Source organism: Columba livia, chromosome 1, assembly GCF_036013475.1.
Source record: "Columba livia isolate bColLiv1 breed racing homer chromosome 1, bColLiv1.pat.W.v2, whole genome shotgun sequence".
NCBI lineage: Eukaryota > Metazoa > Chordata > Aves > Columbiformes > Columbidae > Columba > Columba livia.
In genome coordinates this window covers 130,190,227-130,766,942 of record NC_088602.1, presented here as the reverse complement: position 1 = coordinate 130,766,942, position 576,716 = coordinate 130,190,227, and the positions used below count along the sequence as shown (strand labels likewise).

The 576,716-nt window shown below is 40.5% G+C and overlaps 9 protein-coding genes and 1 long non-coding RNA gene across 91 annotated transcripts in view; 5 read left to right on the top strand and 5 right to left on the bottom strand.

Moving 5' to 3' along the window:
- RERG (RAS like estrogen regulated growth inhibitor) overlaps positions 1–85,944 on the top strand; it is a 134,677-nt gene extending 48,733 nt beyond the window's left edge. For 6 of the 10 annotated variants that reach the window (XM_021298744.2, XM_021298745.2, XM_065029993.1 and 3 more), the window contains 3 exons: positions 38,536–38,592; positions 52,763–52,836; positions 53,543–57,475. In XM_021298744.2, the coding sequence (XP_021154419.1) occupies positions 38,536–38,592; positions 52,763–52,836; positions 53,543–53,950 (539 nt within the window). In that variant the 3' untranslated portion in view covers positions 53,951–57,475. Of the gene's footprint in view, positions 1–3,990; positions 4,050–38,535; positions 38,593–52,762; positions 52,837–53,542; positions 57,476–60,657; positions 60,744–85,856 lie in introns of those variants that run through there. The other 4 variants (XM_021298747.2, XM_065030025.1, XM_065030011.1 and 1 more) reach the window with 3 other exon arrangements.
- On the bottom strand, positions 66,929–181,249 carry LOC135575420 (uncharacterized). 19 transcript variants are annotated; one of them, XR_010466188.1, is made up of 6 exons: positions 181,021–181,249; positions 178,591–178,689; positions 174,037–174,107; positions 119,951–120,022; positions 81,136–81,215; positions 66,929–73,544 (listed from the first exon to the last, which is right to left on the bottom strand). It is a non-coding gene; the product is annotated as an uncharacterized LOC135575420 (long non-coding RNA). The 19 variants fall into 19 exon arrangements; XR_010466168.1 differs by lacking the exon at positions 181,021–181,249 and adding an exon at positions 180,405–181,002; XR_010466191.1 differs by lacking the exon at positions 174,037–174,107 and having other exon boundaries at positions 119,951–120,025.
- Positions 181,250–186,997: 5,748 nt separating this feature from the next.
- On the top strand, positions 186,998–197,068 carry LOC102085112 (aldo-keto reductase family 1 member B7-like). The gene is made up of 9 exons (XM_021298718.2): positions 186,998–188,657; positions 189,445–189,612; positions 190,671–190,787; positions 191,486–191,563; positions 192,438–192,560; positions 194,242–194,348; positions 194,550–194,631; positions 195,674–195,757; positions 196,645–197,068. Exons 1-9 carry the CDS (start codon positions 188,343–188,345, stop codon positions 196,786–196,788), a joined length of 1,218 nt encoding a protein of 405 aa, XP_021154393.2. The 5' UTR covers positions 186,998–188,342; the 3' UTR covers positions 196,789–197,068.
- A 3,535-nt stretch (positions 197,069–200,603) lies between these two features.
- CALD1 (caldesmon 1) lies at positions 200,604–456,264 on the bottom strand. Of its 39 annotated transcripts, XM_065029577.1 has the most exons (18): positions 410,768–411,013; positions 402,239–402,334; positions 369,624–369,708; positions 332,776–332,869; positions 305,378–305,489; positions 233,533–233,676; positions 230,926–231,970; positions 230,192–230,275; positions 224,632–224,780; positions 220,411–220,594; positions 218,722–218,862; positions 208,714–208,757; positions 208,542–208,620; positions 207,070–207,207; positions 206,031–206,126; positions 203,770–203,850; positions 203,414–203,447; positions 200,604–202,291 (listed from the first exon to the last, which is right to left on the bottom strand). In XM_065029577.1, exons 5-18 carry the CDS (start codon positions 305,446–305,448, stop codon positions 202,260–202,262), a joined length of 2,322 nt encoding a protein of 773 aa, XP_064885649.1. In that variant the 5' UTR covers positions 305,449–305,489; positions 332,776–332,869; positions 369,624–369,708; positions 402,239–402,334; positions 410,768–411,013; the 3' UTR covers positions 200,604–202,259. The 39 variants fall into 39 exon arrangements, with proteins under 39 accessions (XP_064885649.1, XP_064885670.1, XP_064885661.1 ...); XM_065029598.1 differs by lacking the exons at positions 369,624–369,708; positions 402,239–402,334 and adding an exon at positions 409,176–409,424 and having other exon boundaries at positions 410,768–411,032; XM_065029589.1 differs by lacking the exon at positions 369,624–369,708.
- A 34,455-nt stretch (positions 456,265–490,719) lies between these two features.
- On the bottom strand, positions 490,720–531,289 carry BPGM (bisphosphoglycerate mutase). 7 transcript variants are annotated; one of them, XM_065029900.1, is made up of 6 exons: positions 531,139–531,289; positions 529,447–529,561; positions 527,180–527,242; positions 507,167–507,259; positions 504,263–504,918; positions 490,720–494,564 (listed from the first exon to the last, which is right to left on the bottom strand). In XM_065029900.1, the coding sequence occupies exons 5-6, from the start codon at positions 504,861–504,863 to the stop codon at positions 494,386–494,388; spliced, it is 780 nt and encodes a 259-aa protein (XP_064885972.1). In that variant the 5' UTR covers positions 504,864–504,918; positions 507,167–507,259; positions 527,180–527,242; positions 529,447–529,561; positions 531,139–531,289; the 3' UTR covers positions 490,720–494,385. The 7 variants fall into 7 exon arrangements, with proteins under 7 accessions (XP_064885972.1, XP_064885966.1, XP_064885999.1 ...); XM_065029894.1 differs by lacking the exon at positions 527,180–527,242; XM_065029927.1 differs by lacking the exon at positions 529,447–529,561 and having other exon boundaries at positions 531,139–531,240.
- On the top strand, positions 519,797–526,737 carry LOC102089266 (aldo-keto reductase family 1 member B7-like). Of its 7 annotated transcripts, none has more exons than XR_010466136.1 (6): positions 519,797–520,174; positions 520,266–520,433; positions 524,118–524,240; positions 524,975–525,126; positions 525,591–525,674; positions 526,327–526,737. XR_010466136.1 is itself a non-coding variant. In XM_065029937.1 (6 exons), exons 1-6 carry the CDS (start codon positions 520,139–520,141, stop codon positions 526,431–526,433), a joined length of 606 nt encoding a protein of 201 aa, XP_064886009.1. In that variant the 5' UTR covers positions 519,797–520,138; the 3' UTR covers positions 526,434–526,737. The 7 variants fall into 7 exon arrangements, 3 of the variants coding, with proteins under 3 accessions (XP_064886009.1, XP_064886019.1, XP_021153251.2); XR_010466139.1 differs by adding an exon at positions 523,346–523,476 and having other exon boundaries at positions 524,703–525,674; XM_065029937.1 differs by having other exon boundaries at positions 524,975–525,062.
- LOC102086315 (aldo-keto reductase family 1 member B1) lies at positions 531,257–539,600 on the top strand. 3 transcript variants are annotated; one of them, XM_005509783.3, is made up of 10 exons: positions 531,257–531,432; positions 531,969–532,136; positions 533,428–533,544; positions 534,831–534,908; positions 535,555–535,677; positions 536,165–536,265; positions 536,435–536,516; positions 537,029–537,112; positions 537,870–537,952; positions 538,686–539,600. In XM_005509783.3, exons 1-10 carry the CDS (start codon positions 531,367–531,369, stop codon positions 538,726–538,728), a joined length of 945 nt encoding a protein of 314 aa, XP_005509840.2. In that variant the 5' UTR covers positions 531,257–531,366; the 3' UTR covers positions 538,729–539,600. The 3 variants fall into 3 exon arrangements, with proteins under 3 accessions (XP_005509840.2, XP_064885913.1, XP_064885934.1); XM_065029841.1 differs by having other exon boundaries at positions 536,144–536,265; XM_065029862.1 differs by having other exon boundaries at positions 531,297–531,432; positions 533,368–533,544.
- Positions 539,601–542,632: 3,032 nt separating this feature from the next.
- Positions 542,633–549,980, top strand: LOC102089074 (C-type lectin domain family 2 member L). 3 transcript variants are annotated; one of them, XM_065029974.1, is made up of 5 exons: positions 542,633–543,162; positions 544,179–544,262; positions 545,001–545,125; positions 546,247–546,347; positions 547,921–549,980. In XM_065029974.1, exons 1-5 carry the CDS (start codon positions 543,132–543,134, stop codon positions 548,036–548,038), a joined length of 459 nt encoding a protein of 152 aa, XP_064886046.1. In that variant the 5' UTR covers positions 542,633–543,131; the 3' UTR covers positions 548,039–549,980. The 3 variants fall into 3 exon arrangements, with proteins under 3 accessions (XP_064886046.1, XP_064886051.1, XP_064886039.1); XM_065029979.1 differs by having other exon boundaries at positions 542,634–543,162; positions 544,941–545,125; positions 546,247–546,318; XM_065029967.1 differs by having other exon boundaries at positions 542,668–543,162; positions 544,941–545,125.
- Positions 549,981–552,265: 2,285 nt separating this feature from the next.
- LOC102088885 (killer cell lectin-like receptor subfamily F member 1) lies at positions 552,266–564,452 on the bottom strand. Its single transcript, XM_013369468.3, has 7 exons — positions 564,262–564,452; positions 558,251–558,328; positions 557,010–557,108; positions 556,050–556,190; positions 554,944–555,095; positions 554,139–554,251; positions 552,266–553,521 (listed from the first exon to the last, which is right to left on the bottom strand). Exons 1-7 carry the CDS (start codon positions 564,341–564,343, stop codon positions 553,389–553,391), a joined length of 798 nt encoding a protein of 265 aa, XP_013224922.2. The 5' UTR covers positions 564,344–564,452; the 3' UTR covers positions 552,266–553,388.
- An 11,739-nt stretch (positions 564,453–576,191) lies between these two features.
- The window catches only part of LOC106145872 (killer cell lectin-like receptor subfamily F member 1), a 3,674-nt gene continuing 3,149 nt past the window's right edge, over positions 576,192–576,716 (bottom strand). The window contains 1 exon segment of the mRNA XM_065029548.1: positions 576,192–576,336. Within this exon segment, the coding sequence (XP_064885620.1) occupies positions 576,207–576,336 (130 nt within the window). The 3' untranslated portion in view covers positions 576,192–576,206.

Sequence of the window (576,716 nt, the reverse complement as noted above, 5' to 3'; positions counted from 1 at the left end):
ACATCTAATTGTAACTGCATTTGAACTTTGCATGCTATTTGAGATTCAGGAGCGGGGAGGGGGGAAGGGGACAGGGGAAGGGGGCAGGAACAGGGGAAGGGAAGGGAAGGGAAGGGAAGGGAAGGGAAGGGAAGGGAAGGGAAGGGAAGGGAAGGGAAGGGAAGGGAAGGGAAGGGAAGGGAAGGGAAGGGAAGGGAAGGGAAGGGAAGGGAAGGGAAGGGAAGGGAAGGGAAGGGAAGGGAAGGGAAGGGAAGGGAAGGGAAGGGAAGGGAAGGGAAGAAGTTAACTTTTTTACACGTACCTCAGCACTTCTTGATGTCAACCAGAAACAGAGGCAGCAGAAAATTCCACAGGAGAGAATGCTCCCTTTGCAATTCAGAGCCCAGAGGAACCAAGGAGCATGTGAAATCTTGTGAGAAAGTCTGGTGCTTTCTATTTTCCAGTTTCAACAGTTTCCATGGAAATTGAATGCTAGGGAATGCACATGGAAATCTCAGCTGCAGCACAAACTTTAGAAATCTGGAATGGTGTGGGGCAACTTTGGGAATAGTTTGGTTTGAATTAGCATTGGGTTCCTCATGTGCCCTGGTTAAATATGTGACTGGGAGACCTTGAAAATGGACAACCATCCTGCAGCCCTTCTGCATATAATTTCGTTACTTTCACAGCATGGAGGCAGGCTTTTCATGCTACTGTGAAGTGGCAAATGATGAAGAGACAAAAAGAGGTGGTCTCTGACCAGATTCCCTACTCTGCCACAGTAGTTTTGTGTCACTGAGATTTTACTAGCTTATCTCACTGCAAATCTGAGGTAGTAGAGCAGATATTAGTTCTGAGTTGAGGAAAGCTGGGCAAGTTTGAAATTGAAGTATTGCAGTAGAGCTGTAGTTCATACTACTGTTAGAAATCCTCAGTGCTTAAATAAGTCGAAGACCATTTTTATACATATGAAGCTCCCACTGAACTCTGCAGGCATTGACAGGGCAATGACTAATTGCTCAAAATAAAATGATGGCCTGTTCTGAGTTCCTTTGTCTAAGAATCTAGATCCTTTTGATATACATAGGATTATTTAAATCCTCTTTTGAAAAATGAATGTAAGAGTGTGGGTCTAAGGATGACAAAGACCTTAGACTTCCACTTTTGAATTCGGGAAAACTTGTCATAACAGTCATTCGTCTGCTGGGAACGGTTTTGTTTACATTCTAGGCATTAATTGCACAATGTATTGCAGAACAAAACGGTACCTTTCCCTTGTCGTGGAATACTCCAACAGAAGGAAGTCAAGCTCAAAGTGGTTATACAACCTGAAGGAGGACAACTTCTTTTCAAAGGATAACACAAAAATACAAGTCTTCCTGTGTCAAGAGAAACAAACAAACAATAACAAAAAACCCCACTGAATCTATTCTGCTTTAATATTATCAATAATTTGCTATTTTTTTAGAGAGAGGCCATTTTAGTGTTTAGTTTATTAATATGTATTCTGCCCCTGCTACACAGATGTCAAAATTGAAACACACCACAGACCAACCCAAAGAAAATCATATGTTATCACCTCTTCACTTTTCCATGTGTTTAATGACAATAGACCAAATTCTGTTTGAGATAAGGTCAAAGGAATTTCAAATAAATCAATAAAATTAATCTGCAGTTACCTATGTAACTGAAAGCAGAATTTGATCCAATATGTGTTAAATGAGCACTCTTAAAATAGGAATGAACAGATTCTAGGCACATATATCATCAGTTCAAATTAGATTTTATCTTTTCAAGCATCCCAGCACAATGAAGAAACAGGTATGGAAAGGAATTGCTCAGTCAGTGAGGAGTACAGCATCTCTTCTACTGTTTATATTGTCTTTCCTATATGTTTTCTTTTGTTCATCAGTAATAAAATGTTTAGGTTTATAATGCAAGTTTCTTTTTCTGCTTGCTTCAGGCATTTTATGTGCCGTATTCTGTAAAATCTAAAAGAATTATTAAATCTCCCTTTTTAGTCATTGTGCATTGTTACCATAACTTTTTTATGTTTAGAAAAGACTCAGAACTGGTTCTTTGCTGAATAAAAATATAAAAGAAACAACAGTCTCATCCATAAAAAGTTTATGAAGAAAATACTAATATGTTGGGTTTCATCCTATTTCAGGAAACTAAATTTAGCCTTTAATATATTTTAAAGAGAAATCACAACTTTATAGGAAAAACAAGTACTTATTTGAGACAGCCCTCCCACCCCGTGCTCAACAGAATCGTATTTGGGTGCTCTATCTGACTTGGTAGAACTTCTGAAAATGTCTTCTTTTGCACTTTGAAGGGATTAAGCAAAAGACATTTTGCTATTCCAATAATGCTGGGAATTATAATTCTGTGCTCACAACCCTAAAAAAGCCCACAGAGTAAAGCATCTATTAGCGCAATTTAGTCAGTACAGCTTAAAAGCACAGATCACAATGTTAATCGGCTCAACAAAGCTGCTACATTATTAAGTCACCAAAGGCCTTTGTAATAAAAGTGATACTAAACAATGAAGATGCAAATAACAGGACACTTGGATGAGTTTTACAATTATACTCTCTTCTTGAGGGGTGTATTTTATTTTGTTTTTCTTGAAGAAATATGGGATCTGTATATTGAAGTGTTTCATTTGAAGGTCATTCGACTAAGAGGAATAGAGTCAAAATTAAAAAAAAACATGTGTTCATACTTGTTTATGTCCTAGTCTTGACTGCAGTGAGAGTTGGGAGCTAATTCTCTTAGATGAAACACAGCATGCTGAAAAACTGAAGTTTTACCATATAATTTTCTTTCATTATGTGAACTTGGTTATATAGAAAAATATTTCATAAAAATTATGGTTATACAAAAGTCCATTTCTAGGTGAAGAATGGTTTTGATGACAAATTTATGACCAGCTGTAGTCCATAACCATAAGTAATTCTTAGGTGGGAAGTAAAGACCTTCATTTTACTGAACATGTTTACTGCTGCAGCATCAAATATGTTAAGGCCATTTTTCTCAAGTGGATCCTTACACAATCAGGTCCAAAACTTAATTGCACAGAGTCCACCTCCGTTTAATGAAGCAGATCTCAAATATATTGAAACTAACTTCATGATCAAGGCTCTTCCTTTCCTCTCCACCCAGTACATCAAATGTACCAGAGTTATTGAAAAAATAATACATGATCACGTATCTAAAGGTTGTATAATAGACACAAAATGACTAAATTAAGATATTATGGACAACTTGAATGCTCAATACTTGAAGCGTGATTTTTTTTTTACAAACTTCGCAAGCATATTGATAATAAGAGCAACAACAAAAAAATCAGTTGTCCATGGCAGCTGGTGTTAAAAAAATTATGTCCCTTTAATTTTATGCGCATAACATACTTGAAAAAATTGACTATATTTCATGTAAATAAATGTCATACGTAAATGGTGGAGTGGAGATATAGTTACACAGAACTGGAAGAGAGCTTGGTTGAGTTTAATCCTCCATGTCATGAGACCCCTATCAGGTATTTGCTTTCTACATGAATAGTGTAGAAAGGTTGTTTCCTATTTTATAGATTCACTCATCAGTTGTTTCCTATTTTATAGATTAAGAAGTAAGTATGATATTTGAAATAGAAATTACATTGTAAGAATCAAAAGCATATTCTCTGATAGAGTGATGATAAAAGAGATTAGGAGTGTGAAAACCATCAGGAAGTGCCCAAGATGCTTCTTCACTCAAAGGTTGTTCCCTCGTTTAAGTTAAAAATGAAGAAAAAGATTGCCTCGGCTCTTCCTGTGTGTCTGTCATAGCACTTTTAAGGTTTAATAGTGTTAATTAAATCAAGCCTAAGATTTTTAGGAGTGTTGTCATACCTTGGATACCTGTGTGTTTTCTGATGAACACTGAATCAAACTTCCCTTGCAGATAATTATTCTCTCTTCGACTCATTTTTATTGAATACACAGTAATGTCCTTGTGGATTTTTAGGTGTGCTTTCATTGGAAAAGACCTGAGGAAAACATGTGAGGATATGGCCATCATGTCAGGTATTCACAAAATGAAGTTAACATAACACATTTATCTGAGTTTGACAAGTAGATCATCTAAATATGTTGTGACTTTCATCCATAACTGAATGACTAAAATGCCCACTCTAACCTTATTCTAATTGATTAGCTCTTCTATCTATAATTCAAGGAAAAAGCTCTGCTTTCAGAAATTATGGCTGAAAACCAGGAGAATGATGCTCATGTACCTGATTTTTAGATTGTCTAAGCTGCTCTTCTGATGACCTGTAAGGCAAAGTCATGAACCTGCTATTTCATGGTAGTACTGGATGATACGAACTGCAATTAATGCTGTCAGAGGAAGCAGACAGTTCTGCTCATAGACTGCCACTTAGTCATGTAGCTTTTGCAGCTGCACAGTAAAATGCTCTAAAGCACGCTTTTGGAGGTTAATTGTCCATCATGGCAATTATTCAGACATCACATTATGTACACAGCTCTTGATGCACCTAAATATCTGCTTCATGCATACTATCAGCTCTGCACATATTCACACACAGCACCTACGGCCCAGATTATAGCTGCAAAACACTCTCTGTCGAAAATGCATTAGTTTGGGGGAGATACGCAATTGTACCTTTTTTCCCCCTCGCGTAAAGTTGCCATCCTTGACTTCTTGATTCCAGTTCCCAGTTCAGTATACTAAATCCTAGTAGAAAGCATAGGTATAGGAAGTAAAGCATATGTAAAAATGAGATATTGCTGGCAGTTAATGACAAACTCCACTGAACCAAAGTGGTTTAGGTAATTTAATAACAATGTACCCATTTCTTTAGCAAGCTAATACTACATAATGGGCTATATCTGTTTCATTTTATGCAAGTAATGATATAAACATACATACGCAGTTCAGTAAGATAGTTATAAAAATGCACCACTTATCCCCACTGACTGCTATTGTCTGGTGCTCCAGTGCTGTGCACTTTGATTTGTAATGTAAACAGTTTGGTAGATGACCCTGTCAGCTTTGCAGAACTCTTCCGTTAGGAATGACAGGAGGGCATGCCCATGCAGTGGGAACTGGACATAGCAGGAAGAAAGTCTGAATTCCTTTAGAAGCTTGAGAGCTCAGACGTGGGTCAGAGTACCCTCCTGCCACCAGAAATGGAGGTTGGATAGCCACCTTAAAAGAAGGAGTGCAGCTGGGTGATTTTGTTCAAGTCAAAATGAAACACTGTATTTCTCTTCCTCAGGTTAGTAAAGCCTTATATTTACACCTTTTACAGAATGACAACAAATCAGGAATGAAAAAGCTGTTTCCAAAGCAAGATCAGTGTTCTTTTTTGGTTTTTGAGTTTGTTTGTTGTTGGGTTGTTGCTTGTTATTTTTTTGGGGGGGAGGAGCGGGTGGTGGTTTTTTTGTTTGGTTGGTTTTGTTTTTTTTTCTGAAACAATGTTTTGGATTAGACCCCTTGCTGACTTGAGAAATCGTTTCGGTCTCCCTGAAGCTTCATTTTTCTTTGATTATTACTTTGTTTACAAACCTCCTTCCTTTCCTACCTCCTCTCCTGTCCCTGGACTGATACCATAGCATGCAAATTCCATCCCCATCCAGCTGTGGGAGGCTGCTGAGCCTCAATTACTCCCCATATTCTACTGAAAACAAAACTATCTGTGTTGTTACCAGAGGTGAGAAGTGGCTTCCTATCCTTCCCCCCTGTAACCTGTACTCATGTAAATCTTAAGTAGGAATATTTGTTTCTCGTTTGATTAAGGGAGATTTTTTCAGTACCCACTGGTTTCCCAGGATGACAGGCAGTCAGAGAGCACAGTGATACAGGCTATGGGAACTGCTCTCCAACTAGAAGATGTTTCCCTTCAGTGGAGCTGCAAAAGGCTCAGTGCACAAAACTCCCAGTACATTGCAAACGTGGCTGACTTACAGCACCAAAAGCAGCAGATAAAACAGCTTGTCTTCACATTTGCAGTGGTCTGGAGACACAGGCACAGAAAAATAACACTAATGCAGTGGTTTTCAGCTGTATACCTGCACAGAGCAACATGCTGACCTCCATGTTCCTTTGAGCCTGGTAGTCAGGCAATTTGAGAGGAATGTTAGGGTAGATCTCCAGACATTTCTGGCTGTGCTGAGGGCACATCCATCATGGTCTGATCGTAGCTGCCTACCTCTTGGAAAGAGAAGAGCTGGGCAGAGGTGGGGATGGTGGAACTGTCCTGCCACTAAGGGCAGCAGCCATGACCCAGGACATTCCTCTCCCCAGGCCCCTCTGTAAGGAAAAACATGAGCACTGTGAAAGGATAATGCCAGGATCTCTGCATTTACTGTTTCATTGAACCTGTCTGAAGCCATTTGAAGGCACTCACTTGTGTAAGGAGCAGAGCTGGACAGCATCACCTGAATCCTGGTACTGTATCAGGGCTGACTGCATTGAGCAGCTATGGCTGTAGCACTGTGCCCACCCCAGCTTAGGTAGTGGACAGAGGGGAAGAGAGAAAAGAAAGAGTAGACAAGAATACCACACTGCACCTGGGGTGCCTGCTGCAGGATTCCCGCTGTGTTCCCAGGGTTCCTATTCAGAATCAAGTCCTCTGCAGCAAGCTTGTCGTCACTTAGTGTGAACAGAATTCGGATCAGAAATAAACTCAAAGAGAAGCTAAAGTATTAAAAGTGAAAATAGCCTTTTAAAATGAAATTACAATTAGTGGACTTACATTTCCTGCCCTTGCGATCTAAGTTTTTAGTCTGCTAAAGTTTGGGGTTTGAGGGTGGTGGTGGTGGTTTTGTTCAGGTGTTTCGTTTGTTTTGTTTTTTTTGTTCTGTTTTGAGGTTTTTTGTTTGTTTGTTTTGTGGGTTTTTGTTTGTTTGTTTGTTTGTTTTTAATTGTGATAAGTTTAGATATTTGCCAGCATGATTTTCTAAATAACTTTTTTAGCTTGATGGCAGAGGCTAACATTTTCAGCTTATAATAGCTGAAATGTTCCAGTACACTCAAGTAATTTAAATGCTTCAGGGATTGCCACTCTAATTTCTTGAGAGCAAAACTTTAAATGTCACTTATAACAGAAGAAATTACAGCAAGTATGCATATGAATAACATCACTTACAGTTAAAGAATAACTAAACATTGCTAGACATGGATATAAACCAGAAAAATTGGATCAAAACATAGCCAGCCTTTCAGACAGGCTGAGATCTGGTTACAATCTTTATAGCTGAAGCATCTCTCTAAATAGCCCTGAAAGGAATGTATAACAACTCACACTGTAACATCTGAGTCACCTTTTAGCCAAGGGGGTAGAAGTGGTGAAGACAGCACTGAAAAAAGATTGAATATTAGGGGTGCCTTAGGAACTGCAAAATAAATAGCCAGTGTTGGGATAAGTAAGAGAAAAAGCTAATAAAAAAAGATCTCTTAAATTTCGTGTGTTTGGTTCTGAAGCTACAAAGCTGTTGAATTGTGGACAACTAAAATGAAGGAAACTAAGCATCTACCTAATGTAAATAGAAAAGGAAAGGGAACCAGTCAGATGAGAATACACACTACCTTCTCATATTTGTATACATAAGGTCAGACTCAAGCTGCAAAGAAATCTGTTCAGAGTAATGTCCACACTGTCAAATAACTTTCCTGCATGCTTTGGTCCCAGATCTGGTCCTTTGGTCATCTGCACAGGATGGAGTAAAACAACTGTATTCCTTTGCTCCCCTCCAAGTGTGATTCTGGGAATAGTTTGCTCTCTGGACTGTTCCTATAGCAGTAGTAATAAAGAGCAAACAACTCCCCACCAGCCATGCACTCCCAAAGACCCCTAAATACTCTCCTGTTACTCTCCCATGGCATGCAGTAATTGCCTGTCCTCTTGGGCTACAGAAACACCACTCTTTCAAGCTGTTGTATAGCCTACATGAGATCTCAAGCACCTATAAATGATAAACTGCAAGAAATTAGAAGTCTCTCTTAGAGCTTCAAGCTCTATAGGGGATCAAGACAAAGTGCTGGGTGGTATGAAGGCAGCTGTGTGATTCTAAGTGGAGTTAGGCCTGAATGGTGGAAGTGTGACCCACTTAAAAATACTGGTCTGGGCAGATGTTGTTGGCAGAGTACACGGTACTCTTTCTCAGAGAGATGCTAACAAACTGGGACATGTAAAACTGTTAAAATATGCAGCTCTTTATACAGGACTAATTGATATCGTGGACTGAGAAGTCCAGAAATTATCAGTCTCAGAGTGCTCAAACAAGGAGGTTACAAAAGAATTTTATTGAATCAGTTATTTCTACTGATAAACTGAAAGAAGTATGTGCATTTAGTTTCTACATACTGAAAGGCTTGTTGAGGAGATTGGGAAAAGCTTATGATTACAGATACCAAAGGAAAAGTGACATGCTGCCTTTGGCCATGGAGAGTCAGACCTGTCTAGATTAGAGACTAGATAATTATGTTTAGATATTTTAATAAGCTATTTATCATCATGCATAAATGTATGCTGATCGGTAATTAAAACAGCTGTACTATGAATCTCTGCAGTTTTTCTATAAACAGGGTTAACTATATTTTGTTGCCCATTCATTTCACTCTCTTTTCACAACACTGTGCCCAATATAATAAAAAGAACTTTTTGGGAGACTAAGTGAGAATATATTCACATCCAGCAATAAACCATTGATTTGGTGGTTACAGCTCACTAGGTGTCATTTCAGAAGCCTTCTGTTTCCATCACTGGTACATACACTGGAGAGACAAGCTGCACCTTGTGGCTGTGCGCAGAATGAAGACCACACAGGGGTCTCAAAGATAAGACAATTTATCTGTCATGACAGTGTTTGTTAACAATAGTAAAATGTGCAATGTAAAATGTGCATTTTTATCCTAATCTGGTTGAGTGTAAGAGAATAAATCAATGGGATTTAAGAACAGGCTGATATGCTTTATGTGAGAACTAGTATGAAAAGAATTGAGGGTAACACTGCCAAAAGCAGTAGTTTATCCTGTTGAAATTAGGAAGATTCCAAGCCATCTTAGAGACTATTATTAATGGAGTGTGTCTAAGAGAATAATAATTGAGGCTTTGAGAAGTCTCAGAAATACATGACTGTTCATATTTTTAATTCTTTTGCTGGTTTGTTTTTATTTTATGGTGGTATTGGAAAAGGAAAATATTTTACTTCATAATGGAAAATTAATATGCTCCTATGAGGCAGAAATTTGGTCTATACTGCAAAGTAATTAAAATTGCCAGTGAAAGAAAAGCAACTGAAAACCAAGAGGCCTGCATTTTTCCTCTGTGCTGGTGCAGAAACAAAACAAAAATGTTCCTCAACATTTTGCAAATAAAACAAAAGAAGTCTGTGGAAAATGAATCTTTATTTTAAAAAACCTTATTTAACTGAAAAGTTATTCTAAAGATCATGCATAGTTGTATGGCATGTCTGATTTACAGCCCACATAAGACACCATAAGAAAGTAGGGCCAAACCCAGAGCAAGCATAAATCAATTTTTAGCCTAAGTAGAGTGCTGAACTAGCTGAGGAACTCATCCTTGTTTCACTATGTTGGTAGTAAAAACAGCACTTCTTATTTCTTTCTGAATTAGCTCTCACTCTTGTAAAGGTTCTACACAACTTCCAAGTCCATTATTATTCTTAGATGAAAGGCTTGTATTAATATATGACATTAAAAGATAGGGGAGAAACCGATTCTCTAGGTTGGAGTCTGTCATGGCTTAAAAAAAGCATGAATTCAATTTTCCCTTATTTTGGATGATTTTCTTTAGGAAATGAAGCCAGGGAAGATAGATGAGCCACTGGCTGAAAGGAAGAGTTATTATATAATAATAAATATTGTAGGAGACAGAAAATCACCTTTTCACTGAATATGATAGAAGTTTCAAGATATATCACCCCTGCCATGACATTTAGCTGGGGCAGAAGAACCCACTCCCACTCAGTTGTTTGGGAAACCTCATTAAGCCAAATTCTGCTCCTTGTCACATTTCCAGCAGCTCTTTAAGACCATATGGAGCCATGCATGCATCTCAGGCTGCCTAAAGTTTTTCTTTACCACTAAGTAATAAAGATGTTGCTACATCTTGCACTTTGCAAATGAGGAAATGGAGCCACAGACAAAGACGCTGTGATCTCCTCCCACATTGTGACAAAGTTAAAACATACTTTAGGTCAGAGGCCACTCTTCCCTCTTGAGACTGTGCTACTGACATTCATAAATGTTTATTCACTTCATATTCCAAATATGGGTGATAGTGAAGGCAGAAGTAACATTAATTTAAGTATGCTTTTCATTTGCATTTTACTACATACTAGTGATGGCAAAATAGGGAAACTAGGGAAATGCTCTGTCTTCAGTTTGATGGATGACCTCACCTATCTGATATGCAGTTCAAGCAAGTTAACAGAAAAATTTGGTACTGCACATACCTTTGTAGTGTGGAAGCATCTTCAAGAGTAATGATCACCCAAACACAGAGAAACCATGTAAGACCTGTGTATCACCATGAAGCAAAGAATGTTTTAACTTGTACATGCTGTTTGAGTGCTCCCTTCTACACTGGGATTAATCCCCTGTACAGAAAACATTCCTGAGCTACAAATGATATCATAATCTGACACAAAATAGAGTTGAAAAATGAATTTACTTGGCTGAAATGAATTAAATATTGTGATGGGTGTTTTCTAAACACTAGCGAACACTGTAGGCTAGATTCTGTCTTCATTCTGTATAATAAATGTTTGGTATTGGAGCAAAATAAAAGTGAAATGTATCTTCATATTTGCAGAATTATCAAAGTATGGATACACTATTGTAAAATTGGAGGAACCTAATGATAAAACAGCCCCATGAAACCTGAAAATACAGAAAATACTTTTTTGTAGAAATGCATCTCCACTGTATATTTCATTATGTCCTTGGGAGTTACTTACGTGTATTATCTGCACAGAACAGAGTAAAATTCATCTTTGGAGTATTCTGCTGCTAGCTGGGAAATCAACAAAATGTTCATAAAGAGGATCTACTAAATGCATTACTGATTCCCAGGGGGAAGCATTTCTAGTGGCAGCAGGCATGACTAGCTCCATTTTCTACATTGTCAGACTTCCAGCTAAAAGTGAACTGAAAAGTTTGTGCTAGGAGCTAACAACTGGTATGTGGGAAAGCAGTAACAAGATTATGCTCCTTTTCATCCTTGGTTCAGATGTGTTCCACGTGGCCATTGGTCAAAAGTCTTTTCACATCCAAATGCATCTGGAGATAAGCCAGGATACTGGAGATGCATTACGGCTTGTAGAGATGGGTTCCTGCCTACATCATATCCTAACTTGATCCAACTGGAATTTGCGCTGTTGATTTGAGCATTGAGAGCGATATGTCCTCTCCAGCTTGCTTGATGCAATCAGAATGTTTGAGCCCTCAAGTGAGAGCAGCTGTACAGTGCAAAGGGACTAGCAGTTAGACCATGCTGAGTAGAGCTGTCTCTGTGTCCCAGCTCCATCCCTAGGTCCATCATCTGCAGGATAAACCTTCACCCCAGCAGCAAGTAATTTCCTTCCAGCTTGAAGCCTCACTTGGGTTCTTGAAAAGTGTATATGGATGGTGATCAGGCCACCACTCCGGTTGTGCTTAAGCCTATTGTGGCTCCCACAGCATAAGAACAGCATACTACAAGTTGGGTTGTGTGTGGACTGCTCTCCCTGGCCTGCCTGCCTCTGGAAAAACAGATCTACCAGCACCTTCTAGCACAGAAAGGTCCCTTGCTGGTTTCTGAGAGTCGGACGGGAATTCAGTGCAGAGTGGTTTTAAACTGTTTATGTTCACTGCATTATAACAAACCCTGAGTCAATAATTACTTCCCTGAGGTAATATCAACTGCACTAACAGCATGAGAAATTTGATCTGCTCGTTTCCTGGTTTTGGCCACAGCTTGTGAAATCACAACTATCAAACGCAGAGTCTGCATGAAAGAGCCATTCTCTGCTGTCTACACAGCTATTTTTGTTTCTTCGTAGCTTATAAATTAAATAATCTTTGAGACTGGAATTGCTCGGGATGTTTTTTTCAACCAAATGGCAAGTGACTTTAGAGCACCTGGGGACATGGAAATCAAAATAATTTTTGAGGCACAATTGTGGGGTTTTTTAATGTTTAAAACTGAAAATTTGTTCCTAAAAAAAAAACAGATACACATATACTCCGAGTTTGATTGTCTCCCTGGAGAAGCATTCATAGCTTCAGTGATTTCCATGGAGTTATGTCAAATTACATGAGCTGGATATTTGCTCCAGGCCATTTTGCAATCCCAAACAGCAGCAACATGATAAAGATATTGACATGTTTCTGAAAGGAAAGCAAATGTGACTGATAGACTGGTTGCAAAAATGTCCTTCATTAATAAAAAGTCACAAGTGACTGAAAGGGATACTAATGACATATTTCACCTGTTTGGAGCTTCATTTTGCAGTCCCTTTAATGGTATTTATCAACCACATTTTCCTAATCTTTTCAAAAGTCTGTCTTCCTCTCAGAATTAAGGCTTATTTTTTGTGCGGTTTAAGATCCGCATTTGGGAACCTTGGGGAAAAAAGTCTTTCAGTCTCTAAGCCTGGGTACACCCTGGAAAGACAATCAGGCCAAAGGACTACAGCTGCAAGATAACAGGGAACCTAAGATATGAAATGAGGCTCAAACCAGAGACTATGTAAAATGCAGGTATAAGTAGAGGCAGCAGCACTGGTGTTGCATGAAGTAGCAAGCACTGTAACTACAGATGGTGTTCTGAGGCCACACATGCTTACTGTGTGAGCATGTAGAGACTAAAAGCATGAAGTGTGACCTAATCCAGAACACAGTAGCATCCTTGGAAAGAAGCTCCAAAGAAAATTAAGGCAAAAGAGATATAATCTCATAGCATCAAGCATGAAATGACTGAATACTTTGACTTCTTCAGTTACTCCTACCTTAGGCAATAAGACAAGCTTATACTCTAGGGGGAAAAGGAAAGTTTATGAGAATTATAGAAATTGATCACAGTGTTTTATTTGTCCATGGTGTGCAGGAATTTCTCAGAATCCAGAAAAGTCTTTTTTCCCCTTCCCCACCCACTCCCATCCACCCAAACATGAACAAGGAATATGCACTGAATTAGAGTTTGTGTCTGGTTTTCCAAGATAAAGAGCTGTAGCATAAGCAAGACCACAGTCCTGCTTAGGAGGCATAAAAACTGTCTAATCCCCTGATTTCTGCAGCAACAGAGGTGAAGAACTTGAATACTTGTACAACACATAATCCATAATGGAATTAAATTCTAAATCAATTACAAAATGTTGAAGCTTTTATACTATGTAGCTTTTTCCCATCTTCTTGAAACTGATGTTAGTGAATAAGTATGAATAGATAGCACTGGAATCGACTAACGGTAGGGATAACCTCAGAGTAGTTGTAGAGTTATTCCTGTTCACTATTTGACCTGCTCTGCTTTATGTCAGTGTCTACTTTAAGGAGTAGGAATTGTCTTTCTGTACTGTCGTTTATGTAGTGTCACAAATGTTGATATTGATCTCTTGCAGCAAAGCTATCTGTTTGATCTCACTAGTATAAGAGCATGTATGTTATTTTCATCACGGCCTTTCCAGTCACTTGATTCATTGGTTTTGCACAAAGCACAATTGTAACTGGGCAGTGAGGAGGTGGAAGTTGTATGTGCAGAATAAGACTTAGCAATTCCTATATTTCCTGTAAGACAGAGCCTGTTTTGTGGTTGGCTTGTTATGTTTGGTCTTCATTTAAAAAAAAAAAAAGTATCTCCCCAGCGCAGAGAGCAATGGCATCTAATTTTCCCATCCACTGTTTGTAAAATCTTTATTAAATAAACTTTTATTTTACCTTCTCCCTCTTAACTTCTCCACTAATTCTGTGACATGGTAGCCTTGTTCTGAGTATAAATGTCCTTCCTCTCCCAGTCAGAGATAATAAATGTCCTTGACAAAATAATACATCTTCATTTTCCACAACAGAGTTACCATCCTGCTGGTTGCTTAGAAAGCAAAATTATTTTTTTATCTGTGGGAGCAATTTAAGCTGAGATAAACTGTGGATATTAGCCTCTCAGAGATCATCCCAAGCTGACGTTATAACCTTGTTCAGTTGATACATCTGGTGGTATATGAGCTCTCCCATAGCTGTATCCGCATAAAAGGTTTGAGTTTGTATCATGCAATGGGATTATGATTCTGTAACACTACCGCTGTTGCAGGTGGGTATTCTCCTAAGTGAACTCTGACTCACTTGTCATTTGCATTCTTGTAAGGAGGAAAATCCTTAGAGATGTAAATCAAAGGTATTAGTAGGAAACAACTCACATTCATCTGCAGGAAGCAGGAAAAAAGTGAAAATCACCATGGTCTTGCATTGTATCGTCTCCCTCATAGGATCAGTTGAGCATTATTATTGGGTCACAGTTACTCCCAAGCTGTGCAATATTCTGTGGATGTGAATTTAGGTGTGAAGTCTCATAGAAAGTATACGGTGAAGAAGGTGTTGAGAGAGACTCAGGGTAGGGTTCGATTTCAGAAACGGAATCTCAACATACCTCTTTGTTCATATTTACTATTTACATGGGAATGAAGGGTCTACGCTCTTCATGTCCAGCCAGGACACTTGTTTTCTTGGCCCCTTTTTTGCTAACAGCTATTTCAAACCTAGCAGTTGCAGAGTACACACACACTAGTACAAGTCTCAGGATACATAGCACATTTCAAAATTTTAATCACAGTCACTGATCATTGTTCTCCATAACCTAATTTTGTTCTTCAAACAAGACAATTAAAATGCCAAGCTTCATCAGTTGCATTGATTTTCAGGAGCAGCCTCCCACTTGGCTACAGCCTTGATTGGAAATGTCTCCCTACAGGCTCTGCTCTTTCCTTGCCCTATTCAAATCCCAGGACAAATCTTGAGAAGTAGAAACTCAGACTGAAAGACTTTCTTAGTTGCATGTGATTCCTGATGATATCCAGAGGGTGCAATAGAAATATGAGTAACTTTCCAGCAAACCCTAAAGCATTGCTGCTCAACAAAATACAGTTGTCTACTGTAGGAGCTGCCAGTTCTCCAGTCCAACTAGCAGAAGCAAGGCAGCTCCTTCCCGTGATGAATTTCCTGCACCACAACAACTTTTCAAGCTTTAGTTTCTAACCAGAGTATATACTTTAAAAAGAGCTGAAGCCCGTAGCAGGAGAACAAACAACATGTCTTTAAAGACTGGCAGAGCGTTCATCTTCTTCAAACCTTCCTACATTTGAAGAGAAATAGCTACTTGTGACTTAGGAGAATCATAGAACTATTTTGGTTGGAAAAGTCCTTTAAGATCATTGAGTACAACTATTAACCTAACAGTGCCAAGTCCACCTCTAACATATGTCCCTAAGAACCTCATCTGCATGTCCAAGAGTATGCCTGCCCAAGCCGTGAGCTTCTCCAGGAGAATGCTGCGGGAAACAGTGTCAAAGGCTTTACCAAAGTCTAGGTACGCAAACATCCACAGCCTTTCCTTCATCCACTAAGTGGGCCACCTTGTCATAGAAGGAGGCAGGTTGGTCAAGCAGGACCTGCCTTTCATAAACCCATGCTGACTGGGCCTGATTGCTTGGTTGTCTTGTATGTGCCACATGATGTCACTCAGAATGATCTGCTCCATGACCTTCCCTGGCACTGAGGTCAGTCTGACAGGCCTGTAGTTCCCCAAATCCTCCTTCCAGCCCTTCTTGTAGATGAGCATCAGGTTTGCCAGCTTCCGGTCAACTGGGACCTCCCCAGTTAGCCAGGACTGCTGATAAACAATTGAAAGTGGCTTGGTGATCATCTCCACCAGCTCCCTCAGCACACTTGGGTGAAGCCCATAGATTTGTGAATGTCTCAGTGGTGTAGAAGGTTACTAACCATTTCCCTTTGGATTATTGGGGCTTCATTCTGCTCCCTGTCCCTGTCTTCCAGCTCAGAGGGCTGAATACCTGGAGCACAACTGGTGTTACTATTAAAGACTGAGGCAAAGAAGGCATTTAGTACCTCAGCCTTTTTCTCATCCTGTGTTACTGTGTTTCCCCTCACATCCAATAACTGATGGAGATTCTCCTTAGCCCTCCTTTTGTTACTTATGTATGTATAGGAACATTTATTGTTGCCTTTCACAGCGGTAGACCAGCTCAACTCTTGTTGGGCTTGAGCCCTGCTAATTTTCTCCCGGCATAACTTCACAGCATCCTCATAGTCCTCCTGAGTTGCCTGCTCCTTCTTTGTGGTAGTACTTTGGTTCCAGAGTAAATGTTGTCAAATTGGTACATTAGATCTAGAGTCCAACATAAAAACTACCATAATAAAATTATACTGCACAATAACTCATCGTCATAATCATTCCTGACTACTGAAGTCTAGACTGCTTCAACTGTACCTTAACGAAAAGTTGAGCTTTAAAAAATTCAGAGGAGGGCAGTACAGAATCTACACAATGTGGGATAAAAATTAAATATAGATGAGAAGTAAGAGAGAATACGTAATTATGAAGGGAAAGGCGAAATCTAGTCACTTCTTCCTGTTTCTCTAATGTTACAATGAGAGAACATCACTCTCTGGGAAGAATAATAGCTGCTAGATATAGCTTAGAACAAAATAAGAGGAAATAATACTCCAAACAGCAGCTGTTTAACTTGTGCATTGCACATTAAGAGAAGATCACCACATGATTTTCATTGTCAAAATGTTGAAACAGTTTGTGGTCTTCAATAAATACCTCTAATTGTAGGTGATAAGAGGACTTAATGAAAGAGTCATGATTTAGACCTTTAGAGGATCAGTGCCAGGCCCAAGGTGTGTTTTATTGTGGATATAAATGCTGGGCTCACACTACCAGGAATGTTTAATCCGTGACTAAACCAGAAGGATCTGAGTCCACAGCATAAAAAATAACCCTGAGGTCTACATTGTTGGGTAGTCAGGATTGTTAAGCCCTAGAAGGCAGTAATCAAACATGCCAGAATTTATAAGATCAAGTAATATTTACAAGATCAAGACAAGATTTACTCCTGTCCTGGCTCCTAAAAAAATTGGATAGTATATACATCCTAATCTGAAAAGGTCTTTTAACACACTACATCTAGAAATAAAACTGGGCATCTTATGGCAGCACACTTTTGTAGAATATTAGCTGTCTTTCACAGAGCTGAGATGACAGCCACCTTGAATCTCACAATGTTTTATACCTCACCCCCTTCACTTCTCCAGAGATTCCTGTTTAGTTAAAAAATGTTGACAGTAGGAGATCTTAATTTTTGGCAACAGTTTCCTTTTTTGCATTTAAGTCAAGCCAGTGCTACTGGACCAAATATTCAGCTGGTATAAATCAACATTAATCTGTTGCTTTCACTGAACCTCACATGAAGATCAGACTTGCCTCTTAGCTTCAGTCACACTGGTCTAATCTACACAGAGGGTTTGCCAAACTGCTCATTGTAGTTTGTGCAGTTTCACTGACCATATTCCTTTAAGCTAGAGCCAGTGAGACCTCTGACCTGATCTCCTTAGGGCTTTCACAACCCAGGAAGGAAGCAGACCAAATGGTCACTCCCTCCTTGTCACCACTTGGTAGACAACTGGAACATGGAGCAGTGCCCTCAAATTGTGTCACTGTGCTTCTGGGATTTATAGCTGAGAGAGATTTTGCAAAAAAAATTACTCCAGTTACCTTGGAATATCTGGTATGACTCCACATTTGAGATTTTTAGAGCCTGCACATTATTAAGATGCTCGTGAGTCTAGGATTGCCGACAATGAGGAATGAACCAGAGAACCCAGCTTCTCATTGTGGGAACCCTCTTGTTGCGTGAGGTCTTTCAGCTTTCCTGTGTAGTTCAGCCACCTGGAACACAGTCATATTAAATGCACATTTTCTCTGGCATCTTAGAGTAATTCAATGGCAAATTGAAGGAACATCTAATCTAATGAATGCCTGGTTTGAACTTCTGCAATGGTATGAAAACTTGTCAAATTACTGTGTTTACTCAGTGTGGTTGCTATTAATGAGGCGGCTGCACATTGTATGTTATTTAGTGCTGCATGTAGGTGCCCCCAGAGCTCAGGACTGTGGTCACATGTGCAGAAACATCTCGATGCTTTGTTGCAACCTATTCTGGTTGCCCAAGTACTATCAGAATCTTAAGAGAACTTCCTGTGAGGAAAATTCAGTGGCTTTTTCCAGGTTTCATTCAAAACCAACAAGAAAAGAAGCACATGAAAAAACAATGGAAAAAGTAAGTCAGCTGAACTATTTCCAACTTTGAAAGAAGTGCTGAGCAATTTCAGTTTAAAGGAAGCTTCAAGTAACAGAAACAAGTAAACAGATCAATTTGGATGAAACCAAGATTGTATTCAAAGTAAATGTGAGCGCTGTTTTTCCTCATAGAATTATACTTAGTGGATGTAATATACTTTATATTTTATGAAAAAATACAGGCAATAAAGTCTTAACTTTACAGAATGATTTCAGCTTACACAGATAAATGTCACACAGTAGCATTACCTGATGGAATCCAGAACTGGAGGGTAGCTCTCAGCAAGTTATGCTGTATCTGCGTACCTTGTGTTTATCATGAAGTGCCAAAATATGTTCTTCTAGTGAAGAAGTCATCTTGCAGAATTGTGAGTGAAAACAGAATTATTTAAGAGCTAGTACCAAATATTTGTATTAACTTGCTTATATAGCTGAAAACATTGCATGAATAGAAGCTACATGCAAGTGTGCAGTTGTTAAGCATTTAACTGGAAAGCAGGAAACATCAATTGCTTTTTAGTGGATAAATTGGCAGGACTGGCAAAATTGAAGGCTGTTAGATGTGCACACAGTAATTAGGGACCCAAAATTTAGCTCATGTAAAGTAATGAAAAGTCTAGAAGCACTAGGTGAGAAATCTGGAGAAGAGTAATGCCAAAATTGATCTGGAAGCTGCACTGAATTGCAAACAAATCAGAAGTTGTAACATTACATGATTGTAAGGAGCAGAAGCAGGTGCTTGGGTTTGGTGAAAGAAAGTTTGTATCAATGTAGGAAGTATGTAACAAAAAATCTTAAAAGCTGTTTTAGTATCTGAAACATAAATACAAGTATGTTTGCCTCTCGTTTATTAATTTTATGGCATACTTTAGGCAAAATAAATATAGTGGACGAAACAGGAGAATAATCAGCTAAAAATTGTCAGGGAGTGAGTGGGTGAATATATAGCAAAAAAAAAATAAAAGGACATGAATAATCTGGAAGGCAGCAATAATGTCAAAAACCTAAAGCTACTCCCTAAGCCTTATTCTTGCAAAAATGTATTTTTATAAAGGATTTTTAAAAATATTCTAAACACAATTATAGAACAAATACCCCACGTTGTTTGTGGAAACCAAGTAAAAGAATGTAAAGCAAATATGCAAGTAAACTAATAACTAGTGTTTATTCAATTACTGTTTTGTACAGACAAGCAGAGTGTTTTAATATCAGTTTGTAAACATCTCTCTTTACTCCAACTGTATGCTCAGTTGATCATTATTTACATGAAAGTCAGTTGAAAATAAGCACATGCAAAAAACAGACTAAAATTCAAAGGGAATTGCCCTTAAAAGCACAATAACAACAGGTGGAAAAGGATGAAGAAAACAAAGGAATATATAAAAGTAATTGTTCAAACTTTTTACTTGATAAACAATGACAGAAAACAGTCAACCAGAGAAAGACAGAAAAAATATCTGCTCATCTTGTATAAACTCAGTTGTGGATTGGCAAATGGAAGATTTTAAACAAGATTGTCTGCCAAGAAGAGAAGTGGAAGTCCCAGCTGTAATTAAATAGATTGATTCCTCTTCCTCTGGAAGCAGCAGAGCAAGAATTCCTCAGTGACATTTCTCAAAATGTCCCTCTTTCCGTGGCTATTGTGGTGAAGCCCACCTGTCTCAAGGCAGGCTGAATTAGAAACAGTGGAGGAACTGGAGATTTTTAGGACTTACAGCCTTTTCATTCAGTTGCTTACATGAGAAAGAAAAGGATCTGTTTAGAGAAAGAAGGAGTGCTCCAGCTGAGGACCTCTCTTCCTTCCTGCCAGGGGAGCTTCCAGTCTGCCAGGGAATTCAGGGAGGAGAAAAGGGCAGCGATTGCCCTCAGCTGCTTCCCCTCCTCTGCTGAGAGAGATGCTTGCAATGCAGATTGATGGGCTCTCTCCTATGAGGATGTTAAAACAGAAGGGAATTTGCTTTTCAAAGGTTATTAGCTTTGACAAATAAACCATAAAAACTATAGATCCTAGTTAGCTCTCCCCCTCAGTAGGTCCACTCCCTTCCTCACTGAGACAGTTAAATTATGCATGAAACTGAGGACACACATCCTTTATTGAAACATCTGAATCTTCTCAAGCCAGTTTTCAGGTTTCTGAGTTTTTCTACCCCAACTGATATTGGTTGAGCAACCATTCAGCTTTCCTATTGCAATGAGCCAAGGATGAAGAATTTCTAGTATATGATGTAGTCCCTTATGTGAGGGCAAATCAGCAGAGTAGTGACTTGTTCTTACAGCTTCCTTTCAAATACACTTTTCCTTCACTCTGTCCTCTTTCCTGAAGTGCACACCCCCAGAAGCTAGTGCAACCCTGCAGAATGCCAGCTGCTCAAAACCCAAGGGGAAGCTGCCCTTGACAGTGCCCTTTACTGCCTGGCTGTGGCCTTGCTGGTTGGGCAAGCCAGCTGCTCCACTGGAGGATGCTGCGGGGGTGGTTGTTTTGTCACACACCTCAATAGGCAGCATCTCATGGGAGGAACCCAGGCTCTTCTTTCCAAGCTACCTTGTTATGGAAATCTGAATGTTATTAGATTCTGCAAGACCTGACCTTTAAAAGTCAGGAGTGCAATTAACCAATCTGGCCAGCTCCACATCAACAGCTCACGATAGCCTGGGAGAGGAAGGAACCAGACAGTTCACTTCTGACTAATGTCATTACAGAGGAACAGGAGGTGCACTTAGACACTCTAATTAAACTGCAGCAGGTCTGCTCAGCAGGCTGTTATGATTGAGTGCAAACCAGAGCTACCATGCAAAGCATGCTTGAATGCCTGAGCTTCGTCTAATTACATGGCATATCCATTTTTGTGTTGATTTTCTGGCAGTAACCTGTCATGCAGCTGGTAAAAGAAAAGGAAGGTATCCAGAGAAATGGGGATCCTGCGCTGTCAATGCTCTGCTGCAGAGGCCTCTATGCTGACTTTATCAAAACTAGTACATAAAAGCAAGGCTAGAATGGAGGGAAAGGCGGTGTAGCCAGAAGATTGCCTTCATTATTTGTGTGGGTGACCCTCTGCTCTGCTGTCATTTTTATGTCAGAAACAGCCCTGCATGTAAGTGTGCCTCTGAAGATCAGAAGAATCATTTGCTCAAGTCTGACTGTGTTTCTTTGGTGTAGGTTGAAGATCCAGCCTCTAGAGCTTCTGGCCAGTGATAAATGGTCACTCCTCTCTCTTCGTGTCCATCTACTTTAGATATAGACTTCAATGCAAAATAGAAATTCTGCAGAAAGGTGAATCTTGCGGATCTGCTGGGCTCATTTTTGCTTTTTCTGGTATGTCAGTTGACTTGAATAGTGGACTGCATTTGGGTCAGTGTTTGCTGTGCTTTCCACTGGGGATCCACTGACATTTCTTGCTTCTTTCTCTCCATTCATCCTGCTCACAGTGAATTGCCTCTGATTCTGTGCAGTCCTTTTCTGTTAACACACAGAAAACCTCAGACTTAAAATAAAACTACCTTTTGCTTGGATTAAATGGGTCAAGTCTGAATTTGGCTTTCATTTAGGCTGGAAACATGCCCACTCTGCAGTACAAACATTAAGTCAAACCTGGTCAGTTGATGCTGATTGGTTTGGCCTCTTGTTTCGCTCATGTCTTACTCAGAGAAGCAGATGAGTTTTCTTAACAGTTCACTGTGAAGAACCACAGGCTCTGTTTAGTCACAGAGAGCCTTGGGCTGTCCCTAACCTTCCTACCATATGCCAAAATTATTCTGCATACTCAAGGAACCCAGATATTCTTAACATTATTGGCAGCTGTCTATGTCATGGGAGAAAACAGGAAGGATGTTCTTAAATGTGGCATTAGCTCCCTGCAACTCTTTGCCAAGGGACAGACATGGACTCCTCCAGGTTGTAATCCAATGCAGGAGCCTAATCTATCAATTAGAAAAACATCTTGGAGAAATTAGTCTTGTGAGGGTAAAGCCAGCTATTGAAACTAGCTCCCTGACACAGCTTAGATCTTAGCCTAAGCCTCTAAGTTTTCTTGCATTTAGTTGACTGGGCAAGTGAGCAAGTATACATTTCATGTCTATTAAGTAAACTGGGTGCGGGAGCTTGTGCACTGATTTGTTTAGGGTTAAGAACCTAACCCAAGATCATTTGAAGCCTTCTAATTATTTCTCAGCTAAGCCCCTGGATTCCCTCTCTTTCTTGCCTTTCTCTGTTTGAATACTGCTGGTAGAATTTGCAGCCAAAAAACATACTACTTTGACTTTCAGAAAAACATTGTTGGAACAAAACACTCTAACAACTTTGTATTTGCTCCTGATTTATGTTTGTGGTTTTTCACCTCTAGTTTGCTTTCCCATATACCAGAGTAATGTTAATCCAGTTCCATATTAATGCACAAAACTTCTGATTATTTTAAAATAGAAATTATAAGAATAATTAGCGATATTGCCAATATCACCTGTAACAGAAGTCTAAACTGGCATAGGGTGCATTAGTACTTGCAAAGTGAGCGGAGGTTGTACCTCTTTTTGGAAATAATGAAAATTACAGAATTTGCAAGTTATAAACATGGACTGAGGGCTGAAATTTTAAACATAAGTATGTCCCTAGAGCTGCAAATACATGCCAGGAAACTTGGTGCTTCTGGAAAATCTGATCAGGCCTCTATTTGCATCATAAGGACTTAAATATACTCATGCTTATGGTAAATTAGAACTTTCAACAGGGGCTGATGTTGGATCTGGGCCTTTGAAAAATATCTGTCCTCACTGATGTGATTGGGAAATCTTTCAAATGCCTTTTAAAGACTTCCAAATCTTTTAAGTTCAGGTCATCCAAAATTTTGACAACCATAGAACAAATGATATTATAGGAATTTGCTCAGATTGGGCTTTTGGAGACAAATATAGTTTATGATCTTATAGAGCAGTGGAAAAATCTTTTTGACAGGACTAGGTGGAAAAGACCCATGGGCCATCAGCTATGCAGCCATGCACCAAGTTTATGGCATGAGTAGTTACTCATTAACCCCCTTTCTTATGATACTTGTTACTGTTCAAAGGAAGAAAAAGCCTCATATTTATGGCAATTCAAGTCCTATTGGAGAGAAGCATAAGAAAGTTTATCTACTACATAATCTTTTCAAATTGAATTAAAGTTAATTTAATTTGGCTTAAATCATATACTTGTCTCCTCTGTGGATAGATCACAGGTTACTTGCCTATGTTTGAGAATCAAGATTTACACAGGTACCGAAATCTAAAGACTGGTGGGAAATGTGGCCGATGCTATTTGGATGAGCAAGAGGAAAGACAGGGTATGGGAATATCATTACTAAGAACTAGTTCAAACCGTAGTTAGCTGAAAAGTTACTACATTTTTTTTGTCTGAAGATCCTCTAGTGAAAAAAAAAAAAAAAAATAGATTCCTTCCTAAAAGGCCAGAAAAAGAAAGAGAGTGTGATCAAGCAGAAGGATGGGGAACCCACCATGAAATTTTACTGAAATTTGAAGTATTTCAGTTGTCCTTTCAGAAAATGGAAGATGGGGTTGGGGTTTAGAGTGGCAATAGCCTAAAATGGCAGCATTTTCGTCAAAAAAGTTCCAGTAAAATCTCTACCAGCTAGGGCAATGTGTGCTAGTCATAATGATACTGATTTTTCTTTGCATACTTCCTCTACTTCCCTTATATCGATTTAACTACTGTTTGACCCCTTAGGCCTCTGATTGTACTAAACCAGCATTTTTACCATGATCCCTTTGGCATACAGCTATGAGATAGCTCTTTGGATGCATTAGTCACCCATTGTGGTTTACAGCACATCCATCTGCCAATTGTTAGGTGCTCTAGTCACAGCTGGTGGGAAGCTAGTTCAGGTCTGGTGGAGCAAGACTGTGATGAAGCAGCATCTGAGGCTAAACCAGCTAGCAGTTACTGTCCATGTTTCATTACCTGTGTGTTTATAGAAGTTTGTGGGATGTTGTTTTCTTCCTGTATTAGGCTACATGGGTTTTTTTAGTAACTAGCATAGCTTGAAGAAAGATCCACTGGACTCAATAAATGAGGCCTTTGCTTCGTGCGAATGACAGGAACAGACAGGTTGGACTGATGCCTTCCACCCAAATTGGACACTTTTAAAGTACATGCTTCTAAGGCAATAACCCTGCCAACACACTTCACAGCAAGAGTGTAAACCCCCCCAGCAAGAGCTGGTGAGCAGCTGCAGTCCTCCCCCCAGCATCATCTAGACAGTTGTGGAAGGCCCAGGCAAGTGGGTAAGCAATTAAAGAATAAGGAGAAAAAGTAGCTAGCCAGTTGTTAAGTTCTCTGCCCAAAGAGTTAGAATTTGACCTAACAATCCTCTTCCCAATGATTTTTGAAATTGATTTAGTTTAACCAAGTTTTGTTAGAGAAGTTAGGAGTAAGCCTATCCACATGAGAGCTATTGAGAAATAGCAGTTGTACTTTAATTTACATGTGAGATGATTTTCCCAGCGCAGACAAGCTTTTCAGAGCCATGAATAGCAAAGCAAAGACTTAGGTCTTAAGATCAGTATCTAGTCAAATGCTTGCAAGAACCCTCACACAGCAGGCATTGGAGAGATGAGAAGCTCTTTCTTTAGGAGACTGCCCTCTGTTGCAGTAATTTAGTCTAAGCCTTCTTGTTTCCAGCTACTGCAGGCACAGTGATTTCAGTCTTAACTTCTATCTTGTAGAGGTGGGGCTACTGCTGGTATCAATTTGAGAATATTGCTTATCGCACCTAAACAACTACTAAACTACTCCCCAGGGGCCTGAGCTTCAACCTACAGAAAGAAAGGCAAAGATGTTGATGACTTCAGTGGGTTTTGCCTCAGGCTCCATTCAAGGAAGGAAGAATTCAGTACAAGAGTCATCCCAGAAATATATAGCTAGGTTGAGCAATGGCAGGCCACTTGCCAACCGTTGAACAATTTAACAGCCCAATCAAAAATAGCTTTCTGATACATATTCCTCTAAGAATAATTACAATGGCATGTGAGTTTTCTGTCCTTTCATTGTCAGCTTGATTTTCAGGAATGTTTTTCTCTTTTTTCAGCCAATGCCTTCTGTCACAGTGGCTTATCTGACAATAAATTGCAATGAGGCTGCTGCTTCTCTGCTTTCCCGAACACACAGTCCTGGCATTCTTATATCCTCTATTAATGAGTGTCATACCTTTAAATGTTGTACTTTATCTAATTAGAATTAGTATAATGCATGCTCCTTTTCTAACTGGACCATACTCATTCCTTTATAGTGAATAATTCATCTCTTCTTGTGCGCCTTTTTTTTTTTTTTAGGGGGTGGGGGCGGGGGGGTGAGGGGTGGGGAGTGGGGCTGGGGACAAAACCCTGAGGACTGGGAGGGAAGGGAATTCAGAGAATGGAGAGGAATAACAAAATTCCTCCTCCAGCTCTGACATTGGGAGGGGAGAGCAGGAATCACTGCCTTGACTGCTCATCCTCCAGGAAAGCAGGTCAAGTGCATAGAGAAGCTAAGCACGCCTGGTGCACAAGTGTGGTGGAGCAATGCTGCTGGGGCCAAGAGCAGGAGCACTGCAGCTTTTTTTGCCATCCTGAGGCTGCATGTCACTAGGGCTCTATCACATCTGCCCCAGGTGGATGGGCAGGAGGTGCTGAAGCCCTCTCAGGTGCTTTAGCATCTAATCAGCAAGGCCACAGACTCCTGTAAGTGGAGCTTAAAGACCATATCTTCTATTCTGTATGAATCCAAAACAATAGAGATGGGATCAGGCTACTTGAAAAATAACCCTTGCTCCTATAAGAACAGTGAGCAAATCTCTCAGCTTTGTCTTGAGCTCAGCTGGAGCTGAAGAGTTCATTCCACCCTGCACCAGAGTCATTTGTGAGACCACAAGACTCATCTTTGTCTCCTAGGGAGGCTATGTCAGGGTGCATCAAGAAAGAAAAATATCAGCTAAATTTGCATCCTCTTTTAAAACTATGTAAGGAATTGATGTTTATAGACTATCCTTGCTGTCTGTAAACAGCTCATTGAAAAGGCAGTTCCTAACAAACGAGAAAATAAAATGAATGCTTTCCTTAAAGGTATATCAGTGAGAGCATTGTTTCAGCATCCAAGCAAAAAGTACAATATGTATTTCCAAAACACTTCTGCTTTGTCAGCATCAGCTTGTCTACAGTGATAATCCATTTATCCTGGCAGCAATACCATTACACCTGGGTTTCACATGAAATTGAGGAATGTGCACAGAAACTAAAGACCAAATTTTTCAAAAGCTGGTGAGGGGCTGAAAGAGGAAGCTATGTTGTGAAAGAAATTTCTAAAAATGCCATAGTGTAAGTTAAATCACCAGGTGTAGGGTGTGTTTTCTCCAGCAGCAAAACCAATTCAAGCATTCCTGCCTTCTGCTTTCAGTTTGGCCACTTTGGCTTTTGGAGGCATTGTGACTTTTTTCAGGATCAGTGGAATGATCAGGGTTAAATAAATAAAAACCAAAACCAAAGCAGTCTTGGGGAAAGAACATCTTTTGAATCAGGATAATTTAATTAGTTCCATGTAGAACTCATCCCCACAAACACATGAATCAGCACGGCTGGGTGGTTGGACTTGGAGAGCTACAGACTCAGGAGTGACAACAAGAGACTTGGTGGGGGGAGATGGATGAGAGAACACTGGGAAAGGACATCCTTAGAGACCAACACCATTTAAATGCTATCGGGCATCATGCTGGCTACCTCTCTGCCCTGCTGGGCACACTAAGATTTGAAAATGTGATCACCCATTAGTCTGGCCAAAGCCAAACAAAAAGCATGGCAAAGCAGGAATGTAAACCACGTCTTGGATTGGCTCCCTAGCCACTGTATCAGCCTTCATTATGAGCAATTGGAGGTTTTCTTACTTGTCAAATTGCAGATTCCCATGGCTGTGTTTCCTCACAGCTCATATGATGTCATTGTGGATGGCTAAGCAAATGCAGATTGCTGCAGTCAGTATACAGCACTCTGCAGGGCAGTAACAGGAAAAATAAATGTATATTATTTTATCCAAGTGCTGGCAGAGAAAGTGGAATTGTTTATATTCTCTCTACTCACTCTAAAAAGACCACGGGGTGAAACTGAGGAAGTGTTCTTAAAAAAAAGCGTGGAAAATAAAACTCAGCAATGAGAGGTTTGTCATGCTGGTCTGAGAAAATAATAGAAGCTACTACCACCATAATTACAAACTTCCTTAGTCCTGAAGTATCTTTGAGCCCCTGACACTGTATCCACTGCAGCAGCATGTACCTACAGACCCTCAAGAAGGAGGAGAGGTTCCTATCAGGGGAAGATGACACAATGCACTTGCAAAACTGCTGTGGGATCTTTAACATCCCCGTGGAATAAACAGGAACTTGGTGTTTGCAGACTCATGTAAAAGGAATGAAGAAAATCCCATCAGTAAGGTCACTTTAAACTGGATAAACCACTGAATGAGGTAATCACTGGAAGATTCCTGAATCTATGACTTGTTATCCTTTCTATCTGTGTAATTTCTATGGACAAGAGGATCTCACACAGATAGCAACTCACATTTTTGGGGTATAACTTATTCAGCCTGAATAAATGTCACAGAGCTTCCTCTTAAAGCAGACCTTTAACTAAATATATATAGTTACATAGCTGAGACCAGGATAACACTCCCTGTAGCTATTGCACTCTGGGGAGGCAGGGCCAGGTTTCCTGGCAGCTGTGGTGAACATCGTAAACTATGTTATGTTAATCCTCCAAGCTTCAGACTTGAGATAAGTCAGAGGTTTTACAACATCCATTATCTACTACTGTGTCTTTTATTTTGTTTGGAGACATATGGTGTTTATTAGCTGAATGTCCTTAAACATTGAAAAGGAAAGCAGAAATTTACCATTTAAATTTAGATCATGCTTTACTTCTGCCACACACACACACATAATTTTAAAGTTTACTCTGAACAGTTCCCAGGATTGTGTGTCCAGATTCCAAGCAGAAGGCTAATAATAACCCCTACATTATTACAGGCACTAAATGAGTGCTTATAAAGTTGTAGTTGCAGCCAGACATAAGAGATGATAGTTGTTTATCAAAACAATGAATTAATTTAAGTTCATCTAATGGTGTTACTAGTACTGGGAACCAAGCACACCATGCTGTAGTATACTCGCTGGACCACTTAGCAGTGTTTATTTTTGCCCATTGTAACATGCCATAGCTCTGATAGGAAATCATTACTTCCAGGTTGTGGGATGAATTAATCTTCCTACTGACAGTGATTGTATGGGATGAGCAGTGATGTGAGATTAGGCAGATCATCAATTAGGCTTCAGATTTAAACAGGATTTGGTCACTAGTGATTTATGAAGAGCTGTTCTCCAAACACACCTGCTCTTCCAGCCTGCTCTACAAAAGAAAAGAACTGATGCTGTTACATCCCCTTAAGGTGGCTTACCAGTCTCATCTCCCTTAAGATCATTTTTGTTTGCCTCTAGAAATGAGCACCTCTACAGCCTGTTAGAAAACCTTTATTCAGACTGAGCTTTCTTCTTCAGCTAATCATTTCTCCACTTTGCAACATACTTCCTTGTACTGTGAGAAAGAAGCATGTGGTCCATAGCATTTAACTTATGTTTTACTTCAACTGTTGATCACAGCCTTTCTGTCATTTACTTTTCTTCTTGTTTAGTATCACAAACCCTACTGTGGAAATGATACCTTTGTCTCTTAAAGAGCTTCTCTGCTCCTACTGCTGTGTCTCTTAATTCTTCAAGTGTAATGACAAAATTGTTTGCCGTAAAAAAAAAAAAAAAGAAAGAAAAAAGATTGCTGGTACAAACAAAAGTTCAAAATTCCAGGTGGCAATCAAGTAACAGGAGCAGATGTCTTAACAACATAGAGAAACCGAGGGAGGGTGAAAAAAAGAAAAAGCATAGATAAAATATGAGAACAGCTGTCAGGACATTTGCTGCCACTTTCCATCAGATGCTAGAGGGAGTTGGAAGATTATACACTATGTTGCTACTAACTAGTCATACAAGCCTGAAAACCATTGTAGTTTATGTCACTGTCTGATGTATCTGTTCTTACATGCCTTTCTCCATTCGTTTTTCTGGGAACTTCTCCAGCTGTCTAGTTCAGGTACTTGGCAATGAGCCTGTCAGAAAGAAAACTTCCTTATCTTCTGCCTTCAAAATTCCAGGTAGCCAAGGAGCTGCAATGCAAAATCAACTAATAGCACAATTTGAAAAGAACGGGTTCCTATAAATATTGTATTGTGCAGTGTATTACAAAGATGCAACATTTATCAATGCTTAGGTCTTATAAGTAAGAGGATCATGAAAAATGCATGAGTCAGTTTTCAATGTGTTTTGTTGCCCTAATTCTTCATTTTCCTGTGACACAAGCACCTTACAGGCATGCCTCTATCGATTGATGAGCCACAAATCAGTCAATAATTATGCTGATACAAGCTCTTAGTGTTCACCTAAGCTCCTTTGTCAAAGAAATCTGGAAATTGCACAGGACATATGATCTTTCAAGATTTTACTGTATATCCTGCTCCAGCTGGATTGTAATTGCAATGTAAAGTTTTTCCAGGTTATCTGACATTTTCATGGAGCCAAACCCAGAAAGCCAGGGTGTGGATGTAAAAGAAATGAAGCATATTACAGAAAAACCCAGGGAACAGCTTGTTTTTCGTTTGATGTGAGCTCTAGTCTCATCTGATAAACTGCACACAGACTTAAATTAAGATGAGAAAATGGTTACAGTTTGGCTGAGAAGAGAGTGATAGTCTGTTCAGACTGACCACACAGAAACACCCAGTGCTGCCTACCAAAATGAAATGGAGACCTCTGCATCCCTTTACATCACTGGGTTTCTGAGATAAATGAGAGAAGGTAGACTTTCTGCCATTTCTAGTTACCATTTGTGCTCACATATACAGACTTGGTGAAACAGTAGCACAGCAAGGCACTTTCACAAAGGTACTTTTTACCATTGTGAAGGTTACAAATACAGGCAGTGATCCAGAATTAATGCCAGTGGCCTTGCTCACAGTATGCTAACTGCCCTCTCATTCAGACTGACTCACCAGGGCCTGATAAAACCCCATTTTTAAACATTTAGTGTTGCACTATGTCATCAGCCTAGTAGCAAAAGAGTATGTTTCATCTTTCCAAAATGTGTTTGTCAGATCAGGACATACCCCAGGAAACAAAATATCTTTAGCTCCTGGCACAAACAGCAGTCAGTGGGATGATGAAACACCAGCCAGCCCCCAAAACTATCAAGTGCTCATCCAGCTCATTGAGCTCCTTTGTAGTGGACTCCAGCTAAGCAGGGATAAGGGTTTACAGCCAGGTTGCTGCTGGCAGGCAGGATGCTCTTGCAGAACACCTGGGCCTTGTTGACCAGCCTCTGTGCTGACCAAAGATTCACACAGAGCTGGCTTTTCACTTTGTTGGCAAAATTTCTTCATCTCTTTTGGGCATTAGACCACGGTTCTTCCCCTACTCCCTGTGGAAGGGGTGCACAGCTCTCCCAGGACATGCAGACCTTCTCTAATAAGGCAACTTCACTTTTCTGCCCTTTCTTCCAGTTTCTCCTATTCATGTCTTGCCATCTGAGCAGGGGAAGGGATCAGAGCAAGAGTCATAGGAAGAGCTGAAGGACAGCCTTAAATAAAGCAAAACAACAACAAAAATTAAAAAAATAACAACAGCATAAAAAAACCCACAACAAAACCAAACAAAAAACAACAACTAAAAAAATAAAACAAAACTGAAACAAAACAAACAAAAAACCCACAACAAAACAAAAAACAGAACAGCAACAAAAATCCCTACTCTCCCGTACTGTCTGTGGCTTCCTTCTGTGCTCATGCATGTTCCTCCCTTTGCACTGTCAGGGAATGAGGTAGCAGCTCCACACTGTTCTAGGAGCAGCTCAAGACACCACCCAGATGGCCAGCCAGTCCTTTTCTTCAGGAATGCCACTCACGTAACTCACATTGTCTGCACCTGCTCATCACCAGCAGAGCAAAATCAACTTTGAGACCTTTTGGGACATACAGATAATCTGAAACTGAGTAGCTGGTGGATGCTACAGCCAAGAAAGCGCATCTTTGCCATCTCCCTGTAACAGCGGATCTGGTTAAAAAGCCCCACAATTTAGTCCCATGCATTTCTCCAGTACAATACAAAATAAGACTGCAGTGAATAAAAGAACAAAAGGTAGGCTAGTGAGGCTAGGTTTGTTTGTTTGATTTAAATCTACATTTCTTAAGCTACAGTTTCTTTAAGAACAAATGGTGAGGTGTTCAGGCATTTGCTTTGAAAGAGAAATCTAAAAAAACTAGCTCACTTCCAAAAAATGGCCTTTCTGTTCAAAGTGCATTTTCCAACAAAAATTCATTCATACAAAAATGCTTTCACAATAAACAGATCATCCTGCCATCTGTTATTTCCTTTCTTTCTTTTTCCTTTTAAAGATGACAAACTAATTTGACAAAAAGAAGAGAGTAGGATATTTTCTGAAGTCATCACTGGGAGAAATGCAAGGGTAAAAAAAAAAAAAAAGCTACGGCCCCCTGAAAATGTTGTCATCTTGCCAGTGTCCTAATGAAGGCCTGGAGGACTGGATTTTTAAAGAAAAAAAAAAATCTTTCCACCCCTTCTTTCCTTCTTTCTTCTGAAAATATTTTGTTTATTTTTTCAATTCTTTCTCAGATAAATCACTTTTTTTTTTTCACATTGAGATGGGAGGGTTTGGGCTTATGTCAAAGTTTTAGACTGAGAATCCTATTCTACTTTACTTTGCCCAGTGTCTTTCAAAACAGCATGTGTCAGTTTTCTAGAAAAGCAGCAGTTATTTGTGTGATTTCATCCATAAGACTTGCTCTACAGCCCAATCAGAAATATACTGTCTCAGACACAGACATCTGGAGGTGTTACCATTAACTATGTTTTGAAAAACCATATGTGTTAGTAATAGCACACCAGAAAGTTTAGGTTAACAAAGAGACGACATAACAACTTATACAGTGAAGTCAAGAGAGGAGAAATGGTAGAAGTATGGTTATTATACACTATGTTCTTAAAATGATCAAAAATATTAGACACATCAGTCTGATAATTTATCTTTTTTACGAGTGGTGCCCTGTAAAATAAACAATCTTGTATTACAACAGTATATTTCGGAACAGGATAATATAAATTAAACCTCCTCCTTGTATTCCAGCTGTTGTAAAAAAAAATGCCTCCAGCACTGAAAGCAATGGACAGAACATTACTACAAAAATCCTCCTGTTCAGTGGTCATGGGAGGAATGACTATCATAAAGGTGTATTTTGCAAAATTCATGGTTGATTATTCCAGATGAATATACAGAGAGATTCTTCTTCTCATGAAACTCCCACACCAGAAGCAAGACAAGAAACACATTCTGCTATTAACATTAGGATGTGGTTATAATCAAAAATTTTGATAAATGACTCCTGCATTTTCTTTATTCGTTACTGATTAAGGGAAGTGGCCTTCATTCCGCTAACATGCCTATGCCAAGATTGCTTTCTCCCCTATCTCTGAATAGTGGCAAATTTTGCCTCTAGCATGGGAAGCAAGACATCTCAGTAAAGGGACAAACCAACAATTCTGTAACATCTCACTCAATCAGTGCAAACGCTGCAAGCCTGTGAAAGCAGGATCTGGCATAGCTAGATATTGCAGAAGGGCTGGAGCTCCCACAAGACTCCATGCCAGTGCATACACAGGCAGGTAGCACCCCTAAGCCTGGGCATCCCACCTGTGTCTGGTGAGTGTCCTGGTTTCAGCTGAGGTAGAGTTCGTTTTCTTCCTAGTAGCTGGTAGAGTGGTGTGGTTTGGATTTAGTATGAGAATAATGTTGATAACACACTGGTTTAGTTGCTGCTAAGCAGTCAAGGACTTATCAGCTTCTCATAGAGGCCTGCCAAGGAGAACGTGGGTAGTGCACAAAAGGTTTGGAGGAGACACAGATGGGACAGCTGACTCAAACTGGCCAAAGGGGTATTCCATACCATGTGATGCCATGCTCAATATATAAAGGTAGGGGAAGAAAAGGAATCTGGGGCGGGGGGGTGAAGGAGATGTTCAGAGTTACAGTGTTTGCCTTCCCAAGTAACAGTTAGGTGTGATGGAGCTCTGCTGTCCTGGAGATGGCTGAACACCTGCCTGTCCTTGGAAAGTCGTGAATGAATTTCTTGTTTTGCTTTGCTTGTGTGTGCAGCTTTTGCTTTACTTTTTAAACTGCCTTTATCTTAACCCTTGAGTTTTCTCACTTTCACTCCTCTGATTCTCTCTGATATTTATGTATACATATTTTTTAAATTTATATCATCACTCAGCAGAGGACTTTACTGTGCTGTTACCAAACAAAATGTACAAGAATACACAGTGACTTCTCTAAACACTTCATTGCATGAGACAGCGATTAAAATATGTGTAAAATATGCAGTTTGAGACAGAAAGGTAGTGTAAAACAGACCATTTTTTTGGTATAATTCTTCCTTTGTTTTCCTCCCGCTGGTCTCATTTTGCTCCATTGAATTTATGTTAGGTCTTAACATCAGAAGTGACCATAGTGAATGAACCAAGAGAGGAGGGAAGGCAGAAAAATCCTCCTGTTGATGTCTCACTCACTGCTCATATCCCCACATCACTGAATTGCCAGAAATACTGTTAAAACTGGGTGAAACCCTGACCCACATATGCAGAGCCAGAAGTAATGACTGCATATTTACATCCATGACATACCAGGATCAGAAAATTACTCTGCATTACAAGTTTATACTTTCCCATGCACCCCTCCCCAAAAAACCTGCAGTTTCAGTAGTAAATTCAGTTGGTAGTGTTTTTAAAAGAAACCATTACTTCCCAAAGCTGGACACAGAGCTGTTTAAGAAGGCAGTGCGTCACCTGCCAGAATCCTGTGGCACCACCATCCTGCAGGCTGGAGCTCATCACGTATTCCAAGGGGACTGGAATTTCAATAAATGAGGGGCGTCCAAGAGGGTGAATGGCGATGAACTCTCTAACAAAAATATATGCTTAAAAAAAAATTAAATACTTGGTTTGTGAAAGTGCCTTTTGATCATTATAACCTCTGGTTTTAACCACTCTGGTGCCTCCTGCCAAATACGGTTTACTGATGACACATGATCATGGCACCAGGAATGGACTTGTTGATATGTTAAATAATGGGCCTAGTTTCAGGCCATTTTTATAGCTGAAAATTCTCATGGTGTAAAAGAGTCATCATACAGTTATTTCACTGCAGAGAACTGTTATTTTCTTAGAATAACTTTGAACTCTGTAGCTTTTGGGGAAGAGGGGTGTTTTTCAAATAAAACCCTTCTTCTATTCTGCCCCCAAAAGCTTAGCCTGTATTAGTTGGAACGATAACAAGTTCATGGAGATATGTATCCAGACAGATTGTAAATTTAGCCAGAGCATTTATATGTTACTAAATTCAAACAAAGACCTAAAGCGAGGCACAAAACACCACCAAAAAAAAAGTTCCAACAGATATGGCCTGAGACTTTTAAAGCTGATTAAGGGACTCAGCCACACAGGTTCCAAAGAAATTGATGAATTATGTGGTTGATAATGTCAGTTTATATGCCAAGTTAATTCCTGATATAACTTCTTTGTCTTCAATGGAGTTAGACTGCAAATATATTTGACATATAGTCATGTTTCTTCTCCAAGAAAAACTTCTAAAGCAGAGGGCTTAAACATGAGTGAATGAAAATCCTGGACCAAGTTCTACCCTAATTTAAACCCTGAACAAAACAGCTGACTTTGAATTGAGGGTGTAGGGAAAGGCAAAAAGAGACATGAGTCTGTTCTTCCGTTGCCGGGACATTACATCAATTCCCTTAGGTAACAGTCCTGTCTCCAAAAAACACAGTGGGAATCCAAATTGCAGTTTTTTGGAGAGTCTCTGCTTCTAAGCCTGCAAATTCTTGTATTTCACAAGCAGTAAGTGTTTGAGGAAAGGCCTGGACTAGTCTCAATGGAGGACAGTGAAATCCACTATCATGTGCTGCATCAATTCCAATCTTAACCCTCCTTCAAAATGCATTTCATTTTCTTTGAAAATGAGCACTGGAAATGGTCATTTTAATATGAACATTGGAATTAGTCACCTAATTTAATCAGAAAACAATGCATTTCAGACATTCTCAACCTCAATTTTATTTTGAATCAAAACCTGGCATTCATATTATTGGTTTTAGTATATTGGGTTATTTTTGGCTTATTATTAGTATTAGAGTTAAGCATAACTAAATTAAGGCTGCCAGGTCAAAGAGGGTGCATACATCTTTGCTAAATGAGAAGGAATTAATGCCCATCTCAGCTCTTTGTATGCAGCATTGCTAAGGACACATGGAAGTTTTACTGCTTTGCCCAAAGTGTCATTTATGACAGCAGCAGAAGTCTGAGTGCTACAGTTCTTCTGCTGGCAGAAGTTATTTTACTAAAAAGGGGTGTAATCTGGCAGTAAATGAGCTCACCGTAAACAAAAAGGCTCCACAGTAATACCCTTGCTCTAGAGGGATCACTACTAGGGCAGTTGGCACGAGCCAGCAAGCTGGTCTCCAGACTGACAGCCCAAGCGCTTGAATGCCCTTCCTACCTCTCTTCTCATTGCTATCTGATTTGACTGAAAACATTCAAAGTCAAATACATTGTTTTAGTACTCAACTAGATGTCAGGGGCTCATCGGCTAAGCACTCCTAATGAGGCAAAAGTGAAGACATTTTCCATCCCACATAGTTTGCAGTAGTTATAAACAGAACAGACAGTGGATCAAGAGTATTTTCCTTAGGAAATAATTTTTTTGTGTGAATATATATATATATATATGTATATTTATATATATATATATATTTTAGCCTATGCAGAAATGCTCTCCTTGGCTCTCAGAGTTAATGTGGCAATTCTTAGCCAAAGTAACTTCTGAAGTCATGGTCCTAATATGGATGTCATTATACTACAAGAAGATCTCTGTTGCTTATTTTCCATCCATGATGATGTCTTCAGCAGGACTTTTTACCTCACAGTTTACCTCAGCTGGAATAGTTTAAACATCTAATCTTCAGCCCTGCAAAGTAGTGTGGAAGTGAGAAGCTCCATAGGATGGGCTGTGACCATTGCCACGAAGGAGAGCAGGAGAGAATTGGCCAGGCCAGAAGTGGAGAGGCCGAGCAGAGCTAGCCCTGCAGGAAGAGCAGCTCTGCATGGCTCCCCATGTGCACGCCCCCAAAAATGGCACAGAGCACCTGGGTCTGAAGCTGACACTTCTTAGTCACCTAGAGTGCTGAAGTGACATTTTTTTCCCTTCACGAGACCCAAGCAAGTCTGACGCAAGAGCTGGCAGTGCCTGGCAAGCGACTCACTGGGCTTGCTGTGCTCCCCACTGAGACCTGCTAGCAAGGGAGACTAATTGCCATCTGGTCCTACATGCGGCAGCCACTTCCCACCCTTCCTTTCTTTTCTTCAGGTTTCTGCTTCATATGTGATTATTTGTTATTTCTGCATACAGGCCTCCCTAATGGAGATGAATACAACCTACTGTTTTTCTGCCTCACCAGAGCTCATATCTGTGATCTCTTTTTCTTCACCTCTCTAGCACTCAGAGCTGTACCATTTCATCCAGCACACAGAGGCATACCTCCTTTTTTCCAGGCTCATCTCAACAATTGTGATTTAGTTTAACCTTTCATTCTTATTGCTTGTTGTCCTCTCACCTCCTTCATTTATGCTGCCTCCAAAATCATAACACCAATATAAAAATGCTTCTTGTGTAGTGTTCTCATTTCCTCAGGCTCAGCTTGTTACCCCTTCAAGTGTGAGGCATAGTTAAATATTCCTGGAAACTAATGTTCTGATTGTAAACAGGTTCCAATTAAGCAAAGCTTAATTAATTTTATTTATTCTGCAGAGTGTTGCCTTGTCCTACTCTTGGGCACAGAAATCTGAGATATGGGGGATTCTGATGGTTTTAATTTTGAAAAGGATCAGAACTGGGTTTAGCTGTCACCTTTTACTTCCCGTCTGCAACTGAAAGAAAAACAGAACAATCTCATAGGATTGACAACAAGCAAAATTTTTCCTATAGCTGAAATCATTGCAGTCATAGCTACTGCACTGATACCTCTGTTTTGGAAATGCAAAAAGGGTTTTTCATAGTTGGCAGTGGTGAATGCTTTGTTTATACCACCACAAATTCAAGGTACTGCTTAATTTTAAATTAGAATATAATCAATATCCTGACAAAGACTTTAAAAGTTACTTTTTTTTTTAAAGGAAGTGGAGAGGTAGAAAAAATTAAATGTAAGAACAAAAGTAGCAAGATCTTAGCCCATAAACTGAAACAGAGAACTTGTTATCCAGTGCTCTAAAAATCTAAAGCTTTATTTCTATTTCTGCAAATTCATGAATAGCACTTGTTGACCATTGCTTTAAAATATTATAGCTGATTGCTTCAAGTGACAAGTAGGCAAAACATGGAAGTAAATTGTTGCAAGGAAGGCATGTCAAAACACAGAAGGAAGCTATTTAGCCAATTATGTTTACCTTACAAGGTTTAAAATCTGAAGGGAAAGTTTTCAAAAATTTAGTTATTTTCAATACCACTAGGTCAGATGCTTCAAAGCATCCTGAATAAAAAATTGCCAAGCTTTTTTCCACTCATTATGGGAAATCTCAAGGATCCAAAACAGTATTTTTTTTCAATGATCATCTGCTCATAGCACTGAAAATGGTTGGTTTTGCTTTTTAAAGACAGAAGCTATCGTGACCAAAACAAAAAAGTGGAAAAAAGTGAGCGACTACCATTGAAAACCTCCTGGTGTTCTTTGTCCTGCATTGTTACATGAATGAATGATTAATGATGTAACGTGTTTTGGGCTCTTTTTTCATCTTATTTCCCCCTTCCAAAAGTGTAAAGTGTTTCACAACAGTGAAAAGGTCTCAACTGCTGCAATGAGCAACCTTGGATTTCTGCTCACAGTTCAGGGGAACTGCAATATGCCCATTCACACAGAGAAGTTTGCTTGTAAAACCAGATGAGTTGATGACTTACACATCTCACCTGGAATCTTTTTGTTCCTCCAGCTCTTGTTGTACGCTTCTTGACCAAACGGTTCATCTGGGAGTATGACCCAACACTAGGTAGGTTGCACTTTATTCCGTACACATGGAACGCTGTATATAATAGCACGGTTGAAGTAATGGAAATTCATAGAGTTAAAATTCCAAGCCTCAGTCAACCTTTAAATTTGCTGTAAAAAATCTTCTCTATGGCCATTTAAAGCTGAAACAAATTATTACCTAAGATGGCAGAATAGAAAAACACTAACAAGGATGAAAGCAGAATTAATATATGAGGCACATTTCTGCCCACACAGAAGTCGTTGGGAATTTTGCCATTGAAAGCAATTACATTAGTATTTCACACTGAAAATTATTTAGTGTGAGATCAGTTTTCTGCTTTTGGGTAACCCAAACATCAGTTGCTAGAGAATAAGATGGCTGGGATACAGATCTCAAAAAATTCAAGGGGAAAAAAAAATTACGTACCTATTTTTTTTTCCCCTTGAATTTTTTGAGAAGCGGACACAGATCTGTCAGAAAGAGATGTCATACTGTTTCTCTGAATTAGAGGCCTTGCTTTAAAGTTTGGGCCAAGGTCCAATTTCTTAGTTTTTAGCATATATAAGTTAGCATATATAAGGCATTTCAAAAAGATGGACCCAATTTTAAAGCAGTATATTTCACAATGGCAGCATGTTACAATTGCACAAAAATTTACAAATGTTTTTTACTGAGTTATCAAGTTTTAGTAGCCTTTTTTTAAAAACAAACAAACAACTCTATGCCCTGACTTTTCAAGCTGTAAGAGTTTCACTCATGGACGTTTCATGGTTGCAGAGATACAGTGATTTCAAATTGGGTTCATCTTTTTGAAACACCCTATACTTGAATGCCCTGCACCAGAGAAAACTCATGCCAAGAAGTCTGAGATGAGTCACATTTTAGAAGGCACCTTCAATACCTCAGTGATTTGTGCATGAACTAAGGGGCCAGGAAATTTCCTTTTCTCTGGCAATCTGTTGCGATCTCATTCCTAACCTTTCTTTGGAGGCTCAAATACAGATCATACAGTTAAATACCTATTTCTTTCTTAAGGCTCTTTTTCTAAGAGGTCTCACTAAAGAAGCAGAAAACAAATCAAGCTTGCACAGCAGAAAAAAAAGATGAAGTTTAATACATTTATTGCAAAACCCAGGCAGCCCTTTCAACAAAGCAAAGTATCCACTATAGTACTAAGTATTTTCATCTGTTAAGATGAAGAAATGCCAGGTATCAGAAATCTCATCCTGGGAAAATAATTCTCAGATCAACCTGAACTCAAAAGCATTCTTCTATTGCCTTATATCAATATATTAATCAGTGAATTATGTGTCACCTGTCTTGTACTGCACAATGAAATATTCATTATAATGTCCTATTAGTATTATTAGTATCAGTTCTTTACATCTCTATCACTGTTACATCATTTTAAGAACCTGACAATAAAAGTATATAAAGTGTTTTGTATCAGTATAGTCCAAATTCATTAATTTCTTACAGGGACACTGCATATGCAAAATTATCCTTGTTGCCTTGTTTAAACACAAACTATATTAGCAGGCTGCAAGGTATTTTTTTGCACCCTTATGAAGGCCCCATGCACTTAAGGTGTGCAAGACTTCACGTTTGTTTCTGCTTTACAAATGAATACAACTGCAAATTAACCATGCCCCTCAAGAATCCAATAATCTTCTGTTTGCAACACAGAAAACTTTAATGCAGACAACAGTCCCATCTCAATACAACAAAAATTAAATCTCTTCTGACTTACTGAAATCTATGTTCTCATCTAGTTTAGAGGATAGCAGCCTAAATTATGTATTACAGTTATTGTGAAGCTAAATGGTTTAAGTTGCTCAGAGGAAAATGTTTGAGAAATTAAAAAACTAATAAACTCTTGGCAGTAAGTTATTTCTTAATCACAATAATCTCTGGTGGAAGCTGCCCATCAGAGATTGTTTTTTAAAGTATTCTATTTTCAAACTATGGATCACAATGGGATTCAAAGGAGGCTCTGAAGTTTGGAAAGAAAAATAAAAAAAGTCTCATGAAATTCTAACCACTATTCAGACCTTCAGAGATAAATCAGAAAGGGACCATAGCTTCAAAAGCTTTGAGAAACAGTGCTTGAAAGAAAGCATTTCTGTCTTTATCATGATCACGCAGCAGTGATTTAGTGTCCAGTTGCCTGTTAGCATCTCCAAGCTTAATTTACTGAAAAGTTTTAGTGGAATGCATGGGTTTTTTTTCTTAGCAGTCATGGACTGGCAGTTGGATGGAAAGAGGGATATCTACATATTCTACCAATATAAAAAGTTTGTATCAGTTAGACCCATTTTCCTTACAGGGAGAATAAGCAGTTTTGTCAAATAATTTTGAAAGGGCAGGGGTAAAACACGTGCAAACTATGTAGCTACTAAGCAACGGGAGGTTCTGGCAAAAATTACCGGGACTGTGACAAAAATGTCATATTTATGGTTTATTCCTTACGTCAAATTTTCAACCACCCATTAGCCTGCTGATGTAAGGAATCCTCAGGTAATTCCTATTTTTAGAAAAGCTGTCACCAAGCTGTACAAGGTCTGATGGAAATTCAACATTATCCTAAGCTAAGCATCAGGCTGTAAAACCTTGTCCTCTTTTAATTCAAGGGTAGCACATTTTCACTGGAAAAGAAAAAACACACCTTATAAATATTCTTTACTACTCTAACCTGCCAGAAGGAAATGAAGGACCATATTTTTAGCAGCATCTGGATATACCGCTCTGTCTTCAGGAGCCAAATTACAAACCACAAAATAACATTTTCTGGCGGGAAGACCATCACTGAATCCTGCAAGCTTTGGCACATGGGGCTGCTGCTGAAGTCAGGGCTTTGCAGTTCTGCCACTTTTGTGCATGATTTTGGGTCTGTGCAAGCATCAGTAGGACAGCTGCATCTTCGTAAAAGTACATAGCACTGTGCTTTTTGTTTTATTTTTCTAAGCCAAGGGGTAACAACTGCAGCAAAGGTCATTTTCTGAGGAATGTTAACCACCAGTCTTGACCTATCCATCATTTCTGCTTAACTGGCAAGTCAGTGTCAACAACTTGGTGTGTTTTTCTTTTTTTAAAAAATTTTTTTAAAGTGCCTAATCCCTTTGGCTAAGTGGTTACCTGGCATTATTGAGGTGAATCTCATGATTCAAGATGGTCTTCTGCCATCTATTCTAGATGAACCTGCTTTAGCAGGTGGGTTGGAATAGATGGTGTCTAGAGGTCTCTTCCAACCCCAGTCATTCGGTGACCATTCTGTGAATGAATTTCCACTTTCAGTCTTTATAGTAAATCACACACCTATATCATGCATGAAACAGAATTAGAATGTTCAATGAGAGAGCTCTATGTAGAAATGGGCTGGAAGTGCACATTTTAAATAAATATATATGCTTTTTTTTTCAAAATATTGAACATATTATTTTGGCATTAAACTTAGTCTTCTTTAGCTGTTAAATATGTACTGAGAAAGGGGATTGGGTTACCATATAAATTTCACCAAAATTCATTAATGTTTTCATTTTTTTTTAAATAGAACACAATTTGCAAATTAATAAGCAAATACAGTGCTGTGGTAGAAGGCCTAAAAATACCTGGCCTGGTTAGGGCACCATTTAAGCCACAGCCTAGAAGTGCTTCATGAAGATAAGCAACACATCTGTTGTAGATTGAATACACAACTGGAAATTCATGCTATATTTCTGTTGATAAACCTTTCTTTTGAGAGATTCATAGAAGCAGCAGGAAACCAGCATTCCTATGTACCGTTTCAGCAGCACTTGCCAGAACTGCGTGGCAGTAGGCTGACACTTTGCCTGCCACCAAGGTGGCTTGGCTCAGGGAGAGTTTGCAGCTGGCAGCCACTGGTCTCACAGCAGTGCCACTGCAAGTGGACCTCTCAGGGCTTCATCACCTTGGCGGCTGCTGCAACAATGGAAGTGTAAAAATTAACAACATCTGCCAGCCAGCATCATCTCAGGAATAGACATATTCTATGGGGATGACTTTCAAGGTGGAGGTGCAAAGACCTTTAGTGGGCCTGATTGTGGGACTCCCATGGACCTCAGTGACCGAGGGCTTCACACTGTGATTTTCAAGGCTGCTGGGAGTAGCTGCTCCTCTCAGTGCTAGTAAACAGGAATAACAGTCTGAATCTCAGCAATTTCACCTATGAGCAAGTAGCAGTGCCTGGAATTTAGGGTGTCTTCACCTGACCTCAAAGCTGGAGAGATACTGTGGCTTGCCATCAAACAAAAATAAAAGTTATATTTAATTGATTTTAAAATTGGAGGTGATGAATCAAAGTCATCAAGGGAACAGGTCAACTTATTTTTTTCCTGAGGGGGTGACAGGGGTGGGGAAAGGAGAATGAAGCCCAAAGAGCCATCACATCAGCAGACAGACAGCACTGATGGCCTGCAGAATAATACTTCATGGGCAACAGCAAATTACTTGCCTCCATAAGCTATGACAGGCAGGGAGAATGTCCTGGACCATGTGATGAAAGAAGAAAATTCATCTTAGCTATAGCTAAGTGAAAGCTTTTTAAAATAAATTTTACAGTATTTCACTGAGAATATATTCATTGTTCTACCATAATCAGGACAATTTGCCTAACAAGAAAGAGAGCCAGGATATTCAAGATTCATAAAAGAGGAGATTATGAACTGGGTTGTGTAATTAGTTATGAATTATCATTTTTATGTACAGTTGGGAGAATCAGGTGCTTTGAGGTGCAGGAACTTAAAATGCCCTTTTTTTGCTGTACAGGGAAGAAAAACAAACAAATAGAACCCCAAGGAAGTGCAGGAGACAGGTTCCTCAGATATTTTCTTGATTCTGTCACTGATTTGTTGCCTGCAATCTCTCTGCCTTTGCTTCAAACTTATAAAATCATTCATCTCTTAGAAGTGTTTTAAATCCTTTAAGTAACTGATACTTATGGAGTTAAAACACTCATACCAAAGGTGTACGGAAACACCAAGCCTTCCTTCAAAGACTGAATTTTAAACAAAAGTCTACTTATGCAAATAACGGTAGCCAAGGAGTTAACATTTTTGCTGACCTTTCTAAAAGTCAGTTGGCTTTCTCGCACTACTCCTAGATTTCTTTCTCTAGCTGTTCACGTATTTCATACAACTTTGCTAATCCTCTGAAAAGAAAACTGTCTCTGAGCAGATAACTGGCAGAACGGTGGATGACAGATTGGCCCATCTGTGAAGGCAAAGAGAGATAGAAAGGAGTTCATTTAATTTGAATGGGATAGATAAAAGACTATTCATTACTTTGAAGAAGCAGAGGTAACCATAAAGAAACATGAGTCTTAAGAAAAACTATAATTTTGCAAGGACCACTAGATTTAATAGTGACATTTTTAAAGAGTATTTAGTCCAACTATGTTACAATTTCTTTAAGTCACTCAGGTTTTTGTTCACTCTTTTTTAGCTGGGAGGGAAAAAAAAAAGTCGCTGTTTCCATAAACTGCTACCTAATTGAACATACATTCAGCCCATAAGACAGCATGAGTAAAATGTGTAGGTATTAGTAAAGCAGCAATGGTAGGAGATAAGGTGGTGTAAATTGCTGTCCTGTTAACTTATGAAAGACGCATGAAAGCCCTGTTCTTGTGCAACATGACATGAAACAGCCAAAGGACTGTGGAAAGCTACACCAGAGAGATCTGAGAGAGATACATCTGTTAGTGCCCTGAATTATCTGAGAGCAGAGAACTTTGTCTCCTTTAGACCAGTTTAAATTTCACTGCTGTGGCAAGAACAACATAAATCACTTTGTGAAGCTACTGTTTACATTGGCAAGAAGGCTTTTCCCGTTGGAAAGCTTGTTGCAAGGAAGATTATTTTTACGTTACAAGTGTAGTTTTGCCTGTGTAACCACATCTGTAGCTGGGGTTACTTTTAGCAAAGCAGTGTAATTAAAGGCTCACAAGGGAAGCTTGCAGGTAGCATACATCATGTAATTAACATTACAACCCTAGCGAATATTGCTAGCTGTAGTCTGTTTTCTGAACCTGGTGTATACAGATCGGTATAAACAACAGAGCAGAGTAGGAATATATCCAAACTAGCTTCTATCAAAACTGATGAGAACCAGAAGAAGCATAGATGTGCGAGACTTCACTAAAAATAATTTACTCCAGCAAGAAAAGATACAAGAACTATCTTTCTAGGCCAACTTTGTGCCAATGCAGCCATGAAAGAGAGCTCAGATCCTCAGAACCAAATACAAGGTTCTCAAGGACACTATTTTCTCTCTAGTTCACTCAGCTCTCCCCGGGTTTGCTTTTGCTGCTGAAGATCACAAGATGAAGAAACACATCTTTGTATATTGCAGATTTCGAATTTTCTTCACTTGTGCCTCACTCAGCAAGTTTGCCTTAGCACTCCTGAAGGTTTACTGCCTGCCTCTATTGTAAAAATACTAATTCTCGGCAGCACAGTTGAGAGAGAAGCTGCCCAGACAGCAAACAACTTTTAACAAATGGTCCCATACTAAAATAAGTGTTAATAAATCATTAACTGATGGTCCTTTCAGCCCTAGGGTGTCGAGGTTGGCAGACCAGCAGTCCCAGGAGGAGAAAAGCCTCCCCTTCTAGCCCTCTCTTCCTCCTGCTGCACAACAGGTCACTGCAGTCAGCATAGTGCTACAGACCAGATCATCCACATGCTCATTATTAGAAATAACCATTTTCCATAGCAAGAAAAAGAGGAGAGTTCTTCTATCATCTCCCACAACTTTGCTTTCTGTGTATTTCATCTGAACACCCATGTTGACAACTTCAGCTTATCCAAGCACAAGCTAGGAATAGCACATGTGGTCCAGCACGGGCTTTCAGCCAAAGTGAGATGTAACGGTAACCAACCATTTGGGGCTAGGAGGAATGGCTGCCAACCTGTTTTCAGGGAGTACTGTGACAAATGTGTAGACACTTAATAAATTGCTGGAAAACAGCCTTATTTTCAAGCCAGATTCTAGCTATTAACATCCTAAATTTTCATTAACAAAATTACTCATTCCTTCTGCCTCAGGGCAGATTCAGTCCTCAATAGCTGAGATTATGCCTCATTAAGTATCTTTCTGGGCTTTTATTTTTCCCCACTTCAAAACATTAGAAACCTTAACTTGATATACACTTAATATGCTATATCATTTTTACTATATTCCTCAGCAGTAGGATTTTACATGGAATGTATTATGGCAATAAGCTGTGAAAACATTCATAATTTTTCTGAGGTGTTTGTAAGGAAATGGACTGGTATGACCTAGAGCACCTTAATCCCCCAACACTGGCTTCTAACATGCTCAAAGTCTCGAAACGATGAAATTGTAATTGAGAGCAGCAGAAGAAGATTCTTAAAATAACATGGGATGCAGTTATCTGAAAATGTGGTTTGATTTCTTTCATACAAGTCTCAAGATAAAGATGTTCCTGATGCCAATAATGAAAATATTGCCTTTTTACAGTAGCTCAACAGACAACAAATACCAGGAATGGCACGGGCTGTTCTTGCTGTAGCTACAGCTGCAAAATATTTTGCCCCTGCTTTTCTTGCTCATCATATTCTGAAATGTTCTCTAGATGAGCAGAAGTTTCCAGTGTTTACTTTTGCACCTTCAGGAGAGCAGACTTTTGCTTTGCTTATTTTAGGTGTGAGAAAAGTCTCACTGGGTAGTTTTCATTTATATTGGCAGAAATAAGGTGAAACTCACAGCTTTGCTAAGAAAGACTTCTTGCCACAATCAAACAAAAAAACACAGTGCAAAATGATTTATTTAGAATTAAACTTGTCACAGGCATAATTCCCACCAGGAACTAATGCCTCTGCTCAGCATTGATGGGAAAGTTTAAATTAGAAAATTAAAAAACAGCAACAACCCCACACAGTTAAAGCCTTGAAGCTTTCCCCCTGCTAGTTACCACTGCTTCAGCTTAGTTGGTTTTGTTTTTATCAACTGTTTTAGCATGCCTTAACTCATTCAGTTCCCAGGTATCTGTGCACATTTTCTCTGCCTATCTCAGTACAAGCTTGATGAGGACAGAACTGATAAGAAAGGAAATACAGCACCACTCCCCTTCTCCTCAAAAAACAGCCAGTGTTCACAAGGAGCAGAAAAATCATATGCAGCAGAAGCCAACAAATAGACACACTTCCCATTATTTTTAGAGGTATCTTCAAGAGAACTGTATTCTTGGATTTCTGTTTGGAGATCAAAACGTTATTTATTGAAAACACCAACACATCAAGAAAAAAAAATGCTTTTCTCAAGACTAGATTTATATCTCCCATGCGTTCTACCTAAAAAGCAAATTTTGGAGATGCAACAGATCTTTCCATAGCAAGATGAGAAATTCATAGTCTAGTGGAGTTATGCATGCACTAGTCATCTGTTTTCCTTCCCACTTTATTAAGAATAGAAAAACGTGATAAAACACAAACTGCTCACTAAGAAGCAAACCTAATGAAGCCTCATTTCTTCTGAATTTGTTCTCCATATTTCATACTGCAGTTGCTGGGTTTTTTTTTTTCATTTGTCCCTGTGCTCCACAGAGTATCCTGTGGCCCCCATGAGTCCTCACAGCCCCTGGAGCTTAATCTAAGGTCACCTACTAATAGAATTTGCTTGTCTGGATGGACCAGGGACAGCCCTGCAGCTTGACTTGTGCAAAGGCACATGCCTGCAGACTACCTAGAGCATACACAGGCTCTTCTGCCTTGTGCCTGCTTAGCAGCATTAATAGGGTCTCTGCCCTCTGCCCAACCTGGATTTATAGAAGACAGAAATATTTGAGAACTTTGCATTGGCCTTTTCAGGCAACTAAAAGCAGCTCAGCAGGCTGAGACACACTCACTGCCTGCAGTGCCTCCCACATGACTTTTTAATGCTCAGCTTTAATCTGACTAGTTTGGGAATACCTGCTGTACTGCAATCACAACTCTGATTACAGCAAATATAGTCCTGTAGAAAGCAGCCAAAAGAGCCAAAAATGAAGTAAGAAAATAAACTCAATTGAACTTCACCATATCAATTTCAAAAGCAGCATTCACAACAGCAGACTGCATGTGAAGCAGGCTAGAGTCCCTAGAGTTCAATTAAATATCACTTCAAACAAATACCACCTTCTTTCATACACATTTTGGTTTAAATTTGTAGCTTGACAAGAATGTTCATGTAATACGGTAGTCATACATATAAAGCATGTCACAGGTACTGTACAACCTCCTGGAACTTTTCCTTCTGTATTTCCAGAGTCTTGGGGTTACTCACACAGAAACATGACACTGATGAGTCCAATTCCAATTATCAGAGGTGCCAGAGTCACAACAGTTTCTTTTCAGTAACTTTCTTTTGAATATTTTTTCTTCCTTTACGTGTGATAATAATGATTGCAATAACAATTCATGGCATATCATTTGATGGTATTACTGATAAATAACTGTGCTTATTTTGGGGTCTGTAATATCAGTTAATAGAGAGATGTGTGGGGATACGCTGCATCAGCATTCGAAATATGTTCTAAATACACAAGGACAGTACTGTGCTTACTGTAAAACCACAGATGGTTGCAGAATAAAAACCCTCTTGTGAGGTAAATAATTGATGGAGTAAGCAACAACCAGATGCAAGCAAGAAAAATACATTCAGTTGAGTTTTGAGAAGAGCTAGGGCAGGGGAAGGAAGAAGGCAGGGGAGACTTTCCAAGTCAGAAAGGTACATTCAACTTACAGCTTTCTAAAAGCTGAAATGTTCCTGAAGCAGCAAGGAAATGCAGAGACAGATTTCACAAAGGCAGGCTGAAGGAAGTCTCTGGAGAGCATATCAAACAGCGCCAGGGTTAGTAATGGACGTAAATTGTTTTACAAATAGGCTGTCAAAGTCACTGATCTCAAATGTGGTAGAGACAAGTGCCATCCTGATGGATGTCAAAGTTTACAGGAGTCTAAATGAGCAAGGCGTTTATTTAAGGAAAAAAAAAAAAAAACTTTTCTTATGTAATCAGAGATAATTATGGGAAATTTTAGTCTTTTAAAAATACTGCTGCATTGCCATAAAACATAGCTTAGAAGTTCATGCCTATTAGCTGTAGGTTTTTGGTCTGGAAACTCAGCTATAATTATTACACAAAAGCTTTTTTGTCTAGGTCTCTTTCAGTTCACAGATCCAACTGGCTGAAAGTCACCATGAGACCCAAGTTTCTTAGAGCATTTTTATAAGTTTGTTTTATTAACCTTTCTTGACAAAAATTAACTAAAATTCTGAGTTTGGGTCCCTCTGTACTTAAAAGCAAACAAGAGAGACCAATCTGTTACTTAAATTTACATGTTAAATGGTTTATGCCATTGCTCCATCTCAGCTGATTTACCTACAAGTGTTTTTCTAAAATCAATAAACCCTTACAATGCAAATATTTCTTTCCAGAGTTGTGACATAGCCCCCAAATTTATTGCCTGTTCAAAATAAACAAGTACTGAAAACAGTTTTTTACATCACTGCAAATATAAATCAAGATCTAGCAAGTACTTCTCAGAAAACAGTTTTTCTTTAGAAAATATAATATTTTGCAATAGATATATTCAATAGATCAGGACAGTCCTGGACAAATGGGTTTAATAAATGAGCAGCTAAGTCTTATAGGCCAAAACTCTATTAACTGTTACAATAAGCATAACACAAGGCTACGATGTGGTCAGGGTGTAACTGAACATCACATCCATGGTCAGTCTATGGATCATGGGGTTCAATGTTTTCTCTCGGTAAAATTTTAGTAGTTTTTTTCTTGCATTTTTAAAAAACATATTGTTTAGAAGAATAGGAAGATTGGTATTATAATATGCTTATCAACACATAGAGCCCCAGAGGAGCATTCCCCACCCCCACTTCAAAAAATAGATTATTATTATTTCCATAATTATTCAGCAGCTATGGTAATTTGAAATTTTTTTCCAGCTACTATTAACGAACTATTGTTACAATATATTGTAGACTTAAAACCAAACCAACTGTTACCACTTTCCAACATGTTTCTCACGCCTTTTGACAGCTCTAAAAGTTTCTGGAATAAATGTAAATTTTTGAAATGGTAGAACTGTGAGAACCGAGAGTGCTTTGCACAGCAAGGATGCTGGAGGATTGCAGCTTTATAACCAAGTGGGACCCTGAAATCTGACATCAGCTTTCAAAGCCACAATCATCAGCACCTTTAATCTGGTTATTGGGAATATAAACAGAAGCACAGCACACTCCCAAACCAACAAGAAAGGGTCAGATTTACTTATATTGAAGCAGAGCAAACCACCAAATATGACTATTTCCATGGCGCTAGCTGTGTCAGGCACACTACAACTAAGTCAACAGCAGCAGCTCCACAACTCTGTTTTGAGGTTAGCAGTTTTGACACTGAGTCTATGAAGAGCAAAACACAGCCCTGAGATTTCTTTTCCCTCCATGAGATAGTAGCCATATAGATATAAATATAATATACAGGTGCCACCTGGTGCAAACAACAATCTAAAATTCAGAAAATTGCCTCTAGTCATCTAGGTAGCCACTGGTACGGTGTTACGTTTTACTCTTTCTACTTGACTGTGATGATGCAGGCATAAGATATTTACAGCCTGGATTCATCTGACCAACATTAGACTTTAAAGTGCTTTTGGAGTGTGATTTATCCTAGGAGATCAGATGAGCTATATCCAGCACCTATTTTACTTCATCAGCTCCAATAGGAGTCAAGGTTGCTTAGCTGAGACACAGACACCTGTGTTGCTAATGATTTTATTTAGTGACCCAGCAGGTATCTCAAGTCAACTAATGTCTCTCTAGCTGCATGTCTCAAAAAAAAAAAAAAAAGTGCCACAGGAAAAATGACATTAATAAATCTCAAAGCAAGGCAATGTATTTGTGAAGTGGGATAGATGTGAACAAATTGGAAATCACAACTTCAGGGCTTATAGCAGTAAGATGACCAAATTCTTCAGATGCTTCTGTTCCTTTGAAGGAGAAGCCATGTCTGTAATGACACCAAAAACTGCTTTACATGTCCAGCTGTTTTATGAATATATGAAAATTCACCCAGATACCACACATTCCAAAGCACAGGAACAGACACACATTTACTAAGATACATTTACACTAATCTGACCCAAATCAGTGCTACTCTTCCAAGATAAAATTCCATCCTGACATGAGCAGCCAAAATGAGTTAAACTTGCAGCATAAAATGCCACCACAGTACTATTTTGAGAACTCAAGTATCATCTAAGAATCATGCTGCTTTTCTGCAACAAGCAGAAATCTCCTTGAGATTTATTCTCCCATTTCACAGGGAACAGCTGTATGGACTGCTGCACTCTGCCTTCTAAGAAGGACATTTAACAGATAAGCCGCAAATGCGGTAGGGTGAGCACTTTCTCAAGTTGTGTCAACCAGTTCTCAGCAGCTACTTGTCAAGCAGGGCCAAATGGTTAAGGGTATTTAAGCATTCCAATGCCTAAACAAGGAAGAACTAATATCACATTACTCACCTAGAGAGCCACCTCTTCTTCCCCAAAAGAAACAAAATCTAAGTTCTTAAATGACCTTGGACATCGAGTGTTGCACAGGGAGTCTCAGCCTAGCACTGAACATTTTAGCTGTTGAAATAACTGGTTGAAGAGTTATCACCACAGCTTCCACACCAAACTAGAGCTCCTGCCTTCTCTGCATTCTCCTGGGGAAACTGCTGCAGCTAGGAGGGTGAACCAAAGGGACAGATAAGACACATCACTGGAAGACTTAGATAAATCTTACTCATATGTATAGATATAACCTCAGGATTACAGAGATACAACTCCTTCATGAACCTTGCAATACTAAACAGAAGAGGTACTTACAGCCTTTAAAAAACCTAGTCTTCATTGCCTGAAACCCTACAGCAAGGTTACTTGCCATCTGCCTAATAAAGTTGACCATTTGTCCCTATTAGAGGCAGCCGGGCTGCTTAAAGCAATTAAGGTGTCACAGGAGGGAACTGATATTTTTGGTCTCGGAAAAGAGTGCTTACAGCACTGACAGCATTGAAACATTCATCACTATGAAGAGGTGACATTCTTAAGTATGTAACAAAAAATTGCATTCACTAAAGGAGTCCTTTCAGAAGTTCAAATTAAAAAAATGTGTTTTCTTAAATATATCCTTCATTCCTATTGAAGAGATTTGCACCAAATAAAAGAACTGTGTCTCTGACAATGCGGAGTATTCATAGTCACTGGCCACAGTTTTACAGCATACACATTTGCCTTTTGATATAGGACATCTGTGAGCTGGCAACAGTAATAAATCTGAGTGTTAGCACAGATAATTTTCCAAGTTTTAGGTCAAATGCTATCAAATTGAACTTATCAGCTCATTAAGATAAAATAAACCCTTTTGTCATTACTTCTCTTTTTAGTTGCTTGGTTCCAGAACCTAGGACACAGCAAATATGTTCTCTTTTTATCCTGTAGCATAGTGTGAATGCTTAATGCCCACTGTGGTTATCCTTATAAATCATACACATGGAAATCACTGCTTGAGCCCTTGTTAGAAGAGGGGAGTGTAATGATTTCAGCATGTTTCAAAGAGACATTCCTAAAACAGCTAACTGTGCTGTAATTTTATCATAGTATAAGGCCTCAGCTTAGTTGTTTGTTTCCTTGATTTGAAACCATACTGGTTTTAAACTTGTCAGACTTCAGCTTAAGCAGTGACAGACTTTTGAGCTGGATACTTTGAGAGTAGTGGTATTTGAGTTTCATAGGTGGCAGCCTTCCCTATGAGTAAATGTGGAAAATGGGCTGCAGCCTTGCAGAACTCTTTGCCACAGGAAGCTCTGTTCTTTTGTTGGGCAAAGAGTGCAGGATCCAAAGTCACAGCCTTTGCAGGTATAAGACATGGGAGAGAAAGAGTTGTGACATATGGGGAGAGGTAAAACAGTGACCATTGTAGAAAGGAGGACTTGAGTGTGCTCCAGAATGGCTGGAAGAGCTCCAAGAAATAAAATTTAGTGAAGCTGTATGTCACATGTCAGGTCTTGTGCAGGGATAGCTGTAAGGAAGATACAAAAAAACCCAACCAACCAACCAAAAACCCCTACACCTTCTTTTAATATATTTCACAAAATGTGTTCTTATTTTAGAGTCTACATATCGTCACCAAGCTACCATTGATGATGAAGTGGTTTCCATGGAGATACTAGATACAGCTGGTCAGGTGCGTGGGTACACATACTATTATCCCATATCTTGGCTCAGATAGTGTGGTGGTGGCAGCAATGTGGTGGGTGGCGGGTGTGCTCCACTTCCAGGGACAGAGATTTGCTTCTGAGCAGAGCTCCCCGTCCTCTACCACCATCAGCTTGCTGCTGGACCCAGCATGCTGGATCCAGACCCTTCTGCAAGGGACCCTACTTAGAGTTTTTGAATACTGGAAGAACAAACAAAGTCAGGGTTTATGCTGGGGTCAAAATGATTTTATTTTCATTCCATGATTCAAGGCCAACCCAGCAACACATTATTCCTATGCATGAAGTCATAGTCTATTTCTGCATTCAAGTGGTGAAGTTTGACAGCCTCAGTCAATGATTCTCACCAAAATAAAGAGCAGTTTTGCCATAGCCAGGTCTCCCTTCCTTTCAAAACATGGCGGATGCTCAGGCTGCACAGTACTGTGTGGTTCGTGTGCTGTGTATCATTGAGCAGACACCCTGTTCCAGTTGCCTGCTACCAGCTTGCCCACAGGCAGCCCAAGACACCTTGATAGAGTAGATCTCTTAGGCTGCATGATAAAAAGGGGGATGTGCGTGAAGTATCAAGTAAAGCAGATGTACATGGCTTTGGAGGACCAATGTCTATTTCGTGACCTGGTGTCTTCTTCATTAATCAAATTCCTGAGGCTAGTGTCTGTCTTTTCAAAACAGGAGGACGCTATTCAGAAAGAAGGACATGTGCGATGGGGTGAAGGCTTCGTGCTGGTTTATGACATCACAGACAGAGGCAGCTTTGAGGAAGTGCTGCCACTTAAGAACTTGCTGGATGAAGTTAAAAAACCCAAAAATGTCACCCTGATCCTGGTGGGGAACAAAGCAGACTTGGATCACTCCAGGCAGGTCAGCACAGAAGAAGGTGAAAAGCTGGCCACAGAACTAGCATGTGCTTTTTATGAGTGCTCTGCTTGCACAGGAGAGGGCAACATTATGGAGGCCTTCTATGAGCTCTGTCGTGAGGTACGGCGTCGAAAGATGGTCCAGGGCAAGACTCGGAGACGAAGCTCCACTACCCATGTCAAGCAGGCAATTAATAAGATGCTTACAAAGATCAGCAGCTAAGCCAGAGAAGCATTTTAGAGCATATTCACTTGGAGTAGTGACAAGGCAGGCAGAGCACATTTAATTAAAAATGATGAAAGCTTTACAATTAAAAAAATAGAAAAGGCAAACCACACCACTTTTTTGAGTAACATGGGGTCAGATTTTTTCCTGTTATGAAATGTATCTAGCCACACTGCTTCTGGCTAATGTGGGGGAAGGGGGTGCGGGAGGGTAGAAAAAAAAAAAAGAAGGCCAACTCCAAAGGACTAGATGATTGTGGGTATTGGCACTGACAGTGCGTTCTGCTTCTAAAAGGCTGGCTCCAATCCCCTGCAACTCACTAGTGCCTAAACATCATTTCCAGCCAGCCAGCTGCTCAATAGCTGTTGGAGGGTAAGATTCAGTCCTCAGTCCATCAACAGCCATGACAACTGGTGTTCTTAAGGACTGAATACACGTAGAGGCTGCTGTGTTTTACCAGAAAGTTCATTTGACATCTTTCACCAGATTGGCGCATTGTGTGCTTTTACTCCAAACTGTCCTTCCTTGTTGTTATTTTTGTCAAACCTACGAGTGCTTAGAGAAGTACGCACAAAATATAGGTCTTTTTATTGGAGTGTTTAGCCATCAAGACACAGATTTCAACAGAGCTGAAGTTCAGCTGCTTTTCCAGACCCTCTGAAACTGCAGAATTCATCAATAAATAATCATCTAATCCAGTGACATTTCGGCATTTCCCACTAAAAGTGCGGTACTGTACTTAGGGAAATGGGAGTTCTATGTGTTAGGAAATCAAACTAAAAAAATAACCATATTACTATTGATTTAGTTATGGGTAGTTTTTAGCTTTTGTTTACATTTTTGTTTTGGTCTTATTTAAATTCAAGTAGTCCCTCTTATTCTATTTTATACTAAAGAGGAACTGAATCCATGCAAAGGCAAGTATTTAGAGTCTAAGTCCAAATGTAAATCAGATGTGAATGGCCTCTACCATACCAAAAGGCCATAATTTCCAGCTGTTTAAACTTGCAGATGTTGCTTGAAGCACTCTGTGGTTTAAACCAGCACAGATTTTTTGTGACTCTGTCTGGCACATTCAATTGAAAGTACATTTTACCAGATTTTTGTGCCTACAATAAAAGGTGTCCATTTTTTTTCTCCTCTCGTCTGCACCCCTATGCATCTCATTTAAGCCAGCTATCAAATTTTGCCTTGTTATTTGGCTTATTAACTGTATGCTAACTATGTAACTGAGACTGAAAGACTTTCATTCAGATTGTGCTCATCTCCCACCAGTTGTGTTGCACCTCTTTGGGCTGTGAGGTATGCAGATCAGACTGGCATCATGTAGAACCACATCCAAAGGTTGGGATAATAAATGGGAATATTAACAGTATTCTTCTTTGAGGAACAGCCATCTTGTAGCAACTGCTTACAACTTTATTCTCCACTGCTTAGTACTTCATATGGTTATTTGCCTCTGTGAGGAAGTAACACCAAAAGGCTATCAAACACAAATTGCCACAGATGTAGGAGAGTAAGGATGTCTGGTTGGACAGCTTTTTATACAGTTATAGGTAGCCATAGAAGAGGTGGAACTGTCTAGAGAATCAAGCCTATATATCCCTGTGGAAAGACAGAAGTTGTAAGTCAAGACTTTTCAAAAGGGTTTGCATAAAGATACTTTACCAAAGTAATTTTTTTTAAAGTCTGTCATCTGTATATTTTACCCAACCAGCGTCAAAGAACACCATGTTCAGATGTATATTTTATTTGTACTGTTGTTTATTTTCTCTGTTTCTCCCATTCTAAAAAGGAAAAATTCATTCAATTCTTCTAGAATCAATATCTATATTTTTGTCCTCACATGCGGCTATGTTGCCATATACCAGCTACACACACCGCAATAGAAACTTCACCATGTGCTTCCAAGCAGGAGGTTCTTGCAAAAAGTGACATCACTGTCTCCATGACACACCTGTTCCCCAGCTATTGATCATATCTCTACCTTTTGCTAAAAACAAAAATAAGAGAAGTTTTGCCATTTTTAGTCCTATTAGTAATTCAGAATCAATACAAGTGTAAAAGAAAGAGCTAGTGCCTGTTCACACATCAGTACTTATAAGAGGAAGGTCTGAACTTGCAAACGTGTATGTTTGTATGTTAGAAGCCAGAGTGAGCATTTCACTAAGTCATTCAGTTATCTTACAAGTCAGTGCTATTGCATGAATCTGAAGTAAACAAAATTCTTACCTGCAATTCCATGGCGACAGAGCTGATGAGGTAAGTTGTTATGTCAGCGTTCTATTGGTTTATCCCTCTCTAAGACAATTTCAGCAGTTCTTTTCTCTGAAAACCTTTCTTGGGTTTCAGAGTAATGTTGTATTTAGAATACAGAAAGGTAATATATGATTTACAAGAGAAAATAAAATAACCATATTCATATTAGGAGAGTTGGAATTAAGGAGAGGCTAAGTTATGGCCCAAATACTTTCCAAAAGAATCTCAGCAAATTATATAATCTTTTCTAATGTCTGCATGGAGAAGTTATAAAATCCTGGTGAAAGAAAATGTTCCATTGTGTACAAATGACTTGTTATGTAAAGAACCTCTAAGAAAAATAGTAACATTCCTTTGCAAAGACTAAATTTGGAAGTTGTCGAACATGATAACCACTCAGTCCAAAAGGAAGATGCTATTTTGTGACCTTTCCTCCCACGCAAACAGAAATTTCTTTACTTAATTGCTTATTATTTTTTTCCTTGGTTTAATGGGCTGCTTGTCAAGCCATTTATAATATAGTATATTATAATCTGTTTATACATATTACATATTATTAAATGCAGTCTGATTTACTGTTGCTCACAATGTTGCAACATATTATTGGCTATGCTAGAAATGTGTCATATTTCTACAATGTACAAATTGAGCCAAAAAAGTGCCCAAGCATTGAGAAAGCCAAATGTATCATGAACCCACATATAGTAGCCTTTCTGCAGCAGACATCAACAGTTTAAATTCTGTTTCTACTGCTGCTATGTAAATGTACATAGATGATGCTAACATTAAATTCCTCTCCTCTGCCCGTTATCATTTTTGCAGAGAGAGGATGGAAAGGATGATAAACAAGAAGGGGGAGGACAGGTTAAATGGATACTTGTTACCTACAACAAGTTGATTGTCATTTATGAAGTTTTTAAATATTTATCTTCAATTGATGAAGAGTTAGTCATGCCCATGCTGCAAGACCTGGATCGGGAACCAAGACTTCCCTGCAAGTTTGAGAATCTTCATATCTGGGGGTTCAGTGCAACCACAGATGGAAGTGAAGATCAGCCACTGGGTTTGCACTTGGATCCAGACAAGTTGTCCCCAAACCTGGGGATAGTTGCATCTGGCAGTTTGCTACAAGGCTAGTTGATTTTTATATATATTATGATCTGTATGCATTTTTACATTAAAAATATGAAAGCTTGTGCTTGTAGATAATATATATATTAAAAAAATAATAAAAAAAATTGTGCTCTCTGTACTGAACTCTAATGCACTGATCTTCTATTAATTGTCTCTGAAGTGTTGTCTTTCAGCTTTTAAGGTGCCAATTCCAAAAGTCCTGATTCAGTTTTGATTTAGTCTTTACCTAAAGAAAACAAACAGTGAATTTTGCCTGAATTAGCAGTTCTGCATTTGGAACAGTTTATTTGAACTTACTTGGCTGTTAGGCCCAGAATCGAGAGGTCAGGCAGCATCTACTGTGAAGTACAGAACTGAATGTCCTTGCTAACTATTTCAAGGCTGATCAGAAAAGCTACAGTGTCAGGGTTATTTAAAAAAAAGTGACCTCAGTGACACCTTCCACCCAAACTCTGTCCTGCTACCTAAATAACAAGGATCTTGATCCCAAGCTTCTCAGGAAAAATCTTGGGCTAAAAGTTTCAGGAGATCTATTCAAGTTATTTTGACAACAGCACTTTTTCATGCTGACAGCCCTGCCCATTTTCTAAGGGTAAATACAATGCAGTGCTGTTCTGAAGGTACATTATATGTGCCTTATTTAAGGTACATTATGTCAGTGGTATTCAATCACATATAGTGTGGGTATTAAGCTGTACCAGAGGAAGCTCCATCGCAGAAATGGGGAACCAGCTGTAATCCACTCTCTTCTTTTCCTCCAAACATGGGCCAACTAAGTAACCCAAAGCATGAGCATAAGCAGCTGAATGGCAGCGGGGGTTAGGTTTAGGGATTAGGGCTAGGGTAAGGGTATAAGAATGCCACCTGTGCAGACCACCGCGTGAAGTCTGGATGCAGGGTCTGTGCTGTGAGGTGAAACCTTCCAAAACTAGGTAAGGCATCTTTCCAGTCGCTGCCTCTGTAGCATTGCAAAGGAGCCTTGAGTTATGTCAAGCTGCACTATAACTTGCTCCAGTCAAAACAATGTTTCCTACAAAATTACTAGCTGCAGTCATAAAGGCTGTGTATAAACAGTGTTTGAGTTTCCTTTTATCTTTCTCTTTAATGGCTCAATCCATTTGCATATCTTGAGAAGAAAAGAAAAAAGAGGCTTTAATTCAAAAAAGTTTCTTGGCATTTTGATGTATCTGCCTCTATGTTATTTGAGAAACTAAGCATATAATGAAAACAGTGCCATTTTGAAAATTCTGAAGTTATACACTTTATTTCCATTACAGGTGCCAAACACTTAATTACTGCAGGGTTGTGAAAACACACAGGAGCATCTTGTCATCCTGTGCTTTGCAAGGTTACTAGGAGGTGATAACAATGCATTTTGTGAGGCCAGTTCAGTCTGGTTTCAGTAAATGCAGTTCCACATGAGGAAAGTTATTACTGCAGCTCACAGCAGAAAGAGACAGGCTAAGTTCCCAGTGGGGTTATGCAGGGGATGGGTCAAAAGCCCCTGGTTCATAGCCTTGGTAGTTGACATGTGGAGAAAACACTCAAATAGCCAACCTCATTTGTCCACTTGAACTATCCTCCATTTTTGGTCAGAAGTAGACCAGTAGGAAACTGGAAGGTAAGTTTACACTACTGCCTGTCATCTAATAAATTGGATAATATGATGGGAGTTTGGTCTTCTACCTGTTTGTTTTGAACAAGTCTCTCTCACCTCTACTAATTTCCCCAAAGCAGCATTTTTCTTTTTGAACTGCTATTGTTTTAAAATAAGGTGGTGTGGGTTTTTGGTTGGTTTTGTTGTGGTGGTGGTTGTCTGTTTGTTCATTTGTTTTAAATGACAGATGTCAATATACTCTGATATCCAGGGATATTGTATTAGCAAATAGTCTGTTTTGCTTCTTGGAGGTCCCTCTCACAATAATGCAATATTTACAAATGCCTCTGGATGTAAATTCTTAAAACTGAGCATAGCTGCTCTGAAGGCTTGGGAATCCATTTCTGTTGATAAAGGATCACCTAGTAGTTAAAGTGTAGACCACTTTCTCAAGTAGCATGGTCCTAAGCCAGACTGAAACATTGTGTATCAGTAGGAACAGCTACATCCCACCATGAAATATTAACGTGCGTAATGATAATAATCCAAAAAATCAAAACCATCTGTAGGCAGACCTCAAATTATACCTCATAGACCAAACCTACACTTTTTTTTTTTTTCATTTTTCATTTTATTTATATAGTATCAGGAATATAGAGACCCTAATTTCAAAATCTTGGAAGCTCTAATTACTGAGGATATATGGGTAGAAATTGATGGTTTATTATCAAACTACTTTGTTAGTACACATTGTTTAACTCCATCCTGCTTCCTCTAGCCTAATCAAAATTGTCATTGCTACAAGGTATACCAAGGAGACAGAGAGAAGGAACTTTCAACAGGAAAAAAATCAAATAAAAGAAACAATAAATAACCCCAAAGGAACATAACCTAAATTAAAGGTGAAATTCACATTTTCCTGAAAAGCAATTGCAAGTTTTAGTACATTAACACTGGCACAGAAGTGATCTGACCAAAATAAGTAATTAGAAAAAGTTGAATATTTTGATTTTTAGAGTTGGGTTTGTTTATTTTTGCAAATCTAACTGAAAAAAAGCACTTTTTTTTTTTGTTTGTTTTCAATAAAGGAGGTGACTGAGCATAGAAAAGGTAAATCGGTTGTCTTAAGTTATCACAGTGGCTTGTGAACTGTCAGCAATAGAACACATCCTCTGAGTCACTGGTTTCAAAAAAATCCAGAAAATTCATGTGAAGCTTTCAGTTCTATTCAGTCTGTGCTCAAAAAAAAAAATTTCTTCTTCTTCATAGGATTTCTCTGTGCAGAGCATTCTGTAGTTCCATGCAAAAGCCCTTGCTAGAACACTGAACAGTGATGCTTGGTATCCAAAAATCTTGTCCCTCCTAAGGACAAATATAGTCTCAATCACATTCATGTAAAAGTTCAACTCGATTCAGTACAAATCTGGCATACAAGTTTATATCTACTCCAATCCAAATTATTTCTTTTTTGCATTCTCAAAGCAGAGCGTATTTCACCTCTGTAGAATAGAATTCAATGCCAAAGCGGTATTATCAACAATATTAAATACGCATAGTTTTATTATGCCAAATGTATTTAACAGAAATCCTTAAACAAAAAAAATTATATGCTTGTGTGAACTGAAAAGAACAAAGAATGTTGGATAAGTTGTATAAAAGCTCAATTTCTTTTAATAGATCCATGAGTCTCCTTTTCCTTTTTTGTGTTTTTCAGTATTTGAAATAGCCACAATAAATGCAAAAAGCCTGCAACTTTCTTCAGGGACTTTCTCTGAAGGACAGTATTTCCCTGATGTGGAGGTAAAACATTCAAAGTTTAAAACTCAATAGGAAACATCTAGTGAATGAAATCAGAAATGACAAAATGTTGTTTTAAAGATGAAGAAAGGTAGGGAAGAGAGAGATCCAGACTTGCTAGAAAAATAGCTAATTAAAACTCCCTGATGGACTGACATTTATACATAGTGATGAGCTGTTATCTGAGATTTAATCTTGGATTCTTTTGAAATAATTATTACTCCTGGGAAGAAAAAGGAGATGGATGAGATGGTATGTTTTGGCAGGAGGCCATAAGGTCTTCATTTCTGGGCTAGGTTTCTCATCATTCTGAAGGAAAGAGTTAGGTACCAGCCTGGTTTCAGATTATTTTCCCACTAAAACTACTGCCACTCCAATTTTTTGCAAGCATATGTCAGTAGAAAAAGGAGCTAGAGACTGAAGGATTACAGTGTTTAATTTACCTTAGTTGCCCTTAAGCATTTCTTGGGATTTGAGAGATGACTGCAGACAGAAATCCAGAAGGTACTGAACACATCTATAGCACAACAGGCAGGATGCTCTCTGCCATGATTCATCCGTCTGTTGGCCCAAAGTTTTCACCACCAAATTCTGGGCTGTTTTAATGTCTTTGTCCTCTTCAAGGAAAAACTTGAAAATTTTTGATGCAAAAAGATAGTGATTTGGGGGTGGATTTTTGAGTTTGTTTTGTTAGTGTGTTTTTGTGTGTGCATTGTTTTTTGTGGGGACTTGATTGGTTGGTTGGTTTTGGTTGGGGTTTATGTGTGTTCTTGTTTGTTTGTTTAATAATTATTAGTATACTGAAATGGCTCCTTTGAGGTAAAGAAAGCTGTGGAGATTTGTCGAATGAGATTTAGTTTTCCTTACAGGAAGGCTAAATGAGATACAAAGGTCAGAGCCAGTATAATGCACTGACACATTTCCAAAGCTGTCACTATATTTCAGATGGAAATGTGGCACGTGCTTTGTGTTCCATGAGTTATTCCTTCGGCCTGTTTAGTCCAGGTCTCAAGCCAGAAAATAATGTCTATGTTGTCCAGGGCTCATTTGCTTCCACTCACACATTTGAATGTCTGTTTGCCATTTAGATGGCACAGAGATATTTAAGGCTGTGTTCCACTCTGTGCTTACTTGGGGATCCAGAGGGGAAAGTTTGTTGCTGAACTCTCCATTACCCTCCTCAGATTACATGATGCCACCTTGTGTTACTATAGCTGAGGCTGGCCACCTCACATCACTAGTCACTGAGGAAGGGGTAGAACAGTCTCCTGAGGCTCTTTCAGCCTCCAGAAAGATATTTCAAAAAACTAGTTACTGTATCTCAAAGAAAAGCTTCTAATGCAAATGCTTTTTGAGAAGAAACATACCACCTCAGTGGGGTTTGCAAGCCTTGTATCTGCATCATCATGGATCTTTACTGTGGCTTGCCAAGACATGTTCTTGGCCACACCACTCAGCTGACCAACAACTCCAGCTGCAGATGATGTCTCTTAATCTATCATCTGCACTTGATTTACAGCCGCAGCATGCTTTTCAACTTCAATGCAGAAAGGCAATGGACTTTTCACACATGTTTCTTCATGGATTTGATCCAGAAAGGCAATGGACTTTTCACACATGTTTCTTCATGGATTTGATCCAGTTGCTTCCTTGACCCAGTCTGAACTTTAAACACAAAGAGCACAAAAAGCATGGTGTTTTCAACATGTAATTACTGTGGCTATGAAGTTCCAAGAAGGAAATAAGATGCTTCTAATTACTTGAAATGAACTTGTAGCAATGGAAGACTTTCATAGTAGTCAGGAAAAGTTTTTAGAACTACCAAAGACTGGTGAATGTATCAACAACACTGTTGAGACGCAATTTTCTGAATTATTTTTTTCTTTTCAAATACAAAGTTATACAGCAAGACATGTCTAGAATACATAGCAATTCACACCCTAAAGACATTCACTGAGACTAAGTTCAGTTTTCAGACTGCCTTACGACTTTGATGCTGAGCAAATAAATTAATGAAGACCTGTTTCATAGTTTACTGAACTAAACTGTTTTATTAATAAAAATCATTCCTAGTATGTTTTCAGTAAATTTTGGATCTCAATCTTTACTCTTATACTTCTCCTCCCTTTATCAGACGCAAGGAATACCAGTTTACTGACCCCCTAATCCCTTTTCATATTTCTATGGCATATCATGTTAAATATGTATACAACTCCTGGCATAATGGGTGCCTGAACTCCACATCTTGGAGACAGTAGGCATTAAAATGAGAAATGAAGATTTATAATCTCATCCAAAAGGCACAGTGAATCCATATCACACTAGTCATGACTGAGCCTATCTAACTGCCCAACTGCCTTAAAAGAATTGCTGACTTTATTCTACTAGTAGGTAGACAGTGCTTTGTAAAAGCTGTCACCACAGTTCTTATGAGACCAGCTTCCTATCATTCTCATGACACAGGGATTTTCTTGAGGTCCCGTGTCATGGATCAAAAACAATACTTGAAGATGGGTGAGTGTACTCTTCAGTGGATAAAAAACTGGCTGCATGGCTGGGCCTAAAGAGTTGTGATGAACGGAAAAAAATCCAGTTGGTGGCTGGTCACAGTGGGTTCCCCAGGGCTCAGTATTGGGGCCAGTTCTGTCTAATCTCTTTATCAATGATCTGGATGAGAGAATTGAATGCACCTTTAGTAAGTTTGCAGACAACACCAAATTGGGTGGAAGTGTTGATCTGCTTGAGCGTAGGAAGACCATACAGAGGGATCTGGACTGGCTGGATTGTTGGACTGAGGCCAATAGTATGAGGTTTAACAAAGCCAAGTGCCAGGTCCTGCACTTGGGACACAACAACCCCAGGCAGTGCTACAAGCTCGGGGAAGATTGGCTAGAAAGCTGCCTGGTAGAAAAGGACCTACGGGTGTTGATTAACAGCCAGCTGAATATGAGCCAGCAGTGTGCCCAGGTGGCCAAAAAGGCCAAAAGCATCCTGGCTTGTATCAGGAATAGTATGGCCAGCAAGACTGGAGAAGTGATTGTGCTGCTGTACTCGGTGCTGGTGAGGCCTGGTGAGGCCCCACCTTGAATAATGTGTTCAGTTTTGGGCCCCTCATCATAAAAAGGACATTGCAGTACTAGAGAGAGTGCAGAGGAGGGTGAGGAAGCTGGTGAGGGGTCTGGAGCACAAGTCTGATGAGGAACGATTGAGGGAGCTGGGGCTGTTTAGCCTGGAGAAAAGGAGGCTTGGGGGAGACCTTATTGCTGTCTACAACTACCTGAGAGGGGATTGTAGCACAGAGGCTGTCGGTCTCTTCTCCCAAGTAGCAAGTGATAGGACAAGAGGAAATGGCCTCAGTTTGTGTGAGGGGAGGTTTAGATTGGATATTATGAAAAAAATTTTCACAGAAAGGGTTGTCAGGCATTCGAACAGGCTGCCCAGGCAAGTGGTGGAGTCACCATCCCTGGAGGTGTTTAAAAGGTGTTTCGATGAGGTTCTTCGGGACGTGGTTTAGTGTTAGAATTAGGTTATGGTTGGATTTGATGATCCTGATGGTCTCTTCCAACTGAAATTATTCTATGATTCTATGAACCTTTCATTGTCACAGGTTTTAAGTCTTGTGACTACAGAGAGAGAGCAAAAAATGACCTAAATATTCGTGAGGCTGCAATAAAATTGCCAATTGAGACTATCTCAAGAATTCTTTTAAAGCTTATGTTAGACTACTGTGTGGATACGGCAATGACTAAGTCTTACAGGACACACTAAAATCTGGAGATTCAGTTCAGGAAGAACTGTCATATCTTGAAAATAAATCTTGACTCCTATATGTCATCACTCCTCACAAAGCGAAGTGATGGTATTGCATAATTTGAACATACAGACACACAAATACTAGCTGATAAAAGCATTTTTAACTGGTTTATTTTTTTCACATGGATAATGTATTCTTTAAAGAAAGCATTGCTTGTCATACAAAAGAGGAAAAGGAAAACCCTTTTCTGGAACATGATGTTAGCTTGCCCTCCTCTGAGTGGACAGTAGACTAGGTCCCTTCCAACCTAGTTTATCTTGCAATTCTATGAGAAATTTTAAATATTTGCCTCTACAGCATGCCTCACCCAGACATCCTGCCATGGAAAAGAGGTTGGTAACCATCTGAAGACCCTCTGATGCTAGGATTAAAAAAGAAAATAAAAATCAAGAAGCAGCTCCTCTCAAAAAACTGAGTTCCCCTTCCTCTGGACTAAATAAATTGAAAGAGGTGAGGGTCCTGTTCCTACCAGAATGATCAACCTACATCAAGATGCTTTTTTGAAAGCAACTATTTTTATCCAGTTTTGTGGATAAAAAAATTTCATGAACATTGACACTACAGTTAGATATTCGTGGGAGGGGTGGGGGGGCAGGGAGGCTCGTTATTAAAAGCTTTTTGTTACAAATTTTCTCCTACCTGTTCAAACATCTGAAGACAGGTCCACATCACCATAGTAATCTTCAGAACAATCATATACCTTTAAAAAAGTCATTAGGATAACAACAAAAGTCATTAGGATAAAAGTCATAGGGATAACAACAAAAATTGTCAGTACTGAGGCTTTGGCAACTCATGCTGAGCTGCTTTTCCCCAAAAGCTGCCGCCATCTTGTGTCTGTTAACCTGTCTTGCACTCTTCTAACTGAATTAATGACACCATTTAAGGCCTGTGTGTTTTCTTTCTCTACCCTTCTGTGTAGACAACTTCTCACTTTCAATTCAGTCAAAAAAATAATCTTCTTTCCAAGTCAAAACCCATTCTTTCCAAGACATTTAACAGAAGAGTTCAAAGTATGTTACTTAAATCAAGTTCCTTGGCACTGAGAGATTTGCTTTCTCTTCCATGTATTCCATCTAGTGTTGAGCAAATAGCTAGCACCAGACAGGATTAGGGCAGTAATACTTGGCACACCTCAAATTTTGGCCTCTTTGCAGAAAAATATTCTAAAATAAAATCTTCCTCTTGCTTGTTACTTCCCTTTTCTTCTGGTGAATTTTCCTGTGATGGCATCATGCACAAATTTTCATCATTGCATTATGGCAGTCTATTTCCTTATTCTCACTCACGATAATGAGAATTTATCTTAGGGCAACAGAAAAGCATAGCCTCATAATTAGCATCTTCTTAGCACTATATGTTGAAAGGAAAAGGATTGATTAGACAATGAAAGCAAATTATATTATTGCTTCTAATGTCAGCTGTTTCTGGTGAATAGGAAAGCTGAAAGTACACAAACTCTATTGTCTCCAGTCATTAGCTTTGCTTCTTCTCCACTGGCAATTGTTCCTTGTCCATAGGAAGTCAGCTAACCATCCTGAAAAGACCACCTTATATAATGCTTAACAAAATTTCATGTTCAAACAAAATTTCTTTGTATTTTGGAAACAAATAGTTAACTGGTGATGGGAGGGGGCAAGCCAAGTGAATTTTAAAATATAGCATGTTGAAACTAATCTTTGTGGCTTTCTCACTGAGATCACAGTTGTTCCACTGTTCTTTTCCTGTCCTCGGTGGATTTTTGCCCTAAGAAAAATTAGCCAGACACAACGCTGTGAATAGAGAACAGAAAATTCACCCAAGAGCTGCTTGTCATTTCACTGTCCTAGTTGGCAGTGCTGAAAGTCATACTGAATTGGATCCATGAGTTCATCAGTCTGTGAAATAATAGCAAGAATAGGGGTGGCTTCTCATCCTCTCTAATGAATGACTGATGTTTCCTTTTTTTCATTTTACATACCAAAATGATCTAGTACATGAATCATAGAATAGTTTGGGTTGGAAGGCATCTTTGAAGGTCCTCTAGTCCAACCACCTGACAATGAGCAGGGACATCTTCAACTAGACCAGGTTGCTCAGAGCCCCATCCAGTCTGGCCTTGAATGTTTCCAGGGATGGGGCATTTACCACTTCCCTGGGCATTTTGCTCCAGTGTTTCACAACCCTTATTGTAAAAAAATTCTTCCTGATGTCTGGGTGCGACCATCTAGCCAGTTCCTCATCCACCAAAATATCCATTCATCAAAACCATACCTCTCCAATGTAGAGAGAAGGACGTTATTGGGAGACTGTCAAAGGCTTCACAGAAGTCCAGATAGATTACATCTGTAGCCCTTCCTTTGTCCACTTGTTGGAGTGAATAAAGGACTCAGCATTCCGATTCAATGTGAATCACACAAAGCCATTTATTACAGAAACAAGCCTCCTTATATATGCAACTATTCTCGGATCACACGTCCATGCTCCAAGCATGCCTTCGCTAATTGGATATCATCTATGTTCATGAGCTGTCTATGTGCCGAAGTCTCACTGCTGATAGGTCCGTTGATTTACACCACATTCAGGCCTTGTTATTTCAGAGTTGCTTCTCTCCCATGGCAGGTCCTGTTCCCAGCCTTGAAATTCCTGGCTGGTTAGGTAACAAATCTCCATCTAACAGCAACCCCTCCACAATTCCCCCTTTTTCTTCTTGAACCAGCCAGGCCCCATTCACAGCATGCTGAATCATCTTTGAAATACACTACAATATACAGCACATGATTAACACAATAATTACAGTTAGATCTAATCCAATTAAGCCTTATTTAATAAGATCAAACAACTACCCACTTATTCCAAAACTTATAAGCTATATGTCAAACCTTAACTTTACTATGGCCATCTTATTAATGTATGGTTCTAGTTTGTCTAAAGCACTTATTAATAGATTTAGAATAATCAAACAAGTTAATACAGCACAACCATAATCCTAATGTTAAAAGTAGAACATTTATAACTGTGTGATTTTGTAGAGTAACATGCCTAATACCATCAACATCTATTATTAGTATTTCAAGAGTTAAATTAACCTATTTAAAAGAACAGTAGCTGAACTTTGATATGTCTCCTAAAGCTTTACCAGCTGCTAGATCAGTGAGAAGGAGTGCAGCAGGTACTATGGTAGGAATGTCTCATAATTTTACCTCATTTTTGCATTGACTATCTAAGTGTAATATCTCCCTTTTGGCTCTCCTGCTATTTGTTCAAATTGCCATTCTCCACAGAAGGTACACCACTTGCTTGCTAATAGGCTTCTAGATCACCAGGTCTGTGAGCATCTATAACGCTGAATTATGATTCATGGTTTACTTCTGAAACAGTCCTCACAACTTATCTCCCTCCTGTCCATCTGCATTCATTGAATCTTTGTTGTCTTTATTCAGCCATGGCTTGACCCATTTCGTGGGAATCCACTTCGATCCTTGGCTTGTAATGACACAAACATAACCTTTTCCCCAGGTTATCAATCAATGTGGCCTTTTCCCTTTACCATTAACTAGTGATTTGACCATAACTAATGTAGGTTCTTTCTGATTTAGCATGGTTTTGGGTCATACTTGCAAAGTGTTTCATCACATACAATGCTTTTGACAATTGGTTTTGTGGTGTTTCCTCTACTTCCCCCCCCTTTTTTTTTCTTTAAAAAAAAAAAAATGTTCGGAATCAGATACATGCGTTGGATATTGAGTACGTACTCAAAATCACAAATCAAATTTAGAGGTTCCTCCTTAAAAAGCTCTAAATACTGTAAAGCTGCACCAAGTTCTGCTAATTGGGTTGAACCTTCAATAATTTTTACAGAATGATGCCAATTGTTATCTTCACCCCAAACCACTTCAGCTTTATGAGACTTCCCAGAACCATCAACAAAAACTTTGCAAGTATGTAGGATCAGACCAGATACACGTATGGTCTGTGACCTGATGTTAAAGACTTGCAGGTTCTGCAGCAATTTACATTTATGCATGCCAAAAGCTGTGCTATTAAGAAAAAAAGCTAGTGCAATTTACAAGGACATAGATTACAAACAAAAAATCAAAATTAAATTTCACAAATGGTACATACATGACAAAAGGATCATGGCCTATTAAGACTTAAATTCATTCCCTGCGTTTTCTTTCAGAGTAACAATTGGTATATCAGTCTGTTAGCATTCTCATCATACTGTCCAACAATAGCCACAGGTTGTTTCATAGACAAATCTGCAAGTCCAATGGAATGCAGTTAGATTGTAAGGTTGTCAGAAATTTATTCATCAAAGTCTCTAATTCCATTTTGGTTGTCATATTTATTGGATATTGTATTCCTTACCGGATCGAAGTCCTGTTTCAGTTCTATCAGTGTAGTGTTTGCTTTATTGAAACATTGGCTGTTAATAGTAGTGGAAATACAGCATTTGAAATGTCCTTGGAGATTTCTCACTTGCAGCAAGCAGATCTGCACCATCCACACAGCTTCTTGTAGGACATGCAACTAAACAGAATTCTCAGAAAACGTTATTTGAGCTTACAATTTTCTTAACAAATCTTGACCCTAGAGAGGTACAGGACTTTCTGGCAAATACAAGAATTCGTATGGCAAAACTTTGTTCCAAATTTGGCAATGCATTGGTCTCAAAAAACAAAAACAGTCTTTCTTTCTTTCTTTCCCATGATCTCAAAAACTATCACAGTGAATTTACTAAGAAGTCTTTTACAACTAGTTACCACAGAATAAGTCTATTAACAAATTTTTGGTTTAATTTTTGAGTTTCATTAGAACTACGGATCTGCTAGGGATGCCTTTAAATTTCACCCTCAGACTGCTCCATTCAGTATTACAACATCGCTGCAGTGTGGGGGAGAGAAAACCCCCCTTTCACCACCTTGAAAGTGGGCAGCCAGGTTTTTCTATTATTTTTTTTCTTTACTCTTCTTGCTGCAGTTTAGATATAGCCAAGGCCACACAGCTGGTGTAATCGCTGGTACAAAGTAGGAGGCTCTGGCAAACTCCTCAGTTACAATGAGCTGAATTTATCTTGCAGCTTCACACAGGCCTGGGATATTTTGCTCTATTGTTTTCCCATTTCATTCCAACTATAAGACACTTTATCTGCAATTCCAAGTAGCTCAGCAATAGTTACATTCCTTAGCTCCATTTACCTTTCACAATTTACAGATGTCAAAAACCAGTATAATAAACATAAATCTATTATTCTGTTTTCCTAGATCCAAATCAGTAAATATTCTAGCAACTTTTAAATACAACCTCTTCCAAATTCACATCTATCATAGCATTTAGTTTTAGTTCCCATGTCTCCAACAAACACATACATTCAATGCTAATCAGAGTTTAACAACTTAAATTATTTTCTGGTCTCAACATTATTAGATAACAATATAAGCAATTACTCTAATTTGTAAGAATGCATCCTAATGGGAAGCAACGTGGTATTTTAGTAGTGGAACCGGTTCCCATTTTGTAATTATCTCCCCAAACAAAATTCTTTTGGTACCAAATATATATATATGCAAATTAAAATACTGAGCTCAGATATAAAAACCAAATACCAAGTTCAAATATGCAGATGGATCACAGTTACACTAATTTAAGACAATATCTCAATTTTTGCATTGCACCTTTGAACTGCTTACTACTCAGCCAGGTGGAGGTACCTCTGGGTCTCCCTGACAAAACAGGTCAGTGCGCGCTGGAGCCCCATTGGCACCTGCCCCCCCGCCGCTGCAGCAAGCTGGTCTGGGCAAGGATTTTTTTTTTTTTAGTGTCTAATCTGGTGCGCTATAATTGTTATCCCAAAACTAGGATTCTTTACATGGTGTGCATACAAAAGAGCCAAATCCAGCACATCGAGATGAGACACAGCCTATCACAGAGTTGTGCAAGTCTGGATACCGGAATAAAGCTAGCATGCTAGAAAGAAAAATAACAGCTACTACACACAAAAATTTTACCATCACATTCATGCAGTATAGAACTAAATTACTCGTGGTCTTCTGTATTATCACAAAACACACATTTTGAGTCAACAGATTCTCATGATTTAGCAGTCTGTGAACTTATTGTACCATATAACAAAGACCTAGCAAAATTGCAACATGCTTAAACAGATACCCACAAAGAAAACAGGTTAATAAGGAAAGCACCTTGCAGACTTCAGCAAGTTTTCTGACCTGTGTGTTATCAGTTAACTCTCTCAGCTTGTTGAAGTTCAAATTGTTCCACCTGCAAAACTGTCTGAAATGATTTAATGATCTCTTGTAGAGATTCATTTTTGTCCTGCTCTTCTCACCTTAAAAACAACATTAATTGCAACAAGGTGTTATACTTCAAGATTCTATTCTCCGGACACTTTTCCCAATCATTCAAACTTGTACAGCAGCCAACACTAATTTCAATATTTTCTCCTATTTCCAAGTGCTTTCCTATGTTCTAAAACACCTCCCAATACTGATTACTTAGGAACACAACTGAAAACAGTAATTTCTGACCCCATCTTGTATGTAAAAACCATGAGAAGAGGGAGAGAGGGGGGAAAGCACAGGGCTGCTTGCAGTGTGATTGGGAAAAATGGGGAGAAGGTTTCATGGCACACTTAAAAACAACTAGTAAAACAATTAACTCACATTCCTGACAAGCTGCTTGATTTTCAGAGAGGCAATACACAGGCGTACATAATATGTACTGTAAAACTCAGATAACATGTTGATAGCAAACATTAGCATTCTCTACTGAGAATTTCAACACCACTGCTTCCTTAACTTCTAAGTTTTCAACCTGCTTATTGATGGCCTCTTGAAGATGGTCAATAAATTGCATGTAATCTTCACTGGGACCCTGATAGTAGTTATAAAAGATTTGGCTGCTTTGTTGGTTTCAGGCACCTTTATCATAGCTTAATATGCAAGATCTGTTGACTGCCTCAGGATTTCAGAAACTAAATGGGCCTGTAATTGTGGTGTGTCAATTAGTGTCTGTTCCAAGGGTTGTGGGATACCTGCCCCTTTCAATGAGTCCCCATTGTTCTGTCCTAAATGATCAATAGCTGTTACGTTACATAGGCCTAATTTTGCTTGAGTCTTTCATAGTTTTTATCTGATCTCGGGGCAACATGTACACATACTCTTTTTCCTGTTAACTTTTCAAAAAAAAATGCTGCAGACCCTCATCTGAGTCATCAGATAACACGGACTTGAATGGTGCTGGAGAATCATTAGTAACAGGGGGGTTCGGAACAGTGTGCATTCTCGCCAATGTTTTCTAGCATCATAATTATTTGTATAACCTGAGTCCCCATGCGCATCCCCTTTCCCGTCACGATCATCATGACCGCATTGCCGACTGCTGGATTCACTCACTATTAGCTGATCTAATCCTTCACACAGTTCTTTTGCCCAGTTCTTATCCGGTGACTCCTTCTGCTCTCTTGTGGAAGTTGGAGGATTAAAAGGTGGTAAAGGCAGATACAAATTGGTAAAAGGACTGACAGTACACTTGTTTATGACTTTAACATTCTAGGCTTTCACAGGTTCCTTGGGCAAATTGTCTGACTCCAATTCTTTGGACTTGCTATTCTCAGCAGCGTTGGGTAATTGAGTAGGAGGCCACCCACTTGGCATTTTCCCCCGCGCCGTCCCAGACTGCTGAGCCAACTGGGGCACCGAAGGCACAACAGGGGATGGAGTAGGGAGGGTATCAAAGACACGAACCAGGTAAACTTCACAGCGACTTTCAGGTTTCTTATCAGGCTGCAAAGCTGCAAAAACTCCGTCAGAAGCAGACTGTTCAGCCTTAAGATCTTTTAAGGTGGTAATTGTAACCTTCCATGTAGTTGCTAATGATTTAGCTTCTTTATCTCCATTGCTGACCTTATCCCATAATTTCTGCCCTATATCATCCCAAAGTTCAAGTTTAAAAGCCTTCTTGGTTTCTGCCAGGTAGCCGTTAGTTCTACACCAAACCAACAGTCTACGTATGTTACTTTCTTAATATTTAAGTCCTCTCACAGAGAGAATATCAGGAGGAGCTTCACTCTTCCCTCCTCCTGCCCTAGCTGCTCACCTTTTCCGGTGATTTCTTTGACAAATTTATCTGTGGAACGTCCATATGCCTCCGCCTGGTTCTCAGTCCAGCTGATCCGCCTCTGGCTGGGCCACTCCAGGCTTTTCCCCGATCATAGTGATATGCCGTTCAGAGCATCACGTCAGTGTCACACCATTTGTTGGAGTGAATAAAGGACTCAGCATTCTGATTCAATGTGAATCACGCAAAGCCATTTATTACAGAAACAAGCCTCCTTATATATGCAACTATTATCTGATCACGCATCCACGCTCTAAGCATGCATTTGCTAATTGGATATCATCTATGTTCACAAGCTGTCCATGTGCCGAAGTCTCACTGCTGATAGGTTCATTGATTTACACCACGTTCGGGCCTTGTTATTTCGGAGTTGTTTCTCTCCCACGGCAGATCCTGTTCCCAGCCTTGAAATTCCTGGCTGGTTCAGTAACAAATCTCCATCTAACAGCAACCCCTCCACATCCGCTGGTGAAATTACTCCATTGTAGAAGGCCACTAGGTTGTTCAGGTAGGAATTGCCCTTGGTGAAGCCATGCTGGCAGTCTCAAATCAGAGGCACAGAGGTGGGGCTGACAGGTTAGTAGTTCCTGGGGTCCTCTTTTCTACCCTTTTTAAAAGTGGATGCAATGTTTCCCTTCTTCCAGTTGGCAGGGACTTCACCTGACGGCCATGACTTCTCAAATATCATGGAGACTGGCTGGGCAACTATATCAGCCAGTTCACTCAGGACTGTGGGATGCATCTCATCAGGTCTCATGGACTTATGTATGTTCAGGTTCCTTAAGTGGTCGAGTGATCACTCCAGTGATGGTTTACACAGACAGTTTGTCAGCAGAAGGGAATAGGTCTCTTCTTGAGTCCATCTAAACCCACTAAGAAATATTAAGAAATTATCTAGGAATGAAAGATCAGCAATCTACTTTGGATTCTGCTATAAAACTTACATCTACATTGGCCCTGAGTTCTGATTGTTCATTTGAAAAGACAGTAATGCTTATCAACCCCATCAAGATTCCTGAGCTGTAATTTATTAGTGGAGTTGCCTTGCTTGGTTCAAGTACACCTCAGTCACACCCTCTGACATTTTGTACTATTTATTGGAAATGTACTGTCTACATTGTGATAAAATCCAGGGAACTTCACCCTAGGAGGCTGAGACTGCATGGTCATAACACACTGGAAAGAAACTACTCATGTAGATCCAGATCATCAGGATGAGGAGACCATAACTGGAGACAGTATGGTCTGCTTCTGTGCTCTCAATCACAGAACTAGGTCACCAGAGTTGAAGGCAAATAGTAAACGTATCTGTGCTGTAGTTACCCTGGCAGCTTGTTTTGGTACACAAAGCCTTGAAAATTTTACTAGACAACAGAAGAAAGATTAATAGTCCCCTCTTGTTACTCTTCAAGGTCAACTAGCTTTCATAACCCCTTGAATCCCATGTTCCACAGACATTGATAGAAATTATTTCCACCATCTCCATGTATTCAGTCTAAATGTGAAGACATTATGAAAGGATTAGATTGCTAAGAAAGGGTAAGTAACCTTTGTGGGGAAGGAAAAAAAAAAAAAAGGACAAAACCCAATACATTGCATTATAAAGACTCCAGACACTCTGCAGGCAGCAGTCCTGGAGTCTTTTTCTTCTGAGTGACAGTGGTAAAATCAGTTCAGCTCTATGAAACTGGTCTTTATTTGTAAATGGGGCAAATGGCATATGCCTTTATTTGAGATTCATATATGAAATGTGTTAGATGACAGGTTTGAGGTATTGATCAGAGAAAATTAGCAAAGATAGGTCAAAGAGTAATGATGGATTATGTCTGAAAAAGTGACAAATATTTAGATTTTCAAACTTTGCTCTTATCTATGAGAAGTCTTGTTTGCCAGATATAGTTCCAGACAATTTTAATTTTATAATTTTATAATGCCATTAGAATCTTACATAAACACCTATTAATAAAATTATTTTTATGAACAGGTAAAGTTTTTCTCAGAACTTTTCTCATAGATAGTTTTGCTATGGTTGCATCTTTTAAAACAGTAGAATAGCATGGCCAACACTTTGATGTATAATGAAACAGAATTTACAAGAATTCTTGTCATCTTGAGTATTTACTAAAGGAAGCAGCAAGAAGAATTACAGATTGAAGAAGATGCTGACATAATCAACTTTCTCTCTTGGATTTCAAAACAACAATGAAAAGACTCTGTGCGTCCAGCATTCTCCTCAGTGTAACTCCAAGTGAGGCCCAGAGTGCTGAACAAGTGGGATTAAGTCAGAAACATATTATTGATCAGTGTATGCTTTGGAAGGTTGGTGCAAGTTTCTGGTTTCTACCAAGGCAAGCATTCTGTAGCAAGCATGCTCTTGTCTACCTGGTAGCCAGGTGGCTAAAGAAAAAGTTGGTGTTGTTTCTGTTCCAGTGTCCCTTAGCTGGAATTGTATTATTGTCAGAGAAGGATTCAAAACTGTGGAAAGAAATTGGAATATAAACAAAGTTTCAGATTTCACAGCTGGAACCTGTATCTTCCATGAGCAGATCAGAAACATTAGGTCTGAACACCCCTCAAATTTGGATCCTTTTCAGATTTAAATTATCTCGCAACATGCAGGTCGGGCGATACTGATACCTAGATTCATATGCCTGTAAACATGTAAACTAAGCAGAGTTTGAAATCCAGCTCAGAAAATTTCCATAGTCTTAACTAACCCTTTTCTCCACCAGCTGTTTGAGTAACATAGAAGATAATTTTACATCGCTGAAGTAGCACAAAATAGCAGAGAAATAAAATTATAATGATGGAGGGACTAAGGTCAACAGGTCAGTTCTTAATTTTGAGAAAAAGGTTTTAGAAGGAGAGGAGATAAGGCATGCCCTGAAGAAAATAATTAGTCAAGAGAAAGCATTTTTGCTGGATTGTGGGAACAACCTAAAATGTCGTTCCCTTTGGGACCTCAGTTGCAGGGGCACTGCTGGATGACCTAAAAGACTTCCTTACTGTCTTTGGGTCATGGAGCTGCCTTTGGGGAAACAATTGCTGGAACCAGAGGGGAGAATGAACCACAGGGAGGAAGAAGGTGGCTAAACAGCCTATTTGCAACCTTTGCAGAGGAAGGCAATGCAGTGGAGCTCAGGTGACCATATTTAATCAAATTTTGCTACCTTAGGAGAATAGGATATCAGAATAGATTAAGAAAACAGGTTTTGCTGTACATGTTATTAGTAAAAATAGGTGTGGAGCACTACATGCAGAGGGGATGGAGAAGGGAACAGTCAAGCATTATTGGCAGCAACTAGAAAGCAGAAAAGAAAACTGACACTGCTGATCAACAGTCTCAGGCCTGAAGATACCTTTGTTTTTTGCCAAAAAATGTTAAACAAAGTGAAGTGGTCTTTCCCCCCTGCAAGATTATTTTTTTAAAAATGCAGAAAAACCCATGCACATTCCCACATTCTCTTTTGCTGACTGCTTTCAGAGCTGGTTCTCAGCAAATAATACAATGCACCCAAATATGCAATATGGTATGCACCCAAATAAGTCAATAAAGCAACTCAAAATAATTTTTCCGTTTTATGTGAAATAGCCTGTTTGAAAAAATGGAAAGAGAGGAAAGATCACCCTTCACTTCAGACAATTAATTTAGATTCCCTGAATAAATATTTGAATACTTGCCAATGTAGTTCCTGGATATATTAATAACTTAGAACAAGTCATAAAACAAAATTAAAGGACACAATAATATTATGTATAATATGTTTCTATAATTACGTTACTTGAGAAAACAGCCTTCAAGATATATCCACCTGCATTTGACTAGTTATGTATTTCAAAGTTTCAGAGTGTGAGTTCTGAATTTCATCGGGTTTTCAAAATGTAAAGCAAAAAAATGTATCCACATCTTTCTGAGGCACAGTATGTGGCTTGTGTATTAAAAAAAAAAAAAAAAACCCACAAAAAAAACCCAAACAACACTAAGATTCAAAAAGGTATAAATAAGACGCAAAATTAAAATTGTTAGCAAAGTTGCAAAGTTTATGGACCCGCAAGCACACCCTGAAGTGATTTTTACATGGGCTCATTTCCACAGTTGAACAAACAAGAAGACAAGATTACAGCACTTGACTTTCTTAGATCAGTTTACAGCTGAAAAATGTTCATTAATTCATTAATTTAAAATTGCCACTTTTCTTTTGGGAATCCCCTGCCAATAGCAGTCCCCACCAGAGGGCAGGCCTCAGCAGCACTGCTACCTAGTGGCACGGTGTTCCTGATGGGGAGGTGGCCAGCCATCAAAACCCTACAGACCAAACACGCATCAATGTCATTGAACTCTGGGGTGCCCAGCAGATATTTCCCCCTGTTACAAACTGCTCCAAAGCCCAGGGACATCCATTTGTCAGTCTGTAGATGGACAAACCCCAGCGTGCTGCACATTACTGCAGTTTCACACATTGCCTACAAGGAATAAGGAAGGTGGTTATCTTCCAAGAAGGAAGTGAAAATGATATTTTTATTAGTATTCAAAATGGTAATATACAGCATTTATACAGCAGATGGTCCTGTAACAGTCTAGAAAACTTTTCAACATCTTATGTACAGAACCACAGGTCTCTACACTGAAAGCACTCAACACCAAAGAACATGGAATGTCTCAGAGTTAAGCAGGAGGGGAAATGGGATGAGGGAATCACATCCCAAAAGAAAAAAAAAATGCAAGTGAAATAATAATAAGTAAGGTCCTGCAAGCATGCATTAAACACCTAAATGCTACCATGTTAAAGATGGCGGATGTAAGCTTGACGGCAAAATCCAAACACCACAAGGGACTGTTGACAGTGCAACATCTTCCCCAACAGATGGAAAAGAAACTGGGTTAACTACTGCCAGGAGTACTTATACGTGGAGCAAATAAATGCTTAATATTTAACTCCATTTACCTTTTGTTGCCATTCATACTACCTTTCCTAAGATCCAACTTTATGACTTCAAACACTTTCCTCTGGATAGGTTTTCTTGTTTGTGACACAGCTGCCCACACAGCTGACAGGGTAGAATTTCTGCAAGCTAGAGGTCTTCAGTGAGATGACATATAGTTTGATTTTCATTCAGAGCATGGTAGCATGCCAGATTACTTGCTTTCAAAGACACTATAGACAAGTGCAACACAGTTATTTGGTTGGATTTAGTCAGCCCATAGAAGGTTGATAACCTGCATTATAATACATATTAATAATAAGAGCAAGGCACTCACTTTTCTAGGAATACAGCAAATGTCACAGAGCCTGTCACTGTATCATGAGACAGAGAATTACCCCATGCACATTTCAAAAAGCAATCGAGAATATGGGGGGTCACAAAGATAATTTGTTCCATAGCTGGGAATAAGAGCCAGTTATCTCAAGTTGCAACAACATGGTCAACCTATTCTGAACTCCACAGATCAGATTAAGTAAGGGCAGCAGAAAAAATGAGATAAGTCCAACTGGGCAGCAGGCCATAAACTAAGCTTGTCATGCCCTCTTTCTATTTAAAAGAAGAATATGCAGACAGAAGATAAAGCAAAACAAATCAAGGTACAAAATTATTACGGTTTAAAGCAAGGAGGCAATAAACTGTGTCAGATGCTCCCTGTTATCCCCTCATTTTCTGCCACCACTTCCTTTAGATCAGAAAGATGATTGGAAAGATAAGAGGAAAGGAAGAGAGACTTCAAGTTAGAGAGTTTTAAAAGGTTTTACTAATGCTACTAATAAATAGAGAATATATATAGAAAATATACAAAACCAATCTCAAGTGCTCGATGTGGAGTTGGCATCACTCCAGCAGTGGTGGAGCTGGGTGTGCGGAGCTGGCGGCTCCACCAGGTGCAGGTCTGGCCCCCGGAAGTCATGGGTGGGACTTCACAGCAAACCAGAACCTGGTTGCAGGGATGCAGGGCCTGACGCCTGTAGATCACAGGCAGACAGACAGGGTCCTCTCTAGATGCCGGCCATGGTCAAAGAGAGCGTGACCCTCGTGATCACCCTCTTATATAGGGGGTATGACTATTAGGGGATGGAATACTTCTGTTGGTCAGTTCTAGTCACCTGTTCCATTGACCCCTCCTCAAACACGCCCCTCTCACAACGGAATGTGGGAAAACTTATCAGTCTTTCTTGACTACCATAGTAATAAATCTAAACATGAGCTTCTCCAGCATTCCGTTGGCCTTCTTATCAGCACCGAGTACAGCATCCTAGGAAAAATAGGCAGGCTAAAACTCAGAAAAGTACAACCACCTAGAAGAACTTAGCTAAAAGAAAAAATCACTAAAAGACAACTGGTCTTGTTTTTAACAAAACCAGGACAAAAACACATCTCTGAACAACCGAACTAGTTTAACTCTGTTGAAAACTGTGGTGGAAGTTTTGTACTTAGAGGGCATCAGAAGAAGAAACCTTCGCTCCAGCCACAGAGGCAGAAGTAAAGAAATAAGAAAAGCATCCACATCATAATTACTTTGCATCAGATAGACTTTGTGAGAGGAATGGGAGGGATTTAATGACAGCAAAAGGCCACTCTGAGTTGTCATATCACCAGTTTCTAAATGGTGACTGAGGTCATGTCTCATCAATGAGTAAATAAGAAAAGCCAGAGAAGAAAATGGATGAAGCTTCTGTCACTGGTGCTTTGCTGCTTTAGGCAGCACTCACCATGTTTTTTGCTCTGATTCCAAAAGCAGAGGGTTAGTAATTGAGATGTGGGGTTTAGATGACTAGTCGAACTGCAGCCTGCCTTTTTCTCTTGACAGCCTCAAAAAGGGCAGCTGCCTTGACAGACTTTTCCTTTTCACATATAGAATTCATGCTGCACTTCTGCAATCAACTATATCTCACTCTTTCAACAGGCACATTTTACTCTGTGGTTTCTATGGTATGAAAAGCACAGAAAGTAGTTCTTCTGAGAAGAGAATCTAATGAGACAGTCAGAAAAGTTCTCTGGAGAAACAGTGACAAGCCCAATGAAATGATGGGTTTCCACACATCTGCAAAATAAGTCATCAGGCTCATCAATCTTTTGCTATCAAAACACTCTCATACATACAAATCTCTTCACTCGCTTTTGTAAAGCTGTTTCAGTGAAGCATCACAAATGCTAGAGAGGAGATGAGGACAACAGAAGGGACTGTGGTGAATTTAGATGGTTCAAAGCACATATATAATTCACAGACACCCAGTGGAAGTATCTGATCAGAGTTTGGGGGGAGTACATGCTGCAAATAGCTACCTTGAGAGATCAGTATTGTGGATGTAGCTAAATAAATGCTGAAGGTTTGTTTCTTTCCCATTCTGCCTCCTTATTATTAAGGAAGGACCTGAACACCTTACCATTTTAGAGGTAATTTGGATACAGCATCTTACCAAATATGTACTTCTATTTGTTTTGCTTCAGCTGTGGCTTGCCTTCAGCTAGCTAAAAACTGTTTCAGCTGGAAGCACATAGTCAGCTGTCAATGTCAGAGAAAACTCAGATTAACATTTATTAAGAAACAGCATCTCTAGCACATTGAGCTGCAGCAACCCTGAGCGTAGAAAGACATGTTAAACCATCAACACCACTTTCTTCAACACCTGTGTGTTCTTTAAGGGTGGATCAGACCAGCCTGCCTTTACCTTTTAAGCTTTGATGAATTTCCCTGAAATGCAGCCAGGTTTCTGGCCAGTAATGACCTGTGGTTTTGCAATTTAATTTCACTCCTCTGGTGTGTGGGGGCTATATTATAAATGTCTGAAGAGATAACTACAGATAAGTCAACTAAGTGGATGCCAATGCACTCCCATTCAGAAAGCAGACTGTGAGAATATAATGTTACATAACTGAAATGCAGAGAAATACAGAGAAACAAGAGAGCATTGCCAAGTAATAGTGACATTCAGGTGTTTTACATACATACAATTTTTATACTTTCATATATATGAATATATAAATTCTAACAATTTTGAACTTATACACGCAGACACACACACTTAAATGGTTTGAGAGAGAATATTGGGAAAATTTCTTGCTCCTCCTCAACAAAAGAAAGGCTAGTCTAATCCAAGCAGACTTTTCACACAGGTCATTTTCATGAAGATTAAAGTACCATTGTGTTTGCAGTATCTTTGAGTAGTTTTGGAAAAAAGAATTGCTGGAGGGTCTGATATGCTACAGCTTGAAAAGAGAAAAAAACCAACCAAACAACAACAAAAAAACCAACCCAACCAAACAAACAAAATCCAGCAGCATTTTACACAAGCTGTACAATGCTCTGTCTATAACTGTATCAAAGAAGAGTATCACAGCAGTTGAGGCCCTTTATTTATTTATATATGACTTGTGGCTGTTACAACAGGTGAAGGAATCATGCAGAGATAGAAGCCCACAATTACTACATGTAGCTATGCACATGCCAAACTTCGTTAATTCAGTACTAACCTTTCAGCTCAGAGGATAGAGAATAACTTCTGTCCCTCTGGGTCCTGACACTGGGTCATTCTCAAGTCGTTAAAGAAACACTATGAGGAAAACACAGAGCCAAATGTTCTCTAGCAATTCTCTCATGCCTCAACAGTTCAAGTCAAACCAAAGAAGGAAAATCTTCTATGGTTTTATGTGCATGTGGTAAGTACAACTCACACCATCCCCAGGGTGATGCTAAAGGATCCATCTGAGCAGGGGTGAAAGTGAACTAGTAGCCACTGTGCAAAAGGAAAAAGACTCTACACACAGGCAGCAGTCACCCCAGGAGAGAAAGAACAGAAAACTCCACTCCTCCCTTCAAATCTGTTCCACTGTCCATGTAAGCTGGGTTAACAGATCTGGGGGTGGAGAAATGGTCAAGTGCCCGATTAGACATCCTGCCTCTGGCACCATATGAATTCCATGACCTTCAGAACACCTATACAAATTTTAATGTGAAATAGACATTTAAAATAATCTTTATTCCCCATGCAACCTAGACTCTGGGCTTTTCTGAAATTACATCTTTAGGAGGAAGAGATAGATGTTATATAAACACTGCAATTATTTCTTTTTAAGCACACCCTAATGAAATGTTTTTGAGCAAATCAAGCATCCCTGACTCACCTCAATAGACAGACACCAATTTCCTGCCTCCACAAAACAGGCAGTAGCATGCTCTGTCATTAAATAACTCAAGCAAGAAGCATTTCCACAATTTTTGTTTGAAATCTGTTTCTTGACAGTCAACCTCAATTTTCCTTTCCCTCTACTTCATCCCATCATGTGAAGGCCCACCTTTCAAGCACCTCAGTCTCCTCTTCATTGTTGTTCTCAGATATTTTTGTCTTAGTCACCACTTCTGCCAGATGGTGGGAAAGAACAGCCCTGATCATAGAGAGCTTACACTCCCTTTCCCAACCACTGCAGAGAAGACAGACTTCCTTTTCTAACAAAAGTCCTCTATAATTTCAGCCTGAACATAAGCAGATTTACTTTTCTGCTCCTACAACTGAGAACTCGCTTGAAGGCGAAATGCAATATTTTCTTTCCAAGTCAGCGTGTAATTACATACAGTACAGACATGGTCTATAGCATTTTCACAGTTATTTTTGTCCCAGAAAAGGATTAGGCTGGGTGCAGCACTATACAATATGTTCTAACATAGAGTCAGAGCCAAAAAGCACTGAAATAGAAGCCTCTGACTACTCTCAGTGTAAATTCTAGCCTTGAGTCACTGGTGCTTTTGCATCTCCCATGCTTGAGCTACCTGGGTAACTGAAACTATTGTGCATTACTTCACTGCTTCGTTGTGAGAGAAGAACTACTAATATCCCTCTTTTGGAAATAAGCAACCAAGGCACAGAAAGAGCAAGATCTCTGCATGAAACTGAATGTTGATTTCTTTGCCCTTAATGAGTCAAAACTAAAGTCCAAGTGCTTCCTTCACTGCAGTGGAACCAGAGTCCTTAACAAGAGTTAAATCTTGTGTTTTAATGGGTACTGCATTCGTAAAAAATAAACAAACCAGCCACTCTGCTCTCTCCTCACACTGAAATGATTAACCAAAGAGAAGAACACTTGTGCACATGGCAAAGTACAAATTGTGCTCTTCTTTGATTTGAGTACAGACTTGAAACAGTTCAAACTGGGAATAGGGTCTCAAAAGAAAATCCAAATATTAAGTCTAAAACCATAACAAGATGTTGTTAAAAGTGAATTGATAAGTGAGGAAGAATACATATCAACTGGCTGAAGTACAGCAACTTCTATATTTCATAGAATCACAGAATGTTAGGGATTAGAAGGGACCTCAAAGGATTATCTAGTCCAATCCCTCCTCTGGAAGCAGAACACCTAGGTGAGGTTACAAAATAATGTGTCCACGCAGATTTTGAATGTCTCCAGAGAAGGAAACTCCACAACCCCCCTGGGCAGCCTGTTCCAGTGTTCTGTCACCCTCACTAAGAAGTTTCTTCTCATATTTAAGTGGAACCTCCTGTGTTCCAGTTTGTACCCATTGCCCCTTGTCCTACAATTGGTTGTCACTGAGAAGAGCCTGGCTCCATCCTCATGACATTCACCCTTTACATATTGATAAACATTAATGAGGTCACCCTTCAGTCTCCTCTTCTCCAAGCTCAAGAGCCCCAGCTCCCTCAGCCTTTCGTCATACGGAAGATGCTCCACTCCCTTAATCATCTTTGTTGCTCTGTGCTGGACTCTCTCCAGCAGTTTCCTGTCCTTCTTGAACTGAGGGGACCAGAACTGGACACAATATTCCAGGTGTGGTCTCACCAGGGCGGAGTAGAGGGGAAGTAGAACCTCTCTCGACCTACTAACCACCCCCCTTCTAATACACCCCAGGATGCCATTGGCCTTCTTGGCCACAGAGGCACAGTGCTGGCTCTTGGTCATTCTGCTGTCCACCAGGACCCCCAGGTCCCTTTCCCCTACTGCTCTCCTACAGGTCACTCCCCAACTTATATTGGAACCTGGGGTTGCTCCTGCCCAGATGCAATACTCTACACTTGCCCTTGTTATATTTCATTAAATTTTTCCCCATCCAACTCTCCAGCCTGTCCAGGTCTCACTGGTCACACAGCCTTTCCTATATTCTCTTTTGTTTAGAAACTTTCCCATCTCCAACCCCTTCAGCTTTTGCAGTATATTTTCAGTTTAATCAGTCCTGACATGTTACATCCTCCCATGTCTTCTAAAATATGTTTTCAGTTCTTAACCCTCAATTTCAAAAACTGGAGCTGAGCACTGGTACCAAGAATACTAAATCAACCCACTATCAGTCTGGTATTTACAGATGGCATGACTGGAAAATCAATTAGTGTGTTTTTAAGTCACATCCTCATTTAAAATGAGAGCACTAGAAGCTTAAATTAAACCACATTTCTTCTACAATATCACTGGGGATCTGAACAAAGTTAGTGGGGACATTCAGCTATTGGGAAGGTGTCTGCAGAACTGGCAGCAGGAACAAATAAGTCAGCTCTGGCAAAGACATTAAGACTAATAAGTGCATATTACCATTCACAATTCAGTGCTGTCTGGTCAAGTAGCAGTTCACTTCATTTAATTCAGAAATGACTATACACTACCTGGTTGTCAAGTACAGGTGGAGCAAGTGCTTCATATCTTATTAATGATACCAGGCTTTCATTGCTCAGAAACTGCAGGTGATGATACACAGAGCTCTCCATTCAGCAGGACATCCAACAGCACAAAAGATCCTTTCACAGAGCAACCAGTTTCAGCAAGATCATGCCTCAGCCTGCACTTCTTCAAGATGTTGCCTTCCCCTTTACATCCCTCACCTTCTGGCTCACTTCTCCCGCCCACACTCTTCCTGCCTCCTGTTCTCCCCACACCCTGCCCACCTCCTCTCAGGTATCAAAGATTCAAGACAGCAGCTTATTTTGCTGAGTAACTTACTTTCTCAGTTTATCACTTCCTCTGGAGCAGTAGCTCCAAGATTCTCTTTCTCCAGTGGACTGAAAGCCATCTCTTAGACCAAAGCTTGTTTTTGGGAAAATAGTATAATAGCATATGTTATAATAGTATAGTATAGTATAGTATAGTATAGTATAGTATAGTATAGTATAGTATAATAGTATATGATTATTTCACCAGGGGAAATGCCTTCAAAGTTTGATTTTCATAAAACTTTCAACAGGAATCCTGTGTTAGTCACCTCAGCTGAAGCATCCAAACAAAATTAAGTAGGAGCTGTTTGAGTATACTATTCCGTAGCATTCAGATGTATAGTCACAAGAAGCTAACAAACCTGTAAATTGACAAGCCTGATAGCATCAGAAAGAATAATCTATCTTTACTCCCGGTTGACAGTAGCCACACTTTCAGAAAAATATTTTGTGCATGAGTTTAGAATTTGTTTTCATATCAACTTCGATTTAAAACTCCAGATGCCAGTGTCCTTAGATGTTGTGTTCACTGCTTCTTGTTAGTAAGAGCGATGGAGCAAAAGGAGCATTCTCTCTAATCTGAATAGTTTTGCAAAAACCAAGGATGAGCTGTAAAGCCACGGTGAATTGTGGTGGTTAGTGGCTTCTGTCACTGTAGAATCAATAAATTATTTGAAAAGTTAAGACACTCTCAAGCTCTCTTTGCTTCTGCTTGTTGTCACTTAGCAGCAAGAGGTCTGAATTGAGAGTAAGAAATGTCCAGAGCAGCTTTTCAGCATTGTTGATGAAGCGCTAGTTCCCCCAAACAAGAAGCAACTAATCAGCCTAAGGCATGGGGGTTTGAATCCTATAGAGTTTCCTTCTGTCAAGAGATAACCAATGTAAACTGGACAAAAAGTAGGCTGCCATGTGCAGATCCTGTTCTTAATTTCAGCTATTCTTAATTTCATAAGCACCTACACAGCACATGTGTACAAAACACTTTAGAAATATGAACTCTCAAAACCACATTGCTGTTAATGATCAAACCATTGCTGTCACTCTGCATTAAAAATAGTGCATCCTGCATTTCTAAAGGGTGAGCCTGACTCTGATGGAACTGAGAAACTGTCCAAGATTGTTTTCTGTTCATGCTAGAACTACATTTTGAAGGTCAGTGGAATAGCTGTGGCTTCGTTTATACACTAATCACCATTTGTCATCTTAATTCTAAGAGCATCTTCAAGCAACATGCTACAATCTGCAATTCTAATTATTTAGCAGGCATGCTTTCTGAAGGGAGTTTATGAGGAGAAAAATGCAATTCAGAAAACAGCTTGGTGAAGAGAGAAACCCATTCCTTCCAATTACTTACAAGTAATTTTGGGTACATCAGGTGCTAATCAGGGACAGGAATTTGTTTTTCTTGTATATCCATATTATCTGGCTAGAGCACAGTGGAACATTTCCATTGATTTCCCTGTAAGATCTTTGCTACTAAATTGATACGGAAGTCACAGAAAGAATTTTTAATGCATTTAATGCAGAAGTGCTGGAAGTAAGGTATATATTTTCATAGCTTGTCTAACTGAAGCAATATAAAAGGTCAGAGGAAGCAGCCAAAGCAACAGGGTTGTGGATGGAGGAGAAAAAAAGCGGAGTTGTGTTAATAAGAGATGCAAAGATCATTGCCAGTCTTTGTAATACTGACCAATTACATAATCAGAGGTGGAAAAACTGCAAAATAGCCTTCTAGGCAAGATGAAGAATCTCTGGCCTTATGAATTTGTTTAACATTTAGAAAAAATATTGTTGCCAAGCCACCTCAGTAACATATAAATCAGCATCAGCTGTCCCCAGACTAATCCAAATGTGAAGCTGCATTTTACCACCTCACCATGTAAAAGCCTATCATTTGTCTGTAAGGTTCCATTATGGTTAAGGGATAATGGTGTACTTCTTCATTCTTCATGTGATATGCTGCTCACATTTCATCTCAGATTCAGCAATCAAGTGTGTCAGTGGCTTAGAACAGTAGTAATTAAGATTTTATATATGGTTCACTCTGTGGGTTTCTTCTTTTCCTTCAGAAGCAATGCTTCCTCCACTGCAGCTGCTACCAGGACCCAGACTAAGACTTGCAAACAACAATATCGCTTCTGGAACAAGGTCATTTTCCACCAATATAATATTAAAAAACAAATAAACAAAAAACAACAAACAACCACCACCTCACCAAGAATACAGAAGAAATAAATTAATTTGCCCAATTCAAATTCTGACTCATGCCACACATTTCTCCATAGCAGAAATAAAACACTGAGCAGTCTGACAATACATACTGCCAAACAGGCTGCAGCTGCCAGACCAAAGGGACAGAGGAAACCAGGTTTTGATGTTAGAAGCTTCTCTCATCAAGGAGACAACAGAAGAAATCCAAAAGGTGGGAAGTAAAAAAAGGAAATTGATTGTGGATAGTAGATACTAAATGACAAGTTATCGATTTGGATTCTTTGCCTTCACTGATGTCTCTCTAAAATGTACAGACGCTAGCTAGGACACATCAGTCATGACACAGAGGAAGGGCATGTCCCTGTGGTTCTTGCCTGGCATCGCATGGTTTGTTGCAGTGCACATGTGCCAAGTTGGATGACATTAATTAAGGCTCTGTGCTCTCTTCACCCTTCTCCCTGCTCACCTTCATTAACTTTTCACCTCCAATTACTGCAATTGCAAGGCAGTAGGGCTGTATACAAGACTATGTGAATAATTGTGACAGGTTATAAAAATAGCTTAAATTGTGAATGCTAACAAGTAGCAGAGAGTTGAGTTTGTGTTAGTAGGTAGGTGGGTGAATGTCCAAAACTGAACTTCTGAACTCTCCAACAGAAGCCTGATACTTGCTAGCTGCAACAAATGCAGTTTGTTGTAGATTTTGAAAATACCTGGACTAAACAAAAGTGGCACATCTCAAACCTTTCAATAAAGAAAAAGACATGAGACAAAAACACCAATTAGGGGGGTGACCATGCTCTGTACTTTTTCACACACACTATTTAGATTGGGACATTCAGGGAATTATAGTTTCAGAAAGGAGTCCAGAAAGGAAATTTCCCATAGAGAAACAGTGGTCTTTGAGAGAAGAGGACCTGGAAAGAGGAGGGTGAAGATCCCATCTAGAGAAAGATCCTAAAAGTAGTGGAAGATTCAGGATATCAATTAGCTATGTGGCTACAAATTCTGGGGGAGGCCCAGGGGAGTTGGCGAGTAACACCAAATACTGGCAATTCGAAGCAGCAGCACAACATGAAGTATCATGACTCTCTACCCAGCCTTCCCAGATCAACTGTGACTTCCCTGTGGGGAAGCTGAGATCTGGTGAATGTAACACTGATGGGGGGAACACATGAGTGAGAGGGAGAATCAGGGAGGGTAAAACTTGTTTAAAAGTTTGTAGGTTTTTATTGTTTGTTTGTTATGGTTTTTTGTTGTTGTTTGTTTGACAGTTCTTAAATAAATCATAGTAAAACTCCACTACAGGCTGCCATTAACTCTGTCATCGATGACTGTGATGTTCAATGTACATTCATGATAATGCAGAAGAGATTCACCCATTGCAATGGCTCATACTAGGCACACAGATCATAGCACAGGGCTGCTGGACATAACGTCATCAGCACCCACAACACTAGAGAGAGCTTAAACTAATTTTCCTTGCCCAAGGCTGCTCCACCCCTTTCCAGGAATCTCTGGTTTCCAAAAGCTTTCCTCTCATGTCAGCTGATCACGTGACATGCTACCAACTGAAGTGGCACTGACCAGAGGAAGGGGAAGGCAGGAACTGCAGCAAGGTAGGAGATGAGATTGATGCTCCTTCTCCTGGCACTAGAGATTACCAGGATTGAATATGAGCAGGGGGGAGGTACAGCTAGCTACAGGGGTAGTTTGCCAGTGGGATAAAAATCCAAAATCCTATGCATGACCCCATATTTTCTGGGGTGAGGAGCAGGAGAAAGCAGACGTCTAGCTGGAATGTGTGTATCACTAGCAGCATGGCAAAGGAATGTTAAACAGAAAATTTAACCCCTTTTTACCCTTCCCTTCCATTCTCAGTGTAATCATAAGAAAAGATGACATGAAAAGTGAGTATGCTACAGCTGCAAGGGAACACTAACAGAAACATGAACAGCTCTTGAGAGACAGGATGTCTGATCTTCTGTTCCAGTGCTAAGCCACATACTTGGGAGGAGTAGACATGAACCAAAATCTCTCAGATGTGAATAGTTCTCAGATGCCTACAATAAACCTTCCCTCTGCTCAGCTAGGAAAACAAAACAAAACAAAACAAAACAAGACAAAACCGACAAACACCAAAAATACCAACCCATTTGCAGTGAATCATCTGGTTACTACTCACTTTTGTATGATATAATTTGCATGGTATTCATAAACTGCATTTTGGTCACCAGTGTTACAGGCCAGCAAACTCACAACAAGAAAGGCCTTCTGACTTCCACAGAAACCCTGTAGGGAGAAGACTTGCAAGGCTGTGCTTTAGTTTACTGGTTAGGATGCACAAGCCAGGCTGCAGCTATGCATGCATGGAGGTTACTGGGGTGGAACATACCAACATCCAATGCACCAGCACAAGAAGCTTGTAGAATTGCCTATATCCCAAGGAAGGAGCTGCCAAAATCCATCACTCCATGAGGCAGTGAGTGAGAATATCCTGTGTACTGGATTTAAATATCACTGCCCACTTTCCCAGTCTCCTCCACATACAATATCCACCTACTGTAGGTTGGCCCTTGGCTATAGCTCGCAGTCCCCAGTTTGGCTAGCATCCACAATTTGGTTAGCACCTGCAATTTGGCTACACCTGGGCCTGCCTAAACTCACTTTGCAACCTGAAAAAAAAATTTATGCCAAAAATATGAGTATATTACATTGACTGACTTTCTAATGAAACTTAGCTGCTGCATTCATGCTAAATTCACTTTGCATAAGTTAACATGGTGGAAACAATAAAGTTGAGTAATAAGAAAGGATATACCTTGCTGGAAAGCAGATCAGTAAAAAACCCACTTCAAACCAAATTTATTTGTGACTGTCAGGTACTTACTTTCCTATAAACTTATTTAAAGAAAATAGCATTTGAATATCGAAAGATTATGGGCTAATGTGACCTTAGGATTATAGGCAACATACTAAGCACACAAAATACAAAGTTTTACATATTCATTTTAGTTCTTCACTGAAAAGCTATTTAACTATATACTCTGAAAAACAGGGTTAGATTTTAAATTATGCACATTTCTACAATTCTGGCCTCTTTAAAACTGAATTTGGGTATAATAACTGGTTATTTAAGTGCTTAGTCAAAAAGCAATTGGGTCAGGTGGGTTTCTTAATAATTCAGGACACATTTACAATATGGATGCTACACGATCAGTTCATTTACAGGAGGTGTCACCAACCAGCATGTTTATGGTCTTACTTCAGTGGAGACAGAAATGTCTTTTTATTGTTTTGTATGCTAGCTTCTTTACGGAAGTTGTAGCAATCAGCAGGGAACTTAACTCCATCTTAATACTTAGCTAGAGTCACTTTTGCATAACTCAGAGTCAATTCTTGGGACACTGGATATAAATAAACTGCTAAATAGAGCATGATCATGGAATGACCCAAGACAAAGAGGCACTGACTTCCACCCACCTTGTGCAGGATGAGCCCACCACATCACAGAGTTGTCTGCAGCAGAGCTAACTGGAACAGTCCAAAGCAGAGCCAGGAAGAGAGTGAGTAATCAAGGAGCACTGGGAACCAGAAGGCTTGGGCAAGAAATCTATCTTTTATTTAACAGTATACACATACCCACATCCTAGGAGTCTCATACTGATGCTTAGAGAGAGCTGAAAACAGGTTGCTTGCCTGTATTTCACTGACCATTCTTATGCTAAAAATAGCGTAAATAATGTAAATAAAAATTTGTTTCAATACATGCCCAGGTTGCACTATCAAAAGTTTCCAGAAGACAATAGCTGCTGCTCAACGGAATGATGAATCAATATATTAAACTGTCCAGGGCACACAGGCTGAGGATATGAAGAGAATAACCAATTTTGCAGAATGCCTTCAAGTGTCAAGCTGCAATTTAACCGTTGTGGCAAATGAGAGACTTGGTACTAGGACGTTAACCCCTTTGCCACATCAAGGAAGGGGACCATAGCTGCAGGAACCACCCCACAGGATTAAGAATCTTTCACACTAAGAGCTAAATGTTATGAAACAATATTTGAGTCATTTTATAAGAAAATCTTAAAACCTCTAACAGGACACTTAAAACCAAAACCCAGCAATGACAACAAAAAACAACACAACAGAAAAAGGCAAGTACTTCCAATTTTTCCTTTCTAACAACCAAACCATGACAAGCTACTAACTCTGTGCATAATTCCATTTTATGGTCCATGCACTTATGCATAGTCTTATATGAGACAAGGAAGAAAGAAAGGACTTCTGCAAAGCTGTGACTTCAGAACTGTTGGCTTTGCACTCTCAGGGTTATAATAGTATTGTTTGACAGATATGCAGATATGGGAGATGATTACCAATTCCTCTCACTATCAGCAGTGATTTCTTTAAGTAAGTAGCTGAAAACATTAGGGTTGACTTCAGCTTCAGAGATAGTCAATGGCAAGAATGTCAACTGACTCTGGGGAATGACTGAACCATTGAAAACATACATAGTACAGGTGACAGGTATTCTTGTTAAATGAAGTTCTTTGGTGGTCATATCAAATTAAAACACCGTTGGAAATGCAGAGCTGTTCAGCTGCAATCAACCTCAAATTCATTAAATGGCAAAGGGATTCACCTGCTGGAAAGGTATGGAAAACAGCTTCTGTGAGCTGTTTACAAGAAGAATCTCTGAACAAGGGATCAACAAATACGCTGATTTACCTAAACTGTGGCATTAATGTTCTTTTCTGTCTCTCTCCACTGAATACATGAAAGCTCTAATATTTTTCCAAAGGTGGAAACAGATGTTTTTGAGACAGCTAGGCACTAAATGCTTTCTTAATTTCTGTCCTAAACTGGACTGTTGCCAGCTCAAGCCAAGCATTATCTTGTTTTCCTTAAAGCTACAGGAGTTTAAGTTAGTAGAATCTCAGCTTTTAACTGTTCTTCATTTCTGAGTGAGTAATTCAGCATTTGTTATTCTAGAATGAAAAGGAAGATATGTCATCAAGTTCAAAAACTAGCTATAAAAATGTTTTCTTCTTCTAAATTAAAATAAAAGTATATCAGGAAATTTAACCTAGTTTCTGATGGTCACTGAATATTTGTGACTAATCCTACAAAGCCCATAGCATTTGTTATGGCACTAGTTACAATTTATCACACTGTGCGTGAAAGTGTAGAAGCAGTTACATGCAAATACTTATGCCTTTAGTCCTTCTTGCTCCCAAAGAGCTTGGGAAAGAGCCAGACAGGTAGGAGGTACATATCCTTCATATCTTCAAGTATTAATAGAAGATAGATAGATAGACAGACAGACAAGAAGCTGGGTAAAGGAGAAGCACTTCAGCTCTTCCTACTATCAGCAATACCATGTGTTCATTGCCCATCAGACATCAGAGTATCACATAGGCACACTCCCCCTGAAAGGTACCTCTTTAAAACAGAACTCCCAAGACCCATGGTTCTCAGAAAAATTGTTTGATTTATAATTGCAGAACTCAGCTTATTTATAAAACAATCACTTGCCTATCTATATCTAAATAAATTAAAAAGTTTGGAAGTTAAAAAAAGAAATAGTTTAATCTATTCTTTTAATCTATTACCCCCTAACATACACCATCTGTGCTGTCATCCCAACTTCCAGGTGGAAAACCATTTCCAAAAACACAGCATTCTTTCTGTGTGTCTTTCTAAAATATAACCCAAGCAGAAGCTATGAGTTTGATGCAGCTATTAGTGGCTGGATTCTTTGGCTTGCACTATCTATGCAGAAGATCTGACTGAGTTATTACAATGGACAGGTTTGGCTGTAAACTAAAACCAATACAAAACAATGCAACATAGAACATCTAATTCACCTTTTCCCCTTCCAAAACCACAAATAGCTGGGGACTAACTTCTTCAGAAAGAAAACTAACAGTATATGCTGTGGGTACACCAGCCCATGCCAGTGAAGTAATCTTATTAGTTTTATCCCCATAGTGATTGTGTAGTATTTCTGGGAAGTGGAGCTCTTGGCTTACAAATCAGGACTCTCAATTATTATTTTTACTGTTAGATGGAGCTCTGTGCAACACGTGGTGCTCAGTGCACAGGACTTGATGCTTGTGGACTGGTTTACCTGCTGCACCTGTGCTTTCCCTTCTAGGGAGGAGGTGAGTCATCTTGGGGCTGTCTTCGGGACTAACTTCAACACTGGGAGATGGCTTTTGGTTTCTAAATCTCCATGAAAAACTAGACTCTGGAAGGTACTAAGAACTTTTTCAGGATACTTTGCATCTCAGAAAAAAAGTGTCAGAAACTGGGTGCTTTCCAGATTTAAACTGCAAGAGCTAATATTAATCTCCACTATCAGTAGCTGCACCCCTTACAGGGCCTGTCAAGTGTGACACAGCTGGGTATCTTGGGAGTAGCCCAAGTATACTTAATCTAAAACTTTGGTAGGGGACACTTGTTGGGAGATGGGCACTTATTTTCTCTGACAACCCACCTGAGATGAAGTATAAAAGGCTGCCAGCTTTACCTGGTTTCCTCCACAGATTTTCTTGGCTGAGGTTGTATTAAGTCTATTCATAGATTCAAAAAGTTGGTCTGCCTGGCATTATTTAGCATCAACAGCATCATTCATGTGGCCGTTGTGTTACCTAGGGTTTAAAATACAATCTATTGCCTCAATGTACCCAATGTGTACAATGCATCCCAGAGAGGAGCATTTTGAGAAACTCTGAAGAGAGCACCAAATACTGTAAAAGGTTGTTAAAAGCAGCAAGCCAAGCTTTACAAAGCAAGTAAAAATTTATCCCTGGTGTGGTGCAACTATATTTCTTGATTCAAATTGCCAGATTTTGATTAGGCAGAAATCAATGAAACTCCATCTTCTGGCCCAAAGCTTCCAAAAGACAGAAATCTCATCAAGGCATTTGCCTCTTGGTAGGGCTGAAAAATGCATCCTAGCAATTGTAACACTGGGAGAATATCAAACAAACCTGCTGCTCTCTCTCCAAGGCCAGCTCCACACTTACTCCAGATGCTGCAGCTACCAGTCAATATCAGTTGGATTTCACACTAATATCCCAGTTAATCTTAATGATCTCAGTTGCTGCAGACTCCCATTACTAATCTCTAGGATTCATACAGTGGCTGCAGAGGTATAAGATTAATAAGAGTATAGGATAAAAACATAGGCAGACATTTATTATAATTTGTTTTGCTATGCATGTAATAAACCACAAAAGTAAATGCACATAGCAGTATGTTTTCTATATTTTGCATCTGATTTAGTTTTTGCTAAATATTACAATCAAAACCACTCTGCAAGAGCAGATTTTTTACTAAAATTTATACCACAGGGTGAATTTCATTCCTGAAACTGGGATGCTGACTGAAGGAAGTACAAGCCAAGGCTAGGAATGGAAATGTTACTTTTTGTAACACCTTTGGATCTAGCAAAATAATTTGACTAACAAACACAGACAATTTTTATGTCACTTTGGACCAACACTAGGAAAAAATAAGCTTTGCATAAGCTGTCAGGTTTATTTAGTCAGGAGAATAAATTTACCTTACAAATGTTTATGAAGGAAATACTTTTCTTGCCATTCTTTTCTCAGTTTTCTATGCCAGCCGTTTACTGTTAACTGGATTTCTCAAGTCAAACAACATTTATTAGAGACTGAAGAAGTATACATATGCCTTTTACATGCAAAGGTGCTGATGGACACTATGACTGATGAAACCAAAGAGGACCAAGCCATAACGTTGAGGAAGGGAATAAAGACTTTGTACTGTGAATCTTTATGAGGGACACCAGGGGTCCTTCTTTTCTCTCAGGGAAAAAGAAAGTATTGCCCAAGGAGAATATCCAGACAGACATGGAAATTGAGTGGACAGCAGATGAGCTTTGTTAAATGAGAAAATGGAATTAAAAAAAGATAATATTAACACCATTGATTGTATTAGCCATCAGGTGCAGAGAAAGGAGAAGTGATAACTTAGATATAATGTCATTAAGGGGGTCTACGTACTAGCTATAGTAGTTCAAGCTGACAACTTACATAAAGCAGAGCTGGTTTGCTCAGCTCTGACATATAGGATTAGCTGTATGTCAGACAATTAAATCTTCAAGCCCTCTTTTACCTGAAGTTTCCTAGCTAATTTTAAGTAAAGTATGTTTATTAGATTAAGTCTCGGCAAGCAGATCATCTTGTCAGTTACAGATCTCTTTGTTGGTTGAATGGCCTCTATGAAATATGTTGATAATTTGTTTACTTGGCCAGACCCCTTCCAAATAGAGCTAATACACTCAGATTATCCCAATCCCAAGTATCTACTCATAATCTGCATTATGTTTACTGATACAGTTGACAACATAGTAACTAGAAAGCAAACCCATCTGCTGCCAAAGAGAGTATGAAAAGTTTGACATTTAGCAAGGTCATTGCTGAGAAATGAGCACATCTCCCTGGCACTGAGCCTGTTGATGTTAGCAAAGTCCTAGGAATGGCTGAACCTCAGCAGATAAATTCAGGACTCATCAATCATTTTTCTCATTCTTCTCATAAAATCCAACATCAAATGTTTTTAAGGTTGGTAGGAAGGTGTTGTGGTTTAATCCAAGCTGGCAACTAAGTATCTTGCAGCCATTTGCCCACTCAGCCTCATTGGGATGGGGCAGAGAATCAGAAAAGTGAGAAAATGTGAGAGTTGAGATAAAGGCAGGTTAATAAATAAAGCAAAGCCACACATGCAAGCAAAGCAAAACCAGGAATTAATTCACTGCTTCCCATGGGCAGACAGGTGTTCAGCCATCTCCAGGAAAGCCGGGCTTCATCACATGTAACCGTTACTTGGGAAGACAAATGCCATGACTCTGAACATCCTCCCTCTTCCTTCTTCTTCCTCCAAAACATATACTGAGCATGACTTCATATGGCATGGAATATACCTTTAGCCAGTTTGGGTCAGCAGTCACGGTTGTGCCCCTCCCCCAGCTTCTTGTGCACCTGGCACAGTGTAAGAAGCTGAAAAGTCATTGACTACTTAGCAAGAACTAAAACATCAGTGTATTATCCACATTATTCTCATTCTAAATCCAAAATACAACAGTCTACCAGGTACCAGGAAAAAAATAATTCTATACCAGTGGAAACCAGGACAAAGAGAATTTGTTATTTTTCCACATACCCCTTTCATTTTCATGTGCTTCTCTTATTAGCAGGATGCTCTCATTTTCACAGTATAGCTAGAAAAGGGAAGAATTAGAAATTTAATGAAAAGTGTGTTCCCTGGAGATTTCCAGCCCAGTTTGCAGATGCAGCTGTAGTTCAGATAATCAACAAGACTACTTAGTGCTTACTTGAAAGGAATTATTTAGTTACTCTGCAACACTAATTAAAGCATACATGAGATAAGGTTGTTGGTATGGATTAATGGAATCTGTCGTTACTTACAATCTGTGTTTCAGCACAGTTTTATTAGGTGCTAGTACTGAACACACTAATGTCCTCAAGTCTCACCAGAATTACTCATTTCCTAAATGATCTAACTCCCAGAGAGCAGCACTCTAGTAAGTTTGTTTTGCTTAAATGGACCCACTATTGAGAGAACTTGCTCTTTCATTTGCAATCACAGAAAAGCTGTTCAGCAGTCATTTAGCTAGCCTATGTTATCCAGCTTGTGCCTTGCTTCAGCTTCCCCCTTTCCTGTCCCTTTTACTACTGCCAGCTTGAGTAGCTCGTTGCCTGACTACATTGTACAATATGAGCCAACATCCTGGTTGTCTTTGGGAGATCAGGCTCTTCTCCCTTTGCAGAAGTCTCCAGCTCAAGCAGCTCAATATCAGTTGCATGGTCTACAGCTGCATGGTACAGAAGGCTTCCACTGGTGCCATGACATGCACAAAACACAGAGCCAAATGGAGTGGAAAATTTTGCCCTTATTTAGTGAGAAAAGCTTGGACACATGTTGAACTGATGAGCTCAACTGGGTGCATAGCAAATACCGACAATCATTTGCCGAGCTTTATTTAACACTCTTAAATAGGTTTATTTTGTTAAAGCTGAGCCATTCTAAAGCTTTTTGACTTCAAATGCTGTGTGCAAATCAGCTTTAAGTAGAGGAATGTGTGAAGGGGAAATCCATACAAAGTATCTGTAAACAGATACTGGTAATTACAGTGTGATCCGTGATAATGTCAACAGATTTTTTTAACACATTCTTGCTGACATAATTAACTATACTTCTTATTCTGTTACACTACAGTAGCTAGCCATATGGTAGCTCAACCATATTTGGAGTGGTTTTTATATTATTTTTACTTTTTATATTTTTTAAAATCTAGTATGGCACATACGTTACATGGTGAATTACCATATATTACCTTAATAAACTGATATTTAGATCTAGCCCACTCATTAAATTTGCTAAATAAATGTCAATACATGCCCAAGAGTGCTGCTTTTCAACATTGTAAATGTCACAAATTAGTAAACAGGCAGAACCATTTACAACTATATTGCTCCAGATTACAAGCAAATTCTGCCATGCATCTCCTATGACACAATGGGATCCGCTAGCAGAGAAGCAGCAGCCAGGGGAGCCTGTTCCTGTAGCACTCCATGTGCACTCCTTTCTCCGTTGTTGTTCCCTGCCACTCATTTGTGTTGCCAGTTGTGACATACAGAGAGGAGAGCCATGAATTTGAACATGAGTAGCTGTTAAAGGATGTCACCTTCGAGCTCAGTGAAATAGGGTTCAGTACACTTGAACCCATCAAATATTCTTCAAGTAAAACCTGCTATTTCTGTTACATGCTTTGTTGCAGTAGTTCTACCTCCTTCATCTTCTGGAGATGATCTGGTCTCCGTTCCCTTAAGGCAATTACGGTACAACACTTTCTTCAACTTCTATTTGTACCTCCTGGTCTTAAGCTACCTGAATACACTGATGTTAAAACTCATCATTTTAACGTCAGTCCAGGATGCTGTATCAGCCTCATAGAAATGAATAAGTGAAGATGCATTCAGTTACCAGCTCCGATGAAGTAAGCTAATTATAGGGACCTATTTACCCACTCACTGGTGATATTGGTCAGATTTTCCACTGCTATTACTGATTCATTTTTACTGGTGTTTTGTTGTAGTAGTAGTAGTAGTAGTAGTTGTTTTTTGTTTGTTTTCTGTCTTCTGTCTTCAATATACCTATAAAATACTACCTACTGCAATTTTTAAAAACACACTTGCATAAAAAGTTTCAAGAGAAAGTAAATTCATGCTGTGACTGTAAACAGTTTTCAAGTTCTCCAGTTCTCAAGACTGATTCTAAGGAAAACCTAGCATCTGAGAAGTTAGCCAGAAATCACAAAGTTCTCTAGTGAAATTTTGCCCTTCAATCATTACCAAGGGCTCTATTTGCAAAACTACTCGGCACTGCCATCTTGTGACAGAAAGAAGGGCTCAGCGGGAGACTGATTTTGCGGGCTCAAACTCATCACGACAGTAATTGTAAAAAAATCCCAGAATGATTCACTGAAAAGACCCCGAATTAAACATTTGTTTCATATTTTTATGAGACGGGTCTCAAAGCACTCCAAGGAAAGGTTCCATTTGTCAGTGCACTATCATCTTTACAAGATGTCAGTAGTTACAGAAGGGCACTGTAGATTTACCCTGGTTCCTCTTTCTGGTGTCGTTACAAACCCAAGACACATCAGTATCTATCAAAACGGTTCTCTTCTACCCATATTCCTGCATCCATCCAAACTTTGAAGAGCTCACAAAACAGAGTGAGCTCTACTCCAGATAGTTGCAAGGAAGAGTGAAAAGTTAACATTGTCCTTCTTATCCCATGTACATAGGGAGAATTCGTTACTTTCTGTTTAAACTGTTCTGCTTAGAATTATTTATTTGTAATTTACTGACCTAAGGAAGAGAGTGAGCTTAACTTCTACGGAGTGGTTAGAGAACCTGCTTGGTACATAGGAGGGATGTGCTGTAGTTTCACTAAATAATTAACCCAAAATAATGACACCAGAAAACTAAGAGAACCACTCACATAAGGCAAGAGTTCAATGGTTTTACTCAGATCTAATGCCAAGATACAAAAGATAAATTCATTTATCTAACCCTTATGTAGAACCTTTATCTGTTCATTCTTTCAAAGAAAGCTATCAAATCCATCAGAGTACCCCAAAATAGTAAATAAAACTAAAACCTAAAATTTAAATGAAAAATAGTAGTAGTAATAATAATAATAATAATAATAATAATAATAATAATAATAATAAAAACCCCAACAAACAAAAAACCAAATCACAAGTGGAGAGGAAAGAAAAAAATAGGTCTGATGTGTTTGCCAACTCCCCCAGCTACATAAATGACCCAATAATATTCTCTAACCACATAAGTATATAATGAAACTCATAGAATAGTAGATTCATTTTGGTTGGAAGAGACCCTCAAGATCACTGAGTCCAACCACAACTTGACACTATCATTGCTGGATGTAGAACTCTGGCACTAAACCATGTCCCTAAGAACCTCATTTGTGTGTCTTTTAAACACCTTCAGGAAGGGTGATTCATCCACTTCCATGGGCAGCCTGTTCCAGTGCTTTACAACCCTTCCCGTGAAGAAATTTTTCCTAATATCCAATCTGAACATTCCCTGGTGCAACTTGAGGCAATTTTCTCTCATCCTATCACTTGCTTCTTGGGAAAAGAATGAAGGTTTTGGGGTGTGGCCTCAGCAGTGCAGAGTACAGTGGCATGATCACTTCCCTAGTCCTGCTGCCCACACTATTTTTGATGCACACCAGCATGCTGTTAGTTTTTTTGACTACCTGGGCACACTGCTGGCTCATATTCACCTGGCTGTCCACCAACACCCCCAGATACTTCTCCAACAGGCAGCTTTCCAGCCACTCTTCCCAAAACCTGTAGCGTTGCCTAGGGTTGTTGTGTCCCAAGTGCTGGACCAGCAACTTGACCTTGGGCCAAGTCCTTGGGGCCTGGCGGAGGGAGTGGGTTCAGTCGGAGGTGCACCCTCGCTCTCCTGGCTAGTATGATGGTGAAGGACAAAAGCTTCTCATGGCTTGTCCACAAGCAGAGGGGCTAAGTCATACTCCTGTCAAACCCGAGTACATGGCACTTCTGCTCAAGCAGGTAGAGTTCCTCAGACTTCTCTGGCTGGGCATATCCACAAGTATCTGCTAGAACTAGCATCTGAGTTTTAGCAAAGTCAAGTCATCGTATGGGAGACTGAAGGGGTATCTATGTGTGTGCGTATGGGTAGGGGAGAGACAAGTGGACAGCCCCTCTGAGCACGCTCGCTTTGGAAGGTATTTAAAAATGATGAACTGTGCACATTCCAACGTATTTGATCCTCCGTCATGCAGTGGTCGGAGTCTGAGGCTCGGTATTCATTTGGGTATTGACCAAAATGGTGTTTTAGAAAGTCATGACCAGTAGAGATGGCATCACAAACCACTCAAGCACTAGGAAAATGTAGATTTGGATTGCTATTTTTCAACTGGCCTCTATCCAGTCAGGCAGCAAAAAGCTTCATGAAGAAAGCCTGAGGTGCCAAAGAAACTTCCAGGATCGTGCCCTGGCATCCGTCAGGAACCAGAGAGCCCTGAAATTGCGTGGGAGTCCAGCACCCTGATAATGCGGGCATGATCACCTGTCTTAGCGACACGAGTACACCTCCCTGCAGAAGCAAGAGTGGGACCATCTCACTGCCTGGTTAGGTCTCCAGGGAACAGTGATAGCTACTGGCACTGAGATAAGATTGATAATTTGGAATCCAGAAATTCCTAGGGTCCAATGCTATTTCCAGCAGAATTTGACTCCCTTTAAAAAGCTGTTACCCAATTATTGATGATGCAGCCTTCAAAGGCCGCCCAGAATGTAAAGCAGCACCAGAGCAGGAAGGTGGGCATGGAAATGGAAAGTTTCCAAAAAGGGCCTCCTAGTCAAAGACAGGGACTGGGAGGTCTCACAGGAGTGCAGACACAGTCACCGAGGTGTCAAGTAAGCTTGGACAAAAACATTTTTATTCTTTTCTTGTCATTTATTGTCCGGTTATGAAGGTGTGGAGGATGGGAGTCAGAAGCTGACCGGGAGCTCCTGCAATGCTGTTTGCCGCCGTTTCACACATGGGAGCCTGGATGGCTGGGGAACTGCCAGATGACGCCTGTGACAGGTGGAGCCAGCGCCATGGATGATGGTTATTGAGGTGGATCCACCTCCATGGGCTCCTCCGTGTCTTGTGCTGGCTGAACAGCCAGCGGCCCCACACCATAGTCCGATGCATCCACCTCCATGGGCTCCTCGCTGTCCTTTGGTGGCTGAACAGCCAGTGGCCCCATGCCATAGTCTGGCGGATCCACCTCCATGGGCTCCATGTCGTCCTTTGCTGGGATGTCACACCGGGGCCTCAGCAGATGGACACGCCGCAGCCCCATGCTGTTCCCCTGCCTGCCCACAGCTGCTCGCTGCACGACGTCATTGACGTGAGCGTGGGCAATGGCTCTCATGGCACAAGGGGGAATGTTCCTCTTCCTCTTCTGTTCCTTTGCCTTCCTCAGGCTCACGGGAGGTCCCAGTCGCATGATCTGCCTGTCGGGTGTCCTCCGCCAGGGTGGGCAGCCATCCACCTTGCTGCTTGGGCTGCTGCCTGGCAGGCAGACATGCTTGGGCTCCACGCCGCCATTCACTGGCGGTCTCACAGCCATGTGCTGCATGCCGGAGATCAAAGACGTAATGTCCGTTGTGGTCATGGCATGAGGGTTGATGGTACTCTTCCTCCCCCTCCTCCTCCTCCGCTGCCTTGGCTTCCTCCTTCAGGGATGTGTCTTGCTCTTCCACGGTAGCGGGGAGCGGCTTTGTGGCTTCCCGCACCAAGCTGGGCAGCCACCCGCCTGGCTGCTCCCGCTGCTGCCCAGCAGGCAACCCCATCTGGGCTCCACACCGTTCTCTGGTGGGCCCACAGTCATGCGCCACATGCCATCGATCAGAGAAGCGAGATCGATGGCGCTTGTGGCACGAGGGCTGACATTGCTCTCAGTGGGAGGTGCCGTGCTCCCCTGTGGTGCTGGGAAGTGGCTCTGTGGCGTCCCACCCTGAGGTGGGCAGCCAGCTGCCTGGTTGCTCAGCGTCCTCTTCCTTCCAAGCATGCTTGGCGTCTGAGGGCCTCGCACTTTGAACCAACCTTTGATTTGGTTCTGTTCACCACAACTCTTTGGGCCTGGCCATCCAGCCAGTTCTTTATCCATTGCAGAGTACATCCACCATGAGGCCATGAGCTGCCAGCTTCTCCAGGAGAATGAAGTGGGATGTGGTGACAAAGGCTTTACTGAAGTCTGAGTACACAACATCCACAGACTTTCCCTTATCCACTAAGTTGATCACCTTGTCATAGAAGGAGATCAGGCTGGTCAAGTAAGGCCTGCATCTCATAAATCCATTTTGACTAGGCCTGATTGCTTGGTTGTCTTGTATGTGCTGCATGATGGCACTCAAGATGATCTTATCCATGACCCTCCCCAACACCGAGGTTAGATTGATAGTTTCTCAGATCCTCCTTCTGGCCCTTTTTGAAATAGGCATTACCTTTGACAACTTCCAGTCAACAGGGACCTTCCCAGTTAGCCAGGACTGCTTATAAATAATTACAAGTAGCTTGGTGGGCACCTCCACCAGCTCCCTCAGCACCGTTGGGTGGATCTCATCAGGCCCATAGACTTGTGTGAAATGTCTTTGCTCTTTCAGTAAACAGACTTTGAAGACTTCCATGAAAGATAATGTTTGAGTGAAAGTCACTCTGCAGTGTATGAAATAAATATTAGATTTTGTTAACAATTATCTTTGGGGGAAAAAAGTTTGAGAGAAATGTTATAGTGCTTGTCTAAAATAAAACAACAGCAAAATAATTAAGGTTTGGCCTTTGGAAGGCCTTCCTTGGTAGAATCAAACTACAACAATTAGATTTAATACTAAATACATTCTAGGATAAATATTCATTTCCTCATTATTATTTCTGTAGTTACAGGAAATAAAACTATTATTGATTAAACAGACTGAAATAGTTTAGTATCTTCTCTTCTCAGGGACAAAAAGTCGTCTAACTCTTCCTTTGTCATAATTCTTTGAATAAATGTTAGCCAGCTGTGCTCTGGAGAGAGAAAAAGAGATTAAAGTCTGTGATTAAAACACTCTAAAAATAAAGTAAAATTAGAACTGCAGGCCTTACACTATCATTGCTGGATGTGGAACAGTTCTACAGAAAATCTCACACCACATCAAGGCTGCTTACTGCAACTCATCAATACAAACTATTTCTGGTCCAACCTAACAAATGAGTAGCCAGGTACCTGTTCTCCCTCACAGACAGCCAGAAACTAAAAGTGTAGCCTTTCAAGACAAAACCCCCTAGATTTGAGGCATGTAAATCTCAAGGCACAGTGCTTAGTATTACTCAGCTCTACAAATATGTGTAACAGAGTTCACAATTCAAATGTGTTGCTCACACTGCTTTTTGGGCTACATCATCCATTATGTACAACTTACCCTTTAATGTCTGCAGCAGCTTCCCACAGAATTAAATTCCAACTAATTTTGGTACTATTGACAGAGAAAACAAAACCAAACCAGTAGACCATTCCTTCCTTAATGCCTACAAAATCTCAAGGGGAATCATGCCCCCCACACCACTGCCCCCCGCTCCCCCCCCCCCAAAAAAAAAAAAAAAAAAATCACAACAGTGTTCAGCACTTGATTTTTTGGATGCAAGAGAGAATACCACACAGCAATTCATATAAATATAACTATTTATCTTAGCAGAAGCATTTCTTCTTTAGCAGGTGAAAAAACAAAATTTGTGTCGCTTGCTCTGCCAGTTTTATATTTAGTTACCCTGAACATAAAACATTACTCAGTCCCTAGATTTATGTTCATCTATGAAGGCCCCGACATTTCTGGCATCTTAAGTTCAACTCATCATGCAAGTTTGATAGTATTAAGCAAGCAAAACCTCACATAACTGTGGAGTTGGATAAAGTAACTACAGTTTGTGGTGCTTCACTGTACTTATGTCAGAACGATTGAGGGTGGCCAAAACCAGCTTGCCGAGCAATAAAATGTAAATAACCTTTAAATTCTCTTTACTTGTAACAAGAGGACAAAGACAGAGCTATGCAAAATTTATTTGAATTCTTCCCATTTTATAACAAAAGAACACTCATCTCACAATCCAGGCAGCATTGATGATCTTAAAACTACATGTATAAACAAACGGAGCCATTAAGTAGCTTAAGTTCAATTCAAACAACCCAGCAGCAACACCATAAATGAAAAGAAACTGATTACAGTGTCTCACAGCCCTCCACGATAGTTTCAACTCATTTTGCAGCTCTATGGAATTTCTCTTCCCCTATGGACTTGGAAGAAGATACAGATTGCTACAGCTGGAGACTAAAGGGGACCATGCATCTACACAGGAGTATAAAGCTAGTCCATCTTCCATCTGAGCCCATGGAGGTTCATCTGAGACTCCCATCACAGAAAGATTATCTCTTAACAGATCTGTAAAGATCTCTGACAGCTGTTTCACCAGCTGCTATGACTAATTCCAAACAATTAGGATTGATTTTTTTTTTTTTAATGTGAATCTCAGATGTTCATGTTGGTTCCTAGCAAGTTTTCCAGCATTCCCTCCTGCTGTATAATACAAAATATTTAAATGAGAAAACTGCCACAGATATTTGGTATATTTTGCAAACAACTTTTGTCAGAGGTTTAAGAAGCTTCTACCTCCTGACAGTCTAAAGAAAACATGAGAAATCAGGGAAGTTTAAGCATAGTTCCAGTCTGCCAAAGGATTTTGCATGTCCTTGACATCCTTACTGTCTCGACTTGGTTTGAATGCATGGTTTTCATCACAGCAGGCCTACAAGTTTGGCATTTGCTCAGCTTCTCTCTTCCATATTAATTTTATGGTCAGATGTTTCCTTTTCCAACAGCCTATGTCGTATTTTCAACTCAGACTTATTTTCAGCACTTGATAATATGCCATCAGAAGCCTTAATTCATCCTTTCTTCCTGCTGGTGTTTGTCATCATCTTCAAAGCTTTAAAAATGCAAGTAAAGAAGCAAGTGTAGAGACAGGCCATCTCCTGGTGCCATCATCAAGAAAAATGTGTTCTCCAATGACACTGGATTTAAAGTAGAAATTCAAAGCAGGCCTTTCTATTTTTATATTTTCCTGAGGAATGATAAGTACCCCATGATGTAGGGTAAATCTAAGTCTGACTATTAACCAGATGATTTGCTATGCATATTTTTTTTAATGTAATACTGCTTTGACTTCTTTTAGGCCTTCAATCTATTGTTGAATTCTGTCTTAAAAAAAAAAACAAAACAAAACGCAACCATGCCATTCACTTTCGTGTGCCTTGGAGCAAATCCTGGTAGAGATGGGCTTGCGTCAAACATTAATCTCATGAGAATCTGGGACATGGAACTGACTTTTTGCAGCTAAGGCCCATTTTACAAACTCTGTAAAACCTTCAAAGCTTCCAAGCTGATGTGCATCATACTGACAGTAAGTTAAATGCTCTTCCAAAACTCTTAGGGGGAAAATACCCTTTTCATTTAAGAAAAAAATATTACAGTGTACAGTCTACTGCCATTTTCCTTTAAGGATGCTTTGGTTAACTAACCCTATCAGAAATAATTATTTCTTTCTATATTCCCTAATATTTTCATTTGAGAAATTTCCTATTATGTGCTTTTTTTTTTTTTTTTAAACTAATACGTAGCGTCAATAATTGTTCTCTTTACAGAAGCTCTTCTATTAAAAAAAAATGCTTGACCATGCTCTTTGGCTGGACTGTCTTGTAACATAGAGTGGCCCTCATTACATTGTGAAAGAGTCATGTGCTGTACTTGGGGCCTCAGGAAGTGCGATGAGGGTGTTGCATGAAGGGCAACATAAGACCCCTCCAGAAGAGTCCAGGGCATCCAATGGTGAAGGTCTAAGCCTTTAGAGGTAGAAGACAGCCCAAATCTCAGACCCTGCTTCCTTATGAGCAAAAGCAATACCACAGACAAATGATTTACAGGAGAGTGGGGGTCACAGACCATATGTCCCAGCTAGTAGTCATAGAGAGCACCTTTGCTCATGTAACAAATGCTGATTTTAGGATCCTGATTAGAGGCTTAGATCTTGATTTGGGGTATTCAGTTACAGAAAGTTATATCTTACCATTTGAGATCTGTATCAAAAAATTTCTGGCACCTTTTCCCTTCAGATAGAGCCAATTTTCTCTCCACCCACTTTCAAACTGAAACTAAAGTCCTCTCATTAGGTTAGGGGCAGCATGTGTTCAGGTTGCTGATCACACAGCTCCAGCCGTTGACACTTAATATGCAAAATAATTCTCACAGTAGCCACTCATGAAAAACTCTTTCTTGGCACAAAGATTCTTAGCAAAAGATTAGCACCACACTGACCTAAAGCTAGATGAGGGTGCTCAATAATAAAGTTAAATCGAATAACTGTCTCTCATGCACAGTAGCAAGAAGTTATAGATAGAATAACAAGCTTCACAAAATACGTGTTTGTAGGAAAGACTGAATTTAAATATTCCTGCACAAGGTTCCCCTTTAAAGCCAATGTGAATGGGATTAAGAGGCAAAAGGTAAAAGATACCATCTAGGCACTATGTAGCTCTCTCCTTTTAATAATTAGTTTTGGAAAAACTCAGTTATCGCTTTGACGTTACTGAAAATTTTAGAGTAAACCCATTGAAAACAAATAGCAGTTTACATGACTCCTACTAACATATGCGATTCAGTATATTTTAAAAAGGCTAATTCTGACAAGATTCCACTAGAAAATGAAAAACAATTGGGAAAAAAATAGGTTTGTTTATCCATACATACATCTTAGCTTTCTAGAAAAACATGTAAAACTGTAGAAAATTGACATCTTGTCATAATTTTAGCAAACAGAAAATACGTGAATCTTCTTTGCAGGCTTTTCTTGTCTTCATTTTTAAACAAAGAAATGGGAATTGCAAAAATGAGCAATGTTCTCACTGGATATCACCAAGTTTGCATTTGAATGCTTTTTTTTTTTTAACTGTTCCTAAAACCGGAGACTTAGAATTAGCAGTGTCTTATGGGAAAAACCCTTGAGATTTTCAACCCAAGATTAAAATAGGAAAAAATCAATAAAGATACTACCCATCAGAACACCATTATCCCTAAAAAAATTTACTGGGGAGCAATAGAAATACAGCATGGTATATTTATTAACATTTCCTAGGAGGCCCATTCTGCTAGATACCTTCAAGAAAAATTGCAAAGCTTTTCCCCACACTTTCCATCCCTGTTCCTCTATTTCACACTAGAAAGAGCCACAATTTTTCAAAATAATTTAGGATCTTATGTGTTGAGATTCCTTCCCATATTTCATTACCACACAATTAAAGAACAGGGAGATGGTCTTTCTGGTGTTAGCTTTCTGCCAAAATGCAGAGCAACTGCATTTGACAACAGATAAAATCACTATAAACATCCATCCTCATTCAATAAAAAGTTGAAGCATAAAGAGAACGTGGGATACAAACTAAGGTTATGCTGATGTAAGGCCCTGTAGTCTCTACCCTGGCACCCAAATGCTTGGCACTTCTTCCTCATACGTGCCCGAAGGGCTGCAATATTTGTTTCCTGGCATGTTTCATCCTATATGTAAGTGGACTGACTTAAAAGTAGGTCTTGGCTGTAACAGCTTATTTGAACTGAAATGCATTAGAAGGGACCTGTATGAGCCACTGGCAACAGGTGATGGGCAGCTGGGGTTGTGACTTCTTCCACCAGCACAAACAGACTTTGGTATAGGCTGTTTGTCCACAGCTGAAGCCCTGAGACAAATAAATGCTATGTTGGTCTGCAAAAAGCAGGTAGGGTCACAAAAGCCTTTGACTTTGTCCTATATTGTGCTCTCAGTGGGGCCCAACCATACACTGATGAACACCCCACAAAGCTGCATGATGCATGTGTTAAATAGCAGGATGGGGGAATTAGTGCTGTGTGCTCAGCATGAGGTTAAAAGGTTCTGGTAACTGTAAGCATGAAATTACATGGTGCAGCAGCAATTTGCCCCAGGTCTGTAACAAACCTCCCTATGCATGCCGGCAACTCACAGAAGTGTTGCATGAACACTAAATATGCAAGGGAACACAGAAGCATTCTTAGCTTTACCTATTAAGGGAGACAGCTCAGATTCAGAGAGTGCTCCAGGAAGGTCCCTACCTTCCCCTCCTCACCTTTGGGTTTTAGATGAGCCCAGCAGACAATGGAACGGTGTGTTGAGGCTGTGCCAGATGCCAGTGACACAGATCTGCCTGCAGAGATGCACTGGCTCTCAGCCCCAGAGGCACAACAGGTCTTCCAGCATACAAAAAGTCTACATTATGAAGACCACCCCAGGTTCTGCTATTTCCTCTGCATTCCTAGTTTTTGAAACAGGCAGTAGCAGGCATGATTTGGAGACTGACAGTGCTCTAAGCAAAGCAAAACAAGGATAGAAGAGACAGAGCAGGATAACAGCAGCAGACAAATGAACCAAGTGAACATGCCCCCCCTGCACTGCAGTCAAGGTAGGGAGGAGTCTGAAAGAGCAGATTCCAACATAAGTTTGTTCCAATTGCTTATTCTTCAAGTAGTTCTCTGAGCTTCAATGGATTTTGATGCTTCCTAGAAGGCAGTCCAATTCACTTTTTTTCTTTTTGGATTTGGACACTTAGACTTGAATATACATGAGGTGTGTTTTCAAAAGTCAAGATACATGAAGATACATATTTTTGGCCAAATCCCTAATCATCATTCATTCAGATGGCCTCATTTCATGGGAAATGAAATGAGTGGAGCAAGTGATGCTGGTTTTGAACATGTGTATATCTGGCATGACTTTTGCTCCTAGCACATGATAATAGCTTGTGGTTCCATTAAAGAGAAGACAGAGGACAATCATGCTATATTAGCATTTTATTACTTCAGAAGGTGCGAACCATACAGCATTTTAGAACCAGTTGCCTTGTTTTCCCATCTTCTGAAAAGCAGTAAGTTTTGTATCTCTGTAAGATGCAATCAATTAGAAAACTGTCCCCTGGAAGTTCATTAATTAAAGAGAACCAAGAGACAAGAAGTTCTCTCTAAGGATGTATGGGATTTAAAGTAGCATTATCTTCATTTGCAGATGAGACCTTTCAGATAAAAGAATTTATAGAAGCTGATGCTAGGTGATCAGAAGAATCACAAGTGGGTTAGAAACGTATTTTAAACAAAAGAGTGCTTGTGAATCCATTAGGGTACTGGCTACCTAAGACCAAATATGTATAATTGGTTTGCAATTTCTTGTGTACTTTTACTGCAAAAGCAATTCAAATACTGACATTTCATATAACCATCTGATATAAATGGTACATGACCCTGCCTAAGGTTATGGAATTCTGCTGTTCTAGCCCACTACTGAAAGCCTAGACCAGAGAGAAGCCCAAATTCTCAGCTTTCAGAATGATTTTTCTAAAAACATGTTCTGAATCTGTAGAATTTGGTTGTGGCTCATTACAAATGAGAAGCCAACTGAAGTTAGAAGGTCTGTTTAGAGGCCTTATTTCTGTAGGTTTTGCATTCTCAAATTCATGTAGACTTAACTTTGATACGTATTATTTTTAACTTTTAATAAATGTTAATCATTTGTACGTAAGGCTTTTAAATTTCATTTGAAATGTCATAAAGAACATCTGCACAAAGTATTTACCGATGCCATAGGAACTCTGAAAGTCACCAAGTATAAGAAGAAAGGCTACAGCTTTTTATGCATCAGGGAAGCCTAAACAACAGGAATAGGACCAAGCCTGTATTAGCTAAAGTCCTTTATTTGTATCTCAAAAAATTGATTGAAAATACAGAACAAGGATTCAGTGATAGTCAGATTCTGGTTGGTTGAATCACACCAGCCTCAAGAGAGGTATGACTTCTTTGTACAAAAGCTGTCATTAAGATGGATCTTGTATTTTCCTATCTCACACTCTTACAAATCTATTTTCTGTTCTTCAAAATAATGATGATGAAAACAAAAATCTTTCTAGGCTCAGCAACACACAGGGTCACATAATTCCCATCTAAAATAACACCAGCTGTGCAGTGAATCTGGAAGATACACCTCTGGTTGGGAAACTGTAGAGGTACTTGTTGTGCAATTACATCTATTTCCAGTCAAATTCTGTGGGACAGATTTGCAGCAGCACTCCTCTGATTGGGCTGTAAGAGATTAGCTTTCTCTGGAAGGAGATGCTTTTTTGTCAATGACCAGGACCACGATAACAGCACAGAGGAAACACATAACATTACCGGTGGCATGGCATTTTCTGCCTTCCTTGTTCACATGCATGTGAAAGCTTCATGTTAGCACAGCCTATCTGCTGGGCTCTGCCTTGAGCCCTGCCATGCTTGTGCTTGCTTGCACAGCCTTTGCTAATGTTTTGTTTCTATTCACTTTCCTCAAGGTGAGACCTTAAATATTTTCCCTGTTTATTTATGCTTCTGCCTATGCTAGAAACTTCTAGTACTCCACTTGCTTTCACCAGAGGAAATAGCCCTATAACAACAAATCACTATGGGTTTTCATTTTGAAAGCCATTCACTGAAGAACAGCCTTATTTTGCTTAAATGCCTTTTTAAAAGCTTTGCACATATAGAGAAGTTTCTGTCCATTTCATTTGTGAGGCTGTTTGAAACACAAAATCTTTCGAGTGTAGATCCTTACTCATATAAAGCAGAGTGAATATTAACACCAGTGGAGTGATACAGACAGATCTAAACTGGTTGGTGGTATTGAACACGAAGTAAGGAGGATATTTTAATCAGCCTGTCATCTCCAAGTCAAATTTGACATTTCAATTGTAGACATGACCCAGAAAACTCAGTGCTTTGTTATACAGCACTGGATGCTGGGTTCAGCACTCACTTGGGAAGCAAGAGAAGTGAAGCTGATGAGAGTGAAAGTAGGAGAAAATGCAGTTGTTTAGAGGTGGTTGCTGGTTTGGTTCACGGGCTTCAAGATAAGAAAGAATATTTATTGTTTTTTTGGGGTTTTTTTTTGGCTGTGCAAATCATCACTTAGAATACTACGTGAAATTCCCTACACAAAGACTATTTCTCCCTTCTAATTTTGGCCCAGACCCCTTGGTAGCATCTTGCTCAAGCACAGAAAGGGTTTTGTTTTGAGAGTTCAGAGCTCAGTGACATTTTTGAGGTCTATCTTCCTTCTCAAGTTATGCTCTAAAGAATGCCTATGTTTTGATGGCAAGATTATGAAGTTTGAAAATATCATCAATCAGCTGAGGAGAAAAATATAGAAAGGATTAGCTGTAGCAGTAACTCTACAAACTAAGACCCTACTGTAATCCAGCATCAGGTGAATGAAAATTAGAGTGGAAAAGAGAGCTATAGAAGAGCTAAATTACAACCTAGGCAAACATAAGGGATAAGAAGCAGAAACTCTTCTTCAGAGAAAGCAAAAATACACAAGCTTGCTCCAAGTCAGAAGTTAGTGAAATGCAGGAGCTGTAAATTCCAGAGAAAGTATATTTCTGTATTACTTTAACTACACAATTTATCTGTTTTTTTCAGGGCTCCAAAGTCTTTTCATTTTAAAGCCTCAATCCCCCTGCATCTCTGCTTTCAGGTGTTTTTCACTAGTGCCACATATCTTTGAATTAACCAGAAAAATCAAGGAGGGGAGAATGGCAAGAGTTTTGCAAAGTACCATAATTCTCTGATTCACTCCTTTAGAGCACTAAAATGCCATCACCACCCACTGAGGCATTTCAGGCCTAGTGTATCATGAGCCCATGTTGAGCTCTAATCAGAGACCCACTGAGAGAGGACTGAATGAGTCACCAGGTAGGGCACCATTTCTTCCTCACAGTGGAATAAGTTAGCAGTTACCCCAAGATAAAGGAGAATCAGGTCTCAGTTTTCTCTCCCTTTCCCCATCTATCAGATCCTGAAAGTCAGTATCATTTACCGCAATACGTATTTGGCAACAGAAAGGATAATTTTAGTAACCTCTCCTGACTTCTTGGTTCAGAAAGAGCATGGACTTTTTGCCCTGTTTCCCCACATCATGGCTTTAACAACTTTTAAGAAGGGATCTGAAAGCACACAATGCAACACATCTCCCATAAATGAAAAAAACTCAAAGCACTGAAGATAGCAACTCAAAAACAACAACAACAACAACAAAAGAAGAAAAAAAAAAAGAAAGAATAGCACAGCTGATTATGGTATTGTATATGACTTCAGAAAAACTGTACAAAATTCACACAGCTCTTTGATAGTGATGAGGCTTCAGAGGCACACAGCAGCCAAGCCTATAATGTGTTTTCTGTGAGAAAGAGGAACTTTCATATCTATTCCAAAACTCACTTCTCCAAATTACAGTAAACCCTGCCAAGCTTGGAATAATTTTGGCTCCAAGTGCTAAGTTTATTAACCGTGGTACTAAACAGCATACGAAATGTGTGCAATGAGATTTACCACACAACTCTTAAAATCTTCTCTGGAAAGAGAAAAACCCCTCTCTCAAAATTATTTCTTTTTGCAGTTCAGCTCAAAAAATCTAGCATTGTTCTCAATATTTGAATACCAACAAGCCAATACCAAAATATTTTCCAAATGCGAACATACACAATCTATGCTTGGATATAAAAATATATACTTTTTGTAAGGCTCTCCCAGAAAACAACCAAAGACAACCTTACTGAAATAAAGACAATAACAACAAGGCTGTCTAGACAAGATGCTATCTTTTCCCTCTATTGCAGACATCATTCTAAATGTAATCACTAGAGTTGTTTCCTGGCAAACAATCCTTCATAAATAATTATTACTGTAAGGAAAAAATGCCATCTTCTCTTTCTACATGAATTATAGGAGAAACAGAATACTAAAAAAAAGAAAGGGGAGTGTTGTAAATTTTATAGAATTTTAATTAAAGGGAAAATAAAGTATGAAATAAAATAAATTAATTTTCCTTAATTTAGATATTCTTCCAAGCCAAGGAAGAGGCTGTAACCCCTAACCCCAAAGTTAATCATGGTGGAACTTCAGTAACCTGGCATGTAGAAACTGTACTCAAAGATTGTGTGTGTTTCTTTTCAAAGAATAGTACAAGTCAACAGTGATAAAGAGACTTTTTGTTTTGCTTGTTTTGCTTACTTACCTTTTATTAGGGATGCTGAAGACTTGGTCTCCTAAGGTTTGGTTCCTATTTACTGTTGGAAATGAAATTTACTTTGACAGGAACAAGCCCTTCCTACCACATTGTGGCTTCAAAACAGCCACATTCACATAGAAAGATTAAAAGACAATCATTGTAATAAAACCAAACAAAACCAACAACAAAACAAACAAACAATCCCAACAACAACAAAACAATCACAACAACAAACCAACAAACCAGCAGCAAAAAACACCAAAATTCTTGGTTGCCCACAATCAAGAATACGTGTTTTGGGATGCACCATCACTAGAGTCTCCCACATGACCAGCATGAAAACCTGATCCATTCCAATGTCTTAGTAATGTGTAACCTTTCCCCAGAAGATGACTAGTAGAATTGCCTTAGTAGAATTGCACTACCCCTTACAGATCTGGCACAACTTACAGTCCTCAGCAGCAGCCTCTCCACAACCCTCCAGGTACTCTGGTGTTTTCCCTCTTTCTTTCCTATTTATTTTTTTTTTTCCCCAGCAGAAGTGTGTAAATATTCTACAGCTAGATTTCCTTCAGGCTTATGTTAGTGTCCCATCAGTACCAGGCATGAGAAAAGTCACCCCACACAGCTCTATTTGGCCTTTCAAATTAAAAGGAAGCAACACCCTTCCCCTTCTGCATCACCTGGGGCAAAGGCAAGGTTTCATCCCTTGATCTGCTTGCAACATGCCTTGATAACTGGAAAGAAAATAAAAGTGTCAGAAAGTTTTACAGGAGTTGGAAAATAGAAAGGAAAAGAAGTCACAGAAAACAGAGAGATAAACCAATGCACAGCCACAGTGTAACCAAAAAAAAAAGAAAAAAATCCAACTCACTGAACTGCTGCATCGTTTAAAAAAGGTAGTTTTTTCCAAGTACAGACAAACTGAAGTAAATCAAGTACAAAGGCTGTGATTTTGGATAAGAAGTTCACTTCAGCAGCTAGATCACTGAGCCAAAAAGCAGCATTGCCAGTAGCAGGATCTTTGGATAAAAAAAATTACAAAAATATTACTGGACAGCCAACAGAAACACTTGTCTGCTGTGCTAAATTTCATGGAATTAATTTTATTTTATTGCAATTGAAAAAAATTGAAGTTGGATATCTAGAGCTAGTCTTAAACAAACAAATAAACAAAACCCCCAAATCCCCACACCAGTGCATGGTTGATTTTTTTATTTGGAAGCACTCAAATGCATATGTGCACACTCAAGATTGCAGAGCTCTCATGGAGTTAAACATAGCAACGATACAAACAAGGCCTCTTTAGACTTACTACACGTTCCTCATTTTAGCACTGAAGAGCATTCCAGTTTGCAAACTATCAAATTATCATCAATCCACACTATCCTAAACTCCCCGTGTAACAAATAAACACTAGATAACCCACTTCAGTCAATGGAAATTAGTTTTCTAATTTTTCATACTTCATCTTATGGCTTTGACTTCAGTAGACAGCCCTTGTCCTTTATCTAAAAGAAAACTGGCTCTAGAGCACAGGCCTTTTAAGTGGAGTCTTTACATGTAATTATCAATTTGCAATTCTTATAATTTTTTTCTGTTGGAAATACATTTTCAGTAGTAAGTTGGAAAATGTGCTCTTTAAGAAGTTTGGTTATGGTCAGAAGAGTGACATTGTACAAATATCATCTTGACTCCATGTCTGGTTTGGGGGGAGCTTCAATTCTGAGTTGCACAGTGTGAAAAAAAAGCATTTAATTCAGTTTGCATTGCTGGGCCTTGGCTGGAAGAGAAGTAGCTAACACTAGGAATCATTATTAAGTCTGTTAGAAAAAGGCTAAATAATCCTTATTACATAGTAATAGAAGATGCAGAAGGAATACCTTTGGCATTTCAAACACTGGAATGAGATTTTAGGCTGCTAGATAATGTACTTTCTACATATCCCTTTTTGCAAGTTAAGAGACTGTTTCCTAGAAATAAGAGTGAAGGAGAACAAATAGAGCATCCCACTGTCATTTTCATGGAAAATTTTGGGGGGAAATTTTGATCCAGATGTAGATTTGAATCAGAGACTATAATTTGTCTTGAATTAGGATCTCAATGCATAAGCCACATTACTTTAAACTCTGTTCAAAGCCAACTGTGTTTCCAGAATAGATCTGAACTGGAGCATTAATCACCAGCCATGTCTAGAGTACAAATCAGCTTTATTAACATCATGCAAATAATATCACAACACCCAGGTACTTGGATACTTTGTGCCTGGAATTGCAGACAACCATGCATTCAATTTATATTTAAAGTTGGTGAATCCTTCTGTCATGAACTGAAAATGCTATAGCCTAGCTGTCACAGCTGCAGGCAGGCAGGGATACACTGCAGGTGGGCACCTTTGTTGGTGTCTGTGCTCCTTACCAGCTTCCAACACTGGTCACTGAAATACTTGACTACCTATATGTCCCAGTTACTTAATTGTATTACTCCCAGACTCTCATATGATTAAAATAATTGTATGGAATAATTTGAAAAAAAGCCCAGGAGATCTATAATTCAGACACTTTTCGGGGAGATGAAGACAAAGAAAGATCCACTTCAGGGTCTTTGGTTTAGCTTTATTTTTCCCCAGAAAGAAGAGGTAACTTATTTTGTGCTGCTTATTCCAGAGAAGAACTCCTTAACACTTGTTCACATATCCTCTTCCTCCTAAGGACTCCTACCATCACTCTACTCAGCTGGAACAGCTAGTCATTACCTAGCCCTAATTCACTAGAAATTGCAACACACTCAAGTTGTTTCAAAGGAGTGCTGAATGTACAATTAAATGACACTATTTACTCACATTTGGTGATGTTACCTAGATTAAGGGTTTTCAGAGGCTTGCTTCCCACTTACCTCAGCAAGTCTATCCATGTCTTACCATCTGTTAATCTTTGTAGTGAAAAATAGTGTGGAAGGAATTGATTTTTCCAGCTGATGACTAGATGGTAATTTGTCAAAACACCCACATTCTTGACAGGGGAGAAGATGAAAGGCAGAGAGATCCAGATAGAGCTTGCTTGGTAATAAAAATCTGGAAGATATTGGTTCTAGGGAATGGGGGAGAAAGAAATATTAAATGGCAAGAGGATGGGGACATCTTCGGTAATTCTATCTCCTTCGGAGATTATACAGAAAGTCTGAATGCCTCTCTCTTTCTAGCCAACAGCCTGAGCATTATACCATTGAGTGCACTTCGGTACCTCCCCTTCCAGATGCAGTCTTGGGAAGCTGCATCACTCAGGCTGATATTTGTATCACACAGTTCCCCAGATTTTTATCCCCATATTACTTACTTCACTGTCTTCCACTGCACCTTCAACACTCTCTTTCCCACTTGCCCCCATGCTGAAGTTCCTTTGCACAACCACAAACTTCAGCAGCCCCTTTTAATTGTTGTCTTGGGTGGCAAGACACTTCCTTACTTTTTTCCTCCTACCATAGCTGATGGATGGTTTGGACCCCTGCTGGGAGCTACCAGTGAGCCTGCTTCCTCAGCTGTTTCCTAACAGGGTGCTCCCAAGGGTGTGCAAGGGTGGACCAACCAAGCCAGCCACCCTCCTGGTGTACAGAGGCAGAAGCAAGGCCACCTCAGGCAACACTAGCCCCTGCTGCCCCACCAGCATCGTGCTCAGCTGAGATACCAGTGTGCATGTCATGCCAATGGGACACTCCGTAACACCCAGCAGTGCCATGGAGGTGGTAATTTGTCCCACACTTCTCCCTGCTCCACCACTCTGACCCACTGTCACTCTTTGTAGGTTTATTTCACCTACAAAAGTCATTGAGCTGCTGTATTTACATTCATTCTTTGCAAATCCCTCCTTGCTGAGGACGACCTGCCACCCACACCAGGGCTCAGCACTACTCGCTGTGGTACACGCTGGGAGGAGGCTTACGTGAAGCACAGACAGCAGAGTGGGCTGGGCTGGGGAGGCTGTCAGTGGAGAGAGACAGTTCCAACACTCTGCAAGTGCTGGTGAGGGCCAGACTGCCCTATAAACACAGAGCAGGGAACTCAGGATGAAGTACTGCTCCAAGGAATTCACTGAAGTTCAGACCCCTCAGAGGAAGTGAACTTGAGTACAGAAAACACAGATCTTAATAAACCCTAGCAATACATTTAAAGAGACTCAAGGAAATTTATAGACAATGTATAGCAACGAAACTTCTTTAACACTAAGACCACGGCTTAACATTCTTTCCTGGCATTTTGTTCTCTAGAGTGTAACAACGTATAAGCATAGAAACTGATGCAAGCTAATCTGAAGGAGTTTGAAAAAATAAATGAATAAATAAAAAGATAAGAGTAGTGTTTGTTGACTGCCTCCTTTTAAGATGTCTTTTGCAGATTTCTTTTGTCAGTGCTTATAAACTGTGTTACTGATGAAGAGGTTTTATATAGGAGAACTCACTTAAGTTCAGTAGGAGAGCATAAGAGAACACTGCACTGAGGAACTGGATATTACCAGATAGCTTTCAATAATACAGGTCATTGTTTCATAAAAGATATTCTTACCCTCAATATTGGGAATTTAAATCTACTTACTTTGATTATTGAAAATTGGCCTCTGATCAAATAATATTTGAAAGCAAGTTAGTTTCTCCCTTTTTTCTCTATAATAAGAAGCAAGACCTAGAGGTATATAACCAATGTCAGCTGCAGGCACAGACAAGGTAGGTAATGCAAAGGGCAGTAACCTGTTAGGAACAGCAAGATGGACGTGACTCTGGTGCCCATTTTGTCTCTTGCAGAAGGCAAACTTTCTCTGGCTGCTGCTCATTCAGAGGCCAGAGCAGGTAAGCTGCTGGCTGTTGCCAGAAGGAGTGGCTTTACTCAACAGCACCCACTGCCAGCACCATCCCTGTTCTGGCAAAAAGGGCAGCAAGATGGGAACAGCCACACTTTAAGCAGTGATATTTAGCACTGGGAAGAGGTGACTAGCAAAGATACCGTGTTACCTGATATCAAAGGAAAGGCAGCACACAAGAGCAAAGATAAAAGGAATATGAGACCTTGCCTCACATGGACAACCTCTCCTCGAGTCTTGCTTGTACTTCATCATAAGCAGTCATGCCTTTGGTGTTAAACCTCTCAGTCTTCATTAAAATTTATCATCTCCATGCCATCATCTGAAGACTTGATTCGTTGCTGGTGCTGGGGGTTCATCCCTTCTGACTAATAGCTCACCACAGTGACTATACACACACATCGGCAGAAGAACCTTCTGCTTTACTTTGTCCATAAGAATAAATATAGTCAATCATGGCCACATTTTGCCTGTCTTCGAGGTCCGTGAAATTCAGAAATTTGGGCATCCTGGCTTTGCATCTCACACTTACAAGAACTACCTGCAAAAACCACCTCCAAAGTCCAGGATGTCTTTCCGCTGGTGTGCAGTCAGGTACCCTTCCCTGTCTAGCCTCTCACTCACCCAGCACATTTCTCCTGGCTGGAACTTAAATAAGCCTATGTTATGTACTCATATTTTCCATGTGCAGCGATAAATTACTGCAGGTATCTCAGAGCACAAAACTCCAACAGAACAAGGAACAGGTGTGTTTCAAGGTCATGCTTTTAACTGCAGTAGAAAAAGAAATAAACAAACCAACCCATCAACAAAATGTAATACTGAATGTTGAGAAGACAGAGAATTGAAGAAAGGTATCACGTACTTATCTGCTTATCTGGTGAGAGGAGTAAAAAAACAAACAAAAAACCCAAAACCCCACAACAACAACAACAACCAACAAAAACAAAACAAAAACCCCACCTTTTTAAATATTTCCCCCCTCCTATCTCAATAGGAGCTGCTCACTGGCAATTCTGTGCTTGAAAAAAAATCTTTCATTCCAACTCCTCAGCTTACAGTCCAAGTCTAAATCAAGACCATGCAGGGATTTGAAGAAATCCAAATTATATCACTTTTTTTTTTTTTTGAAAGAATCAGAAATCCTAATTATTTTTCTATCACAGTGCAGATAAAACTGTTGGAGGAAGCAAGGGAGGTAATGAGGGAAGAGAAAGAGACAAAATGAACATAAGCGCAGTCCCAGTTGGAAAGCTGACTCTGCTCTTAGAAGTTAGGACACTACACATGAATGGCAGAAGATCATTTGGACTAGGCTTGACCACAAGGCTTCCAGAAACAGCCCTTCAACAAAGTGTCCACCTGTCCACAAACTGCAAAGCAGTGTTAGGTCAGGATGTGAAAGCAGATCATAGCATTCATCTGTGTTGAGGTGTTCAAGTGAGAAGACAAGCTAACTGCAGCCTCCAATTTCTCTGCTCCATGCTATTGAGACTTAACTCAATATTTTTGCTTAAATTTAACTCCCCATGTCATATTTTCTTAGTACTCAATCACTGCACTTCATTCAACAAGTATCTGCCTCTCAGCATTTGCTCTGTGTTTTGGTGACAAAGCATCATTTATTTTGAACAGTCTCTCAAAGCCAAGCATTTTATGGAGAAGTCTGCTTCTGCAAGTGTCCTGTGGAAGGCTTCCAAATTCAAAAGCTCTTGTGTCACACAACCATCACACAAGCTCCTCTGCTGAATATGTTTCAATGCAGTTCTGTTTTGTAAAACTACATCACAGGTCTGGTTTTAACACAAAATTAGTATGTTGAATCCATTCAAATTCCTGTAAAACATCCAGTCCCACAGTGATCAGTCCTGAGGCCACAACAGCACCCGTAAGCAGTGTATAATTAGTATAAATTCTGCTAAAGTGTTAATATAGAGTACAGCAACACCCTTGCTGGCTGACATCCGGAAGTTAAGATTGTTATCTCTCTTACCAAAACTTCTTTCTTCTGAAGAAACCTGCTTCAATTTTATTTTCTGCTGCAAAGATAGATTCTGGGCAGACACTGCTGGGGAAAAAAAAAATAATTAAGAAGCAGGAGGTCACATAGCATTATAAACTACGGCATCCTACACCCTACAAATAAACAGCAGTACAAGAATACCAAAGCAGCATCTTGTGCTTATTATCATAGCATCTGCAAAAAGCAAATCCCAGCCTTGTCTGAATCAGTCTGCCAGAGAAGCTCAACATGGGAGTCTAGCAGAACCAAAATACAAATGATTAAGGTGATGATTTGCATAAGACGAAGAACAAATAGTCATATTTATTCTGAATTTCTCTGTGAAACATGTGGTGCCTGATTTATTGTGAGCATAACAGAGCAAAGTAACCTAAGGAGTAGCTTGCCTAGAAGTGTAATTTTTTTCTCAAACTTGCCCCACCAGTCCCCAGAGCATAATAGCAACTTCTTTCTCTGTACATTTAGAGCTTTCTTTGCAGCTGCAGAGACAAGGCGGATAAATATTTCGCACCCTTTTTCAGAAGAGAACAATTTTCATTGTATTAAAAAAAAAAAAGACAAGCATCCCCCTGCACATTGTCAATTTCATGAGTACTAAATAAGTGGTTCTTGTTAAGAAAGCTAAATATAACAACCCCTTTAATTATAAAATTAAATGCTGAAAACCACTGTAGCTAGGTGAGCGAGTCTCTTTCTCTGGAGACATTCAAAACCCGCCTGGACATGTTCCTGTGTGACCTCACCTAGGCATTCCTGCTCCAGCAGGGGGATTGGACTAGATGATCTTTTGAGGTCCCTTCCAATCCCAAACATACTGTGATACTGTGATACTGTGATTTAAAAGTGCCATAAACCACTCAACAGAATCCACATCTCTAAAATTAAGTAGCATCATAAACTTTAGCTTTTAGGCTCTTTTTGGGGTATTTTTGTAGCAAGGGACCCACAAGTCCAACGACTAGGACCAGAGTGACTACTTTGTACAGAATATTTACTTATTGTCAATAGGGATTTTCTGCCCTTTACAAATTGCCAGTGAGAGTTCATTCTGGTGAGAACGGTTGCTTAGCTTCACACCTATTGCAAGAGCATTTTGGGTACATTCCTGGAAGGGAAGATGCAGAATCTAGGGATGCTGATAGTGTTTCTGTAGGGGGTATTTGCAGTTGTAGAATAGCAGACACAAACTGGTAATTTTGTTTGTTTGTTTGTTTTCTCCTCAGGCATAGTTTAGGTGTGTTATGAGGTAAAGGGAACTTTGTTTGTGCTTAGGTTAATGCAAAAGGAGATTTGCCAGAGCTAGACTTGACTGTCTGTGCAACTGCTTCAGCAGTCCTGTCTCTTTATTTTGTTTTAATGGCAATAGTGGAAATAAAAGACATAAGAGGTGAGTGAAAGAACCATCACTTGGAGGACAGTACTGCAGGCTAAACATTGTGATGGTGTTTTTTCTTCCTTAAAAACAACTTCTCTGAATGTGCACATGTTGAAAAGAGGTTGCCTGACTGGGTGGTCCCAGGCCCTTACAGGTAAGGCCACAGTGTGTAATCTCATATTTTCTTGCCCCTGTTTCATCTGTACTGTAAGATAAAGTATTTGGAAAAGAAATGCAACTAGCTTTGTCATAGACTGGTGGACAGATACATCAGGCAAGTGCTGTGTCTCTTGTACGTGTACAGACTGGCCAGTACTCATCTTATTGACTTTATGTCCTGCTTTACACAGGAAAGCACTGCTATCTTTAGCTTTTTCTAGGTAGTTAAATTAACATCTCAAACCCGTCTTACAATAATTCTGCAGGGAGCTGTTGAGTTTATAGACTCACCAGTCTTATAAGGTATGGAGTATGTAATGTATCCTAAGAAATAACTGTCTGTAGAAACAGTACTTTGCACACAAGTCTGCACTGTTAATTTGCTAGTTGTTGGCTGTTCTTTTTGTTGTTAGACTGATTAGAGTACAGAACATGTTATCTTTAGTAAACAAAGTTTATAATATGTCTGCTACTACCTACGCATCTCTGAAGAGTCTGTTTGTGAAGTCCTCCTGTGATGCAGTGGAGAAAGGATCTTCACTACCAGTTCCAAATATAATACATTTAATCTACAGGGTGAGTGTACTGGGCAGCGGCCTTCGAAAGGCACTTGCAGTTTCCATTTACCATCTTCAAAGCTTATTCTGGCACATTATTGCTCTTCAGAATGAGGAAATATTGATAAAAAATATTGCTACAGGTATCATTGCTTTGTCTATGGCTTTGTGGCCTGCTGTCAATGTCTTTGAGAGAACTGTTAAAGGATCTCCAAACTTTATGGGCAACTGACTTGCCCTAGCCAGCTGGTAGGACTTAAGATGCCACTTCTTTCAGATAAGAAGTAATACGATACAATATCCGTAGAAGCAGTTCAGGATGGCATTAGGAGTTGATCAGGTAGGAGTATATGTTCAGACATGGTGTCTGTCTGTTATCTGATGACAGAAGGCTTACCTGCTGCTAACACACAAAAAGAGTGTGCTAGTACTTATAGATAAGGTATTAAGATTTCTGGGCATCCATTCTGTACCACTTAGCAGGAGATCTGAGGGGAATTTCAGAATTGCAGAGTGTCAAAAGTAGGGTGGGAAGGCAGCAGCCCGTCTTGGGTAAGAAATCTGTTTTGATAGATATGGCTGAAACTTCACACTAAGCAGTGTAGCTGGAGGAGAAAGGCTAAGGTCTGATTATGGCTTAAATTAGGTTGTCCACTTGGACGCCAGGTGAAAATGTTCACCTGAGATACAGAGATATGTTCTGATGTTTTGATGAAGCTCTCCTGAACAGACATTAAACTCCAAGAAGAAAGATGGAAAGTCGAGAGAATCACAGTGTGCAATGCAAGGACATAAATTTATAGGTGCCAATGCCCAGCTGTGATTTGGTTGGCACAATTTAGATGTAAACTGAACCTGATTCTCATGTTAGTAGATTATCCATCCCTTTCTGAGCATATTTGGTTGCCATTGTTACTATGGAGATCAAGTACAGCTTAGCTTTCATTAAGCAAACAGGAGAACCTGATGGTTCTTCAGCAAATGTATGAGAATGTGTTTTCCTTCATGTCTTGTTGACAGCAATGATGCAAGTCAAATACTGTAAATGGAAAAGCTGTCAAACTGTGCTTTCTGGCAGTGACTATGATTCAGCCTGTATACTGACTGGCCTGGATCTTAGTGTTTGTGGTCTGATATCTAAGGACAGAGCTCCTGGGGGAGAAAAAACATTTCCTCTATGATGTGAGGTAAGATGCTATTTAAAATCTGTAGGCAAACTGCCAACAAAGCTCCTTCTTTGGAGAATGCAACTGGTGCTCAAAGTCACTGTTATGGAACCTCACTGCTGGTTGCCTTTCCTATGCCATAAAATGATAGATTTTGGGGAAGATTGTGTTAGATACAAGAGAAAAGGCTGGGCAGCTTAGTGTGTAGATCACCAAAGTGATCACTGACAGCATGAGTGTGATTGTTGAGTCAGGAACAGGATCAGTAGCCACAGGTAGAAAAGGGAGCAATGCTAGATAAATACAAAAAGCTGGTAGATTGCTAATTTCTAGAATCATAGAATCATCTCAGTTGGAAGAGACCCTCAGGATCACTGAGTCCAACCATTACCTAACTCTAGCACTAAACCATGTCCCTAAGAATCTCATTTAAATGCCTTTTAAATAACCAATATGCAATCTAAGCCTCCCCTGGTGCAACTTGAGGTCATTTCTTCTCATCCCTATCACTTGCTACTTGGGAGAAGAGACTAACACCCTCCATGCTACAACCTCCTTTCAGGAAGTTGTAGACAGCAATAAGGTCTCCCCTCAGCCTCCTTTTCTCTAGGCTAAATGGCCCCAGTTCCTTCAACTGCTCCTCATAATTCTTGTGCTCCAGGCCCCTCACCAGCTTTGTCACCCTCCTCTGCACTCTCTCTAGTACCTCAATGTCTTTCACATGATGAAGGGCCCAAAACTGAACACAATGTTCAAGGTGGGGCCTCACCAGTGCTGAGTACAGGGGCACAATCACTTCTCTAGTCCTGCTGACCTTTCTGATACAAGCCAGGATGCTGTTGGCCTTTTTTGTAGTTAAAAACGTTTAAGAGTATGTGGTCGTTTTTGGTTTATCTATCTGCCTGCCATTGTAGGTAATGTTGACACTCCTTAAAGTGGAATTCTTTGCTCCTTTTTCTTCCATCAACCTCTATGCATCCATAAGGTAGGTTGGTTCTGTAATATTTTCAGTTTGACACAGGGATGTCTTGATGGAGGGAAGTATAATATTGTAATCTCATTTGTTGCAGTAATGATAGGCAGAAGGGTAGTAAAGAGGGATGATTGTGTGTGGTTTCAAGTAGTCACACGAGTACAAATAAGTGTGTGAGAGGGAAACTGGCTTGACGATGAAAGGCAATTACTGTTGTAAGACTGAAGTGATCCTGGGTATATGTTATAAATCTTTCTTCAGTAAAACACTTGGATAATGACAGACAGATAATGCTGTGCAAATCACTTTTTCCTTTAGGTTTGACCTGCCTCTCTGAACTAAAAAATGACAACTTCTTTTTCTTTCTTTTTTTCTTTTTTTTTTTTTTTTCTCTTCCCTCGGCTGAGCTTCTGCAGTCTGAGATGAAGGATCTTATGCACAAGTACAAATGCAGAAGGGTAAGTTTGTGTACCTTCTTTCCTTTTCATTTGTCAGTGAGCTTATGAGTATTTTCACAAGTTCAGAAGTTCACAAGCATTTTTTCACAAGTTCAAGACAAGAAGCCAAGGCCATATACAGAAGATAACATATTTCAAAAAACATCTACACTCACCTAAAAGCCGAGCTCTTTCCTCAACAAAAAGGAAACAAATTCAGAAAAGACCAGCTTCCAAAGACTACCAAACATTGTCCTACCTGCAGCTTTTCAGCGTCACAACCACAACAATTACTCACATACTTAAATACTATACAAACTACTGAACCAAAAATTTATGAAAACATGACTTCAAAATACAAACTACTCCTACAGCTTAAGAAAAACTAACTCCAAACTCTCCATATATCAGTTCAATGTTTTTGTTTTGTTTCTAGACACTGGCTCAGAGTTTACATAGCTTTGCTGATGACTAACATTAGATTGAGTGTTCAGTGAAGCAATAAAAATAAGTCATCCCCCATTATAATAAATAGCAGAAAGTAATTGGGGTCTTTTTATAGACTTCATGGCTTAGCAATAAGCACTTCACTGAGCATGATTCTAGTTAATGCCTCTGATAAATTTATTAGCACCAGCATGTCATTCAGGTGACCTCACTTGAAAATCAACATTTTGGTAGTTAACACTTGTGTAAGAAAGGGTTCTAAATCCAAGTAGTTATTCTTGATCCTTCATTAAGACAGAAGGTGCTAGAGTTAAAAGAAGGGTGGGGAAGACAAACCCAAACCTCACAAAAACTCTGGACCAAATTTTGGGTCCAAGTTGAGTATTTTTCCAGGATAAAACAAGATAATCAGTGATAAGTCTGTCCCGTTTACTTCCAAATGGGCCATACCACAATTTTATGTACCCTGGAGAAATCCTGCTGTCTTATTTTTCTGTGCTACATTAGCAAGATTGCTATGATAGTACTGCTTTGACTTGCGAGCTTAAAGATAAATCTACTTCCAAATGTAGATAGGCTCTGAAGCCTTAGTAACAGACTTCAAGAAAAAATGCTAAAGCTTTTGTTTGGAGCCAAGAGAAGCAGAAGCAGAGTGGTAAAAAAACAAAAACAAAAATCAAACAAACAAACCTCGACACAACACAAAAACCCAGAACCAAACCAAACAAACAAACACATTCTTCTCCTCCTCCTTCCCCCCTCTCCCCCCCCCCCCCAAACAAACAAACAAAAACCAAAACAAAACCTCACAACACAAAACTTCAACTCTGGCAGCTGAAATAGCTAACAATTAGCCCTCTGTACAGCTGAGTGCACAGTCACCTTGGACTTAATTTCCCTCCCATAATGATGCAGAACCACCAGTATGCAGACCCACAATAAACATGTCTGCATTCCAGGCATGCCATGATGCCAACATTAGAGAGAATTTAAAAATAAATTTAGAAACAATTGTAAGTTGAAAAATCCCTGCACAGAGCTGCAACAGTCACATCTGCCTCTTTGTCCACAGCCTGCAGCAACACCTGGCAAGGCAGGCAACCCTTGGCAGAAGCAAGGTGTACTAGAGCCCCAGGACAGAACATTTCCAACCCACTCCCAGCTGTTTGTGGGCTGCTCATCCTACAAAGTGAGAGAAAACCCATGTTCCTTTCCACAAAGGCTAAAACAAACTCAGAAAGGCTTAAAGTATCCTGGCCACTTTAGATGAACAAACTGAAATACTGTGTTGGTGTGGGTTGCTCTATCATTCCAAGGTGATTTTTTTCAACCCATTTATTGCCTAGATTGCCCAGGTCTTGAGGCAATCAAATAATTTTCAGAGATGGAAATCTGTTATAAATTTTGCAGAAGTACCATGTCTTGAGTGCAAGCCCAGAACTTCATCAGAAGTTGTAGGGCAAATTTGCTTGCAATTTGAGTTGCACGACAGTTTCTCACAAATAGCAGCTTCTTTACCCCAGTTTTCTTGCATGTAAACTCATTTGCAGTCAGATCTGGCTAACCACCATTGACACATGTTTCAGTCATGACCTTTTCTCCTTTCTTTACCCAAACAAACATAAATTTGATGCCTGAGCACTTCTTTTTGCCGACAGAATATTTATAGGAAACCTAGTGACAGAGAGTTGATGGAGTGCAGACCATTCACTCCATACAAGACATCCAGGTAGGAAAGCAAAAGAAACTTGCATTAGACTGTTACACATAGGAAAACGAATGGGTGGTATGGTCAACGTAATCCTAGACCATTAGAAGATACCGTGGCATTTCCAGCACAATGGCCAAACACAATTATCCACTCATCCATCATGTGCTTGACAAGAGCCATAAAGAGGCCAGGAGGACCGAAAGGTATTCCTCCTGAAACTACAGGGATTGCATAGGGCTGGACAGGTAGTCATCAGGCCCTCACAGAGAAGTGAGCTAATTTACATTAGCTGATACTTGCCTCCCACTGAGTGGGACCCAAGTTAGTCATCTGTCTTCCACTCAGGACACATTTCAGAAGCAGCATCTCAAATCTTCTGCCTGTAACTTGCATTTAAGTTAGGATTTTCCAGTGCAAACCAAAGTGCTGGATCTGAGCTTTATTCCCTCCTGGATGGGCCCATTTGTTTCTCCTCTCCCCTCATACTCTGTGGAAGCCATACCTGAGTCTGTCTTCTTGGAAGACAGGGATCAGTCACTCTTAAATAAAAGTACGAAGGGAAATATAGAGCAAAGTTAGATTAGTCTTTTAATGAGGTTACATAAAAGAAAAAATGCACATATTACAGTGAGTTACAGCATAAAGTGACTCCTGTGGAGCCAGATCCTGATCTTACTTTCAACAACAAAAATAGAGTAACTAAACATCTGACAATCAGCTTGGCTGCCTCTGAAAGTGGGAGAATGTTGGGGTTTTTTTGTTTTGTTTTGCTTTAAATTTAGAAATGAAATAGAAAGGATGAGGGGGAGATGAACAGACAAGAGAGAGGCCCCACCTCTGACACTAAGACTGCCTTAGTATTCTTTATAAGAGACATTTTCACATCATCCCTATCAATTTAAATAATTATGCACAATGCACTGAAGAAAGTAGGCTTCAAGAAAGTACCAGCAGGTAGGTGTTTTTCTCAATTCACCAATCCAGGTAGCTGGAGAACAATTATGCATTAACCAGCCCAGTTAAATCTCCTGAAAAGCCTTTTGGCCCTCCACCCACTGCACACAAACACTTCCATGTGCATCTGGCTACCCAAGATTAAAGGACAAAACTAAATGAAGACAAAAGGGTCTCTGCCATTTCATAATCCAAAGCCTGCCATCCTGCAAAGGCATACTAGGAGCTGGATGCAGTCCAGTGAAGACAACGAGTACTGTGCATGCAAACCCAAGCTAAGGACCTTGGATACAGAAGGAATGCCAGAGAAGCTGAACTGCTGTAGTGTCACTGTTGCATGCCCAGACATTTACTCCCACAAAAATGGAGGCAAAAGGCCAAAGAGGGGAATATTAAAGTAAGAATCTGATTTGCATGCTGAATCTCACTTGTGTTCCTGGCCATTATTTTCCACATTTTCCCACATCTCTCTAATAAAAAAGACAACAGACCCACAAAAATTTTAATGTACACCTCTATCTGTCACCATTCTGATACTATTTCAACCAGAGCACGGAAACTTGCCTCTGTGAGGCCCAATGCTTAGCACTGCCAGCACACATATGCCCTTACTTATGAAAAGGACTATAACTTGTGGCAGCCTTCCTGCTTGGGTTGGGTCAGTGCCTGACTCACCCCAAGTACAAAAATCCTCCCCTCTCTGCTGATCCCCCAGCAGCCAGTGCTTGTGGTCAGCAGACGTTAATTCAGCAAGACATTAACACGAAATATATTACCCGTATCCTCATAGCCACCCAGCCCCTGGGCTGGGTTTTGGTGGCATCCCCTGTCCCCAGGATCTTTGTGCAGGGTGAGGTACCTGATCCAGGTCCCATTCCTGCAGCAGTTCCTGCCTCCCCTGTTCCCACTTTCAGAGGCTCCAAGGCTCCATCACCACCAGTGGGCATCGGCAGCAGGTGGAGGTCCTGTTGAGGGGACTCAGGGCAGGAGACTGACCCGCTGGTGCCCTTTGGACTCTGACATGGGCAGCACAAGCACTGCATCAGAAGCAAGGGCACTGTGCAAAAAGGGAGGCACAGAGAGGGAGGGGGGTCAAACATTCAGGGAAAAAGCTGAAAAATGAAACATAAAAGGATCGACTGACTTAACTAAAATCACACAGGGGACCTGCAACAGAACTGGAGGCAACACCTGAATCCCAAAGCCTTGCTGTAACACCCTGCCTCCTTCAGAGGAAGCAACCAACACCCACTCTGGCAGGCACAGGATGGTCACTTGATGGATAGCAATGACTTTCTGATCTTCAGGTCTTCAGCCTACTCTGCTGGTAATCACCTTAACCTGCAGAGCCACTGTGTGTTAATGATTAGTGTACTGTACAGAAAAATATCCTCAAAGCCACTTTGGCACAAACAGAGCACCTTTTACATGTCTCTTTCAAAACCCAACATCAAGCGTAACAAAAGAAAACATTATGTTGTTACATGGAAGCTTATGTGTATGTTCAAGAGGCATATAATGTTATATAGAGAGATTTTTGGGGGGTACTTTAAATGTTTCTCAAACATTTTTTTACTCTCAGTTTAGAAAATGTATAATTTACTTTCCAACATAAACATATGCTTCTGGTCCTTATTTCAATGTTGACTATATACCTTGGAATTCGAGTGGTTCTGGGCAAAGGAAACAACCAGCCTAAGTCTGAAGTCTTGTTTCCTATCTCGTGTCTGATTGACTAGCAAATTACTTTAGAGGACAGGAGCTTAACTTCTGTTCACATGAAGTCATAGCTATTCCTGAAGGAATGCCTTTATTCCTGTTGCCCATTTGAAAAGTCAGAATGTACTGCACTGCATAAAAATGATTTACAGTTGTAGCTTAAGGAAACAGTTTTTGAAGTAGATCTAAACTAGGTTTAAACATCCCTCACACATCCCAGCCTGAAGGAGCACCCTAGAAACAACCTTTAGCATTTTGGAAACATTTGCTACTAATTATGCATTCTTAGAACAATAACACACAGCTCCATGCTTTACAGAAGGAGGCCAAAAGCAGCCTCAAAAGTAAGCCTTAGACTTTAATTTAAACCAGTACCGTACAAAATCTCAAATATACATTGCAAAAACTTCCCAAAATGCTGGTCTGATTAATGGCTCTGAAAACTTGTAAAAGCTCAGCTGTCAAGCTTTAGAATGTAGGCTGGCAAAAAACTCATGTAGAGCAGCTAAAAAAAAACAACCCTTTGAAAAGCTTTTCCCTGTACCTTAAGCAGCAGCAGCACAACACAACAGCACAAAACAAAACTCCCAAGAGCCACAGGGCTCACTCTGTACAAGCTCAAGGGCTTCAATACCTGCTTCCAGCAAGTTACTCAGGCCCCATGACAGGCCACTCTGTCCCAGCAAGACTTCCCTCACCATCAGCCAGCCTTCCATAACTCAGCTGCTCACATTCCTGTACACATTCCTGTCTTCTCCAGCCAAATTATCCCCTATTACTGCTTGGGCTACTTTTAGCCTTCAAGTGCTCTTCTATTTTCCTTGATCCTAAGCAGGAGGCAAAAAAGAAGCACGCACAGAAGAAACACTGTCCTTTCCAGATTCCTCTTGTTTTTATTCTCAGATTCTTTTGCCTCAACAAGCAGCCAAGCTGTACCCCAGCTCGTCTGCTTGAGCGGAGAGATTGCATGAGTTGACATCCAGAGGTCCCTTTCAACCTCAGCCCTTCTGTGATTCACATTAGCTGTGCTTAAAATAGAAATTTATCATGGATATCCCTTTCCTGTGAAGCAGGGCTTGGTACCCTCAGCAGTAGCCCCAGTGAAGATGTATTGACCGGAACTCTTCTAGTAAAAGATTCTGGAAGACTGGACATCTATCCAACATGAACTTGCATCTTAAGGCAGAATATCACCTGACAGGGATGTCCCTAGCTGAGAAAATGAGAGGGTGGGGTATGGGGGTGGGTTTTTTTTTGTTTGGTTGGTGTTTTTTTTTCATTTTAAATTTAATTTCCTGCTCTTCTCATTCAACAGTATTTAACATTTCCTAGATAATTTTTAGTGATTCAAATATCTGTGGACACTACTTCCGTGACACCTTTTCAATTTTCTTCATGAAAGGAGAAGGAAGGTATTATTAAACTATTTTTGTCTTTAGCGCAAGAGTTGCATTGGCTTAGAAACTTCAAAAGTAATAGGAGAGCAGAATGACAGAAAAGAGAAAAGATACCAGCTTACTGGCATTGACTCTTAAATATTTCAATGACATAAATGATGGCAGAATTTATTTTACTCACAGAAAGTGACAATATGAGAAACATCAAGGAAGTCAAAAAGGCCTATTGTTTGCTGAGGCTTGAGTTTCCTCCCTTGGGCTTAACAGTGAATTTCAGCATCACAGGCTTTCTAGTTCTCTGTGCATTTAAAAGCAAAAAAGAAAAAGAAAATAGTGGGGTTTTTTTTAGCATGTAATGCACTGAGAAAAGAATGTTCTCTTTAGGGGATCAGCTACTATGTCCCCTGCCATGAGACTGAAGCCTGTTCATAGTACTGCAAAACTATTACTGTAATAGAAAAACTAGCCCTGTGTTCCCCTGGGTCTGATGGCTAGTTTACTGCTGAATATCCAGCATGTCTCATCTGATTTCCATTTGTCAATGCTGACCTGTCAAACCACAGTGCTTCTAATATCCTACGGAAAGGAGGGATTAAATCCTTTATCTCCCACACCAAAATACCACGTGGTGAATCACTGCCTCAGCTACTGTAAAAAGCTTACTGAAAACCCAATATCTGTGTGAAGGGCAGAAGGGCAGAGGAGAAGAAAGGAGGACCTAGAGGCCTCCTAGAGACCCAGATTTTGATACTCTTATAAAGAAAAGCTCAGAGTTTGGTTCAGTGTTTCAGCAAAACACTGAACCTGCAACTGCTTGATGATTGTAGTGCTATGTATCCTAATTTTACTTGGAGGATTCAGTTAGCTGTTGATGTGAAGAAAAAAAACCAACAAAACAAAACAAAAAAATGCTGTATCTGAGCTTCCCCTAGGGAAAAAAAAAAAAAAAAAAAAAAAAAATCTTTGATCTGAGTCTTCTGGCGCCTTGGGAAAATCTGAATTTCAAGTGCTACAGTTCTGGTCAGCCCCACCCTAAATCTAGCATTAAACTTGGATTCTCCGAGTTCTGTGTTATCTTGAGATCACATAGTTATTGAAAAAAAAAACTGATGGGCTTGAACAATTTTATAATTATGTCAAAATAAGGAATTTTTCCTTGTGCTTCAGGAAAAAAAAAATACATTCTGGAGAAACAAGGCTTCTACTCAAAGGCAGCTCAAGATTCCATCAAATTATGGGCTTTGTTTTATGAAACAAAAAGTGTGTTTTTAAATAGCAAATATTTTTGCTTCTGCAGTATATCACAAATCTGGCACGTATGTTATACAACTAGAGTTTCTTGCTGATGTGTTTGGAAATGATTGGGATATCTAACCATCTGAAAAATGATGCTAATAAACTTATTCAGACATGACCTTTATGACAGACAGAGAGCTGGCCTTTTCCACAGAAATGTTAATAATTGTCACCAACAAGTATACTGTGTACAATTATTATGCCATTAGATGAAGGCTGAGGTGACACAGCTGTTACAAGGTTGAACTATACAACTAGAAATACAAAAAGGGACAAAATTTGCCATCAGATCTGAAACTAATGATAATCAGATCATTTGCCACTGCATTATTTAAAACATACCTGATGGTGCTAATTCTCGGAGATACACTAGTAGTGCTTCTGAGTTTTGGCTTTTTTGGGCTAAACCAAAAACAGAGCTTCTGTTACCCAGTCCGTTCTATTGTTTATGCATACAGAAACTTCCAATTTACAAAGAACTCCTTCCTCCTCTGACATTGTTCAACCTCTGTGTTTAAGAAAATCATACTTGCAAACAGTCACAGTCAATATTCAAGCGGTGAGGCTTCCTGTTATTTATGGCTCTTCACAAGTCTCTTCAGTGTTTCCAGGGACTTTTCTTAATTAACCCCGTCCTGTGCCTCAATCAACAGTAAGCACCAGCCTGTGTTTTCTCAGTATGATTCATGTGCAATTGGTTTTACAGGTGACATTAAGACTGGAAATACAGACACCAATAAGGCTGACACAAACTGCAAAGCAGGCAAGTGCCATTAAAGTACTGTGAGCAAGAGTCAATAAAGGGGCATGCGATACTAATGGCCGCAACATACCCCTAGAAGCAAATAAAAATACACAGCTCACAATAGGTGGGAGATGAAACAAGCAAATGCACTAGATGATTTAAAGGAAATTTATTTCCCTTTCATCTCCTTCTTACTATCCCAAGTTTTGGAGTTGTCTGTTTTCTCCTAGAGGTAATCAAGTTCTGTTACTGTAATGCTAAAGGTAAACAGAGAGAGCAGAGGTTCTTCTGTTCCCAACAATTAATGACTCTTTTCTCTTGCAGCCAGCAAAACAGGGCTTAGGGTACAAATCAGGGCTCATATGTGTTTTCTGGGACAAGTACCAGTTTTAAGTCTCATTTGTGTTATAGAAAAGGTTACATTTCACCCCCTTGTACAAATGAAATGGTATTGTGTTACAGAGGTGTGGTGTTATAAGCATGCGAACAGCATGAAACAGCAGCATCTGCTACCTATTGTGGAGTTTAATTACAACCATTATCATGCTCTTTTTGTTTTCTCTTACAAAAAGTTTATACCTTAAGAAGGAGCATCAGGGTCAGCAGATGATTCATGTAAATGCCAAAATGCCAAAAGCTCTACTGTTTTATTTATAAAGGAGTTTTAATAAGTATTTTAGAAACCTGTGGAAGAACAGCCTGAAAGCAAGGCCATCTCTCCTAGTTTTGATATCCACACAGTAGACATGTTCCATAAGTTCCAAAGAATTAACTGTCCACCATGTCTGCATCAGTGTGATCCATCCAAGGCATCATAACTTTTTGTGGTTCGATCTGCATAGCTGGCTTTGTGAGTCATCTATGATGTATTTGGAAAAGGAAATAGGCTGAGGAAGTGGTGAAACAAAACATGATAATCCCACAAGTTGTCAATAACTAGGTAAGGAAGGAAAGCTAAGAAAACCATTCAGACCTATGTAAGAATGCACAGAGGAACACATTTTCTCCACTACCTTTATTCCGTTCATGCTATTCCATATTTTAGACTAGTTTTACATTACTGGTAATACCAACCTGATTTAACCAGTGGCCCAAACTGGCAGGTAGATGAAGATCCTAAGACAGTATAAGTTGAGCCTTCCAGTGAGTATGAGAATAAATACATGAAAGTTTATATATATGTATTTCTTTTTTTAACTGGGAAAAAGTTAGCTGTAAATAAACATATGTTGATCAGAAATTTCCCCTTGGGAACATATTTGTTCAGAGTGTCACATTGCACAAAAATGTATATCTACACTATTTTTTTCCACAGAGAGGGAAGAGGAATATTTTTTTCAGCATCCTTAAAAGGGAAGAAAATGATCTGGTTATGAAGTTTTCTGAAGCAAATGTTTTTGCCTTACTAGTTGAAGTATGATTTTTTAAAAAACTTTAAAATTTATTTTACACAAACGACATTGACAGAATGAACCCAAAATGATTCCATGATTCTATGATCTCAATATTATTAATTTACCTGAAGTTATTGTAGAATCTTGTCTCCTGAAGTATCTTAATGTTTTGGTTAAGTTTAAAATGAAAAAAAAAAAAAAAAGAAATTAAAAAAAAACCCAAAACAAAAACCCAAAAGACACCGTAATTTTTCTGCCTATTGGAAGATTTAAGTTATCAGAACTTTGGGTGGTTTATCACAAGTGATCTCACCAAGGTGTAGTGCTACATTCCAAGTTTATTATTCTGACTTTCAAGTGTCGTGACATATTTGACTTCTATGTTAATTAATTGATATGTTTAAATAAAAGAGGAGAAATACTGTACTTTGCAGAAATATGTTCTGTTTCAAAGCTAGCCTGAGTTTAACAGCAACAGGAGGAGGACTTTACTGTAATGAACATTTTGAAAAAAACAAAACCAAATAACAAAACAAACAACAACAACAAAACACTAGCACTGAAACAAAACAACAACAAACCCAAACAAACGGACAAACAAATGCAGTTGAAAGACGCATATAGCAAAGTATAGACATTCATTCTTTGAAGGCCTTCTGTAATAACATTACACAATTATCTGCACCAGTAGAGCAACGTGTATTCACAAGTTCAGTTATTACCTTAAATGTGATGAAGTCTTCATTTTTGGTAACTCAGAAGGCCACACAGTTAAGCTCTGTGTCTTCAGTTATTCCTGCACAGGCAATGCCCACAAGAGTCCATCACCTCCTTTGGCCCTCAGCATACCAGAAACCAACACAATGTCTCCGAAGCGGAGATGTCTCTCAGTGTGGGGTTTCCAGGTTCCAGAGGCTGCCAGAGACCTAGCAACCCAATGGCCAGTACAATTTTACAACTGCTTAGAGTTCTTAGTCAAAAGGCAGAGTAAACAAGGCTTATAAATCCTTATTTATACTCACGTTGATTTGGGGCTCCCTCACCTGCTTCCTTCTCTTTGTGATGGTATTTACTATATGTTTCCACCTATGGAATTCCTCAACTCATTTAAAATATGCTTTTCTTCATACATCACAAATATTTTTAAAAATTGCCATATCAGATTTCTTAATAAAGAAACTATCACCACTGCTTAGTGTCCCCTTGATAAGTGAATTTCAAAGAAAGGAAAACACAAAAACTTACAAGTAAAATTAATCTTCTGTAGTTTTCCCTTCGGTAGCAGCTGCAACTATAAAGCTGTGTTTGTTCTCCTGTGAGGTACTGCATTAAAACATAAATCTGCAATGATCCCAAGTAGATCACAAGGAAAGAGAAACAGTTTGTTGACATAAATAAGAAGCTTCTGTTAGCTTCACTCCCATGACTCAGGGGTGTCATCTTCAAGGAGATATCTCTGACAACTTTTTCTGAGCTGTAGCAAGACATAAGGGAAAGCTGAATATAGAAGCAAAAGGTTTCAGAATATAAGTGAGGTAAAAATGCTTGAGTACTTTTCCAAAACAGCGGGACAGGTGAACAGAAGAAAGAACCTTTTCAATGTGTCCCCTATGGATGTCAGATTTTTCTTCTCTGCATTTTCCTTGTACATTATAGTTAGGCTTCCAGAATGAGGCAAGACAGATTATATAAGATCTTTTTGGTGTTAAATCCTCATCTCTTTGTCTTAGCCTCTGCCACACAGGGCACTGGCTGAATCCATTGCAGCAGTGATCAGATACTGGTCACAACAAAAGAGTCACTAGACAGGAGGATCTGTTAAACAGCATGGTCTCTAATGAGTGGAAGGAGCGGTTAGTAGTGTTAAATAAAAAAATGGATCACTTTAATAGCCAAAGAGAAGTAAGCAAGTAAAATTTATATAAGATTAAACGCAAGGAATTGTGATCAACAGATTCCAGAAAAATAAAACTGATGCAATCATCCTTTGAAAACAAAGAAAAAAAAAAGTTTAATGGCTTTATAGACTTGAGCATAGTAGCAATGTGCTGATTTATGCTTCTCTTGCATCAGTACTTCCCCTCCCTTGCCCCTTGCACACCAGTGGCAAAATGTTTTAAACACTAGTAAAATGGGACACTTTTGAGCAGTGTTGTCATTCCCACAAAATGTAATAATAAATTTGCCTTATCTTTAAACAAGTCATAACAGAGCTACTAACACAGAGTACAAATCATAAAATGAGCAAAGATAAAAACATCTGCAAATGTCTTTCTGTGATACAATGCCTTTTCAAGAGTTGTCTAGGCTAGATTGAAGAGCAATGTGATAACATCTATTTAGAGACACGTCAAACTGCTCAGTCCATGTCCGAGCTTAAACTTGCCCAGAATCTGAGCAAAGGCAGTTATGAGGTTAGGTGCTGGCCCATCATTACATTTCATTGTGGCTCACATAAACATCAGACACTGAAGTAATTAAACATATATTTAATCCTCATGTAAAATAATGAAGATAACTGTCATAGCTAGAAAAAAATACTTTAAACAGCCACAGGCAGCTAAGAGCTTGAATTATGGGAAACATCCAACTGGAACTAGTTGATGCCAACAAAACTCTTTTCATTTGGAAAGGTCTCTGGCATAAATTTCAGGATTTCTGAAACAATGTACCTGAAAGCAATGTGATGGTGGGACCAGAATCTAATACAGTGCATTGAGGAAAAGAGATATAATGATATTTACATAACTAAAAGGTGCATATACAGAACAGCTTAGCTAAAAATCATGAAGACTCCTGAACACCAGATAAAGATATTTGTGGGAGTACCAAATGGAAATCTCATCTTGTTTGTCTACTGCTTTTTCGAAGGGGAAAAAAGAAAGAAAACTGTAACTACTCTGTTATTATTTTTCCTGCTTTAGTATGCATCATCATCACACACACACACGATTCTCCCCCTGCTTTTCCTCTGGGTCTTGAGTAAAGTATCTGAAATGCTTATATAAATCTGGCTCTAGTCAGCGATATTTGCTTGTGGGGCTCATTGTTTAGAAGTAAGATAACTGTCAAAATCCATTCAGAAATAAGCACCCTCCAAAACCTGTATGAGACTGAGTTTAAATTGTGCTAACTTCCTGGGACCTCTCCAGACATATCTGTTCTTATCTCCTTTCCTTGGAGTGACATTCACAGGAAACAAACTTTTTCAAAGTCTACAACAGTGTTCTCTCAGTACCATACTGCAGGTTTAGACTCTGATACTGCACTTTTCCTCATCTCACACAACCCACTGAGATCATGAGCAGCCACAAGACGTAATCAGGAAAGGACTCAGTCCTGGCATCAAGAATACCCACCAATTGGGACAAAAGAAGAGCTTTGCCATTGGATTAGCAAATAATCTTTGTGTGTGTGTGTGTGTCTGTCTGTCTGTCTGTCCATCTAATTAATCCCTTTGCTTAGAAGAGTCAAAAAAGTGCATACGTCTTTCCTGTGGTTATAAATACATTCCCCCAAATAAAATATATTCCAAAGCACCAAAGATGCTTACCTGTGATATAGGATGAGGAAAAGTGAAGATTCAGGATACTGGGCACTAGGCTGGAGATGAGAACTCCGAGACCTCCATGTTCTGTTAGATTGGCTACCTCGTTTCTATTTTCTTCTTCATTTTTCTCAGTTGTAAGATGGGAAACTGCAGTCCCAGTCTCGGGGTTGGTGTGAATAAGAATTTGAATAGGGTTCAGCTTAACTATAAAGAGAGAGCTTGACTTTGTATTTCATGCTGAGGATGCTCAGCATCAATTTTACATTCAGCAGAAACATACATACCTGAAACCAATAGGTCTGTCCTGAGACATCTGCCCATCCATCAGCAGGATAGGCTGCACACATTGACACTCCTCATACAGATTGCACATGTGAAATGTTTTGGTTTGGTTTGGTTTGTTCTGTTTTCAGATAATGATTACACTTCAGGAGTTTCTAATTATAAAAAACAAGCAGAATATAATCTGTCCATGCACTAGGCAGGTCTTACTAAGATTATTCTCCTTAAAAGGAAATGTTTGAAATTTGTCACGAAAATATGCATAGTACAAAGTAAATAATAAATTCCTGGACAGACAGAGGTATAGGAATATTTAATAGATTAATTTCATTACACAGCTAACATCTCATGCCTCCCAAGCAGAGGAGTAATCTGCAACTGGAAAAACATTGTGGGTTGGTGGTAGTGGTAGGGGTATGGAGGGGAAGTTGTTGGGCTCTTTTCAGAGGAGATACATTATCAAATTAGAATCCTTAGCAATACATGAGATGTATTTCAATACACAGGGTAGATTAATAAACCATTTGTCGAGGGTTTAGATTGCGGGGTGACAACAAAAACCCTGGCAGATGTATTGTTAACCTCCTCTCCCCTCTGCCACTTCCCCCTTTTTGCCCCTCCCTCTCCCCCCTTCCCACTAAGGACAGGCGATCAGGAGGAAAAGAAGGACAGAGAGAAGAGAGTTGGAAAAAAGTTAAAGATGTTTTACTAATGCTACTAATAAGAATAGAGAAAATAATACAAAATATACAAAAACAATCTTGAAAGTCTCAGCAACTGCAGAGCTGGCACCCAAAGTCCTGGATTGGACTCTGCAGCTGGATTCAGTCTCTCACTAGGCCTCAGTTCACAGGGACGACTAGCAAGATCCTCTTCTAATGTCAGCCATAAGCAGAAGGGAAAAGGGACGAGATCCTCGTTGTAACAAGTAGTTCCAAGAAATGTTTGTTCATTAAAGCTCCTGGAGATGTTTGTTTGAGGTCTGAGAAGTGTTTGTATGCTTACTTGCTTTGTCCTGCTTGATGTATTTACCTAACAAGGAGATGTTTGTTTGAGTTCTTACTTGCTTTGTTCTGCTTGATGTATTTACCTCATAAGTAACCAAAGTAAGGTGATCGAAACTGGCTACGCAGCAGTCAACCTCACATGATGCAAGGCACACCGTGAGAGCCTTCAGCATGAGTGAAAAGTTACACCCAGAAGCTGTGGACCAGAGATGGACTATAAGAAGCAGAGAACTGAATCAGCTGTGTGCGTGTGCCGCAAGGGAGACTGAGGTCTCTAGGCCGCAGCCAGCGCTGTCTTTGCTTATTGCTTGATTAAAAATAAAACTTTTGTTACTTACAAGACTAAGTCGAAATTTATTACACTCATGATCTCCCACTTTTTATATGAAGTATTCAAGTAAATGGAATGTTATACACAGTTGGTCAGTTTCTTGGTCACTTGTTTCTTTTTGCCCTTCTCACGAGATGTCCATCCATGCTTATCAATAACTTTGCATTCGATTGTCATGTTTACCAAAACGTGTATCTGGATCTCCAGGAAAATGCAGCTAATATGAAGGCTTTAGCTGACAGACAAAATTCACTAAAAGAGAAACTAGTTTTTTAACAAAACCAGGACACCATTTGAAACCTAATCTTCACATCTGCTTTGTTCTAAACTCTAGCTGTGAGATAAAGCACTGGAGTAGGGAATACAGAAAGTTTATATCAAAAGCAGGTTATACTGCTTGTAGGTATTATAAAACCACAAACCATGCCTGCTACTTTAACTCTGGTAAGCACATCTTGTGTTCAGTGATGCAGTTTCCAGACATCATGCCTGTCAGTTCATTTGTTATTCCCTCAGTTCCTCCACCCTGGTCCTGTCTGAATGGTTCTTTTTAACTTTGTCAGAGGATTTCTAGCACACCACATATGATCCCTGTACCTGCTGCTATATAAAACCAGTTTTTCCCAGAGATGTATAATAGCAGGAGATATGCAGGGACCTTCATTCTGCATGGCAGTGGGCTCTGTTAGCCTGACTAGCAAAACAAGCTAGATCATTTCACTCAGGAAAGTCAATTCAGCATAATTCACAACTGCTTTTCTTTTTAATGGTGGGCAGGATGGGGAGGCAAGCTGAGGCACTGCAACACAGAAGCCCACTGTGTTTCACTGAGGAAACAAGCAGCTTTTAGTCTTGCAAGGTGCTTGTGTGAACAATAGAAAATTTAAAACAAAATCCCATTTGGGAATGAGCATGCCACATTGAAAGCTCGATGAAAATGGTTTTGAGACAAATCTGGTGTGACTGCCCATAAGCAGGGTCAGCCACACAGAGCTACAGCAATCGGCACATTTATGTGCACCCCAGAACATGAAATGGTGGCATTTGATCTCTGATCACACTTCTTTTAGTTGGCTATGCCCACCATCAGAAGGGCACAGAACTGGGATATGCTCATAGTCACGAAGTTCCTTTGAGTCATAAGATTTCATTGAAAAGTTTCTAGTGCCTGTGTTTACCAGAATAACTTCCTAAACCTGGAGCATATCCAAACTGAAGAAGGCTGTTGCCTTGTTTATCTCACGATTGTGGAATTCTGAAGTCTACTGAGATTATTTATAGATGAATATTCTTTTTTTTATTACTCAGCATTTTTGCAATCCAAACCTTCTCTGGTAGTATCCCAACTTCCAAAATACTAAATGCCAAACTCACAACTACACTTCTCGACAAACACAGCCATGTAATTATGTGCTGGCAGTTATTCGAAAGTATTTTAAGTACCAGGAAATGTGGGAACAACATAAAATAAATAGCACAATATAAAAGAATAATACTGTGAATCACACAGTACATTTTTTATGTAAGTTATGTGAAAATGGTCCAGTTTTAAGTTTAGCTGAAGCTGTGGTAGTATCTTCATTTTAACTGGTCTGGAGTGCCATCAAGAACAATATGTCCAGTTAGAGACCATAAGTCAAGGTGAGACAAGTGATGTAAAGTCTTAGATGTTATTCCCATTTGCAGTTCTCCATTTCTGCTTTTCATCTCCTGCCCTTTTGGATACAAGGGATTTGTGGCCAAGGAGAGATTGTCTTTTCCCACAGCCTGCACTACTTTGGTGGAGACTACAGTGTCCTTGGCAAGTGGCCTGAACTCTAGGGATTTGCTCCAACTGCACCAAAGTTTTCCAAGAGGACATCACCTCAACATGGAGCTGCTTCCAGAGTCCTGTAGCAGCGTGAGATAACAAGGTCTCACACAACTGCTTCTTGAGTTTCTAAATGTGGTTTGAAACAAGCCAATTTTGTTCCAGAAGCCTAACTATCTGATTTTAAAATATTCTCAGTAATTATATTTTTAGTCACTTTTTTAAAACTTAAGCTTATCAGAAAACTGAACAACTTACAATATCAGTAACTATATTTGGAGTTGAGGGATGAACACATCCTTTAGGAAAACAGGAAACTGTCCTAACACTTGCTTAAAGAACCTTTGGTTTTGTACCATGTCTGGAAATATGACATAGAACTGTAATTGTAGTGATGGAGGAAGCTTAAAATCTTGTAAGACAGTTTTGTTAACATTATTGAAGTTCTTGGTCTCAATTACTATAAGGATTTGGCTTTCTTTCACTTAATTACTTGCAAGTAAACACTACAAGCTGAAGAAAAACACCAGATGCCAGAAGACTGAAGGAAAACTACAAGATTTTCCTATTTTATTCTCTCTTCCTTTGGATGCTGTGACAATGTTTTATTAGGAATATTTTACCAGTGGAGAATTTAAACTGAAGAGCTTGTGGCAGGGTCTCAGCTGTAGAAGAAAGGGAGAGTAATGTTAGCTGATGTAGATGCTGCTGAGACTCAGGAGGAGTGAAGGAGCTTCCTCTGATATAAAGATACATAATTCATACTGATGAAAGGAGGTGAAGCTCAGCAGTACCCAGAATTTATTTCCTAGCATCATGATATGTCAAAAGAAAACAACAGACAGGCTCTTGTGTATATTGTGTTGTCAAATGCTACAGACAGGGTAAGTAAACAAGAACAGGCTAGGGTTTTCTGGAGATAAAGACTACTCTCCCTCGACTTGTAGTGTGACACTAGAATTGATCTAGAGCTGCTCTGGCTGCCTTAGGACTGCAAGCCCTCCCATATCTACTATTCAGCCACTCTTAACATATCTAACAGGCTATTTAGCAAAATTACCATCACAAGAGGAACTATGATAAAAGGTAAAATCACACCTCTCAGTAAAACACAAACAAAATAACTCACCAAGTCATCACAGAAGTTGTGACATCTCTGCATCTTTCCTGCCTCTGGCATTAAGATGACTACCTATTTTCTCTATGCTCTTTACCTTTCCCTGACTGAAACAGAAAGACCCAGGCAAACACTAACTGTCCGTTGAATCTGGTGGGGGTGGGAGAGAGAGAGAAAAAAAAAAAAAAAAGTATTAAACAAAGGAACAAAGATACTTTATTTGCCCTTTGAGATTCTACAGGACATTTGTGCAACAAGCTAAGAAAAAAAAAAGCGAGCTAAATTTTCTTAGAAGTTTTTTCTAATTAATGAACATAGTGGGATAAATATTGAGTCACAGAAACGTCTGAAAATGTCTTGAAATGTAAATCTAAACTATACAGTAAAAACATCTCCTTCAACTGTTGACTTTTTAATTTTATCTGATTTGATAGGTCTATTTCCAACATGAACAGCTCTGAGTTATTTATTATACATTATTAAAGTATCACTTGTTATGTCAAACCTAAATCACGTTTCAGATGAGATCTGCATTTTTACTTTCCACAGCTGGGCATTGTCTCATTGGTACATATTTCTCCAGAACCAAAAGAAGAATCTAATAACACATGCAGCTCTGCAATGAGGATACACAATGCAGGTGGAAACACAGAAGATCAGAGGTGAAGGTGCTTCTCTGTGTATACATGGCACTAACCAAACTTGAACGTTAAGCAGGTTATTTAGTTTGCTCAGTGCCCTTGAAATAAAAAGCAGATCTAGGTTCAGATTTCAAGTTACAGGTAAGCATTCAAGGGTGCTTAGACTGTTGATTAATTATTTTACAGGGTAGGTAAGATGGGAAATAGAGTATCTCACAAGAAAGGAAATGGGAGCACATTCAATGCTGAATTAAAGATCTGAGTTGGAGAAAGCAAGAAAGCAATCTTAAACACTAGTGTCACAATAGAGTGCTAGTCTGAATTACATATGCCTACAGAGTACAGCGCCAGGGACATGGGGAAAGAAGTTTAGCAAATTGTGTGGACAGCCCCTGTTGCAATCTGAGCATGGAGGAACTGAAAAACAGACTCCCAAAAAGATGAGAAATCATTATGAACCAAACAAATAACAGAAATACTCTGAACTTATTACTGCAGATATCTTTCCGAAAAAAATGCAATATCCCACTACACTTTTTGAAGAATTTATCACTTTGCTAAATGAGATGCATGCAGATGCAGTAAGGGAATTAAGATCATGAAACTACAGCTGTGTAGACTTAGTTGACTACACCCCACTTGAAGACCAGAAATGAACCAGATTGCTCAGGGTTTTATTTGCAGGACAAAGCTCAGCCATTTACCCTAAGGTGAGATGGATCACTGTGAGGCAGTACTCATGGTTCCTTTGCCTGCTGGAGGAGTCTGTATGAGCAGGTGAGATGCCTGATATAGATGTCTCAAAGTGAGGAAGAGGAATTGCACCACTGTGTCCAATTAATTTGTGCAGAAATTGAGTGGCATCAGCAGTGTTAGAAGCCAGTGTAAGCCGGAACTTTTGTTTTCCTTTTCAGGGCCAGGAGCCAGCTCCCAACCCAGCCAGTAAGTGTAGCTGCCAGTTGCAGAAACCCAGAATTACAGCTGGCTTAAAATAACACCCCTCCTCTCAGGAGCTGGTGCAGCATCATTTCCCACTCAAAAGCTGTTTACTAGCTTTGGGAAAAGAGCAAAGACTATTTGTATGAACTTTCAGAATGCAGTTTAATTTATTTAATGCTCTGCCAGGCATTTTTGAGAGAAAGGGTAGCAGAGTTGTGGAAGTTCTTGAAGTGTTTTACAATATGTTTTAGGTTGGGTGCAAGCATAAGGACAAGCTCTTCTTTCAAGATGCCTCTCCTTCCTTTCTGCCATGATAACCATGTCGGCTGAAATCAAATTAGTAATGTGTGATATAGCTCCCACAGCTGGGGATATTCAGATCTGAGATGTTGATTGGCAGTTGCAGAGCTAACCAGGAACAAGGTTCATGCAGCAGCATCCATCACTTAGGGTTATTCTGACCCAGATGTCTGTCTGGGGATATCTTTAATCTATAATTCTCAAAGAAAAAAAGAAACAGAGACAAAGCAATCTTTCCCCAAATAAACATCTCAATCCATTGCTTCAACCTTTTCTTCACAACTTACTGCAAGTCTGAACTTCTTTTCGGGTAATTAAAAAAAAAAAAACCAAAAAACAAACTAAGATAAGAGAAAGAATCAATATGTTTCAATATATCTGCCTTTTCCTCCTGCCTACATTCTGTGCACCACTAAAAGGCATGGAAAATGTGCCAAAATAACACAAAATTCCTGTTTTTCCTCCCATGCTACCAGCAAGAAGGGAAATACCGTGAGCCCATGAGAATACTTAAAACAAAAGAAAACTGTGGCTGATCCTGCACTGAGCTCCATGGAAACATCAATGGAACTCGTTGCTGGACCACAGCCTAAAGCTGGAGTTTAGATTAGGTTTTTTTGAGTTTGTTCCCATTTTGTCCAAAACAGCCTACACATCTCTGATACAGCTCTGCTGGCCTGTCAGGAGATAAGCTGAATTCTCCAATTTCTTTTAAAACAAGATACCAAGCAGCCATGAAATGGCAATGACTTTCAGTATTTGACCCATCAACCTACAGGAGGAATGCAGGTAAAACTTTGTTGATTAACGCTGCATTGTGTAAAGCCAAGATCAGATAAGTGCTGGTATTTTTTCTATGCTTGCCATGATGAATAAAAGCACACAAAGCTTTATTTCATAATATAAATGAGGTTGGGCTGAACAATTCCTGTAGTTCTTTTAAAAATTACACAGTTGGAAAAGAATTGTCAATCAATTTTATAGTGAACAATGGATGCTAAACCTCATTCAAGACCATTTCTGTATTGGTCTTATTTTCTTAGCATACACTGCATTACTGTGATCCACATATCAGATGGTATCTGTATGCCTTGTTCTTGGAATAATTTGATTTGATTTGATTTGATTTGTGGCATAAAGCCACAAGAGAATCCTAAAAAAACTTTTCAATTTGTTGATCTGAAAGTGTTTGAAAACTGGAGAAGCCTACTTAGTTTATATCCTTGACTTCATTATTTTTACAAAGTACAGCTACATGTGTTCCATTTTAACCAATAAGTAGGCCCATGAAAAGTATAAATATGCCACTCAGTATGCAGGGGTTTTTTTCCCCTGTCTGCAACAAGATGTTCTGCCAACTAATTCACATTTGCATGACATTGTAATATTTCCATTAACATGGCTGATAAAAATTTTGAGATTCTGAACATGTTGGCAACCTTCAACATTTTTCAAAGAAAATTTTACTCTACCTCTTCTTGAGTAGAGAAAAAAGAAAACAACAAAAGAGTCAGACTGAAGGACTGAAGCAAATTATCATGACAAAAAATGTGAATTGTAGCTTAATTAGCTCTCTCTCTTTTTTTTTTTTTTTTAAGTAGGAGAGCAAATGCATTTTTAGTGTTCTGCTGTTTTAAATGTTTTGAGGAAACCATTATTGTGAGTGAAAGCAACATTCTGTAAAAGTTGGGCATAAAGCCAGAAGAATAGGTCGCACTCATAAGAGAATATAGTCCAGAACTCTGTTATCCACTAAGACAAGATAGGAGTCAAACACTGAAAGTAGATAATGGCCAGAAGGACTACATAAAGGATAACAAGGAGAGAAAACTGAGCAGTTCCTGCTTTATGAATAATAAGAGCAGCCAACACATTTTTTTCAGAGAAATCCTACCTTGGATGGGCAAACAGGGTCCACCAAAACAAACCTCCTCCTTTAAATGGCAAGAGCCGAAAGAGCTGGAAATCCATGTGATACAGAAGGCAAATGAGGAAAAAGATATCTCAGATTGAAAATAAGAGGTAATCAGGATGCTAAAGCCTCTGCTGCTCTGAGAAATAGGGATCAAAGAAATCACACAGACCCATAGATATCAAAAGGAGAATCCCATTTCTGCTTGTATTCTGAGAGATCCATGTGAAATTCAAGCCCCGCTCAGTTCACTTGAGATAGGGTCACAAATCCTGGAAAAGGGAATTTGCCTTTTTTTTTTTTTTCCTTCTTTACATTAAAAAGGCACACTAAAATTAAAAGTTTAAATGATAAGTATGGAGAAAATAACTAATTTATGTCAATAATACAGGACATGAAGCCAGAGAGAGAACACCAAAGCCCCCTTTCTCCTTGCTCACAGCTTCAGAGCCTGCTGCTGAGGGTGAGAGGAAAAGAATACACCTCCTAACCCTCCCATAGGTTTCCTGTTGTTGTTAGGCAACACTCCTACATACTTTAATGCACTGATTAAGGAACTCACTACTTAACGTTTAATTAGCTCATTGACATCTTGCAATCAGTAATGTGCAGCATACACAATTCTAATACTGGTCTACTCAAAGCTAACTTGATCCTGCAGAGTATTTTGTGCATCACTGTTTGTAAATGTGGGCTTTTTTCAAAACTGGTAATGTAAGTCTTGCTATGTGGAACAGCTAGAGGATAACACTGGAATCCCACCTGTGGCTTCTTGAAATGTTATACAGACAAGGAACTCAGCCTACCCTGTCTCATAACACTGTGATTTTAAAAAACATGATAAGGAACATACACTCATAGAGTCCTTTATTAAAAGCCCAAGTGCACAGTGCTGCAGGACAATCTTTACCTGTAAATTCTTCTGCCCCTGTACTGCTCCATGTAACAGAGCAGAATCTCATACAAGAACAACTGAACTTACTATGCAAGGCAATCTTTTTGAGCCTGAAGCCATGTTTTAACTTAAGAATTTTAGTGGTCTGCAAAGGTTCCCAGCCAGTGAAAGAAAGAAAGAAAGATTTATTAATTTCTTTTCTACTTGCTCTCCAGGGCAGACCTTGCACTCATTGTAGCTCTGCAGATGGCACTGGGATCATGCTAGGGATGAATCTGCTGCTACTGCATAGAATCCTTAAGGTGTAAGGATGTGTTGCCTTCACTTAGCTAAAAGCACCACTGGCAGAACAAGCAGGTTCCAGCTGATCTCTAATTTGTGGTCATACAAAAGTTCCAGTAGGAAGCAGTTCAGAGGGACACATTCTTCTCCTCACTGCAGGGCAGTACGATGCCCCTGCTAATTTAAGCCTCATTTGAACACCCTCTTTGAACACATTCTATTATTCTAATTTTTATTCTATGTCAGATTACCACTATGAAGGTCAGAAGAACCCTTTTTTTCTCAACTACATACATACAAAATGAAGAAAAAAAGCATCAGGTGTAGATCTACTGTATTCCACTGGTTTGTGTCCACAGAACCACTCCACTTGGTGTGATCCTTGCCTCCAGTGTTTGCTTTCTGTATGGGAATATAGCGGAAGACCTGGTGAGGAGATTAGTTCAATGTAAATATGCTCAAGTGACTTTCACCTGTCTGTAGAAAAAGCACATACATCACACTAATTGTTTTACTGACCTTGTGTGCTTGATGAGTAGAACCTCTGTGTTAGATAACATAGGCCTGTGAGAAGCTCTAGGCACCTTGTCACTATGTCTGACATTCCTGCTTTGTTGTGAGAAAGACTGGGAGGCTGCACCTGCCTGAAGCCTTGAAATACAGGTGAGCTCAGCAGGTCCAGTGATCTTCCAGCAGGGCTGAACTGCTGCAGCTCCTGCGTCCCCACCTGTGTCACCTCTGCATAGGAGCTTAGGTGCTACTTTGAAGATCCCTCAGTAGAGAGGTAACTAAAATAAAACTTGCTCTTTGCCATGCACTCGTGGTCTCTGGCTCTTCTTGTGACGTGCCTGTGTATGTGCACAGCACATACTTTCACAGTTAGTTATAAGCAAACTCCAAGCAGAGCTGGTTCAAATGAGAGTCAGAATGACCATTTAAACTTTTCAGAACAAAGGAAATAAACTCAGGACGTACCTCTCTACAAGATGACTACACTGGAGAACTAGACATTAAATGGCAAGTCGCATAGCAACATACTTAATATGATAGGTGGGAAACAGAATAGAGGTCAGCTGAGGGTTAAAAGCCATTGACATTGATTGTCACTAGAAGATCTGTTAAATATTATTAACTAAAATACTCTCACTCTCAGTCCAGCTCAGTGCCCAAACCAGGCACCATTCATCTAACTGAGTTTTAGTAGTGAATTTCCAGATATGAAACTGAGGTATCATAGAGTAGTTTTGGTTAGAAAGAACCGTCAAAGGTCACCTAAGCCAAGCCCTGTGCAATGAGTAGGGACATCTTCAACCAGATCAGGTTGCTCAGAGCCCCGTCCAGCCTGGCCTTGAATGTTTCCAGGGATGGGGCAACTCTCTGTGCAACCTGTTCCAGTGTTTTATTACCTTAACCTTTGGGTTTAGGGTTCCTCATGTTCTTGCCACTAATTTGTTCACACTGTTCTTATTAATTGAAAACAAGTCTTTGAGGAACCATTTCAAATGTCTTTACATTTCCATAATATTAACTCAGAGCAAGAATAGTTCCAATCTAAATAAGCACAGTTTGTAAAATCCACAACAGCAGCTGGTGAGAAAGAGCTATGCTTAACAAACCTCCGCCCACTAGAACGTATATTAATCAGTACCGCAGACCAAGGATTTATTATGTAAGTTATTGTACAACCATTTCTTGAGACTCTAACACTAATGCCTTGGTGTGAAAGCAGATCATATGTAGAAAAGAAAATCAAGAAAGAAACCACATTATTCATATCTGACTGTTTTTATTTCTGCCATCTACCATCTGTTTTCCAACATCAGCAGAATATTTCTTGAGAAAAATCTTTTAATCCCAGTAGCGACTGCCAATGAACCTCTGCTTTTGTGTCTGCAGAGGACTCTAATAATAGTAGAGACATTTTGGTGCACATTGAGAACCAGAAAGGGAAATAAAAGAAACTCTGAACCAGAAGATCATCTTCCTTTGCACCCTTTCCACAGAGGTGTAACACCTGATGGGCAAGCAAAAGCAGGCAACATGAACAACCATGGAAAGAACACCATATAGTGTCACAGCTCCTTGATGTGGAACCCATCCTTTCCAAAGCACCACAGTCATAATTCAGCATCAGTGACCACCTACAGCCAAACCCACCCTTTTTTATTGTTTTAGTTTTGTAGTGCAGAGCTGAGTATCTGCTACAAGAAGAGCTGCAGATGCCTTTTTCTTAGCGTTCTTCTGTCAGAATGAGACATTTTTCAAGTTAACAAGTTACCTTTCAGAAACATCTACTTTGCAGTCTTGAAAGTGATTGACAGACAGGTAGTCCCCAGCTCCCTTTTAACTGACTTTAGGCACTTAACTAGAGCAACCCTGAGTATCCTAGGAGATAACAAGGCACCTACTGACAGCAATTGAGATCTTCGTGGTACAAGCAGCTTATTTCTTTCTACTGCTACAGGGGAGACTTAGGACAATTATGTTCCTAACTGAAGTGCATCAATTATGTGCCTAAAGTTAGGCAAGATGAATGCAGACCTACAGAGCCTGACATCTACAGAGAATCAGTGCACCTAAGGTGCTTCTGTGGACAGCTCATTCTTTTAAAAGGCTTTTAAAACCCCATGTTATGTTTTTAGGTACCTAATTCCCACTAAATTCACTACAAGTCAGTGAATAACTACTTTAAAAAGACCTTTCCCCAAGCAACTTGGAAAATATTTCCTCTGTTTGTCACCTGTTTTGGGTGGCTGTGCACAGCAACAGGGCAACTCAATGCCTAAGGAGGACAGCTAACAAGTTACGGGAGGAGGTACAGTTAGGGAAGAGAGAAAATTGTGTTAACTTGTTCATATTTCCAGCACTTCAGAGGCCACTGGAGAATCCTCCTGGCTTTATGTGATTAACATAATTTATGGGGGTCAAGAAGCCATGAGCAGCAGCCCTAGGCAGATGCCGCAGCTGACAGCGTTCTTCTTCAGGGGGAACAGAGAAGGGCACGAGGCAGTGACAGCATGCATTCTATCTTCGTGATATGCATCACTTTAAACCTTTACAAAAACACATTTGGTAAGGGCTTGTGTATTTATTTGCAAGATAAAAAGATCCTTATTTTGGCAAAAAGAATCTGTTACAGTCCAAACAAAAGCTTTGTTAAATGTAAACAGAGGCCAAAAGGAGAAAAGGAGACATACACATGAAATTGGCTGGCTTTATTTAGCATGCAAAAAATCCAAAGAGAGCTGAGGAATTTACCAGACTAGATCTGAAATCTCCCATAAGTAATAAGAGAGAAGAAAACAAACACATCATAATGCATCTAGCAGATCTCCATTGCTACATTTCACAGGAAGAATTACAACTCTTTTCTCTTTCCTGAGATGAAGCATTTAAACCTGTGATATGTCAGTTGAGTTTTAATATATATTTTCACATTTATAAGAGACATAATATAAAAACCTGAGAAATACAGGCAGAAAAAATTAGTAAGGAACATCTAGCTTCCCACTGCTTCTGTCATGAAAAAAAAGAAAACATCTGCAGCACCAACCCCAGTTCCTTTCTAGTAATTGACTTGGAAAAAAATATTACCATATTGGTGTGAATTTCCAATACGTCTCTACATAATCTCCCCGTTAGCTCTAAAATACCCAGTTTCCAAATGTCAGACTCTTCACTTCCAGACACAGCTGACAGACTGGAAGGTTTTACATTAATACAGTCCTCTTGCACGTAATAATACCTGATGCAAAACACAGGCCTTCCCTGTGCCATTTACTGGATTTTTTTTTTGCAGCTAGTGACGTGGCAAAGTTCAAGCAGTTCCTCTTCCCAATAGAAAGACAATATTGTTTTGCTTAAAGAAGGGTCTTTCAGCCTCAAAGGAGGAGGTGAAAGAGTCAGCAACAATAGCAGCAATGGGGATGGACAACGTAGTACAAATATATTGAAGTCAACAGTTTCTTTCTCTGTCCACTAGTTGACCCATCTTAGTATCAGGGACAATTATCTTATCATTAGTACTTCTGTCATTGCCTCCTTTTGGTATTTCCTACCACGTCATGCCCTCTCTGAGTGCACAAGTACCTCCTAAAGCAATTCTTCGACATGGCTTTGTCATCTTAGTTGCAGGCCAGGGATTTGTACATTCAAAATGTCCCATCAGAAATGTCAAATATTATGAAGAATGCGAGGGAGTGAGAAAGAGAAAAATAAACAGTCCCTGGTACCGTCTAAAATACACATTACCAACTCAGATCAGCACTATTATTCACTTTTAAATAAAAATCTGGTGGCCACCTAATGAGATGTTGGTCTGTTGGTCATGTCTCAGCCAGATGTGTCTCCTGTATGTGGTACCAGTAGGAGACTCCACTGGTAATGTGTCCTAGGATACACTGCAAAGCAATATGCAAGATAACATGAAAGGTTGATTTGCCAGCCTCAGGTAGCTGCTGCCAATATTTATTGGTGAAAGTGATAAATACAGGCTTTCTATGGAGAAAAGCCAATTTTGTATTAAATAATTCATCACAAAGTGTAATATAATCTGTTTACACTTATCTAGGACACAGCAAAATATGTTGCATTGGGCAGACTCCTAAATGGAGTGAAAGTTAGAATGGGTACTCCTTCCAGCTTAGATTTTATGTAATTATGGTCTTTATTCTGACTGAGCCAAATTCCTGTATTCAGCCACGGAAAATGCTACAGTAGGCTTCCTGATTGTATAGCTGCGGTTTTACAGGTGAATTTGGTTTATAAGTTGTTCAGGGAATATTGAAAACCAATGTCTGTAGCCAGCTCTAGAAAAGACAGCATTTCAGTGCAAGGCTTTTCACGGTTTTAAACAAAGACTGAATTTTAAAAGAGTTGTGTTCCATTTTCTTCATTATAACATACGTGATATCTGAGCCTAGTGATAAAATTGCTATAAAGAATCTCTGACCCAGACCAGGTTATGCTTTTACAGGAAGAATTAATAACAATATCTATAACAATAACAATAACAATATCTATTAACATATGCAAGTCTCTTAACCTCTCTGGACCTAATATTTCCCCTCTGTGAAACAGAGATAAAGTGTATTACCCTCACAAAAAATCACTATAGTGATGAAAAATAGTTCTTACACGTAATTCCCCTTTCCAGGGAAAATTTCACTTTAGAAAATCTTAAAAGCCTGATGGATACCTGAGCTTGATGTAAGCTCAGCAACATGTTCTTTCAGCACAGAAGACATGAAACATATGTTAATGTGGGACACACATAATGTGGTTACAGCTCTGCTTCAGTTTTCTCTTTGTAAATTTCCACTATACTGGAAACTAGCGGCTTTTTTATTTTTTTGTTGAGGTTTGTGGTGCCCTCTAGTGGTGGCTGTGAATGGGACATTTCTCTCTTTCCCAGCTGTTGGGAACTATAATAGATGGCTATGAACAAAAAAAATTGTGTAATTGTATAATAGATGGCTATGAACAAAAAAATTGTGTAATGAGTTGTGACTCCCATTCTCTCACACAGAAAAGGTGGGAAATAGCTTACCAGAAAAACTCTTGTATAGCTGACACCTTGGGATGACAAAGATAGACTTTTAGAATGTGAAGAAATAACTTTGTTTGCCCTCCAGTTCTTTGCAATGAGCTAATCTAAGTCCTTACCTAATATTTCTTAATGTTTCAACCTGGTAACCAAAAATACCTCTTGTTTCCTAAAGTTTCTCTCAAAATCTTCAAGGTCTGTGGCTCTTAGGATGTGCCCAACCTCATTCTCCATCCAGTGGAAAAGAAATTTGAGAATTTTCTTTCCTAATAGAAAGACACATATTAAGTTTCAATGCTCTTGAACGCAGTCCGATCGTGCTGCAATAACAAGCAGCCATAAAGATGGTTTTAAGATCTGATTTTCTCACAGAATAAATGTTTTTGGACTTCATTCCTTAAGCTGTCTTCTAAATATTTCTCAGGTTCACTTCAAAAGAATGACACCATCCTTTGGTGAGGGAAGTATACACGCTTTTCATCATAAGTAAGGAAAAACTTTTGTATATACTGTCAAGCCTCAATGGCTTCTTTGCCAGATGACATTCACAATTTCTCTCTTTCTTACCTTGAAATCATTCTCATAAAAAGAGTTCATCATCCAGAACAGGAATCTCTTTGCTACACCACTGCAAAAATCTTTCAGTGGTTTTCCTCTTTCTTCCTCCTCCCTTCCTCCCCACTTAGGACACAAGGTCCAGGCCTCAGTACCGCGAGAGGCTCTAAAACCAGCAAAGCACTGACATGACTGTGCAGCAGTCGTGCCAGCACTCGCTTTAAACACTACATTGTCTGCGTTTAATGGATCAGAAAGGATCCACTCCCGGCACACTTGCTAGCAGAAAGCAAGCTTTACAGAGTGCTTGTCAGAGATGTTTGAACTAGACATGCTCAGGAAGGGCCCAATGAAAGGTGAATCTATTTAAAACACTAAGAGGTTTATTTTGGGTTTTTTGTTTGTTTTCTTCTAATTTCTTCAACGGCTTGTACAGGACTCTATTTAGCTTTTGGTTTCATCTGAAATACAAAACATTTAATAGCCAATTAAAATAATGACATCCTCTCATTCCTTTCAGCTGGGTTTCCAAAAGAGGCAGTAAACTTCAATGGAAGAGCCCACAGAACAGCTTTTAAGTGAGCGCTTACATGGGCTGGGAAACTGAGGCACAAATCACACAGATAGGACATGACAATATCAGAAATAAACCATGATTTTCCTAATTCCTAGGACCCCATCCTGATCCCTGAATACATTATTTTCCTTGCAAGGGGTATTTCAAAATGAATCATTAAATCCCACTACTGTTCTCAATTTTCTCTGGCCAGATGATATCACATGTTGCTTTCATTATTGGCTTGTGCTATCCTTTGGCTTTCTTGCTCCACTCCAGCTCTCTTGGCTTGGCCCACAATCTCTTCAAAAGCACAGTACAAGTATTATTTCTGTTTCATGCAAAGTTTACCTAAATTTGTGGCAGGGAAAAGGCTGCAGAAGAACTGTATCGTGTGACTCCCAAATGAAACCAGCTGCCTATTATTTCCACATCTGTAACTTCAGCTGTAAAGCTAATCTTTGGCCACCCTTTGACAAAGAGAGTTCTTTACAATTATTTTTATTTACATTTTATGCTATTGGCATAGAAATTTGAGCACAAATGTAACTTTGTTATTATCTCCTATTGCTTAGCCAATTTTGCTGCTATGTTAATTAGAATAGTGATATGGGATATTTGCCTTAAAGCATCTTTAAATCATAGATGCCAAGTCTACTAATAAGAGGCAAATGATCAGTGACATCAACATAGGTCATCAAGGTCCAGATGCTTGTGGCAATTGATGGCAATTGCAAACGTCTCCTGCAGTCTTTACCCTGCTTCCTTCCGGAGTGCAAACACATACCAAGCTCCATGCTACTATAGACTATCCACGTCTGGTAAACGTAATACCTAATATAGAGCTAATTTGGAAATACCTGTAAGGGCCAGTATAGGTATAACGTTAGACTAGAGAAGAATATTGGCATAATGGGCTTACCAAGAGTATCTGGGAGTTACTGATGTTACAAGCTTATCTGATATGAAGATTTCATGTTTTTCAAAAATCAGTTCTCTCACACAGTGAGCCAGTGCAGAAGCTGTCCCATGAAACACTATGGTCAGTAGTGTAAAGCAGGTGATCATAATTGTCCCTTTAGTTGTTAAAAAGTGTTTCTTTCTTGAGCCTATATGTTCATGGGTGCTCATCTTCCCTTGAATTATTTCACTCCAAATATTTCAGAAGTTAATTTCTTCCTCCATGTTTTTTAATTCTTGGCAGAGGGTGGGGGTGGTCAGATGAGACGGGGAGAAACTGGTATTTTTCTAATTTTTTTCATGCCTTAATTCCTACAATTTATTCTTGGTCATTCTGCCTGTTTGTGACTACACTTGCCAGTTAAGTGACACTGGTGTGTTTCCCAAAGTTGGACTCTAGTGAGTGTGGAGATGAGTGCATGAAAGTAGTCATAACATTGAAATAGCTAATGGCTTTAACTGAAATTAAAATTTCAGTTCATTAGGAGCTGCATAGTGCCTCTCCCTTCAGTACCAACTAAAACCAAGATACTATTAATATATTTTACCACCTTGTACTTCTAAGTGCGAATGTGTTGTGCTTGTGGCACATTAACATTATCTGATCTCCATGTAAATTGTTTTTTAAACTTTTTCTCCTCTCAACATTTCAAAAGCCAAAGTTCAAAGGCCCACGTAGTCAACCCTCAAAAATGTAAAATGGCTTATGCAACCTATTGAGAAATAGATAACTATTTCCATGAATAAAGCAGCAGATTTCATAGAGCTCTAGATAAAAGTAATATATGGCATGACATATCTTTTTCCTTTGGAGGAAATGATGATGATGCTTCATTGGAATATTGTGCAATAAAATATTTACCACTGATATTGTGGAAAATGCAAAGATCCAAAAATTGCAGGTAGCAGAAGCAAGATGTCTTGGTGCCAGGTCCAAATCATTATGGTCTATTCATAGCCAGCATCTTCAGGGTCAGAATAAACCCTGCAATATACTTTCTTCTAAAAAAGATTTATGATCAGGAAGAAAGCTGGATAGTGATACGAACTCATTGTAAAACAAAGACAGGCACAAATCTTGTGCTCTTTGAAGGGTAATAGATTCAAATCTACTTCCATTCAATTATTTTTTCATTTTTCAGGGGGCTCAGAGGAATGGAAGTGTTCAAGTTTTACCTTAACCCTGCCAGATCTGTGTAACAGAAACCAGCTTATAGCTTAAGGTAAAAACATACTTATTTCTAGAACCTTTGGCTTCCTGGCTGCACATCTCATGGTCTGTGAGCATCCCACATCCTTAGCATCCTGAGCATCCCTGCTTAACTCTCCATTTCAGCAGATCCTCAATGTAACACAGTCAAGGCAAAAAACTATTAGTTAACCAGCAAGCTGGGCATGCAACAAGTTCACTCTCTTTTGACAACCTGGAAGTGCAGAAGATCTCGTTGACTTTCATAAAAGAAGTTTTATTTTTTAATTTCCAGAAAGATGTTTTATTTCTGAATTTCATTTAAGTTCAGAACAACACCAACAAAACCCAGATTTTAGGTCCTCTGCAACACTAGACTCATCATGTCCACAGCTTGTCTAAAGAGGTTACTCAGAAGAAAGGTCCGAAATCCTCATGAGTCTACAGATTTCATTTTCTTGTCTAGTTCTACAGTAGCCAAGGTTTTAGAATTTTATTGTCAGCATGTGACTCTCTTGGCTATTCTACAGAATAAAAGTCCCACTTATAGTTCTAAATGAATACGTGTATATTTGTACATGTTTCTGTTTGTACATATACTTACCTAAGTGTCAACGTAAGCTGATAAATACATAAACAAATCCTAGAGAGTGTAAATTATAGCATGCATCTGGCAGAGTCAGTTGTAGTTGAGTCTGCCTACTGATTTTTATTTTAACTCCTTGCTCTTACATACTCATTACTTCTAAAATACTTGCTTTTATTATTATTGTTACTGAATGGTTTTATAGTAGCACTTACTGACTCAAGCCTTTTCTTTAAAATATTGTACGTAATAGACAGAAATATTCTGTGATTAGTTTTGAAGGTATCTATCTCTTAGCTTTTGACATGACCCACATGCTGAGCCACATGGGTTCAGCAAAACCCCAGAATAGTCTTCCTCCTGACTGTGCAGACCCTGCAAAGGACAGAAGCATGCTGAGGTGTTGGCAGGATTTTGGCAATTTATAGTACCTAGAATATACATGCTACTGCAGGGCTTGCAGATTATTTTTAAGGCAATTTCTCTAATGCCTCTACTCTGATTTCTTCCAAGTGTAACTTCTTCAGTCATTTAAACTTGCTTAGACCTTTTAAAATTAATTTACTTCCTACTTTTTCTTTAGTCTTGGAAAAAAAATCATACCACGGCCTTTAAACAAAATAACAGTAAAGTGACTGAAGCAGAAGTATTTTTCATGGAAAGTTTCCAATGATGAAACACCAATAACATAGGATTTGATTTACAAGGGTCTGTTGTTTTCAGAGTCACTAAGACATGGCTCAACATTTCTAATTTGGTTCTGTTGGTGTTGTAGCACCTCAAAGCTCTGCTTTTTCATCACTATCATCTGTAAAGGCATCTTATGCAAGTAGCCAGGAGCCCTTCAGCCAGACTTATAGCTGATATAACTCATCATACCACTGTCTCATCAGAGAGACTTTTCTTCAACATATTTGCAGACAAGGACCTTACAAGCAAAGTATAATATTAACTATTCTATGAGTTTCCAGTTTTCTCATAACAGAGAAATAACTTTTTCAGGCTACATTTTACAAGAGTACTGAAGCAAGCTGAAAATTTCCACCAGATACTAGCAGTGTTTTCAAAAGTTTTTGAGAGTGACATTTACACACTTGCATGGCCATTACTATTTAGACCGCCACACAGAGACTTCATTTAGGCTAAAGTTAAGCTAAACAGCAGTAATTTCTATTCCCTACTTTTGTGCACAACCTGAAAATGGGTTTGAATCATCAAGTTACTCTAAAGAGTTTAGAGATTCAAGATATTGAAAGAAACAGGGAACAAAACTCTCTCTGTAATTCCAGTGCTGTATGTATACCAAGGATATAATTTGTTGTCATCGCATGAAATTAATAAAGGTCATGAATCCTTGCTTCATTGTGATACTTTTGGTCTGTCAGGTTGTTTGAACTGATCCAGGTAATGTTTGCTCAGTTAATAGGCTTGATTTCTAAGCCTTAACTCATCTTTGACATGTAGCAGATTACATATTAGCAAGTGCCAACACATTCTGATGCCATGTTTTGCTGTTGCTCACAGCAGAGGCACTTACTTGAACTTTCACAGTAATCACAATTTGATGATTATGGGAGGAAGCTGCTTAGTATATGAATTACAGATTGATGATCCAGATTAACTTTCTCCACTGGCAATCAAGCCCTCTAACTTAACATGAAAACAAATCAAGTTCAACTTGTACTACACAGGGGAGACACAGTTCTCCTTTGGTCCTGCTGTATGACAGAGCTTCAGAGACCATATATGTCAAATTATATCATACATAGTTGGAAAGGATACAAGTACTGGGTCTGCCTGTTGCTAACTTGAAAATCTCATTGCAAGCAGCTAGAGGCAGCATTTGACCACAATATTACTTAACCTGAAATCTCTGGCCTTGCACTTAACACCCCAGGCACAATAATACTTTAGAAGAGACAAACTTTCAGTGTGCTGGCTTTGTCTAGTAGTGGGATGGAAGTAATTTGGCTCAAATAATTTATAATTCTTAAATTTCAGTGAGGCAAGAAGTATACAAAGTTTTAAACATATTAATATTATACTCCTGCATCACTCTGCATAGAAAGCTGAATACTTTAAGTTGCTAATTTTTAGAGGTTACTTCAGGAGAGAAGGAATCCACCTCATTTTCACACATGCTGTGACTTTCTTATATCTACTCCTCATCAAGTCCTCAGGCTTCTTGCCCTCATAGCAACACACCACTACATAGCACTGCTGTTCAGAGCATCTCAGGAGAACCACAGAGTAAGGCACTTTGATAAGAGCAGGTTACCTAACATGTTCTGTGGCTGCACTCATTTAATCCAGTTTTTGCAACCAGGTGCCTTGGGGTTGCTCACAGCAGAGGTGTTTTATTGGGTTTAGTTTCTTTTTCAAAGCTGAGTAACAATCAAACTTCAGTATAGAGAGAGCTTCCCATTATGTGACTTATAGTCTGCATTGGGTAATTATATGCGCTTGTGAGATCTTTTTTCCATCTGGAGAAAGACAAGTACCTCACTATTGTAGGTGAGAGATTAACTGATGACTATGGCTATACAGGAATCTTAACACCATTGCTGCATACAAAGGTGGTGTGGCAGTTTCTGGTAACTCTACTATCCAGGAGTGGGTATACGTGGAAGCAAGATGTGGAAAAAGCCCCTGGGACTGCCAGGACTTGAATTTGTTTTAGGGATTTGAATATGTTTTCAGTCTAGTATGACAAAATACCACAGCCGTCGCACAACTCAACATCAGCAAGATCTAGGATAGCCTGCACAGCAATACTTACTGTCTAGACAGCACAATATACAATCACAGCTTATAGTGTGGTTGACAGAAAGGGAGTCGGGGTATATTTCCTGAAGATTTGTAACTTAAGGAAACAGAGGAAAAAATCATTTAGTGAACTTAGCTTAAGGGTTTTCAGAGAGCAGGCAGTGTCTACTGTTTCTTGCTATGGCTACTACTAAAACAGCTTGGGACTCCATGTTGGTCATGACTGCAGAGACTCATTTACCATGAAAACTGAGATCTCTATGGATTATATAACACCTCTTTAAAATTATAAATAAGATGGACAAAGTAAGACCCTTTGGAACTATTACATCTCTTGTGGTATAACCTGAGCTAGCAATCAAAACCACAACAGATGCTCGCTCACTCCTCCACTGCCCCTGCCCCAAATGGGGGAAAGAATCAAAAGAGAAGGGAGAAACTTGTGGACTGAGATAAACCCACTTTAATTAAAACAAAACAAGACAAAACAAAACAAGACAAAACAAACCAAACCCCACAAACAACTGTGGAGGGGTTTTGATAGATAAAGATTTGTTGCTGAATTAGTCAGGCTCAAAGGAACCTCAAGGCCACTTTGAGAAGCTGAGAACAGAATCTGCTGTGAGAAAGAGGGGCGTTCCACAATCACTGGGGTCCTGGCGTGGCGTGAATCATCGGACGTATCATCAGTGAGACTCCAGTGCATGGACAGCCCATGATACTCATTTAGCGAATCCATGCTTGGAGCATGGACGCATGATTAGAATATAGTTGCGTATATAAGGAGACTTGTTTCTGTAATACATGGCTTTAGCGTGATTCACATTGAATCGACTCGTTTTGCTGAGTCCTTATTTCGCTCTAATAAACAACCAACAAACAAACCCCACAAAACTAATATACCAATATTACTACTACTAACATACAGAAAATGAAAAAAAAAAAAAAAAAAATATATATATATATATATATATATATTCAGTGCAGTTCCTCAGAATGCCCCCCTTCCCAGTTGCCTCACACATGCAGATAGAGAGCCCAGAAAGACCTTAGCTCCCAGACAACAGCTAAGATAACAGTAAAATCTTACATTCTCTTCATTCCTACTCAAAGACACTGGAAAGTTACTTGGAGAAAAACATTAATGGTGTTTCCTTCTCGTTCTCAAACTAAGTCAAAAAATTCCTGTACTACCTGTGATAAAGAGGCGTTTCTATGTGCATGAAAAAAATTAACTCTTTTTCAGTAAAACCAGCACAATGTCTCAGTTAAATAAACTGGAAAAAGGATGAAGTTTTGGGTGAAACTCCAAGCCATCTGTAGGCCTCCTCTGACTTAATAAGGCCAAGTATTTCTTCATTTCCAATTTTTTTTTTTTAATATTTTTTCTACTTCCATTTGAGCACACAAAACTAATAAATGTGTTCTTATCACAGTGAAACAAGGTAGCACTGCTGAAATCTGAAAGAACAAGTGGGCATGGAAATGCCTTTCTGATTTTTAATAAAAGTTTTAATAAAGATATATATAAAGCCTTCAGCTGTTCAATAAGAGCCTGAACCTGCATGTTGCTTATAGACTCAACTTCCCCTGAAGTCAGTCAACTGTTTTATAGGAAACAATCTTGTGCTGGCCCCTAGGCAGTGAACAATATTATCTAATATATCTTTTCCATCTTGAATCTCCACAATTAGGTTTTTAATTATATCAGTTGGAACGTACCGATGAACACAGGAGAGCACATACACAGATCCCAGGTATTTGCTATCCTGGTGCAAGAGGGAGAATGTGCTCCATTCCAGCAAGTTTTTATTTGTTGTGTATGTTTGTTTGTTTGTTTTTCCAATCAAAAATCACAGTCTACAGGAGGTGACAGTGTTTGACACCTTTACTTGCAGTAAGTAGTTAGGATGTTTTAAGAGGAACATCATTACAAGAATAATTTTGGAGCCAGTAATTCAAAATTTTTCAAAGTAAAGGATAAATAAAATATATTAATTCTGGTAGCAAGACTTTTCTGTATTAAAAGGGGAGATTTGATAAATTAAGAGTACCACTTAATAAAATGAACTAAGCTAGTCAACTAGACAGGGAAACCTGGGGATCTAAACACCTACTTGCAATTTCTGCAAGTTCATAAAAGCTGCATAAACTCATAAATTCACAGGAAGTTCATAAAAGGCTTTATAAAACGTGGTGTCTGCGAAAGCAAGAAAATGAACTTCTGTATGATCCTGGCAGACCTACCCTCCTCCCATTTCCCAAATCAGCCTTCATGATGTGGCGCCTTGAAGCACCTCCTTGGTGTCCTACCACCAGCCCAAGCAGCTGGGGCACAGGTATCTCCAGCACGAGGAGTAAATTTCTTCAAGACAGAGGAAATTTGGAATAAAATTCGGTGCCATTTATGCCTTCTACACACACTCTGTTCAAAAGGTAATAATAGAAGATTCAATTTACATTAGGGTTTGTTTTGAAGCATCTCGTTTCTGTTTGTACTCAAAAATGTGCTCAGAGTTGATTTAATAAAGCAATATCATTCCTTTGGCAAGCATTACAGCTACTTAGATATTGTGTTGCGTCAATGAAAACAACAACAGTAAGAAAAACAGATAAACAAACAATTTTCTCTGCCTGTTGAACTGTGACAACTGCTTTGTCTCCTATCTACCTCCATTAACAGTGGAAATACTTTTCCCCAACAAGTATTTGTAATAAAAGTTGGAGGCAGTTCCAAGTTTGTGGGGATTTGCACTATGAATTTAATTGCCTTTCAATAAAAAAAATGTATTTAAAAGTTGAGTGCTCTGGGATGCATCCAATTAAAGAATAGGCCAGACCAGTTATTTACCAGGAGAAGGACTGATTCTGTTGTAAGGCTAAGTCACAGATCTAAGAGGGCAGGGAGTAGGTATGAAACAGAAATAGCAACTGACAGGAGATAGAATGTAGATAGAATGGAGGTGGCAAACAATGATAGGACAAGGGGTAATGGGATCAAGCTGGAACACAAGAGGTTCCACTTAAATTTGAGAAAAAACAACTTCTCAGTGAGGGTGGCAGAGCACTGGAACAGGCTGCCCAGGGAGGTTGTGGAGTCTCCTTCGCTGGAGACATTCAAAACCCGCCTGGACATGTTCTTGTGCGACCTCACCTAGGCGTTCCTGCTCCAGCAGGGGGATTGGACTAGATGATCTTTTGAGGTCCCTTCCAATCCCAAACATACTGTGATACTGTGATACTGTGATAACATAAAAACCTGTAGCTAGATGGGAGCCAATGATGAGGTATCACTCTTAAAGCCTGATTAAGGCATTGGAAAAGTTAAGTTGACTTTGATTGCTGATACTCAGACACATAACATGTCACAACACATCTTCCCCACTTTCTCCCTTGGATCTCAGTCTTACCATTACTACCAGATAATCAAAATAGCAAAAAATGCATAGCAAGCACAGAACAGTTTTTATTAGGCTCTCCTTCTCCAACCTGACCTGTTTTCCAAACTCAGACTTAATCCTGTCTTTCGATACCTTGCATCATCCACCATGGAAACAGTGCAAGAGATGCTCTCTTCAGAATACTGGGTAACAGGATGGAAGACACAAAAACAAAAAGAGTCACTGGCTCCTTAGTGTCTACACTTTAAAAAACGACAGGTAAAATTACAGACAAGAAAATGAAAAGCATCAAAATACAAAAGCTATGGCCAGAAGATATCATTCAATCATTATATAAATGCAGTAATAAATAGCTTCATTAATTGTAGTCCATGAAAAGTACAGAAAAAAAAACTATTTACAGGTATGACAATATAACTTGCTTATATTTTTAAAACCCAGATATGATTCAAAGAAATCAGAGTATTACATTTGCTGCTGATAACTCTGCATGTTAATGTGAACTGTTCCCTTAATGTTAACCTACGTTTTCATAAGCTTATTGCAATGGATTGTACATAACAAAACTCAGATTAGATAGGGGCTTTAGCAACGTGGAAAAAAAACCCAGCCTTAACTAGAAAAATAGCTGCCTCTCTATTCTGTCTTCCCTGAGCTATGCACTAATTATAAGACTTATCTACTTTCTAATATAAGCTGAAATGTCTTGTCTAGTTTCTGATTCTGGTATTTCTGCAGCAACAGTTGCAAAAGCTCACCACCTAAGATGTTCACAATACCCAGTTCATGGATGGGAGAATGTTTGTTTTGTGTGGAGTTTTCTAAATGCAGGAAGTCAGTACACAGTGTAGGAGAGGTACAGATACTTTAGAAACTTTTATTGGAGAGAAAAATAATAAGAAAAAAAAAGGTACTCAAATGCATTGTCGGGATCCTGATGGTACTAGCAGACCTTGCTGTCCCTAACAAATCTCAGCCCCCAGAAGCCCTGTGCTTAAATTGGCAGGAGTTTAGGAAAGGCCCCAGGTGAGGTGAGTGGGAGCCATTGAGGCTTATGTGTGCCCACAGTGCCCTGACCAAAATATCTCAAATGACTAGTTCCTTTATCATTTGGCTTATTCTGACTGCAAAGGAACAAGTAGTGTTTCATGTTTCTGAAATACAAAATCCACTCTGTATTACAGCAGAGGAGTCCCTGAGTTCTCCTTATGTAGGATTTTACTTGAGTTTCACAGTTAGAAAAGAACACATTTTTACTCGTGCTGTGCAAAAAAACACCCATGATACACATTAAGTCGCTTTTTCAGCTCTGGTGACTCACAGCAACAGGGACTGAAAATGACGCATATGCTGAGCCGGTTTGAACCTTCAGAGCCACAGCAGCCAAACAAAATGAAAATTATACCCACCAGAGATGCAGACCAGTAACTAATCTTTAGAAAATATTTGGCATTTCAAGTAAATTTAATCTAGAAAGTGACTAACTTCTCAGGTGTTCGCAGAAGCACAGGGACAAAAGGAGAACAAGAATGTGCTAGAAGAGAGAAGTCACCAGCTGATTTAAGAAGAAAAACAAGACAGGGCTTGATCTCCCTATGACTTGAGTCCTCCAAGCATGATCCTACTCTGTCACAGCCAGGCTCATACCATGGGCACCTCCCTGCTGCTATTTTTCTTATTTATATGTCAGTGTACCTGTCCTTAAGAGCTTGTAAATGGAAAGGAGAAAACAATAGTAACAGGTGAAAGACAAAACCAAAATAAACAGAACTGGGGTATCCAGTTCTGGGACTGCTGCTTTTAATTAAACTAGTGGAAAAGCATATGAAACAGACAGATTTCCATTGTGGGTAGGAACAGAAGACTAACTCCATGATAAAAGCATCTTTTTCATGCCATGCAACATATACTTTCTTTTAACTGTGTTCCATCATAAAGCTAAAAGAAGCAGCGAGCAAGTCCGTGGCAGCAATGGTGAAAGAGCAAAGTGGATGGGACTGTAGAGGAGATGACTGTGACTAGCAGGAGAAGGAAAGTGCGAGGAAGTGGGCAGCAAGTGGTAGAGGATAGCAAAGGGCTGCCGTGTTGAGAAAGCGGTACAGATCATAGGAACAGCCTGCAAGTGCAGGCAAGAGAGTCTCATTCCAAGGTAAGTATGTAATCCAGCCAACTGAAAAGCTCTTTATGACTGGTTTGGATGCCCCCTTGTTAAATTCTCAACTTAGGAAGGTCCTTCAGCTGGAAGACCTTTTTCAGTTGTAGCTGCAGAAGCTTTCAAAAAGGCTTCTCCCATCATAGAAGCCATGTATCTCATGGAACACAAAACAGCAGAAAGAGCTACGCACAGCTGTGGGGCAGGCCATCACCTGCAGACAATACCCTACAGAAGGGTCTTCAGATTTTAGTCTGGTATTAATATGAAATGACGAAGACAACAAGACAGAGAAACACTGTATGCCTAGTCATTAGCAAACTAGACTAATACGTAATTCAGTGCTTGGTACAGTTCCCTCATAACAATTACAGACTCTAACTCCCACAGATTGCTGTTACTTAGTAAAAAGCTCAGGTATCTGTTAATTCCATGTTACTTTGTCGTGCAATCTTCACAACAGTCTGTAATTAAAAGAATTAATAAAAATAAAATTAAAAAAAAAAAATAGAATCAGCAGGAAAAAACAATGCTAATAAACAGGATGACAATAGCCTACTTTAAGTGGCAAGAAAAAGGCTTATATTCCTAGCAGAACATCAAGGTAGGACCCTAATGACAGAAATCATTTAGAATCAAGACTAGCCTGAAATGAATTTTGAGTAGGTTTGGGTGAGCCCTGCAGTGTAAAAGGGAAATGCTTTGAACAGAAGCTACAAGCTAAGCTCTAGTATCATGGATCTAGAGGTTAAGAAAGACTCTTACTGACTTCAGCTAGTTAAGAATCATTTTCACTCTCATCTTCCTTACCCATCTACCACACCAACAGTCGTGATCTCTGCAAATAGATGATAGCTGTGCTGGCTAGCAAAATGGAAGTTGCCATCATCAGAAATGAAAATGCACACGTTTTTCCTACTATGGGTCTGACTGCAGTCTGAAAAGATTTGGACCAGACTAAAAAAAAAAAAAAAGTAATAATCACATGCTGGTACATATTATGAGTTCTTACAGGAGTGCTGGAGAAACCTGGCATGATTTTCAAGGCAGAGATGTTAGCATTAGAGGAATCATTCTGAAGTTGAATATTGTAAGGCAGACTACATAAATATTACAGAGCTATACTTTATGCTATTGAATCAAAGAACACATAGATTAGCCAAGAGAGAAGATTTGCAATTTGTAGTGACATAGTAAGAATTCAAAAACAGTAAGTTCACCAGAACAATGGGAAAGAAACATAAAAAAGGCAATTCCAAAAATTTCCATAAAATAAAAATCAAAAATCTTCCTTTGTGTGTATTTTTTTCATGTGATTGTAAGTATGAATCAGCTAACTTGGCTATGAAAGTCAGTGAAATGGAAAATGTAATAATGTATACTATAGGAAAGTTACAGCAGCAGAATAACAAGCACCATTGTGATACTTCAGAATCATATTTAAAGGGGCTCCTTTTCAAAAATTACACACCAGTCTCTGATTAACATACCTTACTGTATGAATGTTTCATAGCATGTACAACAAAACACTTGGAAGCTGTCAAGTGTTATATGTCAGCTAAGTTTCCAGTTTTGTTGTACATGTCAAATTAGCAATCCATTTTGTTTGCAAATCAGCAGCATAGAAGAAATTAATCCCACACATAAACTCAACTAGTGTGAAATAAAAGAGACAGGATAACAAAGTTTTAATGAAACTGCATCCAGCATTTGTGGAAAATAATTATTTATGGAGAAGATAGACAAGCTTCTTCACAAGAATTAAGCAAAACAGCATTTGTAATGCTCTGCTGAAATGTGAAGAACAGAATAAGCTTCCTTCAGCTTGCTGGAGTGTAAACCAGCAACATTTTTAAAAGTCACTAGAATTCCAGCAGTTGATAGTAAGGAGGCTTGTAAAAGTTTGTGGTTTTTTTTAATTGGTAAAATGCATTAATAATAGTGCTGATGAAGTTAGCCTCCACTACCAAGGCAAGATCATGTAAGAAAAGCCATCACAGAGCTCTGTAGTGGTATCCTATGGAAGCAGCCCAGTAGAGACAAGTTCTTCTCAGCCCTGCCAGAACACGCAACTGAGATCTCCCATCCAGTTGAGTCTCCTGAGTGTCAGGGAGATCAGCAAGACACTGAGTATGTCTAAATATTCAGATCATGTGCAGTAGATGTACTCTGCTCATTCCTTATATTTTGGTGGAGTTTTGGTTGTTCGCTTTTTTATTTTTCATTTCCCTTAAGATGTACATGAAGTGATGAAGCAAATGGCTTATCTTTCATAAAAAGAAATTTCATTTGGAATTCCTAGAGTGCAAGGGAGAAATAACAGAAATCTATTTTTAAGATGTAGTGGATTCCTATACAATGTTCAAAACCTGACAGCCATGAACTTCTGTTATTCAGAGAGGACATAAAGTACCAGCACAAGTAATGGGAGTTTCCTTCAATAGCTAAAGTTTTCTCACCGTTTTTTCTAGAAAAAAATCTCAGTTCATATGGGTAATTACTTCTGCTGGGGAGAAAAAAAAAAGGTACTATATGTGATGGTTAGAAATACACACACCAAATCTCTTATCTTTAATTGAAGGCACTACAAAGAGTTTATCTTCACAGAGATACAATACTTTTCATCCTAGATAGATAATTCATTGTAAAAATTGAGTGAAAATTAAAACCTGTGTTGTTTTGAATTGAGATACTTAGCATAAAATCTATAAAGGACATGAGAGTTTATACTGAATCCTTCACTGAAATGAAAACTACCATCTGATCTGCATTAGGATTTTACCACCCAGTCATTCTGAAGTTATTTTTTTCATTAGCAAATCCACTGCCAAAGGGTTTGTCTCTCTCTCTGCTCTAATCCAGTTTACTTCTTCTCTGCCAAGTCTGTCAAGCAGCTAATGGCTGGTACATCTGAGTGTATGTTTTAGTGCAGCTGATCATTGCAACTGAACTGACATCTACTCGCTTTTGGGCTACTTCCCTTTTGAACTAGCTGTGGAAAGAAGACAAAAAATTACTTTGCTCAAAAGCTGTCCTTAACCCAACTTTCAATTAATAGCTCTTTCTCTCTCTCTGGCATATCACCCCATTTTATTTCTCTCTCTTTGCATTTTTTCAAAAAGACAGTCTCTTGGCATCTCTTCGAGTAATGCAAATGATGCCTACACATATCTACTCCCAATTGATTCCACTTGGACTCCACCCTTCAAAACACAGGTGACTAAACATGTACACATGTTTCAGATAAGGGCTTGCTGTGCTTTTTAATGGCATTAATACTCCCTCAAATTGTAATGAACATACATCACCCAATACACCACAACTTTTATTTAAAGCCAAAGTGTATCAGTGAACATAGACCACACAGCAGAAGGCCAGCGATGGGTCTCCAAATTAGCAGAGACTTGAGATAGTGAAAATTAAAATTCTTCTTTAAAGCACTTTTACATTTAGAGAAAAGGTAGAGAGCATAATTCAGTCTTCATTTTTGAGACCATTCTCTCCAAAGCAAAAGGTAAAATTGCACCCAGGGAGTTTGGCACATTATGGGCATCAGTACTGACACTGTGATGTAACTCACCAGTGCTGTGTTTTTGTGCATTAAGAAGTGCAGGTGGAGAAGCTTAAAAGACCTGATTACCACTAAACTGGGCTGGTTTGAGTCATCTTTGATGCTACAGTCAACAAGGAAGTGAAATTTCTGGGCCTGATCCAAAGCATACTCAATATAGTGGAAACATTTGCCCTGATTTTCATAGGGTTTCAATCAAGCCCACAGAGAACTATAATTCAACCTCAGATAAGCCTTGCAGCAAATGCAATACAGGTGTTTAGAAGCTATTGCATTTCAGCTTCTTCATACCTGTGAATGTTTTTCAATAAGTATTTTAGAGAACATCTGGATTCTAAAGTTAAACAAAAATGAAAGTTTTGAAAAATACTATTGTAGCTCTGATGAGAAACTCTGCTAAAGTCCTTTTTTTCATTTGGTGAAGATTTGTATAATGTGATATTGTTCAAATTCATAGGCTTGTTTTGTGTAAGAAACACCTTACAAGGATTTCAACTTCTCTTTATAAGGAGTTATTAGTTCACTTAAAAACACAGCCAGACAGGCATTTTGCATTTAAAGAAAAACTCTTCCTTTCTTTCTCTTCCTGTCTGTCTTTAAGGATAAATCAGGAGTTTGGTCCTTCTCTACACTCATTTTCTTTCTGCAGAAAGAAACAACATATTTTTATTTAAGATGATGCCTTCTTGAATGTGAATTTGACTAAAGCTCTCATCTGTATATGCAAAGAATTGCAAAAAGATAGCGACTGAATTATTATCACAAAAACAGCATAAAAACTTCCCCCCAAAATGCTCTATTTTTCTGCCATATGTTTTGAGTTCCTAAACAAAACCAGGCTGGGGAATGCATTTACCTCTGCTTAGTCATTGTAGGAATCTTATCCCAGAATGAACTGGAAGCTCACACTGCTGGTGACTTGGTGCATCTAACATGAAGTTGATGAAAGGATTTTAGGTTTCTAGAGCTTTCATCATATTTTTTTCCACAAATAATAACAGATATTTACTAAAAGAAATTATTATAAATAATATATAGCAGACTTCTGTTTTTTTTGTGTTAAAAGATAGTGAAACTAAAGGCTCCTAGAAACATGGTGACTAACAGTACCAGTTGAAAGAAGTTAATCATAGTGGCTACGTCAAAGAGAAGCAATCCTACTTTGAATTGAACTCCATCTCTAAAATACATTATCTGATCTCCTTTTCTTTTGTGAAACCATGAGGAGACAGCAGTGGCAAAATGAGACTGTTGAAGGAAGGAAGGAAGGAAGGAAGGAAGGAAGGAAGGAAGGAAGCTCCAGGTTCATAGTAGGAAACTGGAGATCCTGAAACACAACACTGTGCTCCCTATCACACTTGGCCTGTATCAGACCTCTGAGCTACAGATCAGGCGAAGATGACCTATCAGCTCTCCATAGACCTTTCTGCTTTGCAAGATGAAGATCACTCTGAGCACCTGCCCTCCAGAGTGTGTGGTCAGAACCTGGAAAGGAGGATCCCCTGTTCTGTTCTCTAATATTGAAATTGTAGATGCACCAAAAAAATCTTAAAAAGACATCACAACTTCTTTGATAAAAGGTTCAATCACTGATATTATGCCCCTTGCCCTAATAGGTAAGAAAATGTTACAGGAAAATAAAAGGTTGACAAAATTAATGGTCATATGGAAGACAGGTGCCTAGAAAGAAGAGGGGAGTATTTGGTTCTTGCTGTTTAAAACACTAACAGTGTCCATGTTCGCCAACAGAAATTGAGACTCTAATGACATTTAAAAATAGATATCTTCTCTCATTCTGACCATACATTGATTTTGCAGAATGCAGGGTCCTGTTTGGAATCTAGCCTGGTTTTTCCTAATTATAAAACATTAGAGCTTATTTCACTTCTAATTCAGAGAAACATAATTTAAAAATGCATTCTCTCAGTCATTTAATCCTTTCAGTTTATCCAGTAGTCATGCCATATTACATAGGCTCTTCTTGCTACAGAGAATCATAGAATCATAGAATGCTAGGGATTGGAAGGGACCTTGAAAGATCGTCTAGTCCAATCCCCCTACCAGAGCACGAATACCTAGATAAGGCTACACAGGAACATGTCCAGGAGGGTTTTGAATGTTTCCAGAGAAGGAGACTCCACAACCTCCCTGGGCAGCCTGTTCCAGTGCTCTGTTACCCTCACTGAGAAGAAGTTTCTTCTCAAGTTTAAGTGGAACCTCTTATGTTCCAGCTTAAACCCATTACCCCTTGTCCTACCATTGTTTGTCACCAAGAAGAGCCTGGCTCCATCCTCGTGACACTCAGCCTTTGTATATTTGTAAACATTAATAAGGTCACCCCTCAGTCTCCTCTTCTCCAAGCTAAAGAGACCCAGCTCCCTCAGCCTTTCCTCGTAAGGGAGGTTAATCATCCCACTCCCTTAATCATCTTAGTTGCCCTATGCTGGATTCTCTCCAGTAGTTAGTTCCCTGTCCTTCTTGAACTGAGGAGCCCAGAACTGGACACAATATTCCAGGTGTGGTCTCACCAGGGCAGAGTAGAGAGGAAGGAGAACCTCTCTCGACCTACTAATTACCCCCCTTCTAATAACACCCCAGGATGCCATTGGCCCTCTTGGCCACAAGGGCACAGTGCTGATTCATGGTCATCCTGCTGTCTACCAGGATCCCCAGGTCCCTCTCCCCTACACTGCTCCCTAATGGATCATTCCCCAACTTACACTGAAACCTGGGGTTGTTCCTACCCAGATGCAAGTCTCTACACTTGCCCTTGTTATATTTCATTAAATTTTTCCCGGCCCAGCTCTCTAGCCTGTCCAGGTCTCACTGGATGGCAGCACAGCCTTCTGGTGTGTCAGCCACTCCTCCCAGCTTGGTGTCACCAGCAAACTTGCTGATAGTACACTCTAGTCCCTCATCCAAGTCATTGATGAATATGTTGAACAGTACTGGCCCCAGCACCGACCCTTGAGGCACCCCACTAGATACAGGCCTCCAACCGGACTCTGCCCCATTGACCACAACTCTCTGGCTTCTTTTCTTCAGCCAGTTCGCAGTCCACCTCACTACCCGATCGTTCAGACCACACTTCCTCAGTTTAGCTATGAGAAAGCTGTGGGAGACTGTGTCAAATGCTTTACTGAAGTCAAGGTAGACCACATCCACCGCTCTGCCATCATCCATCCACCTTGTTACATTCTCATAAAAAGCTATGAGGTTGGTCAAGCATGACTTCCCCTTGGTGAAGCCATGTTGACTGCCCCTAATGACCCTCTTATCCTTGATATGCCTTGAGATGGCACCAAGGAGAAGTCGTTCCATCAGTTTCCGAGGGATGGAGGTGAGGCTGACTGGTCTATAATTACCCAGGTCTTCCTTCTTACCCCTTTTGAAGACTGGGGTGACATTAGCTTTCCTCCAGTCCTCAGGCACCTCTCCCATCTCCCAAGACTTGGCAAAGATGATGGAGAGTGGTCCAGCAATGATGTCAGCCAGCTCCCTCAGCACCTGCAGGTGCATCCCATCTGAGCCCATCGATTTGTGGATGTCCAGATTGCCTAATTGTTCCTTAACCCTGTCCTCATCAACCAAGGCAAAGTCTTGCACTGTCCTGACTTCCTCTGGGGCCTCAGGGGTATGGGGCTCTTCAGGACAGTCTCCGGCAGAGTAGACAGAAACAAAGAAGGCATTTAGTAACTCTGCCTTCTCTGTATCTTCTGTCACCAGGGCACCCACCCCATTCATCAGTGGGCCTACATTGCCTCTGGTGTTAGTTTTACCTGCCACGTATTTGAAAAAGCTCTTTCTGTTGTCCTTGACCCCTCTAAGGTTTAATTCTAAGGAGGCCTTAGCTTCCCTAGTTGCCTCCCTACATCCCCTGACAACAGCATTATGTTCTTCCCAAGTGGCCAGCCCCTCCTTCCATGATCTGTAAACTCTCCTCTTCCAAATGAGCTTACCCAGCAGTTCCCTGTTTAGCCACGCAGTCTCCTGGCTTCCTTCCTTGACTGGCTTTTTTTCTGAACCAGCTATTCCTGAGTGTGAAGTCAGTGTGAAACTACCTTCTCTTTATAGAGCCAGCAGCTTGCAGGCAGCAGCTACCTATGGGAAGGAAATTGCTTTTCACTGGATTTTACTGCCATGTAAGAAGCGTCATTACCTGCTTATACAAAACAGCACATATTCAGTGATGAGTAGATTGTAGAGAATAGAAAACACAAAGGCTGAAGTGTTCTTAGCAGTGCCAGTTACCAGAGAAACGCAGCATTTAAAAGCCTGTGCAGACCTTGTGCTTTAGCCCTACCAGAGTCCCTACCGCCCTCCATGTGTCCAAAAGAATTTGTGCAGGTCCAGTTCTGGACATGATGATGACAGCTTGGGGGCTTCTCTGCATCATTATAAACTATGCAGACAAGAAATCTTTTTAAAATCTTGTACCTAAGGAGCCCCACCCTAATCCTTTTTCAGTCAATAGGTTTTTATGGAATGAATTTAACAATCCACACTGCTGCACATCTGTGCTTAAAGCTGCCATTAATTAATAATACAGGGGCTCCAGTGGTAGCAGCATCTGTCTTACCCTAAGGTTCTCTTTGCAGGGCCCTTTCCCTTCTGTTCTCCTTCATAAACACAAGTAAATGTGAAACATTGGCTGTTTTTTCAAATGGTAAATTTATCACAGGAGCACCACTTGAAGTACTAGAAACCTTGCTGCTTTTATAAAGGTTTTTTTGTAATAAGAGCTTTGTTGCTCAGCTAATTAAGTCCCTTGGAGGCAGCATGCTTGGAATGGATTGTGAATTAAGACCTTTATTTACCTCCGCATTTCTTCAGCAATCCCTCATTTATCTGTTTTTATTTAAAAGTTCTTATTTATCCCTGTTACTAATTCCACATTTGATGGGTGTCGAGTTGCCAAATTCACATCAAACTCTATCAGTCTCTTTATTGAAATGATAAGTTTTAAATACAGAAATGTAAGAATCAAAGACATCAACAAAATGGATAAAAATGAACGTGTTGTGGTGGTTTTGCTTTTTTTTCTCCTGGCAAGGCTCTCCATCAATTCTCATGCCCTAGGATACATGGAAAATAAAACTAATGCTGCAGTCAGATTTTTTAAAATGTCCGCTGATAATAAAGGACAATATTATCATACTTGGAAATAATAAATTGCCCATGATACAGAAAAGAGTTTCCCAAGGGAGAAGGTAATCCTTATGGCTTCCTTCTTACCACTCTGAACCTAATGAAGTATTAGTTAATACACTGTTGAAATAATCACACATTAAATTTCTCCACTCAGGCCAGGCTGTCCTTAAAATCGTGTCCTGGAGCTGTACCCAGGTATCAGCATCCCATCACCCCCACGTGCCTCACCATCAATGTAAGCTGGTCCATGCCAGGCTCCAGCGCCGCACCAGTTCCTTTGGACCAGCCATTCCTGTCACCTGAATTAGGGGCACAAACCAAAAGAAACGCTTTGCTGCTCAGGGAGGTGATTCTCCTACAATTTCAGCCTAACACGTAAATAAATCTAAATACACTGTTTTGTTCACTATTTGCAGATTTGTTCTGGGCTGTACATAGGCTGTCTTATGTACTCACCTATATCTGTGATTGATGAACAAGGAATTCTGCAAAATAATTCCCTCATCCTAAAGACTCTCTTACCTAATGTGCCATGGATCCCAATGAGCTATGTTATTAGTGTTTCCCCTGTGACATTGCCTTGCATTGCCTGTCCCTTTGAGTAATTGCACATTATTACAACCCTCAGCTTTCTAATCCTAGGAGAGGCCATCATACTGCACTAAGGGTAGGCAGCTACTCATACATCTTTCTCTAAATTATTCAAATATAAATATCACTGGTTTATAAGAAAGCTGCAGGTGGGTAATTAATAGGCCCCAAGCCCTTAATCTGTCATTTGTGAAGAATAATATTCCTCTTCCCTACCACAATATTTCACTGAGTCTGTGCTCTTTCTAGCAGATTTAAATCTTGTCATTCTTGTATACAAAGAAAACAGCAATATTGTCATTATGACGTTGCACAGCTATCACGATGTTATCCTAAAAATATCTTTAAATCAAACACTTTATTTACGATTAATCATTTTAATCTTAGAAAACTCCATGTACGCACTTAGTCAAAGTCATTAAAAAATTTCAAATACAAAATACACTATGTTAAGAGACTCCTTTTGAAACTTCTGACTAAAATGTCTTACACTGGATAAGTATCAGCTGCAAGATAAAATTTTCCTTCTAGTTTGATACTTTCACACCAACTCATAGTTTTATAAGAAATAATTTTGTTAGATCTCAGACAGATAAATAATCCTTTGCACATAACAAACTCTTTCCCACTCCTTAAAGCAGGAGCTGACACACCTCCTCAAGTACATAACCACCCTTATTCAGTAAAGCTCTAAAATACTTTGACAGGGCACAAGCCAAACAGAGACATCAAACAACTGTTAACAGAATATATTGTATAAGTCACCAAAAAATCTATCAATTTCTCCCAACATTTTGCTATTAAAATCAGTTTGTACAGCTCCACCTCTTAAATGCAATAGCTCAGCTTCTCTTCTCCAGCAGGATCAGGACTAGCCTCAACGAGCTCTTTCTACTCTGCCTGGTATCATCATCATCCACAGCCATGCTGAACATCAGGAATTACACTGGGCCTTAGCAAAAGGATACCCATTTTGCCTCTTGCCATCCATGTTGATTTATTTTCATCAACCCAGAGACCACATATAAGCAGGTCATTGCAAAAGAAGTTTTTGTTACAGCCAGAAAACTAATGTGACTTGCTTAAAAACCTTCACAGTATTCTGCCCTTGACCAGACACAGAGAACCTAATTTAAATGCTGATTCATTCCTACACAAAGACTCATAACATATATCTTACCAATCTGTAAGGCTGCTGTATATCCAAACATATTGTAATACAACTCTTTCAAGGCTGGAATGGAGCCAAATATTAAGTAAAAACCCAAACCAAGCAAACAGCAAAAAAATAATTTATTATGAAAAGGGAAAGTTAGACATGAGATGAGTTTTACCACCACATTCTAAAAACTTTCCTGCATCTCCCTTGCCAGGTATTTTGATTCTTTTTTTTTCCTTAATAAACTGTTCTAATTGAATGATAGGTAAGCATGTGGTTTGGTTTGCAGAAGAGAATGGGTTTTTTTAAGCTTTATCCCAGAAATTTTTAATATTTTAAGTCTTTCCCCTAATCATTAGCTTCACACTTTCTGACATTGAATACCTCTACTAAATCTGTGAAAATTAACAATGTGAAATTGCAATAATGTCTCAGATATTGTATTCTGCTATTCTGTGTACTGTTGAGATCATGTGAAAATGAAATATGTTGCCAAAGCGATGTAGCTGGCCATTTACCTCCACTGTGTTCGTGATGTGAATCAAACAGCTTAGAGATGGAAGCAAGCATTCAAATAGAAGCAGACAGACAAAATATAGAGATTAAAATAAAAGGCTGGAGAGAAAAATGTAAAATAGAGATGATGCAGAGGAAATTATATTATTAAGGAAACAGGTAAGATTACAAGAGGCAGTATAGTTAGGCACTGCGCTAGAAAGAACAAGGTTTAGACATCAAAGTAGAAAACACTTCTGCAAATGAAATGGCAACAGCCCTGTTTGCAACAATAAATGCTTTTACCTCCACTTTTTCTACCATTAAATTTCTGGCAAGGATCTTGCTGCTGGTAAAGTGTTCCTACAAGTTATCAGAGAAACAAAACATTCATGGTAAATGCAGTACTAATTCAGCTTCTTCTAAGCCATCTTACATGGAGATTTTGCACCCTCTGCAGGTCCATGAAGATATAAAGAAACTACAAATATATCCATCCTGTAACAAAATACAGTAGCTATAGACATAATTTCCAGCTCCAGCAACAGCAGGTTTTGTGGGGTTTTTGAATGAAGTATTTATAGGAGCTCTATTTAGGGGGAAGTGGCTATTCGCCCCTTTTCAGAACTTCCTTAGTGCTTTCCCTCAAGCATCAAGCCATACATGAAATTTATTTCAAAAAAAGACTTTGAGCATCCCTTTATACTCTGCAATCAGAGAGTACAGAGCACTATCCTGCTAGCTGGGTTCAGGGCACTTGCCTTTCCTGAGAGATGTGGCAGAGACCACAATCCTTCTTTAGGCAAAGTTCTTATGTTCACTGCTTTGAAATATTAGAAGAAATGACCAAATCCTACAACATGCTTAGCCTCACCTAAATGTAATCAACTTGTATCTCTCTATACATTTAGACAGGCTGTCTTCTCAAGGTATTAGCTCATATTCTTTGTACTTGTCTGCATAACACATTTTTGACCACGCAAAGTAAGACTGAAAAAAACAGCAGCAATCATACAATTTCTTGAAGACATAAGATGACTTCAGGTAAAGCAAACCTTTTACCAGTGTCACTTTGGAAAGGATTTTAAGGTCAATACAAAAATACATTCTTATTCTAAAAAAAAGGGTCAAGATCGAAAGGTAACCATATACATCAATGCAACCATGCAATGAAAATTCACTGTGTAAAGATCATTCAACCTAATACACTAGCACAAAAATCAATATAAATAGATACAAGAAATTAAATCAGTGGGGTATGAACTTTATTTCCTCAAAAGAGTCATACTCTAAAATGTTAAAAGAGAAAAATCTTGACAGCAGCTGACAAAAGAGCAAAATAAATAATATTGTATTTAAGATGAAAGTAGGTTTGACGGATTTGGTAAAACCAGTTATATATTACAGTGCATCCTTATCTGATACATCTGTCCTACTACATGTTACATTACAGCAAATATAAACAAAGTCACTGACTGATGATAAAAAATTGTGATGAAAAGACATGTATATTGCAGTGAAAGACAGTATACCACTTCTCCTGATGACTTCAATATGTATTTAAAACAGACAGCTGCTTTCAATTGATTTTGAAACCCTCATTGACGTCAATAAGAAAACAATGTCAGCAAAAGATCTACGATAAAACATGATGAGCTTTAAGACCAGCTGCATGTTTGATTATTTATTTTTAAAGAACTGTGTTGCTTTCAACGGGACTCAGATGAAAAACATATTTACGAGTATGACCACCTTCTCTGCCTCTCTCCTTTCTCTCTGCATCTCTCATATTAAATGTCTAATCTCTTTGTTACGTCCTGCACCTCCTACACAGGACCTAGTCCTAAGTCTTCCCCTGGTTTCCCCAACAGTAACACTTTCACTTTCTTCCCAATTTAGTAAAGATCAGCAATAATTATGTTTTAACATTTTTATTAGGTTTTATAGATTATCAGGCTAAGGAAGAATTCATTATTTATGCATTTCAGCTACAGAAAACTTAGAAGATAATATGGACTATGTATACACATTTCAATTTAATTTTCCCAACCAAAAGACATAGAAGTATAATACTTTATTTTTAAAAGTTCACAGCTGACATCCAGATAATCCTAATATGCTATAGGGGCCACTAAATGCATTAAGAAACTTTGAATATATCCACAGCTGAAGAAATATCTTTAAGATCAATAACAAATTATGCCAAATTAAAGGAAGAAAGGTAGAATCTCCTGGCAACAACGTAAAGAAAGGTAGAGTCTGAGATATTCAATCCTTCATAACAACAGAGAGTTTTCGAGCTTTCTTATACTTCAAATGTGGAAAGGAAGCATAAAGCCACTCAAAGTGACCAAGTAAAATAATTTTCTTATTAAAAAAATCCAAATTTTTCTATCTTTACTTAAAACATGGTGAAGTTTTTTTTTCTTCCTATATCTATTTAAAAGGTGGATTGTAATTGGATCATTAGCACATTCCAGCTTTGTTAATAATTTGATTTCTTGAATAAAAGAAAATAAAATTGTCATAATACCTACCCTGACTTGACTCCAGCACACGGTTGTCTTCTCTTGCCAAATGAGGTGAAATTGCAGATGGAAGCTGATCTGCAGAGTCACAGGACCCTTCCTCTTTACCTGTAAACACCAATGATGTTTAAGACTTTAGAAAAGACTGATGTTAAAAAAATGTCTGTAGGTGAACAGGAAAACAAAAATTTAAATTAGGAGTGTAACACTGTAATAAAAGCAAACTACTCCCTTTACAAAAATGTGGGTAACTTGTAATTTCTAAGTATACCCCCTTCTTGACAATTCCTGCTATAAGTTATTAGGGTTTCTGCCCTTCTGTTTTAGAAGAAAGGCTGAGAGAATACAACAATTCAAAACCACACTGAAGACTGGTAATGTCAGAGTATAACATAAAAGGGCAATAATTTGACTTCACTGATTGCCACAGGCATCATACAGAAAGTCAACCTGAAAAACAGTCACCTCCAGCAAGCTCACTGACAGGCTTTGAACACCATTGCCATGTTTACTGCTGCAGTTTGGGGACTGGGTGGCTGGGTGCCCTGGGAGGGCTGCCAGGCTGCCCAGGGCGTGACAGGACTGTGACTCAGCTAAACCAGAGAGGCAGACATGCTCTCTCTTCACCTGTACTCAGCATTGCCAAAAACCCTGGAAGCGCTTTTAGATTCCCATAAAAACAGGTTTTATTAGAGTATTTACAACAAGATTTATCTTGTTCTACAGAGATAAGATAATTAGGAAGAACAGAAGCGTAAACGTTTTATAAACAAGTTTGTGTCACTCCTTGCCATCTCTGTATCTTTCTGAATTACATTAGACTTTGCACCTTCACCCCTAGGAAGCACTTTCCACCACCTCCAAGGCCTGTCCAGCTGTCGGCCAAACCCTGCTTCTCCCCAGAGATGTGTCTTACTGCAACATACCTAGCAATGGTGCCCAGCAGAACCCTGCAGCCCATTTAGTCTGCCCCAGCTGAGCAGCCACCAAACCACCATCAGAAAGAGACCAGTTCCACCTGCCTCTCCACAGCTCAGGCTCTTCTTAAAGCAATCCAACACATACCATAAACCACACAGAGAAATACATTGCCATGTCCACTACAGTCAAAGACAGACCTCCCCCAGGACTCTCTAAACAAACACCAGAAAGAGATGTATCTTACATGGCTAAAAGATAGAAAGAACTGCTCACTGGTTATTGCTTCCTAGATATCCTCCAGACACCTCAAAACACCCCACAGGTTGTATAACAAAGCTGCTCAAAGGAAGCCTCGAACAAGCACAGGGCTTAGCGCTGTTACAACACCTATGCATGCAGCATGACCAGACAAGAGCAGAAGAAAACACTCTTCCAAGACCCATGGCTGCTGTTCCGCACACTTGTTGCATTTAGTACCAATGAGGCCACTCTTGAGCAGGACACAACTAGTGCAAATGTTAAACAAGGAGGAGGAAGAGAGAGAGTTACTCTGTCTTGTAGCACCTGCATCTGTGGGCACAGCTTAATCTTAAGAAGAAAATGCACAAGCAAGTATGATGAAATGCATTAGTTAAGGAAAGAAGCAAATTTTGTCCTGCTGACTGTGGGTGTCCAATAGCATGAAAAGTTCATGGTCATGATGAGTTGATGGCAGTTTCACCCATTTAGCCCCTCTCAATGAACACAAGTTGTTGAAAGCACATCCACCTACTGGATCCTTTCTGTTTTGAAGACCTGGGAACTGGGTTGCTCCTAACGGTCACCTCTGTCTTGAGCAAACTCTCAGCTGCAGCCTGCACTATAAACAACATCCCAGAGAGACTGTCCTGTAGTTCATTTACCTTGTAGATCTGAAACCAACGGTTCAACCTCCTCTTCTCCCCAGGCTCCTTTGGAATATGCTTTTTGCAGGGCTCATCTATAGGGACCTCATGCAAGCATTGACTTTCAGATCAGGAAGGCACTTGTAAAGTGATTCAAGTGATTACCACCACTTCCACCACCTCACCTCCTGCTGCCATGGAGCTGCCCTGCCACGCATGAATTGGATCCCTTCAGCTGAAATGAAACCCAAAGCTAAATGCTGCAGACAGGCTCCTGTTACACAACAATGTTTCTTAGCATGGATTTAACCTGAGCCTCCATTAAATAGGCACCAACCAACACTTGAAAAATTGAACAGGAGAATGAAAGACACTTGAAAAATACCAACAGCCTTGACTACTTCTTCACACCTTCATCCTGATTGACACTTGGCCTTTCAAATGCTTGAAAAGACTTTGAGATCACGAAGGGTGAGGGGAAATATCAGCCCTGCCACCCATGAAGCAGATTTAGGAAAAAAGGTAAAATAGTTGCAAAAGAAGCATTATCCAAAAGCAAAACTGAGCATGAACTCAGAAGCTCCCAGCTCCACAGTGGCATGCAACATTTTTGCTATCTGATCTCCCGTCTCACCTGGAAACCTCAGCTGAGCGAAGAAACCTGCAGAGCCAGGGAGCCTGGCAACCCAAAGCACCTCAGCCCATGAGTCCAGGCAGTGGGCAAGTCTCTCAGAACCCACCAAACCGGCAGAAAAGGCATTTATCAAAATGTCTCCCCCTGATTCGTTACAAACCCAGGAACACTGGCAGATCTCCCAGTGACTGCTTCATTCTGAAAAACAGAGGTGTCCTGACATGTCTAATCAAACATTCCCAACCCGGAGAACAGCCTCAGGCAGAGGAGTGTTACTTGATATGTAGTGCCATGTCTACACCCACCCACAAAGGCCATGAGGAACTACTGATGAGACAGCTTTCTGCGTGCAACAGAGAAAGAGCTTTACTGCAGGAGAAATCATTTGCAAGCAGCTGCTTCTTGTCAGTTTAGCAAAACATACTCATTATTTCCAAATGAGCACAGAGTGCATGCCTGCTCAATTCACAACTGAAATGCCAGCCCTGAGAGACTATGGCAGCCATTCTGCAGGAGAACAAGCTCAAAAACAGTTAACGTTCTGTGAGGTAACAGCCATACTTTGAACACCAACATTATATTTGCAGGTCCTGCACCCACACACTGCAGCCTGTGAGTGAGCAGAGCCGGGTACCCTTGGAGGGCTGCTGGGCTGCCCATGGTGTGACAGGGCTGTGACTTAGCTAAAGCACAGACTGAGGGGAGAATTTAGGCACTCAAGCACTTCTCCTATTAGGAGAGGCTGAGAGAGCCAGGGCTGTTTATCCTGGAGAAGAGAAGGTTCATGGGACATCTTGTCATGGCTTTATATACTGTACCCCTGAGACCCCAGATGAAGCCAGGTCGATGGAGGAGTTTGCTTTAGTTGATGAGGACTGGGTTAGGGAGCAATTAAGTAGTCTGGACATCCATAAATCCATGGGTCCAGATGAGATGCACCCGCGGGTGCTGAGGGAGCTGGCTGAAGTCATTGCTAGACCACTCTCCATCATCTTTGCCAAGCCTTGGGAAATGGGAGAGGTGCCCGAGGACTGGAGGAAAGCAAATGTCACTCCAGTCTTCAAAAAGGGCAAGAAGGAGGACACGGGTAATTATAGACCGGTCAGCCTCACCTCCATCCCTGGGAAAGTAATGGAACAACTTCTCCTTGGTGCCATCTCAAGGCATATCAAGGATAAGAGGGTTATTAGGGGCAGTCAGCATGGCTTTACCAAGGGTAAATCATGCTTGACCAACCTCATAGCTTTTTATGAGAATGTAACAAGGTGGATGGATGATGGCAGAGCGGTGGATGTGGTCTACCTTGACTTCAGCAAAGTGTTTGACACAGTCTCCCATAGCATCCTAGTTGCTAAATTGAGGAGGTGTGATGTGGACAATAGAGTAGTGAGGTGGATTGCAAATTGGCTTAAGGAGAGAAGCTAGAGAGTGGTAGCCTATGGTGCAGAGTCTATCTAGTAGAGTGCCTCAGGGGTCAGTACTGGGGCCAATATTATTCGATATATTCATTAACTATTTAGACGAGGAAATAGAGTGTACTACCAGCAAGTTTGCTGATGACACTAAGCTGGGAGGAGTGGCTGACACGCCAGAAAGCTGTGCTGCCATCCAGCGGGACCTGGACAGGCTGGAGAGTTGGGTGGGGAATAACCTGATGAAATTTAACAAGGGAAAGTGTAGAGTCCTGCATATGGGCAGGAACAACCCCAGGTTCCAGTATAGGTTGGGAAATTACATATTAGAGAGCAGTGTAGAGGAAAGGGACCTGGGGGTCCTGGTGGACAACAGGATGACCATGAGCCAGCACTGTGCCCTTGTGGCCAGGAAGGCCAATGGCATCCTCGGGTGTATTAGAAGGGGGGTGGTTAGTAGATCGAGAGAGGTTCTCCTTCCTCTCTACTCCGCCCTGGTGAGACCCCATCTGGAGTATTGTGTCCAGTTCTGAGCCCCTCAATTCAAGAAGGACAGGGAACTGCTGGAGAGGGTCCAGCATAGGGCAACCAAGATGATTAAGGGAGTGGAGCATCTCCCTTATGAAGAAAGGCTGAGGGAGCTGGGTCTCTTTAGTTTGGAGAAGAGGAGACTAAGGGGGGACCTTATTAATGTCTATAAGTGTATAAAAGGTGAGTGCCGTGAGGATGGAGCCAGGCTTTTCTCGGTGGCAAACAGTGATAGGACAAGGGGTAATGGGATCAAGCTGGAACACAAGAGGTTCCACTTAAATTTGAGAAGAAACTTCTTCTCAGTGAGGGTGACAGAGCACTGGAACAGGCTGCCCAGGGAGGTTGTGGAGTCTCCTTCCCTGGAGACATTTAAAACCCACCTGGACATGTTCCTGTGTGACCTCCTCTAGGTGTTCCTGCTCTGGCAGGGGGATTGGACTAGATGATCGTCTGAGGTCCCTTCCAATCCCAAACATACTGTGGTACTGTGTGATACTGTGATACTTTAATGGAAGGTACGAAGAGGATGGAGGCAGGGTCTTTTCACTGGTGCCTAGTGAGAGAAGAAGAGGCAATGGGTACAAACTGAACTTCAGAAAACACTTTATTACTGTGAGAGTGACCAAGCACAGGCACAGGTTGTCCTAGGAGGTTGTGGAGTCTCTATCCTTGGAGATATTAAAAAGCTATCTGGATGTGGTACTGGACAACAAGCTCTAGGTGGCCCTGCTTAAGCAGGGATGTTGGACAAGATAGCCTCTAGAGGTCCCTTCCAACCTCAGCCTTTCTATGATTCTGTGGATATGGTTCAATGTTCATCTATATTGAATTCTGCAAAAATGCCCAGAAGGCTTTTAGACTCGCAGAAAAAAAAACACAAACAAAACAGCCAACTAACCAAACTCAGGTTTTACTAAAATATAAATGGCAACACTTACTTTCCTACTATTCATTATTTCAGATTTGTCATTTCATTATTGTTGCAATCAATATACCACAACGGAGAGTGTTGCAACACCTTTTAGATTTCTCTCTGATACAGCTGACTCTCCACAACTTTATTAAAAAAAAAAAATCACATCCTGAACACATTTCATATCCCCTTCCCTTATTGTATGTGTCTTCTCACTTGTCATCTCCACAGGAGGAAACACTTGTGATAAGCTCCTTAGTGTTAGCAAAATAATGTGCATTGCTTCCTCAAAAAACACTAACAGCTAGGCTGACCCATGTTGGGGTCTACTGACTAAGTACTTTCGTCTGAAAAAAAACATTCCTAACATCAGAGTAGCAACATAAGAGATTTGCTTTTTGCATTTCAGTATTTTAGCAAAGGCTGACCATGAAGGGCATGGAAGAGTCACACTAAAGGAAGGACAACTCAAAATCAGAAACTAGTAAACATCCAGTGATGTGACAGCAATGGCTTGAAAACTGTGGCCATACTTAACAAGGTTATGGAGAAGTCACCACCTGCATCTGCACACTTTGATTCATGAAATGGTGTGGCAAGGTGCTCCAGGGAGCAGCCAGGCTTTCCGGGGTGTAAAAACATCATGATGCAGCTTAAACATTGAGCCTTGGTCATCACCCATACTGCATCCAGAAAAAAAAAAAAAAAAAAAAAGGAAGAAAATGCATAAAGAGGTAAGATGAAATGCATTAATTAAGGAGAGAAGCAAACTGAACTTTGTCCCACTGACTGTGGGTGTCCAATGGGGTGAAAGATTCATGACCACAAGAAGGCAGTTTCACCCACATGGCACGTCTCAATGAACACAAGTTCGTTGCAAGCACATCCCCCTGCTGGATCCTTTCTGTTTTGAAGGCCTAGGATCCAGGATGATCTTAATTCCTTGTTTCTTCTCCTTTCTTTGGTTGTTTAATAGCTACATTATTCAGCAACTTTAAGTTCCTCCCCCCACTGTAAGGCGTCTTCGATGCTCTCAGGAATGTGATTCTTTGGCAAAGAGTGGGGATTTCTATGTCTGCCCTCTCCAGACCAGCTTTTCTGAGGAGAGCTGGTTATCATATAGCTAAAAACTTGATAAAAGAGAAAGCACAGTTTAGTATGAGAGATAAAACAAATTCAGACATCATCTGTTTAACCGGATCTAAAATGCCAGACTGGCTAAGTGCATATAGGCTTGGAGCACATTTGCACAGAGGGGGCTGTTTTGAATATAAAGTGAAGCATCCAAATTATAAATAATTTTTAATTGATCAAAACCAGGGATCACTTACCTTTTCCCACTAGTTACTGGTTTTACAGAAGTAATTTATTTTAAAAGTATAAATTTGGAAACCTCAGGTCTTAAAAGACAGATTTAGAGGGAAGAAAGGCATAAAATCATAGAATCATAGAACTGTTTTCATTGGAAAAAACATTTAAGATGATTAAGTTCAACTGTTAACCTAACACTGCCCGGTCTACCTCTAAACCATGTCCTTAAGAACCTTATCTATGTGTGGTGACTCCACCACTGCCCTGGGCAGCCTGTTGCAAGGCCTGACAACCCTTTCCATGAATAAATTTTTCCTAATATCCAATCTAAACCTCCCCCAGCACAATTTGAGGCTGTTTCCTTTTGTCCTGTCACTTGCTACTTGGGAGGAGAGACCAACACCCTCCATGCTACAACCTCCTTTCAGGGAGTTGTAGACAGCAATGAGGTCTCCCCTCAGCCTCCTTTTCTCCAGACTAAACAGCCCCAGTTCCCTCAGCCCCTCCTCATAATCCTTGTGCTCCAGGGCCCTCACCAGTTCCATTGTCCTCCTTTGAACTCCCTCCAGCACCTCCTATTGCTGTAGGACCCAAGTGTCTTTCATAATAAATTAAGCAATAGGTGTATAGCACACACTTAATGTAAAAGTTTGTCAATGTAATCAGAGGTCAGTGCAGAAGAATAATGTGGACCTTTCTGGCCTTAAAATCAATGTACCGTTATTGATTTTGTAAAATCTCTACAAACTGATTTCTGTCTTTTTTTCTGTAGATCTTGCTCTCTCTTTTCTGTCAAATTTGTCATATGTCTTGCAGTAGCTTTTTTTTTTTTCCTTGAGGGGTTTGATTTGTCTTTTCTTCATATTTGTTTTCAATAGAAGAAGAGCACTTCTCCCACTGCTTAATGTGAGCATGCTGGAGTTGTCATGTCAGTTTGAAATTTTTTTCCCTGCCTACATTTTACTTCTCTGTCCCTGCTTCATATCAATTGATATCCTTTTCATTCTGCAAAGTGTGATGACATCCGAAGTAGCAGAACAATGACAAAAAAACTTTGTTAAGCTAATGACTTGGAAAGCAGGCTGAGAAGAGCAGGAAGATATTTTGTTTAAATGTAAACCCAGAACATGAGTCTGCCAGTCAACTGAAAATACTGTCCTGTAAAAGCAGCTTGAATAGTGCAAGTGCACAGAAATTTTAACAAATCACATCAGACATTCTGGTTAGAATGCACTAGTTGCCTCTATGTTTTGATAGGCAAACTTTATCAGTCCAAGCATAAAATATTTGATTCTCCCTCATGCTGTACAACTCACAAGAAGACACCTGTGAAACTTGTACAACATGTAAACTGGTAGTTAGGCGCCAACAATGAACAAGAAGGAGTTTATAGCAATATAAACAAGAGAAACAAGAAAACTCAAGAAGCAGAGAATCCCTACTCTGATAAACACAAAGTTTAGGCTCTGTGAAGTGTGAGATGCCTAAGGTAGGGTGTTTAAATTACATTAACATTTTAGCACTTTCCATAGGGATCCATGTGTTTCCTGTACGAATAAAAAACCAATATTGTGAAAAAGCACAGTGTAGTAAGATCAGCTTTTTGAAACAGATAGATGGATAAAGCTGTCACTATCTAAAGAGACAGGCTCTAGGAAAGTTTAGGAAGGAATGGGGTTGGAGAGGAGAATGCCATGATTACCCAGCCTCTCCAGCAGCTCTGTGATGCTGGCTGGGGAGCAGATGCAGAGCACCATGGACACCCTCCTGGGGGATCACAGAGCAAGGCAGGAGCTGAGTGAGGGGCAGTGCCTGTGAATATACAGTCAGCATCATCCGTGCAAGTCTTGTGCTCCATGCTTGAGACCTGAGTTGCCTTTTTATTTGCTCCAGGAGACTTCCCTGAACATTTTTGCAGATAAAATGTTTGTCTGGTGTCTGCATCCATGTCTGTTTTTGGCCCTGTTTGAACGGAGATTAGTATAAAAAAAAAAAGAGTTGAAATAAATTGCGTTGATGACATTGATGAGACACTGGTCTCTATTATTGTGCCAACACATGCAGAACAGAAAACGTGAGAAAGTGGGAGGAGCTTAATATATAACATAGAATTATGGCTGGTAGTGTTTAGAAGCTACATCAAAAATGCATGCAGTTTCAAAGGTGATCAGAAAAACTGTTTTGAGAAAGAAGTTAAAGTTACAGTTAAAGTGGGCACTGACAGCCCTTACAGTGCAAAAGTTAAGGGACCTCTCTCACACACAGCGGGGCTAAAACACACTGCAAAATGGGACTACAGCTTTGATGCTTAACATCAGGTCTCTGAACCCATATTAACGAACATAAATAAATGACGTCACTCCTGGAAGAACTCAGCACTCATAGTGTCTGTTGAAAGGTGTTCAGACACCACAGTAACAAGCAGAGTACTGAAAAGCTGACTAGCTGGTGTCATAAAAGTGAGAGTCAAGGTGAACCCCTCCTGTTATTTACTCCTGTAGCAACTCTCTCATTGAGTTTGATTGCCTGGATTTCACCTCATCTTCCTAATGTGAAGCAACTTTTTCTTCCTCAAAACAGCTGTCATCTAAGTAGCCCTGCCTTCCCAGGTGCCTGCTCTAAATCTCTGAGGCACCCTGCTCACAGAAAGTTTCTTGCAGCCTTTAAATGTCAGTCCTCTGAATGCATTTTGACCCTATATAGAAACCAAAGAGTTCATTCAGACTCAAGCACTACTTGTAGACAAATTCCTTTTGAAGCCTCCAGCACACTACTGATGATGGCTGATGTTTTAACTAAACACAGGGAACCGATGCCTTCACACAGAGTGACGCAACGGTCCTGCAAGGAGGACAATGGGAGCCTACCCCTCTGCAAAGACAGAGACCACAGATTTTATGTAAAGGTAAGACCATGTTCACTTTTAGTGAATTCCTCTGTGAACAGAGGGTAAGCCTGATATTTTCCAGGATAAAAAACAGAAATTTTGGTCAATTTGTCACCATTTGTGAGTAACTGAGAAAGTCCTTCAGTGGCCTGGACACCCGTTGCCTCACACAGCAATTCTCCCGGCAGCCATCAGGCTCTCTCCACTGCAGAAAAACACGTGCAAAGTGCCAAGTTCACAACTCAGGCATTTGCTTTTAGTTTGTTCAATGCAAAAAAAAAAAAAAACCAAACAAACACACCACACACAACAAACAATCAAAGAAACACAATCCTCTTCATATCAGGCTTCTGGAGCCAACCAAAATCCCAAAATCATGAGCATCTTGTGCCTCCCAAATAACGAAACCCTGGTGGAGGTGAGGGGGCGGAACAGTGGGTGTGGGCCGAGGCGGGGTGGGCCTTCGCGCCTCGATGGGTACAGACAGACCAACGGATACTTGCCTGCAGACGCCATGGCGAGCCCCTGCGTGGAGTTGAGCAACAAGATGAAGATGCCTGTCCTGGGGCTTGGCACTTGGCAGGTACTGGAGCAGGCAGAAAAACGCTGTGAAGATCGAGAAAAAAAAAAATACAACAGCAAAAAACTGCGACAGAAAATGAGACTCTCACAGTGTGGCATGGGATGCCATGGAGGTCACATCCCTGTGTGGTGGGGATGGGGGGGTGGTCTTGCCACCTGCTCGCAGCGATTGCGGCCACTTGTGTCTGTAGGTGGGCTGCCAGGAGGAGGCACGAGAGCGTGGGGCAGGAGGCAGAAAGGACCTCAGGGAGCAAAAATGCAATTTAAAAATGGCAAAAACTTAAAGAGGGGGTGAAGAAGGTGGAGGGAGGCAAAATAAAGAGGAGGGGGGGAAAAAAAAAAAAAAAAAGAAAAAAAAGAAAAAGCAACAAGAAAGCCCTGAATGTGGATGGTGAAAGGCTGTTTGGCACAGTGCTTGAAGCTCGTGGTCCTGGGATAGGGTCACTGGCTGATGGGAGCCCTCATGCCGTGAAGCTGTTTTCATGAGGAAGGGTTTGGGGAAGGTAAAGTGGCAAAACTGTTCAGGCAACATTAGAGAGCAAATTAGGGGAAATGATGTTGGGCATTATGCTGCTGAAAATGGTAGAGTTAAAATGCCTTGCAGAAACTAATTCCTTTCTGCTCTCTTTTTTCCTCACAAAAATGCTGTTTGCCTGGAAAAGTTAAAACGCGGCTGACAAGGAAACACCACCAGCAGCTGGAAAGGGAGAGTTTGCAGAGCTATCAGTGCAGAGCTATCAGTGAGCACTGGGAGAGGGCCATGGAAAGCTCATGCTTTGGTTTTTCAGGCTCCTCCAGGAAAGGTGGAAGAGGTGGTGAAGTTTGCTATTGATGCAGGCTACCGCCTCTTTTACTGTGCCTTTGTCTACCAGAATGAAAATGAAATAGGGAATGCAGTCCAGCAGAAGATCAAGGAAGGGGCTGTGAAACGGGAAGACCTCTTCATTGTCACTGAGGTACAAGGATGCAGCGTTATTGAGCCATTTAGCTTTTCTCAAAGAGAAACCCTAGTTCCATCTGGAAAGTAACCTAAGTGATCCTACAGTATTCACTTCATGGTTGTCTTCTTGTGTTCTATGAATTTCTTCCTTTATTTGTAATGTGAACCTGGCTTGACCTAAGTAACCATTGGCAGCTTTGAAAAGATAGTGTCACTGTTGCTGATCTAATAATTTCCTTGCATCTATTAAGTCTTTTAATTATAATGAAGGTTCATTTGCATGCACTCTAGAAAGATCAGAAAAAAAAGATGAGACAGATTTCTGAATTCAGAGGTGCTGTGCTACTCACTGGTTTGCAAGACATTCAAAAATGGTGTCATGTACAAAACTTAAACCTGAAAGGGAACAGAAATTAAAGTATGGAACTTCAGTTTGAAGTATTTACTCTACTTCTTCGTCTCATCCACTTGTCTTGGGAATACTTTCTTTGCCAAAAAGTGAAAACACTTCAGCTGAGACAGTTATGACTTGGGGTTTTCAACAACAAAACCAGAAAACACTGAGCATAACTAAGCTTTTCTGCATAGTTTTTGTTTTTATCAAAGAATGTGTTTTAACTTGAGTAATACTTGCAGGTTCATCTATTTAAACAACTTGAATTTTCTTTTCAAAAATGAGGTAGAATTGACAACAGTTCTCAATCCCCAGTTAAAAGGGACAGATGGAGGGTAACTATGAGCCGCTCAAGACTCAAATTTGGGGCTGAAAAAAAATTCTAACAGTTTTACTGTGTCAGATACACTTGGCAGAGTGTTACATTCAATTCTGAGAATCTCTTTTTGTAAGTAGCAAGACTGATTATCTGCCTTCACTACCCACTCCCTTATTTGGGGTATGTTTGTCCCACCTTACTATGAAAATATTGACATCCACTGAATTTGCATCCATTCAGTGTGCACAGGGTAGGTGGGGAGGGAAGTTGTGCTCCTAGACCACCAAGGGAGAAGTTTCTGTCCCCTGGTTTGGACTGTGGAAGCTGCAGAGTCATGATTGCACCTGCTTTCTTTCCACAGTTGTGGAACACGTTTCATGAGAGGTCCCTGGTTAAGGTAGCATGCAAGAAGAGCCTCGCTGCACTGCAACTGGAGTACCTTGACCTCTACTTGATATACTTCCCCATGGGATTCAAGGTAATCGCACTCTGCACTCCTCCTTACATGGCTAGAAATATGGTGCATTCTCTCATCTGTGCTGTGACCACCTTCATTATGCAGCTGGAATATACTGTGGTTCATTTGACTCTTCCCTTGCCACCACCAGGTGTGTTGTATGGTGTGTTTTAGTGCCTGGGTCTGGCTTTTCGTGTTTGTTGGAGCAAGATAGCAATAGGTATGAGCACTGCTAATGACCCCCTGAGTCTTCAGGGAAACCGTAACGAACACATGATGCAGTTTGGGATTGTTGCCTTCTGCTTGACTGGAACAGTGTGAACATTTCAGATTTTGGAGATGTTGGCTTGATCTGGAGAAACCGAGAGTGAAAAACAAAACATAGCACAGAAAGAATGCTTCTTGTTGCCCCAGTCTACACCTGTACAAAACAAATCAAAACTGTAGAATAAAAGTAGGGTGTGTTTGTTCCCTTCTCTCTAGATCTGCCTAAATTACATAATTACTACTAATCCCCACACTTCGTATACAGGGATTGATTTATAGAAATATGGTCCTCGTCCAAAAGAGAATACCAATGAACATGTGTAATTTTATCTATGCAATATGTTTAAATAACCTGCTAACTTTCGGCCTGTAAATCCAGTCAGAAGTGCTAGTAAACAGTAGGAGATTAAACTCTTTTAAGAGTCTATGCATTATCTGCCTTGAAATAACAGGCTGGTGAAGAACTGCAGCCTGTGGATGAGAAGGGAAGGATTATCCCCAGTGACACTAACTTTCTGGACACATGGGAGGTAAGTTGATGTTTGCCTTTTTGAGCAGGTGTCAGCACTGAAGATGAAGCAGAGATTTATGTGCACAATGAAACTGAGGGGTAGGTTTGGGTACAGAGGATAGTCACACAAAACTGTATTTCATGACCAGAATGAGCAGAGCTGCTTCTACCTCTTGTTTTGAGGAGCAAGAGAAGGCTGTCTTTATGAAGACTAAAAAGGAGGAACCTATCAGTACTGTAAGTGCTGTCACTAAAATAATATTTGAATGTGCACAATGGCAGAATGGAAGCATAGATTAATCCAGGTGTGGCTGTTGATTTACTGGGTGTTTCATCCAGGTAGGGTATTCTCACACTTTGACGTTGAGTGTCAGCACCTGAGGCTGTCCTTCGATCCTCATTTCTTCACAGACTGAGAGGATTCAGGGTCTGCTCCTGCTACCTGCACCTCTGTGATCCTGCAGCTCTGGCAGTTAATAGTTTCTCCACAATAGCAGACTACAGTTGCAAGAAAATATTTTGAGGCAACTGAGTGTGAGCTAACATCCTCCTTGCTGTATTCTGCCAACACAGAGGTAGTGTGCTGGCATGGGAGGAGGTGGAGGGGTCTCTCTTGCATTTTTAGTTCTGCCAAAATGACTTCCACAGCACCCAAAGCAAAATAACTTAATTTCCCATTACAAAAAGGTTGGCCAAGCTTATATTTCCCATCTGCAATGGGATGTAAAGCATGCAAATAATATCAGTTGCAAATATTTTTAATTATTTGAGATACTGTTACTTAAACAAGTCTGGGTTGTTTATTGTTTTGTCACTATCTTTAGGGAAATAAAATAATGCAGTTGACAGTAATACCACCTCATAAGTGTATTTTGGTTGTACTTACTCATTAGGCCAGGGAAGAGCTAGTGGACTGTGGTCTGGTAAAAGCCATTGGTATCTCCAACTTTAACCATGAGCAGATTGAAAGAATCTTGAACAAGCCAGGACTAAAACACAAGCCAGTAAATAACCAGGTAAGATTTTTATTTCCATTGATGGCAACTAACCTCAGAATATTCCTAAATATTTTCATGTTACACTTCAGCTTGAAAACTCACTTCTGCCATGACCTTTAAATAGTTTTGCTGGAATGGAAAGATCTTTCAGACAACCAGCAGTACCTAGCACTTTGCAAGTCCCTTCAAGTCACTACCGCCTGCAATATACAATGCCTTGGTATGGTGTCAGTGTTGATGATTTTTAATTGACAGGGATCTCAACAGAAAATTTTTGTAGGTTTGAAAGTGGTACCATACAAAAAGCATGGATTATTCATATCACAGTAATATGAAACAGGTGAGAATATTTCATGTTCAGACATTAGAAAACAGTGAAAATACCCATTACCTTGTATGGGACCTTGTGACTTTGTGCTACACGTCCTCTTTCACACTCCCAGTGTCACAGTCCAAGTTGCCACAGGCCCATTTCTGCCAGCCCTGGGATAACCAGTACAATCCCCACTGCGCACTACTGCACACGCAGGGGAATGTACAGGACTGCTCTAATTCATTTGCTGGACTTAAATATTTTTCAACATAAACCATTTCACTGAACTTCATTATAAAAAGGAGGCTTGAAGTATACAATTATGTAAAAAATTCTCACCACGCACCTTGTGAATGAAACCACAGGATGGCAGTGGCGCCAGGACCTTCTGACTTTCTTCCAGAAGAGACCTCTTTCACTTGGCTGAGATTGCTGAATGTCCATGTCTGGTGGCTTGAGAGTATCCAGGGAAAACCCCGCTCTGGGTCCTGTAATGGTACTGTCTGTGCTATGGTGCCAGGTTTGGGGCTAGTGTGTGCACCAGTCAGGCTTAGCACAAGTGAGACATAGGACTTGGAAGGTCTTCCTGAGGCTTATAAAGTTTTGGTGGGGATGGACCCAGCTACCCCATGTTAAAAGCTGCACCAACTTCAACAGTTTCAAGAACTTCAGGCTTTGACTTCAGTTTGCTTTGTTGTGGGTGCACCTGTGCCACACACTGTTGTTATAGTAGTTGCCTGATCTAGCTCAGGTGTAAACTACTGTACATGGATTTCTTGTCACCATGCCTGGCAGCAAAGCATTTAGAAATGGCTGGGTACGTGCATGGTGCCACGTTATGCAGCGTAGACATAGCCCTGTCTTCATACTATGTCTTGTGGAAAGCTGAGCAGCAGCCCCACGTAAGCTTCTGTTGTTGTCCAGTTGAAGGATATCTTGCCCCAGCGGCTGGTTGCAACATGATCTGAGCTAACCTAGGGAAGCCCATCTCCCCAGGCTTCTTCGGGAGTTGGGGAGACTCCTTGAGGCAAATCAGTTGGGCAACTCAGAGCAGAAACTAAACTTCAGGTACTCTGAGCTGCCCCTCTGAAGATGTAATCCTACTCCCTAGTAATCCAGAGAGACTGATTTCCCCGATTCCTGACACAGAAGTCAGTTTCAACCTTCTTGTCAATTTCTCACTTTGTCTAATATGTAGTATGAGGAAGCCCTATTCTCTGTGCTAGGCCTCTAGATATTGCTGTGACATGAATAAGTTTTTGATAAGATTTTAATCATGACATTGGGAGTCTTCACATTTTCTGTAACACGAGAGGAATTAAAATGTTATGCTCTGGAACTGAGTGGTCTGCCTGTCTGTCAGCCACTGTGTTTCTGTGCTTGCAGATCAAATGTCACCCATACCTAACCCAGGAGAAGCTGATCAAGTACTGTCAATCCAAAGGGATTGCTGTAACTGCATACAGCCCCCTTGCCTCTCCTAATCATCCATGGTAAGAAAGCCCTGCAGCCTTTCCGTACATAAATCACTGATTTTTCAACCTGATTCTTTGAGGCAAATGGTGTAATTAATGTGAGTATAATGAGAAAACTGCTGTAGTTTTGTTGCAGCTTACTTCACTCAAACTGTCAGGCTTCCTGCAGGGAAGCTAATACATTTTTACTATCAATATCCTGGCTTTTGTTTTTAATAGGGCCAAGCCAGGGGAACCTACATTGCTGGACAATCCCAAGATTAAAGAGATTGCGATTAGGCACCATAAGACCCCTGCTCAGGTAAATGGAGTTGTCAGGGCAAACTATTCCTCCTCTTCAGACAATTGTACAATCTCATGGCCACACTCAGCAGATACTGCCTTCTCCAGAAGTACAGTATATTGAGGCTGAACTATACTTGACTCTTCATACTGCCCCAGTTCTTACCAGCATTCATATGAATGATTAGGTATTTTATAAGAGGTCTTGAGTGCCGAGTTTGTAGAGGCTGATCAGCAGTGATATGTGGCTACCTCAGGTATCCCTCTTCCTAGGGAGATTTCTTCTGGTCATAGAGAGGTGCTTGACCCTTGAGAACCTCTTTCCTCTGAGGTTTATTTAGAAATTGTCAAGCCAACTTGTTATTCCTTTCTCCAGCTAAATTATTCTTCAGAGAAGCCCTGTAATTTGCAGAATTATTTGAGTGCTCTGTTTGCTTGTGTTTACAAAGAATCATTGAAAACTGCTTGATTATTCAATATGAAATTTTTTTCTTTTAGTTGCTAGTCACACAAATGAGTTCCTGCCCAGAGTGTGCAGGAATTGTACTTCAAAAAAGATTCCACATGTTCACATGCAATCAACCATAGTCATATTTTAAGACAGGCAGAGCAGGACAAAAAAATGTATGCAACAGTCCTCTTTTGAGCGGGGAAATCTTTCAACAGCTATAAAAATTACTTTTAAGGACTTCAAAAAGCTTAACCCAGATGAGGTACTTACCTGTGAGCTCTAAATAATCTGTGGTATCTTTATGCTTATTTGGTCAGTGCACCCATGTAACATAAGCCAAAGAATCATCATTTTCCTCTCTCCCTCCAGTCTAAATGAAAACAAAACAAATACTGGAGAGGCTGCAGTGTAAAAACAACATGGGTCAGAAACATTGGTAGTTTGTCAGTACACTGCAAGAAAATGCTGACACATCAAACTCCTGTGTGCCAACTGCTTGAGTCTTACAAAGAGTGAACATGGTTGTACAAAGATAAAGAGAGATCACAAAATACATTTGAACAGATTTCTTGGTACCCCTGTGTTCATGTTCCTCCCTGCTCTTTCCTAGATTCTGATCCGTTTTCTTATCCAAAGAGATGTGATTGTCATTCCCAAGTCTGACAAACCACAGCGTGTTGAGGAAAACATCAAGGTGAAGTCTATGTTGAGACTGCTGTCACCTCCTTACACAAGATAGGCACACACACCCGTATCTCCGTGTTTCCAAGCAGTACCCAAGGCATTGGAAGGGGAGCACAGATGTAAAGCCTGGGGCTCAGCACTACCTAACCATGTGCATGTTTTCCTCTGGTGAAAAGCATTTTGTTCCTGCCAGGAGAAAAATGGTTAACACCATTGTGATCTGAGCTCTGCTGCCCTGGAAAGGGAATCCCAGTTTTGTGCTTGCCCTCTGAGACGTGCTTAGTGAACTCTTTTCAGGGTGTGAAGGAACAAACTGTGAACACCAGACCCTTTATGGTTTATGTCTCACTTTGAGGCTGTAGTTCCCCTTGGCAGGGAGATTCAGCTGGATGTTTGCTCATGAGGCCTGGCATCTTAGATGATATTTCCATGTTACCTTCAATTCATCCTGCTACATTTTGCACTTATTTCTCCTGTAACCACCAGCAAGAATTGTTAGATAATAGTAGTCCTCTATTGCAGCAGCAATATTTATTGCTAGTTCCAATCGCAAATGTGATACATTGAATAATACATCCTTAGCACCTTGAGTTTTCTGCCTGTTCATTACAACACAAACTGTAGTGGTGTTTGGCTTCAACCACCCAGAACTACAAGACATTGGTATGAACAACATCTTGGAGTGAAAATGATTATTTTGATTACTTCAAGGGTAAATTAGGATTTGGCTGAGAAATAAGAGGATTGCTTGACTACGCTTGATGTGAATGTAGTCTGTTCCTACCTCAAGTTATAAATGCATGAAGCACACTTAATAGCTAACCACTCATGAAGCTAAGTAAGCAGGGTTTGGGCTTTTTGTTTTATTTTGTTTTTTCCTCCTTACGTCCCTGCTAGTTATTTGACTTCGAACTGTCTAAAAAGGAGATGGATGTGATCCTCAGCTTCAACAGGAACTGGAGGGCCATTCCAGTGCTTGAGTATGTTCTGTATTATCTGTTAGTTCAATTTCTATCCATATTTTCATCCTCCATATCTTGAAAACATACATGACCAAAACTAGGGAGAGCTCATATCCTAAACCCTTAACCCCAGGTAATGAGACATGTTCTGGAACTGATGTCAAGAGGCAGATTCATTCAGGGAATTCTCTTCAGTGCTTTGATGTTGCATGTGCTTGTTCACAAGCCTGTGCTCAAGTTTTGCTGCTTTCATTAGTTTAGATGCCTTGGCAGTGGCGGAGAGAGAATGTATTAGGGACATGCTGCTGAAGATACATTCTACAATACTTAAATAACCATTTTATTCTCTTCTCGGTGCTGTCAATCATAAGGACTACCCATTCAAAGCAGAATATTAATGCCAGTTGTTTGTGTGAGACCTCCACATAACTCCTTCCAGATGGGATGTACTGTGTCACTCCAGTCTTCAAAAATGGCAAGAGGGAGGACCCGGGTAATTATAGACCGGTCAGCCTCACCTCCGTCCCTGGGAAAGTAATGGAACAGCTTATCCTTGGTGCCATCTCAAGGCATATCAAGGATAAGAGGGTTATTAGGGGCAGTCAGCATGGCTTTACCAAGGGTAAGTCATGCTTGACCAACCTCATAGCCTTTTATGAGAATGTAACAAGGTGGATGGATGATGGCAGAGCGGTGGATGTGGTCTGCCTTGACTTCAGTAAAGCCTTTGACACAGTCTCCCACAGCATCCTCACAGCTAAGTTGAGGAGGTGTGGTCTAGACAATAGAGTAGTGAGGTGGGTTGCAAACTGGCTTAAGGAGAGAAGCCAGAGAGTGGTAGTCAATGGTGCGGAGTCTAGTTGGAGGCCAGTATCTAGTGGAGTGCCTCAGGGGTCAGTACTGGGGCCAATATTATTCGATACATTCATTAACGATTTAGACGAGGAAATAGAGTGTACTATCAGCAAGTTTGCTGATGACACTAAGCTGGGAGGAGCGGCTGACACGCCAGAAGGCTGTGCTGCCATCCAGCGGGACCTGGACAGGCTGGAGAGTTGGGCGGGGAATAACCTAATGAAATTTAACAAGGGAAAGTGTAGAGTCCTGCATCTGGGCAGGAACAACCCCAGGTTCCAGTATAGGTTGGGAAATTACATATTAGAGAGCAGTGTAGGGGAAAGGGACCTGGGGGTCCTGGTGGACAACAGGATGACCATGAGCCAGCACTGTGCCCTTGTGGCCAGGAAGGCCAATGGCATCCTGGGCTGTATTAGAAGGGGGGTGGCTAGTAGATCGAGAGAGGTCCTCCTTACCCTCTACTCTGCCCTGGTGAGACCACATCTGGAATATTGTGTCCAGTTCTGGGCCCCTCAGTTCAAGAAGGACAGGGAACTGCTGGAGAGGGTCCAGCGTAGGGCAACGAAGACGATTAAGGTAGCGGAGCACCTCCCTTATGAAGAAAGGCTGAGGGAGCTGGGTCTCTTTAGTTTGGAGAAGAGGAGACTAAGGGGGGACCTCATTAATGTTTATAAATATATAAAGGGTGAGTGCCATGAGGATGGAGCCAGGCTATTCTCGGTGGCAAACAATGATAGGAGAAGGGGTAATGGGATCAAGCTGGAACACAAGAGGTTCCGCTTAAATTTGAGAAGAAACTTCTTCTCAGTGAGGGTGACAGAGCACTGGAACAGGCTGCCCAGGGAGGTTGTGGAGTCTCCCTCTCTGGAGACATTCAAAACCCGCCTGGACACGTTCCTGTGCGACCTCACCTACGCATTCCTGCTCCAGCAGGGGGATTGGACTAGATGATCTTTTGAGGTCCCTTCCAATCCCAAACATACTGTGATACTGTGATACTGTGATACTGTGTAGCTTGGTCTTGAATTCACTTCTGTGTTTGACAATCATTATGAGTAGTTATTTGTCCTTTTTTAGGAGACCAGCACTAGCTGGTATAAGAATGCATCAATAGGGATGTGTCTTTTGTAAAGATGGTTAGCAGAAATCTGTTTTTGATTAATAGTAAGAAGACAGTATTTCTTAATTTCCTTTTTTTTCCTTGTCTTCCATAATTGAAGACATATTTGACAAAAAACTCAAGTTATTTACACAACATTTTGTATGTTATTTCCAGTGAGGTCTGTCATACTGGATCATGAGTTGCTGTCAAGCAATGCTTTTTTAAATTACTTTGGTTTTTATGTACTTGTGATTTTTTTAATAGTATGAATTCCTAACATTTTAAAATTTTATATTAATAAAGTTTGAATAACAACAGAACTTAATTAGTGGAATGCTTAAGTTGTTCCATACAATTAATTATAAAAATGTGCCTGAAGTCTGTTTCTTTTTTATTTTTTTAATTATTAATACAGATAGAAATAAGCTTCTGTGCTTCCTGTACAAAGACAATAGACAGAGACTGCTTAGTGGCCTACACATTAAACAGAATTATGTCCTAGCTAGAATGTAAAGAACAAACTTGTTTCTATTACTCCACATAGCTCTCCCCCTCTAGACAAATTGAAATCAAATTCTTATGTGGTCAGAGGTGAAAAGAGGAAGACAGCATCATATGCAGTGACAATACACATCAAAATCTGCCCAGTTAAACATAAGGGCTGCCTACAAAATCAGAGCAACTTGCTCTGGAAGTCTCAAACAGAAAATTAGATCTTTGCAACTCTGCTGGTAACTTTCCGAACAAAATATATCCAGACAAGGATTGGCTTCATCTAAGGAAAACCTAGAAAAATTTTGATTTAAAAACACCAAAGAAAAACCTGAGATAGGGTCACAATCAATTTAAAGTATTTTCAAATGGGTAATGCTAGGCCAAAGCAAAGGCAGGCTTGAAAAAGGCTGTTTCCTGGCAGTCTGCACACTGACAAGAGAAGGTCTGGCTAGAATGCCGAGTGAGATGCAGGAAAGCATGATAAGAAACTAAGGTGGCAATCTGGTATCATCTGAAAAATCATCACCTCATAATGGTATCAAAAGGCAAAAAAACTTTCAGCGCTTTCGAATTAGCCACTGGGATTTGCCATTGGTGAATTCTGCCAGGAGGTGGTGCCAGCTGGTGGGAACAAACCATGACTGCACCGAATTACGCTGTTTCCTAGAAGTAAACACAATTGTGGCCAGCATGCTTCTGCACTCTCAGAAAAGGCACTTAACCAGGAACAAAAGATACTTATCCACATAATAAGGAAAACTGTCGCTTCAGTGAAGCTTGCAGAGAAATGGAGCAACGCAGTCGGTCAGTGTGAGGCAGAACAGGCACACTTTTAATTATACAAGCTCTTTTCAGGTTAAATTAAGCATAATGCAATTATTAATATTTCTTCCCTTGTAGTTCAGAAAGTTGTGCCTGCTGCAACCTTCCCATTGCTTTCCATGGAGCTGGCAGCAGCCTGGGGCGGGGGGGGATGGCCTCTTTTGGATGGCCACGACCTGTTTAGAGTAGGGTGTTACGTGCTGTGCTGCTGTTGCAGCAAAAATGAAGAGGCTAGGAGGACAACGGGAAAGCAAGCAGCTCCCCAGGCTTGGTCCCTGTGATCACCCAAGCCTGGGAGGACATCCCACTGAGACAGACAGAAAAAACATGATGGCTGTCACACAGAAAACCTTTTATCAATGAAGGGAAGCAGATGGCTGTACTGCTAAGTCAGAACCTACTTTGTTTAGCATACCGACTTTTGGATGATGCACAAGTCCTCTTTTGTTGTGATAGGCATGACAATTAAGATTTCCACCCCCACCCCCTGGATAGCACAGCGGGAGAAACATCCTTGGAGCTTCTTTGCAATGACGATACCTTATTTTACGCAGCCCTAGCACGATTCACATCCCAGTTACAACTGACTTATTCCTACTCATTAACAAACAGAGGGCTGCTGATGGAAATATTCCATTTATTGTGGATGCAGTTTCAGAATACATTGTTTGAACAAATTTTTATTGCAGCTATCAAATGTATTTGAAAGACTCAAAGGAGTGTTTACAAAACCCCCAAACAAAACATGACAACTCACAGACAACGACAGGCATAGTTTCACCCCCTACAGATAACTATGTGCATGTGTGTAAGCAAGATGCTTCAGCCAAGCAGGGGAGCTCATCTTTGGGTTGAAATATAACATTAGTTTTCTTCAGGAAGAAGCAGGATGCTGTAAGAGATGGAAGTGGTGAAAATGGAGATCCTGGTAGTTCTGATGCACAACCAAACCATTAACTCCATACTCTGGGGTGACTTCAGTTGCTCAGTTTATGCCACCCATACACTGTAAGATGTAAATGTGAAACTGTATGTCATGAAATTCCAACCAAGCTGACGTCTTATAGCCACGTGTTTACTATATACAAATAAAAACATTTGTAAATAGGATATTCAGGAGAGAGTTAAAAGAAACACTATAAAGATAGAGGTTTACTTCATTTTAGGTGAACTTAGTGTACGGCACTGATGGATGGCAAGATTTAGTGTACAGTCATTTGAAACGAGCTCCAACTGTGATGGGTTTTGGTTTGTTGGTTGGCTTTGGGTTTTTTTGTTTGCTTGTTTGAATTATGATAGTTTTATATAAATTAAACTGCAATGTTTTATACAAGTGACCTATTTTTGACCCTCTGTAGCCTTATGTTTTCCTCTTTAAAAACTATAACTTTCTTTTTAATTACCCATTACTGGGCAACTGACATTTAAAATTTTAATAGTTATCTCACCATACCTCTAATGGCAATTATGAAATCTTACTATAGAAAAGTGTGTGATTTTGTTTTTATTTTTTTAAGCTGTGATATTGGCTAATTATGTATGTTTATGACTAAATATAATACTCTAGCACGTATTAAAGCATTCTACCATTAGTAGTGCCTTTAGGCTAAACTTTGTAAAGCTATGTGTGTAAATATTCTAAATTGCATTCAATTACTAGTTACTAACAACAACAAAAAATATCAGTACCGCTGTCAGTTAACATAATCATCCAAATATAGGTATTAACTTAAACTAGAATGGAAAAGTTGATACTTAAAAAAAAGTATAAAATAAAAAAAAATTAAAACACATTATTGATGCAGTATTTCTCATCACTTGGGCAACTTACAGAAAATATTACATTGTCAACTAAAGATATTTCTTCCATGCCTTAGTCTAAAGTGCAGAAAGAAAGACTTCTGTATTCCAAAAGTAACTGTTGTTTTTATAGGTTTACTGCACACCTTTCCTAAACAACTTCGCTCTACATGCATTTTGGGTTGACTTCTTAGGCCAGTTGAAATCACTGTTTGGATACATAGATAGGATTATCAGTAGGAGAGTCTATATATTTCACAGCATGGGTTTCTTGTGCAAAGGCAGTACTATTATGATGAATGTCTAGACTGATTATTAAATACAGTGCTAATATACATGGTTTTAACTGGGATAATGCAAAAAAAAAAAAAAAGACATTTTGGTAAATAAACATAAATATAAAAAGAACAATTTAGCACTTTTTCCTTTTTTTTTTTCCCCCAACTGATTGGTCCAGCGCCTTTAGTGGCCTTCTATGGTTCTTTCTCAAATTGTCTCAAACCTGCTGAGAGAGGTAAAGATTAAAGATGGCTTGAAATAACCTGAATGCATTTCTAAAATAGAGAATTCATGTCTCTAGATTTACACACAGCATGTAAGAAGGTAGGACACAAGCTGGATTCTGTTGTGCTGGCATACTGGGATCACTCAGAGGTGGTCTCCAAGAGGACAGGCAGGATTTCACCTCTCTCACTGCTGACAGCCCTGGGAAGCAGCTCAGGCAGAGCTCTTTAAAGCTATTAAACTGGTCAGTGAATTTCCACCCTTCCCCACTGGTCCTTAGGCATATAATTCCTTTAATTGGTTTTATCTGGAGTGTTTTATATTAAAATAAAAAAAAAATTAAAGGCTGTCAGGGTAATTTTCCTGATTTCTTTCTGTACAACTTGGTTTTGTTTCCCGAACTATTAGTTTCAAAATGACAGTAGTAAGGTTCTTTTTGCCTTGAGAAGACACTAATGCACAGCTCCAACAAAAGCTGTGCTGCTGCTGAATGCATTTGAATTCCAGCCCACTCTGGGAATGCAGGAGCACAAGAGACTTGCAACCAGAGGAATTAATTTTAAAAATCCACACTGATGAATTTTCATCAGGCTTAACCATTACCCAGTGGCAGAGTTTAAAATCAGATGCAGGGCTCGTTCTCTGTAGTACTGAAATCTTCCACTTCTGCTCAAATAATGCTGCTGCAACAGTCTCACTTTTCGGGTTACCCCCCTTCACTCATAGAAAGCTGTATTCATTCCTGCTGCAGCCTTTAAAAGAGCTTTTCCCAGATGCCTTGCATTTGCTGTAATTAGTTAAATGACCATCCCATTCCTCAGACCTCCTACAGTCAAATGACATTCTCCAGCTATATCAAGCATGCTATGCGTATCACTCCAACAAGACTTTGCAAATCTGTCTGGGGAACTGCTAGTCCCCAGTCCTCCTAGAAAGATGATTTGAGCTTATTTCTTAAACATTCCTGTTTTGATGATATTACAGTGAAGCTTTTGAAAGGCAAAAAGGGGTTATTTTTTGTATCAACATTAATAGCTCTGGAATTTTAAAACTCAGTTGTTCTTAAAGGAAAATGTGGCAAAGTTTCTATTTAATACGCAGGTGTATTATTAGAATTACTTACCATTAGTCTCTGATTTTTTCCCCATAGCTGATACCTGTTTGAAAAAGTAATAACCCACTGTTAAAGTTGAATATGGGAAAATATAGCTATTTCTAACAGGAAAAAAAGTCAACTCCATGCAAAAGACATATTTCTACTCATGGCAGAGCTCTGACAAATAGCAGTATAAAAGTTACATGCTGCCCATGGCTTTTTGTGCCTCATTGTCCTTTCTTTTATAGATAAATAGGCAAGTTAGTAACAAGAGGAACGTAGAGGCCTAATTCCAACTGACTGACTGTATAAAGGCAAATGTCACATCCCCCTAGAAAGCCTCCCAGAGATATTAACCTTTTAACAATGCTCTGAAGTGTTACCTTAGAAGAAGCAGCTGGCTTGTCAACTGACTGCTTCTCCCAGAGATTACGTTTGCTGGATACATCTCCTGGTTTTAAATCCTGTATTTTTAGAATAATGTCAGAGAACAGAAACCAACATTAGTTCAGGTTTATTTTGATTTGGTAGACAAAATGCTTGAATGTGACTTCCTCATAAGAAAAGTTGAGGAGCATACACCAGTGGTAAATATTACATTGTCTCTCAATTATAAAGCTATTCAGAATGACACTTCACATAATCACTCCACACAAATACATCATTTACAACAAAATCCAACTCTGTTGCAGGTATGTAGTATTTCAGAGACTGGCCATAACTTATTGTGGTCATCCTACGGAGTACAGTGAAAAGTTACTGCACCATTGGGTTTTAAGTAAGACAAATCAATTTTGAGGAAAAAAAAAATCAATAATAGTATTTCCATTAGGGAAGAATTCAAAAGTAACTTGTCTCGGGTATTTTAGATCAGAATCAAAATATTTCACTAAAAAACTGTAAAAAAAAATAGGACTTCTAACACAACAGAAGAGCACATCCTCCTCTGCATTAAATATGGGTTTCAGGATTTAACACTGTTGTCTTTCATATCCATTGCATCTTTCATTTAAAACCTGACACAAAAATCAGGTAAGGTAAAGTAATTTTAAAAAAGTGTACATGGAGACTTTACACAAAACTCCATACAAATTTCAAGTCTCTCTTTGGGAAAAAACAGGGCTACAAATCAAGAAGACATACTCTAGGCTAGTAGCAATGTACCTGTTTAAGGACAGACAGATTAGTGTCTGCCTCTGTGGGTGGCAAATGAGAGACTCTTGAAACAATTTAGGACATAAGCACTCTCCTTTTCAGAAAGTGTTCAATTCCTGAAGAGCTTCCAGAGCCTTGCTCTTGCTATCCATAACCTGGAATAACTTGGGATCTGTGTTTTACGTTCACCGTAAAACTAATTGAGAACTTTGATCTCTCTGCTTCCAATCGTTCCAAAACCACACAGGAATCTTGATGGTCAAAGGTTTGAATAATTATTTATTTTTGTGGAATGTGATGAGGATAGGAAGTTATTTGCTAACTAAGAAATTCTAGGTTTCCCTTTGATTTATCCTGGTAAGGAAAGAAAAAAAAAAAAAGTCACACAATACAGATGTGTATCATTCTTCATAGTCAATTATAAATAGGTTTACCTGACCAACTTAGCAAACAGACCCCCAAAGAAGAAGAATAGGAGGGCAGGTGTCTTCAAGCAGAGATATTGTAAGAAGAAAGAACAATCTATTGAGAAAGAGGGAAATGAAGACATAGATAGAAACAGTTGTCTCAGGGGAAAACATGAGTTTAGTTTTACATTATCTGAAAGATAATGGGGAGAAAATCTGGAAGCAAATTCTGTGCTGGTTTTCAGTGATTGTGATTAGAGTTTCTATATTCATTGCCATTAAGACACAACCTCCATGCAGCTACCAGTAAATATTGACATTATAGAATGACAGAAGCATTTCAGTTGGAAGAGACCCTCAGAATCATTGAGTTCAACCATAACCTAACTTAACTCTAGCATTAAACCATGTCCCTAAGACCTCGTCTAAATGCCTTTTAAACACCTCCAGGGATGGTGACTCCACCACTTCCCTGGGCAACCTGTTCCAATGCCTGACAACCCTTTCTGTGAAGAATTTTTTCCTAATATCCAAGCTAAACCTCTCCTGGCACAATTTGAGGCTGTTTCCTCTTGTCCTATCACTTGCTACTTGGGAGAAGAGACTAACACCCTTCATGTTGCAACCTCCTTTCAGGGAGCTGTAGACAGCAATGAGGTCTCCCCTCAGCCTCCTTTTCTCCAGGCTAAACAGCTCCAGTTCCCTCAGCTGCTCCTCATCAGACTTGTGCTCCAGTCCCCTCACCAGCTTCGTTGCCCTCCTCTGTACTCTCTCTAGTGTTTAGTATATGTCCCTCATATTAGGGACAACATTTCAAATTCCCAGCTCTTCTTTGGAACGAACAGGAGTGTGAATTGAGAAAGCCTACGTCAGACTGCACCTTTTGTAAAGGGCAAGTGAACTGGCAGAAAAATACTACATAAGTATATAGGAAGTTCTTTAATAAAGTCCCAACAGGGCCTCTGTGAGAGTGTAAGAGAGGACAAGCAGCAACCACCAGCTGGTTGAGGAAGCACCAGCACCACTTCTGCCCCAGGCGAGAATGTAGCTACTGAAGAGATGGCTGTTGCAGGTTTACTTACAGAAGGTTTTGGAGCAGGTGATTTGTTGCTTTCTGGGGTCTTGGTTAACCACTCATTGATACGACTGGAGACACCAACCTTCAGTCCAGCAGTTTCCTAAAAAATAATAAAACCTAATCAGAAGACTTTCAGAATAGCTTTTGCCTTGGTTTAATATAGAGGCCCTCACTGGCTACGACTGCCTAAGTTATCCTGTGTGCTCTGATGATATTGTCCCTATGAACTACACAGCACTACTACCCTCTAGTTTTCAATAATGATAAATGTGGGCTAACAATCATTTCCACTTTAGTGCTAACCCAAGAATAAATGTTAGACATAAAACTGCTGTTCTGTCATAGCCCTGAAGCCAAGGAGAATAAATCTTTAGCCTAAAGAAGACACCAGTCTTAGTCTAGATTTTTGTTTTGTTTTGTTTTGGTTGTTTTTGTTTTTTTCTAAAAAAGAACATAATAGAGGAGCTAAGTGGCCTGAAATTTAGATCATTAAAATAAGCCTTAAAAAATTAGAACATATCACTGAAATTTTATGGTTATCTGTAACAAGCTCCTTCAATCTATGGCTCAGTTTTTCAACTGTGATGAATGCTCATCTACTCACATCAATTTATAAAAAGGAAATGTTGCCTTAAGGATTTATGTAGAAAAGATATAAGTCTCACAAATGCTTCCATGCATGATCTATAAAATATTATCATTATCTTGCTTATTTAATCCTCCTCTGCCTCTCAAAAGAATTTTTCCCAACACAAAGAATTTCTTTGTACTCTGCTTGATCTACACAGATATATTTGTCTAAGATATCTGATGTACTTCTGGAATGTCTCATAACTTAGCTCAGTATGTCACTAAATTCTTCTGTTATACTCAATATTGCAGCCACATAATTTTGTGGGTTTCTGAGGACTGCAGTATCCTTTGGGATATTCTTCACCAGTGATGTCAAGAGGAGCAGTCAGGCTTACTCATAGCAACATGAATAGCAAGGTCAGGTCCATAACATAATTCTTTATAATCACTATGTAAAATTAAACACATACCTTATTGGGTGTTCCTGTCCCAGAGGGTGATGAAAAAACATTCCCCTTCTCCCACATACTCTTGATATTACGGACACCCTCAGCTGGAAGAGGAAGGTCTGAGGCTGCTGGCTTAGCTGGTCTTGCAGCCTTTGTGCCCTGCAGAAGAATTGTGGCCAGTTGGTATTTGGCATAAAGAGCTGGAGTTGCAGGGTGGTTTGACCCTGGGGCAGCACTGGGGAGTGTGGGAAGTTGTAAGTGGTTCTGGTGATGATCGCGTAAAGGCAGAGAGGAGTACCCAGCTCAAGAGATGACATTGAGACTTGCCCCCCTTTGATCTGGAGTTGTAGCCTTGACACAACAGGCTATGAAAACTGCAGCCACTTAGATTTTGGTATTTGTTACATTTCTAAACTCTCCAGCACTGAAAGGCTTCTTAGCAAAAAGGTTAGACAGACAGTAATCACAGGAAAAAAAAAAAAAAAATTAAAAAACCATCTTTGTCAATAGTTCTTTAATTACTAAAGTTTCCTTTAAGTTAAAAGGATAACAAATCTTAACCAATTAGTAGCTTAATTGGGTACCATGCTTAGACTCTTTATGTGGACAGGAGGAGGAAAAAAATCCAACAGAGAATCAAGACATGCTAGAGCTTAATCACAGCTATCAATATAATATCCATTTTTATGTTATTCTATTCCCATGACACCTACCAACCCAGTCCACTTGGCCTGCTGTATTAACCAGTAACTTTCACATTACCTGTACTCACTGATTTTTAATACAGAACAAGAAAAAAAAAAAAGTCAAAGAAAAACAAAGCCAAAACAAAAACACACCCCCCCCCCCAAAATAAGAGAAGCCATCCCAGCTCCCCCCTAAAAAAAAAAGCAAAACATCAAACACCTATTTTTCTTGGGCTATGAAAAGTAAAACTTCTGGCTTCAAGGCACATGATTAGCTACTGCTTGTCAAAATCACCTGGGGTCAAGTTCTTCATTTTGTTTTGATTCTGTTTTTCCTTTCTCACTACTTAACTCCCTAGTTCACTAATGTGTCTTTGCCAAGGAATTTCACTCTGAAGTGTCAGCCAGCAACACAGGCCCAGTTCATTGCTCTCCTAAATAAGCTGCAAAGTCAGCTTTGCTCAGGGTGACTTATCAGCTCCCTGCTACTAGTAGCCTCGTCAGCCAAGAAGAGGATGTGACTGTCACTCAAGAGGTGTTGACTGAGTCCTTCAAGAGCTACTCCAAGCTTACAAAGCAGACAGGGTAAATTGTAGCATGAAAGGGAAGACACAAATCTGAGGTTTTGTTTAGATATATATCTAGATGTTGGTAATAGGTGTTCCTCAAGCATTTTATTGTTGAAGCCCCAATAAAAAAGAGTTTGTGAACAACAACCCCTGCAATTCTTGATCAATAAAACATAGGCTGGTTAAAATCATAAAAACTATTAGTAACTACAGCCATCATGACCTGGAATTAACTTACCACAACTGCACTAGTGTATTGCTCAAGTCTACTGTCAATCTTTGAGACAGCTCCTGTTGTGTGGGTGGGTTTCATACCACTGTAGGAAGTAGGAAAAAAGAGAGAAATAAATTAGTATTCCCTTCAATTAAACACTGCTGTTCTGACTGAGAGCACCGTTTTATTGCTTTACCTCTTCTGAGCGGATTTGTTCAAAAATTCTGCTCGCTCCTCTATCTAGAAAAGAGAAAAACAAGAGCTATAAGTTTAACAATTAATGAAGATGCAGCCTGTAAAAGGCCAGGCTAAAATGTCATTTTAAATGTCAAAAGGTCAATCTGAAAGATACGCATTCCAACAGAAATCACCACAGACACACACAGAAGTTTTACAGTTATTAGGAGCTTATTATGCTGCAGTCATAAGGGTGGATATATTTTCTGCATTAATGTTTGCATCCAGCATATTTCTCATTTGTAAAAAGAGAGTAAACCACCGATACAGAAAAGAGAAAAGGGAAGAAGATTATTTTTGAAAGGTGTTGATATTCACAAAATCAATGTCAAATTTCCTCATATCTCCCACATAAGAGCAAGCATGTATCTCTTGAGACAGACAGCAAATTTAATAAAGTTTTTTCTGAGTTGAGACATCAGACTAGACCAGGTTTGGAGCTCAGCCACGTACCATATCTCATGCATGTTTTTGCAGGACACTAGCAATTTAATTTGAGTTCCAAAAAGCCAGTCTGCTTATGTTCAGCAGGGTTGTTGCTGAATCAATATCTATCAACTATACAAATTGGTATCTTACATTTCATCATTATTTTCTACTCTGTATGTAGGAAAATACTGTAAAGTTTCCAGGAAAAAAGAATCATGAAGGTTTCATAAGATTTATGCCAAATCTCTCAGTAATTTGAAAACAAAAATACTCTCTCCCCGAATAAAGTTTTAAAACATTTTATGACGGGTAGGTGAATAAATACTTCAATCAACTTCTTCATGTCTCTTATACATTGCATTGTTCCTCTGCTTGTCCCAGACTTTACAGTTTCAGTTAAGAGTAAAATATACACAAGCAGGTCCAGGGGACAGAAATTACTATTAAAATTACTATTAATCAGCCTGGCTGGATTCCTGGGGATTCCCTGGTCTCAGTACAGGTTGTCCACTTTCAAGTTACTTTAACAGCAAGTGCTGTGGTATTCATGTCTTCAAAACAGGCGATGACAGCCATTCCTTTAAATGGTTCTCCTCTGTGCCCTTGGCATCCAGGCTGTACCAGAATACGAAATCCCACAGCAATCCCATCAAAGGGCATGCATGTTTTATTTCTCAAGCCCATACAAGTGAAAACTTAGGCACTTGACTTTGAGGCATAATTTGACAAACGGGCTCACTGGAGGAACTCCAGCTAGCATCAGTCTAGCTCAAGGGCACTTCTAAAGCTCTAAATTTATATATATATATACAATTTACAGAGTAATTTACATTAAAAGTTTTAGTTGCTAGTATGTGATCTAAATATAGTCCAGAGTGGAAAGATTGGGCGTTGCCCGGGTATGTACCGACTGTTTCAAGGCATTGTTGTCAGAAGGTGGCAGCAACACACCGGGCAAGAGCCGAAGGGTCGCGCACAGGCTCCCGGGTCCAGAGCCACCGCTTCTGCCTCTATTGGACCCAACAACTTCGAAACTTGGCTTCACCCAGAGGAAGCACAGTCGGCATCGCGAAAAAAAATGAGCAAGTAAATTGTTTGGTTAAAAGCGACTAAACAGATCTACAATGGTGACTTAAAACACATCATGTCTCCTCAGTTGTGGTACGTTAGGAAAAGTTTCTCGCAACACTGATTTCTGAGTGATAACCAGCAATGCACCAAGAGGATGAGTTATACTAACAAGAGATGCTGGTCTCTCCCATGCTCTGCACAAACAGATAATTTCCTGACTGCAAGCAGGGAACCCTGGCTGGCAGCAAGGATGAATGATGTGAACTATCTGAAAGAACCAGGACTCAAGGTAAATATCTAATAGCGCATTTACAGCACCTTCTAGTTCAGATGAACTGAGCTTCCACTTAAAATCTTACAAAAGGGTCAGATCTTAAAAGATACTAACAGTAGACTATGTATAGTCTGGAACAGGCTGCCCAGGGAGGTCGTGGAGTCTCCTCTGGAGACATTCAAAACCTGCCTGGACGCTTTCCTGTGTAACCTCATCTAGGTGTTCCTGCTCCAGCAGGGGGGATTGGACTAGATGATCTTTTGAGGTCCCTTCCAGTCCCTAACATTCTGTGATTCTGTGATTCCTGCATTCAAAAAGGAGAGATGTTTCTGCACAGCAGGAAAACCTCATTCAGGAGGCACTGGTGTAAGAGGGGGATAGGTTGGAGGGAAAAGGAACACGTGTGTATTCCTGGGGTTGTAGTAAAAAGACGTGGGATGGTTTGTTACCTGCTCGAAACAGCGTTTCTCAGAACACCTGCTGTGGTATCAGGAATAAGTCAGGCATTGTTCAGAGCAGAAGGGTGAGGAAACAAACCAGAAAATAAGGTAAACAGGAAAGCTGAGTTAGGAAGCAACCCTCAGAGCTGAACATTGTCCTCTTCCCAAAGAAGCAGATGCCTTATGTAGATGGCTAACACATTTTCTGCACATTTATATGAGAATTTGTTCTAGAGCATCTTCCTCAAAACACGGTATGTATGGAACAGAAGCCTACATTAAATGCACTTAGGCAAACACACCTGTATACACACATGTATTCAACATATACATTTCCACTGCACAGCAACATCTAAAGGTCATTTATTCACTGCACACTACATAAACACCATGCAAATAATTTAAAATATTTGGCACATACAGTAAACAGTATTACAAAATAGATCTGTAAGAGAAATAAACAAAGCAAGGTGGTTAGCACAAAATGCAACACACATCCTCAGTTTGAGACCAGGAAACAAGAATAATCTTTTTGCTGCATTCATTTTAACAGGATCTTGTTAAATAGCTTGGACTACGTTTTGTCACCGTAGAACACTCGTCAAGCCCTCTGACATAGAACATACACATACTCCGAAAATTCAGCCAGCTGTCCTCTAATTAAATTATGACCAGAGTGAACAAACAAGTGATCTCAGCCTGCATCTCTGCCACCTAACCTCAGATGCTTAAAAGTTAAGCATTTAGTCAAAATTACTCATTTTTATTCTTTCTATAATCAGTGAAGAGGCAGAAGAGCTCACCTCACCCTAGGAAAGGTGGGATTTCTTGTCTACTGAGGGTGGCTCTTATTCTCCCTATTAACTACCAAAGAAGCTTACATTAGACAACAAAATGCTTGGATGGATACCTACATTTTTGCTGGTAAAGTCAGGTGAAATGAAACAAATGGACATAAATTGAAGCCATGCAGAGTCTCACACCTGACCAGGGCCTTATTCAAAAGGGTCAGAACATACAAGTGTCAAGGCATAATCCAAGCAAAATGTTATCTAGAGATATATGTATGCATTTTTTCATATTCAATATTACATAGACATGTTTTGTTTGCTGATTGTGCAATAAATGTCTTGCCTATTAAAAATGTAGTTAAAAAATGCAGTACACAGTCTTCCGTCTGCACGTTCTCCGAGAACAGAAACAGAATGCAAGAGAAATCAGCTAACACACTATTTGAGCCAATGACTTGGGAGACAAAAAACATTAGATATTCCCAGTAAAACTTTTTTCATACAATATTGAGTGATTCTTAGGAATTTTAAACTGTGTATTAGATATTATGCAACAGAAAGTGTTGCAAACTGATACATAGAAAAATTCTTCTCCAAAAATGGGTCAAGGCAGAAGGGAAATAAGTAATGCATGCAGAAAATAGACATCCCTGTATAGTAATTTTGCCTCATGTCCAACAAGTGGAAGGACGTAGTGGAAATTCATGTTGAGTGCTAGTCCCTGGGAGTAAAGTGGTTTCTCCTTTTCGTTCCTGAGAATCTCCCCTGCTTTTTTGCTTCATTAAACACAGTTAGATTTTTTTTCCTGCTGTCATCAGGATCTGTACAGAGTGCCCCAAGTTATCCCAGTTTACCTGCCAGACTAAAATGCTGCCAACAGCATCAAAGATAGTGGAAAAACAAGCATCACAATTCCTGTTTTTTACCACTCTATCTTTCCTCTGCTACTAGAGTTGTTCATCTAGGAAGAACTGATTGTGTGGAGTTTAATTCTTTCCGGTCACTGCTCCAGCTGTCACATATTGAGAGCAATAATGAGACAGGATGTCATGTGGCAGGAAAAGAATACCAAGCAGAATCGCAGTCCTGAACTTCAGTAGGGCCAACTTTGGCCTTTTCAAGAAATTGCTAGGGGAAATCCTGTGGGAAAGAGCACTTGAATGTAAAGAGGCCTGAGATAGTTGGTTAGCATTCAGGGACTGCTTCTTCCAAGCTCAAGATCAGAGCATCCCGACATGTAGGAAGTCAAGGAAGGGAGCCAGGAGACCTGCGTGATTAAACAGGGAACTGCTGGGCAAGCTCAAGTGGAAGAGGACAGTTTACATATCATGGAAGAAGGGGCTGGCCACTTGGGAAGAATATAAGGCTGTTGTCAGAGGATGTAGGGAGGCAACTAGGAAAGCTAAGGCCTCCTTAGAGTTAAACCTTGCGAGAGGGGTCAAGGACAACAGAAAGAGCTTCTTCAAATACATTGCAGATAAAACTAACACTAGAGGCAATGCAGGTCCACTGATGAATGAGGTGGGTTCCCTGGTGACAGAAGATGCAGAGAAGGCAAAGTTCCTAGATGTCTTCTTTGTCTCTGTCTGTGCTGTCAGAAGCTGTCCTGAGGAGCCCCATACTCCTGAGAACCCAGAGGAAGTCAGGACAATGGAGGAGTTTGCCTCAGTTGACGAGAACTGGGTTAGGGAGCAATTAGGCAATCTGGACATCCCTAAATCCATGGGAGCAGATGGGATGCACTCACGGGTGCTGAGGGAGCTGACTGAGGTTATTGCTAGACCACTCTCCATCATCTTTGCTAAGTCGTGGGTAATGGGAGATGTGCCTGAGGACTGGAGGAAAGGAAATGTCACTCCAGTCTTCAAAAAGGGCAAGAAGGAGGACCCGGGTAACTACAGACCAATCAGCCTCACCTCTATCGCTGGAAAGGTGATGGAACATCTTATCCTTGGTGGCATCTCAAGGCATATCAAGGATAAGATGGTCATTAGAGGCAGTCAGCATGGCCTCACCAAGAGGAAGTCATGCTTGACCAACCCCATAGGCTTTTATGAGGACATAACCAGGTGGATAGATGATGGTAAAGCAGTGGATGTGGTCTATCTTGATTTTAGTATAGCAATTGACACAGTCTCCCAGAGCATCCTTGCTGCTGAACTGAGGAAGCGTGGACTGGATGTTCAGGTAGTGAGGTGGACTGTGAACTGTCTGAAGGAAAGAAGCCAGAGAGTTGTGGTCAATGGGACACAGTCTAGTTGGAGGCCTGTAACTAGTGGAGTCCCTCAAGGGTCTGTACTGGGACCAGTATTATTCAATATATTCATCAATTACTTGGATGAGGGAATAGAGTGACTGTCAGCAAGTTTGCTGATGACACCAAACTGGGAAGAGTGGCTGACACACCAGAAGGCTGTGCTGCCATCCAGCGAGACCTGGATTGGCTGGAGAGTTGGGTGGGGAAAAAATTGATGAAATATAACAAGGGCAAGCATAGAGACTTGCATCGGGGTTGGAACAACTCCAGGTTCCAGTGTAAGTTGGGGAATGATCCATTAGAGAGCAGTGTAGGGGAAAGGGACTTGGGGGTCCTGGTGGAGAGCAGGATGACCATGAACCAGCACTGTGTCCTTGTGGCCAAGAAGGCCAATGGCATTCTGGGGTATATTAGAAGGAGGGTGGTTAATAGGTTGAGAGAGGTTCTCTTTACCCTCTACTCTGCCCTGGTGAGACCACACCTGGAATATTGTGTCCAGTTCTGGGCCCCTCAGTTCAAGGAGAGGGAACTGCTGGAGAGAGTCCAGCACAGAGCCACAAAGATGATTAAGGGAGTGGAGCATCTCCCGTATGAGGAAAGGCTGAGGGAGCTGGGTCTCTTTAGCTTGGAGAAGAGGAGACTGAGGGGTGACCTCATTACTGTTTATAAATATGTAAAGGGTGAGTGTCACAAGGATGAAGCCAGGCTCTTCTCGATGACAACCAATGATTGGACAAGGGGCAGTGGGTATGAACTGGAACTCAGGAGGTTCCATTTATATATGAGAAGAAACTTCTTCACAGTGAGGGTGGCAGAACACTGGAATAGGCTACCAAGGGAGGTTGTGGAATCTCCTTCTCTGGAGACATTCAAAACCCGCCTGGCCACATTCCTGGGTAGCCTTATCTAGGTGTTCCTGCTTTGGCGGGGGGATTGGACTAGATGATCTTTCAAGGTCCCTTTCGATCCCTAACATTCTGTGATTCTGTGACAAGTCTTTAAGGAAAGAAAAAAAATATCAGGCCCTGAGAAGTCCTAGCTTTTGGCTTACCTGTCAACATTGCCTTGCAGAGAGTGCTGGTTGCCACATCAGTCTGTGTTTCCCTAGAAACATTTTCTGCAAAGACAGGAGGAATCCCAGGCTCCCAGTCTCCTGCCATTGCTTCTCCCCCTCACTGTTTAACAACTTTTGCATTTCTGTAGTGGTGGAGCTCACCCCCAAGAGGAGTCTTAGTATTGAATTATCCTGTTCTCTCCTGATTAACCTAGAGATGAGTTATACAAGAAATCAATAATAGTCATTCCCAAAGAAAACATGAGGAATGAACTTGTCTAGAAAGGAAAATGAATAAAGATTGCTCAGGAAATCTCATTCTTCTACTTCAGTGGCATTTGTGTGCACTAAACTAGGGAAACTGTGAGACAGAGTGGGATGGGAGAGCAGCAGAGCTTGTTCCAGTCTTTGTCCTTATAAAAAACAACAAAAACCCCAAACAAAACCAAAACAATCAAACAAACAAAAGCTAAAACAAACAAACAAACAAACAAACAAACAAACAAAGAGAGGGCCGAGGCTGAACAAAGGTTTGACACTGCTGCAAATACCCACAGGAACTCCACCAGCTCTGAATAATCCAAGCTGCTTCTGCCCCTGAGCTACTGGTAGACTTGGCCTATATTTACTTTGCATGCTTCCATTTCACTGTCCCCTCAGAAAGCACCAACCCTGGTGCTGTCACTGTGAGGACTCCATGCTGAAGTAGTATATCTGCTTAAGCAGTGTTTCAGGTTTTAGGGAAATACTGCATTTAACAGTTAAAACAACAAGAGTTGTCAACAATTTGTAGTCTGTGGTATATTAGAGGCAACACCAGATAATCACAGTAGTTCTTTCTACATGTAAACATGTATGTATATTATGTCCATATTTGTATACATACATTTATATATGTGTATCCCTGAGCCACGTAATACATGGAGATGAGTTGCACATCTTGTTCTCTCAATTCTGAATCTGCATGTCATGCTAGTCCATGTCCTGCCTAATGGATAAATGCATTGCCCATAAGATGTTAATATACCACAGTCCTTTTTAGTACATCTCCCTTCTTTCCTTTGTTCTTGTAGTTCACTTGGTAAACAGCATGCCATACTTTCCTTCTCTAAGTCACTCACAGGAACTTCTTTTTCTTCACCTAAACTTCTCACATCAGAAAGGACAAGGAAGGAGAAAAAGATGCTTTACCAGATTGTGATCTAGAAATCAGGATGTGCACATGCATCATTCAGTGTTATAATTCTGTGTCGCAGTTGAGACGGACAAACGACATGGACCAAGTTCCTTCAAGATTGAAGTAATAGGGTAATAGGTGCCATTTATTGCTACAAGTGCATTTTTATACAATTCTACCAGTTCATGTGTCTTTTCACTATTGGTTACAAGTTACAGCACTAACACCTCATTGGTTAATTTTGCTATCATCCATGTTATTCTTCTATCCCCTTCTCTCTCACGGGTACATCTCTCCTCCTTCACGGGTACAACTCCATACCTCCGGATACTCCTTTACTCCCATCCTTCTCAAGGGTAAATCTTAATATCTTCAAGGCTGATCTCTACTCCCATATTTTCTGTCAAGGTTTCCACAGACCCGCTGCAGTTTCCCACAATTCTGAGCCTCCCCTTTTTCACTATAAATTCCAACCTGCCCACCCACAATTGTGCACTTAGGGTTCTCACTCATGACACACCTAACCAGATGACTCATTAATCAAGGAAGAAAATATGTGACAGATTATTTACAAGTCAAAAGATAACTTGGGCAGCACATAGCAGGCAATGGGAGAGCTGTGTACCAACTACGTTAGACCAGTCTAAGAAGTCTGTCCAAATGAAAGGTAACAAAATATATTGTCTTCTAGAAACGGGAGTTGGACATTAGGTTTTAAAATGAGATTATTCTCTCCTTTACTATTGACTGCAGAAGGTCAAGCAACAGTTTAGGGTGTGAAGGTCAATAGCATTACATATCTACTCTGGCCACTTGCAGACACCAGAGTGGAATATGTACAGTACCATCAATTTCTCAGAGAGATAAAGAGAAAAAATGTGCACAGATTTGTATATATCAGTTTTTGTAACCAACAACTTCTGCCTAACAAGACATAAAAACCAGCAGCAATTATCACCATAAAAAACTTGAACCTTGGATACTTAACGACACTTGAAAAATTCCAGCTTTCCTCTAAAAATACAACACAGTAGAATAGCATAGCATCAGTCCAAAAGTTCTCTGAAAGCTACTAGCCTTGTGTCAAATCCAGTGTTTTTTCCACTCTCCCCAAAATTATTACCTATAACTTTGTATGATGTTTTTTCAAGTATAATTTCCTCTCTTCTGAGTCATCTGTGAACTAAAGCTCCAAATGTATGTCATAAAAGGCATCTCAATAAATAGAAAGTAGGAAAAGAAGCTCTCCCAGGAGGGCTGAGAAGAAGCTGTACATTTACAATGTCTGTTATTGACATGGTCTTTTGCAACTGAAATTGGCAAGACCAGGTTTATCTAACATGAGCAAGTCATGAAGCTTGGCAATCTTTGTTTACAGCCTTGTATTTCAGGTTCAGATGTGTCTGAGAAGTCAAAGGCATGTCCAGTCAAAAGCATTTGGACACTGTATTTGCAAGAGCTGGGCCCAAAACAATATATAGGGCTGAAGCTCCAGATCAGTTCGAAATGTAGCTTTCTCTGAGCAGAAAAGTAATTTTGACCAAATGCAGTTTGTCACTCAACGAATACAGTTTTTAATCTCATGGAGAACCACTTTGTGGTCCAATGAGCTCTCACCTGATAACCTCCTGCTTGGTTCTTTTTCTTAGTACCCACTAAGGGGCTTTTTTTGACAAAGATTTTAGATTCTTAAATGACTAATGACACAATATGAGAAAAGGAAGAGATAGTTGAAAACAATTAATAGAGGTGTTATTTGAGCTTCAGCTGAGAAAGCAATAGGATTGAATACCAAAACAAAGTTCCTAATAATTTCAGTGTGGCCAGGATACCTTTTCCATGCTGAAAGGCCATTTAATTGATTTATCTGGCTTCCAATATAATACAGTCCACAGAACACAACTTAGAAATTCCTGCAGCAATGGATTTTTTTTTCCTGTTATATAAGAAAAAGAAATCCAGTCCAGAACTTTTCAGGGAGATTATACATAAGATAAAACTCCTATAAGGGGCAGTTTCAATTAATGATGATCAGCCTGAATATGCTTAAAGACAAAGTAATCTGGCAAGGCAGAAAGTAATTGTGAATGTGGAAGGAGAGAAAGAACATTTGGTGATCTTGATCTACTCCAGTTCACAAAGCACTCCTATAGTAAATTAACACTGAAAATCAACACAGTAATACAGCTCTAAGTTTCAAAAATAATTTTTCTCTTTAAGGTGAAGATCCTTTTTAGACATTTTTCACCAAAAAGAACAGGTAACTCCCAGCCTAGACTCTATTTTTAGAAAGGATCTCTATTTTTCAATCAACCCAATGAACAAAGTCTTTCAGCTAAAGGCTTCAGACTAAGGTCTATTTCAGAACATTGTCCCAGGTCAGATTTCAAGTATTTCTGCACTACTTTGTTGTTTGGCTGTTGGTTTGGACTGCAACTTTTTAGGTATTATGTAGTTGTTGTTGGAGAGCTTACCTTCAGAGATGAACCTTTAGGACTGAAACATTTAAATGGCTTCTTGTCTTCAGATACACCATCTTCTGGCACTTTTTGACGTTTCTCAGCAGCTTCAGCCCTTCTCCTTTCAATTTCTTCCTTCATCCTCTTCTTTTCCTCCTTAAAAAATATGAAAGGTGACTTATTCTTTCAGAAGGTATCACCATTACAGGGCTTTGCAGTCCTGCAAACATTTACCAGATTTTCTAAGTAAATATTTTTATGCCAGTCAAAACAGTTCAGTGAGCTATCTGAAATCTAACAACATATTGCTGTTAATCCATCACAGTGTTGAGGAATCAGGGAAGAGAGCTAGTCTGTGCTGCTTTAGTGTCTTCTCGCAGTGAGGTCACCAGATGTATTGCCAGATTTACTGTCACTTAAAGTGAGAAAAAAGGACATTTCTAGAAATACTCCAATTCAGTTTACCTGTGTCTTCATGTGTCATCTTCATACTGTTCTTGTGTCCATCTAATCTGGCACTTGTGCCAAGGTTAATACTTCACAAGGAAAAATCGATAGGCACCAAAAAGTGAAGTTTTCCCTTCAAAGATATGAGTTTTTACTTCATAAGCTACAAGTCAAACCAGAAAACTTTGAAATACAACCATTGTAAGCATGGGTCAGCAAGGTCTGACCAGCAAGGTCTCGGCATCTACTGAGTTCTACTGTAAAGAGCTTAGTATATTAAAGCAATTAGCATGCAGCTGCCGAACATTCTAATTATTCATCTACCATTTGCTTTCCAAACAACAAAGATTCCAAACAACAAACAACAGAGATTTGGAAATCCTATTTATAGTGTTCCTCGGCACAGGGAGTACAAACAAACAGATGTGCTTGGGTACTCAATACTGAAATAGACAATAATATCTTCCTAATGAGATCTACCCCATCATAACTATATATAGCATTAGCATTCCAGCTCATCTGCAGCAGACAAATTTTGACATGCACTTTACAATTCAACTTGTGTAATGTCAAAAGGACACCTTGAATAAATTAAGAACTTTGTGGCTATAACACTGCCCCCAACGTTTTGCATCCCTGACTCATGAAGGCTCGTTTATTAGAGTCCTGTCTTTCCTGAGGCTAGAACTGTAATGCTTCTTTCTACTCTGGACAACAGCATGTTTTACCTTGGGTCAACCCTTAGAGCATCCGTGTGATGTGGTTACTTGATATGAAATATGGTACGCTTGCAGTTAAATCTGAAGGTTGGAAAATGGGGTGATTTTAATGCTGGGTAGGATATTTGAAATCAAGTTCTGTTGCAGCAGACAATCTCCTGAGAGATGCTAAGAAACAGAAATGCCCGGAAAAGCACAAAACCCAAAAGGCCCAGATGAGTCGTGTGATTTCAAGCAAAGTCACTGCAGCAGTTCCCCAGACAGCATTATCAGATCCAAGGAGAAGCACACTGGCCTGCATACTTGGGTTTAGTCTTGCCTTCCTTGTTGCATGCTCCTTCCTCACTTATAAGCCAGTCTCCCATGGCCTCAATTTACCCTTTTACCCATCAACCTCCAGCCACACTAACTTCTTTGCTGAAAGTGTCTGTGCAGACACTGCTGTAAAGAGTTATCAGCTAATGCAAGGCCACTGGAAGTAAAGTAGTAGCAACAAAATAATAAAGCTTGAGTCCAATACTTCATATTTCACACTTACCTCCTCTCTAGCTTTTCTCTCAGCCTCCTCCTGCTTCTTCTTCTGCTCCTCTTCTTCCATGATTTTCCGTCGCTCTTCCCGCCTTTTCTTCAGTTCATCCAGCTCTGCTGCTGCCTCCTGCTGCTTCTCCTTGGACCCCAGCTTTGCTTCTTCAACATTTGCAGTCCCTTTCAAATTGGAGCGGCTGGGAAAGAAATGCAAAGGAAGGTGATACACTACGGGATTTCACTTCCTGGCCAGAACTGCCCACTGCCATGCGCTCACCATCAACATGAGAGCCTGGCACTCAGAGATACTGCCTTATAAGACCTCATCAGGATACCAAAAGGAGCACCTTTCCCATTTGCTGACAGTAAGGAAGGAGTCTCTCATGTGCTTGTGTGCCCAGGAGCTGCACCACCCTGCCTGAGAACTCAGGCCAGCTCCAGTTTTAAGAGACTTCAGTAATAAGCTTGAAATATTTAACATCTCATGTAACTTCAGGGAAAGGTATCACATACCATCACCATGTCTGTGGTATACAGTAAACTGTTACACTTTTACAACCCTGCTTTGCAGTTTGTGTACAGACGAAACACTTCCAAAAGCATACTACAGTTCATACAGAAAACAAAGCAATAGAAAGCCATAACTCTCTGTTGATTTTAAATGAGATAAATTTACATATTAAAAGCTTATAGAAAAAATATTATGCTTTGTTCTGTGTAATAAATGATGCACTAATTCCTTGCTTTCAAAGGCAAGTATTTTTCATAAACCTTTCAGAAAAAGACAAGAATCTCTGGGGACAGAACAAATTACTTGACTTGGGGAAAACAGAAGGACACAAGAGCAGAGAGAAGGGAGAGAATCTTACAGCTTCAATGGTGCTTTAAAAACCTAAAAGGTTCATATCTCATCTATAACACCTATCACTTGAAGTCTCCCAACCTGTATGTTCATCAGATCTTTTACTGAATTTTACAGGGAAGGTATGGGTTTTTATTAAGGAAATGGAAATTATTTCTCCACAGGAGAAAAACAGAAGTTTTCCTACCAATTGTAACACATGAGGCAGAAAGAAAGAATATGAAAAAAAAAAAAAAGCACTCAGAAGAATTTGCAATTTGCATAGGTGAAGTGCACATTTTCAGCACTCAGATAGCATCACCTAGTTAAACAATTACCACTCCAGTATTTAGACAAACGTCTGCTCCCTGAGTCCATTTAATATTCCTGCTGGCAAGGAGATAGGTACCTAAGAGTTATCAGTGTGCTACACACAAGAGACAGAAAAGGAATGTACTTATGGATTTTTTTAAGAAAACTTTCTGCTCTGTTTTCTTGGCATTTAAAAAAGCTGGATGTTAATGACTTCATTAATGCAGAGTGGAATCACGTAAACCATGAAAGTAGAACCACAAGACCACCCTTCACCACAAGTGTCAAGTTAATGTTAGTGGTCATGAATAAGAACTTGCGTCAGGTAGTGATATCTAGTTAAAGATAGGAACTCATGCTTTATTACTGAAAAATACTTAAACAATTAATAAAACCATTGGGGGAAAACACTGGAAACTTTATTTGAAATTTAATTTAGCCTATTCAAAAACAAAGTGAGGACCAATACCTGAGGTGTGAGGTATGGTTTTGGGTGTCCAGCCTGAAATACCTATGATACAGTTTGCAGAGCTACTGAGAACACAAAATATTCCACAAGCTTCTATTAAGACACTAAGTATTTCTAAGGATCCAGTGCACCTATCCTGCACAGGCCATGAGAAATCCCTGGCTATTTTAAGGCTTTCTTGCTTCATTGCAAGATTATAGCCTCTATAGCAAACATCCCAGGACTCTCACTAATATTTTTTTTTTTTTTTGCCTATCAGTCTCTGAAGTCTGTGTTGCCAGCCCACTCAGACGTGAAAGCTTCAGGGTCAAGGAAGATACAAGGGGTCACTTCTGTTGGACATAATGATATCCCTGGCAAGGGCAAATACTTATCCCTCAGAATTAAGAGAACTAAGAACACAACATTTTCCAAGATTCTTTTAAAACATAGACACTCTGTTTTACATCTGCACAGAAGAAAGGTTAGTCCTCAGTGCCTTCAGTGCAGATAGCTCCAACAAAAATAACAGTTACTCTCGGCTTTCAACTGAAAAAGCCAAGGGTAGAATCTAGTCTTAACGTTTTTGTTCGGAGACCTCAGGTGACTGTTTTATCCTCCTTACAAAGAAGAACATTTAAAGTTTCTAGCTTATTTTATTCTCATGCAGTTTACAGGACTTCCCCTTCTGGCTCTGCATAATCCAAAATAGCAAAATATAAACCAGCAGTAATTGTTCTTATTTTCCTCCACCTCCCAAACTCCTCTGTTTTCAATAGATTCTGGGAATCTTTGTTGCCTACTGTTGGCATCTGGAAATTAGTATTGAGATGCTGGGTGGAGGAAGAGTTTCGTAAGCACCACTTTAGTGTTAAGAAATAAAGTTCATTGCCAGCTTTCAGACAAGGTTGAAAAGAAAAGAAGTAGTTTGTGGAAGCCAAAAATGTCAGAACAATGTGAAACAACATGTTACATCATATTTAGGACTTCTGCAGTTCTGTATGAGAACATGGAGGAAGACAGGTGGGAGGGGAGATGGGAAGGGGAAGCAATAAAATGGGGTTTTATCCTGTATTTCTCTTATTGACTGATGTAGAAAAACAAGACACAGATAAGATTTTTTCTCTAGCCTCCACTACCCTATTTTATTCTCAGTCCTCACCACTGAGAGTGACATACCTCCTAACCAATATCTGATATGTTCATATAAAAACAAGAAGAAAGATAGTTCCAAACAAAGCTCAATAATGTGCAGGTAGCTTGTTAGAAAATAGGCCAAGAGCCTTAATTCATTCCTAACAACCCAATGAAGATTAGAGCCTTTGCTGATGTTGCCAACCCAAGTCTCCTACTCAGCTGATAAAAGGCTATTCAACAGGCTTCTTCCCATATTTGGGAAATAGTAGAAGAAAAACACAAACACACACACACACACACACACAAAAAAAAGAGTGGAAACTCAAATCTACATGTTGCTACTAAGGCCTGTCTCCCACAGGAAGTAAATCAAATGAAAATACAAGAAAAATATTTTTAGAAAACCATTCTCATGTTATTGATGATGTGACCCAAGCCATGAAGCAGGACAGTTCTGGCAAGGCTGGTTTCCTGCTATTCCATCTCCCTCTCTGTCTGTCTTTTGGCCTTAGGTCAGGGTGTCTCCAGGGACTTTTGAACTACATTTTATTTTGAGAAAGTTTGTTTTTCCCGGAAGAATCACAAGGGGAATGCTGAGATACAATAGCAAATACCAACTGCCATGCACAGATTTCTTAAAGTGCCTGAAGAGCTTAACCTTTTCTTTGCCTGGGTCAATGTAACAGAGGAAGAAGGGTGCATGAAGAAAAAAATTTAGATTTCTAACCTATCCATTCCTTCCAGAACCTTGGCTCTGCTTCATGTATCCCCTCCTATTTACACTCAGAATCCTTTATTAATGAACTTTTCACAATAAATTTGTCACCACTGAATTTCCCAATATAGCCATTATGACAATATTTCCTTCAAACAAACAAACAAACAAACTGTGATATAGCTTATCAAAAGACAAAAAAAAAACCCACCACATTTTATCTAACAGAAGTTTTCACCTAACTGAAATATCACTTTTGTAGATAAGCCATAAGTTTGTCTTGAAATCAAGAGAGAAGCCCTTTTAAGAGTTATCAACTGGATTGTGCTCCATACCAATATGCAGAGTCTGATTAAAAGTAGGTACATAACTGGAAATAGGTTACTTCAGCTATGGTTGAGATCTGACTTAAAAAATAAGAAAACGCAAAATCTGGGCTGTTGTCATTATTGGCCTTTGTGCAGATATTAGAAATAAATGTCCTTCAAGGAAGGAAAGCCTCAATAGAGTAAAAATAAGCCACTTATCTCTACTGAGGCAGCAAGGCTATTTACATTTGCTTTATGTACTTTATTTTGTTACTGCAACATGGGTGGTAGTTTGTTAGAAAATAAGCCAAGAACCTTAATTCATACCTACAACCAATGAATGCCAGAATCTCTCCTGACATGGCCAACCCAAGTCTTTTACTCATCTGCTACAAGGCTATTAAGCGGATACCCAGAGATGGCCCCCTGTTCTGCTATAACACAAATAAGTGCGATGCTCACTTGGATCTTACCCAAAAGCATTCTCAGTAGATTTAAGTTTTGGGGCAGCAAGTTCACGTTCTCCGTTCTGTGCCTTTTGTTCAGGAATTCCCTTCTTACGATCCCAGATACTTTTCATTTCATCTTTGGGTGCTTTTCCTTTATCCTTGTCATCTTTTACCTGCTCAGGAGACACCATAAATTGTAGAAGAAAAAGAAGAAACAAATAAACAGAAAAAAAAAAAAAGAAGTTACAATAAGGCATTCTAAATAACAGCTAAGGAACACAGAATCCTTCGTAATAATGATTAACTAAACAACTCTCTTCAAAATGTTTATGTGCTTTATGACAGAAGTACTCTGAAAATCTCTAAACTGCAACTGATCACCACTATGCTGTCCTAATCTGAATTCAGGATGAAAACATCTAAGTAGAATTATCCGTCTTCTGTGAAAGTTTATTGTGGCCATGGGGCTGTGCTACCACATTGCTTCATTCTGCAACTGCACCCCACTGAGGCACCCAACCTTCTTCCCTCCTGCTGCAATATCACTTGCTTCTTGCCTATTAAGATTATCTGTTGCAAAATGTTTGGGACTAGGCTAGTTAATACATTCTTGGTAGAAGGTTTAGGACATTGGAGCAGTAAAAATAACACATAACCTTCACCAATTGTCAAATTTGCTCAACAGAGTTCATGCTCGTTCCAGTGTCATAGCAGATGAATACTTCAGTATTGCAAGAATAATAGCCAAAACACAAAGCTATCTTTATGTCAGAGTAAAACTTACTTTGATAAAAAGCACAATTCTTTCACAGTCTAGTCATGGGCAGTGTTATCAGACATGAGCATTTAATCCTCTGAAGAAACAAACGTTCTCTCAAGAAACACTAGAGCAAAAATTCCCTTCATCCTTACAAAGCTTTGTCCTATATTTCTTAATAGTAATCGAGTATATTTAGTGCATGTATTTCATTCTCCAGTATTCCCTCAGAGTTATGAGCTTGAAGAACTCATCAGAACTGCGGATGACCTAATCTCAGTATGCTGAGTCATGGCTAGATGCTGATAAGAGGAGGGGGATATGGTCTGATTTAAGTTCTTTATCCTTAGGTAGAATTATTCCTACTCAGATAGTTAGACTACGATCTTAAATAAACTTTCAACAGCAGGAGAAGAAACATTTCCCTCCAAAGTTTTGGGGTTTTGTATTTTTTTTTCTGGCACTACCATGTTGGAGGACGGTTCTAGCTGGCAAGCAAGAAATGCCTTCAGTGAAAAATTCATATGAAGAAAAAAAATACTTTTGTCCCTTGGAAGTCTGTGGCCATTCCATTTGCTAACTAGAAAGATAAAGATCTTCCATAACAGTCCTGTTTGCAACATGACTGCTTTTATGGCGTTCCAAGATGCACCTTGAAATGAACTTATAAACACACCTACTTCTGAATCAAATCAAATTTCTATCCTTCCTCATCAAAGAAGAACTTCTGGAGATGTATTATCTTTACCAATAAGGGACAAATTCAGAGTCTTCAAAGTCAAGATCCTCCCTAAGGTTTTGTTTGAAGCTTCTGAGTGAAGTCCCAAAGTTAGTCTCTGACATCCACCTGAGGCCAGTTTGCTTGTCCACAGAAACTGATAGGAGGGGCAATGCCAAGGTGGCACACACTACAAATTAGTATTAAGTGGTTAATCTACTCTAGCAAATTTGCCACTGTCAAGAGATGTTGAACACAACCCAAAACTCTGTCCTGAGAGCAGGTGGTAGCACCACCTTCTGCTGCCAATGGGCTTTAGCCACAACCTGGCAGAAGTGCCCTGGTGGACAAGAGGGGAGTTCAGTTTCCATGACCATGCATTCTTTGGCCATTATGCTGTGACTGCCAGCAAACAAAACCATTATTGCTAGCAGCCTCAAGGAATGCTTTTCTGTTTTTGAGGAGCTGGGCTGAGACAAACAGGGATATTCATTGAGCTTAATGAATGCTATCAGACAGGAACTTCTTTTAGGTGCTCCCAAATCTGAGCAAGATTGTAACTAGTGATCATGTTCACAGCAAAAATCTCATCTGCCTATTAGCAATCTCCTGATCCTTCAGTCACAGTCAGGGTGATACTGAAACCAGTGATGCTGACTGCTGGAAGATTTCACAGGACAGGATGTCTGTGTTGGGATTTTGAGAGCATAGGATTTCTGTTGCTAAGATTTTCATCAAGACTTTTAAAAGTGTCATTAAAAAGCCAATACTTCCAGCTGCCTGATGTACTGAACTCCACTGGGGGGGGGCATGTCTCATGTATCTTAGTTGAATTTGCTGAAAAACTAATATTAAAATAATATAGTTTAAAAATAAATAGGTTAGAAAATAGCATTTCAGAAGCCAGTAGGATTTCTGGTAACATGTCTGCATTTGAGAAACGCATTAATACAGCTTGGCATCTTTATTTAAAAGGATAATAAAACAAGATATTACAGAAACATTTCACAGCTTTTGGGCCCAATCCTTCTCTTACTAGTTTTAATGTCAAAAGAGAGATTGATTAACACAGAAGCAGAAACTATTATCTCCCATTCCAAAGGCAGGGAATGGAAAAAGTATTTTCTGTTGTCTCAGTCTTTCCTGAAATTACAGGCTAATTCAGCCCCTGCTAAATTCAGTAAAAAGGCCTACACTGACTCCAGTTGGAGTAGACAGGTAGTATTACCTGAACTGAAAACAGTTCACATGCTCTCAGAAATCTTGACCATCAAGTGAAGAAAGAACACAACCAAAAATGTGTAGCTATTGTCTGGTTTTATTTATATTTTGATCCTTCTCTAGACTGCTTCTTTTTCCTTTCCTTTCCTTTCCTTTCCTTTCCTTTCCTTTCCTTTCCTTTCCTTTCCTTTCCTTTCCTTTCCTTTCCTTTCCTTTCCTTTCCTTTCCTTTCCTTTCCTTTCCTTTCCTTTCCTTTCCTTTCCTTTCCTTTCCTTTCCTTCCCCCTTTCCTTCCCCCTTTCCTTCCCCCTTTCCTTCCCCCTTTCCTTCCCCCTTTCCTTCCCCCTTTCCTTCCCCCTTTCCTTCCCCCTTTCCTTCCCCCTTTCCTTCCCCCTTTCCTTCCCCCTTTCCTTCCCCCTTTCCTTCCCCCTTTCCTTCCCCCTTTCCTTCCCCCTTTCCTTCCCCCTTTCCTTCCCCCTTTCCTTCCCCCTTTCCTTCCCCCTTTCCTTCCCCCTTTCCTTCCCCCTTTCCTTCCCCCTTTCCTTCCCCCTTTCCTTCCCCCTTTCCTTTTCTTTCATATATTTTTTTTCTTTTTCTTCTTTTCTAAATCTAGAGTTTGAACACATTCAGACCAAAGTGATTCAGTTACTGAGATCTGGGCCATTTGGCAAATTTAATTCCTTATTTGGGCTCAATTACTTTGTGACTTAAAAGCTGTGTACATCTGGATCTAGGGCTTCCATAGAGAGCCAACTACCATACCCAAATACCATGAGAAAAGCAACTGTTTCAGCATGTCTAGCCAAACTGGAAGCAGGAAATACCAAGAGTCTCACATCATGAGAAAGTTTCTTCTTGTGAACTTTTCAGGCCACTTTTGAGAACCAAAAATTGTGGGGCCGTTCAGAAAAGGAGACAGATTTTCTTGATGATTTGATCAAAACCTGAACTTAGTAGGTCAGATTTTGGTCACATGAAGAAAGGACATGGGCTTGTGTTGCACAACTGGAAAAGCAAAATCTGATTATGTAAGATCCACCATATTCCTTCAGGATCTTTTTAATTATATGCTCCCATCCTCTTAACTGCATATATGGTTCAGAAACAGGCCTTTTAAAATTTGTATGGGGCAGGGGAGGAGTAGAGATGGGAGACTCATGTTGACTTGTCTGAAGTCTGAGATTATAAATTTTTCTTCAGAAACCAAGAAGCAACAATTTTCAAAACTGAGCATTTTTTATGTTCAGCTTAATACACTTGCAAAAGATTTACCTTTTGGTGGATGAGTACACAGCATTGCACTAAAAGTGGAACTGTCTTAAATTGTCTCACCTTGAGCATCCAAACTGGAAGTACTAAAATCACAAGGCATTTTTAAACGTCTTACCAATACCTGGAATAATTTAGCCATGCGGCTACCGTTCAAAAGCATAATGAAACCTCCAGTGAGACTTGACTGAGCTCCATATAAACACAAGCAGGATGATTGTGTCTCAGGTTCCCCACAAAATCCATATTTGTGTACAGTTACAGCCTTCTTTTTACATTTATTTGTAATATTCAAAGATTGTGTGCAACAGTGAGTATTACAAGCTGATTCTGTCTTATGAAGAACATAATCCATCCCTTATTTTTGTACGGCAATTGGTTAAATTTATAGTAGTTGTTTAGTTTTTCTAACACACTATTCCGAAGCACCTCCATTAATTCTCCTTTAATACTTCCCCTTTCTAGAGTAAATTATTCTAGTATTGCTGCTCTCTCTCCCTGTTCATTAGGAACCTTTCTTCTAACCATCTTAATCACTTCATTTGCCTTTTCAATCCTACATGTCTCAGATGATCAAGCCAGGCAAATGGACATAAAACCTTGTGACGTGATTTGCCTTCATCACTCTCTGACGGTAAGCTAAGCATCTACAGCATATTCTGAATTAATCCAACAACTCAGATTCCTGGACCAGATGCCTCTGCAACCCTTGATGCTCCCAAGGAGCTGGACAGGCAGCAAGCTGCACGTCACTGTTAATAGATCTCTGTGCTGTGGCTCCCTTAAGCTACACAGACTTGGCTGAACCCAAATGGGTCCAAAATTCCAATGCCTGGACCAGTCTTCATGTCTGATTAGAAGCAGGGGGTATTTTGACACCTGTTGCATTGAACCAAAACCACAGTTGCTACACAACATTGAATGTGGCTCCCTGTGTCCAGCTGTAACATGAAAATTAAATGGTCCCCAAGTCTTATTTACTTACCATACAGTAAAACACCATGGCACCAGTTCCTGTGTTTACAGTGGAAATGCAATGCAGTAAATTTTGTAGATTTTCTCTTTAAAACAAAAGAAGAATCTTGGGTATGCATGGTTTATATCACGGGGCATTGCAGCTTGTGGGAAATCATTAGTTAAGGCAGTCAGGTGGCCAAAGGGCTTAGATGATGATGATGATGATTATTATTATTATTATTATTATTATTATTATTATTATTATTATTTTAAGAGAAGGTCTCATTCATAGGGGAAAAGTTCACAGTAGAGTGGGAGGAAACCAGGGAAGGATGATTAGTAGATACAGTCCTGAAAAATTCATCCCTAGGGTGCAAACCACCCTTGCCTTATTGACCAAAGTGAGTTTCCTGAAGTATTTGTACTAAGACAAACAGGATTTGGTTCTAAAGCCCCCCAAAAACAAAATACTTAATCATTTACTTCATTTTAAGCACATAAGTAGCTTCATCACTATTTATTTCAGCAGGATTACCCATGTTCTTGAAATGAAGCACACACTTAAGTACTTTGCTGAACAAGCAACTTTCAGTTATGGAACCCTTATTTATTTTCTCATCTCGAGTTTCCCTACAACATCTAAATCAATGGTTTAAAAGTTACCTGATCTTTTTTGGAAGTAGGTCGGAGCTTCTCATCTGGTAACTTTTCCTTATTAGCTTCCACTTTAACCTCTTTTTCTTCCCCCTTTGTTTTTGGGTTTTTAAGATTTTTTTTTAATCGTAAAATATCACATCTGTTTGCACTTTTTTTCTCCACACTGTGTTGATGTACCAATCCTGTGTGCAGCCACATCTCCACCATATGCTTCTGTGTCCACATCTGTGTGTGCAGTTGTGCTCCCTCCACCCTCTCCAAATGTTCCCATTCCCCCATGTGGGCCTTCCTCTCTTGCGTGGCATCATGCTCCCATGTCCCAGCAGAGAACCCTCTCTTGTGATTGCATTTAGCACACACATTCTTCATACAGTTTACCAAGTGCTCATGACATTTTGTGCCAAGATGGGCCTGCCTCCACCTCATGTGTTACTGCTTGAGGCCAGTTTATAGCAGGTGAGAAAAAAAGGCAGCAAAAAATCATGCAGAGGTCTGAACATGCAAGGTTTTCTTGGAATGCTGGAGTGAGGTCAGGTATGTTGTGCACTGCATTATTGGTAAGAAGAATTAAGGAGCCATATTTTCAAAAAGAGAGAGCAAGAAAGCAAGCATTAGTATTAGTCATTTCAATGCAGGAACAGATCTGTGAGGAAATTCCAATTCAAACTTTTTTTTTTTCCTAGCATTACATTTCTCACAAACCACAGGTGTCTTATTCTGGTGCAAAATGTTTACTGTACCTGTTTTCTTAGGAAAGCTGGTTGAGATTTCTCCTCTTGTACTTTCTTCTCTTTTACCTGTTTATCTTCTGTTTTCTTTTCTTCCATCTTTTGTTTTTCCTTTAATTTCTCTGCTTCTAGCTTAGCCTTTTCCTCAGCTGCCCTTTTTTCCTCTTCTGCCTTAGCCCTCGCTCTTTCCTCAGCTGCCCTCTTCTCCTCTTCTGCCTTAGCCCTCTCTCTTTCCTCAGCTGCCCTCTTCTCCTCTTCTGCCTTAGCCCTCTCTCTTTCCTCAGCTGCCCTCTTCTCCTCTTCTGCCTTAGCCCTCTCTCTTTCCTCAGCTGCCCTCTTCTCCTCTTCTGCCTTAGCCCTCTCTCTTTCCTCAGCTGCCCTCTTCTCCTCCTCTGCTTTCTGTTTTTCTTCAGCTGCCCTCTTTTCTTCCTCTGCTTTTAACCTCTCCCTTTCTTCTGCCTCAATTTTCTCCCTTTCTTCTGCTTTCTTCCTTTCTTCCTCAGCCTTTGCCTCCTCATCATCAGTTACACTCTTCTCCCCTTCTGGCACAGCATTTACATCATTCTCTGCTTTGTGTTCCTCTGCGTTTTCAGCTAATTCTTTTGTTTCTACTACCTCTTCTTTATCTATGGATTTTTCTGCTGTCATATCTACCTGATTTTCCTCTATGGGGACCTCCTTTGGTTTCTCCTCCTGTACCTCTTCCTTGTCTTTTCCTTCTTTTTTTTCCTCTTCTTCCCCATCTTGCCTCCAGTTGTTCCTTTGGTATGATTTGGTAACTGTTTCTGTTTCCTCAATCTCATAGCATCCTCGGCGTGTTTCAGCTTTTTCCTCTTTCCCTGTGGTCTCATTTTCTTCCACATTGTTTACTTCTCTCCTGCTGGGCAGTGACAAGCTCCCATCTGTGATCGTGGGGTCAAATTCCTTTTGACGTTCCAGGGCTTCCTGTAGACGTTTTTGGCGTCTCTCCTCCCGTCTTGCCAGTCTCTCCAACAATGCAGCTTCATCATCTGTTCCTGCTGTAGTTGTTGTACGCTTGGTTTCCTCTTCTGCCACACTACATAAAAGTGACAATTCTGCATTAAAAAAATAATTTTTCTGACAACATATGTCCTTAGCTGTTTCTAGAAAAACAAAAGCTTACTGTAACATCATTCTATGGTTTGAAAACACAAAAGTTGCATACTTCAAAATTTAGCAAAATGGTTCCAAGGATTAATTTTGGCATTTCTACATGTATGGGAATGTGGTGTTTCACAATGTGAGACCCTGGCAAGATTCCCTTCCAGGCAAGCTCCAACAGCCCCTAAAGTCCCTGGGAGTCTTATTGGCTTCAGTAAGCACTGGGTCCCTGAAGGCTGGAGTAGCAGAAAAATGAATGGCCCTGAAAAATTCATCCCCCCTTCTGCACCCAGCAGCAGAATACTTGGAAAACCTTAGCCTGCTTTAAAGCCTCTGAAGATTGGCCTGAGGTATACATGTCTTGTGTACAGCCTTCCAACCAGGCAAATTTTTGAAGATGCTACACTGACTTCAGTGAAGTTCTCTAACAACAGAAGGTACTCCTGTTCAGCAACAACATCCACAGGTACAGTCCCCAATGGGACAGCATAGCAATTAAGGGTGCAATGAGGTTGTGATTGTCTACACAGGAACAATAGTCTGTTAGAAGATGGAGTGAGCAGAGCACATAATTTAAGACATACTATTCAACACTTGTAGGTATCAGGACTGAATCTCTCAGCTCCTGGAGGTTTTTTGACTCCTTCAATATTCATCTGTTTAATTCTCCTGTGTGCAGGTTTCTTCCCTCTTTCTGGCTTTTTTCTTTCTCTGGTGTGGGAAAAGATTATAATCTACAATGCGAAATGCTGCTGTTTTCCTGTCTATATCCATTCTCCTTGTCTTTAACAGAATGCTACTTGTGCTCAGTATCTATTAGCCTGACACCACACTAATTTCTGGTCTCTCATTTCAAATGTGTTATGGCTACTGAAATCTGGATACAATATTTGTGACTATGTGAAACTGAATAAATGATAGAGAGACTGGAAGACCAGCTCTCCTCATCCAGCTTGTGACAAGTGGCACCTCATTCCATAAGCTTTTCTGCTGTTTATAGCTACATGACTCTGAAAATTCTAGATAACAGCTGAGGTCTAGCACTCATATCCAGTGCTTTTCAGGCGTGTTTCAGCTGCAACTGGGTGCCCACCAATCTCATGTGTCTTGGTTCCATGACACCATAGCCCCTATAAGCAGGACAAAAGATGTGGAGCTTTGTGAGGCCAGAGCCAGTCATGTCTGAGGGAATCTGACAGTAGGATGCATCAGAGTTATTCTCCTCGATGAGCCTCAGCTGAGTTACCACATAGACAGCCCTGTGGACACCCTGGCAATAGGTCATGAACCTCATGAGCTTCAAGCCCAGGTTCAGTGATGCTCCTACCCCAATATGTAGGAACAGACAGCAGTGCTCCTCACAGTGTTAGATTCTCTTCAGAGCAAAGATAGCCAAACCTGGGACTTCTGGCTAGCAAAACAGACCTCTTCAGGATACTTCTCTACCCTGAACAAAAATTACTGTTGACTTGTTGGTAAACAACATCAGATGTTTACCTGTTTTGGGCATTTTCTGATTTCTCTGTTACTTCTCCTGATAGATCCCCTTCTTCTTTTTGCCGCAGCCTCTCCTGTCGAGCCCGTCGGCGACGTTCTCTGGCAGCTTCTTCCTCATCGTCATCGTTCCTCTGGTAAGACAGCCTGCAACAGGGAATTAGGGATAGGGAAAAAAAGAGGTTATAGCATGATATAGGACACTGTGACTAAAAAATTACATAAAGAAGTTGATCAAAGCAGAGTAAGCATTGATGCAGGTGCTGCTCCATATGCTGTTTAGAAAATAAGCTGTTGAGATGCATAATTTCAAATCTTCTTTTTGGTTTTCTTTTTTTTTTTTTTCAGAAGTGAACTTGACGAAATAGTCATAGAAAAACCAGCAGCAGCACCATGCTGTCAGTTTGCTCTTAGAAAATACCAAGACCATAAAAGCCCAGCTCTGTAGCTGAGCAGACATCCTATTCGACTACACTATGGTCCTGCCAGAATGCACACAACAGTGTTAGAGCAGACTGTTGCTCAGGGCCATGTAACTGAAGCTGGACTTAGCCAAGCAGCTTTTCATTAGCCTCCTTTAAATATAACATGCTTAAAATGCAACAGTATTCTAAAAGTGAAAGACTACAAAGAAGGGAAACACAAGTATGACAACAGCTCTCAGCTCTTGGTTCTGAGTGAGAAACATCTGACACCTACAAAATTTTTTGTGAGGCCGGAGCCCTGACAGGCCAAATCATCACCACTGTGATGAAATCCTACAGCTGAGAACCCATTGTGTTCATCTAACTCAACAGATCATTACATTTAGCTTCATCCTACTTGAAAAGGAAAGCAAGACATTACAATCCTAATAATCCTGCAACCCATTCAAGTATTTGCTGGGGTGTATTATTACTGCATGAAATAAAGGGAAAGACCTCAAATAGGAAGCTAATACGTGCCAGAACCAGTCAGGACATTCATTTACTTTGCTTCCAGCAATGGCCTGATACGTGATAGTTAAGAAGTCAGCATTCCTTATGTAGTCACCCATTTAAGTTAGCTGTACAGCAATGCACATAGAAGGAAAATCAAAACAAAACAAAACAAAACAAAACAAACAAACAAACTGCAACAACAAAAAAACCTCTGCACAGCGTAAAAATGAGCACAGTTAAAGCTTATGTTTCAAGGAATATTTTAACATTAAAAGCGACTAAAGCATTTTGATTTAGTCATGAATTAGACTCTCTGGGTCTCAGCCTCTCCCACCACCTTGTTCTTCAAGAAGGATGAAAGAAGACATTCACCAGACATAGAATCATTGCAATTTTCCTTTAAAAATTCAAAATGGAAGCTAAAAGCTCAACACAGCTGAGTCACTTGCCAGACCTGCAACAGCATTTTCATCCCTTGCAACTTCTCTTGGCCTCAGTACATGGGGGATTTGATTTGCTACTTTCATGCTCCACTTCAAGAACTTGCAATGTTTTCGTTGTAGAAACAGCTCCCCTCAAAGAGGGTGAAAACCATTAGCAGAATAGCCATGAAGGATTACGATAGAGGGAAGCGGAAGAAAGGAAGAAGATGAATTAAAAGCACTAGAGGTGATTTAGGGAAGGCAAGGAAAAACACTTCCTGTCATTAGTAAGAAATTTAAAAGGGGATCAACATTTAATTTAGGTCTAGAATAGAAGGCATATGAATACAATAATAAAGCAATAGAGTCTTTAATCTGCAAATGAGAGAGACTCTCTCTGGAATAAAACTGCATTAGCTAACTGACCACAGAAAGCCCACTTGTTAGTAAGATGTTCTGGTTGCAAGGAGCCTATGATCTTTTTAGCTCTGAACTCCAAATGTATGGGCACAGGAGACAGCATGCTGCTCTTAGCCTGTGGCAACTGGATAATGGCCATGACTGCGCTGATTCCCAGTGCCTATGGTTCAGGATTTGTCTTAGCAGTGAGACCACAGGAGGATGAAGTAGTTTATTACACTTTCTGTACCCACACAGAACACTCCTACACAGCGAAGAGAACAACCACTTTTGAAAGCCTCTTTAAAATATCTTTTTTTAAAAAAAAAACATCAGTTTCTTAAAAAAATAAAAAAGGGAAGAAAAAAATACCTTAAGCACAAAACTCCCAGCAAATGGTATGCATTAAATAAGTCAAATTAAAACAGATATGTATTTCCTGTCCTTGGACACTTATAACATAGATCATCTGTTAAGAAAGGTGACAATCTCTCTCAATATCCTTTTAGGTATATCCACTGCCTCACTGCATATCACAGAGGTTTCCCACATGGAACAAGTACACCAGACAAGGGTTCCACCTTTAAAAATTCAATTCAATTCAATTCAATTCAATTCAATTCAATTCAATTCAATTCAATTCAATTCAATTCAATTCAATTCAATTCAATTCAATTCAATTCAATCAACAACATGGATACATGAAACAACCCCACTAATCTGGAAACAGTCATATCAAGAATTAACAGCAGTATTTTATAGATCTGTATTGTATTTTCTTTACAACTACTTTAACGCTACTTCCCAGATTGTACTTCTACAGGCTGTTTTGCTTGCCTTGGAAACACAGGCTTTGCTGGAGTGGATCTGAGTAGCCACCACAGACTCACAGTAGAGTAGGCTGAAAATGCAGGTTCAGGTTGGCTATGTTAATTAATGGGCTAATGCTCATGCTGTGACCAAGCTGACAGCAGGATCGTTTCTGAAATGATTCAACACAGTCACCCTAACTGTCATTGACTTTTCATGAGAAGTCCTGTCATAGGAAAGATGGTGTAAGTTAGATCAATGCCATTTCTGCCCATAAAAATATGCTTTTCTGACCACTAACATCTTACCATTAACTCGGGCTGTTCAGCCCAGAGAAAAGGAGGTTGAGGGGAGACCTTCTTGCTGTCTACAACTACCTGAAAGGAGGTTGTAGCATGGCAGGTGTTGGTCTCTTCACCCAAGTAGCAAGTGACAGGACAAGAGGAAATTGCCTCAAGTCGCAACAAGGAAGGTTAAGATTGGATATTAGGAAAAAATTCTTCACACAAAGGGTTGTCAGATGTTGGAACAGGCTGCCCAGGAAAGTGGTGGACTCATAATCTGTGGAAGTGTTTAGACAAGGTTCTTAGGAACATGGTTTAGTGCTACAGTTAGGTTATGGTTGGACTCAATGATCTTGAGGGTCTTGTGGCTGACGTGGCGTGGCCCTGGATCTTGAAGAAGAGATAGGTGAGGATGTGGTGCAAGGCCCGCCTACAAGGTCACATAGAAAGAGGTGGTTGACTCCACACCTCAAGACTGCCTTCAATAAGAAATAAAGAAGGGTAATTGTAGCAGACAATTTGCTTCTGAGAGGGACAGAGGGCCCAACATACAGAGTTGACCCTCATCATAGGGAAGCATATAGTCTACCTGGAGCACGGATCAGGGTCATCACCAGGGTACTCCCCAACCTGGTGCACTCGACCAACTACTACCCACTACTGATCTTCCAGACAGGTGGGGAGGAAGCTGCATCCTGTAGTCTGAGGGGAATGAAGATTTCAAGGCCTTGTGATGGTTGGTGGAAGAGTCTGGGGTGCAAGTTATTTTCACTTCCCTCTTTCCAATGTGGGATGGAATAGAAGAATTCAGTCCATAAATGATTGGCTACAAGACTGGTGCTACGGGCAGGGCTTTGGATTCTTTGATAATGACTGGTTTTATAAGACTCCAGTCCGGACAGTGTTACGCAGGAAAGGTTTATCTCGCAGAGGCAAAAGGATGCTGGGGCAGGAATTAGCTGGGCTCATTTGGAGAGCTCCAAACTAGATTTGAAGGAGGATGGGGTTGTAGTTGGGCTTGCACCAGTGGGGTAGAGCACTCTAGAACTGATGAAGACTGGGAGGCCTCCTATCCCCCTAGGGTGTAATTAGAGTGCTCAGCTCGCTCCCTGAAATACCTATACACCAATGCGTGCAGCACGAGGAATGAGCAGCAGGAGTCAAAAAGCAGTGTACAGTCAGGAGATTATGATCTGGTGGCAACTGCAGAGACATGGTGAGACAGCTCACATGACTGGAATGTGGTCATGGATCGCTATGTCCTTCTCAGGAAAGACAGGCCAGCCAGGGGTGGTGGTGGAGTTGTTCTTTGTGTGAGAGAGCAACTACAATGTATTGAGTACTGTCCAGGGGCAGATGAGGAGCAAGTTGAGAGTCTGTGGGGGAGAATTAAGGAGCAGACTGGCAGGGGTGATACTGTTGTGGGTGCCTATTACAGGCCACTAGATCAGGGTGAGGAAGTTGATGAGGCCTTCAAGAGACAGCTGAGAGCAGCCTCACAGTTACAGACCCTGGATGTCATGGCAGATTTTAACTACCGGGATGTTTGCTGGAAGGACTACTCAGCCAGCCATCCACAGTCCAGGAGGTTCCTCCAGTGAATTGATGATGATAAATTCTTCATGCAAATGGTGGATGAGCCAACTAGAAGAGGGACACTGCTAGATCTCATTCTCACAAACAAGGAGGGTCTGGTTGAAGTGGTAAAGGTTGAGGGGTGCCTTGGCTACAGCAACCACGAGATGGTGGAGTTTAGTATCTCATGTGGCAGGAACAAAATACCAAGCAGAACTGAAACCCTGGACTTCAGTATCACCAACTTTGGCCTTTTCAAGAAATTGCTAGAGGAAATCCCGTGGGCAATGGTACTTGAAGCTACGGGGCCCAAGATAGTTGGTTAGCATTCAGGGACTGCTTCTTCCAAGCTCAAGATCAGAGCATCCCGACACATAGTAAATCAAGGAAGGGAGCCAGGAGACCTGCGTGGTTAAACAGGGAACTGCTGGGCAAGCTCAAGTGGAAGAGGACAGTTTACATATCATGGAAGAAGGGGCTGGCCACTTGGGAAGAATATAAGGCTGTTGTCAGAGGATGTAGGGAGGCAACTAGGAAAGCTAAGGCCTCCTTAGAATTAAACCTTGCGAGAGGGGTCAAGGACAACAGAAAGAGCTTCTTCAAATACATTGCAGATAAAACTAACACTAGAGGCAATGTAAGCCCACTGATGAATGAGGTGGGTTCCCTGGTGACAGAAGATGCAGAGAAGGCAGAGTTCCTAGACGTCTTCTTTGTCTCTGTCTGTGCTGTCAGAAGCTGTCCTGAGGAGCCCCATACTCCTGAGAACCCAGAGGAAGTCAGGACAATGGAGGAGTTTGCCTCAGTTGATGAGAACTGGGTTAGGGAGCAATTAGGCAATCTGGACATCCCTAAATCCATGGGTGCAGATGGGATGCACTCACGGGTACTGAAGGAGCTGGCTGAAGTCATTGCTAGACCACTCTCCATCATCTTTGCTAAGTCGTGGGTAATGGGAGATGTGCCTGAGGACTGGAGGAAAGGAAATGTCACTCCAGTCTTCAAAAAGAGCAAGAAGGAGGACCCGGGTAACTACAGACCAATCAGCCTCACCTCTATCGCTGGAAAGGTGATGGAACATCTTATCCTTGGTTGTATCTCAAGGCATATCAAGGATAAGATGGTCATTAGAGGCAGTCAGCATGGCCTCACCAAGAGGAAGTCATGCTTGACCAACCCCATAGGCTTTTATGAGGACATAACCAGGTGGATAGATGATGGTAAAGCAGTGGATGTGGTCTATCTTGATTTTAGTAAAGCAATTGACACAGTCTCCCAGAGCATCCTCACAGCTAAACTGAGGAAGTGTGGTCTGGACAATTGGGTAGTAAGGTGGACTGTGAACTGTCTGAAGGAAAGAAGCCAGAGAATTGTGGTCAATGGGACACAGTCTAGTTGGAGGCCTGTATCTAGTGGAGTCCCTCAAGGGTCAGTACTGGGACCAGTATTATTCAATATATTCATCAATTACTTGGATGAGGGAATAGAGTGACTGTCAGCAAGTTTGCTGATGACACCAAACTGGGAAGAGTGGCTGACACACCAGAAGGCTGTGCTGCCATCCAGCGAGACCTGGATTGGCTGGAGAGTTGGATGGGGAAAAGTTTAATGAAATATAACAAGGGCAAGCGTAGAGACTTGCATCTCTGTAGGAACAACCCCAGGTTTCAGTATCAGTTGGGGAACAACCTGTTAGAAAGCAGTGTAGGGGAAAGGGACCTGGGGGTCCTGGTGGACAGTAGGATGACCATGAACCAGCACTGTGCCCTTGTGGCCAAGAAGGCCAATGGCATACTGGGGTGTATTAGAAGGGGTGTGGTTAATAGGTCGAGAGGGGTTCTCCTTCCCCTCTACTCTGCCCTGGTGAGACCACACCTGGAGTACTGTGTCTAGTTCTGGGCTCCTCAGTTCAAGAAGGACAGTGAAACTGCTAGAGAGAGTCTGGCACAGAGCCACAAAGATGATTAAGGGAGTGGAGCATCTCCCTTATGAGGAAAGGCCAAGGGAGCTGGGTCTCTTTAGCTTGGAGAAGAGGAGACTGAGGGGTGACCTTATTAATGCTTACAAATACATAAAAGGTGAGTGTCACAAGGATGGAGCCAGGCTCTTCTCAGTGACAACCAATGACAGGACAAGGGGTAATGGGTACAAACTGGAACACAGGAGGTTCCATTTATATATGAGAAGAAACTTCTTCACAGTGAGGGTGCCAGAACACTCGAAGAGGCTGCCCAGGGATGTTCTCTGGAGACATTCAAAACCCGCCTGTACATATTCCTGTGTAACCTCATCTAGTTGATCCTGCTCCAGCAGAATAATTGGACTAGATGATTTTTCAAGGTCCCTTCCAATCCCTAACATTCTGTGATTCTGTTATTTTGTGAAATGATTCTATGAATCAATCAGTCCTCATGCACCGAGTTCGTTCACCCTAACCTGGTCAGCACATCACTCCCTTTTCCTTAGATATCTAAGCAGCCTCCTCCTCTGCTGCCTGGAGTGTCAAACACATTTTACATAGAAAGTAAACCACAGGCAGACACATGAATTCATGTACCCTCTACTGGGAGTGGGATGACTGACCCGCACTCTACCACCATTACAGGTCTCCCTAGCTAGCCATCACAAGCGAAATCAACTTGGGAGGTCTTCAGAGCTTATCTTCTAATTGCCTACAGCTTTTGACATTCTTTAGACCAAGGGTCAAAAAATAATAAAAAGTATGACTCCAGGATTTCAGTTCTGTATATCAAATAGATGGAAATCTGATGATCCACACTGGCCTGTGTTGTTTCTCCACCCTTGAAAAACAGCCTTGCTGCCCAGCATGCACACACCACACAACTAATTAAGCTCACCTTATATCCATTTGTCACCTTCTGCATAACTTTTCAGTCTTTGCAGGTAACGCTCTCTCTACAGTTAGTCATTCTAGCTGTCTCAGGCAATGAGAGCACAGCACAACATGATCTCAAAAAGGTATGCCAAGCCTTCTGATACACAACACCTCTTATTAAATATTCAGAAGAGAATGACTTTGAAATCATTCTACACTTTGTTACCAAAGATAATGTACTCTTGGTCTAAACGTCAAGTGAAAGAAAAAAATAGCAACAGCAAACCATCAAAACCAGCATGTTGGCTGCTTCTCCTGTTACCTTCTCTATGTTTCTGACATAAGAAAAAGCAGTGTAACCTTGTGCATTATTGGTTAAGTTGTCCTGGTAAAGAGTTATTGCTGAGTCTATCAAACTTCCCACACAGCATAACTCAAATACAGGAGACTAAGCACCTCATCTATGTGACAGGACATTTCTGACGGCAGTAGCTAGGGATAACAAGTAACAACAGATGTTCTGCCCTGTTGAGCAGGTAGAACAGATTTAGGTCTCCTGGACTAAAATCCCAAGTCTGCTGAATTCAACAACAGATCTCCTGATTGTTTGAGTAAGTCTAAAATGTTACCCTCAAACTGAACGGGTGGACTCTACAGGCTAGAATAGAAAATAACTCTGCTGGACTGGGAATATAGGTGATGAGGTCACCTGTCTCAGAACTTCTTTAGAGAGATTCTGCACACTCTCTATTTTACATTGAGCACTGAACTTCAATAAAGTTGTAACCGAGTAAGAAACTTGGTAATAGCCGGGATGATTGTGTAGCTAAAAATGCTTCATATGATCCAGCTTCAACTGGTTGCCACGTGAAACCATAAATCCATTCAAACTTTATCTGAGTCACTTTGGTTTTAGAGTTTTTTGCCCAGTAGTACTACATTATTATTGTTGTTATTTTAATCATGACATTTTCTGATGAAGCTCAGAGGCTTGCTAGAGTAGGCATTTTATAAAACTAGGGGAAGATATGGTCCCTGTTCTAAAAAGTGTGTATTCTCATTAAAGAGAAAATAATTTGTAGCAATACCTGTCCTCAGTGAGTCATAAGCTAAGCCTAATGAATCTAAATTCTTTTTCATTTTTCACATGGCTAGAAAAAAAACAAAACAACAAAAACAATGCCTAATTTAAGCTGGATCACACTACTCTGTTTTAGAGGATGCAGGGAGAAAGAAAAGCCGTGGATCTGAACTATGTCTCCACTTTGAGAGTGTCAGAAATACATGAACAAAAGCTTTTAAGACTAGTTTTTTAACTTAATGAGGCAGGCCAGATCCACCTTTTCTTTCCCTCGTGGTTCACTCAATGCCAGTCTGTCTTCCCTTTCTCCTGCCTGCAAAACTGTCTTGCATTCATAGCACGGCCCTCCCATCCAATTAGATGCAACCGTACCTATTCAGTCAGCTCTTTCCCACATAACTTGGTTATCTAGAAGCCTTTACATCTATTACAGATTGATTTTCTCTGTGGTGCACTCCACGAAATGCAATCATTCATCCTGTGCAAAACTGTTGCACCTTCGATTGAACATTAACCTGCTTCTAAGACCTTAATTACCTACTGCCACCCCAGCTGAAGTGGCATCTGTTGACTTGTATATCTTCAAATTGATGGCAGATGGAGGACATCAGTAAAACGCCCTTGATGACGAATTTTCACTGCTAGATTCAGTTTATAGAAGCTGCATTTGTTTGCCTTCTGTGCTTTTATAACGCCTTTATATTTACCCAGGCTCTTCTGAAAGGATGGGTGGAGCGAAGATGGAGTCTGTTATGATATCCACTGGGGAGTGCTCTTTGCATCACTGTCGATATTTAGTCCTGTTTGATTTATGACTGCATCTGGTTTTAGGTTTTTTACTCTTCATTTAATTTGTGTTATGATGGACATGCTTCAAAACACAGATATAAACAACTGATCAATCTTCAAATAAAACAAACAAACAACCCCCCAAAAAAACAAACATAACAAAAGCACATGCTTCCAGAGGATTATGCCTCTGTCAGGCTTCGCATCTCAAATGTCAGCTGTATTTTGCTCAAGTCATACCTAAAAATGTGGTGAACAGTGGGGGGCAGGTGTTTGGAAAACTGTTTCTGCTAATCATTCCTCCATAACTCAATGAGAGCTGCCAGCATTCTGCTCAGACCTGCTCAAAAAAATTCATTTTTATGAGGAAACAAGCAGATCTCCAGTCCTAAATGCTCATGTTCCAAAACGATGGAGTGAGTGAAAACAGGATTATGCTGGAGACATGCAGACATGTCACCACAGTTCTCAATCCGATGTTGTGCATGAATGATGTTATTAACATCCATATTTTTCACATATTTCTCAATTTGGCATGCACCATCTTTTTTTCACATTGAACATAGCAGATATAAGTGAATGAAATTAACAAATGGCTGGAAATCAAACCCAAATTAAAACTGGAAATGAAGCATACATTTTTAACAGCGAGGGTGATTACATATACAAGGAATGATGGAACATCCATCTCTTGCATCTCCACATTAACATGGATGCCTTTTTGGAAGTTATACTACAGTAGAATACCAATTCTTGAGCTCACTATAGACAGAACTTAGTGAAATTCCATTATCTCTTAGGCATGGAAAATTAGATCAGATTATATGGTGGTACGTACTGGACTTAGAAACTACAGTCTTCCATTTACAGAAGTTACATGCCTTCTCATTCTGCTTATAATTTATCTCTGTCTCACAAATATTTTTTACTCTTTTCACCCACATATTCTCCAAGGCTAGACAGCTTATATTCCTGAGCGGGCATGTTACCCAGATATCCACATAGTTGCCTAGGAAAAATAGAGACCGACACATTTTTCAATGTGTTTCCTTCTCATTTACATAATTTTCATACTGTGTGTTTCTAATATTATTTGCTTATTTTTCTTCTCTCCAAAGAGTTCAGGGTTTATTATTTTTCTGCTGGGTAACCATTTATTCAATGGCTTAGCAGAAGAACATTCTTTCTGTCAGATCTGGCATCCTTAATTTCCTACCATCCCTTTAGAAGCCTTTCTCTTACTTTTAATCTCGATCTAAAATACCTAGAAGATAAAACAATCTGCATTTTAACAATTCTTTTTTTGTTTCATCTGAGCAAAGTCTTTAGATTATTTACATTGGTTAAAGATCTGGTTGTGAGATTGTTATTTTGTTTGCATGACAAAACAGTTAAGTATGGAAAAGAAATGGTCTCCTGAGAGGTCCAGCTTGTGTAAGTTCATTGTTATGGTTTCTTGCCTTTTGATGTTTTTGACATTTAGTTTTTCTCATCGGTAAGGAAACAGTAAGTACTCTCATTGCTTTAACAATTTGATTTTTAAAAACTAATGTGCAAGCAATCCACATGGAAGAGGGAAGTATAAAAAGTGATATGCAAGGCAATAATCATAAGGAAAAATGTCTCCATATAATGACAAAAATACCTTGTGACTACCAAGTAATTCTTGCCAAAAGTAGGCAGTGATGTTATTTCATTGCTGAAGATGACACTGAAGCTTCTAGTACAGATCCTGGCTTCTCAAATTACTGGCTTATGTTGAAAATATAAGTTTCAGTTGCATAGACACCCTGGATTTTCAATGCCTTGTCTCATTTCTTGCAGTTTTCTGCTCTTCACGACACTGCTGCTTTGGTTTTAAATTCAAGCTCTAAAACTTGGGCCTCATAGTTGGAGCCAGTCTGTAACATCACTGCATCATCCCGCGCAAAGGTAGAATGACTCATCCATGCATTTATTTTTTTTTTCCTCGTGGCTGAAAACTGATGTTCTGTTTCTTAATATGAAGGGCAAGCAGATTCTCCAGCCAGATTCAGATAACTCTGGTAAATCGCCTCCGAGTACCCCAGCATAAATTGCACACAGGACTGCTAACATGAAGGGTAAAAACCTTCAGCTACTGAAACAATGTCAGATTTGCCTCCAGCATATATTATATTTAGATAAAAGTGCTTGTTGGATGTGTCCCAGGGAAAAGCATGTAATTCTTTCAATATGTGAAATCTGTAATGCTCTGCAGCTTTACATCATCCACAATACACTTGAATTGACCTGTCAGTAAGCAGTGTGGCATGTTCAACCTGTTTTAATTCAGAACTTTCAGATGAAAAGAAGAAAAAAAAAAAGTAACTGGACAGAAAACTATAATTGTCCAAGTGCCTTCTAGCTGCTAACTATTACTTTTTTATTGCTTTCCCTGAGGTTTAGGGGAATTCACCCAGAAATCTGTTTCCTTGGTGGATAACAAACATGCAAAAAGTGTACAAAAAACAAGCTTACTTTTTCACACTTTAAAAAGTGGGAGCAAAACCCAATTGCTCTTTATACCACTGTGGTTGATGTGGAATTTGATGACTCTGTAGCTAATTCCTTTCTGCTTGCTGCCACTACCTCCAGTTTCTAGTGCTTTATTGCATATAAAATCCAAAATAATTTATGCCACAGCTTTGCCCAGTAATATTTCAGGCATATGACTTGAGAATAATGGGCATTTTGCCTAGCTAAGGCATAAGTAAGGACTTAGAGGATTCACCAAAGAATATGCAATCCACAACTGCTACAAAACCAAATAATAAATTTTCTTTCTTGCATTTTTGGGCCCCTGTATTCAATAAGGCATTCAAGGCACTTTCATACCTCAAATTGCTAACTTACTGAATGTATACAAAGTTAAGATCCAATTCCTCCTCCTTTATATTTTATTTCAAATAAAACTCCAACCAACATGACTGACAGACTTACTCAATACAGAAGGAATTAAAACTGAAGACAGACATGAACATTTGTAACTTTAAAAAGTTCCTCTGCATATTGAGAAACGTAGTCTTTCTAGAAAATATGCAAAAGATTTGAGGAATGAAACCTACATTTTCTTACAAGAAACTTCAGCCAAACTGGTGTCTTCAATGTGTATTGCCTTCAAATATATTTTTAATTTATACAAATTCATGTCATCATCTATGATATCTATCAGAGATCATTAAAGGAAGGTAAGGGAGGGAAGAAAGGCAGAAGGAGGATTGTTGTTACTGGGCCATTTTCTCTTCCTGAGTAGTCATATCATTAAACTATGACCCTGAGGTAGATGTAGGCAGGGATGAATGTCCCATCTGACAGATTGTGGGGAATCTGGAGCAAAAGCACTTAAGAAACTCTGCGGCCTTATGGGGAGGAACCTGACCAAGAGCACAGGACCATTTTTCATGGTCCAATGGCAATTCTTCTATTTTATATATATATATACATACACACATATACATAGATAAAATATATATATATTTTCTCAGAAATTAGTATGAGAAACAGCACTTTCTATTTAAAAATAAAAAACTCACATCACATGCAATATATTTTTCCAGCAGAGGCTGTAGCAGAAATTGTGTTGTCATTTGGAAGTGGAGTTCTTTCTTTTATTCAAGCACAATAGTTATAATTAATTTCAAGAGGATTCCCAATTATTATTGTTTAGTTCCCCTAAACCTATAGCAATGGTCTGTTTTTGCCAACTTTTCTGATGTAACCCTTTAAATGCAAGAAAGTGTTATTATTGAATGAAGCTGTAGCTCCTCCAGCTTGGACTCCCAAATTTAACTCAAACAAAATTGTGGATTAAGCAGAACAGGATCTGTCTTAGTCTTGTACCCAGAAGACATACTTTGAGAGGTGTAAAATGATGAATAAAGAGGGGGTAAAATACAAAAGATTCAGCTTATTTATTAGACTGATACAAGTACTTTACAGCTGAATCACACTTTTGGGTTTCTTACACATGGGATTAAAGTGCAATAGCAACTTCAACATTTTTTATGCCAGGCTTTTTACAGCATCCTAGTGTTTGTTCTTAATGGTTCAATTCTAAGGGCAGCGATGGCAGAAAGGAGACCTTTCTGACAAGCCCTGCAATTGTAAGCCTGCCTTGGCTAGGTAAGGTAAAATCAGATTTACAAAACATGATGCTCAGCATATAGGCTGCCTACATCCTAGTGTTGCTACAGCACTGACAGGAACAAGGGATATTTTAGCAAAGCTTCACAGTAGAGACAAAGGCAAAGAGACTGGATGCAAGGAGAAATGGCTTTCACTCTTCTCTGTGTCCAGTTTAGCCCTGTAACTGCAGCAGATATTGTTTTGCAAAGAAAAAAAAAAAAAAAAAAAAAAAAGAACTTTCTAAAAAACCTAGAATATTTCTGCTGTTTTTTTTTTTTTTTTTTATTGCAAAACAGCATGCCTCCCAAATGGGCAAACAAGAACAAATCTACCATTTTGGGTAAATACAAACTGAATTATTATAAATTATGTATATATCGCTGGAAACCTGGAAACCCAGCCTCTGGCCTTGCAATTTCATCTGCTTCTCTGCTTTCACCCTGATTACCTGCTTTGAGGGCTTGTTTAATGCAGCACACCACAAAGCAGAGAGCCTCTTAACAAACTGATGCTTGCATGTCATTCCCTCCACAAAGAGTAATTCAACTACTGCATTTTAAGAGGGCTGCATTTTAAAAGGAAGAGCAGGACCATAAGGATAGGTCTCATACATGGAAAGTTTCTTTAGTTTCAACCTGTATTAGCTCCATTGAACATCATGTAAGGATAAACACTAAAAAAAGCTAACTCAATCAATGGATTAATTAACATTCAAACCAATCTCAGGCACATACCCTCTAATCCTGCATCACCATGCCGAACCTACTCACAATCAATTTCCAGCACATACCCACTTGCCATCCACCCTGCCATGTGAAATTTGAGATGAAACTTGGCTTTGGTTTTCTAAGATGACAAATCTTTTCTGTGAGCAGAATTCTTTTTTGCATTCATGTTTCTTCTTCACTTGCCTGTCAGGTTTTGTAGAGTGTCATAAGGAACCAGGGTCTAGGACTGTACCATGGGTGATTCATGAAGGGAAGAAAGTTCATGACATTACATTAATCAGTATCAGGGACAACACCCACCTATAATGTTGGACCTGTCTTGAGAGGATTTATTTCATGTATTACTGAAATAGAGCTGCACCTAGAGTGGATCAGCAGTAGGCTACAGCTACGGCTCCGTAACTGTAACATCAGTTGATGATTGATTTAAGATTGAAGTTGATTATGGATTTGAAGAAGACTGAGAGAGAGAACCAGTGGAGCAGGAATGAAGAAGAAAGGATAAAACAGACTGGGCTGTAGGAAGTGGCCTGGAACAAGGTATCTCCCTGGGCTGGGAAAGAGGAGGAATTGGAGAGACAGACAGCAACGACGGATGAAGAGCCTCTGTCCCTGCAGGGCATGATATGGGAAATGGAGAAAAGTTGATGGGAAAATACATGGAGGACAGAGAAGAGAAGAGAAGAGAAGAGAAAAATGATATGTCAGAGTGCGAGAGCACTAAGACTGGGTATGTGGCTCTGGCATTGATATCCAGCATTGGTCCAGGTTCATGCGGCTGTCCAGGGCTTGGAAAGCAAAAATCCACTATGACTAACAGAATGGAAACTGTACGATAGCAGGTCGTGATTACTCAGACTACACATCCCTTGGTAACTCCTTTGACCTTGCCTGAAATGTTACGTGATCTGAAATGCCTACAGTCAGAACCTGCTGTTTTTACTGCTTGATTCATAAAAAGTATGGGTGTTAGCAGTAGCCTGGGCTCTGTGAAGTGTCAAAACCCCTCTGTATTTCCTGGGGGATTAGAGATTGTAACTAAATGACTATTGCTCAGAGTCAGACAGGTCCCTGAAGATGTCTGCTGGAGCTTTCAGAAATGCAGCAAAGTCTGCATTGCAGGAACAAAGTACAAGGCATGTATTTGCACACAGGGAGCCTGGAAAAATAATTTTACCAGAGAATCATTCAGATAATAATAGAATAATCTTTTTTTCAGCCACTCTTCCTGACACAAAATATACAAGAAGAGGACGCAGCCTTAACATACCACAACAGACTATGTATTGAAATAAATACTGCAGACAGGAAAACATCTCAAAGGTAAGAGCAGAACAAGTACCAAAACAGAGTGGACTGTGAAGCCTTATGCTAACTGAAATAAACCACTTTAGGGGGATACGGCATTACAAATACGTTCAGTGCTACAACACATGGTAAACAGGAAAAAAAAAATGAAAATCATATGTCTCAAAGTTTTCTAGTACCAATTCCCCATGCACACAACTCACGGATCAGTGCAGGTGCAGATTTGGTTTCAAGGAGAATTCATGGCTATTCACTCTTAAAATGGACAAGCATCTGTCTCTTTTTCAGGTGTTCAAGAAACCTGCTGCCAACAGGCAAGGTGATTAGAAGGAGACAGCAGAGGAATTATGAGTGCAGATCCTGTCATTTGTTAACAGGAATAGGGGCAGATACATTCCATGTATCCCTCTGAAAGCTAATCTTGATGTGTCTTTCACCTTCATGAAAGGTAAAAAACCCTTTCATAAAACAGGACTATACAGATATGCAAGGTCACGTACATCACTTTGAACAGCACACTAACATTACAATGATTTGCAGACATCATGTAACAGCACTGCACAATTTAAACAGCTGAAAGCTTGAAATGCAGCCATTGCAACTACATCCACATAAACACAATAAGATATTCTGGCTTTATCCTTTCAGTTAGCTTTCCCTTAGATGTGCTGGTTCCTCCTACATTGCTCTGCTGTGATCCTTATTCCAGGAGAATTTACTCACAAGAATCTACCAAACAACTCCGTATAAACTATTGGAAAAAGTCTGTGGAAAGCTGACTTTGAGTTCATGACAGCTGATCAGTCATGGTGGAAATATAAATCTAAAATCCAGAGTTCTTTAAAAAGGGTTAAAAAACTTATCATAGAACTCTAAAATTCAACTAAAACCTCTCTCATTTCAAATATTCACTAACAAGCTGTCTACAAGTCATGAGTTATCCACAGAAAATATCCAGATAAAAATTAAGAAATGGAAGAAAACAACAATTTGCTTGCCCTAGAAGTATCCACAGTCTGTGGATTTATAATGTGGCATACACAGCTGTGAGAGGCATACGGCATTTAATGCGGAGAAACTGCCTTGTGGAGGCACTGTGCTAGAGGAAAGGGCTTTTCTGCAATACACGGCACATTTTCAAATCACAGCAATTTTGCAGCAATTAATCACAGTAGGCTGTTTTTTGTTTTTTTTTTTTTTTCTGATTTCATTTTGAAACAACAGTTCCATATAGGGAATCAGTCTGTAACAGCTGTTGCAAAATACTTTATACTGTAGCATCCCCTCAGATATGAGCTCTGTGTGGACACAGGGAGCTGAATGGTACTGCCAGTTGTGCGTTCACAACAAGTTACTGATCACATCCTGTTCATTCTTTGGCAAATCTTCCACTGTCAAACAGCCATCCTCTGCCCTAACTGGTCAACCTCCCCTCCAGCCCTTTCTGTGTTTCATGTTCATTAGATACAAACCCTGAGCCCAAGTCCTTGTCCCAGCTCCAATGTCTCCAACAGGCAAAACACACTCACATTGTTTCCATGTTGGCACGTGGGTTGCAGCAGAGAGAGAGAGCAGAGAGAGCAGCACAAACATAGGCTGAAGCTACAAGCTCTGGATTCTTTCCAGATAGCAATGAGTGTGCCCTTTTTGGAGGGCACAGCATTACTTCATGTTGTGACTGTCCTTGCTTCTTCATGCCATGACCAAAGCACTGGTTCACAAAGTATCTGTTTGATGCCACACGATATATATTTTCTTGTATCTCAATTTCATCATACTGCTAAAGGAAATGGCAGGTGAGTTCAGGGCAGCAAAGGTGAAGGAGCAAAGCAGATGGGACCATAGGAGAGAGAAGTGTGACCAAGAGTGGAAGGAAAGTGAGAGAAGGTGGGCAACAAGGTAAGGAAGAAGAGCGAAGGTCTATTGAGGTAAGAAAGTGATACAGCTAACAGGAACAGACTGCAAGTGCAGTCAAAAGAGACTTTAATTCCAAATGTGGGAGAAGGTAAGAGATTATAAGTTTCCATCACCAAGAAGCAAAGCCTTTTTTCAGATTCAACTGATAAAGAAAAGGTAATTGAAAAAAATCATCACTTAACACACACAAATGTTTAAGCCAAGGTTTCTGGAAAAAATACATTATATTCCAGGAGTGAATGCAGATTTTATTACTTTGCACTTGCTGACTTCTTCCCATCAAAAGATCTCAACATGCTCTACAAATGTTAATTAATCCTTACAACGCCTTTCTGCCTGGTCGGTATTATTACTTCTATAATGCCAACTCATGAAATGGAAAAATAGAGACATAGGCAAACTTCTTTTAGCCTAAACTACGCTTTGCCTGCACGACTTCAGGCCTGCTCCAAAATCTGTTGAAGCTACCATGAGTATTTCCAGCAACTTCCGAAGGGAGTTGTTGAAGGTACATGCACTTCTTCCTCCCAGGCCCATCTCTAACAGCTGCACCATGCTGACTTCCATCATTATGTCTGAAAGTGTGTGAAAGCCACTGGCAGAATTGATTATTCTGGGACATTTTTTTGCTGGCATACTGAACAAAGAGACATCCTCCCCTGAGCTCTCTCTGAGCAAGTGAAAGCCTGCCTCTCCCCTGTGTAATGCCTTCTCTTGCTAGGTACTTCCAAATCAGTAGTTTGTATTTTAAAAAGAGTTGTGCCTGCTGGGAAATGGGAGAGGAAGGGTGAAAAGCTAGTTTAGCTTGGGAGATTTTGTGGCCATGTCACTGCAAAAGTACCTCAGGCTTTGCGCAGGGCTCAGCATGCCTCAATACAGTCTGGTACCTTTTTGAAGCACTGTGTTGTGAACTAAGATACACCTAAGCACCTGAAAGTATGGAAAATGGGGTATATGGTCCTCAACCTACCACTGGGAAACAAGGAGTTAGTTTGCTGTCAAGTCCTTTTGCTTCTCAAGCTTCAACAGGTGCAAAAAGCCAGCTTGGTGAGGTAGGATTCCCAAAAGGTGACTGAATGAGAAAAATAGCATCTCTACACTAGAGAGATTTTAGTCTTACAGAAGGTGCAGAAGACATTACATGGGAAGGTTTCTGTGCACCATGGCTCTCACTGCGCCCTCTTCAGTCCCACAGTGTAGATGGGACTGACCTGAACGTCAGCCCACCCTTCCAGCAGTGGCTATTGCAGGACTTCGTGTTGATTCAAAGACATAACACTTCCTGTCTCACCTTCTTTGCAAGACAGAAGAGTGTTTTACGAAGCCAGTGAAACTCCTATAACAAGGCATTTGCACAGCAGATGGATCATTAAAGATAATAACACCAGAGAACAGACCTTAGATTTGATCCAAATATGCTATGGTTTATCCAAGTATCCTCTTCCTAGCAATTCATAGTAACTATTAATATATGCACACCAAGTCCATTGCAAGGGAGATGCAATTCAATTTACCCTCTCATGAAAGTTGTCAATTTAAATCATGCATCCTTAAAGGTAAGAGGAGGGCAGGAGGCAAAAAACCAAGCACTGGACAGCAAATCGGTGTTTAATATACTTTTGCGAAAATACCTGACATTTAGCAAGCAAGGATTTTGTAAATTGCAGAATATTTGGCACAATAAAGGATCAGGACAAGCATAAGAGAATTGTAAATCCTGATCACAAAGAGTGTGGTTCAACCTCTTGCCACAACTCAATTGACTGCAATTACTGAGTAAATAAGAATATGGTGATGAACTGTCTCAAGAAGATATACTTCAGCAGCTATGAGTTAGCAAAAGGGTCTGGAGATCAGCAATCCTCCAAACTGGAAAAATAAATTAATCCTGCTTTTAACTCAAGTTAACATGCTGGCAGTTAAGATGCTAAATATGGGATTTAGAAGGCTTCATTTGACCTCTCTCTGCTACAAGCTCCTGCATGAGATGCTTAAACTCCCTTGTGCTTCAGTTCCCATCTGACTAATGCACAGGATTGTTCAGTCAAAAAATCATCCATTTGGGGAATTCAGAGGCTAGCATGAAGGGTATTACCTACATCAATAAAGTATTATAAGACCAGTTGGTCTAATGCAAATTCGGGCATAAAAATTAAACACTAGCAATCCTCTGCCAAAGAGGTGATCTTGGACGTACTTATGGGTGCTTCTGCCAGCTCAAGATGAATTTGAGACAGTGTAACTGTCAGCATTAGTGCATAGCTAGAAGAATACACAAACGGTTTTTCTGGACCCTTGCCCAAAGTTTGCTCAAAATATTCCCACAAAATTACAAAATATTTGGGAAGCTCCAGGGAAGGCCTCACTGCCTACTTTCCTATGTTACAGAGAAAACTTCCAAATGGTTTTCCCCTCTATTTTGGCTCCCCAGAATTTTTTCCAGTTCCTTCTCCAATTTCTTCCCACATTCCAGGCAGCCCCTGTCACTTCTCACCTAATTGCATTTTAATGTGTGTCTCCACCTTCTTCCTCCACACCTGTGAGTCCTGCGCTTTAAATTCTCCCAGGCCTGAACTTCTCTGTTGCCTACCGATGCAACACCATCAGCCTTTTCAGGACTCAGGCCCTCACTGAAATGATGTCATGCATCTTGAGAAGTGCTGCAAGGCACTGAAAGCCAGGTACTAGGCAATAAACAGCAAAATCTCTGCTTGCTATAATCTTGTGAAAACCCTAATTATATCCTTTTAGGGGAAAGAAAACAACTTGGTATTACTGCCAGGGCAGAACAGCACAACCAGCAACTAGCACACAGAATGTGACAGAAACATTTCTTAGGTTCAGATCATTCAGCTTTCTAAGTTTGGGTGTTATAAGCACAGGACTGGATGGAAGGTACCAAGTCAAGACTTGGTCTCCTACCCAGTCACTCCATGGGTTATTGGGTGAGTTTGAAAGAGAGAGAATCCAGCAAATCAAGTAAGGAACTAGTCCCATGGCTGTTCCAAAATGACAAAGGACCAAATGCAGCTCTCAGATATGCACAAGACAGGAATAATTGTCCTCAATTGGATGGGCTGTAAATTACTGCTAAAGCACATGCTGTGGGTGGAAAGGTTTCACAGCCATATAGATAAGGACTAGTGAGAACATCAAGACAGTATTGGTAGTGTTGAGAGCTTCCTAGCCTGCTGGTAAGTCGAGGAAAAGCTGCATTTGCAGAGAACTTCAAAACTGCTTTGCTACAATCTTTATGGCAAATGAAACACAGGAACTTGAATAAAGTTAGTCCTCAGTCCTAATCTTTCTAACTAAAGTAAAAGTTTAGGTAGCTTTAGAAGCAGATGTGACCTCTGCTAATTAGGCTTTAGGACTTTTTAAATCCCAAGAAAGAAAGCTGCTGACAAAATGTGTTTGACCACTCCTGTTCCAGGAGGAGGCAGATGACTAAGGCCAAGATGCACAACACCATTGTGCAGAATCCATGCCAGTGGCTTCCCTCCTGCGGACAAACCACAATCCTAAAAATCTGCTTTACATAGGAAAGATGGGTGTTACACAAATTACATGAGGCAATAATTCAACACCAGTTTCAAAATAAGAAGCTACTTTTCAAGCAATTAGTATGTGAGAACATACCATGTGGTTGGATAGCATTTCATTTCAGCTTTGCAAAATATTGTGTGACACAGTAACAAGAGAGAGCTGAAAGGCAAGAACAAAAGAAAGAGGGAAAGGAAGTAATGGCAAAGGAGACACCACTGTAGCTCACTGGAGCTGGAAAGCCAGGAACAACCTGAAGATGAACAAAGAGACTACAAAGGTTCCACCATGGCCATGTCAGTGTGTGGTGACGGTCCACACCATTTGTGGATGCTGAAACCTGCAGTGTATTGAGCCTTATGAGGCTCACCCATCCCGCCATCCTACTGCTGAGTTATGAACTCCAATAAAACAAATAAGTAAATAAAATAAATTTAAAACAAACAAACAAAGCCAAAACAAACCCACCACACACAAAGTCCCCAAACAACAAAAACCTGTGCTAAGGATTGTGCCAAGACAACAAAAGTGGTGATGCTAGAAGGTACTTCTGTAATTACAATGAAGCAACTCGAATGCTGAACATACTGCAGATGGACTTTGGCAAGCCAAAATTCACCTGTTCAGAAACATGTAATATATTTTCATGGGTAGAAAACCTGCAGGCAATTTGGCTACAACAAACCAAACTGAAACCAAAATCTCACATCCTGTAGTGACAAGTGCATTGGTCTCAAGGACACGCTGCTAGGACAAGCCTCCACATTTCTTATAGTATGGGGAGAAGGACAACAAGTGCACATGGACTGCTTCTGCATGGGCTGCTTTCTCAAATTTTTGAAATGCACAGCACGACAGTTACGAGATATTTTCTGAATAAGGTTTTAAGCTGTCTGGAACAAGAATCATCTTTGTTTTGTTCTCTAATACTGCAACTTTTACCCGGAGGACCCACAGCAGGACCAGATCCTCCTAAGTAGAAGCATAAAGCAGAACAAAAGTCATCTGAAAGAGTTTCAGAGTTCAGAACCAAAACTGTTAGCACAGAGTTAATCTTCCCTGGTTGGCATGCCATGTTCTGCTGAGGTCACTCTTGCTCACACGAATCTGAATATTTCTCACTGTTGCTTAGTCAAGGTATGTGAAAAAGTCCTGGATAGATTTTTTTTTTTTTTTTAAAGAACACAATGGAGTGTTCCTGATCCAAGTCCCTGATCTCCAAGAGGGATTATGAGTGGGGAAGAAGCGTCTGAATACAAATAGTCATCAGACAAAAAAACCCTACCAAACCCCCAAAAAAGTGGTTGTGCAGCAAGCTTTTGAGAGTAGCCTACTCTTAAAGGAGAATCTGTAGGCTTTGTTTAGTGTAAATGGGTACACCCAGTCCCTGCTAGTAATGCTGTTTATTTTTCTTTTCTCTTTATTATAATCCAAGTTTATCTTTCATGTTCTTTGCCTACAGTAAGCTATCCTCAACAATAACAGGATAGGTACTCTAGAATTACTGTGAGAGGGCGGGATGGGAGAAAGAGGAAAAAATTGCTTTATAAGTGAAACAATAAAATTTACAATACTCAATAGAAAATAAATAAGCAAGTGGCGGACAAAACTGAGCATTTAGTGACCAGGTTAACCATTACTCCTCCTACAGTCAAAGATCCACACCAGAGCACGGGGTGAGAAGAAGGCAGCCACTTTACATCACTTTTGGTCTCCTGGTGCAGCACAGAGTGAATTTAAGCAGAGTCGATACTTGGCTTGATATTCCAGTTACCAAGAGACAGAGGCTGAGGAAGGAAAGAATTTAAATGTCAGCTTCTGCTCTCACTTGAATCTTTGCTCATCGTAACTCAGTTTAAAACCTGAGGAACTATATTGACTTAAGATCTGAAGCCTGTGTTTAAGCCTGGGATACATTACTCATCTCTGGAATTCAATACAAGCCTTCAAAGCAATTTGAAAGAAAAACAACTGAACAATTTAAAGCATCAACTAAACCTTGTAGTTAGTACTTTTCTTCAACAACAGATTTTTGGGAAGAGAGAAATGGGATTGTAATACCTTGGACTAAAGCGTGATTTTTCTGACAACTTCAAAAACTGTTTAAATGCTTTAGGTCAATAACAACCCCCATGGAAAACTGTGTTCCAATGTGCCCACTGTTCCCTAAAAAGGTGATTACAGTGTGGCCCTGTTGTACTTGCAGACACTTCTCATTATCACATCCAGTTTGTGTGTCAGAGTGAGATTTCAGAGCAACCCTGAACACTTGTGAAAAAGAGAAGAAAGGGTAGGGAAAAGCAAAGGGGGGCATGGGGGAAGCCCACCCTGACTGTCAGCTCTGCAAAGAATTTCAACAGCAGAAAAGAGGAGCCATGTCAGCAACTGCCAAACCAATGCGATACCTGCCAAACCGCACCTTATTCTTCTCAATCAGCAAAAAAATTATCCGCTGCCTGATTTCTCTTACCTCACCAATAAAGGGCTAGGGTTTTTTCCCTTATTAGGACAGTCTCCATGCTGTAAAACTCTGGCTCTAATAAGTGGCTTTAACAATATGTGCTGCACATCAGCACAAAAATAAAGCAACTAATAAAAATAAAACACAAGAGAAGAATAAAAGAGCTGAGTCCTAAATTAAAAGGGACAAGATCAGCTTAGTTCAGGCTCCAAAATTTGATCATAGACTTTAAGAAATGGAGAATTAATGTTGAAATGGATAAATGTATGAAGGCTAACATTATACAGATATATAATTATAAACTTGGCCTTGCAGCTACTTACACATGTAAGCGGCCTTACTGAAGTCAAGGAGACTTTTTTGCTGCACTTAAGTGCTTACACAGCTCAAAAAATGAATCAAATGTCAGTACATGAAAACAGTGCAAAGAAAGGGGGTTTTAAATACCATTGTTTGTTGGTTTGGTTTGGTTTGTTTTTTTTTTTTAAACAAAATAAAATGTGAAAGGAGCGAAAAGTTACAAAGTCCGTTAGGTCTCTATGTTTCAGTTGGATTTTTAAACTTACAGGTTTGGATTGTCCAGTTTACTACATCTGCATTAGATGGACATATCTGCATACATATGTATATATATGGACTGAAGAGGGCAAAGGGCCTAAGAAGAGGGCAAAGGGCCTAAATCACCGGACAACTTCCCTGGTCCTTTTGAACCTTCTTGTTTTACTCTGAATCAGGAAGAGGGTGGGTGGGGAGGCCTGGGACTGCAGGTTTGGTGGGAAAGGGAAAGGGAAAGGGAAAGGGAAAGGGAAAGGGAAAGGGAAAGGGAAAGGGAAAGGGAAAGGGAAAGGGAAAGGCAGGGGTATGAAGAAGATGAAGTTCTGCCACCCCCATCCCACACGGGTTGAACACCTATGCTGGCAGTATAGCTGTGGAGGAGCTATCTGGAATTAAGATCTGCACTAACAATGAATTTTCCAGTTTTGCTGAAGCAGAAAAAAAACTCTTGTCAGAGTGAAGTGATACAGAAAATGTTCGGAGCTGTTTGAATTCAGCCTGAAACAAGAACACAAATTGTTCACCTAAATGAAAAAAAAATTTAAAAATATCAGAAATGTGTTATTTCAAAAAAATATCACAAATATACAGCTCAGTAATATCTTATTTAGGAAGTGTCAAAAAGGGGGCATTTTAATTTTAAAAAAGTATTTCCTCATTGTCATTTAGATGAAACTGATTTCAGAAACCTGACATGAACTCCCAACCAGTCCTGCTCCACCCAGCACTCTTTTCCTAGATTTACCTTTCATCAGAAACTATTCTCACAGCTCATTTCAGGCATTTGGATTCCCAGATAGCAGTACTAAGTTGAGTCTAACATCTCTCACCACTGTCCTGGCTTGAACCAAGACTTGGACACAATGGGGAATTCAGCTCAGAGTTTTCATAAAACTCTCCAGGGTCACTTTTCTCTGACAAAATCTTAGAAATCTGATTCTTGCAGCATCATGACTTCGTATTCACATGGATTCCCAAAACTCCACACAGATTAATGCAGTTTCATCCTCCCAATGCTGCCTTGCTTTTGCTGAAAAAACGAAAGCATCTTTCACTAAGGCAAGAAGGCTATGAAATCTCAGATATGTTTCCTTATTGACTTGTCCTTTCTCTGCTGTAATTTTTCTTCCACCAAGGATAATTTCATTCAAAAACATTTTAGCTCTTCCAGTAAATTTCTTCTGACCAACTATGAGGAAAGTTCCTAAATCTAGCAACAAAATCTTGAACTGAACATTCAGTCTTTAATACCTACTGTCTCTGTTGTATGTAAATCAGACACCAGATCACATGTATTTAATTCTAATATGTCAAGAATGCTTCATATACATGGAGTATTGTTACCACAGTGTGCAACATAATTATGTGGGTCCACCCACAGAAAAACATATTTGCATCAAAAACACTCGCCATCCCAAGTGTTTTGGTATTCATTCCTAGGTATCAGTCACTGAAGTTTCACTCAGATATAAATAGTGCTGCTCATAAATGGACAGGACACTATAAGAACACTGCCTATTTCTTAGCCCATGGTACTCTTGTCACTGTTGGGGAAGAGCCACTTCCAGAAATTGACTGGGATTCTTAGCTTTCAACACGGACACTAATGGGCTCTCTACAGGCTAACATCTTTGTGCATGTGGTCTTTAGTCACAGTATGTTCATCTTATTTTAATTGAGTAATGTAGAAATGCTTTTATAAATTAAGGGTTCAGGCCATTAACCGCTGGGGAACAGGAATGAAAAGCATGGCTGACACAGAAGGACAGAATGAAGGAAAGAGATGGCTTCAAGCGAAAATTAACAGCATCAATTTTTGGAGCAGAATTAACAGATAATATAGCACCACCAACACTGCTGCTGTCTATGGACAAATGTCTTCTTCAACCTTTCTCTTACCCTAAAAAAACCCTAGCTAATTATCTGTCTCGAACATACAGCCAAGAAACAGAAAAAACAATGTACAATATGAAGACAATGCTGTGAAAGACTGAACTTCCAACAACCAAACTGCCCATGAACGATCTACGAAGTCTGAATAAAGCTATAATTTGCTGAAAGAAAATATTCTACCTGTTGGCAAAATGACTTCTGCTTTCCATAGGAACTTGCACAGCAAACACTTCAGTGTCCAGCAAAGTAAGCCAATTCCATCCCTATAAATTTACTAAGCAGTCTTGATATTTTCAGGCCAAGCAGAATTATTTCTTGGCTATGATGAGAGCTTCTGTTTTTAATTTCTAGTGTAACAAATGCGAATAGTGTTATCTTCAGCTATTTAGCAATTAAAAAATTTTCTACAAATACTACAAGTACACTGAGAGCATGGAGAAGATCTTTAAATGGTGTAGCTGAAATGATCATATAAAGGGGTTATTAGAGGACATTTGCAAGAAATTAAAAATCACATTGTACCTCATTCAAAACAGTGCAATAACAGCCACCTCCTTTTCCCTGGAGAGTCTCCAGAGAGTTAACTTATAAGGATTTTAATAATCCTTTTCTTTTCCATTACAATCTCCTGAGAAAACATGAGCACTTGGAATGATTACGTTATGCCTTAGCTTGGGAAGGGCAGTATTTCATCACGTATTTCACTGAGCAATGTTTTGAAGAAGCATTTGTGGGTAACGCTAAAGGTGCCTTCCTCGCTTTTGGCCTGAGGTCACAGAGGTGTTTGTTAAAAGGGTAGAAATTGGTTTCCACATTTGGTCACACATTTGATTTCTCTTAAGTGTTCTCAACAAAGAGTGCTTTATTTATCTTCCACAAATATGCTATTGTGATTCATGATGAAGGAAAACCCGTCTGGTTGTCAAGGTGTGTCTGCTCTTGTTTAGAAGCTGCTACAGGACTCAAATCTCCCAAGACAGAGGAAATCAAGAGTATAGTAGCCAACCATGCTTCAAGAGAAAGGGATCGAATTGTTTTCACCCATATATAATTTCACTGACTTCAGTCAACTCATTCCAGGTCATATAATTGCAGGTGCTAAAGAATACACAAGCTAGGGCATTCCTCTCAGCGTTCGCCCAATGCTTCGGAGATACGCCAGGCATAAAGTTAGCAAATTGCTGGTTCTCTCTCCTCACCCAAAGGAGAGCAGAGAAGAATCTCTCTCATCAAGGATATCAAATTATTTCTGTTTTTTTAGGCAAAACAGACAGACTCTGACATGTAGATAAACTGGCCCCAACGCAGACTGGTAAAAAGGGTCTGAAGGTTGCCTCGGAGGCTTGAGCATGGGTCACTGCACTCAGGGCCAGATCCCCACAGTAGGTATCAAGAGTGAAGGTTTCTACCTTTTATAGCAGCACTAATGTGCCTGAATCTCACCCACTTCTCCCTTTCACTTCCCTTGCTTTCCCTTCACACTGGCTGCAGAGAAACTGGTGCTTTGCCATGGCAGCTCCCCATTCCCATATAGCAGTACAGGAGGACTGGCTGCTGTGGCTTGTGGCTGTATTCCACCATAGATCAACATAAAACAAACCCATTTGACAAACTCTTAGTTAAATTATTATTTGTTGCCCAATTTCTGAAATCACGATGAAGGATTTGGGATTCCTGGAAGGGACTTCTTGGAGGTACTGAGTTTCAGAAATCCCTGACCTCCCTCCCCCCAAAAGCACAGGATTTTGTGCTGGAAACTCCAGAAACAGGCACCCAGAAATCCCAGTTGCTTTTCATAACCTCTCTCAAATTTGAAACAAAACCCTGATATAAATCACAGTATTTTAGAAACATAATAGTGTCCTGTTTCCCACCCCTCAACATATAAAGCAGACAAAACAACAACACAGGACCCAAATAAAGCAGATAATTTCTTTGGCGACATTACACAGGCTAGTTGATTTTCTTCTCTTGCTTCCCTCCCACATTCAGGGATGAACATGCCATAAGGACTTTATTTACTCAGTAAGTTAAGCAATCTGGGTTATGAGAAAGCTTTCAAACAAACTATGAAACTTCTGCAAACTTCCCATTAACAGAACTCCCATCAGCAACAACCCTTTCCAACATATTCTTCTGCCACTGAACAATGCAATTTAAACTCTGCAATTCAGGCAAGAGACATGCATAAATGCAAATACTTTCCCTTTAGACAATAGAGCACAACACAGGAAAAGAGGAGCAAAAGAATATAGTCTATGTCCGATGCTTAATTCCCAGTTCAACCAGTTTCCCAGCTTGTTACAGCATTCTGTTCCCCCTTCTCATCACACTATCCAGCACTACCTACACAACACCAAAAAGCTAAATCCATACAGAAATAATAAATCGGCAACTCACTTGGAGAGGTTTGACAAGTTCTGCCTGCAGTATGATCTGCTGATCATGTCTGCAGCGTATGAATCAATGTGAACTGCTGGCAGCTTCAGGGAGCAAATGGATGGATGATCAGGGCGTGGAATGAGATAATAAAAATGTCATTATCCTTTCAGGCATGCAAGATGCATTGGATGCTCTTTCCACCCCACAGGTTAACCATTTGGTCGTTCCTGTAGCTCCGGTAATGACACACTCTGTTTGCCTCTTGTCAAGCTCATTATCTATCCTGTATCCTCCTCCCCTCACTTCACCCCCCTCTGCTCTGTGATCATATGATTTTTTTTTTTTTTTTTTTTTACTGTATTCTCTCTAATAGAACCTCTTCATTATGTCTGGGCCCATAGTTGCAGAAATTCCTGCAGATTTCTCAGCTGCTCAACTTGACTGACCAATGCTTGCATCCCATTTAGCTTTCAAAAGGAGTGCTTCTGTTTAACAAGCTTGTCTGAGCACCGACCAGCCTGAGAACAGCACAGAGGTGCCTTCACAAGTGTTTTCTTGTAGGAAAGTCACATTCCAGCCTGCCAAGAGATGATGAGGGGAAAGGACCCAAATATAGGTCCAGGAAACAGTCTTTACTTTTGATCACAAATCATTGCCTAAGCATTTTGCAGGCACTTGCATCCAGTCTAACTTGTGAAAGGTCAAGATGGATTAGATAGCTCAAAAGACTGGAGGGTGATTGCCAAACAGGAACAAATCCAGGGATGTGAGAAGTAGCTACAATCTCAACTGCAGACAAGGTAAGACCATCTTGTGTTTAGCAAAGGGATTAAAACAGAACTGGAGCTAAATCAAACCTAATAGACTCTCCTCAATGTCATTCCACCTAACCCAATGAGTGAGACAGGAAACAGAAGTGCAAAACCAGAGATTTAAATGGAGGTACCATCATGATTTCACATGCTTGGTTCTCATATCCCTTTTAAGCCTGCATCTGTGAATAAACTGAAACAGCTTACTGTGCAGACTTGCAGCCATTCCACCCCAGGGTCTGATCTTGTTAAATCTCATAAATTACAAGCATGGGTGTGGATGGATTAGTACTCCAAAGGGAAACCTCTAATGCAAGCTCACCCTTCTGTGGGAAGGAGCATGCGGGTTCAGTAGGTGGCACTCTTACCTTGGAGTGAACACCAAAGCAATCCTCTGCACCAAGCCATGGAGGATGCTGGATGTCCAAAGAGGCATCAGCCTTGACAGTTTGTTTTTTCTTAGAGCTTGCAAGAAACTGACGGCTGCACTTTGCTTGGGGCGCTGATACTCCTTTACGTTCTGCTCAAATCCTGCAGTCAATAATCACCTTTTTTTCCTCCTCAAAACTCCCTCTGCTTTCAAGGAGATATACTTTTGTGAAAAGGTAACAATTCTGTACTTATAAATAGGTGAATGATTCCTGTGGAAGAATGTAAAAGCTCAGGAGTTTTTGCACACTCAGAAATGGGTCTGCAATACCCCAAGATTTTGATATTTTTTCACATACAGTTCCTGCAGATCCAGCCTCTTGTTCTAAAGTCCATCTAGAAATCCAATCTTTTAGTGTACAAAATATACTGGAATTCTGCTCTGGAGCGAGGAAAGGCCGATAGTACTGATTGCAAAGGAAGAAAATATGGATTCCATTTCTGTGATTGCAGAGAGATCTGCAAATGAGATGAGTGTGCAGAAAGTAGGCCATCTCCACTTCTTTTACCTCCAGGAAAAGGAGGCATGTAAGGCATTGTGAATGCATAGAGTCCCTTAAAAATGATGGTAAGAAGGGAGTTATATCTACTCTCCCTGAAAAAGGCATTTCTACTATTGGGGAATTACAGAAACAGAATTCTTCCCTCTGGAAGACCATTAGTTAAACAGAGATTGTATCATTGTTCTGCCAAAATATACATTTTAATCAGATGCCAGAGTTGATGTTTATGAAACTATAAACTAGGTTCCCAGGCAGCCCTACAGATTTATCATACAGGTCTGTATTTACTACTGTGTCACAGAAATATTTTTTTTTCCCAAATGAGTGAGTTCTACACCCTTTTAAATCCATCCTTGAATAGTTAGACTATTGCAGTGTTCACAAACAAAACTGTTTCCATGCAGGATAAAAATAAAAGCAAACTGACTATCCTATGAAGCACTACATTCTACATCTTTGAAGAATAGTTTCAGATTTTTCAAAAATCTGACCCTACTCTCATGCAGATTCTAGCTCTAGACAAAAAGTCTAACCTGTTTGTTGTATCATTAGGAATAGGGGAAATCTCTTGCATTTGTAGTAAACCCCAAAACTGTTCAAAAATCTCTCCCATCTGTCAGAAAAATCTCTGTCTTTTTTCTTTGTTTTTCCAAATAATGAATTACAAAATTCTGGAGGAGAACTTCACTCTGTATGAAACAAAATTATTCACGTGGTCAGCCTATTTTTTATTTGAAGCAAGACTTCTAACACCAAATTGCATCTTCTTGCCCATATCTCTACAACACTACTGAGAATAAGAACAGAATTGCCTGTTGACTGAGCAATAAACAATAAGACCACACAAGTCTATCCTAAAATCATCACAGTATCACAGTATGTTTGGGATTGGAAGGGACCTCAAAAGACCATCTAGTCCACTCCCCCTGCTGGAGCAGGAACGCCTAGGTGAGGTCGCACAGGAACATGTCCAGGTGGGCTTTGAACGTCTCCAGAAAAGGAGACTCCACAACCTCCCTGGGCAGCCTGTTCCAGTGCTCTGTCACCCTCACTGAGAAGAAGTTTCTTCTCAAATTTAAGTGGAACCTCTTGTTTTCCAGCTCGATCCCATTACCCCTTGTCCTATCATTGTTTGCCACCGAGAAGAGCCTGGCTCCATCCTCGTGGCACTCACCCTTTATATATTTATAAACATTAATAAGGTCACCCCTCAGTCTCCTCTTCTCCAAACTAAAGAGCCCCAGCTCCCTCAGCCTTTCTTCATAAGGGAGGTGCTCCACTCCCTTAATCATCTTTGTTGCCCTACGCTGGACCCTTTCCAGCAGTTCCCTGTACTTCTTGAACTGAGGGGCCCAGAACTGGACACAATACTCCAGATGGGGTCTCACCAGGGTGGAGTAGAGGGGAAGGAGGACCTCTCTCGATCTACTAACCACTCCCCTTGTAATACACCCAAGGATGCCATTGGCCTTCCTGGCCACAAGGGCACAGTGCTGGCTCATGGTCATCCTGTTGTCCACCAGGACCCCCAGGTCCCTTTCCCCTACACTGCTCTCTAATATGTAATTTCCCAACCTATACTGGAACCTGGGGTTGTTCCTGCCCAGATGCAGGACTCTACACTTTCCATTCTTAAATTTCATTAGGTTATTCCCCGCCCAACTCTCCAGCCTGTCCAGGTCCCGCTGGATGGCAGCACAGCCTTCTGGTGTGTCAGCCGCTCCTCCCAGCTTAGTGTCATCAGCAAACTTGCTGATAGTACACTCTATTCCCTCGTCTAAATCGTTAATGAATATATTGAATAATATTGGCCCCAGTACTGACACCTGAGGCACTCCACTAGATACTGGCCTCCAACTAGACTCTGCACCATTGACTACCACTCTCTGGCTTCTCTCCTTAAGCCAGTTTGCAACCCACCTCACTACTCTATTGTCTAGACCACACCTCTTCAACTTAGCTGTGAGGATGCTGTGGGAGACTGTGCCAAAGGCTTTACTGAAGTCAAGGTAGACCACATCCACCGCTCTGCCATCATCCATCCACCTTGTTACATTCTCATAAAAGGCTATGAGGCTGGTCAAGCATGATTTACCCTTGGTAAAGCCATTCTGACTGCCCTAATAACCCTCTTATCCTTGATATGCCTTGAGATGGCACCAAGGATAAGCTGTTCCATTACTTTCCCAGGGACAGAGGTGAGGCTGACTGGTCTATAATTACCCTCCTTCTTGCCCTTTTTGAAGACTGGAGTGACATTTGCTTTCCTCCAATCCCCGGGCACCTCTCCCGTTTCCCAAGACTTGGCAAAGATGATGGAGAGCAGTCTGGCAATGACTTCGGCCAGCTTCCTCAGCACCCGTGGATGCATCCCATCTGGACCCATGGATTTATGGATGTCCAGACTATTTAATTGCTCCCTAACCCAGTCCTCATTGACTGAAACAAACTCCTCCATTGACCTGGCTTCATCCAGGGTCTCAGGGGTGCAGGGCTCCCCAGGGCAGTCTCCGGCAGAGTAGACAGAGACAAAGAAGGCATTCAGTAATTCTGCGTTCTCTGTATCTTCTGCCACCAGGGCACCCACCCCATTCATCAGTGGGCCTACATTGCCTCTGGTATTAGTTTTATCTGCTGTGTATTTGAAAAAGTTCTTTTTGCTGTCCTTGACCCCTCTCGCCAGCTGTAATTCATGTGCCACCTTTGCCTGTAAATTCATGTGCCACCTTTGTCTGTAAATCCATGTGCCACCTTTGCCTGTAAATGAAGAACTGAAGATAAATAGGGTGAGCAAATCCCACTTCCAAACAGTATAAGTCTCTCTGTCCAACAGTCTATATCGTTAATCTGTGAGAGGTGTCCTTCTCCACAACTGCTCAAAATGCTCTGCAGGATGGTATCCACATATTAATTTTTAATTTGACAGCACTAGCATTGATTTTTAGTTCCATCCAGAAATTGCTACAACCGTGATTCATTAAGCTTGTAAAGCTGCAAAATCAAATATGCAGTTCTGGATACAGGCATATTAATACACTGTGTGCAGGAAACGAGTATATGGCCAAGTGGACCTGGACTAACAGCAGCACTGTTGCACTGTGATGTGCCCTGGAGGCTTCACCTCAGATCTGTGCCCATCATTTAAGTCATAAAGCCCATTCAGCTGAGGAACAAGAGCTACTGGGACATATGGCGATTCAGTTTGCAACACAAAAGAGGGCTCTGACAAGGCAAATGTGTGCAATGCCAAACATTCACATGCAGTTGAGTGCAGACCCAACGGCTCCCTAAGTTTACAGCAATGCAGAACTGGTTCTCCTGAAAGAGGACAGGACTCCACCATGCTTGCAACTGCTTCAAAAAGAAATGGGAAGAGGATCTGACTCAGTCACAGATCACTGAACTTAATAATCGCTTTATTATTTCAAAGCCAAATGTTTGTTGTTTACTTGATGTGGTCTACCTTGACTTCAGTAAAGCCTTTGGCACAGTCTCCCACAGCATCCTCACAGCTAAGTTGAGGAGGTGAGGTCTAGACAATAGAGTAGTGAGGTGGGTTGCAAACTGGCTTAAGGAGAGAAGCCAGAGAGTGGTAGTCAATGGTGCAGAGTCTAGTTGGAGGCCAGTATCTAGTGGAGTGCCTCAGGTGTCAGTACTGGAGCCAATATTATTCAATATATTCATTAACGATTTAGACGAGGGAATAGAGTGTACTATCAGCAAGTTTGCTGATGACACTAAGCTGGGAGGAGCGGCTGACACACCAGAAGGCTGTGCTGCCATCCAGCGGGACCTGGACAGGCTGGAGAGTTGGGCGGGGAATAACCTAATGAAATTTAACAAGGGAAAGTGTAGAGTCCTGTATCTGGGCAGGAACAGCCCCAGGTTCCAGTATAGGTTGGGAAATTACATATTAGAGAGCAGTGTAGGGAAAAGGGACCTGGGGGTCCTGGTGGACAACAGGATGACCATGAGCCAGCACTGTGCCCTTGTGGCCAGGAAGGCCAATGGCATCCTTGGGTGTATTACAAGGGGAGTGGTTAGTAGATCGAGAGAGGTCCTCCTTCCCCTCTACTCTGCCCTGGTGAGACCCCATCTGGAATATTGTGTCCAGTTTTGGGCCCCTCAGTTCAAGAAGGACAGGGAACTGCTGGAGAGGGTCCAGCGTAGGGCAATGAAGATGATTAAGGGAGTGGAGCACCTCCCTTATGAAGAAAGGCTGAGGGAGCTGGGGCTCTTTAGTTTGGAGGAGACTGAGGGGTGACCTTATTAATGTTTATAAATATATAAAGGGTGAGTGCCACGAGGATGGAGCCAGGCTCTTCTTGGTGGCAAACAATGATAGGAGAAGGGGTAATGGGATCAAGCTGGAACACAAGAGGTTCCACTTAAATTTGAGAAGAAACTTCTTCTCAGTGAGGGTGACAGAGCACTGGAACAGGCTGCCCAGGGAGGTTGTGGAGTCTCCTTCTCTGGAGACATTCAAAACCCGCCTGGACATGTTCCTGTGAGACCTCACCTAGGCATTCCTGCTCCAGCAGGGGGATTGGACTAGATGATCTTTTGAGGTCCCTTCCAATCCCAAACATACTGTGATACTGTGATACTTTCTATAGTAACTTAACTGACAAGGATGCTCTCACTACACTGTGGCCCTGAGGTGAAGATCTTGCATATGGATCAGCAAGAGGCAAATCACCGTCTCCTAAGTCATTTCAAAAATTCACATGGCCATCTAAAGCATGAAAAACGTTGCAGAGAGGAGCTGTATGTCTCAGCCTGTTTTCATTTTATATTCTGATGCTTCAGAAATTATCACCTGGTGCTAAGACACCAAGAACCCTAAGGAAGACACTAGAAAGTGAAAAAAACTAAGTAAACAAGTGGTAAATGAACTAAGGCACTAAAGAGGTGTCAATCACACCAGTGAAATCAAGTGAAATGGCTCTATAAGAGTGTAGGCTTATCTATTACAACAATTCAAGGAACTACAGGGCTTTTCTTAGCTTCTCAACATTTAAAGCAGCAAAATGAGGAGGAGGAAGGAGAGGCGAGAGCTTTCCAAAAGGAAATTATTACTGGGAGGTTCCAACATCTACTCATATTAACAATAGGAATGTCCAGAGGTCATTCAGAGAGCCACTTAATGTTTTGTTTGTTATTTTTACTTTAAACATTCCTGCATGTAAGGCAGAGTTTTCAGTGACCTGATCACAATAGTCCATGAATCCTTTTTCTTTTGAGATTACAGGTAATTTAGAACCTGACAGAGGCACACACACCGCCAAGACCATGCCTTTTCACATTTAGCCTGTTCCTTTCTGCACCCTTCTGTGAACAGTGGATTTGCTGTGCTGCTCACTGGTCTTGTCCTGTCATTTAAATAACTTACTGTTTCTTCAGCTTTCTGTTTAGCCCTTTTCCAAGCTAAGGCAGTTTTAAAATGGGCAGGGAAATAAATTACAGAAACACATCTGATTTGTTTCAGAGACCCTACAGCACCTCTCCAATGTGCCACTAGTCTGAAGTAAGTAGGCAGAGTTTTAGAGAACTTTGCAAAGCTACAGACATTTTGCAAGAGAAACAGAACTCTGTTTTTTATGAAAATCCATTCTAATGACATTAACATCTGCTCCTTGTTTGAAGAATATTTTTAACTGTTCCTTCTCTGGGAAAATGAAAGATGCCACAGTCTCTTTCATGTTCTCACGGATTAGAACAACTGTTGGTATTTTTAAGGTCTTTTCTGAAATGCCCCAATACAGTTAGCTGCAGGGAAATCTGTGTATGCATCTCTCAAAGTAAAAAGGATCTACATTCACCCTCCTGTGATATTTCACTCTAGGACACTGGCATATGAGCAGGGACTTAATTTCACAGATGAACAACACTTGGTGTATTAAATCATATGCAGTAGGTAGAGTCTGGCAACCCATATGTAAAGTTGTGGAGTAAATCTGTTGAGTACTCATCAAAACAAGGCTATGTACTTTATAATTAAATAATACTGCACTGTCTCTTACTATGTATTTTTTTTCAGATACCTTTTTAAATATCTCAAGTAATGGAGACTGCAGTTTCCCAGTGTTAAGTTTTCCGCGCTCTTACAGGGTTCAGTACTAAGAAGCCATCCTGTGGCTATGACATCTGTTCCTTTATTTTTCAACTGTAACCTGTATTTATATCTACCTAGCTGCCTATAAACAGCAGGAGTGCCAAAAACTTTAATGTATTCAGTGAAAACTGTGTGTAATAATACTTACCCAGCCATTTAAGTGAATATATGTATTAAAATACATCCTCAGTTCACAGAATCATAGAATGCTAGGGACTGGAAGGAACCTCGAAAGATCATCTAGTCCATTCCCCTGTCGGAACAGGAACACCTAGATGAGGCTACACAGGAACGTGTCCAGCAGGTTTTGAATGTCTCCAGAGAAGGAGACTCCACAACCTCCCTGGGCAGCCTGTTCCAGTGCTCTGTTACCCTCACTGAGAAGAAGTTTCTTCTCAAGTTTAAGTGGAACCTATTGTGTTCCAGCTTGATCCCATTACCCCTTGTCCTATCATTGTTTGCCACCGAGGAGAGCCTGGCTCCATCCTTGTGACACTCAGCCTTTGTATATTTGTAAACATTAATAAGGTCACCCCTCAGTCTCCTCTTCTCCAAACTAAAGAGACCCAGCTCCCTCAGCCTTTCTTCATAAGGGGAAACCCTAAAGAGACCCAGCTCCACTCCCTTAATCATCTTGGTTGCCCTACACTGGACTCTCTCCAGCAGTTCCCTGTCCTTCTTGAACTCAGGAGCCCAGAACTGGATACAATATTCCAGGTGTGGTCTCACCAGGGCAGAGTAGAGAGGAAGGAGAACATCTCTCGACCTACTAACCACCCCCCTTCTAATACACCCCAGGATGCCATTGGCCCTCTTTGCCACAAGGGCACAGTGCTGCCTCATGGTCATCCTGCTGTCCACCAGGATCCCCAGGTCCCTCTCCCCTACACTGCTCTCTAATGGATCATCGCCCAACTTATACTGGAACCTGGGGTTGTTCCTGCCCAGATGCAATACTCTACACTTGCCCTTGTTATATTTCATTAAATTTTTCCCTGCCCAGCTCTCTAGCTTGTCCAGGTCCCGCTGGATGGCAGCACACCCTTCTGGCATGTCAGCCACTCCTCCCAGCTTGGTGTCATCAGCAAACTTGCAGATAGTACACTCTATCAGTTTGGAATATGTAGTTTTGGGTTTGGACGTATGCCTGTGCAAATCAAGAAGGCACATGCAATCAGTTTGCTTGCTCACATGGATACATTATCATGTAGTGAATGCCTTAGCAAATGACAGAACTACCTGCATAAGACAAGTTCTGCAGGACTGAGAACACAACCCTGTACTTCAAAACGCAGGAGTCTGAAGCCTGAAATTGTAGACACTTGCAACAATGTACTTCCAGATAGGGAAGACCCACACAGAGCCCATGCAGCACTCAGTCTTATCTGATGCCTGCTTTTCTGGGACACACCAGCCTTGGAAAGCACAGGCGGCAGTTTGGTCCTCTGCAGGGAAGCAAATTTTATTTTCTTTGACTGTCCTCAGTTCTCGAGGTATTAATATCACCCTGCTTCTCACATGGAGAAGTTACTGACTGTATGTATAGCTGTAGCAGTAAACAAAACAAACTCCGAGACAAGTGTTAAAATGATATTCCAAGGAGAACTTCAACTGTAAATTGAAACTTGATTAGAAAAACATATTTGCTGGTGTTTGCATTCTCTATCAGTTACTTATGGGGCAATGCACAATCCAGAAATAAAGAAGCATAATATTTCAAAGTTGTGATAGACTATTTCCACCAAGGCATAGCTTTTGTTTTATGTCAGGTTTTCACGGCTTTCAAATAAACACTAAGATCCAAACAATAGCCTTCATATAACAGCCAGGATATAGCTACCTTCTGGTCACTTGAACAACTAAAATAGAGGAAACCATAATGAGGGCAGCACTTGTAAAGGCCATCTTTACCTCATTTCCCTATGGCCCAGCAGTGTCATCAATGAGTGGCAGACTCGGATCCCCTCACCCTCTGAGCAGGAACCTATTTCTCTCCAGCTGCCAGCAGCCGCAGAGGGAAGGACCAGCGTTTCCTCATTCACTTCTGCACCCATGTTTTTGTGCTGCATGCATTTCAGGGACAGATGCCAATTCTCACAGCAATGAAAAGCAATCTATTATTTTTGCTGGCAAATTTTAAAATTTGCTGTCTCTCTTTTATACCTGAACTGTAGCTTGCTTGGAGCAATAACTGTTATAAATAAATTTCACCCTTAGCAGTGAGAAAGTAACCTGTGGTTTGGTTTGTAGTACTTCTGCTTACAGATAATACTTGCAGAGTCCACAAAACAGAAGGCTGAATAAGCTGCCAATGATGTCAGTGCAAGTTGTCTCCACCTAACTGTTTCTGGCAATAGCTAATTTCAGCAACACTTTCAACAACAGGTTTTATACCAAATTATTAATGTTATTTTTAATATATTAACAGGCATGCTCCAAACATCATTATTCACTTCAAACTTAGCAAAAAAAAAACCTGAAAGAGCCACAATGCAGTAGGTGTGATACAAACATAGAGGACAGATGCATCTCTAGCCACAACAGGTTATGCCTTGATTTTACTACTGAGCAGGCATGACTGGAAACTTCAACCAAAACTCCTTAACAGACACTCCCATAAACAACAGTAAACTCATGAAGTGTGAAGTGTGAGATCTGTTCACCCCTGTGTGCCATCAAATACCAGCGAGTGCACCCACTATCTCATGTCAGTCTGAAGCCATGGTCCGAGTCCAGCCTTCAGGCTTGATCCTTCCCTGCTGGAAGGGTTTATCTAAATGTGTACACAGGCACACACACAGAGCTCTGGAAAGGGAAGAGCATTTCCTGCTGGGCCAATTTATGGAGACATTCCTGTACCAAAAGCTCCTATCTTATGATACTCTGAATTTTACTGGTGAACAACATCCAAGCCCTGGTTGGGAACTTGACTTTACAAACAACCCAATAAACTCAGCTAGCAAAAGCCATCCAAATTCCATCAAAGGCAGCAACTGTTCAACAGCTTATGCCACTCGAACAGCTCAGAGGTATCCAAAACGCAAACCTTGACTAGAAGTTTGGGCCGTTCTTATCCCTGAACTTAGCTTAAAAACATGAAATTGGAGCCTCAGAACAGGACCCTGCACAAGGCAGGATGTCTGACTTGACCGCTCATTTTTCATATCTGTTAATGGCCCTTAGGTGTTTTGGAAGGGGCTTTATTTCACTAGCTGCAGAGGGATTACCAACTAACCGGATGCTTCCAGGAACTTTCAGAGAGCAAACAGTGTCAGTTTATTTAATAACTTTCAAAGTGAAACTAAAATCTTGTCCAAATCATGTCTCCTCTGATTTAATTAAAACGCACCACACATACTGCAATGCTCTGTTAATCATTAACAAAGTTAATTGAAGACAGAAGATGAGTCTTTTCTTTCCTTCAAAAGCCTCTAGCCAGGGGAAAACTTCAAAAAACATTCCAAAAAAAAGACGAGTAGAGTATGATTTTTGTTAGAATGGTCAACATATTGGTATGTTTTTCCCCGTCTTCTGTATTTCTGATTCCTATAGGAATGCACATTAAAAGAGAGGCTTGGTGGTTTGGTTTGGTTTGTTTTCTTGGCAAAATACCTTTCCCAAATTTTCGAAATGTTGCCTGGTATCTGCGTCAATATGACAGTCATTGGGTTTGACAGCACTCAGATTGCTAAATCCACACAAAAATACTTTGGAAATTATGGGCTAGTTATACATCCAGTTTCATTCAAATACACTTTAGCAAACATGCAAGGAGAGGGTGTGCCCCATCCCTGTTATTCCTTCACTTCTGTAGTTCACAACAGAGATTTCTTCAGCATGCTAATCTCTGTCCTAAATTTTAGAGTCACAGCTATAGCTGGCTGATAAATCTCCTTAGCACTCCTGTCCCAATCCATTTTCACTTTCCATTATGACCTAGCAACCCGTGAAACTTACTCTACCTGTGCAGCAAGCCTTTCCAACTTCTTGCAGGGAGGAAATTAAACAGTGTTAGAAGTGTAACACTTTGTGGACTATTCAAGAAACAGGATACATCTAACATCTATTTTTCCAATAATTCACCTTTTTTGAAGGAAACAAAAAAAAAGGAAAGCCCAAACAAAAAAAGTTTTTTCTTCACTTTCTTCAGGTCTTAGGCAAATGTAAACACAAAATCTTTCAGTCTCATCGGTACAGTTGTTATTTAATGGGATCTTCCTCTTGAAAATAACAAAGGGTCAAGGCTGAACACTTCCACAAGGCCTGTCATATCAGATCAGGATGGCACTTTGTTAAGGCCGGATTCTTGCCTCCAGCCATGGCTCACGCCTAATATTTTAGAGGAAAGCAATGGGAAAAGAAAAAAGGCAAACCATGCTGCACCTGGTCTTATTGCGCAAAGCTCTTCCCGTGGAGCAAAATTCCTCTTTGTCCCCTGCAGGCAGGCAGCTTGGCGTCTGCCACGTACAGGCATTGCTGTCTGCACTGTAGAGTCTTTAAAAAAAAGTAATTTATTGCAGGGTTACACACATAAAAGGGTATCAAGAGTCAAAATGAAATCACCATAAATATTTAGCATTCGCATTGCTGTGTGTGCATCTAATATTCTGGGGACTTAAAATATTCCAATGTAGTAACAGACCCAAATATATTTTTTCTTTGTTATTTCTCTGAGTACTTAAGCACTAATACACATTTCTGCACTGCAGTACCTGAAATCTATTGTAATTTAGAAACAACTGCACATGAACAACTCCTTAAGGCACCCTGTATGTGTTTCCCAGTTTCTCCTGCAACATGTTGCTCTCAGGCCACACCTAACACTATCAGGATAGTCCAGGTTTGAGCAAATTCCGAAGACCATTTCTTCCCAAATGCACTGTACACGCTCACATTCATATTAAGGGGCTCAATATGTCTGCAAAAGGACACACCCATGCGCTCAGGGTTGCAGGACAGGGTCCAGACCTCATCCACACTACCCAGACAGCCCAAGGAGGACGTGTAGGCACGATGCAAATGGTCGCCCCAGCTCAGCACTTCCTGAGCACAGCCCAGCATGTGAGGGCCAGCTGGCAGCAGGTACCACAGATGGGAAGCCCTGGACAACAGGCCTAAATACTTCAATATCTGAACTGTTCAGCAGACAGGTAGGAGCATGTAAGGAAAGCCTCTTGGGTCTGACTTCCTGCTGAGCAGGCTTGAGCCCCCAGAACGTGTGTGTAGCCTTAGGTCCCCCCTGTCAGCAGAAAATCATGAGCCGCTTGGGAGGGAGATCTGTGGGAAGGAAGAAGAGAGGCAGTCCTTTTACTACATATGGGTATTTTTGTTATTTTTCTAGGTCTGTTCTGTTTTTCTAAACAACTTGTGTTCTGAAAGTAAGCATTTTCTATCACTCCAAAGAGGAGGCAACTGGAGACAAACCCATTCTTAGAGCACCATCTTTGCACTTACACAGCTTCTTACAAACATTTAAAGGTTTTCATAGTAATAATTAACCACATCTCACTAAAATGGGCACTAGAAATTTTAATTCACTAAAACTCTCCGAAACTATTAAAATCGTGTTTCCAATAAACATTTCAGAAATGTACGAAAGAGAGAAATTAGGAAGGATTTTCAGAAACTTGGCAGAGTTTCAAATACTTTTAATACTTTGGAACATTTTTTTTCTCTTGCAAAAAAGTTTAGCAGCTTTTTCATCAAGACCAAGAATGTCCATTATTCTCCTCCCACCTGACTGAAGACAGTAGGTCAAGGGAAAGGGATGAATGGAAACAAGTCCACACCCGAGGTAGCAGGTGAAACATCCTCTTGCCCACCCCACTCTCCCAGGAACCTCCATTCAACAGGTACAAGGCCCTGGAAGTGGAAGGCCAGTCTATGGCTGATGAAAGTGAAAGGACCATCTACACCATCTACACAACAATTGCTCACATGATCTGAAAGGTCTACACCCCATATTAAGACCACCTCTGCAAGAAAGAAAAGAAGGGTTGTAGTTGTAGGTGACTCTCTTCTAGGGAGTATGGAGGGTCAAACATGCCGGAAGGACCCTCTTAGGGAGGTTTGCTGCCTTCCTGGTGCCCACGTTAAGGACATCACCAGGAAACTTCCCAGCCTGGTACAGCCCTTGGACTACTACCCATCACTGGTTTTTCATGTGGGTGGCGATGAGGTTGCAACCCATAATCCAAGAGCAATTAAAAGAGGCTTCAAGGCCTCGGGACAGTCGGTGAGGGAATCAGGAACACAGGTTATTTTCTCCTCTCTTCTTCCAGTCATGAGCAGTGACATTAGAAGAAACAGACAGGTGCACTCTATTAACACATGGCTCTGCGGCTGGTGTCACTGCCACAATTATGGATTTTTTTGCTATCAGGATGGCCAACACAACACTGGGTTTGCTGGTGTCAGATGGAGTTCACCTTACACATAAGGGGAAGAGGGTCTTTGCACACAAGGTAGCAGGGTTTATTGAGAGGGTTTTAAACTAGATATGATGGGGGAGGGGATGTAATCAGGCTGACCTGTGACATGCTGTGGGAGGAGACAGCAAGCACAGAGGGGTGAGGTAAAGCAGTCTCTAAACTGATGAGGTTTTGGGGCTGGGTCCGAAGTGGTGATGCTCATGCAATGACATCCAACTGACGAATGTGCTGGACCAATCAGGGCAGTGACAAATATTCCTTAGGTGCCTCCCAAGATGAGAACCAGAAGGCCAGCCACCTCAAGGGTATGCATGGCTGCGGTAGATCTTTCTGCACTCCTCATAAGAAACCTGCATGCGGAGTACTTCCCTGAAGTGTCTGTACAACAACGCGCATAGCATGGGGAATAAACAGGAAGAATTAGAGATATATGTGCATTCACAGGGTCATGATCTCGTTGCTATTATGGAGACGTGGGACAGCTCACATGACTGGAATGTTGTCATGGAAGGCTATGTACTTTTTAGGAAAGACAGGCCAGCAAGGCAAGGTGGAGGAGTTGCACTTCATGTGAGAGCAACTTGAATGTCTTGAACTCTGCCTAGGAGGGGACGATGAATGAGTTGAGTCCTTATGGGTAAAAACTAAGGGACAAGCTAACAAGGGGGACACTGTTGTGGGTGTTTGCTACAGGTGACCTGGTCACCAGGAGGAAGTTGATGAGGCTTTATACAGACAGCTGAAAGTAGCTGCACGATCACATGCCCTGGTTCTCATGGGAGACTTCAGTCACCCTGAGGTCTGCTGGGTGGGCAACACAGCTAAGGAAACACAGTCCAGGAGGTTCCTGCAGATCATTGATGAAAAGTTTTTGACAAAGATGGTGGATGAGCCAACAAGGAGAAACATACTGCTGGACCTTGTCCTAAGAAACCAAGAAGAACTGGTTGGAGATGTCACGGCTGGGGGCAGCCTCAGCTGCAGTGACCATGAGATGATAAGAGTTCAGGATCCTGCATAGAGGAAGCAGGACAATAAGCAGGACTGAAACCATGGACTTCAGCAGGGTGAACTTCGGCCTCTTCAAGGTCCTGCTTGGAAGAATCCCATGAGATAGGGCTCTAGAAGGTACAGGGGTCTAAGAGAGCTGGCTAATATTCAAACGTCACTTCCTCTAAGCTCAAGACTGATGCATCCCTATGAGGAAGAAATCAAGTAAAGGGAGTAAGAGGCCAGCATGGACGAGTAAGGAACTCCAGTCAAAACTCACGTGGAAGAAGGATGTTTATGTAATGTAGAAAAGGGACAGATCACCTGGAAGGAACATAAAGAGGCTGTTAGAGTATGCAGGGATGTGGTGAGGAAGGCCAAGCTACGCTTGGAAGCAAGGCTGGCCAGGGATGTCAAAGACAAAACCAAGGGCTTCTTCAAGTACATCAGCAGCAAAAGGAAGGTTTGGGAAAATGTAGGTCCACTGCTGAATGAGGAGGGTGACGGATGATACAGAGAAGGCAGAGTTACTGAATGCCTTCTTCACTTCCATCTTTACTGCTAAGACCAGCCCTCAGGTATCCCAGACCACAGAGACATGAGAGAAGGTCTGGTAAAAGGAAGACTTTCCCTTAGTTGAAGAAGATAAGGTTAGAGATCGTTTACACAAACTGGACATCCACAAATCCACGGGCCCCAAGGGAATGCACCCACAAAGTGCTGAGAGGGTTGGCAGATGTTATTGCAAAGCCATTTTCCATAATCTTTGAAAGGTCTTGGAGAATAGGAGATGTGCCTGAGGACTAGAAGAAAGCCAATGTCTCTCCAGTCTTCAAAAAAGGCAAGAAGGATGACCCAGGAAACTACAGGCTAGTCGGCCTCACCTCCATCCCTGAAAAGGTGATGAAACATCTCATTCTGGATGTCATCTCCAAGCATGTGGAGGAAAAGAAGGTTATCAGGAGTAGTCAGCATGGGTTCACCAACAGGAAATCACGTTTGACCAACCTGACAGCCTTCTATGATGGTATGACTGACTGGGTTGACAAGGAAAGAGCAGTGGACCTTGTCTACCTTGACTTCAGCAAGGCTTTTGACACCGTCTCTCACAACATCCTCATAGGCAAGCTCAGGAAGTGTGGGCTGGATGAATGCACAGTGAGATGGATCAAGAAGTGGCTGGATGGCAGAGCTCAGAGGGTTGTGATCAATGGTGCAGAGTCTGTTTGGGGGCCTGCAGTTAGTGGGGTGCCCCAGGGGTCAGTACTAGGTCCAGTCCTGTTCAACCTCTTCGTCAATGACCTGGATAAAGAGACTGAGTGAACCGTCATCAAATTTGCTGATGATACCAAGGTGCGAGAAAGGGCTGACACACCAGAAGGCTGTGCTGCCGTTCAGCAAGAACTGGACAGGCTGGAGGACTGGGCAGAGAAGAACCTAATGAAGTTCCACAAGGGAAAGTGTAGGGTCCTGCACCTGCAGAGAAATAACCCCAGGCACCAGTACAGGCTAGGAGGGGACCTGCTGGAAAGCAGCGCTGCAGAGAAGGACTTGGGAGTTCTGGTCAACAACAGGTTGACCATGAGTCAAAAATGTGCCTTTGTGGTCAAGAAGACCAATGGTATCCTGGGGTGCATTAAGAAGAGCATGACCAGCAGTTCAAGAGAGGTTTTCCTCACCCTCTACTCTGCCCTGGTGAGGCTGCATCTAGAGTACTGCCTCCAGTTCTGGGCTCCCCAGTTTAAGAAGGACAAGGAATGATGGAGGGAGTCCAGTGTTGGGCTACGAAGATGATTAGGGGCCTAGAGCACCTTTTTTATGAGGAGAGACTGAGAGCACTGTCTGTCTTCAGCCTGGAGAAGAGAAGGCTGAAAGGGGATCTTATCAAAGCTTATAAATAGCTCAAGGGTGGATGTCAAGAGGATGGGACCAGACTCCTTTCAGTTGTGCCCAACAATAGGATGAGGGGCAATGGGCACAGACTGAAGCATAGGAAGTTCTGTCTGAATATGAGGAAAAACTTATTTACTTTGAGGGTGACAGAGCACTGGAACAGGCTGCCCAGGGAGGTTGTGGAGTCTCCTTCTCTGGAGACATTCAATACCTGCCTGGACACATTCCTGCGCAATCTATGCTTCACAATCCTAGGCATACCTGCTTTAGCAGGTGGATTGGACTAGATGATCTCCAGACATCTCTTCCAACCCTAACCATTCTGTGATTCTGTGACTTATACTGAAAACTGCTGTGAAATTTGGAGCTTAAAATTAAGCAAGGACCCCAGGATTTGACCCTGTGGAAAGCAGAAAAATCCCATCAGCTTCAAATGTCAAGGTAGACTCTGAAAGCAGAATGCAAGCATTAAACTGAATTTGTCTCAGTCTGCCAACAAGTAAGCTAACCAACTATTGATGAGATGTTCAGCAGTAAAACTTAGCTCTTATTTTTAGTGTCGAAGCTCTGGAAAGGAGTGTTTCAGGCTCTCATAAGCCAGATGCTATCTCAGCGAGGGCTTCTAAAGCCTCCAAAGAGCTCTGAAACCAATCAAGGATCTTTGGGGTTTTCCCAGCATGTTTAGAAATAGGAAAGGGAGCCAGGATACATAATTCTGATATGCTCATTAAAACCATCAACGACACCAATACTCATGGAAAGTACACTGTGTAATCAAAACCAAACTTATTTTGGGTGAGTGCTTAATGGATTCATCTCTGGCATCTGGGATTTGTAAAGGGCAAACAGGCTCTTTCCTCACAGCCAGGTTGGGTAGCCTGTCCAAGGGCAATGGTCTAACTGAGGGGATGATCCCACGGCTATGCTGCCCACGGGACACTCTGTTCCCTTCCTTCTTGCCAATGTGTCCCAGCCACCCTCCCCCACATGCGAGGAGGACCTGACAGTGGGGTGTGGGCAGCAAAACAGCACCCTGACCCCACATGGTAGGAGCTAGGACATTCATGCGACCAAGGCATCTGGGAGAAACATTGCTGCCTGCGTAGGCTTCTCCCTCTGCACTACAACCCCACCAGCCTTGAGCAAGCCCCAGTGGAGACACCATTCAACAATGGGGAAAGGACCAACAGCAGGTCCTGCCACCTCTCCAAACACCATTATGGAGAAAGACTCCTGCTGTATCACTTGATGCAATTTAAATGAACATCTGCAACACTTGCGATCTTATACAAAAATAACCGGCCTTGGCCAGTTCTGAACCCGAAGAACAGGAGAAAGCAGATATTTTGGGAGCGTAGGAAACTGCACAGAAAATAAACAAGCATAGTGTGATCCTTCACTGGTATTTTATTCCTAACTGTATTATTCAAATGTGCATTCCCCTTAAATAGAATCCCTTTCCAAAACCCAATTTTGGCCACACCCTTGTATTTCAATTCCAAATATGTTTCTTAACGTGTACTTCTCAAGAAAACCAAAAACCTAGACAATATACTTCTCAAATAACCCAATCAAATTATGGGATGTTTTCTTTCTCCATTCCTCCTAGGGAGGAAAAAATATGAATCCAAATAATACCTAGGTAGGAAAATATTTCTATATTTACATTTTATGATTTACAGAATCAAAATACAGACACTTTTTGAAACACTAGAACCTTTCTTGTGATTTTTTCTCTAAAATTTTCCCTGAAAAAAATCTCTTATCTATGATAAGACATAACATGGACAATGTCAGGGGATAGAAACTTCTTTGGAGAAAGTCAAAGGAAATTGAGTCAACTGGGAAGACAAGCCTGATACTTAACCGTGGCCTGGATATTCCTGCTGCACATGACAAGGCTTGAGAGGTTAAATGTGGTTCTGAAAGGAGTACTGCATTTTTGTATTTAGAAACTCTACATTTAATTGAAACAAGAGATAAAGAAAAATATCCTTTGATGAACAGGGTTTGGCTTTAGGCATTTTCTTATCAAGATGGCCATGTTCAGAACACACCCACCAACATATCAGAAACCACAATTGGCAAATGCTACTTGAGAAGGCATTTCCTGCATTCTGACTTTCTAGCTGAGGGCCAGATGCTTCACGATCCTTCCTTGAAAGCACAGTTAAAGGAGTGGGCGTACAGAGCCTTGCCCGATCTTGCACGGTCTATGTGAAGACCAGGCAGCACCCCAGCCATATGCTGAGCATGAAACAAGCAGTGGTCTCTTCCTTTATTCTGAGAGTTACCTGCCCCAGTGAAGAGAGGGCCAAAGGGCTACTTTTTCTAGTCTATCACCTTATAAACTACAGTTTATAACCTAAACCTGCTAAATTAAGTCATAATTATTGTGGTTCTCATTAGTGCGATGTGCCCAAATATCACAATGAAAGGAAGAGTAAATGTTATTAAAAATTATATAGCATTTGAAGGACCTAGAGAGACCACTGTGGTTTACTTCAACCTGTAGCATATACTACCTACACCACTTCCAACAAGTTACTTCCAGCTTTTGCTCCTATTATCTTTAATATATAATAGGATAATTACTTATGTGAAATTCTCCAAAAGCACTTAACTCACTTAGAACTGCAAGACTGTTACAAAAGTAGGAGCTAGAACCTTATAAAAAGATTTTCTGTCCAAGAATTTCTATAGGCACAAATTCTGAAGGTTTTAAAACACATCTGGTCCTTGCCCAACAAAACAACCAAAATCAAAACAAGCACAGGCTAGTAATTTCAAGCCTGCTATTACTGAATAAAGAAAGGTAGTCTTTCATCCAGAAGTAAAAGACACAAAGCTCTAGTACAATTTGCATACTCAACTATCAGACAGTTCACAAATAATTGTATGCTGTGGCTGCCTTTTTTCATGTACATATACACTGTCCATGCTTATAATAGTAGCCCCTGCACATACAATCCATATTATTTTGTGTCAGTCTGGAATATGTCACTGCATATGCCTGTCTACAAAAATCAAGCACAGAGAAAAGGAGAAAAACTTGTTATGGTAAGAATATATCTTCAACATTCCAAAATCAGATTCCCAGAGTATCCTTAATTCTGCGGTCTTGGGCCTATGCATGACAGTCCTTCACTACCTGATAAACCCAGATGTATGCTATGTGATGGATTGGAAGAATCAGTGATAAGTGAAAGTCACAGCTTCAAACATAGTTCCTCTATCTCTTGCCTTTCAATGGCAGTGTCATTTAGGGCAGTTCTTTGACAGAAGTTACCCCAAAGCAACAGCTTTTTTTCCTATAGACTGTAAGAAAACACTGGTATCAGAAAATAATGCACTGTAAACAGTGGCAGCTAGAGGTCTTCAAAGCAGGTGGGGAAAGGCCATCGAGGTCTTTAACAATGTAGTTAAACTTCTTGTAAGGAAACTAGGAATTCTGCACAGAAAAAAAAATTCATTTGTTCCCATCTTTTGAACACATCTAAGCCCCAAGATCTTGGCTGCATATGGTCACAGCTAAGCACAGGACTTTGAGTGAACTGCCTGTGATGAGAAGGTCACTTAATCATTAATTATTTAACTGTCCTCATTGTGGGAATTGTGCCACTGAAGGAGGATTAAAGAAGATAGGACCAAGATGTCAACAACAAGCATAATCTTTGCTACGTTATGTTAAGAATCCCTCCATCTGCTTTCTTATAAGGACATTTCATATAAATTCAGAAAATGCCCATTATTTAAAATGAGATTAAACATTTAATTTCTCTATATTCTGCTTTAATTTGTGAACAGCTTACTCAGAAACACAAGCTGGAGAAGAGATACTCCTTAACTAAATCAAAACAAATTACCAGCTATCCCCTTCCAAGTGGTATGGCTCTTCCCTAAAAGGTAGCTAGATAACAGCATCTGTGACCAATGGCTCCACAAAGTGATAGTAACCTCTCCGATGCCATCCCTTATTTTTACATGTGTGCACTGCTGTGTCTGACAATAGCCTCCTTCAAGAACAACATACCTAGTGCAGGTAAAAAGAAAACAACTGATACATCTCACAACTTGGCACACAGTACTTGTTTGGACTATTTACCACCTGAATACATTTATGAAACTAAAAGGTTAGGATACCTGCACACAGATTTTGTCCCAGTCAATCCAAGAGCTCATGTTTAGAATCCACTACCCACTCTGCAGACTCAGACTGAGACCTAAGAATAGCAACTAGGTTTCTTTGACTCTTTGCACTCATGGCAGCAGAAGGTAGCAGAGAGACGGCCTCGTCACCCGCAAATCTACACATCATATCTAATCTACACCATATACTGTGGTTTCTCCAGCAATCATGTCTCCCTAAAATATACACAGTCTTAAAAGTCAAATTTACTGTTTAATAGTAATGTTTAATAACCTGTGATCTTCAGGCAAACAACATTACAGATGGGAAATGGAGCCCTGATCTTTTTGAACATTGCATTGCTCATTTGGCAGGTCAAATCAAGGTGTGGTTTGCACTGAAAAGGTTTTGTGTGAGTTTTCCTGTCCTTCCAATTTCTTCTCTCTCATTATAAGCATGGCATTGGCCATGTGGTCACCAGCCCTTGCCTTAGACAGACCAGCATTTCAAGACTGCAGGGTAGGTGTACACATCTACCTACATATTTATGTAACAAACATTGTAATAGGCAAATATAATAGGCAAATGAACAGTAACATAAACTGGCAAACACACAAACAACTCTCACTAAGTTAACAGCACTGTTTTACAAACAGGGTGGGTGGGTTACAGGCCACAGATCCTATCCTTGTCAACTGCACAGAGAAAGTGAGGCTTGAAACATCCATCTTTCACCTCCAAAAGCACCAGCCCCTTTCATAGGGGTTGGGCTAGATGATGCTCTGAGGCTGCTGGCAGTAGCAGGGAGCTTGAGTGACATTTTCAAGAGCGTGCACAGATTGGCTTTTGTGGAGCTACATTACAGATCAACAGAGATTTCAAAGACAATCTCACAAGGTATTAAAATACCTTTTAAAATCTCACTCTCTGGACAGAACATATCTCGCCTAATATTAGCTGTCAAATAATTAGCTAAAACTTCATACTGATGATCTAGGTTTTCCCTGTCTAGAAGCTACCTACTTCCTATTAACTGTGAGGCTTTGAATGTTTCAGTCTCTTGTAAGTTTAAAACCAAAACAAAAAGCCTGACTAGATTACAGAACTGTTCACAGGTCAACTGTGAACTTCTCTTAAAGGCTGTACTTGAAGTTGTGTGAGCTTATAACCTGTTTTGAATCTGGTCCCGAGTCCACACAGCACTTTCTCTCAAGTTACACAATATTTGACAGGTTTGTAGATTGCAATTATTTATTGACATATTGACTTGTGTGAGAACAGGCTTTGTTGGGGACCATATTTTTAAGTTACACGTGTGGCTCAGCATTACACTTTTTTTTTTTGGCCAACATGAGCTTGAGTATTGGTACAAGTAGCAGCTCTTACAAACTTGCCAAAAAAAGTGGAATACTTTCTGTGGGAGTATAAAATACATTGGCCACTGCTATTCTAACAAATGCATTAGTTCCATGTGCAAGAGAAATAAAGTGCTTATTCGTTACCTAAATCGAGGTGACAGCCTAGTGAGGTATTTTGTTTACATTCTGATAGCCCCATGAAATGAACTGAATTTCCACACAGTCGCAAAAGGCCCAAATTAGCATTTTCCTTAAAAAAAATAATTAACTCAAGTCTGCCTGTGGAGCAGATTGGCTGCAACCTTGAACCTTAAAGGAAATGACAGGGAGAAAAAAAGAGCAAGGCACATATCATAAGAGGGGGTGGGGAAAAGCTAATGGCACCAGCAATGGAAAATGTGGGCATTAAAAGAATTTCCTATTCTAAACAATGTGCAAAGTTAAAAATACCTTCTCCTGAGATTATCCTCAGCATAAATACTCATGATGGCTATTTATAGCTGCCTGGTAGCCTACGACAAAGATTTTTATTCCAACAAAGGAGCTGTATACGAATGCAGGACCTGTTTAAAGAACTATTAAAATGGAAAATAAGCCACTCTTGCATCAGCTAGCCATATTGGTACCTGTTTCCAATGCAGTCTAAACACCACTTTCCTGGATGCTGACAATTGAGCATTAAATACTAAAGGGAGGGAAGAAAAGAAAAAACCTTGGTACATTTATCACAAGCCAAATACCCATTGTCATAAAGGCCAACACCCGAGCAGCTGCAAGGCAAGGTCCCAAGCTAAAATAAAGAGTGTGCAAGTTGCTCAGCACCTCCGTGTTTGCCCAGGGGGTCCTGCACAGCAATATCCCAGAGCTAGGATTGCCTGAGACAACCCAGGAGGGACTGTGCTGGGGCCCCAATGTGAGCCAGGCAATGCGGGCTCAGTCCTGCACTGCTGGGAAGCCACCCCAGGAGTAGACGTGGGGCACGGTTGGCCAGCAATGCATCTCACAGGAGATGTTTTTAAAAAGTGGGTTTTTTCCTAGTCTGTTCTTCCACTTCTATATCTTTTCTTGGTTGTTGCTCTTTGGGGTGGCGGATTGAGAAATATGTGGAACATGTTTGATTTAGAAGAAAACAGAAGCCAGAGCACTGTACATCTTCAGAAAGGTGAAAATGGCCATGTAAAAGTAAGCAGTTGTTGGCTTGCATGTAGGGTTTTGATTCCAGACCTGGGAGTCCCGAGTGTTACAGACCTTCAAAGCAGAATGGGAACAGAGAGGAAGGGAAGGATAGGGATCACATGTAGAGGTTGAAAGAAAGAGCAGTCTGATCACTCCCAGTAGTTATCAGCATGTATTCTTACTGTTTGGGTTGCCTTCAGCTTTGAACCAGGAGGAGGAAAAAAAAAAAAAAGGCAATTTGTTTGTGAATATACTTTTGAAATCCATGGGAGGCTTTTCAGAAATACCTCATGATATCAGATTGCAGGTACTGCTGGTATGGGTTTTTTTTAGGACAGGGTACACCTGTCGTATGAATGAGAGACAGGGCCTGTACCCCTCCACCTGTACATGATAAAGTAGATGTGTCCCAGTAGATGAGTGACAAACAGCTCACTTTAACTCCCCCAGGAACCATATCCTTTCTTTCTACCTCCTGGTCTCAGGTGAGCACAAGGGTAGGTGAGAGAGGTGCTACTTTTCTCTTTTCAGATCTCCCTATAAAGCTTGTCTTTCAGTGTAATCACTGTGCCTGGGTCACATTTGCTAATCACTCCACTGTATGTTCTGCCACTTCTCTGTCAATCAGCCATGCACACCCTGTGTTAATTAAGACTAAGAATTTTGGAGCAGAGGCCTTTCCCTTCACTGCCTGTGTGTAAAGCACTTTGCAGTACAGTTCTGATCACGAAGTTCGACTAATGTATATTTTTCAGCTCAACTTTGGTTTGGCTTCAGTTTGCCTCCTTCAATTCAAGTTAAGATTTGAATTTAAAAAAGAGACTTTTTAAAGTAATGATTTGGTCTGAGTTGCAGTTCAAGAAAAGAATAACAGCTTAAACTAGTTTTGAGTAGACATTCAGTTTAAATGTTTGGTGCTGGTTTCTAATTTGCCACACCAGGTAGTACCACCACTGATTTTTAAGTACACCTAGCAGCACAAGAGGTGTTGCTAGGGATAATTGAGCTAGTTCAGAGGAGAGAAACCAAGCAGCAATGCAATTCACATTGCACCAGTGCAAGTTTCACAGTGATAACTTTGACTGCTGTCCCCTCCAGCAGAAACAGGGAGCATTTTTCCCTGCTCCCCAGCCCTCTCAGGACACGCTGTTGGCAGCTTAGTACCAGGATGCAAGGCCTCTACCCTTGTTTCTTAATGGAACAATTTACCACCTCAGAGAGTTATCTCCATCTTGAGAAAGCCAGAGCTGCTCATTGTTGCCTGTAGGAAATGTAGAACTTTCCTTCCTGCCCCTCCTCCCCTATTTCATTTGTGAAAAATAATTTGGGACAAACTTTTCCAGTTTTCATCATTCTTTTCTAGCTCCCATCACTGAAAGTCTTCTATCAATACAGGTTTTCATGAAAAATAAGCATACACAAATTTTATCCATTTTTTGTAGGGATGAAATCAGTAAGAATTTTGCCCACAGACTGAATAGCAAACAGGAAACTTCGTCTGCCTGAATAATAAGACTCTTTACTTGCATGCAGCTCTCCATGGAAGCAGAGGAAAGTTAGCGCAGCAAAACAGACTGTTTAGAGACAAGAAATTTTAATGGCAGTTTAATCTATTGCACACAGTTCAGCAACATAAGGAGGAACCCATAAACCACACAAGTGCTACAGACAGACATCCTCATTTCAGTCATAGTATATGATTTTAGACACAGTAACGACCATAGCTCGATAGTACAGTACATTCTGTTCTACCAATGGCAACTCAACAGCATCATCTACGTCTGACTCTCATTCTTCCTGGTATCCAATGTTATGGCTTTTGGAAGAGGATAATAACTACTATCCAACCCCTCCCCAATTCTGTGGTCAGCAGCTCACTACTTCTAGCATATTTAATTGGATAAATAATGGGGAGTAGAGCCAGGGAAGAGGAAGTCCAGCAAACGGCATTCAGTTGCATAAGCAACTTTTCTTTTCTTTTCTTTTCTTTTCTTTTCTTTTCTTTTCTTTTCTTTTCTTTTCTTTTCTTTTCTTTTCTTTTCTTTTCTTTTCTTTTCTTTTCTTTTCTTTTCTTTTCTTTTCTTTTCTTTTCTTTTCTTTTTCCTCTCCTCTCCTCTCCTCTCCTCTCCTCTCCTCTCCTCTCCTCTCCTCTCCTCTCCTCTCCTCTCCTCTCCTCTCCTCTCCTCTCCTCTCCTCTCCTCTCCTCTCCTCTCCTCTCCTCTTTTCTTTTTTTTTCCTCAAAAGTCTTTATGTATTATCTCTTCATGATGTTTACTAAATGTACAGGCTCAACTGCCCCATTCCCTTCCTCCGCGTAAACAAGGCTGAAGGCAGCTCTGTGCCTTTTGAGAATCATCCTGCTCTTGAAGTGAAGTTGCACTTGCCTGAGGTTATGCCATGCCCAAAATACAGTCTGCAAGCAAACTGCAGAGCAGGCTGCTCTAGACTAAAGCTCACAGCTGTTGTCTGCCTTAGAGAGATGATGTGATCCTGCGGATGAGACATGGCTTCTATTCCCAGGTCTGCCACTAAGTGATTAAAGATGCAGCTTGTGTTATGACAGCCTAAAATCATGATGACAAAGGCACATTTACAAGAAACAGGGACTTATTTCTGGTTGGGGGGGGAGAAGGGAGGGAGCAGGGAAGGGGAAAAAAATAAATAAAAAGACAAAATCAGAGGAAAAAAAAAAAAATTATATGACCATAGCTGCTAACCCAGATAATGAATCTAGTTCACAAATGGCAGAAAAGTTTCTTCAGTCAAAGGGTCTGGTATTGCTCCTGCCCTATTTTCTGATCACTTTCCCAAAAAATCAGCATCGCGTTTGTTAGTTTTGGCCAGAGCAAGTCTCCAGATATCTTCCAAGTCTTTCTCTCACACAGACACTCAGCAACACATAAAGTGCCTTGTCCACTTACCATTCTAGATGTGACTCCAAAGCTTGCACAGGCATTTGAAATACTCTTCAGTCTAACTTTAAACAAAAGCTATACCAGGTCAAATCTCATAAAATGCAGTGGAAAAGGCCTACAAGGAGGTGCCATTACTCCTCGACAGCTTCTGGAAGAGTTTATTGAATTAAGAACAGAGCTGCTCTGCAGAAACCCTTTAGCCTATGCATATCATCTCATGCCATCTCAGTGTCAGCCATCTGACAGCTAACAAGTGTAATATCATCAGCTTGTCACCCTAATCATGGTCCCTTGCCAGGAGAAATTGTCAGCACACACACTGTAATATGCCCATATCAACATCCAAGAGTCTACATTAAGTGGCAGAGATAAACAAATGCTCTGTATCCAGTATTCCATGCAACAAAATACACGTGGAGGCCTTATTAAACATAATCAACAGAGGTGGGCCAACTGCCAGCCTAAAGACCTTAAGACTTATGGAAAAGGATTCTTGAAGTCTATTGCCAAAGCTGCTCTCCATGGCTTCTTCTAAAAATGGCCCGTACCAAAATGATTATGCTAAAAAATGTAGACCTGGGTGATTTCTACATCATTCTCCAAATTCTGTGGTTGCAGCTTGGAAAAGATCTAATAAACAAATATGGGAGCAAAAAGGATTCATACATCCCCTCTGATCTGTTTTTGGCTGTGTCATGGAGTCCCTCTTCAATCCCTATTAGCAAAGTTAAGAAACAGCACTAAGCATGTTACGAGGATGATGAAGGGATATATACACTTAGCAGATCATTGACAAGCTCTTCATTACTCTAGTTATATAGATGTAAAAACCAGCTTGTATTATGAGAGAGGCACTCCAGTGCTAAAGGAAGGAGTAAAAATAGTTAAAATGGCACTACTGTTCTCAGAAGAAATAATAACTTTCAGCTGCCTTTCAAGCAGTCTCCTCTGGAAAATTTCTTTATGTTTATTTGCTTATGCTTACATATTTCCTTCATGTGATTAAGTACTTAAGGATTAAAAAGTCTGAATTCTAACTAGCAAGGAGATTACCCTACTTAAAAAGTCTTCATTTTAGACCCCTTCTGCCCTGCAGAAGAACAACTTGAAGACGCTATAGAAGTGGGCCATGAACCTGCAACTCATTCCCTGTAAGAGCTGACAGGTTAGATGACAGTAGCTTACATTTATAGTAGCATCTTTCATATAAAAATGCTTTACAAACTATAGAGACACATCTCTAGCAAAATGGAGTTACTGTTTGACTAAAAGCTGGCAGCATAAAAAATAATTCACTCCAGCGGGGGGACACGGAGATGTTTTGGCTAAGAACAGTCAATGTTAACCATAAAAATGGCACATTCTTCACCTCAGAGCATTGAAGACCTCAACATTTACCATATGTAATCCAAATAAAGAGAACATCCAGAATATTTTTATTAAAAACAATTGCCTTGAATGCAAATGGCCCAATTTACAATATGTTGGGTAGCTGACGGATGTTGATAGAAAATGAACACATGCTATAAATTCAGTGCTTGGTAATTAGGAAAATGTGAATGTTTCCCAGGTCTGCTTCTCTGTAGGTAGGACTAAAGGGCAACATTACGTCATTTCCCTTTGCGCAGGACTCCCTATTGACTTCCATAAAGAATTTGGCTTAAAAACTGATGACAGGGTACAGCCCAAGTTGAGGGAAGAACAACCAATAAATAAAGGAAGATGAGTTGGTGATAGAAAAGTCATTCGTAGTCACCAAGACATCTTACCACTGTTTTCTTCCAGAAGTATAATGAGGACAGGAAGATTATCTCTGCTCTCAGTTATACCAATTCCTTAAATCCAGAGTAATTGCTGAATGTGCACAACTGCTGAAAACAGGATTCAGACTGAAATGAGTGAAAGCAAGGCTTAAACACTCGGTGTTAATTTAACATGAAACAGCTATGAATGTATGAAAGAGACAGTTAAATGGGTCCTCTGAGTTTAACTGGGAGACAACCCTTTCCTCCTAGATTTATCCTGCTTTAAAACATACTCTTTAATATTTGTTTCTTTTTCAGAATTATTCTGTTATCAGCAAGCATTTACAAGTGTTCAAAAGCTTCCATGAACCGAACTGCCTGTTTTGTGATCTTTGTTCCACTTTTGTGCATTTTTGCCTTTATCTCCTCAAAGAAAAATATTATACCAAACAAAACAATGCAGCCAACAGACTGAGAAATCACATTCCCTCCAAATGCAGCATAACCACAAGCATGAAAGACCTAAAACAATATCAAAGTTGGTACATCAGGATCTCATTTTAAGTATGATGTGAGCATGATAGGTGAAATCAGGATGGAGCCAGTGAAGCAACAGTGAAACAGATTAAGAAAGTTAAACTTTTAAGATGTGAGCCACCAAAACAGCTCCTTCAAGGGCTTCTCTTTTCTCAAACAGTGTCAGAGCTGGTGACACAATTAGGGTCTTTCATTGTCTTCATCGTTTTTTAGGTAATCTGTTAGTCCATCTGACAGTAATCAGTAAATGAAAAAATAGATTACAGAGCCACTGAATATGCCTAAACATTTCTGGTTTGCCTTGAAGATGTATTTTCTTCATTCAGTGTATATATATTCTGTATATACATTCAGCCATGACAAAACATGAGATTTGCATTACTTAGTAGTGGTTTTTTTTTCATATTAAATTAATCACCGATATCTTCCTCCTTTTTACATTATTGAAATGACTCCTGCATTCAATTAAAACAATGGTGAGAAATAAGACAATAGCCCTGAAGGAACTTATGCGACCCTCCAGTATAAGAAGATGATTTTGTGCTGATGAGAGACTCAATAGCTTGTACAAGAGAGAAAGGGAGGGAAAAAATTTAACCTTTTTCTTAAACAAATTCATCTTGTGGCATTCCAGTATAGACGACCCCTCCAGCCAGCATAACTCACTGTTTTGAAAAGGTCATTAGCACTCTATCACATTCTGTTGAGAGAATGAAAAGCCAAATTTGTGGGCATGACATAAAAATTTGCCTTTGGTATCTCTGTGTGACGACCTGAACCCCAAAGCCCTACTGACGAGTTTCCTGGGGCTTTTTCTTTTCAAAATATCAGCCCAGTATGTGCATACATATTCTGTATGTGTTATTCACAATTACATCCTGCAGCCACAAGGAGCACAGCAATAGCACCAATACAAAATACACAACGCTTCACACTCTGCTTTTTTCCCCTTTCTACATTTCCCTACTCAGTTATTTCTTTCTCCTCCTTCTCAGAGCAGGCTGAACATGTGGCAACAGACACATGATGCCCGTTCTCAAAAAGTAAGCTGCAGTGGGAAGCTCTTTATTATCCATGTCACTGACCTTCAGAGGAATACCCCACTGCGCAAGCTGGACCATAAAAGGAATCCATGTGTAGCCAGTGTTTAGAAAAGCCACCTCCTTGTCTTTCCCAGCTATGGTGCTTCCTTATTAAGACACTGAAGTAATAGCTGCTGGAAAATCTCGGGAATGTTCTGAGCAACAGCACCCAGAAAAAGCTCATCATTTTGTATGGGCTGAAGATGAACTTGAAAAAAGCTGTGAGGGCTGTTCAGCTTAGCAGTTACAGGCTAGTAAAAGAAACCTATTCTAAGGAAACTACAGTCATGCCATTCCTGTGGAAATATACATGATTTCTTGTTATTTTCTTTTCAATCAGTCATAAAAGTTTTCTGCGTGAGAAAAAAGTAGAAAACCAGACCAAATGTTGAGAACTTCCTCTCGAGGGATGGCATGATGTGCCTTATGAATGCAATAGTACAATCATCTTGTAAGGGGATATAAGGAGAAAAATTTTCTTTATATGGATGAACAGAAGTCCTTTCCCATCTCCAGTCTCCACTGTGCTCTGGTCCTCTCACAAGATGATATACACTAAGTGGGAGGAGCAGAAACAGTCTTTTGTGGTCACTGACTTTCTAACTGTAAGCATTTTTTGTCAAAATCTGCTAGCTAGCCTATGTAGAAATTTTTTGAATTTACATGAAGGCCACAAACAAATTTATGAGGTTTCTTTTTTTTTTTTTCTTTTCCCTCACCGTAAAGTCCAGTTCGCTAAAAGTCATTAGTACCACCTCCTTCCTTTGTTCAAAAGTACAGATGGAAAAAGTTTTATTCTTTATATTAAGGAGGCATTCTGCCCTGAGGCCAACTTTACCTCTGGACCTTTCTCACCTCTGTAGTATAACAATGCATTTCAGAAATGCCCGGGATTGATACACAGAGTATCTGACTTTTTTCTTATCACTAAAGGTCTGGTAATTTTGCTTGCTTGCTCCTGCAAGCACTGTCTGCTTGCTGAAGTCAGAAATTTGCTTAAACACACACACTCCGCCATCACAAAACTACATAGTTTTGAGAATTAAGCTACTGCATAGAGAAGCCCTTCATGTGGTAAGAAACTCTATGTCTTGTGAACAGTATTTATGTTCCCAGTTACTCCTGCAGTGCTTTTCCCACTTAAAAAGTGATGTTGCTCAGATTTGTCTTTCTAGTGCCTCTCTATATTTGTCTTTGCAGGATATCCCTTAGAAACAGCTAGCTATAATAATCCAAGCTATTGCAGAAATCCACCTGCCAGGACCAGGAATAGCTGTAGCCATTTGCTGACTCCACAGTGGCTTGCAGCGAGTCCCTGAGGTCTCCAGTTCTTGATATGTGGCCAGTAGCAGTTGGTGGATGAGTGTAATGTCCGATTCATGCATCTAATACCAGTCTTCCCTTGATCTGTACCTGACCTCATACAACATGGCAACATGAGGGGATTGGAGGTAGGTCAGTGTCTGAGCTTCCCTGTTTATCACCTGTGCCACATTAAGCACAGAAACGAGCAGCTATAAGTAGAGGCAGGAATTGTATGGAAAATGAAGATCAACAGAAATTCCTCATCCAGGAATCCAGCACCAGTGCACCTTACCACATTCACAAAGGCTTTGCCTACACACAGGAGTTGCAGAAGTTTGTTTCAAGCCTGGTTTGAAACCACGTGTGTTAAATCTATGCAAACCTCCCAGTCCAAACATAAATGGACTTATGCTTGCACATGGGTTCACAATAAGTTACCTCCCCTGCAAGAGGCTCAGATACAAGTAGTAAATTGAGTCATGGTAATTTGGTTACTTCCCAACTGTGTGCACTTAATTGACTTAAAAATTTACTATGACGAACATCAGGTTTAAATCATACAAAGAGGGCTTACAAAGAAGGGAATGCTTTTTCAGACGAATCAGTTTAAACACTAGTAGACAAGATGTCTCATGCTGGTGGAAGATGCAAGTGCTAGTATGGTGAAGTAACTTAACAAATCCTTTGAAGAAGCCCTGCTTTTGAGCACCAATTTTCAGCACCTCTCTTATGACCTCAGCAGAAGAACACCACAGCCTGCCTGGAAGATAGATAACCCTTTGCCAGAGCAGCCCCTGTTACTGGCTTAAATAGTGTCCACAAGCTACCCTAAAACCAAGGCATGTTTTCAGCAAATGTGAGGACAAACAAACCTGAATAAATATTTAACAAAACAAAACAAAACAACAAAAAAAAGAAAAAAAGAAAACATGCACACACAAAAAAACCCACTCACAACTAGCTGAGTTATAGCCTTCCCTTGATTTTCTGTTTCAGCATGACAAACTTGCTGGCCCTTTTTTAATGTACTATCCAGCAAAGACTTTTAATAAGCAAATTTATTTAGTCCAACCAACAGGTTTTGGCATAAAGGGGAAGAAAACAACATCTATTTACATTTTCTTAATGTCAACCAGGATGTGGCTAACCTTTGAATGTCAAATATACTACCCACTGGTTTATGCTTTCCAATAAATGAGAAGAAAAGCATCCTGCTTACTTTTTCACTTCTCATCACCCTTGCTGCTCCCCAGGATGAGAAAGGCTCAGCTGCAAGGCTGACACAACTGCTGCTCCTTCTAACATGTAGTGGTATCACTTCTGTTGCCCACTGACCTTATTTCTGGACAGAAGTATTTCTTGAGCTGCGAGCTGATGAATTAAGTTGCCCAAGAAGCACAGCCACCTGATGTTTCCCTTCATTCTATGAAAGATCTTGATCACATAAGGACAATCTGCTGGCAAGGAGAATTTTCTTTGTTTAGTGCAAGCCAATAAGTAGGTTATGATGAGATAAATAAAGCTTCTTATAAACATTTATCTTCAGTGATCAAAACTTTGTTTAAAGGCACAAAGCCAAAACGCAGGAGCTAACTGGCCAAATAAGATGCTTCTGCAAGTTGAAAATAGTTTGGAGTTTCATTTGCAAATCACATTTTTCCTCTGTGAAAGGGTAACTTTGCCAGGGCTTCTAACAGTTTCATAACGTTTACATACTATGCTTATTTACGTGTAAAACTTGTTAGCATTTGACTTCAGCTAATCTATTAACCCTGCAAACAAACTGGCCTCAGCCCTTTGAAGGGAAATCTAATCTGATTATCTGGTTTAATTTCAGATATTAGATCATAAAGATGTTAATAAAATGCAAACTCACACTGAGAAGCAGAAGCTCCTAGAAATCCACTGGCTTGAATTAATTTTCCTGTCACTCCTTAAAGAGTCTCACAGTTGGGTGAAACTGCAGTTTCTATTATGCCTAATAACTTACCATTCTGAGCCCAGAATGCCTGAAGAATAGTGGCACAATTAAGCAACAATTTCAGCAATGTTCTTATTCACTGACAAGAAGGCATTGCAATTTAACAGCTAAGAGATCATACCCCTCCAAGTCTAGAAAATTGCAGTTTCAGGGGCTTCTTTTAGTTACACTCATCTTTTTAGAGCGAAAGAACAAATGCAACACCACCAAGGCTCTCCATCTGTAGCAGCCTCTACTCAACACCTCCTCCAGATACAACGTTGCATCACCACACACACAGGGCAATTCACTCTTCAGCAGCTGGGCTCAGGACCCCCAGCCCAAGCCCAGCCCCAGAGGTACCACCCATAAGTAGCTGTTCAGCCTCTGTGGCCAGGGCACAAGTGCCATGGTAAGGAGGCAATGCAGGACAGCCCTGCTCACTTTGCACCTGCCTTCCCTCTTAGGCAACAGCAAGAAGATCTGCACTAGCAACCAAACTGCGTGGCAGGGGCTGTGAGAAGTAACCAGCTATCTGAGCAGCACTTGATGACCCTCTATCTGAAAAAGAGCACTAAAACCCCATATGGCCCACCTCAGTGGGCAAGCTGGACCACCATGATGTATGCCATCAGCCACTTGCTACAAGCACACACAGGCTATAGAATATATTATTCAAGGTGAATATATTAACATACAATGTATTTACCTGATCTTTTTGGAACATTTTTTTAAGATACAGGGGTATCAAACTATCAGCTTCTTTTGTTATGGGAACAACGTAATATTCCTTTTGCTTTTCTTTAAACTAAATGAGATTTGTTGCAGAGCATTACTATTAATAATAAGGCTTTTTTCAATCAAGAGAAGAAGTGTTAATGTAGAATTTTCAGCCAACTCATTTGTAAGCACATACATTTGTGTGATAAGGTATGCACAATCCTATGGCCTGAGAAGGCTTTATACAATAAACTAAATCAACCCTGCCTTTTGTGCTAGTTGTGGATATCAGTTACATGGAAACTGACTAAGAAACTGAGAGCTCAATCATATGCTCTAGAATGAAATACAGATCCACTGTTTTTATTCATTATGAGAAACTGGGGTAAGAATCTAATAAGACTTAGCAACGGTTCATGCAGGTCTTTCTGACAACTGACACTGGCTGTCCATATATATAAAGATGGGGTATCATCCTGCCTAACAAAAAGCCTGACAAAAGTAGACCCAGGGACCAAAAACTGAACCTCCCTTATTCTGGGTTGTTTTAGGACAGCGTCTTTGGTGTCTGCCATACTGAGTTAACTGAAGATAATCTACATGAAGGGCTGATGTACTCCTTGCCAAGGGACAGAAAACACTGCTGGGGAAACCAAGGTACTGTGTCTGCCTTAAAGGGACACACATATCTATAGTCATGGGCACTAGACTGCTCCGCTGTGGCTGGTACAGGAAGTTTGAAGGTTCTGTGCCTTTACAAACGTTAGGCAGATGTTCAACTAATGCATCTTTTTCCATTTCAAATTTCTTTTGTATGAGAAAATTCTGATGGCACAAATTATTTACACCCTTTGAAGGTACAATTACAGATGCAAAGAGCTGCAAGAGTGCTGCAGGCTACCATAGCTTAATTAGCTGCATACCGCCAATTTGCACATAAGATATTAAAGAGGTTACGTTTCAACATAAAATTTACAGGACAGCCATTGACACTTACTTGCACTATACTGGCTGCATTCCTTCCTGCTACTCTGTTGAGAGAGGTGAAAGATGGGGCATTTTGCCAGCTGATGGGGTACTGGATTTGGGCTCTCCTCCTAGAAGCTTGGCTGACATGGTAGATGTAGTACAGAGATTACAGAATTATCTTAACGTACATGTGGGATTAATATCTGAAATACTAAGGAGCTGATTTTGTTGTCTGCTTAGGAACTGCAGTGGGATTAGCTCAGTAAAGTTTGCATTGTGCACGTCTAGCTATTTGGAAGAACAAAGCTGCTTTTATAAAACATCTCTCCATAAGAACTTTAAAGGAAATATAATCTGCAAAACACACAATGACTGTAAAATTAAGTGGTAGCATTCTACTCAGTTTTGCATGTGTTTGGTTATTTCCTCCAGGGCATCTGAAATGCTACAATAGCAAATATTTGTGTAGTATCCACCCTAAGAGTGACAGCAGTAGAACACACTTTTATGAACCACTATGTCATGCTTTTCATCCTGGGTTAAGAATGAGCTCCAATAACTGCAGAACAGCGATCAATGCAATGTGGAAAGACAAACTCACCTCAACAATCCAAATATGTCCTGTCAGTCCTGGAATTCAAGGTATCTGTGAAGACAGGTTAACAGCTGGAGCACTTTGCCTCAATTTGTTCTCAACCCTCAGGCACTTCTAATTTTATTTATTAATTGTCTTAATACGTAACTCCTGGGCAGAAGATGTCGTCTCAGCTCTACCAGAAGGTGAGTATTTTATGGAAAGACAAGCAGAAACCCTCAAAGTATTTGGAACTTCAGGATATATGAAGTTCATGGAGAGATAAAACCACTGTAGTTGTTCTTTTAGCGGCAAAAGAGTCTTGGACCAGACAAGGGCACAGCACTCAATAAGACAGAGGCTGAACATTTTTGGAAGTACTGTTCTGAAATAAATCATGCACATCGGGAAACAACATGTTAGACATATGCAGCCAGCTTCTCTTATGTTTAAACACACACTCCTTGAAAACTTGTATTAAGATCATATTCTTCACTCCATCACACAAGCCTGAATTGAAGCATAGTCTCTGAAAACTCTTAATAAAAATGCAACCAGATGTTTGGGAACAAGACATGGGCAAGTCCTAATGTTTCAAGAAGTAGATGATAATTAAAAAGGAACCAACTATGTTCATTTCTAAACTCTCAACCCTGTTTAACATTTGTCACTAATGTACACTCTATACCAGAGATAACTCAATTGCAGGAATGAGAAGCAGTTTCAAAAGCTATTTGTGGCCAGCCAATGTTGATCTCATATGAACGCTCACTTATCCACACTGTCCTGGACAGGAGAATGGAAATTGTCCACTTTCTGTGGCTGACAAGGGTGACCTTCCCTTGTTCTACAGAAACATTAAGATGCTGTGGCAACAAATGTGTCCTGTTCTACTCATCAAGAAGATAAGCAACATGGTTCTCATTAAGTCCTGCAAAGATGTATTCTGTATGATCCTGCTGGTTTTACCTTCTGAATTTGGTGAATCAGCCCTTTTTATGTTTACCCGAGCTACATCAGCCTCAACAGGAGCACTAGAACAGTATGTTAAATGCCTTGCTGGTTCTGTACTTATCTTCACAGGTATGGACTGAAATTTACTTGACTTCTTTTTCATTTGTATCAAGATAAATTTTGGGATTAACCATGTGTCCTCTTTTAACTGAAGTTGCATTAAGTTACAATCCCAGGAGACTTTCAGACTGTTGCAGGCTGTTGTCATCCCCAACCTGCAAGGTGGGTTATTTCTATGAGCATTCCCCAAACTGTGTCCATGAATACGAACCACACTGCCTTATAAACCTATTAAAATGAGAGGCTAGAGAGAATTTGTGATCAAACTGCTGGACACTCTAAAAAAAAGATCTTTACCTACTGCCTTTGGTAATTACTGCTATTAGTAACCATAATGCTCAATGACAGTGTTTATCTGTAAATCCTACCAACGTACCTTTCTAGGGTGTGTTTATTTATACCTTATTGGTCTCTAAGGAGATAAGCCCTTTAGTCAGGACAGTTGCGGCCCCTGTCAGGAGATCCTACACAGTCAACAAAGTAATATGGTAGTTTCAGAGGTCTTTTTAGTGACTTGATGCTAGATAGCTACTTCTCTTTGCTGTAATTTTACAACAGGATGATCAACACCCCTCCTTCCCTGTGAAACGACCTACAATCCCTTAGAGAAAAGCACTATGCAGGGCAAAGCTGTGGTTCAGATTCAAAGTCAAACTTCAGCTAAATGGAGACCAATCTAACAGTGACCTTAAGTCCTGAAGTCTGCAGTAGTGATGATATGGCAATGAAGTAAATTGGATCAGCTTCCTAAATATACTTTTTAAAAGAGCCCAAACCCCAGGCAGAGGTGAAAATACACTGCTGAGGCAATGGCAAGTCATGCAGTCATAAAATTGTGGCTTAAGTGTTAAATAGATTAACCTGAGGGCTGTTCTTTAGGGAGTTCAAGGGGCCAATTTTTGCTCTTAATCATGCTGAAGTAAAGAAAGTAGGTCTATTGTCACCTCAGTTTTTCGCTGCAGCTACATGCAGCTGTGACAGGCCAAAGTGCATCAGCAAGATATTCACAAAGCACCACCCCTCTAAATGCCCTTTACGCAGCCCCAGGCTAAATTCTTCCAGTGTCAGTTATAACATCGAAATGGCAAAATCTGACAATTTTGTTAAGAGAATATCTTTTGCTGCCCAAGAAGAGGCACAAAGCAGCAGGTGGCATTTGTTTCTTCTCATATTGAAAGAAGTCAATTCCCTGTGCTTCAAGTACATATAGGATTTTTCCTGTCAGTTAAGTGCAACCCATTTTTGTGACAGCCTCAGTACTCCAGCACGGTATGTACCCTGTGGCTGGGAAGGCAAAGCATTCATCCAGCTTCTTCAAGGCTGCCACTGAGACTGTCTCATAAATAATCCGGCTGTAATAACTCAGGTAGGGCTTAAACCAAAGCCTGCTGAAAATACTGGAAATCTTCCCACTGATTTCAGCCAGCTGTGGACCAGGACCTTGGGGCTTTATACAACCACTACCTCAGGTGCAGGACTCTCTGTCTCCGAGGATCAGGATAAAGCCTCGGCTTTGCCACAGGCCAATTAGAGATGTAACACATGCCATCACCAAATGGCTGGTAGGGGCTTATTTTCCCTGACCTTGCATCTGATCAGTACAAACCATATTCAAAATGTTAGTATACGGACACAGTTAACACTGACATACTTTGTCCTGGGTTTTCTATGACAGGAGAGGCTTGTTCTCCTATACGGTTGAAGAGCTGCTGGGCCCCCAACAGTCTGAGCATGTGCAGTACATCCGACAGCCTGGGGGAAAACTGAACAAAGCCCCATATGCCTGCTCTTCATTACAAACCTGGCTATACATACATACTGGGGAGCAAGATGCTGGAAAGCAGCTCTGCAGAGAAGGATCTGTGGGTTCTGGTTGATGGTAAGTTGACCATGAGCCAACAGTGTGCCCTGGCAGCCAAGAGGGCCAACCATGTCCTGTGGTGCATCAAGCACAGCATTGCCAGACAGGCAAGGGAGGTGATTGTCCTGCTCTGCTCTGCACTGGTGCGGCCTCACCTGGAGCACTGTGTGCAGTTCTGAGCAACACAGGATAAAAAGGGTATAAAGCTACTGCAGAGTGTCCAGAAGAGCACTACAAAGTTGGGGAAGTATTTGAAGGGGAATCCATATGAGGAGCGGCTAAAGTCACCCGGTTTGTTCAGCCTGGAGAAGAGGAGACTGAGGGAAGACCTCGTCAAGGTCTACAGTTTCCTCTCAAGGGGAGGAGGAGCGGCAGGTGCCAAGCTCATCTCTCTGGTGACCTGTGATAAAACCCGAGGAAATGTCAGGAAGATGTGCCAGAAGAGAACTAGGTTGGACATTAGAAAAAGGTTCTTCACCCAGAGGGTGGTGGAGCACTGGAACAGGCTCCCCAGGGAGGCAGTCATGGTCCCAAGCCTGAAAGTATTCACGAAGAGACTGGGCAACACCCTCAGACACATTATGTGAACTGTGGAGTTGTCACATGCAGGGACAGGATTTGGACTCAATGATCTTTGTGAGTCCCTTCCAATTCAGGACGTTCTATGATTCTATGTTGGCCACATGCCCCCTGGACAGGTCTGCACTGCTACTCCGGACATGCTTACAGGTCTCAAAAGATCCTAGACAAATATGAATAGTCAAAAAATTCTGGCTGGACAAAATTTCTGGGCAGGTACTGCAAGCCTATATGGGGAATCCAGGATGTGTGGGATACCTTGAAATGATAAGAGTCTAAAATGCCAAAAAACCCCACTAAAACACTAAAATACACTTTATAAGTTGGTGACCATCTATATCTGAATTGCTACAGTACACAATGCAAGCCAAAGCACGTGCCAGGGGGGAACTGCACTGTTGGTGTTGGTGTACCACTCTCCATTATATTTGAGAAGTCCTGGCAGTCAGGTGAAGTCGCTGGCAACTGGAAAAAGGGAAACATTGCACCCATTTTAAAAAGGGGTAGAAAGGAGAAGCACAGGAGCTACCAACTTGCCAGTCTTACCTCCGTGGCTGGGAAGATCACGGAACAGATCCTCCTACAATCTATGCTAAGGCACATGGAGGACAGGGAGGTGATTTGACACAGCCAGCACAACTTCACCAAGACCAAGTCTGCCTGACCAACCTAGTGGCCTTCTATGATAGAGTAACTACATCAGTGGACAAAAGAAGGGCTATGGATGTTGTCTGTCTGGACTTCTGTGAAGCCTTTGACATGGTCCCTCCCAATATCCTTCTCTCTAAATTGGAAAGGTATGGATTTGATTGGTGGACTGTTCAGTGGATGAGGAACTACCTGGATGGTCACACCTAGATAGCAGTGGTTAAAGGCATAATGTCTGGATGGACACTGGCGACAAGTGGTGTCCCTCAGGGTCCATACTGGAACCAGTACTCTTTAACATCTTCATCAATTACATAAACAGTGGGATCCCTGGAAACATTCAAGGCCAGGCTGGATAGGACTCTAAGCAACCTTATCTAGTTGAAGATGTCCCTGCTCATTGCAGGAGGGTTGGACTAGGTCCCTTCCAAGCCAAACTATTCTATGATTCTATGAAATGACAAAGCCATCCTCTCCTCAGGATCAGTCCTAAGCATATCAACGCAGAATGGCAGGGCTGCACAGCACAACAAAGTATGATTTCCAACCATTTTCTATTGGAAAACAAAAACAAACAAACACACACTCACCAAAAGCAATCAACCAACCAAAAAAAACCCCTAACAAACACAAAGCCTAACATCAGCCCTCAAGGATTGAACTTGCACTAAGCATCTCCAAAGATTAGACATAAGTGGCTCAACATCAGTGGCTACAGCATAAAGGACACTTGGGAAGCTGACAGCACTTGTATTCGGACCAGTCCTCACATGGCCTCTAGCACCTGGGAAAGACACAATAAGGTCAAGTCACTCTCTTTTCGGCATGTGGTGCACAAGTCTGTAGTACCACAAAGCATCTTTGCCCCTCAGTCTCTCTTAGGCACAGGTATCAGGTTGGGAAGACAGGCTTTCCATGTGCCTTAATCCCAGGAAATGGAAAAATGAGACACTGCAGGTGGCTGAATAATAATACTGCTGTTTGATATGGCTGCTTGCACTTCTGGATTTAGTGTTCAACTCAAAGAAGCCTAAACAGTGTCTGGGAGACGTAGCAAACATGTTATAGCCTACACATAATCTTCTGTCTGTCCACCTCTGCCAGCGGAAGTGCTTATGACCAGCAGCAGTTTCCACACAGCAAGGCTACAGCCCACTGATGGGAGCATGCAGTGAAATGCCCCACGCCCAAGAGGCAGGTACCAGTGCTCAGACCTGTTGGAGCATTTTCAGCCCCTATGCTGCTCTTTAGACCGCACAATTCACTTGATAAAGCACCTGAAAGTGTTCAGACAGAGGGAGGTCTGCCAAGCAGAATACTGTGTGGCTTAAGATATGTACACAAACACATGGTAGTTGTATTATATTTTTAGAGGTGAAGATGGTCGTCAAATCCCTAAAAATCTGAATTGACCAAAAACAATCCAGTGCAACACACTCGTTCGTCAATAGCTGTCCAAATGCTGCTGCCATGGGCTGGAAGTAAGCAGTGCAATGCAACGGAGGCAGATGCTCAGCTCGTCCCTGACGTTGCCCCTGCTGGTGCAGGTTTTGGGAGGTCCCAGCTCCCAGAGTCACATCTGAACTTGAGAATCAAGTTCTGTTATTGTCAAGGCAAACCAAAAATAAAAAAAGCCAGACTAAATTATTTTTAAGTTCTCAAGATTTTTAAAGCAGTCTTGTGACTTTTAAGGAGTCTGACTCATGATACTTGAATGCATGAAGCTGGCAGCAGTGGAGCGAGTACAGCAAGATTTAGCGTACAGCAATTTATTGCTAAAAGCCTTCAAATGTGTGGGAAAGGGCACAGAGCACTTCTGCAGCAATTTGGCAGTAAACAGGGACACAGGCCCAAGCCCCTCTCCTCCGGCTGGGCTGCCATCAAGCTCGTTTTTTCCACAAAGCTTACCACACAAAGTCCCAGCAAAGCTGCCCCACACAGAGAAAAAAAAACATTTCCCAAAAGTAGACGTGGGTGGATGGGGAGGGGACTGTTTTCTGTGTCAGCAGCCATCACTCTCCGGCCCAGACATTTGGCTTCCCCATCATGCCAAGGCAAGGGCTGCCTGTGGATGGCTCATTTGAGGGACACCAGTGAGCTGCTGGCTGCAGCTTTTGCCTCCCTGGGACTTGGGTTTCCCTGTGTGTGATCAGGGACTAGGGTTGGGGCCATGCGTAAAATTGCAGTCCACACAGTGACTTATGGATATACCTGAAGTCATGGATTTCAATCTTCCATGGCAGTGAGGGCAGAGCCCCTTCTCCCCAGCCCCTTGAGGCTGTCATTGCCTCTGAAAGCCAGTCGCACCACACTGCTGATGCCCAGATCTCCCCACAGCCTCTACACACTCACATAAGATTGTGCATGTGTTCACGGGCAAGTTCACGTGACATTTTTCCTTAGTAGAAAACACCTCCTGGACTACATCCCCAAGCACCCTTCACAGGCCACGCAGGACCTCTGTTAGCACCAAACCCTAAAGTCTCAGCCTTTCCTTCAAAAGATTTTCTTAAAGCAGAAATACACTAGAAGTATATAAATATCATATGCTATACTGTGCACTGGCACAGGCTCTTCAGTCCCTCCCATGCTGCCCAACAAGAACATATTGCCCCAGGCCTGCAACAAGAAGGCTGCTTAGTGCCATGGCACATTTGCTCCTCTGCCTTTTGGGAAGGTCACCAACCGGCTGACATCTGTGATTTGCAAAGGGAGTTCTGCCACCTCATTTCCCTTTGGCCACCATAATTCATGTAAGTTTATTTATCTGCAGGCAATTTTGCTGCTTCTTTCCAGAGCTCACAGGTTCAGCTTATAGCCTGATGACAGCTCACATACCTAGTTCCACATGGCAACACTTTTTTCAGAAAGAAAAGCAGCCATTACATCTCATCTACCTGAGATTCCCCACCAGATATTATCAAAGTCCACCAGAGAGCCCTGCTACGTAAGCGAGGCCTTAATAAAAAGCTGCAACCAGGCATTCAAAATACATTTGGTATTGCATTCTGCTGACTTCCATTTAAAACTACTCTGAAAATGTATTTCCTCCTACAACATTCAGAATCTGAAACATCATGGTTTTGTCAGTGCATGGGAAAGACCAGAAACAAAAATGAAGTCCATATTCAAAATTAAATACAAAAATTAGAACAAAATGTGCTTAAAACTAAGTTCTACTTTTTTTAATCATTGCAGTGTTAATGAACGGAATCAAATCTTTATATCAAAGAAGGTGTTACGAAAATAAAGCAAGCCTGACTTTCTCCCTCCTTCCAGTGTAAATCATGAGAAATTCCATTAAAGCAAATGGAATTGTACAGGTGTAAAATGAGGTTAGTTAACCCAGTATTTCCGTGCTGCTTCTTTCATAAATTGACATCATCATATCCAGGTCAAGTTCTGTTCTCATTTGCACCAAAGTAAACCTGTAATCTCTAATAAATGATAGTAAACGCTACCCTTGCTGCCCACATAAAGAGGTTGCAAGTGAATAAAAAATGACAGGCACTACAAATTCAACAGCAATGGTACAGTAATGGCAGACAATTCACAGATATGCTATACTACGTATACCAAGGGTATCTCAGCTTTCAATTGTTATCTTAAAGTTTTAACTCTGTGAAAAGACAACACAATCTCTTCTGTACAACACTCAGTCACATGGCATCTGAGCATGGGTCTTCCTATCAATAATTTCACATGGCTATAGTCCCCCTTCACTGTTTATATTCATCCATATAACAAAATAACTAGAAACCAGGACATTTACAATAGCCTAGAAGGAATAAGGCACTAGACACTCCTAACTTCCAGCCTCTCCTACATTAACCAAATCTAATTCCTATTAACTAAGTATATTTTACAGAACATATCATTAGCAAGGACGTTTTGGTAAGCTATAACATACTTTGGAATTTAAGAAAGAAATCCTCAAAGCCATTGCTAATCAAAGGCAAGCCATCGACAGCGTTTTCCATATGTAACACCTCACCTCTCTGCTTCAAGTCGCATTTCCTCACGCTTTTGCCTCCTGAGCTCTCTGCGGCGTTCAAAGTCATCCATGGTGAGTGTTCAAGTGTTCAGAGCTCTGGAAAGACCCAAATCTAAAAAAGGAGATGAACACTTAGAAGAGAGAGAAAACACAATGGATGCGTTTAAACAACTTAGTCCATTTAGTTTTGTTTTGCTTTCTTAACTTCACTGTAACTATTTTCTTTTTCCACCAAAAAAATTAACTTCCTCAGTATTGTTGAGATAAACAAGATTAATGAAATGCCTTGCAGGATAAACATATCCCATGCCTGCATTTAGTTTCCTAGTTAAAATTAAATCAACATGCTTTAAGTAAGGACTATATACATCTGCTAGCCACAGAATAGCTATTTGAAATGTTACAGGTCTTTTCTACAAATAAAAGCAACAATTTAGTAGGATTTGAACTTAAAGCTTCCAATTTTTACTGGAAGCAGCAAAAATGCGGCACAAGAGATTTCTTATTGTCTTTAGTTGCACAGATAATTAAAAGCTTTGCAAAAATCAATCTCCTCCTGTTCATCCCCACCTCCCCCTTCAAACAAGGAAAGAAAAGAAAAAATAGGAGAAAATAAGAGAAAAAGAAAAAGAAAGAAAAGAAGAAAGAGAAAACTAAAGAAAAGAAAAAGACAAAAGAAGAGAAAAGTAAAACAAAAAATAGGAGAAGGAAAATAAGCCAGAGCTTTTAAATACCACCCAGGAGGAGCCAAGCTATGTATAAATCCTGCTCAAAGAAACAGAAGTAGCAATATTTTTTTTTTGTAGTTTAATCCACGCGTTTTCCCCGTGCCCTACCTTCTTCTTTATGATTTAATCCATCAAATATTTTCCCCTTTACAGTTCTTCATATACAAAGCCTTTCCAGCCTTGGTTTATATCCCATCAAGCCGAGTATTACAGAATTCCCCTGCAGCCCCCAAACCAAAAATGACTACCAGAAAAGGGAAAGCTGTTCTCTTTTTGTCCCTGCTTTGTTTACAGAGCTGTCAGTGGTTAGCTAAACTCTGCCTGGAATCTGGCATTTAAGGCCTGCTCTAAGATTGCTTCCTGTGCAGGGCTGGAGGCCTCAGCTTCCTCTGCAATCCTAGCATAGGCGCTGCACTCAGAGGATTCCCACCCCCCACGTCCCCCCCCCCCAAACATTTTCCAGCCCATTAGTACAAGACCTGCCATTTACACTGCAGAGAAAGCCAGCATGCAGAGGCAGACTAAAATTCAAAAATGGCTCATGAATTGCTTCGCAGTTTAAAGGGAAACAAAGCCAAGGTGCATTTGTAAATTTTTCAAGTGCTCTGTTTGCAGATGTAGATCTGTCTTGTGGCTTTATATTCCTGCCCATCGGTGCAGCATCCAAGCACCCTCCCAATAAAATCACTGGCAATAGCAAAGCTTCCCATGACTCAAGAGAATCTGTGGCTTTTTCTGTCCCCCTTTTTTTGGATTAAAACACTGCTGAGGACAGGGGTTTCGTGAAGTTCATTTTATTAGTTTAATTTTCCTGGGGGTGTTTTTCTTTCTGATTTGTTCCCAGATTGAGGGAATTAAAATTTTGTTGTTTTGACTTTCTTCATGTTTGGCTGGCTGGGGTTTTTTTGTGGAGGTTCAAAGGGAATGTTATTTTTGCAAATCTGATAGTGACATTACAATTGCTGCTTTTTTTTTTCTTTTTTTTTCCACAATTAGATGTTATATATAAAAAGCAAGTTGTAACAAGACATTTTATCATATCTAGTGTTTGTTTACTCTTACAACCATGTACCCCTCGAAGAACACAGAACAGCAAATTTGACATTTTCTCCCAAGAACTGTTTTCATCTCAGTCTACATGTACAGCTAGATCCTGCCTCAGTTGCTTTGCTAGAGGGCCTGTGAGTTGCTGGACTGATGTGGTTCCCCCTGCCCCGGCTGAGAGACAAGGAGCAGGAAGGAATAATAGGTAGACTATGGATAGCAAGTTTGAAGCAGCATGCTGGGTTTCTGTGCACAGAGGGCAGATGGTGGTGCCTGCAGGAACTAAGACTGCACCAGGCAGCAGCATTTAGTCTGTGGAGTATACTCACCATCAGGGATATAAAATATAAAGAGCTGACTGACACCTCTAGTGATAGAACTGAGAATCACAAAGTTTTTTTCCCCACTGTACTTCCCCAAAGCAGACATGCTTTGATGTCTGATTTATTTGCACCTTCATTACCTCTTACCCAGCCAGGTACATCCCTTTCATCACCTCTCCTGACTAAGGTACTCTCCTTCCCTCTCTGCAGCCCCAGGGTCTGTGCACCCACATTCCCTCATCCCTTCTCCAAATGTCCCAGCTAATACCTCCACTCCTTCTCTTCCTACATGGTTCTCAACACCCTCTCTCATTTCCAAAAGCTCAAGCTCCCTTCCTCATGAGGAAAGCTGAGGAGGATAACAGTGACACCAACCCAGAACTATTTGTTCTTCCTCCCCTCTTTCCTTCCCAGGAGCCTAGGAGAGATTGCACAGTAATTGAGAGAAGTTTCCTAATGCAACAAACTTTCTCCATCTACAAGGCTACTTTCCTGTTGTTCAATGAAGTTCAGATGGATGGACGTCTTGGGAGGTTGTCTAGGGTTTATTAGAGTACAATGTCTCCTCTCAAAGGACTGAGGTCCAGCCACTTCATGGCATTCAGATGACTTGCAAGACAAATTCTTTTTTCAAAAATAAGGTGGACACTTGGGAAATGGAGGTCAGGTCAACAGTACGACCTTAGTTAGCAAAGCCATATCACTGCAAGAAAATGAGCCATCAGCTTGAAGTTCCATTTGAAGAAGTCAGTTATTCAGTGCTGTTCACTGTCTTCTTGTTTTGTTATCTTCTGGCCTCTAAAAACTACTAGACAATAACTTCATTGGTCTCTCTAAAAATGTTTCCTATTTCCACAAAAAGAAAATATAAAATCAGAGTTTCTTGGAGTGTCCTTGCCTCTCAGTAGATTAAAAAATTGCTTTGTTTATAGATGAAGGTACCAATTATTGTAAGTACTTTCTCCAAACCATTTTTGGGAGCATGTACATTTCTATGCTTCTTTTTTTAAAATTAAAATCATTAATGAGAGAAAACATCCTGGGCCAGAACTATCACTCTACCCAGCTCCACTCCAGGGCCTGCCTTCAGAGCCAAATGCAAAAACATCTCTCTGTGTGACCTTCCCAGGTGTGCAAAGCAATTATTTTTTTTACACTTTGACTACAACCTTAATTTCCTGTTACAGATTTCTAATAACTTAGTGTCAGACTAAAAAAGTTTCATTTTTCTGCAAAGAAGAAAACTGGAAAACTGTTTCAAATCAAAAATAATGTTTCATTTAATCTCAAAAGAAGAAAAATTTTTTTGTTTGTTTGTTTGTTTTTGTTTTTCAAACTATGCTGGAAAATGTTTTGGTATCTCTATTTTTACCTCACAATTATTTCCAGGTGTATTTTTCACCTACTTCAACCAGAAGTCATCAATAAATTTTAAAGCAGAAATATATTTATTTCTAGCAAATAGAAGGAGATGTCTGAAACTATTTGGCTAGTTGTATTTCCCTGACATCCACACACATATGCAAATTACTGGAATACAGACTACTCTTACACTGTGAAAGGGTACACAATCAAAGTTATCATTTTACTGTTCCTACCTGAAAGCAAAACCCTCAGAAATAATATTAAAAGAATCTGAAGTGAAGTCTTGTGAGTTTTCCACCATCAGGCTCAGAAGACATACCTATGAAATACTGCTACAAAGATCTTTGACCTTTTTGGTTTTGTTTAGGGTTTTGTTTGTTTGGGGGTTCTGTTTGTTTTGTTTTTGTTTTTGCTGTGTGGTGTTTTTTTTGGCTGGTTGGTTTTGGTTGGTTTTTTGGCTGGTTGGTTGGGGTTTTTTTAATACCTCTCAGAAACTACTGAAGATAATTCTTGCTCAGGACCTCAGATTTCCCACAGACACTTACACAAGGGTCTTCTCAGAGTTCCTATCACTTTCAATGCTGAAATTCAACCTCTAGATCATGGGATGTCTGATGAACCCTGTGGTCTTCCTGATGACATGCTGAGAAAGACTAAGATGGATAAGCAAAGTAACTTTCCTACAACATTAACTATCATTGCGACGTTACTTGAATCAGAATCATGGCAAATTATGTGCCTTGCAAATACCACCTCCCTGCAAAAACACTCTTTATTTCAAAAGTAGCACCAGTCTCCCCCTCTCCTTTTAATCTCTGCACATCATATAATGACTTTGATCTTCATTTGACTATGGTTTATGGCTAAACTTTTATAAGTTTTTCATTGTCTTGCTAAAAAGTGCTTCCTTCAAGGACAGCCACATTTAATCCCTCCTGGTACAACACCCACACATGCAAATGCCACTCCCCTTTATGTCTCACCCCATGAGCGAGTTTAAAATTTTGTCTTCTTTCATCTTTCATCAAGGTGGAATATCAGAAGAATGTACAGTAATTGTAAATATATGACAAAATATTTTAATACCCATTAACAAGAATATGCTCTTTGAAAGCAAATAATAAATTGGCTAGGTAGAAATAGACACACAACCCTGTATCTTTATAATTCCAGTATGGAGAGCAAAATAACCTCCTGCTCTGGCTCCAGGAAGCCTACTGTCTGCCCAGTCTAGCGCTCAGCTGTGGGAACTAGCTCATCTGGTGCTCAGCCATCCTTGTCATCTGCCCCTGTCTTTATGGGGGACTTCAATTTGCAAGATGTCAACCAGGAGTATCATACAGCTGGTATAAACAGGTCCAGAAGATTCCTAAACCATCTGGACAATAAGTTATTTGTACAGGTACTAAGAGAACTTACCAGGAAAGGTGCCTTCCTGGGCTTGCTACTCCCTAACAGAAAGGGTCTCATGGATGATTGGTGGATGCCTTGGCCACAGTGACCACATAGCAGTCAGGTGTAAAATCTATGCTAACAGGAGGAAAACTGCCAGCAAGACCTCAATGTTGGATATGAGATAAGCAATTTCGCAGATGACACTAAACTGGGAGGAGCCGTTGACACTCTTGAGGTCAGAGAGGCCCTGCAGAGGGATCTGAACAAATTGGAGAACTGGGCAATCATCAACCACATGAAGTTTAACAATATAAGTGTTGGATTTTGCGCAGCATTGCCAAACCGGTGAGGGGGCTGATTGTCCTGCTCTGCTCTGCACTGTTGCGGCCTCACCTGGAGCACTGTGTACAGTTCTGGATGCCACAGGATGAAAAGGATATAAAGCTACTGGAGAGCGTCCAGAAGAGGGCCACAAAACTGGTGAAGTGTTTGGAGGTAAAGCCATATGAGAAGCCACTAAAGTCACCTGGTTTGTTCAGCCTGGAGGAGACTGAGGGGAGACCTCATGGTGGCTACAGCTTCCTCACAAGGGGAGGAGGACAGGCATGCACTGATCTCTTCTCATTACCAGTGATAGAACCTGAGGAAATGGCAGGAAGTTGTGCCAGGAGAGAACTAGGTTGGACATTAGGAAAAGGTTCTTCACCCAGAAGGTGGTGCAGCACTGGAACAGGCTCCCCAGGGAGGCAGTCATGACCCCAAGCTCGAGAGCATTCAAGAAGAGACTGGACAATGCCCTCACACATGTGATGTGAACTGTGGGGCTGTCATATGCAGGAACAGGAGTTGGACTTGATGATCCTTGTGGGTCACTTCCAACTCAGAACATCCTATGATTTTATGATTTCTAAGAGAATTCAAGTAACAAAATCAGTGCAAAACAAGGTGGTCAATGAGAAATCACAGCCCATTGTCTAGCATTCAGGGTGAACCCAGTTACTGGGCATGCTCCTGCTTCGTTCTATCCAATTTACTTTGTGAGCCTTAGTCAATTTTGTGCCTCTTAGTCTTTATGTTAACTTCACCAATTATAAATGGTTCTCAATGGGAATTTTCAGAAGGTTAAAGCACAACCAGGCGTAGGTTGCAACTATAACATTAATATTAAAAAAAAACAACCAAAAACAACACCATATCCTACAAATAGAAATGGCTGCTGCAGAGAAGATCTGAACAAAGGTGGTAAAGGAAAATTCTTTCTGAACCTTTCCCACAGAGGAGCAGTAAAGGGAAGGTTTCCATGTCCTACTACAAATGTTTTCTACATGCGTGCAGCTGGACCTCTGACTTTTGATCTGTCCTCATTGCAGGATCAGGTAGTAACACAAGACCTAGTTATACTGTCACTCTCATTTTTTTCTTGTATTTTCTTGTATTTTCAATACTCCCACAAAAGGGATCAAACGTCTCATTAAAGCTTGACATAAACTGAGACTGCAAGCAGCTTTGTGAGTTGTACGACATTAATCCCAATGTCCAGTATTCCTATCTGTCTCCACTTCAGTTGTCACAAAGCCCTGATTTGGAGGTGCGGACCTTTCAAATGTCAGTAAAGGACTGGTTAGTGAGAAGCATGAAGAATATTTTGCTTCAGCTGGCTACATACTATGACACCACTCTATCCCTAGGACTACCATTGCCTGTTTTTTCTACCTGCTCTACCTCAGAAGTGAAAATAGAACCTCTTCATTTCCCCTTTTGGAGATGACAGGAACTCAGCAAGCAGCACTCATTGTCTAACTGTGGCTTGTTTAATCTGGCATCCATGAAATACAGGTATGACAAGCATTCTACTGCAATATTTGGGAAAATTAGAGGTCTAAATCTGTCTTCAGTCAAAACAAATAAATCTGTTTTCCATGAAATCCTGTCAGAAAATGTTTGGAAATACTTTGTCCTGCTCTCCTTTAATCCTTCATTGGAAGCATTTGGTGCCATTCACATCTTTCAGAAACAGGTGCAAGTTCATTTAAGTCAAAAGGTCAAATTCAATGGATATATTTGTCCCTTGTCACACCTTATGAATGCTCTTTCTTTAATCTGAGATGTTGGATATCACTGGCAATCATAAATTAACAATAGTAAAGCTTACATTTAAAGAAGCTCTTCTTTCCTACGTATATTATTTTTAATGTTCCTTTCATGTAAAACCACATCTGTAATTGCTATTGTAAACCTGGCCAAGCATTCCTGTTCACTGTAGATAATGAACTCTTGTACTTATATGTACACACACACATATTCCTATCAAGCAGCTTTTTTCCTTCCTGAACAGAATAGCTCATTTGGGACTCAATGCAAAATAAACATATTGGGTCATGTCAACACACAGTTTTATTCCAATTTAGCCTGTGCCTTGTTTCATCTGACCGTGCTTCTTAGAACCTGCAAGGAAAATTAATCAACGGCAAACCAACCAAGTGCAGTTCCTACTTAACATCAGAAGAGGTTTCTCAAAGTCCTAATTTCTGTTGTCAGAACATTTCACTTCCATGTACATGTGTATGTCCAAATCACTGACTATAAGGAGGCAGAGAATTAACTAGAATTTCAACAAGCAAGTAAAAAAACCCTATCTGTTAAAATGTCTGCTTGTGGCATAAGGTACATTTTCCATTTCTTTCACAGGAGTAAAAAAAGCTTATGTACACTGGTGGGGCGTTTTTAAACCCGATTAACATATTAATTAACACCTCTGTGGCATCCTGGGCAAAACTATGTTGTGATTACGTAGAATAGGGCTTCCCAGCTGATGCTCTGCAGACTACTGATGGCCCACAGAAGTGCACCATGATCCAGGCTCTTGATTCAAACAAGTGCTGAAGAGGTTTCACTCACATCGGCTACAGCATAGGTTACTGCAGTGAGTGGTCCTTGCAGGTGCCAAGCCCTGTGTCAGCTCCTGCTGCTGTAGGTTGAACAACATGAAAGTGTTGACAGGGAGGTCTTCACAGGATGTCCCTACCACAGAGTTCACTCATTGGGTCTGCAACTAAAAGATCCACACCTTTAAATACCTGTTCAGGTCCATCTTTCACATCTGCGATCTAATTCAGCACTGGGGAAGGAGCATTAGAGGGCCACACCATTCCAGAGGTGTTAGCAAACATGTAGCATGTTGATGCTAACATCGCAATGCACTTCTAATCAGGCAGCAGTAGGAACTACCATCTCAGAGCCAGCCAGTTGCAATGGAAAGTCCCCATTTGTCTTTATTTCCTTGGGCAGGCTGAGCACGGGTGTACCATTTCCACTCCTCCCACTTCCTTCCTCATCTTTCTCCTACTGCACATCGACACAAGGGCCAGGCAGAGCTTTCTCTTGACATTTGGATTTGCAGATATTGGTCACACCCCTGATCTGGATGACATTTGTCTATCATTTCCCATTAGCAGACAAAGGAAGAAGACATAGCTGGAAGCTGCTGGCACAGCCACTAGTTCTCATGTTAGAAAGATTGACCCTTGACTCTCCCCTTCGAGTGTCCTCTGAAGTATTTCAAATATGCTGTCCCCAAAGATCAGAAGATACTGAAATATTACTCGTATATAGACTAGAGTTGAAACCCTAGTCCTGTTGGAATCCCTGACAGATTTCCCAGAGACTTCAATCAGGACTGGATTCCACCCTTGCAGGCCAAATTCATCTAATATACACTACAAAAGATCAGTGAGCTTACCCTGCATGTCAGAAACTGGTGTGATCTCAGATTATGCCAATATAGGCTACTTTGTCCTCTCATACCTTTATACACACACATGGAAAGGCAGAATTTATTTTAGTCTTGCAATGTCTAATTGTGGGAAACAAATTATTTTTACTTGTATCATTATCACTGAGGAAATACTTCGCTTTTGCTGAAGATGCAAAGGGCAGCTCAAAATTGCATTGCCCTTTACTACTGTTTAATCATAAGTGAAAATATCACAGGTAATGACAATGAGGCCCTGCCATGGTTTAACCCCAGCCGGCAACAAAACACCGAACAGTCCCTCACTCCGCCATGGTGGGATGGGAGAGAGTAAAAGTGAGAAAACTCATTGGCTGAAATAAATGCAGTTTAATAAGTAAAGCAAAAGCTGTGCACAGAAGCAAAGCGAAACAAGGAATTTGTTCACTACTTCCCATGGCCAGGCAGGTGTTCAGCCATCTCCAGGACAGCAGGGCTCCATCATGCGTAACCATTACTTGGGAAGACAAATGCCATCACTCCAAACATCCCCCCTTCCTTTTTCTTGCCCCAGTTTACATACTGAGCATGATGCCACATGGTATGGAATATCCTTTTGGCCAGTTCGGGTCAGCTTTCCCGTCTGTGTCTCCTCCCAATATTGTGTGCACTCCCCACATTTTCATTGGCAGACCACTATGAGCACTATGAGCAGCTGAAAATTCCCTGGATGCTTAGCAACAACCAAAACGGTGTGTTATCAACATTATTCTCATACTAAATCCAAACCATAGCACTCTACCACTTACTAGGAAGAAAAACAATTCTATTTCAGCCAAAACCAGGACAGGCCCCTATCTCAAAGAACAAAGCACACTGAAATCAAAGGGGTTTTGGAGTCCACGAAACAATTTGTAAAAGTGCTTAGTCCCAAAATGAGCTCTGACTTGAATTCACTTTTTCTCTGCATTCCAACACCGGCATATCATTAATTAGTTAATGGGATATCATTCACTAGGTATCCTTGTCTTTTATCTGCTTCTACCAGCAAAGATCTTCATCTTCATCATGTTAATCCAATCACAAGAATGCCCACATCATGCATTTAGTCCTCCTGCATGCTTTGTTGCAAATCTGTGCCCTGACTGTTGAAAATTGTGACACTGCCCCTGCTGTTCACCAGGACAGACAAGTAGTGACACAACTCCCATTCAGGACAGCAACTGTCTGGGAGAGTGGCAGAGCCTGACCCCAAACTGGGACTAGGTGCAGTGGCAATGCAGCTGGGGACAGAAATGTCTGCAGGAGCTGATGACCATGCACGGGGTGCTAGTCACCATGATGCTGTTAGTTCTCTCTTGATGTGCAAAGCCACAACCAGCCCATGTGATGAGGTACCACCACATGAGAGCAAAAAGTTTGCTGAGGGCTCTTGCCTAGTCAAGTTAGTCACCCAATGATGCCGGCAGGAGTGACACAAGACAGGGCAGTCTGGTATCCATCATGACAACTCACACTGAGAGAAGCAGTCACAGCTCCAGCACTACAGAGGGTCTGGGTTAGGTGCAGGACAGGCATCAGCCAGGGAAGATGTTGCTCTGTCCAAGTGCAGTAACATTTATTTTCACGGAATCACAGAATGTTAGGGATTGGAAGGGACCTCGAAAGATCATCTAGTCCAATCCCCCTGCCAGAGCAGGAACACCTAGATAAGGTTACACAGAAAGGCATCCAGACAGGTTTTGAAGGTCTCCAGAGAAGGAGACAAGAACTGGCAAGGAAGCCAGCAGTAGCAGTGCATCTCTCGGCAATTGCCTCTCCACTGGAGAGAAGGGTTTCCCTGTCCAGGCAAGGAGTTCATCAGGGTCAATAACCAGTAAGGATGGGAAGCATCTGCCTCCCTGATTCTGCTACTCTGCTCCCATCCCTCTTATGTGATGCTCCCTCTTGTCCTACCTTTGCACTACCCTTGCTGACCTTCACACAATATTTCAACAATACATTGTCTGAAGTTTTTTGTTTCCAAGTAGGTTTTATGAATGTTTTAGCACTCTATTCACACTCTTTCTCTGCACCTCTCAGGTCACAAATTAAAAAGCTAAGGTAACACCATTAAAAATAATGTTTGAGCAAGTCTAAGGTAAGGTTCCAACAGCAACGTTCACTCAGCCAGACTTCAAACTCCACATGTTTTCAGGAATGCATTTCAAAATACAAAACAATATATTAAGCTACATAGGCAGTCATAAAAAATAATAGAAAATAAGAAGAAGATACAATGTAGCCAGCTTACTGTGGTTTTGGTTTTGTATTTTCAATCTTTCCTCTTTTCCTGTTAAAACATGCAGCCCTATGATCCAGCTCTGTCTAGTGCTGACCATCATAATCTCTAATAAGCATTGAGAGGTCTCTGTTGCTTGCTCTATTGAGAAAGCAAAAAGCAACAATATCAAGTTTAGTCATTATCCCTTCATTTTTAAAGAAAAAATACTACAAAAAAGGCCCCTAAAGTTCTTTGGCTTGCTGATCTTACTAGTTGTGCTGTAAGAGACACTAAGTATTTTGAATCCAAATAGTTCCTCAGAAGAAATGAATGATAAATTTTCAAGGTCTTGCCAGTTGCTCTTGAACTTTTAATTAATTCATCTTCCCTCCCAGTACCTGTACACTTACTTTGCGCAGATATAATGCATGTCACCATGATAGATACATTGCAGCTGAACGTCTAGGTACTGAACAGCAGAGCATCAAAGAAATCTGTGGAATTCTACCAGTAATGGAACCAGTGGCAGACATTTTTTCTACTAGGCTTTTCCAGCTCACACTTTTAAAGTCATCCTTACAAATGAAATCCAGATTGTTTCCTGCCAAGTAGTTATATCAATTTACCTCTAATGGTCAGCAATTCTGCATCATTTCAGTTGAAAACTGAAGCATGAGGTCAGTGCCAGCTTCAAAGAGGTAAAGCAGGGCAACAAAAATGCAAAGCTTTTTGACAAGACAACTTCAACAAGATACTTCAAAATAGATGCCCCTCAAGCTATTTGTGATATTTGAAGTTTACACCATAGACCTCACTTTAGGCTGAGTTTATCTGAAAGCAAGGAAACACTAGCACAACATGGCCAAACCAGAAGACCCACCAATGGTGAGACTTTGTTACAACAACAGCAAGAAAAAGATAGGCAAGATGACACACTTGCATGGCATGCATGAGCCAGCATAAAAACCAACACAGCAAGATTATGATACTGCCAGCTCCCCTCATGAGACTCTCATAGAGAAGCTGTTAAATAGTCCTGACAGCAATCTGACTGTTATCTAGATATTCAGGCTCAAACACTTATTGCCAGAAAACACCATGACAGCAATGCATTGATCCATCAGTAATGTTGTATGTGACAGTGCACAGCTTTGCCCTGCGCCGGCAGAGCATCACCAAAACTTTCAACAGAGCCTGGCTTAGAGTCAGTTAAACAAGACAGATGAGGCCTGACACATCTGTCAGTCCTGTGCACTTAATGCTGAGAGCACAGAGACATACCTACTTACCCGGTATTAATGTGACAAAAGGAAGTCACACTTGACCACTGCATCAGGCCAATAAATTTTACAGTTGTTCATTTTTTTTAGCAACAATGTCTCAGACAATGTCTGTGTGGTCCAGAAAACAAAATATTCCATTTTCCTTCAAAAAATAAATGAAATATCTCTGTACCACTTATTATCTGCTGCCTTTCCCTATGTCCTCTTCCCTAAGGATCCAAAAGCCCTATGGCGTCTCCTCCAGCCTCCTTTGATGTCATGGTAGGTCCATTCAGCTCAGAATGTGACAGAGAGCGCACACAGCTGGTCACAATCTAAGTTTTGGGCAACGAAAGCAAATGAAACACATTTTTCACAGTCAATCTGCAGAGTAGGTTTGTATGTGAACAAAGTGTTGGCCAAAACCAGACATACAAAGGTGGAAGGGAAGAAACGGGAGGATAACTTCCAATCTGTTTGCAAATATTCTGTGAATAGGAAAGCAATCTATTTTTACTAAGCAAATTGTTTTTCATAACTGTCGCCTCATCTTTAGCTATAGGCTAGCTGGAAAAAAAAAATTGAACTCAGCCTTCAAATCTTATGCGTTCTTCAAAATGATGAAGGCAGAAATAACTGGACGTATGACTGACATGTATGTACTGAGGCCTCCTGATGGGGGGTGCTTCACAGCTTACCAGATCTGATGGCTCTACAGCAGTAGAAAACAACTAGAGCAACAACCTCTGCAGGAGTACTCTATTAAATATGTAGAAAAACATGTTGAGGGGAGCAACAATGGGAAAGAGGTCTGAAAAAAGACCTAGAGTCTGGAAAAGATGTACAGAGAAGGATCAAACTAAAATCCTAGTTCATAATGCTTGCAAACTTGGAGGATTTTTTACAATCCACACCACAGATAAAAATCCTGAAAATAGCTTGCACCCTTAAGGTGAACAAAGAAAATGAAAGCCAGATCTGAAATTCATAAATAAATATTAGTAAAACATCCCATTTTTTCGGTGGTTACCTGGACCAAATAAAACGTTTACAAAATCCTTGTAAATACTGGCAAGTGTCACTTCAGATATTATTAAAAGATTCCCTAACTATAAAGGACAGGTTGGTCTGTATTTAAGTGTTTTCTCCTTTGCTTTTCCAATGCTGAAAGTAATTGAAAACAGAAGACATGCTTCTTGATGTAGCCTAACTTTTTAGAAACAGAAAGTATAAATGTTATATAACTGACACTGCACTTCGAGTTTGCACTTGCTTGCACTCATGTGCGTTCATAAAAAGCCAAGTAAAAAAAAAAAGCATGAACACTTACAGACATATAAAATACATGTGCTATATACTCTATAGCACCTATTGAGTCACACCACTTGCAAGACACCCCAAACAAAATTCCACATAAAGATGGCACCAGTTTTTCTCCTGGCCAAAGAGCATTGGCAAAGATACAAACTCATAATGTACTTATTTCAAATAAAACAGTGTCACAAATGACCTTAGAAAAACCCTGCCCAATGTAAAGTGTCATGTAGGGAATACACATTATTGCAAATTCTGAAGGATGTGCACACACTTCAAAGAGGGTACATAATGGGAACAGATCTGAATTTTTACTATCTTTGCTACTGCTTTAAGCCCATATTATTTTGGAATTTACATTAAAAGGAGACAGAAATATCTTTAGAGATGACTAAGCAGTTTCTTGATTTCTATTAAGTACCAAAAAACAGTCCTGCCAATTTATTAATATTTAGAAATTCTACAACTTAATATGAACTTCGTTCCAAGAACTACATAGGTCTCCCTAAAGTATGTGTAGCAAGAAGTCAATGCTGTGCCAGCTGGCAGATTAAACAAGCCATTAAAATAGGCTCCTACTGAATTTAAAGGATTGTTTTTCATTTTTTCCCTCTCTACTCCTCTACATCCAGAAATATTATTTAGGGAATATTTTCCAGTCCCAGTAAGAAAAGTAAAAGAAATGCACTTGGCACTTAGTGAGTTTTTCTTCCAGTGTGGTCTCCTGCTGCACTTGGAATTTTTTCCATTACTGTATGGCTTTCAATGGTCCCAAAATACCTCTGACTATATGAAAAGATGAGGAAAGCATGTTTTGGGTAGATATGGTTCTTCATTCAAAAGCAAGGACAATCTGGGTTGATTGATCTTATTGGATGTTTTCATTCAGATCATCATTATCCCAGCATGCCACTCCACCACCCCTGCCCTGAAGCCCCTTGTGCAGTAGACCAGCACTGTTTCCTGCATATTATAGTTGGGAAAAACAGAGCACACTGGGATTAAGGACAAGGACAACACCAGCCTGGAACAGGCTGGCAGAGAAGCTCATTTCTCTGCAGTCCCTGCAGGACTTCAGTGATTAAAAAAACAAACCAAACCAAACCAAACCAGATCAAACCAAACCAAACCAAACCAAACCAAACCAAACCAAACCAAACCAAACCAAACCACAGTACTGTGGTAAAACCCTGTGCCTTCACAGAACAGAGGCCTTCAGCATATCATTTTTCCTTCAGAGGTTCAAATGCTTATTAGAATTTTGTTAAAGCTATTTGAACTTCATGACCTAGCAGTATTCAAAGGAAGAATTAGTTTAAAATAAACTCAGTTATTAAACCAGAGCTGGTGGCATCTCTAACAGTATAACAGTTATATAACCGTATTTCGGATAAGAATGCCCCCTATAAAAAGTTTCCAGATAAAATCTCCAAAAGATCAGAGTTGTATCTTCTCCATGTAGCTTTTTCAGACTGACTGGAACTACTGGCAGCTGAAGGAGAAGCACTAGTTTTTTAAATGCCTGGAAAATAATTTTATTAAAAATGAAATAGAAAAAAACTATCACCTAAGCCTTCCTCAGTAGTTCAGTTCCCTGGTAGTAAAATGAGTTTAGTCCCATAAACTTGCTACTGAACTAGCAAACAAAAAGTCCTTAAAACCAAGTATAGGCACGCAGCCAGAGGCTGAGATAGCCAGCTGTGAAGCTTGACTGTGACTCGAAGTGGCTCCTTCCCCAGGAGCAAGAAGCCCCTCCAGGGTCCCACTCAGGCCATGTCTGATCCCATAGGGAGCCTGAGCCCCTAATTCCCAGGCAGACACAGCAACTATCTTGGCCCATGCAATGACTTCAGAATTTGACTCAAATAGACTTTGATTTGCCAAAATTGTTCTGAGGGTCACAAACATTCCCTGGCCCCTTCTTCAGGGGAAGTTTCATTCTTAATTTTATAAAGCTGAAGTGTAAAAACTGTATTTTTCATGTATTCTTTGTTTCTAACACTCAGTATCTGTAAGGGGACTCCCTTGCTTGGCTAGCAGTCAGGATTCATTAGACCTTTTATGATGATTCTTTCTGGTGTGCAGATATATGATGAATCTCAGATGTTTAAATAGTATATAACAGTGCTCCACTGACCTTACTGAGTACAATTGGAGGGAAAGAAAGGTAATTTTCCTCAAAGAAATGTTGAAAATATGTCTCTACTATAGCACAGATGCACAGGATAAAGAAACTCCAGAGGGATTAAAATATTTTAGATTAATTTGGAAGAAGGCCACATTGTGTAAAGCCTGGTTAGCTTGAGCCTTTCCAATTCCATGCCATATAAACAAACCGATTTAAACTGCATTTGCTAGAAGGAATGTTTAAAAAAAAAAAATCCCCCAAAGTAGTTGTAACTCAAATGACCTCCAGTTCTCTATTCTCTTCTAACTGCCTAAAGAACAAACATATGTCCAATATATTCTAGCCAGAGCTTGTGAAGGTGCTGCATGATTCATACTGCTTGAAAATTAAGTCATTTAAGTAAAGGGATTCTGGCTCACTCAAGCAAGGTTTCTGTACTTTGAACAAGACCATTGCTTACAGACCTTTGTTTTGGGCTGGATGGAAGGAAGAAAGAAGAAAGGAAACTGAAAGGAAAAGAGGAAAGAAAGGAAAAGAGGGAAAAAGAAAGTAACCTGTTTCATCAACACAACTATGTAAGGATTAACCTAATGTTCAGTGTGCCACTGGCAGAAGCAAGTTCTTAATTTTTAGTCACTTTCAAGGTCAGATTTTGCCCCTTTTACTCACACAGAATAGAATTTTTGCATTCAGAGTCTTCAAAAGAAAGAAGTCTCAGAGTGTTATACTAAATAAACATAAAAAGTAAATGACTACTGATCCTTGTGAGTTAATCAGGTTGAAATGCAAAGGAATAAGAGGTTAGCCAGCCAGAGGGGCAACAGTATGAAACACATAGTAAGTCACTTTGCATGATTAGCATCTACAAAACAGTGGTCACTTACGGTAAAGGTACTTCCCTTATCCTACACCATAAATCCCAAAGCAACTCAAGATCAGGAATACCCTCTTATGTGTCACCTGGATGAAGAGAGTTCTTCAGCGGTGCCAGGCCTACTCGAGTTCTTGAAATGGTACTCAAGTATTTGACTGTCACTCAGTCACTGTGCAAACTCCTCTCTCCACAGAGGATGTGAAGCAGCAGGCCCAGCAGAGGACTATATCTATTGTCTGCTCTCTCCCAAATACCCAAAGGAGCCAATATCATTTCAACACTGAATGTAACCATCTTGGAGAGGAATATGGCAGCTTGATTGAAGTTCTTAACAATACAACTCAACAGTTTAGTATACAAAATGAGAAAAAATGTCATTTTCATTACAAGTAATGTACTTTCAGAGAATAAAAAGATTAATTAAAATTCTAGTATTTGAGGGCTAGCATCCCTTCTTTTACTGAAGTTATTATGAGATGTTCTGAATAAGATACTGCAAGAGGCAATGATGGTCTGACATTATGGCTGTAAAATTCAACTGTGATGATGGATTCTGCAGCTATCATACATTTGATAGCACATCATTTGCTTGCTACAGTGCTACTGGTTTAAGTTTTCCATATGAACTTTTTCCTCTTGACAGTTACTGCACATTAGCAATTAATACAGTCTCTAGCATCTCCTGCAAATTTTTACTTAGATTGCATCAATAACTAGCCCTTTGCTTTCATATTCCACCTGACAGCAGCACGAGTGGAAGGGAAGGATTAAGATCTCTTTGGAGACACTCCAGGTTTGCAGGGATATAACCATAATATAACCATAACCAGAAAACTGGCCAATGGGACTTCTACATCATCAAAAAAAAAAAAAAAAATAAAAAAAAAAATCCATTAAGAATACAGAAGAACTTCTTGTGGTTGGGTTTTGTTCTTCAAATGTCATGTATGGATCTTTGTGTTTTGACATACCACTCTACACATTAATGAAAACAAGATGTTCTCTAGTCACTTAAACTATCATGGTAAAAAATTATAAATAAATACTTCACATAATTTCAGAAACAGATGCTAGATAGTAAAGTTGCATGTTTGCAACAGAACTTGCCAAAACCTATTTATTAGTGCTTGAAAATTTCTATTTAGTGTTTTACGTTATCATCAGCAATGCATAAATACCAGAACATACTAAACTTTCATTTTGATATGTATTTTTTTTTTATTTACTGCAAGAAATTTATGAATAGAAGTTAGTATTTTCAACAATCTTAACTCTGTCCTTTCACTCTCATGCCTGCTACAGTTTTACATCCATGCCTATTTTTTTCTTTTCTGCATCTTCAGTAGGATTTGGGTTTGTTTGCACAGTCATCTCATATAATGGCTTAAATAGATGCTTCTCTACTCCATGTAGAAAGACATGCAGGACTCGTGGTAATTTCTGACATGGCCAAAATATCATCAAGTCATTCTAACTTGCACCTGTCTGAAACAGAAGGTATGCTCTGCAGAGAAGTTTCCCACTTTCACCCTAGCAATGGCATCCTTCCTTTGTGGGGTACCACTTAAAATCTGGAAGGAGCAATGCCATTCACACTGCTCATAGTCCTAAAGTTACTGCATGGCCCCTTAAAACAACAAATCCAGTTGCGAAAAGTACCTCTTTTGAGGTGAGACAATAGTAACGTAACTCCATTCTTAGTATTGCCCCTTTCCTGATTGGTTCAATTGGAATATGCCTGTTATCTGTAGTAATAAATTTTGAAATATTACTGGCTTTTAGTCAAGTGTCAGAAATAAGAATAATTTGGTTGATTAATAAATCACATTGTTTCAGTATAGTTATGTAGTACGGCCAACGTTGTGTTTCCTGAGTTGGTCAGTAGAAATGTTAAGGTCAGACAGATACACGGTGGGGATGCAGATATACAGTAATGTTAAGTCACCCAAATCACAGAATCATAGAATAGTTTGGGTTGGAAGGAACCTTCAAAGTTCATCTAGTCCAATCCCTCTGCAATAAGCAGGGACATCTTCAACTAGATCAGGTTGCTCAGAGCCCCTTCCAGCCTGGCCTTGAACATCTCCAGGGATGGGGCACCTACCACCTTGGTGTTGTTTTACCATTTGCTCAGAGCCATTTCAGTTTATGATTAGGCTTTGTAAGTTCTAGTAACAAGGGTACACCTTCAGCTGCTTCCACACAAAGTTCCTCAGCTGCATCAACTCTGCCTTTCTGTCCCCTAGACTTCTGGCACCCTCCTCGCTCAGGCACTGGGTGCAGTAGGGAAGCTCTACATAGCCACCTGGCACCAGAAATGCATCAAGGCCCAAGATGTGACTGCAGAGAGCTGGCTCTGGTGTTCCTGCATCTGTGGCAGGACTCATCTGCTGCCAGAATAAACTATACTCGGTTAACACTGATTGTCAGTTTGTTAAAGACTATGTAAACCTAGTTAGTATGGAATAAAAACACATGAAAATTCTGGTAAGGAAAAAAAAAAAACAACTGGAGGGAATCAACTAATAAAGATAATCCATGAAATTAAATTTTACTTTGAGATTTGCAATTTCATTTTTGCAGAATTTTCTCAGGTTTTGCTGTTCAGTATTTTTTTTTACTTGTAAGGAAGAAAGTGCTTAGATTATCCTCAATTTTAACACAAGGCAAAAACATGACAGTTTCAGTGATGAAACTAGTGAAAAGAGAATACTAAAGATAACCCTGTCTTCGAAAAACATCAGTAAAAAGCCCCCCAATCTCCAAGAACATGTAGCAGACTGCACACGTCACATAACTAAGGACTACAATTTTTTGCCTGAGGCTCCCACATTTAACAAAGGGAAACATAACTTTCAACAAGAGATGCTATTCTAGTTATGTGCCCTTTTAACCTGTCAGAGAAACAGCTGGTATCATGAAGTCACAGCTAATTTCTATCATGTCTGCACTAACAGTCAGACTCAGTTTGTATGAAACTTTCAAAGTTGGACTTAATATCAGTTGATGGATGACAGCTTTTCTTGCCTCCCCCTTCTCAAAGCATATTTAAAAGTTGCCCTCCACATTAAAAAAAGAAAACAATATTCAAAATACAAATGGAATCTTGAATATCTTTCACATAACCAGAACATATGAATATGTGTAAAAGGAGTAAATTTTAAAAAGAAAATCCTAAAGAAAGGTGAGAACAAGCAGTTCTGAATTTCTGTGACAGAAATACTTCTTGATGACGAACATGTTGGTACCAAGTAAAAGAAAAGAATTTTCTCACAAAAAGGGAAAAAAAAAGTCCCACACTTATTTTCCTCAGGTAATCTCTTGTAGTTTGGAGTGTCTGCTCTCCAACAAAAATTTGTCTCCCTGCAGAGACTTTAAAGGCTTTTTCAAGGTCAGCACTCACCAGTTTAGGGAAGGAAAAAGGGAACTGTTTCTCATTTATGCTATTAAATGTTATCTACTCTCATTTTAAGATCCCTGAGTGCCTGAACTGTGTAAAGGGACTTTAGTGAAAACAAGAGTCATGTCAAAGACTTAACAGTTCCAAACCTGCAGCGCTCGTGTGAGAAAGAGCTGCAAAGATCAGGTTCTTCTTGGAAAACAGGCATGTAGGAACTTCCAGAGATTGGGAGTTCAAGCTCAGTTCAGATAAACATCTAACAGGGCTGGTGCACTTCTGAGGCTAACCTCCACAGCACCTGAGTCTACAACATTAGCTGAAGACAAGATATTCTTTTGAGATTTCAGCTGCTTCCCAGTTCCAGATGATCCAGAAGTATATGATCAAGGCTCTTTCATCCCATGGTCAGAAAGTATCACTGAAATGTAGGCAAGGAAAATCACACAACATGCTGGGAAGTAGGGAATATTTTTTTTTTTTTTAACTTTGCACAGAATAATGATTATCAGGGTTCTGAACAACTGGCCCCATTTATCATAAAGAGATCAGTCTGCTCCCTAAACTTACATACTCCAAGTGAAAAATGTCCCTGGGAAGTTCAAAGCAACAGTACCAGTAATGCCATTTTAAAGTGACAGGGGAGCTTATTGTGATGAAGCTGAGAATCATAGAATAATTTCAGTTGGAAGAGACCCTCAAGATCATCATATCCAACCATAACTTAACTCCAGCACTAAATCCTGTCCCCAAGAACCTCGTCTATAGGCCTTTTAAACACCTCCAGGGATGGTGACTCCACCACTGCCCTGGGCAGCCTATTCCAATGCCTGACAACCCCTTTCCATGAAGAAATTTTTCCTAATATCTAACCTAAACCTCCCCCAGTACAATTTGAGGCCATTTCCTCTGGTCCTGTCACTTGCTGCTTGGGAGAAGAGACCAACACCCTCCATGCTACAACCTCCTTTCAGGTAGTTGTAGACAGCAATAAGGTCTTCCCTCAGCCTCCTTTTCTCCAGGCTAAACAGCCCCAGTTCCCTCAGCTGCTCCTCATCAGACTTGTGCTCCAGGTCCCTCACCAGCTTCGTCACCTCTGCACTCTCTCCAGTACCTCAAAGTCTTTCTTATGATGAGGGGCCCAAAAGTAAATATAGGATTCAAGGTGTGGCCTCACCAAGTACGGGGCACAATCACTTCTCTAGTCCTGCTGGCCACACTATTGCTGATGCAAGCCAGGATGTTGTTGCCCTTTTTGATCAACTGGGCACACTGCTGGCTCATGTTCAGCTGGCTGTCAATCAACACCCACAGATCCCTTTCTTCCAGCCACTCTTCCCCAAGCTTCCTGCTGCCTGGGCTTGTTGTGACCCAAGTGCAGGACCCATCACTTGGCCTTGCTAAACCTCATATGACTGGCCTCAACCCAATCATCCACCTGGTCCAGATCCCTCTGTATGTCTTTTCTACCCTGCAGCAGATAACACTCCCAGCCAATTTGGTGTCATCTGCAAACTTACTAAGGGTGCACTCAATCCCCTCATCCAGATCATTGATAAAGAGATTAAACAGAACTGGCACCAATACTGAGCCCTTGGGAACACCACTCGTGACCAGCTGCCAAATGGGTTTGACTTTGTTCACCACAACTCTCTGAGCCTGGCCCCCCAGCAAGTTCTTTATCCATCAAAGAGCACACCCATCCAGGGCCTGAGCTGCCAGCTTCTCCAGGAGAATGCTGTGGGATACAGTGTCAAAGGCTTTACTGAAGTCTAAGTACACAACATCCATGGCATTTCCCTTATCTACTAGGTGAGTCACCTTGTAGAAGGAGATCAGGTGGGTCAAACAGGACCTGCCTTTCACAAACTCATGTTTACTGGGCCTGATTGTATGGTTTTCTTGTATGTGCCATGTGATATCACTCAGGATAATCTGCTCCATGACCATCCCTGGCACCGAGGTCAGACTGACAGATCTGTAGTTCCCTGGATTCTCCTTCTGTCCCTTCTTGTAGATGGGCATCACATTAGCTAACTTCCAGTCAACTGGGACCTCCCCAGTTAGCCGAGATTGCTGATAGATAATGGAAAGTGGTTTTGTGATCACCTCCATCAGCTCCCTCTGCACCTTTGGATGTATCCCATCTGGCCCATAGACCTGTGGGTGTTCAAGTGGTGTAGCAGGTCACTAACCATTCCCCCTTGGATTATTTGGGCTTCATTCTGCTTCCCATCCGTGTTTTCTGGCTCGGGGGCTGAGTTCCTGTAGCCCAGCTGTTCTGACTATTAAAGACTGAGGCAAAGGCAGCATTTAGTACCTCAGACTTCCTCTCATCTTCTGTCACTGTGTTTCCCTCTGCATCCATCAGGGGATGGAGATTCTCCTTAACCCTCCTTGTGTTTCTGATATATTTACAGAAACATTTCTTGTTGCCTTTTACAGAGGTAGCCAGGCTCAGCTCTAGTTGGGCTTTGGCCCTTCTAATTTTTTCCCTGCATAACCTCACAGAATGTTTTTGTTCCTCTTGAGTAGCCTGCTCCTCCTTCCAAAGCTTATACATTCTCTTTTTATTCCCAAGTTCCAACCTCACCTCTCTATTCAGCCACACTGGCCTTCTTCCCCACCAGCTCACGTTCTGGCACACGGGGACAGCCTATTCCTGCACCTCTAAGATTACCTTCTTGAAGAGAGACCAGCCTTCCTGGACTCCTTTGTCCTGCAGGACTGCCTCCCAAGGGACTCTGCCAAACGGCCTTCTAAACAGGTCAAAGTCTGCCCTTCGGAAGTCCAAAGTAGCAGTTCTGTTGACAACCCTTCTGACTTTCCCAAGGATAGAAAATGGAATAATTTCATTATCACCATGCCCCAGGCAACCTCCAACTGACACGTTGCTCATGAGTTCTTCTCTATTTACAAACAACAGATCCAGTGGGGCTCCTTCCCCAGCAGGCTCACTAACCAGCTGTGTCAGGAAGTTGTCTTCCATGCACTCCAGGAGTCCCCTAGACTGCTTCCTCTCTGCTGTGTTGTATTTCCAGCAGACATCTGGTAGGTTGAAGTCCCCCATAAGAACAAGGGCTGGTGATTGGGAGACTTCTCCCGGCTGCCTGCAAAATATTTCATCTGCCTCTTCATCCTGGTTGGGTGGTCTGTAACAGAGCCCCACCAGGATGTCTGCCTTGTTGCAATGGCAATTATATTGTAGCTTTTCTGCCTCACAATGGCTTCCAGCTCCTCCTGTTTGTTGGCCATGCTGTATGGATTCGTATAGATGCACTTCAGCTGGGCCATTGATTCCACCACCTTTTTCTGGTGAGAAGCCTTAATTCCTTTGTGGCCATCCTCAAGTGTTTCCACAGTTTCTAACATATCAATAACCTTTATGTTTCTGCTGCTGCACAGCTCTCCATCCCCTACCTCCACTGGGACAGCAGACCAAAGGGCCTCACCAGCACTACCCTCAAACACTGACATGGCACCTTTGGGTGTGCCTTTGCCAGACCCGGTTTCCTCCCCTTCCCCCTTCAAATCTAGTTTAAACCCCTCTCAATGAGTCCTGCTAACTCCTGCCCCAGGATCCTTTTCCCCTTTTGAGACAGGTATTTGTCGTATTTGTCATATTTGTCGCTAGCAGGCCAGGTGCAAGCCCACCCATGATCAAAAAATCCAAAATTCTGCTGGTGACACCAGTCCTGCAGCCAGGTATAGATCTGGTGTGTCATTTTACATCTTTCCTCATTGTACCCTGCAACTGCGGGGACAGAGAACAGTACTTGTGCTCCTGATCCCTTGCCCATGTGTCCCAAGGCCCTGAAGTCTTTCTTGTCCTTAGTTTTCTCTTTTTAGTTTCATCACTGCCTACCTGAAAAATTATTAGTTGTGGGCCTAACCAGGGCAGGAAGTTTTCTTTTTACATCGTTAACTCTGGCCCCAGGGAGGCAGCAGACTTCCCTAAGAAGTGGATCTGGCATGCATATAGGGCCTATTCCCTTTAGAAGGGAGTCTCCTACAACCACAACCTGACTTTATTTCTTTGTGGGAACTGTTTTGATGGGGGGTGCAGGGTGACTTAGCCTCTGTGGCATCTCCAACTTAGTGGAAACACCCCCCTCAATGTTGTTGTTTGGTTTTGCTTGCAAGGCCTCACACCTGTTTTGCAAGGGAACCCAGGAGGGTGGGGTGGTCACAGCAGGGACCCTCTTCCTTCTACACCGGGTGGGAACATTCTGCCATTTCCCCCCATTCCTCAAGTGGCTGCACTGAAAACCAGTTGTCAATGAAGACTGAAGAATCCCAGTTCCCAGCCTGTCTTTCCCTCAGCACATGCATTTCCTGCCTCAGAAGATTAATATTGCACAGAAGACAGTAAGATACAGCTTCTGCTGTGCCTAAGCTGTGCTTGGTACTGCTCTCCAATGGACTCCTTGACAGTGAACAGAGCCAAAGCACAGCATGCTTCTGCCACATCCTCTCCAGCGAGCTATATCTGCTCCCTACCTACTGGGAGGATGCAGATAATCAACTCCACTCCCTTCACTCTCAGCACAGCAGTGACTCTGCCCCTACATATGATCCTTGTGCTTGTTCAGATTTTTTTTTTTTTAATCTTCTTAAACCTCTGTCTGGCAAGGCATGGTTTATTAGAAGCAGATTTGTCTTCAACTGCTCAGTGTGTCAGTTTTACAGTTCCTAGGTGGTGTAATTCCTGGAAAATAAAAAATCTTCTTCGTCCAAAATTTGGGGTGAGTCACAGCATGTTTACTCATTTTGGTTCACCCTTAAATGAAGCGTAACTTTCTGTATCTAAATGATGCTCTGTTTTTCTTTGTTTCAGCTGCCTGTTAGCCCCAAATTTCTTTACAAGCAATAAGATTTGTCTAGCAAATGATACCCAGAAATTGGGCTCAGCAGCCAAAGGCAGCCATGACATTTTCATGCAACTGTTAATTGCATCCAGGAGAACAACACTACTGCTTCCCAAGCTTGATCCGCTGGTATTAAACTAAACCAAACTCCAGTCATATTTAACACCTCTTCAGCAATGCAATGCAATGCAGCACAAAACCCACCAGGTTCTAATCTCTCACAAAAGAGTTCTTACCAAAAAATGCTCCAGCTGCACACAGAAGTCACCTGAAGTCCCAGAAGTTACAGGGAAACTCAGTCAACACTGAGTGCTATACCTCCTCCTCCAAGCAGCAGAGAGGACCAATGTGAGAAGGAAGACCCTACTTTCATCTCAGTTTAACTCATCACAATAAAGCCATAGAAAAAATGTCTTCAGAGACTCTACAGAAAAGCTTTCAGTCTTGAATACTGAAGAGAAAAGGTGACCAAAACCTTTCTTACATGTTTCCTAATCACAAACATCTTGTCTTTTAACAAAAATGTGTATTTCCAAGGAAGACAAGAAACAATCATCACTAACCAGTGACTTTGAAACTTAACTTTATAGGGTATCACTTATTTGTGAAAGTGATTTATGTAAGTATGCCTCAGATTGTCTTCCAAAGTCAGATTTGGCTGCATTAACTAATGGAAGAGTTACAGGACTGTCATAACAAAACTAAACTACACTACTGCTTTTTATACTTAAAGAGCCTTTTTTCCAGTACTTTATGGAAATAATGTGGGTTTTTATTTCCTTTCCAAATGAGTGTATTGGTCCACACCATTTCCTTTAATGATTTTCTGAAGACAACTAATAGCCTTTTTCATGGTATTTTCATTCATGTCCCCTAAAGACCATCCTTCTATTCAGCCAGCTTCATAATATGAAAGAGGAAGTTAAGTGTGGAAAGTATTATCATATTTTGCCTTTCCTTCTTCATGACAGAATTCTTCAACACTACTTTGGCCAGTGCTGTGCAAGCACCATGGGGACTTCAGCACGAGACAGATGACAGTCGCCCTGCAACCTACACTTGGAATAGATGAACGAATCTCTGAAGAACGGATTTTCACGTGCATTTTAAGCACCAAAATAAGGCACCAGCACAGAAATACACTGAAGTACAGTCTCAGTTTTGAGGGACTGAAGTGCTTTCTTTTAACACCTGAGTCTGCATGCTCAGACATATCTATAAATACAACTCCAGTCGCTGAACTGCCAGAAAAACTCTGGAGGGCATTCACTGCTCTCTTTGAATGTCCTATCTTAACCACAGGGGGAGAGCACTTGTATTTTGGATCCCATTTGCTTTTGGACAGTATGGCCTCCCTTCTCCTTGGGTCAAATTTTTAAGGAATTTAGGTACCTCATAAATGCACCACCCAAGGAAGCAAGTAGGAACTTAAATTCAGTTATATCACTGGAGTGTTTAATGGGAAATTCTAGAACATTTAGGCTTGTTCTGAATCAAAATGAAATCCCAATTTTGCAATATCAATATTTCCTACAAACTGGAAATCCCAGATTGTATCTGTTTTCAGTCTCAAATACTCCCCCCACAAAGACTCAAAAGTAATGCAGAGAATAGCCTGCAACAATTATCAACCCATTCAGCACTTCAAACCTTCTCAGCAGTGTAGTCAAAGTTAAATTTGCTTCCCCAAGGACAATGACAAAAACAGCTAAACTGGGCCCAGAAACAGCATTTCTAATGGGGGGGAAGGCTGCTGGAGAAGAAAAGGAATGCAACCAGTGTTCAGCCAGCTGCCATGTCTCTCTTCTCCTCCACACTGTTCTTGCCAGGAAGAGGTAGAATGGAGCAGACGTACAGAGGAGGTCCAGGCACACAGAGAACATGATCACTCAATTAGTGAGAATAAGCACCTCACTGTACCCTCTATTAACTGAAGATGAGGCTATCTAAAGGAGTTGCCTTGACACTGATGCAGTATTTCTGATCCCATCAGTCTGCTGTCATAGATATTGCTTAAACTCAGAGCCAGTTTGTGTCCAGTCTGGAATTTCTGTATATTGAGGGGCTGAATTTTACACACATTATATATTTTTTCTTTAAGTGGTTTGTGAGCCCTCACTTGTTCTAGTAGTGACATGTTTGTAAAATGTTTGTAAAAATATCTCTGAGTCTTACACATCATAAATAGTCAGTAAACATGGTTATTGCAATTCTCACAGACTCCTCAGCACCTGCTTGCTCTAACAAGAATGCAACAGACACCAACACATGATCTTAAGGCAAGTAAGTATGTATTAAAATCCCATTGCAAGCAAAAAACTTGTTCAAATCCAGCAGAGAAATAAATAGAGCTATTAAAAGAGTGGCCACACAACCACAAAATGATTACTGTAAAATTTAAATATTTTTATTTAATGATAGAATTCAAGACAAAAATCCTTTAAATCTGCTATCAGTTCTGCAGAAAGTAATTTCTGGAGACAGTAGCCCCAAAGAAATAGGACTCAAGGGTTTGACTACAGAGCTGTCCACTGATTTTCAGAAGGATCTGGATCAGCTCCCAAAGCAAAAAGTAAGCCCACAGGGAGAAGAAAAAAAAAAAAAATCCAATATAAAAGCATCAATACAAAAAAAAACCCAATACAGATAAAAACTTCTGAATACCACAGGCAAGGAAATCTGAGGTAATTACTTTGATCATACTCACAGGAAGGAAATCAGAGGAAGTATTCTGAGCTTTTCAGTAACAAACCAGCTGCTGATTAATTTAAAATGATGACTCCAGAAATTAGAGGTGATCACTGTACAGAAATAGAAAACAAAGAACACCGTTTAGTACTGGCATAATTATTGTGCACTTTTCATTTTTATTTGGTAAAGTCTTCTTTAACAACACCCCTACAAAGTTGTTGTGGGTTTTTTTTTTCATTTCTATGGGCAGACTGAATTCAGTAAAAGGTAGAGGGAAAAAACCAAACAAACCACAAACAACAACTTATCTCTGTAGACACACAGTGATCAACTCTGAATGAGCCAATTAAACTCAAAGACATCCTGGAGTCTGAGGAAAAGCTCTCTGAAAATATTAGCTGACTAGCCAGCAGATGTGAAAAGAAAATTAAGAATCATTAGGGAAAATTCTAGGCTCTACCTAGATCACACATATGAATACATAACATATCTATGGTTTGAGTTTTGCACAAAGTTCTGGTTACCCTTTCTCAAGAAGATCTCCAGGAAGGGAAACCAATAGTAAGAGATATGGCACAGTTCCCATCTAGGAGCCTATCTAGAGTATGACTCTTCCATTTGAAAAAGAGGTGACTGAAGCAGGATGTGAGAAAGGTCTTAAATGATTTTTAAACAGTAAATGTTGTTTATTGTTGTACAAGAACTATGATTCAAGAAGGAATCAAAAAAAGTCATGGAGGACAGTTTCATCAGCTATGAGATATGATAGTCTAGATGTGACCTCTGGTTTAGAAAGTCCCAGAGCAAAGATTGCCAGACTCTGGGAGAGCACGTAAAAGCGAGAGCCATTCCACACTCACCTGCTTTCTCTTGCTTTACTGTGACTGCCTCAGTCAGAGATAGGTTACTAACCTAGATGGACCTTGCTCTGACCCAGCATGACAACAATTTTATAAACGCCAATTCAGAGAGCAGAACAATGAGCTGCCACCCTTATACAAAGACCGTACAACAACTCATGATCTCGTAGAAACTCATAATGGATACCAGGTAATACAGTAAGAACAAGCTCAATTGAAATGGGATATTCTTTCCCTGAACACTCAGTCTGCATTCAGCTACCACTTGATAGTATACAGTCCAACCATAGTAAAAATAAAAATGGTAACTTTCTCCAGAGAGGTTTACATGGTCTCTTTAGACCCGAAGACATTCATACAGAACATCCTGGTGCAAACAGAAGAAATGGATTATTTAAGAATCACTGAAGCTTATTTTCTGCAATTTAAGATCATAATGTGGGTCCATTACTTGTATTAATTTCTGTTTTTTTCCTCTGGAAACTCACAGACTTTCGAGGACTCTTGATGTAAATGACTATTCAGCAATTTCAAAAACAGTTTTACAATCTAGTATCGAGGTTTTATAGACACCTGCCAGTGATTTATGTTACTGAAAACTTTAGGGTGGCCAAAGCCCAGATTTTTTTTCATTTCGTTAGAAGTTTCAGCATTAGATTCAAAAGAGATCTCAGTACCTTATTGATGCATAGCATTACTATGCATATGCAAATCACAGAGCAGGAAAAAAGCAATTTAAGAGGACAACTCTAATCATCTAGGTCTGAAACAAACAATGAAGAGCTTCAAGTCATCTTCCTCTCACTGGTTACTCCTGCTTACAGTGAGAGCAGACTGGGCTCTATCACTCCACAGAGCTCCAACTCATTAATAGCATGCAAGTCCTTCCAGGTCACTGAATTCATTCAAACTTTTTCCACTAGCTTGAAAACTGACTTTGCCCCTTCTACTGTTTAGTGTACACCACTTGACTTTCAGTAGGCATAACTTCATGACATTCAGATTGTGCATGAGGAGGATCCTGAGACTAAAAGTCTTTTTCTGCTTCAGACCTTTTGCTCTCTTTCAAACTCTTCAAGATTTTTTTTTTTTTTAAGTGGAGACAACCTCCAAATGATTTGCCTTTTCTTTCTTACAGTTACGAAGCCCTCTTCTGCTATCCTCCTTGTATTTGCTCTATCCTAAAGCAACATTTTTCTGAACTGAACTCAGCATAATTTGTATAATATCAGTATAATTTGATATACAAATCAGTATAATTTGTATAATATCAACAAAATGACAAAATGACTCGCTATTTGCCAGCCAAAAGAACATCTATCACACCACAGTTCCATTGTGAGCTGAATAAGAAGGGCTAAGAATAATTTAACAAACAGGAAATTTACATGCAACTTAAGCATGAAGGAAGTTCAGGTCCAGGTCAAAAACCAGACTCCATAGATCTAAACGCTCCAATCCAAGAAACATCACTAGGGTTTGGACACATTTTGGACTGTAATCTTCAGTGGTAAACTTGGCACAACTTTTACCGATTCTTCAGTCCTTCAGATTCCCCTGACCATAAATATTGGGTTCATGTTCTGCTCTCGTTCACACAATGGCATTAACAGCATTTCAGACCTAGACACAGACCCAGCACTGCACATTCAAGCACGGAGTGGAACCCAATTTCCAGCTAACATCAGTACTAGATTCTCGGCTAGCACAGGTCAATTTTAATAACAGGAATACTTTTATCAGAAGCTCTTGAAAGTGCATTTATCAAAGTACTTTTTGGCTTAAGAAATGAGGAAGTTGTTACTACCTTGATTACGGAAACAAGGGAAACCAAATCACATCCAAGGTCATTCAGAAGTTGACCTGTGACATTTAAATGTGTTTTTTTGATTAAAATTATGTGCATGCACAGACAAAGAAAAGCATGGTTTTATTACTCTCTACTCTGTTAATGACTTTGGTTCCATTATACCAGGTAGCTTTGAATAGAAATAAAGTTATGAAGCACAGTTACCAAACTACGTGCTGCAGGTGCTCCATTTTATTCAATGCCTCAACAGCTGGGGTTGTAACAGGATTCAAATCCCATCTCTTCTTGCAGGGGTTTCAGCCTATATCTTCCAAAGAACTCTATAGTGGTAGGATGTTCTTCCACATTCTTTCCTAGTAGTGCTGGTGCTAAGAGTATAAAGAGAACTAGACTAAAGGTCTGACTAGCTCTGTATACTGTCTCTGGCAGTGCCCAATAGCAGGTGTTTAGAGTAGAACGTAAGAAAGGGGAAAGCATATAATGATGCTTCCCACAAATACTTGACAACAACTTGTGACTGCCAGGATGCCTGAGTCAAAGGTGGAATCTGTGTATTTACTGATCTCCATGGCACCTTTTTTCCATTATTATTTCCATTAGCTGCCAACATTCAGCAAAATCCCATAACAGAGTCCCACAACTTAATTATATCCTATGTGAAGATATAATTCACTTTGGACAAATAATTAAACCTTCATACTGACACAAGGACCCAGCTATGTCTCTTCCCAGCTTAAGGCTCACTCAGCTAATGCACAGTTAGGTGTGGTGTGCACATAGGAAGTATTCCTCGTTGCATCATATATAATGGAGCAATCCCACATTATCCAACAGTAAGGTAGTTAAGAAGCTGTTTTGGAAATAGCACACCTGGGTTTCAGTCCCAATTACATATTTAATCATTTAGGAAAGTGAAATAACATCACTAGAAGAGAGTGTAAACACCACAAAGAAGAGTTTGAGAGTGTACTTTACAGTTCTTTTGCACAAAGGAGGTAACCGAGTCTACTTACTGGGTTCGGAGTTAGTAGTGTAATAGATAAAATAATTCCTCCTCCAGTCTTTAAAAACAGCAAATCATTTCACAGTATCACAGAACAGTTCAGGTTGAAAGGCAAATCTGGATATCATCTAGTCCAATTCCCTGCTCAAAGCAGGCTGCCCAGAATCATGTCCAGTTGGGGTTTGGCTATCTCCAAGGATGGACACTCCACAACCTCCCTGAGAAATCTGTTTCAGTGCTGATCACTTACAGATATATATATGTATTTTTTTTCCCTACATTTAAATGGAGTTTTCTGTATTTCAGTTTGTGTCCCTTTCCTCATGTCCTTCCACTGGATATCATTAGGAAGAGTTGGGTTCTACCTTTTTTGTCATCATCTCTCCTCTTTATCACAGGCATAGTGTGGCTATACACATAGAGTGGCTGTTAAATTTAAAATCTAATTCCAGTTACAGCTAGGACTTTTTACCCATAGATTTCAATATTGGCTCTCGTGCAAATTATTTTTTCCCCTCGAGTCATGAAAATGAGAATGGGAAACCACCTTTTTAAAAAACACTCCAGGTGAAGTATTTCTTTGTTTATGTATTTCTTCCATATCTCCTTTCCTCCTTTTGATTTTTATGTTGCCAGGTCTGCCATACAGTTTATGTATTTATTAAAAAATTCCAGAGGCAGCACTTAAATAAAACTTCAACTTTTCCTCAGATGTGCTATATACACAAAGAAGGCTTTTCATTAGTGTTTGACAAATAAGTGCTGTCCACAGAAGAGGGGAACAGGAAGCCTCGAACTCATCCTTTGCTATCTGAACAGGTACCCAAGGAATTTTTTTTCGACGATGACCTAAAGAGGTGAGGTCTATTGTCTCCTGTGAATTGCTTGCGTAACCACTTACAAGCAGCTTATCAGTACAAACCATCAGCATTCGAAGTAAAGTAACACGCTTCTCACACAGAGATACACTTAAGTTAGAATTTAATTTTAAAACCATAGAAAAAACCCTTTAACTTCAGGCTAAGCACACATTTATGTGCTCTGCTGAACATAGGCAGTTTGATGTAGCTGAGGTCTTCTTTCCAGAAGGCTGCAGTCATCTCATAGTTATCAATGTTTCTGCCAGTATTAGGACTGCCAGTGCAGTAGTATCACCAAGCCCAACTTTCTGTGGCTATACAAACAGTAGGACAAAAAGGTAGTTCTTACTCCCAAAGAGTTTATTACCCTTTTACAAGAGAGTTGAAGCTACACATTAGAAATTTCTAACCTAATAGCTGCTCTCAATAACCTTAGTATAACATTATATGTGTTAATATATTATTAAATAAAGGGTTGAGAGTCCAAGCGCCATCTTAATCTCAGCTGAAAAATCACCATTAAGGCACATCCCACAGGTCTTCAAGGAAATACTCTCATCTTTTAAATGTGTAGCTACATGCCATCATTATTTTTTCAAAGGTTATGAAGCACTCATACTATTATAGCTTCATCTTTCTGTGGCCTCATCTGAAGGGGATTTCAGTGATGCAGAGAAGTATCAGTTAGCACAAATCCATAGGAAGAATGTGAGCTGCAGGAAAAAGTTTCCCACTTCATCATATTTTCTGGTTGAACCACATAGACTGCAATACACACAGGGCTGATTGTCCAGAGTTATTCAGGGTCTGGAATTAAAGACTCAGGGAGAGGAAAACCATGCCATCAGCAGTGCCTCATCCAGCCCAGCTGCATGATATATTGGAGATCTGAGGAGCAGGGAGGAAAGGATCAATGGGGCAGAGTCTAGTTGGAGGCCTGTATCTAGTGGAATCCCTCAAGGGTCACTACTGGGAACAGTATTATTCAATATGTCCATCAATGACTTGGATGAGGGAATAGAGTGACTGTCAGCAAGTTTGCTGATGACATGAAACTGGGAGGGGTGGCTGACACGCCAGAAGGCTGTGCTGCCATCCAGCAAGACCTGGACAGGCTGGAGAGTTGAATGGGGAAAAATTTAATTAAATATAACAAGGGCAAGTGTAGAGTCTTACGTCTGGGTAGGAACAGCCCCAGGTTCCAGTATAAGTTGGGGAACAATCTGTTAGCAGTGTAGGGGAAAGGGACCTCAGGGTCCTGGTGGACCACAGGATGACCATGAGTCAGCACTGTGCCCTTGTGGCCAAGAAGGCCAACGGCATTCTGAGGTGGATTAGAAGGGGGTGGTTAGTAGGTCGAGAGAGGTTCTCCTTCCTCTCTACTCTGCCCTGGTGAGACCACACCTGGAATATTGTATCTAGTTCTGGGCCCCTCAGTTCAAGAAGGACAGGGAACTGCTGGACAGAGTCCGGCACAGAGCCATGAAGATGATTAAGGGAGTGGAACATCTCCCTTATGAGGAAAGGCTGAGGGAGCTGGGTCTCTTTAGCTTGCAGAAGAGGAGACTGAGGGATGACCTCATTAATGTTTATAAATATATAAAGGGTGAGTGTCACAAGGATGGAGCCAGGCTCTTCTCAGTGACAACCAATGATAAGACAAGGGGTAATGGGTTCAAACCAGAACACAAGAGGTTCCACTTAAATTTGAGAAGAAACTTCTTCTCAGTGAGGATGACAGAACACTGGAACAGGCTTCCCAGGTGGGTTGTGGAGTCTCCTTCTCTGGAGACATTCAAAACCTGCGTGGACACATTTCTGTGTAACCTCATCTGGGTATTCCTGCTCCAACAGGGGGATTGAACTAGATGATCTTTTGAGGTCCCTTCCAGTCCCTAATATTCTGTGATTCTGTGAAATCCTTCTCCAACACCCACCTATTCTTTGCAGTTTAACTTATTGGGGGCCCACTGGACCTCACTTTCAATCAACTCCAAATGCCATGGGTGTGCCAGTAGACAGAATGGTTTTCCAGAGCAGGACTCAGGGGCATCCTGAGTAACACCATCCCCTAGACTAAGCTGCTCAATGGATGTTCTTAATTACAAATTTGAATCAGATCTTATAATCATGATTGGTCTTTAAAATAATGCAACAACCATGCACATTAGGGGAGAAAGTCTGTGACGGAGAAAGATCTGTATTTTCCCTTCAGCTAAGCTGTTAATATCCTTTTAAACAGCAGCTCATCTGACCAACAATGCTTCAGAAAATTGCATTTTTCTTCTACACCATCTTAAAATGCCAGTTATCCTTACACTAAACTCAGAAGTAGAGCATCCTGATATTTTGGAAGGCAGTCACTTCTCTCACACATATAATAATACTCCCTCAATAGAAGTGAACAAGTTTTGGATATGACTGGCCTACATACAGGCTTTCATTCTGAGTGTCTTAGCATGAGACAGGAAGAAAGAGAACTGCTTCCTGAGGCTAAACACAACAAAATGAGGACTAGATACAGCTCATACTGACTGGAAGGCATTTCTGTGGTTATTCTTGAAAGCAGAGGCTAAAAAATAAGAAAACCATGTGTGCATCTGAGCAGATGTGGGCTGAAACATCATCTTCAGCCATGCAAATATAGCACTTGCTTCCTTCTTTGGCCATTTTCATGTTACTAAGAAGAAACCATTTGCTAACCACACAGTAGTGGCACTCACATTAGCAGAAAACCGGATACCTCATCTCTTCCTGCTTTGATCAGCAGTTACTGCCCACAGGAATAAACAGAGGGTTGTATTCTTCACTTGCTCCCTGCATGGTCTTCTGTTCTCACATGGACATCAGTGGCAGCAGGAAGAGGCCAAGCCTGTTCCAGAATAGCCATGTGTTCTCAGTGTAAACCTATCTCCCCAATAGAGCAGCAACAGGCACAGCAACAAAAAGATGATTCAAGGAGGATTTTTCCATTTAAAATTCTGATTTAGAAGAGTAAATATTTTAAAATTTAAAAAACCAAAGCCTGTCATATCCCTTTTTGGCCATCTGGAGATTGAACATAAGCTCCCCTCTACCACTGGCAGTGGACACAGACATGTCTACTGCAGAGTGTGCTGCTGAGGAAAACTACTGCTAATAAGAAGTCCAAAATGCCTTGCAATGAAAAGGGCTACAGAAAGCTTAGAGCTCTAATCCAAATTATTAATAATCCATAAAGAATACTGCATAATAATTCAGAAAATAGTCCCTTGCAACAGACAGCAAATGGAAACTGCATGCTTTAAAGCATATTTGGACAGCTGCTAGCATCGTTCAACATGACAAATGAAAGAATTTGCTCAAAACAAGCAGAGTATGGAAGCTAAGATAAGTCTGTAATAACAAATGTGTTGCCTCTCGTGAAAGTTCTGATTTTCTCCTCTGCTATGTCTTCTTTAGTTATTGAATATAAACACACTGCTGAGATAGGTGTCAGGAGAGAGAGAGCTGCAGGGAAAATTCTGTGAGACATGTCCTTTCCAGAGAAGTTTAATTAATGGTGTTTCTGAGAAGAATTCTGATTGGCAGTATTAGTGCCAGCACTAAAAGTTACTATTTGTGGATCCTAGAGCTCACAGCTCACATAAAAATAAAGCCATTTAGAAAAGATTTCTGTGCAAATGAAGGCATTCCCTCAGCAGGGAATGTTCATGTGAACCTCTTCTGTGGCTTTCCTTCAAATGTATTTTTCCATGTAGATGGGATAGCTGAAAGTCCCTGGAGTGCAACCTCCCATGGGTATAGAAGTTTCGATTCAAGTTTTCTAGGTTAGTCCTTGGAGAATGTTTCTGTAATGAGCCCAGATGAAACTCTAAGAATGAATGCTTCCAATCTTCATGTAGGGGAACATTTAGTTTCACTTTCTTTGCTTTGGGATTTACTTTTCCTTTTTCCTTTTCCCTTTTCCTTTTTTTACTTTTCCTTTACCTTTTTCTTTAAGTTTTCCAATTCATACCACTTTCCGACTAAGACAATCTCCTAGTATTCTCCTAATGATTCTCAGCCCAAAACAGAATTTCACTGCTCTAATCTCTCGTAAGGATTTAGGACAGATGATTAAATTAACGACAAGCATTGCATGTTATTTGATTATTGTTAATCTTTAAGTACGATCTTTTAGAAGGGGTGAAGCATTGCATGCCAAAACAAGAAACTGGGGATAAGAAAATGTTGCGCCGTTGCAAAAGCAAGGAGAGGACTACAGCATCCGAATTCACACAGAAAGCACCCACTAGTTTGCTGAACCATTTCCTAGAAACTGTGAAATGGAAGAAGAAAAGAAAATAAGGTGATTCTTCTGGCTTACTCCATTCCTCTCAATCATCTCTCTCAGACAGGATAACTAAATAATTCAGATACAGTTATTTTTTCCCAGTAATTTTCAGGCAGTTAATTTGCATCATATCTTCACTGTCTTGTCCCATATTTCCCCCTCTCTTCTGCTTTCATATCCATCGTGCCTCCCCCATTGTACTGTTCTCGAACTTCTTTTATTCTCTCTCTTGGTTACATTATTTCTACACTAGACTTTAACAATTTCTTGCCTCAGATCCTATTGCCCTGCTTCCTCCTTCTCCTTATTGCTAGCCTCCTGATACCCACTACCTCTCAGTTCCTTGTCCTGATCCCATAGTTCATCATAAAAGCAAACTGTGTCACCTGTGAAAGGAAAATATTTACAAATACTATGAGACAGAAATCATATATTAATGAGAAGTATTGAATCATTTCTTAAGAACTCTCAGAATAAACATCATAAGGCTCACAGTAACATCAAAACAGATATCAACCATTCCATGTATTACAATAGGTCTACCTTAGCCCAGGCTGGCATATACCATCTTATTAATATTTTACCTCTTTATGCATTTCTCAAGAAGTATACAACAAAGAAAGAGCAAACTAGTCAAGATAAAATAAGAGTCATCATAGAAATTTTTTCAAAAATCTCAAATATCTCTCAAATCCTTCTTGGACGTTAAAAATGCTTGGATAATGTTATTTATTCATACTGTAACAGTTCATATGCATTTATCCTTGCCTTTCTAGCTTCTAACTGAGGCAAGGTGAGCAGAGCTAAACTTGCACAGAGGAAAAATATCATAGTACACCGGAATGCTGCCACTTATTCAGGAATAACCAGTACAAATAACTGTGGTTTATAGTGGCTATCTTATATATGGAAAGCTTGCAAATCATGCATTGCAAAGACTGTCCCAGTAGTAACATTATTGGTGATTAATACATATAGTTATATCTTCTTCCATGGCCTGGTTCCAGTGACCCAACAAACCACTACTTCTATTCTAGCTACTACATTGCTGTCTGTGAATAGTTGTAGCTTTGATGGTGTCAGCTACACTGCTGCTGGCAATGTATGGTATGGATGACTGCTACATGAACCTTTAATGCTACAGCATTACTGTCTCAACTTTAATTATCTTAAAAATGCCTGCAGAAAGTACAGATACTCCCAAATACTCAAGGGCCTCTAAATGTCCACGTAATTTAAATTTTAATCTACTCAAGAAACCAAACGGATTGTTGCAAATGGACACCATGTTCTCCACTACATAAGTAACGAGCTCTGTCATGACATGCTGAGAAATGCATCATCACCCTGAGTTCTTCCTGTTCTATCCCATTAACAGAGAAAATGAAGTTGCTGGAGAAGGCATGGCAAGCATATCTATTTTCTAAATTTTCACCTAAAGTGCAAACACAAAAACTGACCGTTTGCAATAGACCATCTAAAGAAAAACCACCAAGGCTGCTTGTCAACCTTCAAACACTACCTGTGTGCCCAGTGATACCTGAGCTTTGCCAAATCCACTCCATTTATTTTAATGAACTACAACTCATAAATTCAATATGCAGTTTAAATCTCTCCTCACCTGGCAGCCATATAAACAGCAAGAAATATGCACATTAAGAAGTTATCCTGGTCACACCTATTACTTTTCCAAAAGAGAAGAGGGCATGATCAGGTAATATAGATGAGAGTCTAGATGACTGAGCCCCAGCTACTTCTTTAGACTGTTAGCCTTCCTTTCAATGGTAGGAAATACTACATAAAACCCATGTAACACATACAAGCTAAGAGCAAATGATGAAAGAAATCAGCAAGGGAAAAGAGGTCAGAGAGCTGTTGTGATGGAAGAATAGCAGCTGGGAAAATTGAAGTCAAGCCAGCTATGTTATTTTTTTAATTAAAAATAAACATGGGCTTTGTTGCCAAAGGATTGGTTAACATTCTGTTTAAAAAGAGAAATAAAAAGGAATTTTGTTTTACTTATTTCTCATTTCCCTCCTAACATCCCTCCCCTCTCTTCCCCTCATTATCCCCCCCCAAAAAAGTATTTATAGATTTTGCACAAAAAATACGGTCATAAAATTCAGGTCAGTATGCAGTACCACAAAAACCACCCATTTTTAAAACATTCTCTTTTTCTCACACGAATACCTCCCTGATTAAAAATAGTCAGAGGCTATCATTTTAATATGGTTAATTATTTCATGTTCACTGCTCACCTCATGGATAGTCATACAAGTATGCATGACTGCACTGCCTGAAACTGCACATGTGTAAATGATAAAGGCCTTCTTTAGACAGCCCTTTTAATGAAGGTTTCAGCAGACCCACGTTAATCCTTGAAGTTCAGCTTTGCTTCCCTTTAATCAAATACTACAACAGCTTTCATTTATGTCTAGACAGGAGTTTGTCCTATTTTTTATGGAATTTGTTTGTGTCCAAAGACCCTTCTAAAGTCTTACACTGTTCCTTTGCAGTCCTCACTTCACAAACAGGAGCACGAAGTCACTAGCAGAGAAAAACCAAAGAATCCAAAGACTCCGTTCAGGCTTTTCATACATTCCAAGGACTCAAAGGTTAACTACTTTTAAAGGCTGACTACCTCAATAGCCTCTCTCCCCTATGTTTTTCATTCATCTCTGTTATACATTTCTGTGTGCTTTTATTGGGCCTGACTTCAGAGTAGCTTTCTGCTATCAAGGTCTTAGCCACATCAGCCTTATCACAGTAATTTCTCCACACTGCTTCCACATCACATTTCAAAATCTTATCTTGCTTAATCAAATTTTGTTTTCTCCCTCCTCATTTGCTTTACTAGTTACTTACATTTTGTTTAAGATGTTTCAGACCATGATTCATCAGAAATATATAACTAGAGGCAGTTGCAATTGTTCTGATAAAACATAGCAGCTGATGGGGTAAACCTCCCTCAAAACAGGTCAATCAAATTGAAATTTTCTATAGAAATATGCATCTTCAACTGAGTAAAGGTATCAGTTCTGGTTGAATTAAAGAAAGATCTACGTAATGATTAGACATTGGCTAATGACAAAGAGAAATCAGCTGAAGTGAAAATACTTCCATATATGTCCTGCATCTCAGATAAGTGTCATCATGCACAGCATGTCACCAGCCTAAGGGACTTTCTGGAGTAGGACTTGCTTGCACCTATCTGGAGTCATTTGCATTAAAGTAGTCCATTGACAAAGGGAACATAATATTTATTCTGTGCAGAGCAGCTCTGAAAGCAGAGTCCTGAACAGGAATGGTGCCCTATTGGATGATCAATGTACACACATTTTCACAAGAGACAGACCCAACCTCCATCCCAACTGCACAGAGTGGTATTTAAACTTTCAATCTTGCAAGAAGATGTAGTGAATGGGTTAGGCTGGAAGTGTCTCTTTGTCTGCTTTTCTACCTTATGAGGTCTTTCTATGCATCCAATTGCATTTGGAGAAAGATTCTGAATTCGAGAAAACATAAGGACAGAAATAATTTTTAACCCAGCTCTGGTCAGTATCTGCTGACTCACATTCAGATTCCTCTAGTTTCTGAACCTTCCATTGACTCCAGAGAAAATTTGTGGTCAACCACAGAATATAAGGTTAGCTAACTGAATAGCAGAATGCATACTATTTGCAACGCAACAGTAAGCACAGGAGAAAGGGGATACTCAGTTGCAAAACGTTTTACTTTATGCTCTGCATATTTTTTGGAAGAGGAAAGAAAACCACAATAAGCAAAACAATGTATTTGTTTTGTCTCATGGACATTGGCTCACAAAGAAATGTTGCTGCAGTTAGTGAGAGTTCAAGTCATTGTTGCTCCAACCATATATTAAAAAAAAATAAATTAAAAAGCCTTTGGAATTCAAATGTTTTTCCTCATCCCAGCCATATGTAAATAATTCAACAGCTTAGTGACCAACAGTACACAACCGAGAATTATTTTTCTGGGTAATCAAGCATTGAAGCAGAGCTGAAACTAATTCTATGAACGTTAATTCTCTTTTGTGGAAACACAAAATTGGATTCACCATTAGAAAAAAACCAGGCAAAATATTTCAGACCATCCACATGTCCCATCTTCATCTGCCAAACAGAAAATGGAATGCTATTTACAGTCCTTTGATATTTCTTTGTTTCTCATGGGAAACTAGTTGCTCTTGTCTATTGTCAGCTCCCATTGTTAACAACACTCAGGGAGAGTTTATTAATTTTATGTCTTGATGCCATTTGTCCAAAGCAACCTTTCTGTAAGAGTCACGTTAGACTAATAAAGAGCGAAGTATCATACAGATATCAGGATTCATTCACTATGTGAAATTCAAAAAGATTGACACTTATATTTTGTGTATCTATCTCTTACTTTAAAACACAACCCTCTTGTTAACCTAAGGATTTCCTTGATCTTTAAATTGTAAAAATATACAAAACTAAACAATAATTTCCCACTCCACTAAGTTCTCCTACCATGTAATACACAGGACCACAGTTCAAAGAATATTCCCCTTTGAATATGTTCTCTCTTCCTCTCCTGATTTTGTTGAAAATCTGGGAATGAAGTAGTTCATATGTGATATGATGCCTAGTTTCACCCATTCAACAGATACCAAGTTATGACTTCTCTCAGTTCAGAGAGCAACTATTTTAGCTGAAATGGCAGAGGCCTACACCATCAGAATAAACGATATGAAGTTAGCACCACAGAGACTGTCTTTGGTCTCTACAGTCCCAATGTTTTTAAACCTATTAGACCACCCTACCTATCACAATTTGCATCTACTTTACATAGACTAGAAATAACATTACCACTGCTGGATGGGTGAAAGAAGCTGACAGAAGGAGTAGCTATGGAAATAAATCTGCCCTAGACCTTAAGTAAAAAAAAAAAAAAAAAATTACAACACAGGGAACAAAAGGGGATGTAGAAATTAAAGCAATGGGAAAGAGGATGTTAAAAACATAGGAAGAGTGCCAGTGATACAAAAGCATAGAAGAAGATAAAGATGGGGAGGACGGTTGGCACCAAGGGAATGAGACCAACCTAAGAATTGGTTAGGAGGTGCAAGATTAGCAGTAGGCTTGAGCTAGATCCATTACATTAGATGCCCAAAGCAACTCTTATGGCTCCTCCAGCTTCAGTTTGAGGCTTGCTGCAGCTGCATGGTGTCACATTCAAGACATTATCACATTCTTTCACAATTTATGGTATACTCAGTGGTGCTTGTCCCCTCTACAAACACCAAAAAGACATGGTCTGAACTGCTTGATTTTGCATCTAGAAAAGAGGCCCTCACATCATCAGAGAAGGAATCTGTCTTGATTTACTCTTGGATAGGAGGACTGCACAAAAAGACTTATGATAAAAAATACTTCATGCAGAGTGGCTCATTCTACCTGTCTTTCCAGAAACAAATGAAAAATAGATAATAATAGTAATAAAAAAAGCGTATGAGGCTTTGAGAAGTTAGATGGCTAGTGTTGTAGCTCTGAGTTTGATAGACAAAACAGCTTTCATCAAAACACTTAGATTGCTTTCTTCCAAGCCATTCATCACCTCAGATATTTTTCTAATTTTGACTTCTACCCACTAGAGAGCAGAAACCTCTAAATAACTATCATCTAGGGATTCCTCAGCTGTAATTTGGACTAGCTGACATAATTTGTCCAGACAGTGCTCCTCAACTTTTTCCTATAGACCTCACTATTGCAGTGCAATGCCTGGGATGCCAGTTCCATGCTGTAGAAATTAGCCTTCTGTGCAACAGTGTCAAATTCAATCACTTGGCAGCAAGACTATGAAAACAATGCTTCCACTTCTGTATTTGAGCAATAACTTGTTTCTAGGCTGAATTTGAAGGGGAGGAGGGCAACCAGATAAGTAATTATGAGCTTTTCTAAGCGATGTTGGATTATCAGTCTCATAGAATTAAGTCTTTCACTGTTCTACAAAGCCGACAGAGTAGCTGTGGAGGCAGCAACAGCTGTGTCAGCCCAGTTAGGCACAAACTGACTCCCAGTTAATATTTGGCTACTTTGCATTTTCCAACCAGGGTGCCATAGTGGGACAGTAGCTTTAGTGATCCTTCTAGTAGCAAATCACGGATTCCATACACAACACGGCCCTCTGCATATCCATGGGAAATCAAAAGAGCTGCATCCCAGCATGAGAGGAAGATTGTTGAAACTCCACACAGGGAAGTCTTCAGGTAACACATTATCTCTTCCCTTGGCTAAGTTTGTATGGTTTCTTCCAATACACAAGCACAAATGTTATCTCTAATCACTTTTAGTCAACATCAACAGCAGCAAAGGTTTTGTTTCAGTCTATGGTGTATGTATTATTTCCACTGCAATACTGAGTGATTCAGAGTTTTCAATCTCACAGCAAACGTATGAAGAAAGAAATAATTTCTGTTTTCATTTTACAATAGACTGATTGTAACAAAGGGAAAATAAATAACTTGTACAGTTACAGACATGTTTTGTGAATGAAAACCTTACATGAAGGCCTTCCAGTGTGTCAAACAGTGGACCAGTTTTTATTTTTTGCATTTGGTTTTCTATACAGGGAAAAAAAAATAAATAAAAAGCAACTTTCTCTGAAAGAAACAAGTGCTTCATTTCCTAGAAACACAAAACTGGTTTCTGTCAAATTCTTTCAGTGCTGTGCTCTGAAAAGGGAGAGAGCGAAGTGGCAAATGTGGCAGAAGATGATAAACTGCTGTCTTCTCTAGAAACAGCAATTCTGTTTCTGTCAGCTTCCTTGTTTGAGCCAGAACTAAAGCACAAACTTTACACAGATGAAAGGGCCTCTTTGTACATCCATAAAAGACATCCAAACCATTCAAAATAATGGGAGAAGGAGGAAGGAGAAAAGAGAGAAAGCTTCAGGCAAGCCCCAAGTTCTGCCTTGTTCTGAGTATAAAAAACAGCATCAATATCTTTAGTGACCTAATAGAACTGCAAGTAGGATCATCTGTGCTTGGTAATTGACGAAATATGTGTGAGGAACATAAATATAGTTAATGTACAGACTGTGATTTATCAGCCCCCGAACAGTGCAACATTCTTATGTCAAGATAGATTTAATACAATTTCAGATGGACATTCATGAACAAGCAGAAAGACTGGCTATAATCAAAGTTTCTACCTATGTACAACAGTCTTGAGGGTTCTTGCCTCTCTGGGATCCTTGAGATCAGGACACAAAAATTAAAATTATCTACTTATCTATTTTCTTCACTCTTTCAAGGAGGACATATTTCTCGAGTGCATTCAGAAGTGGTATGTGATACATACATCTACATTCTGACATGAAATCTCAAGTCTTCTTGAGCTATTTGCACTTCTTCCATGAAGTGTCCATGGCCTAGGACTCATGAGCAGACCAACCAATTACAAACCAATCTCTCCCAGCTTTGGGACAAACACTCATTAAAATTACTCCAGTCTCAGAGGTGTACATTTGTCAGTGGATTGATTTGTCATAATTTTTGAATACCTGACTAAATGTAAAGACTGTTTGGTCTAACATAGCAGTCATAGCATTTTTTTGCTCTCTTCTTGTGCCCTGCACATCACCTCCCTGGTAACATGTTGTATTTTAACCTGTCATTCAGCTAAACAGCACATACAGCTGTTCACTCTCTCCCCACTCTCAGTGGGATGGGGGAGAGAATCCAGAAAAAAAAAAGGAAACATGGGTTAACATAAAGACAGTTTAATAGGACAGAAAGGAAAATAATAATAATCATAAGAACAAACATTATAATAATATTACTATTAATATTACTATTAATATTAGTATTGGTATTAATATTAATGTATAAAATGAGTGATGCACAATGCAATTGCTCATCACCTGGTGATCAATGCTCAGCCTGTCTCTGACTAGTGGTTCCCCTGGCCAGCTTTCCCCAAAATACACACTGAGTATGATGTCATATGGTATGGAATATCCCTTTGGCTAGTTTGAGTCAGCTGCCTTGGTTGTGCCCCCCTCCCAGCTTCTTGCGCACTTGGCATGGTGTGAGAAGCTCCTAAGTCCTTGACTGCTTAACAACAACTAAATGATCAGTGAATTATCAACTTTATTCTCATTCTAAATCTGAAAAACAGCACTATACCAGCCACTAGGAAGAAAATTACCTCTATCTCAGCGAAAACCAGGACATATGTCCACAGCCAAGAAATTATTGACCACACTAAGTAAATTTTATTGCTAGAGCAGGAAAAAAAAAAAAAAACATAACACAAAAACAAAACAACAACAAAACAAACAAACAAACAAAAAGCAAAACAAACAAAAACAACCTCATAAAAATCTGTCAGTTCAATCTTGTCTTTACAACTGCAGCCCTTGGCTGATACGAAAACAGCTTCTTCTAGGAAAAGAAAGCTGTACTACTTCAATGAGAGGTACAATTCTGAACAGATGCAGCTAAGCTCTTGCAAATCCCTGGGTAGACATAGTTATTTTAGTTTGAGAGCTTAGAGTGTGACTGGAAGACTGAACACTTTGAAAATGATGTCTAAGTAGCCTCTCCTTCAATATGGTGATTTCCCCTACTTGGAGTTCCTTTCACTTTGAGAGAATGGATATAAATCAATGTCTCAAAGCAAAACACTGTTCACTAGATTGTGGGAAGTACTGTTTCTTGTTGTTTGGGTGATGGTTTGGATTTGTTTGTGGTTTTGTTTTCTTTGTTTGTTTTGCGGGTTAGGGGGGTGGGGAGTTGGATTTGGGTTTTTTGTTGGTTGGTTTGTTTGTTTTTGAGAAAAAGGAGCTTTTTTTTCTTCATGTTTGCTGGTACAACTTGAAAACTTGTTATAATGACATGGGACTGGGTGACTACTGGACTGTAGAACATAGACAGAAAGTCATCTTCATTACAGTATAAATGCAATTGGAAACCTTAGCACTGTCGTACAAGGGAAGTATAGTGACACGTGACAAACACTCATATCCACAAGCATGTGCCAACAGTAGGGTTTTCAGTACATTTTTTAAAGTTTTTTTTAAACTTCAGTACATTTTTTAATGCTTAAAGAAAAGTAATGTGAAATTTCTGCCTTTGCACTTTCTGCTACCTCACTGTCATACTCATTACCGCAATCAGGTAATTAGCTCTGTTACCTTTGGGATATCTTTATATGCCCCCAGCTACGTGAACAGAAGTAATTTCAAAACTGTCAGCTGTGTCTTACTGCTCATGCACAGCTCAGCCTCAACTATACAAACTACTATGGCCATAGCTGCACCTGATCTCCCAGAAGAAGAAATATTTGGACCACTCTGTACTAGAAAGGAATTACAGCAATGTGCCCGCTGTATTGCTCTGAAGAGTGAACACACCATTTCGATCCTTTTCTTGCAACCGTTTTCCCCTATTCTTTCCTCTACTATGAAATACCCAACACCACACAGGTAGAACAACTTAAGGGGCTCCATCCTTGTCACACTCTTTGCACAGTCCAAAGACTGATTTTCAGCCTCCAAATTGTAAGTCAAATTTATCTACAAGATATAACCCAAACTCCATTTATATGCTAGCACCCCCATGGGAGGGTATGATGGTGCTCTATGTGTTATAATATTCACTCCTAGTAACTAAGAGAACTGTCCCTGTTTATGCCTACAGATGTCTGCAACATGTAATTAGATATTTTAAAGGAGACCAAAACCAGGGTAACCATTCAAAGAATCATAGAATCATTCCAGTTGGAAAAGACCTTTAAGATCAAGTCCAACCTACTTTACCAGAGTACATAGAGACAAACTCCCAATGTCAAGAGTTTTGTTCTGGATGCATGGTAATGTCACAGAAAGCAAAACACAGATAGTGCTAATATTAAATATGAGTAAACAAGCTACTAGGAATTATCAGGATTCTAGTCATTAGCAGGTTATAATGGAATAGAATATATTTTTAAACAGAAATCAGCATGTTAGTGGGGTTGTCAGTCACCACAAATAATGAGCAATGCTATTTCCCACTGGTATCTGTAAGATACATTGTTCAGATCGGTAACTTGACTGTAACTTTCAGCGATAACTTACCAGCCCTTTATAAAATAAACCTGGAAATATAGTGGTCTTAATGGAGAAGCTTTGATCACAGAGCCCCGGAGGAGATTCTTCGAGGTTGCAGACACCCTTGCCTTGCTCTCAAGCTCCAAAATGAGTTCTGCCAGACAAGTACTTGGCTTGGCCAACATGCATATTTCTAGAGAGACACAGAATATAGATTTCTGAAGGCATATAAAACAGTTGAGTCCCAAAGTCCTCGTAAGTTTTAGTAGGATTCATGAACCTTGTATTTTTGAAAATTTCTTTGAAAAAAGTATCGCTTTGAACAAAGAATCAGGTTTAGATAACCTAATTTTTACTCCAAATTACACTAATTTACATTTAAAGTTTATATAACATTCAAAGCGTGGTCAGGTTAGTCTATTCTTATAAAATTATTTTGAGATCAGGACAGCAGTGGTGTTGTTTATCTCAACTTTAGTAAGGCTTTTGACACTTGTCTCATCGCATATAACATCCACATAGACACACAAAGAAATGGATTGAAAACTGGAAGAATTGTCAGGCCCAGAGGGTTGAGATCAGTGTTATGAAACCTGATGTGAGACCAACCACTAGTGGTGTACACCAGCACCAACACTGGGACCAATACTGTATAACATTATCATTAATCACCTGGATGATGGAAGAGTCCACCCTCAGCAAATTTACAGGTCATATGAAACTGGAAGAAGTGGCTGATACATGAGATGGTTGTGCTGCTATTCAGAGGGACCTCGACAAGCTGAAGAAAATGTCCAACAAGAACCTTATGAAGTTCGACAAAGGGAGGTCATAGAGTCTCCATCCTCAGAGGTATTCGAAACCCAACTAGATGGGGAACCTACTATAGCTGACCCTGCTTTGAGCAGAGGAGAGATGGATTACAAAATCTCCAGAGGTCACTTGCAACCTCAGCTGTTCTGCGATTCTGTAGTTACAGTAGAGTTTCATCATAACTGTACACTGATATATCTTACAACATATGTAGCACAAAAATACAGTGCACAAATGTACAAACCATACTATCTTCCATAGTATAAAAGTACAGCAGGCCAATTCCTTACATAATAACTTATCTGTGGAAACTAGTCTTATGTATTCCAGTTCATCTCAGCTGAGGTTTTGAACAATGCACATTAACAAAGTTTTGTTCTAAAGAACATGTTTCAATTGTAACCTGATAGAAATACTTCTGTAAGACAATTATTTTTAACAACTCAGCATCTTACATAGAACTGCTCTAATTATTGTTTTAATCAACAGCATAATTTAAAATACATCTTGCAATTAACATATAGTAAATAGCATCTGCCAATTAGACTATCATCTGCACTATACGTCTGATTCCTGTTTTCACTGGAATGCAGCTGTTTGTGCTGGATCATGTCCAGGGTCTCTGCTTTGGCCTGTAACGCTCTTTGGATGAGCAACCCTTAACATTCTGCTGCAGTTAAGGGGAAGACAAGATTCCTGGACATATGAATTAGGTCATAGATATGAAACTTGAAAGGAGGTTCATTAGTCATTTTTAGAGCTCCATGACTTTAAAGTAGAAAAAAATAAATCACAGAACACATCTACTTCATCACTGCATACCATCATCACAGACAGCAAAGTTAAATCTGTATTAATCACACATATCCTACGATTTTTCCTTTTGTTCCCTGTCCATGTATTCCTTTGTTGGTGGTGTTGTTAAACTTCATGGCTTCCAAGCAAATACAGGCATTTTATTTAATTATTCGAGATCACATCTCTTCTGTTGCTGAGCATTTGCTATGGATGGCTAAGAATTCACACTTTCCAGGGCCACCTATAGTTGCTCACCATCTGTCAGGACTGGATCATTTATCTTGGCAAATAATTAATCAGTTTAATATTAATGATCCCTTTCCTCCGATGTGCAGTTTTCTTTAGAGCAAAGATTCTCAAGTAGCTAAAAGTGACTGCTTCAAAGTTGTACATACATGTAGGCTAAAGGACTGACTTGCCCTGTGCACAGTTTTGTAATGAGCTTCTGCTCCTGACAGATCTGCAATAACCAAATACACAGTGCTCATTAAACCACAGAGCAGAGGCATCACATGCTAACTCCTGTTTTGGTTTCTTTTCTCTGAGATAGAAGAAATACTGATAGAAAGTCAAAGGAAGCATGCAAAATTTTCCACACTAATCTACCACCTGCATGTTGCAGTCTCAAGGTCCATTATGAGCAATAGATGCTTTCCTTCAGTCTGAAAGGCAAAGCTCAGTTGTTATTTCCATCTGTGTAAGGTACATGTGCAATGTTGTATAATGCATTCTTGTTGCTGTCAAATACAGAAAGGAAAGAAAATGGAAACATGAATCAAGTAAGTAATTTTTCTTCCCACATACAACTCCAGGCTGAGATGATGTCAAATTTCAGAAACAAAACAAGTTTGAGTGGCTGCAACGTTTGAGAGGAGAAAATCCAAAGGAAACCTAAGTTGATCAAAAAGTGATGCTGATGATTCAACAGGCAGCATCCCTACTGCAAAGCCTGTAATGAACTGAGGTCTTTGTGCGATACATGGCTGTTACTGCAGGAGACCTTTGACTTTCATAGAACATGGGGAAAAGAAGTGCATAAGTGCTACACTTTCTCCCATGCCAATAAAAAAACCAACCCTGATGAAACTGCAAGACTAGTTACCCTTACTCTCAAGGTATCCAGCCTCCTGTTGATACATAAAAATCATATTGGTCTAGTAGCTGCAGTAATTTGAAAGCTCTCAATCATCTTTGTGAAATTATGAGTCATGTATGAACAAATGTAAGGAAAAAAACCACCCTCAGGTCCCTTGGATTCTCTTGGTGGAGTAAAAATGGGAAAGGGAGACAGAAGGGCCAGTTATGTGCCAGTTGGGATGCTACTTCTGCCAGGGAATTTCTCTGCAGGATAGTTGCGGTCAGATTGGATCATTTTTGCATCAAAGTGGACAAGACTGGGACTGAGAACATAACCCTCAGTCTTGATCTTTCATCACTGCTCAAAGTCCCACTGTAATTTTCACAATAGTAGAAGTTCTTGGAAGAATTAAATTCAAGTTCCCTTCACTCTACATCTCCTCTGTAGATTAAGAATTATGGGTACACTTCTACCTAGACTTACGAGATCCATCATACCAGGAATTCATCTGGCCACATCAGAACACAGCTCTGCTACTTTTCTGCTTTCCTCCACACAGTCAAGTGGGATTTAGCAAAAACAGAGATCAGAGTTCAAAACAATCAAATGGAATCTGTCTTCTCATTTCGCTCTCCTTTCTCCTGACTTCCTACAATTTCATATGCCCTACTATTCAGTACGGAAGCCTCCACTTGAGGTAGGATTTGAAGATAATGAGGGAAAGGGGGCAGAGGTAAAAATTGACCCAGTTTTTCTCCTTGCATGTCACTTTTTAGAAAGACAGGTGAGGAAGGTATACAGCACCTTAACTGATGCATTAGCTACTCCTGTCATTTCAAGGTAACCTTAGACTTGGAAAGAAATGCAGCAAACTTGAACCACATCAAAGCCCTGATTTAGGTGACGTGCTTTGAAACACATGCTTACAGTTAAGCATGTGCCTAAATGCTTTGCTCAATTAGGACCTATGTTGGTAAAAGGGGCAATTGATTAATGACTTCTGACAGCCACCAGAAACTAATGAGCCACAGACCTCTGCTTTTTCCTCCAAATGACTGTACTTAAACCCAAAGGAAATTTCATTATGGAAACAGAAAACACTTATAAATAAATCATACATGTCTCCTTTGCAAATATTAATTTTAATCTGCAATTAGTGGTAAACCCTAACTTCCTTTCATACAGTAATCGGAGACAGTACCATTTGCCCTAGGTAACTGGTTACTCATTCAAACCCATAAATTTATTTCTAGAACTGCATAGTTTATGGAAAGCTCTGCAAATCCAACTAAATCAGCCATGAAATATGCAGCATCCAACATACTAGCCAAAAGATTGCCTGACTGTAACATAAACTTCAGGATGAATCACACTAGCACTGTACAATACACCTAGAAATGAAGAGCTCAGTAACGCAACATGCCAAAACCAGCTTCAAGCTGCTTCTCTTTGAGACACATTATGGCTTCAAATCCCAGGTAATTAACACAACCTATTCAAGCCCTCCCTCATGCAAAATGGAAAAGGTTCAAAACAGTGAAAGGAGAAACTTGGTCCTCTAAGATGTAATTCAGCTCTGTTTGCCAAGCTATACTCCATTGCAGAGGCTTTTTAACTGGTTATGTGTTTTAGCTGACCTCACCTTATTTGTATTTAGAGACAAGAAAATCCTGTGGCTGAGGCACATCTACAGGAGCCATGACATTCAAGTCTAATGTCAACCTTACCTAAATATCATTAAACAACTTATCTTGTTTTTCCTAGCATCATTATTATTGCAGAACAGAGACAACACTTCTGGTAGACAAAAGCAATCACTTATGTTAACACTGTGAGGTCCTGATCTAACAGATACACCTAAAAAGTTCAAGACCCTGTTACAAAACATGGACACTGATATCTAAGGTCTCATTATTATCATTCATAAGATCTCTAATATGATTCTCCATTTTTCCATTTTTATGTGCATGTTTTAGTCATCTGAACCAGATTAAAGAGTAGACATATGCTATATAAAGAAAAATAACATTAAAATATACTATTGATGCCATACAGCAATAATTTAATGGGTATTTACAGTGCTTGAAGGGTAGAAATGGAAGTGGCCTTCATACAAAATAGTAACTGTGAGCTTTCTTTTCCATATTCTTTCTTGAAAGTGCATTAGTTCACCTGTAATTCTAAGAATAACTAAGGCAGTTTGAATTCAGAACTGGCTGACCAATTACATTTAGACTGATTTTTCACAATCACTAGGTTTGTGCACAAACACACCACTAAGGTCTGCAAATCTGCGATCACATTTTCGTCCTATTAACTTATGGAATTTACACTAGCATTACATATTTGTACCAGCTCCATGACCGCTTTGCACACAAAGGCAATACCTATTCCACCAAAAATCCTGCCAGTATGAAGTTCACCTGTCAGTTTGCTTGCTGGTAACAGGAATCAGCAGAGAGAATTCGTGTCACAGTTGCATCACAACATCCAGTTACAATGTCTCTTATTGATTACTATGAGCCCTAGTGCACAATTTATCACTGAACCATGATCTGCTAATAAGATGGGGACTTCAGCTTCCACAGTTTAATTTGAAAGTTTCTTGAATATCCATTATGGCCTTTGTAACAGAGATGAACTCTTAAAGACAGCTCTGAGAAAGGAAAGTGACACTACTGACATTCCTGAGCCTTTGGAAAATTACCAAAATCTACCAGGTCAGTGGGAAAAAAGAATTTCAGTTCCCTAGGTTTGGATGAGATCAAATATGCACATACTCTAACAATGTCCCAGAGGAAAGGGTGGGGAGGAAAAAGGAAAACATTCATTTTTTCTTCATAAGTCTACACAAATAAGGTATTACCTTACTAAGTAAATGTTCAGTGTGATTACACTCCTGTTACACTGTGAAGAGGAAAACAAGTATTTACCTTTGCAAAACTGACTGTTACCAATGTGTTTATTCTAATTAAGAGCCTGGCTCAAAACTTACTCAGAAGTCTATTTCATGTTCCCATGGATTTCAATTAATATTTTGTAAATGCTTATAATATTTAATACAAACTGAATTTCATTAACAATACTTAGCAGTCAGTTGAGGTCTGCATGTGTACCACAGCAATGTGCACAAGATGTTCCTAGCTTAAGACAGAAAACTTTCAGCACAGTTTTAAAAAGACAGACAAGGTGGTGAGCTTAAAAACGTGTGACCTTATTCATTTAATGCATGGGAAAATTTGAATTAGCAGTTTTTTCCTATTCCTAGCACAGTGAAAAATCTATATTGTATCAGTTATCACCCCAAGAAGTAAGTTTTGGTATCTTTAAAGGTGAATACTGTAGCTAGGATGTCAATAACACAAGAAAGCTTAACACTTTATTAAGGCTCTTATTCTGAAAACGTTGGCCACATTCAGCCCACAAAGAGCCCACAGAGTTGTACCATGGACATCTGGTCTCACCTGTCACACCCATAACTGGACAAATAATGTAAAAAAATTACATTCTTCAAAGGATTAGAGCCTTTTCTCTGTTTGATTATAGTAACAGACCCACTGTAAACTCTTACCATTATGCTTCACTATGATAACAACTCCAATTTTATATATCCTTAGCCTGGTATTTCCAAAGCTTTTCTCTTTACTGAGTGATTAGACTGATGGACACTTTTCAAAATTCCCCATCTCTTTTAGGAAGTAGAAAAAGCTGGCTTGAACTGAGTGAATGACTCAGTAGCATTAAAGAACATAGATGGACCTTTCACTATAAGGCTACTATTCTGAATTTGGCATACTTGAACCATGGCAAATGGACGTTAGGCACTGACAATGTCTTTGCAACCAATGTAGACATTTCCAGTTTACTTCTTTAGGGGATGTATAAGAGCTGTCGTCTTCATTATCAATCACCTGAGTGTCTAGGAAACCTCCAGGAGACCAAGCTTGAGGAGACCTGGATGCTTCTCCCACTGCTATGGTAAATTCACTTCAAAGACACCAAAATCTTCCAGTCATAGGGTAGCAAAGTGGACGAGAGGAGCAACCACCTTGCCTTAAGCTGTTCATCTTGTATGAAAGAAGCATGGCTTCCACATAACATGACATCTTCCACAGGACTCCACTTTCAACAAAACATATTTTCTCTTTTGTCATTGCATTGTCTCCTTCTCAAGATTCCTCAAACCAGATATTAAAAATCAATATGAAGCACACCCATAGGTGCTAAAGAAACTTGGCTCCAGAGCCATCCTAAATTGTTTCTCTTATTGCTGTCCTAACCAGCCATCGAAGCATTTCATGCGTGCATTTCCATTTTCCTCATTACTCTGGGGCTTGCCTCCCTATTTCATCCTATTTTGTTTTTTCAGCCTGACCTATCGTGTGAAACTATTTGGTCATGATATGCCTGAATACATTAGGCAGCCCAAGCCATTGATCAAAAAGATCAAGATTCTTCATTGACATGTATTTTTGATAATCATAGCTTAAAAATTTAGATAAAAGTTGGGAATAGCAACTGAAGGCACTATTGACTAGTATCAGAACATGTAAAACTAGGTAATTTTCAGCTTTGAGAATACTAAACTTGCAGGCTAAATATCTCCAAAAATCATGACAGTGATTTACTGCTTTCACAAACACTAGATAGTGATTTACTAACTGAGGCAGCAATCCTCAATTCTTAAAATAATCTCAGTACCCAGGGCTGATAGTGAATCACACTCTAGGAACAATGTCATATTGTTGGAAACACAGCGATTATAAACATCATTCCTTTCCTCTTGAGTACTGGTCAGTTCCTGGCTGAAGTCCTAAGTCTGTCTGCAGGTATACATCACTTCAGGAAAGATGTAGACCAATTGGAAAAGGGTCCAGAAGAAGGCAACAAAAGCTTTCAGAGATCTAGGAAAAGTGGCCTCCATGAAGAGGTTGGGAGGGTTGAGGTCTGCTGGGCCTAAAAGGTATGGTAGCTTTCCTTACACCTATTGAAGGAGAAAAGAAGTATAAACTCTTCATGTCTACCGAGGGCAGGACAAGATATAATGTGCTTAAGATAGAGAAATGGAGACTGACTTTCTGTTTTGACAGTAACGATTTCCCTACCAATTAAGACACTAGGGAGAATAACATAAAGAAAAGGATAATTAAGCACTGTTACAGATCAACTGAGGCAAACTGTTCATCTTGACACAGGACACTTACAGAACAGAATACACCACTCAAATTATTCAAGTAGCAACCTCTGGTTTAGGCCAAGAGAACGGACTAGATTACTTGCCAACTTTTTTTTCAGTCTATCTTCTATATTTTGTAATACCACCTGCCAGTTTTAACATAAATGCTATATGTGAGTCTTGAATGAGAACAGCAGTAAGCTGGAGCACATCAAAAGAGCATGGGAAGGAGGAAGTCATTACCTTCTTCACAGAAGCACTTTCAGAGAAAGATTTCTAAGGATTCAACTGGCAAGTCAGTACATCCTCGCAGTCAAAAGATATGAAAAATTGAGGACAGATGTAACAAAACCAGAACCCAAGATCCTCTAACTATGGACACGCCATTAACCATACATAACAATCTAATCAACATACAACCCCCCAATCTAAAGGCATATTGGGATGGCTGTATAATGAACTCAAGATGAAGATTTTTTTTTTTTTTTTGCCAAGCATACAGTTTTACAATCCATTCATTCAATTTCTTTTCCTTAAAGCAAAGAAATCTAAACCTGAACATATAAAGATAGATTTTAATGTCATACAATGGACAGTTACGAGCTTTACCTTTCACTGTGTATTTCCAGTTCTTGAAATTCGTTCCCTAACCACTACTATTTTCACTCGAATTTCCCCACATATTTAATTTGTTTATAAAATTCCTTTTCTTATTATTATACACCTCCAATCTGTTATTTTTGTTCGGAGAATAAGCATAACATCAGTGATACCAGCTGTAGCTCCTACTCCACCAAGATCAGCAGTCTGCCTGCAATGGTGACTATGAGATATTTGGAATAAGATGAAACAAATCCACAATTCACCTATGAAATCATGCAATAACAAGCAGGATAAGACAGGTGAATTCTTTTTCTGAATTCCTCAGCATTCAGCTTACACTCTGGAGCATGAGATCTGTTTATCTTTAACTTCACAGGCACATATACACACTTTATTAAGAGTCATAAAACAAAACCTTCCTTTATATCCAAGCCACTTAATCAAAATCTTGGCAAGATATTAACTAAAATTCTGGAACAGATAGGAGAGGAAAAAAAACAGCAACAGGAAGACTTTTGTCCCCAAATGACAACTCAATTTAGTTGTAACTGTCTAGCTCACTCTGTTACATAACACAGGCATATGGAAGGAGGCATACAGAACAAAAGCATTCAAAGGAACATCATAATTCTGTCCCAAGAAGAACACAGGTGGGCCACAATCAATCAGTGTTTAAAAACAGCTACCTTTTATACTCATAAAATAGGAAGCTTGTTACGGAACAAATTTGCATCTCAGCTTCATAACTGCTGGCTCACCTCTAGGAAAACAAATCAAATAAAAAAATCTCCTACTAGGTTATTTAGAAGTTCATTGAAGACTTTGAAGCCTGGGTCCAGGCTGTAGCTGGCTCATCCAGAGTCATGCTCAGGCTTGGGAAAGACCTGAATTCTCCGTGAGCCCAGCCACTCCAGCCCTCCTGCTGTTGCAGGCATATTCATTTCATAGAGGTGAATTGTTTCCCAAAGACATTTGGTCCAACTTGAATCAAAACTGCCTATATCCAGATCGTTAATATTTAGGCCAAAGTGGGTTTACTGAGCCTGCCTTCAGAAGACCTTTTTGGGGAACAGGCTCCAAACCTAGCCTTCTTCTAAACAGACTCTATGACAAGTCTGTCTGCATCTCTGCTCCCTCTCTGCACATGCCTATTTTTGTCTATTTGATGTTGGAAATACCTCAGGCAGGAGTTGCTTTTCACAAAATACTCAAATGAACAGAGCTGTATATCATCACTGACATACAAATATTCCTCTTGATCAAGCATCTGTTGCCTAATCTGGTTTTGCCATGTCAGGTTATTCTCAACAGGTAAACTAAGGTAAAAAAAGCAAGACATCTTGGGGAATTCTTGTCTCTGCTCCCAGATCAGTCCACTAGATCAGTCCTGGTGGGTTAGGATTAAACCAAGGAAAGGTCTGCATATAGATGCCATTAATAACTGAATTAGTTGTGATGCCGACAACAACAATACTATGGCAGGAACACTTTCTGCTAAGGCTGCTAAAAGCCAGCAAAACACAGGCTACATTTTCAGCAAGTGTAACGTAGGTCACTTTCATTTCTGTGTCATGTTACCCTGCCCCAATCTCCCCTCTCACTGCTAAAGAGATGCGTAGTCCGCTGTACATAACTTTCTGTGGTTAAAATTATGCCTTAGTCTAGTCAAATATAAATTCTGTGCAAGTTTTTTACTTTCTTATTCTTTATAAGTGGTCATTTGGGAAGTTGATTGGTTGGGTTGTTCCTCTGTTCATTTTATGTGCAAGCTGGATAGTGTAGAGAGGAATCATTTAGATCCAAATCAGAACCCTCTTATTTTCCTCTCATAGTTAAAGTTGGATCAGAGTTCAGATGAAACAGTGCCAACATTTTCAAACAGCTCTCAGAAAATTTTAGCTGGAATATCTTCTGGACAGTAGCTGTTCTTGGGAAGTCTACCTAAGGTCAAAATTCCATAGAAATTCTGCTTGCAAGAACTGAACTACACCCCACAGCAGAGCTCTTTTCTCTACTGAACCTAAAATGGGAACCAATGGAAGTGTTTTTCTGTCTACTCTTTCCCCATTTCCCTTGAATGAATTTAGCACTCAGGCTGCATTTCCATCAATTTTGTCTTAGTCTTATGTGTTTTGGGAATGCAGAACACAAATAGTCACCTAGAACCTCCTCCCTCCTGCCCCAAGAGCTCATGTGCCTTTGCACATCCTCCTTGCACTTTTCAAACCCTTTGTGCACCTTTCAGTTCTCATCCATGACTCCAGTCTACGGCAAAAGCCTTCACCCGGGCAGTAACTTTCACACAACTGGTTTTGTAACCTTGCAATCACCAAACTCCGTAAGCAGCTACATACAGTGAAAACATCGACTATTGCGAAGAAAACATTTTGTCAACTTTGTTTATCTTCAGCCACCTCAGAGCATTCACTTCCAAATATAAACTTAGCTTACTAAAAACTATACATCATGGATGCATTTATAAACCTCAGGGAACATTACTATGAATTTCTCAACTCATGTAAGCAGTGCTAGTCCTGATTAAGAAGACTGCCCATGAGTCAGCCTGGCTCTCAGGTTTGTTAGAATACTCCAGGAACCCTTCACCAGGTACATACCGCAAATGAACACCAGCTCCTCACAAAATAACATCAACTGGACGTTCCTGCAGAGAAAACTTCACCAGCTTTCTATCTCACAAAGATGATGGGCAGAGGAGAGACAGACAAACCTGCTTCCAGCTGCATCAAGTTCATGCAGCAGGATATGACACAGTTTTCTTCAATATGGATAAAGCCATTTGCTGTTCCAGGGAGTGGATTACCAGCCTTGGGTTGAGAAGCATTTGTGATGTGTTGCCATTTGCATGAGTTCAGCGTACACATAAAAACAATATTTTATTTTCTCCATGCTCAACCCTTAGCTCTGCTACATTTTTTTTTAGAATTTTGATGATTTTTTTATGATTTTGATAATTCATTTTGCGCTGATATCAACACGCCTAAACAAAAGACAGGCTCAACTCCTTTTCCAGCATTTTCAGCTGATTGTATGTTTGCTTGTGCAGGTCTCTCAAAATAAAAAACAACAGCTGGGCAAAACAACAAAGGAAATTTGGACATTCTAAAACCATATTCTCAATGGGTCTCTAGTGAACTTTGCAGAGGCTACACTTAAGATAAAGTTGACTGTTTTCATTTGATTTAGTTCCCCTCTTCTTTTAGGAAACAAGGTGACAAATGGTTACTGACAAATGACTGTGCACAGAGTTTTTAATTATGGTCCTCCTCAGTTTCCACAAGCCTGGACAACATAAGCTTGCAGGTCATGTAATGTGGTTTGCTGCAGCCTTTTGACCAAGTATTGTACTTTTCCACCTCTTTATATTTTTTCAGATCAAGTACAGACTTCAATCAACCCTTACAGCAACCTTACCAAATGCAGCTACTATGGTGTTATTGTCCTCTAACGCATACAGACACAGTGGTCAAGAAGTCAAATGACTTCATACACATCATCAGCAAAAAGCAGGGTCAGAACTCACAAGATGATTCCAGATTCCTGGCTCCAGTGCTGCCTTTAGCTACAAACCACAAGTATGATTTCAGCCATTTTTGTGTCTCTGAAAGAGGTTACCAAAATTTGTAATCAAAAGGCTCAAAGGGTTTAAAGTTGGTGTTATTTAATCCCATTTATCAGGAGTACACACCAAATAATGCATGATGTGGTAGCAGTAAGAGTCCAAGCAATATTAAAGGAAATACAAAGACAACCTCACAGGGCAGAAAGGTAATAGTCATAACACAGCTCTGTGGTGATCACACCTGGCATACTTTACTTAGCGCTGGAGAACTCATTTCCTGAATGACAACAGAAACCCAGAGGAAGATCATGAGAGAGCCATAAAAATGTTAAGCAAACAGAGAGGGATTGATTTACAAAGAGAGATGAAAAGAACTAAGGCTACATTGACTGACTGAATCCTAAGAAGGTGATGTGACAACTGTCTCCAAATATTAAAAAAGCATTAGCAAGGGCAAAGAGTCATTTTAGTGAAACAAGTTTACTGCTGCAGGGAGTAGCAGTAAATTTAAAATTATGAAAAAATGTATTGATCAAAAAAAGTCATTTTAGTAGCAAAATCTACTAGAGTATGTGGTAGACCTGACAATGTACTTAACCAACACTACTGTTTCTCAACTTTTCATCCTTAAGGAACACAAATTGTCATCTACATCCTGAAAACACTCTATTCTGAAATTTTACGTTGAAAACAACGTTTGAAATTTTCCTAGTGGAATATTCTATCCTTTGTTGGGGAAAGTTCAGACCTCTTTAACTCTGAAGAAACAGAAACGTCAGGCCCATTGCTATGGCACTACGCCAGGCATAAACTACAGCTCTAACTAGGAACTCCCTGAAACAAGGAGATCAGCCTGCATGGACTGATGAACAATGTCCAAAATGGGGCATTCACTAGTGGCTCCTGTTTCTCATCTAACCATCCTGAAGAACAATCATGAAAATAAATGCCAGATCCTATTCTATTTGGCTTCGGGTTAATTTCCAATAGAAACTAAACAATTCAATATTCAGTATTTTCTGTTTCTCCTCTTTGTTTTCTCCAGGAAACAGGACAGATGCATAAGCAGACCCTGTTGACAGTTCATCAAGACACAGAAGGCTCCATCTGTCAAACTCAATCAAACCCTGTTGCAACAGTTTAGAGAGTGACCGATCCACGTGTTCACCCTGCCCTGCTGCTGGGATCTCCCGTGCCTTGGATGAGTTTGCCAAGGGGAATGGGTATGCTCGTGCCTTAGACAGTCAGGTTCACTGTACTCTTGTTCTCCACCTGAATAACAGCATAATATTTAACTACTGGGCTTTTACTGGGATCCCATCTTTAGAGCGATCAGGATCCATGGATGAAAAGCACAAGGGAACCACAAACTTGTGTCATATGAATGTCAACTTTGGGTTTCTTTGTCTTAGGAAATGCTCTCTTTTTCCTGCCAGATTTAATGACAATTTTTAAAGGGTTCTATTTGTCTTATTTTATTAAACCTGCTAGTTCTTAAGAGAAGCAGTGGCTGTCTGCTCCATAAAGTATCTGCACAAACAATAAGTACATGAAAAGCCTATTGCTGGTTGGCCAATTTCCATATGACCTAATATGGTTAAGAAAATGTTTGGCTGGAGCACAGAGTTGAGTGCCAAACTTAAGAACTCCACAGTAAGCTGAGTGCCACAGAACCCTCTGCTTAGGCTCACTGTAATTTCAGATTGGTGCAGTTAACTACCTATTCACATGAACTAGACCACAATTGTACTTCTGCACAGTCACAAAACCCAGATATTTTTGTTCTCTGTTCCCTGCCAAAGGAGATTAACACTAGCTGCCATACAAGGCTTTCAGAGATAGTCACCCCTTGGAGTGTTTCCCTTCATGGGCCAGATATATTGAGGAAACTCTGGGTATCCCGAGGATATAAAAGAACATGTAGTATATGAGGCACTCTGCATTTATGTAAACAGCCCAGAAAGAGAAGGTTTTAAAAGGCCCAAATACAAGAACACACCTTTTGTATCTACTGCTAATGTACATATGAGATGTGTTACAACATCAAATCCATATGCAGGACAGGTATTTTGCTCACTGCCTTGCTACTGCTGCCATTTATGAAAACTGGCAAGGTGCAGATTACTTCTCTGCCTCTATCTTTGAGTCCACTGCAAAATAAAACTGGCCCACTCATGTTTTATATTTGTATTTCCACCTTCTAAACTTCACTGAGCAGCAAGTGGTTTAAGATTTTTAAAATAATTAAGACAAAAAGGGTGACAAAACAAACTAATGACATTATCAAGGCCAGTCTTTTAAGTCACTCTTCAGTCCTTTCACTTTAATCTAACACCACTGAAATAATAATTGAAAAGTCTGATAACAGGGATTTGGCAACAGAGGAAAAGTGGATTGTTGAGCTTATATCAGTGAAACAAGTTACTGTAAGCATTAAAAGAACAATGTTACCTTGATTATGCAAAAAGGGTTAGCCAGCCTCTCCCAGATCATTTCCTATGAGATCATATGCAGACTTGGAAACAGAAGGGACTGGTTTCAGGAAGTTTGGAAGCCTTTTACAGATTATATTTACAAGGCACAGGCTGTTCCCTAAAACTGATTGTACATTGAATTCCATTACTGCCACATGCCCTTGGTTGGAATCACTGTAGCGCGTATGATAGTACTAACAACCACCAAAAAAAGCAGCAATTTTGTCCTTTAATCCTTGTGACTTAAAAAGGAAAAAAAAAAATAAAAGGGTATTAATTGTAGTTTTCTGAGTGTGGATAGCACACAACAGTTTATAATGGGATATATGTTAGTTAAAGTAGGGTAGTTAAAGTCTTGGGTAGAAAAAAAATGCTACATTGCAAGATTTTGGAATTAAACTTAATAACAATTAGAGGCCAATTTTGATTTTTGCTCTCTAGTAAGTACTAACAGAAAAACATACATCCATACAAAACCACATCAGTGCTTGAAAAATACTATACTTTTGCTATTTGAGGTCTTAGCTAATGCATTTACTATCAAACACATTTCCCAGTCAGTTTAGTTACCATACATTCATTCTTGATACAGAAAATTAGAACGCAAATCAGCAATTGCACTCCTCTTCTAAGAACTTATGCTGTGTGTTTTCTTATTTTTTTGAATTTTATATCTAAGTGTTATTATCCTAGTGATATATATGAACAAGGCAGATGCCTCACATGCCTCAGGACTGTTTCCAGGAAGAACCATGAGGATATAAATGTACCTCAAATACTGTAGCTCTGTTCGGAAGCGTCAAGGCGTTAAAGGGATCTGCTCTTCAGCCTCTTTAGCAAGGCTCATGAATCACTCAAGTTTTATGTTAGCTTTTTGGCAATGCATAAAATGCACACTGAGCTTTATAAGACCTGCACTGGAAGAGGATGGATTTCACTGCAGGAGACAAACTAGATAGACCTAATGGAATTAGCTTACATTAATCTATTAATTAGCAATGACATATTGCCAGATTCTGGTTTTAACTGACAGTAACACAACAATATTTTCAAACAGCCACTGTCATCTTTCCTTCTGTTTACAGATGGGATAAGAAAGTCATAAATTAGTGCAGTCACCTGTTCAAGCCCAGCTGTTCTTTCCACAGCATCCCAGTCAAGTGCTTCCTCCCACTGGATTGCACTTTCTCCTATCACCTGCACAGTATAATCTGTATCACTGCTGCTGTGGCTGGAGAACTAAAACCATTCGGAATTAAGATTTCCTTAGAACCAAATTCTCATCTGTTATTAGAAATAAGATGCGTTTGTGTTCTTGTTTGGATTGAATAGAAATAAGATACACTTGAGCAGAGCACTGTGCTCTGTGTCAAAAAGGATGCAACAGTTAGAGACAATCATTGCCTTTGCACAGTTTGGGGAATAAAAACCTCTGATACAATCTCCCAGGAACCCATCCTTAGAACTTTGTCCATTGCTATTTATAACTGAGCAAATATTGGATGATTCACATATTTTGCCCTGAAAAAACAAGACCTTTGGCCTTAACATTTATTTGGAAAGTGCTTCAGAGAAGGATGTTACTCTGCAACAATGTTTCATTCCATTTAAATTTCCTCTTAAGATATATGGCCCAAAAGAAGGATAGACCTCAAATATACCACAAATATGGACAAGTCTGCCTGCAGGCATTTGGAAGCTGAGAACTTACCCAAAACATTATCCTTACAGAATTAACCAACTCTGTTTGTCAGCATAGTTAACAGCCTCAAAAAATAATTCCACTCTGACATGCCTTTGTCAGGACAGCTCATCAGTTGCATATTGCATTGTTTTCCACTGTTTAAGGATTAATTATACCCAAGGACTGAAACTGGAGCCTTGACATGTCTATGTGCAATTTAAAAAGTGTTTGGAAGCCAATACTGTCCAACCAACTATTACTCTGGTTTTATTTCTCCTGGCTTTAGCCCAGCCCTGCCTCTCCTTTCCCTCATCTTGTGACAGAAGCTGTGACAGTCAGAGTCCAGAAAAGCAGGCAAGCTACAGCTGACCACACAAATTCAGCATGCTTTCAGGTCTCTGCCCTGCTTGGAACTCTTTCATTTGCATGATGAACACCAGTCATCACAAAAGGCTGACTAGAAAAACAGCATGAGACAGGCAACATAACTCAAAGGCAAGGCTTCCTCTGCTTTTCCCTAAACTTAACACAAACACACATCCAACAGTTCTGCTGTGTATATGACCACAATTTCTTGGAATGCTTACAAAACATTACCCTCATGGGAAAAGTCAAGATCAGATCTGCAGTATCCCCCATTTGAGACACAGCCCTTGATAGCAGCCAGTCATTTCAGAGAGGCATTCAACAAACAGGGTAACCATTCAAAGCAAGTCCCTTCCTCACCACTTCATTGAGGTTGGCTTCTTCACTTAAGTTTTAAGTCCCTTTTAATTGTTTTCCTTAGTCTTCACTATTATTACTCTTTGTTGTATTACTATTTTATATGTCCCATCATAACTTCCACTTGTGTAGTCAGAATGATGGAGTTCCCTCACTTGGAACAATTTTGATAAATATCAATAATAAAACAAGTGCCTGGGAACACTTAGTATTATCATTGCTTAGCAAGACTCCTATAAAGTGCTGAAGCAACAATCTTTTGAAAGGCAAATTTCCACCCATCTGGCAAGCAGAATTTTTTTACATGTCCCCATCAAACTAAAACCAGAACACCGAGGGAATAGAGAGTCATTGACTTTGCTAACATATTCAGCAACATTATTATCTTAATGACATATAATAGTCTCCATATTCATATATTTTTACTAGGAGAAAGACTAGTATGGCCGTCAAGCTGAAATAATCACCTCAGTCTGTAACCTGTATGTACAGCTGATGTATGTGTCTGTGTGTGCATGTGTGCATGTGCAAAAATGACCACGTGCAGGTTTAATGATAAAGACAAATGGGAGTTCGGCCTTGTAAAGGGCAGAAATGCTCCTTTTCCATTCAGGTATTGTCCAGGGAGCATGGGAGCCACAATATGGAAGAACTTCTCCAGTGTTTCAGAAAACTAGATAAGTATGCACATACTTGCTATGCTTAACATGTAAAATGATAACAAAAAGAAACATCAAGATAGAAGACTCCCAAATACCCAACCAATTTCTGACAATTAGTTCATCCAAGGAAAGTATATTTCCAACGTGTTAAATTACACTCAATACTAATCAGCACAGAATGGCCTCTTTCCATTCCAGACCTTGAATTCCAAGAAAACTAAGCCAATACTAAAGTGCTGCTCATGATAGCAATTATCTCAGCTGAATAGAAAATTACTTTAAAAAAAAAAAAAAAAAATATATATATATATATATATATATATATACATTAATAGCATATCTCACCCGTTATGATGCCCCTGAGCCTGGAAGATGCTGCCTCTTAAGCTCCCAAGGGTTTCTTTGAGTAACCAAAGGGTTATCACAGGCACTGGAAAGACAGATGTGTTTATGGATGGGAAGAAAGAGGGCAACAAAGGCAGAAGAGCTTTATAGTAAGGATGATCTAGAAAGCGGAAGACCAGATCTTGATCATTGCTGCAATTACCAGGTACTGTTGCGGCACTGACTAAGCTAACTTACAGTTCCTTTTTCTAGTGACTCCTTTGTGAGGAAGAAAATCCCAAGCGAGAAAGGGCAATTGTGGCAGAATCTGTACTATGCATCTGAAGTCCCATTAAGGAAAAAGAATTGTTCCTACTTGCAGGGGAAGCTGCTCCATTCACCTGATCCTCTTGCCATGACCGTAACCCAATCACAGTGTAATGCAATCCTGAGAACAGACTGGGAAGCATCAGCCACAGAGCAGAGAATTTTAATAGTCAAACTGCAATGATTAATATGGAGCCAAACCTGATTATGCCCCCATGATTCACTTCACAAAAAATATCTAAGGGAATTCCCTGTTTGTTTTGGCTGTAGATCAGCACGGTTCCTTGATTGCTGGCTGCCTCCAGTCAAAGATGCAAAAATGTTTGGCTATTTCAACATAGCTGAGAGTGCATTTGCACAGTTTTTGGTGGCAGGTTGTTCATTTGCTTTTGTGTGTACTTAGCCATTTTGTGATCGTTATGGTGATAGAACAGCCACCTCCAAGTAATAGCCAGGATAAATTATAACAGCTTGAGCAGTGTCCATGAGACAGGAAACTGCCTCCAAGCAATGTCTCAGCAGGAGAACTGGAAGAACTTCCTTGGGGAATAGACTCAGATATCCCCCTTGGAATGATGTAATCCAGCTGGGAAATTGCTTTGGGGGATTCCATCTCCTTTTGTCTACAGAGTCAGCAAAAAGACAAAACTTCCAAATGTCTGTATACTCAAAACACAAAAGGTTGTTATCATAAAGTCCAGAGACGTTATATTTATCTGTTAAACCAGGTGAAGAAAGATCTCTCAAAAATGAACTGGCTTCACAATCAGCCTTTAATTAGACAAATACACAATTTACTTTCCCTATTCTCCACCTAAACAACACAACTGACAGATGTGTTTAAGAGCATTCATTAGACTAACTATCTTGAGCAGGAGATTTGACAAAGCTCTGGAAAAAAATAGATCATGTTATTGCAAATGACACTGTATTTTTCCACCATTTCTTCTAAATTCCTAGGCAGCAGTTTAGTGGAAAGGGGTTCCTTATGCTAGGGAATTTGGAAGGATTTGTTTTAATTTTATACTGCCTGCCAAACGAGGTCTTATAAAGACAGCATGAGATGGGATGATGGAGGAGTCAAACTCTCCACAATATATACAGTAATGTGCTCCACCATGGCTAAACACAACTTGTACCCTGTTGTTTTACAAAACCAAGACACATCTTTGTTTATTTATGAACTACCAAGATGAAAAAATCGCAGCTGTGTCCATCCAAAGTGGTAGTTCCTCCAGGAAACTCTACTCTGGACCTTCATAAGACTTCATTGCAATAAGTGCTGAAGAGATCCACTTTCTCTGAAGTTTGCCAAATCCAGGAGGTCTTGTGCAAGGAATACAGATTCCCTCTGAGCATTGCAGAGGCCAGGTTTCCAGACTATCTCAGCCTCAGTAAAACTCTCAGTAAAGTCAACAGCAGTTGAATGTTCTAATTCGGAGAAAAAAAAATCTAGATCTATCCTTACATCAATAAAATGCAAAACTACTCCAGTCATTAATAAAATTCAATTACTAATGTGCCATGCAGGAGTCATGTAGCTACATGAGGCAATCCAGTTCTTTCAAGTAGGAGTTCACCTTTTTACACTGTTCACTCTACATACCTTACTGTAGCCATGAAAAAAAAATTTTAAAAAATCATTTATATATGATGAGGAAAACTGTCGTGGTTTAACCTGAGCTAGCAAACAACTACAATAGCCACTAACTTGCCCCCTCCCCTACCTTACCCCCCCCCCCAACAAGGGGAGAGAATTGAAAGCAAAGGGGTAAACTTGGATCAAGATAAACACAATTTAATAAAATAACAAAATACTGATACACTACTAGTGTGTATATATATAAATATAATAGAAATAAAAGATACTCCAACTCCTCATGAACACGCTGAACAGCCAGTCCCAGGAAATGGCACCTGGTCCCACAGCCGATCCCAGAGAGAGAAAAGAGAGGAAAAAGACAGAAAGGCTCAGAGGCTACTGCAAAATGGTAAAAAGCCAGACTAAAACTCCCAATCTAAACTCTCCTGGCTGTGCCCCAGAGCAAGAGGGGAAGGGGAAGGGGAAGGGGAAGGGGAAGGGGAAGGGGAAGGGGAAGGGGAAGGGGAAGGGGAAGGGGAAGGGGAAGGGGAAGGGGAAGGGGAAGGGGAAGGGGAAGGCCCCAACTGCCAACTCTGAAATACGAAGCATGAGGCTAATGGGATGGAGTACTCTCATTGATCAGTCTGGATGTCAGTCAAGCTCTGCCCCATCCTCTGCCCCGCTGCCTCACACCTGTGGGCAGAGCAATTAAAACATTAGCTCTGTGCCGGGGAGTTATCTTCTTGTTTGCAAACTAAGTCCAAATAATGAGCATGCTAGCCATGGGAAATAAAGGTTTCTAACTCCATGAAGAAAATAACCCATTTTTAGTCAAACCAGCACAAAAACAAAAATTCAAAGGTGCATTATAATAAACAGCATTAAATTCTGTAACTTCCTGACTGCTGAGACATTTCAAAGATAAAGCTCCATCAAAGGCGGACATCAGTCTTAATCAAAAGAACATCTCATTTCCATTCTAAAGGCTTTCCTTTAGCCTTGTTTCCTGTGATACCTTAACATGAAGCAATTCTTAAGTGCTCACATTCACAAGGTACTTAAGGAGGCTCCTCACTAACCAAACAAGATTATGTACATACTTGAAGTTAGGCACACATTTGTTGAGGCAGAGCCAAAACACACATGCACACACATATACCTGACAAAGGACATGTTTTTCTTTCATGGACTAGTTTTATACTGTAGTTCAAAGCACAGTACCAAAGGAAAAAAAAAAAAAATCCATTATGCCACACGTCTTCAAGAATTCCTCATTGAAACAAAACTCATTAGCATATTTTACAACATTTATTTCCTAGTTGCAATGACGTTTTCAATGTACAAAGTGTGCATTTGTGTCCTCAAAGCTGTCAAAACCTGAATTCTGTCCTAAGAGAAAGCAATAATGAAACATATATGGAATGTGACTAGGAAATGAATGAACGCGAATGACTTGGCAGGATTTGAGCCAGAGGAGTGTTTTATCCTCTGTTCATATGTTTTTATATTATTTTATGTCATATGGCTTGCAAAATACCAAAGTCAAGGGACATTAACAACTAAGAAGACTGTAGAAAACTGATCCGTTTTGTTCATACTCAAGCAATCTCTGAATGCCACACGTAAAGAAAAGCTGAGACTTAATTATCTTGCACTTTCATAAAGGAGGCCAAAGTGTTATACAAACGGATATATGTTTTTATTTCTTTTGTCTTTCCTATAGATCATCTCATCATTATATTTTCTTATGAATATATATTGATTGCCAGGTTGGGGAAATGGAGGTATGGGTACCAAATCCAAAGAGTTGTGGAAATATAAGGTTTCTCTTCAAGTTGTCAGTACCACATTTATTTCAGAATTTTAATAGCTAGAGATAACTACTTTTAAACAGAGAATCAGATCATTTACATTTTTATAAGCAAACTACAGCATGTTTTTCCATTGCTTTTTTCCAAGATGAAATTCTGTTCTCTGTAGGAAGGGGAAAATGATCATTTTTGGAAAAGAAAGTAATTACAGTTTAGATCACAAGGCATCGGTCTAATATTCTGGATAAATTCTTTCCCTTCAATTTAGCTTTACCGCTACAATAAGCAAGCTGGATTCTATGGGTTACTCTTGCATCCTGGAGCAAGCTTTATATAAACATGGTATAGCACCATGATTCTTTGCAGGTCAAGAAAACAACCAAGTATACATTGTCTATCTCTCCCCTTCCTCAAATTAAAACTAATGGTATACTACAAAAAGTTTCTAAGTTTTCTGAGCTAGTCTTTAAAACCTGGAGTCCAGACCAGCTTAGAGCACAACTTTTTAATGGTTTAGGTCATTTTGGTAATATGAATGAACATGAGATCTCATTTACTATTATGCTGCTGCTTATTTGATATGAGGTCAACTCAGGTGATGTGAGCACAAGACCTGTAGAATCAGACTTGAGCTCCGAGGATGATGATCTTGGTGGTCTTTGGTGGTCTTCGCACACAAAGATGGGAAGCCTCATCAATAAGTAATAGTGTCAGGATGTTACACGTCAACTGGAAATTGGGTTGAGGCACAGCAGTCTCTCATAGCAGGGCCATCCTACTGGGTATGTTCTGTGATATTAAATGTGGGAACACTTGGATGGTAGAGCTTGCATTAACAAACAAAAACAATGGCACCAAGGGCCACCTACTTCCATTCTCCTGGAAGGGGCTTGATCCTCTTTTCTATAAATCAAATAAGGAAGGCAAACACTCATAAAATTCCATACCCTTTGAAGTTTTGTTTGGTCAAAATGCTGAGGACAACTCCCCCCAACATGGCACAAACATTTAAATACTTATAGAAATCAAACTTTGATTTCTGAACATTTTTGGAGCCCTGGCTCAGGGCTATCAAAGCAGGAGGTGTGAACAACAGCCAAGCAACTCATTGAAACCATATCAGGCATGGCACTGATTCAGAGGAAAGCATTATATGTGCTGAATTACCCTGCTTTCCAACAATTCTGGCTGTAGAAGTTCCCAGGGATTACTTGGCCTGGTTTAATTCAACTACTGAGATCAAAAGACATTACAACCCAAGTGGATCTGGGCTGCAGACATTTTAGAGGAGACAAATGGCAGAAATATCTTTCAGTGCAACCAGCAACACCATCTTCCACCTATGATCACCTCAAGAGACAACATGAAAACTGCCACCAGTCACAGACAAGAGCTCCTCTTTGATATCCTAACAGGAAGCAACCCACAATCCAAAATCACACGTGCACACAACCACATCTGAAATGCTTAATAGGGTAGTCATCTTCACATGAAAATTCCCAACTCCACCAGATGACCAGGCTGAAGACAGAAATGTGACAGAAAGGTGTAATAGGTTGCAGCTTATAGACTTCTCAGGTTCTTTTGAAAATTTCCCTTAAGATGTCACTTTTCACAAGCATTATATATGTCCATAAAATAATAAGTTATATATATATATATATTAAAATAATTTTTTATATGTATATATATGAGACTGGTTAAAGGGATGCAGTTATAACAGCAAAACAATAATTCTGCCTGCCACAACAAGGTAACTTTTACACTTTTATCCTTTTATCTCGCCTGTTAAAATAAGTCCTTTATTTTCTCCTCTAACAGCAGAGACCTAGAGCAGTTTTGCCTGTTACTTGAACTAGAGTAGCACAATATTTTCACAATATTTTCACCACTGATGTGAAAAAGCGCAGTTAGTCATTACCTTGCTCAAAGTACAGCTTTTTCTCTTTTTTTACATGAAGCTGAATTTCTGACAATTAGTGTTAACAATAATTTGATGGCAACTCAACATGTGATGTTCAATTATATAAAAGAAAAAAAATACAGGTTATGTGTTGTTTTCTTGTCAACCTACAAAAACAGAGCATACAGCATATGCACGAATACTGCATGTGTAGGCAGAACCCTGTTTTAAAATCTCTGATCAGACATTTTTGGTTAAAACTCCCACCACCCACCCATCTATCCTTCTGACTCTGTCAATTCTGGTATCAATCATCAACAGAAACATTGACATTTTAGAAAAAAACAGCTTTTTTTGAGGATCCTTTAAGTCTTGCATGTATTTAGTCTGAAGAAGTTCATGTCCTATTTGACACATTTTTTCTCCTGACATTGTTGTTTCATGTTTTTCTTTATAGAAGACTGAAAGAGAGATTCTGTTCATTTTTGTGGGACAACTGTATTTGGCAGCCAACCAATTCCTAAGCCAATATCAGCAGTGAATTTACAGCTCAAAGAAAATTGCAAAGAGACAAAGGTTTGTGGGAGGGAGGTTTTGTTTGGTTCTGTTATTTAGATGTGCAAAGCTGTTTTTGACAAGCTTGTCATCAGGCTCAAGAAGGAAGAGTGGAATCTAAAGCATCATCTGCTCTGAAGTGTCTCTAACACCCAAACACACCACGCTGGACAACCCACCCATACTCCAGCTCACCTCCTGGGGTTATTCCTGCTTTGGTACACACTGGCAGACCAAATGAGTGCTCCCTGTACATTTAAACTGACCATTGGTAGTCTATATTATAAAACTCATAGTTGTTACTTCACCCTTCATTTTCTTAACTTAATTCTCTGGAGTTTCAATTTTTCTCATGTAAGGAATATAATACAAACAACATTTTGCCTAGTCTGAGACTTCACTACAGTGCTGAAATTTAACCTTTGTTCATAAAAATACAAGGCTTTTGAAACAAAGGTCGTCTTACAGGCATTAGTAGGACAATCATAGTTCTACAAATGGGGAATGCACCGAGCATCAAATACTTAAAATTAAGAAGTGTTGTGTTGACAGCATAGCTTTAGGACAGGCTAAGAGCTGGATGGGACTAAAGGCTGTGTCAGCAACATAAAAGCATAAAACTGTCACAAAGCTGTCAAAGCCACACATTTAAAGATAAAAGTGCATCCCAAGATAAGGCAACAAACTGATGGCAAATCCTTGCAACTTGTTGCTCCAGGATGAGGAGAACAGCTAGACAAGAAGATATGGCAGTGAGCATACTGAAGACAGAGTATTAATGGATGTTCACAGTCTGGCTGAGACCACTGTGGCCCTCAACTCACGACCACACATTGCAGTGGGGGAGCCAGCAATGAGTAATTTTTCCTAAGCATAGCTCCTGGTCTATCCTAACAGCCAAGCATCAGCATGCAGGACACACTCCTTTGCCCAGTGGTCCATTCTTTGGCACATCCTTGCACAGTGCAAGGAAGGACTGTGGGCCAGCATCTCCCTACAGGGAGATGACACCCTGTGACATCCCACCAGCATCCTGCACTCCTGGGAGTATCCCCCATTTTGCTTTTCAACCTCTAGTGAGCTAAAACACCAATGCTAAACACCAACTCCAGCAGGATAGCTTCTGTAACACTTCCAGAAAACACATGCACATGGCTTTCTATAGACTAAAAATCAAAAGCAGGCAATTCTTTTCTTGTTCAGCTGCTGAAGGTCTGCTGCTTTTGAAGCACAGCCTTCAATTTATGATGGAAGCATGATTCTGTGCCAGCTATATATTTCACAAAAGATCTAGAACCTCCCTGAATGACTTCCCATATAGTTAAAGGTACATTTTGCGAGTTTAAGGCTTTTATTTTTTTTTACCAGTGGCTACAATGTAAATCATACCCTCCTTTATGAACTGGGGAGATTCTCAAAGATGCAAATTTCACTGTGTTTATTTCAGACTGGTACAGTTCACCTAACTTATTAACAAAACATTGGGAGGTCTCAGAATCTAAAGGTGAGAAAGTCTCTCACACAGAATCCCACAATTCCAGGAAAAATCCAAAGGCAGGCTCCTACAGCAACGAGAAGCAACTCAAACACTCTTCACGCAAAAGAAGGCAGCATATAACAGATATTTTGTATTTAAATGAACCAGCAAATAGTGTCTTTGGAACAGGGGAGGGAAGAAAAGAGAGACAACATTTATTGGCAAACAGATCTACTAAAGCACGTTTATTTTGAGACATTTTAGTTGAAACATGTTTGGGGAAAAATGAATAGACCATTTGAAAAAGATGCAGCGCCTTTTTTTTTTTCCTGGTACTACCTTTTTTATTTGGTAGGAGTCTACTTTATTTCATGGATTTTAAGACACTTTTAAGATTCCATAGGTCCATTATTACATCACTTCACTAATGGTTCATAATGAAATTCTAAGGCAGTAACAAAACAAAAAAAAAAAAAAAAAAAGGAAAAAAAGGAGATTTAATGATAGTACCACAGAAGATATGGATATGGAGCCCTTTGTGCAGATTTACTGATAGGAATGTAAAATGTGGGTTAAAATAGCATAGTTGTCCGGCTCATTTATGCATACTACAATGTCATGTGACAGAGCATCAGTTATGCTATTACTCCAACCTCTTAAAAAGGATTTTTCAAAATTTATGTCATTTGCTATGGCTCCGTGATGCCATGGACTACTGTAAAAAGTATCTTTCCTGTTTTCATATCACATCCATCTCCTTGATAAATAATATTTCAACAGTTTTAGTAACATGTTTGCTAGTAGTTAGCCTGTGAGATTAGTGTCCTTCAGAACACAGCATGACATAGTGGACAAAATACTTGGCTGGCATCAACTCCAGACCTGGTGCTGTTGCAGGAGTCACTTTTCTTTTTTGGGCTTCAGTTTCTTAGACTGACAAAAGGGAAAACAGTGCCAAGCTACTTCACGAAGAACTTTGAGATCAACACAGAAAAAGCAATGCCTGACAGCTTGATCTTAGTGCTATTTCACACTATAGAAGGAAAGTATCCTTAAAAGATGTCTTTATAAATAAATAATAAGAAAGCTATTCAACATCTTATGGCTACACAGGGTTGAAAGTTATTGAGAATAATGGTTTATTCTCTGCAGGTAGATAACCTGAGTCCAGGAAAGATGACCTACCAGAGTCCAAAGTGAGATAAATTGGCATCAGTCTACAGGAAATTCTCTAAACCCAAAGACATTCATCATAACAACACTTGCTTTGAGACTGAAAGACAGTTTGACATAATATCTCAAACAAATTGCTGTTTTGTCAGTTACCCAACAAATAATTCTAATTAAAGTTGTTCAGTTTCATATTTTTATGCCAAGACCAGATAAAGAAAGCAAAACATTGTTCCAAAAACATTTTTTCTCAGTATTTCTGCAATGTATTCAAAGAAAGACCTCTGCTTTAAAATGCAGGAAGAGACTATGTTGTCAGATCTGTGACAAATAATGAATAATCCAAGCCTGACCTTTGAGAACCAGCATAAATTAAAAAAACAAAACAAAACAAAAACAAATGAATGAGCTGCTGAGAGTCTCCTCCATTGAATAGAACAATGTTGCTCATGGGTCATCCAGTGATCCACATTGCTAGCATCAGACAGACCTGAGCTCACAGCACCTTCCTTCATAGAATGATTTTGGTTGGAAGAGACCCTGAAGATCCTTGAGTCCAATCATTAGCCTAACACTGTCACTAAACCATGTCCTTAAGAAACTCATCTATGGATCTTTTAAATGCCTCCAGGGATGGTCACTCAGCCACTTCCCGGGGCATCCTGTTCCAATGCCCAACAGCCTTTTCCATGAAGGAATTTTTCCTAATATCTAATCTAAACCTCCCCTGGCACAAGTTGAGGCCATTTCCTCTTGTCCTATCACTTGCTAGTTGGGAGAAGAGACCAACACCCTCCATGCTACAACCTCCTTTCAGGTAGTTGTAGACAGCGATAAGGTCTACCCTCAGCCTCCTTTTCTCCAGGCCAAACAGCCCCAGTTCCCTCAGCCACTCCTCATCAGACTTGTGCTCCAGGCCCCTCAACAGCTTTGTTGCCCTTCTCTAAACTCTCTCCAGTGAGTGAGTTCATTAGGGTCCTGACAATGCTAATGAAATTTAGACCAAATGAGATGCTTCCACCCAGTGGAAATACTCCTCATTACTGGGCAGTGGGGGAAGCACACAGCCAAGTTTGTTATGGTGCACTAAATCCTGCAGCTCAAGCTCCCACAGAATTCAATTCCTGTCTTCTGTGAATGTCAGATAAGTATAGTACACAGTGTTTCATTATTTGGTTTGTTATAAATACACATAAAAGAGGAAACAACCCAAGAACAGAAACAAATTTCTGATATAGAAAAAGGTGCATGGATGTGAGGACAACAGAAAGGAGAACACAATAGACCTCATCATTAGATCTTCAAAGGACACACTTTTTGATTTTTATTAAAAGCTGATGTGTAAGAGAGGAGATATGAATCTGGTATTAAGCTTATAATTAGTACCTTGCTGGTTTGTGCCATTGAACAAAACCTGAGTATGTTTAGACGGTTTTCAATGATTTTGGCTGCCTGTGTTAAGCTGCTGTAACAGCATTTGATTTCCAGGGTAATGACAGCCAGGTCTAAAATATCCTAATCGGACATCCAAGAAACAAGGCATTTTAAAAATAACTTTGAAAAAAACAGACATTTGTTTTGGCCTCTTTGACAGAAAGAATATCCACTTGACAAATTAAGTAAGGAGAAATACAAAAGTGCAAACAGACCTGTGAGTCCTGCAAGAGCCAGACTGTTGTTTCACATCCCATGACTGTCCATGTCAGTATAAAATGTGAATTTAACAAGACTGTTCATGATCTTTAAGTTATGCACATTCCTTCTGGTGGGGTCAGATTTTTATGGGGCTTTTGTGCAACTGGTCCATTTTACTGCAGAAGAATGGTGACTTTTGACTAAATCATCACAATTTCTTAAATCTGCCAACAGTGACAAGGCAAAATAAGTAGGTCTGAAATGGTTATGCATTAGAATTACTGTCTGATGCACTGATTGACACTGCATTCAATTGGAATAAATCTGAACTGCATCAGACATACTAGGATGTGAAATGAAATGTTCTGTCTTTATGCACTAAACATTTGTAAAGGATTTACAGACTTCTAGTAGCCTAGGGTATGAAGCATACAGAAAGCTAGCATATTGCGGTCAGAGATTATTGCTAAAAACAGTCAACAGCCAAAAATCAGTGAGACTGCCAAATCTGAGAATGGACTACAACTGGATAGGAGAGAAGCTTCATCATCAATTTTAACAGGGCCAAAAACTCAGCATTTTTTTCTTACATGCTAACTTTCACTTTTCTAAGAAATCACTAGAATAGTTTCATTTCTTGCTTTTCAAGTAATCATAAACATTTATTTCAACCACATTTTGGAAGGTGGTGGTGTTTTTTTTACATAAAAGGCTTGGTCTCAAATAAAATCTATTTTTGAATTTAAATTCTGTAATATTTCATAGGCAAACTATTTCACAATCTCATCCAAAACTCATTGAAGACCTTCCATCAGACCTTTCATCTTGCGACTACTGAGAGCAAGTGCTGCCAAATTACACCCTTACATCTTTGTTTCTGTAAAGCAGCCAGGACCATCCATGCCATGGAACGCAGATAAAGGTCTTCCATACTCCATGGAGCCTCAGACTCCTGCTCTGTTAACCCAGCTACAGCTCCTTGGAGGGATTCTTTACATTGGAAGTTACGAAAATAAATGTAAAATATAAGCTTACACATCATAAAAGTGAGGTTTTGTTCCATTTTAGACTATAAGATTAAAAAAAAAATATGCCATAAACAATAAAATGGAACTTACAAATCCCTAAGCAAAAAAGGGTTGTGTACCATGGAGCTGTTTCTGGTCAACTTACCTCATAAAAAATGAAAAACACATCAGAATTGTGCAAAGTCAGCGTTTCTGATATTTGTCAATTTATCTGTATCCTTTCTGTATGCAACAGATGCTTATATTAGGGTGTTGTAGTTTTTTTTTCCCCAGCTGAAAAAAAAAGGTTGTCATTTAACCAGCCTACTAGTCCTAAATTAGTTTTCTAGCTTTTCCTTTTCCATTTCGTGTCTAAATTAAGACAATATCCTCAGGCTAACTATGTCTCAGTCTCTTCTGTGTAATCTGAATCACACTTTCAATGAGGTTTGGTACAAAACTCACTTTTGTAAAGACCTTTGAGGCATTTTAGATGACAAATGCTTTTACAGGTAATGTATTATTAGTGACATTTCACCAAATGTAAAATAACTCAGTGTTTGAATGCCAGAAGATTATTCTTTCTTATTATAAGCAGCATTTTATTATTATTTTTAGTTTTTTTTACCCTCAGCAAACTAACCGTTTGCTTGAAAGGGACTGGTCAGCTTTAACTTTAACTTCCAGTTTTCTGGGTGCATTTACCAGCTGTTTCAACAAAGCTCTTCAATATGCTGCACACCCACTACAGCACCTACATTCCCCAAATGACCAGTATGTTGTATTTAAACTGCCTTACCTTAAAAACAACAAAACCTCTACTTCTATATAAATGCTAACTGTTGATTCAAAGAGGAAAAAAACCCCAATTTCAATAGATAATTGCATCTCAGTTTATTACGCACTGATGATCTGCTCAAGAGAAACCTGCTTTCTCTACTTGGCAACTAAACTATTCCTTAAAGTTTCCATATTCAAGGCATCATGACAGTTTTTCTTACTTCTTTGCTTTAAAGACAGTACAGACTGGCTGCTGACTTTCACATTGGCTCTCAACAAACAGGAACTACAGTCATAGACCATTAACTCCTTCTCTACATTATAGAAAAGATATCTTTTCAAAAATAAGTTGTTGGCAGGAGGTACAGGATTGGGCCATGGCTCAATGAGGATGCACCACTGCTGACCTACACTATGTGCTTACAAGACAGAACGTGACCAGGCATGATAAAAAGGACATGAGTAATCCACCGCAGCAGTAGTCACTATAAAACAGCAAAGGACTCAGCCAGAGAGGATGCAGCAGCATGCTCATCCCCCTGATCATGCAGCCATTGGAGATGAAGTGTGCCACAAAGCCACCTAGCACAGTGTTAACATCCTCAGGTACTGAGATCCCTAACTGTCAAGAAAAGGCACAATTCTTGTGTTCAGTCACACCCCAAATGCCACAATCATTATGGTCATCAGCCACAGATTTCAAAAATTTGAATCCTAGTCATTCGCCAGAGGATACACAGGAAAACTTGAAGGGAGTGGTAAGTTTGCCAAATCACAGGCAGATAGGTAACACTAATCGCAGGCAGATAAATAACATTAGATAACACTTTCTCTGAGATTTCTTTGTTGTTACATCTGAAGGGAAGCAAAACATTTATGCAGCTTTAGTAGTACAATACTGCTGCTGCCACCTTAGAGATTTTAATGTCACACATAGAATCTGTATGTTTTACTAATGATACCATATATCTTCCCAGGCATTTCTAATTCACCCCTTTGGTGAGCTATCTAGGTACTTTATCACACAGAGTTACTCTGTGTCAGGTATTAAGACAGGTGCCTTGTCTTTTGTAGAAAAGTACATGTTCTTATCTAAATTGCTGAGGCTAATAACTTGAAATATTACCCCTGCAAACATACTTGAATGTTGTATATTTAGATAACTAGAGCTCTTTTTCTTCTTCCCTCCTGGAGAGTGAACATAAATTAAGTGTCCACAGGAACTAACACAAGAATAAGCTGCATTCCCAATTTGGAGGCAGAGAAGAAGGCTGTTCTGTAACAAGGAAACTGGTGTCTCATCTGACTGGGACCACATGCCTCACCAGGCAGGACTCACAAGGGTGCTACAATCGTTTTGTTCCCCAACAAACCCATACGTGCAGAAACATGCACTAGGAAACAGCACTTCTTTCCCCTTGGAAGTTTCTTTGCAAGTAAACAGTATTACACATAGTCGCTGTTGCTTCATCAACTCAGTTGAAAATGTGCTTTAAAACTTGGATATGTGACAGTTAAGATTGTTTTCAGCTGATAACTGGCCTAAGGATGCCCCTTTACTTATTACTTCTTTGATCCAGATAAGCATTTGGCTCTTTAATCAGTCACAAAGCTAAAGAAGAAAAAAGCCTTAAAATCCCACATACTTAATTTAGCCCAAAAGTAATTTCTGGGCAGAAAGAGAAAATTTAATTAACTCTTTTCTATAAAAATGTATGGTAAGATGTGTAGCAAGATCTTATGCATTCCTTTGAAGTTTGTCATACATTCCTGAATATCTTTGACAGCCTAAGAAGTTAAGTGTCTGCTTCTGATTAGATAATTGAAATAAATCCACACCAAATAAATTCAGATCTCTTAAAATAAACTGCAGAGGTACATGAACTTTGTAAAATGCATGCAGTACTTCAACAACAAAAAAAAGCACATTTCTGCAAAAAAACAGCTATCAAGAAGGAATTTATTTCTCTGTTTTTTTCCACACATGTGGACTGCAGTTAGCATCTAAATTTTAATCCAGGCTTAACTCCAGTTCAGATCAAGTAGAGTTCCAATGTGAACAGAAAACCACCACCGTGGAGGGAAATAATGTCTTTTACATTTAATACTCTGTCCATTTCATCCCTAATAGTTAAATGCACATTAAAAATTGAAGCTACCACAGCATCAGTCACTTACCACATGTCCAACAAATATTTGCCCACTACTTCAACTTGAGACAACACTGCCAAACCTGACTGAAAATCTATAGAGAAGAACACTACCTCACATGATCAGTTTCAATTCATTACATCCAACCCAACAAACCACCAATCAATCCACATTGTGATACTGTTTCCACCAGACTACAAATCTTGGAAAGATATACATAATACAATCTATCTGTAAGATATACCATAATGCAATATAACACATAGACCCAGACACATAACCTGAAATATGGCAACAAAAATGTATATATTACTTGGTAATATATGACAAGAATGAGAATTTGACAGAGTACCACAGATTAATAACTAGTTAAAGTTTGCAGCTACATAAGATTCAAAAAGAGCACACAGACAGCAACACTTTGCATTAAATGCCAAGAGTGGTCACATAAGCCCAAGCAGTGCTGATCAGGTGGAGCTTATCACACTATTACTGCTCAGGTAGTCCTGCCAATCATTGTGTGATGGCCTACTGAAAGAATGTGGAGGAAGACAAACAAAATGAATTCAAGATGAATCATCTTGAAAAAAATCCTTATTAAAAGACATTTCACAGCAAGATGGCCAAACAAACCTGAATGCATTGCAAGTTTCAACAGAGCAATAGGTCTTGCAAAGATGTCAAGACAATACCACACTTGAAGCTGCCAGAAACTTATTTGGAAATCTTATCCAACTAACAGTCACAAAGGGCTAGTATTCCCCTTTTCTTTTTTCCTGGGACACTGGTACTGTCAGATCCAACAAGAGGTGAAACACACAAGATGCATTTGGGCAGAGGCATTCCATGGAATAAAGGGCCTGTTAAAATCACTCCTAGCCTGTCTGTGTTACATAGGAACAGGCCCAGTCTAAAGCACAACTGGTGTTGACAAGGAATTATGCAGACTTGTAGAACACCCCAGGTCACCAGACCTGCATGAAGGTACAAGAAGTCAGAAAACTGATGAAGCGTTTGACATTTACAGGGAGACATCAAGAAAAGGTGATGAAAGATGCAACAGAGAAGCCTACACAGACACTCATTTAAAAGTGTAGCTTCAAGTCACAAGAGAACAATTTAAAAATACATTGCGAAGTCCTATCAAGAAGTCAAGCCTAGAACTCTTGTGCAAAGAATAGAAGAAAAAATTCTGAAGGTACAAAGAAGATGACAAATTCTACATTACACGTGGGATCGTCTGCCTCAATTTAACCAAAAACTACTTTGATGAAAACTGACTCCTGGAGTCTGATGTGATGGCAGATCCACATTCTGACCTGGGCCAGATTCATAGAGATCAAACGTTTTAGCCTGTTCGTCTTTTAGTGCTTTTCAAGGAAAGAAAAAGCTGGAATCCCTGTCATTTTGTAGAGAGAATGTTATCATTAACATTTTTTTCTGAGCTTGCACAAACACTAGAACTACAACCAGAGCTGTCGAAGATAATAGTAAGTCTTAATGCTACATACATCCACCAAGCATGCAGCAACAGATAACACTGAACAGCGGATCAGCTCTGTTATGCTAAGGACACAAAAGGACAAGACTGATGATATCCAGCTTCTCTCACTCAAAGCCTAAAAGTTCCAACTTCTTGTGTGTGCAAGGAACTGGAGACGAAATTTTAATGCAAGCCTGCTATGCCACACTGAAATTATAATTGGAAAACTGATACCAAAGGGAGTCCTGACATTCAAATATTGACTCACTCCACTGGGAAAGGCTGTCCTGGACTTAAAAAAAATCTGATTGACTACACTCCTGCCAAAGTATGTAGGCATAACATTCTGGCAATCAACTGGAGATTGCAGAATAGTATAGGAGAGAAACTTCAATTACCGAAAGACTGATGATTAATTGGAAGATAGTATGTATAATCACCAAAAACTTTTGTAGTAGAGGGAGATGAATTTATATAAAAACACACCTCTGACACCGTGTAAGTGTCTTGCACTATTTTTTCCCCAGTTCTGGAAAATGTTATTACTTTCTTTTTGTCTGTTAAAATATGGTGGGCTTTTTTTTTTTCCACTCAGAATAATTTTTACTATCAGATATGTGAAAATCCATGCTAAACATGAAGAATACATTTTACACCAGATGCAACAGTGCCACAGCTAATAAAATTACTACTGCTAGGCTGTAACATACTAAATAACCTCATCCCTTAAGAGAAATACAACAGCTTTACAGTTTGTCACCTCCAATAGTGCGCAGAGCTGGCACTGATCTCAGCTCCATGACTGTATCATTTCAATCACCTGCTCAGCTTCTCTTTTTTCCTTCCTATCCTCTTTTACACAGAATCTTTTCGGACTGATTCTTTTAAAACTACACCCATCTGTTTTGTTTCTGCCCATCTTTTCTATCGCTGCTGTTGTCTTTGCCCTTCTTCCTCTCTCTCAAACTTGCAGATCTAATGCTATCTTCATTCTTTCCTCACCTTTCCTCTCCCAAATTCAACAGTCTCTTGCAAAATTCCACTGCCATGTCTCACATTTCTCTTAGCCCTCCTCAGGTTTATGTATGCAAAATGAAAAAAATGGACACCAGAAACTTTGCTGATCCTCCCCAATAGCTGCTTTGCTCTGCAAACTTCCCAGTTACTTGAGATTATAAACCTTCACAGCACAATTAGCCTTCCTTCCACCCACCCCCATTTTCTGACCATATAACACATTAAAAAAACTACCAAAAAATGTATCTGCCCTGATTTCTGCAGAAAAGTTAGGCTGTGCATAAAGATTCTAAAAGGAAAGGGTTTGGTTTTCTGTTTTTTAAGTCATGCCCACATTATGCTCTTAATCAGCAGTCAATAATTGAGTCTATAGTGCAAATTGCATACAAGTTTGCAAGTGCATACTTTATTCCTAAAATTCTAAAAAGCAAAATTAATATGAAAGGCACAGATGGCTCAAAGTGAATTAATTCTCTTCTGTATAAGCTATAGATTAAAAGTTAGTAGTAAATAATGCTTTCTTTTTCTATCATGTCACTGAGGTACCTCCTGTCTACTGAAGCATTTCATAATTACAGATTAGATTGTTATTAGTCATTAAAATGGCTTACTCTCATTGTGGAGATGCAGCAGAGCAGCACGTCTCACATCATGTTATCTTTCTCTAATTTACGCTAGTGAGTCTTTAATGTGACAGTTAAACCTACAACAAATTCCAGCCTAAAAATCTCCATGAAAGCACTCATTCAGTAGGTACTTCTAACGAATACTTTGCTGTCACTCCCAGTCTCTGGTTCTTTAATGCACAGGACCTCTAAGCATTTTGCAACAGAACAGTATCAGGCTTCATGTTTCTTCTGTAAGAATAAATATATATATCTTCCATGCACTGTATTTTGTGTGTTTGTTGTCTTTCCAGATGTCTCTGGACAACTTTTCTGTGAGAACTCTTCTAGACAGACTCTATAGCACTGTTTATTAATCATTAAAGAAAGTATTCTTATCACGGTTTTAATTTAACAAGCTCAACAATCTTGTTACAGCACGTTCACACTCCAGGCATGATCAGAAAGATTTTAACTTGACTGTTAAGACTCATGACCACAGCGCACACATAGGGCCAAAATCAGTTTTTAAATAGCACACTTGAGGGGGCTACTGAACTGAAAGAAGACAAAAAAAAATGTGGGGCACTGCAGCACAAAGCAGATGTCATGTTTTGTTAATGGCAGCAATAGATGAAGAATCAGCCACACCTTATTCTTCCAGCGGTTCATCATCCTGAGTGTAAAAATATGTATCTAATTTACTTGTCTGGCTTAAGATTACAGTTATTAGACAGGATTTTCTCTGGTAGAATCATAGAATAGAATCATATGGGTTTTTTTTGTTCCTGGTTATATAATTTTGCTTTTGGCTGCATTACAACAATTCATCTGAATAGACCCACTTTATTGAGTGATACAGATTGCACTGTACAGCTGCCTTATCTTCATCACTGCTCACTATCCCCCCCACTATCCCAATCCTGGTATCATCTGTGCTTTTTGTCTAAATATTAAGTAGTAGCAGCTGTAGTATCTCCCAGTAGTAGCTCGCCTTAACTTTTGCTCCTCATTTTGCTTTTTCCTGAGGTTTCCAGATCTGGAGTGCTGTCATAATAACTGTTCAAGAAAGACTAGCACGTCTGATACATGTTTCCCCAAATCACATCTGAATTCCAGAGGGACGACCTGTTTTAATATTACCAAACAGAACTACTGTCTGAAAGAGCCAAGCCTCCCCTGCTAACCTGTTTCACTTGAATAATCCCACTGGAGCTGTGGTACTTTTCATATCAGAAAAGAGTGTTTATGGGAGTTACGCGTTACAGAAGTAGATCCCCAGTATATTTTGTTGCTTGGAATATATCCCACCATTGATCTTATGTCCAAAGCTTTCAAGGCCCACTTTTCCTCCCACTCTGTAGAAACCCTTTTCAGTAGGGGACATGGTAAGGAGATTGCCTCTCTCCTAGTTCCAGTGTGTTAACTATTTTTCTTTTTCTGATGCATTATTTTGGAAATTTAATAAGTAACAACTAAGCAAACCCCCAAACTTGTAGGTTTGAGACAGGACAGACCACAGAATTTCCACTACCACCAAGTAAGCTTGAGGAAATCTTTAAAATATCATTCTTGCAAGGGCTTTGCAAGAGGGTAGATAAATGCAAATATTTGATAAGTACTTATATTTTTTCCTAAGGTTTCAAATTCAATAATGAAGCTGTAAGCCTGGAGAACGTGGAGCATTCCCAGTGCCAACTGGATACTCTTAACCTCTACACTCTCAACTATATAAATGTGCAGCATATTTGCTGAGTAGATATTTATAGGTACTTCCCATTTCAATGCTAACTTGTTAGTTAATGGAAAAGAACCAGAAGCTCTCTATTGCCTTGGGAATCATTTTACATTAAAGAGGCTTTAGACAGACTGTTGGTTTTTTTTTCAGATTTGGAAAGAAAACCCAACAGAATGTGTATTTTGAGTATCTCTAGCCTTTTTACAATAACAGTTAATGGCTAAATGGCTGGAAAGGCTTCCAAATTTATTTTTTCTAATCTACCTCATGACATATGCTGATGCTTTGCAACTGATGGAACGTGATTTCCTTAGACACGATCCTGATTTTTCTACTTGACCAGGAAAACAACTACTGTTGTTATAAAAGAGCAGCCCTACTGACAGTCTGCATAGAAAAGGTCAATCATTGCAGTAGTATGAAGTCTGAACACATCCCTTCATTCTTCCTTGTAGTTGGGTTCTTTCCATGCAGGAGGACAGCCTAATAAAAGCTTCTGTTTAGACTACCTTCTTCTAGACATAAATGAATTTCATTTCACCACAGCACATCCAGCATTTCTTATAAGCTTCCATTAAATTATATTTTTTAATAAATAGGATATGAATGATTATGCTAAGCATCAGAGCACCTTAACTCTAGCATGTTCTGCCATGTGGGAAATCTGAGAATACAGGACAATCAAGTACTGAACAAAAGACTAGCTGCTTCTTTTTATTACTGCCTTGGGCTTGCCAGCTTCAAGAAACATTGCAGAAAGAATGAAAACCTAAAAACCCTAGGAAGAGTGGCAAGGAATCAGCAATCTAAAATGACTCTGCAGGTATTGTTTTAAGAGAATATGTCAGATCACAGCGTTCAGAAACTTTCTTGGGTGGCCAGGATTTCAAAGGGAGGATAAACTGGATGAATATAAGAGAAATGAAGAGATGGGCAACTTAATCATCACCATCTGGACCAATATTCTGCCATTGCTTATTTAAGTACAGGTCCAAAGTAACTTGAGTTTCAAAACATGCACCTGGATTTCTACCAATGAAAGCAAAAAAATAATGTCTGCTTTTGCTGAGGTGTAACTTATGACTCCACACCCAAAATGCCACTTCAATTAAACTAGTTCATTATTTTATTTGTACTTTCAGGAATAATAGCACTACATTCAGCTGGTTCATAGTGGCAGTTTTAATTTTTAAAAATCTGTGCCAATCATATATCAATAATTCACTGCAGACTTTTTACTTTAGATTTTCTTTACCTTGCCAGTCACCATCCTGCAATTTCTCAAGAACTAGGGAGAAGAAAAAATGTGAAGGAATTAAAGCCTCGCATGTTATTTTGACACTTCAGCTGAGTGCAAACTTTAGTCCAACAATGGACAGTTCTGCTTTTAGAGGAATTAGTCCAAATGACATTGTGAAAATTAAAAACAGGCAGTTGCTTCAAAAGAAAAGCAGCCAGTCATGTCCCATGCAACCATAGGCATGTCTGTTTAAGTATATGCATTATAATAAACTCTTTTCTCTCTGGGGGACCTGCCTGACTTTATATTACTGTTTCATAGCACTACAGGTTTCACTCTTTCAGAACAATGTTGAAAACAACCTCATTGAACATGCATGCTTCAGAGGTTACTGCAGCATTACAAAATGAGTGAATTCAGTGCTGACGAAAGGTGCTGGATAGATGGACCTGAAGGTGAAGTCATCTATTTAGAAAAAGTTATGGCAGAGGCTAAACAATGCAGATTTCATTATGCTTCCCTGAACAAAACTAAATTTTGAGCTACAATTTACTAGTGATTTGAATGACTATAAATGGGTGTAGTGGAAGAATGTGTCCTAAGAACTTAATTGAAAAGCATTTCCTGAACATTGCTGGAATATATTGCTTTGCATGCCTCAAAGCACTGTGGAGCTGTCAGACAGTAACAAACTTTTGGTAATTTCTCTGACATCAGCTGGATCTGATCTTTCGATTCTGCATCATACTGTGCCATTCAGTCCCCCAGATCATGTATTCTCATTCAGAAGATACCTCTCTAAAAATGAGCCACACAAGTAGGGGTCAGGAACACAATACAAAAGGAGTATGTAATTGCAAGCTCCTGGTATGTTTTAATATATGTTAGTTATTAAATATTTGATGCATTAATTATGACATATTTTTCAAGATCCAGAGTCATCAGAAGAAGGTGGGGAAAAAAAAAAAAAAATATTCAATAAGGCCTTTGGGTAGCGAGAGCTCTTTTATTTCAAACTTAGAACTTCTCCATAAAGCAAAAAAATAACTTTCACTTTACTGAACATGCTGTGCTTTATAACTGGCACTCCTGGAACTTAAGGGATTGATCCTGCTTTAGCTGAAGTTTCTACGATCATGTAACTAGCAGCAAGTCTTAATATGCCAAGACAAATGCCCCAGCCCCTGTGAAATGGCTTCAGTCTAGTCCAGTTTTGCTTCCACTCCATAAATATTGAAAGGAAGAAGAGAAGGCTGTCTGGTACTTACCTCATGACACAGAGAGTGTGCAACATGCCACATAGCACCAGATGAGTTTAGGAAGGATGGTGGAAGCTAACAGCTTTGCATCCTGTTACAATCTCCCTGTAAGTAATGTTAGCACTAGCTTTGGATACCTTCCCATCCCCCAAAAATGAATGGGTATATGTGATACTTAATTCAGATACATTTCTAAGTCATACGTGTTGCTTTCTACTCTTGCATAGGGGAAAAGTGCTTTAACAGTGGTCAGTCTCATTTGATGTGCAAACTTCCCCCCAACACATGCCCTGTCATATATTTGACTGAACCTAAGTGAATAAAGGAAGACTTTTAGGGAAAGCTGAAAAGACATGCACTTTAACAATTCTTCAGGTCACTTAATGGGAAACTTGCAGCATACAGAGAAGGCACTTCTAACCTATGGCCTTTCTTCCCAGTGGATTTCCTAAGCGACCAAATTCCTTCAAAAATGTAAATCATCAGACAACTTTAAATGAAGACATGAGAGAACTGAAAACACAGGGATTTTTACCAAACACTGAACTTAAATTGCAAAGCCACCAAAATCTGTTGGCATCTTATACCAGCTGAAGTGCTGGCCCTCAAAGGTTTTTAATTCTTAACAGCTGCCTCCATGTCACAGCCAACAGCCACATTTTCAACTGCATCCCTATCAGCTTCAAACCACTGTTCAGTGCCTCAAGGAGAGAACATCTAAGGAGGAAAAAATAAACACACCTTCAACTTATCTTTATGATCAAAGAAGTATAACAGTAAAAAATACATCTGGTTTAATAGTAGCAGCACAAACCCACATCTTCTCAAGGTATTTCTACGAAGGAAAACAAATTCAATCTACATGTATAAAGACCATTTAATTAATTTTTGAATACAAACTTTTCCATGTAACCCTATAAGATTTTGAGCCAGTACATGCTGCTGTGTGAGTTATGGTCATACTTATTTTTAAGACATTCAGTTTGATAAACATTCACAGCACAGCTTCTACTTGTGGTAAATGTGCTCAAGGCCTTTTAGAAATCAGGCTTCTGAGAGGACAGGCAAAAGGCTAAGTCACCGACCACTAGTAGTCCACTGTGTCTTCTTACAAGATCTAAAATACTCAAAATTTCCCAAAGCACCAAACAGTTACATGAGAATAGCGTCTCTTAGAGTCAACATTTTTAAACTCCCTTCTTAAGAAGTCTTACTAATGCTCATATAGGATGACTAGGATGTGAATCTAAATCCCCTGTAATTCTTTCAATATTTTAACACAAAAACATTTAATTTCCTGCTAGGTGGGTAAAAGGACCAAATTCACTTCAGAGTTACTCTTCCCTGCCCTTGACAGTAAGTTGTTGTAGCCCAAACACATTCTGTCCTGCCTGCATATAATTTCCCTGTAGTACCTGTAAAGGGAATTCCACATCCTGAAAAAAGAGATGAGTGAACACCTTCCTATAAATGAACACAACACCCAGTGTCAGACTACACCCTTTACATTACATCTCTCACTGGGAAAGAAGAGCTGGCCTTCAAATTACAAATTTGCTCTCTCTCTATACACCACAAGAGTTATAATCATTCAGTAGCGTGACTTGACATACTGAGTTTAATTCAACATGCATTACCAAAAGGTAGATTCTACCCTCCCTCCTATTTGAATTAATTCTTCATGTTCCTTTCAGATGGAAGGACCCAAGGGGTAATAAAATATCTGTTCTAATGCCACATAACTCTAATAACTCCCTGCCTCCTACCCAGAATGCTTATTTTTCCAGTCATATTCTTCCATAAAAGCAAGTTATTTGGTGAGCAAACTGCAATAAAGCCACATCAGTGCAGAGAAAAAAAAAAAAAAGTGTATGCATTTGGTTCGGGCAGAGGTCTTGAAGTCTAGACATTACCTTGTTTGCCCATTTTTTAATTATTTTTTTTTAAGGCAAATGATACCAATTAGAAAAACTTTACTACTTAGACTCCAAGCTACTACCCATCAGTATAACCAATATGAAACCCCATCCTTTCATGCATCAGAGCAATTAGGTTTGTGTAAAATAAAAAACAAACCAGATGCCCAAGAGATGTAAATCAGTAAAGACCTACTGATGCCAGTGGAGTTACAATGATTTATACAACACAGGAGCTCAGCTTAGAGAAGCTTTCTGCATTTCATGTTCTCAGAGCATACGTTATTCCCTCCCTTCCCCTCCTCAGATTTCCATCAAATTCAGTGCTGTAACAGAAGTGTTCTTTTCCTAACTTGGCTTCAAGTCGTGGCTCCAGTTCTCAGTAGTATATAACCTGTCAAGATAAAATATGTTTGGGGACATACAATCTCTACTGAGCATTTTATTGACTTAACTCTACCATTTCTGAAAGGCAGCCAAAATTCCTTAGGTATTTCAAAGGACTTATTTTCTAAATATTATCCATGGACAGCTACAAGAACACAAAAATCCTCAGTTGTTTGTGTAGCTTCACTTATGTGCCATGCATTGCCCATCATGATGTATTCATTTTCTTTTGCAAGCAAAAAAAACAAATCTCAGCTTGGCATTAGGAGCCATATACAATGCAGAGTATCTTGGGAACCATTCAAAGTAGGAATTTCGCCCACATAATATCTGCAGGTCATTCAAAAACTACAATTTTTCTTATTAAAAAAATAGACAATCCAAAGCAAACCTAAGAAACACAACCACAAAGCTTAGCTCTTCACTACAGCTTTTCTTTCCAGATGCTGTATCAGAGGCAAGGGGGTTAAGATCAAAATACAGAGTTGCTACTAGCTGCACAAAACACTCCCCGTAACATCTCATAGGAGGAAAACAAATCTTGGAAAGACCAAGATATGTGAGTACAAGAATGAAGCCACCTCTCAAAGGTCCCATGTGTACTCTCCTTCTGCTAACTCGCAACCAAGTAGCCCAAAGAGGGACAAGCCACATGCCTCATTCCAAATGCACCAGAAGCCAAGTTCATCTGGTCCAAGAGACAAGACCGGAACAAAGACAGAGAGGTAGCAACTTATGCACCACTGAACCAGAGACAGAGGAGCCCATGTGGCCCCAGGACAAGCTTGGACACCCCTACAGAGTGTCATTTCATATGCCACTGCCACAAAAGCCTCCCCAGGGGTAGGAGATGAACTGGTTGCTACTCTTGCACCTATGTCTCAGTATGGAGCACACACGAGGAATGATGCTTCCTCCTCCTAAGGCAATGCTGAAGGATGCTTACATATCTGTCCACAGGAGTACAAATGCTGTGATTACAGCTGAAGCCTCCCTGAGCCTTCTCTTCCTGTAGCCATCACACCTCAGCTGGGCTGGCCGCAATACCAAGATGCCTGACTGTTTTAAATCTGACATTGTTTTTCTGAGGTGCAGATGAGTACTTTGACTGATGGACTAACTACTAGTTCTTTTATTAGTAGTCGTGTCCTGTACTCAAAGCAGTAATTTCTAAAGGTTGTTAAGCCTCCCAGAGTGCAATTCAAAAAAACCCAGTGCTCTAGGTTAAGACTGAAATTGTAAACCTAATAACGGTTTGGATTGGTGACCCAAAATCAGTTGGACCACTTCACTTCAGCAACACACATTCTTTGCAAAGGGGAATTTAAAACCTGCAGGAGGAATTAGAAACCTGCAAGATCAAAGAGCAGGAACAGAAGGCTTAGCAGTTGATGATAGCCTTATCTAACCACTAGTTCTTCTGTGCGTCACTTTAGTTAACAATATCACAATGCACCTATCACTTCCAGGGCACCTTTAATGAAAGGACCTCTAAACACTTTGTAGACACTAACAAAGTGTCAAGTCACAACATTCCTGTGAGAAACAGGATTTCTAGCTGTTGACATTTCCAAAGGATCAGGAAGAAGTACACTTTTGTAACAGAAGAATAAAGTCCTACCCACAATACGAAATGACACCAAAGTTTGTTGAGGAGAATCTGGAAAATAATGAAGAGAGCTATACCCATACAAGCAGCACTTCATGCCAGTGGTCTGACCAGAGAGAGATCTTGCACAGTCTTTCATGAGCTTATCATTACCACCATAGCAATCACTGATGGACACCAAAGTGCTTTGCTACAGTCAGCCCTTTACCCCTGTGCTACTACAGAAAAGTGAAATATGGATTTTAGAGACAAATAAAAAAGACAAGGCCAAAAAGTCCGCTAAAGCACAACCAAACCAGTAACAGAAATGGAGCACAACAGAGTCCTAGCTCCAGCACACTACCTCCTTGAAACAGATCAGTGACAGTTTTCAGATGTCTTAGGTGTTCTTGAAGATTTTATCAAGTGTTCAATTTTGAAGCAGTCCACTTAGCTACAGTTTTACCAGAACTTTTGATATTAAAAAAACCTACTCTCACCAAGACGCTTTAAACAGAAGAAAATAGTGGGAAGAAGTGTCAAAGGTCAGAATTGCAACTCAGTTTAATTCACTTTAATGTGCACACAGAAGAATGTAAGGCAATAATTTTTCTCCTCCACTCTGTCGACATAGCACAGATCAAGCTGTCACCTCTGTCTTCTGACACTAGTCTGCTATGAGAAACAGGTATCTTAACATTAAACCTGGCCAGCTGTAATACATTTGCTAAAGTAATTACATTTATTTTCACAGATTACAGGTACTTAGGTTTCACTTACTGATGTACTAGAAAATCAGAGGTTTCAATTTTGAAGATAAAGTTCAGCACTGATATAATCAAAGACAGCATCCAGTGCTTAAAGCTGTTAACCACACATACATTTTTAAAAATAAAAGATTGTGTGTACTACAGGATCTGTATTTTTTATCTGCTAGCTCAAAGTACTTCATATTCCCTTCTGTCTTTCCTCTTCACATTAACAAGGCTACGATAGACAGCAATTACCTAAATGTCTAAATCCCTGGGCTCCTTTAAATGAAGCTTTTTTCAATCCACATGATTTTATGCACAAGCCATGACATTCTGAGTCAACACCTGGTACTTATGGCAATACAGCAGTGACTGAACTCTTTGCTTAATGGCAAAGCAGCATTCAAAATGAAATTTCAGGTCCTGTGCCCCTCAGTCACCAGTGACAAGCACAACTGTAAATCAGACACTGTAAAATCACTGATCACATTCAAATGAGTAAAAGGCAAAACAAGGCATATGTTTCTCTGCGTGGTCTGCAACAGCTACTAATAGGAGAAGAAATGATGAAACAGAACTGAATAGGCATTGATGAAAACCCCTACAACAACCAAATAACTGCTCTTTTAGGAGAGTAACTCCCAGCCCAAGCTATGGCAACTAAAAGTTCCTAAAAACACTGCATTGGAGCAATTCAGATTTTATGATGCATGTGTATGGGATACCCCAAAATAGGAATGACTGCTTCCAAAAGCTGTTGGAAATACCATGCCTCAGAGCATAAATAGGAGAGTATCTACCACTTCTGATGTGCATCGCCTCCAATAATGTATTTCACTGGATGTATGGATCATGGCTGAATAATGTGCTGGGGACTTTCAGAACATGCATTTTTATCTAGTAAGCTCTTTCTTTAATAATCTAGTGAGCACAATAGCTTCTTTTAATCTCAAGGGACAATGGAAACAATTGGTCTTTTTACATCACTTCCAGAAATGCATTCTGTAGTATGACAAGCAGTTAGAAATGAAATAAGCTTCAAGAGAGGTAAACCTGGCCTGAGATTGCTCAGGTTTCAAATGCAATAAGCAGTAAAATGCTACAGTACAACTACTTATAAGCTACTTAAGTAAATTGTCCTGAAGTTTTATAATGCTGTGATACTATTAAACCAGAAGTAATATCTGATCAAGAAAGCTAAGGTGAAGCAAAACACATACAAAACAAAGCAAAAGGGTAAAAGAGGAAACCATGTGGAATAGCATTCTTGGTACTGCTTGCACACTGAAAAGTTTTGAATTGATGCCCTTGCCTTGTTAGGAAGAAATTTGCTGACAACACAGCCAGAAGAGTTTCTAAGGATCACCAAACCAAAAAATTTGACAGTGACTTGACTTAGGTTTGTGGACTTAATACAACAGCCTAATTCAAGATCTAGTCCTTCAGATTTGCAGTGTATCGTCTTCTATTCAGTCTCCTCCCTCTATCCCTTGCAAAAAATGAACAAACCAGCAAAACTGTTTCTGATATCACCTAAGGAGCTTAATTCAGCTTGACAAACCTTCATACTTGCATTGGGAATTTGCACTTAACAGTGGGCATCCCAAGTCCAATTTTTTGCATAATGCACATTGTAGGTCATGTTACAACAGCATGCAACAGACTGGAACAAGATTCAGCTGATGCTATCCATATAAACATTGTGAAACACTAATTGCATTTCTTTTTAATGAAGAAAAAATGTATAAATGATTCCATTTGCAAAAATCAGTGATTTCAGCTGGGTGGAATTCTGCAACTGCCTCTCTTCATCAAACAGCCAAGCTGTGTAGCACCTTCTTTATGAATACTGAATAGGGGCATTATGTTCTTACAGAAAATGCATATGTGTAAGGAGGACAGGTCTTCTTTTATGCACACAACAAGAACGCCAACACAAGTGGAGTGTGTTTGTTTTCTACAAGTCATGTAAATGTCAAAATGTAATTTATAGCAATGATATAAATGAGACATTCCATGTCTCATCAAAATGGCCCTTCAGTTGAAGCCAGTTGCACCTGTATAAATGCATAAAGCTTTTCTTTCTGATACTTCAGAGAGATAGTAGCACCAAATAATTTTGTGCCACCTCTGTTTTCTAAAACCAGCATGACAGATGCACTGCCTACAGTCTATTGCCTATTTGCTGAGAATACCTTCAGTAAATTATAAATAATATAATTTCTTAAAAGCAGTCCAATGCAATAAGTGTGATACTAATATAAATCCATGGAGCAGACCATCTTAGTATTCCCAGCACCAGCAAGTATCCAGCAGGAGAAAACTGGCTGAGAATCTCTTATCACTACTCTTATCAGTACTTTTACTGACGAAAAGTAAAACTGACTTGGGGTGGCCAGGCTTCTTTGAACATACCATAACACTCCATAATAACCTTATACTTAACTAAATAGCAATGGAGAAATTCAGCATATATTAAAAGGCATCACATCCTATGACATCCAGGTCACTAGACAACATCTGTTTAGGTCCTCTTCATATAGAAGAATGCTCAGTTGATAACACTGTATTTAATATCTTGGACTTTTTTTTTCTCCTCTCACACCTCTAAGTGTATTTGAACTGCACTCACATTTTAATAGTTCTTCAAATGCAAATTTGCCCTGCTTACTTATCTCTTCCTTTGCAGTCAACATGGTAGTTCCAGGAGCTATGCGAAAAAAGTAAATAGTAGGTCTATGAATATTATGCCCTGGGATGACAGCGTAGTTTAGACCTGTGTATCTTGCTGTAGGAGGCAGACATCCTCGTTTCTGCCCCTGCCTCTTTCACTGACTCTCCACACGACTTTGGCCATTTTTATCTGTTAATGGACCTACAACGTGCACAATATTATTTAGCATATATAGGTCAGGTTGAATTTGGTAAGCTGTGTTTAGCTTAAAAAAGCATTAAAGTAGGAATATGATTGAGGTTTTTTTTAGGACAGAAACATGCTGGAAGCAAACAGGAGAAAACTTTTCAGTACTGCATTCAAACAAGAGCTTTCCCACGGGAGTTTCTCTCTCTCAGCAGCACTTAATTTGCTTAGGAAGAAGGTCCAGAGAGAATTAAAAATCTCATCACAAATCATCTGAGAAATAGGGCCTCTAATTCATGCTAACCACTGTGAATCTGGCAAAGCATTACAGGTAGCAGAAGTCATTTCTGTCTGATGGCAGAGTATTATCATAGGTGAAGCAAGTTGGTGATCTCAAACTAGTTCTGTAAGAACACATTTCTGCATCACCACTGGGAACAATTAGCAGCTGTATGAACCACAGGGACACCTGCTTCTGCTGCACTTTCTCTGTGGACAATATAATTAGCTTTGGCTCGGATGACAGTGAACAGTAAGAACCCTATAACAGACTGAGAAGAGACTTGTAACCCTTCTCCGTAAGACCTCCCTTTAAACAAGCAGATAGGGCCATTTAAAACATTCCCCATAACTCCCTGCCTTCTCTCACTCAATTTTGGCCTACAGATCAAGCTTAATTACCATCATTCTGCTTTCCTTCAAGACCTCAAGTAAAAATGAAGGTTAACACTACATAACTACGCAATCTTAAAATGTTTTCCCTCCATCCCTGGGAGTGCACAGCATCCCACTGCAAACTACGTTACAATGAACCTTTATGCCATGCATCTGTAAGTATCACCACTTCAAAGACTGAGCAAAGCAAAAAGCATCCTAAACCAGCCTTTACACTGGTGGGAAGTCCTGCTAAAATCAAGGGAGTTGTGTTAAAATCTAACAGTAGATCACAACATTTCAAAGCTCACACTGCACAGGCTGCAGACCTTGATTCCAGACATGCCTGTACCTCAGGAGCTGACGTACAGGAAAGCAGTGAGCGGGACCACCAAAATGCAAGAAGCAAGAAACCAAGATGACAAAACCTGTTTCCCTGGCCTTTCTTCACTATTAATCAATACCTGCCATGTCTTAACTGTGTTTCCTCATACACAGAGCAATGGCAAAGCCTATCTACCTCACAGTTGCAGGCTGTTGCTGTAGTACTCAAAAATCCTGCTTGTAGAGTAACATCTCTGCTAAACTTTAAGAACTTTTAAGGCTCTTGTCCCTTATTGAGACCAAAGCTACACTTTCACAAGAGTACAGCAGCCTTCCTACAATTTTGCAAGATTCAGTGAAGCTGAAGGCTAAGCTTGAAAGAGGATGTAATATTGCATAATTCTGAAGAGAAGTTTGATTCCAGAAATACATGGTTCTGATTTCATTGCTTGCTTTGATAGTTTCAAGGGAGAATAACTGCACATGTGGTGCTTTTGTCTGAGCTGGCTTCACAATGGTCAACACCACCTCTCTTTTAATTTGATATGGTTGAAATTAAGAAGAAAAAATATCCTGAAACTCCCTGCAGGCCACTCTTATTCTGCCATATTTCCAAACCGTCTCATCAAGGAAACATCAGAAGTCCAATATGAAACAAACTCAGCCCAGCACTTAGAAAAACGAGATACTTTTTTAAGCTCTCCCTGGCATGTTAGCCCTACAGTTCATTTTGGATTTACACTGGTGCTATTCAAAGCAGAATTTGGCCCCTTCTCCTAGGTGGCCTGACACATTTACTGCAACATACAGATATGCCCATATATTTTATGTGTATGTAAAGTACATTCCCTAAATTAAAATCCTCACCCAGAGAGTCTCCCTAGGTCCGTGTCTGACTTTGGCTCCATTTACTCCTTTGCAAATGGAAAGCAGTTCCATCAAAATCAGTGAGGTAACACCAGTATTAAACTGACATGAAATCATGTCCAAGCCATGGTGCATAATAAAACCAGCTGCCACTAACTTTTCTACAAGTTTCCATTCATTAGAGGTTTTTTTGCTTGAATTCACATGAGCAATATCCATGGGCCAAGAAACACATTTTAGAATGATAGCTATTTCCCCTTGCTAAAAACTAGAAAGTGCAGCAAACTATCCCAATCCTCACTGAAAAACTTCAGCTTATTTTATTTTGCTAATAAACAGAGGTGTTTATGGAGAAAACACATGTGAATACACTTTAGGGAATCATCATGCACTGCTTAGAGGAAAGAGACAAGATGACCTAATATGTCTTTCCTAGTTTTTCATTTTTAGTTTTGTGTTTGGTTTTGTGGGGGGCTTTTTGTTGTTTTTTGGTTTGTTTTGTTGTGTTTTGTTGGTTCAGGTTTATTTACGCTTATAGCTTCTGGTATTTAATTCTAAGTCAGGGAAAAGCCTTGAATGTAAATATTCATATTCATCCTCAGTGACCTGGAAGCACTGAACAAAGATCGATGAAACCAGTTCCATGCCTGCTGATGCCAACAGCCTTTCCATCAGTGCCTTTCCATTGCCCTGAAGAGTAACAGGGCAGACAGAAATAACATACTTGGATTATGATATTTTTTCCAGTTCATCACACCGGTGTCCAGGCTTTCAGAACAGTATAACTGTATTTTGTCATATCAGTCAGATTCATAGTTTGTCACTACTTCAATCTGTTCATTTATAACTAAACATATTTCCTACACACATAGCGAATTCCAAAGATGAACTGATCTTTATCAGATGCTATGATACAGAAGGCAAACAGACCACTGCTCCCTCCACTCTTGTTAATATTACTTTTGCTTTATATTAACTCCAAGAAAGGAGCTCACATCTATTGTAGAAGGTAGTGAACAGGGAAAAAAATGCTGCCTGTTTTGGAAAAACAATTAGGTTGTTAGAGCAGATGGCCCAAGAATGACAACCAATTTTTTGGTCTCACAGGTGAAGCAACAAACATCTTTACTGACACAAGCAGCACAAGGAAGGGTGTTCTAAAAAACTTTAACAAAAATCACAAAACTTATCTTGTAAAATGATGACTTTTGACAGCCTTTACTGAAGGACCCCAACAAACAAAGGGAAGGGGAACTTCCAGCTGTGGCCAGTACAAAGAAGCGGAGTTCAACAACATGAACTTCTGCAAAGCTTCTCTACAGGTAGCCAGAATAAAATTGCACAAACACCAAGACTGGCCACAAATCTTTTAAAGAAGTGAAAAGTGGTGAAAAAACTACTCCAAAGCATGCATCATTTACATTTTCCTCTTTTAAGAGGAAGAAGAAAAACATAGCAGTCTCATGTCTTCCATTTGGGCTCGGGAAGACTGAAGATGGTAGAAGGAGAAGAAATGAAATTATTTTTCAACCATTCAATAATACTTACTGCATTCAATGTGATTATTATTCAAGGACTTTTTCCAGAGGATACAGATGTTATTTAAGCAGCTGATACAGTACAAGGTTTCTCACAATTTAAATCCTGAATGAAGAAATATGAAGAAGTTTAGATATCCAGTTATTTTGGTCTCCCAATTGGCTATCCCTGATCATTCTAAGAGCTAGAAAACATGTTACTATTGCATTATCCAGCTGTCACAACCTGACAGTTTCTTTTGGGCATGTCTTAGCATGACTTCATGATAACTGTCAAATGACATCTCAGAAGTACTACTGTCCAGAGATGAAAAGCAGCAATATCTCAAAACAGGCCTAACTTACATCTTGCCTCTCTTTGACTTAAAAGATTCTGACCTTTCAGATGCAGTTAAGTGAGGCAGTTTCACCTTTAGCAAAAATAATAATTAAAAACACCCAAACATGCCTCTTCTCACTGAAGAGAGGTATCAGACACAAAGGACTATCAAACAGAAAGGTCAGTTTTCCTTAACACTAGAAACAGAAGCAGCACTATGTGTCAAAAAGCAACTTTCTGGTATTGAGAAGCCAATCCACTTGAATGCTGCCAGTCAACAGCTAGCCTAAACTGTCAGGTAAATCTCTTATCACCCCATGGCAGGTCACCTGCAAGAACCTCTACTTTCTTGACATGGGCAAAAATTCATATTACCAGTTACACTTGTTGAAAACTGCAGAGGTACCCAGATGTATGTGAAAGTAGAAGCCGAACCACACCTCTGTCACAGAGCTGTGATCCTTCCTGGGAGGCACAACAACATTTTGGAGAAGCAAAAATACTTGCTTCAAATCCAGCCAGCCTGTCCTGTGGCTAGCTACAACATCCATTTTAACCATATCAGCACAAGTGGCCCCCAAGCATGAGTGACTGGATGGTGTGCAATGAAGCATGTAGTTTGGCAGATCAGACTGATCAATCAGCCCTTCTGGCCACAAAAATGGAGGTTTTCATCAAAATTATATAGGGATAGGACCCCAGACATAATCTCCAAACCTACCAATATGACACAAACATCATATTTCTAAGGTAGTCAATGTAAAAAAAATCAAACAATAAAAACTCCAGAAAGCTTTCAGAGAGAGAAGCCTATGTAGATCCATTGATGCAGTCACTTAACTGTCTGTTTCCTTATGAAATAAAATGGAACTAGACTGACTATTGACATCATTTTGATGGCAGAGAGAGTACTAATCCCTAAAGAAAATACACTGAAAAGCAAGAATGTAAACACAACTGTGCTCCAATGACTAATGTTGTCTGTGTAGGAATTCACTGAAGAAGCTGATGCGGTGGAAGGAAAAACCCTGAAGGGTGCATGGAGCACTGGGGACCCCTTCTGCAACTCCAAAGCACATTGCTCCCTTCCTCCTCCAAAATTCATCCCTATTCATACATGCACACATACATTTCCTATTTGTTTTACTCATATGGTCCTACCACTGTGTTTGAAATACTGGCATTAAATGATTGCTTTTGTTAAAGATAGTGCTTTATACCTGGTGAGAATAAGATTTTGCTGCTAATCCCGGCCTTTAGTCATATAAATCCACAATAGCTGCACTGAAGACAGAGAGGTACATTTATATATACTGGTAGAGGAAACGTCTTTTTCTTGTTTGGGTTGTGTAGGGAGGAGGAGAGGAAATAGGCTGGCGTGTCTGGTTTTATGGGGGAGGGTTAAGTTGCAAACCAAACACTGCAGTTTACATAGATCTAAATAAAGGAATAACAAAAAGATAGTTACAGAGCTTTTAATAACACACAGTGTAGAAAACTGCAAACAAACTGCAAGCAAAAGTTGTTACTTTTCCTTTTTATTGTCATAAGGCATTGTTCTTTGATTGCATACTGTGTCCAGTGAATAAGCCATTTACTATTGTGGTTGGAGTGAATGAAGCTCAGACCTTTCCCATATATGGCAGGGCCTTTTAATCACCAAGGACAAAATGAGCAGTGGAATTTTACTGGCTTCCTGGGTTTGCACTGCCCTCTCTTGTATGAAATATCATTACCCAGTGAATGTCCATTACTGGGATGCTGATCAAATTTTCTGGTGCCATCATTCTTTAGGGCTTGTGCAGGAAGCCAAATGAAAAGGGACGGCTTCTGACAGCAAGCAGCCCACTGTGAATTCTGAGCAACTCAAGAAAATCAAACAGATATGCACTAAGACAACTGAGATCAGACCAAATATATTTTTTTTTTAACTAATAATATAGTTTAATTTTACATCACTGTACAGCTGCTGAAAGCAAGATCAGATTCAGGCCAGCTGATGCCCAGGTTAAAAATTGTACCTCATTTTCACCAATGCATCAGAAAACAGATGATGTTTTAAGTTACTGGGGACAGTGGTAGCAAAATTCTCATCTGGCCAACTTTTTTTCTGTATAATATACATTAGACACAGAAATGCTTGGCTCAGTATCATCTGGATTGCCTAAACACTCTTATTCATATTTACAGCAACTAAAATGCTGCACTTCAGTCTTTATAATCCAAGTTTTGTTTGAAGTGGCAAAGGAACAGCTGTGGCTTATCAGACATCTGAATGAAACCCCTCATTTTCATAGCAGGGGTGTGGCTCTGCATATGGGACTAAGCTGTTTCCAAAGCCATAAAATGAAACAAATTCTCTCCTTCCTGAGGACGCAGGGGTGCAGCAGTCCAAAGCCTCCCATGAAGGATGCTGACTAGAGGCCTCCAGCAGCACCACCACATTAAGTGATGCAGGTGAATGAGAGCTGACCAAACTCTTCTCCAAATCTCAGAGCTAATCCAGCCCACTCCCATTTCTACACATAGCAGCCAAGTTCTAGGACTTTCTTTTCCAAACCTACAAGCTTTAACTAGGCCTGAGCAAAGCCAAATTTTCCCCTGGTTCAATGGCTTTCAGAGAAAGTTGATTATCACTAGGTCATTAGGAAGATGCAGACAGAAAGTCCTCAGCCTTTGCCCCATCTGCAGCTGATCCCAGAAGGCTGAGCAGAAAATTGTCCTTGGAACAATGCAGGTATTAGAAGGTGATTATCTATCTGAACTATCAAATAAGCAGTATAACGATGAGGAATTAAAAAAAAAAAAAAAAAGTCCTACCTTTGTGCCTGGGATGAGAGAGAGACTTTACCAGTGTGAACACTGTGGTTCAAAAAAAACAAAGTAGGGGCAGGGAGAAGGACCATTTCAACATTAGGGAGCACACTGTCAAAGAAAAGAATGAAGCGGGGAAAAGGGTAGTAACATGCCCTGTGGCAGTCAGAAAGCGAACAGGGAACATCAAAGCCTTGCAAATAAGAAACAAACAAGGGCCTGATCAGAGAGAGACTCCTTCACTTGGGCAGAGCTCCCTTTGAAGATGACTGGAATCTAACTGGCAGAAGTCTGCAGGACTGAACCTTAACTTCTAAAGGAGCACAGGAACCGCTGCTCCTGTGATCGCTCAGCAAGGGTTCATCCAGCCCTGCACAGCTTCTTCCTAGACAGAGCCAGCTGCTTCAGAGAAGGACATAAAACAAGCTGCCAACAAATCACAGGACCTTTGTTTACAGAGCTGTCATAGGTTCAGGCTCCCTTAGCAATTTGATTAATCTTGAACACTAGTTCTCCCTCATCCTAAGTTACTTAACTTTTAAAAGTGCACACAGTGATTTCAAGACCTCTCAGATCTCCACATAGTTGCAGGGAGAATGAGAGGGTCAGTGTAGGTGAAGAGGAGCGTGGACACACACACACATACGTATGTGCATGCATATGTGCAATGAAATAGTCTTTGTGCATTTAGCAATACCCCCAATACACCCCCCCCTTTTCATATTTGATGGCCTACAGAGTTACTCTTCTGAATAGATCCAAAACCAGAGCATTTACAGCAAAACTTTATCTCCACTAATCTATTTATAAGCCTTCTATGAGCTAAATTCCAAAGATTTTTTTCGCCATTTAAGGACAAAACCAGAAATTGTGCAAACGGGTGGGTTCCATTTTGCTTCACACCCTCCACAGTAAGTCTCGTGGGAAATGCTCTTTATTTGTATTCTGTACACAAGAGGGTGTGGAAACATGTAATGTTGTTTCCATTGCCTGAAATCTTTCCCTAATATTTCCCTGACTGCAGCCTGGGCTGGCCCCAGGCATTACAATTTAAAATGCTCTCATCAACATGAAACTGGACAAGTAAATAAGGTTTAGCAGCTTGCTTAGTAGTTTCTCTTCCAAGCTGATGACACTATGGCAGATCCGTAAGTAAAAGCTGTCATCCCACATTTTTGGTACAACAGCTTCACAGGAAGGCTCTGTCTCGGGTGCAAGCAAGAGCTGTTAAATCTGCAAGCACCCAAGAATTTCCCTCCAGATATGTCACCTCAGTGTCACTGCTGAGCTTGGCCCATCTTCCACCTCTATCACTGGGCTTCAGCGGTTTTATGCTCACGGTCTAGAAAAAACTTACTTTCTCACGGGATACGTCTGTGTGAACAAACAAACAAAGAATGGTGCTTGGAAATCAGTCAAAAATAAGAGTTTAGCCAGTGCTTAAACTTGCCATTTTGGTATTACAAATTCTTTATAAACACTAATGAATTAAGCCTCAGCAGTGCCATGGACTAAACATGAAAAGGTACAGGTTATCTTTCACTTGAAGATACAGAAACAGACACACAGTCAATAAATGACTCACTAGGTACTTATGACCACAGGAAAGGCTGCCTTCCCCACAGGGCCAGCTAGTGATGCTTGGGAAAAGGATGCAGTAGGCACCTCCTTACTAGTGCTGGTGTCTGCTTGGCAGCCAGGCTGCCAGCCCCATACCATTTGTCAGCACTAAGCACAGTTCCAAAGAAATAAAACACATGAAAATAAACACTTTGTTATGCAGGATGTAAAGCATACAGCTAACCAGGGCTAGCAGTTATCTAACAGTGTTATGTAACCTAAACTTTTTGGTTAAATACATTTCAAGAAAAATAGGAGTAAGTTCCCCTGGGGGTGGGAGGGATACCAAATCACAGTGTACTGAACATCCTTTCCTGCTGGGTTAGCTGAACCATACAAAAGCATCAGGAAAGGCAAAAAGAAATTGTTACATAGTTCAACTGTCCTGTGACCTCAGTGTTTCATCCAGAAAGGTCAGATCTAATCTGATCTTCAAATGTCTCTGAGTCAAATTTCAGTCCTAGTCAAATCCTTGACAAACCATTTGGAGACATGCAACAGCTACAGCTTCCCAGCAAACACCAGTGCCAAAAGAGTAAAGTGTCACCATGTAGGTAGATGTCTTGATATCAGTACAGGTGTCCCCAAAACCCATACTTACCAGGTCGTGGGGCTTTAAACCACCCGGGAGCTATGAATAAAACCAGCAAGCTGGCCTCTGCACATGCACATTTCTGAAGGTGAGCGTTCTAGCAGGGAAGCAGCTTTCTTGCTGCAAGCTGCCAGGGGGTAGTTACTAAGAAGAGACAATTTTTTGAAGAATTAAAACTTGCTTTGAAGATAGACTCCCACTCTTTGCAGTCACAGGCCTGTCTGCCTCAGGCTTTGTACACCTGGAGCCCAATCCTGCAAACTCTGTATAAAGCTCATCTGAAAGGCAATGAAAGGTTCACAAGACTGCACTTCCCATTCTGTCCTGTTACCTTTTTTGGTGCATTCTCTGATACTCAGAAGAGTCCAGACAAGCACTGCAGATGGACAGCTAATGCTGCTCTCTTGGCCCTCTCTTTCTTATGCATATAAGGTTCCCTGTCCCTCTTTGTTCAGACGAAACAACCAAATGCACCAAGTTGTACCCTTGGCAGATAGGGGTTAACAACTCCACTGATCTTTTATACAAATTTTAATTTCGTAGCCAACAGAATATGTCTCTTACGAGGTCCCTTCCAATCCCTACCATTCTGTGATTCTGTGTGTGCGTGAGATTCATGCAGACAACTGAGAGTATCTTAAACAGTCCGAGGACATTCAAGTGCTATTTGTCCTGCAGGAAGGAAGACCCATAGGGTCACACTTCTCTGCAGTGAAAAGATCACCCCCATAGGCAGGGGCACTCCAGCTGCATGCAGAGAAGGGCGGAACAAGGAGTACTTCTTGATGGACCCTCCCTGGCTTCTTTCTCTTTGTATGACAGAAACTACTTCTGAGCTGGCAGCCAGGAAAAAAAGGATTGCTCTGTCTTTCTAGCCTCACCACCTGGAACCAGTAGCACGGTGCCCTAAACTTGTGCGCATCCAGACAGATGCTGACCAGCGCACCTCCATGCCATGTGTGACCATGAGACTTTGAGGAACAATAAATTTTCTCATCTTAATGCACTCCTATTTTCCCTCCAACATCAGCCAGAGCAACATACAGCCCCCTTTTCCTTTCAAATCACCTAGCTTTCAGTGTCATTAATGCATTGTGTATCTGTGTTGGGCCAGAAACAAAAGCACAAGGGAAGTTATCCCTTTCTCAGGCTGGTCTGTGTCAGAACAATGCTGTGAGCATAGGAAGTAGCAATTGTGGAAAATCCCTTATTCTCCTAATTCATGCTTACCTCACTCACTGTCAAAACATATTCAGAATACATAGGACTCCCCTTGTGTCAGATTCTGCATCTGTTAATGATGGTATTAATTTCACCAAGACTAGTCCTGTCAATGAAGGCTGTGGAATTGATCCTCTTGTCATTGCATGCTGCAACAAGGAGGAGTTTTCAGGAAACAGAAGTTATTTCAATTTAGCCTGTTGTTCACAGGCATCTTATGTGGCGTTTCTCCTCTGCCATCATGATTTAGATATTCCATTCATGTGTATAGGTTTTATTGACTAAGACACCGGGCTGTCAGAAAGCCTCCCAAATGTGTTGAGAATAGTTAAAACACACTTTACCTTAAAGGCAAATTAATTAAGCAAATGGACCACTTACTTCCTTGAAGCATCACTCCTTTTGTAATTTATGTTAAAGCAGTCCATTTCCTTGGTTTTGGTGTATGCAGTTTTAGGACTCCATCCTCTCTCTCCATCATGGGAGAAAAAGGTATAAAACTTGTTTGCAGATGCATGTGCTCACAGAGAACCTACTGCTACATTTAATGACACAGAGGAAGAATGGATGCAGGGTCCCAAGGCTCTTTGACAGCAAACCATACAGGCACAATAATTCACAGTATGGTACCTAAAATAGACAAATAATAATAAATGTGTAGTTCTCACAAAAGGAACACTCTGTCTCCTTATTTTCTTTGAGCTGCTGACAAGGAGGGAATGTGTTATTTTCACAAATTATTCTCCTGTATGCCTTTTAGCAAGGGAAGCCTCCTCACCTAGGTGGAATTGCATTAAAACTGCATACTCTGAAAATAAATACTCCTCTGAAAACGAATACTTCACAAAAAAAGTATTTTTAAAACAATTATCTTCACCATTCTTCTGAACAATGTATGATGCCTAAGAAAAATGAATTCTATTGATGAAAGTCTGGCCAGAGGTTACTAGTTAGATCAGTGACTGCTGCTCCCAAGTATCCATCTGCAGCTAACTTCATCCTTCCGTTCTTTTTCTCGGCTCTTTCTCTGAGAAATTCCCTGCTATGCAGGAGATCACGCTATCAACAGCCAGCCTTGCACAATGCTTTCAAACTGTCTGAGCATGTCAAAGGAGCTGGGAAGGGGAGTCTTCTTGCTGGCTCTGCCCAGCAGCGCTTTGACTCACACAAACACAGACCCAGACTTTTTAAGAGCTGCAGTCCCACCCAAGTGCATTTTTCTCCTGCTTTTAACAGGAAAGACAACTTCACAAAAAAAAACATTCTGGCAATATGCTGCTGCCCATGTTGAAGACTGAAGACAAAAACGGATGCCATCTATCATCAACAATACTTCTATGAAAGGCTTCCATGACAGACATCTGCTTCAGCAAGTATCAGATCAGTGACATTAACCAGAGCTTTACTGTATTTGTATCAGTTATGCCAGCAGACTGCCTTTACTGTCAGGCTGCCCTGAAAGCCCAAGTATTAAGTTGCAAAATTAAAAGCAATTCGCCAGCCATTACCACACTAAAAACATTTTCATTGTAATTCCTTTTCCTTTTTGTTATTTTTTTCTTAAAAAAAAAAAAAAGATGAAAAAAAGAAAAAAAAAAAAAAGGACAGATGGGTTATTGCTCCACTAACAAGCGTGCTGCGGGATCTCACACAGAGTGGGACCAGCACAGATCCTGCCCTTCAACCAGAGCCTTGTCCCTGCGCCTCCGCATTAGGGTCCACTGGGATGGGTGAGCATGCATCCCCTCCACCCACCCAGCAGAGATATCTCCCTTAGTTCACTGCAAACATCTGGAGAGGAGGCGGGGGGGTTGGGGATGGCATAGAGACAGGAGGGGAGGAAAAATAGCATCCGACACTTTCACACTATTTCCACGGCTCGTTAAATTTCACATGCTGCTTAACCTCTAGCCATAATGCAAACGCAGTCAGACCAGCTCACTCCCAAACAAATACATATCTTAAACCCTTACCTCTGCAGCTGAAAAGTTTTCAACTAGTAGGAAGGAAATGAATAACTGGCTGCTTGGGCAGGAGCACAGCAAGAAAGGCACACCAGCAGCCTCACACACAGCCCTATTCAATAAAACTACAGCTTTTCCTTGGCCCCTCCCAAAAGTCAATGCTAAGTGAATACATATCCCTTATGTTTACAATTGGCAGGCAGCAGTATGCATTGTCCTCAATTTATTCTAATAGGCAGCCAATGACTACGCACAAGCCAAGGTGGGTTCAGCCTGCCTGCAGAGATGCCTGTCATTCCCTAGGCATGCTCAGGAAGCCACTCATCAGAAAACCAAGACCTAAAAAGCTCCGAAAATTTGTGCAAGCTGCCAAAACTGTCTTGCTACATGCCCTTTTTTGGTTATCCTTAGCAGGGCCTCTGAAAGTAAATCCTCTGTCAGGAACAATCATAAGAAATGTTAATCTTGGAGAAAGAGGCTGTCTTGTTGAACACAAATGGAGCTTTAAAAAGGAAATACACTGAATGGAAAGGGACACAGTAAACATATTTACTTTTTACACCAGTTAAGAAAAAAAAAAATCAAATAAATGATTTCACCATAGCTAAACTTCATTGTATTTTTTTTAATGAGGACCACATGTAAAAGGGAACACAAACACTCTGCTGTGCAAGCTTAACTCTGCAGAGAGACACCAGTGGGAAAGGCACATGAAAAATGAGTTGGCAGGCTTTGCAGCCCATTTCCATTTCAAATAGTAAAACAGAAGTTACATACAGAATATCTGTGTTCTGAAAAATAATTTTTGAAAGGGATTCAAAACTTTGACAAAGATCCTTGACAAGTTTGAATATTTGGGTAGATAGGTTTAGTTTATAGGTATATAGTTGTTTATCTAGACATTAAAACTAGTTCATTTATTATAAGAATAGCCCTATGACTACATATTATGACCAATACCTTTCACTGCACTTCAATACCATAAAGTAAATGTAGATTAATTTTTATAATTTTTGCTTGGGTTTTTGTTTTGCTTTAGTGATTGCACACTATTGATAGCTTTCCAAATTATGCACACAGCTTACAAAAACAAAAGAACAGACACAGACATGCTAGAAACAAATGAGCCATATAAACTAATTAAGAAAATATGAAAATAAATATGAAAATTATTGCTTCGGAAAACAGAGCAGTACATAGATGCTGACACATTCATGTACCAGCCACTAAGCAAGGCTGCAGGAGAACTGCTGACTGCTCTAAGAGGACAGGTTGCAGTTAGGGGGAAAATATGTATGAGATAACTTTGCAGCAGAATGGGTAAACTATTTTAATGCCTTTCTGGGTCTTTTTTTCTGGTCACTGGGCTCCACAGATTTAGTCACATGTATAATGCAAGAAGCATTGCGTCCACAGACAGTAAACTAATCTTTATAACACACACACAAAAATTCTAATTGATCCAAATCTATGCAGATTTACAGCAAGCAATCATAATTATTCTAGTGTCATTTTAAATTTCTCAACTTAACTAGATGAAGTAAAAAAGTGGTGCTTCATTTTTGGAAAGCACCTTTGTTTATTTTAACAACCTTTTGGGAACTTCATCTAATGCTAGATGTCTCCTGTGATATGGCTGTGCTGGTTTTAAGTATCAAAACTAATACACACAGCATATATGTGACTTTGTTTTGCAGTATTTCTTAGACAAGGCAGAACAAAATTTTTGTTCTCAGTCATCCCATTAACTATAGAAAATATTATCCTATGTATCAATGAACAAATAATACGCGATCGGGATGACCATTCTTCCCATCTATACCAAACCAATTGGGTCATTGCCTCACATCCCCAGTACCTAATTTTTCAGTGGTCTGGGCAGCTAACTGGGTCAACTTGTTCTAAGGCTCACAGCATAAATATAGAAATCTTCAGAAAAGAGCTCCCATCATGTAGCTAACATGGGATGCTCTGTGTTTAGGTTGAGAAACCAAAGCTCTGCTTACGATGATCACAGTGGCAAGGTCTGTACTAGGAGTAACTAATCCTACTCCCTAGGGCAGAGACAGACACAGAGAGGCAGGCTTCCTCCTGCACCGGGTAGTTAAGGTGTGTCACTCAGCCTTGCTGGCAAGAAATAGGTCTTCCAATCCTGGTACCAGTAACAAAGGTGTGACACGCTGGAGTGCTGGCATGGGTCACAGATACAAAAGGTTATAATCCTGTCAGCAGCAAGAGTCACCATCCTGGCAACCACAGCTACAGCTGATCATCGCTCTCACACTAGCGAATGCCCTTGGACCCAACCAGTAGCACTTTTATACATCACGTTTGGGTTCTCTTCACAGGACTCCTCACAGCTATGCAGTGCAACTCCTTGTTGTCTGCCATTCTTTGTCTCTGAGAAGAACAGGGAGGGAAGGGAGCTTTAACACTTCCAATGACGAAATATATCCCTGAAGGGTCACGTGGCTGCATATGGCAGGGGCAGAGCCTTGGTCCTACTCCGTAAATCCTCTACAGAGCTAAAGGAGATCGAAAGACTAGGTCTTGAGAAGAGTAGTAGGGATCCTTTCCCTGGCAAAATTTAACAGACTTCTTCTGCTCCTCACATATTCAACGCATTAATATCTTGAAGCACCCCTGAAATATCAGTCACAACTGTATCATTCTTCACTTTCAGCCCCTCCAGAATATAAGCACTCTCTAAGTGGAAGAGAGGAAGATGAGAGTAACTGTTCTTGGAAGTCGTGTTGTATATACCAGAGTGGGTAAGACCTGTGTTGTCGCACAAACAGGAAGGAAGAAGGACTAAGCCTTCATTGCTTCCCAAAGGACACAACTGGCTGAGGAACTGAGTTGGATGAAAAGCATACCCATAGAAAAGTCAGCACTAGGAGCTGCTGAGGGGACAGGACACCAGCTTACACTTACACTCACCGCCCTCTGTACCCTGGTCTGATGCAGGACGATAGGCAGGGGCATCCTCTCCAGCAGACTTTGCTTTTTTCCTCTCTTAGTAGAGTAGCAGGCAGGAAATGTGCCATGCACCCTGGGCTAGCTCATATCTCCTCTCTTGCTCCAGGATAGAGTGGAAAGCATGGTTTAGCTCTGCACATTTTCTTATACCTCCTCACAACAGAGAGAGCACAGTGTGGGTTACCCCTGCCCCAGCAGATGATTTCTAATTGATGTGATGGCTATGCAATTTCCACAGCTCATCTGAAATCAGACTAATCTTATATACAGAGGATACAGCCCAGTTGGGAGGTGCTCACAGACATGCATGTCTGACATAAAGGTGAGTAAGCTGAGATCTGTGAGCAAGCCACCCAGCTGGCAGGTCTGTCTGGGGGATTGCGTCAAAGTGCATGAGGGAGAAGCCCACACACCATGAGCAGATTTGGTCATCCTTATGATTACCTCCCGGGTACAGACAAACTTCTTCTATATAAGAGAGGCAGAGGTAACTTCTTAGGAATATTTTACATGTTACTTGAGGCAATATCTTTTGGCCTGGAACAGCACAATCCATAGAATTTCAAAGCTGCCAGTGCACTCAAAGAGGGTGTAAAAGCTACAACAAAAGAGAGCAGAGGAATACAAGCATCTCTTCGAATGCAGGGCTGTGTGCAGTACAACATCAGTCATCTGGAAATCAAAAGCTAGTGCTGCTTAGACAGAGTAACAAGGACTAAAAAGCAGTTACCTGGAGGAATGTATGTCTGTTTTAACACAGATGCCAGCCTCTGTCTCCCTAGGTCTCGTGCATATTCAGTGCAAGAAGTAGAACCCTCCAACAGGCTGTTCACATAATGGATGTTTAGTACATCCAGAAGAGCTGTATTGACAAGTAGGAAACCCAAGGCACCAAGCCTGCCTCTCAAAGTGCCACAAATCCCTCATGAATGGCAAGGATGGTGTTCCCTTTCATTCCTGAAAGGCACTGTAGGTCTTCTGGGCGCTAACAAAAGCCACAAATGAAAAAAAGAAGTCAAGAAGCATGTCATGCATCAGTCCACACCAAGCAAGGAATGCAGGGCATAAGACGATACTAGTTTCAGTTTGCAAATATGTACTGGGAAGGAAAAGACTCCCCTGCTATTGGGAAGAGAGATTACCTAGCACTCTGATGGTAGAGATCAGGCCAGTGTTTCCCTTACCTCAGATTAAAGAAATGAAAAAGTAGATGTATAATTATGTATCATTGCCATTCATTTTGGTGTAAAAAAAAATCTGCCCATTTCTGCTACATGTTGTACTTTATTTGTCTTGGTTTAGTCAGTTAAGTACATGCAAAGCACATTTACATGCTAAAAAGGATAACTGAAACAAAAAAGGGATCCCACACCTGCTGGAAAGAGACACTTTACCCATAGTAAGAAAGAATAAATCATGCACCCAGTGACTACCTTACTAAAAGCAAAACCATACAATGTAGCAGTCCATATTCCAAAGAAAACAGAATACCTGCATTTTTCCACTACAAAACTAAGCCTAGCTACAAGTACACAGTGCCCCCCAAAGAACAGACACTTCACAACACCTTTACTCATTAGTAGAAAAGAGAAAAAAGAGCTCTTTAGGATTGCTTTGGAAAGTAGGACTTTTTCTGCAGGCTAACACATGATAAGGAACTCTGCCTTCAGGGACACCCCTTCTCCCAAAGGGCATACCCACTTCTCTCACACAGAGTACAAAATATGAACAGCTGCTGTATATCTTTTTCCAAACAGCTTTGTTGTCAATTTTCTGTCATGAAAAAATATGCACAATGAGATTAGTAGAGCTCAGAAAAACTGTGCACATTTTCAATCTGCCTTGGGTTGAGAAAAATCAGTGCATTTGCTCAAAACTATTATACTGTACATGCTCTTTCCTTGTAAATTTGGCCTTCTTTTGAGTATCGTTTTCCAGGTAGAAAAGATGGTGCCATCATTACTTTTGCAACCAAGATACAAATTGCACAGTTTTTGGTACGAGCATTTTGAGGGTGAGGCATATTCCTTGGCCTTAATTTTCCTCTCACTTAGACTAGGGTAAACCAAGTGTCAGCCTAATCAAATCACTATTCTCTGATGCATACTGTTGTTACGGCAATGTGAGAACCAGAGTCCTTTGTGCTCTGATGCTAGTAAACTATTCAGCTTCAGCAGTTTGGCTAAAGCAATGAGCAAAGGTTCAGGCTTGGTCATTAACTTGGACTCAGGTGAAAAACAGAACTTCAGTGGGTGAAGTCCATTTGAGTCCCACACATGTCTGCATTTGCAAACAGTATCTTTGGCCTTCACTTAGGTCTCCTGTGCAGCTCTGGCTGCTGTAACAGAATTCAACCCTTGCAGCTGCTTCTCCATGGCCATGTCCCTAGGGATGGCAAGGCATGGAGAAAGACACCTCAGGCAAATGAAGGATGTGCTTGCTCAACAAAACCAAGTAAAGGAAGATAGTTGGTAGGCTGCTGTCAAGGATACGTGATTCCACTTGTATTTGCTTTTAACAGTAAATCTGTTACTGTCCCCATTTTATCCATACAGCACATGCTTAAGGGGAAGAGCTGGAATACAGTCACCATTTTCCAGCCTACTCATGCTATATCTTATTGTCATATATATTCTTATATCTCCTCTAGACACAAGAAGCTCTAACCAGTTCAAGCCACAGTGCATGCACAGTTCATAGAGAGAACCCCAGGGTTTGTTTTTGTGTGGTAATGGACTTCAGTTCCAAACAAGTGAAAAACAGAAGGATAGAAAGCAAGGAGTACTGCTCCCTTTTTAAAGATGGGACAAACACTACAAAGAGATCCGTGTAGATCCAACTTAGATCCCCACATTCAGTTCATATTTACACAAATATGTACCCTGCCTTTTAAGCACTTCAGTCCAATGTAGACCTGGTTCATAGTGACTTGTATAACATCATGCAGGCCATGTTTGGCAGAGCCAGTAAAGGAGCCTAGAAGCTCTCCATCTTGGTCCAAGCCATATCAAAAGAAGAGACCTCCCACTGAAAGACTGGCTGTGCTAGGCAGCTCACATGAAGCTACCGGTATGTAGCTTCACTCACAGCAAAAGAGCAGGGCAAGTTGGAGAGCTGAAAGAAGGTGAGGAAGGACTATGTTTGTTAGGCAAGAAGCTATGGCACTGTAGGTGAAAGAGACCAAAGGCAGCAGGGTGCATGGCAAAAGTCTGGAAGACTTGTTTGATGCCTCAGCTGACACAGCACTAAGCAGATGAAGAAGTCCCCGTTTTCATACTCTTAAACACAGAGTTGCAGCTTTTTGCCATGCTATTAGCACAAGTGTTCTGTGCCAGTGATGCTATCGCTAGTGAGCAAAGTTGTTTAAAATGAGATCTCTAGTGCCCTGTGTCACACCCTGTCAGCTTGTGCGATGCAATAGCAGAGTCAGAAGCCCACTAGAGCAAACTGTGGTTGTAGTAGAGTGACATGATGGTTCTGTGGAAGGAGCTGTAAGTCAGTCAGAATATATCCCTCCCTCAGTCTTCCAGCCATGCAGTCCCTCTGGACAGAACAAGCCTTTACCGCTTCCTTGGAAAAGCCAAATTTCTGTCATTGCCAGTGACAATCTACATGAAAGAGGAGCAGGCATGGCAGACAGAGCCTTGTTGGCAGTCCCAGGCATTTTGCTAAGCCAAAACCTCCACCTTGGGTTTATCCAGTAGAGGAAAGAGAAACTGCAATATATGCCTCAAAAGAAATTGAAGAATTAAGAAGCAGAAGCGGAAGCAAATGAAGAAACATTAGCTATATGAATTATGTAATACTGTGGCACAAATTTGAGAACTGGATACAGGGAGCGCACCAAGTCCCTAACATTCATCTAGCAGCACATTCTGCCAAGCCATCAAAGTTGAGACATCACTGAAAGGATGACCATTCTTATTGCAACATTGCACAATAATCTTAGTCAGGATTTGGGTCCCCATGAGGTGGTCCCTCTGCTTACTCCACAGTGACAGGTTGTAGGAGAGATCTGTGCTGGTTGGGATCTCCAGGTACACTACAGTCATGAACAGGCAGGACTTCACACCAGCAATCCTAGGAAAACATGAATCCCGGCAGGAGTTTCTGTGAAAGGTACAGCATTTAGTGCAATAGCAGACATAGTGGGATGTCTTTCCCTGCCCCCTCTCACATATAAAGAGAGGGATAGCATTTTTTTTGCTAACTAACCAGCATGACATTTGCTCCTCTCCTAATCTAGACACACCCAGCTTCCTCTGAAGAGCTTTGGATAATGTCCTCTGACAGGCAATTTCCTGCAGCAGCTTCATTTAAATTAAAAAATAACAATAATTATATTTTTTTTTAAAATAGGACCAGTACAGAAGCCTCCATGCTATGTGTTTTGAAATTACATTTCTTATCCTCCAGTATTCCCAGTATGTCTCAATCATCTGTATTGACAAAGTAGCATGACAGAATTTCCCAAGGGGAAATTATCGGGGGGCAGCTGGGGCTTTTAACTGCAGACAACTATGCTATTTGTCTATATAAGCTAAATCACTAGCATAACACATGATGATGTAACTACAGAAGTGTACAGGAAAGAAGAATAACAGCTCATATGTTTCTCACAGTTCCAGTCTCCAGTTCCTCTGCACTTCAAAATGACTGTGCTTGCAAGAGATTAAATTGCTGTGCTTTGCTGTGCACGTGGTGTAGCCATACTTTATGGCAAAATTGAAGTTGGTGTAGAATGTAGCTTTCTGCTTTTAGCACATCATATCAAATCTACTTTGGCCTGCCCTTTGGTCAGATGGTGAAATTGAAAGTGTTTGGTTTAATTCTCTAAGCAAGGGTCACATTTACCTGAAAAAATTACTTTGTGACCTTTTGGCTCTCTCCTGATCAGCATTCATCAAATAAGCATTAAAATATCTGACCCACTAAATGGCTCAAATTTCTCTTTGTCCCTTCTCTTTGCAGAATGACCTGTGTTCACCTTCTGTGACAAGGTCTGGACTCCTGAAGTTTAGTGTAACCTCCATCACATAAATATTTGCACATGCAGTGTATCTTTTTTCCTATTTTTTAACACAGATGAAAATCACAAAAAGTCACATTTAATCTTGTTCTCTCAAGAATAATTCATGGCAATTGACCACCAAGTATCAACTATATGAAGCACACTGATTTCAATTAAAAATATGTGATGCTGGGGGAATAATGGCATCTTTTCCCCATTTGATTATTTGAATTTGTATTTGAAGTCCTTTTTATAGTTCTTATCATGATCATACTCTAATTCTGTCTCAGAAGGAATGGAAAAGTGATACTAATGTTCCTACTGGGTTTCTGGAATTCTTTTTTAAGTCATGGTTAACTCCTCGGATACCACTTCTTCAGACAAACTGTATAATGACAGGGAAGATTGCAACGCTCCTGTGTCTTTTTGCAGTGGTAAGAGTGGACACAAGAATTGCTTCCATGTATCTTGAATAATTGCTGTAAGTAAGCAGGGCTTATCTTCTTTGACAACATCAATGGAAACCTAGTAATTCAAGCAGCTCATAGATTTCTGTGGGTATAAAGCATGTTCTTTACCATCATGCATGCTCTGTAGCACTGTATTCCTGGTTTATGTTTTAGTACAAAAATTAAGCATGAGAGTGTCTGTGGGCTACACATTCAGAGTATCATTCAAAGTAGATCCTGCTGTTGGCTTGATAAAATAAGGGTCTCAGGACACAAAGCTAAAAAAAAAAAAACCAAACAACAAACAAACAAAAACAAAACGCAAAACAAACAAAAAACCCACGGAAAAAACAAAACAGAACAAAAACCAGTCTTTTTCATATTAACAACTGAAAAAACCCACATCTTTAAGAACACTTGGCTGAGCATTCATTATGTTTTCCTACAAAGGAAATAACTTATTCTTCCACAAAACTCTCTAGATTATCATACGCTAACCTTTTTAAGGCAGCATCATTACCACATTCTTTGCATTTCTAATACTCAAGTCTCACAAGCCATTAAGAGCAATTCCCAGTGCTCCAAGTTTAGATACCAATGACGTAAACCAGTCACCAGTGGCTTATGGTTAATATCTTTATTATTTTCAGCCACAAAGACAACTTCTATAAACAAAAAAAAATAATCAATGAACTTTTTCTAAGCACAAATATGGAAATAATTATGCCTGCCTTTACAAAGTCTTTTAATCACTGTAAAATGAAAAGGATGTCCTTGCCAGCATCTACCACATATGATATTATAACAGTCAAGATAAACATCCATATGCCTCAAGTCGAAGTTGCTTCTGAATATCAGAATATGTGTGTGAATTCCTAACTAATAGCTATTGTTTGGATTCATTAGAAGAAATATAATGAGTTTTACTTTTTCTGGAAGTTAGTACACTATAACACCACAAGCAATAAAAATATATATAAATATTATAATTAACAGGTTTTCTAAGAAGTGGACTTAATTTTACAGAGACTTTAAACTGATCATGGGTCAGAAACATGTACTTCTATTTGATTGCCTTCTTTTAGCATTCAAAGCAAGTCTCAAATATTTCATATTTAACAGAAAAAAACAACACTTGGCCTACTTAACTTGGCTTCTGAGCAGTTATATCCAATTGAATGCTTCCTCAGAATCACAAGGGTTTTCCTTACACAGATGCTTGCAATGAAAATATCAGAGAAACAAACAGCTTCCCCAAGTCCGTTCATAGTCTGATTGATGACACTTTCCATTTCTGATTACCAGAGGCACAGTGAGCATTAAATATTAATAATATTTACACAATGCTACGAATGGGTAAAAATCTATTCAAACACTTCTCTGGGAAAAAATCCCAAATGTCTGTTTCATGGGAAATTCCAACATTTCAGGAGTGTCCTTGAGTTCATTATTTAGTTGGAAGAAAGAAAAAATTTGAGATCTACCTTCTCTTGACGACATCAAAGGATATCCTTTTTAATTCCCTACCAAGCTTGTTATTGAACTAAAAGTATCAGAAATAGAGATGAATGTTAGGACAACACACTTCAACTGCTTTCAAAATTCATTCAATAATGTTTAATCAAAAAGGGACAAAAATCACCTCCTGTGAAATAATTCCAGTAAAATTCAGAGAATCTCTTTTAAAAAAAAAAAAAAAAAAAAAAAAACAGACTGCAATGAAAAAAAAAATTCAGCTCCTGCAGTCATATTATTCATTTTTTACTACCATAGTCTCCTTTTGAAGCCAGTAAAGATATGTTAGAAGTACAAAGAGAGGAATACCCAGAAAAGTGTTTAGCTTAAACTTTTTGGTACAGTGACCAATTTCCCCATTGCTTCTTCAATTTATCTTACAGATAAATACAACTGATTATAAAAATCGTACGGTACAAGTTCTGGCTTACGAACATGGACTTCATATGCTCAGAAGGATTAGCAAAAGACATTTTGATTCATTTTCTTCGAGGAAGATAATATTTTTTATAACCTCTCTGTCCAAATTCAATCAGGAAAAAAACATTTCAGTGACTACATACTGCAACAGTATGGGAAATTGGACTGCTTATTGTTTCAGGCCCAGGCCACCCAAGATTTGAGAAGATTTGGCAGCTTTCAGAATATATCACATGAGAGACTGGTGAAACAGAAAAACAAAACAAGAACAACCCAGATGGCTGTGCTTCCCTCAGTTGCCATTGGAGAGGCCTTTACAAATAAAGAAGTATTTTCATTTTTTACAAGCAAGTTTACCTGAATTATCCAGAAAAAAATCTCAACAAACAAACAAAACAAACAAAAAACCCAACAACAAGTAAAGAAAACAACCTAAACCCTCACAAGATCTCTCTCCAGCCCCTTCTTCCTGTTTTTCTCTGAGATATAAACATCAAATACAGGAATGTGCAAATGCAGAAAGTACATAGTTTGTTGGGCTAGTCCAAGCATTTGCATATTTCAAGCTATCAGCACACATCTGAGTTTTCTGGCAGCATTAGTTTTTATGTGTCTTGTTACATTGATTTTTACATTTTTATAGGGCTGTTCATTTTAAGTATATTGTATTCCCTCTCATTCATTCATAAAGAAAAAACTATGAGCATCAAGAAAAGTACTGAAAGAGTCTACCCTTTTTGACGGTATTCCCCAATAACAATCATTCTGATTTCCAATGCCAGTTTGTTTTCTTGGCTTCCACTCAACTTCAGTGCATCACCTCCAATAAAATCACAGATCTTTGCAAGCATCCTTGGCTGCCACACTGCTACAGGCTTAGATCTAAACTCTGGGCAGCCCTTTTATATGTACATGGCTGGAAGGCCTCAAAAAGAGATGGCATTTTGACTCAGAGTAATAACTTTGGTACATGACCACATACCATAGGCAATGCTTTACCCATAACTATCTGTCCTGATGTACAGATTTACCTATTCCTGATTATTCCTAAACAGTGTTGATAATTTATGCACAATACCACATTCTAGTAAACAGCATTACAGATGCTTCCTTACCCCATCTCCCACCCACCCCCCTGGTAAAAAAACTTGCCCAAACTGTATCCTAGAGTTCTATCCATCTGCATGTCCACAGATGTGCTCTCTAAATAGAGTTTCTATTCATCCTCTTTTGTTACCTTCCCTAGCTTCATAGCCTGTAAATGTTCTCAAAGAACTTTCCTCTATGGAGATAAGAACATCAGGATTCCCACCAACATAAGTAAATCTTGATCTTCGTTAGCTTGTATGGCACTCAGGAACATTAACTTTATATATAATATGGCCAGGTGTGCATGGATGGAAAAAGGCATTTATAAAACTTCAGCTGCTGCTAAGGCTGAAGAAGACATCTCGGTTATTGATATTAAATGATGACCCATCCATTACATTACTGTCATGACATGGGCACAGGAGTTAATCAGGACCCTGGGATTTATGGAAAGGTAGATGATGGGTGCAGGTGGACCATTCATTAAGTCTTATATAGAGCAACAGCAGTTGTCAAGAGCTGTTGTCCTGTCACAGCCTCAAGAAATCTGCTGGCCTGCAAACCAGAGCAAGGATGTTCTACATACAGCACTGTAAATGAAGACATGCAGAAAACACTGTGCCTCAGAAAACTGCAGTCATTAATGAGTTGTCAAGTACTTCAGAACTTATGCTTATCCAAAGCCCCCTTGCTCATAAACCAGTTCTACCCAGTGAATATTTTCTGCCTAGAGAATAGCAGCAGATTCAACAGACAGCAAGCTTTGCTCAGTCAAGTATACAGATAACACTGGGAAGTGGGGTTAATTCCCCCATAAAGGTTTTTATGCTCCCCAAACATATTAACAGTAAATTCATCTGCAACAAGAGGTATTCAAGGGAATGGGTGTAGGGCTGCTGGTATAATATATTTCAGTGGGAATGTGCCCAAAAGCCAATTCTCAGATGAATTATAATTTCTCTCAGCAAACCTTAAATTTATATTTCCATTTAATGTTGTTGGGTTTCCTCTGCATTACAGCAAAAGTAACCTCTAAACCTCACCAGCAGTGTAGACAAGCAGAGTCCAATCCCTACTCTAATTAGTCTGGAGAAATCCGGAGAGAAGAACTGTGACCTGAAGGAGAGGAGCAGAGACTTAAACCAGTCTTTCTGATATCCCAGTACCTTAGCAACCTGGCTTCTCTCCCCCAAAAGAGTATTTTTTGCCAAAAGAGAAATTCTCAAAAATTTTGGTGCAAAATAATTTTGTGTTGCTAGGAGCCCAGTACCTAACCAGAGAGGGGCACCAGGGTCAGAACTATTATGCATTTAGATTGTGCAGTGTAGCATATGATTTATTTTTTTAAAACAACAGCTATTTTCTTGCTCCACAGATGCTGATTTCTCAGCCCCAGACACCTATTATGCAAGTTAGTCACATGTTGTGAGCTGTTTATGCTGGTCACATCCTCTGTATAAAACTTTTATGACTTTTTTAGCTTTTCATTGTTATGTATTTGTCTATTGTATTGCTCAAGTGTGGGTGGCCCATCTTAGGCAGTGTAAATCAAGTGGGACAGTAGTGAGTGATGAAGGATTTTATAACTGAGGAACTGGCTGAGCTTTTTCCCTCCTTTTTTTTAAGATATTTATATTCCCTCTTCTGAAGGTGTAAGTGTCACGGAGGCACCCCGAGGTTAGTTTAAGGGACAACAGGGTCCAAAACAACTTTTATTAAACCGGTGAGAAACAGGATTTTAGCACTCCAAAAGTGACTTGAATACAGGTTTGGATATCAGTTGAGGAAAATTATTAAGGGGCAGCAACTAATACAACAGGCGGTCCACAGAGTGCATGCACATGGCTTCACCCAAAACAATGCCGGAGCCATCTCTGAGTCCGGGAGGAGTACACACTTGCCTGAACACGGTGTGGGATTATTTTAAAGGGATACACGTACGTATTGAGTACAGAAAGTGTACACTCGCAATCCTGTGAGGAGAAATACACTTGCAAAGGTGCACGGAATATTACACGTGCTTATGTGGAAGCACGGAAGGAAAATACACTCGCGATTGTGCGAGGAAATAATCTATACACGTGCTCGTATTGAGCACAGAAAATACGCATGCAAATGTACACGGAAAGTTACACGTGCTTACGTGGAAGCACGGGAGGAAAATACACCCAAGACTATGCGAGGATTAATTTTACACGGGCTCCTATTGAGCACGGAAAGTATGCGTGCATAAGTGCACGGAAAGTAAATACACTCACAATCCTGCGAGGAGAAATTTTACTCACACACATGGTGGCAAAGCAAGCAGAGTCTCCATCCCGGGGGGAGCGGCTCTCAGCAGCAGCATCTCGCTCGTGCTCCAAGAGATCCGCAAGAATGGACGGAGTCTCGACGAGAGTCCCGTTTTTTATTGGCTGATCAGATCTGACTGTAGGCATTCCAGAAGCTTCTCTGCACCCCCACCCTGGCTGTGGGGGTGCCCCTGAAGCCTCTAAACATCCCCCACACTGGTCGTGGGCGCCCAGCGGCTCCCTGGAGCCTCGGCACTCCCTTCTCCTAACAGCCCTGGCCAGGGTGCTCTGGGACCAAAGAAAAGAAGCTGTTAGCCTCAAACAGCAGAGAGAGAAGGAGATGTGTCTACTCCTTCCATGATGTAGAAAGGAGGGGGAGAGAGGGGGGTTTGCATCCTGCCACAGTAAGATGTTCTTAACTGAAGGGAAAGCTGTACTTTTGTCTTCCCCTACCCGCCATGTGTGGAGTTTCCTGAGATTATTCTCAGCTTTAATTCCTTCCTTATAAAACATGCACACAAACGTGACAGCTCTTGAGAAAACAGACTATAATTCTCTAGATATAATATCCTTCTCCTTTTAAATCAACAGCAAATGTAGATTTTCAAGCTAACTCTATAATTTTGAAACTCACCTTGATGAGCATCTGTGATTTATAGGTCTTTTCAGGTGGTCTCTCATCTAGACATTAACCACACTGAAACTTCTGTTTGGCTTTTAGGAAAAGGTGCATCCTGACCAGGCAAAGATCAGCTCTCTAATCACCCTCAATTTTATTGTGTTCCATCCACCATTTTTCATCCTCACTGCATTTCCTCCTCCTCTGTCACATCCAGACCTGTTTATATTCAGTGCAGACCCCGACAGGACTCCCCACAGTGCATGGAGGAAACTGGAGTTACACACCACAAAGTCAGGACTTCAACAGGAATTTTAATTTCTCCAGGACATCATTCAGGACTTATGAAGAGCCATACTCTAGACTCAGCAAATTTCTCTTTAAACAGAAAAAAAAAAAAAAAGCAAGCAAGTATCTACACTTTGAAATTTCAAAGAAAATATATACCAAATGCAGGTTCCGTCTGAGTTTGCAGAGCTTGGACCAATTCTTTTAGTTATTGTAAATGTACCATGTTAATAAAATTGCATATTATTTCTCCTGCTCAGTGACAACAACATTGTTTGCTCCTTCACACCAATCCACTGCATCACAGAATCAACTAATGAACCAACTTCTTTTACTCTCTTGAACATTTAATGCTGAAAAGTACAACCACCTAAAAAAGAAAAGGCATATTAACAGGAACGTGAAACTTCTTCTGGGATTTTGAACTCTACTGAACTCAGGGGATGAGCCAAACCCAAAAGAGACAAGTAGAAGTCTTCTCAAGCTTAAAGAACTATAGATTTTGGTGGGCAGCAGTTTCTGTATGACTATACCATTTTCTCTTCAGTAAATATACAGATTTTACTGTGCAGCTTGCACTGTGAAGTGGCTGGCTAGAAAAACTTTTTTCACCTCCAAACTCGTCTTTATCATGTAGACATCTGGGAAGGCTAGTTCCTGAATCAGCCTGTTGGTAGTCTATCAGTTCATTATGACGGATATTAAATAGGCGCCTTTTGAAACTGAAAGTTGTACAAAGGGTTGAAGACACTCTACAGGCTTTTACCTCTTCCTGCATTGTCTTGTGCCATTAAAGTAAGGAAGAGTCACTGTATTTCTGTGCAAGTAACTCACTATACTCAAAAGCAGCAGAGGAAGTAAGACACACTTACCTAGTGTAGTGGTAGAATAAAACCAGACACTTTCCATTATCAAGCAATATTTGTACTTCTGGATCATTGTTTTCTTACTCCCCTCCTTCCCAATTCATATGCACAGGGGATTTTGCACATCCAGTTTCTATGCATAATTTTCTGCTTGTTGCAACCCTTCATGTGTGTCTAAATTCTTTCATACACTCTTGCTAACCTAATTCTTCCAGATGTTTGGGAGATTTTGCATTCTGGCAAAGACTACTAAAAAAGGAGCAACCATAAATCTTGTGGGCTTTTTCCCTTCTTTTTCATGTCAAACCAATTGTTAGGATCTTAATCTCTTTGGTTTAAATTTTAATTTCACAATTATGGGTAGTATTGCACCATGAAAACAATTGCTTAAAAAGCTAAATCCTTTGCCCCTTACAAAATAAAGAGCCCTCTTTATTCCCTAATTAGAAGAGTAATGGAATCTTCGCAAGTCTTCAAACAACGTCTAAAAATTCCCAGAAGGAATCATACTGGAGAAATGGCCACTGTGGCCCTTTGCAGAGAAATTACATCATCTGCTGTGGTGGAGAGGGAAAAGTAAGGGGGGAGAAGCAAGGCAGCCAGAAGCCTTTTTGAATTCCCTACTAAATATCCTACTCATCCCCTCCACTCTATTACTGGACCTCCTTTCCCTCTGTAACAGCTGCTCCTCTGCCACCATCTCCCTAGATATGTTGACCGGTGGTGTGGGCAACTGCTGAGGGGAAGACAGAAAGCGTTGAGCAGTTGTTAAGCCCTGAACTGTTTCTTTTTCCCCCATCTCTTTCTCAGGATTCACAGGCAAGAGCTAAGGAGTTCAAAAGTGCAGACTGGTAGCCCAGAAAAATAGGCCAGTCTGTGTGTCTCTCACTTTATCATCTTCCTAAAGGTAGAAAGGATGAGACCATCCCTTGAGAATAATTCCAGTGATTGAGTAAAGTCAAGGAATGAGAGTAGACATTTTACATACAGCTTCAGAAAAAAAAAAAAAATAAAGATCCTTTTACACAATCTGAGTATGAATAAGATTTGGCATAAGATTTGGAAGGTCTCACTTAAAAGTATATAAATTTATAATTAAAAAAGAAAAAAAAAAAAAAAACAAAAAACCACAGCAAAAGCAATGCAACCAAAAATTAGCTTGTAAGTCCTACTTTTAGTTTGAAGTTTCATGCAAAAGTAACCTTGGTGGCAGATGCTGCTTGTACAACTTAGATGGGAAGGTAGAGGAAAAACAAGCCACCCATGGCTTTACAATTCTACATACCAATTGCAGCTTCACATCTAGTTCATCCTGCGTAACATTTTCCATTACAGGACATCCCCCATTCAGTAGTTTATGACTTCACGCAGTGTTAACAGTTTGAGTAGAAGTTTCCATGCTATGCATTTGTGTCATGCTACTTGGTGACAATTTTTTGGTTTTGATGGGATTTCTTTGTTCGGTAGGGGTTTTTTTTTAGTTGGTTGGGGGGATGTTTTTTTCTGGTTTTTAATTTAAAAAAAAAAAAAGGGGGGTTATTTCCAAAAGTTAGAGAGAAATGTTAGACGATAACAAATGTTTAGACTACACGTAAAAAGGCTCTTGCAGCTGTTTCTGGGAGAAGCTCCAGGCTTCAGAGCAGGAATTTCACATTCATGTAGAATCGGACTACATCAATGCTTTTCCCATCCATATGGAAAATCTCCCCAATTTATTTCACTCAAAGTCTTGCAAGCTGACTCAGTGCATGGTGCTAACAAGAATTCTGACTATAGAAGCAGTCCCTTCCAATTGTCTTAGTGAAAGAAATGAGAGAAAGAAACCATTCATGACCAGTTTCACTAGGCACAAACTATGGCTTCTGACAACCTGTCCTGAGCACAGAAAAAGCAAAGAAATGGTAACTCATCAAATCAGTGTCAGAAAAAAAATATACTGGTCCTAAAGTGATATGCTTAAGCTATGATTAACAGTAATATCTTCTACCCCAGTACTCATTCTCTAGGTCCATCTCCTCAGGCTGATAATCAAAAGAGGTTTTTTGTTGCCTGATACATTTTAATAAGTTCCATATTCAGAGATTTTAAAACATTGACGCTGTCACTTTCCCATGCCTGTCCCTTCCTGCTCTGGACAGCAGCACAGCCCAATACATGCCTGCTGGCTTCCTGAAGGCATTTACATTGCCCACATTGGAGTTTTGCAGCATCAGCCCCTATCCATGAGCTACTGTGCAAGCTCAGCAGCCATCACTCTTCCAGGGATTTTTTTTTTCCCCAGGAGATAAAGATCTGCTCCAAATGAAAATTAAGCAGTGTGGAACAGAACAGGAAGGAAAAAAAAAAAAAAAAAAAACACTGCAAATCAATCAACCAAACAAACAAAAAACAACAACAATAACAACAAACCCATTTTGTTTCTTTGACTATTAATCAGGAGTCTTAAGTTAGGCGTTTGTCAAACCCATAGAGCCTGGAATAAGACCTGCAAATAACAATTAAGTGGAGTCTTTGGTTGTGTTTGCCAAATTTAGGCATTGGCCCTTGCTCTTTCTGATTTGCTTTCAAGACAATTTCAGGTGCAATTACAGGCCTGCAAATCTATAGGACTGCATACCTGAATCAGTGTTTACAGTGGTTGCTGAGAGAGATCTACAGTCTGTGGGCTCATGCTTTTTAACACAACTTACAGAGCACGTGTCTCATAAGCATATTAAATAACTCATGGTGAGGCCAACTATTCACTGATAAAAATGAGAAGTACTTACAAGAACTGTCAGTGTGTCGAGTTGTGTTAACATATATCAGCGTAATTCAATTCACTGAAGGCCCAGAAGTTCAGTTTCTTGGGCATGTTCTTCCAACAAGCCTGGCTTTTGCTACACTCAAATCAAACTTGTTGCCAAAATCAGCTTAGCTATATGGCTGGAAAAACAAGAGTAGGGATGGGCCCAAGATGCAGCTGTCATTACCTAGGAGCCATAGTTATTATGTTTCAATACCTCAAAGTTATATCTCTCTACTTAAACAGAGAAAAAAAAAAAAAAAAGAAAAAGAAAAAAAAAGTTTCTATAGCTTTCAGACAGACCTGCACAAATATTATGGCCTCAGTCATTCAGACATTACAAGCATTATCTTCCTAAGGAAACCATAGCCTCTCTGCCCAGCCATAGAGAGTAAACACCATCTTTAGAGACGCCCCTCATTCTGTGAAATGGTTTTAGGTCAGTTCAAGCTACAATTTAAACCAGATGCACTGGTGAGGTTTACAGTCACAAGTTGGCATTGCTTTATACCAGCCCATTTTAAGGCTCCATTTGCCTCCCATCACACAAAAATGTCACTGCTGATTTCATGAAGATCAAGTGCAGGTAATAAGCCACATGTCTAGCTGGGAAAAGAGTAATAGATATAGCCTGGCTTAGGGGTAACAGTGCTGCAGAAATCTTTCCTTTTGCTTCTGCTGAATGTCTAATGTTTAAACTATGCAACCTTAATTCTGTACAATGCTGCTTTTTACAATATATTTTTGATTTGGAGAATAAGCAATGAGCCTGTTTCTTCTTTGGCAATTGTACAAAGTCACTTTGAACTAACAACATATTCTGTAATCTAGCCTTAGGTATGAAGTTAGCTACTGGTTAGACATAAAGCATGTGTCTGAGCAGTACAGATCTGGCTGCATAGTCCACATCTGCACTGCTTTTAAAATAAACACAAACGTGCCTGTTTCTGCCTTCACATACACCTGTGCAGCTCCCCTGAGCTCAGTGTGGGTGTAAGTTAGAGTGCAGTCTTGAATCCAAATGGTCTGTACAAGAACTGAGCCTCCATTCATTCCTCCCCCCAAAGTCTGGAGGTCCTTGCTGGACTGATATGCTAAACTAATTTTCTGGAATCTGCTCCTGTAGCCAGGCCCACAAAGTGAGTCTGGGTTGTGGTCAGAGGACACTGCTGTTGAGCTGATGAGTTGAGACTGACTAAATATTAGGGGTTCTGCTTATGAATGCTTACTTCCCAAAAGATCAATTTAAATTAGAGGAGAAAAGGTGCATTTTTTTCATAGTACATAACAAACTGTATGACAGTAGTTCTATGTTGTTCTTCTGACTTTCCTCTACATGTAACACTGAAAGTCTATGGAAAAAAATCCATACCCATTAGGAGAAAAGCATTTTAAACACCTGAGCTTATTTGTGGATATCCCGTTTCATATCTCTTTTACTCTGGGCACATTCTACATAGACTGCTTCACCAGTAAAAGTTAAAAACCCATTTTGATGCTGAATCACAACTCTCACTTTACCATATGTTGCTATACAGGATGGTTCTTGCTAGTTTGGAATCTTCAGGATTCTTTGAATGACTTCAGACATTTTTCAAGTAAAGGGAGAACATCTCTGCTAGTCTGTCCTAGGGATACTCTCTGTATACTCCTTTGTGTCCCCTCTCCATGGAAAGCCTGAACCTTTCACTATCATTGCACACAGAATTAGCACAATTTCCTGGCTACAGAGGTAGGCTGAGTGCTTTCTGACAGAGCAGGTAAGTCAGTCGGTAGCAGAGGATCTTTAGGCATGAGAGGATCCAAGTAGTTTCCGCTAAAGGAAGAGTCACATCTTAGCTGGAATGCAAGATTTGGCCATGCCTAGTCTTTTACACATCAGTCTATCAGCTTGCCTGCACTGAAGCCTCTGAGTTTGTGTCTGATACTGTGTTATCTCCAGACTGGTGGTAAAATATAATGTTGCAATCTATTTTTACTGTCTTTTACTGTAATATATTGATAATGATAGATTTCCCTTGAATTGCACTGCACAGCTATCACCAAAAAAATGTAGCAAAATACTGTGTGCATGTAGACTTCCCTCTACATTTATTCAATTTTGGGCATTCTGGGAAACCATCGGTATCTCAGATGCAAAATCAAACTTATCATTGGAAATACACTGAAGGGAAGAGTCAGCACTATCAGATTGCATTGGAAACTTCCTTTTCAGGGGTCTACCTTGAGGTTTGATTTGACAGGCAGAGAAAGGAGCCCAGCCCAATGTTATTGAGCTTGACTGCCCTCTAGAAGATGGTAGATCCTTTGTGCTGGCAGAGCAGAAGCTGCCTACACTTCTCCATGACACATCTTTCCTGGATGTAAGGTCTTTCCTAATTGTTTCACACTACAGTCAGGATTGTTGCTTTGTTTTCATCTTAAAGTGCTTCCTCATGGAAAAAATAAACAATATGAAATATTATTGTGGTTTTGTTTTTCGTGAACATTAGGTAGATCTTTCTTCAATGCCTTCTGTGAAGGAAAATACGGACTTGATGCATGCACAACTTATTCAGCAGAATTGTTTTACATGCGGTTTTACTTGAAAAATGACCAGTGATCCTGAACAGTTAATATTATCTCTTTTAAATTTTGATTTCTTTTGTTTGTATGGCAACTCTCTTCAGCCAAGAACTCTGGAACTTTTGGTAAGTCTTAATCTGGATACTCTCTGTACATTTCTATTTTTTCATTTCACACATCCCAACGCTTTGCTTTAGTAAAGACAAAAATAAACATTCCAAAATATTGCATAAATTGCTAGAAGAGACAATCCATTCCTCTCAGATTTATTTAGGAGGAGCTCATCTTGAAGGAACAGGAGAATATCAAAGTCCATAAGCTTTTAGAAATTGTAACTCATTTTTTTGAAATATGATACATGTGCACCAGACAGTTTTACCAAATGTTTACATTTTGGTGCATAGCTGAACTGCTTATCAGAGTTTCAAATACTCTTTGTTTCTAATTTCCCACTATTATTCACAATGCATGCTCTGTTCAAACACAGTAACATGCTTTGGCCATGAGAGCCAGCAATGCTTCTGTCTCACATGGGGCAGACCAAGGAAACCCAAGTGCTCAGCACTCATAGCATGCCATAAATCGAGAGTATATGATCAGTGATTGCTCCCTGCATTTTTATCTTCATTATAAGCAAGACTACATGCAGACCAATATAAACTCTCTACATTCAGGGAAACCTTATAAGGACCTTCTCCAAAATAATCAAGTGCCTCATCTTGGTATTTCATTACTAGAAAGTGGCTGAAATGGTTCTGTGCATCCTGATCCACCCTGTGACCTTTCACTCACTTCTTATGGCAACAGCTATCACAGGATTTTCCCACCCCATGAAATCACAGACATGGGCCCTTCTTCTCTTCCCCTTCCCATAGTATGAGAGCTGTCCTAGATTTTAGTTTAGGAGAAAGATACTTTGGGATAAAGACCTGCTCTGGAAGTGTTACTGACTATAGAAGAATCCTGGAATAGGAAAGTCAATCTAGATACTTATTTGGGCTCTGAACTTCAGTAAGATGAACAACAGAGTAAGCAGTGGGCTCTATGCTACCCCATGAAGGGAAACATCAATCAAAAAAATTTCCACCATTTGCTTCAGTATTCCGGCAGATAAGATAAAAAAGGATGACACTGGTGATTTTGAGAACAGGCATGCCTTCTGCTGCTTCATGACAGTAATATAAAGTGGAATTTAGCAGGCATAAACCAAGAGGAGGAAGAAGCAACAGGGTAAGAAACAACATGAATTAACTGCTTCTGGAAGAAAGAGAAAAGACTGGGAATAAAACATTTTGTAGTCGTAAATAAAAAAAAAAAAAAAAAAAAAAAAAACAAACACCTTACTGTGGGTGATCATTTTAACTCAGAAAAATTGAGAGGAAAGGGAAATTGTTAGAACAGCTTAGTCTTACAGGGTGATTAGTGTAACTAGAAAAGAAGAGGTCAAGTCAGCAAGTATCAGCAGGAAGTGTGAGACTCATATTAATCGTTCTCATTTCCAGACACAGCATGAAAATAGTCTATGAAAATATGTCAACAGATTATTTACATGCAAATCAGAAAATCCAAGGTGACTTCAGAGGAACTCACTCCATTTATTCCAACAGCCCATCAGTACAACAGACAGGATCATCTTCCTTCCAGGGCTTCTGACAACATTTGCATTTGCTTGAGAGAACAGACACTATCAGGTATTCAGGAAAGGGCTTTCTAGTACTGAGAGAGGCAGGACAACAGAGGAAAGGAAACTGCTGACAACCAACATATCTGCAGCATGCTTTCTCAAAGCCAGGCTTGAGCTTTTCCCATTGCCTTCTTGAAGCAGAGATAGCTGGAAGAAGCTTGCTCTTACTCTGGTCATGTGTGAGACAAACCTTAAACTGTGCAAAGGGTGAGAAGACATTGGGATTTGCCCGTGGAAATCATATGTGGTTACCAAAGAACCTTCTTTTCTACTTCCTGAAGGAAGTAGAATAAAGAATAAATTCTTTTATTCACATATTACCCTGAGCAGTGAATGACTATCCTCAGATATGATATTTTGAGTTTTTATTATTTCAGTAACTATCCAAAAATCTAAAAAAAAAAAAAAAAAAAAAAAAAAAAAAAAAAAAAAGTAGGTATCTTAAGGGTATATTATATTACTGCATGTACTGCATTTAATCATGAAAGTCAGAAAAAAAACTCACTTGGAAATAAAATTTTTACAGAAGCAGTCTTGCTCTTACCGAAGGTAGGTTTAATTTTTTTTCTCACTGATCATGACAGAAGCTGATTAAAGATCCAAAATCTTTGTCTTCACTCACCCTTGGAACAGACTCTGTGTGTTCACAACTGCATTCGTATCCCTTCTTTCAGATCCAAATGCACAGCAACATCCCGAATTTACCGAGTCAGAGATCTGATCGCACTTCAGCTCTTAGATCAGAATAGCACAGCAGTGGCCTTTCCGAACTTGCTCTACTAACTGAAGCATTGAACTGGCAACAAACTTGTTATGTTCAGCTGTCAATAATCCTGTGGACTTCCAGGGAGACATACAATGTAACAGGATCTGTCCCCTTACACAAAGCTCACAGAGATATACTCAGAATTTTTAAAAATCCCTAATTGCAATAATTAAGAGTTACAGGTTAAACATGAGGACCAAAGAACACTGCAGACACTGAGATAACCTTATTTCCCTTAGGACTGGCAGGTTTTTAGTGGTTTCCACCATACTGGATTAATTAGCTCACCACAAATCTCACATAGGCTTTTAAGCTATATGTAGACATAGCTAGAGCCACCGGGAATTCTAGCACATTTTTATTGTCACAACACAACTTTGATGCATTCTCTCACTCAAAAGAGCTAATAAAGCAACTCTTTCTTCACCATCCCAGAACCAGAATAGATGATCCCAGTGTTTCCAGAAATGTCAAGTTCCCATAATGTTGTTCTACACATTTTTGCATTTCCTTCTTCTACCTTCATATTCAAGGATCCAGCTACCTGGAACACTAAGGCAATTTGAAGTGCCAGCTTCATGATCTTTATTGGGAAGAAAATGCAGAAGGAGCAGTCAGGGAGACTCAAAGTATACGTGCACGCATTGTTTGTCAGATCCACTAGTCTCTGGAAAGAGAGCAACTGCCACAAGTATATAATCCTCTGAAGTGAAGTCAGCACTGACATTTCTGAAAGCACATGGTAACATTCTAGGCTGAAGAACAGTTAAGTCAAGAGTGAGTAATAATGAACACAGCAAACCTTTCTCAGCACTAGGGATCTTATCCCAGCCATTAAATCATTATTCAGCAATTTTATTTTCATGAAAAATACCCTGACTATCAATCTCTTACTGAAGTCTACACTTTGCAATGATTGGACATCCACATCCTGTGACAGGTTTTTATTGTTCCTCTGACTCATCAGAGGAAAATGCTCCTTATGAGATTCAAAGGGAGCTAATATGTTGCTTTATACACAACACTCAGCTGTAGAGCACAATTCTTTCTACACTTTCACAAAAATTAAAAAAAAAAAAAAAAAGAAAAGAAATACCCTTGAAACCAAATAGCCCAGCAAGTCTGGAGAGGAGCAACAGAATTCAAGCAGCACTGAGAAAACTGGAATTAACATGCAACATTATGAGTGATTTTTGCTAGTTTCATATATGATGAGTTTTTTCTGCTGTTCAGAAAAAAAAGCAAGCTTCATCTCTTTGTAGTGTTCTCATTGTTCTACATTTTCTCCAGCCTTCATAAAGGTTCCCTGACACAGCACAGAATGACAGAGACGTAAGTGAAAGAAGACAAAGCTGAATTTCTGCACTTAATTGGTTTTCCTTAAAAATAATGAGCGTTGGCTCAGGGGATTAGTAATGGATATGAAATATTTCCACCTTATGTCAATGGTTCAAAATGAGTTCAAGGCAGTGCATGCTTTGAAAGCCATTTGATGACCTATGTGAAACGAGCTGCTGGTCTCAGCAAAACTCCTGCAAGGCACATGTCTATATCAAATTTGACTTTCTTTTTTGAGGTCTCTGCAAACACTCCAAAAGGAAGTAATCACTGGCATATAACTGCAATGTATGTAGCATGTATTTGGAGGAAAAGGAACAAAAACTACTGTTGAAATCTGAACAGTATAGAAGTTCGAACTGATGGAGTTTTTGCAAAAAGGAGGGAGAGGTTACCTGTTGGACTGAAAACCCTATTCTAAACATGCCTTGCATTACACACTGCCTCACACCATAATAAGTTTCAAGGAATCTGGGATTTTCTCTCTTCATCAAGACATTATGTTGCTATGCCAGAGAAAAATGTTATACATTCAGTTTTACAACTCATCCAACAGACTGTTTCACCCCCAGCACCATATCAACCTACCATATCACCCTGCCAACAGTGTGATTTGGTCTGTCCTCCAACAACACAGTGAGATATTTAATTCTGAGTTGGAAACCAGAGTATCATTTGTTGACCGAGATCATTTCCTATCATTTTGATACCTCCCATCCAAACAGTTACAGATAGCCCATTTCTGGTGAATTTCTGAAGAGCCAAGAATTGCAACACCAGCTTACAAATAGGTAGATGAATGTATGGAAGTCTTCAATAACCAGGACATACCACTCTAGCCATTAATACTGTTTTGCTCTCCTGTTTCCATAGAGAAAAAAAGGCAGCCAGTGTCAGGCAACGGGTTTTTCTTTCTTTGTCTGGGGCATCGTGTATGCTAGAAATGAAGCAATTTTCAGGTTGCCAAGAAAGTTTCTCATACAGCAGTAAGAAACTTTGGTCCACCGAATTTTGTATTGAACAGCCAATGCATAAGACTGAAGATTTCTAGAGTCTCCCACCCAACTGGAATGAATGAGCATCAGTAATATCCAGCTCTTAAGTCTGAGCTTTATAACCAATATTAACAATTTTACAGAAAGACTATCCTTTTAATTTCTAATGCACTTGTCTTTTGTGCTTACAAAACTGCTAACACAAAAGAGTTGACTTATGAGATATTATCAATCAGTAATTTTTTCCCCTGTATGAACTTCTCTAGCACCGTATAACTAAGCAATGCATATAAGCTCCTCATAACATTTGTACACATAAACTCTTCTGCCTTCAAAAGGGATTGCTCTGTAGTATAGCATCACAAGAAGCACGTGAAAGGGAAGATAAGCTTTCATACACCTGTGAAACCCATTTTGTATTTAAATACATAAAAACTCCAAAGCTTGGGCTAAATGATAGTTGCTATCATTTAGTGGCTCAGGGTTAGAAACAGAATATTTTCAATAGGGATAAAGTTTATTCCTGGTGTGAGCCAATCATGTGCATGTTACACTGGTGAGGGTCTACTTGACAATGACAAGCAATCTTCCCACTGCATCCTGCTAACCAAAAGTGCACGGGCCTACATGTGTCAAGGAAGTCTTTTCCTCACACTTGGCATTTTTGAGTTCTCAGAGCTCCAAAATCTGACTTCCCATAAGAGAGTTCTCATGGCCAACCAGGTTCCCCTGAAACATCTTATAGATGTAGAAGGACAAAAATAAGCCAAGTTAATTTTCAGTTTAAAATTTAGTATCCTTATTACAAATCTTGTAACACAACAACAAACAGATAAGAAAAAAAAAAATATTTACTTCAGAGCAAAATTATGAAGAAAGCTTATCCTTGGCAGTTTCACCTCAGCTACCTTTCAACAAAGCAATTAGTTCTTTTATCTCTTGCTCTTGGAGGAACACAAACGCCTGCAACTTTCCACTTCTGTGTCCCACAACTCAGCAGAGCCAGCACTATCTTTGTCCCTCACCTCTTTGACCAAAAAAGTTCCTTCTCCCCTCATATCAGTTCTCTTCCTGTTGTTTTTACTCAGTTGAATTTCAATTTGAATAGCTGATTTCTGTCAGCTGTGGCTTTGAGGAGTCATGTCTTCCGACTGGATTACCAGAAAGCTCTCCAGGATCATATTTCTTCTATTCCTGTGAGTTGCTCTGAATTTCCATTGTATGCCTTACTTAGCACACTCTTTCTAGCTTCAGGCACCTTTGTAAGTTGCAACATTTTCAAGACTGGCAAAAACTTTGTAAAACATATACCAAGAGACATATCATTGTACATATGAGTTATGAGAGTCTCTTGCCTCTAAGTTTTCAGAGAGACCACACATGGTGTACTAATAATGTAGATGAAAGACCTACCAGTTACAACATTTTTTTCTATATTGTCTTCCTGTTCTCATTTTGGATCATATTCCAGAGATATTTTTGGCCCAAAATATTAGCAGAGACAAAAACATTAACAAGCATGCAAACTTCTATCAAGAGTTAAATCTTTATACAACTTTTTTCTCCAGTCAGTGGCTCAATGGTATTATCTGAAAATAAGAGAAATTACATTCATTTTTAAGCATTGAGTCAGTAGCAGAAGTGATATTAGGTCTTCAAGCTTCTTGATTTTTTCTTGGGTTAATTAAAATTTCCAGTTAGGAAAACTGATAAGAAAATCAGGCATTCAGCATTCACCCTCCCCATGAAAATCAGCTTTTCCTTTAAGAACTGCTAACTGGATGAAAACAATCACAAAAATAAGAGAGATTTTTTGTTTCATCTGAAAAAATTTCATCTGAAAAACTTTCATCTGAAAAACTTCAGAAATGTTAAGACATTGCCTTTCGTGTTTTCTAGAACAAATGCCTCAAAACACCATTCTTTTGAGGCCAAGTTTTTCATCTGACTCAGGTTTCTCATGATACACTGCATGGTGTCCCTGGTAACAAAAAGCCTGAACTACATCCTGGGGTTGTGAGAGACTGCAGAGGGCAGATGGCAGTGGTCAAATTTTAAATGAGAACTTTCCTTGGCAACATTTTTTTTTATTATTTCACTTTAAAAATTATGGTTCTGATTTTTAAAAAAAAAACTCTCAAAATAATTTTCTTGTTAAGAGTGAAATTCTTTTCATTGGCATCAGCATTTTGGGGACTGGAAGAGAAGCAGGCCACTGAAGAGATTAATATTTTCCAAGTAGCTATACTCCCCATCACATGTGCCCTTAACCAGAACTGGCTAAGCTCTAGTTAAAAAAAAAAACACACTGCCGCAAGTTAGAAAAACTATGGATTGCAGAGTTTTCTCAGTTTAATTTCACATTTAATACTAAATGCATATAAAGAAATATTAAGAGTACATTCATTGTTTCAATTATGTTAAGAAACCTGCCAAAAACTGCTGCAAAACAGTGGTATTCTTTAGATGAAAAGCTAATTATTTTAGTTAGAGTAAAAATTTAAGCCTGAGATCAATTTCCATGATGTGCCCTGACTTGCGAACTCTCATGAGGAAAATGTCTGTCCCTTTCCATTAAAGGCAGGAATGCCCTAAGAGCAATGGGATGGTACTGTGAAGGTGAGCACCACAGAACTGCCTATAAATAGACTCAACAAATACATTATTCTGGAATATATACAGTAGAGGAATAGATGAATATTCCTCTTCTTAACCACAGTGTACTGCAGTAAGTAGCTAGAGTGATCTAATGCAGACTTCATTCTACATTTATATCTGCAAGTTACTTGCAAGGTAAGAGGGGTTTTCCTTGACTTAAACCCTCAGGACTTTTGGTGTTTGTCCAGAAACTATTTCCAGCACAATTTCAATAGTACCGTGTACTGAGAGGTCTGAGTGCTTGGTACTTACCAAGGGTGAGCATGCACATGGGGCCTCCACCTGTTCAAAGAGAAGTTTTGGACTTTGTACTTTATGCTGCAAATCATGACTGCAGAGGAATTCAGAGCAAATGCATTTTCAGACCTGCTTTGCTAAGGAGTGGAAACTGGAGTGCAAAACTCAAGTTTAAAAAAATGCACATATGTGTATATGTAAATGCCTATTGTTGCATTCTGTAAAACAGGTTTCTACAAGCTGTTTTGCTCCTTGAATAGATAAATATATCATTTTCAATACTTATTATCACAGTTCACCTAAAACAGTACTTTTTTTCCCATAGAAAAACTGAATTTAGGTCCTTTTTCATAGAAACCACTGTCTTCCTGCAGGATTAAGCCCATTACATTTAAAGCTAAATTGACTGGCACCATTTAAGCAGCAGCAAAACTACTCTTGATGATTTTCCACAATAGCGATGTACCCAGAATAACTTTGATGCTAATAAAGAGGGGAGTAATCTAAAAAAGAAAAAAAAATCAGCCTACAAGCAGGATTCTGCATCAATTAAATAATTGCAGTTAATGCATACAAAAAGACAAAATAGTTTTTCATTATGTTTTTCAGGATCCCTTCCAGTCTTGACAATTTCCATTAGCGTGACACTTGTGGCGGATGTATTCAATGCCCAACCCCACCAGCCAAACCAGCAGTAGTTTGATCCAGGCTCCAGAGGAAGGAAAGGCCTGAGCCACAGCCAGGCCAGGAAACCCATAAGGAATAAGAAGGGCACACAGAACACCGATGAGTTGTGGGTGCAAGGAGTCTCATGCATACCTTTCCCACTGTGTGCAATTTGACTACGAGTCAACCACTTTATTCTATAAATATGACAGCCTGGGTGAGCCCACTCTGAGTTCTCTCTGCTAAATAAGCTGGCTATATGGCAATGGTTTTATTACTCGCAGGTCAGTGGATGAGCCCAATTTAAGTTTAATTCTAATCATTTAGCATAAGTAAACGCACAGTACATATAATGAATCATTTAGAAGTATAAGGTTGGATGGTTTTTAATATACTCTCTGCTTCATATTACTTAATAAGCTGGATTTTCTAAAATATTAAGCTGTAAAATTCTGCTCATATTTACCAAAAACAATTACAAACTACACTGAACACTTGCAAGATAAGGTCTAGTTTGCACTTCGCTGAGAAGAAAAGGATCTATTTAGACAAAACAGCACCTGTAAGGCTATGGACCATAAAAAATGTCTACAGCTGAACAAAACAAAGGCACATAAGAGATCAGCGAAAAAGATCCAATGAGAAGCAGGGAGACCCCTGGTGGACAGCAGGATGACCATGAGCCAGCACTATGCCCTTGTGGCCAAGAAGGCCAATGACATCCTGGGGTGTATTAGAAGTGGGGTGGTTAGTAGGTCAAGAGAGGTTCTCCTGCCCCTCTACTCTACCCTGCTGAGACCACACCTGGAATATTGTGTACAGTTCTGGACTCTCAGTTCAAGAAGGACAGGGAACTGCTGGAGAGAGTCCATCCCAGGGCAACAAAGATGCTGAAGGGCGTGGAGCACCTCCCTTATGAGGAAAGGCTGAGGGAGCTGGGGCTCTTGAGCTTCAAGAAGAGGAGACTGAGGGGTGACCTCATTAATGTTTACAGATATATAAAGGGTGAGTGTCATGAGGATGGAGCCAGGCTCTTCTCAGTGACAACCAATGATAAGGCAAGGGGCAATGGGTACAAACGGGAACACAGGAGGTTCCACTTAACTATGAGAAGAAACTTCTTCTCAGTGAGGGTGACAGAGCACTGGAACAGGCTGCCCAGAGAGGTTGTGCAGTCTCCTTCTCTGGAGACATTCAAAACCTGCCTGGACGCCTTCCTGTGTAACCTCATCTAGGTGTTCCTGCTCCAGCAGGGAGATTGGACTAGATGATCTTTCAAGGTCCCTTCCAATCCCTAACATCCTGCGATTCTGTGATTGCTATTGGACTGAATCATGGTATGAATGGTCGGTAAAAACACAGAAGTCCTTAGTTTTCTATACTCAGGTTGGACCTCGCACAGGTGCCCAGCTTGAGCCAGCCCTCCTGCTATTCTGCTCCAATTTGTTGTTGTTTGTTTGTTGTTTCTGAGAATTTTGTTTCCTGAAAGTCTGCTCTGCAAATGGTTATCAGACCTCTCCTGAAAGTTTGCCTCCAGAGTTCTAAAACACATACTCCAGAGCAAATGGTTATCAGGGAAGGAAGATGCCTGAAAGTTTTCTTTGCAGACAGGTACGGGGAGCTCCTGGGGAGAAGGTAAGCAGCATTTGGCTTGGCATATTTCCCCCATGCAGTAAATAAGAGGGCGAACCTGCCACTGAACTCTTTTAAGTTGCACTTTTCTTTGAGAAATTTAAAAATTGTTCTGCAGCAAGCAGAATCCTAAGTCACTCGTTTGCAACACACTGCAAAACCAACAACATTACTACAAAAATCACATCACACTGTATTTTCACAGCAGAAACAATTCCACAGAGATTAAAATAGCAAAGTAAAATGCCGTTCACTAAGGAACAGTTCCTTGCCAATTAAAGGTGGATATGCCAAGCTTCCAAAAAACTGTTTCACAATTAATTTTTCACACTTCTGTTCTATTTAGGGCTGTTACTTCAGCAAGAGATACACCACAATTACCTCCCAATTTACTTATCCTCCTACTCTGGAATGTGACACACTTGTTAAAGTGTGACACATTGCAAAAACAGTTAACAAACATATTTAAAGGGGTATTATTGGATCCATATATAGGCCTTAAGAATAGTTACATCAATTTTAAGGCAAGTTTACCCCACCAGAGGTGTATCCCACCAGATTTTTCTACTGGGACTCAGTCCCTAAAGGTCTTATTTCTGCCACTCATGCTTGCACACTCAGAAATTGCTGCAGCTCTGAAGAAGCCAGCTTTTAGGGGTGAACTGCTGCAACCAAACTCAAGTACCATGGCCTAAATGCAACCTGGAACATTCTAAAAATCCCCTATTTCAAGTATGCACAGTAGTACAATTCCAGTAGGGCTCCGAACATTTGAAATTTCCATTTTCAGTATGTTTCCAGCAGTATTCTAATTAGCAGATAGACCACCATTACCTTATCTTTGTTATTCATACTTCAAAGTATTAAAACTGAAAGCATAAATCTTCTCTTACATTCTCATGGTATTTGTTTAGCTTCTGCACTTCCTTTGGCTTGGACAGTTATAAGAGGCTGAGTTTTGTTTTGTTTCCCAGGTCTGTTTCACTTTAGGGGTATACTATTTTTTGCCAGTGTTTCCAATGAAAAGAATTCAATAACTATTTCTGCAGAGTGGTCCACATTCCATGAAAGCCAGGAAAGAGAGACTCACTCAAAACTTGGATGCAACCCATCAAATCCTTTAATATCCTGTTTTCCTTTTGTTTAACCTACAGTTGTAGTGGTCTTCAAGTATGTCAGTTAAACTGGTAAATCAGTGTGAATATCGGAAATGGACTTCTCCCAAAATCTTGTATTTGAATACTAAAATAGTGTGGAAGACATCAGATCTCAGCCTCATTTATGGAATTTGTTTTCCTACCAATGCTACAATCAACTGAATTAAACTCCCTAAGGCCGAACATTAGGCTTGAGTTCCACATCTAACAATTGTATGTGCTACACAGAATTATTGCTGTATAATTTGGCGTAAAATACAATTTACAGGCACATCATATGAGTAGTAAAATACTCCACAGCTCTCGCATACCTTTAAGGGTTGAATTTAAATTCAAAATAATAAGAGGGAGGTATTTGGAAGGAGAAGTTTCAAAATACTTGCAAAACTCCTAAAAGCCTAGGCGGTTGTGTAGGTGGGAGATACTGCCTTGTCGCTTTTCTCATGCCATTGATAGTAATTAGCAGAAACATCGACCTTACAAAATAGCTTTCCCCCTTGCCTGTATTTTAGATAGATAGACCAGAAGCTACATAGTTTTGTTCCTCCAGAAGAGAATGTTGTGATTAAGTACCCTGTCTGGGTTTTCAGATAAAGAAATATCAGACATTTATAGATACCATTTGTATTCTTTGCCTTGTTAAGGATTTTTTTTCCAAAGCATTTATTTTTGCTCAGTAATTCTTTGGGACCATTAGCATCAAGTAAAGATTATAGTGAAATATGACTACTAGTTTATGGAGACCTTTTTGCAAAAGTACTTAGTCTCAGCTGCATGATTGTATGTTGCTAACATCTAAAAGCCTAGTTTTTTTTCTTAAGAGCTTATTCATTTGACAATAAATTGTGGAAATCTTAAGCCTATTCCATTTACTATAAAGTTATTCCTCTTAAAAAAAAAAAAAAAAAAATCACAGACATCGGGTCCTCTCTAGACAGTCAAAGTGCCAAGTAAAACTGCAGCTGCTATTATGGCCAGAGCACATATCACCTCACCCTGAAGTAGCTAATGCTGCCCAGAGACTGCCAAGAGAGTGCTGGTTTTCTCTGGTTCAATATGGCAACCCAGCCATGGCAGCATGCAAACAGGTATAAAGCATCCTTAAGGGATGGGAATTACTATAAAAAAAAAAAAAAACACCAGTTTCTCCTGTCCACAGTAAAAAACAAGTCCCAATTATCAGTTATTAGCATGTCTCTAGTTTGTAAGAGATGATCTCTTGTCCTCATGCTGATTAGTAATCCATTCATTGCATCCTTTGGATGACTCAGTAGCATGTGTGATGTAGAATCCAAGTCCGCACCCCTAGCAGGTGTGCTGCTGGACACTTGATCCTATTATGTCTGGGTCTGATGATGCTGGCAACCATATTATCACCAGGCATCTACTAAAGATCTGCCAGTCTGTAAAGAATCCATGTTGCACATGTACAGACCTATTGTTTGTTTACATTTACCTTTCACGAGGAATAAACACATGGACATTACTTCTAAAGGTGGTAAATATCTGAGGCCTCTAATGATGTTGCTGCAGTAGACAGCCACCCTTGGAAGAACCCCAAACTTACAAGAAATTCCCATAAACTTCAGTAGCTTCTTACAACTGAGCTATAGAAGAGCAGCATATTAGTCAGACTACGTATTACACTTGCTTCTGATTACATGTGATTGCATATCATACATGTATTTGCAGGATTTTTTATGTTACATGTGCTTTGTTTCACAGATAGACTTTGAAATATCAGAGGTTATCAGGTCCAGAAAGTCTGTGTGTTAAAACACCTGGATTTTCTGGAACCTTACCTACACAAACTGCCCAACCCTTGACCATCACCAATGGACGTCTCTACAAAGCACTGCATTTTAGGACTAAGAGATAAATGTGATACCTGGCTTTTGTGCCACATGCCTCACCAGTACCACTCAAGCACTTGAAAGAATCATTTGCCAAATGAGTTAATAGCCCACACACTAAAAGAGGAAGCAGTTTCCCCAGCATTACCAAACAAGTCATTGTCAGGCTCCAGATAATCTGGGTTTCTAAAGAGTTCCAGACACATATCTTGGAGATTGGGCACCAGAGCCATCCCTTCCCCTGTTGACACAAAAGGTTATCTGAGATCATGCAGTTATTACTGTTCCATAAGGACAGACTATATTATCCTTAGCATGGGAATATTAAGCCAACTCTGGAGAAAGGTTGACCTTTGCAGCATTAATAAGTGCAGTGCAGTAAGTCACATCCATTGTGGTTTTTATTTTTTGTTTCCCAGAAAAAAAAAAGAAAGAAAAGAAATAAAAAAGAAAAAAAAGAGGATGAAGTCTGATGGTGAAAGGAGGGTTAGGGAGACCATACAAGAAAGAAATACTGTCGGGTAGGAAGAGACCTTTTATTATGGGTGTGTGCCTCAGTGCTGTGTTTCACAAATAATTGGAGTATGCCTCTCTCATTACTTCTTTTAATCTTAACAAGTTACCCAGAATGGACTGGTAAAACAGTGTAATGGTATTAATTTCTGCAAGAGGTAAAAATCTGCAAAAACAGAGCCATTTTTGATGAAAACCATGCTATCATTTCATTTGCTCCATTCTCTTGCTGAATATAAAATGCAATGTCACAGGAAAGCTACTTAAATACAACACTGATTATTACAGACCAGAAGGTGGTAATGGATTAGGTGGTCAGCATTTTCTGAGCAGAAAAGTTTATTTCACAAAGCTCTTAAGAATATCCTGCAGGAGATGACACAAAACTTAATTTTCATGAACTTTAACTGATAAAATATTAAGATTCTAAATAGTTTGAGTCAAAATTTTTGAAAGGACTGTAATGTTTTTCTTGGGGGAAAAAAAAAAATAAGCTGCATCTCCAAGCACAAGCATGTTGGAAGCAGAAGGAAAGGTCGGCACATCAATCATCTGCAAGCAAAAAGGATCTTCTCCCATGTGTCCAGTCCGTTATGCCTTGAACTTTATTATTGAATACAGAAAAGATTTGGCGTGCTATCCATCAGAGTTTGGAAAGTTCTGGATTATCTCCCTGATAAAATGATTGCATTTTCATGCCACCAATAAATTAAATATATATATATATATATATATATATATATATATATATGTATATATATATATCACAGAACAGGCATTAGGAGTATTCTTAATTTTATACAGTCATCTGGATATGAAGTCATGACACCAAGTCATTTTTTACAAGTACTGTGAGAATAACCAGGACGCTCTATTAACTTTACCACACAGTCTCATTACAACTTTTAAAGTACTCAGCAGAATAAAACGATAGTCACCATGAGCTCTCCAGATGCATGGGATCTTGAACAGTGAGCGTGGAAACTATTGCAGCCTGTATAAGATGGAAAGTTACAGGGACAAAATAAGGAAGGAAATGCCTTTTGGAACTTGGAAGCAGAGAAAACAGACAGCATAGTGTGCCCTCTGACTGAAAAACAAAATTCAGTCAAAAAAACCCTAAATTTTCTACGTTTCTCAAATACATTTGAAACCACATATTCCTTATATCCCAAATGCGTAACTACACAGAGGTTTAAATTGGCTCCAAACTAAACTTCAATTCATGCAAAACAAGGCTCAGGTTTGCTTGAAAACATACACAGATCTATGCTGTAAAAACCTTGACTAAGACAAGATACAGGGCTTTTCATTAAGGGAACAGCACAAGTTCAGAGGTAACTGGAATTAGGTTTCTGAGCAAAAAGGGTATCTTTTGGATTATTTAAGTATTCATCTTAGATTAAAGAAAAGGCATAGCTTTGGGAAGCAGCTATGTGGAAGTTTTGTAAACGTCTGCAAAGTTTCCTGAGAGGTAAAATTAAACAGCAAAACTATAAACTGAGTTTGCCTTTAGCTCTCCTCCCACAGCTGCCATAAGCTTATTTAATACTACGTTTGCCACCATACCAATGTAGAGGATCACACTGATGAAAATCCTAATTGCATAGCTATCGCTTCCCTGTAAAATAACAATTTGAATTCTCTAGATACATTAAAGAATGTGTGCTGCTGACTGCTAATCTCAGTTATGTTGCTATTTGGGTCAAAAGAAAAAAAAATCAACTAGCTACATACAGATGTCAGAGTAAATCCTGGTGAAATATGGCAGGCCTTTTGCACACTTCTATGTCTTCCATCAGCTCTCTGCTTTCCTTTGACAACACAATGGAATTTTTGGGAAGCAGAGAACAGATATCTTAATCTAATTGAGATTTCAAACTTTTGCAGCAGGGACTGTGTGTTGCAATACACAAGGAGATTGGCAGAAAATCTGAAAGTACATCAGTGTAAATCCTACTCCTTCAAGTAAAAATTATGTCATCACCATCACGAAATAGAGATAAACTTCCTAAAATGAACTCCTCCATCTTGAGCTGCTGTTGGATTTTCTGTCTTCCTGAAGTGTCCGTCTAGGCTGTAAATTCCTCAAAAGAGGAAACACTTATCTTTAGCAGTAAGAAGAGACTGCCAAGCACATGAACTTTCTTAAGTAATATACACACTGAGCACAGTCAAACAAAGTATGTGTATGTATGCATCTCCACCACATCCAACTAGATATACTATTGAATAATGGTCTATTTTGAGTAGATACATGAAAGTTTTATTGTTTTCTATGCAACTTCCAAGAAGTATTTCCAGCAGGACTTCCAAGCAACTGGCTCGTTCCCAGAACTCCTGGAAAACCCTTTCTTCCTGCAGCATGCCAGAAAGCACTTCGGTATGAGCATAGATTCCCCTACAAACTAAGCAGTCAGAAATGGAGCACAAGCAAAAAAATGTTCAGAGTGAAGCTCACAAGACTACGCAATATTCTTCTAGAGGCTCCAAAGAAGCCCTTTTCTACAATGAATACTTGAAGCCCAGGTGAAGTGAGTGAAGCTTTGGAGAAATTATTTGATTAGCTGAAGAAGAGTCAGATGGGGTTTGAGGAATTTTCTCTTTGTCATGGATGTGGGAATCCTCCACAGGCATTCCTAGAGTGCCAACGTAAAGGCTGAAACTCTCTTATGACATATCCTAATAGGTCAACACACTGGTTCCTTTTATCACCTCTCAAAACAGAGTGCCTTCTGGGCACTCTCCATGGTTCATCTGCGAATAGGACAGCAAGCCAGGGAGAAGTGGTATCAGTGAGAAGAAAGTACAATTCTCTCACAGATCAAAGAAAAACTGGGAAAAGTTTTTCCAGAACACAACACAACATAGGACATGTCACACTTCTGTCGTGATCAACAGGGTGGAAACAATATGCAGCCTTGTGAGAAACTTTGGACCTACCTCACGTGGGTTTGGAGGCGAGCCTAAGACTTTTGAGGTACATTAGGCTCACTGCATACATACAGCAGCTGGTTTGACCATAGTCAATAGCTCTCAATACTTCCAGAGCAGCTGACTCATTGCACAGAAGCTGTGCAGTCAGCCTGGTTTTGTGCCATGGAAATGTCCACCATTTCCAGACATACAGCAGAATGAGGGCAGCACTCTGGCCAAATATAGAAAACTCTCAGATTACACTGGAGTTTCTGAGAAGAGAGAGAATGAAAGATGAGAAGACAAGTTCAGGGAAACTCAGAGGTACAGTAGCTGTAACTGGAACTCACTCGACTTTTTTCCCTAAAAGTTTTAGTTCTAGTGCGTCAGCGTTTTCCTACAAATCAAAGCATCTGTGCATTGGCTGTCTTTTAAATGTTGCATTCATTGTCATTGTCACAGAGCAAACTACAAGGCTGCAGACAACCTACCTATCAGGTCATCAGTGATAATATGGCAAAAGAAGATTTGTGATTTGTGTTCCTCTGGTGTCACGCACCTTGAGTCCAGCCACAGATGCTTAATTTGTGCTGATGGCACCTGGATTCCCATGCAGGTTTGTATATTCGTGCTGTGTTGGTTTGCATGCTCAAGTGTGATCTTATGTGTTAACTCCAACATGGTGCATGCACTATACACAGAACTAAAGGATGTTCTGCAGCAGTGATTACAACTAGGTTCCCTGGCTACTGCCTAAAATCAAATCAGAGTTTGTTTTCTCATCTCTTATCATAAATCATTCTTGAAGTGGCTGCCAAATAAATGAAAGAGAACACTAAAAACATACAGAAATAAAAACATTCACCAAGGAAGATAAATAAATCTTCATTGCAATTAGACTAAAGCAAGGACCCACCCAGAACAGCTAGCAATTCCCCCAAGAAGTTTTCTTTCCATGTAAAGCTTTTTCTACACCCAGGGATTTCTTTAGATAGGGCATCCCCACAAAAAAACCCACAAAGTTCCCAGGTTCTTGAAGCACTTAGCCATTTCCCAACACTCTCAGTTATTTAAACAATTTTTCATGCCCCTTTCACCACATGCAGTCTTTCACCCTTTCTTTCCTTCTTTCCCTGGTGAGTTTTTCCTGCTGCATGGGGCTCAGGTCCTGTTTCCAGAAAGGAGATACTGGAATCAGCTCTTGTGCTGCCCTGGCATGAAAGTGCAGCTCTCCTTTTAAGCCTTGTCTTTGACCTAAACATGCAGTTGCAATATTATTTGAATGGCACAACTTGATGAACACCACTGCAATGCTCATAGCTTTTAAGAACTACATCAGAAGGCACTTCATACCTCCCTAGCTCAACAAAAATCAAAACCACATCTATCAAAAATGTAAAATCGTATTTATTTTTATATATATACACAATCTCCTACCAGTTAAAGTAAAATTACTTCTCAAGCTCAAAGTTGAAAACAGATGACAAGTACAGCACTGAGCATCTGATAATGTTTTGGTAGCACAGCTAAAACTGCTTATAAACACTGTTTTAGGATCTTTCTCTCACCCACTCCTGCATATTGAAAATTCTCCAAGCTAGAACTTCTGAAGTTCTCATCAGTTATTTTTCCTGCCGTTGCCCGGTCATATTGAGGGCTTGTTTTCTTTCAGGACAGACATTCCCCGCTGTGCTTTTCCTGGTTTTAGGCTATTTTTAATATTTACTTTCCATTGCTATAGCAACAGAGAATCACAGATGGTAAGAGTTAAAATTATGCCACAGGAGACATTTATCATCATAGCTTTGTATAATGTGAGCTCTTGTTCTCCGAAATTTTCCCCATGCTGGACACTCCCCTGTTTATTTTATGATGGCTATGCTAATGAATGCATATGCCTAGTGAATGATATAAGCCTCTCAAATTTATCAGCACACGTTTGATGTGATTGCATTAATGAGAAAGTGGCAATGTTTATTCCTTTCCTTTTCTCACCACTACTGAAGGAGCCAGACTTCTGATACTAGATTTCATCTTTACCTCAGTCCACAAATAAATCACATTCATTTCAGTGGTGCCAAGTTAAAAAAAAAAAAGGTATCTAGTACCATCAAGGTGACCGGCATCCAGGCTAGGTTACTAAGATACATGAGCACTTTATGCAACTACAGCCCCTCTGACGAATCACTTATGTTCCAGTAATCTAGTCATTCTAGGAAGGATTCAACAAAATATAAGAACAGTGATCTGTATCTTCGATAATGTGGTATTCATCTGCGTAACCCAAGTCTGACATGTAGAAAATACTGGACTTGTGGTCACTTAACATCTCAGAACATCAGCCCAACTTTCTATACTGACTTTGGAAAATATTGGCAATTGCTCTTCTGCTTTTCATGAATATTGGGCCAGCTGATTCAGTTTTAATTGTCGTCCAAGGTGGGAATATTTGGTTAGCAATAACACTAATATATTTTCCCTATGAGTTTTCAAAAGCTCATTTCAATGGCATGTATTCAGAGACAAAGTTCCCTACCAAAAAGGTGAGATGATTCCTTGGAGCAAATCACCAGCAAGACAACCAGAGTTCAGCCATGCCAGTCTCCCTGGGAATCCCCATAACATCCCCTGAGAGAGACCAGGAGGATACACAGCAAAGTTCTGTGGGTCTCCCCAGCTTTGTCAGTTACTATGGTTCAAATACATGCACACAAAACATACATCAAATTCTCCCTTTAAGACTAAAGCAGCTTGCTGTAACATGGCAGCTTCAAGATAAAAAGGAAAATTTTGGTTCATAACATCTCAAGTACCAGATAGCTTCAACTATGTTTAATCTCTTCATTCTCTTAAAAAAGTGTTAGAATTACTTTTCATAAAATAATGGAAAAAATAGTCATTGCCAAGCTGGAAACAAATGATCTGGAATGGCAGAAATTGTTATTCAAAGGCGATAGATGAAAAAAAAAAAAACAGAAAAAAAAAAAAAAGCAACACCACAAACACACACACAAACAAACAAAAACAACAACCAAAAACCAACCAACCAACAACAACAACAAACCACAACCAAACAAAACCCTCATATATGTACAAAAAGTCAGTGGGTCACTCATAGACTGTTTTCCAGAACAGATGACTTTGGGTGATACCCATACTGTCTGCTGGGAACAACCAAGGACAGGAGGAAGGAAAAAGTATGCAGTGGATTCTATTTGGGGATCATAAAAGAGTGATTTTAAGAAAAAGATGTGCTGCAAAATCTTTACTGCTGCAGATCCACAAAACAACAGCAACAAAACGTCATGTAATGTTTGGTTTCCAGGTTAAATTTGTTTGGTCGATAAGCTCAGTAGAGCATTTTATTTCTACAGTCAGAGCCACTGATAAAAAAGAGTTGTCATTTAAAAGACTTGAAGTGTTTTCACAGAGGTATTCCTCAAATGTTGAAGCACTGCCTGAACGGGTGGCATAGCACAGGTAAAATGCTTGAACCTGAACATCTCTGTGTGTAAAGGTCAAACAGCTTCAAAGGGATGACCCAAATGAGGAAACAGGTTATTATATGGAGCGTTTGGTTCCTTAACTGATTTAGTGGCAGTTCTGTTGCACAGTGTTGCAGCCATTACACAGATACCACAGGGAACTTAAGTATGATCACAAACACTTTCAGAAGATCTCCACAACAACTACCTTAATCCATTCCAAAGAGTCTCACCTTTCTGTGGCTCTTCACCTTGTGTGCCAGTTTGCAAATGTGCAGGTACTTGCCCTCGCACTGAACAAGACACCAGGTAACGCTAATTCAAACGTTTATGTTCTTGACCACTTTACTCTCAGCACTTTTTTGCCTTCCAGTCTTCCAACAAAAATCCAAGCATCTGACTGTGGGGAAAACACATACATAAAAATACTAGGCAGAAGCAGTTTCCATAATTTTTGGACAAATGTATCTGTTGGGCCATGTCTGGGTATTTAGGGATGAAAGTAGCATGAGGTAATCCCTGTACTAAGTGGTTTAGTTGAAGGTTCAATAAAGCCTTTCATTCTGACTAAGAAATGTAAGATACTGGACCAATTTTAAAACATACACTGATGTAAACCATACATGTCTCCCTCTGTGATTCACATTTACATAAATGTTTCATTCATGCATCTTTCCTAACTCTCATTGTGCACACACTCGTCACTGAGGATCTCAGACTGCAGAGAGCAAGAAGCCCTACTGGGCAGATTTTTTTTATTATTTTTTTTTTTTTTAAGCAAAACAAACAAACAAGCAAAAAAACCCCACCACTAAATCATTTTTCCAAGCATATTTTAGAGTTTCTTGTCATATGCCTGTGACTTGAAGAAGGCATCAATTATGGAATTTAGCAGTCCTCTGTAGATGAAGAAATAAATGGCAATTTTGGCATACTGTATACTGATAAGGAACTTAAACTATTTTTTATTTCTTTTGGCTAGTTGCTATGCATTTCTTCATTAAGGGATGCCAAGCCCAAGTAATTCCTTCCATATAAGGGGACCGGGAGATTGCTGTTCCCAGGATCTGTTTTTCCTTAAAATGAGCCAGCTGTGCAGAACTGATATTTTATACACACAGTTTACTCCAAGTCCACAAGACTGACAGGTTGCCTATGTAGTCAGATGAGAGCCCAAACACACCAGATAGTGTCAGCAGAATGTGCAACACAAGCTTGTTCCCCTCTGCCAATATGCCCTGGGAACTAGTAGTGTGGCACAGCTAATTGCATTGTAGGTGTAGGTAAAAGGTATTGGGGGAAGCAGAGGAACAGATTCACTCCTCAACTGGAAGATGACAAAGATCACTCACCTGAAGCAGGCTAGGATATAGGTAATTAATCCTAATGATCCATCAGAAAAATTATTGGGCTCTTGATAGCCTCCGAAGAGAAAGACTAGAAAAAGCTATGCTGTCTTATCACAGACTTGTAGAGATCACCCCAAGCTCCACAGCCATCCAGACCTATGATTTTAACTGTACATAGAAATGTCTCCTCTTAAAATAACTTTGTTGAAATGGCATCCTAGGAAGACTCCTGCTCACAGGTTTCCAAATCCACTGCAGGCTGCTTGCCCTAGGAAGGAGCATACTTAGGTAACACACACAACACCCACTACCAAGCCTGCAAACCCAGCTCATGAGCCAGTGGTCAAGTTAAGGTCCCTCCTTCTCAGGTGCCCACAGATGTTTTAAATTCCAGATAAGGTCTTCAGCCTCAGTGACTTCCACAGCTGACCACATGGAAATACATCAGCACCATCACCATTAATGAGTGAGAGGAAGGTTCCTTTTCTCTCCACTCACTGACTTCTGCAGAGTAAGCAGAAATTAATAGGGGAAAAAAGATCCAACTTATTGGTTTTAAAGTGAAGAAATCCTATACAGGTACAGGAAACTAATCCATGTGAGAGGAAAATGTAGAGCTTAATGCATTTTCTTATCAGAAAATACCATTTAAATCTCTTTGTGGTTTTGGACGAGAATGAATTCTCTGGCAGAAAATTGCCACGCCAGTAGATTGGTGTCCTAAAGACCTAGGATCCCCTTTTTGGGGAGCAGAGATGCTTATGTGATTCACCATGCTGCTTCAGTGGCCCGTATGTCAAATAAGTACAAAAAAGTATTTTAACAACTTCATAAGGGAATGGTGTTTCCTAAGTGTCTCTGAAGCCAGACCTGTCCAAGAACTTGGGTTCTACCACTGCAGAGCAACTATTACGGCATCTATAATTCATCAGGAAAGAGAGGTCAATAAGAAAAATTCACATATCTATTTCAGTCTATAACCAGTCAAAACACAGGCTGAAACAAAAACATAGGAAAATGGGGCAAAGAAGGCAGTATGTATACGGTGGTTTTAAAAATTTTACTTGGTCATCAAGAGAACTGCAATAGAACTGGAATATAATTCTCTAGACATATACGTTGTTCCCTTGCTAAATCCAAACTGAATCTGTTTAACAAAACACACTTGTTCAGGATGAGTGATACATTATTTAGCCAGAGCTTTCTTTCAGTTTGTTGAGGGACAAGGGGAACATTCCACCACCACATACAGCTTTCAAGAGCAACTTTCAAACAGCATTTTTGACACATTTTCACTTTAATATAGTACATGCACTGAGTGAAAGATGCTATTAATGGTGATACTGCCAAAGGCCCTCATCCAGCATGTATTAAAGCCAAAAGGAAGACTCCCACATCACACAGCAGATTCTGAATAAAGGCCACCGTGGTTGGATATGCATGATACATCCTTTCAGTCTTTACTTGTTGAAATATAGAAGCTTGGGAGGAGGTTGCACAGCCCATATGATCTTTTTTTTTTTTTTTTTGCACTTCCAACAGCTCAGTAACTGCTCTGCAAACACAATAAAAGTAATGTGGCCAAAGACATTGGTACTACATATATTTTCTAAGTTATATATAGAGCACGTTCTGTGTGTTTTCATTGCTTAGGACAACATCTTCAAGGAAAGGCAGACGGACAAGGCCCCTTTTTAAGCATTTGTTAGTGATTTTTTTTTTTTTTTTCAATGTCCAAAGGGTTCAGGAAACCTGAGTTTTGCAAGTTTATTACTGTTAGAGTAAAACAAGTTCTTCCAAGTTTTGCTCCAGAGTAGATTTCCCCCAAATTCTTGCCAGACACAAATGCGATCTGTTTGTGCCCAGTGCAGCTGGTAACACATTTGTTTTCACTGAAATAATGGAAAGGCAAAGGAGAAATTAAAAAATAACAAAGTCAGACTGGTGCCATACTTCAAGCAGAGTTGAAAGTATTTTGGTAGCTGAGAAAGCAGTTACTATGTTGAGATATACTTTAAAATCCTTGTAGGTAGAAGCACTGCAAAACATCAAATTTCAGGAAAACAAGCTATCGATTATGAGCTAACTATTTATTATATTTCAGCTTAAAGTAGCTTCCTTCTTAGGATATTTCATCAAAGACAAATGTTATAACTAACTCTCATTTCTAAAGTTCAGAGGTTCTGTAGTTGTGTGCATAACTAATTTATCATTAACAATTACTTTTCCTTTGTACATACAACTACAGCCATGGTTTAACTCAAAGTGTTATCACAAGCTGTCGAGGGTAGGTGATCCCACTGAGTTAGTCTACCCTGCCTTTAATGTATTACAACAGTATTTGTCCCACAGCACACTTCACCTCTTGCTTCACTAGTAACGTACTCAATTTGTGCCCTGAATATTCCTCTTACTATTCTGCATTCAGGAAGAAAGTGACCAACGTAACATTGCTACATTTGTATTGCCCACAATTACTGAGAACTTGAAATATTAATATAATTTATTTCATTTAGCAATACCTGCCCACAGGAAGCTGCTAAACTGCTCTTAAAATTGTGGAAACCAATCTCCAAAGTAGAAAAGGCAAATGGTCCCATATCCACAATTAGAGTTATGAACAGAGGAAAGGAAGAACCTATTGAACTACTATTTTATTTTATTTTATTTTATTTTATTTTATTTTATTTGTTTTTTTATTTCATTTCATTTTAAATGCAAGCAGTTTTTTACATATGGGATGAATCATCTTACTAGAATGCTAAATTGTTACATCCTCTCCAGGTAATGGAATAATCATAGTGAAACAGAATCACATTAAGAAGGAGATTGAGAAAACTGCTTTGCAAAACCATCAAAAACCAGTAAGTCAACTACAGAAAGGCCATAAACAGAGTTGAATTTGCATATTTCACAGTTTTCAAGTTTCCTCTCTTTTGAAGGCTTGATTGTATATCAAATGTAACCTTCCCTATGAATTTGTTGCAAGTGTTTACCTGTGTTATTTTAAATATATATTAGAAAAATTACCAAGTAAATGCACAACCAGCTAAGAAAGCACATGGAATGGGGAGCAAAGGAAAAAAGTTAAATAATCCAAGCTTCAAAAGAGGGCAAAGAGACTCTACTGTAGAGTCACAGGGTCAACTTCTGTCTGGGACAAGGGAAGCTTCAGCAATCCCAGATATTCACATATCCCTGAAAGCATATTATCTGCTGTTCCTAAAGGCAGCAGTAATAAATAAGAAGCTGTATCTAAGGATGAGAAAGGAGGATTTACTTACAACAGCTCCTGCTTCGTCCTAAGTAGTTATTCCACAACTGTCAGCTACAATTTTGTCTTGTTGCATCTGATGCTGTCCATTCACAGAGGTGTTAGCAGACTAGACAGACTACTAGCCTGATCCATAATGACAACTCATACACTCCAATGGAAACAAAACAAGTCATTGCATAAGCAAGAGCACTACTGAAGGCCAACTATTTATGGGTTATAGCCCACACCCCTAAACTTCCCTTCCCAGCACCACAGCTTCTTCATCCCTAGTTCCATAATAGTGTCAGCCCTCATTTCTTACTTCACTTGCAAATTCACTTCCCCATGCCTGGGGAACAAACATTTTAGCTTCTTCATCTCTTGATGTGGTCCCTAGCCACCAATCATCCAAGGGACAGCATCCAATGGAGCAGAATGGGCTGAGTGACCACCTCAATCCTAGGCTGACCAGACAGCTGGCTGAACAAATCAAACAAATAAACCTCACGTTCATGATGCTGTATGTGTTGTCTTCAGTCATCTCATATACAGATGCTGAGTTTTGTTTTGTTTCCTTCTAAAAACAAAACAAAACAAGGGATATTGAACTTGCCATCTCTGGCCAGATTCAACTACATTTAACCAAGAGGCTTGCAGGAAAGCAGAGAGATTAATAGAGAGACTGCTATCAGCTGAGCACCCTCTTCAGCATATTAGAAAGCAAATTTTAAAACAAATTCCTACCTTCTTCAAAAAGAAAGCCTACATACCCATTTTGGATCATCTAGAGACTCAAACTCCTGCCTCAAAATTAAGACCTGCAAATCTTAGTGAGACTTTTTTTCACTGTAAACCCCTTTCAGCAACCTGTAACTCTGGTGAGGTCCCTGAGGCCCACGTAGCATGGGGGCACAGCCCCAGCTCTACTGGGGGAGTCCCCAGATACGCAGTGGGAGGCCAGACACCTGGTCCACCCCTCCAATACGCCACAAAGGTTTGAGCTGCCAAATCAAGTGGGTTAGCAGCCCAGTCCTGGAAGCACAGCAACTGAGACAACCATGGATAACAAATGCGAGTTGAGAAAAGGTATGACAGCAGCTCAGGGACTGCTGGTGCATGGAGGCAACACAGGGTGCTCTGGCTTCACAGCTGAATAGCACCTGGCTGTGGTTCACACTGTATTGTACTTCAGTGGAAGGTCCTTGATAAGTACAATTTGTGCCTTCAATTTTTTACTTTGTAAGATACCCTGGGTAAGGGCAGGTAGTTCAAGGCTGTGAATTAACTTTTAGATCCAGCTCCATCCATGCAGGATGGCTCCCTGAACCTTTGCTAACACTACTCCCTAGTCCACGGCTGTTCAAGAGATTCAGGTTATCGAAGGACAGGTGTTTCCACTGTTTAAACTAACCTGACTCACTGAACTGAAACAGATCACACAGGCATTCTACCCAACAGGTACAGAGCTGGTGATCTCCACCGAACCATCACCACTGATTCTGGAAGATGATGCCTGTGTCCCAGTTTTCAAAGCTGTTTGGCAGTGTGTCCACACAATCGCCCAAGTATCTGGTTATCCCCATGTTTGTTTTTTTTATTCCTAGACTTAAAAACTAGGTCACAACTTCCTCACAATATAGTTGTTCATTATTTAAAACAGATTATTCCCCCTGTTACCTATGGATTTAAAACCAGCTTATACGGATTATGTCTTCCTCTAGGCAATTTGAACATTCATCTTACCTGAAGGACATAATAGGAAGGAAAAATCTTTTGTGTTGTAATTATTACATATGCGTAGTTTTAAGATTAAAAGTTCTGATTCCCTGTCCACATGGACACCATGTGTGTAAGGAAATGCTTTAATTAAATTCATTGAACTACAATGTGAGCCATAGTTTAAATAACAGAAAAATCAGATATTGAATTTCCAAGGATATTTTGTAATTGGAATGAGAGCAGCTGCCAAAAAATGAAAAAGCTTGAGGGCAAATAGAGTCTATGGGTTTGGGCAACAGCAGGTAAGCAGAACCCTGGATCTGAGATTGATTACATGGGTTTGTCTAGTATGAAAAGAGAGAGACTAGAGAATAAATGAAATACTCTGCAATAAAACACAGGTGTAAAAAAAAAATACCAGACTCTGAACACACTCTATTGATAAGATGAAAATAGCATAGTCGTCTCCTGTGAGGACACATCCTCCTGTAGTTAGATTAGGAGAAACAGAAACACCCTGTTTTGTAAGTGGGGTTTCAAGAAGTTAGAATTGGTTCAGGTAGAACTACTTGTCATTTGATTAAACTTTGTTTAATTTTAGCTAATTCTTGGGAGAAGATTCCATTACATCTGTGTGTGCTTGGAGTAAAAATCAGGCTACAAATGCAAGTGGTTTAGGGAAGCCTTCATTCAGTTCTATAGTACTTGTATAACTGATTGGATGATGTTCCCAGTGTAAACGAGCCTTGGAAGTCAGGATTCGCACAATTTGCTCCTGCCATTGAAAACATCTACTGCATTATTTGGGCAAGCTTCCTGGCCATCTGAGGTTCCTCCATTCTCATTTTAAGCAAAATCAGCTCCTCCTGTCCTCACAGGATGCTGAGCAATGGAGAATTGTCAACGCCTTCAGATATCATGGCACAGAGGCAGCAAGAGTACAAAACTGAGAAGGGCAGAAAACACCATGGCATAAAGACTGCTAGGACAAAATACTGGGAAAACATTTACCCATCAGATATACATGATGCTAAACAGAGAAATAAAGTCTTTTTTATTGTCCAAAACTACAGCTTAAAATTAAGACAATACTATGCTGAAGTATCAGACCCAGCCCTATCTCTTAGTTCTGGAGCAACCACTGCTAACTCAGTAAGAACATAACCGTATGTATGAAACAAAAGAATGTGAATGAAACCTTCAAACCAAATTCCCGTAAGCTACTCTAGCATCAACTATGAATATTTTAAGAGGTCCATTGTTCTACCTCAAAGTCAGAGAGTTTAATAACATTTTATTTCAAATTTTTCAATAATTGGCAATATTTTGAGAGCACCTGGAGACAAAAGCTCATGTGAGAATTACAGGCTTCTTTAGAAAATTTGACCTTACTAGTGCTGCGGGGGAAAAAAAAAACAAACAACAACCCCCTTCTCCCCCCCACACCAAAACAAACAAGCAAACAAACCAACCACAAAACACACACACACACACACACACACACACAAAAAAAAAAAAAAAAACAAAAAAAAAAACACCACCCTTATCATGGCACCAAAGGTTCACAAATGAACAGAAAAAAAAAATTGATAACTCAATATTTCTCTAAGTCTCATTATCTTAAGCGAGGTACAATGTTCAGTGGTGTCAATATTGGGTAAGCTCACTGTCACACCTACCCTTTCTACATTTCATCTCAGACCACAGAACCGGGCTCAGATCTAGATTTGGATTTTGAACCCAGAAATCCGGTAATTATAAGATTTAATCAGGTCTACCACGCAGTTGTGAACCATCTTCAGTGAACCAAGAAGAGTCCTTTACAGTTGAGCAATCTACTGCAAAATAGTATAAAAAATCTGATGTCTTCTAAAATTAAGCATGATAGTTTCAAGCCCAAACAGTTGTCAAAATAAACCAGAATATGCATAATTATATCATAACACAAAAGGCAACCTATGTATTATTTTCCTGAGGTAATGAAGTAATCTAATAAAATTAATTTCATGTTATTAGTTGTGCAGCACTAGGAGACAGAGGGCATCGTGGCATTAAATGTTACACATCCTTAAACAACTTTGAAAATTCAACCCTGGATCAAATGTCTGACAAACTTCCTCAGAACTAAAGGGTAGAACAGAACAGCATTGAGGCACATATTTTTTATCTCGGCAAGAGGATCTGTAAACCCTCCTTTTAAACAAATGCATTTCTTGTGAAACATGTTTTAGCCTTTTTCCCTTTTGTTTTCCAGCAAGGCACAGTGAGCTGCAGCTCCTGCCAGACCTCTGTTTACGCAAATGGAAAGTGGTGCCATTTCCCGTTTAGCCAATGCAACAAAAATGACCCTCTTAATTAGCTTCAGGTTCTTTTCCAGAGGCTTTACTAGAGGTCATAAGAGTAGTAAAGCCCACAAGAAAAAGTATAAGGACAGCTCGACTCTTGAACCCATAACTTCACATAAACTAATCCAGCCTTCTTACATTGCCCTTTTCAAAAAGTCTAAAAAAGGTCACAAAGATAAACTTCCATTGATTGCATGCACAGCACGACTTGTGCAACATCTCCGCAACAGTCCACATCTCTGATTAGTCCAGGACTACTCACACAAAAGGGTGTACCTGGACAGTATCACTGCAGGTATCATGAATGCTTTGTACCATCTTCAGCTCCATCTGTCTTTTGGAGCAGGTGAGGTGTTTGTTCCTTAAGAGCACCTTTCCTTGCCGCCATCCTACATCCAACATTTTTTCAGGCACTTAAAACTACTCCTCTCACTAAACTCTTAACTACCACAGCTGGTTAAAGCCCTTCCAACACAAGTCTCCTTGAAAAGATTCAAGAACTTAAACCCAAACATTTCTTTCTTTTCCAGCTAATACACTTCTAGGCATACCAAGAGCTGCAATCATTTCTGCAAGTTAACTGTCTCACCTCCAGCAAACAATCTTCCCTCCACCATTTTCCAGTCTGGAAACCCTTTGTAACCCTTAGAACAGAGTCATATCACTGGAGCAAAATCATTTTTTCCTACTAATAGTAATTTTGCATTTCATTAGCATTCTTCAGTAAGAACAGCCTGCAGCTCCTCAGTGTGTGTACGTGCCTGTGAGAAGCATCAAGCTCTGTAGAGTTGCCAGAAGAAAGGAGTCTGCAGCCATAGGGCCATAGTAGCTGCTGGTAAGAGAAAAAACAAGAACTCCTCTTTAATTAAGTAAGTTGTCTTAAGAGACTGATAAAATGTAGAAAGGAGATGTCCAGGTCTCAAAGATCTGTTTTGCCTGTGAGTAAACTGGAAGGTAGAACAGCTTTGACCAAAAATAAGGTACAGCCCTGCCTGCAGCTGCTTATACCAAATCCAGATGCAAGGCCCAGCAAAACATCTCTTCTTCGGAAGCTGAGCAGTGGGCAAGCATCAGCTCTCAGTTTGGCACATCCAGCACATTTCAAAGATATATACGTCCTTCTCTGATACTTCCTCGAGGACTTTGTGGTCCTCCCTGTGCCAAGACTCACATTAACACTTAATGAGATCTGGTCATGTGCAAGGTTGAGCAAGCCTCCCTAATTCAACACCTCCCAAGTACCATTTGCCTCTTCACGGACTGCTCAAAGTAGCACAGACTTTGCAAGAATACTTCTTATTGACAGCATTTTGAAGCTCAGTTTGCCACTATCTCAAAATATTTTTAGTAAAGGCAACTGAAATGCCAGATGTGATTTTTTTTTCCAAGTCTGTAGACATTTATTCAGAGAAACTCCTCAAAATTGCAGTCTTCTCTCAGAAAGAAAAGGGTCAGACATCAAGAATTCTGGGCAGAATATCTGACAAACCCCAGCAGTCCCAGATAACATGAAATATTCTCTAGTATCTTTAGTAGCCAATAATTTACTCAGTTCATCCTTCACTGGCACAACTATCCCATGTCTGTCCAAACTTCCTCTCCACCCGACCTCCAAGTGAGGTGGATGACAGTAATCAGCAATTCAGACAGAGCACTCAGCAGCCTCTGGTGGAAGCATTGCTTCCTCTGGTCTTGTACAGGCATCATTAAACTCGTATGCTTTCAGCATTACTGATTCTTACCAGATCTCTCAGCTCCATCACCCTCCTTCATAGAATCATAGAAACATAGAACGTCCTGAGCTGGAAAGGACCCACAAGGATCACTGAGTCCAACTCTCGTCCCTGTATAGGACAACACCAAAATTCACACCATGTATCTGAGGGCATTGTCCAATTGCTACTTGAACACTGTCAGGCTTAGGGCTGTGACCACCTCCCTGGGGAGCCTGTTCCAGTGCTCCACCACCCTCTGGGTGAAGAACCTTTTTCTAATGTCCAACCTCAACCTCCCCTAGTACATCTTCCTGACATTCCCTCGGGTTCTGTCATTGGTCACCAGAGAGAAGAGATCAGCACTTGCCCCTCCTCCTCACCTTGTGAGGAAGCTGTAGGCTGCAATGAGGTCTCCTCTCCTTGATGAAGTCCCCAAGGTTGGTCTTTTGCAGCCAACCATCCCACAGTTACAAAGGTATCTTTGAGTCTCTTCCTGCCACAATGTACCATTTTTCTGCAAAATATCCAGTAATAAAGGAGACCAAGAGTATTCAAGGCCCTTGAACAGAATCCTCTTCCCCAAGGAAACACTTCCACAAGAAAATGCAATGTTCTTTGTCAGGACTATTTCTACATTCCACTCCCAAACCATTCCAGGCTTTATTAGCAGGTTTTTTAGAAGGAATGTCATACCACTTTTTGCACAAATGTCACCTCCACAATATTCAACTGAGTTCCTTTTGCTTTGTGAACATTTCTTCTGGGCAGACGCTGGGGAATTACTCTCAGTCAGAGGACAGCCTTCTTCATGAGAAGTCCAAAAAGAAAAACCTCTTCTAATTTCACATTGATTCACCCCAACCCTATTCTCATTAAAAGCATAGATGCCCTTTCATTCTAGTCACCTATGGAAACAGTCTGCCTGGCTTCTGGCCATCCATTATTCCTTTCACCCCTTCTCTGAAGGGAATTTTATATTTCACAAATAGCCTATTTCAAAAATTATGGAGTTGTTTTCATGAGTAACAGAGAATCTCTATTAGAGAAAGATGGTGCAAATTAGAGAGATTCGTCACTATCTTTTCAAACAGAGCCTAGGACGGGGGATGCCACAGGAAGAGGAAGGCACAGTGAGGGACTGGACTGTGAGTACAGTCATTAGAGGGACAATGAATATAGGAAATCAAAGAATTCCCAACTGAATCATAGGGATTTCGCATTTTAACTAAGTTCTCAGGCTTCAGTTTTAATTATGCTTTTACTTGGTGCAAATGAGTTTTAAAAATCAGCATAGAGGGAGAAAATGAAGAGACATGATTATATGAGGCTTGGGACATTTAGAGCTAAAATGCTGACTGTTATCTTGAGCAGTTCACAAATAGTACTTACGCAAGCTGGGAACTGCTTCACCACTGCCAGTATTCCTTTAACTCCTGACCTTTTCCTGGACGTCAGATGGGAATGATTTTTAGTCTATCCGGTCTGGACTGAATTTGATCCCAAGCACCAAGAAAAGGAAAGAAAAAGGTTTTTTCTTTAAAAGCTTTACATACTGGATGCTTAAAATTTAATGCTCACCCCTTAGAGTTATATCCATAGCTCAGAGCTGGTAAGAAGCAACATGTTTTTTTGCTTTAATCCTTTCCAAAGACACATTCCATAAATCGTTAGCATCCTTGCCAACCACTCAGTCTCTTAGTGAGCCCACATACCAGCTTTAAAGTAAGCTCTTCTAAAATGAATGCAACAGTCCTGTGGGTTAAGTTTATATTATTTCCAGATTCATATAGCTGCAGGCTCCTTTTTAAAGTTGCAAATGATAAGTCATCTCTTTGTTGCCAGCACTTTTTAAAAAAAAAAAAAAAACTTTGTTTAAACATTGTTCACTGATGCACTTAGTAAGAAACAGACTGTACTAGCTGTAACATAGCTGTATATGCTGTAGCAACAGGAATCCAGTATGTATTTTGCAGCAGGAGGGGTGAAGAATCCCTGCTTGGACAACTCAGTCTATTAATAAGTCCAGTATAGATACCAGTGCTTAAAAACAAATTCAAACAACAAAAGCAACATATTGCACTGTCACAGCACCTTTCATCTCAAAAGATACCAGTTGCACACTCTCAACAGCATAACCACAAACTGTCCAAAGAAACTATCCTAAAAAAATATAAGAGCATAAGGGATTTCACTATAGTCTCATGCCAGCTACCCACAGGGGAAAAGAAAAAAAAAGCATAATACAGTCACTCCTTCTGGCATACTGGGGTTGGGTAAAGACGCATTTGCTCACCAGTGGTTTCATCTGTCCCTGCCCTGACCAGCACAGAAACTGGGGAACCAGGCACCAAATGCTTTCAACGTTTTGGAGCCCTTGCTTTTTTGCTATTTCCTGAGGGACTATAGAATTTTTTTTTTTGAAAAATGGCACCACCCCAAAATTACATTGTAGAAACATAAATGTATGAAATGCTCCTCTTTTCACAATTTACTCCCTTGCCTAGTTTTGTCTTCCACTGTACCCTCTGTCAGTCCTGCCATGACTCACCAAAATTAAAGTTCAAGTTGAGGAAGCATTTGCTTCTTCCCATAAAAGGAGTTAATTTTCTCCTCCATCTTCCCCTGGTTTCAAAACCAGATGCTTTCTCTAGGTTCTTTCAGGAGTTTGGCACCAGGAGCAGAAACAAAGAGGAGCGAACGCAGAAAACTCAGGGGAATTATGCTACCCCATATCTTTAGACTTTATTCTAGGAGGCCTCCTTCAATCTCATTTGGTCCTGCAGCTCCCACCAGAGCTGCTTCTTGGTGGTCAGTGGAAGCTTCTGGTTTACTTAAAGCAGCACCTGCTTTTACACTCCCAACTACATATTTGTGTGTAGAGCCCAGCAAAGAAACCAAACTTGTTTTTAAATTATATATCCTGCAATCTCATCAGTCTCCAACTTAACCTTGATAAACAACAGGGAATTAGTACTGCAAGCTCTAGTCAGGTCTGGATTGAGGCGAGGCTTTTTTTTTGTCGGTATACTACATTTATCAGTATACTGTGTTTGACCCTTTTTATGGATCATCTGGGAAACCAAAGCTCCCATGCCTACCTGTGAAATCACACTCTTGTTCTGCAAACATTTATATAAACAACTTAATCCCACATACTTGACTGGTCTCCTAATTGAATACTTGCAAGACTTTGACCTTAGCGTAAACTGACTTCACAGGAGACCAGGCAGCAATTTCCATGCATTAAAAGACAAGGCTGGCATTAAAATACAAAAAATCCATTCTCTTCATGCCTAAAATCACCCTGAATTTAGTTTTTGCCCCTCAAAGCAGCAAACAAGAGAAGTCAGGATGCATAAACAGAGTGAGGATGAGGCATGAAAACAGAGTTGACTAACAAGTATGCTCAGTTCCCCTTCACTTACTCTATCGTACTGTCTTGGTCAGTCTGATTGCTTTGGGGCTTCAAAAAAACAGATATGGTTCATCTATTTCTAAAATTTCTATCCCTAAGTGAGAAAAGACAGAAGGCTTCTTTTGAAGTCTGATTCACCTGCTTATGCAGAACGCAGAAAGTAAGGCTTCCGTGCACAATTAATGTGAATATTTATTGATCTTGGGCATATACACGAGCTACTTAAGAAGACTACATTAGCATATTGTAAAAAATCATATGCTGCCTGGCAGACTATGGTGCAGCAGTGAAGTTGCATAATTATTTTGCAGGCAAAAATGAGTGAAGAAGCCTGCAAGACTAAGCTTCCTCCTGCCAGTGCTTCCAGCCGGGGGCTGGAATTATTTGGGATAAGCCTTGAGCTGGAACATAGCTATTCCCCTTTCATTTCCCTTAAATGGTGTGTCTGACTCACTGTATTTGGAGGACATGCCTTGGTTACTCACTGACTGTTTATCTAAGTTCTAATTGTGAGATTGAAATAACTGTTTTATAATCCCCAGATCACAAGGACCCAGACCCTGGTATCTCTCACACTGACTTAAATCCTGAGAGCAGGGCTGCTTCCACAAGCATTTGCTGACCATGCTGCAGACACGGCCCTTGCTGCCAGCTGCAGGGCAGAGCGCAGCCACCCTCAGCCTTTTCCAGCACAACTGCACAGCCTGGAATGGCATCAGGTTTCCAAAGGGACCTTGTGGGTCTCTGAGGGAGGGAAAGGATGGTCCTGTGGTTGATTTGCTGAAGCAAAACAGGCTCAGACCCTTGTCAAGCTATAACATAAGGCTGCAGGATAGTGCAGAAAATTTACTTGGACTTTCTGCTCCAGTTCTCTAACTGAACAGAGCTAGAGACAAGACATAAATAGAGATAAATTGTTTGTTTGGGTTTTTTGTTTGTTTTTTTCCCTTCTCCTGCCTTTGTAGGCTGTGGTTTCCCCCATTGGCACCAGTTTCTCAGCACAGTGTATAGCACTGCTGGGTCAGGCTTTCAGGCAGGCTTTTTGCCGCAAGTACAGCCCAAGTTAAATTGTTCAAGACCTTAATCCGCTTTTGTAAATATAAAATAAATCTTGATGGAAGGGATAACCAAGCAGGATCAGGACTGGGCCTGATATTTTTTGCCTCTAGTTCTTCTGGCAACAGTGAGTAAATCTGGTGTGAGCCATTTTCTCCTGATGCTACAGAACGAGAGGAAGCCCTCCCAGCTGCGGGTATGCTGACCTGCTGTCCTGCCATTCAGCCACCAAGAAGGTGGATGTTGGGGCAGAAGGTCAGGAAAGGCAGTGTTCCCTGGGCTGCAGCCTTGGCTGGATGAGCAGTGCTGCTCTCTGCAACAGCAAGGGCCAAAAGGACCCGTGAGTGCACATGCTGGCTGGGAAAGGACACTAATTTGTTGACAGTTAACAAAGCTGATATCTGAGGGATGTGTCATAACATTCCAAGGAGCAAAACTACAATAATGGAATATGTTTTCACTTTAGATATTGTCTTTTTGGCTAACAGATGCAGATTAAAACAAAGGATGATTCTTTACAAGAGAGAGGGAGGTGAAACTCATTACTTTGAACCCTGCAGCCACCCCTTAGAGAAGGGGCAAGTGGTGAGACTCACCAGTACTCACTAGTAGTTAAATCACAGATCTCCATACACATGGAGAAAAGATAAAGGCACATAACTAAACTCAACTAAGTCCCATTGCTGGCTCAATCTCCCAGTGACGGCTATGGGGTTTGCATTAGGACTCTAATGAGCTGCCTTTATCCCTTCGACTCTGTAGCTGCTGGAGGTGCCAAAAGTGGATTTGGGAATATAAAACGAGAAATTCCCACAGCAGAACTGAGATTTTTAGCTGGTACTCATAGAGGGTGTATTTCTTTGCCAACTCCATAAAACAGGACTGCTACAGGGGGACTCATGATTGTTTGCTTTATCCATCCCATCCCACACCACATCAGACTATGCGATGGGTCGTCCTTACTTGCATGTCAGCTTCTCCCTAGTGACATGACCTAAAATAAGACTGCCAAGGCTTTTTAAAGTGACAGAACACAACATGAACACCCATTATTGCTCTCCATTCAGCTGGATTTCTTAAATGTGTTATAGAGGGTGGGTTTGGCTTACTTAAGAACAGAAGAAAAAAAAAAAAAAAGTCTTTGTCCATGTATTGTTCTTCCTTCTGAGAACAATGGGTTGTGTTTTTTGTCCCCACAGTGCAGCAGGTTTTCAACACAATGGATGGAAATACTAACTCACAGCTTCAAAATGGCAACACATCACATTCTGGGGACTAGCATTTCCTTTTGAACTTAAGCAGCATAGACATTAAAATGACTTATATCTCTTGACTTTGTCATGTTACATGTAAAATAAGTGTGTTTATCCTGTCCTGCAAGATCTTAGTAGGAAACACATCTGACATTCTTATCAGGACAATTTTCATTTAGTGTGCCTGGATGACAAGCAAGCTCTGGATTATCTTTCACCTATGCACAAAACTGGAGCTGAATTACAAAAACCCATGGTGTTGGTTGAGCATCATAAAGTATTACCTACATGGTGCAGGAAGTCTTGTCACACAGTACTAGCACAATTCAGGCCTGTCAGCATCAATGAGGTCATATCAGCATGCAGAAGCAGCCTGTTCACACACAGCAAGCCAAATGTGTCCATGCTGAGATCCTCATGAATGTGCAGCAGCCATCTGTCAAACCTAAATACACCAGGCTATCATAAGTGCACAAACTGATCTGGTATTGAACAGTAGCCAGGTGTCTAGAACTGACTAGGTCACTAAATTGCCAAGAAAAACAATACGCTAGCTATTTCCAGAGAGTTAACTGGGTTGGCAAGTCTACAAAAGGAGCCAGAGTCCAACCCATCTTTTTAATATAACTGCTGATCACCATCATCTCCTGGCTATGGAGGATGAAAGAAATTGCTCATCATATTTTTAATTAAGTGCTGTAGTTGTAGTCTACACACTACAAAGTTTCTAACAGCAGAAGTTGCTGTCACAGAGAAGCATATGGCAGCAGCCATTGTGAAAGTGCAGTTTCACACATCTATCCAAAACAACTTTAAGAAAGCAGGGAGAAATTCAGGCTGTGTACCACTGAGTCTACTGACCTGAAGTAACCAGTTACCACCCTGCCAATTACAGTTTAAAAAAAAAGCGCATGCACACACACAAAAAAAAGGGAACCTCCAAAATACTCGTCCAAGGATGCGTTACACCAGGGCTGGCAAATCCATGAACTGCTATTCAGCATACTATATGCAGAAAAAATGAGTCATTGTGGGAGAAAACACAAAAACCTTATGGACCTAGTTTCCCCATTTAAAGGCTACTTTCAATCAACCAAACTTTTGTACAGCAGCTGTGGTGTTCAAGAGGGTGGTGTTATCTCTAAAGCATCCTGGTGCCCTCACATGGTACAGAGCCTTCTGCGGGGCATTCATTTAGGCAACACACACATGGGCAGCCTGCTGCTAATGCATTTAATTTCTGTAGAATTAGGCTGCTGGCTGATGAATGCTGTGCATGAGGGCCTGCGTTGCTGTGTGGGTACTCAGTGGGTGCTTCTCCCTCTTAAAACTCCCCTTACCTAGAACCTCATTTACTAATGAGGAAATGGCTACACAGCCCGGCATCCCTGACTGCATGCAACCCCAAATGTTCCTCTTCCACCAGGCCCACACTTACAGCAATGAACCACACCAGACACACTGCTCACGCTGCCTGCTGCGCATCACAAGGCCAGTGCCGCGCAGTCCACGCACACCAGGGAATTTTACACGCAAGCTCGTGCATGGTTGGCTTTCTGTCTTGAACGGACTGACACGGTGCAAACAGTAATAATCCCTTGAGGAAAAGCACATATCAATGTTTAAAAGAAAAAGCATTTTGAAGCAGTCCAAACACACATAAAAATGCACTTTGTTGTACAGCATTGGCCCATCTCTGCAACTGAGGAAGGGCTGACACCACCCATAGAGCCTGGATCAGCTCCTTCTCCTTGGTTTATCTTCCAAACACAAAACTACTTTCCCAACCAAAATATAAACCTTTCATGTGCTGCTTTTCCTTGTCCTCTCCTCACTTCACTGCTTAATACTCTCTTATTCCACAAACAAAACCTTCTCAATGAGGCTCGCTCAGCCCTTTCTAGGAAACATCTCCTCTCTGCAGCACGTCAGCTGGGTTTGATGATGGAGCAAGGCTGGCAGATCCTCAGACCTCTAAGAGACATATAATTAGCTATTAGCTATAGTTCTCTTTTTGGAATATCATCCACCCAGAAGTGGATTCAGCAAGCAAAAAGAAAGGGCTGAAACACTCCATTTCCACCCAGATCATTAGGTACTGATGCTTGCTCAACACCTGGCAGAGATGCTGCACAGCGCTCAGGGCAGGTGGGACTGTACCAAGTCTGTCTTCAAGGGGACATGGACAGTGTCCTTGGTCACGAGGGGCCCTCAGTCTCTCAACTTTGCCTGCCAATGCCTGGCAATATGTAGGAATTTGATAAGATATTGAGGGCAGCACTCTACCACATTCTCCTGCTAGATGCAGAGGGGTTCTTGCTCCTGTTATAGATTTTAACTACAACTTTATCTCCAAGGCTGTGTTTCATTCATATCCCACATGTAGTCTGCCCTCCATCCTGTGGAAAGCTAACAGGAGCAAAGTTCAGATATTTTCATCACTCAGCTTCCCTTCTTCCCCTTCAGGTACCTGGTCTTTGAATGTGGTCCTTCCTCCAGTCCCTGAGCTCTTGTTCCTGTCCCCTCTTATGTTTCTGTGATACACCTATTGACTGGACATTTAACACAGAATCACAGAACGGCTGGGGTTGGAAGTGACCTCTGGAGATCACCTAGTCCAATATCACCTGCTAAAGCAGGTTTACCTAGACAAGATTGCACAGAAATGCGCCCAGGTGAGTTTTAAATGTCTCCAGAGGAGACTCCACAACCTGTCTGGGCAGCCTGTTCCAGTGTTCTGTTACCCTCAAAGTAAAGTTTCTCCATATATTCAGATGGAACCTCCGATGTTTCAGTCTGTGCCTGTTGCCCTTCATCCTATCATTAGGCATCACTGAAAGGAGTCTGGTCCCATCTTCTTGACACCCACCCTTGAGATATTTATACGCATAAATAAGATCCCTTCTCAGCCTTTTCTTCTCAAAGTTGAACAGACCCAGCTCTCTCAGTCTCTCCTTAGAAGAAAGATGCTCCAGATCCCTAATCATCTTTGTAGCTCTCCACTGGACTCCCTCCAGTAATTCTTTGTTCTTCTTAAACTGCGGAGCCCAGAACTGGACACAGTACTCTAGATGTGGCCTCACCATGGCAAAGTAGAGGGAGAGGAAAATCTCCCTCCACCTGCTGGTCACACTCTTCTTAATGCACCCCAGGATACTGTTGGCCTTCTTGGCCACAAGGGCACATTGCTGACTCATGATCAACCTGTCGTTGACCAGAACTCCCAAGCCCTTCTTTGCAGTGCTTATTTCCAGTAGGTCAACCCCTAAACTGTACGAGCAGTTGGGGTTATTCCTCCACAGGTGCAGGACCCTACACTTGCCCTTGTTACACTTCATTAGGTTCTTCTCTGCCCAGTCCTCCAGCCTGTCCAGGTTGTGCTGAATGACAGCACAGCCTTCTGGTGTGTCAGCTCTTCCTCCCTGTTTGGTGTCATCAGCAAACTTTCTGAGGTTGCATTCAGTCTTTTCAACAAGGTCATTGATGAATAGGTTAAACAAGACTGGATCTAATACTGACCCCTGGGGAACAGCACTGGCTACAGGCCTCCAACCAGACTTAGCACTGTTGATCAGAACCCTCTGAGCTCTGCCATCCAACCATTTCATGATCCACCTCACCACACATTCATCCAGCCTGCACATCCTGAGCTTGCCTATGTGAGAGACAGTGTCAAAAGCCTTGCTGAAGTCAAGGTAGACAACATGCACTGGTCTTCTCTCATCTACCCAGCCAGTCATGTCATCATAGAACGCTATCAGGTTGGTCAAACATGATTTCCCCTTGGTGAATCTATGCTGACTACTCCCGATAACCTCCTTTCCCTCCACATGCTTGGAGATGACATCTATAATGAGTTGTTCCATCACCTTTCCAGGAATGGAGGTAAGGCTGACTAGCCTGTATTTTCCTGGGTCATCTTTCTTGCCCCTTTTTGAAGACTGAAGTAATGTTGGCTTTCTTCCAGTCCTCAGGCACCTCTCCTGTTCTCCATGACCTTTCAAAGGTGATGGAGAATGGCTTAGCAATACCATCTGCCAGGTTTCTCACAACTCGTGAGTGCATCTCATTGGGGCCCATGTATTTGTGAGTGTCCAGTTTGCCAAAATGATCTCTCACCTGATGTAGCACACCTTTCAGTCTCTGAGTCCCTCTGGACTGCAGTCAAAACAGTCATCAATTCTTGCTAAGGCACAAATTCACTGCACCGTTGGCTGTACCTCCTCTGTGGCACCCTGAGACTCAGGTAGTTTGTCTGGTCACCAGTTTATTCAGGTTTTGCCTGGTGCTCTGTGCTGCTACTTAATACCAGTAGCTCAGGATTAGCAGGGGTAATTCAAATATTTCACAGCAGTGAAAGTTATTTCCACTCTGACCTTGGAACTACCTCTCTTCATTTGTGGCACTCCACATCAGGTGGAGTATTACCCACTTCCTCAGGAAGCATCTTGTCCAGAGGAGCAACCATTTTGATAAATGGCCCTCACATAAAGTAGGCAGGAAAGCAGTCCCCCTCTTCCCTGAAGATATTTTGCCCTACCAAGGTTTTCTGGGTGGGGAACAAGCCATGATAAGGAAGAGTATCACAGCTGAAGACAGAAGGAATGAGCAGTGCTCCTTGTCTATGAGGAAAGAACAATAAGCGAAAAAAAGAAACAGGCAGAGGTTGAGCTGAACAAGCCCTTTACGTATGTATGTGCTTCTGCAGATGTTCTTTCCTTCTTCTCTGTTCTCATGTCCTCCCTCAGTTTCCCCCCTCCAGGCCCAGGATCCAGGCACCCACTGTTGCTCATCACTTCAAGCAGGCTGCTGATGTCTCCCAGGGCTCATGTGAGGTCTCTTCCTCAGGGCCCATTTTTCTATTCAGACACAAATAAAAGCTGTGATGGCTGGCTCTGGACACTCTCAGGCAGTCTTTTCTGTCTCACCAGCCTCCTTCTTACAGAGAAAACCATTAAATGTTTTTTTAATTTGGTATTATTTATTTTGCCCCCAAATCAGGATTCAGGGATGGCTGATGAATTACTTTAACATTTCAAACAATTAATTTTGGACAGAGATCAAGCAAGAACCTGGATGGTAAATCATTGGGAAAGTTATTGATGATGACAGACAAAGGATCAGAGAGAAAGAAGAATATCAAAGTCAACTCCATCATCTTGGCCCCGGTGAACCACGAGGCAGCTTTTTATGCAACCATCATTTCCATCAAGCAGAGGATCAGATGTGCTCATCCTGTGAATAAAATACTTTGGAAAACAGCTGTAATACTTAGTATCCTTTGATCTTTTTACTGCCTCCCAATACGCTTATTGCTATTTTAAATCAATCCCCTGATGACTTCTCAGGGAAGGGGGAGACTGTTTTCCTATAGTCAACATGTTACACAGATGCCCTGAACATTTCTAACTATTAAACAACCTCTAGTAACTTTCATTTCCAAGAGGGAGTCCTGGGTGTCCCTGTAAATTATGGCTGAGGTATGCCCACGTAAGAATTTCCATTGTCATTCAGTAGGAAAAATGCCTGTTCACTTCCCCTCTGCAGGCCTCCAGAGAGGCGCAGCTGACACTGAGAAGTGGCACCCTGCCTCCTGCCTGAGAGGTAAGGGAATGATCCCCATATATAGTCTGAAAAGTGACTTGGGAGCTTGTGTGAGGTAAGGGCACAGTCCTGTGCTGGAACACATCATTATTGTATGGACAAAGCTTCTGTAGCTGGTAGCAACTAAAAAAAAAAAAAAAAAAAAAAAAAAAAAATCAGAAAAATCACAAAAAGTTCAGTAAAATTGTTTTCAGATTTTCTAATCGTTCAGAAATATTTGAACCTTCCCTCAAGTTAGGCACTAGAGAAGAACACAGTAAGAAAATACAAGGATTTGGACCAATTTGTGTCAGTAACAGGGCACAGAATTTTTAGAAGCTATTTTTCATCACAGTATTTTTTCAGTCCTGCCTCTTTCATCACTCTCTGGATCTCTCTGGAGACCCCACACTTTACAGATATTTCCTTTCTAATTTCTGACTTCATTTTTTTTGTGTGCTTTTGGCAGAAGCAAGAGTAGACTCAGTGCTTGTTCAGATTTTAGGGTAATGCTTCAATTTTTCATGAATTCATGAGCTGCATTTGAGGGTGTTGCAGATCCAGTAACCTGGAAGACTTAGGTCATCTTCCTGCTTTACAAGGAAACAAAGGCAAATGACAAAGGACAGGACAATCTGGCATGAGCCAGATGGTGCTGTCATCAGACCAGAAGTTGTCACAAGTTTCTTCAATGCAGAAAGAAGGTGATATGAGATGATGGACAGAATATTAAAGCAAAAGAAAGAAGCAGGGATCATTCCCAAGCACTCGTCACTGTTCTTCTGTAAATAAACAAACATGTTAATAAAGGAAAAGCAAAAATTCAAAATGCACTTCGCAAACAAACAAACAAAGTCCTAGAAAGGGATGGGGTCTATGGAAGCTGAGACACAAAAGAATCATGAAAGAAAGAGAAGTGCTGGAAGGAGAAAAAAAAAAAAAAAAAAAAAGGCAGTGAAACAAAGATGGTAGGGAGAACCAGAAACTCAGTCAAGAGTTTCAACATTCTTCTTATACTTGCTGTTAATAACACAAGTCCTCTAACTGTGGCTAAGATGTAGAAGGAACATCTATAATACTCCATTGTATATTAATTTAACATCAAGAAAATAATTAACACTTTGGGAACATGATGCCACTTTGTCACCTACCTGCTGTGCCAGCGTGGCTTCTCACCCTGCTCCTGGTCAAGCTTACTTTCAGAAGGTCAGTGAGGTCTGGAGGCTGGAGCTTGCTGCACCATGAGGCCTTGAGAAGGAGAAGTCAACGTCCTTCCCTGGGGACAAGCCTCTGCTGATGGGGAGGACACCCCCTCCCCAGCACGGGGCTGGAGCCACAACTCCATAACACTGATTGCAGGTTTTCAGTTTTAGAAACCGTCCCGGTTGCTATGGAGGGCAATATACCATCAGCATCGCGTGTCATCCAGCAGTGCCATGCAGGTGCATCACATATTCACACATTTAGTGTTTTGGTTGTTGCACATACAAACATGCACAACGCATGCACGCACACAGGGGAAGGACTGCAAACAGCAGAAGCAGAGAACAGTGGTGGACTATCAGCATTTTTCTTTTACCGAGTAGCACCTATTTCAGCATGCACTTGGCAGTACGGCTGAGATGGCTACCTAGTCAGCAACCTGTGACTCCTTGCACCTTTGCTTTAATCCCTGAAAATGCTGGAGACAGTATGTGATAACTCAGAAACAAGTTTTGTGTAGATAGCTGTAAAGGTTTCCAGTTTTACAGGCTAAAAATCATTGTCATGGCATTTCCCTCACCAGCAGTGCAGGCATCTGCTGCTTGAGCTACTGGAGAAGAGGAGAGGAGGTAATGCTACCAAATGTGGGGGAAAATAGGGAAGAAGGGAAAAAAAAGGAGGAAGCATCCTTTCGGAATGGAGGATTCAGCAGTGACTTCCCCTTGGGCCTGTGTTGGCTGTGAAGCTGTCACCACTCACCCCCTCCCCACAGCTGCAAGTGGCCTGAAATAGCTACACCTGCTCACAGAGGGTCTCCTCAACTTTCGTAGCCACTCACAGAGCTCAGGCCTCTGTCCCATGCTGTGCCCACATCACCTGAGGCTCATCAGAGGTACAATTAGACCTTCATTTTGCTGTGAAAAGCTACTAGCTATCACTGGTCTTATTTGTGAAGGGTGCAGAGGCATCAGCAGAAGTGCTATGCTGAGAGACAGCTCTTTTTGTGACATGTAATACCTTTGCTAAACAGGAATATCACAGCTTTAAAGATCATGTGAATGTTTTTCTGAAGCACACAGTCTGACTGGGAAACCAAAGGACCTCTCTTTCCTTTGTATACAGAATTTATCTTCATGTTTCCAGCTTCCCAAGAAGATGCAAAGCATGACATTTCAAAGTCACAACATTTCCGTTCACAGAGCATCAGTGACAAGCCCAGAACTTCACCCATTCTGGGCATTGCTGAGGGAAACCCAGACATGAACAAAGCAGCAGCAGCCATTACAGCTGCACTTCCACTTAGTAAATAAGATTTTTTCCAGGGGGAAACCTTTGATGTAGAACATACTAAAAAGAAAGGGCTTTTGCTTTTAATGTTTCACTTACAAGGGAAAGCTTTGACTGCTTTGCATTTCTAGGCTCAGTAGACAAATTCTGGACCACAACTAACCAGGTAAATGAGAAGTGACTGGTATTCTCACCCCACTCTCTTTGTCTCTCTTGCCCAGTGGAGGAATATACCATGCAGGATCCTGCACAGTGGTTGAGCTGAGGTTTGACAAATACAGGCCTGAGTACATAAGAGAGACTTTCAAGTGTTTGTGCTGATGTAGTAATTCCATAGCTTGCTCAGTTCCAGACTTCAACCTCAGTGCCAAGAATCAATGCCACATAAAAAGTCCAAAATAATTTTTAAATACACACAGATAAAAATGCAATACAAAATATAGCTAAAAATAGAAGAGCAAAAGTAAGCAAAAAGTAAGAAGAGCAAAAAGTAAGCCCTTCGTGACTTGGCTTTTGACGCTCCATTGTGAGGAAAACTTCTGGTGCAGAAAGTATCACTCTGCGGGACTGAAGTTAAATAAAAATATTAACAAGTGGCAATAGGATCTAGACAAGTCTAATGATTTTTTTTTTAAATGTTAGACAAACTTAACTATTTGCCCTGTTGTCAGCTTCTGCTGCCTGTCAGCCACTAAAGAAATTACAGGATGAATAATAATAAAATCTACTAGTGGAAAGCCATAAATGACTACAGAGACTGTCTCATATTAGCAATACTAACAAATCATACACTGAGGACCATTTCTCTCCCATTTTTGACAACTCAGAATTAGAGCGAGCCATTGATTAAACACAAGGAGTCACCTTTGTCCTCAACCATACCCATGTGTAGAAGCAGCAATTTATTCCACCACTTAACCCAGTACCATCCTGAACTTTCATCTGTCTTTGGAGAGCTGCAACTTTACATGGAGGTATGCAGTTTCTCAACATGGAAAGCAGCTGATGTGAGAACAATGATTTGGCAAGATGATGTTTACGCTGTACTTTTAAGAAAGGAAAAGACAACTCACTGCAAACATTCTTTGTGGGATGAAACTCCTCTATAACATATTTATCTGCCTTGCAGAGTGACTAGCCCCCAGGAATGCTGTCTTGCAGCAGGAACCTTCCTCTTTGCCACCTTCGAGAGTATGACATATTTACCAAAATTCCTTGATTAATAATATTGCATCTTGGGAATGCTAAGTTATGACAATTAAGAGGCAGAGTAAGATGCAAACAAAGACATAGAAATGTTAAAAAAATACCAAGTATCTTTGTAGGAGATCACAAAAGTTTTCCCCCCCTTTCTCTCCCCTCACAAAATGTTTTCCTGTTGAACAAAGAAGCCTGGACTTGAAACTGAGTTTTCTCCCGCTTTCTTAAAACTATTTGCTATTTAAAAAAAAATATTTAAAAACCACTTCCCAAAAGCATTTCCAGTTTTTATAAACAAAATATTTGTACCCCAAAGTTGTGGTTTCTCATTTCATTTTTTTAAATCCATGGAAAAACACTTTTGTCTTCTGAAATGCTCTAAGGGGAAAAAAAACTTAACTCTTCACAATAGTAGCACATGCTGAGGTTTTTTTTTTTTTTTTTTTAAATATGCTTGCTCTTGCCTGCTTTTCATAGAGTTAAGCCCAGCTAGGCTTGTCACAGGGTTAGACAGGAAGCTTCCAGGTCACACAAGAGATGGTAGAAGGGTTGCTCTGTTCTGCAGCAGCAGGCAACTTGCAGACCTCAAACTACTTTGTGATCTCTTATCTCAATAAGCATCTGTACACATAACAGGAGAGATTTCTGACTCACATTTGCTCAGATTCTCACTGGCAATCTTTATACTGCCTTTAGGGTCATACACGGGGAAGAGGTACCTATATTCTCACAGTCTTTGGGAAAATGCTTTTTTTCTCCCTCTACTAATTTTTTGCCTTGTTTTATGTGGAAAACAGGACTGTCAATCATGCACCATGTATGGTGTTTCTGATACAATTGGAACCTCCTCCCCCTTAAGTTCCTGCAAGGGTTGAGGATTCACAAGTTGAGTCTATTTACCCCTGATCTTAATTTCTAACTTTGAACTCCATGGGAGGAGAACGGAAAAGAGACCAACTCAGGAGATAAATTCTTACAACATATTTGGAAAGCAGAGAAAATCTTAGCAAAAGAAGTCAAACAAGCAAGATTCCATCGACTTTCTATAGAGCCATCTGTCTTCCGTTCTGCTGCTCAAAAGAAGTGTTTGTATTATTTAGCTTACTTCTCCTGGCCAGTACATACTTAGAGAGTAACATGTTCAGTTGCTTTTATTTGTATTTATCTAGCTATATTGAAAAACTACAAGAAATAAAACCTCCCACCTTCCTGCAGGTTCTTTTCAGCTATTTCCCATGTACATGCAGGAACCCACCACTCCTGGAAGCACACCAGCCCCTTCGAGCAGACAGCAACAGTTCCATAAACACCAGCAGCAAAAAATGCCTGCAAGACTTTTTAAGGGTTTTCTCATTCCCTCCATGTTGGAGAAACAAATGAGACTCACAGCTTGCCTGGAAGACCAATAAAGCCATTATTTCAGCTCAAGGGCAAAGCAAGCAAGTGCTAATAATGCTCATGAAAATTTTGCTAGCTCTGCTCCCTGATTCTCCACCCCAAAAGTGATGGGATAATGTTCAGGGAGGGGAAGCAACTGGTAGTACTGCTATGGCTGGCACAGAATAAACACTTAGAAACCCTGCACTGCCAAACTAGAGGTTCCTAATATATAAAATGTAAAATTGTGTATGCCATTGCATATATGCATATATATATATATATATATATATAACTAACTTACCTCCTTTGATATTTTTCATGCTTTGTTCTTAACCCAGACGGGGGAAAATTAAAAAAAAATCCTTTGAGTTTTAAGAAATCCAATTGGATTCTGCTCCTTGGAGAAGGTGGAGTGTTAAAAAGCTTTGTTGTTGTTGTTGCTGTTTAAAAAATAATTTTAAAAAGTTAACTCTTTTTCACTTAAAAGAACATCAAACCGCTAAGTGCAAACACACCAAACCAGGGAATTTTCATGGAGTAACAATAGTGTATTCAGGATGTATGGTTTTCCATTACAATTACTGTTATACTGTAAGATAAGAGTGTATAATTTTATGTATGTATGCACTCATACTATAGACTAGAACTTTCATTCCAAAAGTTTTTTAGCACTCAATGTCTGGAAATATTAATCTGAGAAAAAAGCCTTATAGACTGCAAACTTTCAATTGTATCATTTGTTTTCTCAGGCTTGCAAATAGACCTAAGTATAATTTTCTCTTTCCATCTTATGTTTAGGTCACTGGATGTCCCATTCAGTGGTGCTGTGCATGTGGCAGCATTGCCATACAGGTTTTCTGAAATCAAGAGATCCAGAGCATTAGTGGCCCAGTGCTGAAGACTCACATCCAACTTTTACGAAGTTACTCATGAGGTCACTTCATGGACCGACACAGGATGGTTTGTGAATGGTTGTTCTTTAATGTCCAGTAGGTGTCCACCATCTCCCAAAAACAAAATCACTAAGAGATGATTCAGACATTGCTCTCAGGAAGACTGAAGCTTTCATCATTTGAAATCTCTCTTACCTGAACATACACAACAAACACAAACTGCCACTGGCAGGCTCAGCAGCATAAAGGACGCAGTTCCAAAAGGATCAATGGAATGAGGATTGAACCTTCATATATCAGAAGCATCCAATTATACCGACTGCAAAGAAATTATTGGATGCTGACGTTAACACTATAAAAATATGTTTTACAGTTACAATTACATCAATGAAAACATTAATACACTGATTTCCTGAATCAGTTTTACGTATTTCAAGAGGTTTGAGCTTGAGAAACATAACTGAAAAAGCATAACAAATGCCTATTTCTTGGTGGTTTGCCTAGATTTACTATGCAGCTGAAATCTAGACACTGGTCAAATGATTCTTTATGGGTATTGGTCATAGGTCTTTCCTTTTTACTTTAACTTCCTGTTACATTTCTATTTAGAAATTGAAATTGTCTGTCCTGAGAATTTCGCTTGTGGTTGCTCCCATTTAATCAGAGAAATTCATGTGGGCATTTTCTAGAAGCCAAGTATGCAGGTCTGAACTTTTTCTCAGATTACAGCTTTCAACACCAGAATTCTGTAAAATATTTAACACTCCGATAATGACAGAAAAGAGCCAAGTTCCCTCTGCCTTGCCCCGTCTCTCCAGCAGGACCTGCTGGAGACTACAGCAGATGAAAACCAAAGCCTTGTAAAGCATTTGACTTTCTAAGAAAAAATGTGGGTCTGTTTCTCTCCTGAGTCACATGATATTTACCCCAATGTAATTCTTCTGACTTGTGCAATCACAGCCTGAAACCAGGAGGAGAATCATGTCTCCAACATGTCTTTTGACACTGCAGGTTTGCCTGTAGTGCAGCTGAGGAGCAAGCACAGAACAGCAGTCTGCACACAGCCCCTCAGGGTGTTTTTGGGCAAAGCATGAACCAACAATGCATGCTGGAAGCTGCCCCCATGGCCCTGGATGGGGTGGAAGAGAAACTGTGAGACCAAGTTTGCTGAGTCATCATCTTTATGGATAGTAAAATCAAGCTTTGGGGCAGATGTCAAAATAGAGCATAAACATACCCATTCACAGGTTTGTTTGCATGTTACATTTATCACTTATCAAACTCAACTCTGCAGCTAAGAAACCAGGCCTAATCAGGTAGGGTGATATAAGCTTCTGCAAAACAGATACTAAATCAGATCTAGTCACACAGGAGCTCTCCAAGTTACCACAGAGAAGCAATAGCGCAAAGCCACCATTAACCTCACCTAAATGAAAAGTCTAAAATAGGTCCGACAACTCACATCCTAAAAAGGCCTGTTACTCTCTCTTGTCAATAAAAGGAGCCAAGGGAGGATCTTGCAGAACTTTGCTCAAGCAGGGATACTGCAGACATGTACAATGAGGTGAGGTAAAGCCTGCCCCATCAGTCCCCCTTGGTAAAGAAAACAGTGTTATCAGGAACATGCCATAAAGTGCAACAAGAGGCAAGAACTCTTCCTCCAGATATGACTTTGTACCACAGTTGAAAAAGTCTCTGGTCATATGCAACAGCATGACAAAGACTTGTGAGAATGACCTTTGTGCCTGTTGCACAGCTGGAAGTGGTCAGACTGGCCTATTGCAGGCTGGTTTTGGACATTCATTTACTTGTGTGAATGAACTCTTGAAGAGATACTTGGCTGGTATCTACAGCATGGTTCTTCCAAATGCAAATGTAAGTCACCACCAAAGATTTCCAACCTTTACTCTCTCTACACCTTTTACATTGTAAATGCTTGTAACAGTTCCTGGAGTAAGAACAAGCAGGAGCACAAATACAGTAAATATATATGAATTCCTTCATCACAGTTCCTGGTTTCTCAGACTCCTAGGGGCAGTCTGTGTTGTCTCCTGCAAATTCCACCTCAGAAGAAATCTTCCTGGAAAGGATCACCACCCACAAGTTATTACTACACAAACAAACAGCACTCCATGCCAGAGTGCTCCAAGCAATGGGAGGGGTCTGTCCACAGGTATCTCTACTGCCAGAACTGGGGCCCACACCACTGCAACAGGGAGACACTGATTTGGGTAGCGGAGGTGGGAAATGTGGACCGTGGCTCTCTCCAGTCTCCTGTCCTGCTCAGTACACCACAAAGCTCTTTCTTGCACTACCCGCTTATTTACAGGGGCCCATAAAAATCTTTTTGCTGACCCTGAGCAGCAGTATGCCTGCAGACTGGGTAGCTGTTGACATAACCACAGGGTGGCTCTTGCAAAGCAAAGGCTACAGTGGCAATTGGGATGCCACGGCCACATGCATGTGGGTGATGGGGCAGGGATCTCTGTTTTAGAAACAAATCAATCTTTTAAGCACACATAAAAACGACATGCACCCAACTGCTGTAAACATCACATGGAGAAGAAATCTCAAGCTTTCTCAGAAACCTCATTTTATTACTCAGAGCTCCATTAGGTGAATAACCAGGCTAGAATTTAGGATTATTCGTGCTTTGCAATGTCTAGCCCTCTTCCTGTCTGTCCATTGGGGCTGCTGCCTTTAAGGGCACTCTCAGGAATCCAGGAAGAAACATGCTGGCAAGATATGAAAGTTGCATTTCAGTCTCTGCTGCTTTATTTCCACACCCAGAGGAAAAAGTCTGTAGAGAGCCTGGTCCTCTGACTTTTACCATGTACTGGAAGCAAAACAAGGACCACAATCCCGGTTATAATAACCCAGGTGAACACAGCAAAACATGAATGCAAAGAGCTAGATCCACTACTGCATTTTCAATCAGGAGTTCTGTTGTCATCAGTGGACACATTAAACACATTAGGGTTGAGTGTTTGTCTTGCAACTGGACTGCATGATGGACTGCTCTTCCTTGCCTCATCCTCCTCTCATGCTGTCTCAGAGCTGCACAAAATCACGTATTCACACTCTCTGCATCCAGTTAGACAACTCATCAAGTGACCTGTTTTTTCAGAAATGCTGATTTCAGTGGAAATCATTGTAACACTTAAAAATAGGGACACTGAAGGCAAACCTATTAAGCACCTTTTGAACCAAGACCAAGCAACCAGGCTTTGTGAAACCTTTTCTCTCATATCCATGAAAACCAAATGCAAAGCTACATAAAACTGGAAAACAGACTGCACAGTGTTTTGACAGATCTTAGGCTTAACCATTTGGGAGTACAGGCATATCTGATACAGCACTACCAATATTTCTGTAACCAATTCTTCCCTTCATTAACCAATTCTTCATTCCTGGCACACTACCCTTGGACCCTAAGGGAATTAATGTCATGTTTACTTGCAGAGACCACTTGACGCTTTTGTAGGGACATTAACAAAAGACCTGATCCATAAGGTGATGAACAACCACAAATCTCACCAGTGGTGGTGGAGGCACAAACTGTCTGTCAGGTCACAGCAGCAAAAAATCATTTGTCATGTAGCGGTGCCGAGCCCACACACAACAGAAACGCACTGCAGCAGCCCATCAGGTCATAGCACCCTCCCGCTGCACCCAATTGCTCCCGCTATGCAAGCAGTTCCACTGTCAGCTACAGAAGTCTGCTGGGCATGAACAGGAGAGAGAGCTTCACTGCAGTAACATGAAGAACAAAATGAGCAAATTATTAAGAGGAAAACAGGTCACTTAATGCTTCATGTGGGTGGCTTTTTCCAGTTAAAATACAAAAATCCCCATTCTCCCCTGTGCATTACAGGAATGCAGACAGGACTGTAAAACATAAGATGTGATCCAGCTGGAAATCCATACCTGGGTTCAGCATTTCTCAGGTTTTTTTTGGATATGTCTACCTCTCAGACCTATGCCACACTCCACCATGTCTCCTCCCACCTAAGCACCTCTTATAAACACCTATAAAAGTAGTGGGGCACACTGCTGAGGAAGGTGTCACGGACGTATGCTGCATGGGAGCTGCTGGAGAAGGTACTATATGGTTGAATGTAGGACTTCAGAGCAGGGCCACATCAGGGAATGGGGCAGAACCACAAGCCTGCAAAGATATGAGAAACTTAGTAGCAAAGGGTTCACCAAGAGCCAAGGTGGCAACTCTTCTCCTCAAACAAACAGGAAGAACCATTGAGTTTTCAGCCAACAGGCATTTGCTTTTTTATTGCATAGGCAGCAGGTCTCTATGGAAACTGTTTTGGCACTCAGTGGCATTTGTTTTTTTCATTTATGTCCTGTTCTGAACAAAGATGTCTGTACTCCACATGGATTCTAAGCAAATCTGATTAATGCTTTCCAAGCTGGGAAGTCAGCACCAAAACCCAAGATCTTCTGGTATGTAAGTCCTAAGGTAGCAGAAGGGAAGGACTAAATAAGGAACTACAGGATGACAGGAAATAAAGTACTTCTCATGAACAACATGGCAAGATACAGACTGGATAGCTGGCCTGCAAGATGGGTAGAAAATTGGCTCACAGGCCACACGTCGAGTGTGATGATCAACAGTTTTTACTTAGACTGGTAGCCTGTCACAGGTAGGGAACCCGAGGATCGATACCAGGCCCCACACTGTTTAACATCTTCATAAATGATCTGGACAATGCGACTGAAAACACCATCACCAAGTTTGCTGTGACACCAAACACGGTGATGAGGTGGACACATCAAAAAGGAGAGCCACCTTATAGAGAGACCTGGACAGGCCAGAAAAGTGAGCTAAGCACGAACTGCCTGAAGTTTAACAAAGACAAACGCCAAGTCCTGCACCTGCAATGACAACCAAAAAGCCCAGTTCATGCTGGGATCTGTGTGGCTGGGGAGCAGCCTTGTAGAAAGGGACCTAGAGGTCCTGGTGGGCAACAAGCTGAACATGAGTCAGCAGTGAGCTGCTGCAGCAAAGGCACATTGGATCCTGGGCTCCCTCCACAGATCCATTACTAGCAGAGATAGACACATGATCATCACGCTCAGTGCTTGTCAAGCCTCAGCTGGAGTACTGTGTCCATCTGGTCCTCACAATTCAAGAAATATGTAGACAGACTGGAGAGTATCCCAAGGGGGGACACAAAGATCAAAGGACTGGGGAACATGCCCTATGAGAAAGGCTCAAGGAGCTGGATCTTTTCTCCCTGGAGGAGGCTCAGGGTGAACTTAATCACAATATTCTACAGTACTTAAAGGGCAGCTACAAAGAAGACTGAGACTCCAACTTCACAAGGAGCCACGCAGAGAAGGCAAGGGGTATAAGTTATACCAGGAGAAGTTTCATCTCAATAAAAGAAAAAAAGAATTTATAGTGGAACAATATCCCCATGGACATGTGGAGGCCCTGTTGCAGGAGGTTTACAAGATGCAACTGGACAGGGTGCTAGATAGTCTCATATAGTCTCCCTTTCCCATGAAAAGCTGCACCAGATGAACTTTTGAGGTCCCTTCCAACCTGGGTTGTTCTGCAGTTCTATGATCTTATGGCTCCTGAAGGCAAATTGAATTATCTGTATATCTGAAGACAATTAAGTATTCAGCTTAGCTGAATATTTTTGTGTGTGTGTGGTTTTTTGGTTGGTTGGTTTTGCTCTGTGTTGTTTTTGTTGTGTGTTTTTTTTCCCCTCTTAAATTAGAATTGGGAAGGGAGAAAAGAATAACTGCAGGCATCTTACTGTCCTATGTATAAGAAATGAAAATCATGTCCATTAGAGATACTGTGAGTTACAGCGACACTAAATTAAAAACCTGGACACACAAAAATCTTGAACATAGTTATACTCATTAATAATTTTACTAAAACATTGCTATTGAAAGTCACACTTCCTTTTCAGAAATAACTGTATTTACCTTTTTCACCCGGGTGATACAAACCCAATATAATTTTTTTTTTATACACCACTAATATTTATTTTTTTGTAAGCATCTTTAGTAAGCATCTTTAGCCCAGCCTGAGGTGTGAAGACAGCAGAAAGATGGCACACAGCTAGGGGAATATACCCTAGTACATATTTTCAACATAACCACCACTGTTTAGTATACTGTCTGCTCAAGTGAGACTGCCAACTCAACACAACTGCAAGGCTCTCCTTTGCAGAAGTGGGAGAGAATCACTGATATTTCCTCCACACCAACAATAACCACTGCCAGGAGAACTGAAAGCCAAAACAAGGGTAACAAACTCCTCCCATCAGGGAGAACCCTGTTCATATTGGCAGTTCAAGAATATGCCTATAAACCCCTGTATTATACTAAATGTTAAAGGTTTGATTTTACCAACATCTTTGTGAACCGTTATAAAGAAGAGAGATATGCCAGCAGGCACACCTATTTAGTCATGGAAATGACAGGAGACTTCTGCCCAAAACTGTTAGGTTCTCATGCCTTTTTGTTTTTTAATCTTAACACTTACATTACTAAACACTTTTAAGCAAGTGCTCAAAGTGCACAAAGATTTTCAAAAGGAGCTCCACTCACATTTAGGTACTGAACCAAGAGCCACATCACTGAAGCAAATCCCATGCTGAAACTTCGACATCCCATTGAACAAGTCTTCTTGCCATATACTGGAACATCTCAGCTCGTAATGAAAACAGCACAGCCACGAGGCCACAAAGCTCTGAGATCACCATTTCACAGATGTGAAAAATAAGTTACCTGTCTGTGATGAGGTGCCTGTGGGAAAACTGAATCCACAACTTTGAATGAAGTTTCAAACCCCCTAGCCTATCATCATAATGAATAATAATTTGCTTACAGAATTTAATTAACTTGCTATACTTAAAGCCGTAGCTTTTTTTTAAGAAAAATCAAAATGTAGAATTCCTGTGCTGCAGAAAAACCACACTGATAAATCATATATCCTAGTTAATTCCCTGATGAAAGCCTCAAAATTATTTTTCAGTCATCTTTCTTAACAAATCAAACCCTCACAATCATATATTCTGATACTTTGGGGAAGGTAAAAAATCAAAAGGGTACTTGATATGCCTGAAATTTCAGTTCTAATATCTATTAAATAGAAACACTGCCCAACTTCAACTGCAAAACATATTTGTACTTCAGCTAAAACTACAAATTTTGCTACCAAAACATACTGGCATTTTAAAGGCAATTTCCAAACTGAGCAAAACGAACCAGCTTTACAGATTAAAAGTGCTAATGTAGTGATCTCACTTTCTGCTTTACATACAACACTTTAGAATAAGGAATTCAGACATATACTAACGTGAAACCTATGTAACACTGTGACATGAACAAGGATATTCAGAGCATACAGAGCATAGGATTGATAATGATATAAAATAGTTACTATTTTTTTTTAGACAAGTTAGAGAAATTAAAAATAAAAACAATTTATCCATTTATATATGCATAAAAATAGCCATGTATATTTGTAATGATTATTTATAGATGTCCCTGGCTGCCAATGTATGTTACTTAATATTAAAAGGTAGCTCACCTACTATATAAATGAGCATGTGATCGGAATCAGATCAAGCCAAATCCAGCATCAGGGAGAATTCAAATTTTGAAATGCAGGAGAAAAAAAAATAAGTTTACCTGTAAATAAGAGAAGGCATGCAATTTTAAAAGAAAAGGAGTATTTGGCCTTATATTGCCAATAATCATTGTGTAGGTACCTCAGTTATCCCCAATACTGTGATGAAATAACAGTTCTTAGATCTTCTCAGAAATCTATCAGCAGCCCACATGAAGGATTTACAGCTTCATAGAAGGTATTCCTAGCTGCTGGCTGCAGAAATCACTAGAGCCAAACACATGGAAGGGAGAGCACAGAATGCAAGATTTCTAGTATTGGAAGAAAGTACTTTTCATTTCAGTGGGTCTCCTAAGGCTTTCATCTGGGAAAATGAGACCTGTGAAAGTTTATTCTTCCTTCTTTTTGCTTGACAGAAACTGAGTTTCTGAATTTCATAAAATTCCAATTTGTGTGCGCACATGTACTTCAGAAAACATTCATTTACAGGCATGGGTTAAGTATACAGCAAGTCCAAAAGCAAAGCTCAGGAGTTTTGTAGTACTAACAAGCACTTTTCACACTAACAAGTTAGGGAAGGCAGAGATATTTGGGCCTGCAGTACAAAACTGGATTTGCTTTGCTAGCATCGTTTTCTATCAGCTACACCTACAGACTCGCTCTGCTTGGATAAGCCATGTCAGTCAACATTTTTCAAGACATGTGCAAGGGAGGCAAGTCTGGACTTTCTGCCTTAAAGTTCAATTTGAAAGCACGTAAAACACAAATTTCCACAACTTCTGATGGGGAAGTAGAAGGATACACAGTCCCTTGGAAAAATTTGTACAAAAGTATCTGAAATCAAATGCCTGAAACAAGGACACCTTTCATTTTTTAATATTTAAGATTTAGCATCTTCTCATTGCTGAGCTCTTTTTCTCATGCAACCATCAACTGTACCCCCCACCCTTCCTGACACAGAATTATTTATGTCTTATCACTGATGGGGACTGCAGGCTTTTGAGGTTTTTTTGCAGACTGAATATCTTTCTGCAAATAACCAGTCTTGCTACTATTGAATTTATCTAGTCTAGTGAAGCTGCTGATGCAAGACAAAAATGGGACTAATCGCCAGTCTGTACCAGTGACCTAGATGATGATTGCAATTTCTTTTACACCAGAACTAAGTCACTTTCACACCATTTATTAAACTATAGGGCAGCACTGGCAGAGATAAAATGTGCTGCCTTTCAGGAGAGTTTGATTATGCCTTGCTATCCCTATATGCACTCAGGAATGTAAAACTGTTCCTGTTTTCCCACACATACTTACCACAACGCACTTGCTCCACCTGTTGTCCACTTGCATTTCTGCAAGTCAGTCTACAGTTGCCATTTGTGTAAGAGCCATTGCCTTAGTCTTTAGGGATAGTTATGGATCTTTATGCCTATTTTCTCACTCTTAGCTTAGCCAGTACCACTGCCTTCTATACAGACCCTAGAAAGAACAATCAGCAGAGCTTAGGAACAGCTGGAAAGCCAAAGATCTGAACTAGAGAACTAGATCAGCTTTAATCATAGTAGACTAGAGTTACTGAGAGCCTGACAAGCACCTGACAGGAAAGCAGGATTCACTAGGTAATTGACTCAGCAAAGCATCCCCAATTTAGATTATTATTGGATTACTATCAAATGCACATTCCTCCTTTCTAGCACTTCTGCTAGGATAGCACCAGGAACAAGAAGGAAAAAAAAGTCTCCAATGGAAAGAGACACACACTTCGGGGTCCTCTGATACTCAGTTGTGCTGCTTGCTTCTGAAGGCTGGAAATGACTGACCTGGAAAATTGCAACAAAGCACAGCTTGGCTTGTCTGAGGCCAACAGCAACCAAAACTTAAACACATGCCGACACTGGGCTCACACTGCTTTTCTAGAAAAGATAATTTCTTTCACCTAGTTAATACAAGTGCCAGAAAGAAGATGGGGAAACTACTCAAACTTACATACCATACTGATGGGGAACTGGAAGAGACAGGAGAAAAAAAACAACTATGCTAATGAAGCATATGCTTGCAGACACAGCACTTTTAATGCCAGGGGTCCCATTAGGGCCACAACTGCTTTCTGGAGCCTGATAGGTTAATTGCAGCATCTATGTTGCCATCTCTGACTGAGCTACAGGTCAATGCCCCCTCCTTTGAAAAACAGCAATCATAAGTCATCTTCAGAACACTTTATTGCACTGAGCTTGCTTTCACAGCACAGCAACATCCATAGTCTGGTATCTGCTGCCCTCCCCTGCTCTGTCAGCATAATGTGAAGAGCAAGAACAGGGAGTCTCTTCCACCTCTCCCTGTTGTCTCTGTAGAGTGGGGACACAACATCACTGCTAAATTCTGCTAGAACACCCTCAAGAACACTCAGGAGCTGACTAACAAGCTAACAGGCAATAGGAGGAAGAAGTGCACTGTCACAGCCAGCTGCCCTCTGTGTGATGCTGAAGTCAAGTTCCCTTTTGCATTCACCCACCTTCAGAACCTCTAACCACCATAGCACAAAGGAAGAGCCAGCAACACCTGTTTGGTACAGGTCTTAAAGGCAGGGGGGTTCTTTCTCTCCAGACCCTTCTGTAGTCTCCACTCAAATCACTAGATTCCATTCCTACAACAGCTCTGAGCTTTCCTGAGCAGAATTGTCATATCTGCTTTCTTTCCTGCCCTCAGGAATTTAAGGCTGAGAGGAGGTTGTGGCCAGCACAGAAAACAGACAAGCCAATTGCTAAGTGCCATTTATTATGAACATTGAGAACTGGCAGCTTTGAAGCAGAGTGACTGCAAATTCATGGAGGCAGAGCTGGATTAGTTTAGTATTCAACTAGTACTCAGACAACTTCCATCAATACCACAGACTAAAAAGTTTAAGAACACAAAAAAGCAAAGTGTAAACATTGAAAATGTGACCAGACAGAGACAGTCTCTCCTCAGGGTATGCAGACAAAGCTGACCATAGCAAACTCTCTTGCACTCCCAACATTTTCTAAACAAAAAGGTACAGAGGACTCTAGAAAGCCAGACTTTAGATGCTCTTTTCCCAACACAGGCAACAATAGGCATGACTCAGGAAGAATCTGGGGCATAACTAGAGCAGAATTTAGCCAAGACAGAGCTAAGTACAGAAGGTGACTGGGGGAACAATAGGGAGACACACACCCTAAAATTCCAATACAACTTCAGATTGGCTGACAACAACTGTAAAATGTTAAATATCAACACACAAACACTCAGAACTACTTATTTCTCACACACACTCAACACAATCATAAGACCAATTTTTAAAGAGTCCGTTTCTTCAGTACACTTCTGTTTTAAGCCACAGAGTTGTGTCTTCCCCATTTCTACCTGAATGTTCAAATATTTGTAAGACCTTTATACTGCCTCTCATTATCCCAGTATCCAAGGCCTTGTGTGTGAAGGTCAATAAAAAAAGAAAGTCCTCAGCATGCTTCCAGGTCCTTGCATTTGTCACTTGAGTCACAACTCAAATGGAGAGTTAAGGGGTTGGATTTGTCTCCAAAAGGTACAATTTTGAATACACCATCAAAAAGCAATGCTTCTTAATAAAAAGAAAAGCAAGCATGGGAAACAGTGACCATTTGTTTAGATCCATTGTTCTAGAACTAAGTGTTTAATATGCTGTTCCTATGCAAATTCTCCCACATTTCAAAGAGCTATATATTCACCTCCAGCCCAACTTCTTTAAATGTAAACATGATACACTGTTTGCTCTAACACTATTTTAACCCAACTGACTGCATGATATGCAATCAACAACTGCTTGAAGAGTTCTTGGTGCCTTAAAGGTCAGTTTTATTTGCCTGTCAGCCCTGGAAGGGATACAAAGGAGAAGGGAGTAGAAGGAAGAAAGACTGAAGCAAAGTTAAATTGTATTTCAGGTGAGTTTATTGAATTATAAAGAACCTGTCAGGTCCATCATATTTACAAAGGTTTTCAAAAGTATTCTACAGCTATTGCTGCTACTGAACAAGTTAAAAATGCATAAACAAACCAAATCAACCACATCCACAATATCAACTGTAGAAACACTGGTTACCTTACAGGACTTTGAGGCATACTAAATCAAACTTGGGGAAAATGTTTTCCAACTACTGATCTCTAAAACCACCAGCAAGATTCTCATTTCTCTCCCTGATGTAGCTATGCCTGAAGATCAGGCTTGCTTATGCCACTTAATGGAAGCTGGTTTCTGTTCTTAAACATAAATGTTTTATGAATCAGGAATTTAATTTGAAAGCTATTCAGAAGCAAGCATTTCAAGGTGTTAAAATAATCTTAAAGAGAACAATAAAATCCCCAGTTGGTTCCATTTGATACTTTTGCAAGATAGCATTGCTGCCAGATGGGCATGTAAAATCCTGTCATCACTTTTGAGTCACAAGCAAAGCAAATTAAGTCAAACTTCCCAGGGCACTGTTGCTATTCATGTCTCAAGCAGCACTGTAGAAACAGTGCCATCTGAAAACACACAGTTTTTCTTACTGTCCAGGACACTTGAATGGCTGTTTTCAGTCAGTTTCATCCATTGAGCTGCAAAAAGAAATATTAATGCTCTCTACATTTCACTACTTCACCTCTCCACTCCCCACTCCATCCCCAGAACAGATCATTAAATCTGAGGAGAGACCATATCTCACCGTTCAAGGTTTGTTTCCAAGTATATTCCAGCTGCATTTCAAGTTCTGAAGAAGTTCTACATTGCAACACCGCAATGTCAAAGGAATATGGACACTGACAGCCACAGCCTGTATGCCCACACATCTGGATGCGTGTAGTTCCCACTGACAACAGGTGGCTCTGCTTGCCTTGTTAAGAAGTCCACAGTAACTTTCGGTGAGACTGAAACTTCACACCTTATTGAATGTTTGGGTAAGAATCTGATCTCTTGATTGCCAGTGGCCTTCCTCAGGGCATTGACCAGTGAACATTTGCTGATCAGTCTAACTCCATAACAACGACTTTAAGGTATCAACTAAAATTGAGTTACTCTACACACAGAAAACTAAAAACTCAAAAAGGAATAAGTCAGTATCAAATAGAGTAGCTGGGAAGGTGTTAATAGTATTTCAGACAAAAACCACCAAAATATCCTTGCTTGTAAAAAGTGAGAGTAAACAAAGCTGGTAGGTTTCAAAGAGAAATGTGTAACTCTGTTCCTATTGCAAGGGCTACAAAAACAAAACCGAAGAGAAGCCCAAGCATCATTCACAAAGAAACTACCATCTAGCAAGTCTTTTATGGAATATGTGCTACACTAATGCAAGCCAGGATCAGATCTGGAAAGCCTGCCTCCATACAACAGGGAGACTGTCAAAGACACACCACAAAGTCACACTGCTCTCCAAAAAAAAAAAAAAAAAAAAAAAAAAACAAAACAAACCACAAAAAAAAACACACAACCTTTCACAGTTTTGAAGTGAGTTACAGAGCTGCTCTCTGAAAAGCAGCAGCTACTCTAGGATTTCAAAAGTTAATACTTCTATATATTTTGCCTAGTGGGGGCAAAAAGCCAACAGCACCTTGGCTTGTATCAGAAACACTGTGGCCAACATGAATAGGGAAGTGATCATCCCCCCCATACTCAGTGCTGTTGAGGCTGCACCTCAAACATTGTGTTCAGTTTTGGGCCCCTCAATACAAGAAAGACATTGAGGTGCTAGAAAGAGTTCAGAGAAGAGCAACAAAGCTGGTGAGAGGTATGGAACAGCTGAGGGAACCGGGGCTATTTAGCCTGGAGAAAAGGAGGCTGAGGGGAGACCTTACTGCTGTCTACAACAATCTGAAAGGAGGTTGTAGCATGGAGGGTGTTGGTCTCTGTTCCCAAGTAGCAAGTGATAGGACAAGAGGAAATGGCCTCAGGTTGTGCCAGAAGAGGTTTAGATTGGATATTAGGAAAAACTGCTTCAAGGAAAGGGCTGTCAGGCGTTGGAACAGGCTGCCCAGGGAAGTGGTTGAGTCACCATCCCTGGAGGGGTTAAAAGATTCATAGATTCTTAGGGACATGGTTTAGTGACTGTTAGGTTAATGGTTGGACTCTATGATCTTGAAGGTGTCTTCCTACCCAAATGATTCTATGAGTCTATCATACCAAGGGAATTATCATCAACTTCTCTGGATATTTGAAGGTGGACCACGCTGAGAACACATTCAGCTCTAACACTACATACACAAGTGCCACCCATGTTGGTAACTGTGGTCAGAATCCACACACTTCGGTGTTGACACTAGGTCACATCTAAATTTAAGTAACAGTTTCATATTTGCAAGTAAGGTTTAATCAAATCTTCACAAATGGAATTACCCTGATGCTTGTGTACATAAAGAATCAAAACATCATACATGCTACACTACACCCAGCCAGTGTGAACTGTTCAAATTTAGTGCCAAACAACAGCAAGGCCACATTAATCAGGAATCAAGCTATGACTGTGAGGAGAGTTTTACAGGAGAACAGGCAGAATATCCTCCCTACCAGCATGATGGCTGCATGAGCTGCATCCAGTAACACTTCCTACATGCCTTATGCATCTCTTCTAGTGCTCCAGAGAAACTGATACAGAGAATGCCACAGTGATATTGCTGTGGAATATATTTATCAAGAGATCTTTGCAACTCAGGAAAGCTTAGAGGGGGATTTTTCCCATATCCAGTTTTACTGAGGTAACCAGGAATTACTCTAACTTGAGTAACAGATGATCAAACATCTACTACACGTTCCTTAAGTGTTTCAAAGCTATTCAGGTCACTCACTAATAGTGATAATTTAAACACTGAACATGAAACCTTTGTGCTTAGTTTGTGGATTAAAGTCTCAGTTAAATCCTATTATTGCAAGCCAGCAAAAAGCAGTCATGCTAGGCTTTGCAAAGACAGTGGAAGAAAAGGAACTACTTCTAGATTCCTTAAACAGTGTAATATAGTGTAACAAAAGACAACTATGGTAACTACAACAGTCTGAATATCACTGCAAAATTCCCCTCTGGGCCATGAATTGGCCTTGAAAAGCTCAAAATTACAAAGGCAAAGAGTTATACATAAAGTGTTCTGAAAGACCAATGGAACTCCATCCAGAACAAGGTATCATGGCCATTGACATAGAAGAATCATACTGGATAACTTACCTGGTACCATTTTATCAGGGAGAAAGTTTTAGTGCCTATAACAACCTGAATTTAATTAGTCCAGTAAGCTGGTGCTTTTTCCCTTAACATATTAGGACTGACTATTGGTAGACACCAGTAACATATTCCTTTATTTCTGTACTGAGCCACCCTCAATCCTAGATCTGGGGCAGACTTCCCTGCAAGTTTTAATTACCTAAATGATCTCTATTTTTTCTCAGTATCCATACTCTCATGCTGAGATCTAAATTCCAGCTTTTGAAAGGCAGAGCATTAATCTACCAACCTGAGACTCGACAACTGTTCCTTCCAATTGTGCTTGAAATTGAGACTTTCACACAGTGCAACCTAGCAGTCATACGTAATTCATCACTTATTACCACACTTAGAAAACAGCTATGTCAGTGGGATTTCACTTCTCAGAAGATTTTACTTTCCCTTGATCTTCCACTTTTTTGATGGCAGCTTGGATAGCTTCTTGATCACCCAAAAACTGGTGAGGACCCAGAGGGTGCAGATTCTCATCAAGTTCAAGAAGTATGGGCACACCAGTGGGAAGAGTAACATTGATGATGTCCTCATCAGAGATGCCTGCCAAAGAAAAGAAGAAAAACAGAGTTACATAGAGTGAACAGCTTCCCAATTGTCTGTCTAGCTCAGCCTTATTTCTGACATTATCTAGCCTTAAAACAGTTAAGGATGTGTTCCAGCCTCCATCAACACCACCAACTACCAAGGGTCAGTTCCCAGCTAGACCACAGTTTGGCTAGAGCTTCAGGAACACAGTTAAAGAAGGGAATTCCCATCAAGATGAAGACAGTTTCTTCAGTCTACACATGTGAAATAAACAGGAATAGATTGCCCTGGAGACTACACCTCTCCATTAATACTCTATTGAGGACAATAGGGTCTCCTTCATATCTTCCTAACTTATGCACCATGAAAAAAAGTATTAGAGTCCACATGTGCTATTCCAACATGAAACAACCTTTTCAAGAAGGCAAGATATCAAGGTTATTTTTTTCCTCTTAAATTTTCTATGCAAAGTTTCTCAGACAAGCTGTCTTAAATAAATCAATATTTAATTCTTCTAGTGTAAGGATCACTGTTTGCCCACATCTGACCTCAAAAGCAGGTTTATAGGATCTTGCTTATACCATCGTTCTCAGAATTACTTGATACAGGGTATTCATTTCCACTTTCAAATAAGGGAGAGGAGAAGAAAAGGGAGAAAGTCAACTTACACAACTTAGAGTGTTTTTCTGTATACTTCTACTTCCCTAAAATAATGTGTACCTGGGAAGAAAATTTTACCCAGTTGTGCTTAAATAAAATATTCTGAGGCCCTAATCTCTATGAAATGGCTGATTGTTTTTACATCAAACACAAGTCTCTAAAGCATACAAGTGAATTTTGAAACCAAACCTCTTAGTAAAGTTACCACACAAGGTCTAAATAGTTTCATTAAGCAGCAATGACTGCAAAGACATTTCTCCTCAAAAACTTTCAGACAAAAGAAACCTAGTTTCACTCAAAATGTCAATTTTTTTTCCTCCCCTTTTTAGAAGCACTGAGGTCACAACAGCAGCCTGCTGTTGTAAAGCAGGACAACTTCAAGTAATTCATCCTTGGAAAATGCACACAAATCAAGCTTTAAAAAAATGACACCATATAAAGTAGATCAAGGTGCATGAAGAAAACATCCTCTTGAGCAGCTGACAAAACAGATGGTTCTCAGAACATATGGGTGCAAATTTACCAGTGATTTTCACATTAAGAAAAAAAGCAGAGCCAACATACTAACAGGAAACCCCAAAGTCAAGCCCCTCAGCAACAGTGGGATGGCAACAGGTCGGAAAAAAAAAATAATCACCGAATCACCAGTCTTAGGGATTGGAAGGGACCTCAAAAGATCACCTAGTCCAATCCCCCTGCAGGAGCAGGAACACCTAGATGAGGTTACACAGGAAGGCAGCCAGGCAGGTCTTGAATGCCTCCAGAGTAGGAGACTCCACAACCTCCCTGGGCAGCCTGTTCCAGTGCTCTGTTACCCTCACTGTGAAGAAGTTTCTTCTCAAATTTAGAGTGGAACCTTTTGTGTTCCAGTTTGTACCCATTACCCCTTGTCATATCATTGGTTGTCACCGAGAAGAAACTGGCTCCATCCTCATGACACTCACCCTTTACATGCTTATAAACATTAATGAGGTCACCCCTCAGTCTCCTCTTCCTGAAGCTCAAGAGACCCAGCTCCCTCAGCGTTTCCTCATAAGGGAGATGCTCCACTCCCTTAATCATCTTTGTTGCCCTGCACTGGACTCTCTCCAGCAGTTCCCTGTCCTTCCTGAACTGAGGGGCCCAGAACTGGACACAAAATTCCAGATGTGGTCTCAGCAGGGCAGAGTAGAAGGGAAGGAGAACCTCTCTCGACCTGCTGACCACCCCCTTGTAATACACCCCAGGATGCCACTGGCCTTCCTGGCCACAAGGGCACAGTGCTGGCTCATGGTCATCCTGCTGTCCACCAGGACCCCCAGGTCCCTTTCCCCTACACTGCTCTCAAATGGATCATTCCCCAACTTACACTGGAACCTGGGTTTGATCCTGCCCAGATGTAAGACTCTACACTTGTCCTTGTTATATTTCATTAAGTTTTTCCCTGCCCAACTCTCCAGCCTGTCCAGGTCCTGCTGGATGGCAGCACAGCCTTCTGGCCTATCAGCCACTCCTCCCAGCTTCATGTCGTCAGCAAACTTGCAGATAGTACACTCTATTCCCTCATCCAAATAATTGATGAATATATTGAATAATATAGGCCCCAGTACTGACCCTTGAGGCACTCCACTAGATACAGACCTCCAAATAGACTCCGCCCCATTGACTATGACTCTCTGGCTTCTTCCCTTCCCCCAGTTCGTAGTCCACCTCACTACCCAGTCATCCAGACTGCTCTCCCTCAGTTTAGCTGTGAGGATGCTGTGGGAGACTGTGTCAAATGCCTTACTCAAGTCAAGGTGGACCACATCCACTGCTCTGCCATCATCCATCCATCTTGTTATGTCCTCATAAAAGTCAATGAGGTTGGTCAAGCACAACTTCCCTTTGGTGAAGCCATGTTGAGGCTGATCAGGTTAAGTACTCTGTTCAGCTGCAGATTTGCCCTGTATTTCAGCAGGGCATGAAGCAAGAGAAACAGACAACCCCTTGGAAGAAGCTTAAAGCTTGTTACATATTGAGCCATCAGTTCATTTAAAAAGTCATATTCTGTCAGTTTAAGCAACTCCAGTATACAAGGGATAAGTAATTCACCTGTTGTAGGCAGCAGAATCCTAGACCTACAGAACAGTGCTCAAGGAGTATCCAAGATTTTAAAACCATACAGAAATCAATGGGAAAAATACTAAGTCCATTTAGCAGGCACACACACTGTTCTGAAGGATTTTGGTTTGCAAAACAAGCAGCCATCCTGCCTGAGCTTTTCTTTCAAGGATTCTTAAACATATCAGAATAACATAGATGTTACCACGTATCCACATAGAATCCAGCCCTAGGAAATGTTCCACCTAGCTCTCAAATTCAATCTCCCAGACTAAACTATTCCGTTATACACAAAGCAGATGAGGTCACGCAGGACAATTTAGGCAAACCACATAATGTGGTCAGGAGCCAGGATATTTAAAGGTTTCCTCTAAAGACAGATTAAAGAAAACTAGCAGTAGCTACATGGATTCAGAAATGCATTTTACTGTTTTTACAAGGTGACCACACCAATGTCAACTAGTATTGATTTGCAAAGTAAAACAGTGCAGCAGAGGATAAACAAGCTGCAGCAGGGATGTTGGCTTTCTCCTCAGGATTTTTCCTCACATGGAAATGCTGCCTCAGAGCCAGAAGGCTAGAAATGCAAGTTGAAGTCAGATGAAAATCCTAAAGAAACAATAGTGTCCTGTTGCTTTATTTCAGCGCTGTTACTGTATTTGTATAGTATTTCTGTTCTTTGTGAAGCAAGAAGCTGACCAGGCTTGTCACATAGCTACTCAGTTGCAGACAAAATGCACACAGAAACCTCCCCACCCAGCAGACTAGGAGGACAGTAAAGAGATCGCATGCTACACTCCAGCCATTGCAAGCACAAGCTAACTGCTATCCAGTTACTTCATGTGCTGTAACTATAGCCAAGTGACCTTTTCTTACACGTTATCTGAGCAGGCCTGTGTCACAACCCTGTTCTATCTCAAAGGAAAGAAGGGTGAAATCAGGGCAAGGACTCAGCTACTGACTACAAGGTGCAATGGGAAATAAGACCACTGAAACAGCAACACTCTTCCATCAATAAAATACTAAAGGCTAGGTCTCAGCACTGCAGAAGGGCACTGTGTTCCTGGAACTAGGCTTTCCCTGAGTAGGTTTAAAACTAGTGTCCTACCTACTTCCAGCCATGAGAACCCACAGACATTACTGAAGTCCTCAGGACATCCTCCTCAGGACTGCAGACAGAACGCTGACTGGGAAACTACATTCCTCAAGTGGACATTTTCCATGTCCTCTCTCCTGAACACCTGTTAAACACTGTTCCTTAATAGTAGCTGTATAGCAGAAAGCAGTTCGGTACACAAACATTGTAAGAATTTGATACAGCACTTATTACAAAAAAAGATCTTTCAAAATCCCATTCAGTGTTCTTTTCCGGCTTACTTCTGCCTCATTTAACTGAACTGGGTGATCAACCTGAGACCAGTAATGTCCCTTTACAAGTTTAAGAATTCACCTTTACCCAGTAGCCCATGAAGTGCTTTGAAAGACTTGCACCCTGGGAAGTCCTACAGAAGCAAATCCCTTTGAGCTCGATTTTGAGCACCTACAGCCAACTTCAACAAGGGCTGTCTCAGCTTCTCCTTCCCTCTCACCTGTTCTTACCAAGTTCCTTCCTTCTATTCTTGTGGTCAGAGCAACCTAAAAAGCACAACAGCTACTGAGAATAGCTACACCCCTCCTCCCCCGCACGTCAACTACACTTGAGGCCAGATGATTCATCCTACAAAACACACAATATCATATGCATAAGTTCAGCCACAATGGGCATGTTCTAGAACTGGTGTTTTGTAACTGAGATCCAAATCAGGTCACAGCATCCTTCCCAGAAGCTTATGTTTTCATACACTGAAGCTTTAGCCTAAGTTAAATATTCAGGGCCAGATTCTGCCCTCCCTACAGGCTGACAGAGGACCTAGCTTCAGTAGGGGAGAAAAGTGGGCACAGTGTTAAGAATCTGGCGATTAACCTTTATAGAATATTAGCTTACTGTACAGATTTTAGGAAAAGAAAGAAGATTAGTAGGCTACAACCATGGCTGCAGCATATTATTTACATTTTTTTTCACCCTTATGTCTGCCAAGATAGTGGGGAAATGTTGGAGGGGCAGCCTTGATGCTGTAGGAGCACTGCTCAGCAGTAGTCAAAACGCTGGTGTTACCAACACCCTTCTGGCTACCACTACAAAGCACAGCACTATAAAGGTTGCTATGTAACTCCATCTCAGCCAGACCCAACACAGTATCACTACCTAAACAGTTTCTGATTGTGGTTTGACTTTGACTGTGGTCGTTACTGAGGCCATCCCAATATGAGACTGCATAGGAAAACAAACCATGGATCGATCATATTGCCATGCAGTAGGAAAATCCAGCCTGCCTTAAATTTCTCAAGCAGTCTAAGATTAAATAGGCTGAAGGAGGCATGAGATTTGCTACTACCAGCACTAGCTGTTAGCTATGTCATTAGGTGAGAAAGTCCCAGAAGGCTTGAGTAGAGACCCAAGCTGTACTACCACCACCAGGAGCTCAAGGCAACACCACGACAGAGTTCTCTAATCATGCAACCCTGAAGCCTGTCAGCACACAAACTGTCATTAGACAGAGCTCTGGGAAAATGCTTCCATCACTGGCTGTAGCACTACTGGTAGTCTCTCAAGTCCAAGTTTGTGGGAACCAGTCACTAACATGCCATGTGTGAAATGCTCCTGTACCAGCTGCAGCTCCTGGACAATCTGTTCCAGCCCTTTTGCACTATCAGACACTTGTCATCCTCTTCCCTGTGCTGATTCAAAACAGCAGAATGACAGAAAACTACTCACTCCTTGCCAGTTTACAGGCAAAGTTAACTTGCAAAGAGGCCCAACAAGCTCACAAGAAATAAGCAGCAAAAACACAGAGCAAAGACAGGGATGAATAACAGGGTGCGCAAGACTATCTCATTTCAGCAGCTTTGAGCTGTTTGATCTTAATGTGGTTTCTAACTGCCCTCAGACACCATAGTCATATAAGTAGTATATCCTTAAGAAGGTCAAGCAGCAAAATCAGTAAAATCTTACTAGGTAGGCTTCATCACACAATCCACACCAGGACTCACAGTGTGTAGCTCCAGCATGTAAACTACAGAAATACTGTAACTGCACAAGTATCACAATCACAGTAATGGAAAACAGTAAAATCCTGGAGGGCACTGCTCTCCCTTTTCACCAACTGGCAAGACAAACATCAGGCTTTCCCAGTCACCACATTCTGCCTGCAAGCCCAGGTCCAGAGCTCTGTCCCAGCTCTGTCACCACAACCACACAAGCTAAGTGGGTGCGACATCTGCATCTTTCTTCAGGAGACCAGATAACTCCTCCCCTCCATTTTTTACCCTGCATGTGACAAGACTCAGTGATCACCACACCATATCCAAGAGATGGCAACTTTTCAACAGGGAGGAAATTCTAGAATCAGACCTTCCACAAGACCTTGTCTTGAGGTACTTTACACCAGTCCTCAGGGTTAAATGGCCAGGAGGGAAGTTGGGACAGCCCATCAATCCTTGTGCCACTTGCCTGGTAAATCAGTCCATTAGACTTGGTCTCCATGTAGTTCTTCAACAGCAAGAGGGAAAGCTGGTCACAACTATTACACTAATGTTGTCTTCATGATGGGACACTGCTAAGAGGATCTCAAGCTGAAGTTCTAGTTACTAGATAAAACTATTCCTCCTTCAATGAATTGCTAAAATCACCTGTAAACAGAACCTGTGCCTCTACAATGCTTATTTAGCAGATTTTAGCAACTGATGCTTTCATAATCAATATGACATTTCAGCATCCAAAATAAAATTTATCAAACCAGTCTGCTATGCTTACTTTAGATACCCTCCTCATTAACTTTTTTGCCTTTGCTTTTTCAATGTACCAGAGATGCTATACCAGGAAAGAAAGTCTAGAGACCCAAGTTACAGGGCACAATCCATACCAACAGATGTCACATGACAAAACATTTACAACAAGAGACTTCCAGCAGCAAGCACAAGACTGCTGCCTGAATTTAAAAAGAATGTTACTTTCAAAGAGCCTTCACAACCCTAACAATATATAACGAAAACTGTCCTCTTGCTCTGCCAGTTTTTAGTTGTGCCAATGATTCCTAGTATCATCACATACATGACCTGAAGATGATGCAAAGGATAAGGGCTCTGAAAGGTCTGGATAAGCTCAGTTACAGAGACTTAAAAATTTGGTGTCAACACTGTATCTTTGACAGGATTGTACAAACAGCCACACTTGTCCTGGGTTGCATTTATCAAATTAATAGGGATTACCTAGAAGGAACACAGCCCAGCATCCCCACTGGACACCAGCAGCTTATAGCACAGAGGTCTTCAGCAGCACCCTCTTGAAGAAATGTCACTCAGCCCACAAGACAGAAAAACAAGTTCTCTGAGAAGCTGCTGTTTCTGATCTCCAAGGGTACACACGAGTACAGTGCAGTTTCTGTTATATACTGTTTTCACATGCAAACCATGGGAGATACTACAGACATTTCATATACCTTAATGAGGTCCACTCTGAGGACTGAGAAAAAAAATCCAAACCCACAATCAAAGCTTTGTTATCCTGACACACTCTCTCTGATTTGTGTGCAAGTATAATGCAGATCCACATTTCAAGCTCTTTACCAATTACTCATAAGGAAAAAAATTCAGATTCAGAGAACTGCAGGCCTGTTTCAAAAAAATACCTCCCTGAAATGGTAACTTGAAGGATACTCTGAGGTCTTTCTGAAAAGACACTAAGTTTCATACTAAAAGAATTAGAATTGCTTCATCAGATCAAACTGAATTAAAACATATTCATATTTACTGCCATTTAAAGCTTCTGAGTTACAGTTTCCAGGATTAAATTATCACTACGACTAAGACATCCAAGCAGTCGTGTAGGGCATTTGGAGCCCCGTTTTCTAAATGGCGAAAAAACATGGCTCCAGCTAAGATAGAGGGGCCCAGAAACTTCCACTCAAGTGCATGACACACTAGGTTTGTCAAAAAGAATCCACACTAACAAAGACCAGCTCATAGCGGGTGCTCTAAATACAGTAGACTGAGAAACTTTAAGCAGTGTTGACTCAAGTCAAGCTCCAACAATGTTCCAGAGCAGCTCGCAACCTTTCGGGAGAAAAATGGAGAGACAGTCAGCAATGCAGACAAGGAACCTCTTAGATTTAGCTAGATACAGGCTGGAGTTCTGGAAAAAAAAAAAAAATAAAAAAAATCAGGGGTCCTAAAGCTCTGCTCATGCCATCCTTCAGACCAGCTCTGCAGCAACCCAGACCCCCACTGTAAAAAGGGCAGAAGAGCCCTGTATCTGGCAACTGCTCTTACGTGGGAGCTGATGGACGGTTCTCAATCAACAAAATTAGATCCTCTGCAAAGGATTCCTCACATTTCCCTGTGTAACCATTTGCTGGGAGGCACAATGTATAATGTAAAACAAACAAGGAGACAACTCTATTTTACTTTGCTTGAATGTACACAGCTCTTGAAGAGTTATACCTAGCAGACTGTCCCAGATAAAAGCTTTGCACTTGCCAGGACTAATACCACTCTTTCCAATCTCAATGCAGCAAGGAACCCAGCCATAGTAACTTTAAAGCAACCTTTACCAGTCACTCATGCTGTCAGCTCTAGCCTTCACACACGCCTGTGCAGAAAGTGGACCAAGGTTTCTGCTGAAGCTGTTGTCAGCTTGCAGCAATTCACCCCCAAAGGGCTTGCTTGACCAGCATGGTCTCATGGAACTGGTTCAGCTCTTTGAGGAGGTCAAGGGAAACACCATGGTTGCAAATCTCCCTGCCCCTTTTTCCTTTGTAATTCTATAACATTTCACACAGTGTAAACAACAACCCTGGCCACAGTGGAACCAGATGAAGCTGCCTTTCTCCTTCCTCCAAGCAGTGATCTGTACCGTAGAATTCAGAGCCCCTGTAGCTACAGAAGTCACTTGTACATGCTTACTCCCTGGGCTTTTAACTCCACCTAAAGCATCAGCTATCCTGACTGTTCCAGCATGCCTACATGCAAAAAGTGCTCAGAGTCAAAGCTGCAGAGGCACACACCAGAGAGTTTTATTAACTAAAAAATTGAGTGGATGCAATCCCATCTGTGCATACCTGCAACTACACCTCTCATAGGTTGCATTCATACAAGTATGATCACTGAATTCTTCTCTACCCACAGACAAATAAATTAATGCAGACCATCTTCCAGTTCAGGACGACCTAAACTAGAAGACATGCCATTAAAGAAGAGGCAGAGGGGAAAGAATCTAGCAATGACTCAAAGATAAATCGCATTCTTTTCAAGTCTCAAATAAATAAGCAACTTTATGCTAAGCTACCAACTTAGCTGTTTCTCAGTACACATTTTCTATATTGGCAAATAATACAATATTTGCATAAGCTTTAGCAAGTTCCTAGTCTCTGCAGAATTCCCTGTCATGGCAGCTTTAAGTAAGGAATTATCAAGAATGAAGACTCAGAAGCAACCTACCACAGTAACAGTTGAGAATGTCTTCCACATCCCAAGACTTTATTCTGCTGTGTTATGACAATGCTTGTTTAATGAACAGATTATGACTTCAACCGTTCTGACAAAGCAGCTGAATAAATCCAGAAATAGTGAGAGCTATTCAGAGTTTGTGTCTGTTTAGACCAAAGTTCATTGGAATAAAGTATTTTAAAATGAGCAGCAAGAAACAAAGGGAAAGCACCTGGCTCTTCTCTTACCTACCTACCTAATTCTCTTCCCCTTCTGCACACCCCAATTTGGTTCCTGTTCCTATAGGCCAACTTCTTACTTTCTCCTTGGAGACCACAGACATTAAGTGTTACACTGCCCAGATAAGTAATATATGCTACAGAATAAGATGTAAAGCAGTAAGCAATTGAGTAAAGAGCAGCGGACAAGGCTAAAAGGAAGACCCTTACCTTCGACATGCTTCAGCAGTGCCCTGCTGCTGTTACCATGAGCAGAGATAAGGATCATTTTGCCACTTCTCAGTTCTGGCACTATCTTTTCATTCCAATAGGGAAGGAGTCTATCAAGCACATCTTTTAGACTTTCAGCCTTTGGTAGATTATCCTGAGAGACATCACTGCATTTATACCGGCGATCATTGTATATTTCTTCGTAGTAAGGATGAGATTCAGTTATGGGAGGTGGAGTAACATCATAGCTTCTCCTCCATATTTTCACTTGCTCCTCCCCATGATTCAGAGCCATTTCTGCTCTGTTGAGACCAATCAGTGCACCATAGTGACGTTCATTCAGTCGCCAGGAACTCTGAATGGGGACCCACTCTTGGCCCATCTCTTCCAGGATAAGCCACGCAGTCTGGATGGAGCGGCTGAGTACAGAGGTGAAGACGAGGTCAAACTCAAAGCCCAGCTCTTTAAGTTGTTTGCCACAGTTTTGAGCTTCCTTTATCCCATCGCTGCTCAGCTTCTGGTCCACCCAGCTGCAGAAGCGATTCTCCTTGTTCCAGGCTCCTTCCCCATGTCTTAAGAGAACAAGCCTGTACTTAGCCATTTCGGTTGCAGCTTAGCACAGAAGACAAATGGTCCGGCATCTAATAATGATGCATCTGGACAAACACATGAGACAGATACATCAAACATCCTATAGATAATGCATTACAAGTAGTTAATACAGCAGCAAGGAGTAGACAACTATCAGAATCAAAACAATCAAAGAAATAAGTGTCTGCTGAGTATGTTCCTACTTTTGAAGTCTCCTGGCTTTGAATTCCTTCCCACTCATGTGGAAGGAAAAGCACCATCCTCCACCCAGCTTGGTGCAACTAGCCCACTTAACCAATTGATAGCAGATTTGTATAACTGTTCCAGCCTACAGATTCCCCCCAAGGGCTTAAGCATAGCCTCATTCAGTAGCAGCTCCCAACCAGAGAAGCAAACCCCACCCACTGGTAAACTTGCAGAGGTGAAACATGGAGCTCAAGCTTAGAATCGCTGTCTAGACCCACACTGGCTCCAAGGAAACAAGGGCACAGACAGTAGTTGTGATCCTCAGCCAGGGCAACTGGGGAGGAGGGCCACACAATTGGAAATGGCAACACACAGCACCTTATTAGCCTTCCTCAAAAGACAGGTCACCATAATCATGTACTGTATAACTTATTTCCTCACATGCCTATATCATCCTGCTAGTTATGCCAATCTCTGCTAGATTCTTCCCTAGATCACCTCCTCTCTCATTCCTCCACACTCAAGTGCCACAACACAGATACTCTGGGATGCAAGGCACAACTAGCTACATATTCATAAGGTCAAACAGCACCCTTCTCTGCTCCTGTTGACTAAGTAACAGCACCCTGAATTGTCTTCAATGGGAGATGGATTTTGACCACTCACCCAGGCTTCTGCAATGTGACCGAAGATGATCTAGCAATCATGCGATGCCTGAAAGGTCCATCTAACACAGCACTGCAACTCTGAAAACCACACCTGATCACTCTGATCTGAGGTGTCACAGAGTAGATAACAATGCACAGAACCAGGGTGGAGGGGAGGGAGGGTGGTAGAAAAAAAAATACAACTCTCTGCACTAGAAAGACTGCTGCATACTCAAAGACTTAGTGCTCTCAAAAATATGGACAGTGGGAGACGAAAGTCTGACTTGTGCACACACAACTTCAGACTAGATTTCCATGAAACATGCTTATAGGAGCTCACATCATCTCAAATCAGTTGGAGCTGCTTCAATCACATTCCAAGTCTCCAAGTGTCTCAAATTCAGGCCCACTGTAACCCTGAATTAGCTCAGTAGGATGGGTCAGGCCCGTGTATTCTGGGTTTTTGGAAGCAGCATTCATTTTTACCAGGCTTTTAAAAAGTATATAGAAAATCTGAATTCATTAACAGCCTCAGTAATTTGATCTCAACTCTAACAGCAGCTTAGTTCTCCTTTACTCCCACAGAAGACAGTTTACACCACACAAGGACATCACACAACACCTCCCCTGTTCTACCTTCTGACTGCTGGTACAGCTCAAGACTAAAATGCATTTTAGGACTGACAGATTTTTTTACACAATATCAGGAGGTATTTTCTGACACAGAATAGACAGTTGGTAAATACAAAATAAAGTCTTCTGTGATTTCATGCAAAGGAGGCCTGAATTTTGTGTATGACATGGAACATCTGAGACAAAATTGCCTGCATGTTCCACTTTTTCCACTCACAGTCAGTTGCACATTAAGCAAAGAAATCAACTATTGTTAGGATTCCACTGTCATGTCACATCATATACAATGCTAAACCACACCCTTAAAGATCCCAGGTTTACAACAGAAAGGAGTGAGATACCATTTCCACCTCAAGCCAAAGTAATCCTTCTCCAGCATCCCATAGATATGATTAACCATTGCAGCATGTCTACAGCATGAACAACTATATAAAACATAGCCCCATAAAAAGCTATCTCTACAGATATCTCATTATTCAGATTAATTGACTGTATTATACACAGGAACAGATGACATAATTTACAAAACCAAATTACAACCCAATAAAAATAACAAGACCCAACAATACAGTAAATTCATCTGTTCACACATGTTCTTAGTTGGGTACTCTTGTCCAAAAGCAATAAAAAACTAAAATATAACAAACAAACAAAAAGATTCATACAATGATCCAAGATCATCTGGGGACCATAAACTACAGTTCAGTTATATAAAAGATCAGGCAAAATCACTATTCTCAAATTCAGAAAGAACTGGCAGACACAGGCTTGTTTAAATATCACGCCACTTATGGAAGCATTTAAGCTAGAAAGCCTTACAGCAACACATGGAAATAATCCTACTCACCTTTCCTATGGCAAAGGAGCAGCCTACACAAATCCCAGCATAGACTCAAGAGCTGCTTTATACAGAGGCCACCACACACTCCTGGCTAATTACCTGCAGGAAGAGAATAAACATCAAGTGATCACACAGAAAGAAACCTCAAGTGCAAATGGTTATGCCAACCATCATTTGCTCTTTGAGCTGTAGGAAAATAGAGCACACACCCCTTGTATGGGCTGGGAAATCTACCAATTTCCTTCTCCCAAAAAGATGCATATGCACAGCTCCTGCATTTCCAACAAGGGAAAGTTTCTTGTCTCCCAGGATAACATTTGCTCCCCAATATTTGTTTAGACCACAATTACCACAGCTCTAGTACCCAGAAATCTACCAAAACCTCTGGGACACAAAGGAGATACAGATAGCAGACTTGGATCCAACACAGAACAGAAACACAGAGCCCCAGGTCAACACAGAAGGGCAGGAGAACATAATACATCGGCAGGTCTAACTGCCACAGGTGCTCATTTCCAGGACTCCTCACTCCAGCCAGCACAAGTTCACCTGCCCAGCCCTCCTATAAAACATCCCTGTGCGGTGCACGTGTGCCTCCTGGCTTCCCTAAGAACAGAGGCTTACCCAGAAGCGGGGCTGCAACTCCCATATACACACACACAAACACAGGAGGCTGCCCAGGAGCAAAGCAACAACTCCCACCCACAAGGTGCCCCACAGCTACTGCCCCCCACGGGAAGCCACCACCTGCCCAGGGCCCCAACACCACCACCCTTCCCCTCAGGTGACTCCCCACACACACACATACCCCGGGCCGGCTCCGCGTCCCTACACCCGCCAAGGGAGCCCACCTGCACACCCCGCTTCAGGGAATCTCCCCCGGGACCCGGCAACCCCTCTCCGCCCGAAGAGCCTGCGCAACCCCTCCGAGGGAGCACCCCCGGCCGCCCCGGCGCCCTTCTTCCCCCGCAGGGAGCTCCCCCCCGCCGCTAACCGTCCTCCCCCCGCGCTCGTTCCTCGGCTTCGGAGAATTAACAGGCTAAGCGCGCGTTGCCTTACGGAGACCACCGCAGCCGGTGGCAGCCCGCCCGCCAGGAACGCCACAGCCGCGCTCCGCCGCCCGTCCCCGAGGCCGAAGTGAACCCCGCTCCACCATCACCGCCACTGCCTCCGCCGCGCCGGGAAAAGGGGGACCCCACGTCCTAATGAGGCCTCGGCGTCCCCGCGCCCGCGAAGATGGGGGTGCCCGATTGGCTGGCCCAGAGGATGAGCACCGCCCTCAGCCAATGAGGCCGCGCCTGTGGGCGGTGACGCGAGAGAGGGGCGTGCTGTCTGCGGGCGCGCTAGGAGCCGAGCCAAGCCCTCTGCGGCCGAGCCCCCCCGGCCTGTTTTCCCGGTCACTCCCGGCCCGCAGCTCCGCTGGGGGCTCGCTGTCCAGCGGAGCCTGCGGGGATGTTGGTGTCATGTCCCTCCTCCGAGAAAATCAACGTCCTCAAAAAGCAGGGCGATTTTCCTGCGAGGTATCACAGCAGAGATGTCGGACCCCCCCGGACACGCAAACGCGGGCGACGCTTCCCTGCTTTGTCGATGCCACCGAGAAATGGGGTCACGGCAGCCTGTGCTGAACGCGACCGGAGGCAGCCCCGAGCCTCCGTCTTCTCCCGAAACCACCTCCGCTCCGACTGACCCTGCATCAGCACCAGGTGGGCGCTGCTCCTCCGAAGCCAGGGACCGCCGTGCACCCCCAGAGCACTCCCGCCTCCTCACCCACCGCCCGCGCTGGGCCCTGCGACAGCAGCCGGGAGGGCGGGCGCCGGCCCACCCGTGTGCCGCGTCAGGGAAGAGGCGAGGGAACGAGCTGGGCTACCCGCAGCCGCTGGAGCCTTCCCGCTCCCCTGCCCGCAGCCTCCTCGGCACGAAGGGGCATGGCACCAACGCCTCGGGCTGCCGTCCAGCATCCCCTCGCTCATTGCCGGGAGGTGAAGAAACAGGGTCAGTCAGATGCGGTGTTTCCCAGGCAGGGCTCACTTTTTTCTTCTGGCTTTCAGACCTTTTGTTTTTGGTGAGAAGCAAGGGTCCAAAGTCTCATTACTCATAATTAAATCAGCAGACAAAAAAAAGTAGACGTGTGTCTTCCTAGCAATTGTGCTTGCTACCATCATACCCACAGGTTGTAATTCTTATTCTACCTAATCAAAACACAAGCGGATGGCGCAGCTCTGACAAGAGACGGAGAGAAGTGGTGTGGGAAGGTGGTGTCCCTTACTGCTTCTACTGCCATAGATCTGCTTTTATTTTTGAAAAGAATCAGAGCACATCTTTTATACATAATCAGATTCACATTTTCTTCTCTAAACGCATACCCCTGAACAGCCACAATCTAAATTTTGAAGGGCCACAAACAATGTATACTGAATGTGCTCTCTCACCCCCTCTATAAAGGCAGAGATAGAGGTGATCTTCCATTACTAATAGGTTAAAATGATAGCGCAGGAAAATGAAAGATGTGTGATTCAGATTCTGACAAGAAACAGAAGGAAATTTAAGAAAATTCGGGGCAGAGGTGTTAAAATAATGTCTATAAAGTGCTGTGAAGAGAAAGGATGTTTTGGTTTGCGCTTCCAGGGATTAGGTCCTAATCTGTCAGTTGGAAAGAAGCACCAGCCAGAGGAAACACTGCTCCACTAGGCCCTCAGGATGGCACAGCACTAGGTGTGCTAAGTGGTAAGAGTGGCCAGGCTGTCAGTGAGCAGCATCCCATGTCTCTTTGGTGCTTACTACACTGACTGTGTTCCTCATTTATTTGGCACGCTCTGGAAGGCATTCTGCCTCTCATGGAGAAGATTTTCAACACATTTCCTGATAAAAAGAGCTATGCCTGACCGCAATACAGAATTACAATAAAATCTGCTGCTTCTGCAAAATATTTCCACTGAATGTGAATTGCACTTACAGTTACACGTATAATCTTTTTCATCTCAGCCACTAACTTTAACAATTACCTTTCATCTATATCAACTTCGTCTAAGCCAAAACCTATAGTACAAAGCCAGTCCAGCCTAAGTAATCAAAATTGTACTCTTAAGTTCACTGTACCAGAAGAGTTTGACTTGCCACCCATCAGGTCAAACTGGTAAAAAGAAAAGTTCCCACATGGTACTGTGGGATCACACACCTGCAATCACCCTGTCTCCAGTCAGATCAAACCTGTCTCCTCTTGTATAAACGTACTTGCAGTGCAGCTCTGAATATGGGTGCATCACAGGCTAACTGACTGATTGACTTTGCAAGGAAAAGAACTAAAGGTCCTAGAGACAGAAAGAAAAATAGCTACTCTTGTGTATCAGCACTATGTATCTGCTGTACTTCAATAATTAGGAATACAATTAAGAGAAAGAAACATATGTCAATATGCAATCATGACTACAAGTAAGCAGACAGCAACCCGTGCCACAAGCCAGGAACTCCACGGCCATTAAATACAGATTTATTATATCTATTAGTCTTTGAGCAAAATCATTTCATTAGCATGGCAAAAACAGCCTAATGACTTTGACCCATGTTTCAAACAACACAAGGACACAAGAGTCAAAGCCATATCCCTGTGCGTGACTTCTTGCAGACAGCTACTCTCATTTGGCAGCTATTATCTCTCAGACCAGCTGGGTTGTTTTTCAGGGTCTCTGCTCTGGACCCCTTCCTGGCTGTAGTGTTTAGTTGGAATGTTTACAGCAGAAGCAGTTCAGGAAGCTCTTTTCCTCAACACATAAACTTCTGCTGGGGCACCAGTACAACTGCACCACTCTGAAGAAAGGCCTGGGGCTGGGCGAGGCAGAAACAGAAGAAAACAGAACTGGAAAGAAAAAAGGCCCATTAATGATTGATGAAAACTCTTGCAAACAGGAGCAGTTTTCACTGATTATGCCCTTGGTACTTTTCCATAGAATAGCCACTTTGTTCAACGCTAGATCAAGTATTTACCATAGTGCTGCAGCCATACCCATTGTAATTTCCACAAGAACCTGAGCTCTTTGTTTACCCCTATTTGATAAATGATCTGTCTTCATTAATAATTTCATCTTCAAAAGAAACTTCTGTGATCAACTGTGCACACACTCTATTAGAAACTTTCTCTCTGAAACTTTATGCTGGGTGTTTTTTACTGCATGAATTTGTGCCTTCCCTCCTAGGCTCTCCCTACCTTTTTCACCTTCAGTTGCTGCCAGCGGCACACCTGTCCTCTCTCCCACCCAGTAGTGTGCCCAAGGAATACTCACTCTTTTTTGAAGGTGAGCACATTCAGGCCATTTTCAACACTTGACAGTTTTTCCTCTACAAAAGTCCTAGATCCTGTCTTTTCTCTGTCTGTTATCCATACTACTGTTGTCTCACATTCCTCTGCAACTTTTCTGATGGTCCATTTTCATTTGGGGCCCAATTTGTACTGAGAAAGGTCTGTGAATACAGCACACTATGCGGAGAATTAAACACATCCTGATTTCTCCAAGAGGACACAGAACACTGTAAAATCACTCTGGCTGCATCCATCTCCCTGCCTATCACCCCCTATACACTGGTTACGTCTTCTCTTGTAAACTAAACACAAGCTTCATTTCTTGTAAGACATAACTGCAATGTGGACAGGGGCCTGGAAGCCCACAGTATGTGTTAAACCCTCCTGCTAGCAAGGCAGTGCTACCCAGCAGGGATACCTCTCCTTACAGTAACACAGCCATCTTATCCATCCATGCCTTCAGTTTCCTTACCTATTCTTTTTACACCTATGCTTACTCAGGTTTTTTCTGGCTTAAAAGACCACTTTATTCACTGATTTTTCAATCAGCTTCGTTCTTTCCATCCCAGGAAGAGTACAAGTCCACAAGACATCAATGTAATGTTTTCACCAAAGCCTGGTCTCTAAACTGCATATTTAGCTGAATCCCAAGCAAACTTATGTGTATTCATGGACTAGAAGCTGTTTTCCTTCTTCCTGAGACCATAGCCACAGCTCATATAAAGTGCTGCACAGTCCTGTTGGCCTGAAGTCTTTCATATGTCTCTATACACCAGACCCTGGTATGTAATACAAGGGAAATAAAGCCTTCTCCATCAGGGCTCAGAGAGCACATAGCAGGCAAGGATGCACCGGTCCTACTTCTGTCTGTTTGTTGGAGCTACTCGCCACGTCTTGCATTAACCAGACAAGTGGTTCTCAACATTTTCTTGGCACAGACGTGCCTATGTGTGGGTAGTTTTTCATCACACACCTACTTCTGTTTGCCAATATATCACACCACGAAGTCTTGAACCAAGCCTGTTATTACCCAAAACTTGGGGGTGCACCTGACAGAGCAGTGAGGCATACCTTGCACACCAGTTAGTCACTTAATTACAATTCCTCAGCAAAGGGCCTTTTTCACCTTTTGTTTTACTAGTGCCTAATACAATGCTGCTTTCATATGTAAATACAGTGGGGCTTTCATCCTGCTTGGGTATGGAGGCAATATGTAACTTCATGCATCTCAGTGAATTCTCTTTATGTCAAAACCAAAAGCATAAGTCCATGTGCAGGCCAATATTCTACTTTGTTTGTTTGGGTTTGTTGTTGTTGGTTTGGTTTGGTTTTGGCTTTTTAGCTCAATTGCTTGGGGGAAAAATCTGTTCAAAAAATTGAGGAGTGTCTAAGCACTTAAACTAACCTTGCGCCTGCCACCAGAATTGTGGCCTTAGTCTTTAAGTAAATGCAGAAGTTTTTCTGAATCCTTAAGTACCGAGTAAATTACTAAGAAAGAGGAAGAAAATACATAAAAGCCTTCACTATATGCAAAACAGATGGAGGGAAGCTGCTATGCAAGGCATTGTATTCCAAACCCAAAGTGGAAACTTAATTTCTTACCCTACTGGTACTGGTAATGTTATTCTGAAGTAAAACTTGTGACTTCTATATGCTCATCTGAAATCTTAACTCAAAAAATTATTTTATTTCTGCATATCCCAAGCTGAAAACATACACTTGGGAAAACCATTACATTTTCTATGCTCTCAAAACCACTATATGGACATCTTCAAATAACCATCTCGTCACAACAGGAGTCTGGATGCTACAGGAAAGTGTGTGGAACACAGTGTTATGAAGGAGCCCTCATGGATACAGTTCTAGCCCCCCCAACTAGCTGGAAAAGAAGTTGTACAGAGTGCAAACAGCTGGGAAAACAGAATTCTTTCTTACCACCAGAAGTTTTTACATTCCTAGAACAAGAAACACAACCTGAGGATCTATAAGGTTCACTTTCAGATTTTGTGGGTTTGGAGTGGTTTACATTGCAGGTTTTCATTTGGAGCATTTCACTGTTTTATAGTCACAATACTGTACAAAATAAGTTATTGTAGCAGCATCAAAAGCAAAGAAAATCCTGTGATGAATCTGCTTTTTTTTTTTTTTTTTGCCCCATGATAAACAAAGTGCTGCAGACATCATCAGACGTCAGTAAGAAACTGTCTGAGAAACGATAATTTAAAAGGGCCTCTGAAAAAATAAAGCAGCAAGGTGGTGTCTCGTCTAGGCATGATAAGTTTGTTAAAAAACAGACTGGATAGTACTGATACTAAGGCATGGTAAGACCACATAAGCATCTGGGTAAACATAACCAAAAAGATAAAATGGCAACTCCATTCCCATTGCACAGAATGGCAAGAACCACAAACACACATGTTCAAGTTTGCTTGCTTTTAGGAAAAATGAATGGCTCACCTCAAAAGAAGCTGCTCTAAAGTTTTATACTTCCATGTTACAATGAACCCTGGATTAACTAAGAACTTGCTGATGTGTGTATGCGGAGCTACCTCTGTGTTTCTTATGTTTATGTCTACAAATCACAACGATTTGTCTCGCACTTACCTTTCTTTCCATGCTATGTAGCTCTCTTGCACCATACCAGTTTACAAAACAAGCCTGACTGATGTTTAGTTTGGTTTTGAATAGAGCACAAAAATGAGTTTCCTGTATAAAAAATCTGTCCTATGTGCCATGACTAGACAATATAAAGAAAAAGACCAAGTCACACTGTTCTGCTTTACTGGAACTTCTCAGAATTCAGCAGGGTTGCTCCTGACTTTAAAAAGCAACAAAACCAAGCCTCTTTTTTACAGGATTGTTTCCCAGGAACTTTAGGAGTTAAGTTGCTAAATAAATGGCTGTGTAGCACAAGTTAATTCATGCTCCCGCCATACCCCCCCATTCCTTTAACAAAAAAGGAACATGAGTGAAAAGGCAGATAGGACTAATAAATAGGGAGTCAGCATATCCAGCTTCCCAGAATTTTTCAAGTCTAATTTTCATTTCACACCTGGTTTACTCACATGGAAATCCATTCATTTAAATAATTTTGTGCCTGACTTCCACCATTTTTTAAATTCAGAATTAGTCTATTCCTCTCTATTGCCATCAGATCTAGCTGACCACAGAAGAGCCTGGAAAAAATATTTTGCCTGTAATTCAGCATCTCCTCTTTATATTAGAAAAAACACACTTTCCTCCTTCCCAGAGACACAAGGTACTATCCAACATTTAGCATTTTGAATAGGTTTGTTTAAACATTCAGTACTGCTGTCATTATTCTTCTGAGCCAAGATCAATTAAATGGATCTGTGAGAACAAAACCTGGGCAGTGTGTCTGCCCTTCTTAAGAAGGCATTTGCAGAAGTAGCATGTATCTGGTAACAAACTATGTACCTTGGGGGGGGGAGGGGGGGAGGTGCATGAAGAGGACAGGGAGGGTTACAATACCTCTAAAAAGGTACCATAAAATGAGGCCCATGCTATCTAACCGAGGTCTCTTGCCCTTCTAAAGATACAGGTGCTCAGAAACTTAGACGTGAAGAAGCCACTTTGTCTACTTTGTCTGGTCTTTCGGGTTACATCTAGTTTACAGGGCAGCTGGGGGCATACACAGGCCAAATTAATTTTCCTGGCTTATGCAGCAACCCACACCTGGCCACCATCTTCTCCCATTCTCCTGGATTACAGACATGTTCTGGTTACAGGGCAAGCAAGAGTCCCCAGACAAGATAATAGCTGGAAGCATCCTGCCAGAACAATGTGCAGCTCATGGCCTCCTCCCTGCATGCCTTGAATTACTTCTGGAAATTACAGATGCTGAGAGCACAGAAGCCCATCTGACCAACCCCAAACCTGGAGCATACAGCAAAATAACTGCAGATCTATGGATTAGTGAAGGACAATAAGCCAAACTTTTGTGGGAATCACTGAACCTTCCACATCCCCACTAAATGTTCATATTGCCCGTGGGTCCTGCCATTTGACAGGAGAAAGACCACATGAGGTCTGAGTAACTAAGCCAGCTAAAACAATCTGGCTCCCCTGTTGTGTACAAGTTCAGGTTATAAAACAATTTCTATTCAGCTCTAATTGCACAGATTCCACAGTGGTATTTTTCTTGGTTTTCCTAGTCAAGATGAACTCATTGTTTTCACTGTGTGCTTCATTTGTTTTGTTTTTCAAATATGAGAAAAATATTTTGTGTTTCACAAATGAAAAACATATCCCTTCTTCCACTCTTAAGGCATTTGAAGCACCCCTTTTCTTGTCAAAACTAAACACAGCTGATTGCTGGAACTTGAAATGGAGCACAAAAACATTTTTCCATGAGGACAAGAGCCTGCACTAGGCAAGAAGAATACCAGACTGTTCTCAAAAGTGATAAGCTTTGGAAAACCTACAGGCTTCATATATGAGAGAGGAAAATTTTGATCCTGTGATAACCATGCCTACCAACAGAAGTGGACAGGAACATAGGTCTGGGATGGGCAAATTTTCCATTTGCAGATGAAGTGGGGTTTGCAGGCTGGCCATAGTGTCCAGCTGAAGTTGCTTATCCCCTCATTACAAAATCCATTCTTCCACAGAGACAACTGAGAAGGTATGGTCTTTGTTGATGCTTTGGTACCTGCTCTTTTCACAGGGCTTGACAGAGAGAAAACAAAGCAAAGCATTTGCCAGTCTCACATAATTCAGCCTCTCCAGTCTATGATCAGAAGGTTTATTTTTACAAGTTTGAGAAAAGACACAGAAGACGCTGACATGCTTCAGCTCCCGCAGCAACCAGTCCTGGCCTCTGCAAGGAAGCTGCACTTTAATTAAACAAGTTCAAAAAATGATGCTGTTAAATTAATGCTAAGTCTGTGGGAGGATAGATGTTACTTTTCTGAAGAGTGTTTTCTACTGTTTTGACTGAGGTGGTAAGAAATAGATTTAAGCTAAATCAATATACAATGTACTTCAACAGATATATGTCCAAAAAAGGCATTTGCATCAACATAATGGAACAGCACAAGATTTTCATGTAGACAAGACTCAGAAGAAAATATAACCATATAATACTTTGGGAATACTGAGAACATACCTTGTTTTGCCCTTGTCTGCTGTCAACACCTCCTCCACTGCCTCCGGGGATCTGCTCCCCACTGCCCGACAGTTATTAACTATCTTTTCCTGTTTTATTTACCCTCAGGTACCCACTTGCTGGCAAGTTACACTTCTCTTTATCACCAAACCACCACATTTGATGTAGCTCTCAAAACTGTAGCTTCCTGCAGTTCTGCTAAGTTAAAACATTCCTCTTCAAGGTAGTTTCAAGCTAATGTTCCATAGACTTTCCCCTGTTTCCTTCATTTGTAACAGTAACAGTTACTACAGTTTCAGAGCCAGACTGGCTGGAGTTTCCTCAGAAACCAAAATATAATGCTTCAGACTTCTTGTGTGTCTGATGCTGTGGAAATGTCAGAATTCGACTACTCGCCCTGGGAAGTCCATCTCTCTCCACAGGGTGACACACAGTGACTGAAGAAAAAGTATAAAGAATGCCATAAACCATTTTTAGCAGCTCTACTTTCTTAGCCTGGCATGATATGCCAGCACCTGTTCAATCAGCTTGAGCCTACTGGTTTACACTACAGAGTGGGGAAAGTGCCTGGGAAAAGGTCAGTTCTTATTCTTCTTGCTGTTCTTGGTTCCTTCCCTGAGATGCCAGAATGCTCAGGCCAGGATGGGATGCAGATCCTGAGGAATTTCGTCTCCCCCATTGTGCCCAAGCCACCACCACAGCTGCATCATGAGCTTCAGCGGTGGAACAGAAGGGATCTTTGATGATGAAGCACTGGAAAACGTAGACCATGTTGAAATTGTGACATCCAGGCATTCTGAGGACTTCAGCGCCAATACACAAAATAGGTTAGACAGAGTTGGTATTAGGCTGGCTGAACAAAGAGAGAGCTGACACTGTTGGCAGACATTTTAAGAAAAAGCTTGCTCCAATGCTGTTGAATTAATGGAAAATCTCCCAATGGAAGTAGCCCCTCGCTGCAAATGTATACTTGACAACTGCATGAGCCAGCACCGGCACGACGCTGCAACCACCGTAAAACCATGGATGAAAAACAAAGAGCAAATTCATTTTTGTTACCTCACCATCTGGGGGATCCTGAAAGCAGCACCTGGGCAGAAGCACACAAATGGGGATGCAGCTGCCACGGGGCTTGGTCCATGCTAGAGGATCACCGAACCTGCTGTTCGTGCCTGTCTTTCAGGGTAGTTTACCCTGTGTAGTGTAGTTTACCTCTGTGCTTTGATCTTTCCCACAGCAGGGCAGGAATCTCAATCATGTTTGATAGGGTGCCTCTGAGTCTATCGTAAGCCTCTGTTATGTGAACACAGATGTTGTACTTGTCAAGCACAGAACAACAATTAGCATGATATATGTGTTTTTCTACACCCCAGTGGCAAGTCACTTGAGCACGTTTACAATCCTCCTTGCCGATCTCCTGTTATTTTTCCGCAACAACCCAACTCTGTACAGCACATGCTGCTTCCTACGAGCTGTAGACAGCCCACAATCTGCAATGATTGCTACAGTCTAAAACAAGCTGGAGGTGCCAAGTACATTAGAGCACTACCAGTTGTAGTAAATCCAACCATTCTAAATTTTAGACATTCTGTTTTCTCTGGGATATACAATTTGTTGTAAGTAAGTGTCCTGTTAACAGGAGGGAGAAAACAGACTTGATTTGCCACCCCTCCACCTGGTGCATATAGGACTGCTTTGAAAGCTTAAGTTTTGGAACATCTTTGAGAAAGTGATGAGTTGAGGCAGGAAAAGCAGTCTCATACATTTCAGTGCAAAAGACAACAGGGAAACAGAAATTCTTTTATGTGCCTTTTAGGATCAGACAATCCAGAAAGCTGGTATGTTAGTGATAATTTCTAATTTCCTCTTCAAAACTCAGGTTGTATCTTTTGAGTCCCTACCAGAAAATTTTCACACCTACTTATTTATTACAAATGTAAGCCACCTTCATTATTTTTCTTTTTATCCTGTTTTAGGAAAAGATCTAGATGAAGAGAGATTTCCACCTTTCAATTCTTACAAAATCTAAGGAATGCAATATGCAATTCAGTCTGCTGGGAGTTTATTTAAGACGTTCAAAAGCAGCAGTCACACACAAGTTTAATTCTGCCCCCATGTGGCAAATATTAAAATACACCCTCCCATTCTGCTCTATTTTTGTGCAAGAGATGTATTAGTTTATGACATTAATTACATATGACATCAACAATGACCACATAGCTACAGGACACCTTTTCTCTTCTACACCTACATTTCTTTCCAGGCAGGACGAAACTCTCATTTATGAATGCACTGGCCACTAAAAAACAAGCCATAGAGATATGCCTGTTGCCTGTACAATGAGAAAAGTGAAAAGTAAAAACAGGTAACTCTGCAATTGTACAAGAAGGATGGTCCTGTTAAGATTGGGGAAAAATCTGGTACTTAGTTTTACTTCTCACCTATGCCACTCATGCCCTGCGTAAGCTTCCCTGTTTGCCCCTGTGACTCACTTCCCAGCCTGTGAAGAACAAATACCATCATCTTTGGGGGTGTGGTGAAAAGCAACTACTTCTTCCTATGTAAACTCACACCAAGGTTTCTCTAGCCATCTCACTCCATCAACGTGCAGGGTATCAAAACTCTGTCAAGGGATGACCAGCCCAGGCCACCATCACTGTTGTGGGGATGGAGCCCAAAAGGGCTCAGTGCTTCCTCATCCCAAAAGCCCTCAGCCATCAGCAAGGGAGAAGCTCCATAAGCTGACAGCAAGGCCTCTGTCTCATCTCCTACCTCAGGACTCCTGTTCAATGACTCACTCTGGGACAAGCCCCACAAATTGTGGGCCAAAGTGCCACTAAAAGAAACAGACTCCATCTGGTAACCAACGGGGTGAACTACAATAGCGTGCTGCAACACCCAGCATGTATCACAAGCGAGATACAAATGAACAACCCATGTCAGGAGCTGAACCCTGCACAAACACAAGCCGGATCAGTGCACAGCTGCCCTTAGACAGTATCTTTTGTTAAGGATCTTCGCCACTAGGAGAGGTTCACAGGGCACAGTGCTGCATAGCCCAGTTGGATGATGAGCTCCACGATTTTTTATTGATTTCAGCTTTCATATTAACCTGTGTGAGTCTACAAAGCCACAGCCCTGTTTGGCAGATATGGGAGGACCCAGAGAGCAGGCACTAATCCACCCTCTTCCCCTGGCCAGTGACGAGTCACTATTAAACCAGCTGAGCAAGAGGTGGCTGCAGCAGGGCTGCCCAGACAGCATGCAGGGGCCTGGTGATGTATGTGCAGCTGAGCACCACAGCCAGGATGCCCCTTGTGGGGCTGGGAACCTGGAAGGTAACAGCTTCTAGAAAAGCACCAGTATCGTAGAGTTGCCTGGCAGAAAACTGTTCCCCCTGGTCCAGCTCCGGAGAACTTTCCTGGTGTCTCAAGCTCTGCTCTCCTTGACTGTTGGGCTGAACCTGCATGGAAACAGGGCTGAAGACTGCCTTCAAGCCATGGAGCCCACATTTATGACTGCAAGAAATCCTGTTCTTGTCAAGGAAGAAAAGTAAATGACCTCCGGCGGGGGAGGAGAGGCATTCCTTTCAGTAAGGTGTTTTTTCTATTTTTATTTTGCTCAGATAAAGGTACTTAATAGGTGCTGATTTGAGATTCTTAAGATTTATGCATGATTTTTAGTCCCCAGCTGGGAAAGTAACAGCTGCAGTGCTGGTTACCATGGATGCTGGCTGCTGCCACTTTGACTATGCCTATGTGTACCAGAATGAGAAGGAAGTTGGGGAGGGTATCCAGCAGGAAATCAAGGAGGGTGTTGTGAAACAAGAGGACCTCTTCATCATCAGTAAGGTAAAGGATCTGGTCTTCCACTCAGGGTGGGGGAATGCTTTGGTTATAGTTTTTCATAGTAGGAAGCTTAAGTACTGGAGATAAACTTCATGCTGTAGGAGAAAGCAATCCATAACATCATCCAAGTCGCTCCTGATACAAGCTTACGGATTCACCCCATTCTGTATAGACAGTTAGGAAGGATATGCTGTGTCTGCACCCTGCTGTGGTCTGGCACTCTGCTGAGGAGACCTGGAGGTGCTAGGGGATGGATGAAGCAAGGCCATCTGCAGACCATTTGGTGAAGGGATGCAGGAAAAGGCAGTGAGCCAGGTGGCACCACCAAGGTAGAAACTCACAATACAAAGGTCTGAGATCACTTGGTGTCATGGACTGATACAGAGGCAGAACCAGTTTGGTAACAGCACCTCACTGACTGCTAAAGCACAGCAGAGGAGATGATCCTGGCAGTGGCTCGTGCTTCCTTCAGCAGTTGGGCTCACAGTCCTGCCAAAGGGGTGTTTCTGCTGTGTGAGGAAGACAAGGTTCTGAACACCTTGGGACAGTGAAATCTGCTCAACCCTTGTCCAAAGGAAGGTGTGGTTGGTGAGTTCTCTTTCTCTTGCTTACTGAGGAAAATGGGATATTAAGATGGATTATGAAGCTACTTCTTAACCTTAGTAAAGACTGTTGCCAACCTCTTCTTTGTGGCTTGCCTTTTTTTTCTTTGGTTTTGCCTAAATTTTTTCTTGGCTTTGCCTAAATTTTTTACCGGAAATGTACAAATGGTCAAATCCGACAGAAAGCTTTCTTGAGCTAAGCCATCCTCTGTGGCGATTGTAAATGACACACACAGAGATACAGACACACAGATTTTGTGCTGGCAGTGAGAGCAGAGCCAGGCAGAGCTGCGCTGAGTTCTCTTTAATTAACTCTTTCTCAGTTTATAGCTTTACAGATACAGGCCTGGACCAAGAGGTTAAACAGGATATTTCTTTCAAAAACTGTTCTTCCAAACACACCACACTCACTGTTTTCAGTCACATTCTCATGCATATCTTGTGGACGGTCTTCCAGCTCAGCATACACACACCCATACATCCTTGGGGCAGTCTTCCAGCCCGAGATATCATTCTCATTCCTCGATGTATTTGTCAGTCCAGGCTATCACTCCTCACAAACATACAACTCTGTATAACCTGCCCAAGGCAGCTTAATTTTGAATGATTGCTGTGATTTAATCATGTCAGTATTAGCCTTCCTTGACTGTCCAGACAGCCATGTTAGTATTGATCTTCTTTTATCATCCAGGTGGCTGGAGTCATACATCCTGCCATTCCCACAATCCTCTTCTACACAAATCTGACCTTGCAATAGGAGTTTTTACTACAGATCTGCCTGATCTTGTGTGCTGCTACTGCACATGCTAAATTCAATATCATGTGCCAGTCCCATCACAGAGCAAGCCTGATCTGAAGAGCACTAGGATGCCCTAACACCATATCGCCTCCCAAAACAGATGGAGCATTTCTGTCCTGTGCAGGACAGAATGTGCACTAGCTGTGGTGCACATTTTATGAAAAACCTCTGGTGAGCGGATCATGCCAGAAGACTCTTGCCGACATGAAACACGATTACCTGGCTCCCTACCTCATGCACTGGCCTCTTAGGTTCAAGGTACAGTAAGAGCAATGCCCTTAGTTTTCCCTCCTGGCAGACTTCCTCAACTGTCAGTGACGCAGCACTATTGCTGCTCCAGTTCAAAAAGACCACGTGTTTATTGTGTGTACCAGCACTGCTCCGTGTTGCTTATTCGGATTTATTCTGGCCATGTGAGACAAGCTCTTGATCTGTAGCCCTGAGACTGCTGCTTGCAAAGCATCCTCTGCCCTTTAGATAGTGGGAGAGGCAGACCTAGCACTAAGATCAGGCCTTCGAGCTGCAAGCATAAGCTATGCCACTTTGCTTTTCTTTTATAAATCTGGAAATTACCCCTTGCAGGAAGGAGGGCTGTGCTTCACTGCCTGATAGTAATTCTTTTCTATGAATGTTACAGGATCATGGAGTAAAAGAATATGTTTCTGTTTTACGTTTCTCTCTTTAATCGCCAAGTGCTTAACGCAGTCCAGACTGAGCTGACTTTGCCTGTAGGAGCCTTAGTGTTGTTTCACAGACCTTGGATTTCAAAAGATGAAGCTTTTCAATACCAAACTTTTGCAGACTACATGTACTTAATGATTTATGTCAGTTTGTGTGTATATGTATATATATATATATATATACACACACACACATATACCCTTAGCCTTTCCTTTCTGCTACACCCAGATCAAAATCTCTACCTAATGCCTTTGAACTCAATTTCATTCCATTATCTCAATATTGCCTTAGCTTTATGTGGACAAGGTTGTCAAGTGAAAACACATAATACTGTGGCATCGAGAAAATTCCAACCATTCAAAATGCTTTGGCCATGCTGTCTAGTTACAGGCTGTTCTTATTTTCCTAATACAGCAACTTAAACAGTAAGCCTCCCCATTGGAAATCGGTCAGATGTACCTTTTTCAGCAGACGTACTCCAGTACAAATTCACAGAACCAAAGTCTATCCTCCATATACCTTTTTATAAACAATTGAAGCAGCTATTACATGCATAACAGAACATGGCATGAAGTGAACTTGTGTAAGACTCCAGGATATTGATCTATGAGTAAACATCTTTCCTGAATGCATTTTCTGAAACATTACTTCCATGGCTGAAGCAGAAATACATGTCTTTATTGAGATAGTAAGTAGCAAAAGTGTCATGACCATGCATGAACTAAGAATAAGAAATGACTAAAGAATTAATTAAGTTATGATAAGAATGATGAGTTTTTTTCATGCACTATTAGCTTTAGCTCAGTACATTCCTGTTTGGTTCTTTTACATAGCTAGCGTCCCAACAGAGATTATTTCAAGCATTTCTTTCTCGTGGACAAGCAGGACAGGATGAGCTGTTTTCCCACAGATGACAGAGACATGTCTATACCTGGCAACAGTGATAATTCTACAAACATGGGAGGTAAGCTCAGCCATAGCAGAAGAGATGCATCCTCTGTCCGCATCAGCCTCTTCCATGTTTCCATTACTTTCAGCAGTCACAGAACTGTTGCCTCATGCGTGTATAATTAGTTGAAAGGAACACAAGGCAGTACAAAGCAGCTTTTCATAATGTGCATGCTTAGTCATTACCTAGTTATTCCTTTTCCATGAGTGCCTGACCCACACTGAGCTGCACCATCACTTTCAGTGGAGCTGCAGACGAGACTGATGTTACAAAAAGATCATTGTTTGACCATCACAACTCTACAATTGTCTTCAACACAGTTCTTACTCCTTTCTTGAACTGCTCAAAAAAAAAAATTACAGAAACAAAGGCATTTTAGTTTGAGATCTTGCCTACAGCGTGGGGTACTGCCCTTCAGTGCTTGCACAATAGTGGACTACTGACTGTTCTGTTTCTCATGCAGCTTGGTGTGAATGAGAATTTGGGCTTGGGTGAGATGGCAGTAATGTACCAGTACTTGCTCTTCCCTCCAAGAACTTTGCAACTCTGAATAGCAATTTTCTGCTGCTCATGATGGGAAACAAACCACATCAGGAAGAACATCTTAACGATCTGTCTTGCATACCAGATGACAATTTTGCCCTGCTTCATGTTAGGCCATGAAAGAGCTGGTGGATGCTGGTCTGGTAAAAGCCATTGGGATCTCCAACTTTAACCACAAGCAGATTGAAAGAATCCTGAACAAGCCAGGACTGAAGTACAAGCCTGCAAATAACAAGGTAAACTGCTAAGTGACTGCAGGTGAATAGTTTTCAGCGATTATAAAGATCTGGTTACAGTTGAATGGGGATATGGAAAAAGGAAGAATGAAGTAGACACAGCACATACTCTAAATGCTACTCTGTGGATATTTCTGAGTACTCAAGGCACTCAGATACTTCGGTGTTTTTCTCACCTTGCTGAACCACTGTTTACAAATTTTGGAGTATTTCCCTGGAAACTTTCATTCTGGAAGAATAAAGAACCCAGAGATGAGCTTTGTGAAACTCCCACAGCAAAACTTGTATATGCATTTTGTGTAAAAATAGGTGCCTTCAATACTAAGGACGCATATTACCATGCAGGCCACTGGTAAATTAGGGGAAAAGACAGCCTCTAATTGGATTAGGAGATAATCCACAGAGCACAACAATATTACAACAGTTCTTCCACTATCAGCCTCTGTGCCTCTGTGTTGGCAGGTCAAATGTCATCCATACCTCACATCCAGGAGACGCTGATTACGTACTGTCAATCCAAAGGGATTGCTGTAGCAGCCTACTGTCCCCTTGGCTCTCCTGACAAGCCACAGTAAGAATGCTTTGCGATTTTCAAGGGAGCTGGTATGGATTAGGCTGGTGACATTGAGTCTACAACTGCACTACTAATCATTCCTCTAGATACACATCTCTGTTGCTAGGCTGGATCTTTCTATGCAGGTTTCTTGCCACTGATTTATTTTCTCTGTGTACAGCTAAGCCGGAGGATGCTTCCATTCTGGATGACCCAAAGATCAGAGAGATTGCAGCCAAGCAAAACAGAACCCCAGCACAGATATATAGGTGCAGTACACTGGGTACCCCTTCCTATAACACGGCCATTGAAGAAAACAGAGCTTAGGACTAGGTAGAATCTCCATTCATTCCCCGTGAATTGTGACATTCCTGTGATTTTTCCCTAACAATGCAGATTTTTTTCTCTTATGGCCTCCAAAACATGATACTGTTATCTCTTTGGCCCTCAAAAACATTTTTGACTCATCTTCAAATATCATTTCCCCTCTCAAGTCCTCTTGCAGAGAATCAGAGCCTTCCATGGACTGCTGAAAGTCCAGGTGGGAAGAGAAGAAACTAACTGCCTCAAAATTGAATGGGAAAGGAGGCCTTCCATGTGGGCCTCCACCAATTCCCTATGCACCCCCCAGGAAGTGCTACCTAGGCCACAGGGACAGAAATTATTTGAAATGCAGCTCCACACAAAGGGTTTAGTTCTACTGAAATACTGACTTGATGGCAAACAGCTGTTAGAACAGACTCTGCTTTCTACAAAGCAGGAGCCATCCTCTCTGACTCAGTGGTCTGTTCCTGCAGGTTCTCCTTCACTTCCAGATCCAAATAAATGTGATTGCAATTCCCAAGTCTGTCACACCACAGCATATATTGGAGAACTTCAAGGTGAATGATTACGAGTGACCTGGGTGCTGCCCTTCGGGGTTGGCATGACCTCCCACTGCAAAGCAAACAGTGATCCTTTCTCACCCTTCCCAAGTCCTCCTCGGGCAAGAGGACTGGGCTTTTTGTTTCTTTATGCTTACCTACACTCTACAGACGGATGAGTCAAGCCTACTTTTGGAGAGGACACACGAACAGGTCTTATATGATATTTCCTGTTCTGTGGCTTGTGGATGAATCAGCAGGCACAGCTTGCTTGGAGCCCACAGAGAGTAACATGCAAGAAAAGTATTACATAAGAATAAACAATGTTCATAAAATAGTTCGTATGTTCATAACACAACTTGTTCATCTATCTGTTAATTCAGTGGTCCGTGACTCACAATGGACCCTCCATAGTGTGGAGCTGTTCTCTAATCTTGTCTTTCTTCACAATGTTTTGATTTCTCAAAGAGGTGTTTTCCAGCTGTTTCTCTTGCTAGATGTTTGACTTTCAATTGACTAAAGATTAGATGGCAACCCTGCTCAACTTTAACAGAAACTGGAGGATCTGCAGATCTTCCCTTGGTAGCTCCTCCATGTATCCAATGCACCTCTACATAACATTCGTACCTATATAACCCATGAAAATAACACTCCCTCTGATTTCTTTCAGGTCCAAAACTCACAAGGAGTACCCTTTCCATGCAGAATACTGAAGATGGTTGTAACATGGCCTTCACTAGACCTCTGGTGTCTCATGTGCCTCTGTTCCAACTTTGAGCTCTTTAGTTTTTGTCCTACATCTGTTCTGCTGCTGACAGTGAAGATACAGAATGTTTATCCCACGAAATTTCTTTGAGTCCTTTTTCTGGAAGAAGGAAAGATTGCTTTCTGCAGAACAAAATGTGGGATGTAATATTTTTCTGCTTATTAGAAGAGAGGCTTACTACTGAAGAGCCTAGGTAGAGCTGTTAAGCAGAAAATGGGGACAGTTTGTACCACCATTCAGTAATTGCCTTCTGTCTTGCCTCAGCAGAAACCAGATGTTGACCAGAGACACAATAAAAACCTATGCACCCACAATTTCATCAGAAGTATCCCGTATTTTAAATAAAATTAATTTTAAAATGCAAAAATATTATTGACTGAAAGTCTTCTGTCTACAGTAAGAAAAACCCAAAACCCAGTTCTACCCAGAGACACACAGGGAGGCCAGCTGCAGCCACCTGCACTTCAGGGACACAGATCCTCCCTGGCACAACAAAGCCACTTACCTCTGCAGGCACCAGGGCCAGCCCTCACAGGTGACCCATGCTGCCCCCTCCCCACTGGACACCAGCCCCCCCCACAGCCCTCAGAGGTGCCAGGGGGCATTCCAGATGCCACACAACCTGGGCGTGTGCCCCTCGGCTGGGGAGGCTTCGCCCCTCAGTGCTGAGCCCAAATCACCAGCAGCTTAGGACCTTCTCTCCAAAATGTCCACTTTCGGTTCACAAAGGTACAGCTCAAGACCACGTGTTTCCCACCTTCCTGAAGGAAGTAGCCCATAAAGCCCTCAGCAATCTCCAGGCAGAGGTGAGATATCTGTCCTGTGGAAAAATACATCATGTTACTGAACCCAGTAAGGGTACAACATTTACTGCAGCATGGGACCCAAAGATTTAGGGAAGTTCTACCACCCTTCACAACCACCCTCTTTCCCTTGGAAAGCTCTTGCTTGAACACTTGCTCTAACTCACAGCGGAGCCACCACTGTGGGCACAGTCACACAAACCCATCCAAATGCTCTTTGGCAGTACTTACTGCCCCATCCCACCCACACCAAAGGTTTCTCCTGCACCCACTTGAAGGGTCTCTTCTCTCACCCCAGGGCACAGACAAAAACGTACTAAAAGAAAGGAGACAACAGAGAGGTTAGCCACATCATCTTGCTGAATCAGGCTCACGTGCCAGGGATGAGAAGACAGGAGCTGCCTGCTTAGGGTGGGCAAATTCACCTGGATCTGCCACAGTGAATTGAGAGTACATGCCCATAGTTTCATTTCTGGAGTTTCACTTTAAATACATGGTTTTGCCAGCTCATCAGATTAATAGCCAAATACCAGAATCACCAGAGACTAAAGTCTTCAACAAAACTCTTGAGAAGGCACAGAGAAGATGGCGGGACCTCAGAGTATGCTCCTGGCTTGATCTGAAATCAGTGCAAGAAAGAGGCCAAGGTCTTAGAATTGGATTAAACCTCTGTCTTCCTGTTTGCATTCCTGCCTTAACAATCATCTGGAAGTTGAACAGATGCATAATATTTGACAAGATAAACATCCTGTTTCAGTATAATTCTTTCCCAAAGGCCCTGTCATCATCTGACAGCCCCAGCCACACCTGCAGGAGAGAGAAACAACTGAGAGCTCCCGTGTCTTGGCATGAGCCAGGGAAAGTCTCATACCAACAGCCGCAAACAGCAAAGCAAAATGCAAAGCTTCTGCACAAAATCCTCTCTTAAAAGACCAAGCCATCTTGCATTCAAAAAACCACTGGGGAAAACCAAGAACCCACCTTTGCAGGAGAACACAAGTTTGCAGAGGAAGCAACACAAAAATCTCAAGAGAAAATGAGAGGAAGGACAAATTGCATTTCTCAGCTGTGCTGTCCACTAAGCTTCATTATCTGCCATCACACACTCTACCCAGCTCCTTGCCGCAGGAACGAAAGGCTTTGGAACCTCTCCCCAAAAAGACATGCTCAGGAGAACAAACACTGCAGGATTTTCTGTCTGTTCTTATAGGAGACCCCATCTTACTGGCCAAACAGCCAGGCTTTGCCAGCTTGCACAGACTTGCATGTCTCTCTGATGGCACCAGTTCACCTTGATGCTTCTCCAGTACAAAACCTGACTGATTCTGGCAGTTTCTACACCAAGACCTCCAGCATTTGGAGTCAAAGCACAACACTGCTGATACTAATAAACTATCACCACTAGCTCGAGGATCCAGGAAATACAGAAGCGAATTGGTACTTCAGCTGGTCTTCAGGTTGCTCTGAAAAAGCAGATCACAGGCATGGCTCAACATGTTGTTTTGAAAAAAAATTAATGAAGTGCATAATGCATAAAATTCAGCAGTTGTCAGCACAAATGGGACTGTCTACTAACAGTGCATGTGATCACTTTGATGTTTCAAAACAGAATGACTTCTCTGGAGGGAGACAATCTTTATTAGGACAAGTGTCCACATGACTTCTGCTAATAATTAAGACAGAGGCCAGGCATGGAAAACTGTTCTCTTTAAGCCCAGCTAACTCTAAGTAGTCCACCTCCACAAGAGTACTCACTCTGCGCACCAGGTCTGCGTTTCTGTTAGCCTTAGCTCTGTCAAAACAGCAAGCAGGCTTACAGGACAATAACAAAGAATATAGTGAAGGATAGCAGTGACAATGCTCATATAAATCAATCATATTGGTTTCCTTTTCAGTACATACTTGTCACACCGTGAGGTTGTCTGATCTCTCTGCAGACCCATTAGCCCATGCAGGCCTCTTCTCATACAACATCCTTCCCTTGCTTTGGTCTACCGAGGAGGACAGCACTTCTTGCTACAGTGCCTCCCAGCACTACAGCAGGCAATGCTGGGAATAAAAGCTGCTAAACTGACACAGATCAGGAAAAGAAACCTTTTTCAGCAGACCAAATGTAATTCATGCCCTTGGCTCCAGCAGCTGCAGCTGTGAGACAAGGGCACAGGATGCCGAACAGGAAACTGAGTCAAGTAGCTCTGTCAGGCCCATCAGCGTGACTCACCACTTCAAAAGTCACAGGTGATCGTAGAAGCAATTGAGGGCTCTGGCTGATGATGTAGCTGCGCAGTCTTGTTTCAGTTCTGGCCTCTAAGAACTTCCTGGTGCAGATGCACAGCCTGCAGACATTTTGAGGAAAAACTTTTGATGCCTGCTGCATATACAGGGGACGTGATGATACCACACCCAACTAGCAAAAAACTACTATTTGACTTGTTTTGAACCTTTTTTGGTTTGTGGCTGCAAAGGCTTCAAATGGTGAGTGACTTTTCAAGGTGTTAAACATGATGTTTGCTCTATGGTCAATCACATATTTTCTGTAAAGAAATTCTGTACTTTCCTGGAAGGTAACATTTACAGGAAGTACAGCTACTAATCATTGATTATCATATGGAACCAGACCACCAGGTTTTATAGATAAAGCCAAATAAACTTCTTTATATCGACTGAGCTTTCTACCCTAATCTTCCTGTCATGCTTATTTTTATATTTTTATCTGTTTTATTCAGCTTACTAGTGTTAATTGCTTTCATGTCATTATAATGATCTGGTGCTTTATCTTCCATACTTCAACTCTCCCTACCTATTTCTGTCCTCCCCCAGGCAATTTTCAGTGTTAAAACTGTCAGTTCTTGAAGATGGGGACTGTGCTTTCTACTACATAATAACAATGCACACGTGCTATAAACAGGTAAATAACAATCCTAGTGAATACTAGCCTCACAAAAAATACAAATACAGCTGATAACACAGCTGGATTCCTGGCTTTTGTGCTTCCTGTTCCAAAACAATCCAAAATAATGTTTTGCAAGACTTGTGCAGCAGAATGACTGAGCTTTTTGGTGAAAAAGACCTAGTTGTCTGACATATGCAGCATTCTCAGCCCTGCACTTCATAAAATGCTTAGTGCTCCTGAAATACTAACTTCTGCAGTAAATAAAATCTGCTAATACCTCTTTATAAAGGCGAGGGAGCAGCTCCATGAGCTAGGAGCAAGGCACCTGTCTCATCCCCTACCTCGGGACTCCTGTTCACTGACTCATTTTGGGACGAGCCCACAGCTTTACCCATGACAGATCATGGGCAGAAGTGCCACTGAAAGAAACAGGCTCCATCTGGTAACCGATGAGGCAAACTACAATAGCGTGCTGCAACACCCAGCACGTACAACAAGCGAGATACGAATGAACAACTCATGGCACGGGGGACAGGGCACTGCAGGAGCTGAGCCCTGCACAAACACAAGCCGGATCGGGGCACAGCCGCCCTTATCTTTTGATGAGGATCTTCAGCGGGGGGAGAGGACCACACGGCGCATCCGGGTGGTGTCACCCCCTCCGCGATGTTTAACTGTCCTCAGGTCTCACATGAGCCCACACGAGCGGAGCCTCAGCAGAAGGCCCGTCCCAGCCGGGACTGTCCTGCCCTGGAGGGGTCGGTGTGAGGCCCGCTGGGTCCCGGCACGGCCGTCACCGCCCGGCTCTGCCGTGAGCCCCCGGCTCACGCTCTCTGCCGCCCCGCACAGCGCATGCCCTTTGCCCGGCCGCAGCGGGCGAGCCCGCCTGACCCCAGCCGGCTCCCGTGGAAAACGCTACTCCCGCAGCAGTGTCCGAGCAGCCCAGGCGGGCGGGAGGGGGCGCGGAGCGGGGTTCTCCCGCACATCCCCCACACGCAGGTACCTCCCCCCATAGCTTACCATAGCAACGGGCTGGGACCCCCCCCGCATTGGTTGTCCCGCTTTGCTGTTGATTGGGAGGCGTTGCCATCAGGGCAGCATCTGAGCGGCGATTGGCTGCTAAGGCCGAGTGATACCATCCGCCGGGGCGTGTAGGGGCGTTACCCCGGGGAGGAGCTGTGCTGGCGGCCATGGGGCGGACCCGGCCGCTATTAAAGCGCTCGGCGGGGGGCGTTCCCTTGTGGAGCCATGGCGACCTACGTGAGGCTGGGGACCGCGGCCAGGGTGCCTCTCCTGGGGCTGGGCACATGGAAGGTAACCGCGGCAGCGCCGCCACTACGGCGGCCCCTCGTTCCCGGAGGGGGCGCAGCCGTGCCGGCGCCACCGACATCCCGGCCGGGCCGCCACTGGGGTTCCCCGCTGGGCACGGCTGTGCCGCTGCGGCTTTTGGCACTGGGAGCTCGTCCCTGCCCGCTGGCCCCTCGCAGCAGCCCGAGCTCCCGCAGCGCTGGAGGGCTCTGCCCGGGGACGCGGGTCGCCGAGACCTGGGCTGAGGCTGAGTCCCCGCGGGGGCCGCTTTGCGAAGCGGCGTGGGGAAGTGAGGAGGCCGTGTCCCGGCTCTGAACAGCGGTCGTGGTGTTGGGGCCTCATCCCTGCACAGCCGTCCCTGGAGTGGACTGGCAGGAAAGACTGGAGGCTTTAAACTGGGAGCCACTGCTTGAGATACGTACAGACCTTTATGGAAAAAGCTCCTCTTAAAGCCCTTTTGTGTGTTTATCTACCTTCAAGCCGCCTGAGGAGCAACATGTGAGAATTCCAAACTGAAACACAATATACGCTTTTCCCTTCAGTCCCCGCCAGGTAAGGTGGAGGCTGCAGTGATGGCAGCCATCGATGCTGGCTACCGCCACTTTGACTGTGCCTATGTGTACCAGAATGAGAAGGAAATTGGGGAAGGGATCCAGCAGAAAATCAAGGAAGGCGTTGTGAAACGAGAGGACCTCTTTATCGTCAGTAAGGTAAGAATCAGATGTTCTTGGGTCATGGACACACCAGGTTTACCTGTGATATTTATACAGCGGGAAACTAATGTACTTTTCTGCTGTAGCATTGAAGAGATTTGTAATGGAATTGAGCTTGCTCCTGATACTATTTTATTGTTTCACTTCGTTAGCACAGTGCTACAGTTTGACTCTTTACTGTCCACTGGTAGTAATTTTTATTGTTGCAACCTTTGGCTAGGACGAGTAAGTTCCTTGAGCAGGGAGAAGAATCACCCTTACCCTAACTACCTGGTGGCAGCTTTTTTTCTTCAGTCAATCTGATAACACTGAAAGAAATCAATTTGGGGGATTTCCCATCCCTCAGACCCCTTCAAAAAATTTACTAAGTGCTTAACCACCACAGCCCTGCTGTGGTCTGGCACTCTGCTGAGAAGACATGGAGGTGCTGGGGGATGGATGAGGAAGAACCTAGTCCTGCACCTCATACTTGCAGACCAATTGGTGCAGAAGGGCTGCAGAAAAAGGCAGTGTGCCAGGTGGCACCACCAAGGTAGAAACTCACGATACAGAGGTCAGGGATCGCTTGGTGTCATGGACTGATACAGAAGCAGAACCTGTTTTGTAACAGCACGTCACTGTCTGCTATAGCACAGCGGAGGAGGTGAGCCTGGCAGTGGCTGGTGCTTCTTCCAGCAGCTGGGCTCACAGTCCTGCCAAAGGGTATTTTTTCCATTGTGTGAGCAAGATGAGGTTCTGAGCACCTTGAGACAGTGTAATCTGGTCAGCCGTTGTCCAGAGGAAGATGTGGTTGGTGGGTTTTCTTTCTCTTGCTTATTAAGAAAAATGGGCTATTAAGCTGGATTCTAAAGTTACTTCTTACCTTGGCAAAGGTTGATGCCAGCCACTTCTTTGTCACACTTTTGTATTTCCTTGGCTTTGCCTATTCAATTTAATGTGTGAATTTCATGCATGGTCAGGAATGACAGATACTGTCTTCATTTAAAACCAACTGATTGCAAAGGTAGACCCTGTGTAAAAAGGCATAGCCCAAATGATGTTTCAAGTAATGGAACCAGAGAACTTTGTTTGTTAGGATCTTGCTCAAATACCTGTGCTGCCACTGCATATACTGCCTTCAGTGTCACAGGCCAGTCCCATCCCAGAGCAAGCCCCATCTGAAGAGCACTAGAATGGCCTAATTCCACATCACCTCCCAAAGAATATAAAGCATTTCTGTCCTGTGCAGGTGAGCATCTGAGAACTTTAACCCGGGAGGTCACAGTGTGCCTTGGCTTTTTGTCTCTAGCTGTGGTGCACATTTTTTGAAAAACCTCTGGTGAAGGGGGCATGCCAGAAGACTCTTGCTGATCTGAAGCTGGATTATCTGGATCTCTACCTCATGCACTGGCCTTTTGGCCTCAAGGTACAGTAACAACAATGCCCTTGGCTTTGTTTCTTTTAAATGCTCCTTTTCAAGCTATATGGTTTTACAGCCTAACAGTTGCTCTGGCTGGGAAATACAATCATGTCTGTTGCGTGCACCACTGCTGCTCTGGTGCTCCTTGTTCAGCTTTACCCTGGCCATGCGAGCCAGGCTGTTGATCTCTGCCCCTGAGACTGCTGCTGACATGCCCCTTTGATCCTGGGAATGATGGTCTGAAAACTAAGGGGCAGGTCTCCCAGCTGCAAGCATAACATAAGCTGTTCTCCCTTTCTCTTGTGAATCAGTATATGCTCATCTGGAAGTTACCAATTGCTGGAAGGAGGGCTGCACTTTGGTGCCTGTCAGAAATCTTTCTCTGTGTGTCTGAGAATCACAGAGCAAGAGAAAATACTGCTGTTTTCCATTTCTCTCTCTAATTACCAAGTCCTTAATACAGTCTAGTTTGAGCTGACCTTGCCTGTAGTACACTTAATATTGTTCCACTGAGACAGGAATTCAAAAGGTGAAACTTTGGGGGGGCCTGAACTCTGTTACAGATTAGTGAAGGAGCCAATGTCTCAGTTTAACTATTTCTAGTCTTAGCCTTTCCTTCCTGCTACAATCTGATCAGTCTCCATCCTCCCTGTTGCTTTTGAGCTGCTCACATTTATTTAATATTCTATTTTAGTTTTATATTAACAAAGCTGTGAGAAACAAAACTGTCTCATGGTGAGAGTAGCAAATGGCTGTTAAACACAATTCAGTCTTGATGTCTTTTCATAACTTGTACACAAAGGCTCTTCTAATTATCCTAGTATTAGCAGCTTTATACTGAGCTTTGTCATGGAGGAACAGTCATAGTGCATAAACATCTTTTCAGCAGATCTGGTGTTGCATAGACCAGAGCTACATGTTCCTGGTACCTAAGTCCCCTGATACCCTTCCGGAAAAAAGAAGAAAATGATTCTAGGTGGGCAAAAAAGAATGATCCATGAACTGAACATGTATGAGACTGGAGGTTGTAGTTCTGAGTGGTTTGTTTCCCTGTAGTTGTTTGGGTCTGTTTGACACCTTGAGGTGTCCAGCAGAAAAACCTGTCTTTATGGGAATGGTCACTGGCAAAAATGCCTTAAATTCCTCCTGCTACTCAGGAAAGAATGATGGAATGTAGACAAGAGTTAGTGTTCTTGCCTGCACTAGAAGTTTAAGCTATCATAGTTGTGAGCTCTGGTGTTATTAAGTCAACTTCTCAACAGCTCTTCAAGCATTTTCTTTCTCATGGACAGGCAGGAGAGGAGCTGTTTCCCACAGATGACAAAGGCATGTCAATACCCAGCAACACTGATATTCTACATACATGGGAGGTGAGTTCAGCCACAGGGGGAGAATCATATCTTCTGTCCTCAGCGGTGGCATTAGCTTCAGCAGTCACAGAATGGCTCATGCATATATGCAGAATTAGTTGCAAAGAATTCACAGAAGTATGTGTTTAGATTTTAAAAATGTGCATGATTGTTCAACCTATTTTTCCTGTTCACTGTGTATTAGCATATCAAGTCACTGAGCTGCACAATCAGTTTAAATAGAGCTGCAGACCAGACTGAGGTTAGAAAATGTTATTTACTTGACCATAACTGTACAATTTTTCTTCACCACAGTTCTCACGCAGTTTTTTAACTGCTCACACAGATTTTGCAGAAATAGACACTGAAGTTGTGATCCTGCCATCCTCCTAGGTCATAGCCCTCCCATGCTGTTACAACAGTAGAGTGAGAGTTGCCTTTTCCTTGTGTAACTCAGTGAACTCCAATCTCAAGATGTTTTTGGGCATTGGTGTGATAGAAGACATAGCACAGATACCACCAGTACATGCTTTTACCCTTGGGAATTAAAAACCTGGCAAGACAAAACAGTTGTGCTTCCTAGGAAGGGAAACAAGCGACATAATGACGAATGTATTCAGGTCATGTCTTGTACACTGGATGTGGACCTTCCTCCCCTTTGTGTTAGGCCATGGAAGAGCTGGTGGATGCTGGTCTGGTGAAAGCCATTGGGATCTCCAACTTTAATTGTGAGCAGATTGAAAGACTCTTGAACAAGCCAGGACTGAAGTACAAGCCTGCAAATAATCAGGTAAGCTGCTAAGTGGCTGCAGATGGGTAGTTTTCAGGGATTATAAAGATCTGGTTACAGTTGAATAAGGAGTTGGAAAAAGGGAGAAGTAAGTGGACACAGCATGTACTCGAAATCCTACTCTGTGGATATTTCTTCATACAAAAAGGTCCAGAATATTTTTGTCTCACCTTGCTGAACCACTGTTTACAAATTCTGGAGTATTTCCCTATGCAACATTAGAGGTAAAAGAATCCACAGACAAGCTATAATTCTGACTATAATCAATGCTGTTTATAAAGCCTGTCAGAACAAAATGCAAAGAGGACGTAAGAAATCAATACAAAAGTTGATGCCCTATAGAATTACAGTATTGTATTGTCACACAGACCACTTGCAGGATAGGATTAAGTCAGCCTGTAATTAAGAAATTAAGATTCAGAAAAATACCTCTAGAGCATGGGAACACTATAGTAGTTCTACACAGTCTCTATTCCTGTGTTGGCAGATCGAGTGTCATCCATACCTTTCCCAGGAAAAGCTTATCAGCTATTGCCAATCCAAAGGCATCACTGTGACAGCCTATTGTCCCCTTGGGCGTCCTGACAGGTAATTTCAAATGGGTTAGTGTGGTTTAAGTTTGAAGAATTCACACTAATTGAATGAGTAGTGGTGCAGGTGTGTGTCCATACTTACACATTATTTTTTTAAAATAGATAGAATCTTTCTGCAGAGATTTGTTTTTTTGCCATTTTTTTTCCTTTTTGTCTTTGTGTAGGGTTAAGCCAGAGGAGCCTTGCCTTCTGGATGACCCCAAGATCAAAGAGATTGCAGCCAAGCACAACAAAACACCAGCACAGGTACATAGTTGCCACAGTGGGTACCGCTTCCTGTAACACAGCTATTTATCAAACTGCACCTGAACAGAGTGCAGCTGCTATCAGTGTTCCCCATGGTGCTCTTTTATGGAGTTAAGTAGCAATGCAGGTTGTCATCTGTATGGCCTGCAATATATACCTGAACAAGCTCCTTGGCCCATACCCAGAAAGATTCTTGACCCATCTTCAGATATCATTTCCCCTCTCAAGTCCTCTTGGAGAGAATGGAAGCCTTCCATGGACTGCTGAAAGTCCAGGTGTCAAGAAAAGGAATTGTCTCAAAACTGAATGGGAAAGGAGGCCTTCCATGTGGGCCTCCACTGATTCCCTCTTTGCCCTCCAGGAAGTGCTACCTAGGCCACAGGGACAGGAATTATTTGAAATGCAACTATGCAGAAGCAGGTATAGTTTAGGGAGAAAAGCTGTTGGAACAGGCTCTGCTTCCTACAGAGCAGGAGATGTCCTCTCTCTGACTCAGTGGTCTGTTCCTGCAGGTTCTCCTTCGCTTCCAGATCCAAAGAAATGTGCTTGCAATTCCCAAGTCTGTCACACCACAGCGTATTGTGGAGAACTTCAAGGTGAGTGATTACAAGTGACCTGGGTGCTGCCCTTCATGGTTGGCATGGCCTCCCACTGCAGAGCAAACAGTGATCCTTTCTCACCCTTCCCAAGTCCTCCTCAGGCAAGAGGACTGGGCTTTTTCTGTCTGGAAGCTATGGCTACAATTGAAAACTACAGTTGGAGCAGAGAGAGAGCGAGCTCTTGGTAACAGTATGCTGATAAAGTTATCAGTCACCTTACATTGTGTCTCTGGTGACTTGTGGATGAAGTGGCACGCAGGGCTTCCTTGGAGTTTAAGTGCAGTAGCATTCCTCAAAATAAAGGGTAAGCAATGTTAAGGGAAGAGTCCTGGTGTCAGTAAACCACAGTGATCCTCTGACTGTTAACTTGGGTGTGTGGGTTTTTTTTTTCCTGATACTGGACATCAAGACTTCAGGAATAACATAGATGGATTTATTGAAATATGGAAGCCTTCCAGGTGTTCCTTTGGAATTGTAGAGAAATGTATCTTCCACAAATAGAGGCATTCTGCAACACTTCGGTATTCAGACACGTTTGAACAGTTGGCATATGTAACTGCAACTGTGATCTCTTGCTGCTTCCCTCTTCAGTAGTCTTGAAAATCCAAAGAGACTTGTTTTCCTTTCCCTGTTCTGTGAAGGCATCATTTCTAACTACCACTCTTTCTGATGTGAAGTTGTTCTTTAATCTTGTGAATCTTGCTTCTGATTTGATTTGTTCAAAGAGGTGATTTCTAGCTGTTTTTCTTTTTAGATATTTGACTTTGAATTGACTAAAGAGGAGATGTCTGCCCTTCTCAGCTTAAACAGAAACTGGAGGATCTGTGGAATGATCACGTAAGTGACAGTTTGTTTCCTTCAAACTCTTAATTTTCAATAATCCATATTCTAATCTCACAAGTACTGGTATAGCTGTTTAAATTTGGTATATTTTTGAAATCTGAAATCATTTGAGGGATGAAGCATCTGTTATTTAACATCTTAGTGGAGTTATATTTTTCACTTTTTGACTAAAGGATAAGTCATGTTATGTGCTCATTTGGAATCCTTTCTCCAGGAAACTTGGTGTGCCTGGAATTCCAAAAGGAGGGTTCTAGTTGATAACATTGTGTATGTCCATATTGGAGAAATGAGCACTGGGCAGTTTTAAACTTATAACTCAGAGAAAAAAACCTGTTATAAACTAATGTCAGTTCTTACATAGGCAGTTGGGGGCGGGAATGACCATCTGAAGTGCAGTGTGAAGAACAACTGCTTGCAGATGTGTGCCTTGGAAGCTTATAGCCAAAGTCTTGTCTGAAAGGTGACAGGAATTTTCTCTGTAAGCAGTGTTAACCTTAAATTTTTATCTAGAAAGTAACTTAGTTCTTCAACTATTCGGTGCTGGAATAATGGGAAAATATGTGAATTTGTTGGTCATGTGTACCACTGCTACACTAAGCATCTTTTATTCATTCTGCAGTTACATAATTCAGAACCTCCCTTGAGGACTCCTCTATACAGCCAGTGTAGTTCTATATAGCATTTATTTCAGCCTTGAGAGTAACCTTTCCTCTTTGATTTCCTTCAGGTGCAAAAATCACAAGGAGTACCCTTTCAATGCAGAATACTGAAGACAGATTTATCCTGCCCTCTTGCAGGCCTGTGGGGTCTAATGAGCTTCCATCATTGCCTAGAGTTGTCCACTATGTTGATTTCACACTGTATCTCTCCTGCCGGCAAAGGCATAGTCAGGGCCTTTGTCTGAGTTTTTCTTCTTTGGTGAAAGGAAATGGTAAAATTGTTCTAAAGAACAAAATATGGTCTATAATAATTATCTACTCATTAGATGAGTGTCTGCATGGTTGAAATAGCAAAGCAGAAAACACAAAGAATGAACTAGCAACTGATTTTTTTTCTTTTTTTAACCTTCTGTCTTGCATTGACACTACTTAAGGCTGCAGGGTAATGGTATGTGAGCATGGAAGAAAGATCCATCCTGAAAGAATTAACTACATAATCACTGCCTGAAGATAAGAAACAACAATCAACTTCTGTAGAGCACAGTCCAAAGCTTTCTTGGAAAGAAGGAAAAAAAAAAAAAAATATTGAAGAAGTGTCCAGACCTACAGATGCACACCTACTTGTACTGGGCCTTATTTCAGTTGTATGCTTTTACAGGCTGACAGATTAATACGCAGTTTTATTCCTATCAAAAAATAAAAAATGCTTAGTAAATAACAATCCTAGTGAATACTAGCCTCACAAAAAATACAAATACAGCTGATAACACAGCTGGATTCCTGGCTTTTGTGCTTCCTGTTCCAAAACAATCCAAAATAATGTTTTGCAAGACTTCTGCAGCAGAATGACTGAGCTTTTTGGTGAAAAAGACCTAGTTGTCTGACATATGTAGCATTCTCAGTCCTGCACTTCATAAAATGCTTAGTGCTCCTGAAATACTAATTTCTGCAGTAAATAAAATCTGCTAATACCTCTTTATAAAGGAGATTTTTTTTTTTAATGTTCAAAACTACCAAGCACACATTATGTCCCATAAACTGTTAAATATTATTTCTGCTACATTTATCCTTCATCTTTCTCTATCATTTTATTGTCTAAAATGTGGATATTTCCCATATGTTTTTTACTCCTCTGACTAGTTTCACGTTATACAACAGAAGTGTTTACAACTTAAAGATAAGCAAATGCATTTGTCTTTCCAGTCTTACCATTTCACTTTGGGAATTCCTGAAACCTCTCAATATCATTCTGAAAATATATCACCTTGAAAAGTGATAGGCACTAGAATAGAAAAAAATGTATAAGTATTGAGAAAGAAATGTATTTTTGTTCAGTTGAACACAGGACTAATGAAAAATACACTTCAGGAATAGTAAGCAAAAAGCAAATCTTTCAGTACCTTCCTCCTTTTTATTTACTGACAGGGTTCCTATGGTACAGAGATATACCGGAATCAGGAGGCTTTGGGGTGTACAATCAAAACGTTATAAATAAGCTGTGCTTTTTGCTGCAGGGCAGGTACTTGTCTATGGATCAGTGGAGGGTTACTAGCTTTAAAACTTATAAAAAGGAACACAATGCACAGTAACATTAATTCAGCTCCTTTTCTAATTAATGGATTGGTCCAGTTCCATGGGACCTTAAGAAACTAACACTTGTCTGATGTATGTACACTTTACTAGAGTCTCCAGAGCACCCCAAAATATCAGAAGTTATTTTGTCTTGTTTGGGGTACAAATGCCTCGAGGTCTGCATGAAGATTTTGAACTCACTAATGGTTCTTCCATTGAGTGAGGAGGGAGATAGAGATGGACTGACAAACCAACCAAAAGAAGGGTAGATTAGTCCACCCCAGTCTGTGCAATCACAGCGAGATCGCTCTTGGTGTGGCAGTCAAACTTGGGCATCTCCGCAGTATGCTGCTGTGACCACAGCACAGACATTTTCTATGTATATCCTCTACCTCTAAATTTCTGACACTCAGTGATTTTCCCATGCATAACTTGAACATAATTATTCCAAAAAGTTAGAGGTAGCATGTTAGTGGGTGATAAAAGGTACTCAAAGATTATTTGTGGTGGCAGTGAGCAGGGAGTGGTATCACACAATTCAGCCGTAACTTTTTGACTCAATCCCATGAGACTCTTAGTATTGCAAGAGCTGCTTTTTTTTTTTTTTTTTTTTTTTTTTTTCCTCCAGAGGAAACAATCTGTTTTGGAAAATGACATGCTTTTTACTTAGAATTTTTGCATTTTCTCCCCCCATCATGGTAATATTTTAAAATAATTTTCCAGTGATTCAGTTTGGAGGGTATTTTTGTCTTTTGCCTTTTTCCTTTTAGAAATTCTGATCTTCTTTTTCAACCTTCGTTTTATAAAATGTGGGAACATTTCATAAAATCAAATATGCAGATAAAAAATAAATATATGGCCCTTGCAATGCCTTATGGCAACATTTTTTCCTGGGAAAAAAAAAAAAAATAGCTGTCCAAATAGCTGTCCTCAGCACCCCAGCAATCTCCAGGGATGTCTGTGGGAGTTACCTGTGCAAAGGAATTTGCAGACTTATCTTTGCTGAGACCCATATGCCTCAAGCTGGCAAGGCACAAGAAAGGAGAGCCAGCAGCTGAATGTGGGTTGGACAAATGTCCCTCTTGCACTCCATCTATACACTATGTTCTGCTCTAGTATGTGGATGAACAAGATCCTCCAAGATCAGCCTGAACACTTGGTGCAAATGCTCAAATAGTCTATAGGTGGTTCAGGAGCAGCTCTCCCTCACTGAAGCATTAAGCCCAGCTGGTGGGAACCTGTCAAATCACACATCCTGGATAGCAGCAGCAGCCTGCTTACTTTTCAGTCTGCAGGTGTCTTAGCCAAACTGATCTGGCGAAGTAAAGGTCAAGTGTCTTGCTTATAAGCATCTGTTGTTATAACTATAGCAGTTTTGGAGCGTCAGATGATTCGCAACTGGAGATGTGCCAGGTTCTCGGGATTTTTTTTTTGTCATCCTGAAGAATGGCCTGCAACTATCGATAGTATCTTTTGTATTAGTGGGTAAGTGTGAAAGAGTATCCATGACTGCTCTGCGGTTATAAGCTTCAGTAAGTTAGTTTTTACCTCAGTAACAGGCAGGTATGAAAGGTGAGAGAGTGAGCCACTTCTTCAGAGTGAATAAATGCTGGATAACCTGTTCCTAGAGCAATAGCTGTGCATACATTAATATTCCACTATCACCCCGTATGCAAAATCTGCTCTATGTGAAACAGGTATTGGAACCTCCCTGCTGTCCTAATTCCACACCCCACTCCCATTCTTTGCCTGTCTGGGTTCACATCTCCCAAAACCTCTTAAGGTGTCTACAGTTTGTGCTGTCTGGACCCATTACCTCTTCCCTCTCCCTTTCCCCTGGGAACATTCAGTTCCCTAATTTCCCTGAAGCCACTGTGCTTTAAGCCTTGTTCACACATATATTTTGGATTCTTCTCTATCCTTTTCCCTGTTTCTTCTCAAGTGTCATCCCAGGCATGCTGGCCAGTCCAGCTCTCCCAGTCCATCACTTAATGAGCATTTGCTGTAGACAAAGGCTAAAATCAACCTCAAGTAAATTTATATTTATGGAAGTGTAAAGTTTATATGGCTCTTTATTACCTGTAAATATAAATGCCTGGAGATCATTTTAAGCAACAGACCACTGCTCAAGGTCATTGACAGTAACTGGAGACTGCAATGAAAGTATAAAGTGTAACCCTCCATTCTCATGTTTTCTGTTTAAGGTTTTCTGCTCAGATACAGATGACTATTTTGGATAAAATGTCACTGAATTCCTCATCAGCTTCACACAGAGCCTATACATTGACTTGAAGAGAGTTATGTCCTTCTGGCTATTTGAACATGCAACACAGGCAAGACCTGTTGTAAGTAAAGTAGTTATTGTGCATAACATGCTAGATGAAAATGTCTGTACTGTATGCCAGCCTTGCTGATATGTATGACCCTGTCTAAGAAGCAGTGCTACAACTTGTGATACATCTTCATCCCCACAGCTGGCAAGTCAGAATCATCAGGCTTTATGCTTTCCTGGGTGATGAAAATCACTGGTCAGGTTTTCCAAAGAGATTAAGTTTTAAGTAGTCAACATTTAAACCCCAAAGCAGCAAGAGCCATCTGGCTTTATGTAAGGTCCCTCCCAAGTCCAGAAATCTGCTGATGTCAAAGAATCACAGCGAGAGCTGGTGGGAGCCAAATTCTTCTTAAACCATGTATTTCCCCTTTCCTCTATCAAAAAGCGGTACGGTTAGCACCAAGCCCACGCACTGTGACGATGCACCCGGGGGAGTCTGGTCCCTCTCCGCGCCCCCCCAGCTGCAAGGGCCGGAGTCGATGCCGATTCCAGTGCCCGGGGAAGCGGATCCCGGCCGCTGGCCCCAGCCTGCCCCCACATCCGAGGCCCCGCGCTCCGGCATTTCCGACCCCGTGATTTCCCCATTCAGCGGGGCAGCCGTTTCGCATCCATGGAACGTCGAGGGGGCGGCGGCGGCGGCGGTGAGAGCAGCGGCTCCCCGGAGCTGGGAGTGGGGGACGGGGTCCCGCATAGGTGAAGGGGCAAAGGGAGAGGGGCCGGGAGGGACGCCGCGGGGGCTCCCGTGGCTGCACCCGGGCGGGGAGCCAGGAGACTCCGCCGGAGAAAGGAGCCGAGAGCGGGCGCTCCATCGGGAGCTGAGTCGCCGTGCAGCCCCCGGCCCCGAGGCAAGACCGCCGCCCGCTCCGCCCGGCCCAAGTGTGGGGCCATGGGGTTGGGCGCGGCGGCTGAGTGTCCGCCCGGCGTGGAGGGGCCGAACCGGTGGAGGTCCCGCCGTCGAGGGGCTCCGGCCACTCCGGGCAGCCCTGGGCCGGCGGGGAGGCGGAGGGCGCCTGGCTAAGAGCTGCAAGACCCACCCGAGAAATGCTCCGGGAGGTGCCGGGCATTGTGTGGACTGCAGTGTGCGTGGGGCCGGCTGAGAATCAGCCCCATGCCATGATCTCGTGGGGCTCACGGTGTGCATGGAGGCTTCATAACCCCACCTGTGTGCTCTGGCGCTTCACCGAGGTGGGAGCCTGCCTGGCAGACTCCAGTGCTGGCAGCAGAGTGACCACCAGTGAGAGAGAAGGCAGATGGGAAGAGAAGGAGATTTCAGTTTGAAAAAGTGCTACTGTGGGATAAGGCTGCGCATTCCTCAGGAGTTTTTGGCTTCAGAGCTGTTGACTTGTCTCATTTTTCTTATCCATGCTATGTTCAGGTATCAAGACAACCACAGACGTGCACATTTCTTTCTTTTTCGATCACTTTGGAGTGCTGGGAAGTACCTCACTATTAGGTTAAGTTCTGAATGATGTAATTAAAATCCAGAGTAATTCACAGTTCTTGTTAGCTAAGTAGCTTTGAGATGACGAACTACATGTCACACACTTCCTAGTCTTCAGCTCTGTGGTGAGTGACTTTTTTTTGGAACAGCTTCATGGATGCCAGGCTCTACTCCCTTTTCAACTGATTTTAAATTAATGACTTTTCTTTTTTTCAGGTCTATTGTCAAATATCTGGTTCTGGCGAAGTGTTGCTGGAGTCCTTACTGCTGCTGTCATTTTGATTTTGTGCATTCAGTTTGGTAAGTGTGTAAATAATTTTAAAAGAAAATATAATTGGGCTTAGAAATTACCAGAGTTTTAGGTTGTCAGAAGTCCCTCAAAACCATAAAAGGGTTATTCAGAACTCACCTTATCTCCAAGTTAGATGTCTCATGGCATATTGTTGCAGTGCTGAAGAAATTACTCCACTAGTTGCAGTTAGGGAGTGCTCAGTTCAGTCTTAGTGTACTTCTGGCATTCAAGTTTATAACCTCACTGTTGGTATTAATCCAAGAGCAGTAAAACAAATAACAAACGGAAGACTCTTCTTTGCAACCAATCTGTATTCCTCGAAAAATGACACTATAATAAAGAAAGCTATTAATTAATCTGCAAGGAAGCAACACTTCCAAAAACCATAGTTGTCATTAACACTTGAGCTGTAGAAGAGTTTTTGGAGGATATGTTATTATCACCTTCTCAGCTACTTCTACTAACCTGCCCCTGATCATCATTTGAAAGGTATGTCAGCAACCATAAGGGTGCAGGAACCAGTGTGTGTAATTAGTTTCCAATAATACTTTCTTCTGGGTAGAAGTAATAACACTGTGATTACACTAAGATGAGATTAGGTGGTGCAGTCGGAAAGCAAGTAAAAAAGCTCCAGAGACCTTTTCCAATTGGAAGAAATAGGGAGATTTTTTTTTGTCTTTTCACAGTAAACCATTCTTCAGCCAAAGACTTTCCTATCTGTCCTTCCCTGGAACTCTGTCCATCAGGTTGGCTGTATTTCCAGAGGAAATGCTACTACCTCTCAGAGAGTGAAGACAACTGGAACTCCAGTCAGAGCTTCTGTGCTTTGCACAATGCTTCCCTCTTGGTGATAGAAAATCATCAGGAACTGGTAAGGGAACAAAAAAGGGGTCTTGTTTCAGCCCATCTTGCTTCTAAGGGAGCTGCACAATGAATCAGTGTGTTCTTCTAGCCTCTTAAGCTGAACAGTTTGAAAGCTGATGCAGAGACCATGACGAGTCACAGTTTGCAGAAGCCACATGCCTCCTCTCCTTGCAAACAGCAAACATCAGGTTTAGCAGCTGATGTTTTAGAAAATGCCTGAGGCTTATCTCTGTTAAATTTGGTGCCGCTCACAGCGATAAAAACTCGCATGGAAGGTAACTATTAGGGTGAACACTGTTGCATCTCATTTATCTTTAATTAGACAACTGTTCTCTCTTAACAAGATAGGTTAATGACAACAAGGTTGGTAGATATGTTAGTCTTGACGTTTGGAGTTAGGAGATAAACTAACCACAGCCTAGATCACGTTTTTTTCTGTACAACATCAGGAAAAATTGCACGTAGGACTAAGACCTAGGAGAATGTATTCTTCCATATCTTTTATGGACCTTGATAGCAGACTTTGATATTTAAAACAGCCTCTTTCTAGGTCAGTCAGCCCTATCACAGATACCAGTATAATGGGCATACTGAGTGCAGATGTCAATTCTGTGGCACACACTGGGGTAAGGACCTTCCTTAACTACCCTCAAAAGTGTCTTCCACAAATCCATGCTGGCTGATAGTAAAAACTCAATATAATAAAGACATGCCAACGATGGAGAAATGTATTATCTGCAAATGTGTTCATCATTCTTGGAAGACTTCCTTGTGGAGAGAGAGTAAAACGATGCATTTGCACTTCCATAGCACTTCTTAATATTGAGTGGTATACTTGCATTCTCACAGTTGACATTTCCCTCACTTACACTACCTGAGTGCTGCAGGGGTCCTGTCTCAAAATTAATCCCTTTGATTTCTGATCAAGTTGTAAGTTCTCTTTCAGTTACCTGGATCACACAAGATCCAGATGCTGCAGTACTCTGTAGGTTTAATCTTTAATATTGTTTCTTCCGGGAGAAAGGGAAGAATATTGTTCTGCTTTCTAGCCCTGAATCAATGACTTTGTAGTTTGATAATTGGACTGAACATGCAAAACTAATTTTCTCATATGTGTTTATCCTACAGAGTTTTATGATGAAGGTAACAAAGCAAGACCCATGGATTGGACTCTATAGAAGGAATGAAGAGTTCTTTTGGGTAAATGGGAAAGCATTAGACAATAAACTGTAAGTCAATGTTGAGGGGTTTTGCTGGTGGTACTAGATTATAGGGAAGTAAGAGAATAACTAATACAGATTCACACAGTGACGTGAAAGAAATGTCTGTAATGATGTTGAATGACTATGTAAAGAGCATGGAATACAATAATTTCACATAGCGTTGTTAAAACTGTGACGGATGAGAGTTAGAAGAAAAATTTGTAATGCTGGTTTCAGAAGCAACATGAGATGGGAGCTCATGGTAACATACAGTGTAGAAAAGTGAAAGTTAAATCAAGATACCAAAGCAAAGGTGGGAGAATGGAAGAGTAAAAATACACAAATTCCTCATTATAGAATATGGTTTGCAAAACTGAAAACCTTCATGCAAACTGCATGAGGTTTATAGCAAAGATATTTGGGAGGTTTCTGAGAGATGTTTTCGTACTTCTTACGGCATGTGACTACAAAAAAGGCTGCCGAAGGAGAAGTGAAGGTGTGAATTTATGTTACATGAGCTGCTCTGTGATCATGGCCCTGTGTTCTATCCTACCGGTATCAGGTGTGGAGCAGGAGCTGGTAGAATTGGTAATAAGCATTGAGTTAAGCATTGAGCACTAAGATTTCACAAGTCTGAAATTAACTTAAGAAGTGGAAAATTTAAATACTCTTAGTTTTGTGATATTGCTAGTGGTACATGACTATATGTAGTTCATCCCCAAGACTTGAAGGCTTGATCTGATAAAGACCTTACACGTTTAATATGAGATGTGCACAGCAGATAGGCATCTCAAGTTGAAAACTCCAGTCCTTCCCACTCTTGCTTATCCCCTGCCTGTGATACAAACATCCACTGATGCTTTCATTTTCAGTGATGAAGTTCTTCACATTCTTGGACTTCTGCCTCTGTGTGTGCTTCAGACTGTCCCTCCTCTTAGAAGGGCAAACGCCTTGATGTCTAAGCTGACTTGCTATTAGAGTCATGTTAACATTGGTGGGGATTGGACCCTTGGGTTTTACAGAGGCCATACTAGTTTGATTGGACTAGTCACAGAACACTGTAATACTTTGTTTGAAAATGCAGTTGGTGAAGGAGACACAGGGACACCTACAGTGTGGAAACTGAGGTTCACTTCCTGTTTTCTACCACCCCCTTAACCGTAATGCCATGTTTGGTTCTGAGGAAGAGGGAAGTGAGAAGCATTTGTTCACAGCTTCTGCTGGAACATTTTAGCTATATAGAAGGATGTGGAGGTCAAAGGTGGAACCAGACTTGATAGCACAGCATCCTTGAGAAGGGCAAACCTGCATTCCAGTCTCTGCTCTAATGACATGTTTCACGTTAAGCGACCACTAGACAAGGTGTAGGAGTACTACAAGTCCTAGATTTTGTATTCTGGGGCCCAGGTCCCATGAAAAAAAAAATATGATCTTTGTGGTGTTCTCTTCAAGGCACAAGCTATCATCCTCCTGCGATGCCTTGCCTGTGGTAAATCAGGCTTCGTACAAAGAGAACTCACGATCTCTGTAGTTCCTTTGCTCTTTTGCTTTAGTTGCTTGTGGGTGTCAAAGTAACCATGTCTTTCATTCTCCCTTACAGGATTGAAGTAAAAGGCTCTGGAAACTGTGCCTATCTTGAGTCAAAAGGAGTCTCTGCCTCTGGATGTTATTTAACCAGGAAGTGGGTCTGTAGCTTGAATAACAGCTTAGCAAGGTAAAAGTGGAGAAGCCACCAATCCTGACAGGTAGTGCTCTGATATGATGTCTACACAATCTGTGTCTATGCTCTGGGACCTGGGAACATGGCTCCTGCCTGGAGGCGATTGACTTTTCTGGTAGCCAGAATTCTCTACCCATGGAGGAACCCTCTGTAGGGAACCCTATTTTAAAGATATTCAAAAGGCTTGCTTCAACATCTTGATGAGTCATTTCCTTGCCCCATTTTTCTAGCTACTTCTCAGCCTGTATGGGTATTTTCATTGTGTCATCAGTATTTCTTCCATTAACTCTTCTCTTGTGGGATCCTGAGCGACTGCTTTCTTTTTCTTTTTGGTGTGCAGTTGGAGGTATTTGTTCTGCTTTTCCCTCAGCCAAGCTCTGGGTGTAGAGATGAGTTGTGAAGTGGGTCTGCCTGAAAGGTCTGCCAGTGCCTCTCAGGCACAGGGCTGATGCAGAAATGAGCACTGTTGTTTTAGATGAGATAATTGCAGATTTCACACTCCTGGTTTGATGGGGACTTGTGTGACTATGCATTTGCATTCGTTATTTTGTTACTGTTATTTTATATTAATCTTGTTAAATTAGCTTGACAGTATTAGCATCGGGATTTGTGTAGCTGCACTGCACCTGAAGTTCTCCTTTGCACAGCACTTACCTTACCAAAAAAAGTCAGAATAGGCAGAATATTTGTTTACTATGCACTGTTGGGGAAAAAAAGAGTTTGAACTGAAGAAGTAATAGTGAAGCTGCAGGCATTTATGTTGTAAAGTTAGAAATAATCCTCAGTGCAAATAGGCAAAATCATGAACAGAGAATAAGAGAATTGATAGCAAAGGATGTTTTCCTCATGTCCTGTGCCAATTAGAGTGTGGGGCTTCCAAGCAAGCAATACATTTCTGGATGAACAATCAGTGTTTTGTTCTGTGAGTGCATATCATGTTCAGCAGCAACACCTGATGCTGTTGAAGTGCTGCGGGCCTGAACGGCATTGGGGCGGAGTCCCGCTGAACTCTGTCCACTCGTGTCTAGGAGATACCCTGACAACTAAAAATGTTAGACCCAGAGGAAGCAAAACAGCTTATTTTCCTGGAGGGACTGTTCCTGTCGGGTTTTTAGAAAAGGACGAATGGGGAACTTGCGTGTATAGCAGGGCAAAATACTTCCCTGTTTGGAATAAAATCTGTAAAATGGGTTTTCTCGTGATCAAGATGCTATACGCAGGTATTAGAAAGACATGTAGATGTACCCCTTACGGACACAGTTTAGTGGTGAACTTGGAAGTCTTCGGTTTACAGTTGGACTCAATGGTGTTAAGGGTCTTTTCCAACCTAAATGATTCTGTGATTCTGTAGGGAGGACTATGGACTTTGGGACTTGAAGGAACAAATGGAGCCGTTTTTGGAATAGCCGCTAGAGTGCACTGTAGTTTCAGGGAAGGGAAGGTAATTGTGTTTTCTCATTTTTCAAGAATGTAAAATTGCACCATGTTTGACAGGTTATTTAGAGTGTTGTTGGTTCATTGGGCTTTTTGTTCTATTTGTAATTATTTTTGTCTTCACTGGGTTTTTATGCAAAGTTAATTGCTGTCTGGTTTTGTTCAGTGTCTTGTTTATGCTTTTGTTAATTTCTGTAACAATAGAACTTCATTGTAACGGGATGGTGCAGTATAGATACTGTTAACAACTTATTACTTTAAGATGTTTATTTATATATGATCACTAATTTTACTGAACTACACTTTTTTAAATTGCTTGTATTCTTTATAGGCACAGTAACAGGACTCTACGGTTTGAATAGCCTAATAATCTATGTGTTAATTTATATGTAACTAGTTGGGAGAGGTTATTCTGCAATGTTTTAAAATTAACTAGCCCTGAAGGATATGGCGTGTGCAATAGTCCTGAAAAGATACTCAATAAATATCTTTACAGAGCCTCTGAATTACAGTGGTTTGTGTCTTAATATTGTTCATTAAAGGTGTTTTTCAGCTCCGGGACCATTTGGGAAAACATAATCACCAGACTGAAGCAAAATAATATTTTCAGGTTTTTAATATAAAAAGACCTTCAATAATAATGTTGGGGTTGACATAAGACATTTGACCCATAAAAGGAATGCGTTTCACTTTCTGACGCTTTTAACAGATTTTTACACTTCAAAATGTGTCAGACTTTTAACAGAAGCATTTACTTGAAATACTCAAGTACTTTTCTGGAAATGCTGAAATGCACATAGCAAAACACACACAGTACAGTAACTTTGGTGGGAAATGTGCGATTTTCTGCAGTTTACTCTTGCAGAATTTTCTGAGTATTTGCATTAGAGGCCTACTAGAGGTACATTTCACAAATCCAGTAGAAATTGTAAGCGCTAAGGAGTACTCACGTACCATGTTGTGTCTTAGCTTATCTTAATGATCTGTTTTACCCAAATGTTTCCTAACTACAAAATAACATCGCTCTTACTTTTTTTTCCACCAGTGTCGTCTATGGATAGAGTCCAAAAATGGGCAATTTTGGTTCTTAAAGGAGGTTTTAAAGAAACTGTGAGCACAGTAGGTTATAATCAAAGCTCTTTTTGTAATTTGATTCTTAATGGGTGTGATTAGTTTTGGTGTCTTTAGTATCCAAAGTTTGTCAAGCTGAGAAATGAAGGGTCAGGCTGCAAATGCTTTACTCAGAGAGGAGCTTAATGAAGTACTTTGCTTCAATGGCAAATTTTTGTTTATTTTTTTGAACTGGTGAAATTACTCAAGATTTAATGACTGCTTAAAATGTAGGTAAGAGCTTCAGTAAGGCACTGCAAAAACTTGTTTAATTGCATTAGTAATAGTGAGAATGCTCAGATATTGTGTGTTTCATGAACATTGTTGAAACTTAAACACCATAACCAATTTCAGAGAAGCCAGCTCAGGAGTTTGAGTTGTTAAATTCAGCATGGCTCAAGAAACCTCTGCCTTAAAAACAGCAATTCAGCAGTTGTCTCCAATGCATGGATAACAGTATGCTTTAAGTACCCTGAAGTTGCATTTTCTCAGTGGGGAATATATCTGTATATAAAAAATATAGAGGCACCTATCTGTCTAGATCTATAATACATATTATTTATTTCAGACTCTTCTTGCCTTTGCTCCTCTGTGAAGAATAAACAAATCAGTTCTCTTCCCCACACATGTGCTGCACTGAGTTTGGGGGATTTTTTTGTTGTTTTTTAGCATGAGAATAACAGCAGTCTTTCCAGCAAGGCTTTAGCTGCTGATGCTGCATTTTGTAGGGTAAATCTGTGTTGTTTTTTCATTTGAAAGGAAGTCAGACACAATGAAGGCATGGTTCACTTTTTAGTCTGTTGGCCCAGAGTCCTTCTGAAGAGCCACTGTGCTGTGTCTGTGTAATGCAGCAGGCTTCATCACGTGGTTGGTGTCTCTTTCTGCGGAAGTTCTCTACGCCTTTACAACTTTCACTTAGAAACATGTACTACCTTCCTGGCATTGCTCTCTGTCCATGATTAAGTGAGGTGTTAGCCATCAGAGTCCGTAGGTGGAGGGCTGTTGCTTGGTGTTACCATATTGCTCGTGAACGTTTTGTTCCACAGCTGCAGTCATGTGCATGTTAAAGCTGTGGCACTTTGCACCAAGATCTCACGTGAAGAGGTTCTGCCTGAAATCGAATTGTGGTGCTTAAAATGAAAATTTACTTGAGCAACCCTGTCTGTAAGCATAGAGAAGTGCATTTTACACCTTTGCAGGACAGCAGTATGTAGGTGTGAGAGTGCCTCCGATGCTTTGCCCCCCAGTCTGAGAATACGAGACTAGAGATTCGAAGTTCAGCAAGGGGACTAACTTTTGAGCTTTTTGAGTACCCACTTTTGCGTCAGAGGTGTTTGAAACTTTACTGCAATAAAAAGTTATTTCAGTTATCAGTTGAATTTTCTGACCTGTCTTGTAGGTAGGACTCAGATGTCCCATCCAGGAGATGGGATGAGGCTGGAGGCAGACACCTCTCTGACAGAGCTCAGGCAGAAGCTGAAGACCCCAGTGAGTCTCAGGAGCAGAGGCTGGTGAGGACCCTTAAGGCCTATTAGAACATTCACAGGCCTGGCAATACCCAAGAGGAGGTATGTGATTTGCAAACAGGAGGAAAACATTTTTATTATGTCTTCACTTCCCTTGTCACCTAGGTTATTTTTTTTAATTTCCCTGTTTACACATTACTTGCTTTCCTCACTTTTGCGACACAAGTCAACTGGAAATAGCTCAACAATGATGCAAACATTTGCTTTGCTTTGGTCACTGATTTGAACGACACATGCTAGCTACAGGTCTAGAGGAGTTCCTGTCTTTATTAGACTAAGGTGGTTTTAAGTCTAAACAAATGGCGTGTCTGGTTTCTTAAAAATCATTGCATTTCTTCGGTTTTTTTTAAATATATGAATCTAATAAAGGCACTAACTCAGACTGCTCTTAGCATTTTTGTATTCTAGATCCAGAAATTGTGTGTTTACATGATATTTGAATGCCCAAATAATGTATTTACAGAGTGCATACAGAGAGTAATATCACAGGCATTAGTTTCAGTACCTTGTCATCATACCTTTCAGGCAGCACCTATGGTTCCACATTAAAGAATCTGCAAAGTGAAGGGACAAAAAGAGGTGGAAAGGCAGGCTATCATCTTCATTTCCTTGCAATACAATTTTGTCTTACAGTCCAAGCCCCTTCCTTAGCTAAGAGGTTTCTTTTATATCCTAAGTTTCAGCAACAGAAGAAGATGGGAGACAAGTGTTATGAGTCACTTCATGCTTGCTCTGGTATCTGCATAACCAGCAGCCATGCAGGTTAGCTCTGAGTAAGTGTAAGACACTGTCTCATAACATATTTTTAACAGCCCTCAAGTGGCCTCTGTAGTTGCAATAAGACTGTAAGGAAAAAACCCACAAACTTCAGAAGACACTAAAATAACAAAACTCAAATAAAAAGTTCCTTCAGCTCAGCAGCAGTGCTTCAGGGATATGTACAACAGCAGTGGGCTCCAAACATGCTCCTCAGCCCCTGCAGGTGGCATCTTTTCTGCCCATCACAGTTTTGTGCACAGTGCTTATCTTCATGTCCGTGGGAAGGCTCAGCACCCCCAAGTCCACATGTGCTGAGTTGCAGTCCTGTTGCATGACCTTCACACTGACACATGGTAACTTCTGAGTTCCCTGTTTGCATCAGGTGAAGTCTTAGGGAGCCCAGAACAATGAAATGTAAATTTCTGTGTAAGTCTCATAAAACTATTTACATCACATGTTGTTTTATTGGTAAAATGCGTCTTCTGACAAAAAGCTCTGCCTGTTGCCTGACAATTTGACTCAGAGCACCAACAAAGTTGCATTCTTCTTACAGATCCACTTCTTTAAAGTCCGGCAGTTATCTTCTTGGATTATGTTTTTTCTTCTGTAAACAGCACAGCTCTTGTCAGTCTCTATTGTATTTGTAGCTATCCTGGTGAGACAACAAAAGGAATGCAAGGACTTGTCAGCTTTAAACTCAGTACTGGATAAAAATGTTGATAATATCTGGAGTGAGGGGTTTGGGTGATGCCCATTTGGTAACTCAGTGAAGCACAGTTCATCAACAGCCATGCACAGAGTCTGCTGAGGGATCGATGCTCATGAACATTAGCGTAAGAAGCATGAGAAAACTTCCATGTGCAGCCATGGTGCTGAACTGTAATGGTGAAAGGGAGGGGAAGGGCTGCTTTGCTGTGTGGATCCCAGCACCCACACTATGCAAAAGGCATCACATTCAACAGAGGTTGTATACATGGTCTGTACACTTAGAGAGTGTGTTGACAGTGCTTTCAATGGGAGAAGTGCATTATTATACACATGGACTGTGACTGTGGTTGGTCTTGAAGGCAGAAAACAAACCTGTTTCCAAAGGTGTCCAGCAGGAAGCAGTTAACCTGGAACTAGCCATGAAATAGACCCTGAATAGGTGCCTGAGGCTTCAGGACTAGATCTGTGCTTTGGGAAATCAGCTTGATTCAGAGTTTTATTTACATGTGGAGTACCACACCTTAGCTTTTGCTGAAAACACATCCCCCCACAAATCATCACCTGTTTTCTTTTGCTCTGGGATCTTCAGCTGAACTCCTCTGTTTCTTTGTGGCTTGAGTCTTCAACCCAATCCAGATATATTTGGTATCTTTCTCCTTATTGTCTATGAATTCCTGTGGAACAAGTAGAAGCATGTTACCCAACAGCAGAGCCTTTCTGCTGTGCTCAGGTCACTTTCCCATTTCATGCACAGCTTTTCATGTAGTCTCTCACATGGAGAGAAAGGGCAGGGATCCAGCCGTGGCAAAACAGCCCATTACAACAGCCCGTGTACATGTGACCCACCACAGAATTTTGATTAAGGCTGGTGCTCAGTCTAAATAGCTTCCTGTCAGCTATCAAAAAAATCCTCACTGAAGCTCCTCACTCTAATGAGCCAGGTTGCAAAGCCTGGTCTTTAAGGTAAAAGACCCATTCCTTAGGGAAGTATGAGTTTCTCAGAAGAGCCATTCAGCGATACCTTGCTATTCATTTTCCCAAACAAAAATGAGAGTGAGGTTTCTCTGTTTGAATTTCCATTTAGCATTTGAATCACACTTCTCCTCCCTGAGCCAAGTAATGGAAATACATGGAAAGTCCCCAGCATTTCCTGTTCCCAATCAAAACTACTGTGGCTTCCACACTTGCATCTCTTCAGGACTGCTCTGTTGACCCTCTCCAAAGTCCATAGAGTCAGATGCTCTACACTTGATAGGGCTCTTGCTTGCCTGCATGTACTCGGGACATATGGGCCATGTTCATGTGGTGATATGTTTGATTAAGGCAGATGCCTGTTGCACAGTTTTAGGGCTGCTGCAAGACTCACCATCTCAATTTCATCTTCAATGACAAGGAGCTGTGATTTTCTGGCCAGACAGTTTCTCTGGCTGTCATCCCAGCTTACAGCCTCTTCGGAGAAGTAGTAACATCTTCCCCTGTGTAGTTGCCATCCTGGAGGACATAGCTCACATGTTGTTCCTGTGGGTAGAAAGGGAATTCTTAGCTCCTACTGTGACTTGTTCCAGTTCCCCTGTAGCATTCCCCACCTCCTGGCACATATTCGCTGGGTATTGAGAGAGGTTTGAAGGCTCCAGTGCCACTTCTCAGCTTCCTACTCCCTTGCACTTCGACACTCCTGCTGCACATCCTTGGGCTTCCCACCTCTCCAGGCACCTGCCTTGTGGAGAGCACCAGAATGACCCAGAGGGCTGTGGAGACATTTTTCCTCCTCCCACATGCAGTTCACGTGAGAAAACACTGTGTGATGTGACATGATGTGGAGTGTGTAGATTTAATACATGATGTAACTGGAAAGCACAGCTACTTAAATGACATTCAAATTACGTCTGTGGAGCTGGAGAAGGAACTGTGTTAAATAAGGGGAACCCTGCTATTCCCAAGCCTACTTCCCATTTCACCCAGAGCATCTGGGAAGAACATGCCCTGCCTTTTCTGTCTTGGATTCTTCTAATATTTCAAAGTAACAGCATTGCAATCAATCCCTAGAAAAGCATTAGTACTTGCCAACAAATAATAGATCCATTATAAAAAGACTAGGGTCCTTTGCCTGATCCTTGCAAACGCATAGGAAAGCTACATTCCCTCCCACTCTTTGTGAGCAATTATTGTATGGAAGTATTCTCCAAGACAAGGGGATGATCTACAATATATGGCATTTCTGACAGCAACTCCTGGCAGAAAGAAATATAAAGAAAGTACTGGAAACTATTTGTGCCAAAAGAACACCAAAACTGTCATCACTAAAATGTTAGGTTAGGTCCTGTCATAATTTCTATGCAGGAACATCATGGTCTCTGGCTGGTACCAGTGAGTTCCCATAAACTGCAGGGTGTCACAGAAATGGAAATGGAGACAACCGAAAGAGTGCACACAGCATGTCCACTATGTTGTGAAAGGACTAACTTTCCTCACCCTGTCCATCTTCACACAGTTCCTCCATGAGCCATTTCAGGAGCACCCCCAAGACAGTCTTCTCTGAAGAAATGTGATTGCCAGTGCTATTTAGACCATACTGGGACAAACTTTCTGATTTTCTTGCACTGCCCTTCAAAACTTGAATGGAAAAAAAAAAAAAAAAGAAGAAGAAAGAAAAGGGAGAGATTATGGCTAACAACAGGGTCAAGGTAATGCAGTCGTTGTATCCAGTGCTATACTGTGAATATGAGGATATATATATGTGTGTGTATACATCAGGGGGTATACACATTCAGTTATGAGCATACTCAATAACTGTCTGGCAAAGTGTGTAGCTGCTGAATACTCTGAACCGTACAGGAAAAGAAAATAAGTTTGTCATTTTTGATAACTGAATACATAAAGAATACGCAATATTTTGGTGAGATTTTAGGGAGAGTTGGGTTGTACATGTTTTTTCTGAAGTTTTTCAAGACTATTTCCTCTTAGGGAATGATTCTGTGACTATCTTCTCTGGAACAGTTCTTATACAACTGGATCATGCTGTGGGTTATGGTATTACTAGTACCAGGGAAGTCTGATGAAATTAAATCATCTGAACTCTGATTTTTATTTTATTTGTTCAAACCTACAAAGCAAGTGAAATTCAAAGTAGCATCATGGATAGGAAGGCCAAATGTTTTGATCGTCATAATGACTTGAAATATGCGTCTAAAGCCTTTCAGCATCACTGATGACAAGGTAAACTCCAGCAACTCCCCTTCATCTGCACTAAATATGTTAAATGACAGGTAGCAAATGTTCTCTTTGGAGCACTACATTTATTTTCCTGTATTTGTGTATAACTTGACACCTCTAATGCAACACTAAGGGAATTTTTCTTTTGGCATCACTCTACTTGTGAGGGTTAACCATCTCTACAACGAAGAGATGAGGCAGATGCCAGGATCTACTCACATTGCTTGGTGAGCACAGCTGTGATGCCCAACAGAACGAGCACAAGGACTCCCAGGACCAGCGCCACGTAGAACCAGGCTGAGCACCCATGTTGGCAGCCTGGAGAGAGGTGGGAGGAAGAGCAGCTTCAGGTTTTTACAATATTAAAATTAACCCTGCTTTTACATACGCCAGTTTCTTACACGGCAACAACAGAGAAATAATCTGTCTAAAATCAGTCTGCTGTTTGAAGTAGGCAGGAACATCTTGCCTATTAAAAATTCTCATCCACTTTCCATATATGAAAGTGAAATCATTTTGTCAGATAGGGCAAGTGATTTTCAATTAATCATTCCTTTATGAATCCTCTCTTTCTCTATTGAGCTAATATTTTCAAGCGTTGCCTCCTCCCACCTACTCACCCACACCCTGCAAGAAACTGCAGAGAAAAGGGAAAGTGTCAGGGATGGCCTGTGGTATGTTCCTCTTCTGTGGTCACACGCTCCTGGGTTAACCTGCCTGTCACATGGCCAAAATCTAACTTACCTGAATGCACACAAAAGGAAAAAAATCCCATACTGACACCACAGCACAGTGAAGCACCTCTGACCAAGCACCTCTCCAGCCGTTTGCCATTCAGCAGCTTGTGGGAGTGCAACACTCAGGTACAGGCAGGGCTCAAGGAAATTTGGGTTCAAAGTGCCCTTTCCACAAGCCACAGAGTTGCACTTTCATAACTGCTCTTTTCCTGACCTTGCCTGCATGAGATGAGCAACTTCCTCATTCTCCAGTTGCCTTGGATGTATTTTGTAATGTTCCCTTACAGCTCATAGAGTTCTGTGGGCCTGACCTTGTTTGGCATGTGTCCTTCAGCACAGAGAAGGTGGCAATCATCAGTACACTAGCTGCACATAGAGAGGTGGCTATTACACTACTTCCAAAGCCAAATGTGTCTCTGTGACTGTTTCTGCAGAAACACTTACAGGAAGATTCCTTAAAAAAATGTGGAAATTTATTTCCTTTGCTAATTTTTCAATGTAGGGCACAAAGGTACTTAAAAAAAATATTTAAAAAAATCTCTTTCAATATTATTTTTACAAGGAAAGTATATAATCTGAGAACACAGAAAAAAAAAAAAGATAAATCCATTCTTTATTGAGAGATTGTACATAGAGACTCTTGATAACAGGTTTTACTGTTGGGTAATAGGAAACACTAAATCTATAATTAGTAACCAAGAACCAAACAAAATAGCACACTACCAGAAGCTGAAGTCTCTGATCTGCTGGTCCCTCTGGGTTTCGGCTTCATGCACAGCTCAGCGTATGTGATCGTGTTTCCTGTAAGGAGTAGGGAAATGCTGACATTTGTGGTTGTGCAAGCCATTAAGCGGAGAAACAATAAAGAATTACATAGAACACTGCGTCTCTATAAAAGGGGCATGTGTTTCCAGAGCTGCTAGTTCAGCTTTTTTTTGAGAGAGAGAAGCAACAGGCAAGAAGATGACTGCTGCTGTCAGGAAGTAACTAAGAGCCTCCTCCATAATCTTTGTTCGAACTACTTGAGTCCTGTGTTGCTGGACCAGGAGGCAGACAGACAGACTGAAGGATGGGTAAGACCTGGGTACTATCCCATGGAAGCGTCCCATTTGGTACTAAGCCATCTCAGGGAATATCATAGGGGCTTAAGGGGCACCAGAGCCGTGAGTGCTTTGTGAAACAAGGAGACCCCCGAAGGGAAAACTGCCACTTAGAGAAATGCTTCTGCAGCGAGGTGATTCCTTGGGGCATTCATGTGGTGCCTGTAACAGCAGAGGAAGAGACCTGATTGTTGAAGACATCCGTTACAGTTGCGCGTTGTCAAAACAACAACAACAACAAAGCCATTAAAATAGCGTGGTTTCAGTTAGATGCACATGGATTCTTTCTGATCACATTTTCAATTTTGTTTTAGCTGGATATTTTGTAGAGCTACTGGCTAGAAAATATTTGGAACTTTGGTAGGCTGATCTTCTTTCCATAAATGGTGAGACTTTTTCAGTCTGAATCAAGAATAAGCTTCTGTGCCTTATTTCATGATCACTGAGGCTTTTAGAAAGAAGTAAGCCATTTGTGTTGCATTGAATTTCACTGATCAAGGAAGAACTTGGAAGAAGAAGAGAGCCTAATGCTAAAATAAGGTTGCATTTGATATGCGAATTGTTGAAGTGTGGAAAGGTTTTACAGTAAGAAAAATACTGAGCAACTGATTGGCAAATAAGTTTTATTCATACAGCTAAGATGTTCTATGCATTAGAGAACATGACCTAATACACTTCGATGCTTGCTTTATCGCAATTTATTAGTTCAATGAACTACAGAAAATTTGTAAATTATATTTAATTGCATAGATAACTAACTGTTCTCAAAAAGAAGTGCTCATAAATGTTTTTGTTCTTAGAATGTAAATATTTTCCAAAGAAGAAGAGCCAGGACTTTTAAATACACTAGCCTTATAAATGGAGACATTTCTCAAATACATACTTTAGAAACTCTGGTACTATTACTAAATATTTTCTTTCTCAAATGTAGATCTATTCCTTTAAAGAACACCTCTCAGACTGTATGAAAAAATATTATCCATGCAGCTGAATATTTTTAAAACATAATTACTTCTATTACAGCGTGTATTGGCATATGACAATTTGAATGTGAAGTCCTCAGAAATCAGCAAGTGGTTTTAAAATAACACGTAACCTTAACTTTGCTGGACTCTTTCACACCCCTACCTAGTTTAGCAACAAGGAGCCCTGGTAGTCAGTGGAGATCTGTGTCACTTACTAAAACTGAAATTTCATTTAATTTCTATATGCAAATTGTCAAGTGCAGAAAGGCAGCTCTACTTACTCGAAGCTTCTGCTTGGCGAATGTGCAGATAGAGAGTGCTTCTGTCAGGTCACTCACTACAAAGATTTAGGCTTACAGTCACTGAGCTGGACACCAGGTTGAATGAGCCCGTGGTGACTCCTTATCACCATCACAGCTCATGCAAGCCGCCAGCAGGGCTGCATTAGGAGAGCACTGGAAGTTTCTGTGCTGCTCCACATGCTGCTGCTGCAGCCACACCTGGAACATTATGTCCAGATGTGGGCCATCCCATTCAGGGGGGTCTGGGGGAAGATGGAGAGGGTCCAGCAGAGGGTGGATAATAAGATGGTCAGGACCTGGAGGGACCAAGGAGGATCAGTAGGGGAACAAGAAGCTAAGGGTCAAACTAATGGCAGCCTACAACTGCTTGTAAGCTAGTTCAATGATGGAGTTGAACTCTTCTTGTTTTTTATTTGGTGTTGCTTTTTGTTGTTTGTTGGGGATTTTGGTGTGTTCGTGGTGGTTTTGTTTTGTTTTCCTAGAGGAAAAATCTTGCATGTAATCATTTATGAACCATAATCAGGTGACTCGCTAATTATTCTTGAGTAAACTAGGAAGCTAAAACTTGCTGAATCTTTCATTAGAAAATGCATTTTCAGGCTCTATTTATCCTTGCTTGTAGTTTTGGAACACTTTTCTACTTTTGAACATTCGTTTTGGAGTACATGCACCATAATAGCACCTGCTATCCCACCAAAGCATGTGCACAGAGAGTACCACCTGATAACTCTTCCTCAACTCCTGCTAGAGCATTCAAGAATCTTGTAATTCAGAGCACCTGACTGACAGCTGGAGTCCCAACTGGTTGTGCAACAACATGTTGTTCACTTTCCAGTTGGAACAGGATCACAACAAGTTCATTTAAATCGCTTTATGAGTACAGCCTGCCAAACTTAGAGCTACAGACATTTTTTATTGTGATGTTGTGTTACACATTGTTTAACACACTTTGTCCAGTCTATCAATTTTACCCAAATAGTTTTCAATGACTGAGCTTTCCCTATTATTAGACTGTAAAATTTTACACTCTTTCCAACTGTGCCACCATTGATTTTTATCTCTTTTTCTCTATCGTCATAAAATACAATGATACACTTTGAGATAAGAACAGTGTTTGTGAGAACTCCAAGAAACTGCATAATTTGATGAAACCAAATCCCATTCTCACGGGTAAAGAAAAGCTAAAAAAAAAAAATCCAAATTTTACATATTTAAAACACCTACTCAGCTACCCCAGACCTTGGCAGAAGTTCAGTTCCCTGCATGTTTACCATTCATGTGCACCAAATCCTGACAGCAGATACACTTGAACGGGGCAAATTAGCTATGCCACCCACTCATGTTTTTTGGTATCTACTCGAGTAAATGGAATCCTTGCACAAAATGCAGCCAGGAGGAGGTGGGCATGTTCCACTTGCCCATAGCCTAGTGGTTTGAACTCTTGCCTGAAATTTGGGAATCTCATCCTCAGAGCATTCAACTGCCAAATTCGCAGTGGTGATTAAACACAACTCTCCCTCCCCTGCAGTGAGAGTTTTAGCCCTTCAGTGCTTTCCCTCATGCCAATCTTGACACTGCTACTTTTTCTGCAAGATAGTCAGGCATTCCTAGCCTAGAGCAAGACTGGCATAAAATCTGGTGAAGGGAGGGATGCATCCTCCAGCGGACATTTCAATGTGTCACAAAGTCTGGGTAGTGCCAAAGGGAGAGCTTGTGGTGCTTGCCACAGAGCGTCCCACAGGTAGTTCAGCTTGAAGCTGAGACCCTCACTTTGAGAATCGGCTTTGAATTCCTGCTCCAAACTGAGGGAAGCCTTGAAACCTCTTAATGCAGGGTGCAATAATGAGTGGGACATGCTGTAAGTGTGTTTGGTATGTAGAAGGTGTCCTGCCCGAAGCAGCCTTGAGCCCAGCCCATGTAGGAGAGACCTCCTTCCAGTTTGCAGGAAACGATCTAACTCCCAGAAACGGCTGATCTAGTGTCCTTGCTCTACCCTATCAGCTACTTTAGGCAGTTCCTAGCTCACCATGCTGGATTTTGTGGATCCCAGATTCTGCTCCGTTAGCTGTAAAGAAATGCAGGGCGTCCTGGCGAGGGCTTGCTATGCACTGAGGAACCTAAATGCTAATCATTGCTATACTTACACTGAGCTTAAGTCTGTTTCATGAACATTGCTCAAGGTGCCTGTCACCTTTCAGGATATTTTTTTAAATTTCCTACCAAGTTTTTTAAAAATTACAGAAATAATTATGTAGAGGAAAAAAAGTGTTTTCCCTCATTCTTCCTGTGGTAAAAGTATTGTGTTTTTGGAGAAATTCTTGGAATAAAATAACACTCACCACCTGGATGAGTATGTGTGAATTTCAGTCAAAGTGTTAAAACTTCAAGGAAGGAACAAGCAACTGAAATTGTTAATTTGAATTTTTAAAGCATTACAATATGGCTCAAGTTCTTATTGATTTTAGTAGCAATAAAAACTATAGTAGTATATGTTAACAAAGAAGGCAGAGAAATCATTGTCATCAGGGAGATATTTCTGCCATATTCTAAGCTGATATGAGGTCCAATATTGCCTAATACTGTTTGTTGTTTTTTCCGTTTGTGTGAAAGTGAGTAGAAAAGTAATTGCTAATAAAATCTGAAAATAACAGAATGGTTAACAAAACAATAAATAAAGACAGTCATAATGACAGACCTGTAAGTTTATGCCCAGTCAAACAATATTTGTTTGAGTATAACCTGATATAATGGTGGGGGAAGATGATCCTGGGAGTTATAAACAATGAAGATTATTTAAGAGATTTTTGTTGCTGTATAACTGAGACTTCTTGTAATACTGAGTGCAGCATTGGTAACCATATTCTTAAACAGATGGAAACACTGGAGAAAGGACAGAAAAAGATCCACAAAAAATAATTAGAGTTCTTCAAAAAGTTAATTAAAGCAAGAGATTTAAAGGGAAAAGCACACTGAGAATTTACTTGACTACTGTGGCTAACAATTTAATGTAAGAAAATATTGAGTGCTAAAATCTATTAGACTAAGGTTTAACAAGAACTATCTAGATATTAATGAGAAATTTCATTGGAAATTAAAGCCTGGCCTATTCAAATACAAGCTTTTACTTTAGACAGTGTGATCAAGGGATATTTCTGGATGTCTTCAAGTCAAGATTTGATGCCTAGTTCCCTTTGCAAATAAATTGTATACCTTAAAAACAAGATAAAATTTTAGGTGAATCCTCTGTGGTGTTGTACATGTTACAGCAGTACCAACAATATGTATAACATACAGTGTAAGGTAGTGTTTTCTTTTTGATATATGATAAAGTGAACTAATTTTTATTTTTTAGATAACAGTTTTGCAAGAATACAAAAAAATAGGGGTTTTTTCTGCCACTTAAGTGCATTCAGAGCACCATTGTCACCACTATCAATCTACATTGTAAACAGAACAACATCTTCCAAAAAGATTACACAATATAGTTTTCTTACACAATATAGTTTCCTTAAGTAACTAAATACATTAAATCCTAATGAACATTGAAAGCCTGAACGTATGACCTTGCTCTGACCACAAGCATCTTCTGTTTGCTCATAATGAGAAGACATCTTTCATATTAGCTGTGATCCAGAATTTTGGCAAAATCTTTTCATGAATGGATTACATTTTTTCCAAGTAATGGAAATTTAGTTTCTTTAAAAAAGTGGTGTAAATAATCTCCTTACCCTGAATATTGACTTAATCTTTTGTCTTTTGTTACAAATACATGAAGTGATCATTGATTGATAGTGTGGTTCTAGGAAAATCGCTACTGGAAAAATGAAGTAGAAGAGCAGGAAGATTTCAGGAGTCATTCAGTACTTCCTTCAGTGACAGTGATGGTACCTTCAACTGCCACTAGTTTTCTGATTTACTAGTTAATTTATTGCTCCTTTCCATGAAGACACCGTAAAATGTATCAGTCTGATTTTTGGACTAGGAAGCAATTTGGTAGAGTATATTCTAACAGGTTTTTGATCATTTTGTTAATATAAACAAAAACAATTAAAAAAAAAAAAAGTAAAGAAAAAAAGAAAGAATATTATGCCCATTATTCAAAACTGAGCAATATTTTATTCCTCATTCTGTTACTTAAAACAAGGGGTCAGAACTGTGACACTACTCTGTAGCAATACTAGCTGAAGATTAGCTTTTCTGATTTGGGTCTCATGGGGATCTCTTCTACCATTACCTTCCCATGACTTCTGCATGCAACATTTCATAGCATTCTTCTAGTATTATCCAGTAACAGTTTTTAAAATGAAAGAGTGAAAGAGCACATGAGAGGAAACAGTGTACGTCCAACAGCTGATTAGATGTTGTACCTGGAACTGGTGTCCGAGAAGGAACGTCTCGTCTTTCCCTGGGTAGCATTGCCACGTCCGCATACATGATATCACCTGCCATCGATGAGCAAGTCCCTCTGGGTTATGGAAAGAGTTGGTTTAATGCAGTGGGTTGCATCCTGTATTAGCTTTGCCTGCCTCCAGAAGTACACATACGCTGTGCTATGGCTCTGAGGAGGGCTGAGAAACAAATAAAAGGAAGGAAGTTACTTCTTTCAATACGGCTTCAAAGCCTATTTTCAGCCACCATTCTGTCTCTTCTTGTATGATCTCTTGCCCTACAGGAGAAAATGTAGATTAAAAAAAAAAAGTATGAACACACAAAATATTTTTTGGACAAAGCAGGGCAAAGTTTCTAAGGAGTATCTCAAAATGGACTTAGGTAAAAAAAGCTTTGCTGGTTCTCATAAGAATAGCTAAAGCAGTACAATCTGTGTTGTGCATTTATTATGCTCGCGTGCATGATCTTACATAGCCTGTTCACCTAAAAGGAAGACAAACAAGATACATACATCAGTATAAGATGTTTTGAGGCTAATGTAATTGCAACCATAGTTGAAGCTATAAAAATGTAACTCAAATTCTAACATGCTCCATCCACTAAGTACTACAATAGTTTAACAACTGAATTTAGATGGTATTAATGATGCACTAGATTTGACTCAGAATAAAAGTAAAAGTAATATGATCAATATATTTTAAAAGAATGTTTCAATACTTTAAGAGTACTTATGAGGACCAGGGCTGCTGTCCCTAAGTTGCTTGAGCTATCCCCTGCTTGATCCACCAACTCCACAGGCAGAAAGCCCGAGTTGCCTTTAACTCCTTGTTCATGACCCATATGTTGCTGCGGGACATTTTAATGATGGTGGTTTTGTCTTCTATTTTGAAAAAAAAAAACAAACAAACACACACAAAAAAACAAAACAAAACAAACAAACAAAAAAAAAACCCACAAAAACACAAACACCAAAAAAATACCCACAACACAGATTTGAATTAAAACTTAAAGCCCTTCTAAAACCTAAAAATACATTTCAGAGCACACAAACACAAAGTCCTGTTCTTGCACAGTTCTGACATTTCCTGCTAAGAGCCATGCTATTGGTTTTGTCCTTTATTCCTGCTTAGAAATATCCTTTACAGTTCAACACAGATAGGCACTGTGAATCAACATAGGTCAGTTGAAAATAATGTTTTAATCCTGTGAAATAGCCTGTTGGTCTTTTACATTCAATCGGATGTACAACACTCTAGATTAGAATGAAGAAAAGTTTGATTTTGTGATCTTATATTACTGATCTTTTCCCTTCCTACTTTCAACCTTGGTAACAGTGTTAAGTACAGAAACAAAAAGGTTTAGGGGAAAAAAAAGAACCTTTGATAGTCACGGAACAGATTACTCAGAAGTGCCGCTCAGGTACCGTTTATACACAACATATCTAAATCATTCTTGCTCTATCATCAGCCACAAAGTGATCAGTATGTAGATGTGGACACTGCTAATTGGATAGTGGATACTGATAAGGTTTGTTTCATTGCAGCCTGCGTACCAGCCATATGACTGATCCTAATGTGAAACAAAACTTGTCCTTTGATTGAATCAGTTTCCACTGCTTCCCCCTGAACCTCTCACCATCCTTTACAAAATAAAAGGCACAAATCCCAAACCCCACTTTCCTTATTTGGGGTTTTTAAAAACTTTAGTCCTTGAAGGAGAGCTAGCAGGCCAAATGGGTTGCTTGAATTCTCAGTCTCTCTTTCCATCACTGCGTATACACCTAAGCAGTCTTTTCTCACATCACTCTTTCCTAAATGATTCAAAACCATCAAGATGTAATCATGTATAGTCGATGTAAACATGGGTCTTTTTGAGCTAGTGGAAAAAAACAGTGTTTCTGTTTTAAGGGAACGTGTCTCTCCTCTCCTCTCCTCTCCTCTCCTCTCCTCTCCTCTCCTCTCCTCTCCTCTCCTCTCCTCTCCTCTCCTCTCCTCTCCTCTCCTCTCCTCTCCTCTCCTCTCCTCTCCTCTCCTCTCCTCTCCTCTCCTCTCCTCTCCTCTCCTCTCCTCTCCTCTCCTCTCCTCTCCTCTCCTCTCCTCTCCTCTCCTCTCCTCTCCTCTCCTCTCCTCTCCTCTCCTCTCCTCTCCTCTCCTCTCCTCTCCTCTCCTCTCCTCTCCTCTCCTCTCCTCTCCTCTCCTCTCCTCTCCTCTCTCTCTCCTCTCTCTCTCCTCTCCAAAAAACACATTTTCAGACACAAAATTAACCTCAATAAGCATGCAGTGCAGACCACGCAATTGCATCCTTTGTGACCTAGCAGAATTCTCACTTGATTGAAGAAAATGGCAAATGGACAGGCTTATTTTCCAGAGCAAACTTATGAAACAGCCATAAGCAATTCTCATTTTTTATTTGAAGTCTACATGCTGATGCTGCTGGGACAGATAATGAAAAGGAAGGTGAATTTTAATTTGAAGAAGAAATAGGTGAGTAGAACTCTTTGCAAGGCATTTTTCTTGAATTCTTTCTGTCCTACTGGAGAACTATTATTTTTACTTATTTTTAAAAAGGATATTGCACTGCTACAGAATTTTCATTTGAGGAGGAATTTCTTTAGTGTTAATACTTTCAGCTTTGTAAGTATTTTCATTATTTTATTCGCTTTCATCCAATTCTAGCTTTATTTATGAATACCCAGGTGTGTATCACTAAGTCTGATGCACTGACCCCTCTGCCAATAGCACTTTCAGCAGAAGAAAATCCAGGCTGTTGTAGGAAAAGGCCATCATAGAACGAAGAGGTATTTGTTACCAAATGACCCTCTGCTCATAAAGACAATGGAAACCCCCCTCTTTCCTGCCCTTGTGTCTGGGGGTGGCAGTTCCACTCAGAGGAAGTAATCAGGTCTCCAGGGCTAAGCAGAATTGTCAACCTGTATATCCCAGGATCATGGAGTTATCTGGGGAGGAAGGGACCTCTGAAGACTTCTAGTCCAACTTCTGTCAAAGCAGGACTGCTAGATCAATTTGCTGAGGACTTTGCTCAGGCAGGTTTTAGAAATCGCCACAGGCAGAGATCCCATGGCCTCCCTGGGCACCTGTTGCAGTGCTCTACCACCCTCACAAAGGAAGAAATTTCTTCCTTCTGCCTGGTCACAACCTCTGGGCTGCTGCTCGTACCTATTGCTTCTTGTCCTTTCACTGCGCCCCTTTGAGAAGAGATTGCCTCTGGTTTCTCCATAACACTCTTCTTGTAGATTATCTAATAGAATACTGAAGACAAGCTAGTAGGCTAATGTTAAATTTTATAAAGCAACTAAATGGAATTCTTCTGCTTTTACAGGGTCACAGCTGCATTTTTATATTAATATCTCTAGAATGTGAACACACCTTTTGCTTGTGACAACATGCTGTTGTCTACTAGTGGTTTTTGCAGTATAAATGCTTCAGAAGCAGAGCTTGGTTCAGCCTGGTCATAACCCATTGTCACCTTTTCACATCTAATCATTCAAATGTCATAGACTTTTTGGTTTGTTACTCCTGTGAAAAAAAATTGCTCAAATATCAAAATGCTTCTTCACAAGCCTAGGTCACAGCTGTAGTTTGGGTTGTGTATCCATGTGGCCTAACTTCTCCCAGGACCCACCATCACCTCATGTCTTTTGACTTCACCACATAGAGCCTTGCTTCACCCTCTTCTTTCCCCCCAGCCACCTGGTTAATAGGCTTAGCTTACAGTACACGAACGCTTGTGAGGCCAGTGAAGCAGCAGGGCTTGCTCTTCATTAGTCAGCCACATGTCAGGGAGCAGGAGGGAGTGATTTTTAAACATGAGTTTTCAGACTCTTTGCCAGAGCATGGAGATATCTGGCAGTTCAGATGTTCTTGCAGCAACTGCTGCATCAGGGAAAGATGGTGGAGTTGTTGTCTAGGATTCCTCTGCACATCATTTAGTTTGGCAGTCTGGAGCTTCAGTGGATCTGTGGGGTTAGGCAAATGAATGCAAGCTTGTGCTCTTCCCCATCTTGACATATCTTCCTGATTGCACATGGACACCTTCTTCACTTCCAGCCATCATGCCTGAGTAACATTGCTTAATAATGTTCTGGCGTTAGCACAGTTACAGTTCCAGTCATGTACTGAGTAAATGTGATAACAACAGCAGTTGACACCCCTTCTGTGGGTGTTACAGTGTGTTCTTCATTGCGTGTGAAGGCAAAAGCAGACTGAAAACAGTGATGTGGGCTGCAAAACAGTATTCAGCACTTTGTGCCAAAGAACAGGCAGCTCAGCCCAGGGTTCCAGCTATGTCACGGTGCCCATTTTGAAGAACTTGAAGTGCTGCTCTGACAACAAAATGGACTTTTCCACTTCCTGAAGGATAAGCCACAACACAAAGTCTTCCAAGCTAAATTAAGTGAATGCCATCATTGCATGTCCAGTTTGGGTTTTGATTCTAAAGCTCGTGTCACAGCAGATCTTGTATGTATAATGTGGTGAAAGATCAGCACCCAGAAGGCATGATCTGAACTAGGGCTACAACTAAAGGTACTTCCTGCCATAAATGAAAGTCTGTGCAGTGTTAACCCACAGTGCAGGGGAAAAAAAAAAAAAAAGAAAAAAAAAAAGAAAGTAATCTAAACAGAGCAAAGCCATTAATTTATCAAGAAGAGGGGGGGAAAAAAGAAAAAAAAAAAGCATCTCATTGAACCAGCATTGCCTGCAGATTGCAAGCTGAATACTTCCATATCGACAGCTTCATGTTCAGATGTTGCTGTGCAGATTATTTTTTTCCATGTATAGTGCTATGTATGCCATCAGATGCATTTTTCAATGCTCAGCTGTGGTGGGGTAAATATGTGGGTGGAAGAATGTGCTCAGTCTCCTTAACAGTTTGGTGATGGCATGTCAGGAAGAAGCTAGTGAATACCCCTTCCAGCACACTGCCATATTGTCTTCTTTCCTGCACCCTTGCATACTGAGTTAGTTTTCCTTCAAAGGACTGAAGCAGTGAGCCTGCTGGGACCACTTCCATAGGTATATTCTGGTCTTCTGGAAGCCCCATATCTGTGACTTGGAGAGCGACTGGTAGGGAAAAAGCTATGTATCTCTCTGCAGACCATACATCTAAATGACAGCATCTAATGAGCTGGACAACAGAGTATGTCTCTGAAGGTGAGACATAACAGAGGTGCTGGTAGGGTTGCAGATCACCCCAGTGTGACCACAGCACTGTGACTGAGTGAATACGTCCTAGTTCAATACAAATACATTAACACAGTGTGCTGGATATATCCCTACAGCACTGCATCATGTGGACTTGCAGGTTGAAGCCTATTTGCTTAGACCTTTTGTGATGTGCTCTGTTCTGTCATACAGACACAGCCTGCCTTCTGTCAGGTCTAGCAGAGCTCCTGTGTCTTACCCTCCTGTATGAACAAATGTGACCTTTTGGGTAGCGTTTTAACCCGTGGGTCTAAAAACACATAGCAAAGAAGGGCATGTCATTATTCCCAAGATGCAGTTGGAAGGACAAAAGTAAAAGCCTAGCCCAAGCTCATCCAGCAGGTCAGTGCCAGATGCTGGAAACTGCTCAGCACTCATGTCCCTCAGCACAGCACAGCACAGCACCATTTTCAGTACTCCGGGCTGACTATTGGTGCGTCATATATTTGCTGGTTGTTGCTTCACAAATTGTAAGACCTCCATCCAGATACACCAGTTTCCTTCTACCCGTGTATTCTAGAGCTCTTTCTGTAAAGGTACTCACATGTAGAGTTGGATGTTCCTTGGCCATTAATGTATTTATTTACTGTCACAGTTCTTTTTGGCCATATTTTCTTTTTCTGCTTACAAAATTGGAAGCAAAGCTGCTCTAAAACCCTGATCATCCAAAAGTTCGTTGGACTGAATAGACAAAAGGTGGCTAGATCACACACATCTTAAAATTCTTCTGGAAGATATTGTAATTAGTATCCATTGAGCATCTTTACAATCATTTTAGATTTGCCACTGAGCTAAATTTAAGTTAATATTCCTAACAGCTGCAGATGATAGGGACAAATGTAACTATAAGAAGTAAAAACATTGTTGAAATACAATATACATACTGTGTCAATGGTCGGGTGGTCTGAGTTAAGCTTCAGCTAGAGTAACTGTGTTACTGCCTCCTGCAGTTAAGTGAAAGCAGCTAGGCAGTCCAGGAGGAGACTCACAACATTCTAACTTGGTGTCTGAGATAAGGAGCCCCCTGGAACTGCCTCTGTCTCCATCAGTTACAAAGACAGTATCAGCTTGCAATATAAATTCAAAGAAATAACAGATGAGCGTTTTCTCTGCAAGTATCTCTATGGATGTGCTGCAATTGTCAGGGCAGAGATCTGGAACTGAGATCAGATCTGACCAAGATCTCATTTTGATAGGATAATTCTGCACCAGCAAATCAGGCAATGGGCTATTAGTGCTGAAAATCCATTAGAAAGAATAGAAGAGTATATACACAAATATAACACATGTATATACTAGGTATTAAGCCTACAACAAACACCAGAACACCAAAAAAAGCACCTGTAACTAAATATTTGAACACAGAAAACAATCACTGTATTCCATACAGTAAAACACACTAAGCAAGAAGTAAGCAGTGTGCCCCTTTGGCAAGGAAAGCTATCTGCATAAGGAAGGGTTGTGCTGGCAAGAGTGAGCATAGCTATGAAGTGTTTATTTCACTTTGATAAACACAGTCATGAAGTCACAGCTGGAGTACCACATCTCCTTTTCACCATCCTATTTCAAGAGAGGTGTTGACAATCTGATACAAACCCAGTGACAAGCCACTAAGGTGGTGAGGGGCTGCCAGAATCATGGTCCAGACAGCCTGGGGACGGAAGATAAAAGGCAAGAGGGACTAGTTTGACACCATCTACCACATGATGGGGAGGGGGTATTCAGAGGTTGGAGCCAGACTCTTCTCAGATGCACAAAACAGGCAACAGGCACAAGCTGCCGTGCTGCAGAGGAAATAATTCTTCATTCATGAAGTGGTGCAACACTGGAACATGTACCCAGAGAGATTATGTGATTGCTGTCCATGGCTAAAACCCACAGGGACAAGAAAGATGCCTGGAGTGACATCATCTAGCTTTGAAGTTAGCTCCGCTATGAGCAGGAGGTTGAACTAGAGACTTCCAGAGGTCCCTTATTCCCTGATTTATTTGATGGTTTAATGATTTTGTAATTACTTTTTTTTTTCCCTCTGCTAGTTTAAAGGAGTACAGAGGCCTATGGCCAACATCAAACTACAGGGCCCCTTTTGGGGGCTCTCCAGCCCTTAATACATGTTTTTTAGCCCAGTTTAGGGAAGAAATGAGAGTACAATGGACACTTGCTTCCACAAAACTTCTCGTGCTCTCTACTGTTAATTCTTTACAAATACAATTTCTGTTTGTAAATGTAAATTACATGGTTCCCCAAGGGGCAGAAACACAGCCATGAATGAATTTTTCTTAAGCATATAATTTCAAGATTCAAAAGACAATTATTTCTGTTACTGCTCTGTAGAGCACCAGTATTTTTTCATCCTGGGACCAACTTACATGAAACTAAGGGATTCGTTCCCACCTTTCACTCGAGTAACTCTGTGGGAAGTGGACACTGTTTTATAGAACTTCTTATAAGGACTAGGTAGGAATCCATTAAGAAGATTATGCCTTTTATATGTTTCATAAAATGCTGTATAACTTTTGAATAATATATTTTTGTCTAATAAGAGGAATAATCTTGAAACCCAGAATATAAGAGATGGTCAAAACGCCTTGAAGAAAAAGAATATAATACACAACCTTACCATATCCAATATAAAGCAGTGGCCCAGTTCTCAGACACAGGAAGTAAAAGTCAACAGAACTACAGTGTACTGCCTGTGGTTGCACAGAACTCAGCCTCTAGGGAAGTTTCAGCAGTAAAGCCTGGATTTTGGTTGGTTTTCTATGCACGTTTAGCTCCTTACAAAAACACCGTGTAAAACTTTGCAGGGGAAGAAACCTAGCAAGCTAACAGACTAACAGTTTGCTATAAACTAGAAGGCTGACTGCATGGCTTCTACAGCTAGAAACTGATGACTGGGGAGAAAGCACATGGTATTTCACAGTGAAGAGCAGCTCACAGTGCCAAAGTCCTAAAGAATTCTAAAAAATCAGGATTCCTTAACCTACCTTTGTGGTTTCTGCCTAAACGACTAGTGGTGAGGGACCTCAGTTACCCCACATGTACAGGAAAGCTGTTTCATATTCTTCTAGTTTACTTGGCACAGCCAAACTGGTTGCATTTCTGTTTGAAATGCCACATACATAATGTTTCATAGCACATATACTGACCAAAAGTTTGCAAAGTTTAAAGTCTTAGTGCCAAAACTTTCCTATAAAGAGATCGAGTGAGACAGCATATAGGCAATGTGGTCAGTGAGACATAGGCTACATCAGGAAATTCAGACTTCAAAAGCAAAGGCTTAAAAGCTGGAATACGAGCCTGCTGAGTTAAAACACTGAGAAAGTAAAACTCTAGAAAGGACTGAACCTGTAGAGTAACATTACACGCAATACAAGGCACGGACACAACTCTTACCAAAGCAACCTCTCATTATGAGGATGACTTAGGGGATAGCGGTTAATGGTTTGATCAAGATAGTGACTCTTCCACAGAGAAGTAAAAGGCTAGAAGTTCACATGCCTCTGATGCTGAGGTGCTACAAGTGTTTGAAGTGAATCCTGTATTACCCATCACTACTTGGGTTACTGTAAAAAAGAGAAGATGGATAAAAAGAAGGGAAAGAAAGATAAATACACAACCAGACTCAGACTGAGTTGTCAGGGAAGAAATAGTGATTACTGCTCATCAGATCTGAGAATAATTAAGAGTCTTGGCCCTAAAGGCAGGTCCTTTAAACAAAAAACCTGTGAACTAGATAGCTTCTTAATCAGATGCTAAAACTGTTTTAACCATGACTGATCAAGAGAATCCCTCTTGACCATCTGCTACAACTTCTGGGTGGACTGATAGAATAACTGACATAGATGCAATCTTTGCCATAGTAAATGATCATTGTAAATGCATGCATCGCATTGTATTATATACCTTAGCACAAGTCAAATGTAACAGGAGAAATGTATTTGACATGGAAAATGTTGTCAGCCTCTGCCCATAGTCTTCTAAACGATGGAGGCAGACAAGCCCAAATTATTATCAGGTTGCATTTGAACAGTTGTTGTGTATGGCCTATCCCCAGGACATTAAACACAGCTACAAAGCAGGAAAGGAATCTTAACAGGAACTTAGACAACACTGGGATGCACCCAAAACAAGGAATTACAACAGCTGCTCTAGGAAGAGTCTGGAGGAGTACGGTTATCTACTACCAACTACCCCACTGCAAAAGGAGCTCCATGATAGAGAATCAGCTGAAAAACTGAGGGAAACTTTCATTTTTTAAGCTATGGTCAGTGATGATACTTGCATTGAGGGGACGGTTAAAGTAAAGAAAATGCCCATGCTTAACATATAGCAATCTAGCTAGAGCAACAAACAGTGAATCAGACTGAGCAGTGAGATAACCATTGCTTGGGCAGAATGAGCAAAAGGGATCCAGCAAGAAAGAAGAATTATGAGATATGAGGAAAGGGGATAATAACACACTGGAATTAGTCCAGCCTGTAACATTTGCTAACAGTGGACTACGACAGCGGGACAGGAAGAGAAAGGTGTGAAGCACAGTGTTAGTAGGAGTGTCCAATGTTGTATGGACCTTGCACATGGAAAAGCAAGGAAGGACACAAAAAGAGTAGTACAGAAGAACAAGAATTACATTTCAACCCTTAGGATATCACCACTTATAGGTTGCATCGGTTTGCATTAGCTAGTTTTGCTTTCTTTTTATTGTTATATATGTATATATGAAACAGAAAAGGTATCATACTGATGAGTTTTAGTCTATTCTCGCGGCTGAAGGTAAAATGAAGACAATTACATTCATCTATGAATCATGAAGAAAAACTGAACCGATTATGAGGTGTTCCCATCTCCAAGCAAGGGAAACCCCATTTCTCTCAGTGAGGATATACATACCTCCCATTAATAACAGTGCTCATCATCACTAATATATTATATATGCAACATAAATATACATGGATGTGATGCTGTGTATTTATAAAACATAATAGTTTAACTGCTACAAAAAGCAAAGCTTAATCAATTAAGTGTAGAAATAATTATAACAGTAAATTTTATTTTAGAAGAATGTACGCTATTACATATACATTTACAACATTGGGACTGGGAAGGCTGTATATTTTTGTATTGTTATATATGGTGCCAGAGATATAAAACAGCTATGTAAATGTGAATGCTTCTAGGCCAGGTAGGAAACAGATTACTGTGAAAACTAGAATTTCCTCAATTACAAAAATACAAAAACAAACAAACAAACAAACATACAAAAAAAAAAATAGGAGTATGACAGACAAATATGTACCAATTTTATGAAAAAGACTCTTTGTTATCAAAGAGCTAGCTAGATCATATTAGAAGTATAACACTATTGCAATTGTGTGTCCATCAAGTGCTCACAAATTATTGTAAAATATCTCATTGTGTATAATTTGCCTGACAATAGCTGTCTAAGTAAGGTAATGTCTGCTGAAGGATTTGGTTTGAATTACATTGTACCTATAGACTATAGGAATCATTACAATTGTGTGCTATGTTATGCTCAATTAGGAATTGCCAAGCAACTTTCAACAATTTTCAAACAATTGGCAGAAATGCTAGAGCACCCCCCGCTTACACCTGAAGTCTGACACGTGGTATGGAAGCCACAAAGCGAGAGGTTACTGTACAGCAAGCAAATAACCATGTAGTAATACCACAGTCCAAAATGCAGCAGAAGTGCCTCTCAGAGTGATCTTCCTCAAATAGAAGAGTTTGGAACTTGGTCTTACATCCTAGAGTCATCATTTTAATCATTATACTGATTTTTCTTAATCAACTGTTAAGTATATTATGCTTATACAATGAAGAACTACAGATTACTTTCAGACCTATACAAGTTATCTCAAGGTAAGATCAGTCAGAAAAAAGCAAATATCACTACAATTTGCTGCCTTATCCTGATCAGAAACCTTGAGATGTAGAATGGCTGCAACATCAATTTTTGACTCATAAAAAGTGTCTGTTTAGTGGGCTAACAGCAGGAAGGATTATATCCCTGTAGTCCTATAAATATGATTTTGCCATTTCTAACATGCTAATAGAACAAAGTCTCAGGTGACTAAATCTCATATCCAAATTGAAGAAGTATTTATTGTATTTTTAAGTGCTAAATTCTGAATGACACATCAACACTGAATGACGTACATGAAATTAAACTTCTTTGAAAAAATACTAGATCTTGACTTTCTCTCATGTAGAGCTATACTGTCTTCCCATATTGGACCTCCAGTGATGAGATCTGCAGGCCTGTTTAAGTGCGTAGCACTAATTATCACCTCTTCACCTGAAATAAGTAGCAGCAGCAACTTTCTGCCTGTTGTAAGATCTAGTTGCCAGGCTGGTAAAAAAAAACCCTCTCATTTTAACTACGGTTTACACAACTCTCAGACTCTATAGGCTACTTAAAATTAGTAAGCTGCTTATTTTAGCAGCTCTAAAAGGCAGTGTATCAGCATGCACAGAAACACATAGATTTTATAGCTTCATCCTGAAAAAGAGATACAAGCCTGAAATCTTCCTGGACTTGAATCCCAAATAGAATCAGAATGCATTGATTCATCACAATTCAGGTCAACAATTTCCCTTTTATTTTACATCAGTTATCCTACCCACTGTAAAGTGGTATAAACCTTCAAAAACTCTATTCGCTTTTACTTTACAATATCTTAGATACTCAGATGGACTGCACGCTTCTTGCAAATCCACTTGTATGTGGACTGGTAGCTATCAGCATGTATTTCTGTCAACTTATAGGCAGCACATTTTTCTTCTTTCGTCCTTCCTTTTATTGTAAAACTGCAAGAGATAAACAACACGCTAATATGAAGATCACTGAAAAAATTTGCTTGCATATAGAAAGAGCAAAATTACAAAACTGGATATTTTTGTCTTTATGCTGTAATTTTTTTGATTCTCTGACATAGAGACAGGTTTTACTTGTTTATCAAGCTTCACACTTTCTCTGTTTCTCTACTTGTTATGCAGATAGAAGTAAAAACCTTACACAGCGTAGGTACCTCCTAATAAAACTAGTCCATTTTCTGAGACCTGTCAAGGAATTTAACTTTTCAGCTGCATGTTTTGATCAGAATTCTGTACCAAGAAAAATCAGAATTGACTGAGCTGCCTAACTGGAGTATGGACCCTGATATCTAACTACTACTTTCTCATGGTCT

Excerpts from the sequence above, each read along its gene's own strand:
- CALD1 (XM_021298735.2), bottom strand. The coding sequence starts at position 305,448 with ATGGATGACTTTGAACGCCGCAGAGAGCTCAGGAGGCAAAAGCGTGAG. Across the intron at positions 224,781-230,191 it reads CTACTTCCAAAAAAGATCAG|GTAAAAGATGACAAGGATAA; the intron begins GTAACTTTTAAA and ends TCTCCTGAGCAG. Across the intron at positions 220,595-224,631 it reads TCTACTGAGAATGCTTTTGG|CCGCTCCAATTTGAAAGGGA; the intron begins GTAAGATCCAAG and ends TTTCTTTCCCAG.
- LOC102085112 (XM_021298718.2), top strand. The coding sequence starts at position 188,343 with ATGCAAAAAAAAAAAAAAACCAAACAAACACACCACACACAACAAACA. Across the intron at positions 190,788-191,485 it reads ACTTCCCCATGGGATTCAAG|GCTGGTGAAGAACTGCAGCC; the intron begins GTAATCGCACTC and ends TTGAAATAACAG. Across the intron at positions 192,561-194,241 it reads ACAAGCCAGTAAATAACCAG|ATCAAATGTCACCCATACCT; the intron begins GTAAGATTTTTA and ends CTGTGCTTGCAG.
- BPGM (XM_065029900.1), bottom strand. The coding sequence starts at position 504,863 with ATGGCTAAGTACAGGCTTGTTCTCTTAAGACATGGGGAAGGAGCCTGG. Across the intron at positions 494,565-504,262 it reads ACTGCTGAAGCATGTCGAAG|GCATCTCTGATGAGGACATC; the intron begins GTAAGGGTCTTC and ends TTTCTTTGGCAG.
- LOC102088885 (XM_013369468.3), bottom strand. The coding sequence starts at position 564,343 with ATGGCAGGTGATATCATGTATGCGGACGTGGCAATGCTACCCAGGGAA. Across the intron at positions 558,329-564,261 it reads TTCTCGGACACCAGTTCCAG|GAAACACGATCACATACGCT; the intron begins GTACAACATCTA and ends TACTCCTTACAG. Across the intron at positions 556,191-557,009 it reads AGCTGTGCTCACCAAGCAAT|TTTTGAAGGGCAGTGCAAGA; the intron begins GTGAGTAGATCC and ends TTTCCATTCAAG.
- LOC102089266 (XM_065029937.1), top strand. The coding sequence starts at position 520,139 with ATGACCTCCGGCGGGGGAGGAGAGGCATTCCTTTCA. Across the intron at positions 520,175-520,265 it reads GAGGAGAGGCATTCCTTTCA|TCCCCAGCTGGGAAAGTAAC; the intron begins GTAAGGTGTTTT and ends CATGATTTTTAG. Across the intron at positions 525,675-526,326 it reads ATATATTGGAGAACTTCAAG|GTCCAAAACTCACAAGGAGT; the intron begins GTGAATGATTAC and ends GATTTCTTTCAG.
- LOC102086315 (XM_065029841.1), top strand. The coding sequence starts at position 531,367 with ATGGCGACCTACGTGAGGCTGGGGACCGCGGCCAGGGTGCCTCTCCTG. Across the intron at positions 536,517-537,028 it reads ACAACAAAACACCAGCACAG|GTTCTCCTTCGCTTCCAGAT; the intron begins GTACATAGTTGC and ends CTGTTCCTGCAG. Across the intron at positions 537,953-538,685 it reads AGGATCTGTGGAATGATCAC|GTGCAAAAATCACAAGGAGT; the intron begins GTAAGTGACAGT and ends GATTTCCTTCAG.
- LOC102089074 (XM_065029967.1), top strand. The coding sequence starts at position 543,132 with ATGGAACGTCGAGGGGGCGGCGGCGGCGGCG. Across the intron at positions 543,163-544,178 it reads AGGGGGCGGCGGCGGCGGCG|GTCTATTGTCAAATATCTGG; the intron begins GTGAGAGCAGCG and ends TCTTTTTTTCAG. Across the intron at positions 545,126-546,246 it reads TAGAAAATCATCAGGAACTG|AGTTTTATGATGAAGGTAAC; the intron begins GTAAGGGAACAA and ends TTTATCCTACAG.